Below are 505,955 nucleotides of genomic sequence, written 5' to 3' on the forward strand. Positions count from 1 at the left end.
AGCTCCTTCAACCGGCAGGTCTCTGCCCTGCCTGGTCAGTACAGAAAGCTCCCTCCTGCCCCTCTCATCTTCATAAACAGCGACTGATTCTGCTGATCAAATCTCAACCCCAACTGTCTCCTCTCAGCAGTCTTCCTGAGACACATATCTGATGGCGAGGACACATTAAATGTCTCTTTCTCCAAAGTCTGAGTTTGAATTCTGGGCTTCGAAGAACAAACAGCGGGGAGGATACAACTGCCCTTTGAGAATCACAACATGAATGCCTTTTTTGCCACATGGTAATGCAGTATTTATTGTCCATTAGTAACTACTATTTGGTAACATTTATAATATTACTAGAACTTAATATAAAAGAAGTTCAACCTACTTTCTTTTCTTTTTTTTACATTTCAATACCAGATATTAATCAGAAAGACAGTCTAAACTAGTATGGTTGAAACCTTTATGTCAAAAATTTATAATAAATGTTTGGTATTAGTCCACATACAATTAAGTTTTTGGTGTAAAGTTATTTGGCTGCAAGAAAGAACATTTGGTTTACTTCACTAATAGGAATATCTCTTAGTGCTGGGATGGCCTCTTCTTGGTCTTTCTTGTGCTGTTGATTTTTGGCATAGTTATCTGTAAGAAGAAGACAAAAGGCTCTGTTTATCCAAGTAATTTCTTCAAGAGTCTCTGTGCTTTGTTTGTGGAGACCCACCATGCAGTGTACTGGGCTAATGTTTGGATAATGACAAATACCATGTGTAACACAGTTAAAAGGCCCCTTAAATCCTCTTTTTAGAAGAAATGTCCCAAATAGGATAAAAACCAGCAAAGTACTTTTTGCAACCTCTAACTTGGATAAGAAATTATTATTTCATTCAACTGTACAATGATGATTCAAGTCCCATTTGCACACTGCTCAGAGGAACAGAATTACACCAACACCCCAAAGCTATGAAACTATTTGGTACAATCCTTCATGCAAACTTCACAATTTCCCCTCTGTACAAACTGTCTGTCTGCTGTAATTCCAACCAAATATGCAGGGAACATAGTAGGTTATCAGAAAATAAATAGTGAAAAAGTTAAAAAAAACTTACCAGAACTTAAAAAAATACTTCACTTCCTAGAATCCAAACAAGTTCAGGAATCTAATTTTTTTTTTTTTTTTTTAATTTTGGCCGAGTCTCACGATTTTCAGGACCTTGGTTTCCTGACCAGGAATTGAACCCCCACCACAGTGGTGAAAGTTGGGAATCCTAACCATTAGGCCACCGGGGAACTCCTAGGAATCTAATCTATTTTCATTTTTAGACTTGAAAGAACTTAAAAAAACCCCCAAACTTACAACCATTCTGTGACTTTTCTGACCACATAACTGGTGTCTGGGGCACACAGAGACCCTGAGGACACTCCCCCCACCCCACCCCCACCCTCCGCCAACTTCTTCCCCCCAGACAGAGTCTGCAGGGACCTCTTTGTCATTCCTGGGTCCACGCAGCCTGTTTAGGATAACAGAAATTTCTCTCAGGCAGAGTTGCCAAGGAACATGTTACATATTTGTGGTTTTTATGGGAAAATACACCTGTTACCTACTGCTATAAAACAGTGTATTCACAAAGCTTATCTGCGCCCTGTGACCACTTTCTTTGCTGTAACTGTTTATCTATTTCTCCCAGTTTCTTTTTATTGCGACCATGTGTGTCACTTGCCGTAGCCTGCTTTTGGTCGCTTCTCTTGATAAAAGTGTTAATACCCCTCCTGCCTCCCCTAGCACTTTCCTTGGATGTAAATTTACCTGTGATATTGTGAATGGAGTCGAGTGGAGAGGTACTCATCATGTTTATTCCAAACAAGAGGACATAACCGATGACTACGGTAATGAGGACATACACAGGCAGCGCAACGGCCCAATACCTGCAGAAGAGAATATTAAAATAGCTAACAGGCTTCACAAAAAGCTGCCGTTCTCAAGAGTTCATCACCAAGTTAATACACTTTTAAAGTTTATCTTTTGGCCGTGGTGGGTCTTCATTGCTACACTTGGGCTTTCTCTAGTTGTAGAGAGAGGGCTTGTCTTGTTTTGGGGCATGGGAGCTGTTTCTTCCGGTGTTTACCTCCACTTTTCTATACAACATACTCATATCATTGCATCTTGATTTTTTTTTCAACTTCAGGTATTTTCTCTGAACTTCCTAATATGGACATGAAGATGTTTATATAAATAATGTTTGCCACTGAGCACTGTAATGTATTATTATATGTCTTGTACAATTCTTTGTAGTAATTACCACTTTTAGTCTGTTTGCTTGTTTTTCCATGTACCTATGAATAATCAATCCTCAAATTCTGATAGATTCTAATATGCCTCTTGATACATTTAAGCATGTCAAATGCTCTATCTCACGTTTTGCTGCTGCTAAGTCGCTTCAGTCGTGTCCGACTCTGTGCGACCCCATAAACGGCAGCCCATCAGGCTCCGTCGTCCCTGGGATTCTCCAGGCAAGAATACTGGAGTGGGTTGCCATTTCCTTCTCCAGTATCTCACATGTTTTATTGGTGTGTAATTTATTTCCTTCTTGCCATTTTCTCTTTCTGGAACTTCTAAGACTTAGATTTTTTGCTGTTTTACTTCTCTCTTCTTGTCTTTATTTTCTGTTTTGCTATACTCTATTCTACTTTCTGGAGATTACTTTTGGTGTTTCTTCTAAACGTTCAATTAAAATGTTAATTTTGGTTATCATAGTTATAATTTCTATGCAGTAATTCTCTGAACATTCCTTATTTATAGCATCCTGTTGCTTCATAGTTATAATCTTATCTCTGAGGATTTTGTTAACATTTTCTTTTGTTCTTTGCATTACCTCCATGTCTTTCAAGTTTCTTTTGCTTTTTTTCTTTCATTTCATTTTAGAGGCTTTCTTTTCACATCTGTAAGTTGTGGTTGTCCACTTACATTTACATTTGAAGTACAGGGAGAGGACATGTGGGGGGAACATTAAAGAAATAAAGATGAAGTACTAACAAGTTAACCGGAAGCACTGTGCATATGCGGACTGGAATGGCCACCTGATGACTCTCACTATGGGAGACCTGGCCATTCCACTGGAGGACCTCTCGTTTTCAGAAATGAGATAGAGTTTGAGCTGGTCAACTTTCTCAGGGAGGACCCTCCGATCTTGCTGGGAGGGGGTGGGTGGTAGGACAGGTGCTCGGGAGGACTCGCACTTCAGCAAAGCAGATCCTCCCTTATTCCTGTCTTCAGTAAGGTGCCTACACAGACCTTGAGTACCCCAGATTACAGACTCAATTCCGTCTTTCCAGAGCGAAAAACTCCTTCTGCAGGGGAGGGTTGGTCTCCCAGCTTTAAAGGCTGAGGAAGAGGACTGGAGGGCCAAACACTCTTTAAACACTGTTTTCAGCCTGAACCAGAAATACAATGTAAAGAGGTACCCACACTTCTAATGTCTGGGCCTCTCTGTGTTGTGGGCACAGAGACTCGGGCTGCCTCCTGCATGACCGATGTGGCAAAGTGGGAATTAAGTCAGGTACCTCTCCACCTGTCTGCAATCCACTTCCCCAGATTTTGTTGATACATCTCTCCTGTCCCATTATTTGCTCCTGTGGGTTTATGGTTTAACAATTACTTTTTATTATGGGCTTATTTTATCAAGATTTTGGGAGGAAGTGGAGATAAATATGTGCATTCAGCTCACCATCTTTAAGCAGAAGCATATCAATAATGATTTTTAAAAAGCTTTCCATTTCTATATGGTTATGTACAGACCTTAAAGGAATAGATACAAGATTTGAAAAAGTCTTGAGGAAAAAATCTGATCCTTCAAAACAGCATTGATATACTCCTACTTTAATTAAGAAATATATTAAACTTACTTTTGAGGCCAATAAGTTAAGCCTAAGGAGTTTAGCCAAGATTCAGGAATAAAAGCCCACACAAGATACAGTACTGCAAAAGAGGGGCGAAACAAAAAAGGGGAAAAGGTCAGTAAGGCATGCATCTGATTTATCAAGATTCAGATTAAAAAAAGCTCCTTTGAATCGTCCCTGATTAACTGAGAAATGATTTTTTTTCTCCTTGTTTGTATCATTTCTGTAACACTTTGAACAATTACTTTCTACTAGTCATTTTTTTTTCCCTTTAGCCATGGACTTTATTGTTTCAATATCTACAACTATTATTCTATACACAAAGTTTAATTTCTTACAAAATTCTATATTCCATATTGCCAGGTCACTTTACTCTCCATTTTATGCCGCATTTCCATCAAGAACTATTTTCCCAAATCACCATCTGCCTGATTGTGTGTTGTTGTTCAGTTGCTAAGTTGTGTGACTCTTTGTGATGTCATGGCTCTCCAGGCTCCTTTGTCCATGACACTTCCCAGGCAAGTTCAGTTCAGTTCAGTTCCGTCGCTCAGATGTGTCCGACTCTTTGTGACCCCATGAATTGCAGCACGCCAGGCCTCTCTGTCCATCACCAATTCCCAGAGTTTACCCAAACCCATGTCCATCAAGTCAGTGATGCCACCCAACCATCTCATCCTCTGTTGTCCCCTTCTCCTCCTGCCCCCAATCCTACACAGCATTAGGGTCTTTTCCAATGAGTCAACTCTTCGCATCAGGTGGCCAAAGTATTGGAGTTTCAGCTTCAACATCAGCCCTTCCAATGAACACCCAGGATTGATCTCCTTTAGGATGGACTGGTTGGATCTCCTTGTAGTCCAAGGACTCTCAAGAGTCTTCTCCAACACCACAGTTCAAAAGCATCAATTCTGCGGCGCTCAGCTTTCTTCACCGTCCAACTTTCACATCCATACATGACCACTGGAAAAACCACAGCCTTGACTAGATGGACTTTTGTTGGCAAAGTAATGTCTCTGCTTTTAAATATGCTATCTAGGTTGGCCATAACCTTCCTTCCAAGGAGTAAGTGTCTTTTAAGACCTACTAGCATTTTAAAAACTGTGGTTAACAACCATAAATGTTACCATCTTAATCAAGTTTAATGTTCAGTAGTGTTAAGTATCCGGAGAAGGCAATGGCACCCTACTCCAGTACTCTTGCCTGGAAAATCCCATGGACGGAGGAGCCTGGTAGGCTACAGTCCATGGGGTCGCTGAGAGTCGGACACGACTGAGCGACTTCACTTTCACTTTTCCCTTTCATGCACTGGAGAAGGAAATGGCAACCCACTCCAGTATTCTTGCCTGGAGAATCCCAGGGACGGCGGAGCTTGGTGGGCTGCCATCTATGGGGTCGCACAGAGTCGGACACGACCGAAGCGACTTAGCAGCAGTGTTAAGTATATTTGCACTGCTGTTAGACGTATTTCTAGAACTTTTTCATCTTGTGAATCTGAAACTCGATACCCACTAAACAACTACTCTTATTTAAAACAAGCATGTCTTAATTCATGCGAAAGAAGAGAGTGAAAAAGTTGGCTTAAAACTCAACATTCAAAAAACTTCATTAAGATCATGGCATCCGGTCCCATCACTTCATGGCAAATAGATGGGGAAACAATGGAAAAACTGACAGACTTTATTTTCTTGGGCTCCAAAATCACTGCAGATGGTGATTGCAGCCATGAAAGTAAAAGACACTTGCTCCTTGGAAGAAAAGCTATGATAAACCTAGACAGCATATGAAAAAGCAGAGACATTACTTTACTTACAAAGGTCTGTTTAGTCAAAGCTATGGTTTTTCCAGTAGTCATGTATGGATGTAAGAGTTGGACTATAAAGAAAGCTGAGCACCAAAGAATTGATGCTTTTGAACTGTGGTGTTGGAGAAGACTCTTGAAGAGTCCCTTGGACTGCACGGAGATCCAACCAGTCCATCCTAAAGGAAATCAGTCCTGAATATTCACTGGAAGGACTGATGCTGAAGCTGAAACTCCAATCCTTTGGCCACTTGATGTGAAGAACTGACTCACTGGAGAAGACCCTGATGCTGGGAAAGACTGAAGTCAGGAGGAGAAGGGGACAATAGAGGATGAGATGGTTGGATGGCATCACCAACTCGATGGACATGAGTTTGAACAAGCTCTGGGGGAAGTTGGTGATGGACAGGGGAGCCTGGCATGCTGCAGTCCATGGGGTTGCAAAGTGTCAGACATGATTGAGCGATTGAACTGATGTCTTAATTCATACTATTCACACTTAACTCATACTATTCACAAAAATATGTCTTAACTCATACTGTTTTATGCAATTTAAGGGCAGAAATCATGCCTTAAGAACTGTTGTAATTCTTACAGCACCTAGCGATTTTCTTTATATGTAGTAGGTATTCAACACTTCATTCCTACAGGGTTGAAACAGCTACAATTAGTGGCAAAAGGTGAATTTATCTACCCTGTTCTGATTCATGACATGCTTTATCTCCTAGAGCATAGTCTTATTGTCAAGTTTCTGTGGCACCTTTACTGCTGTACAGTAACAACAGCCAACCTCTGAGCACTCACTGTGGGCTAAGTACACTTCTGAACACTGTCATTGTTGTTTAGTTGCTAAGTCATGTCTGATTCTTTTGAGAGCCCATGGACTGTAGCCCACCAGGCTCCTCTGTCCATGGGATTTCCCAGGCAAGAATACTGGAGGGTGTTGCCATTTCCTTCTCCAGGGGATCTTCCTGACCCAGGGATAGAACCCAGGTCTTCTGCTGAATAGGCAGATTTTTTACTATCTGGGATAGCAGGGAAGCCCTGCCCAAGTGGCAGAGACAAATTTCAAACCACCTGTCTCAACCATGAAGAAGGATTAACATTTTTCTCAACAAGTATGTATTACGGAATTCTGTATGTCAGAAGTGTGAGCGACAATGGTGAACCAGAAAGAGATGGCCTCTGCCCTCCCCAAGCAGAGGACCAGAGACAAGTAAACTGCTATTTTCAATACACTGTGATAAGTGCTAATGAGCAAGTAACAACAGATGATATGGGAACATGGCCCTCAGCCCATGGTGGTGGTGATGGAAGTGATGTTAATGGTCAGGAAAGATTTCCTGGAGGAAGTCATTAAGTTGGGGCCTAAAGGATGATTGGGGGTTAGGCAGATGAAAATGCTAACGGTTGGGCTTGCAGTTGTGAGGAAGGAAGGAAATATTAATAATGAGAAAATGGTGTTCCTGGCCACGAGCTGCAGCAAGCCTGTCAGGAATCAAAGAGAGAGTGGTGGTGGATGGCAGAGGGAAAAGCTGGAAAGGATCGGGCTTGGAACTTGAGTTTTCGAGGTTAATGAAATACAAATAGTGGCAAAAACACAAGGCAAATTCATAAATGGAAATAACTTGCTTAGTTTAACTAATTAAACGAATGAATATTTATTGTACATCTGCTATATGCTAGGTGCTATGAAAAGGTCAAGGCTCTGAAGAAAAATGAGACATGGTGTCTATCCTCACAAGTCCTGCGGGCGACAGAAATGAGCCAGAAGCAGTGGCAGGAACCTCTCGGGCACTGTCTTATGTGACCCCTGTCAGACCCCTCTGAGGTGTGTGCCAAGATTATTCCCTACTCACAGATGAAAAAAACTAAGGCATGGGGAATTTAAGTCACTTGCCCAAGGTCTCAGAGCTAAAAGTTACTGAGATGGAACAAGAACTCAGGGTATGTGTTCACCTCGGGCTCCCAGGCGGGAGTCAGAGCGTTGGTTTACAGCATGAAGGGGAAGCGGTGTATCTATGGAACCCCAGGCAGCTTGGAGTGGCTGGGGCATACGGTGGGAGGCTCTGAGCGGTGAGAAACCAGCTGAAAAGTGGATGGGTCCTAGATCATGAAAGACCTTGGGCGAGGAACATGAACTTCATGTTTTGGGCAAAGGGAATAACTGAATATTTCTAGAAGATCCCCTGGAGTTGGAAATGGCAACCCACTCCAGTATCCTTGCCGAGGAAATCCCATGGGCAGAGGAGCCTGGCGGGCTACAGTCCATGGGGTCACAAAGAGTTGGACATGACTCAGCACACACCCAACCACCCACACACCAAGAGAAATAACCATCCAGGCTCCAAGCCAGGCTCCAGAGGTTTTCATCTGGGGAGTTCAGGCCTGGATCTCACGTGCGTTGCTGTGAGAGCTGTGTCTAGGATGTGCCTGGGGAGGAAGGCCCCAGCAGGTGCGATGGTGGGAGCAGATGAACGAGCTTGGGGAAGAGGAGAAGTACAAGCAAAGAGGACTCCCAGGCTTTCAGAGTGGGATCTAGTAATTTCAACCCTGAAGAGATTCTCCACACAGCACTGAGAGATTTCCCCAAAGTACTGATCAGATGGCATCATTTGCCAGGTTTTGAACTTTGATGGCTTTAGAATAAAATCCAAAGTCCTTCCTAGGCTTTGCAAGAACTTAAAACAATTGGGCTCCTGCCTGCCCCTCCAAGGTTCAGTCCTCACACACTACGCTTCAGCTCCAGACAGCGTCTCATGTCTGCACTTCACACAACCTTCAGATACAGGGTAACTGCACTTGTAGTGAGCGCTGTCTGCCTGGAATGTTCTTCCTCTGGCTCTTTCAATGCATTTGGTTCCTTAGCTTGCTTCCCGTCTTGGCTCAAAAGTCACCTTCAGAAAGGCTTTCCCCAATCGCTTGCTCCTCCAGCCTTGCCCCACCCGCACACGACACCCCCTTACTCCCTGCCATTTTTTTATTTCCTTCAAAGCCGTTACCACAGTCTACAACTACAGGTATGGACAGAGTATTTGTGCCCCTCCCCCTAAATGATTATGTTGAAACCCTAATCCCCGGTGTGGTGGATTTGGAGGCGGGGCCTCTGAGAGGCAGTTAGGTATAGATGAGGTCATGAGGGAGGGGGTGCCATCACGGGATTAGTGTCCTCAGGAGACCAGGAAGAGATCAGGGCTGTGCCCTCTCGTCCTCCACTACGTGAAGACACGGCAAGAAAGTGACGGTCTGCACTTGGACTTCCCTGCCTCCAGAGCTGAGAAATGAATGTCTATTGTTTAAGCTACCTGGTCACAACCTAAACAGATTAAGACAGTTAGCTTTTTTTTTAAAGTTAATCATTTATTTGGCTGTGTCTGGTCTGGGTCTTAGTTGAGGTGCACTGGCTTAGCTGCTCCGTGCCACGTGGGATCTTGGTTCCCTAACCAGGGATCGTCCTCTGCATTGGAAGGCAGATTCTTAGCCACTGGACCACCAGGGAAGTCCCTACAATTAGCTTTTAAGTTCAGTAAATATTTCAACATACAGAGAGACTCATGTAACCCCTGTGCACCTACCACTAGGTTTTATTAAAACTGCTGGGTACTGGCCTCTCACCTCCCTTATTACTTTCTGCCTGTCTCAGGTTTAATGACTTCCATCAATTCCTTCAAACCACTGGCATCGTTAGGCTTTTGCACTGAATGTTCTCTGTCTGAGAGGCTCTGTCTCAACATTTCCATGGCAACTCTCATTTGTGTCTGTGCCTAAAACTCATCTGTCAGTGAGGCACCTCCTGACAGCTGTACTTACAACAGCAAGCTCCTTCCATTCCTTTCCCTCTTTCTTGCTTAATTTCTCCCCAAGGTACACATTATCATCTGACACTCTATGTTTTACTTATGTAAATTGTCCATTGACCATCTCCCACCCAGCAGAATGCAGACTCTGAGAGCAGGAAATCTGAGGCTGTTCTGCTCATCTCTGGTCAGTAACAGTGCCCAGCACATGGTAAGCACACAAGAAAAATTTGTGGAATTAATTTCTGGTTGTGCAATAAATGCTGGAGAGGGTGAGGAGAAAAAGGAACCCTCTTACACTGTCGGTGGGAATGCAAACTAGTACAGCCACTATGGAGAACAGTGTGGAGATTCCTTAAAAAACTGGACATAGAACTGCCATACGACCCAGCAATCCCACTGCTGGGCATACACACGGAGGAAACCAAAACTGAAAGAGACATATGTACCCCAGTGTTCATTGCAGCACCGTTTACAATAGCCAGGACACGGAAGCAACCTAGATGTTCATCAGCAGACGAATATCTAAGAAAGTTGTGGTACATATACACAATGGAATATTACTCAGCTATTAAAAAGAATGCATTTGAATCAGTTCTAATGAAGTGGGTGAAACTGGAGCCTATTATACAGAGTGAAGTAAGTCAGAAAAAAAAACACCAATACAGTATATTAACGCATATATATGGAATTTAGAAAGATGGTAATGATGACCCTATATGTGAGACAGCAAAGGAGACACAGATGTAAAGAACAGACTGTTGGACTCTGGGAGAAGGCGAGGGTGGGATGATTTGAGAGAATAGCATTGAAACATGTATATTCTCATATGTGAAATAGATTGCCAGTCCAGGTTCGATGCATGAGGCAGGGTGCTCAGGGCTGGTGCACTGGGATGACCCTGACGGATGGGATGGGGAGGGAGGTGGGACGGAGGGTCGGGATGGGGAGCACATGTAAACCCATGGCCAATTCATGTGAATGTAGGGCAAAAACCACCACAATATTGTACAGTAATTAGCCTCCAATTAAAAAAAAAATTTCTGTGGGCCCTGTTGGATTTAAGTCTTATTAAAGTCATTGCTTTTATTTATCTGTATAGTTTCTAATCCTTCAAATACTCTATGGAACATGGATTTGCAAAAATGATTATGTTGATGATAACAATCAAGAGTCGCAGCTAATGTTTAATTGGGCTTCCCTGGTGGCTCAGATAGTAAAGAATCTGCCTGCAATGCAGGAGACCCAGGTTCAATGCCTGGATCAGGAAATTCCCCTGGAGAAGGCAATGGCAACCCACTCCAGTAAAGTACAGGTAGCCCCCACTTTTTGAAAGTCCACTTTAACCCATTTTGCTCTTAGAAAAAACCTACATTAGTATGTTTTCTTTAACCAAAGGAAATCTGAAGAGGATTTTTGCTTTTACTAAAAAACTTTTCTGCATCTGTTTTGCAGGGAGCTGTGGTAGAGGCAGCCAGAGCAGGGAGAGTGGCTCGTCCGAGCTCCCTTCCCAGGGCTACACTCAGCATCTTAGCATCCAGCCGCCACAGCTTTGAACTGTGTCTGTGAGCATCTTTACCCGAACCGAGTATCTTTATCAAATTGCATGAATGAGCTCAACTCTTGTGCGTTAGCAAATGTGCCCTTCGTTTTATACCATTTTGGCTCTCAAAGGTTTCAGAACGCGTGTGTCTGAAAGTTGCTCAGTTGGGTCTGACTCTTTGCCCACCAGGCTCCTCTGTCCATGGAATTCTCCAGGCAAGAATACTGGAGTGGGTAAGCCATTCCCCTCTCCAAGGGATCGTCTTGACCCAGGGATCGAACCCAGGTCTCCTGCATTGCCAGCAGATTCTTTACCATCCAAGCCACCTCTAGTTTTGCAGGGGAAACCTGTACTTACTGTTCCTACGCTACACATTCTTTTAAGTGCTCTGCATAAATGATGGCAATTTATCTTTACAACAGACATAAACACAGTGACATCAACCCAGTGTGCCAGGGTGGAAATTTTAGCTTTATCATTTACCAGCAGCGTGACCCTGGGCACATTATTTAAGCCCCGTGTGCTCAATATTCTCATCTGCAAATGAGGACAGTAATGATAATTTCTATCTCACAGGACTGTCTTATGCTGCCTTAGCTTTTGATAGACACGACCACCCTTCCACAGATGAAGCATCTGAAGAATCGAAGATGCAAACACAGTCCTCCACAAAGCAAATCTGTGGAGGAGTCAGGATTTGGACTAAAGCTGTAACTTCATAGACTGCCCTAGCCACAGCTTGGTTGGCTATCCTGATGCAGTTAGGGTTCAGAAGCACTGCCACTCCATCTACCTGGTTTCCACAAAATTCTAAAAAGTTTTGGGCACCCACTTTTCTCCCTAATTCTCAGATCCTTCTGGGGAGAGACATGAAGCCTGCTGTATGACTCTAGGAATATGGTGTGTCAGTGAACAAGCTTTCTTATCTGTAAAATGGGATCATACGGGGACTGAGTGAGACCCAGGATGTAAACTGCAGCTGACTTCCGGAGCCTGACTTCCTGTTCCTCCCAAGCTCCCACAGCTCACTGGGGCGACACCAGATTACTCCTTTCCAAACCTCACCATGCCTCCCTTCAAGGGCTTCCCATTTTTCCTTCTTATTGTTGAAGATAAAGTCCCTGGGAGAAAAATTAAGTCTGACTTTCATTCTTTTTTTGGCTGCACTGCCTCAGCGCCTTGTGGGATCTTAGTTCCCTGACCAGGAATCGAGCCTGAGCGTTGGCAGTGAGAGCTCAAGAGTCCTAACCACTGGATCGCCAAGGAATTCCCTGAATTTCCATTTTGATTTCTTATCTCTTCACTAGGTTCCCATGGCACATACCACAGTGTATTAATTGAGATTTAATCCTCTGTCTTGTCCACAAAACCAAGACCTTCTTAAGGGCAGGGATCAGGTTTCATTTCCTCCGCAATCCTGACTGGTGAGGCATTTTTAAAGATTTGTTGAGATTAAAGCTTTCAGGCTCATGTCTGGCATATAGAACACTCTGAAGAGACAAGAGTTCTCTTCACGTTTTCTCAAAAAGAGACAAAGGTAGAAAGAATCGCAGCTCATGTGTGCTGCTGCTGCTAAGTCGCTTCAGTCGTGTCCGACTCTGTGCGACCCCATAGACGGCAGCCCACTAGGCTCCGCCGTCCCTGGGATTCTCCAGGCAAGAATACTGGAGTGGGTTGCCATCTCCTTCTCCAATGCATGAAAGTGAAAGTGAAGTCGCTCAGTCGTGTCCGACTCTTAGCGAGAGTGGACTGCAGCCAACCAGGCCCCTCCGTCCATGGGATTTTCCTGGCAAGAGTACTGGAGTGGGGTGCCATTGCCTTCTCCGTCACGTGTGCACATTTTACTAACAAACGGAATAACTTCCTTGTCCTTGAACATCAGAGAAAGGCCCTGGCCGTCCATCAGGAGAGTACTTACTGAAGCCAAATTGGGAGCTTAAGAAAAGAACAAAGCCATAAATCGCTCTTTCTGGCAATGGCGACGGTGAATTTTCCACCATTTTCCCCGTGGCTTTAGATATTCTGTAGGGGAAAACAAAAACAAGTCATCTGTCAGTGATCCACTCATTTCCATTATGGGTCTATTATAACCTCACCGCTTTGCTATGGGCACAGCCTCTGCGTTTCTCCAGTAAATCAAACAGGCGACACCGGCGCACTGACCTCCGACACACACCTGCTTGCACACGTGCATACAAGCACCAAAACGTTGCCTGCACGAGCAACCAGCCCCCCAACCTCACGTGCGCGCGCACATCCTGCAGTGGAAGGTGTGGGGAGACAACGGGAGAGCGGGTATCGGGAGGGGGGGAACTGAACTCCACCCAACTCTGCAGGCTTCGCCTCCGTGAGAACACGGAAGAAAGGGCAATGAAGGATGAGGGGTCCGCGCGCAAGCGCCCTCCCGCCTGGGCCTCGACACCCAGAACCGGGCCCTGACCTCTCATAGGTCAGTTTTCTCATTCGAGTCCCCCCACCCCGGGTTGCGGGGTGGCCCTCAACCTTGGGTCCTCCAAGCGCCGACTCCCCCGCGGCCCGTTCGGCCACTTCGGGGCCGAGGCCTCGGCGCAGGCGCGGACCAGGGGAGCCGCAGGAGGGCGAGAGAGGACAAACAGCGCACCGCCCGGTCGCCACGGCAACCCCGCCCGCGCGCAGGCGCACCGCGACTCGGTTCAGTCAGCCGCTTGAGAGCGCGGGGGCGGGCGGGAAATCGCGGGGCTCGCAGCGGGGTGCGGGGCGGGGCGCGCGCGACGGCGCATGTGCGCTGCTGCTCACGTGACGCACGCCCTCCCCAACTCCGCGCCGCCGCCCGCTTGCGCGCGGCCGCCCGCCCACCCGCCGGCTGACGTGGAGGGCCTGAGGAGGCGGAGGCGGCGGCCCGCGTCCGAGGCTCGCGGGCTGCGAGCCCCGGTGAGTGCACACCTGGCGCGTGGCGGGGCTGCCGGATGTGTCAGCTTGTCGCGCAGCAGCCGAGATGCCCGGGGCGAGGGGCCCTCCACACCCCCTCCGTGGGTGTGTGGTGAGTGTGGGTGTGTGCGCGTCGCCCCGCGTCGTGGGCTGTGGTGCCCGCAGTGTGTGTATGGGGGGAGGATGGTGCCGGTTCGGGGTGTGTGTGTGTGTGTGGCCCCTGTTGTCGGCCCCAGTGGGTGTGTCTCTTTTGTCTGGTCTCCCTGTTCTGCAAGTGTGGTTCCCTCCGGGCTCCTGTGCGAAGGTGGGAGAAGCCCCTGTGTGTGTGTGTGCGCGTCCCCCGGCCGCCCGCGCGCCCTCGTCGCCGTAGGTGCGCGGGTGACACCCCCGCTAGCCTTGGGGGCAGGGTCCGCCGGCCCGAGCGCGCGTGGACACGCGAGGTGTCTCCCCTCCCGGCCCCTTTGTGTCCGTGTCGATTCTTCCCGGGCCGGGCGTGGGCGCCCCGGCTGTGTGGGTGCCCCGTCCGCCTTGGTGTCACAGTCCCTCTTGGGGTGCCCCCACCCCAGCCTTGGTGTCACAGCCCCTCTCGGGGTGCCCCCACCCCTGCCTTGGTGTCACGGTCCCTCTTGGGGTGCGCCTCACCCCGCCTTGGTGTCACAGCCCCTCGGGGTGCCCCCACCCCCGCCTTGGTGTTACGGTCCCTCTCGGGGTGCTCCCACCCCGCCTTGGTGTCACAGCCCCTCTCTTGGGGGTGGTCGCCCCCCCCACCCCGCCTTGGTGTCACAGCCCCTCTCTTGGGGGTGGTCGCCCCCTCATCCCGCCTTGGTGTCACAGCCCCTCTCTTGGGGTGCTCGCCCCCCGCACCCCCCGCGCGTGGCCGCGCCGCCTGCGGTCGTGACCCACCCCCTTGCAGCAGCGCCCGCGCGGAGTTGCGTCCTCGCGTGTCCCCGCGCGCCTGGGTCCTAGCGAGTGCGTGCTCTGCGGGGTGCGGGTTTTCGTTCGAGAGTGTTGGTGAACGTTCTTGCACGCCTCCCTCCTCCGTGTTTTGCGTTCTTTACAAACGCGCCACCTGTTTTTGTCAGATTGGCTGCCGAGTGCGGGGAGGGGGTCAGGGGAGGGGACGCGAACGCAGAGCTCGCGGCGCCTCTTCGGAGCATCCCCTTCCCCACCCCCATCGCTAATGGGAAGAGGCGGGCACAGCCGCGGCCCCGGCTCGCTGCTCCGTAGTGTTCAGGATGTCCAGGGTGGCCGGTCGAGTCAGCCTGTTCTGCGGACGGAATAAGGGGGCCAGGGGCCAAAAATGGAGGTAAGGCGTAGGTGAATGTTGTCTGGTACCCTTGTGGCGTATCGTTTTTAGAGGCCTCCTAAGATGCCCAAAGATCTTCGATGGCAGACTCCTTCCAAAATGTGTATATACGCGACAGCTGGGCAAATATGTTCTAGCCAATCCTAGGCGTTCTTGATGATACTTAACGGTTCACGTAAGTGTTTTGTGGCGTTCACATAAATGATCTCTCTTGGTTTCTGCCCCGCGTCCTGGCGATGGAAACGAGGTAGACGGCTTACAGGTTTCACTCCTCCTTTGGGAGCAATTTCCTCATAATTACAGTTCTGGTTAGGTACATTTTGTATTGCAGGAAATTTGCGTTTTATCCTAAGGGAGATGGGATTTATTACGGGGCTTCACAGGGGAGGAAACTTCAAACATACTAGAAACCCAGCTGCTCCTCTTGCTCAAATGTTCGTGCTCTGCGCTCAAGGGCTGCGTTTTGGTCTCTGTTTCTCCTGTTCGTTTGCTCAGTTTTCTTCCTCTTGCCCAATTTTCTGCGATTTTGTTTCTTTTCAATTTCTGGAAGATTTCACACATAGCATACAGAGTGGGATCTAACCAATTCATGACTAAGATTTACAGGTGTAATTATTTTGCCGAGTTTACTTCAGATCCTCTTTTTAATTTAAAAGAACTAAAATTGCAAAATGTGAAGGTACTCTCATTCCCGCCCCTCCTTTCCTGGAGGTAGTCACCGTGTTTAGGTTTGTGTATATCTCCTTGCATATTTTATACTTTGATCACGGTGAATCCATAAACAATATATAGTGTTGTGTATTTTAAACTTTAATGGTGTTAAACAAGATATGTCTTTTTGCAACTTGCTTTTTTTGATCAACATCACATTTTCAGATTTACATGTGAATAAATTGGATAATTGTGTTTGGTTCATTTTAATTGCTGGTATAGAATTCCGGTGTATGAATATACCATAATTTACTTATCTGTTTTCCCACTGATCGATTTTGAAGGTTTTTGACTCTTAAAAACAGTCCTGTCTTGAACGTATTTGTTGTCTGCTTTGTGCACATGTTTGGAAATTTCTTGAGAAAATACACCTAGTAGTGGATTTTGCTGCATAGTAGGATATATGCATCTTCAATGTAACCAGATACCACAGAAGCTCTCAAAGTGGTTGCACTAACTCATCACTCTCACTGGTATTGAGTGAAGACACTCATTTCCTCACATTCTTGCTAACCCTTTATGTTACCTGACATATATTTTTGCCTTTTCTTTACTGACCAGCTTCCTTGTAACTTTAACTTGCAGCTAAATTTGCTTACAGCCACCTTGGCTTCTGCTCTAGCCCTGTGTAAAGCCTATGGGTTCCTCTCTCACATCAATTTTTTATCTCATTCGGTTTTCATAAAGTTAATTGCAGTGAACATTTATTTTGTACCTAATGTACTTCCTGTGGTTGATGTAAAATAAAGATTTCCATGGTATGTTAGATGTACCTCTGTAGTGGCAGGTGAGGTGATTTAATTACTTTTTTGCATATGATGAGTGGATTTTTAAAAATCTTTTTTTCTCTTTAATGTACTAATACTTAATGCTTTCAAAACATATGTGACATATATGCAAGTTGTGAAGCAAAACAATAAAATGAATGCCTCTCAACCAACCACTCAATCCAAGAATCAAAATGACTGATTATGAATGTTATCATCCCCAGGGTGACTACTATTGGATTGTGTCATTCCTGTATTTTAAAAATAATTTTATCAAATATGTGTATATCCCTCAACAGTATATTGTGTGGTTTCTATTGTTTTTGAATTTTAAAAAAGGAATACTGGATACAGTTTATTAGGCTGGCTTATTTCACTCAGTGTTACGTTTTTGAAAGTCACTGATATTCAGATAGACATAAGTCATTAATTTTCATGGCTGTGTAATATTCTTCTGTTGGAGAATATAACACAGTGTATGCGTTCTTCTATTGATGAATATTTTGGTTGTTTCTAAATTTTGTTGTTTTGAAGAATCTTGTATATATCTTGTGGTATACAGTTGCAAGAACTTGGCTATTTTTCACACAGGGATATATGCCTTCCAGGGAAGTAATAAAGATTTTCTGAGGGGTATTTGGGCACAAGTGATATTAATGAATCAATCTGTAGATCATTAAATTCCACGTGTATCCTTTCCTAAAACTGGTAATGCCTGAAGTCTGTGATAGAAACTTCCTCTTGGTTCTACTTGCCCACCTCCCCCTTCAGAGTAGCATTTCTGCCTTAGGTTAGGAAGGCATACTGCCTACCTGCATGGAATCTTACCAGGGTAATGTCCCAATTGAAAAACTCTCCATGGAACAAAAGGATAATTTAAAATACACGCAGCTGTAGTGTTGGGGAACATTTCTTCTAATGCAGACACTTTCCATCTCCTCAAGAGCTGCATTTCCAATAAAGTGTAACTTTTATGTTTATTATCAGCATGTATAGGGCTTCCCAGGTGGTGCTAATGGTAAAGAACCTGTCTGCCAATGTGCCTCTTACACAGGTTCAAGCCTTGGATGGGGAATATCCTCTGGAGGAGGGCGTGGCAACCCACTCCAGTATTCTTGCCTGGAGAATCCCGTGGACAGAGGAGCCTGGCGGGCTACTGTCCATAGGGTCACAAAGAGTGGGACACAACTGAAGTGACTTAAGAGTGCACACACACACAAATCAGCATATATACTAGTTATCTTTTGATGAACTCTATGCTGTAATAATCACAACATTTTAAACCAGTGATATGTCAGTGTTATTTTAAAGTGTCACTGTGATACTCTAGCAATTCATCCTTTGCAATTAAACTTAGGACTGAAATTTTTCAGATGTCATTTTTAAGTATGAAGAGTGTGATCTTTAATAGCATTTATTGTGGTTTGTGAGTAAAAAGAATGTTGAAATACCACTGTGGTAAGCTATTTACTAGAAGTGGAATTGCTGGACTATGGGGTATGAATGTTCAACTATAAAATGATACCAAATTGTTTTCTGAAGTGGTTGTACCAGCTTATGCTTTGGTGAACTGTTTTGTCTGTTTATATACTTTGATTAGCATTGTTTTAAGAGTTATAGTTGATCTATATCCTTTGCAACACTTGTTACTTGTCAAACTTCTTAATATTTGCCAAATGGATATTAAATATGCATTGTGGTTTTAATGTGCATTTATTGATTGTTAATGACTTGGAACATCTTTTCCTTTGTCTGGGAACCATCTTTCTCCCTTTTGTTTACAAAAAGGAAATAGATCGTTCGCACACATGCAAACAAATACCTGGTCATATCTCTTACCCACTTTTCTGTTGGGTTCTCTTTTAAAACTGTAAGAGGTAACACCAATCGTTTATTGAGTATACACATTGTAAATATCTTACTCCAGTTTGTGGTCTGTCTTTTTGCACTTTATGGTGTATTTTTGTGAACAAAAGTTCTTAATTTTAATGTAATCTAATTGGAAATTTACCCTGCCCTGGGATCGTAAAGACGTTCTCCTGTGTTTCTCTCTAAAAATTTTGAAAGGATGCTTTTCACATTTAAGTTGGTAATCCATCTGGTACTGATTTTTGTATATGGTGTGAGTTAATGATCCACATTCATTTTTCCCTCCATGTGGCTCCAGTTGACCACATACCACGTATTGGATTGGCTCTCTGTTCACCAGTGATCTGCTGAACCACCTCTTTTACATGTTTAGTTTCTATATGCATGGATCTGTTTCTGACTCTCCTTTCTGTACCGCTTGTCCACCTGTCTGTCTGTTGATAGCACACTGTCATGATTATCAGTGCTGTAGTTTTACCTGGCATCTTGATGTCTGGGGGGCAGTGGAGTCTTAGCTGTGTTTGTAAGAATCGGCTTGTCGTGTGACAGAAAATGCTCTTTGGGCATGAATTGGAATGATTAAAATCAGTTTGTAGAGATTTGGAATCTTTAAGATTTTGAGATATGTATTTGCATTTATTTAGGTTTTTAATGACTTTTGGTACAGTTTCGTGAATTTTTCCTTACAGATCTAACAGTTTTTAAATGTTGATTCTGGTGTTTCTAGGAGTTTTGTTGCTGTTACAAATGGTGCTTTTTAGATTCTATTTCCTATTTATTGTTAATAGAAATTTATGGGTTTTTTACATTGATCTTTAGTCATCCACTTGATATACACTTAGTCTGATATATTTTCTATAATCCTTTTGGATTTTCTTTGTGGATAATTATATCACTTGCAAATAGTGACACATTTGGTTCTCCTTTCCAATTAGTTTTCCTTAATTTTTTTTTTCTTGTCTTATTATGCTGGCACACTTCTAGATCTGTTTGATGGATGTGATTATGGTTATTCATTAAAAGTGATTTATAGTGAGCATACGTGTGATTATAGTGAGAATATATGTTTTGTTCCTGATTTCAAAAAGACTGTTTTCCCCTTAAAAATGTTTGTTATGACTTTCTGTAGACACTCTTTACTAAGTTAGGGAAGTCGTCATTTGCCTATTTTGTCACATGCTTTTCTGCATCTGTTGACAGTATCCTGTGAATTTTCTCCTTTAATACATGAAGTGTAATAGTTCCAATTTATATATTTTAAAATTCTCAGTTCTCACTTACATTTGTTCCTAAGATAGACACAAGTTGACCTTGATGGGTTGTCTTTTTGTGAACTGGATGAAGTTTGCTAGTATTTTATTTAGGTTTTTGCATCTGTTTATGAATGAAATCACCTGTCATTTTTTTTATTGACTTATCTTGTCTGATTTTGGTGTTCAGGTTACACTGCTTTATGCCAGTTAGAGTGATTCATTTTTTTCTGTTCTCTGGACAGTTTGGATTGAAGTGATTTGTTTCTTAAAAGCTTGGTGGCATTTACCTGTGAGATCATTTGGATCTAATTTTTTGTGTGGAAGGATTGTAAATTGTTGATAAGTTAGTAGTAATTAGCAATTGAATAGTAATAGGACTTCATCTTTTTTGTTTCTTTTAGTGAGTTTTGTAAATTTTATTTATTTTTTAAATTAATTTTTTGTTGGAATATAGTTGATTTACAGTGTGGTAAATTTTAGAAATTTGTTCTTTGAACAAATTTTAGTTTATTTTCTTCAGGTTCATGGTACTGTCTTAATTCCCATTTTAATCTTTTATTTGTAATTATCTCCCGTTTCTCATATTGGATGTTATTTGTATGTGACTTTTTTCATTAATTTTGCCAAAAATTTGTCTATTTTATTAATCTTGGCAGAGGATGAATTTTTGGTCTATTAATACTTTGTTCTATTATATTTTTAGTTAATCTTTTTTTCCTTTATGATTTCCTTTTCCTTTTTTTAGTTTATTTATTTATTTTGAGCATGCAAATATTTATTGAATTGATACAATCCTCACCAGAGGCACACTTTATTTTTAATTGATGAAAATACAAAGATTTTTCTAAACTGTTGATAAAGAAAATTTTCTTTGAATTTATTCTTTATTATTTTCTAACCTAAACTGCATGATTAGCTTACTACTTTTCAGCCATTCCTGTTTTCTACTATGAGCATGTAAAGCCTTGTAATTCCTCAAAGTTCATTTTTGCTTTACACAATATGATTTAATTTATGCCACTTTGATTAACTTTTAAATTTAAATAAAATTAAAATTTGTTTTGATTTCTTCTTTGACTTACATGTTTGAGAGTTTTCTTTAAAATATGTGTTTTAAAATTTCCAAATTTTTCTTCATTTTCCTTTTTGTTGTTCATTTCTTAATTGTGTTGTCAGAGAATGTAGTGTGTATTTTTCTTAAAACATTTGTTTGTCTTTGCTTTATGGCTTTGTACATAGGGAATTATAATTGTTCTGTGTGTACTTGTGAAGAGACTATATTCCTCTAGTTGTTATGTATCTGTTAGACTAAAAATTGTGTTTCAGGTTGTCTATATTAATTTTCATTTGTTTGACCTAGCATGAGAGAAATGTGTTTCAATCTTCCACTGTTACCTTCTTACAGACTCTGTAGTTCTAACATGTTTTCTTCTAGGTATTTTGAGATTATTTTATCAGATACATGCAAGCTAAGCATTGTTTTCCTAGTGGGTTGAGGCTTTTCTGTTATGTTGTGGTTCTCCCTATGCCTAATTTTGTTTTTTTTTAATCTTAGGGTCTGTTTTGTCTGTCCCACCTATCTTTTGGTGGTAGTTTACATGGATTAACCTTTTTCTTCATTTTCCTGTCACTTTTTTTATGTCCTTAGATCTTAGGTGTCTCTTAAGAATGTATTACTAGATTTTTTTTTTTTAATATAGTCAGATAGTTTATGATTTTTAACTGGTGTTTTTAGAAGTTAGTTCAAGTCTCTTGGTGGTCAAGTCTTTTTTTTTAAATCTGAAATTAATTTTATTTTACCCTTGTTCTTGAGAGAGAATTTTGATAGGTATACAGTTTTTAGGTTGATGCTTTGCTTTCTGTTCATGTGTAAAGATGTTATTCTACTTGGAAAGTCTGCTACCAGTTTTATTTATGGTAATTTGAAGAAAATATTATTTTTCTTCTCACTTCATTGGATTTTCTGTCTTTGGCATTACACCTTTACTTCTGAGTCTAAATAGTGATTACTTTTTATTTATCCTATTTTGGATACATGTGTTTCCTGATTCAGAATTCTGTCTTTCCTGAAGTCTAGAAGATTCTGAGCCATGTATTCTTTAAACATTTTCTCTTTGATTTTATTTACTTTCTCCTTCCAAAGATTTAAGCGGATGTATGTATGTATGTATGTGTTTCCAGATCACTTATTTTTCACCTTTTATATTTTTAACTTCTTTGTGTCTTTGCCAGAACTTAAAATGTTGGATAATTTCATCAGGCACATGTTCTCTTTCGTCAGTTTTCTTGACGGTGCCTAATCATCTCTTTGATCCATCTGTTTTATTTATTTTTAACGACTATATTTTTAATTTCTAAAAGTGTCACTCCATTCTTTTTAGCTATACCCAGTCATTTTTTTTAGTCTCCTGTTGCTTGCTCAATTTTTGGAATCTGTAGATATTCTGTAGACTGGCGACTCCCATGTCTGATGTTATTAGGGATCTAAATTTATTGCTTGTTTTTTCTGTTCTCTCCCTCATGGTGGGTTGTCACCTCCTCTGCTTGGAGATTTTCAGTTATGAACTCTTCCTTGAGTGCTCTTTCTCTGTGGGAATTCTGAGAGTCTGAGTTGGGGTACTCTCCTTCTGATAGGGCTTGTGTCAGCGTTGGCTGTGAGCTGTCCGTGGGACCCCCTTTTAGCTCTCTCACTTTGCTCCTGGCCCATGGCTCCGTGTCCCGTGTCATTGTTGTCATCTTGACTGTCAGGTTTAGTTTCTAGAGAGAGGTTTGTTGCTTTGGGGGAAAAAAGTGACTTTAAATGTTCCCTATTTCTGTGAGCTCAGTAACATTTTAAAAAAAATCTAGCATCCACTTTGTTTTGCAGTCGTGAAATGCCCCGTTGGTTCATCATAACTGATGGGATCAAAAGTCCTTGACACTAGTGTTAAATTTTTGTAGTATGTTCATTTTAGTTTGTATCAGGAAAAAAATTCTGTCCTACCAAACATAAGATTTCTTGGTGATAACAAATTTTCTATTAAAACATATCTAAGTTGAAAGTTGAGTTACTCTAAAGCGAAATATTAAACAGGCAACAGCACAGTTGGCAGGTGGATTCGGCAGCGCGTTCGACTCTGGGGCGTGTGAGTCAAAGCTGTGGACAACACTGAGGTAGGGAATGAGGATGCATAGGGCACAATACACCGTCTAGACCCAGAGTGAACCTGCAGAGAGAGATTGTCAGTGACTGACCTGGGAACATTGCTATCAAAATGATGTGAGCAGACTGTTCAGGGCTTACAGAGAAGAGGTGTGAAAATAAACTTGGTGGTCATGAGAAGTTCAGAAAATGCTTCCTAGAATCGAGTACTAAGGACTGGTAGGCATTCTGGTTGCAGATGAGGTTTGTTTAGAAATGATAGGCAGCTGGGTAGGACTGACTTCTACGTTATGTCATGGAGTGACGAGAGAAATGCAGGAACAGAACCACAAAAGGTCTTCTCTGCTGTAGTAGGGAGTATGGTCTTTATTCTGAAGATAAGGAGAAGCTACTGAATTAAGTATGAAATGTTATGATCAGAGTTTTAGGGGATGCCAAGATTGAAGGCAAGTCACCAGTTAGGTGGCTGCTTGTTCAAGTAGTTCAGAGAAGAAGAAATGAAGCTGCAGCCAGGGCAGTGGCCCCGGGTGTGGAGAGTTGTACGCGTAGTAATTTGGGTTTCCTGGAGGAGTTGGAATGATAGGACTTGGTGGTCACTTTGGTTAGGAACGTTGAAGGAGACTGGGGAGTCCAGATTTGGGTAACCAGGTTTGGATAACCAGCTCGCATGTAGAGCAGTTTACTGGTAACATACAGAGAGAGGAAAGAACTTGGTTTCATTTGTTCTTGAGGAAAAGGATGTTTGATTTTGAACTCACTGAATCTGAGAGGCTTGTGGGACATGTTGGTTAAGATCCAGTAGCGGTTGACAGGGAGAGTCTAGAAGTCTATGAGTTGTAACCCAGACTGGAGAGATTTGAGAGTCTTAAACACATTTTTAGTCATGGTTTGTTACAGAGGGTTATGAGACAATTTAAAGTAGTACATAGATAAAAAGTTTTTAATAGGAATTTATGCTAATGTGTCTGAAAAACATAAGCTGTACTTCAAACTTATAATATCATGGATGTTATCACGTAGGCCAAGTGAGCTCAATAAAAAAGAAACACTAAGAAAATAAAATACATGTGACCTGTGGAAATGGCAAAAATTGTGGTGAAGCTGTGCACATAATGAAAGTTCAGAAAGCGCTGTTGTGAGCCATGGGTGTGGAGAGAGTGAGCGTGAGAAGAAGAGAGAGTTGACCTTTGGGTGGCGGGGAATGGAGAAGAAGCACCCCTGGAGACTGAGGAAGAGCAGCCAGAAGAATAGGAGGAGGACCAGGAGAAGATGGTCTTTGGAGCCCAGATGAAGAGTTCTGAGGAGGAGGAAGTGGTCCACAGCGTCAAGTAAGTTGTAAGCTGAAAAGTGCTTTTGGACGTAGCTATTAAGGGAGACCATTTAGTTGGAGGCATCCAAATAATGGATTAAAAAATACTCATCTAGTATGTTAGTCATAGCTGATGTTCATAGCATTTCCTATACGTCACGTGCTAGTCAACGCACTTGACATGTGTTAACTGATTAATCAAATAGGTAGTATTGCTGTCCTCACTTAATAAATGAGGAAACAGACATCTCAGGAGGTTAAGTAACTCGTCCCAGATCATACACTTAGGAAATGGAAGAGCCAGGATTCAAGCCCAGGCAGCCTGGTTCCAGAGTCCATGCTGTTAACCACTATGCCGCATTGCCTCTCTGGTTAAAACAGAATAGAAAATAAAAATAACACCAATGCCATCGCATTACAATGTGGTTGGTGTAGGGCATGGTATCGGTGAGTTATGTGAGGCTGTGAATGACCAGCATGGTGTCACAGTGGCTCAGTCTGCCATGTATGAGCACGTTAATTGTATCCGATGGCATGATGGTGATGTGTGGGCTGTGACAGACAGTTCTTGGCTCTTTTTGTATTTATATACAAAAAACACTTGTTAAGAAAAATGAGTTTAAAAGTGTATGTATTTCCCAGAATAGCATATGTCCCATATCATGTGCCATACTTTGGGTGCTAAAATGACTTTTTATTTTTTCCAGTCATTGTTTACTTTTGGAGTTAAATTCTCTAAATGGGAAATACTGGTCAACCAGAACAGGTCAGGAGGTTCCAGACATTGTAGTTATCCAGTCTACTGGAAAAGATCAGTAACGACTCACTAAAGCGCTTCCCTTGAATGGTGGAAGTGGAAGCCCAACAGTAGGAAACTGAAAATGAAGGAGGATGGAGGATTTGAACGGGAGGAAAAAGCATTCTCGATGACGGTGACGAACGTCTGTGGTAGGAGACCGGGGAGACCTGAGCCGTGATGACTCCTGGCTGTGGTCAGCCAGGAGCTGATCAGAGTTACAGATAGAAACACTGGTTTAGACCTGGGCAGTGAGCCAAGATGTGGCCTTGTGAACGAAGAGCTTAGGTGAGGAGGGCGGCAAAGTGCACTTTAGTTGAGGAGGTGGTCGCACTGCAAGGGTTGGGTCCTGAAGGGCTGTCCCTGCCCACCTTAGTGTGACTGGAGTGATGCCCGGAGGAGAGAGCGGAGCACCGTGAACTAGTTACCGGTGTCCTTTAACATGACAACAGCCAGGAGACAGCCAGACGGCCATGACAAGGAGACGCAGACCTGGTGAAATACAGTGTTTGAGAGGAGACTGTGGAATCTGAAGACCTAGATTTGAATCCCCCCAAGCTTGGTAATCTTGGGCAGATTAGTTTTGCCGTGAATGTTTTTATCTGCACAGTGACGATGGTGATATTTGTACCTGCGGAGAGTTGCTGTGAGTATTGATGAGACGGTGCGTGCAAAATGCTTGGCACGTCATGTGATAAATGGTACCAACAGTTTGCTACAAAGGTGGTTATTGTTCTTCACTTCTGATATTGTGAGGTGGTTGTACAGCAAGTGGAACATGAGAAGGATTAATTAAAGAAACCGATGTGTTTTCCAAGGCCTGATGGTGATCTTGCTTAGGAAAAAAGAAACTTGGTTTATCCTAACAATAGTAGGATAGTAGTGGTGAAGTAAAAAGGCTTAAAAAGCGTTGTTAATGATTGGTGCTGGTGATGCTAGGAAAGGAAAGTCATTCCTTGGAGAAGAGTTAGAAGTAATAAAATACTGAGTTCTTTTCAGTGATAGCTAGGTTTTGTACCTGTTCTCTGACAGCTATACCTTTTTATGACTGAACTTTCTTCAGGAAAAAAAAACTTGAGTCTGCAACTCCAGCCCCCTGTTCCCCCATTGAAATAGTTATTTTAAAAATGTGGTTGTTGGTAACCTGAGGGTTTTGCCCACTGTTGCAGTCTAGCAGTGCTGACCTGTGTTGCAGTAGTTGAGAGAATTAGGAGCAGCGAGTGCTGGGAAGGTCTGGATGCAGCTGTAGGAATTAAGAGGTGGGCACGCTCTCCATGTACCGCTTCAGCTCTGCCCCTGTGCCCAGGAAAGAAACACACAGTGTGGTCTGGTTAGGAAACCTTTCTTTCAGTGGATCAAAATTTAGTTCTAGCCAGGAGGTGGAGAATGTGGCAGACTTCATGTATGATGAAATGGTGTATTTCACAGATGCAGTAAAAGCAGATTGAGTTAAAGGGCAATGGTGGAAAGATGTCTTTTGTTCACTTATCGAACTTAGGGCTTAGCACATGCGAGCATACAAAGATGAAATAAGCTGCCCTTAATTTTCTTCCATGTAAAGGAGATATGTAAACAGTTAAATTCAGAGATGATGACTGTTTGAACCTAAAGAAAAGAAATAGATTAAACTGATGCTTGAAGAGAGTCAGGGGAGAGACTAGCAAATGAGGATGAGAATCTTCCAGAGCTCAATGTTCTCATCAGAGTTGCTTCCTGGGGGCATAAGTTCCAAGTATTTATCAAACATACCATAGAAGCTAGGAAAACTGCTTCTCATATCATCTCAAATAATTTCATTGTTGATTTGAGTTTGTGTTGTGTCCTTAGGGTGGTGTACCATGGACGATTTTGCCCTGGGAGATTTTGCTGTAGCAGATTATGCCTTGTTAGAAGATTGCCCTTATGTGGACGATTGTGGCTTTGCCCCTGAGTTTATGTCCAGTGATTATGTTCGTGTGACTCAGCTTTACTGTGATGGAGCAGTAAGTAGATTTCTTAACTTTTTTTTCTTGGCCGTACCTCACCACATGCCGGATCTTAGTTCCCTGACCGGGGATTGAACATATGATCTCTGCATTGGATGTACAGTCTTAACCAATGGACTGTCAGGGAAGTTCTCTTAACTTTTTGTTTTTAATATGCTGTCTTCTTAAAGGTTTTTTTTTTAATTGAGATATAATTAGTTTCAGATGTACAACATAATGATTCAACGTATGTATATATTGTGAAATCAACATAGTAAGTCCAGTTAACGTCCATCACTACACAGTTATACATTTTTTTTCTTCTTGTGAGAACCTTAAAGATTTCGTGTGCTACTTGAAATTTTACAGGGAGTTATGTATAGTTTTTGCAGAGGTCATTTCAGACAGGAGAGTAGGCAGTACCTCACCAGGGAGCATGTGCAGTGCTGCTGAAAGCTTGTTTTCTGACTGGAGGTGAGCAAGGCTCTCGGGAGACCCATAGAAAGAGACTGGGGGAAACCCTGTGAAAAAAGGCTGAAAGACACACTGGTTGAAGATGTGTTCAAAGTGTGTAAGTAAATGTACCGAAAGAGTTTAGTTTAGTACTGATTACCCTTACATCAAGAACTGGGGACTGCCTGGTGGTCCAGTGGTTAAGAGTCCACTTGCCAGTGCAGGGGACATGGGTTCAATCCCTGTTCCAGGAAGATCTCACCTGCTGTGAAGCAGTTAAGCCCGCATGCCGTAACTACCGAAGCCTGGGCACCCTAGAGCCTGTGCTCTGCAAGAGGAGCCACTGCGAAGAAAAATCCGTGCACCGCAACTAGAGAAAAGTATGCGTGCAGCAGTGGAGACCCAGTGCAACCAAAAGTAAATAAATAAACCTAAAAAAACTAAGAACTGTGCTTCTGCATTTTACCAGATACAAATCAAAAGAATTCTTTTCCTTTTTTAGGGTAGACAGTATAAAGATTATACCCAAACTGAGGGAAACTTAGGTGAGTACATCAATATTTTAATTTTGTTGAAAAACCTTCTGCAGGATGTTCATGCATTCATATCAACATAATAGACATATATCTTTAAGAGAATCTATTCTTCGCTGTTCTTTTTCACTAGAAATTAAAAAAACCTTTGTTAAATAATTTTAGCTAACATTTAGATATTCCTAACATCCGACAGATTCAGATATTTTATCCATTCATTTCTTACCTTTCCGTATCCATTTTTGTCTTCTCCCTTAACAGTGTTGATTCATTCCAAAACGAGGCACACAATATTAATTTAAAACTTTTTTTTTTGGTTAAGAATTTGACATCTGCACTATGTGGTGCAGTAAACCTGTTTCTGTCCTGCAAGATTACTGTGATGCCATTAAAGTTCATATCTTCTGGCCACTTCTGTTTCAACGTCAGCAGAGCTCTGTAATAAGACGGATGCACTCCTGTGTAAGGATCAGGTGAGTTACTGTCTGTTAAACCATTATGTATGAACAGTGGTAAGCGTGTTGCCTTACCACTGAGGGATGCCAAGTACAATGGAAGGCTTATGTCTCATTCTTATATACTGTTCAACTCTACTTTTGTTTAATAGAGTGGAAAAAGTTAATATTTGGATTTGAATATGAATGAATAATCTTGGTGACATAATTGAAGAGCATTAGATTAAGGAAGAAATAATATACTTGTTTATAAATATAAGCATTATAGTATAGAAGAAAGAAAAAGGTGTAATATTTTGTCTGCTTAATAAATAGCTTGTTATTACCTAGAGGAAATAAACAGAATTTTTATTCCAATAGTTTAAATTGAGGTAAAACATACAGTCAATCAAGTGTAAATTTTAATGAATTTTTATATATGAAAACATAATCTTTTTTTTTATTCATTTATTTTAGTTGGAGGCTACTTTACAATATTGTAGTGGTTTTTGCCATACAATGACATGAACATAATCTTTTAAAAAATAAATTTCTCTTTAAGCGATTCTCATGCTTGTGAGATAAGTTTGAAGAAATTACAGCATCTTGAGCTGATGGAAGATATTGTGGATTTGGCAAAGAAAGTTGTGGTAAGTGATAGAATGTATATCCCACCCCCCATTTCAAGAATATAAATATTTATATGGTATCAGGCCCATGCTACTAATTTATAGTGACTAACAGGAATGGTTAGTTTTGGTTAACCTGAGCTTACTTTGCCAACAAAGGTCCCTATAGTCAAAGCTATGGTTTTTCCAGTAGTCATGTATGAATGTGAGAGTTGGACCATAAAGAAAGTTGAGCACTGAAGAATTGATGCTTTTGAACTATGGTGTTGGAGAAGACTCTTGCAAGTCCCTTGGACTGCAAGGAGATCAAACCAGTCATTCCTAAAGGAAATCAGTCCTGAATATTCATTGGAAAGACTGATGCTGAAGCTCCAATACTTTGGCCACCTGCTGCAAAGAACTGACTCACTGGAAAAGACCCTGATGCTGGGGAAGATTGAAGGCAGGAGGAGAAGGGGACAACAGAGGATGAGATGGTTGGATGGCATCATCGACTCAATGGACATGAGTTTGAGCAAACTCCGGGAGTTCGTGATGGACAGGGAAGCCTGAGTACAGTCCAGGAGGTGGCAAGGAGTCAGACACAACTGAATGACTGTCGGGAGAAATATCAATAAACTCAGATATGCAGATGACATCACCGTTATGGCAGAAAGTGAAGAAGAACTAAAGAGCCTCTTGATGAAAGTGAGAGAGGAGAGTGAAAAAGTTGGCTTAAAGCTCAACATTCAGAAAACTAAGATCATGGCATCCAGTCCCATCACTTCATGGCAAATAGATGGGGAAACAGTGGAAACAGTGGCTGACTTTATTTTTCTGGGCTCCAAAATCACTGCAGATGGTGACTGCAGCCATGAACTTAAAAGATGTTTACTCCTTGAAAGGAAAGTTATGACGAACCTAGATATAGATAGCATATTAAAAAGCGGAGACATTACTTTGCGAACAAAGGTCCGTCTAGTCAAGGCTATGGTTTTTCCAGTAGTCATGTATGGATGTGAGAGTTGGACTATAAAGAATGCTGAGTGCCGAAGAATTGGTGCTTTTGAATTGTGTTGGAGAAGACTCTTGAGAGTCCCTTGGACTGCAAGGAGATCTAACCAGTCCATCCTAAAGGAGATCAGTCCTGGGTGTTCATTGATAGGACTGATTTTAAAGCTGAAACTCCAATACTTTGGCCACCTGATGCGAAGAGGTGACTCATTTGAAAAGACCCTGATGCTGGGAAAGATTGAGGGCAGGAGGAGAAGGGGATGACAAAGATTGAGATGGTTGGATGGCATCACCGACTCAATGGACATGGGTTTGGGTGGACTCTGGCAGTTGGTGATGGACAGGGAGGCCTGGTGTGCTGCGGTTCATGGGATCGCAAAGAGTCGGACACGACCGAGCGACTGTACTGAACTGAATATCCACAAAATTGGTCTCTGAAGTTGAAGCCTGATCATTTTTAGTTTTGGATGATTCTGATCTATTTCAGAGTTTACATACCACTGCTTTAAGACATAACCTTTCTGCCATTTTTTCAAGTTATCTACTTACATAGAAATATATTTAGAGAATCTTTGACCCTTTTTCAATGAAAGGAAATAATAATAATAGCTGCCATGTATGGGCTACCAGGTGACTGCAGCCACAAACTTAAAAGACGCTTGCTCCTTTTAAGAATAGCTATGACATACTTAGTGTATTAAAAAGCAGAGACATCACTTTGCTACTAACAAAGGTCCATACAGTCAAAGCTGTGGTTTTTCCAGTTGTCATGTACAGATGTGGAAGTTGGACCATAAAGAAGACTGAGTGCCGAAGAACTGATGCTTTCAAACTGTGGTGCTGGAGAAGACTCTTGAGAGTCCCTTGGACTGCAAGGAGATCCAACCAGTCCATCCTAAAGGAAATCAATCCTGAATATTCATTGTAAGGACTGGTGCTGAAGCTGAAGCTCTGGTATTTGGCCACCTGATGCGAAGAACTGACTCAGTGGAAAAGACCCTGATGCTGGGAAAGATTGAGGGCAAGAAGAGAAGGGGACGACAGAGGATGAGTAGGTTGGATGGTATCACTCATTCAGTGGACATGAGTCTAAACAAACTCTGGGAGATAGCGAAGGACAGGGAAGCCTGGCGTGAGGCAGTTCATGAAGGTTCCAAAGAGTCGGACACGACTGAGCTACTAAGCAGAGCACAACACAACCTGAGCTTATTGTGCTGTGCATGAGTTCATGCTGTGCATTTCAGAGGTTAGGTAGATGGCCGTTTTCATGGTTCTGACGTGACATGATGAGAACCAGGCTGGCTCCATATCTTTAAAGAATAGAAATTAAAATTGTCACAAATGGAAATGTGCTGCTGGTTCACAGAAACCTTTGTCGTAAGTTTTAAAAGAGACAGGTTCTTTCTTGTAACATAAAGTCATGTCACTGTCACCACCACCACAATAAATATTTTTTCTTTGGGATAAACTTTATCATGTCAGATTTGAGGAGTTATGTGTGTACTATGCTGAAAGGTTTTTTTTTCCTTGAAAGCCATTTAATAATTTTTCTTATTTCATTTGGTTATAGGTCCAAGTGTTTTTCTTGCAAATTCTGATTGCAAACTTAAATTTAGAAAGGGCATTCTGATATTTATTTCCTATAGATAATCCTTTGCAATAATTTATATAAGCCAATGAATTTTATAAAAAGGTTTTTAGGTGTAATGAACTTTAAAATCAGTACATCTAAAAGTTAACACTAAATCATTGTATTATTAGAACCCTGTGTAAGACTATTTCTAACTTGATTCAGGGTCCTTAAGAGGCCGCTTGGGCATGATATTGCTCTGGGAAGTGGACTACTGTGTACATACGGTGGTTTTTAGTTGTTCAGTTGTGTCCAACTCTTTGCGACCCCATGGACTGTAGCCCACCAGGCTTCTCTGTCCATGGGATTTCTCAGGCAAGAATACTGGAGTGGGTTGCCATTTCCTTCTCCAGGGGATCTGCCCAACTCAGGGATCTCCTGCTTGGCAGGTGGATTGTCTACCACTGAGCCACCTGGGAAGCCCTGTACATACAGTATGGAGCCCTGTACATACAGTAGTATTCCTAAAATGTAGAATTTTTTTATTCACTAGAAAATTAAAGTATAATTGGCCAAATAAAAAAATGTTGTTTTCTGTTTTGCAGAATGATACATTCTTTATCGGAGGCTTATTGAGAATTGGCTATAAAATAGAGAATGTAAGTGTCAACATGAGAATCCAGCACTGTGAATAAGTGGCAGTTATTCATATGTAGCATTTAGTCATATAGATTTCTATATTTTGCCTAAGTAGTCTCCTTATTTGGGTGGTTTGTATCATTTTCATTTTTTCCCCCATGTATGCAATGTAATTTGAGGTTTGTTTTTTTTTTTGCTATTTGCTTGTTTTTTATTTACCTGGCATATATTCTCTCCCAGATGAAATTATTAGGTTCCTGGTGTGAACATTTTTTGGTATACGAGTACTGGATAATCTCACTTTGTGGGATCTAGTTGCTCAGCCAGGGATTGAACCTGGACCCTCATCAGTGAGGCTGCAGAGTCCTAACCACTGGACTGCCAGGGAATTTCTGACAGATAAATGTTTCCCTTAAGCCTCACACCAGCATTGATAACTCTGCTATTTCTGAAGTCTTTTCAGACTTTAGAAGTATGATAACATTTCTGTGAACCCGTGACCCTTGATGAAGGTCATTGCACTGAATGCTCATTTGTCCAGCCGTGCACTCCTCTTGTTGTGTATATGCTTATTCTTCTCTCTGCCACAGACCATTTAAAATACATAGTACCTTTTGTTAACCTTAATCTGTACCTTTAATTTTGAGGTAAGGATGGAAGTCCTAGTTTAGATGAGACCTGAGGACCCTCGTTCACCTTTGTTATTGTACTCTCCTGCTCCCCAGGGCAGCCTCTGGCCAGGTTGTAGACCTTAGCTTCCTGTTCTGTAATCACTGCAGCAGCATTTTGAGCTCTGAGGGTGGCCTGAGGTTCCCTGAACATGTAGCATATGTGAGACTGTGGTCTCTGTTAACTTGTGCGTTGGGGTCTAGCTATTCTAGGTTGCATGCCAGAGTAATGAAAATATGAAGTTTTCCAAGTTTTTATTAAGAATCTGAAATGCTATATAAGAGAAATTTATAATGCCACACGTTAACTTATAATTAATACAGAAATCACATTTTCACCCCTCTTTTTGAAACAGAAAATCTTGGCAATGGAAGAAGCTTTGAATTGGGTGAAATACACAGGCGATGTAACAATTTTATCTAAATTAGGAACAGTTGACAATTGTTGGCGTATGTTAAGTATTTTCTTTACTGAATGTAAGTATAAATGCTTTAAATTGTTACTTGACTTAGCTTTATAAAGGTATTATTTTGGAAAGTATAGCTATGTGATTTCATGTTTATCTTAGGATTTTTAAAAGTGTTTTTTCTCTTGTGCATAATAGAAAAGACTGAATAAGAGAACTTTCACCCTGTAGTTAATTTTATTCTGTATTTCCTGTATTGATTATTTGTGTGACTATATATTTTTTCAACATCCTACCAAATGGATGCCATGAATTCACATATATAATACCCAGAGAAAGAGTCCACACTGGGGTTTGTGTATTCTCATTCATAAGAGAAATAAGTAACTGAGCTAAGACCATAATTTTCATTTTTCTGATGAATCTGTTACTTTTATGTATGATGAAACTGCCTTATATATTTTTTACCTTGTGAAATATTTTTCTCTAAAGCATTTGAATGTTAGTAGTGTTTTTATAGGGATCTTGAAACAGGAAGTATTTGACTCTTTAGTTGATGGTGACTGATTATTTGCCATTGCCATTTAGTAGAGGGCATACTTTGTACTCTTGACCTGGGTGTTAGAAATTAAGCTTAAATATGAAGACGGGTTTCAGTTCAGTTGCTCAGTCGTGTCCGACTCTTTGCGACCCCATGAACCGCAGCACACCAGGCCTCCCTGTCCATCACCAACTCCTGGATTCCACCCAAACCCATGTCCATTGAGTCGGTGATGCCATCCAACCGTCTCATCCTCTGTCATCCCCTTCTCCTCCTGCCTTCAGTCTTTCCCAGCATCAGGGTCTTTTCCTGATATTTATTAGATGCTGGGCTGTACTACATGAGTAGAGGTGGTTCTCTTTGTTGTTTTGGAAGCCTTTAATTATAGGCTAGATTTTATGGTGAAATTAGAGGACCAGTATCATGTACTGGGCATCTGTGTGGGCTTGTTTCTGACTCTTTCTGTGTTCTCTCTTCTATAATAGTCCTGCAAGGTAGCTGCTGTGATCCTATTTTAGAAATGAGCAAACTTTGAGAGGTTAAATGATACTTATTTCGTCTGTTAAGTAGTAGAACCTAGATAAGAAGTTAGGTCTCTCTGATCCCAAAGTTCAGGTTTTTGTTCTATAATCTTATTCTGTCCTCATCATCTTCTGAAGTTCTTCAGTGTTAAATTTTAGGTACTACTTTTGTCTTGGAAATGAATATGTTTGGCTGGAGGCATAACTATAGTTTTGTTGCAATAAAATTATTATTTACCACTTATTAATACAATCTTTTTTATAAAACAGCTTAAAATATAGAAAATGAGGTCTGATAAACTTTTAACATAAATTTTTGTTATTACCTGCTCCATTTGAATTAGTTTATTATATTTTTATGAGAATGTTTCAAAAAACGTCTGATTTTGACTTGAGAGTTATAATTTGAAATAAGACATTTTAAATTCTCTTTTTATACTAAATATATTTTAGAAAGTAGTTTTCCAGGTTTTTGTTTTCAGAAATTTTACTTGAACTTTGTGCCAGGTACACTGTAGCTCAGTGTTATTAAATTGACTTGAGTAATTATGAGGCCTGATTGGAATGTTATGACAGAGCACTGTTAACTGGTTAGAACTAGAGTAGTGATAAGCTAGAAATAAGACCAATTAGATTCATGGCAGCAATGAATCTAATGTTTTCTGAAACATTTTCTCAGTTGTTTAACTTTACAGACTCACCTACCTAGCCTAAGAGTGAGAACATTAACAATACCAATTTTTTTTTTTTTAATAAATTTTTTCTCACTCTCTCCTAAAAATAACATTTAGACAAGTATCACATAACTAAAGTTGTAACAGAAAACTGCAGTTTGCTTGAAGAATTTAAAACTCAAAGTTGTGCGGAGTGTCTAGAGGTGAGAATAAATATTTATTTGTAAGTATATTTTGAGATTTGCTTGTTAGAAGTTTTATTAATATTCAGGGGAAAGTTCAGTATTGGCTCAGATGGTAAAGAATCCGCCTGCAATGTGGGAGACCTGGGTTGGGAAGATTTCCCTGGAGGAGGGCATGAGAACCCATTCCAGTATTCTTGCCTGGAGAATCCCCATGGTCAAGAGGAGCCTGGCGGGCTACAGTCCTCAGGGTCGCAAAGAGTTGGATACGACTGAGAGACTAAGCACACAGCACATCTGAATATAAGAACTACTGTAGAATTTGATAACATATTTGAGAGAAATTTTTTAATAAATTTTGATTGGAATTGGTTTTGGAAGAGGAAGACATCGTGATCAGAATTTTAACATTTTTTTAATTTTAATTTATTTATTTTAGGCTGCACTGGTTGCTGCATGGGCTTTCTATGGTTGTGGCGAGCGGGCTTCTCATTGCATACCACAGGCTTCAGTGACTGAAGCACACAGAGGTTGTGCAGGCTTCAGTAGTTGCCGCGGGTGGACTTCAGTAGTTGTGGTTCACGGGCTCTGGAGCACAGCCTCAGCCGTTGTGGCGCACGGGCTTGGTTGCCCGTAGGCACACGGCATCTTCCCAGACCAGAAACTAACCAGTGTCCCCTGCATTGGGAGGCGGTTTCCCAACCTCTGGACAACCAGAGAAGTCCCAGAATTTCATGTTAAAGATTTTAAAAGAGTTAATTGAAAATTGAAGCTTGATTTTTTTTAAAAATTTAATTTAAAAGGCTTTAATTAATTGAGAGAGTATGATTTTCTTTGGGACCAGCTTTATTGACATGTAATTCATATATCATACAATTTACTCATAGGAAATAAGATTTTAACAACTAAATTTTTAGAAAAGGATTTAGAAAATTATTTTTCTATTTAATTCTCTAGCTAAAGTCATTGATATAATCCAGTAAATAATAGTTTGTTTATTTTGAAAATTTGAATGTTTGAGTTGAAGTTTTAGTTACAGCTATTGCATATTTCATTTCATGCCTTTTTTTCCTGTGTTTTGTTTTTATTTCATCTTTGCTAACTTTGTCACCTCATTTTTTGAGGGCCAATTAGTCTAATCAACATTTCGTATATATTATTGATGTATATATTTTTTAAGCACTCAGATTTATTGAATAGTATCACATTTTCTAGCCTAAAATTAAAATTCTGCCTTCAATCTATTTTTTCCTGCTATGCAGGCGTAATGTATATTTAAAAGTGGACCTGCCAAATATGATACACAGGGGATTGATTGTTCATATTATTCATAATGTGGTGGTTTTGTTTACTTTTTAATATTCCTTTTAACAAAGTTAGCGCTGAGTCATTAGAGACAGGCTTCTTTAAATGTGTATGCCAAAATATTGGGTATTGAATTCTCATTTTGTACATAAGTAATCCCCCAGATTATTTTTTATATCTAAGATAAAAACCCAGAAGCATTTTCTCTAGGTTTTCGGGTTCCTGATTCTTTTTGAATGTAATTGATGAATCTTCTTTTACTTTGATTTCTCAGCAAGGAGAACTAATGAAAATGAAAGGAAATGAAGAGTTTTCCAAAGAAAGATATGATATAGCTATTATCTATTACACCAGAGCCATTGAATGTAGGTAAGAGCAAAATGAAATACTGAGACCCTTTTTGTGTGGCAGATCACATTAGAATGCTAGTCAGTATGAAAGAAACACAAGATGAGGATTTGGAGAGTATCTTCAGTTTGCTGTGCAGAATATGTTTTCTCACCACCCATAGGTATAAGAAACATGAGATGAACTGAATAGATGGACTTAAGTTATATAACTTAAGCCCGTTAGGCAAAATTGTGAATTTGCTTCTCTCCTGCCCCAGTTTGTTCCCAAGCTTTCCAGTACAGAGTCATCTATTTTTTCTTGGACTCATTTTCCCTTCTTCTAATTCCTTCCAAATTATTGACTGATAAAAAAGAATTAGTTACTAATTCTTTACTAATTAGTTACTAGATGTCACCCATTCAGGGATTTGTGCTTTCTATGAGGGAACTTTTAAAGGATAATAGTTGGAATTGTTGAGAGAATACATGTGTTCTATCTCATCTTCTGTTTGCCCAGCTGCCAGAAGTTTGTAGCATTCTTACACGTATGCCTCACTTGGTTCTTACTGACATCTTTGCTGGGCCACCTAATACTGTAGCAGCCTTAGGAGGGTGTGCTGTAGACAGCTGCTCTCTTTCCAGATGTATCCATCTCCACAGGGAATGAGTGATTCCAGGTAGCAAACCACATCTGAAAGTTTGCCTGTCTGTTCAAGGCAGAGGTGGAGATAAGATAGGTGGAGGAAGAGGTGGAGTAAGATAAAACCAAATGGGACAAAGCTTGAAGTCACGCTGTTTAAATTACTGTTGCAGTTTACAGATGTCCTTTGTCAAGGTGCTACAGTTCTGGCTTCCATAAAAGTGTTCTGTCCTCTGCAGTGACAACATGCTTGTAGTTCGCTAGCTTTTTAGTGTCTCATTTGATCCTCTCAGCAGCCCCATGAGCGCAACAGAAAAAGTAGAACTTTTAGTCTTCATTTTGAATACAGAGAAGTTGAGTTGATTTGAACAAGTCCCTCAGGAAGTGAAGGAACTGAGACTTAGCCAGTTAGGACTCCAAATCCTATATTCATTTCTGCTCTGCCAAACAGATATGAAGGTTTTGACATTTTTTTCTTGCCTTATGATTTCTCTTTTATGTTTTTGTTTTAAATGTAATGTTTTTTTACTGATGAAACACTATTTTTTTTAAAGGCCTGAAAATCACCTGCTTTACGGTAACCGAGCTCTTTGTTTTCTTCGTACTGGACAATTCAGGTAAGTTGCTTAGAGTGCCTAATCACTCAGCTGTTATGCTAAATACCTATCTTTGAGAAATGTTTCTGTTTGCAGTTATGCAAGAAAATCCTTCAGTAGTTCTTTGGCAGAAATAGTTAAATGGTTAAAAGAGAGCTCTGTAGGCTTTATATATAATAACAGCAATGACAGAAACAGTGATTTTTTAATAGAGTGGATAGCATATGCTTTGCATTTTTTAAGTACTTCACGTAGGTTATTTAATTCTCAACAGCACATTTAATAGGGCTTCCCAGGTGGCTCAGTGGTAAAGAATCCGCCTGCCAATGCAGGAGATGTGGGTTCGATCCCTGGGCTGGGAAGATCCCCTGGAGAAGGAAATGGCAACCCACTCCAGTATTTTTACCTGGGAAATCCTATGGACAGAGGAGCCTGGTGGGCTACAGTCCATGGGGTTGCAGAGAGTCAGACACAACTGAGCGACTTAGTGTATTTAATAGGTAGATAATGTTATTTTCCATATTTTACGTGTGGATTAACTTATACCATTAGTAATTGTGAATTTCGTTCTACCCTGCTCCATATTTTTTCAGGCTGTGATGTAGTGATGCCAAGATTCAAACACAGCTCTTATCTGATGTTGCATAATCTATGTTTATAACACCTATAATATACTACCTTCTTTTGCTCTTAGCTAATCTGTATATTTCTGGAAGAATTCTTGCTGTATTTGTTTACTCTGTATTAGTATGACTAAAACTAAATGAATGTCCTTCGTAAGGGAAAGAAAAGTTTAATGATTTAACTATGGGAGTGAAATTGTAATTAATTCTTAGTTCCTCATGTTGAACTGAGCTTGTATTTATTAGTTGAGAAAGATTGTTGACAGTGCCCCCATGATTTTGTTGTCTCTCAGCTTACAGTTTTTAGGACTTAAATATTAAGCATGAATATTGAGTGGTGTAGACTGTTAAATTTAACTGTGTGTTACAGGATTGCTTCAGGGATACATCCACTCAGTAGAAAAACACTAAAACTTAACAAACTCTAAAAAACCACGTTAGAGGCTGGGATCCTGAGAATAAAGCCGTGGAGGTGTAAGGTCCTGCTTAGTTATTAGTTATAATTCCTGTTTGCATCTTGCCTTTCTGTTGCCCAAAATAAAAAGAGAATTACCTGGCAAGTTACAGAATTCTCACTATCCGTGAAGAAAGAGGACACCAGTTTCTCAGGTGAAACTGTTTTCCTGGTGTTTTGTTCTAGAAGAAATTTCTTACATGGCTTACAAGTAATATGAACTGAGTGGTGGAGTAGAGAACAATCTCAGCAGCATTCCTGTTCAGAGCAAAAGAAACACACCCTGAGAGTGCAGTTTTGGGTTCATCAATAGTTTTTCAAATTAAGGTTCTTATAAGAGCAGAGAGTCTGCTATCATTTGTTTTTCAGGGAGAGTACTTACGTTGGAGTGTGGGAGTGGGGAGTGGGGAGTATGGTGTATTCCAAATATACAGCTTTCAAAAATAACATTTATGTTTTTCTTTTATTATAAACAGAACACTTTCTCATGGTAGAAAATTTGGAAAATACAAGAGTTTAAAAAGAAGAAAATAAAAAATCACCACCTCGGAGAATACCGCTGTATTAACGTTATGCAGCTTTTAGATGGCTTAAGCCGTGGATAACCGAGGCTATCTAGTCTAGAGGAATGGATGGGCTTGAACAGTCTTCCATCAGTACCACTGTCCTCAACTGGTTCTGGCAAGAAATGGGCTGCACATGTCTTTAGGTTACTGCCTCTGGCTAGGTCCAGACTTGCAGATATCCTGTGCTGTTTGAAGGCCATTCTGTATGCTCTCAAGGTGAATAGGTTGGCAACTTGGCTAGCCTCTTGTGAAAATCAAGGCGCCTGTCTGAAACTTTTGAGTGGGTCGAAGGTCATCCCCTCTGCATAGGGGATCCCTTGGAGCTGAGAGGCAAATGAGGGGTTTCTGCCTTCTTTTGTGAGTGTTGGATGCTAGACACTCAAGCAGGATCCTGCTAAAACTCTGCTCTGAAGGAGGTGCATCAAAGCAAAAATACAGAAGCCAGGTAGCCTGGTGAGGTCAAGGTCAAGAGTAAGGTTGTGCATCCATCCTTGTCCCTCCCAGCTGACAGTGTAGCTCTGTGGGTCAATACCATAGCAGTTTCCTGTAGAGGCAGGTCAGCAACATTTCCTTGTTAGGCAATCACCAGTGTATGCTGGATGCTTGTTTAATGTCAGAAGCATGATGCCACCTTGGTTTTACTGGTGTTTCCCACCTCGTTCACTATTTACGTGACTTGCTCAGTAATGTAGGGATAATGTTTCCTGAATCTGCAATGCATGTAACTCCTTATCAAGTGAGTAGATGATATGACTTCAGAAAAGAACACACTGCCAGTGATTCAGGCATGCCCTTGACCCAGGAGGACCCATGCCATTTAGCTGAGTTACCAGGATTGAGAGGTGTTGAAGCCCTCGTCTCTGAGGGCTGGTAGATCTGTCATGGGAATCTGGCTGAGCAGCTGAGGGTGAAGCATCCAGCCTCGCTGGCACTGTTCTGAGTGCTTTTCCTGTGTTAACTCATAAAACCCTCCCAGCCCTGTGAGATATGCACTGCTGTGTCTTTCTAGATGAGGAACCTGAGGCCCAGGTGTCAGGCAGTGTCCTCAGACACTCACTGGGTGGGAGTGACCCAGGTGGATGCACAGTCTCTACAATTAAATCACCATGCACAGGTGATGATAGGCTCAAACAGCAATGTGAAAGTTGAAAAAAATTAAAATAATGGTCTAAATAGTCAATAAACATGATTATCCTTACAGGACATGCAGATTAAAAACTGTGAGTCTCTCTTTCGTACCCATCAGATTGGCAAACATTTTAAAACCTCATAGCACCAAGTGTTTGAGAGGACGTGGAACAAAGGAAACTTTCATACTCGGCCGGAGAAATGTATAAATCGGTGCAGTCACAGTGGAGAGCCTTGTGGCAAGGTGAAGATGTGTACTCTCCTGCCCGCTTCTGGGCTACCCGAGAAGATGTGTGCAAGCCTTCATTAGAGCGTTGTGGTTAAGAGTAAAGAAATGGAAACAATCTAAAAGTCCGTCTGTAGGGGAATGGATAAAATGAATTATGGTATATTCATACAATGGAATTCTGTGCAGCAGTTAAAATGAATGCAGTGTTGAGTGAAAAAGCAAGTTGCAGAATGATTTGTACGGTATGATGCCATTTATATGATGTTTTGAAATGTGCAAAATGATATGCATATGCATAATTAATACATAGTATGTATTAACAGTGTTTTTGAAGTGCATGAGCATGTTAAAATACCAGTGGAGTTGCTATCTCTGGGGAGGGAGGGAAGAAAATGGATTGGAGCAGGGAAAGATGGTTCACAATGAGTGTCACCTGTAACAAACCTGGCAAGAAGATCTGAAGTAAAGATGGCAAAATGTTAAGGTCTTGCTAAGCCGGTACATGGGTATTGATTATGTTAATATTATTCTCTGTACTTTTTTGTATATTTGATACAAAGTGTAATTAACAGTGCACATAAGATGAAAAGAAACACCAAGCATTAGGATAAAGTAAGTGAAAATCTTGAAAGGGGAGAAATACAGATATTTTAAGGCCAGTGGCTGGGAGCCCGAGGTGAGGTATTTGTGGGGAAAATGTTTCATTCAGAAATGGTCAGTGTGGTGGTGGAGGTTTTAATGCCACATAGTCAGTTTGTAAGTCTGCCCACCTTTGGGTGGATATAGGTGAGGCCAAGAGCCAGTTCTCCGGAGGTGTGCAGCTCCAGGAAACCCTCGGAACGGGGCTGGGGTGAGGGAGGGGAGGGTGGACTCATGCTCCTTCCTGCCAGTCCTGCGTGCTGAGCACGTGTGCGGTGTATCCCAGAGTGCCTGGCTGGGATGAGATGTCCTTGATCTTCCCGTCTTCTATAAGTCCACTTTTTAAATAAAATTTGAGACGTCGAGGGCATCTTAGAGTGATGCTTTTAATTGAGGTAATTTGAAATTTTCAGATTAGAGCAGAATCTAGAAAAAGCAATCAGGCATCTATAGCCTCAGTGGTTGCAATAGTTATACAAGGTAGATGATTAGGGTTACTGTTTAATTCATTCTTAATGGGATTCGCGTGTGGAAATTTGAATTCTTTGGTGGGATGGGATAAACTGTGTAATAGGAAATGTAATTGGAAAAGGGGAAAGCTTAGTCTGGGATATTTTAAATTTACTTAGGAAGAGTATAGAATTTTAAAACTTGGTATTTACTCTGACCCTTTGGTTTTTAACTACCCTTATATAGAATTCCCTTCTATTAGCTCCCAACTTGTGAATAATAGCAGGCAGATAGATTTTAAATGGTTGTGTGTGTGTGTTTCTGAATTGAGGTCTGAGGTGTAAATCAAGTAAATTGTATGTTTTTGTGAGAATTTTCAAAAATCTCAGTATATGTGGGGCGTATGTGGGGCGTTTTTAGTGTGTGTATTGGTTGATGAATTATTCCTCACTCTATTCTCTTGTATGATCTCTATTTTGCTTAAAAAATGCTGAATTTGCTTTTGAAGGAAGCAGTTACTTTATCAATCTTCTTTGAGGTGCACCCCCTTTTTAAAACACAGTAACAAATGCACATCATAAAAAGTTAAAGAGTACAAAAGGATAGACTGAAAACTCTTGCCCACCTGAGACCCCTGCCCTAATCCCTTTCTTCAGATCCTTATGCATTTCTCTATATTTTATGCCTATATGAACACTTAACTACTTTGAACCAGATGAAGTTGCCATTTTTATAAGTCAGAATAAGGTATTTTCATTTGGGTCAGTATAACGTATGTGTCTTTTGTTTTAACATGGATAAGGCCGTATTATCTAAATGTTGGAGTTGTTGCACATCAGTGAATATTGACATCTATCCCAGTTTTTATTCATGGCAGCATAGTGTTTTACTGTGCATTAGTTTGTATTAGAACATAGCTTATTTCAAGTTTAAAAAGTTAGATAAAACTATGTAATATCCTTTTATGTTTTGCACTCTGATGCAAGTATACATAGATATGTAGGATAAATTCCTGATAAGAATTTATTTTACTTGGATGAAAGAGCATATATAATTTTACTTCCAGACACTAACTTTTGATTTAAAATGTATGTGTGATTAATAGTCACTGCATATTTGACAGTAACTAACCATTCCATCTGAATCCTGCTTTTGTTGCTTCATTGTGAGATTGAGAAACTTGGGGAGTAAAACTGTTATTTCTTTGTGATCTGGTCAGGCCCTGAAAGTGACGATTTGCAATAAGGGGGAAAGATGATAACTCTCTTGTGGCATTCAAAGTTCTTACATACTTACATGTTGTGATTTGAGAGAGTCAGTTAATAGCATCTCCTTCCCCTCCCAAGTCCAGAATTATTACTGCACTTTGAAATCACTGGAGCTTTGAAGAAATCCACTCCACTCACCCCAGCAAGCTGTCATTTAATTGGGCATTGGGCTTTTTGAGAAGCCCTCCAGATGGTACTAATGTGCAGCCAGGGTTGAGACCCACCGGTCTAGAGAGAGTGTGGGCTGACATTAGAAGGGGAGCTAGGACTGAGCTTTGAGGGACAGAGAAAGTGTCTGATTAGAGAAGGATGAAGCTGCACAGGAGACTCCTATGAGGTTCGCCAGAGAGCTAGGAGGAGAGTCAGTGTAGGATCCTGGAAGCGAGTGAGAGAGTGGCCAGCTGGGAAGCCCTTTGGAACTTGGGTTTAGTTCTGTGGACACCTTCTAGTTCCCTAGGGAGAGCCATCAGCGGGAAGCTTGGTGCAGATGCCAGGCCTGAGTGGGCTGAGAAATGAGGATGAGGAGATGGAGGCAGCCAGCACAGGCAGCTGGTGAAGGTGTTCGGGCAGAGAGGGTGGAATAGGTTTGCCATTGTATTCATGTGATTTTAGCTGCAAATAATAGAGATCTCTTATTCAGCTGGTTTAAATGGTGAAGAAAACTTACTTGATCCAAGAGTTCCAGAAGATGGTTCTAGGATTGTGTATGTAGTGACTCGACAATATCATCAAAGACCTAGGTGGTTTTTTTTTTTTCCAGCCCCACCATGTGACTTGGACCTCAGACTGCCCACCCCCTCAGGATGCAGGAGGGCTTCTGTAATTCAGATACCCCATTGGACATTACAGCCTCCTGCGGAACGATGACTCTTGTACTCCTCAAAAGAAAAATCTTAATACACATATTGAGAAGTGTACAGTTCATAAGTGTGCAGGTTGAATTTTCCAGATGCAGATAACCATACCCAGCACCAAGATCACAACCCCACTACCGCAGAAGTCACCCTTGTTCCCCCTCAGTCACTGCCCACTTCCTCCCCCAGGATAACTCCTGTCCTGACTTCTGACACCGTAGGTTGGTTTTGGCTGCCTTGTGCAATATAAACAGAATCATGTGATACGTGCTCTTTATGTCTGGTCTTCAGCATTGTGTTTAAGGTCCGTGTTGTTGCATGAAGTTGTAAAGTGTTCATCTATTGCATGAATATACCACATTTTATCCATTCTATTGGTGAGGGGCATTTGGGGGTTTCTAGTACTTTTACAGATAGTGTCATTGTGAACATGTCTTCATTTCTGTTAAGTATGTAATAAAGGAGTGGCATTGCTGGGACAGGAGAGTGTGCTTATGCTCAGCTATGCACCTAATTTGCACCGTGGTTGCATCATTTTACACTCGTGCCAGCAGCACATGAGAGTTTCAGTTCCATGTCCTCACTAACACTTATTATTTTGTGTCATTTCATTTAGACATTCTGCTGAGTGTGTAGTGATATGATGCTGTGATTTTAATTTGCATTTCCTTAATTGAGGAGGTTTAAGTTGAACATTTTTTTTTCATATGCTTATTGACCACTCAGATATCCTCTTTTGTGAAGTGCCTGTTGGAGTCTTTTTTTTTTTCTTTTGAGTTGAATGTCTTATCAGTAGGTTTTTAAAAAATATTCTGGATAGGAGTCATTGGTCAAAATATGCATATTACAAATGCCTTCTCATGCTCTGTGGCTTGCCTTTTTTGTTTTCTTTCCATGAACGCAAGTAGTCATTTTAACATACTACAATTTGTCAATTTTTTTACTTTCTGGTAAGCACTTTTTGTGTTCTGATTATAATCTTTGCCTACTCTGCAAAATATTCTTTGTTTTCTAAAAGCTTGACCGATTATTGGTATTTAAATCTCCTATCCATCTGGGGAGCCCTAGGTGGTGGTAAATGGTACAGAACCCGCCTGCCAATGCAGGAGACATAAGAGACATGGGTTTGATCCCTTGGTTGGAAAGATCGCCTGGAGAAGGGCATGGCAACCCACTCCAGTATTCTTGCCTGGAGAATCCATGGACAGAGGAGCCTGGCAGGCTACAGTCCATGGGGTGGCAAAGAGCCCGACACGACTGAGCACATGTGCATGAGATATGTCTTGATCCATCTGGAGGTGGTTTTTTGTATGAGATAGGGGTCAAGGTTCATGTGAATGTCCAGTTGACCCAGCCCTATTATGTTTTTCTTCTAGCCTTTGTTTTTGGGCCCAGAATCACCCCCCCGCCGCCCAACTCCAGGGCCAGCCTTGGTGGGGCTGCTGTTCCCAGAGCAAGAGAGAGGGGCTCCCTCTGCCTCTGAGGGACATGGCCAGAGTAGGGTGCCTTGCTGCACCCACCCTCGGCTGCTTGTGGAGCCTGTGAGTGGGGCTCAGTCCGCTTCTCGCTGCTCCCTAGTCCTGCTCCTCCTGAGGTCACCCAGAGCCTGGCCTTCACTGCAGCTCAGACTGCCTCCCAGCACAGCCAAACCCCGCTTAGCCCTGCCCTTCCTTGCTTCCTGGACTCCTTTTTTGGAGCCCTGCCCCGGTCTAATCCTCTTCCCCCAGCTTCACCTCTGCCCTGAGGCTTCTAGAGTGGCTCTGCTGAGACATCCCCTTTGTGTCTCTTTCCTGCGCTGGAGACCAGTAGGCCTCTGCCCTCACCTCCAGCCCTCACAGGCCCTCAGCCTCCGACTCAGGAATCCTGACTGTCCCTGCCCCCTCCTCTGTCTACCTCCGGGATGTCGGCTCTCACCCCCACCTCTCTGCCCCCCCCCCACCCTGTGCACTCTGTCCTCTCTACCTGGGGCTCTCTTTCCTGTCATCACAGGGCTCCCTCCCTCCCTTTATTAGAGTTTCAGTACAAATATCACCTCCTCCTAGAAGCCTGGCCTAACCCTTTTTCCTGATAATTCTCTCTCCACCTCAGTAGCCTTCATATGGCTTGGAAATCACTTGGCTTTTTATTTCCATATTATCTTGTCTCCCACTGGAATATCATCCCCAAGAGGGCAGGGCTGTGTCCAGCTTGTCCACACTGCGTCCATAACACAATGTCTGTAGGCCCATATGTAGTAGATGCTCAAGAAGTGGGTGGGCACCTTTTTGGCTTCTCCACTTGCTTGCAGTGTCCCCCTCCCCACCCCGCAACTTTTTTTGTGCTGCTGCCTCAGCTCTGCCTCTGACATGTATATGGAGGACACATTCATTCACTCATTCGTTCACTCAGTGTTTGAATGTATAAAGAATGCATAAGCATCTCTGCGTAGCAGGCTCTGCACTACCTGCAGGGGTATGGAAGAGACCCCCTCAGCCGACCCAGCCCCGTCTTCTATATGTTTTCTTTGTGCACTGCAGCATTAGCTTTGTCACACAGATCGGGTGACTTATCAGGATCTGTAAGGATCTATTTCTGATTGCTGTATCCTCTTCTGTTTGTCAGGCCGTTTATCTTTAGATACCTTTTGAATTTTATCTTAAAAAAAATGTATATATGGCCTTTTAGTAGGTATTGCTGTTTGGTAGAATAAGTTACCTAGTTCTGTTTTTTGTAATCTTTTTTTGGTTTTTGGTTGTCTTTGTAATCTCTTTTTAAGAGTGAGCGGTCCCCTCAGTTCTGGGTCACACCTAAACTGTGTACCCCTAAACCAGTCAGTTAGGAGTACCCCTTAAATCACTCAACGGAGAGTGGGTTTGCGATGATTGGCTTAAACTAACTAGAAGTTATCTCTAAGTCTTAGAGGTGGACCCTCACAACAAATGTCTAGCAGTCAGGTAGAGGAGGTTAGCTGCTGGGTAGATTACCAACAGTGTTTGCTTAGGGTTTAAGACTTTTTTTTTTAACTTGCTTTTAAAAGATGAGAGATCTGAGCAAATTAAAAGTCAGTAGGAAATCCCATGGACGGAGGAGCCTGGTAGGCTACAGTCCATGGGGTCGCTAAGAGTCGGACACGACTGAGCGACTTCCCTTTCACTTTACCCTTTCATGCACTGGAGAAGGAAATGGCAACCCACTCCAGTATTCTTGCGTGGAGAATCCCAGGGACGGCGGAGCCTGGTGGGCTGCCGTCTATGGGGTCGCACAGAGTCGGACATGACTGAAGCGACTTAGCAGCAGCAGCAGCAGCAGGAAGTTGCATGACAACGTGAATACTTCATGCCACTGAATTTTACATTTGAAATGATCCGTGTGGTAAATTATGATGTATATTTTACCACAATAAAACATACTGATAGGGTAGATTCTTGAGATGGAATGTCTTGATTTTACAGGTGAGAGAAGGGATGATTGATACAGTAAGGAGGGGTAGTTATACGCCACACGTGGAGGAACTGGCCATAGAAGGAGGAAGACACTTTCATTGTGAAGGAGAAAAGTTGGGGCTAGATTGAGAGAGTTCTCTTTGATATGTACAGTTTACTCATTGAAATAGGAGCAAAGCTCATCCGCTGAAAGGGGAGTTGGAAGGAAAGGACGTAAGATTTTTTTGTTTAACCACTCTGCGAGGCATACGGGGGCTTAGTTCTCTGACCAGGGATCAAACCCATGCCCCCCTGCATTGGAAGTACAGAGTTTTAACTATTGGACCACCAGGGAAGTCCTGGAAAGGACATAAGATTTGAAATGGTCAGTTAACAAAGTTAGAGAGTGATTGGATCTAGAATGTTGGTTAACACTGTTGAAGGCCCCTTTGGGTCGTTGGAATCCTGAGTAAGTAGTGCTCCTGGTGTGCTGGGCCGTGGTTTTTCTCTGGTAGTACTTGGCTCCCTACATGTGGTCCTGGAGAAAGCGGGAGGCAGGGCTCATCCCACACTGGGTTTTGCCATCGAGCAAGATGGAAACATAGGGACAAAGAAGTATGAAGAAGTTGTATGTGTGGGAATATGAAATGAGGAACCAGCAAATCTTAAGATAGATCAATAAGGAAATTTAAAAAAAAGAAAAAATGGGTAAGTCAGTGAGGTGAGCACCCTGAGGAGCTAGTAGAAATAGTTGAATAAGTAAGATGGAAAGCGCTGTGCTACCAGGGGAAAGACTGGGATGCCTGAATTAGTGATTTTGGGCTCTGAACAGTTTTGAGCAGTGGTAAAGTTCCCTGAGAGGGTGGTGGTGGGTGGCTGTGCTGGGTAGAGGAGGAGGCCATTGAATGTAAGGAAACTATGAGAGACCAGGTGTTAGACCTTAGTGCTCGACAGTTTACAGTATACTGTGCTTTAGTTAAAAAAAGCACAGTATCTGAAGACAGGAAAAAACAGAATTGTTAGCTTCATCTTACAGATAAGAAAGAGACCGTAAAGATGTGAATTACTTCCTGTCTGCCTCAGTGAGAGTTAGTGATGGCGCTGGACTTAATCTCATGTCCCAGCTTATGCTCTGTCCATTATAGCTTAGCCAGTGTGTTGTGTGAAATATCTGGGACTTTTATTCTCCAAGATAAGAGGTCTTGCTGACAATACCACATAGTACCAAAAAAACCTCATACAAGTAATAATAAGAAGTTAGGGGTAGGTGAGATATACATAGTTATGTGCAGGAAATACTCCAGAAATACTGAAAGTAGCTATTCTTGGGTAATTGTGGTTGTGACTCTGGGTGACTTTTTTCCTTTGTTTTGCTTTTCTGTATTTTCCAAATTTCCTATAATGGACGTATATTACATAGATTAAAAAAAATTAAAAACTAGGTTGTATACGGAAAATTAAAGTACAAATAGATACGTACTATATAATACCCTTAGATAAATTTGAGTATTTTATTTCCTTTTAGAAATGCACTTGGTGATGGAAAGAGAGCTACCATTCTGAAGAAGAATTGGACAAAGGTAGGTTTCTTTCATGCTTTACTTTGGATAAACAGTGCCGTACAACTTTGTGAAGTCTGTTTACAGGATATGAATCCCTATGTAAAAGTGCTGGATGAAATTACATGGAGCTCAGGAGTATGGCAGGGGAACCTTCAGTTCCATAATCAGAGAGGAGCCACCGCCCAGCGGTAAGGGCCAAGCGTGTCTGTCGGAGACAGGCCGCCCCTAGGGGTCGTGAGCACACCTGGGTGGTTGAGATGTCAGCATCCACACATTGTGGAAGGATTAAGGACCTGACTGTGGAAAATGAGCTTAATACTCAGAAGGAGTGCTTGGAGACTAGCTTTATAGCCTTGAGGTGGAAGAGGATTTCTTAACATACAGGCACAGGTCAGAGAAGGAAAAGACTGTGACAGTTGATTATCTCAAGCTTAAAAATTTCTGTTTGTTGGGAGACCATAAATGAAATTCTAGTCTGGGAGGAGATAGTTTGTCATATATAGAACAGAAATAACTTGATAGGATTTATATTCAGAATATGCACAGAACAAAAATTAAGAAGAAACTCAGTAGGATATGGGCCCAAGAAATAAGCATTTCAGAGATGAGGAAACCTGAATGGGTGATAGGAAGAAAACTACTCCGCTTCCTAGTAGTTAAAATTGTAAAGAAATAGAAACCAAGAAAGCCTAATAAAGAACCTCCAAACAGACCCACATGTACACCCACACATTGTTTGGGTTCTTCAAATCGGTGAAAGTTAGAGACTGATAGTCCTGAGTATTGGTTGCATGTTTGCTAACAGGAGCTCTCAGTAAGCCTGTTCGGTGTGAATTGGTCACAGCCAACTTGGAGAGCTCTATGATGTGCCTGTGTTGTAATTGATTCCAAGGGCGTGTACTCCACAAATATTCTTGCCTATGTGTACGTGGTGAGACATGCAGGCTTGGTCACTGCAGTATGGTTTTAATGACACAGAACTGCAGATACCTGAGTATACATTAATAAAGCAGTAGATGAGTGTGGTATTTTCATTTGATTAAAGTTATTACTACGATCCATCTGATCAGCCCCCTGTCTGCCTTTAACCACCCATCATTTCTCCGACCTCACTCCTGTTTGCCTCTCCCTTGTCCACTCTGTCAGCCCCTGGGTCACCTCACTGTCCTCACACATACCAGGTCCACTCCCAGTTTGTACTTGCTCTTCCCTCTGCCTGGAATCAGAATGCCTTTCCCAGAGCCCAAGTGAGCTCCCTTATTTCCTTTCCTTTTTCACTGAAAGTTCTCTTCTCAGTGACCTTCCCTGAGCACCTTGCTAAATGCCAGACCTGCTCATTCCTAGACATTTGCTTATTTTTCTCTGCTTTATCTTTTTACCTCTTAGCGTTTAACATGATTGCACATATGTATGTTGTTTAGTGTTCTTCTTTGTGTGTGCTTTAGTATAATGTGAGCTCCCTAAGGACGGATTTTTTTGTTTAGTTCATTTCTGAATCGCCTGCCTGATAAGCTGCCCAGCACATAGCAGGCACTCATAGTAAATATTTAATGAATGAATGAGTTGAAATGAGTTATTGGCTACCAGTAATTATAGATTTAAAAAACAGTGTTTACATGTTTGTTTTTAAACCAGAATGAATAGAATCATAGAATTTTAGAGCCCCCACTTATGATTCAGATGGCCTAGGAGTGTGTCCGAGTCTGGGGATTATAAAATTCTCCAGGTGGACTTCTGCATCCAAATATTGGAGTCACTTCTTAAATGCTTTATTTTCTAGGCACCATTTTGCCCTCCCACTGGCAATGAATGAGAGTGAGTTCTCATTGCTCCACGTCCTGCCAGCATTTAGTGTTGTCAGTGTCCTGAATTTTGGCTGTTCTGATATATTCATAGTGGTATCTTATTATTTGAATTTGCATTTCCTTGATGACATTAGATGTGAAGGATCTTTTTATATATGTATTTGAAGAAATGAAGAAATTAAGTCCCAGAAGGGTAAAGTGACTTTCTGTAAGGTGTCATTGCAAGTAAGAGACAAAAACAAACTGAGAATCCAGCATTGGATAGGCTTCTGTTTGAAGGTGATCGGTTTGTTGCTATTTTCATTATGAGTTGCTGTTGTACTTGAAGCATAATCTTTGCTGATCACTCGACTTGGCATTTGGCAGGTGCTGTGTAAATTTATTTACAGAATGAATGGGTGTTAGTGTTCAGAATACTGAAACCTAGACCATGATACTGATTTTCCAGAGGTAACTTGCTGGTTCAATGTATTATCAACTTAGAAAAAGTGTACCAAAGCTTCCTTAAAAAAAAAAATAGTAAGGAAGCAGGATATAATGTTCAATGAAGATGTGTATAAATCTATGTTCTTTTGACTTTTTTTTTTGCCTCTGTTGAAAGTCTGCTATTTTTCCTTTGTAAGTAATCTTTGCTTTTCCTAGGTGTTTGAAGATCTTCTCACTGTCTTTAACTTTATTGCAATGTGTCTGGGAGGAATTTTCTTTAAATTTATCATACTTGGGATAGCTTGGTTTCTAAAATCTGAGGATTCATGTCTTTAAGCATTTCTGAAATATTTTCACCCTTAACCATTTGAAAGTTGCCTCCTCGCCGGTTTATTCTTGCAAAACTTCCATTAGATACATGCTGTATATGTATGCTATCTTTCATACGTCTTAAATTCAAAACTTTCTTAATTACATTGAAGACTTTATGTGGAATGTTTATTCCTGGTTTAACTTATCAAACAAAATATTCATTCTTTTTTTTTAAGACTATTTTTTAGAGTAGTTTTAGGTTCACAGCAAAATTAAGAGGAAGGTCCAGAGATTTCTTGTAAATTCCCTGCCCTGCATTTGCATAGTCTCCCCCATTATCGGCATCCCTCAACAGAGATACACATCTGTGAAAACTGATGAACCTATGTGGACATGTCATAATCACCAAAAGTCCATAGTTGGTCTTAGGGTTCACTCTCTAAGTGGACTTGTGGGTTTGAACAGATGTATAATAGCGTGTGTTTCACCATTGTGGTTCATAGAGTATTTTCAGTGCCCTGAAATCCTCTGACCTGCCTATCCATCCTTCCTCCCAAATTCCTGGCAGCCATTGATCTTCTTACTGTTCCTGTAGTTTTACTTTTTCCAGAATGTCGTATAGTTGGAATCATACGATGTATAGCCTTCTCAGACTGGCTTCTTTCACTTAGTGATATGCATTTATGTTTCCTCCATGTCTTTTCATGACTTGATAGGTATTTCTTTTTAGTACTGAAAAGTATTACATTGTTTGGATATATTACAGTTTATTCACCTACTGAAGAACATCTCGATTGTTTCCAAGGTTTGGCAGTTATGAATAAAGCTGCTATAAACATCTATATGCAGGTTTTTGTGTAGACATACATTTTCAGCTCCTTTGGGTAAAAACCAGGGAGTGCAGTTGCTGGATCATATGATAAGAATATGTTGGGTTTTTTTTTTTAAACTAAAAAACTTACGGTTGCCAAACCTTCCCAAGTAGCTACACCATTTTGCCCTCCCACTGGCAATGAATGAGAGTGAGTTCTCATTGCTCCACGTCCTGCCAGCATTTAGTGTTGTCAGTGTCCTGAATTTTGGCTGTTCTGATATATTCATAGTGGTATCTTACTATTTTAATTTGCATTTCCTTGATGACATTAGATGTGAAGGATCTTTTTATATATGTATTTGCCACTGTATATCTTCCTTGATGAGGTGTCTGTTAAGGTCTTTGGCTCATCTTTTAACTGGTTGTTTTCTTATTTCTTAAGAGTTCTCTGTATATTTCGGATAACAGCCCTTTATCAGCTGTAGTTTTTGCAATTATTTTCTCCTAGATTGGAGCGTGTCTTCTCATTTTCTTGATGTTTCTTTCACAGAGCGTAAGTTTTAATTTTAATCAAATCCAATTTATCAGTTATTTCTTTCATGAATCATGCCTTTGGTGTGTCTAAAAAGTCATCACCATACGCAGTGTCATCTAGTTTTTCCCCTACGCTCTCCTCTAGGAGTTTTAGGTCTGTGATCTATTCTGAGTTAATTTTTGTCTGGATTCATTTTTTTGCGTGTAGACGTCCAGTTCCAGTATCATTTGTTGAAAAGACTGTCTTTGTTCCATTGTATTGTCTTTGTTTCTTTGTCAAAGATCAGTTGACTTTATGTGGGTTCACTTGTTTTTTTTAAAATTGGGAATTTTTTGATAGTTGCAAGTTATTTGTGTAGGCAAAAAATACAACTCCCTAGTAGTATTCAGAAAACTATAGTATTCAAAAAATTTGGTAACTATATATTGAGGTCATTTATCATTTTGTTTTACCAAAAAGGAGTGCTCATTGAAGGGTATTTCAAACTTAAAAAACCAAGGTAGACTGTGCAAGGTGCATTCTTTTATCAGAGTCCATTTATGAATCGGAGTCTGTTGAGTCTAGGATATAAGCCTGTATTGGTGGGTAATCTGTAGATTTCTGTGTGAAGGTGGACCAATTTTTCTTCCTTTTTTCCAGATAGAGAAAACTGGTACAATGTCAGTTGTCCTAAACATACTTTAATTTTTAAATGATTTATTTTTTCATTGAGGTATAGTTGATTTGTGAGTCCTGCACATACTTTTAGGCTTAAGAGACATTGCATCATTGTTTCCTAAACAATGAGAATTTCTACAATATACTCACCAAATATTTGTTGGTATTTCTATGTGCATTGTCTTTTAGTGTATTTATGCAGTATACAAACCGATAGCCTCACAAATGTCCTCAAGGACTTTTTAACATTGAGGAGTATGTTAGGACTCTTTTCGTTTGGGAGTGACAAAACCTAACTCAGATTTGGCATAAGTAGAAGAGGGAAGGTATTGGCTCGTGTGTGGTTGGATGGAAGTTCAGGCATGATTGGATCCAAATCTGTATACACTTTATGTTTCTCGGTGGTGCTTCCCTGTTTGTATCACTTTTAGTCTTTTCTCTCTTTGTTCCATTTTACCTAGATTTTTATTGCTGTGTCAAGTCCACAAATTCTTCTGTTATGTCTAATCTGCCTTCATTTTCATCTGAATGCTGTAGCAGTCATTTCTAGAATTTCAGTTTGAGTATTTCTTATATATTTCGTGTCTTTGCTTAATATATTCTATTTTTTCCTTAGTTTCTTGAACATATGAAATATATTATATAGAGCTGTTTTAATGTCTTTGTCTGCTAATCCTGTCATCTGTGTCATTTCTGGACTGTTTTCAATGGATTGATTTTTCTCTTCATTATAGATCAATCACATTTTCCTTCTTTGCATACCTAGTAATTTTTGATTGGATACCAGACATTGTGAATTTTACCTTGTTTGGTCCTGATATTTTTTGTTTTCTGTAAATATTCTTGAGTTTTGTTTTGGGATGCAGTAAAACTACTTGGAAAACAGATTCATCGGAGTGTTGTTTTAGGCTTTGTTGGGTGATATCAAAGTGGTATTTGTTCTCGGGCTAATTTTTCCTCCACAAATGAGGCCAAACTCTGTTGAGTACTCTATTTATACTCCCATGAATTACGTTTTCCGCTCTGGTTGGTGGGAACAGGAATTATTCCTGGCCCTGTGTGAGTGCTGACTGTTGTTCCCTTTTAGTCTTTCAAGTGGTTCTTTCTCTGGCTTGGCTAGTTGCTGCACATGCATGTACTGATTGATACTCAGCTGAAGACTCAAGGGGGACCCTCTGAAAACTCAGGAGTCCTCTGTCCAGCTGTGTCCCCTCTGGTCCTCTGCCCTGTGAACTTGGGCTGCCTTGGCTTTCCTGTCTTCAGTGAGGTTGTGGTCTCTCCCTCGGTTCCTGCTGCCTGTGCTGTGGCTTAGAAACTCTCCCGCAGTAAGTGGGAACAACCAGAGAGCTTTCTGTGTTTCTCCCCTCCCAGGAGTCACTTTCTTCTGTTGCCTGATATCCAGTGTCTGGCAAACCTTTGTTTCATGTATTTTGTCTTACTTTTAAGCAAGAGGGTATATCCAATCCTTGTTAATCTTTCTTGATCACAAGTGGTAATAAGAGAATAGACTCTCTTGGCTTCATTTTGAAACAGTGGGAGCCCCAAACTGGTATCCTAGTAACTGTTCTGTTAACATTTCTAGTGGAAAGTTTCTAGTAACTTTTCTAGTGGGAAGAGAGCCTCTGTTAGTGTTTATATAGTGTAACTGTGGGGTGCCTCAGACTGACCCTGATTGAACCATGTGCCCGCCTGTGGTTCAGTTGCTGTGAATGGTACATTTCTGTTGGCCAGTCTCCTGGGTCACAGCTGTGCTTCTACCCTGCCAGCCCTTGTTGAGATGCGGGCATTACTATGTGGAGTAGTGACATGATGGCACACAGAAGGAAGAGATACTAGGCAGATGAACAGTGTGTGTGATAGAGAATGAGATAATGTCACAGAAGAGCAAAACTATCGTAGTTGGGTTCAAGAAACTTTCTGAGATACCTTTCGTTGAAGCTTCATTCAAACAACTTCAGCACAGAGATCTGAATAAACTCCCTTCTCATCTGATAGAAGTTACACTGGGTTTTACAGAGTTTAGGGGAAAGAACTCAGTAAAAGATGGATAAAGAAGAGAAAGAAATGAAGTGTTTTCTACAAGTTTAGTAGGTAAGGTTTATAATCTCCCATAATTTCCTATGCTGTGATTTTTTTTTTAATGCAGCTATTTAAAGTTTGAAGTTGGTTTTTGCTTAGTAGATAGAATTTTGGTCTTGTAGCATAACTGTGGGATCTCTCTATCCTCCTGCCTTTGGAGGAAAAGCAGAGTGTAACCAAATGCGGTCTGAGTTCGGGATCACTGAGCTGAGCCGGAAGAGCCTGCGTAGGAAATGCTCTGGAACTTTCAGGTTGGGCTGGTGCACCGAAGTGGGATTGTAGATGCACCAAACCTGCGTAAACATAAGTCCTCTGGTTGTTGCTTGCTGCTTTTAGTGAAAAACTCGTCTTTCTTAAAAGGATCATTTATTTCTGATTTCATATTTTCTTTTCTAATAGAATGTTCTTTGTAAAATGTGTAGTAAAGAAGAAAGAGCTCTGGACCTGGAGTCCTAAGATCCAAGTTCTTTGGCTTGTCTGTAAATAAATGTGGCATTAGGCCAGTTCTGGCCTCTCACACTTGTAAATCACTTCTTAAATGGAGATATCAAGCCTAGAATGGGGATTTGGTTAGGGGGTAGCTAAAAGAGGGGTTGGCTGAGTTAGCCCTAGTTTTGGTAATATTAACTTTCTGGTAGCATTAACTTTCAAGCTTGGTACAGATTTCCCAAAACACATAAATTAAGGGACCAGCCAGAACTATGATTCTGTAGCAGGAAAAAAAAAAAAAAAAAACACCTGATAATTGGAATTAAGAGTAAATCAGTGGTTTTTGGATCTTTTCTTAAAGCCGAGGACTATACATAGAGATAAAATAATTAAAAGCTGATTAAGAAAGATGGGAGTAATATATGCACCCCTTATCTGTGCGCATGCTCTTCAGAGGGGTCGGAAGACTGCTGCACAGGCTGATGTTTCCTTCCAGCTCTGAAACTCTTGATTTCAAAAGTATAGAGAATGTAGGAGCATGTGTATGTATATCAGAGTCCATTTGCTGTTCACGTGAAACTACCACCACATTGTTAATCGGCTATACCCCAATACAAAATAAAAAGTTTAAAGTTAAAAAAAGTAGGAAATGTAATGACTTAGAGACTATTATTGCCTAAAAATAGTTTGAAAAAAATAAAGTTACTCATTTATAATGAATTACTTTTATACTTTATTTGGCACAAAATAATGTCTTCTACATACAGTAAAGGTTGAATTGTTTTCTTTGGGGTGGATACAAAAATCTGTTAAGCAAAAACACTGATCTCTATAGTCAGTTGTTAAAAATTGTTATGAATACTATTCGTAGCTTTTCATTTAACTCTTTTAGGTAATTTTATTTCCTAGGAGGTATTAACATTTTCATTTATTTTTTATTGAGAGGATCCTAGTGTAACATTTCAAGTAACTAACCAGTTTTCAAGCAAAATATTTTTTCATTATTTTCTTTAACTTAAGTATATTTTTGAGAAAAAATTGAATTTATCTTTTTGGAACAGGGTCATTATCGTTATTGTGCTGCTCTTTCTATGCTGGGGGAATATGACTGGGCCCTGCAAGCAAACATAAAAGCTCAAAAACTCTGTAAAAATGACCCTGAGGGAATCAAGGATCTAATTCAGCAGCATGTAAAGTTACAAAAACAAATAGAAGACCTGCAAGGTATTTCACCTAAGATTCTTTTGGTTACAGTCGAATTCCCTTAAAAACTTTCAAAGGTGGGTTTCTTGGATTAATGGAGGACCATAAATCAGTTCTCAGAAGATTTGTACTTATATTTTATGTTATCTTGGTCAGCTTACTTAAATTTTTCATTCTATTCATGTAGAATTCTGTTAGTATTATATTCCAGTTGGTAATAATAAATGATTTGTATTTTTTATTTGAAATAGCACCAAATTCTTTTTTCTTCTGTACAAAAATATGCTTTCTTGAAATTTTTAGTGAAGGAAAACCTTTTGAAACAAAGTTTTAAATTTCTTCCTCCATTATTATAGTTATTTCCTAAAGAAAAGGCCCTTCAGTAGAGTTGTTTGTTTTCGCACCAAGTTTGTGGCTCATTCTGTAGCATGCTGAATGTGTGTGTATACACAGGTGCATCAGACACTAGTGTGCAGGCTGGGAACTCCAGGTTTTCATTCTGCCCTTGTTTTCTCTCCTGAGTCATTTTGCTCCCTCCAGTGCCTGAAATTTCCTTACTCAGCATAGAGTCCTTTCCTGTTCTTTCTTCTGTGAGTAGTTAGTGTCTCATGAAGCTGAGCCCAGCAGTCCTATTTCACCCTCAGATGTTGTCATCCAACAGAACATGTTTATCAGATTGTGAGCTCCTCGAAGACAGGTACCATCTCTGATTGAGATTTATACATTGCTGCATCTAGTCAATGATCACATGTACTGGGATGTCAAATAAGGTTTGTGTAGCATCTTGTTGACATCATTCTAAAACTAAAAACATCCAAAAGTATAAAATTGCTTAGGTTTATTTTTCAGTTCCCTCAACTTGATAGTCTTATTGTCAGCCTAAAAGAAACGTGAAAATCTTTTAAAGTATGTGTTGCCAATCCACTGATTATTGTTTGTGTGTGTGGTTCATTTTTATAGGTCGAACACCAGCTAGTAATCCAGTCAAAGCCTTCTGTGAAAGCAGGTGAGTTAACATCAGATCAGTAACTGTTACTTGGAGTGGTTTTGCTCTGTGAGTTTGAGTTGCTGTCTGATGCTTTAGTATGTAATAGCAACCACAATAAAGTTGGGAATGGAAGGACAAGAGGAGGTTTTATTTTACTGATTTTAATATTTTTTTATTTGGCTGCCCCAGGTCTTAGTTGCAGCATGCAGAATCTTTAGTTACATCATGTGGAATCTAGTTTGCTGACCAGGAATTGAACCCAGGACCCCTGCAATTGAAAGTGCAGAGTCTTGGTCACTGGACCACCAGGGAAATCCCAGGAAGAGATTTTAAAGTGTGTTTATAAGATTAGGTGACGACCTGTGATTTGTTTTGCTGAGCTATTTGCATATATGTGTACTGGAGATCCATAGCCTAAGCCCATGGGGAGGAGGCGTGAAGTGTTAAGAGGACATAACTGTGCTTCAGTGGCACCAGTTTCGGCCACGAGGGTCCTGGCAGCAGAGACCAGGGGCACAGTCTGTGCCTTTCACCCCTCTCCTCCATCCTGGAAGCGTACACCTCCAGCCTCCTGATACCTTTTCGAAAAAGGCTGAGACACTCCTGTTAGAAGTAGGCAGCAGATAGACTTGAGTTCATTTTCTTCTGCTTATAAGAAAACAAAAAGCAGTCAGGATTCTACATTTTTTTATTTGGCAGTTAAAATAGATTAAACTTTACCCACATGCTTAAATGCCTGGGGTGTTGAAGCTGTTAAATTTATAACAGAGAGACTTACTTATGTTAATATTAGAAACCAGTATACATTTCTTGAGTTGTTCTTTATCTATTTTCAGTTTTTAATTCCAAATTTAAAGCAATATTTATGTAAACCCAATGTCAGAGGTAGATTCTTTTTGAAGCTATTACTTTGCTTTCGAGGAAAAAAGGCTATACTTGCTAAAACCTCCTTGTTTGAAGGATAACTTTTAAAACATACTAATCAATAGAAATAAAATTATTATTTCTTTTATTACCGCTCAGGGCCTACATACCTAGTTTATCAGCACCTGCATTTAGTACTTCACTTAACTTTGTGGAAACTGAAAAAAATTTCAGAAAAACTAACCACGAAATGGCAAACGGTGGTAATCAGAATCCAAAGGTAAGCTCAGTTAAAAACCAAGATTAAAATTATTTCGAGTACAGATACTCTTGTATTTTATAATAATGTTTTTGTGATAATGGAAACTAATAGGCGTCTCTAAGCCTGTAGCCCGGCTCTGTGCTCAGTGTCCCAGATGACCTGTGTCTGAGTTTTCCTCTGACCTGTAATGTACTCGGAGCTCAAGTTCACATTTATATTTCTTTCCGGGGCTTGAAGGGGAAAAAGAGGAATTGGTGTTTTGGACTTAGATAGGCATTGAAGGGAACTTTCCCAATTCACCATATAATTCTTTTGTTAGTAATGAAAGTCTCAAAGAGGCTATATTCAGTTTGGGAGAGGAGCATAAGGAAAGATGTGATAGGATTAATTCACCATTTATTGTGCAGCACTTACCATTTTGTTGGTTTATTCGTTTGATAAAGCTGAGTATTTTAGGTGCTTAGATAAATTCTGTTCTACTTAATTATTTAGCTGTTGTTCATGGCTGTATTTTTTTTTTTTTTTTAAGTCTCAGTAATTTTATTTTCATGGTAGGTGGTAGATGAAGCTCTGAAGGTAGATGATTGTGACTGTCATCCTGAATTTGTACCACCATCAAGTGAGTTTTTCCCCTTCTGTAAATTTTTGCTGAATTCATGTAGTGTTGCCTAAGCTTCTACATGCTAAAATTCGCAAAAGCCTCACTTGTATTTGCTGTTGTTCTCCTTTTTACTTCGCAGTGCTTCTGAGTCTAGAAAAAAATTGGAACATTTATTTGAAATAAATGCTCAGTCTTTTCATATTACTTAATAAATTTAATTTTGGAAATCCAGGTAAAGGTATGGAAAGGAAAAATGATGCTTGCTTGGTCTGCTACCTAATTTCCACTAGGCCAGTGTTTCTTTATTTCATTATCTACCCCCTGCTCTCAGAGCTGTTTCTCCTTTCATGAAACTTTGATACTTCAGATACCATTTATCTGTTTTATGTTCTGTATGTACATGTGTGCTTTATAAATAAAAACAGATTTTTTTCATCTTCCAGTAACCAATTCCAACTTTCTTGTCACCCCTGTTGAGAATGCATATACTTTAATACTAGTTTATTTAAATTATATGTGTTTAGTGTATGCATTTAGAAAACACGGAGACACACAGCAGACCTCATCTACTTGGTGTCTTAAGGAAATGAAAGATTGCAGAGAAGCAAATACTCATGCCGCATTTTTTCTCAGTGTCCCTTTATACTTCCCGCTGCTGAAGGAAGTCATTCTGAGGTGGATTTCATTCTTCTCTGCCTTTTAAAACAAAGTTTGAGAGAATCCAGATTTTCTCGGTGGTTCAAGGTTGTGGTTACACACACGTTACTTCCTCAAGTTTTCATGAGCTCCTTTCAGAGCTATTGGGGTGAGATGGTTGACTTTCTAGTTAGTAATCCTGTTGCCCTCTTTTCCTTTCACGTGTTTTTTGGTTCCTTTATTTTTTTCAGTGTTTTTACTTCTGGCAGCCGTTTCAGTCTTTTACTTCCTGCAGCTCTATCTTCTCTTAGGCTCCAGTGCTGCATATCCAACCACTTACTACTGGTTAGCACTATACCACAGATATAAAGGGGGGAAACACAGGTGCCTGCCTTACCTGATGTGACTTTATGGCATATGCAAAATATTTGAGAATAAAACTGTTTTTCTTTAAAAACAGCTTTTAATTTATTGATATTTCTTAGGCCATTATTAGAACCTTTAAATCATTTAAATACTGTTCATACTTCTGCGTCTATATTCAAAGAAATTGAGGTCCCAGAGTTAGGTTAATTAAATGTTGCCCTAGGTCACCCAGTAAATCAAACTAGAACTCGTCTTTCTAGCAGTCTCTGGTTTTCTGAGGCCCCCAGAGCTCAGGCTGTCAGCCCCTCCCTGGTACATAGCTAACTTGCTTCTCCCAAAGCTTCCTTCAGACGCACCTCGTCCCTACCCGTCCTCTCTCCTGCACAGCTGTGTACGGTGTACAGTGGGGCTCTGCCCCTCCTGAGGAGACCAAGGCTGAGCTCCCGAGCTGGAGAGTCAGAAGCACTGGGCCTGTGCATACTCACACCACCTGCCCCTTTCAGCCTGTCCTACTTAACCCCCTCAATCACACAGGTTTGCCTAGTGCCTCTTAAAATCAACTCCATTTGGCCCATTATTTGTAAATCCTACTTGTTACTTTAAACACAGACGCTGCATCCCCCCTGACGCCTTTCTCAGTCACTCCAACTTATGTGACTTTTCCTTCTAGGAATTACAAGAGCAGTTGCTATGGGATTGATATTTCAACAACAGCATAGAATCTTCTTTTTCTCTTAGTGGGGATTGTTATTTAATTACTGAAGTGACTGTCTTTTCTTCCTGTATGATTATAAACTCCCTGAGAATAGAAACTATAACCTGAAAAAAAAAAAAAGAAAGCAACTGTAGCCTTCTATATTTCTTCTGTATCTATATCTCTCTTGTAAACTATATCTCTTCTGTATCTACTATAGGGTTAAATGATAATCATCATTATAATTTATTCTTACAGTAATTTTGTAGCATACATAGAGAAACATTATCAGTAGCTTTTTTTTAATAGCTTACCTGTTAGACTCACAATATTGCTCCCTTTGCTTTATTATTCCAATTTACATTTTTTGAAAAACTTTACTTTTAAGCTTGTAGATTTTAATGTACAGATTTCAGGAATAAATACTTTTGTTATTCGCAGGTCAGCCTCCAAAATATAAAGGGAAACAAAAATCTCGAAACAATGAATTGGAGAAGTTCAGGTATGTTTCTTATCTTTTTTTTCTTTCTTTTGCTTTATTTTGTTTCCGTAATGTCCGCCTCCCAAGAAGAAAGGAAAAATAAATCTCTTTCAGTAGTAGCTACTTCTACATATGTGTATTATGATAAGTACAACTCTTTTCAAATGTCTAGGCATGTCTTTGGGAGAGGATCATTTTTGGCTAAAGGATTATTTAATCCTGGAAGTTAATTAACTGACAGTCATATAATAGGAGATATGGCAGCATTAATTTTCTAAAATTTCAAAATACATGCTTATAAGAGGAAGAGGAAGAAATATTCAGATAACTATAAAGTAAATATTTGATCTCCTTCACTGCTTGATTTTACCTGTCTCTCAGTTCCTTCTCTAGTGCTTTTCTTTAGAAATTGCTGTTAATCATTTCTTAACCATCTGGAAACTAACTCTATGTGCCCTGACATGGCTATGTGTGTATTCAGAGGCCCTTTTGAGTCATTATTCCACTAGAGGAAAGGATTTACTAACAAACTGCTGCTGCTAAGTTGCTTCAGTCGTGTCCGACTCTGTGTGACCCCATAGATGGCAGCCCACCAGGCTCTGCCATCCCTGGGATTCTCCAGGCAAGAATACTGGAGTGGGTTGCCATTTCCTTCTCCAGTGCATGAAAGGGAAAAGTAAAAGTGAAGTCGCTCAGTGATGTCCGACTCTTAGCGACCCCATGGACTGTAGCCTACCAGGCTCCTCCGTCCATGGGATTTTCCAGGCAAGAGTACTTACAAAGTTGGTTCTACCAAGCATTTCCCCCCAGTTAACAGTAGGAACTCTTGGCACCAATATTTATAGTTAATCCCCCATTACCTACAGTGATGTAAATTGACAGCAAAATGAAAGTGTAAATCTTACAGTAGATACAGAAATTCATGAAAACAATGAAAATGATGCTGGTGAAACTGCACAGCCTTCCTTGCCACGGTTCCACTAGTCTTCAGTTTTCTCTTCATATCTGAAGGCTGATTCCTTGATAGGTGCTTCAAGGAGAACGAATATCATTTGAATATCATAGCACTAAGAGAAATTATAACAAAGTACCATTTTTTGATGGTGCTCAGGTCAGTTCAGTCGCTCAGTCGTGTCCGACTCTTTGCAGTCCTATGAACCGCAGCACGCCAGGCCTCCCTGTCCATCACCAACTGCCGGAGTTTGCTCAAACTCATGTCCATCGAGTCAGTGATGCCATCCAACCATCTCACCATCTATCATGCCCTTCTCCTCCTGCCCTCAATCTTTCCCAGCATCAGGGTCTTCTCAAATGAGTCAGCTCTTCACATCAGGTGGCCAAAGTATTGGAATTTCAGCTTCAACATCAGTCCTTCCAATGAACACCCAGGACTGATCTCCTTTAGGATGGACTGACTGGAACTCCTTGCAGTCCAAGGGATTCTCAAGAGTCTTCTCCAACACCACAGTTCAAAAGCATCAATTCTTTGGCTCTCAGCTTTCTTTATAGTCCAACTCTCACATCCATACATGACTACTGGAAAAACCATAGCCTTGACTAGACGGACTTTTGTTGACAAAGTAATGTCTCTGCTTTTTAATATGCTGTCCAGGTTGGTCATAACTTTCCTTCCAAGGAGTAAGCGTCTTTTAATTTCATGGCTGCAGTCACCTTCTGCAGTGATTTTGGAGTGCAGAAAAATAAAGTCAGCCACTGTTTCCACTGTTTCCCCATCTATTTGCCATGAAGTGATGGGACCAGATGCCATGATCTTAGTTTTCTGAATGTTGAGCTGTAAGCCAACTTTTTCACTCTCCTCTTTCACTTTCATCAAGAGGCTCTTTAGTTCTTCTTCACTTTGATGGTGCTTCAAAAGTTAAATACAAAGCAAAGCCATAGTGCCTTATGTTATTCTCTTATTTGTTAGAAAAGCCCTGGGTCTTCCTCCTTATTCCTCTTCTCAGCACAAAAAGAAACCAAAACCCAATATATGTTTATTCTTTGAATGTGTAGTTACAATTCCAACCCATTGTGTTAAGGATAACTCTATTTTCCTGATACTTTGTTTCTGTTTTCTAACTGAATAGTCTTCTTGATTATATCTATTTCATGAGGTTATTAAATAATAAAGTGGGTGGTGGTTTGGTGGTTTAGTTGCTAAGTTGTGTCCAACTCTATGACCCCATGGGCCATATCCCACCAGCTCCACTGTCCATGGAATTTTCCAGGCAAGAATACTGGAGTGGGTTGCCATTTCCTTCTCCAGGCGATCTTCCAGACCTAGGAATTGAGCCCGAGTCTCCTGCATTGCAGGCAGATTCTTTACCAACTGAGCTATAAGGGAAGCCCAAGTAGAGCAACCACATAAAATTCTTAGAGCCCTGGAACATAGTAAATGTTCAGTACACTAAAACTATCATCATTGTTAACACTATCATTTTCATTGTTAGAACCATTCTGGCCTCTGGCTTGCTTTTATCTGTTCTAAAATGCCTTGACTACCTTCCCATATCAGACCATGGATATCTAGATTCTTCATTTTCATGGCTGTAGGATATTTCGTGATATAGATGTTATGTGAAGGAGGAATTTCCATAGTAGGAATTGCCATCAAAAGGCATGTATAACTAACTTTGCTATATTTTCCTCTCAAAAAATGAGCAGTGTTCATACTGGTACTAAGCTGTCAGAGGGTATGGTATAAGAAAGATGTTTAGAAGAAGAAAATGGGAATTTTAAAAGATAAGAGCTATCAGAATTCGAGTAAACAAAAAATAAAGCATAAAATAATAAAACTAAAAGTTTCCTTTTAAAAAAAAAAAAAGATGTTTATAGATTTGGTCCATGTCCCCAGTTCCTGGCACAGAGCTCCTAGGACCCTTGGAGTTTCCTGAGTGAAGAGAGTCTTTGGTTACTTCTGACGAGCTCCTTCCTCCCTAATTGGGTTTATGCTAATAAGGTGACTCAAGGCTGGGCCCCTGTCTTCAAGATTGAGGCTGGTCACCAGAAAGATAAAACGTGTGATTGGTTGGAACTTTCAGCATCCACCCATCCCCCAATCTTTGGGGAGGGGAAGGGAGCTAGAAATTGAGTTTAGTCGCCAGTGTCCAGTAATTTAATCATTCATGACTGTGTAATGAGACCTCAATAAGAACCTCTAAACACAGGGGTTAAGGGAGCTTCTGGTTTGGCATGGAGATGGCGGGGAGCGGTGACTCGGGGGCAATGTGAAAGCAGCATGGTGCTTCTCCCCAACACGTTCCCTGCATCTTTCCCCCTGAGCTGCTCCCGACCTCTGTCCTTTACGATTAACTGATAACCATAAGTAAAGTGCTTTCCTGAGCTCTGTGGGTTGTCCTCAGGAATAGTTGAACCTAAGGGGTGGTCACAGGAACCCCTGAAGTTGTAGTCAGTGGGGCATAAGTGTGGGTAGCCTCGGTACCACATTGTGGGTGAAATGAGGGCAGCCTTGTGGGACTGAGCCTCTAACCTGTGGGGCCTGAGTTACTAACTCCACAGCTGGTGTTAGAATTGAGTTATTGGACGCTCAGTTGATGTTGCAGAATTGGTGTGGAAAATGACAGGTATTTGCACCACACATTTGGTGTCAGAAAACACCACCTTTAGGGTCAGCCTTATGTTTGTGTCTTTTTATTTGATTTTCGCATGAGATGGAGCGTCTTTGCAGTATTTGTTGGACACATTGATTGTCTCATGAGTTTGTTGTTGTTGATGACTTTAGATTTGTAACAACTTGGTGATCAGTGTAAATCCCCAAATTTCTTTTTTTTTTAAGCTGTTCTTCCATAATGTCTGTATAATGAGTTCATCTGGTCCTCCTTCCCCTCTAATTTAATAGGGGTTTTATTAAACTTAGAAATTACTTGGCAGAGAATCAGCATCTTGGTAATATTTCTATTTAGGAATTTGTGACTCTCCATTTGCTGAATGTTTAATATGACTTTCAGTAAATAATAGTATTTTCCTTTATATAAGCAGGATTATTTTTGAAATAATTCACAACAGTACTTTTCTCTTTTAGCCCTGGTTCACAAGAAACTTTACCAGTGGATTTGAAAAACATCTTGGAGAAACAGTTTTCTAAATCTTCCAGAGCCGCACACCAGGTAAAGGCAGAGACTTTGCTAATGGAAAAGAGACTCCCTGAACATAACGGTTTGTCACTTGAATGAAGTCTAATCATGTACCACTAACAAGTTTTTGGGTTTTTCTAATGTAATTTTAGTTATGGACATAGAATTTAATAGATGATTGCTAAGAGACCAAACTATCATTAAATTTAAATTTTAACTTGGTAATTATGTGAACCTGAGATTTAACTAATGGTTAATACTGCACAACTGTTTATTTCCCAAAGATTTAAAAGGAAGAAGCAGGTCTTTCCAAAGATGTCAAGCTTTGACGATCTTTGCTTCCCAAAGTTTTAACTTTTAAGTTAAATAATTTTAAAAGATTTAAATACCTGCAGTTTTATTACAACTACCATAAAACCATAAAGGAGCAAACGTTTTATTCTTTGATTTATCAGATAACTGGATATAAAATTCTTTCTGTGATATTGAGTAAGTAATAAATGTACATTAACGGGGAAGAAGTGAATAGGCAGAGCGCAGAGGATTTCTCTGTCTGATAGTGTAAATGATGGATACCTTATGCACTTGTCTGAGCCTGTAGTCTGTACACCAAGAGTGAGCCATAGGGTTCACAGGTAAGCTGTGGGCTTCAGATGATTATGCGGTGTCAGTGTCGGTTAATCCTTCATTTAAAAACATAAAACTACTGTATGTCATTCTGATGAATGATACTGAGAGTGGGGGAAGCTGTGCATTTAAGGGAACCAGAAAGTATGTGGGAATCTTTGTGCCTCCCTCCTAGGTTTTGTTGTAAACCTAAAACTGCTCTCAAAGAAAACATTTAAAAAAATGCAAGGGATACAGCTAAAAGATTACTTTGAAGGAAATTTGTCAAGCTGAATGCATGTATTAAAAGAACAGAGACATTTATGTATTTATTTGTTTATTGGTGCAGCATGTGGGATCTTTGGTTCCCTGACCAGGGATCAAACTCATGCTCCTTGCATTGGAAGTGCGGAGCCTTAATCACTGGACCACCAGGGGATTTCCAAGACTTTTAAATTAGTGACACTTTCCTCCCAAGAACAAGGAAAAAAACAACAAAAAAAGAAAGTAGAAGGAAATAACAAAGTAGAAAATAATGAAATGAGCCTCTCAACTTCTGAGATGGCCCACACTCAGCGGAGTGTGTTTCTCTCTAAATAAGTCTACTTCTTACCTATTAAAAGAAAAAGTAATGAAATCGAACAACACATAAAGGATCCACAGAGCTAAAAGTTGACTCTTTGTCTTTGACAATATAAATAAAATTTACACACCAGTATGGAAACTAAACTGTGGTGTTAGAGAAGACTCTTGAGAGTCCCTTGGACTGCAAGGAGGTCAAACCAGTCAATCCTAAAGGAAGTCAACCCTAAATATTCTTTGGAAGGACTGATGCTGAAGCTGCAATACTTTAACCACCTGATGTGAAGAGCGGACTCATTAGAAAAGACCCTGATACTGGGGAAGATTGAAGGCAGGAGAAGGGGGTGACAGAGGATGAGATGGTTGAATGGCATCACCAACTTGGTGGACATGCGTTTGAGCAAGCTCTGGGAGATGGTGAAGGACAGGGAAGCCTGGCGTGCTGCAGTCCATGGGGTCACAAAGAATCGGACATGACTGAGTGACTGAACAACAACAGCAAACACTGATGGCTTCCTCGGGTGACGCTAGTGGTAAAGAATCTGCCTGCAAATGTAGGAGATGCAAGAGACTCATGTTCTATTTCTGGGTCGGGGAGATCCTTTGGAGAAGAAAATGGCAACCCACTCCAGTAGTCTTGCCTGGAGAATTCCATGGACAACTCTGAGCACACATGGAAACTGATAAAGAGACAATAAAGCAATTTCAAGAACGGAAAAGATACATTACTCACAGAAACTTGAGTATTACAATTACTATATCAGAATACTATTATGAACGTTATACCAGGAAATTTGAAAATGTATATAGATGAAATAGACAAATTTCTAGAAAAATCCAACTTATAAAAACTGGCTCAGAAAGAAATACAAACTTTAACAGAATCCGTGGATTACAACAAATTGTGGAAAATTCTTAAAGAGATGAGAATACCAGTCCATCAGACATGGAATGATGGACTGGTTCATAATCGGGAAAAAACTATGTCAAGGCTGTATATTGTCACCCTGCTTATTTAACTTCTATGCAGAGTACATCATGTGGAATGCCAGGCTGGATGAAGCTCAAGCTGAAATCAAGATTGCCTGGAGAAATATCAATAACCTCATATATGCAGATGACACCACCCTTATGGCAGAAAGCAAGGTGGAACTAAAGACCTCTTGTTGAAGGTGAAAGAGGAAAGTGAAAAAACTGGCTTAAAACTCAACATTTAAAAAACAGATCATGGCATCTGGTCCCATCAAAAGAACAAAATCAGTGGACTTAACACTATCTGCTCCTTATTTCAAAGAGAAAGAAAGTGAAGTCCCTCAGTCGTGTTCGACTCTTTACAACCCCATGGGCTGTAGCCTGCCAGGCTCCTCCATCCATGGGATTTTACAAGCAAGAATACTGGAGTGGGTTGCCATTTCCTTCTCCAGGGCATCTTCCTGACCCAGCAATGGAACCTGGGTCTCCTGCACTGTAGGCAGACACTTTACTGTCTGAGCCACTACCCTGGTCCCATCACTTCATAGCAAATAGATGGGGAAACAGTGACCAACCTTTATTTTCTTGGGCTCCAAAATCACTGTGGACAGTAAGTGCAGCCATGAAATTTAAAAGACACTTGCTGCTTGGAAGAAAAGCTCGACAAACCTGGACAGTGTGTTAGAAAGCAGAGACATTACTTTGCCGACAAAAGTCCGTCTAGTCAAAGCTATGGTTTTTCCAGTAGTGATGTATGGATGGGAGAGCTGGACCATAAAAAAGGCTGGACGCCGAAGAATTGATGCTTTTGAACTGTGGTGTTGGAGAAAACTCTTCAGAGTCCCTTGGACTGCAAGAAAATCAAACCAGTCCATCCTAAAGGAAGTCAACCCTAAATCTTCATTGGAAGGACTGATGCTGAAGCTGAAGCTGCAGTACTTTGGCCATCTGATGCCAGAGCTGACTCATTGGAAAAGACCCTGATGCTGGGAAATATTGAAGGCGGGAGGAGAAGGGGATGACAGAGGATGAGATGGTTGGATGGCATCACTGACTCGATGGACATGAGTGTAAGCAAACCCCCGAAAATGGTGAAGGACAGGAAAGCCTGGCGTGCTGTAGTCCATGGGGTCACAAGGAGTCAGACACGACTGAACAACAACAGAATCCAGAATTTCCAGAACCAACCATGACTAGTCACTATTCCAGTCATTGAATACCTGTAGACTTATTTTCGGTGAAAAGTTGTTTCTTTTGATTAAATGTGATTCATACAAGTCTGCTGTGACAGTTCAGTGCTCTATGTAAATACAGGTATATTTCTTCTAAAATAAAATACTGGATTTAAATCCACCCCCCAAATGAATATTAACATGGAACACAATGCTCATTTCTATATATGGGTCATTTTAAAATTCTTTTATCTATTTTAGGTATATATGACATTTCTTTTTAAGGTCTGTTAGAATGAAGCAAGTTTCAAGCATTTTTAATGTTTCCTAATCAATTTCAACAGCTTTCTAATTAGTTGCGTGAAAGCGTTTTTAGAATTTCTAACAGTTTTTAAATTGTCACTTTATTTTGATTTTACTGATCTTAAAGACTGAGAGATTTAAATGTTAAAGACAGTTTGTAAAGACAAAAGATTGCTTAAATAAAAATGACAGTTATTTTTGAGCCTTCGTTTGTTTAACACACTTTTACTTAGGCCCCTGTATATGCTGAGGACTGGCTGTGTCATTCAGCCCACTCATGGAGCTTTCAGTACAGACCACTAACTTGTACTGTATTGAGAGGATTAATTTCCGATGGAAACATAAGGCAAATGGATCTGTTTTCTAGAATGGAAGATTAGAATGGAATTAGTTCATTCAAGGCTAATAAAGTAGTATGTGTGCAGATAGCACATCATCTTCTGTAAGTGCTAAATTCTTATCATAACATAGATATGGCTGTTGTTGAGCTATTCAGATACTGTATAGCAAATACCAAGTTTATGTGAGACCTGCTCTTTTCTGTGTGTATTCTGGGGTAAAGTTCTCTTAAACTTTGGTTCATTGGACAGAAAGCAATAGGCAGCTTTGTTTATGTGACCAGACTGTTTTTCCCTCTGTGCTTTGTGCAGTGAGGTCTCCTTTTGGATCCTCATTGTTAGAAACAGTGAGGAATGTCATGCACATATTTGCGTTTTCTGCTCCAGTGAATGGTATACGCAAATATGTCAAGGTGTGAGGAGATGTAAGTTTAGCCTGTAGTCTTATTTCTCCAGTCTTCATACAGCGTTTATGGTCTATAGCTACTGCCATGTAACTAAAATCTGAATTCAAATTATAGTGTATATGCTCATGTATATTCAGATTATAAAGTTTTTCTCACTTTATTTCAGGATGCATTATAGCAATTTTTTCTTTATGCTCTTCTCTTTGCATTTAACCTAGTATTATAATCTCTCTCCCAATAATTCTAATTATATTCAAGTTCATGTTAGGCAGGAATAGAGCTACTGATTGAAGTAGCCATTTCTTGCTGAGAATTAGGGTTTGTTTCAGGGCATGAGGGCAGTTGTTAAAGTCTGATTGTGACCCGTAAATTGATTGCTTGTTCTTGCTTGTCTAATCGTTCAAGTCTCAGCCAAATGATATACTTACTTAAATGATGGCTAATGTTCTCCATTTGTACTGTTAAAACTTCCAAACACTGTCTGTCTAGTCTGGTAAAGAGAACACGGCTTAGTATTATAAAGTGAACCACCCTTTCCTGCCATGGGCAGCACTGGAAATGTTGGAATTAAGATGTGAAGCTGTACGTTTTAATTTCTACTTTAATGGTGCTATGCTGAAAAAGGACTATAATGCATAAAGGTTAGCTTTGCATATTTATGATCAGTTATAAAGTGTAAGTGCTTGATGATAAACTTTGGCATCTTATGTTTTAGATTAAACATGCATAGCTCTAGACTACTGAAATAGAATTTCTTTTTGCAGGATTTTGCTAATATAATGAAAATGCTGAGAAGCTTAATCCAGGATGGCTACACTGCCTTGCTGGAGCAGCGCTGCCGCAGTGCCGCCCAGGCCTTCACAGAGTTGCTCAACGGTTTAGATCCTCAAAAAATAAAGGTACAACCACCTCCTGGTGATTTGTTTATCAGTGCTTACACATTTCAGAGGAATGTAGAAGAGAACCAAAACTTGGGTTTCGTTGTTTTAGTGTATCTTAGACCTTGCTGAGATTGGCTGAACCTACTCCAGGTTGTGAGAAGCAGATAATGCTCTGATTCAGCCTATATGGTTGCTGTAGCTATACAGCCCGGGTTTAAACTCTCAGTGCACTATAGTTGGTGTTCGTTAGAGCTCTTGGCCTTTTCTCTTAGAGTACAAAACCAAGGATTTGGACTCACTTTAGTCACGTCTTTTCATCTACAAAGAAAGTATTGGCTAGGTAAAAAGTCTTATGTGGGGTTGTGAGAGAGCAAATACTGAGTTGGCCATAAAAGTTTGTTTGAGTTTTTCATAAGGTGGTATGGAAAAGGCCGAATGGACTTTATGGCTAACCCAAAAACATAGTCTATTATTCTTCCCATTTTTATGCAGGAGAATATGACATCAGTTTTTCTGTTATGAACCATGCCTTCAAGTAATTCTGATACAGTAATTCTGTGTTTTAAACACTTGATAGCAATATAATTGAATTTCTTTGCAAAACATTTTCTAATTCTGTTTGGCCTTGATCCAATAGTAATTAGATTGTTTACACTTCTTTTACTGTTGTGGTTATCATATCAATATGGTGTAAATTGGGCAGAATTATGTTCAGATACTTAACAAGAGGGTTTTTATTGGCAGCAGTTGAACCTGGCCATGATTAACTACGTGTTAGTCGTCTACGGACTTGCCGTCTCGCTCCTCGGAATAGGGCAGCCCGAGGTAAGGTTTGTCACAGCGATAACAGACGGTAAAATATGCCAGTAACTTCAGAAGATATGCTGAAATAGTTTCCCATCTGGTCTTATTTCCTTCTGAGGACTTTTTTCTCTTCCAGTTTTACTGAGATATAATTGACATACAGCTTTGTATAATTTTAAGGTGTACAGCATAATGATCTGACTGATGTAAATCATGAAATGATTAGCACAGTAAGTTTAGTTAGCGCTGTCTGTGTACTTTCTTGATAATTTTTTCTACACTTGATCTTGGCCAAAAGGCTGAGAAGTGATGATAATTTTTTCTGAAATGCCTAAATTTAATTTAGTTTGTGTTTGTTTTTTTTTAAGAAAATTTAGTTTGTATTTCCATTAGAAAAAAGTTATGCCAGGTCACCAGTGGAAATCTACTTTTTATTCATATATAAAGTAAAGGACCTGATGTATCATGATAGATTTTGGAAATACATCGAGGGAAAAAAGCAAGTTGGAAATGTAGTAAACAATGGGATACCACTTATGTACAATTTGGAATATTTACAGAGCAGAAGTATATATTGTTTATGGCTATCTGCATCTTGTAAAAGAAAAAAAAATAAATGAAGTAGCCTTATATATCAAGTTTAAGGTAATGGTTGCATTTAGTGATAGAAGAAAGGAGTTGGACTTGGGAGGTTAAAAAAGGAGAATTCAGCTTTGTGTTATACTGTTCTATTTTTAAAAAAATAGTAAAAATGCTAATATTAATAGCTCTTAGTTCTGTATAGGAAGTACCTGGGTATTTTATTATTGCCTAGAGTTCAGGCTTCCCATAACCACGTGCAGTCAGGGTGTGTGTGTGAGCACACCTGGTGTCCAGTACTCATGGTCCTTCAGTACACTCCTGGAAAGCTTACTTAACCTGCACTGCGCGGCATTATACTCTGCTTTCCATGGTGTTGGATTTTTGGAAAAAAGTAGGAATGCTTCTAGAATTAACCTCAGGTAGAAATTACCCTGTCTACCAACTTAGGCTCCAAGCTTCCTAGGCTAGATGAGGCTTAACCCTAACAGCTGCCTAATGAGGTTCACTCTCTGAGTGCTCCACAGAGCCTGAGGGTCGTTTTCCCTGTGACACTGCTTTCCTTGTCCTGATACGTCAGATGCATATCTTCCGTTAGGGACTCTCTGACTCTGTTTCCTGGTAGATTTTTGAAGACAGGACGACACGTTCTCAATTCTGTTCTTGGCAGAGTAATGATAAATATATTTTGCTTCATCAGAATTGAAGAAATAGTTTATTACATTTTTAATTTACTTTGACTTAATTTTGATTAAAAAAAACCAGAATGATAGAACTTAAAAGAATGATAGACATTTAAAAGAATTTCATCACAGTATCTCCAGAAGGAATTGATGTATTTACTCCAAAAAAGCCCTTGCTTTTGGAATGCCTCCTTTAGAACTGGCTTCAGAGCTTCTTACTAACTCCATTCTGTAGTGACATTTCCTTTATCACCGACAGAGTGACGACCAGTATTACTTTGAGCTAAATATCTTTTGGATTTTTTCCAAAACAAAATTCATTCAAAGCCCAGAGGCTTCCACTATTGAAAATTGTCAAAAGAATGTATTTTAAGTTCTGAATTTTTACTGAATAGCTGTTTTTAAGACATAGCATTTGTCTTATGTCACAAAACATTGTGGCAACATTATTGAAATTCCTGTGACCCTAAGGGAGCAGTGCTTACTAGGATATATGTTATAGTGCATTTGCATCCAAATCAGTCTTTTTGCCATGAGCTTATGCCTTTTTTATCCAGCACACACTGGGTCCTGTGTGTGTGTTAGTAAATGCTCATTTGGTGTGTTGCCTGTGTTCAGTGCCAACTTCTCATTCCAGAGCTGGATCATTTTGGTTCTGTGTCTGAGTATCCATATGGTCATATTTTATGTAATTGCTAAGAAAATGAAATGCAGAAGGTGTGATTTTGCCATAAAAATTATTGGGTATACAGTTGTCTTTAATATTACACAGAAACAATCAACCTTCAGGTAAAATCTGTTCTCAGCCTTTCTGTCTGTGTAAGTGATCACTGTTCTCATTGCTGCCGAAGGAGTTATCTGAAGCTGAAAACCAGTTTAAGAGGATGATTGAACACTACCCCAATGAAGGACTTGATTGCTTGGCCTACTGTGGAATTGGAAAAGTGTATTTGAAAAAAAACAGGTTAGTGGAAACTACACTACGTTATGCTCTAGGCTGGCAATTCATTTGAAGTCTCATGTGATGATGATCCCTGTTCTGGAGTGATTTTGACATCTTCTCCTGCATACTGTGATAATTGTGTTTACTGTGAGGACTGGCATTTCAATATTAATTATTATTAAAGTCAACAATTCAGTTACCAGTGCTCTCTAATTTTGAATCTAATAAAGTCATTAATAATGTGGCAGAAGAAGTTTTATATTATATGTTTTAATATATGTCATTTATAAATTGTGACTGAATTGATATAAATTAATGGTTTACATTACCCCTTCATGAAGCACAGCCTTGTTGTGGTGAAGGGGCTTGTTTACTCAGTGAAGCTATGAGCCATGCTGTGCAGGGTCACCCAAGGACGGGTCATAGTGACGAGTTCTGACAAAATGTGGTCCACTGGAGGAGGGAATGGCAAACCACTCCAGTATTCTAGTTCTCCTTCATTGATTACATGAAAACCTTTGTGTGAATCACAACAAACTGTGGGCAATTCTTTAAAGAGATGGAAACACCACATCACCTTACCTGTCTCCTGAGAAACCTGTATGCAGGTCAATAAGCAACAGTTAGAACCTTACATGGAACAACTGACTGCTTCAAAATTGGGAAAGGAGTATGACAAGGCTGTATATTGTCACCCTGTTTATATAACTTACATGCAGAATCAGTTCAGTTCAGTTGCTCAGTCGTGTCCGACTCTTTGTGACCCCATGGACTGCAGCACACCAGGCCTCCCTGTCCATCACCAACTACCGGAGCTTGCTCAAACTCATGTCCATCTAGTTGGTGATGCCATCCAACCATCTCGTCCTCTGTCATCCCCTTCTCCTCCTGCCTTCAGTCTACATGCAGAGTACATCATGCAAAATGCCAGGCTGGATAAATCACAAGCTGGAATCAAGATTGCTGGGAGAAATAGCAACAATCTCAGATATGTAGATGATACCACTCTTAATGGCAGAAAATGAAGACAAACTAAAGAGCCTCTTAATGACGGCAAAAGAGGAGAGTGAGAAAGCTAGCTTAAAGCTCAACTTTCAAAAAAAACTAAGGTTGTGGCATCCAGTCCCATCACTTCATGGCAAATAGAAGGGGAAAAGTGGAAGCAGTGACAGATTTTATTTTTGGTGACTGCAACCATGAAATTAAAAGATGCTTGCACCTTGAAAGGTGACCTATGACAACCTAGACAGTGTATTAAAAAGCAAAGACACTTTGCTGACAAAGGTCGGTATAGTCAAAGCTATGATTCTTCCAGTAGTCATGTATGGATCCAAGAGTTGGACTGTAAAAGTAGGCTGAGTGCTGAAGAATTGATGCTTTTGACTTGTGCTGGAGAAGACTCTTGAGGGTCCCTTGGACAGCGAGGAGATCAACCAATCAATCCTAAAGGGAAATCAACCCTGAATATTCATTGGAAGGACTGATACTGAAACTGAAGCTCCAGTACTTTGGCCACCTGATGTGAAGAGTGGACTAAATGGAAAAGACGCTGATACTGGGAAAGATTGAGGGCAGGAGGAGAAGCAGGCACCAGGATGAGGTGGTTGGATGGCATCACTTACTCAATGAACATGAATTTGAGCAAACTCCGGGAGACAGTGAAGGACCAGGAAGCCTGGCTTGCTGCAGTCACCTATTCTCCTCTCAAAACTTGTATGAGGATGGTTTTAATATGAAGTATATATTTGTTGAAAGACATCATGAGTTAGAAGAAAAAAAAAAAAACAAAACTCTTTTCTGAACTTGTACTTGAAGTCCTTACTCAAACTTTTAATACACATCCATGTTTCATGTCTTACTCCCCAAATGTCTGTATGAGCATTAGAGGACAGGATTATGACTTGAGCTTTTTAAAAAAACAAAAACAACTCCCTGTTCCTGCCGCTTACACCCAGTATAGTGGTAGGTATGTTAGATTACTTTTATAAAGAAGTAATTAACTTATTGAATATTATTCATAACTTTTAATCGTCCTTAAATTTTCATCTTAACTGTTTAGAGGAAATGTTATCAACCCATTGGGACTCTTGAGAACTCAACCTTAGAGGCTGTCTAGAACCGTCTTTAAAGATTAAAGAAATTTCTTTTACTTCCTAAAGCTACTGTCTGACCAGCCCAACTCTGTTAAGAATCAGAAGTAGTGAGGATTTTGCAATCATCTCCATGGTAATAACAAATGCAATTAATTTGAAAGTTTAGTGTAAGTTGTTTAGGACACACCTGTTTAATGCAGTGACCATATGCACATATTCACTAGATCTAGGAAAATAAAATAAATGTGTAACATCATGGAGGTTGTGGTAAGTAAAGGAGTGTTTTACCATTTTGAAAGTCATTTAAATTTTTAAAAAATTTTATTGAAGTATAGTTGATTTACAATGTTGTGGAAAGGCTTTTAAATTTTAATTTCAAAATAATAAAGTTTGGCATCCTGTGGATCACAATAAATTGTGGAAAATTCTTCAAGAGATGGGAATACCAGACCACTTGACCTGCCTCTTGAGAAACCTGTATGCAGATCAGGAAGCAACAGTTAGAACTGGACATGGAACAACAGACTGGTTCCAAATAGGAAAAAGAGTACGTCAAGGCTGTATATTGTCACCCTGCTTATTTAACTTATATGCACAGTACATCATGAGAAACGCTAAGCTGGAAGAAGCACAAGCTGGAATCAAGATTGCTGGGAGAAATACCAATACCCTCAGATATGCAGATGACACCACCCTTAATGGCAGAAAGCAAAGAAGAACTAAAAAGCCTCTTGACACACATAAACCCATAGCTGATTCATGTCAATGTATGGCAAAAACCACTACAATATTGTAAAGTAATTAGCCCCCAACTAAAATAAATAAATTAATTAAAAAAAAAAGCCTCTTGATGAAAGTCAGAGAGGAGAGTGAAAAAGTTGGCTTAAAGCTCAACATTCAGAAAACTAAGATCATGACATCTGGTCCCATCACTTCATGGCAAATAGATGGGGAAACAGTGGAAACAGTGGCAGACTTTATTTTGGGGGGCTCCAGAATCCCTGCAAATGGTGATTGCAGCCATGGAATTAAAAGACGCTTACTCCTTGGAAGGAAAGTTATGACCAACCTAGATAGCATATTAAAGAGCAGAGACATTACTTTGTCAACAAAAGTCCGTCTAGTCAAGGCTGTGGTTTTTCCAGTAGTCATGTATGGATGTGAGAGTTGGACTGTGAAGAAAGCTGAGCGCTGAAAAATTGATGCTTTTGAACTGTGATGTTGGAGAAGACTCTTGAGAATCCCTTGGACTGCAAGGAGATCCAACCAGCCCATCCTAAAGGAGATCAGTCCTGGATGTTCATTGGAAGGACTGATGTTGAAGCTGAAACTCCAATATTTGGCCACCTCACGTGAAGAGTTGACTCATTGGAAGAGACCCTGATGCTGGGAAGGATTGGGGGCAGGAGGAGAAGGAGACAACAGAGGATGAGATGGTTGGATGGCATCACCGACTCGATGGACATAGGTTTGGGTAAACTCCCAAGAGTTGGCGATGGACAGGGAGGCCTGGCATGCTGTGATTCATGGGGTCGCAAAGAGTTGGACACGGCTGAGTGACTGATCTGAACTGAACTGACCAATAAGCTAGCTGGTTTTTTGCTGTTGTAAGGTGTAGTCTCTGGTTTAAAGTCTTGCTCTTCATAACCGTCTTACGGTGGATGATGGTCTAGCTTTTCTGCAGGTGAAGTTATCCATGCAAAGGTAAAAATGACTTCTTCAATTGGGAGATGGTTTCAAGATTGAAGAACAGGAAACCCTTTGCTTCTCTAGTCTAACAAGAAGAATAGAGACTGAGAGAACCTTATAATTCATTATTCTAGTATTTGGTTGAATGAACTTCGGGAATCTATTGGTATTATTTTTTTAAACTGTAAATTGGCATTAAAACATATTATATTTATAGTCAAACAGTTTACATTCACATTTGTTCTGTTAAAATAGTTAACTGCTTTATAGCTGAAGAAAGATGTCCAGAATACACGAGCTCTTTAACAGTTTGACAGCAGAGGGATTTTATTACAGCTGTTTGAAATGAATCAAGTTTAAAAAATTTCCCTGTTTATGATTAATTAGTTGAAGTTGACCTATGGTGTTGCACTACAAGAATCTGCTTTAATTAGATTAGTAAATTAAATAAAAATGGAACAACCAAATTTGTTCAGTTTTCTGTTTTAATTGTGGAAAACTTGAAAAAATAAATTACAGCTTTAAACAAACTAGTGTGCACCTACCATAGTAAAGCCAGTGTCCTGGTAGATTCTTGTTTAATTTATATTAATTTTGTAGCAAAGAGTGATAATGTCTTGGTTTTTTGAAGAAAATATGGATTACTGTGAATATTTCTGTGCAGTGATTTGTCAAATGTACTCTTCCTGGTAAGCTTGAAATCTCTGTGCCTTGTGGGGAATGGAAATTCATGTCTCATCTTTAATACCTTCTTCGTAATTCTGACTTTAGATTTTTAGAAGCTCTTAATCATTTCGAAAAAGCAAGAACCTTGATCTGTCGTCTTCCTGGAGTGTTAACTTGGCCCACAAGTAATGTGGTTATTGAGGAGACTCAGCCAGGGAAGATAAAGGTAATTATTTCTGTAGAGCTTCTTACTAACCATAAAAGCTCATCTGCACTCCTGTGCTCTTGACTCAGGTATAAGATGACAGAGAGGTAGTAGCACTCTGTCCTCAGCTCCTCCATTTCCCCTTTAAAAGCTGGTGGAATCACCAACATTTACTGAATGTTTCCTATTTGCCAATCATACACCTTCCATTTATCATTACCTTTACCTCTTCCAGCAACCCTGTGTGATGAGCACTGTGATTATTCTCATTTGACAGATGAAGATTATGTTTAGACAGGTTGAGTTCAAGATTAAACAGCCAGGAAATGGTGGGGCTGGGACTTGAATCCAGGCATTCTGGCTAGAGTGTGCACTGTTAAGCAGTGTGATGTGCTGGTTGTACTGAGAGAAAGATTTCACATTATTGTTTCATTATAATTTCTATAGTTATTGACATTGTATTTGAAGACCTAAAATGTATAAATTGGTCTCATATCCAGAATCATGGGGTGCTTTGCCAGTTCTAGAAAGACTAAATCATGTAACTTGACTGGGATAGGCCTTTACTTGTGGTAAGCCCTGGTGTATACTCAGAACTTGCTTTTAACTAAAGTGTTTATAAGCACAGGAATCAACTCTTACAACTCAGTAGTAAGAAGACACTCTAATTAAAAGTAGTCGAAAGATCTGCATAGGAGTATCTGCCAACAGCTTGTATAAATAGATGATAAACGTGCAAACTGTTTTCAACAATTAGTCATCACAGAAATGCAAATGAAAACAGGGTACCACTTCACACCCATTAGGGTGGCTCTAATCAGAAAGACAATACAAGTGTTGGCAAGAATGTGGAGAAACCAGAACCCCCATACACTGCTATAAAATTTAAAATGGTGGAGCTGCTTTGGAAAACAGTCTGGCAGTTCTTCATTTGTTAAAGATAGAGTTACCAAATAACTGAGCAGTTTCACTCCTAAATATACTCAGAGACAGGAACACATAAGTTTTCCCGAAAACTTGTACATGAATGTTCATAGCAGCATTATTCAAAATAGTCAAAAAGTAGAAAGAACTCAAAGGCCATTAGCTGATGAATGGTTAAGTAAAATGTGGTGTATCCATGTAACACATTTGGCCATAAAAAGGAGTGAAGTAATGATACATGCTACAACATAGATGAACCTTGAAAACGTTATGCCAAGTGAAAGAAGCCGGGTACGAAATGCTAGATACTCTGTGGTTCTGTTTATCTGGAATCTCCACAATAGGACTTTTTTCTTTGGGGGCTGCATCACGTAGCGTGTGGGATCTTAGTTTCCCAACCAGGGATTGAACCTGTGCACCCTGCAGTGGAAGCACACAGAGTGTTAACCACTGGGCCTCCAAAGAAGTGCTCACAATAGGAAAAACTGCATACGAAGACAAATAGTAGGCTAGTGGTTGTCAGGGGATAGGGGACTGAGGAAAGGTGAGGGATTGCTCATTTGTATGGGATTTCTTGTTGGGTGGTGAAAATGTTTTAAATTTAGGTTATGGTGATGGTTATATGACTCCGAATATACTAACAAACCACTGAACTTTAAGTGCATGGATTGTATGGTACATGAATTATATATGAACAAAACTGTTATAAAAAATAAAACAGAGGGACTGTTGGATTTCCCTCTCTATTCTGAACTGGGATGGAGGCATTGGAAGTGTTGATAACAATGAACCATCCTGGGAAGCCTGGCATGAGTCTTGGGGGCTTCAGTGGCAGTGGTGTAATTCTTCAGGGGAGGGGCAAGCACACGGGCAGGGATTCAGGGAGGAGGATGAATGTCAGCGGGGGGCTGGGGGGTCCCAGGTGAAGCGACCCTGGGCAGAACAGTGGAGTTCTAAGGGTATTCTACCTCATTAGGCACTTGTGAATGCTTAAAGGAGGTATCTAAGAGGTATGTATTGTAAAATGAGATTTGAGGATTACAACAAAGGCTAAGATTTTGATTCAGTCTGGAATTCTGAGAATTTTTTGTTCAGTCCTTTTTCTTCCTGTTCCTTTCTCAGCACATCTCTATCAGCCTCTCTCGAGGAGGAAAAACTTTGTAAGTTGTATGTAGTTCTTGGCTAAAAGGCATTTGGTCCTTTCTGTGCTGAAAATATTTTGATGGCAAGAGATTATTGAAAGAATTTGATGAATTAGTGTTGTATCATTTTTGTTTACTTTTGTAGATGCTGTTAGAGAAATTCGTTGAAGAATGCAGGTTCCCTCCAGTGCCAGATGCCATTTGTTGCTATCAGAAGTGCCATGGATATTCCAAAATCCAGATATACATAACTGATCCAGACTTTAAGGTACCAGAATGAGGGTATACCAGGACATTAATTTACTGAATTGTATCTGAAAATGGTTTCAGAACAAATTCTTTAATTGGAGACACCCAAGTTCTCTGACTTGTCAGCAGCTTCACGTCCTCTTGTCTGCCCCATCCCCTGACTTAAGTCTGCAACACCTCACATGGGGGCCCAGAGTCATTGAAATAAACACCGAGGGCAGTGATGGTGACCTGAGAAGGTAGGCTAGCTAATTCCATTTCCCCCTTCTAGCCACCATTTTGTATAACTGCCTGCTCCTTAGGAGCACAGGAAACAAAGTGAGGTAATTACCCTGATTTGCTGCAGTTCTAATTTCTTACATAATTTGAGTCCAAGAATCTGAAGAATTGAAATCCAAGAATCATTCTGATCACTAAATAACTCCTGGGGACCTAAATCTGAGACTGAGTCTGGCAATTAATTGAGTGAATAGAATGCTGCACCTTGTTTATTCAAGAACATAGAAGCTGCCTACTGTCCCTGGTTGGTAGTTCAGATGAAATAAAGTTTCAAAGTATTTGATATTTTGTAAACCACTCCAATATCCTCTCCTGGAACATCCCCATGGACAGAGGAGCCTGGTGGGCTGCAGTCCATAGGTTCACAAAGAGTCGGGCACAACTAAGCAACTAATACTTTCACTTTCAAAGGAATACACAACTGTAAATTGTTGAATGTCAACAATTGTTGAATGTCAGTAAAGCTCAGTGTTTTCAGCTCTAGGCAATCTGGGGTATGGAAGTACTATACTCCCCTAGGAGGAAATGTGACATCTAGTTATTCTGCCAGGTGAATGCAAACAGGTCTCTATCTTATGTGTTGTGGGTGTGAAAGTGAGAGTGAGTGTATGTAGACATTAAGATGTGAATTAAAAATTGTTTTAAAACCCCAGGGTTTTATACGAATCAGCTGTTGCCAGTATTGTAAAATAGAATTTCACATGAACTGCTGGAAGAAGTTAAAAACAACAACCTTCAATGATAAAATTGACAAGGTAAGACTAACAAGATTTTCTGGATTTTTTAGTACGCTTATTGTATATTGATTTTTCTTCCCCAAGAATCTTCAAGAAAAGTCTTAAGTGAATATTAATTTCTCTCTTTGTGTGAGACATAATTAGAAGGTATTAAAATTTTAATGATAAAGTAGAAAGTTTTTGTTTTTCATTTATAGAAGTGTAAAGGCAGTAACCATAGAGGCTTTTAATAAATTGTTGAACCCCCCTTTTATGTTGGGAATGTATGATCAAAAATAGATGATTTAATGTTATGATGTAGAATTGGGGCCTCAAATGTTGTATTTTCTAAGAAACTTTGAGCTAATTTGTACTAAGAAATCAACTTAAATTTTGTACTGCCACATTTGGTTGGGGTTTCTCTTAATTAGCAAGATAATTATGTTAATTACCATTAGCCAGATATACTTTGAGAGCAGTCACAGTTTAATAATCTTCGTTCATAGACTTTGTTTCTGATCTATATAAACTGTGGACTTAAAAAAGAAGAAAACCTTATTCTACACTACTTGGCCTCATATAAACCCCTGTCCTTATTGAGGAGAAAAGAAGAAGGTGGTTGTGCTAGGTGAATGTTAGCAATAGTAATTAATTCAAGTTTAGTAACAATAAGTTCTCACATTCTACACATTTTCATGTGGTTATCTAGAGGTATGATGATGTGACCAAATAACTGTTGCCCTTGAGTCGCTGGTGCTGTGTCTTTGTCTCACTTTAATTGAGCTTCTCTAGCTATACCCTCAGGGCGGTGGCGCTGTAGCTCACACGGTAAAGAATCCGCCTGCAATGCAGGAGACCCAGGTTCAATCCCTGGGTCAGGAAGATCCTCTGGAGAAGGGCATGGCAATCCACTCCAGTGTTCTTGCTGGGAGAATCCCATGGACAGAGGAGCCAGGTAGGCTGCAGTCCATGGGGTCACAAAGAGTCGGACACGACTGATCGACTACCACTACCACTACCAGCTATACCCATGCCCTTAGTGGTCCTAACCATTCCCATGGGTTGAAGTACCCTCTGTAGATTAGCTTTCACTAGGGTGCCTTGAAGTAGCTTGAATGTCTCATGACTTAAAGTACGAGAGGGTTGTTTCTTGCTTCCGTTACTTGCCTTGCAGTTTTGCGGTTGTCCAGGACTGGGCAGTGGCAGCTCCCGTCTGTGGGGCTGTGGGCCTTGTTTCTGAATTGAGGGTGAGGAGTGACTGGGACATGTTCTTGTGATCTAGAGGAAAGAGCAGTGGCCAGTCCACTCGGTGTTTCTTAAAGCTTTGGTGTGGATGGTAGCGCGCGTCAGGGCAGCTCACCTTACATGACCAAGCAAGTCACATGGACAGCCCTGCAGCTGGAGGCTCTGGAAATCACAGGACAGTGAGCAGGGACTTTGCAGTGCCTCCTGAAGAAGGTTTTAGATCATATTTTGACTGTCCTTGGTTAAAATGGCATACATGTGTACATGTATACCAAGATGTAACCCCCCTGTTTTTAAATCAAATAGGATTTTCTGCAAGGAATATGTCTTACTCCTGATTGTGAGGGAATCATTTCAAAGATTATCATCTTCAGCAGTGGTGGTCAAGTTAAATGTGAAGTAAGTAGACACTGGGGAAATCTCATTAAATTGATAACCAAATGCTTATACCTCATAAAATATGATGTAAATTTATAGAACTTAAACTATTTGGATCCTGCATTTTCCAGGAATGAAATAGTTACTTAATATAAGAAATTATAGCAGATAATAGGATGTAAGGATGCTGCTTCTTTATTTTTTTTAAAGAGTGCTTCTTTGTGATTAAGGATTCTCATGTTCTTTTGTCTCCTAAAAGGAAAAGGAGGTTTTTTGCATTTCAGTTTTACTGATTTTACTCCTTTTGATAACCTTGTTCTTTAAATTTCCAGTAAACTTTTTGGTGTTGGCAAGGTGGGGGATCTTAGGGAGGGAGGAGAGGGTCTTGAGCTGCATTATGTGGGAGCTGCAGGAGTGGGTCATTGTAATGACATCTGTCATTTATTTGATCTTCTGCTTACTCATAATTTTTTTTAACCTTCTTCAACTGTGTCTACTCTCTTGTTCCTCTTTTCAGTAAATTGTGTTGCTAAAGTGTTCTGCGCTTTTGTTTGGGTCAGAGTATTATCACTGTTCTCTATCAAATTGGATGTTGACTGTGCTTTTGAAATGCTTGTTAAACTTGTGATTTTATACTTAATGTCATGGGAGCATGAGACAAATTTTAGATGTCTCTGTTTTATTTAAAGTTTGAACACAAGGTCATTAAAGAAAAGGTTCCTCCAAGACCTATTCTGAAACAGAAATGTTCTAGGTAAGATTTTTAATAATCAGATTAATAATGTCCATTAGAATATGATTCTGTTAAATGCACATTTCTAAATAATGCTGTTTTAAAAATTGGCTCAGCACACATATTCAAATAAGTAGTTGTTAAGTGAATTTTATAGGTATTTATAACTTTCAAGACAACTTAACCTCAAATAGTTAAATGCTAAAAACTTGAATAAGAAGCATTATTTAGTGATTGAATTTATAAGTAAAATTATGACATTTGAACTAAGAAATGACGTGTTCAGTAGATTTGGCATTTGGATAAAAATTACATACTTAGCTCTCAGTTGTTTACACTTTAATTGCAAAAGCATCTTTCCTTTTGTTCTCTTCAGCAAACATTTTGAACCAGTGACTCTTTCTTACCCTGAAATACTCAACGAACTGTCAAAATTAGTCACTTTCCTGTTATCTTCTTGTTCAAATCAAATAATTCAATCCTTTTTTCTTTTCTTTTTTCCCCTGCTTCTTGTTTTCCATTTTAAGAAGTTATTTTTTTTTTTCATCATTGGTGACCAAGAAAAAGCAAAAGAAAAGATGAATTATTTGTTGAAGAGAATTTATTGTAGCCACATTGACCAAATTCGAGTGTTGTGGACCATTATTGGGTTGTGAAAATGATATTTTACTGTGGAAATGAATATTCACATGTATTGTCTTGCATAGTAATTTTTTACTATTCGTCTTTACCCTAACAGTATCTTCTGTGCATGGGGATAACATCTGTATGATCTATATATGCCATCCTTAATTAGATACCATTTAGTCATTGATGTTCTTGTTTTTATGAAACAAGTACACTTGTTTTGACTGAATTGACCATGTGTCAAAAGTTTTTGATATTGAACAGAGGATATAGTCCCAAGTTCTAACTAAAAAAGAAAACTTCTAATTTATTGTTTGGAGAATGGCTTCTACAATAAGCAGAGGAAAGTAGTTCATTGAGTTCATAACAAACGTGAATTGGCACTAACTGCAATTATTTATCAGCCTAGAGAAGTTGAGACTGAAAGAAGACAAAAAATTGAAGCGAAAGCTCCAAAAAAAGGAAGCAAAAAAATTAGCACAAGAAAGACTGGAAGAGGACTTAAGGGAAAGTAACCCACCAAAAACTGAAGAGCAGAGAGGTATGCTGGGAGTCTGAGGCATGATGAGAATCATATATTCTTGCGTAAAAGTGTGAAGACAAATATTCGTCTTGTTGGGCTTTATCAGTTCAGTTCAGTCACTCAGTCGTGTCTGCCTCTTTGCAACCCCATGGACTGCAGCACGCCAGGCGTCCCTGTACATCACCAACTCCCAGAGTTTACCCAAACTCATGTCCATTGAGGCGGTGATGCCATCCAACCATCTCATCCTCTGTTGTCCCCTTCTCCTCCTGCCTTCAGTCTTTCCCAGTACCAGGGTCTTTTCAAATGAGTCAGCTCTTCGTATCAGGTGGCCAAAGTATTGGAGTTTCAGCTTCAACATCAGTCCTTCCAATGAACACCCAGGACTGATCTCCTTTAGGATGGACTGGCTGGATCTCCTTGCAGTCCAAGGGACTCTCAAGAGTCTTCTCCGACACCACAGTTCAAAAGCATCAATTCTTCGGTGCTCAGCTTTCTTTATAGTCCACCTCTATTTGAATTGAAATTTAGATTTCCCTTGGTATTTTAATACTATCACCATCTTTTGATTACCCTGAGATGGGGAGGGGAGTGGTATGAACGAACATTGAATTTAGAAGTAATATACAGGAATTGAAAACACTTTCCTGCCACGTACTCAGGGCAAATTGTCTCAGTTCCCTTATCTCCAAAGTGAACGTGAAAATAATATTTGAAATTCCACACATGTGTTTGAACTGTAAATTAGCCACTGATTATCTGAAGTATGCTGTTTCACATAAAGAAGCAGTTCATATAAGATGCCAGAGAGATTACCTTGTGTTTTATGCTCATCTTGTCAGCATTCCCTGATCAACATGGGAGATATCACAGTGATTTACTGTCCCTGTGGACACATTTACTTTCAAGTTTTGTGTGTTTTTTTTTTTTTTTAATGTATGGTTTCAGGTGTACAACATAATGATTTGATATTTCTATATATTGCAAAATGATTACCACAATAAATCCAGTTAACATCCACCACCATACATGCAGAATTTTTTTTAATGATGAGAACTTTCAAGGTCTACATACAAATACACAAAACAGTATTATTAACTATAGTCATTGTACTGTGTACTATATCCCCAGGACTACTTTCAGTTTTGAGTTAAAGTAAATTATTCTCATTTTCTACTCTGATGACTGTTGCCAGCATTAATATTTCCTCTTGCTGTCTTTGTTTTTCATCTTGTTGTTGTTTAGTCACTAAGTCATGTCTGACTTCTTGCAACTCCATGGACTGTAGCACACCAGGCTTCCCTGTCCTTGACTGTCGCCCAGAGTTTGCTCAGACTCATGTCCATTGAGTCAATAATGCCATCCAACCATCTCATCCTCTGTCACCCCCTTCTCCTCCTGCCTTCAATCTTTCCCAGCATCAGGGTCTTTTCCAAAGAGTTGGCTCTTTGCCTCAGTGGCCCAGAGTATTAGAGTTTCAGCATCAATCCTTCTAATGAATATTCAGGGTTGATTTCCTTTAGGATTGACTGGTTATTTCATTAATGTTTCAGAAGTCAATCAGAACTGTCTTTTCTACTGAAACAAATTTTAGGGAACATCATTTACTTCCTTTTATATATTTTTTGTGTTTGTATGTTATTTACTGTATTAGCTTCAGGAGGCTAAATGGCCACTTTTCGGGGGAAATGCCTGAGTAGGAAGATGCACTTTTGAGATACTGCAATCAGTAACTCCACAGGCCTACGATTTAGGATTCAACAATAAGATAACACGTATTTATCCATAGTCAACCAAATATTGTTTTTATACCTGAAACAATGATCCCTTCAACTCCAGGGGAAAAAAAAAGCTTTACATTCATGACTAAAACATATTTATTGAATGTAAAATTTGAGTAGTCGATAAAGCTCAGTTAAGATTGTTGAGGAAAGTAACCTTATTTTAGAGGAACTAAGTTTTTAGGTGTTACATGAGTGGTACCAGTGAAGGAAATAAGATACGTGATACGTCTGATTTACTGTGAACTTTCAAGTCTTTTAAAGGCACTTTTAAAGTTAAATACTTTATATATCTAATTTAAAATTTCTTAGGTTATTTAAAACAACATAAAGAATACATCTGAGTCCTGGATTATATTGCTATGTAATTCCCTAGTGGCTCAGACAGTAAAGAATTTGCCAGCAATGCAGGAGATGCGGGTTCGATCCTTGGGTTGGGAATATCCTCTGGAGAAGGGAATGGCTACCTAGTCTAGTATTCTTGCCTGGAGAATTCCATGGATAGAGGACCCTAGCAAGGCTACAGTCCACAGAGTCTCAAAGAGTCAGACACAACTGAGTGACTAACAGTGACTTCACTTTCACACACAGTGTTAGGTTAAGTTTTTCAGAGTTTATGTTTTTTGCAAATTGATCCTCTTTCTCCTTTTTACTGATCACTGTTATTCATCCTTAGAAACTATCAACCGTGTCCAAAGTTGCCAGTTCCTTGATGACAGAATTCTGCAGTGCATAAAGCAGTATGCTGACAAGATTAAGTCTGGGATATTGAATACTTCCAAGCTTCTCAAAGAATTGCTTTCTTGGAAGGTTTTAACCACAGAAGACTACACAACATGTTTTTCTAGCAGAAATTTCCTGAATGAAGCAGTGGACTATGTCATTCGTCATTTGATCCAAGAGAAGAACAGAGTAAAGACAAGGGTATTTCTGCATGTTTTGAGTGAGCTTACAGAAGTGGAGCCAAAATTAGCCACCTGGATCCAGAAACTTAATAGCTTTGGTATGTCTCTTTAATTGTAGAGATGCATTTTCATAGGAGGATAAACACAAACCTCTGAATCCTTCTTCATTTTACTATCATTTACGATTTTTTAAAAATGTCAAACTACAAATTTGTATGGTTAAAAAACACTATTTCCCAAAGTTCAAAATTTTTAGGTTACCTTATAGATAGGTTACCTTGTGCTTTTGTGAAAGATGTCGACACAGGAAAGTCCAGTCAGTAAGAAAGTCCAGTCCTGTGTTATGCTCACGTATTGTCAGTGTGTTAACTTTGTGACTGCTAGGCACTCCCCTGGGTAAATAGCACCCCTTGGAGTCAACTGCTCAGGGGTGCCCTCTGAGATTGTGAAGAATTTGGAGGAGAGAGTGGATGGAGCTATGGATAATTGGTTAGGATCACCTATGGCAGATCTGTATCTAAGGATCAAGAGAAATACCCTGGGGCTGACTTTCAGCATCGTGAATCACAGGATCATAAAGCTCTGGTGCTCTGTCCTGATTTTCCTAGTTTGGTTGAGGAGGAACCTTCGAGCAGGCTCTTTACCACACCTACTCAGGGACCATGGAAGGCAGCGGCAGAGAAGGCTGTCGACTGACCCTCGAGGATGGGGTCCTTGGGCACCTACACGGCCTTGTTTGTCCCGGTGACCGATGTGGCCGCTGCCTAGCACAGTAGACGATTCAGTTAGCAGCTGTTGGGTAAAAGGCTAGCGGGACCTGCCTTCGAGACGGGAGCTGATGGAACACTCGAGTTCCAGAGACTGCACTACTCCGTTTCTGTCTGTGGAGACAAAGGCAGGTGGCAGTGCGCTTGGTGTAGTTGATAACTCATGTTGCTGCTGTGAACGTACGTCTCCATGGGTTTCTGGCCCCATAAAATTATTCCTAAATCATGTTGCCATTAGTGTCTACTAAACAGTCAGACAAGAAAATGATAAATTTTTTGATATTTCTTTAATTTGCTTTATTTAACAAAGATTGATTTAAATTGGGCAGGAGCAGGGTTAACATTTCAGTACTAGGTGTGATCTGCTGCCTTCCTCTCAGCAAGCACATGCTCTAATGTGAGCTGTAGATGGAGATTTGAATGTGGTATTTCTTAATCTGTGATTCCCTTAAACCCTGTATCATATGAGTATTTTACGTGGTCACTGATTCTCATGTTTAAATACACTGATTTTTCATGTAACATGAGCTCTGCAAAGCTGTTGCATCTGGAAGGATCAGCCGTCCAGGGTAGTTTTGACTTGGCGATCTCTTCCTCCTTTGCAGGCTGAGAGCCTGTGACCCGTCCTGTGTTAGAGGTATAGGGGCAGAGAGCAGAGCCAGTCCTTGCTTTTGGTGGCTGTGTTAGCACGCAGCAGGAGCTCACCTCCTTTCAGCAGTAGTGCATGAGGGTGCGGCCAGCCCTTTCTCTGGAGTTGCAGAAGCGGGAGTAAAACCAGGAATAGTGACTGCCTGGAATTTCGTGAGGAGGGTAAGGGGCCACGGTGTTTGAGGGGATGAGGTGCAGTTCTTGAATGTGTTGGGTGAAGAGTTCACCCGTTCTCTGTTTTAAAGGCATTTGGGAAGTTCCATATATTATTGATGTTTTGTTATTATAGAATATACGTAGAAAAGCATTGTAAAATGTAGCTAGCTTGTACTAATTGGAATGAAAATCATTATGAAGTAGTGAAAAGTTATTGTTATATTTTTTAAGGAATTTAATGCCTTTAAAAAATTCCTTTTCTGGGACTTCCCTGGTGGTCCTGTGGTGAAGACTTCAGGTTCAATCCTTGGTCAGGGAACTAGATCCCACATGCCACAACTAAGACTCAGCACGGCCAAATAAATAAGAATAAATACTAAAAAATTTCTTTTTTTCCTAAGTCTAATAAAAAAGCTAGAATAATAGAAGCCTTTGGCCCACCTTTTTCAACTAATAGGTAAGAATTACTATATTTAGCATATTCATGTGTAATAGTGTTTCAGAAATCCATAATCGCTTGAATAAGTTTATTCTCAAGTATTTAAATGTTTTCACTGAAAATGTAAGCAAACTATAATAGAACTGCTTTCAAAGATGTGAAACTGAATGTGACTTTATAGCAAATAATCTTCCCTTCTTCTGACTTGGGTTTTGTTTTTATTATAGGCTTAGATGCCACAGGACCTTTCTTTTCTCGTTATGGGGCTCCTCTTAAGGAACTTGATTTTAGCATCATGACTTTTCTCTGGAATGAGAAATATGGTCATAAACTAGGCTCTATAGAAGGAAAGCAACTTGATTATTTCTATGAGCCTACATCACTGAAGGAAGCACGGTGTTTAATATGGCTGCTGGAAGAACACAGAGACAAGTTCCCAGCACTGCATAATGCCTTGGACGAGTTCTTTGATATAATGGGTATGTGGACAGTTTCGATTTGTATCTAAGGAAAAAGTCTTCAAAGGATCTAGCTTACTTAGATACTTAACAGAGAAAATAATGAAAATCATTTTGCTACAGCCGGCTTATTTGGGAAAGTTAGTATTAAGAACAGTGATTTTTTTATATACTAAAGCCTTTTTACTCTCTGGATCTCAGTGTTGTCAAGACACTCAGATGGATACATTACATGGACTGTTCTCATTGTAGGTGTTTTGACAGTGTCATGGCAAAGATTATGTATTAAAGAGATGGACTTTCTTAGGAAATGGTTTGATTTGTAGCATTCAAGGAAACGTTGGCCTGCAGACAGAGGCAGCGTCTGTAGAATCTAGAACAGATAGCATGTCTGCTGTGGTGGGAAGAACCTAGAGCTGGGAGTCAGAAGAGGAGGCGGTGGCCCAGCTACACCCCTAACTCAATTCGGTAGAAACTTCCTTTACTGCTGCTTCAACACCTTGTGCTAGGTGTGACAACAAGGAATTCAGAAATGCTTACGCTAGTCCTTGCCCTCAGGACCTTATGTTTAGAAAAGGGAGTAACTGTAATATGGGAGAAGAGAGAGCCAGGAAAAGTGCTGAGGGGTTCCCCTCCTCGGGGAAGAGGAAATCCTTGGTGCAGGGGTAGAGTCCACGCCCGGCTGTGGACACGGAGGTGGATCTGACAGTTGACATCCAGAGTAAGACACGTTCTTCAATTCTGAATTTAAATTTCTCATCTTTGGAACTACACATATCTCTCCCTGCCCTCCTCCTTTTCCCTTCTCATCAGACGTCTGCTTTATGACTGTCAGGAGTTAGACTTTCAGATTTCATGCTATTTGTTTTAAAGAGTACATGAAGAGGTTTTGGCCTTGTACTAAAGAGTTACACATTACAAAATTCACATACAGTATAAGGAACTGAAAAGCTTACTTTTGTTGTGGTTCTTGGGAGAAAGCACACTCAGATATAGGTGACTTTATTTTCCAGGGACACTGCTTCATGACTGGGGGTGACATGCTTCTTGATAGCCTGGATTGATTGCTCTCAGCTTGCTGCTGCTGGGAATAAAATACTGTTCTGGGACTGAGCTTACAAAACTTGATGCATGTTTGGATCTCACAGGACAATTCAAAAGGACACAATTCGCTTTCATTGTGCATTTTCCCTGGTTCTTAAGTTCTGTGTCTAAAATACCCAATCCATCCAGCTGTGACATTTTCTCTGCTCTCAGTCATAGGGTGCAAGCCACCAACCAAATGACCAGACAGCAGATTTTCAAGTCCACTGCCTCTGCCTCTTACCCTTACCCCCCAACATTTTCAATTTTATCTCCTTTCTTTTAAAGGAACGATTATATTCCTTAAAAACTTTTTAAAGTCCACTGATCTTATAAATTAACGGTGCTCAATAATATCACCAGTGCTGTGATAATTGGGAGACCCAAACTCTCTCTTGGATCCCGTGTGCCTGTCTCCCTCTTGGAATGGCTTAAGCCACTTGTATCTCTGGAGACATGAGATTTAGCTGAGATAATAATGCTTTATATATTGTTTTCAAGCAGGAAGTGCTGAAATTGGTCTCGACCCTTCCTCTTGCCTTTTACCCCTTGTCTAGTTTGTTGCCAATTCAAGGAAGCTGTATTCTTGATCTGCCCTTCCCTGTCCATCTCCGCTTTCCTAGGCCAAGATCTTAATGACCTTTCCATGATCTCAGTAGTCTCCAACTGGTCTCCATGCCTCTGACTCTCCCACTCCAAACCTTTCTCTCACACTGCTTCTGCTGACTCTTCTAGAACATCTGTCTGATCCTCTTTAGGTATTCTGTTTGGGAAGCACTTGCTTCCTTTTGCCTGCTGGTTGAAGTCACAGTGTCTGTCTGGGCTCAGCAGCGTGCTCCCGGCTCCCCTTGGAATGTACACCTCAATTCCTGCTGCACCCAAACTTGCCTTGTGCTGTGCCTGCTCACATCCCAGCCTCTTGCTTGTTCATCTCAAGTCCTCTGTTCCCCACAGCCCTCCCTGACTCCTCCTTGGGCTGCTTCCCTTGAAGACTTCGTTCCTCTGTCAGCTTTGTTTCCACGGCATTTACTGTGGCCTTTAGCACACTGGGCTGTGGTGTTTGCCTCTCTGCGTAGTTTGCAGAACATGAGCTTATTGATGGCAGGGTCTTTCTCTACATTTGTATATTCCCAGCACCTAGCACACATAGAAGCAGCAGCAGCATGCATAGAGTTTAGTGTCTAGAAAAAACTCAAGTTGTACTGAGTTGGATTAAAATTTCGTGATTCCTGGTAGTTGGTTTTCCACTGAGTCAGCCATTTTGCTCTTGGTTTCTAAACTGAACTTGTGTCAAAGCCAAATAAGGAGCAGGACGTAGTGGATGTTAGCAGTATCTGGGGTGGTTTTCTTTAAGGACTTAGTGTATCATACGACAATATAAACCTTTCATTTCCTTACAAAACCATCTGTATCTTCTAACAGACAGCCGCTGCACTGTATTAAGAAAACAGGACAGTGGTGACGTGCCAGTAAGTTATTTCATCATTTTCAATGTTATATTCTAATTTGTGTCAGCCAAAGAAGGAGAGGAGGACCTGGTGTTTGTTTACATCCCAGGGGGCTCTCCAGAACCAAATCTGGAGGACTTCTGGATAACATGACAATTTTCTTAGGGTAATCCCAATCCCAAGAGGAAGCTCTTGGAACAACAGTCAGCATACTCTGTAGCTTAAACTAGACCGTGTCCATAAATTTTCACAGTTAATACATGTTAATCATAGAAATAAGAAGGGAGTTCTTGAGTCATCTGATGGCATAAAATAAAATGTTACCTTGTAATGATTAAAATTATGTTTTATTCTGTAAAGAAAACAAATGGACTTTGAGTGGCTTATAATTGAGCTTAAAAAGTTAAAATAATTTCAGAGTTGTCTTCCTTAGTTTGTGGCAGTTTTCGAACAGAGAAATACTTGCTTAATGATTTTTTTATGATCAAGTTGTCTATACTTAAAATTTTGTCTTTATTCAGTCAGATCCTATCTGGCTGACTGTGGAAGCATAGATGACATAACCCATGGGAAGTTAGACGCTGCTTCTAACTTCACTGTTGGTCCACTGGTGTCTGGCCAAGTGCAGAATGTCTAGTTTGCTTAGTAAAGGAAAATCATTAAAATATGATAAGCACATGCTGGAATTACTTAATAAGTCTCATTAATTACTTGAAATGACATAAACTTTGTTGAACATGAGTACCAGCATCTTAAGTTGGAACGATTAATTTTAGTTATATAGCATTAGGTGTCATTTAGCATTTTTCTTATTTTGTATTATAAATCAAAACAGTGGAGCTTAACACACTAAAGTGTTAATTTTTGGTAAACATTTTATGTACTTCAACTTAGGACCAGTCTATGAAAATCAGAATGGTATCTTGTAATATATGGTAGCTTCATAATACTATTATTTGAGTGTCCAATAATTTTTTTTTTTTTTTTACTTTTTAGTTTAATTCTACCAAGATAAAAAACAAAGGCAAGAAAAAGAAGCCAAAAGATTCAAAGGTATGGAGTATTTTCTGTATTGATTCTTAATTGAGTTTATAAATAAGAATTAACTAGTTCTTGAGATATTTTGAAGAACTTTTTAGAGAAAGACTTTCTAGACTCTAAAGATGTTTTGCCAGTTTTCTACATTTTGAGGAAGTTTAAGGTTCATATCGTATGTAAGTAATTCTTAATAGAGACTCTTTATTATCCTTTTCATTTTCTAGGTATTTCCTAGTGAAATTGTCGTAATGTAGCACTTTGTATGGCTGTTCATCAGTGTGGCCAAGGCTGCTTTGAGATCAGGCAGATCTGGGTTCTTAACCTTGGTTCTACCAATTATTATTTTTATTATCTCTGTGACCTTGGGGAAATCGACTTCCCTGTGCCCTCGTGTCGTTATCTGTATGACAAGATATGATGCATATTATTATTAATCAATGGAATTATTACCTAAATATTTAAAGTAAAAATGCTGAGACTTCCCTGGTGGTCCAGTGGTTAAGCCTTCACTTTCCAGTACCCAGGGTAAGGATTCAATCCCTGGATGGGCAGCTAAGATCCCACATGCCTTGTGGCCAAAAAACACAAGAACATAAACAACAGGAGCCAGTATTATAACAAATACAATAAAGACTTTGGGAAAAAAAAAAAAGATAAATACTAACCATCATGACAGAGTCTCAGAATTGATAGACGCCTTCCTTCCGCTCACCTAAAGCTCTGCTTCAAGCCCATGAGATGACTGGGACTTTACTTCTAAGTCTTAAGGCGGGTTCTTAATGGCTATCACACATTTGCAGGATCAAATGGGAGGCAGGGGTTGAAAATTAGGGGTGGATAAGAGTAGCTTATAAGTTCCAATACAACTTTTGTTTTTATCTTTGATTATATGTCTGTGGTTTATCTAAAATGAGAGTTTCCACAATGATAGTTTAAAATTTTTTGGAGTGTGAGAAACTATCTAAATGTTAACTTGTGCCTAGTTTTGGCTGTTGAAAATTTTATTGCTGTATGTTCCTGTTCACAAGAAAATTTAGATAAGTCCTATATATTGGCAGTTTTTGTGCATATTTGTATAAGCATTCATCAGTTTTAGTGGTAAAGGTGGAAAATCATTGTCATTTTTGTTTTTTAAACCAGCCTATGTTAGTTGGATCTGGAACACCTTCAGTCACACCAAACAATGAGACTGTCACTTCAGGTGAAGACTATATGTAAGCACAGTCTGAAAAATTTTGCTTTTATTTTAACTTAAAAGGTATATTAATCTGTTGTCCTTTAAACTTGTCTTTTATTTCCCTAACTTCTCTGCCTCAAGACATGCATCTGTTAATAACAACCTGATGTGACCCATTGTGATCGATTTATATAGTGTAGGCTGTCAGTGTTAAGAATTGATATAAACTGTTAAAATCAGAGGGTTGATAACATTCATTTGATAAGGTTGAGAACTTACTATGTGCAGGATACTGTTGGAAAATCCTAGAAAATACTCTTTAAAATGTTCAATGAAGAGAATGTCCTGTTGATAATTACTAGGAAGGTATTTTGGAGGCTGTATGTGATACTATGGTTCCGCCTTAGGTATTAGCAATTTCCAGTGGATCTGGTTGTTGAAACTGAGTTTTCAAGAGACAGGTAGATACAAGAAATAAAACTAGTGAGTAGCAGTAAGTTTTTTATATCATATTCCTTTATGGACCAAAGACCCACAAAGTTTCCCCCCCACATTTCTTAAATGAGTTGTAACAGTTGTTTTGCATTTTTTCGTGGACTCTTTGAATGGGGGAATTGTTTTAAATAATAAGAGCCTATATTTTGATAGCACTTATGTACCAGGCACTGTTTTAAGAGCTTTTTATGTATATATATATATAAACTCATCTAATCCATTCTTCTTTCTTGGAGATAAATACTATTATATGCGTTTTACACATAAGGAAGCTCAGGCACAGTGCAGTTGACTGTGCCCAAGGACACAAAGCTCATTCACAGCAGAGCCAGAGTTTAAACCAGGAATCTGGTTTAGAGCCCACACTCAGCCCTACTCCAGCTTTGCAGAGTGCTAGAATCTTAGACTCTTTAAAAAAAAAAAAAATTTTTAAGTACCTTTTACCAATCTCAGTCTCACTTTAAATTGATCACCATTGTAATAAAACCTTTCATTTTGCTTTTTAATGTGTTACAATTAATACAAGATTGATATTTTTTCTAAACGAGAAGATTTTTAAAAAATTACTCTTGATAATTATTAATGAAAGAACTTAGTACTCAGATATCTCTTGACTAAAGTTGTGGAAAGTTAACTTTTCTGCATTAAATTCTCTGGTAGTATGTTTTTGCATCCAAAAGTTGAATAATACGTTATTTTTATTCCAATTTAAATGTTATTCTGGGTCACCTAGAAGTTTATCATTCACAAGAAAATCATTTGTTTCTTTGTTTGTTTGTTTGTTTTATCAGCAAACGAAGTTTAAATTCTGCGGGCCCCTTTGTAGTGCCTGATCACCTTCGGCAAGATGTAGAAGAATTTGAAGCTCTGTATGAACAGCACAGTAATGAGTATGTTGTCCGGAATAAGAAGCTGTGGGACATAAACCCAAAACAAAAATGTTCAACTCTATACGAGTAAGTGTCTTAACATTCCTACAACTATTACATTGAGGCTGCCAGTAAAAAATCTTAAATTGTTTTAAATTTGTGTTCCTTTCTGTTTATTAAAAGAATCTGTGTTTGGCTCACAAATTCTGGGGAAGAAAAGTATTTCTATGGCTTTTGGTCATGTATTACACAGAGTTAATTGGAAATTTTTAACTATTAAATTAAAAATTTTTTTAGAACCCTAATGTTTATTGGTTGTGTCAGTTTGAGCTGCTAATGTAAACCCTTTGTATTTCCAAAACTGTCCTAGTGTGTCCTGATAGGAATGATAAATGAAGCTTCCAGCCATAATCTTTTATCATAAATTCCACAGTATATATTTGACAAGGAATAGTATGATTATTTGCTCTCTTGTCTTTACGTTGATATGATGTAGTTGTTTGGTGTCTCCTAAGCCCAGAGACACTTAATGTGGCTTGGTGAAGTATTACCCTTCACTGGGAAGGGATACCAGGATCCGGTGACTGCTGCTGAGAGAGCTGTCTGGCTGGGATGGTAGTACAGATACAGAACCCTGATTCTCTGTATTCTACTGAAAACTTAACCTCCTGAGATTCATCTAGGAAAAGAGAAATAGACTTTTCCATCTAAGAAACTTTGGGCTGAATTACTTTTGGTTTGAAAGTGTGAATGTGAAATTAACACTAGGGGACTTCCCTAGTGGTCCAGTAAGGTTAGGATTCTGCAGGGGGCACAGGTGTGATCCTTGGTCAGGGGCCTAAGATCCCACATATTGTGTGGCAAAAAAAAAAAAGAAATTAACACAAAAGTCAAGTCTGAGTGGGGGGTGGTAGAGTAATAGAGTTCAGGAAAATCTAAAAAGCATTTGCTTTTTTTTTTTTTTTAAGCTTGTGATTAATAAATAGTACATGATGCTTTCCTTAGGAGAAGATGATGAGGGGCTGACATCTGCAAGAGAAAATTAATTTATAAGCGAACTCCTGGAAAACCCATCACTCATCTGTAATTTGGTTATTTTTTCTATGTTTCTCAGTTGCATTATTCCTCTTCAGTTTATTTTAGTTAATGCTCTTGGACCCCTCTTCATAGTTTTTCTTCAGAGTTGAAGTGCTAAGCAAATCATATTCCCAGAGAACTGGATGACAACCTGGAATCAGCTGTAAAACTATATTGTTACTGTTGTTCAGTCACTCAGTTGTGTCCGATCCTTTGCGACCCATGGACTATATATAGCCCGCCAGGCTCCTCTGTCCCTGGGGTTCTCCAGGCAAGAGTACTGGAGTGGGTGATAATTTCCTTCTCCAGGGGACTGTACTAGTATTTCTTAAAACATGCTAGACTTTGCTTCAAGCATCTAAACCTGAAGCTAAACTGTAGTTTTCAGGAGTTTGCTTCTTAAAGACTACATTACCTTTATAAGTGGGAAGAAATAAAGTAACTTTATGAGAAAAAAATAGGTTGATTTGTTTGTGTATTTTGAAATGGGACATTATATCTTATAATAGAAGAAAATCAAGAAGTTACAGGAAGTCATACCTCAGAACTTAATTCTTTCTTTGAATTTTCAAAAATAAACGTGTAATCATGATTGGCTTAAAGATGATTTTTTTAATTGGCCAATGGGTAAAAGAAAAATGAAACTAAACTTTTGTATCTGAAAAGAATATAGAGTAGAAAGCGTAACAGACATGAAATTCAGAATATTGGGATAACTGCTTTTTTTTCTTGACTTAAATATTTCACTTTAAAGTAGGGGATTGGACTGTTTGTTTTCAGTGACCCCCTTCATTCTAATGTTTTATGGCACAGATAGTTGAAGTATATGGTATTCTGCATTCAGATAGTATATGGTGTTATACTATACTATTATAGTATATGGTATTATACTATACATTGCAGATAGTGTATCTACAGTGTAGGTAGTGTATGGTGTTCTGCATTCCGTTTTCCCTAACAGTTCTTCAGTAGTGTTAATTAGTCAAGATTTATTAACCGGTTAAGGTGGAAGGTTTCAAAAAGTAAGTAGAAGATGTGATGCTACCATTCAGCTTACAGATGGCAGGAGAGTGAAATTGGTCGTAGGTTGAATCACAGTGTGTTGCAAATAAAAATAACTTTGTGAAATAAGAATCATGTTTTTTCTCCCTGTCAGTTTTTGCCTACCAAAAAGAACATGTGGTTCTTGCTTACTTGTCATGCTTTCTTCCAAGAAAGTGGGAATTGGGTCCTGGTCTTTAATCTACTTCTTTAAAAAAAGAGAAAGGAATCATGAGCATGTAGAAAACAGTGGTTTTTCAAAGGGGCACACCTAGAGCATTCGGATGGGAATGCTTTCTGAAATATTCTTCCCATTTCTACCCCTTGGCCCCGTGCTGACAGTGACATGCACAGGCACTGTGGCAGTCCATCAAGGACCATTTAAGACACTAATGGTCATCATTCGATTATGAAAATATGCTTACACATATTTGAAAATCATATATCTGATAAGGGGCTAATACCCAAAACGTCTGAAGAACTGAGGCAACTCAGTAGCAAAAAAAAAAAGAAATGTTCAGTTTAGAAATGGGCAGAAGATTCGAATAAGCATTTTCCCAAAGAAGACATACAGATGGCCAGCAGATACATGAAAAGATATTCCAGAGACTTCCCTGGCAGTCCAGTGATTCTCTGCACTTTTAATGCAGGAGGCGTGGGTTTGATCCCTGGTCAGGAAGCTAGATCCATGTGCTACAAATAAAGATCTCACATGCCACAACTAAGACTGGGGGTAGCCAAATAAATACATGTTTTTTAAAAAATCCAAAAGCAAGTATTAAAAAAATATATATATATTGAATAATTATTTAATCACAGCTTATAAAAAATAACTTTTTAGTCTCTTTTTTTCCCCAAAAAAAGCTTTTAAAGGATTATTTTCTGAGGAGTAAATTTTATAGTATCATTGATTACAGTTAGCCCTTCTCAGATTTAATATGAGTATATGTTTGTTGGGGATGTGTTCAGGTTAGAAATGAAGTAGTATTTTGCTTTGGGGGAAATTTTGAGACATATTTTTTTCAGAAAAGCATGTTTTAAGTACTTCCTTATAATAACATATGTAAATTTTTTTGCCTAGCTATTTCTCTCAGTTGTTGGAGGAACATGGTCCCTTGGACATGAATAACAAGATGTTTTCTGAAGAATATGAGTTCTTCCCAGAAGAAACTCGACAGATTCTAGAAGAAGCAGGAGGCTTGAAAGCGTTTCTCCTGGGATGTCCTCGTTTTGTTGTGATTGACAACTGTATCGCATTGAAGAAAGTTGCGTTACGACTCAGGAAAAAGAGAAAGAAGAAAAACATTAAGACAAAAGTAGAAGAAATTTCAAAAACAGGAGAGTATTTACGAGTTAAACTATCACTGAATCCAACTGCTAGGGAATTTAAACCAGATGTAAAGTCCAAACCAATGTCTGACTTACCTTCAGCACCAGCTTCTGAGGATGTGAAGCCTCAGCGTGCATCTGCTAATTCTCCCCAATCAGCTTGTGACACTATGAAGCCACAACTAGTTTCTGATAATTCTTCCAGATCAGTTTCTGAGGATGAGAAGCCCAAAGGGGTGTCTTCTGATTCTCCCAGACCAGTCTCTGAGGAGACCAGTCCCAAGCAAGTCTCCTCTAATTCTCCCAAACCAGTTCCTGAGGAAGTGAAAGCGACCTATTGGCCTCGACCCCAGCTGGTTGCAGGATACTGCACATGCCTTCCCTTTCGGGGATTTGACATCACCCAGACACCACCAGCCTTCATCAGTGTGTTACCGACTTTGCCCCAATATAGCATTTACACCCCTCTGGCCCACGTTCCTACTGAGTATCACCTGCAAAGACCAATACCAGTGGTGCCGTCTTTTGTAGCTAGTGACATAACGGAAGTGCATTTTGAGGCTCATCATTTCAGTGCTGAGAATGCCCCTGGTAACCAGATTGCCTGCAAAACACAGGTCCTTGAGGAATCTTTGGAAACACCAGTGAAGTCAGAGTGCAGCTCGGATGGTGCTTATACAGCCCAGAGTGAGGCTAACAGTAATGATGACCACTGTGGAGATTCTGCCAAGTGGGAAGCAAATCCAGAAAGCACCGATGAAGTAACACATATTCCATGTACACAAGTGGTTGCCATACAGGTAAGACTAAACTGAGAAAGTCTTCTTAACATCAAAGTTAAATTTTTCTCTTCATTTTTCATTGCCATTATATTTACTGAAACCCTTTGAAATAGTGGACTTTATGAGCACTTTTGTAGGGCATGACAGGTAATGCCAGAAGGAATTTTGGAGTGTAGTAAGTAATACCCTTCTTCCTATCCATGTTTTGCACCAGTTGAGACATAAAGCAGTAGAATCAGCAGATGGAGCCAAAGCACCACCTTGATAATTAATAAAAGTGCAGTAGGATAATGTGGCTCTTTTCTCTAGAGAGTGTCTGTCCCGAGACTGAAGCCCACGACTTAGCAGCTTCCCCTCCTCATTCACAGCAGTGCTGAACTAGAGGGCCTTCCAACTTGGGTGCTTGCCCCCAAGACAGTGCAAGGAGGAGGAACGGGAAAATGTGCTCTCTGCACGAGCAGCTCCCAAGAGAAAGAGAAAAAGAAAAGAAAGAGTCAGGGTTGCACATGCCCAGTTTCTCCTGTCAAACCCCGGGGGCGGGGCGTGGGTGGGGAGGCGGGGAGGGAGATACAGGACACAACCAGGTGGAGAGAAACAAGGGATATGAATAAATGTTCCTTCCTAACACGCTCAAGAATAAGCTTTCTCTGTAGTTAACCTTATAAGGCATGAATGCATGAAACCCTTATTGCTTATCCTCCTACTCATTAAGTTTTTTAAAAGCTTTCTAGAAAGCTTTGAAAAATTATGTTAAGAGTAATGAACCAAAATCATTTTCACTTTTATGAATTCCAAATGATACTCCTTCCTGTTACAAACATTTGTAGAAAACATAGAATGTTATCTAAACTGGCAAAAAAAATAAAAACCGTGAAAAAATTATGGGCATGTTTCAAAATGTTATCAAATGATGGATTTATTTTACTGGAGTGTTTGAGACAGATTGAATGTGCTTGTTTTGCCCCGAAGGTATCTTGGAATATGACACATCAAGAAGTCAATACTGAGCCATATGGTCCTTTTGAGGCACAACAGGTGAGTCAGAACTGTATTAAACTGTTAAAAGATTTAATTTTCATTACTTTAACTAAATGGGAATGATGAACTTAGAACTATTTTGAAGCGAGTTATTTCATATGAAACATCATAGAATAAGCCTTGTTGTTTAGTCACCAAGTCGTGTCTGACTCTCGTGTGACCCCATGGCTCTTCTGTCCACGGGATTTCTCAGGCAAGCATACTGGAGTGGGTTGCCATTTCCTCCTCCAGGGGATCTTCCCTACCCAGGGATTGAACCTGGGTCTCCCGCATTGGCAGGCGGATTCTTTACTGCTGAGCCACCAGGGAAGTAGAATAAGCTTTAGAACATAACAAAAAAATTGTTTTATTGTTCACATTTGGAAAGAAGAGTCAGAGGAAAAGTTTTTTTCTATCTTAACAGCTTTATTGTTTTAACTGGTATAATGAGCCTGTATTTATAAATAAAAGCTTATTCATGTGAATAATACAAAAATTATTCTAAAAATCTTAACCACTTTAAGGATGATTCAATTAGAAAATTTATTAATATAAGTACTTTGTGATAGATCTTTAAGGGAAAAGTCATTTGATCAACTCCATAGTTGCTGAAAAGCTATTGGATAAAATTCAAGTTTTTTTCTTGACTAAAACTATAATCAAATAGGGAATAGCTGAATACTTCTCAGCATGCTTGTATCTTTCCCTTTTAAGCCAAACCCCATCATCCTGCTTAAATATTGTATATCATCATTAATATTTATTATTATCCTGGAGATATTGGTTGATAAAAGATAAGAGAAAAAATAAGATTTTAAAGGTGGAGGTATGAAGTATTATATACAGAGGCTAAGACTGTGTCCCTATAAAATCCAAAATGATCAACCAAAAACCCAATACCAAAATGTAAGAGAATTCAGAAACATAAATGGATAAAATACCTTTCTGTATATAAACAACCCATTGCAAAACATAGTAAAGGAAAAGCTGTCATTCTCAGTAGTATCAAAAAATATATAAACTTGGAAAGAAAACTTTAAAATGCTCTGAGAGACACACAGAAGACTTAAGTAAATGAGAAATGTTCAATGTACTTGAATAGGAAGACCTATTATAGTATCAAATGGATTGGCTCTCTAAAGATTTTAATTTAACACAATCTCAAAACAGACATGAATAGAACGCATGTTTTCTGTTGTTACGTAACAAACAATGTCTCTGTCAGCAGTTTAGGGCATATGAATTAGTTCATAATGTCAAGCTGCAGGGGGATTCTTTTGCTGAATTGGGAATGCAAATAGAAACAATTAAGATCTGAAACCGTAAAGGCTTGCTCATGGGTCATGGGCTCACCATCTAGTTGATTATTTAAACATGGACTGTATTCATAGTGCCGAACTTCCAGTTTGGACGACACTAGCAGCAGACTGGTGTGTGTGGTCAGCTTGGCCATAGTTCACAGTTCTCTGACAATGAACAGAATTTCAGAACCTCAGTTCCCTGCCTTTGTACACTTGGGAGATGCTAAGGTGCTGTAAGAGGTGCAGGGGATGGGAACAGTGGGCCGGGTGTGTGCACCTGCCCTAGATTCCCAACCCTGGCTGCTGGAGCCCTCGTAGCTGGGCAGAGCAGTTGCCGCAGCTGAGGGGAGCTGCCGGCATCTGACAGGTGCTCCATTCACAACAAGTGTGTGACTGCTGCCCATCCCAGCAGGATGAAAGGCTTACAAATACATAAATGCTGCTTATTTGCTGGCCAACATTTCACAGTACAGTATGACTTCTGTTAGCTTTTCTTAAAGCTGCCCAGGAGACAGTTACTAACTGAAAATAATTTATTGATAATATTTTAAGTCATGTTTTAAAAATAATCAGCAACCGTCTATTTGAAACGTTAAAAACGTAGGGCCAAAACTAGTATGTCCTGTTCATATCTAATGCATGCATAATATTTGCGATTCTTAAAGCCAGTAAATAGTTCTTGATGTTAATTGTGGAGGATGACTGTCATATCAGACTATTAATTTAATACTGAACCCTTCTAAAACAAATATTAAGAGCTAATTATGCTGCATATTGGAAAGTTTCCTTATGAATTCCAGTAATATGAGTAACTCTTTTTTTAAAAGAGCTGACTTTGCTAAACAATGTAAGAGGTTTTAAATTCTTGAATTATTGTGACATTTTCCTTGTAAATTTTCGTCTGCCTTATATCCTCTTTCGTTTATCTGAAGAGACACTTCAGAACAAGGTCGGAAATAGGCTTTTAAAACTACTTTTAATAGGTAATTTTGTATTATATTTTTAGGGGGGTATTTCACAGATTGAAAAGGAGTACCAGGTTTTACAAGAGCAGCTTAAGGAAGCATGTGAAAATTATGAACAGAGCAATGTCAAGGGCTCAGAAGAAACCAAGGACTTGGAAGAAAAGTTGAAAAGGAATGTCGAAGAAAATAAGGTAATCCTGTCTGAAACCTCTTTAATACCATGCGGCATCGTTCAGAGCATTGTGCTTGTGTAGCCTCAGCTAGCAGAGCTACTGTGCTGTTGGCTAAACAAAGGATTCTTTCTCACTGTTGCCTATTTCACAAGTCTTTATGCCATTAAAGTGACAGTGTTTTTATTTGCAGTGTTTTACAATCTCTATAAGTTGTCATGTAAGAAAAGGGCTGTGAATCTGAATTTTCATTTATCTATAACTTGGCTTCCTTGATTAACTAAAACTATTTCCTGGTAAGTTACAAGTTAAATTCTTCTTTATAGTGAGAGTAGTGGTGTAGCACTAGAGGTTCCACAGGTGAGGCCTGGACACTGACTGGGTTCACATCCAGGCTTAGTTCTGTACTAGTTCTCTTCTTGGGCAGACTGGTGTGTGTGGTGTGTGTTTAACATCTCTGCTTTAGTTCCGTTGTTTGGGTAATAATTGCTCCCGTTTTATGGGGTTAGATTATTACTCGTTTTTTAATTTTCAGATTTGTTTTATTTATTTTTGGTGGCACTAGGTCTTCATTGCTGCACTTGGGCTTTCTCTGGTTGTGGAGAGCAGAGGCTCCTCTGCATTGCAGTGCGCAGGCTTCTCACTGTGGTGGCCTCTCGTTGCAGCGCCCTGGCTCTAGGGCGCAGGTGTTGTGGTCCACTCGCTTAGCTGCCCTGCGGCATGTGGAATTGTCCTGGACCAGAAACTGAACCCACGTCCCCTGCATTAGCAGGTGGATTCTTATCCACTGTACCGCCAGGGAAGTCCTCATTGTGGTTTTGATTTGCATTTCTCTCATAAAGAGTCATGTTGAACGTCTTTTTATGTGCCTGTTGGCGTATAATGTTTTCTTTGGAAAAATGTTATTCAGGTCTTCTGCCTATTGTTTAATTAGGTTGTAAAAACTGAAGTCTTTGTACAGAGGTAAAAAGGGTCTGTTAGTCCATTTAAGAAAGGAAGAATTTGTCCCAGAAGTCTGAGTCATTTGCTGAGGTCACATATTAAATAAAAGAAAATTAGATGTGGTACCTTAATCAATAAACTTACTTGTTGAGGTTTAAGTGTACCCAGAAGGAAAGGGTTGGTTTGTAGAGGTAACCATTACAGCATTCCTTAGGGCATGCTTTCACTTGGGATGAGACTGGGGAGATTTGAAAACTTAGAAGGAACCAGCCTTTCTGCTCAGTTGCCCAGTTGAATGAAGTCTTCCTGATTAGGAAGAGGGGAAAGGGAACAAAAATAAAACCTTTCACAGAGACTCATAGAACACTAATTTGGATAAGCTACTTGGGAAGCTTAACAAAATAAAACATTTTTGTAAACTTCGTATTGTCTCAGGAAAATTCAATTTTAATAAACCCGTATGAGAATGCCTGTGTCCACCCAATTAAGTGATGTGGACAGATGCAGACACAGCCACTTGATTTAAGGTGGTCATCTGGTGAGTGAGGGCTTCCCTGATAGCTCAGTTGGTAAAGAATCTGCCTGCAATGCAGGAGACCCTGGGTCAGGAAGACCCTCTGGAGAAGGGATAGGCTACACACTCCAGTATTCTTGGACTTCCTTTGTGACTCAGCTGGTAAAGAATCCGCCTGCCAGGTCAGGGAGACCTGGGTTCAGTCCCTGGGTTGGAAAGACTCCCTGGAGAAGGGAAAGGCTACCCACTCCAGCATTCTGGCCTGGAGAATCCCATGGACTGTATAGTCCATGGGGTCGCAAAGAGTCTGGCACGACTGAGCGAGTTACACGTTTCACCTGGTGAGGGAGGTTTCTTTCTTTCTGGTTCCTTTCTTTCCAGCTTTATAAGCTCCTGGTTTGACTGGGTCCTGTGTTTGTGCAGTTCATCAAGACTTCTTTGTACCCCTGACCAAGAAATGTACAGTAAATGAGCACCCAGGGAGGAGAGCTGTGAGAGAGCGGCAGCTGTAACCGATGGGATTGGGCTCTTGACCTGCTTCTTAACTTTGCTGAGACTCTGGGCCTGGTTCCATGTGGTTGTGCTTAAGAGTAGTCAGTCCATTTTTTAGAAAGAGCCATGATTTAGTCCCTCAAATTGCAGACCTGTTAGGTTATTAGACTTTCCATGGAAAATGTATACCTGTTTCCTTTCAGGATAAATTGTTCACCTGAGTTCCTTAGGTTGTTTATACAGAAGAGCAAGTGAAATTTACCTGTTATTTTCTTTATTAATTACCATTATGCTCATAATTCACTCGTGGAAAAATCTTTTATAAATATAAAATAAATTTTTGCTTTTGTTGATCTTTCCCTTGGCCTCTGACTCTCTCGATCACTGAGGTTATGAGTTAGTATTTTTACTTAAATTTTCTTGATTCCACATTTAGCTGTAATCAGATGCATTTTTATAGAGAAGAGAGAGGCAAGCTGTGGCAAATCATGCTTAAGAACTCGGGCAGCATAGTCAGACTGCCTGACTGGTGACCCCAGCCCCATCACTTAGTGGCTTTGGGACCTACAATAATTTACTCAATCTCTTTGACCCTCAGTTTCCTCATTAATAATACAATCTATACTTCATAGTTTTTATTTATTTTTTTATTTTAATTGGAGGCTAATTACAATATTGTGGTGGTTTTTGCCATACGTTCACATGAATCAGCCATGAGTGTACATGTGTTCCCCATCCTGACCCTCCTTCCAACCTCCCTCCCCTATACTTCATAGTTTTGTTAGGACTGATGGAGGGGGGTGGTTGGAAAGGGATGGGGGAGTAGCTAGAGATAAGTATAGTAGGGGAAAGAATTGCCCCACCCAGAATGCTGTAGTGCCTTGTTGAGAAACATAACTTATTTACAAACCATTTGAAGAATGCTGAGCATTTACAAAGCATCAGCAAAGATCTGGGCTAGCTATTGCGTATAGCTGATGGAGTTTGATTTGCATGAGCTAGAAATGGCCTTTAATAATTAGCCTAGCTAATTCTCTATTCCCTGCCAGAGAAAAATAGCAATTCTAAAGGCAGAATCTCCTATTGTTCTTAAAGTACCTCTAACTTGTAATGATGCTGTGAAAGTGTTGCACTCAATATGCCAGCACATTTGGAAAACTCAGCAGTGGCCAGAGGAAAAGGTCAGTTTTGATTCCAATCCCAAAGAAAGGCAATGTCAAAGAATGCTCAAACTACCACACAGTTGCACTCATCTCACACGCTAGTAAAGTCATGCTCAAAATTCTCCAAGCCAGGCTTCAACAATACGTGAACCATGAACTTCCAGATGTTCAAGCTGGTTTTAGAAAAGGCAGAGGAACCAGAGATCAAATTGGCAACAACTGTTGGATCATCAAAAAAGAGAATTCCAGAAAAACATCTACTTTTGCTTTATTGACTGTGCCAAAGCCTTTGACTGTGTGGATCACAAGAAACTGTGGAAAATTCTTCAAGAGATGGAAATACCAGACCACCTGACCTGCCTCCTGAGAAATCTGTATGCAGTTCAGGAAGCCACGGTTAGAACTGGACATGGAACAACAGACTGGTTCCAAATAGGAAAAGGAGAACATCAAGGCTGTATATTGTCACCCTGCTTATTTAACTTATATGCAGAGTACATCATGAGAAACGCTAGGCTGGATGAAGCACAAGCTGGAATCAAGATTGCCCGGAGAAATATCAATAACCTCAGATATGCAGATGACACCATCCTTTTGGCAGAAACCAAAGAAGAACTAAAGAGCCTCTTGATGAAAGTGAAAGAGGAGAGTGAAAAAGTTGACTTAAAGCTCAACATTCAGAAAACTAATATCATAGCATCTGGTCCCATCACTTCATGGCAAATAGATGGGGAAACAGTGGAAGCAGTGGCAGACTTTATTTTTGGGGGGCTCCAAAATCACTGCAGTTGGTGATTGCAGCCATGAAATTAAAAGACGCTTACTCCTTGAAAGAAAAGTTATGACCAATGTAGACAGCATATTAAAATCAGAGACATTACTTTGCCAACAAAGGTACGTCTAGTCAAGGCTATGGTTTTTCCAGTAGTCATGTATGGATGTGAGAGTTGGACTATAAAGAAAGCTGAGCGCCGAAGAATTGATGGTTTTGAACTGTGGTGTTGGAGAAGACTCTTGAGAGTCCCTTGGACTGCAAAGAGATCCAACCAGTCCATCCTAAAGGAAATCAGTCCTGAATACCCATTGGAAGGACTGATGTTGAAGCTGAAACTCCAATACTTTGGCCACCTGATGCGAAGAACTGACTCACTGGAAAAGACCCTGATGCTGGGAAAGATTGAGGGCAGGAGGAGAGGGGGACGACAGAGGATGACATGGTTGGATGGCATCACCGACTCATTGGACATGAGTTTGAGTAAACTCCAGGAGTTGATGATGGACAGGGAGGCCTGGTGTGCTGCAGTCCATGGGGTCGCAAAGAGTCAGATACGACTGAGCGACTGAAATGAACTGAACTGAACTTGGAACTGACAGGTTATAACTGGTTGCCTTATTGCTCAGGAGCATATGTTCTGTCTCTCTTTCAAAAATTCTTTATTTATCTTTTTAGTATACTGAGTCTTCACTGCTGCACGGGCTTTCTTCAGTTGCAGCAGGTGGGGGCTACTCTAGTTGTGGTACGCGGGCTTCTCATCATAGTTGCTTCTTTTGTTGCGGAGCGAGGGCTCCAGTAGTTGTGGTTGCTGGGCTCCAGAGCACAGGCTCATTATTTGTGGCACACAGACCTAGTTGCCTCGAGGTATGTCGTCTTCCTGGACCAGTGATCAAACCAGTGTCCCCTCCATTGCAAGGCGATTCTTAACCACCGGACCACCAGGGAAGCCATCTTTTTTGTTTTATTAAGGTAAAGTTCACGTTTAAGCATTATAAAGTATACAGGTGAGTGGTTTTCAGTGTATTCACCATGCCATATAATCACCACCACCGTCTAATGCCAGAGTTGTGTTCATCATTCCACAAAAAGAAGCTGTATTCCCATTAGGCAGTCACTCCCCATCTTTTTTAGGTCATATGTTCTTAAGGTACTTTAATGAGATTTGCTTATAGCTAAGATGGGTGTTTAGTTACCATTGACTCTTAAAACAGTCAAAATAATTTTGGCCTAGATGAATTTATGGGGTAGAGTCTGAAACTTTGTGCTGTTTCAATAGAATCTTGGGTTCCTGCCTGCCAAAACTTCCTCAGCCCACATCTGCAGAGAGGTGTGGTCCTATTCAGTCACGGTTCTTGCCAAGTTCAGCTCTCTTCTAATCTAGCACTTGTGGAGCTCGTGTTACGTGCCGTACTCAGTGGTAAATGTTTTAGCTGTGTTATTTGATTAAATCTGTGCACTCGTGTTAGTTTATAGCATTGTCTCCATTTGGAGGCTGGACTCACTAATGTGTCTTGCTCCAGGTCGCACCAGCAGTAAGCGGGAGAACAGGTGGTGAGTGTCAGGCTCCAGATCCATTAAGAGAATGTCGGTTCCACAGCCAGTTGAGAAACATTTCCCAGCACTCCATGAGCAGTGTATCGGTTAACTGATGCCACAGTAATGCCGAGTAAAAACCTCAGTGACATCTAACAATAAATATCACATGTGCAAGTCTGTGGGTTAGCTGATCCTGATTGAGCCTGGCTGGACGGCTTCACCTTTGGATCAGCTAGGGCACTGCTGTTCTTGGCTGTGCTTGCTCACATATTGCGGTCATCTGGCCATGGACCGATCTACAGTGGCCTCAGCTGGGGCAGCAGGGGCAACTCCATCTGTTCCGTGTGTCTTTCATCTTCCAGTGTGAGTCCAAGAGCAAGCAAGAACCAGCCCTGCTAATACCCCATCAAGCAAAGCAAGTCCCATAGCTGGCCAAGGTTCAAGGTGTGGGGAAAGGCTCGCTCCTGAGTGAAGGAACCACCAGGGCCCCATGATTGAGGCTGTAGATGTGGGGAGGGTACAGAATGGGCTGTGTGTGCCATCCCTCTGCCACAGTAGGTTGGCGCCGGTAACGCATGAACACTCAGCGGTCACCCTCCTGTGGTTGGTTCCTGCTCCATCTCCAGCCTTCTTCTCTGCCGGTTCTCTGCATCAGCCTCTACACTTAAAGGGTAGTGGAGCTTGTCGTGTGGTTTCCTCACTCCTTCCGCCTCAAGAGCCTTCTCCATCCCTGTGCCTGGCTCACCCCTCATCCTTTGGGTCCAACTCAGGCATCATTGCTGAGGAAGCAGTCACTGACAGAACCTCAGCCTTGGTTAGAGGCCTTTGTTAATGCAGTAGTGATAATGACCACCTCACTGTATTAGACAGTAATTATCATTTTGTTAACATTATTATTGAGATGTAGTTCACAAACCATAAAATTCACCCCTTTAAAGTATGTAGTCAGTGTTTCCAGTATAGGCAAGAGTTGTGTAGCCGTCACTGCTATCCATGTTTAGAACGTTTTTATCATCCCAAAAGAAGTCTAACCACTGCCAGTCACTCCCTTTTCTCCTTCCTCCCTCAGCCCTTGGCAACCACTAATTTACTCTGTGGATTTATTTGCCTCTTCTGGGTGTTTTATATAAATGGCATCATACTATACATGGTCTTTTGTGAGTGTCTTCTTTCCCTTAGCTTAACGCTTTCAAGGTCCATCCATGTACATTGGTCCATGTAACATGTATCAGTGCTTCATTCCTTTTTACTGCTGAATAATATTCCATCATATGCTGTATCACATTTTATTAACCCATTCATCTGTAAATGAACATTTGAATTCTTTTCATTTTTTGACTGTTACAAATAACACGAATATCTGAGTACAAGTTTTTGTGTGGACACGTTTTCATTTCTTTTGGATGTGTACCTAGGAGTGGAAATGCTAGGTCATCTGTTAACTCCATATTTAAGAGTTTGAGAAACTACCAGACTATTCTAAAACAGCTGCACCATCTTGTACTCCCACCAGCAGTATATGAGGGAGCCAATCTCTCTGTGTTCTCACTAATGCTTTCTGTCATCCATTTTTTTCATTTTAGCTCTTCTAATGAGTGTAAAGTGGTTTCTCATTGTAGTTTTGATTTGTGTTTCCCCAAAGGCTAATGGTGTTGAGCATCTTATATGTGTTTTATGTCGATTTTTATATATTTGGAAAGTGCAAGAAATGTCTGTTTTAATCCTTTGCCCACTTATTAATTGGATTTTGTGTTTTTTATATTGAATTAAGTGTCTTATATATATATATATATATATATATATATATACAAACACACACACACTTAAGTATATATGTATTCTAGGTACAAATTTCTTATCAAATATATGATTTAGAAATATTTTCTCTCATCTTCCCATATCTGCAGATTTATTTCTCGTATGCCCCATTCTGTGGGTTGTCTTTTCACTTTCTTGATGTTATCAGTTGCAACACACAAGTTCTAAATTTTCAGTGTAGTCGAGTTTCTCTTAATTTTTCTTTTGTTTCTTATGCTTTTGATGTCATAGCTGAGAAACCACTGTCAAACCCAAGATCACCAATATTTACTCCTATGCTCGATAGAGTTTTATAGTTTTAGCTCCTCCACTTAGGCCTGTGATCCACTTTTAGTTAATTTTTTGCGTATGGTATAGTAACTATCTTTCATGCGTATTTCCCCCACCAGTCTACGATCCCCCTGAGGGTGAGGACTGTTTCTTAGCCATCCTTGGATCTGAATGTGCAGCCTAGGAGCTCTGCCAGTGTTACCCAACAGTGTGTACTTGCCCCTACAGAACTGAGCTTAGTGAGTTGTGTCTTCATATTCCATCAGCCTACGGAAAGGTGGTCAGGCCTGTACGTCCTGTGATGACTGTTGCTTTATTTACTGCTAGCATGCAGTGGAAGATAGCACTCGTTCTTTCATTTGACAGATAGTTATTTTGGATGCTCTTCAAGTGCCAGGCTCTGCGCTGATCTTCTAGGACTTTTAGGTAGCACCCTCTTCATGAGGCCAGGTAGGCATGGTGGTCACCTCCGTCACAGTAGTGACTCAGCAAATTCAAGATCAGCAAGGTTGCAGCAAGGGAAGTGTGAGTTGATCTGTCCCCAGGCTGGAGGACATGTCACAAAACTGTTGAACCTCTTCTGCCTAAGAACAGTTGACCTGCACATCTCCAGGCCGCTGAAGTAAAACCTACTTCTGAGGCAGGACTTGAAATTCATGAAGGACCTGGGCTGGTCAGAGGTACATTCACGGTATTGAATCTGCCTGCCAGGAACATCCGAAACTCTGGTGTCTAAAGCTGATGAGGGTGGAATGTTCTTCTAAGTCGGTGCCCCTTTTGACAAGAAGCCGTTATTTCCCAGGGAATCTGTGTGGCTTGGCTCCAGGGTACCCTGTCCTCTCTGAAGGAGGAGACCCTGAGTTTCTGTGGCTGAACCCTTGTCCTTAGTGACCTGGCCACATTCTAAGCCTAAGCAGGAAGGTCAGATTATAGGGAACCTGGTCAGAGGTGGGACGTGAAAGGCTCCCTAAAGCAAAAATGAAATTGAGATACCATTAAGCAGTCGTTGATACTAGTAGAATTTCAAACTGGAAAATATTAAAGTTTAAACTTCTTTTTTTAGTTTCTTGTAAATATTGCTCCATTCTGACTTGCACAGTAATTGTTAGAAATAGTAGTCCAGAGTATATTTTATTTATAAGTGCCTGGCATTTACAGGCATGTGCACTGCCTGTCTGCTAACATTGAAGAGATGACACTTCGAAAAACTGACAAAACTTTTAGAGAATTCGTAGGTTCAGAAGAAGTTTCAAAAGGCAGCCCTTACGTAAGATAGTTGACCAAGAAGGCTGTGTCTCGGGTGGTGGTGTACCTAGCCATCCAGAGCCTCAAGATACATTTCATTTCTCTTTGTCACATGGCCTGAAATTCTGACAGATATATCGCAGCCCCACGGCCTTTATCACCAGGCATAGATAACACATTTATATTTTAAAAAGCAAACAAACAAGTATTGGACTTGCCAAATAAAACATGGATGCCAACTCTGTGTAGATTAGAGAATCACTTAAGCTAAAGAGTGAAGTGTGACTACTTCCAGGCAAGTCAAAGTGGGTCTTTTTAGCACTGTGCTGCCGTCAGGCGCGCTCAGGATGAGAGCTTGAAAAGGAAGGAGAGGAGAGACGTTGTGGAAGTGTGCCTGGGCGCTGGGCAGGCCCTCGACTGGGGGGTGCTTCAGTCAGGGATCCAGACAGGCTCGAGGGTGCTGAGGAAGGAAGGGCCCCCAGTGAGTGGGACCAAGTGCCAGAAGGAAGGCGGCAGGCTGTGCAGGTGGACATGAACCTCTTTAAACCTGTCTCAGAGGGCAGCCTTCGCTTTCCTCTTGGTCTCTCCGGCATCGTGTGCTCTGCTCCAGCACCCCGGTGGAGATTTATTTCTTCCACAGTCAAATAGACTCATGGTCTGGGAATGTGCCCTTTTTAACACTGTAGACCTCATTTTGTTCAGCTTACAAATGGAACTGAGAGCTTCTTGGAAGAGAAATGTTGGCTGTTTAACTGATGTTTCTAATATAACTTTCTATGGCGAAGTGCATTCCAAGTTACAGCCAATGAACTGGTGAATGGACTTTGAAATTGTAGTATGTTAATAGGTGGGAGTTTCCCGTGTTGGGAAAGGTTGTTTGGGGAGCAAAACACACCTGACTTGATGGTGTGCTAACCTGTGCTAGAAGAGCCTGTTGGCAGATGTGTAAATCGTCAAGACTTAGAAATACGTTACTCCTTTCTCTGTGGTTGTGTTGAAAGGTAGTTATTTGTTATTTCAATTTAGTATTTTATTCCTTGAATGTGTAGTCTTTGTCAGACACCTATAAACTTCTACTCTGTCCCATCAAAATGATTGCAGGTTCAAAATTATTGAGTTCTTATATGTATTTTATTGGTTACTCATATTTATTTAAAAATATGTATCTAGGTTGATTTCTCTCCTGTACATCTTCCATAATCTCCTGTTGTGTTAATCGAATTTTGTTTATTCATCCAGGGTAGAAACTCTGTCACCTTCCGCTTTACATCATATATCCACATGGACACACGGTCTTATCCATCCTAGTCTTCTAAAGTGTCCTTTATTTCTTTTTATCATCCCTTTAGTTACCTCTGTCATCCTCATTTTCTCTCACCTGGGCTACTGCAGTGAGATTTTATCTTCTTCTAATATAGAGTATTTGATGTTAAAGGTTATAATTCCTAATGGGCTGTGAAGTCAGTTTAATGACGGTGACTAAAAATTGTTCTTAATAATAGAAGTACAGGAAAACATCTCAGAAAGTAAGGGCAGTGTTTTCAGCTCTGTTGGTATATAGATGCATACATGTATGTACATAATGCTGGGGATCATGATTAAAATGTATCTTCTGTTGTGGGTCACAATAAGAAAGTATCAGAGAAAGTCAAAAACGAGAAAGCTGCTGTTCTGGTCTAACTTTCATGTACTCTCTTATCCCTGATCTGCCTCTGTGTCTTTCAGTTATTTTTCTGAAATAAGGATCTCATCATTTCACAACCCTGCTGAAGAGCCTTCACTGGCTTCCTGTTGTCTGCAGGATGAGGTCCACACTCCTCAGCATTGCTCACAAGGCCCCTGATCATTTTACCCCAAGGTGCCCCAGGCGCCCAAGGTCCTAACATCCACTTGTACTATTCTGTACAGACATGCCTTTCTCTTCTACCCTTCTGCCTCTCCATGCCCACTGCTGCTGCTGCCCACTACTTGAAATCTATTCTCCGTGTGACAGCCCCATCTCTGAAGACAGAGATCAAATTGCACTGTTTGGAGAATCCTTTCCTGAGTACCAGAGCATCTGCCATGTCTCTGCCCGTCCTCGTTTGAGGGCTGAGGCTGTGTGTTTTGTGACTTCATGTCCCAGGCTCGGCCAGAGTAGTGTGTACAGCCAGCTCCTGAGTGTGTGTTCCAAGGAACTGTAGTCAGTTAAGCCAGTTCACCACCACAACACTAATCTCTCGGGCTCTTTAAAGTAAATTTTCCCACTTATTTAAATACTTTCTAAAATGTTTTTAGATCTCAAAGACAGAACTAGATTGGTTCCTTGAAGATTTGAACAAGGAAATTAAAAAATGGGAACAGGAGAAAAAAGAAATCCAAGAAAGAGTAAAGGCACTGAAGAAGAAAATGAAAAAGGTGTTAAATGCCACCGAAATGTAAGTAACACTTGAAAGACAATGAATTTTATTTACTTTTAATTTGGGTATATTTTGGGTTATTTTACCCTTTTTGATACTCAGTTTCAGACTGAGTATCAGACTGAGTTTAAAAGTGAAACTTGAAAACTTTTCAAAGTGAAAATTTTAGACACTGTTCTCATTTCATTTTAAAGAACATCTGTTGGGGAATTATCTCACCTACAGCTTTTTGTAAACCTCTCATGTTTATACATAAATAAAAGTAGGACTGCAAGTCCAAGAACTTACTTCCGGTCTGAACACCACCTCTTTCTCTGAACATTATTTTTGACCCCTTTTCTTTGTTGTAAAATGAGGGGGCTTGTCTAGATCCTAAGGTTCTTTCTAGCACCAAGATTCTATGGTGATCATTTTGTTTATTACTTTCACCCTGAATCTTTAAATTAGTAAAATTTGGCCCTGTAATACGAAGGATTCAGTAATATTGATACATTCAAGCAGTTGTCAGATGGGCTAGGTTTGTTTTAAGATTCTCTGCAATCCATTCTAACCCCTGTTTCCCTAAATAATCGTATGACTCCTCAGCTTAATTGCTACCTACTGTAGAACAAAATACCTGAAGCTTGCTGGCTTAAATTAACTTAATTTTAATGTGATCCGGATCTTGCATTCTGGGCTGTCTTGGCTGGGCCACCCTTCTGCTGGTCTTGTCAGTGGTTCCCCCTGTGGCTGCATTTAGCTGGGAGTTGGCTGAAATATTTTGGCCTCTTTCTATGCAGTTTCAGGGCTTCTTCCTCTCCATGTGAATTTTTCATGTGACTTTTATCTACAGCACAGTAGCCACACCTCCTGTGCAATGGCTAAGAGCTTCCAAGAGTCCACAGGTGGAAGCTGCCAGGCCTTGTGAAGCTTCAGGCCCGGAACCGTCAGCATCACTTTTGCCACATTTTGTTGTTTGGGGCAAGTTGCAGGCCTGGTCTAGATTGAAGGGCATGAATAAGGGGAGGCATGGTTCTCTGGGGGCTCCACTGACCACACTCACTGTTCAGGGCATTTATGTTTTGTCCACTTGCTGTGCCCTGTGATCAGATGAATTTCATTGTGAGTATTGCTAACCTTACCTTTGGACAGTTTTTAGGTAGTCATTTATAAAGCATGATGAAATGGAAAGCACTGCATATGTCGTGTAATTTTGATTGTGCTCAAAGTAGCTTCATTAGAAGAGCACGTTGACAGAAATCTAAAAAGCTTCTTACCTCTTATTGTTTGAGCAAGTACAGTCTTAATTTTTAAGTTACTCAAAAATTCTGGAGTATTTATATTTTAATTTTTTCATATGTTCAGTTCAGACATACTATCAAACTAGACAAAATAAATGAAACTGAGACTGTTGATAAGAAAAATTTTTTCTGTGCTATCATAAAAATCTGCTGAGGAATAATCTCTTTATTGTCTTTTCACTTTATTCATGTATTTCTTTGCCTTTTTCTGTTGCAGTTTAAAGATAGGCCATAGGCTTCTTTGTGCTTTTTGGACTTGCCAAAAAAAGCTAAATTTTTATATTTAGATCTTAAAACTTTTTGGATCTCTTAGAGAACCACAAAGGTATATGAGGTTATTTCATTGATTTTTCTACGCTTTAGATCACACTTGGTATTCATTAAGAAATGAATGGTCACGAGGAGCTCATGGTTGGTGCAGTGATGCAAGACAGAGATAATTGTTGAAGAAAGGCAGAAATTCCATGAAAAGCTACCCAGTATTGAAAACTTAGAGGAACTGTTTTACAAAAGAAGTGAAATGGCATTTAAATTGGTAGTTTCTGGAAACAGGATTTTAGCCAGTAGAGATGACTAAAAAGGTGTGGAGAGCGTGAAAGAGGCAGAACCCTCTTGGTACAGAGCATTGCTTATTAAGAGTCAAAGATTTACACACTTTGTTTTGAAGAATTATCCTACTGTGTGCATGCGTGTGTGTGTGTGTAATTGGACTTTAGGTTCTGTTTTAAAAAATAGAAGGCTGTTTTCATTTTGAGTGAGAACCTGTATTACACTGATGATGACCCAACACCTTATTCCTCTGTCTTATGTTGAACCACCTAGATGGAGGTGCTCCTGACAGAGGACTGAGACGGGGTCTGTGTTGCAGATACACGATGTAGAGTGAAGAAAAAGGCCATCTTCCCTTCAGGTGTAGAAGAGAAATTTTTCCAAAAGGAAAAGGACCCAAATTCTTTGCCTATTTAGAAGATACTAGAAATGAAACGAAATGTAAAGAAATCAAGAAATGTTGTATGGAAGTAGAATTTATTGTGTGAGATTGTGCTTTTAAAAATCTTTGAAAATTGATTGAACGTTGGTGATTATGGTTTTGCAGGTATACCCAGGAAAACGATGGAAAGGAAAAGGCACTTGAATTACTTCTGGATCAGTCCCTTGAAATCAGGCAAATTAAGCTTAAATTTATTTTTACGTCTTACTCTACTCTTGATATCAGAGGCACAGTCTAAATATAGACATCCAAATATATTTTTGCTTATATGTTTCTTTTAAATAGTTGTTTCTCTTTTTAAAAATTTCTGTTTTATTATCTATATTAATATTTAAATAAATTTATTCTTTAAGTATTTTTATTTTATGACCTTTTCTACTTCTATTTCACATTGTCAGCATAAAAAGTCCTGAATTTAGCATTGTTCATTACTCTTCATTTCCTTTGAATTAACCTGAAACTAAAAATGTATTTTAAAAACTTGTGTTACTTGAAATAACAGTCTCAACTATTATATGGTAGTTCATTGCTCTATAATTAAAGAATTATTAAAGAATGTTTGTTACGAACCTATAAAAAGTTTTCCTTTTAATCTTTATTACTGCAAATAATGTTTGTACATACTGGAAGCCAGTATGTAAAGTTTATTAATATAATCAGATTAAACTTCACCTAACTTCATAAAAATGGGGAACCCATTTCTCAGCATTCCCACCAAATAACTTACTTTTAAATTTCTCATCTTCCTTTGATCGTTTGCCGAGAGCACATATGAGTCTTGTATTAAATAGCCAAATATTGGGCAAGAAGTTTCTCTGGAAGATGTCCTTTTATCTTTTTGTGGCATGACTTCAGAGCTAACCTGACTTCACCCTTTGTGAGCTCACTGGTTATGTTTTTTTCAGTAAGTTTTTTTTTTCTTTAATATTTGCAGTAATATGTTTACAAATGAGAAAATGAAAATAGAAGAGAGTATAAAGAAAGGGGAAGAGCATTATGAAGAGAGTCTTCAAAGGGCTGTGGATGCAGAGGTGAGTCCAGGGTACTCGGTGACTGACGGATATGGCACGGTGTCATTTGTTACTCCGCATTTAATAACACATGAGGCAGGACAATGTTGCTGGGAAGTGTGGAGGCTGAGGGGTATCCTTTCACCCATAATCCTCCCTCCCTGAAACAACCACTCTCTCCTTGCCTATAACTTTTAAATCTTTTACCTTTATGCTTATCTTATGATGGAGTGTACACCATGTTTTGTGACCAGCTTTCCTTGTTTAACACAATTCAGTCATTTTCAATGCTCTGTACTTTTAATGGCTTCATCATATTTAATCAAGTGATGTACCATGAAGTAGCCAATCATAAAACCTATTTGCCAGTGCTGGAAAAGGAACTTGGAAATAATATACTTATTAAGAATATATACTCTCTTTCCTCCCTCTAGAAGAATATATACTAAAGTCATTGTACTATTTGAGAAACTACTGAGACAAAAATAATTCTCTCTGGCTATATTCTAGTGAATTCCTCAAATATGGTTGCCTTTGTTTTTCTAATTTGCAAAGTAAATATTATTTATTAGTAAATGTGTCTACGATTATTTTAGAAACGTAAGGAAGAGCTTAGCTCATGTAGTCTGTAAACGTGGGTCTTTAAAAGAAATGTCAGCTATGCAGCTGCTTTTCTAAAGGAAGGAAGGAAGGAAAGAAGAGTCCCAGTGTTTACTTCTGCTTTGTGGACCCTTTTCCTGCATCTCTGTCCCCAAGTCATTCAGTCCCCGTTTACCACCATTTGGCAAGCAGTTTGTCTGGTGGGCCCTGTCAAGATTACTGACACCTGAATTAAAACAAGGCCAGTCTACATTTTCTGCAGTGACTTTCACACAAATGGCCGATTAGCTTGTGTGGGGAGCCAGAGTCTAAAGTTTTCAAAACTTACCCTTGCTGGTAATAACTTACCCTGTGCTGTGCAATAGCACCTTGTTGTGTGCCGGTCCTCTGTGTGATAGTTTGCACCTGCTGGTCCCAGACTCCCACTGCATCCCCTCCTTCCCTCTCAGCAACCACGAGGCTGCCTCCCAGGCCTTTAAGTTCCGTAGGTGCAGCCTTGGCGCTGTCCTGCAGGATCCTGGCCCTCTGCTTGCCATGGTCAGGACCTTAGATTATGCACACTGGGTATATACTTTCAGGTAACCTAGCTCTGTGCTACTGTATGGCTTGAGCAGTAAGCCTTGTGGAAAGTTTCATATCTAAGAGAGTATCACTCTAAGAATATAATTTTACTATCACTTTGTCATTCCGTTTTCAGATCCTAGAGTTGTTTTTGATTAATTAATTTGGGGCTGTGCTGAGTCTTTACTTGCCGCATGTGCGCTCTCTCTGTTTGCAGCAAGCAGGGGTGTCTCTTGTTGGGGAACACAGGCTTTGCAAGTTACACAACCCACGGAGCAAACACGTGTCCCCTGCATTGGCCGGTGGACCACCAGAGAAGTCTGAAAGTTTTAGTTCAGGTTCACTCAAGAGAAATGATAGTTAAATTCTGGTCACTCTTCTGATCATGTGTCATTTAAGGAGAAACTAGAAAGTGGTTTAGAATGTTTGCTTTCACAGCTTTAAAATAGTTTTAGTTTTAAAATGCTTACATTCTCTCATCTAATGGTAGGTATCTGTGCTTGAAAGCTGGAAGGACATGGAAGTGTGTAAGTTACAGACCATGGAGTCACAAGCCGAAGGGTTTCTCAAGAACCTGAAGCTAATGAGCAGGTACTGTGGTGTCACAGGTGTCTTTCCACAATTGTTATTGAGAAAATAAAGATTAGGGCTGATTTGAGGGAAAATTATATTCAGTTCAGTCACTCAGTCGTGTCCAACTCTTTGCAACCCCATGGACTGCACCATGCCAGGCCTCCCTATCTATCACCAACTCCCGGAGTTTACCCAAACCCATGTCCATCGAGTCGGTGATGCCATCCAACCATCTCATCCTCTGTTGTCCCCTTCTCCTCCTGCATTCAATCTTTCCCAGCATCAGGGTCATTTTGCTATTAAAAGCTGCACTGTGGCATATATCCTTATAGCTAAATTATTAGTCATTTCCATGCAATGAATAAATTCCTGGAATGAAGATCACATTTTTAAGGCTTTTCAACAGTTGCCTACCATTAGGATAGTTACTTCACAGTCTTAGCGGTAGAGTATGGGAATGTCGCTTTCAAAGATATTTACATACGGTCATTTTTTCAACTTCCCTGGTAGCTCAGACAGTAAAACATCTGCCTACAATGCAGGAGACCTAGGTTCAATCCCTGGGTTGGGAAGATCTCCTGGAGAAGGAAATGGCAACCCACTCCAGTATTCTTGCCTGGAAAATCCCATGAACGGAGGAGCCTGGTAGGCTACAGTCCATGGGGTTGCAAAGAGTTGGACATGACTGAGCGACTTCACTTTCTTCCACTTTTCTTTCATTTTTTTCAACCCTCCATAATCTTTACCTGTTTTTGTTTGTTTTGCTTCCTTTTTGGAATAAGGTTTACCATGGGAATCCAGAGAGTCTCCTTCAGTCTAGAATTTAGCACTTTTCTATATGGATTTTTGCACATTACTTTTCATCTGATTCTTTTATCGTATACCACACACAGGTTTTAACTTTTTAATTCCTAGTGCTTTTTGATTTAAATTTCAAACCCTGAGTGTTGAACCAGAGATTCTACGGGTCATGGAAAAACAGTTTTAATGTTCTTTTTTTTTCTTCTTTTTTCAAGATTAAGTTTTTTTCCCATCAGAAAGCCTTTCTGATTAAATGTAAACTGGTATGTTGATTCAGATTACAGGACTAATACAGCTGAGGTTGAGACCATGTGGTGTTCAATAGCCAGTGTGCACACACCAAGGGCTCTGGATTGTGGTGCATCTGGGAAACAGTATCTCAGACCTCTCTTGATCTAATAGCATTGACTCCTTAGTAAGCCTCATAATACACAGGTAGTCTTAGGGAATCTATGCTAATTCTGCTCATTCCACCAAATGGTGGCAAAAGAGAAAAGCCATGAAAGCAGTGTTCTGGTTTTTCTTTAAGATGGATGAGAACCGACATGACCACGGATTGGTGATGGTGTTGATCTTCTCAATTGGAGTAGAAACCTTGTCTATCACTTTCTGTAGACCAGATTCACGAGCTGCTGAAGTTTAGTGTAGCCTGTTAGACCCCACCCTTTGTTTTACAATGAAGTAGGGATGAAGGTTTTATTGGAATGTATCCAGGCTGCCAGCTTTTGGTTTGTTTTTCATTGGAAAGATAGCCTTTGATGTTAAATATGAAAATGTCGACTGAAGAATTGTCTAATTTTCAAATTTGAGGAGAGAAGTTAAAATTCAGGAGAATATGTGCTCTCTGTCCACCAGTTTTGGGCTTTGGGTTAGATCAGTCGATAATATTTCCTAAAGTGTAGTGACTTTGTAAGATACACAGTTCTTTAAAAATCATCTTTTTTGGTATGTGTGCATGATTATGTTTCTCTCATTATCTTTAAACGTTTATTTTCATTTGTACTTTAGTGCTTTCAGTTTTAAAAAGTTTTCAAGTGGACATCAGCAGTTTTATGTTTTTCTCCTCTCAGTGATTCGGCAGCGTATCCTGACATGGACTCAGACATACATTCATGGCAATTATTTCTTTCTGATGTTAGAGAAGAAATTGAGAAAGCAAAGGTAAGTTATATGGTATTTTATCATTCTGTCAAAATCTGTCTGATGGTTATAATTCTAAAAGAGGTAGTGTCATACTGAAACTTTCTTTTTTGGGCTGTTAAAGACCTTTTTTTTGTTGTTTTAATTAAGAATTTTTCACGAAAGAAATATTATCTTAACTATCTTAAGCTCAGCCCTTGATTCATAAGATAGCAAAGTTATGTTTGATAAGGCTTAGAGTATTCTAAATAATTAGAACAGTATTGGAGTTACTTAATTAGAATTAAAAGTTCTAGTTATTTTGAACTTCTTTCCAGACAAGAAGTAACCTTGAAGAAGTTATATTTCTTGGGAAATGGTTGAGCATTTGTTATGTATGTATAGTAAGGGGGAAAATAGTATTAATTGACAGTTGTGGTTTTTCCTTGGAATTTGTTAGAAAAACTTAACATTTTCCTTTCTACCTACAGTCTCAGTTTGAAGAACAAATTCAAGCAATTAAAAATGGTTCTCGGCTCAGCGAACTTCCTAAAGTGCAGATTTCTGAGCTTTCATTTCCTGCCTGTAACACAGTGAGTCTGTTACATCTCTTTTCTTCTTTTTTGAAGAAAACAGAACCGAAAAGGAGTGAGGCACAATTTCTTCCTTAACTGGCCCAAAGTAGTTTGTTGTTACTGTTTTGGGAGTGGGCATGAGCTGGGTTAATAATTACCTTACTGTTTTCATCAGCTGCTAGGTGAAGGCCTCATCAGAGCGGCCCTCGTTCGCCCCTCACCCTGTGACCCTTCTGTCTATGCATTCAGCCTCAGCTAAGGTATTAGGCTCTGGAGCTGCAGTCAGAAGCTGATCTTGAAAGTGTTTTTCTTCTCAATACTATGCACTCTTAATACTCAAATTTAGTGTGGATTCACCTGCAAAAAAAAAAAAAGATTTAAAACATTAAAAAGGTTAGCCACCTTGAACTGAGTAAAATATTCTATTGAGCACCAGTGTTTTCAAGTTCTTACAACAGATACAGAGAGAGAAAAGCATGAGATCTCTGTAGAATATTTTGCTGTTAATTTTTAATTCTAGCTTATGTGATTTTATAAATACTCAAAAGAATTTTAAAATTGAAAACCTTGGGAGCTCTCAGTGTGCCAGGGGCTTGAATAGTAAGAAGCCCTAAAAACGGTTTCCTTCGTGTGTCATTTCTCTGCTATTCATTCATTAGGTATTTAGTGGTGATCAGGATTAGATGTGGTCTGTGCCCTCAGAATGCACATGGGTTTGGGAGCAACTTCAAGCCCATGATTACAAGCAAAAGTGTGCCAAGAGCATAGAATGCCATGGCAGCAGAAATCAGGGGGAGCTAACTTAACCCCGAGGCCTTCGGCAGAAGCTCCCTTGCTGGAGGTCTCAGTGAGCCAGAGATCTGGAATAGGAGTTCACCAGGCAGAAGGAGGGGGTGGAGAGAGAGAGAGAGAGAGTGTGTTTGTGTGTGTGTGTGTGTGGAGGGCTGTGTGGTGTGATGTTTCAGGGTCAGAACGTTCAGATGGAGGAAATAGCATATTTGGAGGCTAGAAAACACCTTTCACAGCTGTGAAAGAAGTTCACTAGGACAAAGGGGACTGTCGGAAAAGATGGTGATACCGTACCCACGGGCCAGAACAAAGGGAGCCTTATTCGGTAAGGTGTGTTCCGCGGCGTGGACTTCCCCTCAGGTCACTGAGCAGCCAGTGTAGGTTTCAGGTTAGGAAATGACGTCAGCCTGACTGCAGTGTGGAGACCTGGTGGGAGAGGGGCCCAGGCGAGGAATGTGCGGCGGGCCAGGTGCAGCTTGCTGTCCCCACCGGGCCCGGTGAGAGAGGCAGCGGGGCTGGAGGGAGGAGAGCGGTTTCCGGTGCTCAGGTGGTCAGCTGGAAGCGGTGCTGCCTGTGCAGTCAGGGCTCAGCGTGAGTGTGTCAGGGAGTGGACCACAAATCCGAGTCTGTGTCAGGTGGCGCCAGAGGAAGAGCAGGTGAGGAAGCCTGCCCGGAGGCTGCGTTTGCAGACGCAGAGTTTGAGTGACCTTGGACTCACCCAAGGGGAGCTGCCCGTTAGGAGGTTTGGATCTCGGGAAGGTATCCTAGACTGGAATCGTTAAAAAGGGGGGCATTATTTGAAACAAGCACCCAGTTGTGGAGGCGTGAGAGGGTGTAGCCTGGGGTGCAGACTGGGGCTCTGACAACATGAGGAGCTTCAGCCCTTCAGCGTGGACTGCGGAGCTTCAAGGAGAGCCCAGCAGGGCCCGGCAGTGTGGAGCCCTGAACAACTTGTTTTGAGAGAGACAGTTACCAGTGATTTTTAAGGACAATAATGTTTAATTTGTTATAGTAGAAGTTCTGTGCACTTGAGCAAGCAGAATTCATTATAGTTGTGCTTAATCATTGTCTTTGTTCATGGATCTAACTCTTGGTGATCAGCTTTTATGGTGTATTCCTCCCAGATTCATCCTAAATTACTTCCTGAGTCTTCAGGCCAGGATGGTCAAGGTCCCTCCACTTCTGCAAATCATGGGACCGGAGACCAGAGAGCAGCTCCCGAGGAGTCAAGTCTGGTCTCTGCTGCTGACAGCCCAGTGGAGTCACCCTCCAGCGAACAGAAAGGCCCCCAGCTGCCAGAGCATGAGGGCTCTGGCCAGGCAGCTGGGCCAGAACCAGGCCCGGCGGCTGATCAGAAGTTACCTGCTGCTCCAGAGCGTGCCACCCGTTCAAGCCAGTCCCCAAAGAAGCCATTCAATAGCATTATTGAGCACCTGTCAGTGGTGTTCCCGTGTTACAGCAGGTACGAATCTAAAGCGTCGGGCAGCGCTGGTAAATGCTTTGTTGAACTCATGTTTCCTGATCAGATAACAGTTCGGCCAATTAGGAGCTGAAGTGGAAAGGAAAGGACTGTGCAATTATTTTACTCGGAAGGACAAACACTGCATTTGTCTTCCTTTTGTAAACATTAAAGTGAGCATTTTCAAACAGATTAATCCACACTCATCAGAACCCATGGCAATTGGCTAAGATTTGGATGAACTCAGTAACATGCTCCAGTACTAATTATGGAATCAATAAATGAACTTCAAAACATTAGTTTTGTATCATTTGAGGGGGAAAAAAATCTCACATATATCAAAGAAGGCAGCAGCAACTTACACTTTGTTGAACAGCCCCTCTGATATGTTAGAGGTGTGAGTTGAAGAGACTGGATACAATTTGCCGGCGAGTAAGGTGTGTGAGCATGTTGTAGAGGGAGAGGTAGGGAGAGCTGATTTACAATGTGTGTTAGTATCTGCTGTAAACAAAGTGAATCAGTTATACACACACATATACCCACTCTTGTAGATTCTTTTCCATGTAGGTCATTTCAGAGTACTGAGTAGAGCTCCCTGTGCTGTTAGTAGGTCCTTATTAGTTACCTGCTCTCTATGTAGTAGTGTGTGTATGTCAGTCCTAATCTCCCAATTTATCCGTCCCCCCTTCTCCCCCAGGTAACCATAAGATTTTAACATCTGTGACTCTCTTTCTGTTTTCTAAGTTCATTTGTACCATTTTTTTTTAGTTTCTACACGTAAGTAGTGTCATACGATGTTTGTCTTTCTCTGACTGACTGACTTCACTCAGTAGGACAGCCTCGAGGTCCATCCGCGTTGCTGCAGGTGCGGAGAGCTGCTTTTGACGAAGTCAGCCAGAGTCACCAGTTGGGCACTTCAGTAGTGCTCCTGCATCGACCTCTGACCTCACTCTCCAGATGGGTTCCAGGGGGCAGAGGGAAGGTGAAGTGGAGGGAATGTCTCAGGGATACAGCGCAGAAGAGAGGAATCCATATCCAGGAATGATCCTCCGAACCTCCCGCGTTACTCCTGTCTTTGACACAATATTAGTCATAGTCTGTGGGATGAACTTCTGAAACACAGTGGTTAATTATGATTGGCCAGGATTAATGTTTTGCATTTGTCAGTGGAGCCCTGGCCACGTGGAAGTAAGTGTATCTTCTCTGCACATGGACATATTTAGCCTAAGTTTGAGAAGCATTGTAAGGTCTCTCAATTGCAATTACCATGCAAGTTAGTAAAAATAGTCAAGTTGTAATTACCAGAAGTACCTTACAAATAAAATTGTTTGCAGTCCTGTCTAAACTTGGCAAAATAAACATGTTTCTTAGGTTTTCTGCAAGTTAAAGCATATGAGGTATTAGTGCTGTAGATACCAAGTTCCTGTTGATTAATGATATAATCACATCTACTGCTACCTATGAAAAATGCAAGAAAACTTTGAAAACTTTGCCGGTTACATTTTTAGAGGGAGGAAGTAAAAAAATAGTTTGTTCTTAGAGATTTTATTGATTTCAAGTCAGATTCAGTGGTATCTGATCATTCAGTGATTTTGTTTAAAGCTACAGTATGTCCAGGCTCTTAAGAAGTCACGTTTCTAAGTGGGGGAGGAGATCTGAAATGGATTTGTCAGGTACACTATTACTTTGAAAATCTATTAAAACAAATATTTTAGGAATAATGTTGAAATTTTCACAATGCTTTTTTTTTGGAAGAGTGATTTTGCTGCTTTTACATACTGTTGTTTACCAATGAATTGTGTATTTGATTTCGTTTCTTTTCAGCTGCTGGTTGATACTGGACATAATATTTTTTCGCAGTAGAAAACTTTGACTTTGTCTTGACTTCCCCACTTTCCCTTTCAGCACGGAGCTTGCTGCTTTTATTAAAAAAGTTAGAAACAAAAACAAGACCTCTCTGTCTGGATTGAGTATTGACGAGATGGTCCAAAGAGTGACAGAACACATCCTTGATGAAGAGAAAAAGAAAAAGGTCAGTATTTCATTTAAATTCAGTATGTACTCCACTTTCTTCCTATTTATTTATAAAATATGAGAATTGTGAGGAAAAATGCTTCCAACGAAAGATGGGGAGCAATGTGGTAGACAGTGTTCACGTTTTTGGGTAACTGAACTTGCTTGCCTACTATACTTTCTGGCTGCAGCCAAATCCAGGAAAGGACCGGAGGCCGTCTGCGCCCAGCTCTGCTGTTCCTGCGCCCAGGGCCACCCAGGGCCCGCCCTCCTTGCCTGTCGGAGCATCACCCGAAACCAGGGGGCCGCAGACAGAGGACGTCCCTGTGAGTGCTTTGTGTTCAACCGTGGAGTTACCTCTGTTCTGATGAAGAACGGGAAGAAAGCAGCTGTTAGTCCATGATGCAGCCTCATGTTTTTCATTTCTCGATGGACTTTCTTTGAGCTTCCGTTAGGAGCCACGTTTAGGTGACATGAGTGTTTGGTTAGAGGAGCCAGTGACTAGTGAGGTTCTCCCCACCGTCGTGGGGACTTCAGAGCCCCTGTATGTGGGGACGAGGCGCTGTGGCCACACCATGGACACAGGGCCTGTAGACGGTCAGATACATTCCTCACATCAAGTGGGAATAGTTGGCAGAATTGATTTTTGGCTGGTTTTCTTTTATGCGACCATAGGCTTTGGAATCACACGAACTTGGTTGCATCACTGATAACACTGTGAGCTTGGATCATATCTGCTTGTTGGGGTTGTTGTCTGGAAGAAGTGCTGTGGTGGGGTTAGCAGGGTCACGCGCTGTTGTTGGAACAGACCGGCTGCTTCCCTCCCCTTCCCCTCAAGTGCCTGGGGGTGGGGGGACATGCTGAAATGGGCTGAAGTTGCCTTTATTTAATATACTGATTTAAATTGCTTATTGTCCTTTTAGACAATGAGAATGTCACAGTTACATAGAACTTTCTATAAAATACCATTATATCTATGATCTCAGTTGATAAGGTATTATAACTGTCTTTATGAATGAGGAAACCAAGGCACCGATGACTCATGCTTCTGGCCAGCGTTCCTTCCTTTGATTTGCTTGTGCAGCGTGTAATTCCTGTCCTCACCCACATGGACCTCGAATGCTGGGGACCATGCAGTAGGCACTGAGCATGTGGTTGATAGGGAGGCGGTCACCTGGGTGGGTCCCAGCCGTGGGCTCCACGTGGAATTCTGGCGTAGATCACGTCTTCCCCTTCTGTCCAACTTTGGGTGAAAGTAAAATGAGAAGAGCTGCAGGCAGAGCGGAGTCGGCAGTGCAGGACCGCACAGAGAGTGCTGGTTTGCTGACTCGAGCTAGGCTGTGCCTCCTGTGAACTTGTTTTTGTCCCTCCCATACATTTTCACTTTCCACCAGCCTTCGGAGATTTTCCTCGTCACATACACTCGGGTGCCAGAGGGTACCCACCCCATTGAGAAAGCTGGTATTGTGCAGAGCATTCCTGCCAAGCCTGGCTGGGGTCCCCTCCCTCTCAGGGGTGTTCCAGCTGGTCATGCGCTCTGTGGTCCAAAACCAGACCAGCTTCTCAGCATTCTCACTGATTGGTGTGTGAGTGTGTGTGTGTGTGCACTTGCACACTTATTGGCCACCCCAAGATAGACCATAATCCCCTTTCGAGGTGAGATGACTTTCTGGTTCATGGTAATAAAGACATGAAAGCTGACTTATAAGAAAATATGTATTGAAACCAGGACTTAATTTGCTAATTATAGGGTTGTTGTTTTTTTTTTAAAGTAACAATGTTTTGTATTTTTAACCACAAAAGTAATGTAGTTCTTAATAGAAGGTCCAAATGAAAAGAACATATAAAGAACCCCAAAACCCACCCTCTAAGGGTAACCAGTACTATATTGGTATGCATTTTTTCTAAACTCTCTTGTATCTTTGTGTATATGTGAATTTAGTCAAAATTGTCTACATACATTTGTGTTCTTTTTACTTTTTCACTTAGAGAAATACATTGTGCTGACTTTGTCATGTTGGGAAGTAATAACTGGTTTTCTAAAGTTTGTGCTGTGCTGTGCTTAGTCACTCAGTCATGTCCGCCTCTCTGCGACCCCATGGTCTGCAGCTCCCCAGGCTCCTCTGTCCATAGCGGAGTCTCCAGGCAAGAGTACTGGAGTGGGTTGCCATGCCCTTCTCCAGGGGATCTTCCCGACCCAGGGATTGAACACAGGCCGCCTGCTTTGCAGGCGGATTCTTTACCTATCGAGCCACCTTGCAGAGGCCTTGACCTGCCATTTCCCCCAGGGCTGTTGGCCTCCAATTCTCCTAGACCCTTCCCTGGGGGCCACAGAGGGGAGGGGAGGGAAAGGGAGGGGAGGAGAGGGAAGCGAGATCGCCTCTGTCCCATCGCTGCCCGCTGCTGGCTGCAGTGCCCTGAGAGGGACAGAAAACCCGGTTCAGCAGTTCAGGCATTCACAGCCTTCAGGCGCTGCCCCGACCCTGCTCCCTGACCACCATCCACTGCCGGGGCTGCGTTCACTCACTTTCTGACAGTTCCTGGAGATTCCCTTTGGGGCCAGGTTCCTCGCTGGCTGCTAAGAACACACAGAAGCAAAGCCATTTCCTGCCTTCAGGGTGCTCGGAGTTAAGACGGGGGAGTGAGAGTCCAGGAGAAGGCTGCAGCGTGGGGCGGGTGCTGGGGGCTGCAGGGAGGCCGTGGTGCCCGGAGTCCTGGGGTGGCACCGGCTCCACTTCCACAGGTGAATGCTGTCTGTGTCCCCGGACTGTGAGTGGCAGGGCTGGGAGCACTCCCACTCACCTGCGTCCCCGCGCCCAGGGGACATCCCTGACAGGGATGTTGCTGAATGAGCCATCAGTTTGTTCTGATTTGATTTATGCAAGTAATCCACATTCATAGAAACTTTAGAAAAAATAGAAAAAGTTAAACCTCTCAACCCAAAGTAGCCAGTCACCATCATTAACATTTTATATCTTTCCAGATTCTTTTCTAGGCATCTCTATATACAGACATTCTCTCTCTGTTTAAAAACTTAAATCATATAATCATATATGGTAGCCTACTTTTATTCAGAGATCTTTTGGGACCAGCTTTCTGTACCAAGGATTATGGAATTCCGTCAGGGTTTTAATCATCCCCACGATAATCCATAGTGTAGAGGTGTCATAATTTGTTACTGTCTCCAGCTGTTAGATAATTAGATGAATAGTTAATTTGTAATATGCAGCTAGTACCATACTTTAGGTATGGGATGGGATAAATAGGTATTTGTAGTATTTTAACTGCACATGAGTTAACTGTATAAATCATGGTTTTTATCTGAGAAAATGAAAACTTTTTTTCCTAAGTTGTTTCCTTAGTCTGCTTAAATATAATTGAGAATAATTTGCACCCTGTGCTGCAAATGTTTTGGAAAGCCAATTGTAGGAAGAGTTCCTTATTACTGGGATACATTTGTTTCCACAGGTGTCCTGTGCAAATTCCTGTGAAATCTGCCGAGAAGTATTCAAGTCCAAAAACGTGCGTGAGCTGCTGTGTGGGCACAGGTTTCACAAGGGGGTAAGAGTTCTCTGTGGCTGTTTCCATGTCACGCATTCTGACTGTGGAATATTTAGAAAAGAGAAGGGGATTTTTTCCCCTAGGCGCCAGTCCTTGTGTTTTCCAGGCAAATTCTAGACGTGCTCGTGTCCGTGGTTGCCGTCTCCCTCCCAGAGACTGTGCTGTGGGGGAGGCGAGTGGACTCCGGGCCTCTGGTGCGCTCTGCCCGGTCCTCGCCGTGTCGGGCGGAGAAGAGCACTTGGCTCTATCAACTGCTGAAATTCAAAGAGTATGATTTCCTTAAAAGCTCTTACACGCATTGTCAAACCGATAGACGGTGAAATGGCTTGTCAGTTTAGAGCAGTATGTGAAGTAAGTTTAACATTTTAGAGAAGAGAAAGGAAACCTGCCTGGCTCCATTGTGCCTGGGCGGTTCTGGCTTGTGCCCTTCCTAGATGGGTGTTAGCTGTTCTGAGGTTTTGGGTCCTGCGAGCACTCGTCCTGCACCCTCGCTGCTGGATTAGAGCCTGTCCCATGTCTGCTCTGTGAGTGTATGAATCCCTGAGAGAAGGGGCACACACTCTGTGTGTGCACGTGAGTGTGCATGCGTGCACTCAGTCATGTCTGACTCCTTGTGACCTTGTGGGCTGTAGCCCACCAGGCTTCTCTGTCCATGGAATTCTCCAGGCCAGAATACTGGAGGGGGTTGCTACGCCCTCGTCCAGGGGATCTTCTCAACCCAGGGATCACACCCATGTCTCTTGCGTCTCCTGCTCTGGTGGGTGGATTTTTCACCACTCATGCCACCAGAGTGCAGACTGATTGCAGTCTCTCATGTGACCTGTCTGCTTCCTGGGCGGGGGTGTCCTGCCTGGGCTCTGAACTTACCTACACACTCAGATCTGTAGCAGCAGCAGGCCAGCCAGGAGCAGCTTGGGAGCACACTGTGTAGACAGGCTCCAGTAAAGCTGTGTCTGTGTGCGCAGACTGGTGGGGAGGGACAAGGAACAAGACCAGGCAGATGAGGGGACTCCAAGGGCCCGGAAAATGCCAGCCTCCAGCGGGGAGGGCAGCTGAAGCACAGACTGGACTGGAGCGGCGGGGGAAGGGGAGGTGCAGGCAGGCCCCGAGGCTTCACGGTCATATTCTGAGGTGCGATTCTTTGTTCCTGGGGCTTGGTCCAGACCCCTACCCTGAGCAGGCTCTGGTGTCCCTGGGTGTTGAGTGACTGAAGGTCCCCCTGGACATCACGAGTGATAGCTTACGGTGAACAGGGTCAGATTCATGGCCTCCGGAGGAGAGAATTTTGCTTCCAGGCCAGAGATGAGGCTTGATCACTCAGAGCTTTTGTGTAGCAGAGTTTTATTACAGTGAAAAGGGACATAGAAAACTTCTGACATTGACCTCAGAAAGGGGCAAAGTGCCCCACTCATCAGTCTTAGCAAGGCCTTATATACTTTTTCAGTTGGTTACTAACAATAGAAAGGTCTTACCTGACCCACTCCCACAACATACCTCTTAAGATAACAAGTTTAGTCAGAAGGTTCTTGTTAAGAAAGAGAAACATGTCTTCAAACAAGATGCAGTGTTGTTACATAATCATTAGCTTAAGGAAAAACAAAGGGCTTCCCTGATAGCTCAGTTGGTAAAGAATCCGCCTGCAATGCAGGAGACTGCAGTTTGATTCCTGGGTCAGGAAGATCCACTGGAGAAGGGATAGGCTACCCACTCCAGTATTCCTGGGCTTCCTTGGTGGCTCAGCTGGTAAAGAATCCGCCTGCAGTGCAGGAGACCTGGGTCCGATCCCTGGATTGGGAAGATCCCCTGGAGACGGGAAAGGCTATCCACTCCAGTATTCTGGCCTGGAGAATTCCATGGACTGTATAGACCATGGGGTCGCAAAGAGTCAGACACAACAGCAACTTTCACTTTTAAGGAAAAACATACCCTGAGCAGGATGACTTGTTTTGTTGTGTAATCATTAGCTCTGGGCTTTACAAAACCTCTTATAAGATGAAGGAATGTAAACAAACAACACTCTCCCTCTCTCCTCGAGGGCCCAGACTCCTTAACCAGCCCAAGAATTCAGTCTGTCACAGTAAAGTCGGCTGTGTCTGCCGAGGCGAGTGGCGCAGGAGAGCTGAGGTCCCCAAGCTCCTAAAGGGCCAGCTGATTGTCTTCTCTCATTTCAGTGCTTTAAGCAGTGGCTGAAGGGCCAGAGCACCTGCCCAGCCTGCCTGGATCATGACCCCCTGTCAGAAGAGTAGCTGCCCTGCTGGAGGAGGCCCGCCTGCTGTTACAGTTCACGCTGGAGATACGCTGCTTGCTGAGTTGGAGGACTAACAATGTTCTCCCTTTGGTATCAAAAGCAGACACCTGAAGATACTTGGCACTGTGTGTCGCAGTGCTAATAAGTGGATCTCTTTAATACAGCTGAGAGTAAGTAATTTCCCAGCTCTGACTAGACATAGAGTAATCGCCAAGTGGTGGCTGATAAAATCACGTGTAACCGCTTCCTTCTGTGGTCGGGGCTGCTCCAGAGGCGTGCTCTGAGATGGAAGGAAAAGACAGTGAGTGCCTCAAAGCAGGACTCAATTATCAGCATTCTTGGCCTGCTAAAGTGCCCACAAGAAAACGTTTTTGAGATTGGTATTGCCGAACTTAGGCCTACATTTTTCCTCAAAGATTTTGCGTTTTAAAAAATGAGCTTAAGCAGACCACATTTTAATAGGTTGTGATGTTAATATTGGCTGATTTCAGACCAGAAGATTCAAGTCTCCTATTCCTGTGATTTTTCATTTCATTATTTTTCTCCCTAGTGATTTGTAAGTGCTTGTTTTCCATCTCCCAAAGACATAATGATCTTTGAAAATCAGTTACAAAACCCTTACTAGCATCACCCAAGACTTCTTAACCCCTGAAGTCTAGGCTCCCTCGTCATCATCCCACCCCCGGGTCTGGAGCAGACTCTTTTTGAATACCTTACTGTTCTCGTTAGTGACCTTTGTCCCCCTCTCTGAGTTAGACAACAAGCGTTTGGGTATCTCTGTCTAGCACACAGCGGCAGCTGAGGGAAACTGTCACCATAATTCCCTTTCTTTACCCCACCACCAAAAAGAGATACTTGTATAATTAGACAATCCTGAGGTGTTGCTGTTACAGTCGTTCCGTGTTTGACATTTGTGTAGAGTAATGCATGCACTCGTGTACTGTAGCCTGAGAACAAAACCGCAGCTGCATTAGACAAACTGCTTATCTTCAGTGACTTATAGACAGTAGTAGACATAGAACCATGAATTCTGGGCACATTCCGTCTCTCTCAAACCGGAAGGATCAAAAAGTGTTTTCCCACGTGTTCTCTGTTTCGCTCAGAAGCTCAGAGTCCCAGGTTCACGCGCGGACGCAGTCGCTTCTGTCTCGGTATTGACGTCTTAGTGACTTAGTCCATAGACGCTCATTCCACATTTTGAAGCAGGTCCCTAAAACGTTGTATGCACGTTCAGAATAACTGAGGACTTGCCGATACGAAGGTACACAGGGACCCGTGTGTGTCAGCAGGCGCAGTGGGAAAGGAGAACAGCTGGAGAGGGAGAGGATGTGTTCGTGCATAACCTCAAACTGTTACTTGTGAACATGCCTTACACGTGTCCTGTGTCGAAATAAAGAGTGTTCTAAAATAGCCGTGTTATTCTTTGTCTAATTTAAAGCATTCTACTTGAAAATTCAAGACATATATTATGCTACCAATTTAAAAGGTGATTCGTTTGGACAGAAGAGCCACTGTACATCTGAGGAGTCTAACCAAGAGTTCCAAGGATGTTTTCAAAACTGGATCAAAGCATCCTTTTGCTTAATTAAGTAGAGGTTGCTAAACTCAAGTTCACAAGATTGGAAATCTGAATGGAAAGACTAGACAGAGATGATAGAGTTTACTGTTCTAGGCTAGGATGAGCGATTTTTCAGGTGAATATGTATGAGAGTGTCAGAGTTAACCAGATTGAATTTCTCACTGTTGATCTTTGTGAGGCACTTGCAGAGGGTTAGCAGACTTCTGGTTCACACCAAAATGACCTTGATATGTGGTCCTGTCCCAGACCCTGTGGCGTGGACTGGATATACCCATGGATGATTTAGGTTGGACCAGATTTTAGGGACCTTTTGGTCCTTGTGGATACAGGGCTACTGAGGCTGGTGAGAAAGGGCCCCCTGATAGAGGACCTTCTGGTCTGCCCAGCACTAAGAGACGATCCAGGAAAGCCAGTGTTACCAGTCTCTGTCTTCAGTCTGATAGCGTTGAATTCAGAATAGTGTATAACTTTAAGCAGAGACGATTCCTAAGAGTTTGGATTGTTTTCCCTGCTGAAAAGTTTATGCTATACATAAGGCACAGTATCCTGATACGGCAGTGAAGGAAGGACACGGACTGCATGAAACTCGTCTTCCAGTTACAGACAGTAAACAAATTCAGAATGTAACTTGGTGCCAAGGAGGACTTTAAAGAAGTATCAAGGAAGGTATACGGATGAAGAATAAAAACCCTATAAAGTGGTTAGCACAGTGCCTAGCACATGAACCCATGACAAAGGGAATCTAGTAACTACTACTATGGTCAGGGTCTGGAAGTTGGACAAGGAGAAAGCTTGGTGGTCTTGTGTAAGAAAAGTTTCATTAGATTTTGTTGTTCAATTGCTAAGTCTTGTCTGTCTCTGCAACCCCATGGACTGCATGCAGCACAGCAGGCTTCACAGTCCCTCACTGTCTCCCGGAGTTTACTCAGACTCATGTTCATTGAGTCAGTGATGCCATCCAACCATCTCCTCTGTTGTCCTCTTCTCATCCTGCCCTCAATTTTTCCCAGCATCAGGGTCTTTTCCATTGAGTCAGCTCTTTGCATCAGGTGGTCAAAGTATTGGAGCTTGAGCATGTTCAGGGTTGCTTTTCATTAGATTAGGAAGCCTGGATTGTGGAATGTAGTCAGGTAGAAAAAAAGAGAAGAAATCCAATCACCTCAAAGTCATTTCAAAAAATTACAGCTTTGTTCCTGAAATCTCCCCAAGTTGACTTTGGCTACATCACGATTCCATAGTGAAGGACGATCTCATCTGTGGCTGTCCCATTACCTGGAGGAGCAGTTTTGAGGTAGCTTTTCTGTTCAGTTTTGGTTTAGGACCAGAGCTCTGACTGGCTTGGCAGGGGTCTTGTGTTGGCATGGTAGAGGCCTGGGCAGGTTCATCCCACTGGAGGATGCTTGTGACCCCAGCTCCTCTGTGTGCGGGGAGGACTGTTCCTGTCATCAACCCCAGTTTATATTGTCTCTTCTGGTTGGATGGCATCACCGACTATGGACATGAGTTTGAGTAAACTCCAGGAGTTGGTGATGAACAGGGAAACCTGGCGTGCTGCAGTCCATGGGGTTGCAAAGAGACACAACTGAGTGAACTGATTTATCCTTTAAAGGAAAAAGAACAATAAAATAGTCAAAATCTAAAAATTAAACGACACTAGTAAACTACAAAATCCTAATGGGACAACCATCAATAATCAGAAAAAAAGCTGTTGGCCACATTAAGAATACTAACTTTGGGTATGCATATGGGAGAAAGTCACCCTTGACCTCACACCATACACAGACATCAGTTCCCAATGGATAGGTTCCAGCGGACTAAGTATGAAAACAGAAATAGTTTTTCTACAGAAAACAAATCTTCTTGTCCTTAGCAAAGATTTGTTAGGACATAAGTGCTTGCCATGAAGATAAAAATATGATAAATTGGGTATCGTTATAATTAATGATTGTTTAACAAGTCAAGCTATGAAGTTAAGGAAGCTTGTAATACTTCCAACAAAGGTTCCAGAATGTATAAAAAATGTGTCATTAAAGAAAAATACGATATACTTAGAAATGAGCAAAAGATTTGAATAGGCTCTTCACAACTATCAAGCGGTTAGTAGGCATTTCGATGGCCAGATGTGTTCAGTTTCCATCATCAAATACAAATTAAAACCAGTAACATCCTGCAGATACCCACCAGGATGGCTGAAAGTAAAAAAGACAACTAATCCTTAGTGCCCGAGGACACAGTCCCCAGGCGCGCACTCAACAGAAATGCCTGCCGCGGCGCAGGTGTTTCATATGGGCTTCATGCACAATAGCCTCAAACTAGAAACCACCCAAGCGTCCCTCAACATAAAATGCACAGGTCATAGCCTCTTCACACGATGGAATAATTGTCCGCAATGAGATGAAGGGACTGCTGCTGCACTCAACTACACAGAGGAGTCTCACAGAACTGAGCCAAAGTAGCCCAACAAAATGGAGCTCCGCTTAACGTGACCAGAGAACCGGAAGCTGGTGGCCGAGGGCCGTTAGCTGTGAGGTGCTGCTGCTGACGGAAAGGCTGGAAGGGCACTCTCATCTTCAACTCAGCTGTGCTTATGTGGATTCATGGAGCTATACATTAAAAATGTGCACTTTTCCTGTCGTCATTTTCAATAAAACAAAACCTTTAAAAACACAAGAACAAGACACTACACCTGGCCACTGGAGGCAGTGATCATTGTGGGCCCTGCGGTGCCCCTGGGGAGGCTGGTCTCCCCCTTCCCACACACAGCGGCCCCTCACAGCTGTGAGGCTCCATTCCTGCTGAGGCCTGGAGTGACCTGACGGCCCCACTGTGGAGCAGGTGCCCCCTCCTGGGGTTGCTGGCTCCTGCAGCCTGCCAGGGGGCCTTCGGGACGTTGCTCTGGAGGGTAGGGAGGAAGGCGAGCCTGATGCCAACTGGTTAATGCTGCTGAGTCAAGAGGAAGAAAGCCAGACCACGCCTTACCAGGAAGGTAGTGCCACCCTTCTTGGCGTTGCCTGCCACCAGCAGGGAGGACCATCCTCCTCGGCATGGGTGAGGTCTGCTCCAACTGGCCCCAGTAACAGGAGCCAGGTGTTCGCTTTTCAGCACTTCTGTGAGCTGGCTGTTAAACACAACTCCCGTTAAGAGTTGAATTACTTAAGCTTACAATGAAATTATATATTAAAAAAGGCAATTACTTCCTAATTACTGCAGTTTATTATTCATGCTTTGCCAGTTACTGATGTATCCAGTGTCTATAGGGTGAAAATACTGGGTAAGAGATTCTATGTGTCTCTTCCCACCTCTGTCCTGTGGTGTCACATAGATACCTTAGGATTTACATAGGTGTCACATAGGTGGCTTGAGATTGGCTATTGGTAGGAGTATTTACACCACAGAAATTGGCAGATGCTACATATAACTCCTCCCCCCTCAGCCCAAAGCATCTGTGAAGGAGTCATCTTGTGTAGGAGAAGCAGCCTGTCTAGTGCACGTTCCTCATCTCACAGTTCCCTTGGTGATCAGGGGACTTCAACACGTAGCCCTTCTGAGCTGCTTCAGGCTGAAAGAGCTGCTCCCCTCTGCTCTGTGCCCCAGGGGTCCTCACTCTCAGTGCTGTGGCTGTGTGCTGCCCCTGCCCCCCCAGACCCCATCGCGGTGGGCTCCCCTTTCACTGTCATCCTGGAGGGAAGACACAGGGCACTGTAGTGCCCCAGGCCTGCAGGGGCAGAGGCCCCGAATCCAGCCCCGAGTCCGCCTCCCCCACAGCAGCTTTGCTCCCCCTTCTCCTGGCCCTGCCACAGCTCCTCTGCCAAACCAACAAGACCCCTTCTCGCTCTGGTGGGGCCCTGCCTTGGGAGCGTGCAGTTCAGTTCAGTTCAGTCGCTCAGTCGTGTCCGACTCTTTGCAACCCCATGAATTGCAGCACGCCAGGCCTCTCTGTCCATCACCAACTCCCGGAGTCCACCCAAACCCATGTTCATCGAGTTGGTGATGCCATCCAACCATCTCATCCTCTGTCGTCCCCTTTTCCTCCCGCCCCCAATCCTACCCAGCATTAGGGTCTTTCTTTTCCAATGAGTCAACCCTTGGCATGAGGTGGCCAAAGTACTGGAGTTTCAGCTTCAACATCAGACCTTCCAGTGAACACTCAGGATTGATCTCCCTTAGGATGGATTGATTGGATCTCCTTGCGGTCCAAGGGACTCTCAAGAGTCTTCTCCAACACCACAGTTCAAAAGCATCAATTCTTCTGCGCTCAGCTTTCTTTACCATCCAACTCTCACATCCATACATGACCACTGGAAAAACCATAGCCTTGACTAGACGGACTTTTGTTGGCAAAGTAATGTCTCTGCTTTTAAATATGCTATCTAGGTTGGCCATAACCTTCCTTCCAAGGAGTAAGCGTCTTTTAATTTCATGGCTGCAGTCCCCATCAGCAGTGATTCTGGAGCCCAAAACAATAAAGTCTGACACTGTTTCCACTGTTTCCCCATCTATTTCCCATGAAGTGATGGGACCAGATGCCATGATCTTAGTTTTCTGAACATTGAGCTTTAAGCCAACTTTTTCACTCTCCTCTTTCACCTTCATCAAGAGGTTCTTTAGTTCTTCTTCACTTTCTGCCATAAGGGTGGTGTCATCCGCATATCTGAGGTTATTGATATTTCTCCCGGCAATCTTGATTCCAGCTTGTGTTTCTTCCAGCCCAGCGTTTCTCATGATGTACTCTGCATAGAAGTTAAATAAGCAGGGTGACAATATACAGCCTTGACGGACTCCTTTTCCTATTTGGAACCAGTCTGTTGTTTCATGTCCAGTTCTAACTGTTACTTCCTGACCTGCATACAGGTTTCTCAAGAGACAGGTCAGATGGCCTGGTATTCCCATCTCTTTCAGAATTTTCCACAGTTTATTGTGATCCACAGAGTCAAAGGCTTTGGCATAGTCAATAAAGCAGAAATAGATGTTGTTCTGGAACTCTCTTGCTTTTTTGATGATCCAGCGGATATTGGCAATTTGATCTCTGGTTCCTCTGCCTTTTCTAAAACCAGCTTGAACATCTGGAAGTTCACGGTTCACGTATTGCTGAAGCCTGGCTTGGAGAATTTTGAGCATTACTTTACTAGCATGTGAGATGAGTGCAATTGTGTGGTAGTTTGAGCATTCTTTGGCATTGCCTTTCTTTGGGATTGGAACGAAAACTGACCTTTTCCAGTCCTGTGGCCACTGCTGAGTTTTCCAAATTTGCTAGCATATTGAGTGCAGCACTTTCACAGCATCACCTTTGAGGATTTGAAATAGCTCAACTGGAACTCCATCACCTCCACTAGCTTTGTTCATAGTGATGCTTTCTAAGGCCCACTTGACTTCACATTCCAGGATGTCTGGCTCTAGGTGAGTGATCACACCATCGTGATTATCTGGGTCGTGAAGATCTTTTTTGTACAGTTCTTCTGTGTATTCTTGCCACCTCTTCTTAATATCTTCTGCTTCTGTTAGGTCCATACCATTTCTGTCCTTTATCGAGCCTGGGAGCGTGCAGGTGAATGCAAAAGCAGGTGTGCTTCGGGGGTAGCAAATGAGAAACAACCATGAGGACAACCCATGCCGGAGGCCACTGGCACATCCTCGGTCCCCTTGAAATTGGGCCAGCCCTCAGCCTGGCCACGAGAACCTTCACGGTTGAGCAGTTGGTATTGATTACCCGGGCCTCTGCGGCGAGACGTTTCAAAGAGAAAGTCCTCCTCTTCCTAACGTATTTTTGTATCAAACAGAGGTGTCATTGTTTTCGGCAAACACCTTGGGATTCGAGGGAATAAATAACATTCTATTTTCGAACTTCTCTCCCTCTGTTTTTCAGAAGTTAGGTGCAAAGGCATTCCACCTAATTCTTTGAGCCCTCTGGTTCAGCTTCTGTTTATTTGGTGTGCTAGAAAGGTCTAAATTTAGATCTCCCTCCTCCCCATTCCAAGAAACCTGCCACCAGCTCCAAGCTGTGCGTCCCGAAGTGCCACCCATCCCAGCGGGGTGAGCCAGCAGCCTCCGAGAAAAGGAAGCGCTTGAACAGATCCACACGGTGCTCGCAGATGCTGGCGGCTGCCCCAGCGCTTGCGGGACTCTGGCTTTTATCGAGGCCTCGCTGGTGGCCACATTGCTTCTGCTTCTGGTTTCAAAACTACCACAACCTCCGGATTGGCCAGGCCTTTGAAAGTCGAAGCCAAGCACTTGCTACTGCTGTTCCTTGTGGGAGACATGTCCGTCGAACTCTGCATCCTGTGCCTGGACAAGACGGCTGAGCCTGCATCTCCTTGTCCCCATTATTTAGTGGCACTAGTGGTAAAGAACCCGCCTGCCAATGCAGGAGACATAAGAGACGTGGGTTTGATCCCTACATCAGGAAGATCCCCTGGAGGAGGAAACAGCAACCCACTCCTGTATTCTTGTCAGGGAAGATCCCATGGACAGAGGAGCCCGGCAGCTACAGTCCGTGGGGGTCTCAGAGTCAGACACGACTGAAGTAACTTAGCACGCCTGGGGTACAGGGGCCTCGCACCCCTTCCCTTCTCCGGGGCACCTCTGTGCATCCCTGCTGGGCGCCCTGGGGGTGAGCCATGCCGCCCTGACGGTCACTGGTCAAATTCTGGCCTCTCGCACATGCGGGCTCTCGCCTAGGTGCTGGAGAGGCGAGACAGAGGCACCCAGAGGCCTGGCCGCCTCCTCTGCAGGGGAGCCCGCGTCAGCCATGCCAGGGACCTGCTGTGCCTCTGGGGGTCTGGAGGAAAGGCAGCCCAAAGGGGCTGAGGCAGGGTGTTCGGGAGGGGAGGGTCAGGTCCACATGCGGCCCTGAAGGAGGCGGTGGGGAACTGTAGGGGGGACAGGAGAAGGGCAGGGGTCCAGGCTGATGGAGGTCACGGGCCGAGCCCGCTGGGAGGGACCTGCTGCTGCTGTCTAAGGAGAGGGAGGGGTTCCCGGGGCAGAGACAGGGCACCCGGGGAGGGGGTGGTGCCGAGACCAGACCGTGGGGAGTGTTTTCAGCCTGCGGGTGACGCCCCTTGTTAAGTGTCAGTTGTACCTGTGGACTGAAGAGTCGCAGAGAACTTGCCCCAGGCCAGGCAGGGGGCACTTCTGATACAATTACAGCCGCACCCAGCAGCCTCCTCGAAGAACTTTGCTTCCACCCTTGACCCCCGGGGCCCACTCCCATCCCCTGAAGTCACTGGAAATTCTGGCCCCGGTCCAGACCCACAGACCTACACTCAGTAGGTCTGCCTTACGGGGCTCTGGGGCCCCACATCCAGGCGCACCTGCTCCCCCACTGCCGCCCTCCACCCCAGGTCATCAGCCTTGTTCTCACTTCACCTCCCGCACGGGGACCTGGGTCGCCCCCACCAGCCCCCTCCCAGAGCCCCCACCTCCGGCTGACACCCAGACCCCTCTTCTTCCCACCCCACCGTCCGCTTCCCTTCAGTGGTGTGGCTGACAAATTATCCTCTTGGAGCTTTAGCTTCCACGTTCCTACGAGGATTAAATGAGGGTGCTTGCACATAGTAGCTGCTCAATAAACACTTAAAAAAACACGCCCACTCAGTATCAGAGCCACCCCCGCAAACCAGCCATGGTCTCTGAATCGGGTGCCTCCAACCTTCCTCACCTCCCCCAGACACAGCCCTCAGTGTCTCCCAACATGCTTTTTATGAACGACCATTTCTCAAGTATAGTAGGATCTTCTGGCTGCTGCTCTGAGTGATCACGGATAGCGCAGCACTTGGTTTCTCCAAGCACCCTGCAAAGTAGTGCTAAGTCTTAACTCCCATTTTACAGATGAGGAAACAAATCCAAACAGTTTCCTCAACATCCCCAAGGTCACGCAGCTGGAAAATGTCAGAGTCAGGATCGGCCCCTGCCCTGCTGACTTACTGCTCCAGGCTTTATCTGCTGGCCACTCCTTCCCCTGCAGCCAGAAAAATTCAGGCCCCCAGGTGGCACCAGAAACTTCAACTACATATTCTGAAAGCACTCAGTACTTCACCACTAAGGAGAATGTTTGTTGTGGTTATTGTTTAGTCACTAAGTCGGGATTCTCTAGGCAAGAATACTGGAGTGGGTTGCCATTTCCTTCTCTAGGAGATCTTCCCGACCCAGGGACCGAACCTCTGTGTCTCCTGCATTGGCAGGCAGATTCATTACCACTGAGCCAAGAATAATGTTGCTGTTCAGTCTGTAAGTCGTGTCCGACTCTTTGTGACCCTGTGGACTGTAGGATGCCAGGCTTCCCTGTCCATCACCAACTCATGGAGTTTACTCAAACTCATCCACGAGTGGGTGATGCCATCCAACCATTTCATCCTCTGTTGTCCCCTTCTCCTCCCGCCTTCAATCTTTCCCAGCATCAGGGTCTTTTCCAGTGAGTCAGTATCTTCATATCAGGTAGCCAAAGTTTTGGAGCTTTAGCTAAAGCATCAGACCTTCCAATGAATATTCAGGGTTGATTTCTTGAATAATGTTAGCATGGGTTTTTCATTGATGCCCTTTATCCAGGTTGAGCAAGTTCTTATATATTCCTAATTTGCTGAGAGATTTTTTTTTTTTAAGCAGAAATTAATGTTGGAGTTCTCAGATGCCTTTTCTGTGTCAGGTTGATTTTGGTTTTCCTTTTTCAGTCTGCTAATATGGTAAATTACATTGATCGACTTTCAAATATTAAGGCAACCTTACTTTCCTGGGATAAAGCCCATTTTACATCCCTTTTCATATTCTTAAATTCGACTTTCTGTTTTAGAATTTTTGCATCTATGTCTATGAGGAATATTAGTCTGTTTTATCTTTTCTTCTGATGTCTTCCCTCTGGTTTTTGTAACAGGGTGATTTTTGGCCTCATATAATGATTTTAGAAGTATTTCTCCTTTTTGATTTTCTGAAGGAGTTTGTGTGGAATTGGTACTGTCTTTCAGAAATGTTTGGTAGAATTTATCGTCAAACACATCTGAACCTGGATTGTTGTTTTCATTTTGAATCACTTCAAAATACAATTTAATTTAATTTAATTTAATTTAATTTAATTTAATTTAATACAATTTAATTTAATTTCTCTTTGACCCACTGGGTTATTTTAAAAGTGTGTTTATTTAGTTTCCAAATATTTTGGTTTTTTTCATATATCTTTTTGTTATTTTCAATTTATTAATTTTTTTTATTTCCATGAGTCAGAAAGCATACTTTGTATGATTTGAATCCTTTTAAAATTATTCAGTTGGTTTATGGCCCACGACATGGGGCCAAAACTTGGCAAACATCCCACGCGCACTTACAAAAAACGTGCATTCTGCTGTTTGCTGTAGGTCAAGTGCCCTATAAATGTCAATCAGCCAGTGAAATTAGTCAATACATTGTTCAAGCCTCCTTGAACAATGATTTTCTGTCAGTTTGATGAACTTTCTGATTTTCTGTCAATTTGTTCTCCCAATTAGTGTGTGAGACTTCTGCATATAATTGTGGATTTCTCTCTTCTTGAAGTTCTAACAGATTTTACTTTGTGTGTTGTAAAGCTGTGTTATTAGATACCTAAGTATTTAGTATATAACCTCTTGATGAATTGTATACTCCTTATCATTATGACTGATAACTGACTGATACGATGGTGACTGCAGCCAAGAAATTAAAAGACGCTTGCTCCTTGGAAGAAAAGCTATGACTAACCTAGACAGCATATTAAAAAGCAGAGACATTACTTTACAGAAAAGATCCATATAGTCAAAGCTATGGTTTTTCCAGTAGTCATGTGTGGGTGTGAGAGTTGGACCATAAAGAAAGCTGAGTGCTAAAGAATTGATGCTTTTGAACTGTGGTGTTGGAGAAGACTCTTAAGAGTCCCTTGGACAGCAAGGAGATCAAGTCAGTCAATCCTAAAGGAAATCAGTCCTGAAAATTCATTGGAAGGACTGATACTGAAGCTGACGCTCCAATACTTTGGCCACCTGATACGAAGAACTGACTCACTGGAAAGGACCCTGATGCTGGGAAGGATTGAAGGCGGGAGGAGAAGGGGACGACAGGATGAGATGGTTGGATGGCATCCCAGAGTTTACTCAATGGACATGAGTTTGAGTAAACTCTGAGAGTTGGTGATGGACAGGAATGCCTGACGTGCTGCAGTCCGTGGGGTCTCAAAGAGGCAGACACGACTGAGTGACTGAACTGAACTGAACTATTATGAAGTGGCCAGTTTTTATTTCCAGTAATATTCTTTGGTCTGAAATCTTCTTTGATATTAGCATAGCTACGCCAGTTTTCTTTTGGTTAGGTTTGGAACAGTATATCTTTCCCCATTTCTTTACTTTTAACCTATTTGTCTTTATATTTATACCAGGTATTTTTTAAGCAGCATATAGTTAGGTATTACATTTCCAGCCAACCTGACAATTTATGCCTTTTAATTAGGGTGTCTGGACACTTACCTTTGATGTAATTGTGGGGTTTAAATCCAGCATCTTGCAATTTGTTTCCTATTTGTAGTATCTTTTCATTCCCATTTCTTCTTTTTGCCATATTTTTGAGTAATTATATATTAATTTTTTTTATTTTAGTGTTGATTTATGATTTATAATACACATTTTTAACTTCCTTCCAATGATATTGTGCCAGTTTTCTCATGAGAACCTTACAGCAGTATTCTTCCATTTCCCCTTCTGGCCTTGGTGTTATGGTTGCTGTATACTTTAAACCCTGTAAATTATAAACTCTGTAGTACATTCATATGCTCCACTGTCGAGAGTCTGTATTTCAGTGTCTTCCCTTAAACAGTGTGTAGTTTTATGCTGAAAGGCAGTTATTTTGCTGGTAGAACTTAACCTTCCACCCTGGTCAGTAGGCTTTGTGAGGGAAGGTTTAGATGGCCTTGCCTTAGGGCTGGAGGAGTCCCACTAAGAGGGCTGCCCTTTCTCGAGTGTCTGCTGAAGGACCGGGGTGCTAGGCCAGTTCTCTGCGCTCTGGCTGGTCAGAGCCCCAGCACTCTGTGAGTTCCCAAAATCCCCACGTCTCCCAGCTCCTCGGGAGCAGTTCTCTGTCAGGCCTTGCGGAGTCTTGTCCCGCACACACACAGCTTAACGTTTGGCTGAGGCTGAAGGGAGCTTGAGTGTCGACTTCTGGAGCCCCTTCTCCGTGCAGGCCCCGTGGTTCCAGCCACCTCAGAGGCCTGAACCCCAGTCTCTCTTGCTGGCCCCCAGCGAGAGCCAAGCTGCTGTCAGGCCGCTTCTCAACGCCCCAGGCTGGAAAGCCGTGGTGAGTCTACCCTCACCTCAAGTTTCACAGTCCTGAGACGGTTTCTATGCAAAGTCTGAGAGCAGCTGCTTCGTGTTTGTCCAGCTTTATATTCTTCTGTTGTGAGGGAATAAGTCCTTTGCCTGTTCTTCAATTTTGGTGAGATCCGAAAGTCCTGGAGGACACTGAAGAAACAGGATGTCTGCCGCTCCACTGGAAGTTGCTGGCATTTCTGGAACGCATGCGTCTCAGTCCCAACCCTCCCACCTCTGCGTGACATCTGTTGCAGTTACAAGTCTGTGTGGGCCGAGGTTTTGTGGAAGGAATGGATTGAGGAAGAGTTTCGTGACTCAGTGACATGTCAGAGCAGCTCTAAGGACAGAGACCCCATGGAACCTGCTGGTTTACTGAGGGGAAATTTGTATTTTGACAGGGCAAGGTGAAAAAAAGAATTCAGCTTAACCTCGCCTTGACTCAGAGAGCTAAGAAATCCTGCGGACACCTTAGTTAACCTTTCTATTCCCTGTAGCACCTACAGGGGCTTTTGCCTAGAAAATGGTAAGATGTTATCTTAGAAACACAAAACAACAAATAAATGAGTGAGCTGAGTTTATGTTCTCACTTCAAAAGGCAAAAGAGAGTCATTTCTATATATTTCTGTGATTTTTTTTTTGCCCTTGAGTGTTCACATGATTTTAGATTTAAGTTCTGATATCAAGCTGTCTTGTAATCCTAACGCTCTGACCAGCCACCCTGAGCCACACTTGAGGAGAGGCTGGCTCTTTCTGTCTCAAGAAGTTTCTGCGTGTCAGGGCAGCGTGACCGCCCGAGGCCGGTCATTAGAGCGTCTGGCGCAGCCGCCCCTGGCAGGGCCCGTGGGCTCCCTTGATGGGGCAGCGGGTGAAATAGGGCCTCTGGGGCCGAGAGAGAGGGGAGGAGAGTGACTGTGCAGAAAGGAATCCGCAACTTGTCTCCAAGTGCTGGCCGCTCTGAGCAGAGCCCCAAGGCTGTGCCAGCCTGGGGACCCAGCCCGGGAAAGCGGAGCTGAGAGAGCACAGATGTGGCCTCCCCGTCTCTGGGGGGGAGGCTGGGGTGGTGCCCAGGGCTGGGGGTGGGTCTGTGGGACCCTGGTTCCCTGTCTTCTGGCAGTCTCTCTCCCTGCCTCCCTCCCCTGGGCCGCCAGGATGGGAGCTGTTCCGCGGGGCAGCCCTTCCTTTGTCTGAGGCAGAGCCACTTTCTGCTGGGACCGGGTGAGGGCCAAGGCGCCTGCAGACCACTGTCCCCACTGATCGAAAACATAAAGGGGACAAGGCAAGGGGCAAGGTGAGCGCAGAGCGCAGATGAAGAAGATGCAAATACTGGATCCTCCTTCCATGCCTTTTGCCAGCTGTCACCACACACCGATCCTAAAAATAGTCTTTTTAATCCTGAGGAAGCAACTAGAGGAGAAATCGACTGGTTTATTTTTAAAAACTTACGTGTCTGTTAGGAGGGCTGTAGGGATGCTCTGAGGTTCTGGCTGTCAAACCCTCTGACCTGGGGGTGTGGTCCTGGAGAGCGGGGAGGCACCCCGCGAACAAGGGCAGCGTGGAAACACAGGGACCGCAAGTGAATAACCCCACCGACATCCAGACATGGGGGCTCAAAAATCCAGGACGGCTCCCTCCTCTTTTTGTAAATTAATTTATTTTTATGAAGGATAATTGCTTTGCAGAATTTTGCTGTTTCCTGTCAAACCTCAACATGAATCAGCCATAGGTAGACATGTATCCCCTCCCTTCTGAACCTCCCTCCCATCTCCCTCCCCGTCCCACCCCTCTAGGTTGATACAGAGCCCCTGTTCGAGTTTCCTGAGTTTCCCACCTCTTTAATTACTGATTTCTTTCTGGCTGAGCTGGGTCTTCATTGCTGCTCCGGTTTTTCTCTAGTTGCAGCGAGCAGGGGCTATTCTCTCTAGTTGCGGTGCTCAGGCTTTGCATCGTGGCGGCTTCCCTTGTTGTGGACCACGGGCTCTAGGATGCACAGGCTCAGATGCTGCACAGCATGTGGGGTCTTCCTGGACCAGGGATTGAACCCGTGTCTCCTGCATCGGCAGGCAGGTCCTTTACCACTGAGCCACCAGGGAAGCCCCCGGCTCCCTCCTCTTTTTCAGCCACATTTCCCTACTGCCTGAACATCACTGGGGGTTCGTGGGAAGAGCGGACCAGATGGGCATTCAATGCCTGGCTAACGGCGTCTGTTCAGCACGCCTCGCTCTGGGCAGCGAGGCGCATGACACAGCTGATCCCAGCACCTTGCACGGCACGGGAGTGTCTGAACTAGAACGCTTTCCTGTCACAGACCTACTCCCCGAGTCGTTCAGGGTGTTTGGTTGCTCTCCTCCCTCAGCTGGAGCCTGGGGGGCCCAGGAGAGTCTGTGGATGACCAGCTCGCCCACCAGCGGAGACCTTGTCATCAGCTGCGGTGCTCACCTGTGTTCTTCTCGCTGGAATCCCTGCAAGCGCTGAAGCATCCTCTGACCATGGTTCCCGGACCACCCAAATCTGACTTTTCAGGGCTGAGCTCCACCTTCCAGACTGATTCCCCCTGAGTTCTGAAGCCATAACCCGCCATGTGACTGTATTTGGACGATCCCCTGGAGGAAGGCAGGGCAACCCACTCCATCATTCATGCCTGGAGAATCCCCATGGACAGAGGAGCCTGGAGGGTTACAGTCCATGGGATCACAAAGAGTCGGACACAGCACAAGGTTAAAAAGACACCCTAAGGGCAGAACCCTAATCCAATAGGATGGTGTCCTTGTAAGAAAAGGAAGAGATGCCGGAGATGTACACGCACAGAAGATCCTGTGAGGCCACAGTGAGAAGGTGGCTGAAGCCTAGGAGAGAGACCTCCTTGAGAGGGGAAACCTCTCAAGGAGGTCTACAGATACCTTAATCCAGGAGCTGGGACTTCCAGCTCCTGGAGCTGTGAGAGAATCCATTTCTTGTTTAAGTCAGCCAGTATGTGGTATTTTGCTGTGGCAGTCCTTGCAAATGAACCCAATCCAGCATCAGCATTTTTCCTCTTTCAAAATAACTTTGGCTATTCTAGGTTTTTTGCATTGCCAAATACAACTTAGAAGCAGACTGTCCTTTCCTACAGAAATCCTGCCAGGGGTTTTAGAATTGCAAAATTGGATCACTTTTGAAAGAATAGACACCTGAACAATACCTATTCTTCCCATTTCTAAACATGATATATTTCTCCATTAATTTAAATCATGTAAAATTTTTCTTATCAATGTTTTATAATTTCAGTCTAGCATTTCATATCTTTCATGAAAGGTATTCCTAAGAATTCTATTTATTTTGATACTGCTGGAAATGCTGTTTTTAAATTTCATGTTCTTCAAAAACAAATTTTTGCTGGCACACAAATATAATTTTTCCATATTGACCTTGTATCCTGCAACCTTGATAAATGTTATTAATTCTAGTAGTATTTTTTATTCTTTAGAATCTTATATGTAGATAAGCATGTCTGCAAATGGAGACAATTTTACTTTTTCCCTTCCGATCTTATACCTCTTTCTTCTTGACTTGATGCACTACCTAGGGCTTCTGGTACAAGACATTGCCACCTTGATCCCAGTTTTCAGTTTATTTCAGTTCGGTCACTCAGTCGTGTCCGACTCTCTGCAACCCCATGAACCGCAGGACGCCAGGCCTCCCTGTCCATCACCAACTCCCTGAGTCCACCCAAACCCATGTCCATCGAGTCGATGATGCCATCCAGCCATCTCATCCTCTGTCGTCCCCTTCTCCTCCCGCCCTCAATCCTTCCCAGCATCAGGGTCTTTTCCAATGAGTCAGCTCTTCGCATCAGGTGGCCAAAGTATTGGAGTTTCAGCTTCACCATCAGTCCTTCCAATGAACACCCAGGACTGATCTCCTTTAGGATGGACTGACTGGAACTCCTTGCAGTCCAAGGGACTCTCAAGAGTCTTCTCCAACACCACAGTTCAAAAGCATCAATTCTTCGGCGCTCAGCTTTCTTTATAGTCCAACTCTCACATCCATACATGACCACTGGAAAAACCATAGCCTTGACTAGATGGACTTTTGTTGGCAAAGTAATGTCTCTGCTTTTTAATATGTTATCTAGGTTAGTCATAACTTTCCTTCCAAGGAGTAAGTGTCTTTTAATTTCATGGCTACAGTCAGCATCTGCAGTAATTTTGGAGCTCAGAAAAATAAAGTCAGCCACTGTTTCCACTGTTTCCCCATCATTTAGGGGAAGAGAATTTAGTCTTTCATTCCCCATCATTTAGGGGAAGAGAATTTAGTCTTTCATCATTAGAATTATGTTAGCTCTATGTTTTCCATTGAATGCCCTGTATCCAATTAGGGAAATTTCCTTCATATTCCTAGTTCGTTGAGAGGGTTTTTTTCTGTTTTTTGTCATTAATAGATGCTGGATTATGTCAGTTTTTTCAGTGATCATATGATTTTTCTCTTTTATTGTTAATGTGGTAAATCATATTGATTTTCTAGTGTTGAACCTCCAATAAATCCTACTTATTCAAGATGTATAGCTGGATTAGATTTGATAAAATTCTATTGAAGACTTTTGCATCTGTGTTCATGAGGGATCTCAGTCTGTAAATTCCTTTGTTGGACTGTCTTTGGCAGGATGTGGAATTAGGGTTTTGTTGACCTCATAATTATTCCTGCCAAAGACAGTCCAACAAAGGAATTTACCCAACCAGTCCATCCTAAAGGAGATCAGACCTGGGTGTTCATTGGAAGGACTGATGTTGAAGCTGAAACTCCAATACTTTGGCCACCTCACACGAAGAGTTGACTCACTGGAAAAGACCCTGATGCTGGGAAGGATTGGGGGCAGGAGGAGAAGGGGACGACAGAGGATGAGATGGCTGGATGGCATCACCGACTCGATGGACATGAGTTTGGGTAAATTCCGGGAGTTGGTGAGGGACAGGGAGGCCTGGCATGCTGTGATTCATGGGGTCGCAGAGTCGGACACGACTGAGCGACTGAACTGAACTGACCTCATAAAATGCACTGCAAAATGTTCTCTCTTCTGCAAGAGCTTGTATAATGGTGGTGGTATTTTCTTCGTTAAATGTTTGATAATTTGGATTTTTCTATGGAAAAGTTTTATATAATGATTAAAATATATAGGGCCATTCCCATTTTTCATTTCTTTTTGAGTCAGTTATATAATTTGTGTCCTTCAAGGAGTTTTTTGTTAATGTGAATTATCAAATTCATTGGAGTAAAGTTGTTTAAATATTTCTTTATTATCCTTTTAATATGTAAAGGACCAGTAGATATTTATTCATTTCTGCTATTGGTTATTTGTATTTTCTTTTTTTTTTCCTTTATTAGTTTTGCCAGTTTATCAATTTTACTCAGGGAATCGATTTTTGGCTTTGTTAAATTTTTCTTCTGTTTATTGCTCTTCCTTTTCTAGCTTCTTAGATCATTGGTTTTAAACTTATTGTCTTTTCTCTTATATGCAATTAAATGATAAATTTCCCTCTAAAGCATGCATTAGCTGTATCGTACAAGTTTTGATGTGTTTTCCTTTTTTATTCAGTTAAAAATTTGTTCTAAATTTCCTTATGATATCTTCTTTGATCCATGGATTATTTAAAAGTATATTTAATCTATAATATTTAGAGCTTTTCTAAATATCTTACTGTGATACAACTCAATTATATTGTAACTACTATGATCTAATATAATTCAGTTGTGATCTGAGAACATTCTTTGTATGATTTGAATACTTTTAAATCTATTGATTTCCATCTATTTAATCCTTTTAAATCTATTCCGGGAGATGATGAAGAACAGGGAAGCCTGGCATGCTGCAGCCCATGGGATCGCAAGGAATCAGACATGACTGAGCGACTGAACAACAACAAAATCTATTGATATTTATTTTATGGCTCTGCTTTTAAACCATATACTAAGTGACTTGAGTCTGTGCTCCCAGAGGGAGATTTGAAACTTCATCAAAGATGAATCCAGGGGCAAAATTGGGGTGTGAGGGGTTCCCAGGGAGCTGAGGGCTGCTGAAGCATGGGGTGGACCGCTGAGAGGTGGGAGGAGGGTGGGCCCTGGGGGCTTCCTGTTGTAGGGCAGGGTGGGTGTGTTGGAGATCTATGAGGATGTTTATGGTTGTTAGAACGATTGAGAGTCAGGTGAGCGAGGACCAGGAACTTGAGATACTGTACAATGAGCTGGGTAATCCCACAGATCAAGGACTGGTCCGTCCGCTGCCCAGACTTCACAAAGTCCCACCGAGCTCAGTCTATATACATCAGTGCTGCTGTCCAAGAATGCAAGTCATATATTAAGTCACATTTTAAGTTTCCTAGCAGCTACAGGAAAAATGTAAAAAGAAACAAGTAAAATTAATTTTGGATATATTATTTCACTTAACCTAGCAGATCCAAAATAATATTTCAACCAATATAAACATCATATATGTTACTACTGAAATATATTTCCTCATCTTAAGAAAGAGTCTACGACATGCAGGGCAGCCAGACTAAATGCTCAGTAGCCACGTGCGGCCAGTGGCTTATGAACTGAATGGTATAGATGGATGGAGACCCTTACCTCGTTTTATGTAAGTATCAAGTATCTTTTGAATTTTAGTGTAGTTGAATTTTCCACTAATGTGTTACCATGCAAATAGAGGCTTGAGGGGATTTGGGTGTTGGGGGGTTTTTTGGCCATGGTGCATGGCTTGTGGAATAAATCTCAGTTCCCCGACCAGGGATTGAATCAGGGCCACAGCAGTGAAAGTCCAGAATTCTAACCACTGGGTCACCTGGGAATTCCTGAGGTTTGAGTCTACTTTTTTCCCTGAACTTTACCACGAGTTGTTCACCGATTTGGAAAGTGATGTCATCTATCAGCACAACACACTTAAATAAGCTGCATTTGTTATTAATAGCTGTTGTCTTCATGGTCATCTTCCCTGGCAGCTCAGCTGGTAAAGAATCTGCCTGCAATGCAGGAGACCCTGGTTTGATTCCTGGGTTGGGAAGATCCACTGGAGAAGGGATAGACTACCCACTCCAGTATTCTTAGGCTTCCCTGGTGGCTCAGCTGGTAAAGAATCCGCCTGCAATGTGGGAGACCCCTGGGTGGGAAGGATCCCCTGGAGAAGGGAAAGGCTACCCACTCCAATATTCTGGCCTGGAGAATTCCATGGACTGTACAGTCCATGGGGTCACAAAGACTCGGACACAACTGAGACTCGCACTTCCATGGTCATCCTACCTGTGCGTACAGGCACCGTGTACTTCAGTATTCTGCCTTGTTGTCTCCCAGTTTATCTGTGTCTGAGCATCTACTTACTGAAACACACTTTTCTTTCTTGTATATATTACAGTTGAACATTATGTTGACTTTGAAAAATTATGTGTGTAGGTGGCTTATGCTATGTATACATTTCTTATCAGGTACTTACTATAGGAGATATTTAGATATATTCAAGCAATATTAAACTATTGCAAATCATGTAAATATCGGTCATGAGTGAAGATGTAAAAAGTACTAGTTATTAAAAGGAATATTGGGCCCCTGTGCTGGAGGCAGGGAAAGGCTGTGCAGCAGAAGCAGGGCCCTGACTTAGGTCTTAAGTGCCTTTCTGGAAGCAGAATAGAAACCTGAACCAGTCTTGATTGTTGGGGTGGAGAAACGGGACAGATAATTTGCTTTACTCACTTTTTTATGTGGAAGCCGCACCAAAATGTCCCTGATACTAGAAAACTGGGTGATGCCTTCAGATTATTTTCCAAGGTAAATGCCTTCCCAGAAAATATCCCCTATTATGTCAGTGAAGTGAGGTGTTAGTCACTCAGTCGTGTCCGACCCTTTGTGACCCCACCAACTGGAGCCCACCAAGCTCCTCTGTCCATGGGATTCTCCAGGCAAGAATACTGGAGTTGGTTGCCATGCCCTTCTCCAGGGGATCTTCCCACCCCAGGGATCGAACCCGGGTCTCCTGCATTGCAGGCAGATTCTTTACCTTTGAGCTACAGGGAAGCCTACTATGTAAAGTAACTTCAAAACAATTTATTTTACTTTTGGAGGCCCTTCGCAGTTTACGGGATCTCAGTTCCTCGGCCCAGGATCCGATCCACGCCCCCTGCAGTGGAAGTGTGGAGTGTTATCCACTGGCCCGCCAGGGAGTTCCTGAAAATAACGGCATTTTTAAATGCCATTTTTTCTTACTCATCTTGGAATCTGTTCCCTGGTCTTATACTGATTATATTCACCCACATCTGACAAGTTTTCTGCTCTGAGAATTTCCCTCTTAAAGCTGGGTGGAGCAGTTAGTTAACGGTTCATCTGCAGACCCAGAGTATCATACAGTGAAATCACTAAGCCTCTTGTTATGCAACATGTGGCAGAATTGTATTTTATGCTTTTTTAACATTTTTCTTTTTTAAAAAAAAAACACGATGTTTTGATTTGGAGCATTTTTTAAAAAAACCTTTATTGAATTTGTTACAATACTCCTTCTATTTTATATTTTGGTTCTTTGTCCCAGGAGGCTTGTGGGATCTTAGCTCCCCGACCAGGGGTTGAACTGCACCTCTGCATTGGAAGGCGAAGTTGTAACCACTGGACCACCCGGGACGTCCCTCCATTTTTCTCAACGGCCGTAAAAAGAAAAGGACATGACCTCTTAGTATAGATGTAGTAACCAACAGGGAAAAGTGAAAATTTATTTTTAGGATATTACGAGTATAAATTCCGAATTTCCATGACCCTCTAACTCTGTTTTCTAGTCTGTTTTACCCTAAGGTGAGAGGCCAGTGAAAATGGAGACCATCTGCTTGACCCCAGGGCCCCTCTTCATGGTGCCTGCCCCACAGTAAGTGAGCAGTAGATACCTGTTGATGAAGTTGCTGTTTGTCTCGCCTCTTCCCTGCACACGTTGAGGGAATGAAAATGTCCACCATTCACCCAGCACTTTCTGTGAACCAGCTCTGTGCCGGCTGTTTGAATCCTTCAAGATGGGAGTTACTGTCCATATTTCATAGATGAGGAAAGATCTGATTTATGTTTCTACGTGCTCCAGAGGCAGGCCCAGGGATTATACATGCAGTCACTAACTAAATGTGGTTGAGCTAATTTAGGTTTTAAGCTCATCTGTTTTTCAAAACAGTGGCCGATTCTGCAGCAGTAACCACAGGTTGGTGATCTCACTGGCTGTTCTGCAAGCCCTGATTCAACCAGCATTTGCTGAGCACCTGCCACACGCAGGGCCCGGGAGGCTTAGCGAAGCCGCTCATGCTGTGTGATGTGAGCTGGGCTCAGGGGTGGGTAGGAAATCCTTGCTCCCCTAGATGACTGCTCTGTATCCGAGGGCGAAGTTAGCTGCCAGAAAGCCCAGGCTTCGACGAGCGAAGCCCCCGCACAGGTGGTGGTCCTCTGGCTTTGATGAGAAGCACCGGTTGCTGGGATGGGCTCTCTTCTCAGCATTTAGAGGAATCAGTCCAATCAAGCCTGTAGGCTTTAAAAGCCTGGACACTTCCAACATGCAGCCAAGGTAGAGGACCAGCAAACCTGCGGATGCCCGCCACTTGGACAACTGAATCCATCATGTTCACCTCCGGCCTGGAAGGACTTCCTTGAGAAGGCCTGGTTGCCTCCCTCGCCGCAGTCAGGGGCCTGTTTGGGGACTGGCAGTGCCAGCTCCTGCACTCACCGTTAGGAGACCTTGGGAAGTTACACTGACCTCTCACTGCCTCAGTTTCCTTGTCTGTAAGATGGGGACATGAGAGTGCTCTCTCTATAGGCTTGTTGTAAGAATTAGAAGTTTATTCACATAAGGCACTAGAACAGTGCCTGGTGCACAGTAAGTGCTAGGTGAGTGTTAACTCTTGTTACAAACTACAAGCCAGACCTGAGTGAAACTCAAGAAAATAAGGAAACAGCAGCTTCCTTACTCCTCTCTGATCGCCTGAGACTTCAGCTGGACACAGATACTACTGCCTGGTGTGGGTGGGACCTGTGGGCATGGACTCAGGGGTGCCGCCCCAGGCCTAATAGCTCACGACCATCCTTGGGGCCTGGGTCTTCCCAGGTGGCACTAATGGTAAAGAACCTCCCTGCAGCACCAGAGATGCAAGAGACAAGGGTTCAATCCTGGATCAGGAAGATCCACCAGAGGGGGAAATGGTGACTCACTCCTGAAATTCCCATGGACAGAGTAGCCCATAGAGTCGTAGAGTCAGACACGACTGAGCGCACACAGACATGCAGATCCATCCCCACGCTCCATCCCCCGGTCCTACGGCCTATCCGAGTCACACAATCTCTTCTTCATGGGCGTCACGTTATTTTCTAGCTGTTTTTTCAAGCATTCTCTAAGCTGTGACTCTGTTTTGTTGGCTTGTTTCAGGTTTATATAAATCCCAGGATGAATTGTGTACATTACCAAAGATTTAATGTTACACGTAATGTGAAAATTATCATAGCATGCTTTACCTTTAAAAAAATTATTGTAAATGTTTTCAATCCTTCCCTTAATCTGAACCCTAATTGTATTTGTGTATGTGTGTATATGTACATCCAGATGTATGCCAACTTACAGTCCCATCAGCGATGCATGAGAATACATAAAAAAATTTTTTTGGCCAAATTGTGCAGCTTTTAGGATCTTGGATCCCCAACCAGGGATTGAACCTGGGCGACTATAGTGAAAGCCTGAAATTCTAACCACTTGGAATTCTAATTCCCAAAATACTTTAATTATTTTTTTTGAAATAGAGTTGATTTACAATAATGTGTTAAAAGGTGCAACATAGTGATTTTTTTTTTTTTTTTTGCTGAGCTGCACAGCTTGTGGGATCTTCGTTTCCCAACCAGGGATCCAACTGGGGCCTGGCAGTGAAAGCAGCAAGTCCTAACCACTGGACCACCAGGGAATTCCCACGATTCAGTATTTTTGCAGATTATTTTCCATAGGTTATTACAATAAAATGTATATAATTCCCTGTGCTACATGGTATATCCTTGTAGCTTATCGATCTTACATATAGTAGGATCTGTTAACCATACCCCTCCTTTGTCCCTCCCCTATCCCCCCTCCCATTAGATAAACACAAGTTTATTTTCTGCATCTGTGCGTCTGTTTCTGTTTGTTTTGTTTGGCCAGGCTGTGCGGCCTGTGGGGTGTAGGATCTTAGTTTCCCAACCAGGGACTGAACTCAGGACCCCTGCAGTGAGTGTGGAGTCCTAACCACTGGACTGCCAAGGAATTCCATTCCTGTTTTGTACATACATTCACTTGTATTATTTTTTAGATTCCACATATAAGTGATACCATACGGTTATTTATCTTTCTCTACCTTATTTGACTAGCATAATATTCTCCATGTCCATCCATGTTGCTACAAATGGCAGTATTTCACACTTCTTTATGGCTAGTATGCCCTGGTTGAGGAACTAAGATCCCATATGTCTCAGGACACCTGAGCCCGAGAAGCACAACTACCGAGTCTGTGCACTCTGGAGTCCTTGTGCCACAACGAGAGAGAAGGCCACGTGCAGCAACAAGGATCCTGCGTGCCACAGCTGAGACCTGACGAAGCCAAATTAATAAGTATTCAAAAAAACAAGCTCGGCACTGGTGGCTCAGTCAAGAATCCATCTGCCATGCAGGAGACTTGGGCTCGATCCCTGGGTTGGTAAGACCCCTGGAGGAGGGCATGGAACCCACTGCAGTCTTCTTGCCTGGAGAATCCCATGGACAGAGAAGCCCAGCAGGCTACAGTCCACGGGGTCACAGACAGCTGGACACGACCGAGTGACAAAGCACAGCACAGCCATAAACACAGGAAAAGATGCTCAATGTCACCAGTTATTAGGAAAATGCAAATCAGTTACAAGATGCCACTGCACACCCACCAGGATGACTATGATTAAAAAAGGTGGACAATTACAGGTGGTGACGAGGATGTGGAGAACTTGGAACACTGCGCATCACTGCTGGGTATGTAAGATGGTGCAGATGCTTGGAGAACATTTTTGTGGCTCCCCAAAAGATTAAACACAGAGCTATCATATGATCCTGAAATTTTACTCCTAGATATATAAGAGAAATAAAAATGTATGTCCATACCAAAGCTTGTACATGAACGTTCACAGCTGAATTTTTAATAATGGAAAAGTGAAAACACCTCAATTGTGTGTTAACTGATGAGTGAATAACAGTGTGGTGTATCTACAAAATGGAGTGTTATTTGGCAATGAACAGTAATACAGTACTAGGGAGATGAGCTGAGATGAAAAGGCAGGAAGACCTTGAGCTTGCCGCCTCTCCTGAGCACACCAGAGTTACAACTATTTACAGAATAGCCATTGAAGAAAAAGACCACAGCCTACCTGAAAAGATCTTCTACAGTGAAAGGCATACAGAAGGAACCACAATGATGCTCTGGTTTTTATTTTTTTATTTTTATTGTTTTTATTTTTTTTTAACTTTATTGAATTTGTTACGATATTGTTTATGTTTTTGGTTTTTTGGCCGCAAGGCATATGGGATCTTAGCTCCTCGACCAGGGATCGAACCAGGCACTCCCTGCATTGGAAGGCAAAGTCTTAACCACTGGACCACCAGGGGAGTCCCGATGCTCTGGTTTTTAAAAAACCTTTTATTTCTGATTGACCTCTCCACCGTTGCTGTGGAACGCACGACATGGCTGAGAACTGGAGCCAGGCTCCCATTTCTGCTGGAGCGCCAAGAGCCAGAAGGCCCTCTGGCCTAACCGGGCTTTTCCAAGAAGAGTGTACTCCTTTAGATTTATGGTTCACGGCCTCTTCCCTTCACCTCCCCTTCCTCCTTTTCTAATGGAAAGGCCTGACCACGGGACACCCCCACTCAAGCCAGGTCAGTAGTGGGACCACTCCGCAGGACACCCAAACATCCGAGTGTTCCTTAACAATCGACGGCGGAGGCGCCCGTCCCAGGAGGACAAGGAAACGGCCCTTGCCCAGGTCCTTCAAGGTTGAACAGAATGCTAAAGCAGGCCAGGCTGCTGGCAGCTCTTCAGGTGATAATTATTCCCTGAGGGAGAATAATCGTATCACCGTATTTATGTCCGTAACATCGGTTTACGTAAGACATTGCATAGGAATATACATCCCCGACCTTTGCTCCAAATTCTCATTTAGCTTTTTTCCCACATCAGAAATCATCTCTACACTGAAACTTCCCAGAAGCGTGGACTCCTTGCTTTCTACTGGTCTGGTTTAAACACAGCATCAGATCGTTGTTGATGTCGGATACGCATAAAAGGAGATGTATAAACTAGACTGCATCTTCTGGCAACACCTTTTTACATGACTCGGTGAGTAAGTCATATCCACTGCGCTGGTGAAGCGCAAGGGTAGAGCCTGAGTCAGGACTGTCTGCCCTCAGCATCGGGGTCACCAGAGCTGGCCTGGACAATGGCGGGTCCAACGGGGGCCATGAGACCCCTCCTCGGCCCGAGCCTGCACTTCTGAGGCAAACTGTGGACCCATGGAAACAGTGGCAGGATTTGAAGTAAGAAATGTATTGTCCCAGGCCCACCTTACACTGAGAAAACCGCCATGGGAGGCGAGGGACAAAATGGATTCCGGTCAACTCCCAACCCCAACCTCACCACAGGTCCTCCAGACGGGATGGCAAGTTCTTGGAGTCTGGGCCCCACCCAGCACGGAGCGGTCTCCACGCCCGGGGGCCCTGCCCCTCAGCACTCAGCCCACCAAGGCGGCGCAGACCTGCGTCTTGACCCCCTCACATAACCTCGCACTGGAACGGACTCTGGGAAGGGGTGGCAGGCCACGTCATGGCAGGTCCTGAGAGGAATCTTCCAGTGCCAGCCACAGTCACCAGACCCTCGCTCCTAGGCGGGCAAGGCACATCTTCCCCAGGTTCCCTAAAAGGTTTGATGTTACCGTGAAAAAATGGTATGAGAGAGAGAGGAAAACCTGCTACCCACTTCTGGCGAGCGCCCCCAGACCCTCCTTGGTGGGCGTGGCCCCCGTCCTGAGCGGCCATCCCGCGAGCCGCCACCTTGCGAAGTTGCTTGGCTGCGGGGGTGACCACAACAGCCACCCGTCAGGAGGTTTCCTCGTCCCTGCCCTCGCTCTCCAGCAAAGTTCAGCCTCAGTTCACAACTGTTTTCTGAACATGAACGGGAGCAGGTCTGGTCAGGAGGCAGAAGACCACCTGCTCTCTGGGAAGCCATCTTGCCAAGACCGTTCAGAAATCCTGACGTGTTTCCAAGGGAAGCTCTGATGAGAGGGGCCTCGAGGAAACGAGGAAGGAGGGTCAGACTCTTTTTCTGATACAGAACCACTGAGAAAGCAGGTCCGTGCAGCCAGCTTCAGCTCCCGGGGGGCGGCGGGGGGCGGGCGCGGCTGCGTTTCCACAGTGCAGTCGCCTGCTCCCGGCTACAGCCTGCAGAGCTTCAGCGGGAAGTTCTCTGTGATGAGGTGGTCGGGGTGAAGCAGCACCACGATGTTCACCTCAAACTCTGGGGGAGAGAAAGGACAGACAGGCTCAACGCTCACCGGCCCCAAAGGTGGGAACTGAACCCCTGCCCCGCTCCGACTCGGCCTTGGAGGTCTGCACGCGCACCCTCCCAAGCTTCCGGGGAAAATCGGTGTAGGTGGCCGCCGGGGCGGACCGGCTGAGTACGTCTGTCTTCTCACCCCGGACACTCTGTTAAGGTCCCGCGTACTCAAATACTCTCTTTGTCCTCTGTCTCTACTGCACAGAATCTCCTGGAATCCCAGCCGCTCACGTGTGCGCTTTGGCTTTCTTTTTAACCCGTCCTACCGTCCTGGGTGGACTCGCGGACTCCACGCTGGCCCGAAGCCCAAAGCAGGTCTCCTGGGCCAGGCGAGAAACGGCGCTCGGAAAAGAAGGCAAGCCATCTCCCGGCTGCCCCTTTGCAGCCTGGTTGCTTTGTCCGTGACGCCTGTTCAAACATTCCTCCGCTACCTTCAGCAAACAGAGGAGTCCTTCTCCCCGCTCTCTAGGTGCTAAGGGTCAGCACGTGGATGACAGGGAAGGGGGTGCGTGAGGAGGGGGCCCCCGAAGAGAGACAAGCCCGGGTCCCTCCCCAGCGTGTAAAATGGGCAGGGGGGCAGCGCGGGAAGGGGCTGAGGGCTGGCTCGTCCAGGAGCCCCTGTGGCCGGAGTCCCAGGGACGGCATCCCCGCATGCAGCCATCGCCTTGGCCCGGCAGTGGCCAGAAGTGTGTACCGCAGCGGCCGCTGTGTTCCCTTCCTCTTTCTGATGGCTATCACAGGCCGGAATGCCCTCTGGGCCTGCCCAGCACCATCCTGCCCCAGTCCTCCTGCCACCTCGCTGTCCTCGCTGGAGGGGACAGAGACGAGGCCCGGCAGGCACGGAGGGCCCATGGCAGGACTGGTGCTGGCTTCCTCCCAGCAGGGAGCGCCCTGGGCTCAGCTGGGGATGGCTGCGGGCCTGGCCACACCCAGGAGGTCCCCCGAGGTGGGCACCGTGGGGTGCAGGGGCACACCCAGATGTGCGCCTAACTCAGGACGCAAGGCTCACCCTATTCCCCCTTGAGAATGGAGCCTGACCTCCCGGCCACGAGACAGTGACCCCAGGGAAATGAGGGGCTGCGGCGCTCAATGACCACAGGCCACCTCCTTCCCGTGGGGCCCCCTCAGCTGAGGGGGTGGCTGCTACACAAGCCCCCAAGCAAATGAAACATGAGCCACAAGGACGAACGCATCACCAATGTCGTGACTGATGGGCTGAGGGCGTTACTTCTATGGCGGAATCATAGGCACTGTGTTAAATGTTACATGGACGCTTTATAAGCCTGACAGAAATAAGGTGCAGACAGTACAGGTGCCTAATGCATAGTGTAGCAGAAAAGTAATTTTGGGACCTTTCTTGAAGTTTACATAGCAAAACCAAGTTGAAAAATCAAGACAAGCTCCTCCCCGTAAACTTAAAAATCAAAGGTACAGCTGACCCTTGAACAACTAAGGACAGGGAGGCTCGCACCCAGTCACACATCCACACAGAATTTACAGGTCGCCCCTTATTCGGCACTTCCATCACGACTGCGGTTCTCTATCTGCAGATTCAACCACAATACAAGGTGAAGGGAGAAAAAGCAGGATGGAAAAGTGCGTCTTAACGCGACTCAGATCTTGTGGTCCAAGTATCTATCGTGTGATCACAGAAAACCACCAACACCCACTCAGCTGCCACAGCCACCGCCCTTGGGAAGATGACTGTTCACTGGGCTGTCACAGGTCTTGTGTCCCCATCAAATGCCAGCCCATCAGACGGCCGATCCGACCGCCCCACGAGCTTGGCCGGCTGGTTCCTGGCCAAGTTAGTGTCCTTCAGAGAGCGCGTTGTCACGTGAGCAACCCACTCTGTCTCCTGGGGGATGAAGCAAGTTCAACCCTGGGCGCCACCCAGCTGCTCTGCACACGTTTTTGTGTAGCAACCAAAGGGCTAGGTGCTCCGCGCTGCACCCAAGATCAGCAGACCAGCAGATCCGTCCCCTCCCAGGGGAACCCCGGGGCGCGCACGTACCCACTTTGAAGTTGGTGGTCTCCAGCGTCGGGCAGGTGAACAGCCGGGGGAAGACCATGTAGATGGGGATGGAGAGGCCCCGACACACGTCCCCATCAGCGATCTGAATGTTCTGAATCTCTGTGGCGTCGCGGGCGTACCCTTCTGCACAGCCTGTGGCAGAGATAGAGCACCGTGGGATCAGGACACAGCGCACGTCCATTCAGGCTGAGACAGCAGCCAGTGACTCTGGGAGAAGCTGCATCAACAGGAGAGTCCCCTGCTGTCCCGCTGACTCTGCGGGACCCTGGAGATGAGAGGCGAGCTCGTGGCTGTGGGCTGGTGGCAGCAGAGGGTCAGGGAGGGGGGCCTTACCGCATGTCTCCACGCGCACCAGCTGCAGCTCAACGCTTTTGATGGCGGCCTCCGAGCTCTCCACCACCAGCTCTCCCGTCAGTGGCTGGGTGATCACACAGTTGGTCGAGTTGAGATGTCCTCTGATGAGAAATTTGGGGAGCAAGGCCCTCTGAAACGAGACAAAACCAGACATGTCAGGAGTGGGAGGTGCTGGGGGAAATGACTCGAGCCGCTCTGGTACAAAGAACAACTGAACACACAGTCTGGTAATTTACACAAAACTCACTGGGAGCCTGGCTGACAGAACTGGCAAAAATGGACAACAGCGCTTACATCTTCTGTCATCCTGAATAACAGACTGAATGATTCAACGACTATCTACAGACCTAAGGCACCTGACAAAGACCAACTCTCTCACCAAAGCACCCTGACTGCCTGCCTCAGGTCTGCACAACTCCGTCTGACCAAGCACCATGACATGAGAATGCCTGAGGGACTTCCCTGGTGGCGCAGTGGATAAGGATCCGGCTGTCAACACAGGGGACATGGGTTCGATCCCTGGTCCAGAAGGATTCCACATGCCATGGAGCAACTAAACCAGTGTGCCAGAACTACTGGGCCTGCGCTCGGCAACAAGAGAAGTCACGGCAAGGAGACGCCCGCCTGCCGCAACAAAGAGTGGCCCCCACTTGCTGTAGCTTGATAAAGCCCTCGCAGAGCAGTGAAGACCCAGCGCGGCCATAAATAAGTGACACTTTAAAAAATGTCTGAGGAAGTTGACAAGAGTGTTTAAGGTCAACCTGTCACCAAGAAAAAAAAAAAGATAACCAATTTAAAAATGTTCCCAATTATGCAATTTTGAAAAACCAAGACATTAAGTTTATCTCTGAAGAGAACGACTTTTCTTCGACGCTTGACTGAACACCTATGGACCTTTTCTCTTTGGACAGAGGAATATGGCCATGGCCGAATGAGGGTGTGGTGAGAAGAACAGATCTGAGGAGCTAGAGACACTGCCTAGCAGTCCTTCCTGTGGTCATGTCTCAGTTACTGAAGTCAATTCAGAGTTTAGAACACACTGTCCAATAGAAACATGAGGTAAGCCACAAATGTGAAGAAGCAAATGTGTAATTTAAAATTTTCTACTAGCCACGTTAAAAAAAGTAAGAGGAAATAGGCAAAATTCTTCAGTATATTGAAAATACTGTCTCTTCCACATACAATCAGTATTTTACAATCGTACATGATGCTTTAAATTCTCTTTTTTCATACTGAGTCTTTGAAACCCAGTCGGTACCTCACAACTACTGAGCCCGTGAGCTGCCAACTATGAAGCCTGCCTATGCAGGCTGTGCTCCACAAGAAGCCACTGCAGTGAGAAGCCTGTGCATTGCAACGGTTGGGGGGGAACGCAACTGGAGAAAGCCTGCACAGAGCAATGAAAACCCAGCACAGCCGAGAGAAAGAAAGAAGGAAGGAAGGAAAGAAAGTCGCCCTGGGGCCGGCATGTACGGAGCACGTTACCTCTTTGACATTCTGTAAGGTGTCAGGTGTGATCGTGAAGTCCACGGGGCTCGGAGTCCATTTCCCCTTCTGAGGCTAAAACAGGAGGAAGAACCAAAATCAGTAAAGAGTCCCACAGCTCCAACTTGTCTTTCTCCATTTCAGGAAATGCAAGGCAGCACAAGAACGGGAGACCTTGGTGCTAAGAGGCAGGATGCCTGGGTTCTAAAACACAGTTCTGCCAGGAAACAAGGTTGTGTCTGTCCAATGTCTTCATCCTCCTGACTCAGTTTCCTCATCTGGAAAATGGGGGGGACAGGCTTCTTTGTCTCTAAGGTCCCTTTCAGGTCCAGAATTTAAAAGCAGAGCAGTATTACTGGGAGACGTTTATTTGAAGCCTTCTCTGAGAATAAGATTGTACACTTAAGTGTCTCTGTGACGGGCCCTGTGCAGTGCTGTTGCTGGCCCTGGACCCACTGCGCAGATGAGGTCAGTGAGGCACAGAGGGGTCACCTGGTCGCTCAAGTCCAGAGAAGAACAGAAAGTCAAACCCAGGCACCCTGGCTCCACAGCTGGTGCTGTTAGCCACTCAGCTGTACAACTGACCTTCTACCAGGAAGAATCACACCTGTAACGTAACATAATTATCAACGTTACGGTAATCTGTTAACAATGACCATCTCCATCACATAGGCTCAGAATCCATCAACACAGCCAGGCTTCCTGGGGGGTCTGCCCAGCGCCTTTTACTCACAGGCTGGGGCCCAAAGGCCACTGGGGCCCCGACCAGTTTGCCCACTTTACTCACCAAAAGCTTACTCTCGGAAATAGTCTTCTTGAATCTTTTCTTTTTCTAATAGGCTCATGAACATATTCTTTTGTGAATGTATTTTTCCTCACAGCACATAAAGGAATATTTAACTAGTCAACTATGGGTCATGGTGTAGTTTGGCTTCTAGTGAAATAATTCACAGAGGCCATGACCCCTGGGGGCTAAGTGTGGGTGACCCCCAGAAGCAGGGAGGAAGCCCCGGCTGGCTGTGCCACCGCCACCAGCCTGAGTGGTCACCAGGCGCCCAGCCTGGGGCAGGGGGCTGAATCTGGGCTTATTCTTCACAAAGGTGGAGGCTCTTTTTATTTAAGACATGAAATGGCATGTGACTTTTTATTTAAGACATGAAATGGCATGTGATTTTCTACATGAAGAAGAAAATTTTTTTAGCTTCCATTTGAAAACCCTTAATTGGACAGAAGGAAAATATCTGTTTCTAAATGAAGTGACTTCCAAAAATGAGAAATATTTTCATATTTTTTAAAAAACTGTAGCACTGAAACATCTATTGAAAATTTATAAAGAGGGAAACTACACATAATTGAAAATCCTAAAAAAGTCACAAAATTGATGCAAAGAGGCCCTGCCCCAAAGGCCTGGAGAGACTGAGACACAGGGCCACCAGGGCCATGGGCACGACTACCAGCCCCAAAATGTCCCCTGGGGGGAGGGGACTTGCCCCCTAGGCTGGCACATGGAAGGACAGCTAAAAGACACTCTGTCACTGTTGAGTCCCCGCAGAAGGTGTCAGAAAAGGCTCTCCATGCACCCCCCAGCACCCCAGCATGTTCCTGCCTCCTGGACCAAGAACGCAGGGCCTTTGCCTTTCTCCCCACAGCCAGGCACGTTTCTACCAGCTGTTTACGGAAACGGCCTTGAAGGACGAGATGATGCCTCCCTCCAGGATGAAGGGTGGGCTTGCACACTGTCTGCTGAGGCGAAGGTGGGCCCCCTCCTCAGGTGAGGCACAGACCCCTCAGCCTGCAAACCCCGTAGGCTAGGGGCATCGCCCAGGTCTGGCCCAGGGGATGACGTGCATGCCGCTACCCTGCTATTGGCCAGGCCGGGAAAATCATGGTCCCCCGTCCCTGACCCAGGAGTCCCGCGTCCCTGTGCAGCACCCACAGAACACCAGCAGCTAACTCACTGCTGCTAAGTGGGTGCAGTCCCAGGCCCGGCAGAAGAGTCCTGCTACCAAGCCCAGGGCCCCCGAGGGCAGCTTACAGTGGAGTGGACGATGAACTCGCAGGTCTTGGTCAAGTCCTTGGCCAGCAGGGACCGCCGCATGTCACAGCGCAGGGTGTACTGCAGAGAAAGGCAGAGAAGACGTCCTTGAGAGGGTCTGCTTTCATAAGAATTACACACAGACAAGTCTCCGTCCCATTAATGCGTCACATGAAATCAATGTACGTAACCAGGGGAGGTAATGCTCAAAATGAAAAGTATTGCTATAATAGACACTTCAGCCCGCGCCCAGGGCCACCCTATAGCTGGACCCCCGGAACAGGTGCAGAGTCTCACGGAGCCCCACCTGTCACACGGGGAAAGACCCACGAGGCAGAGCCGGGCGTCAGCCTCACTGTGTGAGCCCAGACAGGGAACACGGCCTCTCCGAGCTTCAGCTTCCTGCTCTGCAAGATGGGGACACCGACGCGACTCTAGTGAGGACCCGGTGAGATGACAAGCGGTACGTCAGGGCTGGCACGTGGCAGCTCTGGGTGACACAGCAGCAACTTTGTAGAAAGGATGAGAAAACGTGGCAGCAGAACTGCAAACCCTGGGGCATCGAAACTTCACAGGCCAATGAGGCAGATACTGGTCACCCCCCCCACCCCACACCTTCTGCAAGACAGGCCCTGTGCCCTGCAAGCTGGAGCCCACCGCAGAGCTGGGCACCAGGCTGGAAACTCAGCCTGGCTTGAGACTGTCCCTTCCCCTCCTGTCTACGGGAGTGAGAGACTGGTAGCAAAATTCCACGGCACATTACTGTCTTAGACAGACAAAAATCATGTAGGTTTAATAAAGTGAGCTATTGTTTTAATCATCTGGGGAAAAGCATTAAAAATAATTTGTAGAACTGGAACCGTATGTGTAGTGAGTCAAGAAGTTACGACTATTATGACCGACCTGTCCAGGTTGAACAAGAACTATGTACTTAAGGTACTTACTATGTATTAAGGTTCTACTGGGAGATGAAACGTTAGAAAAGAAAAAAGAACACCCTTGTCTACAAGGGTCTTCATATATGTGTGTGTGTGTGTATACTCTCAATCATATACATACACACACACACACACACACACACATGTTGCTATTGTTAGTTGCTAAGTCGTGTCCCACTCTTTTGCCACCCCAAGGACTGTAGCCCACCAGGCTCCTCTGTCCGTGGATTTCCCAGAGGCAAAAACATACTATATTCTCTATTGAGATTTCAGTCTGGCCTCCCCAACCAGACTAGCTCAGCAAGGACTGCACTACACATGCATATGTTCTGTTTGCATATGTAACATATGTGCATGTATCTGTGTAATTGTCCTTCCTGTACAGCCCATGTGCTATGGGCAGTATTTTGTTGGGGCCTGCCTGGTCTCCCTGATTCTTTTCCTAATGGGAACAACCCTTCCTCACTTTCAGCCTCAGAGGTTTGGGCGGGGCTGGCTTCCCCCAGCCCACCCTGGTTTCAAAGTGATCAGAGCCAGGACCCTGCTACACCAGGGGAAGAATCCTTTCTGCGGGGGTGGCCGAGCTAGGAGAATGTTCTCTGCCACCGAGAACGCTGGGCTGGGGGCTGACCAGTGTCCCCCACAGCCTAGACAGTCCCCTGGAATTGTGAGTTCCAGGATCCAATGTCCCTTTTTTGGCTAAGTCAGTTTGAGCGAGATTTCTATAATTTGCAAATGAAAGAGTATGAATAATGGGTACCAACTTTTGGTCACTAAAGGTTATTTTTAATTGTGAAAGCAGTAATTGGTAATATAAGGCAGCTGGTGATGAGTGGGCGAGTGCAAAGATGGGGAAAACAGGAAAACACTGATGTGTTTTAGGAATTGCATGGAAACCTGGGTTGGGAAGATCCCCTGGAGAAGGGAATGGCTACCCACTCCAGTATTCTTGTCTGGAGAATTCCACGGACAGAGGAGCCTGGCAGGCTATGGTCCACGGACTCACAAAGAGTTGGACACGACTGAACAATTTTCACTAAGTTCTTTTACGGCACTTTCTTGATTAATTCTGACAATACAAAGGTAAGGACGGTTGACATAATATACAGATAGTCACCATGAATTCATTTATTTAATCATGCAGCAATTTTTTACTTGGCATGTTCTGGGTGCCGGGAACTAGGCCGAGTAAGTATTTCACAGAGACCTCATCAACCCCCAGGAGGAGAGGTCATGAAGGCTGTCTGGGTCACAGAGGTGGGATCTGAGTTTACACCTGCCTGCGGCGGACACCCACGCTCCAAATCTTTACGCAATACGGTAACTCAAGCCCGGGTCTGTCTGCTGCAAAGCCCTGGATCTTTTCACTCCAGCCAGATCCTTCCCAGTTATTAATGAGTGATCTACATGGCAAGACTTACAGGAGGTCAAGGAGGGTCAGACATGAGCAGGGCTCCCAGAGGAGGTGTAAGACTCGATTCCTTTTTTGGCCACGCTGTGTGACATGTGGGACCTTCGTCCCCTGACCGTGGATGGAACCCAAGTCCCCTGTACTGGAAGTGTGGAGCCTTAACCACTGGACTGCCAGGGAAGACCCAAGATGCGATCTTTTCTGACCTGACAGTAAACACACCATGGACAGGAATGAGCAAAGACACAGGCCATCAGATTTAAAGTGGCCTCCTAGAAAGGGTATTTTCACCGTGAACCAGGACAGCCATCTCGATCATGGACTTCTGAATAAACCACTTCGGCAGACGTGTTGGCACCACTGTATTTTGTGTTAAGAGTATAAAACCCCGCTGGCAGGGCCACGAGAGAAGAACAAAAATAAAACTACCCTGTGATTTAAACAACTTTTAAAGGAAAAAGTGGTTGTCCAAAGGATGACTGGAAAGACTTGACAGCTTCCTGTATGCTCTCTCTACAAATAAGGATGAGAAATGGATGCAATATGGCTGAGGAGAATCAGAGCAAATATGATGGAGCCCTCCGCCCAAGAAGTTACGAGGAAACCAGGCCCTGGGAGCTGGCTGCCTACTGCTGGCTACAGTTTAAACCCTTTATGTTGTCAGGCTTTTTACTGTTTTTACATTATGGTACCACAACGCAATTCAAATGATAAATGAAAAGGGTCTCTGCACCCATATGATTTGAGAAAGATCGTTGTTAAGGCTCAACAAGAACACCTTCTCTCCCAAGTCACGCACCCGGGAATCTTCACGGAAAGTGTGATGGGTACTGGCGCTGGGGAGGCCACACCCTGTGGGACCATGGTGGTCACTGCCCCTCTGGGTCGTACCTGATCCACTGTCCAACCAAGAGGCTGGAAAAAGGCCTGTCCAGAGACTGAACGAGTGAACCAATGAATGAAAATGAGATCAAGAAGTCGTAAACCGAGTGTCTCTCAAGAGTGTCTCTTCTCAAAAGCAGCAATGACAAATTTGAGTTAAGAACTGGGAATTAGATGACATCAGAGAATTTCTGTTCCTCCTTAATAGGTGTGAAAATGTTAACTGGCGTTGTGTAGAAAGAATGTCCCTATTTTTTGGTGATAGATATTGAAGTATTTTGAGATGAAGTGTCAAGATTCTGTAACTAACTTTGAAACGATTCAGAATACAAATGAAACAAAGGTGGCAAAATTCTAATACATGTTGAACCTAGGAGATAAGCAAAAGAGTGACCAGCTCTTATAAATTTGAGGTTGAGAAGACATCTCTATGGTTTCAGAAATTTATGAGATATTTGGGGAGGTACAGAATTCCACGTTACAGCATTCTAAGGTTGACCCTCAAAGTGGTAAAATCTGATGACCAAAATAAACCGAGGTCAGGGTGATTATTTACTAAAGAATTAACCACATGCTAACTCTCCTTCTGCATTTGAACACACACAGCTGCACAGGACCCCAAGTTTTGTATTTTCATCTGATGCCCTTCTAGGCAGTATGTGGAAAAGAGTGAGACTTCCAACTTTATTTTAAACAAATGAATCTTTTAACAAAAATGCTAAACACAGGCAAAGAAAGTGACAAGTAAGAAGTATGACCACAGAAAATTGGATGTTATTCTACTGTTTCTAATGAATGTATGCTTCTGTTAGTAAATAGCATCAAAGAAGAGCTGTGAGGGTAAGCCAGGTTGACGCTGATTCTGGCAAGAGAAAAAAAATAATTTTCAAAATGCAATGTTTGAGAGATTTTCACTCTTGCTAAAAAAGTAAAAACAAAAAAAAAATGCCGTTTTCATTTACTTTCTTTCGTGGTAAAAATATTCTGCACCTCGAAAGTGGGTCAGAGGACTTGGGTCTCTCTACACTAGCTGTGTGTCTATGCAAGTGGCTCCCTTTGAGTCCGGACACTTTACTGTCCCTTCTTACGAGTGGCCCAAAGCCTTCAGTGTATTTACTGCTGAAACAGGTGCACCGACAAGAAAGGACTAGAAAAGTTTTTGTACAGAAAGATGTTTACTGCAACAGATTACATCACACTACATGTGTTTCTTTTTGACCGATCTTTCAAGTCATTCATAAAACCCACATGCACACAAACTTTGGGTTAAACTCTCACGAGTGTTCGGAGGATTTTTATTTTTAAAGCGCTGCATTTTTAAGCAGGGGAATCGTCTTTACCAGGACCAAATTTTCAGCTAAAACTTAACAAATCAAAAAAATTTCCTAACTGCCAGCCCTCTTGCACACACGTAAGACAAAATGCTTTTGTCCTATCCGGCGAGGGACCGGCTGCAAGGCTGATTATCACAAAAGTACCTTTCTTTCCACTGAATAAAGGAAAGGCTCTTTTTCTCTCGCTCTGAGTCATGACTCCAAACTACGCCTGAGACAACAATGCGGACTGTGACAGACATCCTGAACAGGCAGAGGTGGACAGGAAGTCATAAATCCACCCGTCCCCCACTCATTTACACGGGCTGTTCAATAAAGAATACAAGCCTATGTCAGAGCGGTAGCCTTTGGGCATGAAACAAAGAGATATTTATACGTTCGAAACAGACAAGTCGGTGCAGGTCCCAGAGAAGTGAGGGCGTATCTGTTACCAACAATAAAAGCACCCCCTGATGGTGTCAGTGTGGTCTGCACAGAGCCTCAGAGAAACAACGGGATTCCTGAAGAAAAGCTACAGTGTGGGTTCTCCAGGGTCTCCATCAAGGATAATGGTCTTGCCCTGCACTATGTCCTGCAGGGAAAGATGAGGAATCAGTACAGAACATACACGGGAGGGGCTCAGCAGTACCTACAGGTGTTAATTTCCTGGGTCCATTTACGAACTTTCAATGACACAGAGCAAGCTGTCGTGCAGAAGGGAAGTTAGGGAGTCAGCGGCTCCGGCCGAGGACACGCACCTGGATGTTGACGAACACGCCGTGGTACGTCTCGTACAGAACTTTGTTACTCTTCACGTGCAGAGGAAACTCGAAAGGAATTTCTGTTTTGCCGCTGGGAAATTTTCCTGGCTTCACCATTTCAATGGTGCTGTTGATGACCTGCATGGGCTGCAAGGAAAGGCACAAGTCGGCCCATCAGCCGCGCTCCCTGTCACCTGACTGGGTCTAGTAAATCTTCTCCTGGGAGACCCCGCGCCCCCTGCCCTCGGCCGCTACCATCCTGCTTCATTGGGCAGCCTGGCACTGCCCAAGTTGGGTTCATTTTTAGGACTGGACACTGTGGTGCTGGGTACAAGTAGGAAATGCACTGATATATTTCTCTCTCTTATCCCCAAGTATCTCAGTTTGACCGTCCCCTAATAACCCTCCTGACGTGTACTCCCACCTTTAGCCTGAAGCGGACTTGCAGGGAACGTTGGGAAGGAGCAGACCCCCTTGCCCTCTCCCCACTCCAAGCCCCTGTCCCCCTCCCCCAGCTCTGGGCACCCGGGCAGGCTGGGCCCTGGGAGCCAGACTGTTCTCACACATGCCTCGACAGCAGGCGCTACACCTTCCCGAGGGAAGGTACTCCGAGCCTTGGTTTACAACTACACTGAGGAAATCCCAAACTCTGGAAGTGAGGCTCTCAAGTGCTGACGGAGGAAAAGAAGAAAGCTGTGGGGACACGTGGACAGGCCCTGAAATCTGCATGCTCTTTAGGAACCCTTCTTTCCCCTTAACTCTGCCTCCTCAGAACTGAAAAGAGTTAAATCTGCCCTTCAGGAAAAGGGAACTCTAAGTACAGCAGAAAGTTTACATCCTAGAACACAGAACCCCAAGGGACAGGAAAGAAGGGGTCCACCGGCGTCTTACCTGGACAAAGCTGGACTAAAATAACAGTTACAGTAACAGTTTTGCTTTAGGAAGATGAGAGGTAAGAAGGCCCAGGCGCAACTTCCCACAGCACTCTGGGCTCTGTAAAAGCTGAAGGTAACCCCCTCAAGTCCCCCTAACCCTGTCTAGTGAGAATAAACACAAGCAGACTTTTGATAACAGCATATATTCAGAATCAAAATATCTGCATGTTTTCAGTTTGATTAGTGAGTCATAAAAGTACGCCTGCCACCATTCCTGGCAAAATAACAACAATGAAGCTAAGACAGCACATGCAAACCAACCCCAAACATTTGGAAAAGGAACTAAAAACGTGCCAGTCAGGCGTTCTTACCTTAACAGAATTATAGAAGGCTTCGAACACCCCCACGCTCTTGGCACTGAGCTGCAGGTTCACGGTTCCTTCCACCGTCAGGGAGAGGCCCTGGTGCTGGACCGAGTCCTTCCCAGATATGACCACCACCCCGGAGAGCATTTCCTGGGGAGGGGAAGACAGCCACCCGACACATTAGCACGGCTCTTTCATCCACCTGGTTCACTAGCAAAGTCGGCCTCTGGAACCATCAACGTGGTCAAAGATGAAGACGCTCAATGGGCACTTGTCACAGACAGATGCCCAGATGCCACAGTGGGGAAGGCACGGCTCTGGGGGAGGGGGGTCTTGGGGGCAGGAATCTCATCCTGGCACCACCTTCTGGACACACCTTCACTCGCTCTGGATAATCTCAACACAGGTCCGGTTTCAAAAGGGAAAAGAGCAGGGCCTAGGGGGATGGCAGATTCAGAGCCGCCAGGCACAGGCGCATGTATGACGACCCCGAGAAGGACCATGATGTAGAGAAGACCCTCTCCTTCACCTTCTTTCTCAGGGATGCTAAGATGACGACACACTGGCAAAGGCATGAGCAGCTGAGTGGGATGTCCTCTGCCCAGGGAGCCCAGCGGCCACACATCAGCACCCACCGCCCCCTGCCTAGCCCCGCTATCCTGCTTCACAAGCTGGTGGACGATCGAGCCCAAGAAGGACTCCGCAGCAGACCATCTTTCACTTCTCCAAAGACACTGAAGTCGGAGAACACCGACAGTAACCTCACTCCTGCCTGTCACCGTGGACGTGACAGTCTCCACCTACGATGGGGGTTTGTGTGCAGCAGGGAGCTGAGGACTGTGGTGTTGGAGAAGACTCCGGAAGAGCCCCTTGGACTGCAAGGAGATCCAACCAGTCCATCCTAAAGGAGATCAGTCCTGAATATTCACTGGAAGGACTGATGCTGAAGCTGAAACTCCAATACTTCGGCCACCTGATGTGAAGGGCTGACTCATTTGAAAATCCCCTGGTGCTGGGAAAGATTGAAGGCAGGAGGAGAAGGGGACAACAGAGGATGAGATGGTTGGATGGCATCACCGACTCAGTGAGCATGAGTTTGAGTAAACTCTGGGAGTTCGTGATGGACAGGGAGGACTGGCGTGCTGCAGTCCATGGGGTTGCAAAGAGTCGGACACGACTGAGTGACTGAACTGAACTGAACTGAAGAGAATCCACAGCAAATACAAAACGACACCTTTCTGAAACAACCTTCAGATTCGGTGCGTGATTGCTGTCACGTGGTGATGCGATGGCAGAAGAAGAAAAAAGAAATGCAAAAATTAAAAATGGTCCCACAGATCAAAGTATTAAAAAAAAAAATCTGTCCTCCTGGCATTTAAATGTGTTTGCCTTTTATCTCCTGTAGTCACTGGGTGAAAAAACATTCACTGTGTTTTCATATTCTGTGAAATTAGGGGAGCGGGGATGTTCTGTGTATCTTGAAGTGAAGTGAAGTGAAAGTTGCTCAGTCGTGTCTAACTCTTTGCAACCTCATGGGCTATACAGTCCATGGAATTCTCCAGGCCATAATACTGGAGTGGGTAGCTGTTCCTTTCTCCAGGGGATCTTCCCAGCCCAGCGATCGAACCCAGGTCTCCCGCACTGCGGGCGGATTCTTTACCAGCTAAGCCACCAGGGATGCCCTAATGTCTCTTAAATATTCTAAGTATTTTGCTTTTGTTTGCTGCTCCCCACCCCAAAGCCCTGAAGTCTAAATTAAGACAAACAGTATCCGCTACATTTTAAGCAGAATTCAAGAGGTAGAACGCATTTTGTTCTTAATGTTAAGAAGCTCATAAGCAAATTTAAAAACTCTTCTGAAATACTAATTTAACTTTTAAATTTTTAATTAAAATTAGTTCTATTAACTTTTGTACAATAGAATGAAGTAAAAACCTAATTTTTCATCATTTAAATCCACTAGTATATTTTTTAAAATACACTTAAAAATATATAGTGTCCCAGAACTGAAATCGGACAAAACAATATCACAAACTTTATCAATTAAACAACACATTAGCACTTGGTTCCGCTTCTATTTAATTGTAACATTTTCAGTTAATCTCATGGGAACAGAATCTGAGTTGACCACTGAATGCCGTAGTATAAACACAACATCAATAGAACAGTTTCCTTCCGTAACCCCTACGGCAAAAGAAGGAAAAAGCGGTGAAGTACCTGGGAAACAACCAGAGTAAAAATTTTATGACTCTTGTCATTCTTTGATTTCAACTAAGAAATGACAGTAGAAAGAATACAAATTAAGAAAATGTGTGTGTGTGTGTGTGTGTGTGTGTGTGTGTTAGTTGCTTAGTCGTGTCCGACTCTTTCAAACCCCACAGACTGAAGCCTACCAGGCCCCTCCGTCCAAGGGATTCTCCAGGCAAGAATATTGGAGTGGGGAGCCATGCCCTTCTCTAGGGGATCTTCCTGACCCAGGCATTGAACCTATGTCTCCTGCACTGCAGGTGGATTCTTTACTGTCTGAGTCACCAGGGAAGCCCACGGTACAGTCACAAACACTGAACAAATTAGCCTGTAAATGAGGCCAATAGGTCTTTCTTCAGGGAAAAAAACAGCAAAGCAAATTACTAACCTAATTGAGAAATAACAAATCAAAGGAACAGTAGTAATTAAAATAATAATAAAAGAACACATTGTTCAACTGTATACAAGTAAATTTGAAAAGTAGATAAAGTGAATTATTTTTCTAGGAAAATATAATTTATCCAAACTAACTCCTAAGGAGATGGGAAAGCTAAACAAATAAGTTAGAAAAATTAGAGAAAGTTACATACGAGTCCCGCACACCCACAAGGCACCAGACCTAGAGTTTCACAGATCGTTCCCAAATGTGTCAAGTACAGAAAAGGCCGATATGAAACTACTCCAAAACACAGAAAAAGAATTTCTTTTTTAAAAAATTAAGCAAATACAACGACACCAAAGTAAGACAAAATCTATACATACACACACCCATACACACAGAAAACTATAGACGTTTCTCATAAATACCAACATATCAGCCCTAACGATATTAGCAATACAATCCAGAAGCAATGTAAATGAATATTATACTATAACTCTGTGGAATTATGAATGTACGGATAGCTCAACTGTTAAAGAAAATTAATACAACTCATTATTAATAGCTCTTTAGAGAAAAATCATACAGCCATCTCCACGGATGCTAAAAAGTCACTTGCTAAAACTAACATCCATTCCTGATAAAATTCCTAGTAAAATAAAACCGGAAGGCTATTTCTTTACCCAGAAGCCAGCATCAAACTTAATGGGAAATGAGATACGCATTTAAGCTAGGAATAAAACAAGGATGACTTCTGTCACCACTGTTAACATACAACATGTGCTGTGCTCAGTCGCTCAGTCATGTCTGAGCAATTCATGGAACCCCAAGAATACAGGATCGGGTAGCCCATCCCTTCTCCAGGGGATCTTCCCAACGCAGGAATCAAATCAGGGTCTCCCCCACTGCAGGCAGATTCTTTACCAGCTGAGCTACCCAGGAAGCCCACAACATGTACTAGTTAATGCAATAAAAATAGAGGAAGAAGCATGAGAACTGAAATGGAGGTAAAATTATCATTATTTGTGGATGACATGATTGTATGCCTGGAAGAGCCCAAGAGGTTTACTGAAAACTATCAACATGAAGACTTAAATTGAAGACAGTGGGGAAAACCACTAGACCATTCAGGTATGACCTAAATCAAATCCCTTACGATTGTACAGTGGAAGTGAGAAATAGATTTAAGGGACTAGATCTGATAGACAGAGTGCCTGATGAACTATGGACAGAGGTTCGTGACACTGTATAGGAGACAGGGATCAAGACCATCCCCAAGAAAAAGAAATGGAAAAAGGCAAAATGGTTGTCCAAGGAAAAGAAAAGACATGAAAGGCAAAGGAGAAAAGGAAAGATTTTCCAATCTGAATGCAGAGTTCCAAAGAATAGCAAGGAGAGATAACAAAGCCTTCCTCAGTGATCAGTGCAAAGAAATAGAGGACAACAATAGAATGGGAAAGACTACAGATCTCTTCAAGAAAATTAGAGATACCAAGTGAACATTTCATGCACAGGTGGGATCAATAAAGGACAGAAATGGTATGGACCTAACAGAAGCAGAAGATATTGAGAAGAGGTGGAAAGAATACACAGAACTATACAAAAAAGATCCTCATGACCTAGATAACCACAATGGTGTGATCACTCACCTAGAGCCAGACATCCTGGAATGTGAAGTCAAGCGGGCCTTAGGAAGCATCACTACGAAAAAAGCTAGTGGAGGTGATGGAATTCCGGTTGAGCTATTTCAAATCCTGAAAGATGATGCTGTGAAAGTGTTGCACTCAGTATGCCAGTAAATTTGGAAAACTCAGCAATGGCTGGAAAAGGTCAGTTTTCATTCCGATCCCAAAGAAAGGCAATGCCAAAGAATGTTCAAACTACTGCACAATTGCACTCATCTCACATGCTAGCAAAGTAGTGCTCAAAATTCTCCAAGCCGGGCTTCAACAGTACATGAACCGAGAATTCCAGATATTCAAGCTGGATTTAGAAAAGGCAGAGGAACCAGAGATCAAATTGCCAACATCCGCTGGATCATAGAAAAACCAAGAGAGTTCCAGAAAAACATCTACTTCTGCTTTATTGACTATGCCAAAGCCTTTGACTGTGTGGATCCCAACAAACCGTGGAAAATTATTGAAGAGTTGGGAATATAAGACCACCTGACCTGCCTCCTGAGAAACCTGTGTGCAGGTCAGGAAGCAACAGTTAGAACTGGACATGGAACAACAGACTGGTTCCAAATTGGGAAAGGAGTACGTCAAAGCTGTATATTGTCACCCTGCTTATTTAACTTATATGCAGAGTACATCATGAGAAATGCTGGGCTAGATGAAGCACAAGCTGGAATCAAGACTGCTGGGAGAAATATCAATAACCTCAGATATGCAGATGACACCACCTTTATGGCAGAAAGTGAAGAAGAACTAAAGAGCCTCTTGATGAAAGTGAGAGAGGAGAGTGAAAAAGTTGGCTTAAAACTCAACATTCAGAAAACTAAGATCATGGCATCTGGTCCCATCACTTCATGGAAAATAGATGGGGAAACAGTGGAAACAGTGGCTGACTTTATTTTTGGGGGCTACAAAGTCACTGCAGATGGTGGCTGCAGCCATGAAATTAAAAGACACTTACTCCTTGGAAGAAAAGTTATGACCAACCTAGACAGCATATTAAAAAGCAGAGAATTACTTTGCCAACAAAGGTCCATCTAGTCAAAGCTATGGTTTTTCCAGTAGTCATGTATGGATGTGAGAGTCGGCCTATAAAGAAAGCTGAGCGCCGAAGAATTGATGGTTTTGAACTGTGGTGTTGGAGAAGACTCTTGAGAGTTCTTTGGACTGCAAGGAGATCCAACTGTCCATCCTAAAGGAAATCAGTCCTGAATATTCATTGGAAGGACTCATGCTGAAGCTGAAGCTCCAATAATTTGGCCACCTGATGCGAAGAACTGACTCATTGGAGAAAACCCTGATGCTGGGAAAGATTGAAGGCAGGAGAAGAAGGGGACGAGAGAGGATGAGATGGTTGGATGGCATCACTGACTCGATGGACATGAGTTTGAGTAGGCTCCAAGAGCTTGTGATGGACAGGGAGGCCTGGCATGCTGCAGTCCATGCGTTCGCAAAGTCGGACACGAATGAGCAACTGAACTGAACTGATCAACATGAAGAGAATTTTAGCAAGGAAGATAGTGGGGTAAAAAATTAATATACAAAAATCAACAAGGCAACACGTGCACAACAACAATCAATAAGAAAACATGTTGGAAAAAAATACTTTCTTTTCAAAAGCAAAAAAAACAAAGGCTTCCCTAGTGGCTCAGTGGTAAAGAATCTGCCTGCCAACGCATGGGTTCAATTCCCGGTCCAGGAAGATCCCATATGCTGCAGAGCAACCAAGCGTGTGTGCCACAACTATTAAACCTGTGCTCTAGAGCTCGGGAGCTGCAACTACTGAGTCCTCAGGCCGCAGTTACTGAAGCCCACTGGTCTAGAGCCTATACTCTGCAGCGGGGGACATCCCCCCAATGACAAGCCCTCACATTGCAACTACAGAGCAGACCCCTGCTCACTGCAACCAGCGAAGCCCAAAGCAGTGAAGACCCAGCGTGGCCAAAATAAACACATAAATAAAATTATTTTTTTTTTAAAGGCAACAAAAAGTTAAAATATATAAATCAATTTAACAGGAAATGAATAAAATCCTGATAAGACGAAAACTTCAAACACAGCTGGAGGGCACAAAAGAAATACATGGAAAGCCATCCTGTTTCTGAAGCTCTAACACCCTTAACGTGAATACTTTCAATCTATAAAGGTGACACAGTCCAGAGAAAGCAACAGCAGAATTGTTTTTTTCTTTTTTTAGAAGGGCGTGGAACGGTAGGGTAAGATAGATTAGAAAGCTGATTTTCAAATTCATCTGGAATAATAAATAGGTTCTAAAATGAGAAGGAATGAGGGGGACTAGCCCTGTGAGATACTGTAACGCCACAATAACTTACAAAGTGTGGTGCAGGGCGTATGTGGGCTGAAAGATCAATGGGACAAGAGGGAAACCCTAGAAATAGACCCAGATTACAGAGGAACTTAACAGATGATAAAGGAAGTACTTTGAATCCACAGGGATTTATTCACTAAATAATACTGGAAAACCAACCAGAGATCTGGGATAAAAGGCAGCCAGAGAACTGGCAAAAAAAAAAAAAAAAAAAATTAAGTTGGATTCATACTGAAAACCTGTGTACACAAGAAGTTCTAAATGCAAAGACCTGAATAACCAAAATTTTAGAAGAAACCAGAGGATGATTTTTATCACATCAAAGTGGGACACGCCTTTCTAAGAATGATTCAAAACTCTGAATAATAAATATGAATGCAAATACAACCAAAAATAGTTTGTTACATAAAAGTGATTATGAGCAACATTGCTTATATAAATGATAAACTAGGGAAATAATGCAACTTAATAGGGAAAAAACTAATTTCTCTAATATTTTAAGAAATAAAAAAACAAACCACCTACAGCTTCCCTGGTGGCTCAGTGGCAAAGAAAGCGCCAGCCAATGCAGGAGACACGGGTTCGATCCCTGGTCTAGGAAGATCCCACAAGCTGCCAAGGAACTAAGCCCAAGGGCCACAACTATTGAGCATGCGCTCTGGGGCCCGGGAGCTGAAAACGACTGAGTTCACACACTGCAACCACTGAAACGGGAGCGCCCTAGAGGCCACGCTCCACGGGGGAAGCCACTGCAATGAGAAGCCCACGCGCCGCAACTAGAGGGCAGCCCGTGCAGCAAGGAAGACCCAGCACAGCCAAAACAAACAAAATCATATAACACAAAAGCAACTGTGTAACCTCATAGAAAAATATTCCATTCTAAATATTATGAATATAGTTCATAAGAAACGCAAATTGCTCGTAAGCCCATGAAAAAATGCTCAATTTCAAAAGTAACATTTTGAGAAAAGATCATCAAAGCTATCCTAAGTACCATTTTCCCCCTATCAGATTAGCAAAGATAAAAAATGTGGTCATATTGTGGTGGGGAAGGGTGCAACAGGGAGGGAGTAGCTGAGAATCCGCTAGACCAGCCAGGAGGCAATACCAGAAACATCCTATAAACAAAGCAATTCCACTTTCAGGAATCTTCATCAGATGTATTTGCATGCTGAAATGACTGAATAGTAGTTACTCACTGCAACATTGTAATAAAAAGAACGTAAACAACCTAAATTCCAACAACAGGAAAACAATGGGGTTTTTTTTCTTTCCCTTTAACATATCTTGGGAGATCATTCACATTAGTACATGTATGTTCTTTTTTTTAAGGTTACATATTGCACCACAGGTTGGATTCCTGGGTTGGGAAATTCTCCTGGAGAAGGAAATGGCAACCCATGGCAGTATTCTTGCCTGGAGAATCCCCTGGACAGAGGAGCCTGGTGGGCTACAGTCCATGGGGTCGCAAAGAGTCGGACACAACTGAGTGATTAAACCACCACCACCACCACCACTTCCAGAAAGGCACTTTCTGCCAGACAACCTGTCTCTTTAAATTAAGAGAAAGGTCATGGGTCATGGTTTGGGGGCTTCCCTTGTGGCTAAGCTCCAAAATCACTGCAGATGGTGGCTGCAGCCATGAAATGAAGAGGCTTGCTCCTTGGAAGAAAAGCTGTGACCAACCTAGACAGCATATTAAAAAGCAGAAACATTACTTTGCCAACAAAGGTCCGTCTAGTCAAAGCTATGGTTTCTCCAGCAGTCCCGTATGGATGTGAGAGTTGGACTATAAAGAAAGCTGAGCGCAGAAGAATTGATACTTTTGAACTGTGGTGTTGGAGAAGACTCTTGAGAGTCCCTTGGACTGCAAGGAGATCCAACCAGTCCATCCTAGGGGAGATCAGTCCTGAGTGTTCATTGGAAGGACTGATACTGAAGCTGAAACTCCAATAATTTGGCCCCCTGATGCGAAGAACTGACTCAATTGAAAAGGCCCTGATGGTGGGAAAGATTGAGGGCAGCAGAAGGGGACGACAGAGGATGAGATGGTTGGACAGCTCCACAGACTCAATGGACATGAGTCTGGATAAACTCTGGGCGTTGGTGATGTACAGGGAGGCCTGGCGTGCTGCAGTCCATGGGGTCACAGATGGTCATACACAACTGAGCAATTGAACTGATGTTATGCAAATGGCATTCTTTCACTCTTTTTTATGCCTGAGTAGTATTCCATAGTATACACCTACCACTGTTGATGGACATTTAGGTTGCTTCCGTATCTTAGTTATCGTGAATAGTGCTGCAAGGAACATTGGGAGGGCATGCATCTTTTCAAATTATGTTTTTCTCTGGATATATGGTCAGGAGTGGGACTGCTATATCATAGAATAGCTCTATTTTTAGTTTTTTGAGGAATCTCCATGCTGTTCTCCATAGTGGCTACACCAATTTACATTTCCACCAACAGTGTAGGAAAGTTCCCTTCTCTCCACACCCTCTCCAGGTGTGCTGTTTGTAGACTTTTTGAGGATGGCCATTCTGATTGGTGTGAGATGGAATCTCAGATTCACATTTTTCTAATAATCAGCAATGCTGACCATCTTTTTACATGCCTTTTGACCCTCTGTATGTCTTCTTTGGAGAAATGTCTATTTAGATCTTCTGCCCATTTTCTGGTTGGGTTGTTTTTTGATACTGAGTTCTATGAGATGTTTGTATATTTTGGAGATGAATGTCTTGTTATTCACATCATTTGCAAGTATTTTCTCCCATTCTGTAGGTTTTTCTTTTTTTGTAAATGGTTTTCTTTGCTGTGCAAAAGCTTTTAAGTTTAATTAGGTCCCATTTGTTTATGTTTGTTTTTATTTCCATTACTCTAGGAGATAGATCCAAAAAGATATTGTAGAGATTTATGTCAAGGAGTGTTCTATGTTTTCCTCTAGGAGTTTTATAGTATCCAGTCTAACACTGAGGTATTTAATCTATTTTGAGTTCATTTTTTGTGTACCACATTAGAGAATGTTCTAATTTCATTCTTTCACATGTAGCAGTCCAGTTTTCCCAGCACCACTTATCAAAGAGACTGTGTTTTCTCCATTGAATATTCTTGCCTTGTCATAGATTAATTGACCACATGTGCGTGGGTTTATTTCTGGGCTTTCTATCTTGTGCATTGATCTGTATTTCTGTTTCTGGGCCACTACCACACCGTTCCGGAGCTTTGTAGTACAATCTGAAGTTAGGGAATTTGATCACTAATACTCGGACCAGGACAGAATTTGCTGCAACAAACACCAAACGGGCAACTAATGAACACTCTCACTGCGTCCCAGGGTTCCAGTAGCCTTGGGTAACTCGGAAAATACTTCTCATGCATTATGTAAGGGTTGGGATGTGATTGAGAAGACAACCCTTTTCGGGAGTATTAGATAATTAGTGAGAAAAACGACTCACTTACGGTCTTTCGGATAACCGTGTTCCTTAAAGGGTTCACACCTCCCACAAAATTATCCTGAGATTCCTCCTAGGTCAAAGTCCTACCCCAAGGATCTGCATCAGCATTCACTAAAACTCACCATTCATGTATCAATCCAGCAGAATAAAGCAGAATACTGAGGCTTCCTTTTTCCACAGCATCCTAGCTTAGCAATTTTTCTTCAAAATAATGAACTGGCATAATAAGGATTTTTTCTCTTTAATCTTTTCTTTTAAAATAAGAAATTACGTGAAAGCCAGTAAGACAAAATGCAAACCTAGATGTTCTTGTAGTTAGCAGTAATCAGCCCACCGTGCACAAATTCCTCATCACCGCATCCTGGCTATCCTGGACAGTGAATCTCCCACTGATGTTTTTAACAACCATAATATTCAACAGTGTCATTTTCATGAGTATGTGGGCCAGGATTTCAGAATGTAAAACATTTTGAATTTATAAAAACAAACGAACCATATTTACATTACAAAAATATTTACTGCAGGGTTCTTTGAACCAATAAGCTCCTATAGTACATTGAAAATACAGTGTAATGTATAATGCATTTGAGTCAAACTTTTTGTTCAAGAACACACCTATGGCACTGAGCAAAGAAGTACACAAGGATGCCAAAGTCACACCCAGTTTGTAGTGCCCCAAATGCTATCATCTCTATTTGCTCCTCTGGGTTGCTAGTACACTCTTCCTCCAAGTCCAGTATGGGGGAGACAACCAGCAATCACTGCAGCATCTGACAAGCACGTACCATGCCATTTGTGAGGTGCACGAACAATGTGATTTACATCAGCAACTCTGAAGTCATGGAAAAGCATAGTGCTACCACCACCTACCATTTGACCCCTCCATCATAGCTAAGTTTGTAAAGAATCTGCCTGCAACGCAGGAGACCCTGGTTCGATTCCTGGGTTGGGAAGATCCGCTGGAGAAGGGACAGGCTACCCACTCTGGTATTCTTGGGCTTCCCTTGTGGCTCAGCTGGTAAAGAATCTGCCTGCAATGGAGGAAACCTGGGTTTGATCCCTGGGTTGGGAAGATCCCCTGGAGAAGGGAAAGGCTACACACTCCAGGATTCTGGTCTGGAGAATTCCATGGACTATACAGTCCATGGGGTCGCAAAGAGTTGGACACGACTGGGCGACTTTCACTTCACTTCACTTGGGTCCAAACCTATAGTAAATGTCTTGAAACATTATCTCAGCTAATTTTCATGACAAAGTCTCTGGGCAGGCTCAGACTCATCCTCCAGATGAGAATTAAGACCTGGAGAAGTTGCATTTAGAAAAAAAAAACCTGCTTTTTTTAAAAGGGCTATAATTTAGTAACCCAAACAGCCCGAATTTATGAAGTTAAAATACGAAAACGAACAAACAAAAAATAAACATGAGAAGAGGGGAATAAAGCCAAGGAAAAGAAAACAAATATTCCAGAAAGACAAGATAGCAAGGAATCTTTAAAAAGTCATTGACAAATGAGATGAGGGTGAGCAGCTGTAAAAGGTGGGGAAAGAAGAGTAAGAAAAGCCAGTCTGTGGACCTGGATGGCTTTGCCAGTGTCTCCCAGGTCCTGCTCTCTCTGCTTCTATTGTCTGTTCCTTCTGGTGGAAACAAATAGGGCTGGGGGGGGGGAGCAGAGGGAGACCCCGGCCCAGCACTTAGCTTTCAACACTAGGTTGGAGCATCACCATCTCAATGAAGCTCCAGAAGGGCCCTGCCCCCCGGCCCCCACAAACAACTACACTTCACTCTGCACTCCCTTACCACAGAGACGCACACCTGGAGTACAAGTGAGGGTATGTTCACACCCATCAGGAGACCCACAGACACGGGATGAAAAAATCTGCTCAAAGCTAACAGTCTAAAAAGAATGCACTGATGACGATGTGATGATATGGAAAGGCGTGCACAGCAAGGCTATGTGGTTCAGCAAAAAGATTAAGTTTTGCATCTGCGTGCGTGTCTGTGCGCGTGTCTGCGTACATGTGCCATGACTGCTTACAGGAAATGTCTGGCACAAGCACACACACAGTCAGCAGATCCCTCCAGGGACAGAAAAAGGGGTCAGAAAGAGGAAGAACCTGTCTTTTCACTTCCCAGCCTTCTGTAAAATCTTGTGTTTATATTTAAAAAAAAAATGATTCAACTGTGATTTGTTGGGTGGTGTGTGTGTTGGGGGGGGTGGTGAACCAAACACCACCATCTTGAATGAGCATCCTTTTCTAGGAAAAAAACCTAAATGACAATTTTTAAACCCCACTATAACTTAGGTTCTCTGGTGTCCACAGGATCAAAACCATTTTCACGTTTCCATAATAACTAAGATCCTGAAAAGCACAGACACAGACTCAGCTGGCCATGTTCCGAGGAATTTTTTTCATATGATCTCTTGATTTTTGACATCTGGTATTAGTAATGCATGTATCATCTATAGGAAGGACTGATGCTGAAGCTGAAACTCCAATACTTTGGCCACCTGATGTGAAGAACCAACTCACTGGAAAAGACCCTGATGCTGGCAAAGGCTGAAGGCAGGAAGGGAAGGGGACGACAGATGATGAGATGGTTTGATGGCATCACCGACTCAATGGACATGAGGTTGAGTAAACTCCGGGAGTTGGTGATGGACAGGGAGGCCTGCCGTGCTGGACTCCATGGAGTCGCAAAGAGTAGGACACGACTGAGCGACTGAACTGACTGACTAATATCATCTACAGTGTTTTGGACCATGTAACACAATATTGATGCAGGTGCAGACAGATGAATCATCTTGTAAAGAGACAAACTACGGTACTGATAAATACAGTACAACACCCTATAAATGCATTTTCTCTTCCTTCAGTTCATTTCAGTTGCTCAGTCATGTCTGACTCTTTGCAACCCCATGAACCGCAACACACCAGGCCTCCCTGTCCATCACCAACTCCCAGAGCCTACCCAAACTCATGTCCATTGAGTTGGTGATGCCATCCAACCATCTCATCCTCTGTCATCCCCTTCTCCTCCCACCCTCAATCCTTCCCAGCATCAGTGTCTTTTCCAATGAGGCAACTCTAATCAGGTGGCCAAAGTATTGGAGTTTCAGCTTCAACATCAGTCCTTCCAATGAACACCCAGGACTGATCTCCCCTAGGATGGACTGGTTGGATCTTCTTGCAGTCCAAGGACTCTCAAGAGTCTTCTCCAACACCACAGTTCAAAAGCATCAATTCTTCGGTGCTCAGCTTTCTTCACAATTTTCTTTTCCAACTCTCACATCCATACATGACTACTGGAAAGACCATAGCCTTGACTAGATGGACCTTTATCAGCAAAGGAATGTCTCTGCTTTTAAATATGCTATCTAGGTTGGTCATAACCTTCCTTCCAAGGAGTGTCTTTTAATTTCATGGCTGCCATCACCATCTGCAGTGATTTTGGAGCCCAAAAAAATAAAGTCTGACACTGTTTCCCCATCTATTTGCCATGAAGTGATGGGACCAGATGCCATGATCTTAGTTTTCTGAATGTTGAGCTTTAAGCCAACATTTTCACTCTCCTCGTTCACTTTCATCAAGAGGCTCTTTAGTTCTACTTTGCTTTCTGCCATATGGGTGGTGTCATCTGCATATCTGAGGTTATTGATATTTCTCCCAGCAATCTTGATTCCAGCTTGTGCTTCATCCAGCCCAGTGTCTCTCATGATGTACTCTGCATATAAATTAAATAAGCAGGGTGACAATATACAGCCTTGACGGACTCCTTTTCCTATTTGGAACGAGTCTGTTGTTCCATGTCTAGTTCTAAGTGTTGCTTCCTGACCTGCATACAGGTTTCTCAAGAGGCAGGTCAGATGGTCTGGTATTCCCCTCTCTTTAAGAATTCTCAACAGTTTATTGTGATCCACACAGTCAAAGGCTTTGGCATAGTCAATAAAGCAGAAATAGTTGCTGTTCTGGAACTCGCTTGCTTTTTCGATGATCCAGTGGATGTAGGCAATTTGATCTCTGGTTCCTCTGCCTTTTCTAAAACCAGATTGAACACCTGGAAGTTCACAGTTCATGTATTGCTGAAGCCTGGCTTGGAGAATTTTGAGCATTACTTTACTAGCGTGTGAGATGAGTGCAATTGTGTGGTAGTTTGAGCATTCTTTGACATTGCCTTTCTTTGGGATTGGAATGAAAACTGACCTTTTCCAGTCCTGTGGGCACTGCTGAGTTTTCCAAATTTGCTGGCATACCGAGTGCAGCACTTTCACAGCATCATCTTTCAGGATTTGAAATAGGTCAACTGGAATTCCGTCACCTCCACTAGCTTTGTAGTGACGCTTCCTAAGGCCCACTTGACTTCACATTCCAGCATGTCTGGCTCTAAGTGAGTGATCACACCATCATGATTATCTGGGTCGTGAAGATCTTTTTTGTACAGTTCTTCTGTGTATTCTCGCCACCTCTTCTTAATATCGTCTGCTTCCTTCAGGTCCCTACCATTTCTGTCCTTTATTGAGCCCATCTTTGCATGAAATGTTCCCTTGGTATCTCTAATTTTCTTGAAGAGATCTCTAGTCTTTCCCATTCTATTGTTTTCCTCTATTTCTCTGCACTGATCGCTGAGAAAGGCTTTATCTCTCCTTGCTATTCTTTAGAACTCTGCATTTAAATGGGTATATCTTTCCTTTTTTCCTTTGCTTTTTGCTTATATTCTTTTCACAGCTATTTGTAAGGCCTCCTCAGACAGTCATTTTGCTTTTTTGCATTTCTTTTTCCCGAGGATGGTCTTGATCCCTGTCTCCTGTACAATGTCAGAAACCTCTGTCCACAGTTCATCAGGCACTCTATCAGATCTAATCCCTTAAATCTATGTCACTTCCTTATAATTTTCTAAATAACATTTCCTTTTCTCTAGCTTGCTTTAGTGTAAGCATACAGTATATAATACCTATAACGCACAAAACATGTGTTAACTGTGTATGTTATTGGTAAGGCTTCTAGTCAACAGCAGTTTATCGGTAGCTAAGTTTGGGGGGAGTCAAAAGTTACATGCAGATTTTTGATTGCAGGGGAGAATGGTCAGCAGCTCTAACCCTCGCTTTGTTCGAGGGTCAACTATATTCTCTATTAGGAGAAGCAACACTGGTTTTTCTTTCACACTCGCCATATAAAGTCTCCTTTTAAAATGCACTTAGTGTAAAACACATTTAAGTGTAAAAGTGACCAAAGACTGGGAAGTCATACGCCAACAGGTGCAGAATCTGTCCGTAATTCTCGCATGAAGGGGTATGCACCAGAGGGGCGGGGCTGGCACCACCTCCCACCCAGCGCCCCCTCCAGGAGAGGTCCTGGCTGTGTTAGACTTCCAGGTGGATCAAAGGGATGATTCCAGTTCGTCATCTTTTTCAAATGTACTTTTCATTATTTGTTTTCATTTCTTTATCAACAAAGGTCCGTCTAGTCAAACCTATGGTTTTTCCAGTAGTCATGTGTGGGTGTGCGAGTTTAAAGAAAGCTGAACTCTTGAAGAGTTGATGCTTTTGAACTGTGGTGTTGGAGATGACTCTTGAGAGTCCCTTGGACTGCAAGGAGATCCAACCAGTCAATGCTAAAGGAGATCAGTCCTGAATGTTCATTGGAAGGACTGATGGTGAAGGTGAAACTCCAATACTTTGGTCACCTGATGGGAAGAACTGACTCCTTGGAAAAGACCCTGATGCTAAGATTGAAGGCGGGAGAAGGGGATGACAGAGGATAAGATGGTTGGATGACATCACCAACTCAATGCACATGAATTTGAGTACGCTCCAGGAGTTGGTGATGGACAGGGAGGCCTGGCATGCTGCAGGCCGTGGGGTTGCAAAGAGTCGGACACGACTGAGTGACTGAATTGAACTGAACTTTCACTACTTGTACCATACTTTAAAACACAGAAAACTTCTCAGCTGGTATAACATCTCAGAATAAAATGTGTTAACTTTTGAATGAAAATAGTAAGTATTAAAACTAAATGTACATATTGCCTGTCACTGCCTCCTCTTTTTTTTTGATTCATTTATTTTTTTACCTTTTGGCTGCACTGTACAGCATGCAGGATCTTAGTTCCCTGACCAGGGATTGAACCCTCAACCCCTGCAGTGGAAGCACAGAATCTTAACAGTTGGACCACCAGGGAAGTCTTCCCAATTCTAATTTTTGGTATTTTCCAAGCTACAGAAAAGTTACGAGAATACAAAGTACCGAGAAAACTGAAACCCTCACACACTACCAGTAAGAACGTAAAACTGTGCAGGTGCTTCAGGAAACTGTTTGGAAGGCCCTCAAATACGTAATAAAAAGTTAGGGTTGTTGAGTTACTAAGTCATGCCCAACTCTTTGTGACCACATGAACTGTAGCCTGCCAGGCTCCTCTGTCCATGGGATTTTCCAGGCAAGAGTACTGGAGTGGGTTGTTGTTTCCTTCCCCAGGGATCTTCCTGACCCAGGGATTCAACCCGTGTCTCTTGCACTGATCGGTGGGTTCTTTACCACTGAGCCAAAGTTAGCATATTACCCAGCAAATACATTCCGAGGTATATATCCAAGAGAAAAGGAACATATGTTCTCACAAAAACCTGTATTAGATTAATGCTGTTCATAGTAGCAATAATCGTAATAGTCAAAAAATGAAAACAACCCAAATGTCCATCAACAGATGAATGGATAAATAAAATGTGATGTATCCACACAACAGAATACTACTGATCCATGAAAACAAATGAGGAACTGATATGGGCTACAACAGCATGTGTTCTGCTAAGTCACCTCAGTCGTGTCCGACTCTGTGCGACCCCATAGATGGCAGCCCAGCAGGCTCCGCCGTCCCTGGGATTCTCCAGGCAAGAACACTGGAGTGGGTTGCCATTTCCTTCTCCAATGCATGAAAGTGAAAAGTGAAAAGTGAGGTCGCTCAGTCGTGTCCGACTCTTAGCGACCCCATGGACTGCAGCCTACCAGGCTCCTCCATCCATGGGGTTTTCCAGGCAAGAGTACTGCAGTGGGGTGCCATTGCCACCTCCGATAATGTGTTCTAAGTTCATGCATAAGTGAAAGAAGTCAGTCACAAAAGACCACAGATTGTACAATCCTATATACATGACCATGTCCTAATTAGGCAAATCCACTGAGAGAGAAAACAGATCTGTGATTGCCTGGGTCTAAGAGGCAGAGGAAATGAGAAATGAAGTCTTATGGGTGTGGTGTTTCTTCTTGGGGGGGACGGTGATAAAAACGTTCTAAAATTAGACGGGGGTGATGGTTGCACAACTCTGAATATATTGAAACCACTGAATTATACACTTGAAAAGAGTGAATTTTATGGTATTAGATCTCAATAAAGCTTTTTTTTTTCAAGACATCAAATTAGACCTATAAGGCTTTCAAGCAGAGTCAGCAACTGTTAATATGTTGGTACTGTTGCTTTCTTTCTCCCCACATGCGCGCATGCACGAACTTAGGACCGGGCCATTTAAAATGTAGTTACTGTTACACTTCACTCCTAAATACTTAAGCATGTAGAGCATTCGCCCACATAACCGAGATATGAACACCAGACTGGGGGGATTTAAAGCTCTTATTTAATATATACCCCATATTCAAATTGATCAAAAATTAGGTATTGTATTTGGTTGTTATATCCCTGTCAACTCTTGAATCTTAAAAAAACAAATTGTCCTGTCTTTTTAATGACACTGACATATTTGAAACATCCAGGCCTATAAACGCACAGAACGTTTCTCAACTTTGAACATGCCCGTTTCCCGCATTTTCGGCAGGAACACCACATAGCTGAGTTGCGTCTTCAGCGCTTCCTACCAGAATCCTCTATTATTGTGCCAGAACGCGTCAGCTGCGGTGGGAAGGTGGTATCACCGCTGGTCTTGGTTAGGATAGGGACTATCAGATTCCTGCGCTATAAACGTAGCTTTTTCCCTTTGTAATTAATAATCCGGAGATGACCAAATTATCTTGCATCTGTGTAAACATGAGGTTTCCTCAATGGTCTTGCCCCCAAAGGCTTTAAGCATTCTTTTTGAGCCCTCGCTGCATTCACGGGACCAGCAACTCCTCTCAATTGTATTCCACATAGTCTCAGAGTTGGCTGCGATTTCAACCCTGGCTGCACAGGAGCCAGAATGACAGGGGTCTCTAGGTATGAGACTCCGGTCAGCGTAAATTCCCAGGGCGATGGATTCTGATTTAGTTACAATAAGGGTTGAGATTGCCCGAGTTAGAGGGAGAAAAACTTCGCAGTCTCCTTTGGCAAATAAGCAAACTAGCGCCCGAGAAAATTAAGTGGCCAGTGGCACAAAACTTGTTCATGGCTTCGTTAAAACTTTTAATTTGCATTTTAACATGCAATTCCTTCCGTCCCCAAAACCAGAGAAATGAGTAACTTTTGTACGGCCCACAGAGTATATTTCTGCTTCCAAGGTTACATCTGCCTTTCTGGCCCTAGACCTTTGCAGTCCTCTTACAAGCGAGGAACGGAGCGTCTGGTGGTGGAGCTCCTCCGACCGCAGTGCTAAGTCACAGCTCAAGCCCCCGGCCGGGCTGGATGTCCAAGGGGCCAGACGGTTAAGCGCTGCAGCCCAGGCGCCCTACAAGCCCCCTAACCGCGGCGGCGACCCCGGCGGACTCTGCAGAGCAGCCAGCCGCGCGGGCGAGACGCACCTGGCGGGGGACGCACCTGGCGGAGGATGCACCTGGCTGCTCCCACCTGACCCGGACGCACCCGCCCAGGAAAACTCAGAAGTGTGCCAGACCCGGGGAGACTACAGAACCTGCAGCCGCTACCCCCGCCCCGCCACTTACCCCAGCGTGATAAACCTTGTTCGCTCGTTTAATCTTAATGTCCAGGGTGGTCCCCATCGCGAATACTCCGCCTCGCACACCACTTCCTGCCGCGCGTGACCGAATGGCGAGGAAGGCCCGCCCCGCCTCTCCGCCCGGGGCCCGCCCCTTTCTTCTCCCCGCCCGCAGCTGCGTCACGTGACCCCGCTCCCGCGGCCAGTGCGACTCTCCCCTCCCCCCATCCTTCTTCCTTCCGGCGCAAGGGCGGGCTTTAGCGCGGATCGAGGACTGTCGCTCTTGACCCGGCCTCCCCCGGGCGTGAGGGGCGGGATCGAGGAAACCCCACCCCTTCCGTAAAGGCCAGTCTTGACGCCGGAAATGCCTCTTCTCGCCCGTTGACCAGGGGGAGGGAGTAAACTCGGCTCTCCCGGCGTGCCTCGCGGGAGGGGGCGGGGGCGGGGCCGGGGACGCGCCGAGGGCGCAGCCTGAGCCCGCAGGCTGAGGCTCCCGTCAGGCTGTGCGGCGCTGCGCTATCGCGTTGCCTGTAAGGAGGTGATAATGGAGACTGCCTTCTCCGCTAATCCCTCCCTCTAGTTGCTTCTAGCCCTCCCCCTCCCGCTTTCTTCCGGCGGCGCTGAGGACAGAGGCCTTGTGTCCGTCCTCGGCGAGGCGGCCCTCCCTGCCCTTTCCACAGCCCCCCGCTCCCGGCCTGCAAAGCGCGGATTGGCGGGCTTCCCCGACACCCCCGCCGGCGAGGACCAAGGTCTAGAGAGAGAGCGCGGGCAGCCTGGCCCCGCCCCGCCGGGCCGCGGGGGCTTGTGGGTACTCTCCCAGACGCGCGCTCTGGGGCGAGGCGTTGAATATTCATATGCGTGCGCAGAGTGTGACGCGACGCGGCTCGCAGGCCCCGCGTCTCGGCTGTGCGTGGAAATGTATAACCTCGAAGCTGAGCGGGACCTGCCTAGTCTTTTTATTCTCAGCAAGAGCCCACTCATCTGGACACTAGAAACGTATGGCTTTCCGGAAGGACTGCCTCCAGGCAGAGCAGCCGACTACGTTTATTGACATAAAATTCCTTGTCAAGGTTTTAAACAGGGGTCTTTCCAATAAGAGGCATATTTTTAATTGTTTTGGTCCGTGACTTAATACAGCGAAGAAGTGCTTTTTGATTTTTAAGATTCTTCGATTCCGGATTTTATTTTTCTCAAAGTGCGTTACTTTTAGGATTACGTGAGAATTTTTCTGTAAAACGGTTTCCTGACTCACTCTCACGAGTACTTCTCTCATGAGAATGCAAGGTGTTTTCTAGGACAACCGTGATGGTGCTATAGCTACAGTTGCTTTTGAAGGTTGGTAACAGGTATTTCCTAATATTCATATCTCAGTTTTCAGCTCCTCTCTGCCCCCCAGAGCTTCCGTTGTGGTCTAGGGTAACTTCCCTGGCAGCTCAAACTCAGCAATTCTAAAAACAATTCATTAGGGACTTACTAATCACTCTCTAGGCTATTTGCAATTCAAGAAGTGGGTCCTTCTCTGCCAGTCTCACCCATCATTTCCAAATGGTAAAGTGTTAATCCCAGTAGACAGTACAGGAAAACAAACAAAAGGATACACATTCTAGACTTGTTTGCTTCAGCAAACCTGCTTTATAGTTGTTTTGCAACCCAACATTTCTGGTTCATAGAGGACAAGTGTACTGTATTTCACTTATCTGTGTCGGTTGTACACAATCTTCACCGAATACTGCTGCACTGCAAAGTGCTCTAGTTCCAGCAATTATCAGTATAATCAGTTTGTTGAACTGCTCTCAATGTGATGGCTTCCGAAAAGAACAGTACATTTTTTTTCTCCAGTCACTGCTCTTTTGAATCTCTTCTATCCCTTAAGCACTATTTAGGTGACACCGTGATCTTCTGGTCGATTTCAGTTACTGAACATCAGTTCAGTTCAGTCGCTCAGTCGTGTCCAACTTTTTGCAACCCCATAAATCGCAGCACGGCAGGCCTCCCTGTCCATCACCAACTCCCGGAGCTTACCCAAACCCATGTCCATCGAGTCGGTGATGCCATCCAACCATCTCATCCTCTGTCATCCCCTTCTCCTCCTGCCCCCAATCCTTCCCAGCATTAGGGTCTTTTCCGATGAATCAACTCTTCGCATGAGGTGGCCAAAGTATTGGAGTTTCAGCTTCAACATCAGTCCTTCCAATGAACACCCAGGATTGATCTCCTTTAGGATGGATTGATTGGACCTCCTTGCAGTCCAAGGGACTCTCAAGAGTCTTCTCCAACACCACAGTTCAAAAGCATCCATTCTGCGGCACTCAGCTTTCTTCACCGTCCAACTCTCACATCCATGCATGACCACTGGAAAAACCATAGCCTTGACTAGATGGACTTTTGTTGGCAAACTAATGTCTCTGCTTTTAAATATGCTATCTAGGTTGGCCATAACCTTCATTCCAAGGAGTAAGGCGTCTTTTAATTTCATGGCTGCAATCACCATCAGCAGTGATTCTGGAGCCCCCAAAAATAAAGTCTGACACTGTTTCCACTGTTTCCCCATCTATTTCCCATGAAGTGATGGGACCAGATGCCATGATCTTAGTTTTCTGAACGTTGAGCTTTAAGCCAACTTTTTCACTCTCCTCTTTCACGTTCATCAAGAGGCTCTTTAGTTCTTCTTCACTTTCTGCCACAAGTGTGGTGTCATCTGCATATCTGAGGTTATTGATATTTCTCCCGGCAATCTTGATTCCAGCTTGTGTTTCTTCCAGCCCAGCGTTTCTCATGATGTCCTCTGCATAGAAGTTAAATAAGCAGGGTGACAATATACAGCCTTGACGTACTCCTTTTCCTATTTGGAACCAGTCTGTTGTTCCATGTCCAGTTCTAACTGTTGCTTCCTGACCTGCATATAGGTTTCTCAAGAGACAGGTCAGATGGTCTGGTATTCCCATCTCTTTCAGAATTTTCCCCAGTTGATTGTGATCCACACAGTCAAAGGCCAAAGGCTTTGGCATAGTCAATAAAGCAGAAATAGATGTTGTTCTGGAACTCTTTTGCTTCTTTGATGATCCAGCGGCTATCGGCAATTTGATCTCTGGTTCCTCTGCCTTTTCTAAAACCAGCTTGAACATCTGGAAGGTCACGGTTCACGTATTGCTGAAGCCTGGCTTGGAGAATTTTGAGCATTACTTTACTAGCATGTGAGATGAGTGCAATTGTGTGGTAGTTTGAGCATTCTTTGGCATTGCCTTTCTTTGGGATTGGAATGAAAACTGACCTTTTCCAGTCCTGTGGCCACTGCTGAGTTTTCCAAATTTGCTGGCATATCGAGTGCAGCACTTTCACAGCATCACCTTTGAGGATTTGAAATAGCTTAACTGGAACTCCATCACCTCCACTAGCTTTGTTCGTAGTGATGCTTTCTAAGGCCCACTTGACTTCACATTCCAGGATGTCTGGCTCTAGGTGAGTGATCACACCATCGTGATTATCTGGGTCGTGAAGATCTTTTTGGTATAGTTCTTCTGTGTATTCTTGCCACCTCTTCTTAATATCTTCTGCTTCTGTTAGGTCCATACCATTTCTGTCCTTTATCGAGCCTATCTTTGCATGAAATGTTCCTTTGGTATCTCTAAGTTTCTTGAAGAGATCTCTAGTCTTTCCCAATCTGTTGTTTTCCTCTATTTCTTTGCATTGATCACTGAGGAAGGCTTTCTTATCTCTCCTTGCTCTTCTTTGGAACTCTGGATTCAGAATGGACTGAAACATACAGGTTTCTCAAGAGACAGGTCAGATGGTCTGGTATTCCCATCTCTTTCAGAATTTTCCACAGTTTATTGTGATCCACACAGTACTGAACATCAGACCCTGTCAAAGTGTCAATCTCCCAGCTTGAGTGGGACCCTAGATTCTGAGCGTATAAAGGTACAAGTCATGGTTCTGGCTTTCAGACACTTCCTTAGCAACTCTTCAAGGCCTGGCTTCTCTGTTGAGGCAAATGTCTGACTTAACACTGCTAGAGTTCTTTCTTGGTGGATCCCTGCTTCTCTGGATAAGTGGCCCTTGTTTGAAACTTCTTTCGTGGGACACATAGGGGAAGGCCTGATGGGCCTTGTCCTCTCCGTATGATTTCATAGAAGATCTACTTCCAGCTTAATCTTTACCATCACCCCACTGCCAAGCAGGATACCAGTCTTCTGGGGTGAGGGTTCAGCAAGACAGCTGGAGACCATTTATCTGCCACTGAGTCCCCCTGACTCTTGAGAAACACACATCCTTGTCACACAAAAGGACCAGACTGGAAGCTGCCCGGTGGTCTCTGCTTTCCACCCTGCCATCTCCCTTCAGTTGTCTTCCTGCCTTTTCAAATACAGACAAATTAATCAGCAAGAATGCTGCCTAGACAGGTTTGCAAGTAGGGAGTGGAACCTCTGCCTCTCCTGCCAGTAGCCCCTACTGGTATCAAGGAGAGGTTCTCTTACAGCCTCCCCCACTACCTCACTTCCCACCAGAGACTCTGTGGTCCACAAGGCCAGACACCTCCTTTGAGTCCTTCTCCTGCCTTCCTATATAAACTGCAGAGAGGACTGAGAAAGTATTTCATGGAAGCCAGGCCAGATCTGAAGCTTTTATTAATCCCTGGGGAATGTGTCTGTCTCCAATTGTGGCATCTTTTGTTAGAAGATGGTGTAAGGTGTTGTGTTCGGCCGTGACCTTAGTGCCTCTCTGGGACTAGAGGAGAGGGCTCACTGAACATCTTTTAGTGGACTCTGTGATGCTCTGTTCAGACCCTTCTTTCAGGACTGAAGGACATGTTCCCAGAGTAAGAGTATTGCTCTCAGCATCTCTCATTTAAGTCACTCTTCAAAACTTACTCTCAGTTGAAGAAAACTGTTTTCCCCAAAGTTGTGGTCCCTTGGATAGTGGCAGGGACAGCCCATATGTAACAACTAGTCAGTTTAGGGTATAAAGACCTCTTTCCCTCACCCCAGTTTGGGACAGTTCCAGCTCCAAAGCTCCCTATATTAATATCTACTGTATATAACAAATTACCCCAACAGTTAGTAGTTTAAAGTGGGTCATGAACTTAGGAGCAGCTTCATTGGGTTGTTCTGGCTCAAGGTCTCAGGTAGTAGCAGTCATTGATGTCAGGGCCACGGTCATCCGAAGACTTGACTAAGGCTGGAAGATCCAAGATGGCTCCCTCACGCAGCTGTGGGCTGGAGGCCTCATCAGGTAGGACTCTCCATAGGCGGCTACGGAGCCCACACAGCTGACTTCTCCCAGAACAGGTGATCCCACAGGGAGAGCAAGCAGCGAGCTAGAGTGGCTTTTGTGGCCTGACTTCTCTCATTCACATTTCTTCTGTCCACTAGAAGACAGTCACTAAATCCAGCCCATACTAGAAGGAAGGGGAATTGGAGTCTACCTTTGACTCTGTGTGACCCCATGGACTGTAGCCCGCCAGGCTCCTCTGTCCCTGGGTTACTCCAGGCAAGAATGCTGGAGTGCGTTGCCATGTCCTCCTCCAGGGGATCTTCCCCACCCAGGGATTGAACCTGTGGCTCATGCGTCTCCTGCATTGGCAGGTGGATTCTTTACCACTGCGCCACCTGGAAAGTTTCTTTTAGTAAAAATATATACATACCACAAAAATATTTAGGGATATAGGAACTTTCCTGGTGGTAGAGTGGTTAAGATTCTTTACTGGGTTGTTGGCTTTTTCCATATGGAGCTGTATGAGCTGTTTGTATATTTTGGAGATTAATCCCTTGTCAGTTGCTTCATTTGCAAGTATTTTCTCCCATCCTGAGAGTTGTCTTTTCATTTTGTTTATGGTTTCCTTTGCTGTGCAAAAGCTTTTTAAGTTTAATTAGGTCCCATTTGTTCATTTTTTGTTTTTATTTTCATTACTCTTAGAAGGTGGGTCGAAAAAGATCTTGCTGCAATTTATGTCAGAGTGTTCTGCCGGTGTTTTCCTCCATAAGTTTTGTAGTATCCAGCCATACGTTTAGGTCTTTAATCCATTTTGAGTTTCTTTTTACGTATAGTGTTAGGGAGTCTTCTAATTTCACTCTTTTTTTAAAAAACACTTTTTAAAAATTTTTTATTTATTTTACTTTGGCTGTTCTGAGTCTTTGTAGCTGTGTGGGCTTTTCTCTAGTTGTGGCAAGCAGGGTCTAACCTCTTGTGGTGTGCGATGAGGGGCTTCTCATTGCGGTGGCTTCTCTTGTGGCGCACAGGCTCTGGAGTGCTCCGGCTCAGTCGCCGTGGCTCCCAGACTCTATACCACAGGCTCAGTAGTTGTGGGCATGGATTTAGTTGCTCTGTGGCATGTGGGATCTTCCCAGACCAGGGATCAAACCCAAGTCTCCTGCATTGGCAGACAGATTCTTTACCACTGAGCCACCAGGGAAGCCCCTAATTTCACTCTTTCATGTGTAGCTGCCCAGTTTTCCCAGCAGCGTTTATTGAAGAGGCTGTCTTTTCTCAGTTGTGTGTTCTTGTTTCCTTTGTCATAGATCAGATGCGTAGGTTTATCTCTGGACTTGCTCTTCTGTTTCGGTTTTTCTGGGTACAGGGCGTTTTTGAACCACATGCCTCTCTCATCCCAGGTAGAATACTTCAGCAGGAAGGCATGAGGAAGATGAGAATGTGAAGGGAGAAGGTAAGACACTGTCAGTTGAGTTCCAGCTGAATAGTGAGACTGATTTTTTTTTCCCCATCCTCAGTAGAAAATGATTGCTAGAGAGCTAAACTGGGTTAATTTATAGAGAAATGAAGGCTGTCACTTTCTTGGCCATTTATATGTTGTGCCTGTAAATTTTCAAACAGCTACATATTCAGAAATCAAAAGGCATTTCTACTTAACAGCAATAACCAGTTAGAAAATAAAATGAAAATAGGGATTATATTCTCAGTAGCAGTAAGAATCTAAAATACTTGAAATGTAAGATACACTTGAGTTACATGAATAAAGCTATAAGGCTGAATTAAGATATATGTATTTTGAAAAATGGAGAGATGTATAGTATTTCTGAATAGGAAATCTAAATACTTTAAAATGTCTAGTCTTATAAAAACTAAATTTTAGCTTTAATTCATTCCCCTCAATACACTTTTTAATGAGGAAATTTAATGAACCTATGTTAAAATTCTTCTGAAAAAAAATGACCACTAAAAAATTATATATCTTTTTTAAAAAGTTAATTATAGGGGGACTTCCCTAGTGGTCCAGTGGTTAAGACTCTGCCCTTTCAATGCAGGAGGCTCAGATTTGATCCCTGGTCGGGGAACTAAGATCCCACATGCCACATGGTCATAAAGTAAAAAAATAAAAATAAATAAATAAATTGAGCCAAGATATTTTAAAAAGTTAATTGTAGGGAAAAGAGCCCTACTAAGCACAAAACATAATAAAGCTATAAGAGTTAAAACCACATCATTCTTTCATAAGATCTATTGGACAGGATAGCTCAGAATGCATCTCAATATATTAGTATATAATATTATATACTTATATAATATCATATACTCTATTAGTATATAATATTTTAATATATGATGAAAGAGTTATCACAAATCTGTTGAGACCAGGGGATTCTTCAGCAAATGATATTAGGCTAAATGACTTGATATTTATAAGAAAAATTTATTTAGATTTTGCTATCTCCCCATAAGCCCACTTATCCCATCCTCTCCAAAAAATCACTGGAGAGTAAAGAGTTCAGGATTAAACTCAGGATGAAAGAGTTCAGTAAATGATTAAAGAAGTCAGGCATAGACATTTAAAAAATGTGAAAAATCTATGTGAGTAAAACTAGTAATATCTTGCAAAAGATCTACCAGTAGATTTGAAGGAAGGAGAAGCCTATCATGGGCTTGGATAGGAAGGTTCAACATCATCAAAATGTTAATTTTCCCTACTTAATTTAAAATTTTAAAGCAATGCCTATAAAAATCCTATCTTCTCTTTGTTCCTGGAGAAAGGCAGATTGATTATACAGTTTATTTGTAATAATAAATAATCAAGAATAGCCAGAAAAATCCCGACAAGAAATTAGCAAGTGGGAAGGGCAGACCTAGGCTGTATTTTACAGGTGTTCACACATGTGACTCGCTTTAACCATAAATAAATAATAAAGCATGAGGTGGGAATTCCAGGCCTAAGTCTTAAAAGGCCTGGCAATTTCTGCTTGTGCAACTTTGGGAGCTCTAGGAACCATATAAGGAGTCCCAAGACCCTGGTGGAGATACCACGTTGAGGGACTACAAGGAGCCCTCGGGCTCTGAGACCAGCCTTTCTGCCGTTCCCCTGTGGGCCCCACAAGTGAACTGCCATCTGACTGCAACCATATGAAAACACAAAGCAAAACCAGAGAAAAATCACTCAGCTGAGCCTCGGTCAACCCACAGAACTGTGAAAAATAATAAAAGTTATTATTTTAAGCCAAGAAGTTTTGAGATGGTTTGTGATATAGTAATCAGTTCTGTCCCTCATTCGTGTCCGACTCTTGGCAACCCCATGGACTGCAGCACACCAGGCTTCCCTGTCCATCACCGACTCTCAGAGCTTGCTGAAATTCCTGTCCATCAAGTCGGTGATGCCATCTAACCATCTCATCCTCTGTCGTCCCCTTCTCCTCCTGCCTTCAATCTTTCCCAGCATCAGGGGCTTTTCAGATGAGTCAGTTCTTCACATCAGTATTGCATCAGTATTGGCCAAAGTATTGGAGCTTCAACTTCAGCATATACTAATAGATAACCAAATCATGTTTAACTTCAGCGAAGAGAAAAGATGGAACAGGGTGGGAAAAACAGGGATTGAAGTTAGACTTCTCTGAATGTACCATGGAATGCCATAGAACTTTGACTTTGGGACCATGTAAATGTTTTAGTTCAGTAAAAAAGAAAAAGAAACAAAAAAGAACATTTTAATTAAAAAAGAATTAAACCACACAGAAAAGATAGAAAACATAACTGAATTTTTAAAACTTTTATATGGTTAGGCTAAGTATGGAGATTGATAGGAGAATATCACGAAGAGAAAAAAAGAATGTAATACATATAAATTTTTACTAGGCATGAAGGGAGAAAATCCATAGTAAAATGGAAAGAACATATTGGGAAAGATATGTAACAAATATGATAAGCAAAAATCATATCTTGATGATAAAGGATGTATTAGTTTTCTATAGTTATGTAACAGATTACCACAAACCTAGGGACTTGAAATAACACCCATTTACTAGCTCACAGTTCTGTTGGTCATTAAGGTCTGGGTGGGCTCAACTGGGCTCTCTGCTCAGAGTCACCCAAGGTTGAAATTCAGGTGTCTGCTAGCCCGAGCTGTTATTTGAAGGCTCTGGAAGCATGTATTTCCAGGCTCATTCAGGTTATTGGCCAAATCCAGTTCCTTGTGGTTGCAGGACTATGAGCAGGGACCATCTCAGCTCATAGAGGTCTCTTTCTGGTCCTTGCATGGGGACCTCTCCATATTCAAAGCCAGCAACAGTGCATCAAATCCTTTTCATACTTTGAATCTCTTTGAACTCTGTTTCTCCTACTAGTTGGAGAAAATTTTCTGCTTTTAAAAGGCTTATGATACTCCATTAGGCCCACCTGGACAATCTATTTTATGCGACATGACTAAAATCTCTTTATTTTAGACATGTCACATAACAACACAATCCTGGGAGTGATATTTTATTATATTCTTATCTTCTACCCCACTCAAAAGAAAGGAAATTATACAAGGGCTAAGGTCACTGGGGGTCAGTCTTACAATTTGGACTATGGAATCAATAAGAACTCTAAAACATAGGATATAAATAACATTTGTAAAAGGGTAAACTAAGTAGTAAGCAGACACATGCAAAAATGTTTAACTTCAATTTAAAAAAACAAATGCTAGTAAGAATCTTCCATTTCATAGGTTAATTTCACACAAAAACATTCAATATTGGTAGGTAAAGGGTGAAGCAAAAATCTTCATTTATTTATGATAGCAATGTGAATGGTACAACACAAGTAGAAAAGAAGATTTTGGCAGTATATACCAATGTTTTCTAAATCTTAATATTCTTTAACCTAGTAATTTGACTGCTATAAACCTGTCTAAAGAAAATAAATCCTAAAATTGAAAGAAATCTTTCACATCAATATTTACAGCAAGTCATTAGTAATGAAAAAATTGGAAACAATTTAATTCACAAAACAGGCATGGTTTGGCAAACTATACCTTCAAATCAGAGAAATTTAGAACATGGTTATGCTGAGAGTGAGAGTCAATTCCTAGGTAGGTTGATAGGAAGTCTGGCATCCCCAAGGAGAGAGAGGAGGAAAGGACAAAGTTTTTTTCTACATTGCTTTGACTTTAATATAACAATGTATCTTGTCCGAGGACATATTTCTCCTTAACAAGAACCTTCTGACTAATCTTGTTATCTCCAGGCTATGTTGTGGGAGTGGGTCTGGTAAAACCTTTCTATTGTTAGTTCTAATCTTATTAATTTAAGATGTATGTTGGGGCATGGGTAAAAGCATATAAGGCCTTGATAAGACTAGCGAGTGGGGGCACTCTCCATCCCCCTTCTGATGTCTGTGTCAAAATCTTTCTGTGTCCTTTTTTACTTTGGTAAAACTCTGCTACACAAAAGCTCTCGAGTGATCAAGCCTGGTCCCTGGTCCCAAAGCTAAATCTTCTTCTTCTTCGGAGATCACAAATCCGGCATCTTTCACCGTAAGCTATCAAAAGTAGTAGAATAACCAAATTGATGGAGAAATTTTCCATGTTTTTGGAGTACAAGACTAAATATTATTAAGTGGTCCATTCTTCTACTCGATGCAACCCCCTTCAACAACCTCAGTAGCCTTTTTGATAAAAATGGACAAACTAATTTTAAAATGTATATGATAATACAAAGAACCCAAAGTAGCCAACATAATTTTGAAAAAGAAGAACAAAGTTAGAGGATTTGTATTCCCTAACAAACAACCATATTAATAAATGGGCGAGAAATTTCAGTAGGCACTTCACAAGAGAAAAAATATGAATAGCCAATAAGCACACTTAGAGATGATCAGCATCTTTAACTATCAGGGGAATGCAAATTAAAATCATGCCAAGAGGGACTTCCCTGGTGGTCCAGGGGTTAAGAGTCCATGCTTCCAATTCACCGGGCACAGGTTCCATCTCTGGTCAGGGAACTAAAATCCCACAGGCTATATGGCGTGACCAAAAAAAAAAAAAATCACACCAAGATATATTATGTGCCGTAAGCATGGCTAAAATGAAAGAGTTTGTCTATACCAAGTGTGGGTGAGATTGTGGAGAAACTGGGACCTTCACTTGCTGATGGGATTGCAAAATGAAACAAACATTTTGTAAAACGGTTTTAAAACAATTTGATAATTTCTTGTAAAGTTAAACATACACTTGTGATATGGCTTAACATGATCACTCCTAGGTGTTTACCCAAGACAACGAAAACGTATGTCTACACAAAGACTTGTACTTGCATGTTCATAGTAACATTATTCGTAATATTATTTTGTCTATTATTCATAATACACAAAAATTGGAAGCGACAGAAATTTTCATCAAGTGATGAGTGGACAAACAGATGGTATATCAGCACAATAGACCACTACTTATCAATATAAAAAAAACAAGTTAGTGACACACGCAGCAACAAGGATGAATCTTAAGAAGCGCTGAGCAGAAGCAGCCAACTCTAAGACTACATACTTAATATAAGTTGCAAGCAGGCAAAAATCAATCAGTAGAGACATAAATGGATCAGTGGATACCTGTGAGGTGGTTGGGGGACTGACTACAGATAGGAGGGACTTTTTAAGATGAAGGAAATAATCTTTATCCTGAGTAGGAGATAGTCACACAAGTTATTCATGTTAAAGCTCATCAAACTGTATAGATATGGTTGTTGTTCAGTCACCCAGTTGTGTCCCACTCTTTGCGACCGCATGGACTGCAGCATGCCAGACTTCCATATACGTGGTGGATATGTTTTATTTTATATAAATTATGATTCCAGAAATTGATGTCAGAAGCTAAATAATATAGTTATGCAGATCATATGCTAACATAGAAAAATGGTTGTGCTAAAATGAAAATTTAAGAATTCAGAATTTTATCTGTAATATGATTGCAGCTGTGAGAAACAGGCAAACAAACAAAAAATACACGCAACATAAGTCTCTAAATTAAATAAACAAAAAAAGTGCAGAAAGTCTAGAAGAATGTGTTACGTGACAGAGAGACTTTGCAGCTGTGATGAAGTCAAGGATCTTGAAGCAGGGAGAGTAGCCTGGATTTCCCAGGTGGGCTCATGGTAATTAAAAGGGTCCTTGGAAGAGGGAGGTAGGAACCTCAGATACTGGAAAATGGGGTGCACTGATGGAAGCAGCTAAGGTTGGAGAGGTGCACCTTGAAAATGGAAAGAAGAGCCATAAACCAAAGAACATAGGCTCTAGAAATGCCTATAGAAACTGGAAAAGGCAAGGAAACAGGTTCTCCCCTGGAGCCTCCGAAAGGAGCTCATGAACTTGGATTTTAGTTGCAGAATTCTCATTTCAGACTCAGGGCTCTGGAACCCGGTAACAGAGTGAATGTGTGTTGTTTTAAGCCAGCCGCTAAGATTGTGGTAATTTGCTACAGCAGCCTCGAGAAAATGATACACTTGCTTTGTTGTTTTTCAGTCGCTCAGTGGTGTCTGACTCTTTGCCACCCCATGAACTGTAGTCCGCCAGGCTCCTCTGTCTGTGGGATTCCCCAGGCGAGAATACTGGAGTGGGTTGCCATATCCTTCTCCAGGGGATCTTCCCAACCCAGGGATCAAACCCTTGTCTCCTGCATTGGCAGGTGAGTTCTTTACCGACTGAGCCACCAGGAAAGCTCCAGTACAATTGCTGAAATGCCTGTTATTTTGTGCTTTCTGACACTGGCAGCTGATTCTGGTCATACCTAATACAGCGTTGGGTACCTGGAAGGAAGATACGGGTGACAGGACCTAAGGAAGCTCAACTGCAGCACTGAGGTAGCAATGGGATGGTGAGGACTCGGTTATTGCAGGTAGGAAAAACGACATCTCTTAGTACATGGCAACCAGACATTTGGTTGCATGTTCCCAGTGTTACCTTTACTTATTTATTTATTTTTAATATTTATTCCTTTGGCAGTGTTGGGTCTTAGTTGCAGCATGCAGGGTCTTTGCTGCAGCACAGAGACTCTCTAGTTGTATGATGCATGAGCTCAGCAAGCTGAGGTGCTCAGCTGCTCTGAGGCATGCGGGATCCCAGTTCCTCCAGCAGAGATCAAACCCTTGCCCCATGCTGCAAGGCACCTTCCCGACCACTGAGCCACCAGGGAAGTCCCCCAGTGCTACTTTAGAAGGCATACTGCCTGCTGACCAAGGCTGAGTGTTATGGAAAATGGTTACAAAATTCAGAATTTGGAGCACCCTGGGCTGCTTCCTTTTACTTCCTGCAAAGTCCAAAAGAGAGGTGAACTGGGGGTGGGGTGGAGAAGCCAACCAGTCTGTAAACAGGTGATATTGTGGTGCCAATGAAGCCCTCTCCAACTGGAGTCTACGTGTTGGATTGACTGATGAATTGATAATCTGGGGTCTGCTTCCGTACCCCAGGCAAAGGCAGCCCCATAAGATGGTGGTACTTAAGTCTCCAAGTTTTACAAATGGCCTCATATTTTGATTTTTCTGCCTGAGGGTGAGAGCCAGTTGAAAGGTAAGCCTGAGTGTAAGGGCGTCCCCTTCCCAACTAAGCCCATCATTTCATGTGTCCTCAAGGTATCAAATTGAAGAGAATTTTTAATTTTTATGATTTTGGTGTTTTATCATTGTTTGTTCTTCATAAAGACTTCATCCCAGCTTTTGTAGTTATCTAAGGAGTTTATCATTAAAACATAGAGCATGAACAAATACTACTTTTTACATTATGAAGACAGGGATTTTTATCTTTCCTTTATTTAAGAACAGCAAGGCACTGAGACATGCTACAATCTGTTACCTTCTTCATGGTCTACCAGTCTTGAAACTAAAGGTTCGCAGAGAATGGAAAAAATGACACTGAAACCCAAAAGTCTTACTTCTAATTTGCCTACGTTAATGACTTGATTTTCTCATTATCTTGGTAGAAAGGGATATATGTATGTCTATGGGCTTCCCTGGTGGCTCAGATCTAAAGAATCTGCCTGCAATGCTGGAGACCTGTGTACAATCCCTGAGTTGGGAAGATCCCTTGAAGGAGGGCATGACAACCCACTCCAGTATTCTTGCCTGGAGAATCCCCATGGACAGAGGAGCCTGGCAGGCTGCAGTCCGTGGGGTCGCAGAGAGTTGGACATGACTGAGCGACTAAACCATGAAATATGAAAGTTAATTTTCTCATTAATGCCCAATCAAAATCAGCATTTAAGACTTCAGTCGTTATCAATGTGTTTCTTACTTTGCTCCATTACTAACTAAAGGAAAGAAAAGATGTATAACACCCAAAGAATGGAAAAGTCATAAAACCTTAAAGTGAAAGTGAAAATCACTTGGTCGTGTCCGACTCTTTGCGACCCCATGGACTTATACAGTCCATGGAATTCTCCAGGCTAGAAAACTGGAGTGGGTAGCCTTTCCCTTCTCCAGGGGATCTTCCCAACCCAGGCATTAAACCCAGATCTCCCTCATTGCAGGCAGATTCTTTACCAGCTGAGTCACAAAGGTTGTTATTGTTGTTTAGTCACTAAGTCCTGTCTGACTCTTTGTGACCTCATGGACTATAGCCCACCAGGGAAGCCCACTTAGGAAGTTTACCTGGCAGTAATTATTAGACAGAGGCTAGACAGGAACTTGTATCCTCAGTGAAAAAAGCCTCATGGAATCTTCTTGCTAAAAAGAATCTCAAGTCTTATTGACATGCCTTTCCTCCAGATGAAATAGCCAAGGCCCCAGGGACATAGAAGTAGGTGCCAAAGGTCACCTTGCTAATTAGCAGCAAAGGCATAATCAGCACTCAAGTTGTTCTCAACATCCAGTGTGTCCTCTGTGATGGTTACAGAAGTTTTGTATCATCAAGGTTAAGATGAAAGATCTCCTAAGCTGCAAACGGGTTTAGATGCATCCTCAGAAAACAACTGGATCCACTTAACATGTGCTCTTCTGATTGCAAAGACACTTGTATTCTGGTGAAGCAAAAGATTTCTGTCTCTAGAATAATGCAGAAACTAAAACCAAACCAAACCTTGGACAGCAAGGAGATCAAACCAGCCAATCCTAAAGGAAATCAACCCTGAAAATTCATTGGGAGGTCTGATGCTGAAGCTGAAGCTCCAGTACTTTGGCCACCTGATGCAAACAGCAAACTCATTGGAAAAGCCCCTGATGCTGGGAAAGATTGAAGGCAGGAGAAGAAGGGGGCAACAGAGGATGAGATGGTTGGATGGCATCATCGACTCAATGGACTTGAGTTTGAGCAAACTCTGGGAGATAGTGAAGGGCAGGGAAGCCTGGTGTGCTGGAGTCCATGGGGTCACAAAGAGTGGAACATAACTAAGCAACTTACAACAACAAAACCAAAGAAGTGTCATGTAGATGTTCTAAGTTCATGAGCAAACACAAATCAGCTAAGGAATAACACTGAAGTCACATCTCTTGTAGGCTGTCATTCCTTGAATTTGAGAATCACTCAGCTTTGTGTCTCCTACCCCACAGAGCACATAGTTGGTGCCGAAATTTCTTTTTAATGAATGAAATATATAAAACCTTGCTTTGTTACCCTAGCATTGTGCCTCTTTCAAAAGAAGCACTTAGTAAACATGTGTCTAATTTCCTGTGTTGTCAGAAATATTGTTAATCATACTGTTAAAAATAAAGACCAGGGCAAACTGAACTAAATTCTCTAAACCACTAGATGCTCTTTCCTCTTTGGGCTGCTCAGCTGTGCAGCTGGAAATGGATGGTGGGGTGAGAGCTTCAACTTCAGCTCTTCCTCAAATACCCTGGAATGTTGGTATGTCAGAGAGTGTTTGGAGAATGCCTCGGAAGCTGAGCAAATAATTTCAAAGCAGTATACTCACAAAGGTATCTGAACCAGAGAATATGCACTTGAAAATAGATGCATAGAACACATCCACGGAATATCAAGTTTTTACCAGGTTTAGGGGCTGCAGCCCGGTACTGTGAACCCCACAATCAAAGTAACTATAAAATAGGTGGCACGTGGTTTTACATCGAATTTCTTATGGTAAAATACATATAAAATTGTGATCAAATCCATAGACATGTTATAAGTGCTATGACCTGATAAATGACACTAGCATGTTTCAGAAAAAAGCTTGTGGAACCAATTATGTCTTTAAAAAAAGACATACAGGACTTCCCTGGTGGTGCAGTGGATAAGATCTGCCGGCTAATGCAGGAGACACTGGTTCAATTCCTGGTCCGGGAAAATTCCACATGCCGTGGAGTAACTAATTCTGTGCTCCGCAATGACTGAGCCAGCGCTCTGGAGGCCAACAGCCATAACTACTAAACCTGCATGTTGTAACCACTGAAGCTCGTGTGCCTAGAGCCTGCACTCTGCAACAGGAGAAGCCACTTCCTTGAGAAGCCGGCACACCACAACGAGAGAGTACCCTCTGCTCGCCACATCTAGAGAAAGCCCGTGAGCAGCAACGAAGACCCAATGCAACCAACAAGAAATAAATAAAAAATAATTGGAAAAATTTAAATAAAAGAAGACATGCAATGATTTCTCACTGAAAGTTAGATATCTTTAGTTGAAATCTGAGAACACCAGCTGAGTATTGAACCCACACTAAGAAAACCATCCTCTCATATTCTCTGCCAGCTCGCACAATCAAAAGGATGTGCAGGTTTACTCAACTGACAACACAGAGGCAGAAAGGAATTGTCCAGGCTTGGAGTTTCTACTCCTGGGAAGGCTCCAACCTTACCAACATGAAAACATTCTGTTTCAGAGAGTTGAGAGCAAATCAAGAGACTGAAAGGATCTGCCCAGTGGAATACTACTCGTCAATAAAAAAGAGCAGACTTCTGATCTACATAACAGCCTACATTGATCTCAGAAGCTTTCACTAAGTTCAGTTCAGTTCAGTCACTCAGTCATGTCTGGCTCTTTCAGAACCCATGGACTGCAGCATGCCAGGCCTCCCTGTCCATCACCAACTCCCGGAGTTTACTCAAACTCATGTCCATTGAGCCAGTGATGCCATCCAACCATCTCATCCTCTGTCGTCCCCTTTTCCCTCCACCCTCAATCTTTCCCAGAATAAGGGTCTTTTCAAATGAGTCACTTCTTCACATCAGGTGCCCAAAGTACTGGAGTTTCAGCTTCAGCATCAGTCCTTCCAATGAACACCCAGGACTCATCTCCTTTAGGATGGACTGGTTGGATCTTCTTGCAGTCCAAGGGACTCGCAAGAGTCTTCTCCAACACCACATTTCAAAAGCATCAGTTCTTCAATGCTCAGCTTTCTTTATAGTCCAACTCTCACATCCATATGTGACTACTGGAGAGACCATAGCTTTGACTACATGGACCTTTGTTGGCAAAGTAATTCTCTGCTTTTTAATATACTGTCTAGGTTGGTCATAACTTTTCTCCCAAGGGGCAAACGTCTTTTAATTTCATGGCTGCAGTCACCATCTGCAGGATTTTGGAACCCCCAAAAATAAAGTCTGTCACTATTTCCATTGTTTCCCCATCTATTTGCCATGAAGTGATGGGACCAGATGCCATGATCTTAGTTTTCTGAATGTTGAGTTTTAAGGCAACATTTTCACTCTCCTCTTTCACTTTCATCAAGAGGCTCTTTAGTTCTTCTTTGCTCTCTGCCATAAAGGTGATGTCATCTGCATATCTGAGATTATTGATATTTCTCCTGGCAATTTAGATTCCAGCTTGTGTTTCATCCAGTCCAGTGTTTCTCACAACATACTCTGCATAGAAGTTAAATAAGCAGAGTGAGAATATACAGCCTTGACGTACTCCTTTCCTTATTTGGAACCAGTTCAGTTCAGTTCAGTCATTCAGTCGTGTCCGACTCTTTGCGACCCCATGAATTGTAGCACGCCAGGCCTCTCTGTCCATCACCAACTCCTGGAGTCTACGCAAACCCATGTCCATCGAGTCAGTGATGCCATCCAACCATCTCATCCTCTGTCATCCCCTTCTCCTCCTGCCCCCAATCCTACCCATCATTAGAGTCTTTTCCAATGAGTTAACTCTTCGCATGAGGTGGCCAAAATATTGGAGTTTCAGCTTCAGCATCAGTCCTTCCAATGAACACCCAGGATTGATCTCTTTTAGGATGGATTGACTGGATCTCCTTGCAGTCCAAGGGACTCGCAAGAGTCTTCTCCAACACCACAGTTCAAAAGCATCAATTCTGCGGTGCTCAGCTTTCTTCCCATCCAACTCTCACATCCATACATGACCACTGGGAAAATCATAGCCTTGACTAGACGGACTTTTGTTGGCAAAGTAATGTCTCTGCTTTTAAATATGCTATCTAGGTTGGCCATAACCTTCCTTCCAAGAAGTAAGCGTCTTTTAATTTCATGGCTGCAATCACCATCAGCAGTGATTTTGGAGCCCAAAAAAATAAAGTCTGACACTGTTTCCACTGTTTCCCCATCTATTTCTCATGAAGTGATGGGACCAGATGCCATGATCTTAGTTTTCTGAATGTTGAGCTTTAAGCCAACTTTTTCACTCTCCTCTTTCACTTTCATCAAGAGGCTCTTTAGTTCTTCTTCACTTTGTGCCATAAGGGTGGTGTCATCCGCATATCTGAGGTTATTGATATTTCTCCCGGCAATCCTGATTCCAGCTTGTGCTTCATCCAGCCCAGCATTTCTCATGATGTACTCTGCATATAAGTTAAATAAGCAGGGTGACAATACATAGCCTTGACGTACTCCTTTCCCTGTTTGGAACCAGTCTGCTGTTCCATGTCCAGTTCTAACTGTTGCTTCCTGACCTGCATACAGGTTTCTCAAGAGACAGGTCAGATGGTCTGGTATTCCCATCTCTTTCAGAATTTTCCACAGTTTATTGTGATCCACACAGTCAAAGGCTTTGGCATAGTCAATAAAGCAGAAATAGATGTTTTTCTGGAACTCTCTTGCTTCTTTGATGATCCAGCGGATATTGGCAGTTTGATCTCTGGTTCCTCTGCCTTTTCTAAAACCAGCTTGAACATCTGGAAGAACATCTGGAACCAGTAGTCAGATGCAAAGACTGCACACTGGGTGATTCCAGTTAGATGAAATTTCTATCAAATGCAAAATTGTAGAGACAGTGTAGATCAGCAGCTGCTGGGGCCACACGTGGGAGTAGGGAGCGAACAGGCAAAGGCAACTTTTCAGGTGGATGGAAGTGTTGAAAAACCGTATTGTACTGTTGGTACATAAATGTATAAATCCACTAAAACTAAAGTCAACTGTATCCTTATAATAAGTGACATTTACGATACATAAATTGTGTTTCAACAACGGTGTTTTTGTGAAAAGGAGAAATTAAAGGAGAGAATTCTTTCAGGACCAGCCTGTTGCACAGACAGATCGCCTCACTTCTAATATTCATGGTAGCCATTGTACTTTTTTTTTTTTAAGATTTCTTATATGAACTGTGTTTAAAGTCTTTAATGAATTTGTTATAATATTGCTTCTGTTTTTATGTTTTTGGTTTCTTAGCCTTGGGGCATGTGGGATCTTAGCTGCCTGACCAGGGATTGAACCCCTACCCCGTCCATTGGAAGGTGAAGTCTTAACCATTAGACCACTGGCTACAAAGACCATTGTACTTTCTAAATGTGAGAGAATGTCTTGCAAATAAGGCGCTTTGACATACACATCAAGATACTGTTACACCAAATCAGGTTTCCAAAATTGCAATGTACAATTTCAAAGCATAATTATTCTGTTCACAATACCAACGCCATGTCCAAGAATATTAGTATGGTGATTGAGGGAAACAAACACACTGCTTCCCTAATTTGGGGGGATGGTGGTGTAACTGGGAGCCCAGGAGAACTTCGTGAGCTTTTCTTGAGCCAGACAGCTGTTTAGGGCGGCTCCCAGGGCAGGAGGAAGGGTGTTTAGGGTGTAGACTTAAATGCCTTCACTAACAACTGTGGCATGCTGGTTACACTCATTGCCACCACCACAGACATGTGGGCAATTATATTGGGAAAAGTCATCTCGGTCAAAGGCGGAAGAATGAACGGAACATTCTGGAGGCAACTTGACTGGTGTTTCTGTCCACAGCAAGCAGTTCTCATACTCTGTGTGTGTCAGAATGTCCCGACTTGTTAAAAAGACGGGTTCCCAGGCTGGGCTCCAATGCTGCCAAACTGAATGGGAAGGAAGGCTAGAGTCTGAATCTTTAATGAGCTGTCAAGTGATCTTTATGCTGAAGGTCCTCAAAACACAGGTTAAGGAACACTGAAGAAAGAAGGAAAAAAAAAAAGAAAGGAAGGAAAGGAGGGAGGGAGGGGAGACAGGGAGGCAGACAGGGAGGAAAAAAGGAAGGAAGGAAGGAAAGAAAGATGAAGATGAAGATGAAGGCCTTGCTATCTAGTTACCTCCGCTGAGTTAGTTTTAATTCCTTCTAACCCTCTCGCTGTGTTTCATCTCCACATCCGACATTGTTCCCTCATCTTTACCTGCCTCAGCCCTGCTTTCAGGCCAAGGAGTCTCACCTGTGTTGGGCTGGAGACAGATGGCAGTTGAAGTATTTTCTCCTGCACACCCCCCACCCCGCCACTTCCCCGCCACGGGACAAGACTGAACTGGAGGCAGATCAATCCTTTGCTCACAGGCATACCTTGGGATCTCCGGAGAAGAAACTGCAGGTGGTTCTTTGTTCTGAAACCCTGCTGACGGGGAGGGAAGCAAGCGTCTGTTGGATCTTGACAACCCAGCCCAAACAGCAGCCTTCCCCTGGGGAGGACACCTGCTCTGTGGTCACGTGGGGAGAGAGACATGCCCTCCCACCTGCAGGCAGTGGTCCACGTGGATCCCTTAGCTCTAGAGATACCCGTGCTTCGCACACTCCTGGGCAATGACCCACCTCATGGGTAGTGGTCCTTGGCCACCTCCTGGAGGTTCTGCCCACCCACCAGACCACACGGGTAAGCCAGCCATGTCTGTAACATGTCTCTCACTGCCTCAGTCACTGGCGTTTGGACCGAGAATGGCCACTTAACCCAAACTGGCCCAACTGGAACCCCATTTCCTGGAAACTTGCAATGATAATTAAGATATTCCCATCTCAGTGTGAGCTGCTTTCTCATACAGAGAAGGAGGAAAACTCAAGAACTTTTAGCGTTGAGTTTCTTTACACGTGAGGAAGGAGTAGCCTAGAAGTCTAGCGGGGAGAGAGGAGAGTTGACTGAGAAAGAGGACACCCTGGAGTGACTCATCTCATTTCCCAGTTCAGTCCCCTCTGGGGCCAAGCTCACCTCCTCAGCGCCATTCAGTCCCCCGAGACACTCCACTACTATTGGGATACAGGGTCCTTCTATGGTTGTTTAATCTACCCTTGACCTGCAGTCAGCATCCTCACAAATCCAGGTACAATCATATTCCCCTTTGGCCACCCTTCTCCTTGTTTTGGGCTTTCCAGGTGGCGATAGAGGTAAAGAACCCGTCTGCCAATGCAGGAGACACAAGAGATGTGGGTTCAATCCCTGGGTCGGGAAGATCCCCTGGAGGAGGGCATGACAACCCACTCCAGTATTCTTGTCTGGAGAATCCCCAAGGATAGAGGAGCCCGGCGGGCTACAGTCCATGGGGTCGCAAAGTTGGACGCGACTGAAGTGACTTAGCACACACGCGCCTCCTTGTTTAAACTCGTATCCCTTCCTCCGGCAGATAGGAAGGCACACCACGTTGTCTTACTGTTGGTGCAAAATGAGGGCTTTCCTCAAAAAATGATCTGGTTTGAATTACTGACTATACCATATGCTGACTGTATTTGAAATTATGAAACAATTAACCTTTAGGTACAAAAATGGAACTGTGGGTATGTTTTGTTTTAAAAAGAGTCCTTGTCCCTACTGTGTAGCACATGGAACTCTGCTCAATATTATGTGGCAGCCTGGATGGGAGGGGAGTTTGGGGGAGAAGGGATACATGAATGTATATACGGATGAGTCCCTTCGCTGTTCACCTAGAACTATCACAACAGTGTTGATCAGTATACCCCAATACAAAATAAAAAATAATATTATTTTAAAATAATATTTTATTTTAAAAAAATAATAAAAAGAATCTCTGTCTTTAGACTTACATATTGAAATATTGATGCCTGAAATGATATGATGTCAGGATTTGCTTCTAAACGATGCCACAGAATAGGAAGTGGGTGAGGGCATAGATGAAACAAGCTGACCTTGAGCTGATAATTGTTGGATCTGGGTGACTGGGGTTCATCGTATGAGTCTGTGTACTTTTCTACATATTTAAATTTTTCCATGATAAGTAATTCTTAAAATATCAATGGGAATTTTTTCAAGGGATTGCCTTGGAAATTACACAAAACTATCAACACTCAAGAGCAGGAAGACACTTCTTAAATTGAAGATCCAGAAGTGTCACTCCAAAGGCAGTCACCGCTAATGGGAGCAGGTTTTGTGCACCATGCAGCTAGTGTGTGAATTAAAACATGCCAGGTGTGTGTGTCCCCACCTTCCCTTGAATGCAAATAACGACCTTGAGATTGTGTTCAATTTATCTCCAATGGTGCAATCCAAAATAAAATATCCTGAGATCTATAGCTTTCTTTTATATAAAAAAAAAAACGAAATTCCGGGACTTCCCTGGAGGTCCAGTGGTTAAGACTCTGAGTTTCCACTGCAAGAGGGTGCGGGTTCCATCCCTGGTTGGGGAACTAAAACCCCACATACGGAACAGCGTGGCAAAACAAAAACAGGCAAATAAAAACTACACACAACTATATACTGAGTGGTTTTTATTTTATTAAAAATTACATGGTAGATTTAAAAGTAAGAAATATTCTCTTTTCCAAATAGGTTGAAAGCATGTGTGCAGGAAAATAAAGCATCTTGTGTGCTCTCCAACAGCCCCCAAAGGCTCTGTATATCCATGCATGCTTTCTTATTTAGAGGAGTGAGTAGGAGGTGGAGGGGGAGGGTGCTTGTTGAATGTTCAGAGCATCTGATTTCATTCTTTATATATTCCCTGTGCTTCCAATGGTCTTTTCTGGGGATGTGGATTTGTGGAGAAGTATTTAAAGTTTAAGCTGTGGTTGTCCATTTCACCTTCATCCCTATCCGTTTTCAAGGTGGCCAAAGTCAGTTCTTTGCAGGAGGACCCAAGGGGAGGACCATCTGCTCCTTGTATGACCCATCACTGTCCTGTTTGTATGGTTATCCTCATGCTTAGAGACATTTGGGGGCCCACCTCTGAGACCAGAAGCCCCAACTTCCCATTTAGTATCCAAATGTCCATTTCTTTCCATTGGTCCTTTCCTCCCTCAGCCTCCCTTGCTCCTTCTTTCTGCTCATGTTTACTCTGATTGGACTTTGCACTACTCCTCTCCCGGATGGTCGGTTTTCACTCTTGTAACACATGTAACCAATTCACACTACCTTAGTTGTGGCTCTTTTGATTTCAAGTGCTGAAGACCCAGTGTATCTCACAGAAACAGGAGTTCACTGCAAGGACATTTTCAATCAAAACATACTGGGATCAAAAAAAAGAAAAAGAAAAAAACGACCAAATCCATTTCTACACTGAAGGGCTCAATGACTGCCTTCATTGCACCTCCAGGTATTGATGAATTGAATGAGACTAAAGATTTAGAATCACAAAGAGAGCATCTAAAAATTTCCTTGTTTATGTGAAATACTTATACCACAGAATAAAGCTAATAATAATGGCTGAGTCAATGAAGCGATTAATAGTTATCAGTTCTCCATGGAGCCATGTCCTTTTGCAGTAAGGGTGATAGTAACAAGAAACAGAAACCCACACGAGGCCTCACCTCACTACATCCCCAACCCAGGCTAACTTTTAGTCCATTGCAAATCATTCAGATCATAAAATAGTATTTAAAATATTGTAAAGAAAAATGCAAAGGCCTTTCAAACTATAATTTCTTCTCTGGATTGTATTTCTATAGCTGTTACTGACTATGAAATAAAGTATCATACCATATCATACTGTGTCCTGTAATTGTTTACGACGAGCACAGTAAAATTGCTTAAGTACAGACATAAGAAGAATTTTGTTCAACCTATGTAATATGTCTGTACAATAACTTTGTGTATATATTTTAAAATTATTTTCTTTATTTTTGGCTGTGCTGGGTCTTTTCTCTAGTCGCAGAGAGCGGGGGCTACTCTCTAGTTGGGGTGCGTGGACTTTTCACTGCAGTGGCTTCTCTTGGTGCAGAGCGTGGGCTTTAGGGTGCGCGGGCTTCAGTCATTGTGACTTGGTGGGCTCAGTGGTTGCGGCTCCCAGGCTCTAGAGCAGAGGCTCAGTAGTTGTAGCACATGGGCTTAGCTGCTCCGCGCCATGTGGGCTCTTCCCGAATCAGAGATCAGATCCACATCTCCTGCATTGACAGGCGGATTCTTTACCAACAAGTCACCAGGGAAGCCCCAGTAACTTTGTATGTTATATTTTGTGCAGGACCCTCAGGAAGAAATATATTTTATACAGCAGCACAGTAAACCCTTAATTAAAAGTTATACAAAACAATATTTAACTTTCCCCCTAAATATTCTAATATTTTCTGTTATTTTATCTGTTGTTTTGTTTTTGCCTGTACTGTGTAGCATACTGGAGAAGGCAATGGCACCCCACTCCAGTACTCTTGCCTGGAAAATCCCATGGATGGAGGAGCCTGGTAGGCTGTGGTCCATGGGGTCGCTAGGATTCGGACATGACTGAGCGACTTCACTTTCACTTTTCCCTTTCATGCACTGGAGAAGGAAATGGCAACCCACTCCAGTTTTCTTGCCTGGAGAATCCCAGGGACGGGGGAGCCTGGTGGGCTGCCGTCTATGGGGTCGCACAGAGTTGGACACGACTGAAGCGGCTTAGCAGCAGCAGCAGTGTAGCATACAGTACTTCCCCTACCAAACTGGACCACCAAGGAAGGCCTCCTTCTCTGTTTTTCTAAAAAGGTTTTGTTAAGGGGCACATAGCCGATTTCACAAACCACTTATGCCAAGTGACTTGAAGTTTGGAAATCATTGCTTTATTAACAAATAGTGACATAGACTGTTTAGTGGTAACAAACACTCATGCAGTCACGCTTGAGAGTCTTTTGGACAGCAAGAAGATCAAATAGGTCAATTCTAAAGGAAATCAACTCTGAATATTCATTGGAAGGGCTGATGCTGAAGCTGAAACCCCAATACTTTGGTTACCTGATGCAAAGAGCTGACTCTTCAGAAAAGACCTTGATACTGGGAAAGATTGAAGGCCAAAGGAGAAGGGGTTGACAGAGGATGAGATGGTTGGGTGACATCACTGACCCATTGGACATGAATTTGAGCAAACTCTGGAGACAGTGAAGGACAGGGAAGCCTGGGGTGCTACAGTCCATGGGGTCGCCAAGAGTCAGACACGACTTAGTGACTGAACAACAACAAATGTAGTCACTGCAGGGCTTTGAGAAATCCTCAGATTTTGCTGTATCTCAATTATTTTTTTTTAATTAAAATATCATTGTTGTTGCTCAGTAGCTGAACTCAGAGGTCTCCATGTACCTTTCTCAGGTCCAAGACATCTTCTGCCTTCCCAGGGGCAAGAACTATTCTGGGCTTGGTGATTATTGTCCCCAGGCCTGCTTTTACACCATTACTACAAATGTGTGGATCCGCAGCAACTTACAACGTTGATTCTGAGCCTGGAACTGGTGCTGTTCCTTCCCCAAGACCAAGAAGGCACTGGAAGAGGCAGAGTTGTCAATTTTTTCTTTTTCTTTTAATGTCATACCTGACAAAGTAAAAAAAGAATTAAAAAAAAAATTTACTGAAGTATAGTTGATTTATAATGTGTTAATTTCTACTGTACAGCAAAGTGATTCTGTTATACATATAGACATTTTTTAAAAATATTCTTTTTCCATGATGGTTTATCGAAGGACTTAGAATAAAATTCTCTGTGCTATACAGTAGGACCTTGTTGTGTATCCATTCTATGTATAATAGTTTACATCTGCTAACCCCAACCTTGAAAATACCAGACCACCTGACCTACCTCCTGAGAAACCTGTATGCAGGTCAGGAAGCCACAGTTAGAACTGGACATGGAACAACAGACTGGTTCCAAATAGGAAAAGGAGTCCGTCAAGGCTTGTATTGTCACCCTGCTTATTTAACTTATATGCAGAGTACATCATGAGAGACGCTGGGCTGGAGGAAGCACAAGCTGGAATCAAGATTGCTGGGAGAGATATCAATAACCTCAGATATGCAGATGACACCACCCTTATGGCAGAAAGTGAAGAAGAACTAAAGAGCCTCTTGATGAAAGTGAAAGAGGAGAGTGATAAAGTTGGCTTAAAGCTCAACATTCAGAAAACTAAGATCATGGCATCTGGTCCCATCACTTCATGGCAAATAGATGGGGAAACAGTGTCAGACTTTATTTTGGGGGGTTCCAAAATCCCTGCTGATGGTGATTGCAGCCATGAAATTAAAAGACACTTACTCCGTGGAAGGAAAGTTATGACCAACCTAGACAGTATATTAAAAAGCAGAAACATTACTTTGTCAACAAAGGTCCATCTAGTCAAAGCTATGGTTTTTCCAGTAGTCATGTATGGATGTGAGAGTTGGACTATAAAGACAGCTGAGTGGGGAAGAATTGATGCTTTTGAACTGTGGTATTGGAGAAGACTGTTGAGAGTCCCTTGGACTGCAAGGAGATCGAACCAGTCCATCCTAAAGGAAATCAGTCCTGAATATTCACTGGAAGGACGGATGCTGAAGCTGAAACTCCAATAATTTGGTCACCTGATGCGAAGAGCTGACTCATTTGAAAAGACCCTGATGCTGGGAAAGATTGAAGGCAGGCGGAGAAGGGGATGACAGAGGATGAGATGGTTGGATGACATCACCGATTCAATGGACATGAGTTTGAGTAAACTCCAGGAGTTAATGATGGACAAGGAGGCCTGGCGTGTGCAGTTCATGGGGTCACAAAGAGTTGGACACGACTGAGCGACTGAACTGAACTGAACCCCAACCTCCCACTCCATCCCTCCCCTGACCCCTCCACCTAGGCAACCACAAGTCTGTTTCTGTTTCCTAGACAGGTTCGATTGTGTTGTATTTTAGATTCCACATACAAGTGACAGGCAAAGTAAAAAATTAATGGTCATATACCTATCTTCAAAATTTGGTCAGTATATTTTACTGGTCTCTAAAAGAGAAAAGTTTGGAAGAGACTAGTCTATACATATCATGGTTATATCATATGTCTTATTATCCAAATGTTAGGTGTTACTTATCTGCTGCTTATATTTAATTTCAAAACTTAATGAAGGATCGAAAAAAGTATGGACAGGTATTGTGTACACATATAGATGAAAAATTTACAGCTACCACCAAATACAATTCGGTTCAGTTCAGTCGCTCAGTCGTGTCCGACTCTTTGTGACCCTATGGACTGTAGCATGCCAGGCCTCCCTGTCCATCACCAACTCCCAGAGTTTACCCAAACTCATGTCCATCGAGTCGGTGATGCCATTCAGCCATCTCATCCTCTGTCGTCCCCTTCTCCTCCTGCCCCCAATCCTTCCCAGCATCAGGGTCTTTTCCAATGAGTCAGCTCTTCAAATGAGGTGGCCAAAGTATTGGAGTTTCAGCTTCAACATCAGTCCTTCCAATGAACACTCAGGACTGATCTCCTTTAGGATGGACTGGTTGGATCTCCTTGCAGTCCAAGGGACTCTCAAGAGTCTTCTCCAACACCACAGTTCAAAAGCATCAGTTCCTCAGTGCTCAGCTTTCTTTATAGTCCAGCTCTCACATCCATACATGACTACTGGAAAAACCATAGCCTTGACAAGATGGACCTTTGTTGGCAAAGTAATGTCTCTGCTTTTTAATATGCTGTCTAGGTTGGTCGTAACTTTCCTTCCAAGGAGTAAGCGTCTTTTAATTTCATGGCTGCAGTCACCATCTGCAGTGATTTTGGAGCCCCAAAAAATAAAGTCTGCCACTGTTTCCACTCTTTCTCTGTCTATTTGCCATGAAGTGATGGGACCAGATGCCATGATCTTAGTTTTCTGAATGTTGATCTTTAAGCCAACTTTTTCACTCTCCTCTTTCACTTTCATCAAGAGGCTCTTTAGTTCCCCTTCACTTTCTGCCACAAGTGTGGTGTCATCTGCATATCTGAGGTTATCGATATTTCTCCCGGCAATCTTGATTCCAGCTTGTGTTTCTTCCAGCCCAGTGTTTCTCATGATGTCCTCTGCATAGAAGTTAAATAAGCAGGGTGACAATATACAGCCTTGACGTACTCCTTTTCCTATTTGGAACCAGTCTGTTGTTCCATGTCCGGTTCTAACTGTTGCTTCCTGACCTGCATACAGGTTTCTCAAGAGGCAGGTCAGGTGGTCTGGTATTCCCATCTCTTTAAGAATTCTCAACAGTTTACTGTGATCCACACAGTCAAAGGCTTTGGCATAGTCAATAAAGCAGAAATAGATGTTTTTCTGGAACTCTTTTGCTTCTTTGATGATACAGTGGATATTGGCAATTTGATCTCTGGTTCCTCTGCCTTTTCTAAAACCAGCTTGAACATCTGGAAGTTCACAGTTCATGTATTGTTGAAGCCTGGCTTGGAGAATTTTGAGCATTACTTTACTAGCATGTGAGATGAGTGCAATTGTGCGATAGTTTGAGCATTCTTTGGCATTGCCTTTCTTAGGGATTAGAATTTGGGGGGATATTTATAATAACCTTAAATAGGGTATAATCTATACATTTTTAAATCACTATGTTGTACACTGGAAGCTAATAATACTTCATCTGAAAAACAAAAAAAATAATAAAAAGCATGATTTAAATAATCATTTAATTTACAATATTTTCCAATTTCCCTTGGAATTTATTTTTTGACCTAATTTTTAGAAATGTGCTGCTTAATTTCCAACACATGAGGATGTTCTGTTTTACTTGATGTTACTAATTTCTAGGAAAATTTCACTTGGGCCAGAGCATATTCTCTTTATAATGACTATCCTTTGAAATTCATTGAGATTTGCTTTATGGTCAGCATATTATCATTTTTGGTAGAAATATTGTGAACACTTCAGAAGAATGAAAGTTTTGTGTGTATAACACACGCACACACACAGACACATATACATATATATGCATGCACGCGTGCTCAGTCACTCCATGTCCGACTCTTTGTGAACACATGGACTCTGTTGTCTGCCTGATCAAGGGGTACAAATATATATGTGTACACAAATCATGCAAATAAACTGATGTAATTAACGTGTGTAGATCACTGTATATATACTTGCATTATTTGCATTGACCAGATAATCTCTACTGTTACTGATTTCTTATGTCACAGGTTGTGTTTCCCAAAGATAGCTGCAAAAATACCTTCTACCATACAAGGTATTCAACAATGTGTCCTGGCTACTCTTCCCATCCAGAGACGAGGTTGATTGCTCCCTTTGAACCTAGTGGGTTTGGGATGACTTCAACAGTAGAGAATGGGAAGAATTCAACTGTGTGCCTTCCAAGGCTAGGTCATAAGTGTGATTTGGTGTCTGTCTTGTTCGCTGGCAAATGCGCCCTTAAGAGCCCTCAGCTGCTACTGAAGAAGGGCTGGATCCCAGGACACACACGTGGAAAAAGACAACATGCAGACATTCTGGTCAGCAGCCCGAGCCTTCCGAGCTTCGCCAGACTTTGAGTGGTTCTTCAGGTAGCTCCAGCTCTTAGTCACTAAATCCCTTTAGCCTTCACATCTTCCCAGCTGAGGCCTCACACATCATGAGGGAGACACAGCTACCCTTCCTTGTAGTTGTTGTTTAGTTGCTCAGTCGTGTCTGATCTTTGCAACCCCCTGGACTGTAACCCTCCAGGCTCCTCCGTCCATGGGATTTCCCAGGCAAGAATACTGGAGTGGGTTGCCATTTCCTTTTCCAGGGTTTTTTTTCCAGTGCTGGGGTAAAACCCACATGTCCTGCATTGGCAGACAGGTTCTTTACCGCTGAGCCACCAGGGAAGCCCTACGGCTATCCCTACTGTGTTCCATCTGAATTTCTAACCCACAAAATCTGTTAGCATAACAACATTATTGTTTTAAGCTGTTAAGTTTGGGGCTCATTTGTTTGGCATCCATGGTGACTGCGGTAGAAATGTAGGATCTGGAATTAGGGTGCTACCCATGACCAAAACCTAACACAGCCAGCATAGGTCTCAGGACCAACACAGAGCAGAAGCTGGAAAGGCCAGTGAGGAGACTATTAGTGTAAACTTGAAGTCCCTTGAGAAGATATTATTGTAGGTGGGAGACCGGTAGGACATTATTAGTGGACTGAAAAAAGGTAACCCTTTATGTCATGCCGTGAAGTTTGGCAACTATTCTCCGTGGTGATATAGAAAATGCATCTAATAAATCAATGGATTTGCATAAGGAGTTACCTAGGCAAAATCTTAAAAGTGCCAAGTCTTTTTACCTGGTCACAAACAACAAGACAGCAAACAATAAGAGAGCAAAAAAATTTTTCAAGAAAATTTTTAAAAACTATAGAGGAGTCAGGTTTTCAGAGTTTAAGAATGAAACTGTTTTTATTCCAGTCAGAGGAAAAGATTCTCAAAGCAAAAAAGATAATTTTAAAAGATCTGTGCACCCCTGTGTTCATAGCAGCACTATTCACAACAGCCAAGACATGGACACAACCTATATGTCCATCGACAGGTGAATGGACAAAGGAAATGTGGTGCATATATACAGTGGAATACTACGCTGTCTTAAAAAACAGAATAACGCCATTTGCAGCAACATGGATATGAAGAGAGATTATCATCCTAGGTGAAGTAAGTCAGAAAGAGAAAGACAAATACAGAATCTAAAAGGGGACACTAATGAACCTATCTAAGAAACGGAGGCAGACAGACAGAGCGAACAGACTTGTAGTGGCCAAGGAGGAGGGAGGTGGGAGAGGGGTGGACAGGGAGTTCGGGATGAGCCGCTGCAAACAGTTACATAGAATGGGTAACAACAAAGTCCTGCCGTGCAGTGCTGTGTATTCAGTGTCCCGTAATAAACCATAATGAAAAATAAAGTATATTTTAAAAATAAAAATAAAAAGAAGACAGAATCTCCGGGCAAATATCAAATATAGGATTTTTGTCAGGGAAACATCTCAAAGTTTAGTGGTGATTTCATTAAATTCCCAATTGACCAGAATGCCTAACGATTTAATCTTATGCCTAAATCAATGTTAAAAAATTAAAGCTCAATTTTAAAAACTAATGGTTTTTAAATCAAAGTTGTTCAATGTTTCCAAATTAGATTACTCATTTTTGTACGTATATATGCATAAAAAATTTCTAGAGGCCTATACACTGACATGAAAACAAAGGATGCCTCTGGGACACAGAATGAAGACTATAGGAAGGGGGAAATTTTTCTTTATGTTTCTATATATTTCTGTATTTTCTGTTTTTTTTTTTCAGTGAGAATGCATTAATTTTATAAAGGTTAATTTGAATCTCTCAGTGAATGTAGTAACATGTGTGGTTTTATGTTCTTGCCTCAGTTGAATCTACCAAGCACAGTTTAATCTTCATTTGATAAATAGTCATTTTATGCTCCTCACAGCTTCATTATTTGCTCAATACGTATGTAGATATGTGATGGCCTGAATCTATTCTTAAGTGAAACATAATTTCAGAGTACTTTTTGCAACCAAACTCTTTATATATGTTTATTGATTTTCTCTTGGTTTCTCTTCTAAATGTAAAGTTGTTTTCTAAAAAAAAACCCAATAAAGTCATGAAAAGATAAAGACATCCTCAACTACAGGCATTATTTGAAATCATTCTGAAAGTGCCAACCAATGCAAAAGGAGAAAAGATACAAGAGGAGAAAACAAACAATCATTTGTGGGTCGTAGTGTTGTCTGCACAGAAAACCTGAAAGAGTGAAAATCTATTGGAACTGGTAGCGATGGTCATCAAGGCACCAACTTCTAGATAAATATGTCCCCATACCAGGTGCTAAGAGAAAAAAAATGCTTTGCTTCATTAATGATAACATTTGTCTATACTAGCAATAATCAACCAGAACATATTCTTAAAAGGAATACAAAATTCCATTCCCAATAGCAACAAAACACTAAAATATAGTAGAAGTTCAACAACAAATGTCTGAGACCTTTTTGAAGAAAACCATGACTTTATTTTTCTGGGCTCCAAAATCACTGCAGATGATGACTGCAGCCATGAAATTAAAAGACGCTTACTCCTTGGAAGGAAAGTTATGACCAACCTAGACAGCATATTAAAAAGCAGAGACATTACTTTGCCAACAAAGGTCCATCTTGTCAAGGCTATGGTTTTTCCAGTAGTCATGTATGGATGTGAGAGCTGGACTATAAAGAAAGCTGAGCACTGAGGAATTGATGCTTTTGAACTGTGGTGTTGGAGAAGACTCTTGAGAGTCCCTTGGACTGCAAGGAGATCCAACCAGTCCATCCTAAAGGAGATCAGTCCTGAGTGTTCATTGGAAGGACTGATGTTGAAGCTGAAACTCCAATACTTTGGCCACCTCATTTGAAGAGCTGACTCATTGGAAAAGACCCTGATGCTGGGAAAGATTGAGGGCAGGAGGAGAAGGGGACAACAGAAGATGAGATGGTTGGATGGCATCACCAACTCAATGGACATGAGTTTGGGTGGACTCCGGGAGTTGGTGATGGACAGGGAGACCTGGTGTGCTGCCGTTCATGGGGTCGCAAAGAGTCAGACACAACTGAACGACTGAACTGAACTGATGAGCATTACTGAAAGACATTTGGAATATATAACCACAGTATTTCTGTTCTTGAGTATGAGAGTGACACTCACTGGACACGTATTTTGTGGCAGGCACTGTGCTACCGCCTTTATATGTGTTATATATAATTCTCATAAGAGTCCCATGACATGGGTACTATTACTACCTCTGCTTGAAAGATGAGGAAACTGAAGATTCAGAAGATGAACTCACTGGCCAAAGGAGAAAAGCTGTCTATGTTTCTGTTCTGTTCAGCCGCTAAGTCGTGTCCAACTCTTTGAGACCCCATGGACTACAGCACACCAGGCTTTCCTGTCCTTCACTGTCTCCTGGAGTTGGCCCAAATTAATGTCCATTGAGTCAGTGATGCTATCTAACCAACTTATCCTCTGTTACCCTCTTCTCCTGCCCTCAATCTATCCCAGCATCAGGATCTTTTCCAATGAGTTGGCTCTTCATATCAGGTGGCCAAAGGATTGGAGTTTCACCACCAGTTCTTCCAACAAATATTCAGGGTTGATTTCCTTTAGGATCAACTGGTTGGATCTCCTTGCAGTCCAAAGGACTCTCAAGAGTCTTCTTCAGCACCAAAATTCAAAAGCATAATTCTTCAGGGTTCAGCCTTCTTTATGGTTCAACTCGCACATCCTTGCAGCTGTCCTTCCAAGGAGCAAGCATCTTTTAATCTCATGGCTTCAGTGACCATCCACAATGATTTGGGACCCCAAGAAAATAAAATCTGTCACTGTTGCCACTTTTTCCCATCTATTTGTCATGAAGTGATGAGACTGGATGCCGTTATCTTCATTTTTTTTAATCTTTGTTTTCTGAATATTGAGTTTTAAGCCAGCTTTTTCACTCTCCTCTTTCACCCTCATCAAGAGGCTCTTTAGTTCCTCTTCACTTTCTGCTATTAGAGTGGTGTCATCTGCACATCTGAGGTTGTTGATATTTCTCCTGGTAATCTTGATTCCAGTTTGTGATTCATCCAGCCCAGCATTTTGCATGATGTATTTTGCATATACATTAAATAAGCAGGGTGACAATATACAGCTTTGTCATACGCCTTTCCCAGTTTTGAACCAGTTCACTGTTCCATACCTGATTCTGTTGTTTCTTCGTCCTCATATAGGCTTCTCAGGAGGCAGGTAAGATGGTCTGGTATTCCTATCTCTTTAAGAATGTTCCACAGTTTGTTGTGATCCACAGTCAGAGGCTTTAGCATAGTCGGTGAAGCACAAGTAGCCGTTTTTCTGAAATTCCTTTGTTTTCTCTATGATCCAATGAATGTTGGCAATTTGATCTCTGGTTCCTCTGCCTTTTCTAAACTCAGCTTGTACATCTGGAAGTTCTCTGTTCATGTACTGCTGAAGCCTAGCTTGAAGGATTTTGAGCATAACATTGCTAGCAGGTGAAATGAGTGCAACTGTGTGATAGTTTGAACATTCTTTGGCATTGCCCTTCTTTGTTTAGTGCCTGTTTAATCATCATTTTCTCATGCTGCCTTGTCATTTCTTCCCAAATGGTTATAGAGTCAATGCAATCCAAGCAAAATCTTAAGAGTAAGATTTTTGAAACTTGAAACTTCATCTGGAAGAGTAAATGTTAAAAACTGCTAAGATGTCTTTTAAAAGAAGACTAATGAAGAAGAAATTGCTCTAGTAGGGCTTAAAATATTGTCATTAAAGGGGTGTGATAGAGGCAGAGAAATAAATTCATGTATTGACTTGACAGTGTTGTTATTTCAAATTTGGAGTGAAGTAAATTCAATAAGTGGTATGGGAACAACTAGATATCCAGTTGCAAACTATGAGACTAGCTAGCTTCTTAAAAATAAAAAATAAAATGAAATGAAAATGAATTGAAGTTCTAAATAAAGTGACAAGAATACCAACAGAAACTATAGGAGAACATACATAAAGATGGGCTTTCCAGGTGGTGCTAGTGGTAAAGAACCTTCCTGCCAATGAAGGAGACCCAGGTTCAGTCCTGGGTGGGGAAGATTCTCTGAAGGAGGGCACGGCAACCCACTCCAGTATTCTTGCCTGGAGAATTCCATGCACAGAGGAGCCTGGCGGGCTACAGTACATGGGGTCACAAGAGTTGGACACTAGTGAAGTGACTGAGCATGCACACACACATACATAGGGACAGTCTTTCTAAGTGAGACATTAAATGTCTGAGTTCTGAGCACTTCTGTAGCAAATTAGTGGAATCCAAGGAGAGGGGGTTCGGAACCTCCCATCTATAGCCAGTGAGTCAGAAACAGAAGTGACAACTTGGACTTGCCGTTGGTCTTGGCCATTGAACCGCCAGGGAAGTCCCTGATTATTTCATTTAATTCTTATGACAACTCCATGAGGTTGGTTTTAATTTTTAAACAAATTTTCTGTTTTAGAGTAATTTTGGATTTATAGAAAAATGGCAAAGACAGTACAGAGAATTCCCGTATATGCTATGCTCAGTTTCCTTTCTTATTAATATTTTCCATTAATATAGTACATTTGTCAAAATTAAAGATCTAACGTTGATACATTTTATTAATTGACTGTAGACTGTGTGTGTCTATATGTGCTCAGTGGAGTCTGACTCTTTGCGACTCAGCCAGGCTCCTCTGTCCATGGGATTTGCCAGGCAAGAATACAGGAGTGGGTTGCCATTTCCTTCTCCAGGGGATCTTCGAAACCCAGGGATGGATTCCAAGTCTCTTGCTTCTCCTTCACTGGCAGGCAGATTCTTTATCACTAACACCACCTGGGAAGGCCTTGTTAACTAAAGTTCATATTGATTCATATTGTAAGCAGATCAGGTAGGAGGTTCTGGGGAAGGAGAACCGGACACGGCTTTCTTGACAGAAGAGAAGCCATTTTTGGTGTAAGCCATTCTGTGATCTAAGCCCAGCCACAGTGCTTGCCCTTGAAAGGTCTCAGTAATGAATGGTCTTAAGGAAAATGAGAGAACGCAAGAACTATGGAAAAGCAGTCAAGAAACAACAGTTCAGTGATGAAAACAGAGGCTTACTTCCTCCCCAAGGTATGTAGTACGTAACAATCTGATACATGCCTTTGAGGTCTTCAGGAACTGAGGCCCGCATCCTGCTGGAGGGTGGAAGGATGATGCTGACTTCTTCTGACTTTAAACTACTAAAGCTTGGATTCTATGGACCCTTGCCCCAATTCTGTGCTGAATTCTCCTCTGCACCAGCCCCTTCATGAATGTGCATACACCATCCAAGCCCCTCTGTGAATATGCATGAATCCTTAGCTTAAAACTTCCCAACTTTGCTGTTTAGAGAGACACTGCTTTGGAGAAGATCCCCAGTGTGCTCCTTACTCGACAAAACATAATAAATTCTTCCTTCTTCTGCTCTCTGCCTTGGTTGTGTCTTTCGGTTCAACACCCACCAAGAGGCAAACTCAGGTTTCCGGTAACAATATGATTTTTATCAAATGTCCTTTATCTGTTCCAGGATACATTTAGTCGCCATGTCTTCTTATTCCCCTCTTGGCTGCAACAGTTTCTCAGCCTTTCCTTGTTTTTACTGACCTTGACCATTTTGAAGAGATGGCCCTTGAATTTAATAAAACTTTTTAAACGTGCTTTTCTATGAGAATTTAGAATGAATCAGTATAACTTTTTCCTTTGGAGCCAGGTAAGATCTTAAGGATCTCATGTTTGTAGCAATATTCTGAAATTTGAGTTCTAGTTTATCGTTAACCTTCTCTTTACATGCTTCTGTTTTATTTCTTAAAAATTCTTTCTTAAATGTCTTAACATTAAAATATAAGTATAAATTTTACTAGGATTTTTTTTCACTACTTTTACATGTTTTTAACATCCTTTTGTTTCTTGGATTCCTTGTTTATTCCTGAAGGAAAAATTTTCAGGAAAAAATGAATAGGTGAGAAACTTTCTAAGTCCTTTATGTTCATGTTTTCTTTAATCTGCAAACTGAAGATAATGATATCTATCCTGTAAATATTGGAAGATTAGGTGAGGCAAGAGTTAAGCTTTTAGGAATGTGTCTGGTATGTTAGAAGCAATCAATGTTAGCTTTTGTTACTGTTGCAGTGACTATGAATTATTTTGTAATTATAAAGAAAAGTATACATAGACATATGCAAATAAGGAAGTTAGTGGCAAGATAATGAAGAAATATAACATACATATATAAATATATAATCTATAATAAAGAGATTAGACAGAGCAATAGAATAGGTGACACAACCCCTGTAATCAACATGGTAAATAGGGAAAAAGCCTGATCATTTTTGCAGCCACTTTAACCTGGGGTATGTGGTCAGCTATAGTCCAGAAAGCCACGTGGGCATTAAAAGCCACACAGCCCATCTGTCTCCTCAGAGGTCACTGGAGTTTATCAGCTGTTGTGTACCCTTAGCATGAGTCAGGAGGGTTCCGGGGAAATGTCTTTCTAGTTACAAGGACTGACAATTTAGTTCAAAGATGAGTAAACACAAAATAACACTTGAGAAGCGTAGGTCATGTCCAATGCAGACTGAGTCTTTCAGAAGAAGGTAAAAAGCATCTAGCGTATTCTTTACACAGACCAAAATTTCCTCAGTCGATTCTTTGTTGTTCATGAGCAAGGAGAGAGAGAACAAATTGTTATGCCTGATACCAGATTTCAGGACTGGAATTTTGTAGTGTGATTCATGTAGCTATATTTAATATTTGCAGAGTCACAGAGTAACTCCAGTTGGAGTTCAGGGACGCCTTCACCCCAGGGATCCCTCTCTTCCAGGGCCCTGCTTAGAAACCCTTAGAGGATGGTCCTTGGTACAGCATAGAAACTCATTCCCCCTTAAACGGCCGTCCAGTGATTCCTTTAGAATCAATGCTGGCGAAACACATCTAAGTCTTTCGCACTAACTTAAGAACATGTTGCCCTTATAAATATAAAGTGTTTACCTCTCTTGATCTTGTTAAAGGTCTGTGATCAGTTGGGGATTTTTAATACCAGGCCTCTGGTAGTTTTCTGCGCTCAGCTAGTAGAATCCTGGAATGGGAGGAATACACACACAAAAAAGAGAAAAGAAGCCAGACTGTTAAAAATGTGTGGGTTTGTGATCATTAGGGTAGGATATTGTGCTTGAATTTTCTTAGGATGTACTTATAAATGTTGATGGAATAATATTTAAATAACAAAAGACGTGGCTTCATCAACTGGTACTTTAAAAGCTTTCGAAGGAAAGAGATAAAGGATAATGTGGCTAATAAAGGAAATGCTGATAAGTATTAAAAAGAACAGAACACTTTTGATGGCTTCACACTCCAAATGGAAGCCTGGGAAATAAGCGAACACAAAATAAAACAGCTGGGTGGACTCAAAGGAAATAAGAAAGGTTTTCTCCCCAGTACATTCCTCCAAACAGAAACTTAAGAGGAAAAATAAAATTGCTCCCAATCATTACAGGGGAACATTTAAGAATTGTAATATTGTAAATAGACATCCAGGCTGAGTTTTCCATGCAAAGCTAAAGCAGGAAATAAATCCTTAGGTATCAACTAAGAGGCTAATACAGCAATAAGAGTATTTTCAGAGGTTTAAAGTAAATCACTACAAATAAAATTGCAAAAACAACATAATGAAGACATTTGGTCAGATGTCACACATGACAACATATATACATACCTGGCTTTTTCTGAGATCAAACGAGATATAAAGTACTTTGAAACTGTAAAACATCACTCAAATGTGTGGCAATATCAGGGTTATATGGGAAATAAAAGCATCAGAACTCTTCACCCTTCTCCCATTTCCTATTCCTTACATTTACCGTACCTTTACCTGTAAGAGTTTATTTCTAACCAAGAAACTTGAGAGGCTGCCTAATGTAAAATGGAACGCACAAAATCTGGCTTTTCCTTATTCTCTTATTGTTCAGTTGTGACAAGATTTGTTTTCCCGGTTGTCATTTAAAAATAGTTTTGGAGAATTTCAAGCAGACGTAGAGTTAGTAAGAATCGTATCATGAAGTCCAAGTACTTACTCATCCCTTAGCTTCAGCGCTTATTAATTTTTGCCCAGTCTTGTGTGTGCTTAGTCGCTCAGTCCTGTCTAACTGTTTGTGATCCCATGGTCTGGGGCCCACCAGGCTCCTCTGTCCATGGGGATTCTCCAGGCAAGAATACTGGAGTGGGTTGCCATGCCCTCCTCTAGAGGATCTTCCCAAGCCAGGGATTGAACCCAGGTCTCCTGCATTGCAGGTGGATTCTTTACCATCTGAGCCACCAGGGAAACCCATCTTACTCCATCTCTAATCCTCCCTCCCCCATCTCAGGCTACTCTGAAGCAAACACCAGAAACCATTATCATTTCAGTCAGAATTCCTAAAAGATAAAAACCTTTCAAAGAGAACATGAACCTTAATATCATGAAGTGAAAAATATCTGACTCTGCGACCCCATGGACTGTAGCCCTCCAGACTCCCCTGTCCATGGGATTCTCCAGGCAAGAATACTGGAGTGGGTTGCCATGCCCTCCTCCAGGGGATCTTCCCAACCCAGGGATCGAACCCAGGTCTCCTGCATTGCTGGCAGATTCTTCATTGTCTGAGCCACCAGGAAAGCTTAATATCATAATGGCATCTTAAAATAGGAGCAATTCTTTAATTTCACCCCAAACCAGTCAGTGCTTCATTTCCTTGATTGTCCTATAGTATTTTTTAACAAGTGGTTTGGATCAGAATCCAAAAAGCTGTGGTTGATTGATCACCTCTTAAGACTAAAAACCTGTGGGTGCCATACAATATGGCATATTACCTATAGCCCCAATTTTTAAAAAAATCTATGGGTGCTGCAATGATCTCCCCACCTCCCCCCTGCTTCCTGCAGGTCTGACCTAGGACTCAGGACCTCACCCTCTGCCTGAAAAAGGGCTCTTCCTTGAGTTCCCTTCTTCTTCACTTATCTCCAGGCTCCACAGACTCTGAGGCTCTAGCAAAGATGTTAGGACCTAGAAGCAAACGAGAAAACTTTTTAAAAGCCTCCAGCATATACTTGTCCTTAATCCTTAAAGCCTGCATTGGTCACTGATATAAGAAACATGGAAGACACTCTTGTAGAAATTTCTGTGTAAATGTAAAGTGGTATCGTTATCATTGTAGAATGTTTTAGAGGGGAGAGAGTAACACAGGAAGGACAAGGAAAACTGAACCCTGAGCAATGGATGTTGTCACCTTCTGGGCATCCTTAATTTAACCAGATAATTATTCACAGGCTCAGAAACCTCTAGGACAAGAAGAGAAGAAAGCCAAGAGAGAAAAAATTAGATATTTCCTTGATACCCAGTTAAGAGAAGAAAACCAGTTAGAGAGTAGATCATTTAAGTAAAGGAAATGAGAAAGCACCACCAAGTCGGTGTCCAGTTATTCAAAAGGAGAACAGTATAAACCATGCAATAAATGTAGTCTCTTGCTTAACCCCAAAGTTTTAGGAATTCGCTCATAAAGTTTTCAGCAGTAAAGAATTAGAGAGGTGAGTGAATCTACGCCTCCCACCTCCGTTTTTCTCCCAGATGAGAAAATGGTGGCCTAGAGGGGCTATGAGATTTCCCCCAAATTGACCCACTTACCTGCAGAGTGCAATACTTTGGCCACCTGATGGGAAGAACTGACTCATTGGAAAAGATCCTGATGCTGGGAAAAGATTGAAGGCAGGAGGAAAAGGGGATGACAGAGGATGAGATGGTTGGATGGCATCACCGGCTTGATGGACATGAGTTTGAGCAAACTCCGGGAGTTGGTGATGGACAGGGAGGTGTGGTGCGCTGCAGTCCATGGGGTCACAAAGAGTCAGACACGACTGAGCGACTGAACTGACTGAGCTGCAGAGTAGGGAGAGAGACAGATTACCTGATGCCTAGTCCAGGGCTCTCTTTGTCTCTCCTGCCTTCCTTCTATCAGGTTCCAAGAGAGAACTTACAAAGGGTTTGCAGCAACTTGGAGGAAGTAACGCCAGCACTGAAGGTGGCCTGAGATCACTCACAGTTTTGTACCTGGAGGCTCCCCTGGAGGGGAGGAAGGTTTTTCTCTCCACCCTTCTAGGTTCGATAGCTGAGTCTGTGACATAGACAGCAGGCAGGTTGAGAGCCGAAAAGGTGTACACACATATTCATTTTACTAGTATGTGTGTGGGTATCAGGAGAAAAGAAGCGAGTACTCAATAAACTGGTGTGACCGGGGAGCTTGCTGCTACGCCATGCTCAGTCGCGTCCAACCCTCTGGAAGACTTTGGACTAGAACCCACCAGGCTCCTCTGTCCACGGGAATTTCAGGAGTGGGTTGCCATTTCCTTCTCCAGGAGATCTTCTCAATCAGGGATCAAACCTGTGTCTACTGCACTGGCAGGCAGACTCTTTACCCCTGAGCCATGAGGAAAGCCCCATTGGGGAGCTTGCTGCTGCTGCTGCTGCTAAGTCACGTCAGTCGTGTCCGACTGTGTGCGACCCCAGAGACGGCAGCCCACCAGGCTCCTCCGTCCCTGGGATTCTCTAGGCAAGAATACTGGAGTTGGTTGCTATTGCCTTCTCCAGTGCATGCATGCATGCTAAGATGCTTCAGTTGTGCCCGACTCTGTGCCACCCTATGGACAGCAGCCCACCAGGCTCCTCTGTCCATGGGATTCTCCAGGCAAGAATACTGCAGTGGGTTGCCATTACCTTCTCCATTGGGGAACTTAAGTACTGTCAGTTGGAGAAGAGGAGAGAGGATGTAGCCAGTTGAGAGAAGAGTGAAAGATTTTTAGGAAAGGTGAAGGCACTCTAAGAGGAAAAGATGGGAGACATGATGGTTTGTGAGGAGTCTGTCTGGTGTGGGGCCAACATCTGGTCTCCTGTCCTGGGATAAGGCTGGATCTTCCCAGCTGACGACCCTCCCAGAGAGGGAATTTAAGCCAATTGAGTTCCTTTTGGAGGATCTGACTTTAGGGAGCTAAGAGGGGATTCAGAGAAAGCTTCTCCCTGGGTGTGCTGCTTTTCCAGTGGCTTTAGCTCAAAATAATCAGGATCCTAAAGCAACATGTTTTGGGGTAGTATGTCCTGAACTCCTTCACCGTTTAGTAAATGTTTATTTAGTATCCCTATGTCACAAGAATACTTGGGTATTTCTTTTGGTTTTAGCATTAGGCTTGTTTCTGCCTGAATGCTAGGAGACTCAGGTTCGATCCCTGGGTCAGGAAGATCCCCTGGAGGAGGAGATGGCAACCCACTCCAGCATTCTTGCCTGGAGAATACCATGGACAGAGGAGCCTGGCAGGTCATAGTTCATGCGGTTGCAAAGAGTCGGACACGACTGAGAGCCTTTCACTCTTGTTTCTCTGAATTCAAGCCTCACAGCGTATCCACAGGTGGAATACTCTGGTGGGGGGGGGGGGTCTGTCATCCGCTGAGCACTGGCATTGGCATCATCACTCCTTATCTGCTTTTCCCTGCACCATCCTCTACCTCCTCCGTGACAACGGAGGATCAACTTTTTTTGTGCAGAGGGTGGCTGCATCTGGCTGTCAAGAAGGTAAAAGAGACGTCTACTAGGTGTGCAGGCGGCTGTGTGCCCTTGAACTCTTTCTTTTCTGCTCACTTCAGAACCGTCGTTTGAAAGGTACCTTTCATTATCAACTTGGTCCAACCCCTTCTTTTTATAGATAAGAACGCTGGAGCCTAGGGAGGCGGGGGTCTGGCTCAAGGTTGCCCGAAGTGTCCATGGAAGAGTCGGGCTCAGAAGCCGGGTCCCCACGCTGCTCTAGTCTGTGGATCTTGCTTTATCACACAGGACAATCCAATCTATTCAGCAGCGGAGGGATTTGTGCAGAAACGGCTTCCATTTGTGCTTGAGATAACCAACACAGAATTTCTTGGGTAGATGAGGGGGGAAAAAAAAATCCCCACTGGGAACACATTTAAAATGAAAAGCTGTGAAAATGTACGCCTTTCTGAGAAAAGGTGTTCAACCTGCTTCCTGGAGTGACTTGTGTTAGGAACACTTAGTAAGCACATGCTGACCCAGTTAACACGGGGAAGGCATCAAACTCCAGCCGCAGGAGACCTGAGAGAGAAAGGCGTCTTTTTTTGGAAAAGTACACAAACACCATCTTCATTTTTTCCATTTTACTTTGTTTATTAAGGTAATATATGCCCACAGGGACAGTTTCAGTAGGAACCTGAATCTAATTATGAGAAAACATCCAGATGTGAGCCATTCTAAGAGCCAACTGGAGTCCTGTCTTCAAAAAAGACAGCATCATTACAGAACAGAAAAAGTCTAGCGGGGCAGGGATTCTTCTATCCTTGAAGAGTCCAAAGAGAGAAAACACCCAAGTGCAAACTCTGAAATCTGATTAAACCCTGGACGGAACGAAAAGGTATACAAACGACATTTGGGGGACGACTGAGGACATTTGACTGTGGATTGTCTATCGGTCCACGTGGGAGATCACAGGGGATCACTGTGAATTTCCTTAGAGGTGGGGATGACACTCTGTGTGTGGAGGAGAATGTCCTTGTCCTCAAGAGACACCAGCTGGAGTATTTATGAATGAAGCTTTGTGATGTTTTCAACTCACTTCAAGCGGTGCAGAAAAAAAAATGAGGGAGAGAGAAAGCGAATGTGGAACTCAGCCTAAGAGTATATGGATACGACTTACTGCACTATTCTTTACCTTTTATATAGATTTGAAAAATTTCAAGAGAAACGTCAGAGACAAAAGTCTAGTGGGAAAAATCTCACTACAAAAAATGTGGTCTCCTGTTTCTGCCCACTTCCTGTTTCCCACACTATCTGCTTTCAGAGTATTTAGTTGCTTAATATGGTACATACCTCCAAATGTAAAAATAAATGCTGTTCCTTGAGTCTACAATTTTAGATCTATCTAATAACTTTCTAGGATAACAGGTGACACTTTCCGCTCTTTTGCGGTGAGATCCACGTTTGACCTTTTTACTCTTATAACTAAATGACATAAGGCCAGACACTGATTAACAAGTGAGTGCACAATGACGACAGTTCCTCATTTGTAAAAATGAACTTTTTATTTGATTTAGTTGCTTTATTTCTTCTTTTCTTTATTTCTTGCTTTTTATGAGCTATTGTTAAGTGTTTTCTCACCTAAAAGTACCAGCTCTGTAACATCCCACTCAATGCCATTTCCCCACAGGTCATTCCTGGTAGCTCAGCTTGTAAAGAATCCACCTGCAATGCAGGAGACCCCAGTTTGATTCCTGGGTCAGGAAGATCTCCTACAGAAGGGATAGGCTACTCACTCCAGTATTCTTGGGCTTCCCTGTTGGCTCAGCTGGTAAAGAATCCGCCTGCAATGCGGGAGACCTGGGTTCAATCCCTGGGTTGGGAAGATCCCCTGGAGGAGGGAAAGGCTACCCATTCCAGTATTCTGGCCTGGAGAATCCCGTGGACTGTATAATCCACGGGGTCCCAAAGAGTGGGACATGACTGAGCGACTTTCACCTCACTTCGCATCTCTGTTAATTCCCTTTCCTTCCTTAGGATACCTGATGTGGGGATCTCCCAGCACCTGTCTGGGTCTGGACTGCATGCTCCTCAGGGTTACTGCCCTGCAGTTAGCTGGCTTTTCTCCACCGCTGCCCTGCGAATTCCTGCACCGTCTCTCCAGTGTCGCATCCTAGAGTTTCCAGATCCCATGTTTTCTTTGCTTCCTTATCTTACAGCTATCTGTGTTTTGTTGAGCAGTTGAATTCCATTCCAACTCCTGACCCTTTGTGTGTGACCTTTTTCTCTCTAAAAATTCTTCGGATATTTCTTTCCATCTGATGTCCTGACTTTGCACCATGGTGCTCTTTGATGTTGGTCTTTTTCTATTCATCACGCCTGGCACTCAGTGGAATTTTTCACTTGAAGACTTGTGTTCTTCACTTCTGGGAGAATCTACTGAACTATTTACTCATTAATTTTCTTCCTTTCATTTTCTCTGGTCTGTCTTTCTGGGACTCCTGTCAGCCAGATTGGGGCGTCCACATTGAGCTTCTAATTTTGTTTCTTTTTTCTTCTGTGAAACATATTCTTTTTGCTCTACTTTAAGAGAGATCCCTTTCAACTCTTTTACAGTTTTTTTCTTTTTTGCTATAATATATATCTATAGCTATCATATTTTTAGTTTTCAAGGACTCATTCTTTATCTCTAATTTATTCCATTTTGAGCATACTATTCTTTCATGGCTACAGTATTTCTCTTATTTTTCTGATGATATATTTTTAATTAAAATTTTTTAAATTAAAATTTTTTTTATTGAAGTATGGTTGATTTGCAATATAGGCTTTCCTGGTGCTCAGATTGTAAAGAATCCTCCTGCAATGCAGGAGACCTGGGTTTGATCCCTGGGTTGGGAAGATTCCCTGGAGAAGGGAATGGCAACCCACTCCAGTATTCTGGCCTGGAGAATTCCATGGACTCTATAGTCTAAGACAGCTGGTTTTAAACTAAATAGTCATCTATCTTAAAAGAAATGACAACCCACTCCAGTATTCTGGCCTGAGAATTTCATGGACAGAGGAACCTGCTGGGCTACAGTCCATGGAGTCGCAGAGTCAGATACAACTGAGCGACTAACACTTTCACTTTGATTTACAGTGCATAGTTTTTCCTATGCTGTATAATACACCACTTTAACTTATTTATTTTACCCGGAATAGTTTGTATCTGTTAATTCTCTACTTCTATCTTACCCCTGCCTGCTTCTCTCTCCCTGCTAGAAATAAATAATTTGTCCTCTATATCTGTGAGTCTGTTTCTATTTGTTATATTGAATCATTTGTTTTATTTTTTATATTTCACATATGAGTGATAACACAGAGTATTTGTTGTTTCTGACTTATTTCACTTAGCATAATACCCTCTACGTCCATCCACATTGTTGCAAGTGGCAGAATGTCATTCCTTTTTATGGCTAAGATATATTCCACTGAGTATATACACCATATCTTCTTTATCCATTCATCAATTGATGGACACTTAGGTTCATGCCATATGTTGTCTATTATTGATAATGCTGCTATGAACCCTGGGGTGCACATATCTTATCAAATTAATGTTTTCATTTTCTTCAAATATATATCCAGGAGTGGGTTTGCTAGATCATATGGTAGTTCTATTTTTAGTTTTTTAAGGAAACTGCATACTGTTTTCCATAGTAAATGCATCAACTTACATTCCTACCAACAGTGTACTAGGTTTTCCTTCTCTATCCATCCTCAACAAATTTGTTGTTTGCAGACTTTTTGATGACAGCCGTTTTGACAGGTGTGAGGTGATAGCTCATTGTGGTTTTGGTTTGCATTTCTCTGATGAATAGCAGTGTTGATCATCTTTCCACATGCCTGTTGGGAGTCTGTATATCTGCTTTGGAAAAATGTCCATTCAGGTCTTCTGCCCATTTTTAATTGAGTTGTTTGGGGATTTTTTGATATTGAGTTGTATGAGCTGTTTGTATATTTTGGATATTAACTCCTTATCGAAAGTGAAAGAGGAGAGTGAAAAAGTTGGCTTAAAGCTCAACATTCAGAAAACTAAGATTATGGCATCTGGTCCCATCACTGCATGGCAAATAGATGGAGAAACAGTGGAAACAGTGGCAGACTTTATTTTGGGGGCTCCAAAATCAGATGGCTACAGATGGTGACTGCAGCCATGAAATTAAAAGACGCTTACTCCTTGGAAGGAAAGTTATGACCAATCTAGACAGCATATTAAAAAGCAGAGACATTACTTTGCCAACAAAGGTCCATATAGTCAAGGCTATGGTTTTTCCAGTAGTCATGTATGGATGTGAGAGTTGGACTATAAAGAAAGCTGAGTGCCGAAGAATTGATGCTTTTCAACTGTGGTGTTGGAGAAGACTCTTGAGAGTCCCTTGGACTGCAAGGAGATCCAACAAGTCCATCCTAAAGGAAATCAGTCCTGAATATTCATTGGAAGGACTGATGCTGAAGCTGAAGCTCCAATACTTTGGCCACCTGATGCAAAGAACAGACTCGTTGGAAAAGACCCTGATGCTGGGAAAGATTGAGGGCAGGAGAAGAAGGGGACGACAGAGGGTGGGATGGTTGGATGGCATCACCGACTCAATGGACATGGGTTTGGCTGGACTCCGGGAGTTGGTGATGGACAGGGAGGCCTGGCGTGCTGCGGTTCATGGGGTCGCAAAGAGTCGGACACGACTGAGTGACTGAACTGAACTGAACTCCTCCTTGGTCATATCACTTGCCAATATTTTCTCCCTTTCAGTTAGTTGTCTTTTTGTTTTGTCTACAGTTTCTTTTGCTATGCAAAAGCTTTTACATTTAATCAGGTCTCATTTGTTTCTTTTGCCTTAGGAGAAGATCAAAAAATATTGCTTTGATTTAAGCCAAAGAGTATTCCGCCTATTTTTGCTTCTAGAAATTTTATCATTTCAGGGCTTGTATTTAGATCTTTAATTCATTTTGAGTTTACTTTTGTATCTGGTGTGAGAAATGTTCTAATTTCATTCATTCTTTTACATATAACTTTGCCAGCACCACTTATTGAAGAGACTGTCTTTTCTCCATTGTATATTTCTGCCTTTTTTATGGTGTATTAATTGACCACAAGTGGGTTTATTTCTGGGCTCTCAATCTTGTTGCGTTGATTTTTATGTTTGTTTTTGTGCCAGTATTATACTGTTTTTATTACTTTTGCTTTGCAGTATAGTCTGAACTCAGGGAGGGTGATATACTCTGCTTTGTTCTTTTTTCTCAAGATTGCTTTGGCAGAGTGGGAAGAAGTAAATTACCAGTTCGGGATTAATAGATACATACTTATGTGTATAAAACAGACCTACTAAATAGCACAGGGAATTATACTCTATTTTGTAATAACCTATAAGGGAAAATAATCTGAAAACAATAGATATATATGTATGAATAACTGAATCACTTTGCTGTGCAGCTGAAACTAACACATTTTAAATCAACTATGGGGATGACAGGATGAGATGGTTGGATGGGATCACCGACTCAATGGACATGAATTTGAGTAACTTCTGGGAGTTGGTGATGGACAGGGAAGCCTGGCATGCTGCAGTCCACGGGGTCTCAAAGAGTCAGACACAACTGATCAATGAATTGAACTGATACATCATTAAAAATAAATTAATTTAAAAAAAGATTATCCTGCAATTTGGGGTCTTTTGTGACTCCACATAAATTGTAGGATTATTTGTTCTAGTTCTGTGAAAAATGTCATCGGTGTTTTTACAGAGTTTGCATTAAATCTGCAGGCTGCTTTGCATATTATGAACATTTTAACAATACTAATTAGTTCAATCCATGAACACGGAATATCTTTTCAGTTCTTTGAATCATCTTCAGTTTCTTTCATCATTGTTTTTAGTTTTCAGAATATAGGTCCTTCTTCTCCTTGTTATGTTTATTGCCAGGTATTTTATTCTTTTTGGTGCAATTTTAAACCAAACTGTTTTCTTGGTTTTCTTTGTGACAGTTCATTACTAGTGTTTAGAAAAGCAACATGCTTATTTTTACTAATAAGGTATCCTGCAACTTTACTGAATTCATTTACTAATTCTAATAGGTTTTTTGTTGGAGATTTTGGGGTTTTCTCTATACAGTATCATGTCATCTGCAAATAGTGACAATTTTGCTTCTTCTCTTCTAATTTGGATGCATTTTATTTTTCTTTTCTGATTCTTACTACTAGGACTTCCAATGCTATGTTGAATAAAAGTGGTAAGACTGTGCATCCTTATCTTATTTCTCATTTTATTTTATTGTCTTTTGTTTTTTTTCCTTTTAGGCTGCACCATACGGCATGCAGCATCTTAGTTCCCTGACCAGGGGTTGAACCCGGACCCTCTGCAGTGGAAGCTCAGGGTCTTAACCACAGGACCACCAGGGAAGTCCTTATTCCTCATTTTAGAGGAAAGAAACTCAGCTTTTCACCATCGAGTATCATGTTAGCTATGGATTTGTCACAAATGGCATTTACTATATTGAAATATATTCCCTCTATACCAATTTTGATGAGAGTCTTTATTATGAATGGATGTTGAGTTTTGTCAGATGCCTTTTCTGCATCTACTGAGGTGACCAGTGATTCTTCTTCTTTTTGTTAATGTGGTGCATCACACTGACTGATTTGTGTATATTGAACCATCCTGTGATGCTGGAATAAATTCAGCTCAATCATGGTGTATGATTCTTTTTACATATTGTTGAATTTGCTTTGCAAGCATTTTGTTGAGAATTTTTGCATCTATAGTTATCAGAAATATTGGCTTGTAATTTTCTGTTTTTTGTAGTCTTTGGTTTTGTCGTTTAAGACTACTATTTCCTTATTCATTTTCTGTCTGGATGATCTTTTCATCGATGGGGTGTTACACTCTTCTGTTTTTATTGTACTATTGTCAGTTTCTCCTTTCATGTCTCTTAACATTTGCTTTATATATTTAGGTGTTCCTGACATATTAGGTACATATATGTTAATGAGTGTTATATTCTCTTGGATCGACCCCTTTATCAGTATCTAATGCTCTTGTTTGTCTTATATTATACACTTTGTTTTAAAGCTTAGTTTGTCTGGTATGAGTGTTACTACTCCAGATTTCTTATCATTTCTATTTGCATAAAATATCTTTTTCCATCCCCTCCCTTTCATTCTGTGTGTATCTTTAGCTCTAAAGTGAGTCTCTTGTTAGCACTGTATAGATGAGTCTTATTTTTATTCCATTAGCTATTATATATCTTTTGACATGAGCATTTAGTTCATTGACATTTAAAGTGATTACTGACAGGGATGTACTTATAGACATATTATTGTTTGTTTTCTGGTTATATTTTGTAGCTCTCTGTTCTTTCCTTCTTTTAATTTATTCCTTTGGGATTTTATGATTTTCTTTAGTGGTATGCTTATGTTCCTTTCTCTCTAGTTTTTATGTACCTATTGTAGGTTTTTTGTTTATCTTTGAAGACTAGAAATCTTAGAGATTATGTCCTCATGTTTATCCTTTTTTGTGAGTTTTTTCCTGGAACAGAATATTTCCTTATAATCTACAGATTGAAGTTCTCTTTTATTTTTGGGAAGTTGTCTTGAATTATATCTCTAAATACTTTTTTAACACTCCTTTCTCCCTTGGTTTTTTTTAAAAATCTTTTTCTAATGGTGTGAAGATTATGCATGTTGGATCTTCTCTGTCTTCCGTATGTAAAACATGTTTTCTCTAATCCTTTTACAATAATTATTCATTTTTATTTATTTCTCTTTTTTGCTTTTCTCTTTCCTCTTCTCTATATGTTTCATTATATTTTTCACAGTTTTCATTCTCCTTTATGTAGCTTTCAGTTGAGGCTTCATTTCTAGGATTACTTTTTAAATTTCTTTTCTAAGATTTTACTTCTGTAACTTGTCCTGGCATGTCCCTGAGCTCTTACATCTCTATCTGTACTTGGTGTTGCAGAGGGAACAGCCTGATTAGGCTTTTGTAATTCAGTTTTATCTGTTTTCAGAATAAACTTCATCTACAATGTCACAATATTCTGCTGCATCCCAATATTTTTCTATTTAATGTTTCTTATTTAACATTTTCTGCTTTTCATCATGCACTTATGGCAAGATAATTACATAGATTCTATTTTAGCTCATTTCTAAATTATGAATTAAGTAAATAAACAGAGGGTTTTGACGACAAGCAAATTTCAGTAAGCTCAGATGGAGGAGGGGCCAAAGTTCTATTTCTGAATATCAGATGAAGTAACGTCTGCCTGAGTGCACTCTTTCAGTCTTTACTTCTCCAAAGCATCAAAGAGCAGCTCTGCATTGCTGTTCACAACACCGAGTCGCTCTGCTCCACATCTTCACCAACAAAATGCCTCCTACAAATATGATTTTTCCATGTGATTCTTTATTCAGTACCATATTTCTTGCTTAGAAAGACTCTGTCCATCATGGGATGATGACACTGAAAAAATAACAGAGGAAATATAACAGAATAATACATTTCTTTGATTTATCCAAAAGAAATCAGTAAATGGAGAAAAGGAAACGAAGGGACAAGGACCAGATGACATAAGTAACAAACAAACAGCAAGATGGGGGCACAGATTCAGTCATATCACATTAAACTGTTGTTGTTGCTCAGTCGCTAAGTAGTGTTCAACATTTTGCAGCCCCATGGACTGTAGGATGCCAGGCTCCGCTGTCCATGGGATTTTTCAGGCAAGAATACAGGAATGGATTGCCATTTCCTTCTCCAGACGACCTTCCTGGACTAGGGATTGAACTCGTGTCTCCTGTGTTGGCAGGCAGATTCTTCATCACTGAGCCACCAGAGGAGCCCATTAAGTTAAAATAAAATGAATCAAATTATAATTCAATGGCAAAGACTGTCAGGCTCAATTATATACTATTTCACAGAGTTACACTTTAAATATAAATTTAGACTGAAAGTGTGAAGACGGAAAATTACATACTATGTCAACATTAGCTAAATAAGGTTGTTGTGGCAAATTAATATCACACAAAAAAGATGGAAAGGCAAGAAGTTCCACTGGTAATGAAGAGGGACATTTCATGATATAAAAGGGTGAATTCAATAGAGGACAAAATAATCACAAACGTATCTGTATCTAATAACATCTTTTGTACATAAAAAGCAAAATTTAACAAAAATTAAAGAGAAACAAACAAATCCACAATCAAAATGAAGACAAATTCACAATCACTTTTCTCAATAACTAATATAACAGGCCAAGTAATCAGTAAGAACACAGAAAATTTCAACAGCATTGAATAGTAAAGTTGACCCAATTGACATTCATAAAACACTTCACCCAACAAGTATACAATACACACTATTTTCAAGTGCACATGAAATATTCACCAAAATAAGCTATACACTGAGTCATAAAGCAAGTCTTAAAAAATTTCAAAGGGATGAAATCTTACTGAGAGTGTTCTTTAACTACAGTGGAACGAAAATTGAAATCAATAACAAAAGCTAACTAGTTATCTGTGAATATTAAGCCACACATTTCTAAATAACCCATGTGTTAAAGAAAAACACAATGGATTAGAAATATCTTGACTTGAAATAATAATTAAAATATAACCTATCAACATTGTGGGGTATAGTTAGAGCATTTCTTAACAAGGCAATTTATTTTTCTAATGCATAAGCTAGAAGACAAGTTGAAAGTTAATTATCTAAACTTCTATCTAAAAAAACTCAGAAAAATAAGACAAAATTTAACCCAAAGAAAGTAGTAGGCAATAAATACTTTAAATAAGGCAAAAAAATCAATGAAATGGAAAAGCAGAACTACAATAGAAAAGAATCCACATGACCACAAGTTGCTCTCCAGAAAAGATTTTTAAAAATAATATAATATTTGTAAGACTGATGAGTAAAAATGAGTGAAAACATGTGTCAATACCAGTCATGAAAACTAAGATATCGGGACTTCCCTGGTGGTCCAGTGACTAAGACTCTGTGCTTTCAATGCAGGGGAAGCAGGTTTGATCCCTGGTCAGGGAACTAGATTCCACATGCTGCAAGTAAGAGTTCTCATGCAGCCAAATAAATAAATAAATGAAAATAAATATAAAAAACAAAACTATGATATCACCATGGATCCTACAGATATGGAAAGGATAGTAGGAGGAAATTAAGAACAATTTTATGTCAAGAAATTTGATATGTTAGATAAAATGGAGAAATTGTTTTGAAAAAATAAATTCATAAAAAATTGATATGAAGAGTATGATATCTGAATATTCTCATATATTTACGAAATATATGAATCTGTCACTAAAATACAGTCACTTTACAAAAACTTCTGTCCCAACTGACTTCACTGGTAAATTCTTTCACAAATTTAATGAAGAAAAGGTACGAATCTTATACAACTCTTTCACAAGAAGGATAAAAGGAGGATATTTCCTCACTCATTTTATGAGGCCAGTACAACCTAGAGAACAGAACCTGACGAGGAAATTATAAGAAAGATACAGACCAATATCTCCGATGAACACAAAAATCTTAAATAAAAAATTAGCTATAGTTAACAAAAAAATCACTAGCAAAATAAAGGACTAAAACCGTATCTCAATAAATTCAGAAAAGCCACTCCGTGAAATTCAATACCACTTCATGACAAAAACACTCAGTAAAATAGGAATAGAAGGAAACTTCCCCTATTTGATAAAGTATCTGAAAAGCCTACAGCTAATACATGAAATTCTAAACCGTGAAATAGTGAATGCTTTTTCCTCTAGAAATAGACAAGACGCAAATGTTTGCTATTACTACTTATATTCAACATTATATTGGAGGTTCAAGTATGCATCGTCATGGGAAAAAAGAAATAAAAAGCACACTGTTTGAAAATTAAAGAAGTGAAAATGTTATGGATAAGATGTTGTGTACACAAGATTCAAAGGAATGTACAATCTATTAAAACTAATCAGGAACTTCCCTGGTGGTCCAGTGACTAAGACTGCGTGCTCCCAATGCAGGGGGCCAGGGTTTGATTCCTGGTCAGGGAACAAGATCCTATGTACTGCAACTAAGATGAAAGATCCTACATGCAGCAACTAAGACCCGACTCAGCCAAATAAATAAAAAATAATAAATAAGTATTAAAAGATCTAATCAGTGAGTTAGGCAAAACTCTAGGATTCATGGTCAACATACAAAAATCAATTCTTCCTATATATTTGCCACAAATATTGGAAAATGAAATGGTCGAGTTAGAAAACTGCTTTGAGGAACCCTTCCAACATAACCCTTCCAACATAACATAATTCACTTGTCCTTTTTCCTTGCTAAAGCCTGTATGGATCCTGGTGTAAGTAACAAGAAAGATATTCTAGGAAAAATTTCTGTGTAAATGTAAAGTGATATTGTAGGTAATATTTTCATTGTAGAATGTTTTAGAGGAGAGAGTGTTACACAGGAATTACAAGCAAGCCTGAACCACGAGCAATGTATGTTATTACCTTCAGGGCATCCTTTACTTAAACCAGATAATTATTCACAGGCTCAGAAACCTCTAGGACAAGAAGCCATGGCTATAAGCCAAGAGAGAAAAAATTGGATATCTCCTTAATACCCACTTAAGAGAAGAAAAGCAATTAGCGAGTTGATCATTTAAGTCAAGAAAGAGAGGGACACACTATCAAGTAGGTATCCAGCCAGTTATTCAACAGGATGATAGTACAAATCATCATGCAACAAATCCTGTCTCTTGCCCACTGCAAAGTCTCAGGAATTGGCTCACTGAGTTTTCAGCAGTAAACGATTGGAGCAGTGACTCAATCTGTGCTTCCCACCTCTGCCCTTCTTATAGACGAGAAAATGGCAGCCTCGAGGGGTTATGAGATTTGCCCTAAGTTGACCCACTTAACTGCAGAGTGGGGAGAAAGGCAGACCACTTGATGCCTAGTCCAGGGCTCTCTCCATCTCTCCTGCCTTCCTTCTATCAGGTTCTGAGAGAGGACTTGGAAATATTTGCAGCAACTTGAAGGAATTAACAGCAGCACTAAAGTGGCCTCAGATCACCAAGAGTCTTGATCCTGGAGGCTCCCGTGTAGGCGAGGAAGGACTTTTCTTCTACCTTCTTAGGTTCGATAGCTGGGTCTGTGAAACAAATTGACAGCAGGCATATTGGACAAAGAGAAAAAAGCATAAGAGAAACGCCAGCTCCACCATTTTGTATTATCTTAAGTTCGTGAAATGCCAGGATGTATTAAAGTAGGATGTTGTTGTTGTGTCTGACTCTTCGCGACCTTCCATCATATCCAAGACATCATAACATCATATTGGAGTATATTTTCCGATCACTGGATCTCCAAATGGACTGGAATTATTTGCCCTGGAGAGAGAAAAGCAAGTATGATATACTTGTTCACAACTATTAAAGGGGTTTTTTGTTTGTTTTTCAAGCAGGTCTTGACAGTGAGTGGTCAAACATGACTTAATGGAACAAAAACCAGAGGTCTTAACTTGTCAAACCAGGACTCATCTTCTTCCTTAACGGGCTCTCTTACCTTTTATGGATGCAGCCATCATTTTCTACAAATTGAATTATAAGTTACCCACAGTAAAGGACATTACCAGCGACGGCCTCCACATGCATTTAAGTGTCTGTTCTGTGTCAGCTGCCCTGATAAGGGCTGGGGATACAAAGATGAATTCAGATTGAGTTCCAATCCTGACAGTCTAAGACCGGTGGACCAGTTTACTGAGTATTCACTTTTTTTGTGTGATGCCCCACACACGTAATAGTAAAATGAACACGTGTGTACACCTTTTCTGCTTTCAACCTACCTGCTATCTAAGTCAGAGACTCAGCTATCCAACCTCGGAAGATGGAGCGTAAGTCCTTCCTCCCCTCCAGGGAAGCCTCCAGGTTCAAGATGATGGGTAATCTGAGACCACCTTTTGTGCCGGTGGTGTTAATTCCTTCAAGTTGCTGCAGACACTTTGTTCTCTCTCAGAATCTGATAGAAGGAAGGCAGGAGAGATGGAGAGAGCCCTGGACTAGGTATCAGGGGGCCTGTGTCTCTCCCCACTCTGCAGTTAAGTGGGTCAACTTGGGGCAAATCTCATAGCCCCTCTAGGCTGCCATTTTCTTGCCTAGGAGAAGGATGGAGGTGGGAGTCATAGATTCACTCATCCCTCCAGTTCTTTACTGCTGAAAACCTCATGAGCCAGTTCCTGAAACTTTGGAGTGAGCAAGAGACAGTATTTGTTGCCTGATGATTTTGCCATCATCCTGTTGAATAACCAGGTGAACACTGACTTGACGGTGTTTCCCCCGCTTCCTTCACTTACATGATCTACTCAAACTGCATTTCCGGTCTGAAATGTGTATGAAGGAAACGTCCAATTTTTTCTTTCTTGTTCTTGGAGCTGGTGTCTATCAGAGACCTGCCCCCCTCCCAACTCAATCAACAGCTTGGACAGAGCTGGAGGTACAGTGAGTGTCTCTTGGAATATGGATTAGAAATCCAGTTGTAGGACACAGGTGAAAAAAATTTTAATGAGAAAGGAGTATATGAGAATAGTCCTCAAGAACTTAGGGATGTAAAGAAAGAAACAAACACTTGTTGGATGTCTGCTAGGCTCCTGGTATTCTGGTCTTCCCGCTACACACTTATCTCTGAAATGATATTAATTTTATGATATTCCCAAGATTTAAAACCTGGGCCATTAGGTTAAAAACTATAGGGACGTAGGGTCTATTTTTTCTCCTAATTACCAATAATTCATTCTAGAAAATTTGAAAAAAAGGCACAAACGAGAAATATCACTACCATTGTTTCACCCTGTGACAAATATTACAAAAATTTATTTTAACATATAAAGTTTTAATTACAAAACTTAAATCATACTAAAATCTACTGCTTTATTTATTCTTTTATTATATGTTCTATTTTGACTAGATTTGTCACATTTTTTAGTTGAGCCTCTACTGCTGGATATTTAGGTTTTTTCCAACATTTCAACTTACAGATGATCTTGAGGGGAGTTGCTCAAAGCGCAGTGGGTTGACCGGGGCAAGTGTTGAAAGGAAAGGAGACATTTAGCCTGAGAAAGACTAGATTCAGGTGGGAAAATCATCAATTTCCTCCACTATTTGGAGGTCAATATTTTGAGGAAACTTGGTCTGTGTAGTCCCAAAAGGTACAATTTAGAAAGAGTGGGTGGAAAGTGTGGGGCAATCAATTCATGGTGTGTACAGTTCAGGGAAGTTGAAGGCAGGAGGAAAAAGGGACAACAGAGGACGAGATGGTTGGATGGTATTACTGACTCCATGGACATGAGTTTGAGCAAGCTCTGGGAGATGGTGAAGGACAAGGAAGCCTGGCGTGATGCCTTGATGTAGTCCACGGAGTTGCAAAGAGCCAGACACAAATGAGTGACTGAACAACAACAACATTTCAGGAGGTAGTATGTTTCCAGCTCATAAATACGTTTTAACATAGGCTAAAAATCACTTACGTTTACAGTAGGAGGACATGAGAGTTTTGAGAACACAAAAGTAATTAATCACTTTTTGAAGTGGACATCTTGGAAATAGCTTCAAAAACAAACATTTTCAGGAAAATCTCTTATTTATTATTATTTATATCAGCATCAATATTTATAGAATGATTTATAGTTCACAAAGTATTAGAAAGAATTCCCCTTTTAAAGTGAGAGAGAACAGGGATTCCCTGGCAGTCCAGTTAGGTTAGGACTCTGGGCTTCCACTGCAGGGGGCACAAGTTCAATCCTTGGTCAGGGAACTAAGATCCCATATGCATGGTGTGGCCAAAATAAATAAAGAAAATGAAAGAACAAGTTCAGAGAGGTTAAGTAAACCACCCACGTCCTACCTCTGGGAGGTAGTGGAAATGCCCCCGTTCACTGTCTCTGCAATCACTCTCTTTCCCTATTGCTGTTGTCACTGTATTAAGGTCACCAGTCCCTTCTTGAAAATCCAGGCTCACAGGACTTTGCCTGTGCTGTGCTTCGCTGCAAGAAAATGAAAATGTCCCCAGTGACTAATGCGAACAGAATGTCACTGTGCAGCTAACAGGGAAGGTGTCCTGGGCGTCCTTTCTACTCCACGGCAGCGACTTCACGATCGGGGTGTGACGGACAGGTGAAGGCAGCTCTCACATCCTAGGATTCCACGAGATCTCAGGGGCTTTCTGCTCGGGACAGGCCCCCGTCCCTGGCGGTCGGAACGAATGGACCTGCCAAGTTAGCCCTTTGTCTCATATACACCTGCGTCCCTGTCAACTCAGACCTCTGGAACGCTGGCCCTGGAGCCTCCACTCTACTTGCCTAGCTGGAAAGCACACAGCCCAGGAATTTACTCCTGTGTCTAGTGCCCACCGTGGATTTTTGCCTTCCTTCCTCTTAAGCCTCTTGGGCTGGGCGACCTGGAATGACATGTCAGGTTCCCTTTTGGCTCCAGGAGAGGCCCAGCCACATTTTCTGGGGAGCACACTCCCCGCTGCACTCCCAGGGGCCCTTCCCACCTGGTCTTTCTCGCAAAGCGAGTCAGAAGTCCCTTGATACTCGCCCACTTTTCTGAACACCCTCATTCAGGGCTCGGGGAGCCCCTTCACCTCTGGGTTTCTGACTCTCCCACTCAGACCCCCTCCCAGTCTGCAGGAAGCCTGCATCCACCGTCCACCGTGGGAGGGACAGGAAGGCCGGAAGCAGATGGCCACCAGCCCAGAGTGAAGTGGATTCCTCCTGCCTTTGACCATTTCCTGGTTCCAGCTGCTTGCCTGCCTGAACCAGCTCTTGCTGTTTCACAATTCCATGGTGACTCCATTCTTACAAAAGCATTGACTTGGCTCCCAGTATATGCTCAGCACTGGGGGCAAAAAAAAACCCAAAACACAAGAAGACAAGTGAGCTAGGTCTCTGCCCTTAAAGGACTTCCTCTCCTCCTGGCAGATGGGAAAGGAAACCTACAAGGAAAGTGCAAGGAGAGAAATGCTTTGATGTCAGGAGGAGACCTTCCAGGGGGAGGAACAGTGTTCTGGGGGGGCCTCTCTTGGGGAAGCTTCTGCCAAGGCGGCCTGAGGGGTCAGCTCAGGAAAGGCCTGGGTGACAGACTGAGGCCTAGGAATGTTACCCCCAAAGCAGTGGGGTCCTTTAGGCTTTTGACACTGATAGGAACCTGAATTTGGGAGAGTCCTCTACAGGCCTGAGAAAGAGGGTGAAGGAGGAACAAGCCCAGAAACTGGGAGGGGCTTTTAGTCTTCATTTCATTCTTGTCTGTTCTGTTTGAATTTTCAAACCATATGCTTGAATTGTCTTTATTTTTATTTATTTATTTAAAAGGTTTTTATTTATTTGGCTGCGCTGGGTCTTAGCTGTGGCATGCCAGATCTTCCATCTTTGTTGCTGCGTATGGATCTTTTAGCTGTGGCATGTAGGATTAAGTTCCCTGACCAGGAATCGAACCTGGGACCCCTGCTTTGGGAGTGTAGAGTCTTAGTGACTGGACCAGTAGGGAAGTCTCTTGGATTGTTTTCATTTTTAAAATTAACAGTCATTATAATGGGATCGGTGGCTCCTTTTGTCCTATTCTTTACACACTTCGTGTTATAGATTTAAAAAGGAAACATAATGAAGTTTTTGCTTTTAAAACTCTGAAAGTGTTTTCAGACGTGGGAAAGGACAGGCATGTTTGTTGCCCGTCACAAATATTTTTAGTGCTTGACCATGACCTTAAGCTGCTAACAGCACAAACAGGTAGAAGGCTATTATTTTTGCATTTGGAATATAGAAGCTAAAAACTGTCTGATGAGCATGCCCTAATTTATAGTTTCTCAGACTGGAGGTACTTGGGGTGAGCTGTGGACTGTGTAGGAACACTGGTCTGAGAAACATTGATAAAATAAAACTTGAGCTCCGTGGTAATCACTAACATTACTGTATCTCTTTAGTGGAATTTTCTTCTTCCAACTTTGCCGACTGCAACAATCCTTCCCCTGGCACTAGAGAAATTGTATCCATTTTAAGACTGGAAGAGACCATTTCCCTCTTCTATACAAATCATTAGACAGTTTCCCCTAAAGTTTTATGATTGCCAAAAACCTCACATAGGGTGGAGGAAAACAGGAAGAAAATTTCAGAAGATCATCATTCATTTAAAAATACAAAACAGGGACTTCCCTGGTGGTCCAGTGGTTAAGACTTGGCCTTCCAAAGCAGGGTGTGCAGAGTCAACCCCTGATGGGGAGCTAAGAGCTCACACGCCTTTCGGCCAAAAAAAAAAACCCAAAACATAAAATAGAAGCAATATTGTAACAAAGTCAGTAAAGACTTTCAAAATGGTCCACATCAAAAAGTCTTTAAATAAAATAAAAATACAAAACAAAACAATATTTACAAACAAAAACAAAACCAGTATTTATGATATGCCAGATATAGTACTAGTGATATAAAGATGAAAATACAGGATCCTTGTCCTAAAAGCACTCATAGTTTAGAAACAGTGATGCAAATACAATATGATAAAGTAATATCACTGCTACATCCACAAAAAAATATCTTTTGCATTCAACTGAAGCAAACAGTTGAATAATACAGTTGGAAAAATAGCAGTAAGTGGACATACAAAAAAACACGGTAGGAATATTAAAGGAAATTCACCACATATTAATACCTACATTAAAATGCCAACAAAATAGCCAGAATTCTCAAAAACTGTTCAACTAATGAACCACTGAAGTAAATGGCCTTTGTACATTTCTGAACCTCTTACCTAATTTTTAATTGCATGTACTTAATTGTCTTTCACAGTTTCATTAGGGCACTTTACCTGAACCTGTTAATTTTGAGGAAGGTATTATATATACATCTATATGTGTGTGTATATACATATATATACATATATTGGATTGAGAGTCCCTTGGATTGCAAGGAGATCAAACCAGTCAGTCCTAAAAGAAATCACCTCTGAATATTAACTGGAAGGACTAACGCTGAAGCTGAAGCTCCGATACTTTGGCCACCTGATGCAAAAAGACTCATTGGAAAAGACTTTGATCCTGGGAAAGTTTGAAGGCAAAAGGAGAAGGGGACAGCAGAGAATGAGATAGTTAGATAGCATCACTGACTCAATGGACATGAATTTCAGCAAACTCCAGGAGAGGGTGGAGGACAGAGGAGCCTGGCGTGCTATAGTCCATGGGGTCACAAAGAGTCAGCCGTAATTTAGGGACGGAACAACAACAAACGACATACACAGGTGTATTTCTTTTCAAGTTTTGCCAAAATGTTGCAAAATACTGTTTCAAGATATCCTCAAACAGTGCAGACATCCAGTTTAATCCACAATTTCACATTCAATCTTTTTCTTGATGTCACAGAAAATGAAAATGTTCATGATAATTCATGAAATAATATTGGTAAACATCCTTTAAAAACACAGCATTGTTTATTTGGCTGCAGTGGGTCTCAGTCGCACCAGGTAGCCTTAGTTGTCCTGAGGCACATGGGACCTTAGTCCCCAGACCAGGGATTGAACCTGCGTCCGCTGCATTGCCAGCTGGACTCTGAACCACTGGACCACCAGGAAAGTCCCTGGTAAACATTCTTACAAATGTTTAAACGAATATTGGATTGTCCTCCTGTTTAAAAACGGCAACATTAGAACCTCATCTGGGATAAAACAACCTTGTTAGCAACTTTATGGTGCTAGGAGAATGGCAGCAGAGCACTTGGTCCAGGGGTCACCAGGAGGTCGGGATGATGAGGGTAGGGAGGTGGAAAGCAGGGAAGAGGTCTGGGCTGGATCCACTTGAAAGATGGCCACAGACAAATTGACTGGGGTGATGGAAGTCTGGTGCTGATCATATACTAGCTTGAAGTGAAGCGAAGTGAAAGTCGCTCAGTCGTGTTTGACTCTTTTCGATCCCACAGACGGTAGTTCATGGAATTCTCCAGGCTAGAATACTGGAGTGGGTAGCCTTTCCCTTCTCCAGGGGCTCTTCCCACCCAGGGATCGAACCCAGGTCTCCCGCATTGCAGGTGGATTCTTTACCAGCTGAACCACCAGGGAAGCCCAAGAATACTGGGGTGGGTAGCTTATCCCTTCTCCAGTGGATCTTCCCAATGCAGGAATCGAACTGGGGTCTCCTGCATTGCTGGCGGATTCTTTACCAGCTGAGCTACCAGGGAATCCTTGATTACCTCTGCAAAAACCCAGTCTCCAAATAACCTTGGATCATTTTGGTGTGCTGCAAAGAAACATAGGCTTTGCAGTCACGCATGAGTTTTATTTTTCAAAAATATTTAGTTTTAAAATATTTGGCTCTTCCAGGTCTTAGTTGAGGTGTGCAGAATCTTTTTATTATATATACTGTTTATTTTATTTCTCATTGTCCTCGATTTTCATTGCTTTGTGAGAGCTTTCTCTAGTTGCAGCCAGCGGGGGCTCCTCTTCCTTGCGGTGCACAGGCTTCTCCTTGCAGTGGCTTCTCCTGCTGCAGAGCACAGGCTCTGGAGTGTGTGGGCTTCAGTGGCTGTGGCTCCCGAGTTCTAGGGCATTGGCTCAGTAGTCGTGGTGCTCGGCCTTTAGTTCCTCCGCAGCATGTGGGAGCTTCTTGGATCAGGGGTCAAACCCATGTCCTCTGCATCGGCAGGCGGATTCTCATTCAGTTACCATCAGGGAAGTCCTACACATGAGTTTAAATCTTGACTTTACCTCTTACTGGTGGTGTGACCTTGGGCAAGTTACTTCTTCAGGACTTGTTTTCTCACGGGTATAACAGGGATGTCACATTGTTGAGGTTTGTTGTTGTTGTTCAGTCACTAAGTTGTGTCCAACTTTTTGAGACCCCATGGACTGCAGCATGCCAAGTTTCCCTGTCCTTACCCATTGCCCAGAATTTGCTCAAACTAAACAGTGGAAACAGTGAGAGACTTTATTTTTTTGGGCTCCAAAATCACTGCAGATGGTGACTGCAGCCATGAAATTAAAAGGTGCTTACTCCTTGGAAGGAAGGTTATGACCAACCTGGACAGCATATTAAAAAGCAGAGACATTACTTTGCCAACAAAGGTCCATCTAGTCAAGGCTATGGTTTTTCCAATAGTCACGTATGGATGTGAGAGTTGGAGTATATAAAGAAAGCCGAGTGCTGAAGAATTGATGCTTTTGAACTGTGGTGTTGAAGAAGATTCTCGAGAGTCCCTTGGACTGCAAGGAGATCCAACCAGTCCATCCTAAAGGAGATCAGTCCTAAATATTCATGGGAAGGACTGATGCTGAAGTTGAAACTCCAATACTTTGGCCACCTGATGCAAAGAGCTGACTCATTTGAAAAAATCCTGATGCTGGGTAAGATTGAGGGCAGCAGGAGAAGGGGACGACAGAGGATGAGATGGTTGGATGGCATCACCGGCTCAGTGGACATGAGTTTGGGTGGACTCCGGGAGTTGGTGATGGACGGGGAGGCCTGGCATGCTGCAGCTCATGGGGTCACAAAGAGTCGGACACGACTGAGCGACTGAACTGAGCTGAATGTCCACTGAGTCAGTGATGCCATCCAACCACCTCATCCTCTGTCACTGCCTTCTCCTCCTGCCTTCAACCTTTTCCAGTATCAGAGTCTTTTCCAATGAGTTGGCTCCTCGAATCAGGTGGCCAAAGTATTGGAGCTTCAGCTTCAACATCAGGTCTTCCAATGAATATTCAGGGTTGATTTTCTTTAGGATTGACTGGTTTGATCTCCTTGCAGTCCAAGGGACTCCCTAGAATGTGCTGGTTACATGCAGGTTGTTACTATCTGTGATTTGGGGGTCTTTACTTTTACAGGTTAACTTCTATGGACAGACAGATTTGTAATACATCTGGCAGTGGACATGACGGGAAGATTCTCAGATGAGAGCAAGGATTTAATCACCGAACCTGGTTAAGTCTAAACTGGCGTCTGTATCCGAGTCCTTCCTGCCTACATGTGTTCACTTGTTTGGGATCAACATAATTAACATGTTGCTTTTAGGTGAAGCCTACATAAAACCATTTTACAGCATTCCAACCTGGACATGACAGTTTATTGATCCGTGTTGTGTAACGCGGTCATGCTGGGAGGAGAGGGAGGTAGGATGGGGGACAGAGAAGGTGCAGCCTTCTAGATATGAAGACCAGCAATGCCTTCTATCACTGCAGGACTGTAAACTCAAAACTCTGCCTCACCGTGATAATCTTCCAGGTGGACTTGACTAAAGCCAAGGGCAGGTTTCTTGGGACATTGTCATATTCTTTTCGGTTATCTAGAAGATTAATTAGACAAGTTTCCTTCATTACCAGCAATAAAAAATTGATTCCAATTTAATGCTGAAGGTTGCAAATGCTTAAGTGCTCTGATAGAAGTGAAACTGTGGTGACCCGGTGTGGGTGGGGAGCGGGGCGAAGAGGAACAGGGGAGAGGGAGTTGGTTGTATGGTGGAAACGGAAGCTTGGGCAGGATCAAGGGAACGATCTCTCACTCCCAATAGGACACTCTTGGCCACCTCACTCAAAACAATCAAGTTGAATGCGGGCTTTAATTACGTTAGCAGGTCAATTTTTGAAAAAGTCAGTGCTCCAAAAGAACTTTTGATAGTCATAGCAACTTTTGATATCATGAAAATCAGTCTGAAGTAACCTATTTGCCTACTTTTCGTCTAATTTAGTCTTGGATTGTGCTAACTTGAATGGGTGCCTTAGTACATTCAGTTCAGTTCAGTCGCTCAGTCGTGTCCGACTCTTTGCGACCCCATGAACCGCAGCATGCCAGGCCTCCCTGTCCATCACCAACTCCCAGAGTTTACCCAAAGCCATGTCCATTGAGCCAGTGATGCCATCCAACCATCTCATCCTCTGTCGTCCCCTTCTCCTGCCTTCAATCTTTCCCGGCGGTTCTAATAACTGAAGGAGGGAAACATTTGTTAAAGAAGACTTGTCTTTCCTCCAGTCACACAGGATAGAGACCAATATTTATTACGAAGCTGTTCTTTTCTCACCCCGTTCCACTTGTACTAAAAGTTTTTTAATACAGGTTTTTAGTATAGTTGATTTACAATGCTTAGTTCCAGTTGTACAGCAAAGCAAATCAGTTATATATAAACACATATCCACTCCTCTTAAAGATTCTTTCCCCATGTAGGCCATGGGGTTGTTTCTCTTTACACCTAGGATTGTATCTGCTTGTCACTGTACTTGTGAACAGCTTAATAAAAATGGATATGAACACTATCATCGAAGATGGCAATATCCAGCTTAGAAATAAATAAATTGTTGGACTTGCAGTAAAATAACTATGTACAGTATCCTTTTTTAGCACAATATCAAGTGCCACTTTACTAGCATTGGTACAAAATGTTTTTTTAGCCAGTGACTGTCTACTAATTACAAAGTAGCCAGCATAGCATGGCTACTAGTATACCTAGGTTTTAAAGCCTGGGGGCGGGGCTGGGGGTTGCTGTGCACACCTCGCAATATTTAGCCAGGCGGAAGGGACAGAATAAAGAGAAACAAAGGCCAGAATATTAATAAAGAATTGTGGACGAATTGAGAATGTGGAAACTGAGCTGTTGCGTGAAAGAGATAATGAGGGAGTTGAACAAGGATACAGTGATCGCTTTGAGCAGATTAATTTTCGGGGCATTCCGATGGGGAAGGAAGGCTGCGGCCCGAAATAGATGGGGGGTGGGGGGGGTTGAAATCCGTGGGAAAGCCTGGAGTGCTTATGATGGCTCCGTCTGTCATTTCTGAACGCCGCCGCCGGCCGCTACAAAGATCGAGCGCCAGGGTTTAAGCGAGGCGTCGGCCGCAGGGGCATCCCGGAACCGGGGCGAAGCGTCCGGAATTCCTGAGATGTCTGAAGCGCGGAGGCGGCCTCTTCCCCACCCCCCGCCGCCGCCGCCGCAGCCTCCGTGGGCATCTTTTCCGGCGAGGCGGGCACGCGAGCCCGGCCGAGCGCAGCCTGAGCTCGCGGGCGGGCGCAGCCGGCGGCGCGCTCCCCGGGGATGCAGGTGAGCAGCCCCGGCCCCGGGAGCGCGGGGGGCGCCCCGGGTCCTCCCCGCCCCCACCACCACCCCGGTGCGGGCGGGGCTGCGCGCGCGCGACGCGGAAGCGCCGGGCTCCGCGGGCGGCGGCGGCGCGCAGGCCGGGCACGCGCGCGCTCTCCCGGAGCCGCAGTCGGCGCGGGCGCGGGCGCGGGCGCGGTGCGCGCGGGGCGGGGCGCGGCCGGGCGGCCCGGGAAGCGGCGGGCGCTCGCGCACAGGCCGGGCCGCCGCCTCGGCCCCCGCCCTGCCTTCCTCTTCCCCTTCGCTCCCCTCAGCCCGGCCGTCCCCCCCCGCTCCCCTCCCCCGAGCGAATCACGCGCCCTCCTCTGACACTCGTAGCGAGCTCCGAATTTATCCTTCACGTGACCTGAGGGGGGTTGGGTGGTTGGTCGCTCGGGGACTGAGGCGGGGGGGTGGGGGAACGGAGGGAAAAGGAGGGAAACGGAATCTGCCGTTGCCGGAGCAACAGGCCCCGCCCTCCAGTTTGGGGCCGGGGGTGGCGGGAGGAGGACGTCAGCACGTCAGCCGCGGGGGGGGGGGGTTGCGTTTTGATTGACAGTTGCTATAGCGACCGGGTCGGTCCGTCGCCATTTTGTTGGTTGGGTTTTTTTTTAAACCCTTTCGCTTCCCGCCCGAATAATAATAAAAAGCCCCATTGGAGTGAGGCGGGGGTGGCGGCGGCGAGAGCGGCTGGGGGATCCGGGGAGACTGCTGCCGTCGCTGCTGCTGATCGCGGCCCAGGTTGGGCTCAGGAGAGCGGACACCCCGAGCGGGGGGTGCGGGCGCCGCCGCCGCCGCCGCTTGTGCTGCTGTTCCTGCTGCTGCTGTTGGTGCCGCTGCCGCCGCCGCCGCCGCCGGCGAGCGGGCGGGACCGGTGTGAGTGTGAGCGAGTGTGTGTGTGTGTGTGAGGGAGCGTGTGCGAGGGTGCGTGCGCGCGTGTGTGTGTGAGAGAGTGTGAGTGTGTGTCCGTCTGTCCGTGCGGGGACTCGGGGGCGGGCGGTTCGGGCTCTCCTGGCTGAGGAGCCGCCGCCACCGCCGCCGCCGCTCGGGCCCCGGCGCTCCTCGCTGCGCAGCTTTGGAGCGCGCGCCATTTTGTGAGATTTACAAAATCCTCCTCGGGGAAGAAGAAGCCGCCGCCGCCGGCGGCCGCGACTGGGCGCTCGGCGTCGCCGCCGCCGCCGCCGCCGCCCTCCGCGCCGGGCCGGGCCGGGCCGCGCGGCCCCCGCCGCGCCGCGGGGCTCGGGGTCCGGGGACTGCGGTATTTGCTGGGGAGGGGGGCTGCCGCCTCCCCGGCCTCCACACACACCCCCACCCCACCGGGCGCCGCTCGGACCCGCGAGCCGGCCAGCGAGACCTGAGGAGGCTGCGGCTCGGAGGCAGCGGAGCCGGGAGCGCCGGGGGCGGAGAGAGAGGCGGCCGGGGCGGCGCTGGCGGCGGAGGCCGCGGCGGGGGCGCAGCGGCGGCGGCGGCGGGAAGCCGGCGGCAGAGACTCACCGGAGGGAACGGCGCGAGCGCCCCGCCATCGTCCTGGTGAGTGTCCGGCCGCGGCCCCGCCCGGCGCCCGGCGGCCCGGCTTCCCCCCCTGCGGCCTGCAGCCGGGGCCCGCGCCGAGGCCGGCCGGGCGGAGGGAGGGACCTGCCATTTTAGGAGGAGGCGTCGCGGACCGAGGCCGGCCGGCCGGCCGCCCGGGGTCGGGGCGGGGGGGAAAGGGAGGGCGGGCGAGAGGGCGCTCGACAGGCCCCGGTCCCGGAGGAGAGGCGGGCGCGAGCGGAGGGAAAGTTGCGGAGGGCTTGGGGGGGCCGGGGCCGCGGCCTCCCGGGAGCCGGGGCCTGGGGGCCGGGAGAAAGCGCCAGACCTTTTGCCTGGTCGCCCGAGCGCAGGGGAGGAGGGTGTCTTCCTCCTCCTCCTCCTCCTCTTCCTCCTCATCCTCTTCCCCCAGCTCCTCCCTCGTCCCTCCTCTCGGTCCCCACCAGTGTGGGAACAGCGGCCGCGGTCCTCCGCAAGGACAATGCCATGGGTTACAGGGGAGACGGGGCTGCCTCCGGCCGCCGGGCGAGGCGCCGGGGAAGGTCGGGGAGCCGGTTCCCCCCCGCGCGGCCCTCTGGGCGGCGTGCTCGCGGAGCCCGGGCCTTCGGCCTGCTCGGAAGTTGTGCGCGTGAGAGCCCGGCCGCTCGACGTCGGAGGGCTGGTGACCCGCGCAACACAGCCTTCGGAGGGTGTCGGAGGGCCGCGGATGCGTAAATTAATAATCGACACCTGGGTGTATATCACAGAACTCGCCGGAGTCTTATTCATAGGCTTAGATCCGCCGGGGCTGGCTGAAGAAGCTTCACGCTGGGCGGAAAGACCTCCCCCCGCCCCCCTTCCCCGGTCCGAAGTAGTTAAAAATGGGGCAGAATTAGTGAGTGATTCCGACGACTTTGGCTGAGTCTGTTGTCCAAAACCCCAGGATGATGTGAGTCTTGGTAATCTAGGTGCAGTACTTGAGCGCCAGCGCCATTTGTTTCTTGAATTCGGCCCAGGTTGTCAGGAAATACACCTTTTATAACATTGTTTTCGCTTCCGAGTTAAAAGATTAGGACCGTGTATTAATAATTCTCTTATCCTCCAAGTAGATACTGTTACCCATTTCACAGATGAGGAAACTGGGCGGTGACTCATCCAAGGTCATACAGCTGGGACTCCTGAAGCCGGGAGTCTGTAGCCAGCCCGGGCTCTTAATCACTAGCATATAACTCGTTATTAGAAGTACTGGCAAATTTTGGAGCTATTTGGTTGTAATGACTCAGGGTTGTATCCAAGCATAGTGTTGGCGTGGAATTAACTTTTGTGGTTTGCAGAAGCGGAAAGGAGAGAATGAAGCGAGGCCCTCTTAATGAAACTAATTTGTCAGCTCCCCCCCACCCCGCCCCGAAGAAAACTGGATAGACAATTTTTGAATGGAAGGAATAAAAAGTATTCTGTTCTGCGTTTGGTTCCTCACACTTAATTTTAATTATAGTCATCACTTAAGTATTAATGAGTCATAAGAAAGTTTTGTGCAAAGTTATTTTTGGTTATTTTTATCTTTGGATACTTAGATTTTCCCTAGGAGTCCTTTCACATTACATATACGAAGTATTTAAGAATGGATATACTTAATACTTTGATTTAGGGGGCGTTTGAATAATTCAGTGGAATTACCTTTAGCTTTGTAAATTTCCCATATCTTAATCAGTTACTTGAAGGATAATTTTTTTTTCTGATATAAATATGAGACTAGAACTAAAATTTCATGTGGTAAGATTTTAAACTGAAAAAGATACTTTCAAGGAAACAGCAGTTATGAAAAAAGTTTACTCAAGTTGTATTAAGATTTTTAATAGACATACAACTTACACTTAAAGTACCCCATTGGTTTTGGAGGATTTGCTTTGGAGTAGCAATAGTGTTGATGGTGGCTGTCCAAATTCATTTAGACTTAAGACCTTGCCAAAAAGTTAAGGAGTTCTGTCAGTGTCTACACCAAATTGTAAAACTGAGTACAGAAACTTCCAAAGAGGCATAAGCTCAGAAATTAAGTTTCCTAGAAAGAAGGATCCCCTCTCTTTCTGTAAAGTGAAGGCTTTCCTTTGAAATCTAAAAAAGATTAAGGATTTGAGTAGAATTGAGGGAAGTGGATGGTCGTTACTGGTAGAGGTGGGAGGTGGGTGAAATCTAGTGAGATCTTTGTTTTTGTTCAGAATACGGAATTTAGGTTTAAGATCTTAAATTTCTTTTAAAGACCTTTTGGTGGAACTTATTGGAAACGTAACACACATACATAATAACCGTGTCCTAGGGATTCAGACATTTAGTTCAGTTTTTTGAGGTCACTAGCGTTCAAAATAAATGAGAATATTCCATTGTAATGCAGTGTCTTGTCTGGGAATGTAGATTAAAGAAAAAAAAAAAGTAAACACAACCTTGGGTTAGAATTTTTCCCCCACTAGAATATTGTCTGATGTCTGCCCCTGAGTTTTACTTGTGGGGAGTTTTTGTGTTTATGGCTTAGAGATGTGGGAGTGGGGAGTGGTAAGTGCAGCAACTGGTATTTAAAGAATTTATATAGGTTTTTATAGCCCCACGATTATCTGTGAAAGCAAAATTGAAGATAACTTGTTATAATACATGATTAGTATGACCTTTGGCATACATTTTGTTTTGAAACTACAGAGAAAGCAGAAGCTAATTTATATGGACTCTTGGGTACTACTTGAAAACAAAAACAAAAGAAATAGCTTAGAAGTTTAGGATGCTCAGGGATGTTTTCATGTGTGTGTTTATGGTTGGCAGCTCTCCAGTCATGGGGAGAAAATTTGAATAGAAATAACTTTATTATGAGTGAGAAGAGAATTGCCTTATGCATGCTCTTAAAAACTAGGTAAATAGAAGAGGGGACTTCATTTGTGACTTTCTTTTTTGTGATAAGGTGTGTGTCAAATTTTCTTTGCTTTAGCATTTGCTTTCTCTTGTTTCAAAGAACTTTCACATTTCCTACACCCCCACTCCCACACCCAAGCAGTTTCTCTTTTCATCGCCTGAGAAAAAACTTTAAACATGTGAACTCAGCAGAACCCCCAAACTTCCAGAGTCTTTATGAAGAGATTGACTCTTCTCTCCCCAAAATTCTACTAGTCTTAGAATTTTGTTGTGTTCCTGTCAGTAATTTAAACTGTGAGCTAAGAATCACTAGTTCCTGGTGAGTTTTTTGGTGGTTTTACCTCCAGATACTTGTGTGTATTTTCTGTTTAGAAGTAAAGATATTTCTTGAAACTATCAAACATGGGCCCCTGAAACTTGACACCAGCACACTAACATTACCCAAAGTGAAGCGTGTGACTTGACTATTTTTGTATGAGCACCTTACTTATACACAGTGGTTATGCTTTTTAAAAGATTTTTTACCATATATTATTTTGACCACTGGGCAACATTTTGATGGTTAGAGAAATTACGGTAATTCATAACCCAAAGCTGGCACAGTTTTGGATTTAAATTTTGGGGAGGGGAGGTTATAATTTGTGTTTAATTACTTGGGAAAATCATCAAATTATTTTAAATTACCTAAAATTTCTCCCCCATTGCCCCTAAATAAGAAATCATTCAAAATCTTGCCTTATATCAGTGTTATAATGTAAAGCTAGAGCTGTAAAGTTTATCATTGGTTGTGTGAAAGTGAAATGTTGACTTCACATGACTAAAGTAATTAATTTAAGGTTCTTACTAGGTAATTAGAGACAAGTCTCATCTCCTAATCTAGTGGCTGCTGGTAGCCTTAGTTTCATTTTTTGGTATATGAAAACAAAATGACTTGGAAATACAGCATTGTATAAACCAGCCAAACGTTTGAAATAAGTTATGCTTTTGCTTGAAAACCTTCCAGAGTGGCATAGTGAGATAGAATTCTTCACTGGAGATAACTTACAGTACATTGAACATCTAAAATAATGTGGTTCCTTGTAGGCATGCCTTTTGCTGATATAGAACCATTTAGGCTTCTTAGCAATTGATTGTTCTCCCAGAGCTATGCACCTTCTCTTCTAGAAGGTGACTTTGAAAAGTTTGTAATACTGTGAAGGTTTTGCTTGTTTTAATTTTTTATTGTTTGATGGATACGTGCCCATATCTGATATGTGATGCATTATAGTTTAAAATGTATCTATACTCTTGATGAGTTATTTTTCATTTTATTGCTACATAATTTAATTGCTTGTTTAAATTGCTTTTGCGGAGAGGCGCTTGTGAACTGGTTTAACATGGAATGAAACTGGTTTTAATATCAGCTTTATTTTAAATAGCATCCCTGTTCATTAAATAGTTCTCTTTGTTTCTCTGTATAAAATTTTTACCGACAAGAGTTGGTGTTTTGTTTTGTTTTGTCTTCTGGGTATTTGTGGTTAAGGTTGGCATTTTAGCACATGCATTTGGGTAAGATGCTCAAATGTGAGATCTGCTTATTACAGAGGTAGAGATAGCAGCTGAGGAGAGAGTGTTGGCCTGTAAGGCGGTACCAGGCAGAGCCTCCAGAGTCAGGCAGGTCTGGAATCTCAAGCAGTCCCGCCTCTCACTGGCAATGTGGGTTTAAGGCACAGTGGATTTGCTTAATATCAGTTTCTTCATCTGTAAGATGGGTTGGTGATCCTTACCATGGGGTGCTTGTGAAGACTGAGATAACAGACATAACATTTCTTAATAGTCTTCTCCCTCCTTTGCTTTTCACTGATACCCATCCTCACGGTCTCAACATAAATGCTACTTCTTTCCCCAAACTCGGTTCTAAGTAAGATTACTTGGCCATGCGTTCTTACCAACACCTTTTTTTTTTTGACAGCCCTTACTAAAAGTAACCATACAATTATTCATAGGTATGCATATGTACGGGCTTCCATGGTAGCTCAGTTGGTAATGAATCCACCTGCAATGCAGGAGACCCCGGTTTGATCCCTGGGTTGGGAAGATCCCCTGGAGGAGGGCAGGGCAACCCACTCCAGTATTCCTGCCTGGAGAATTCCATGAACAGAGGAGCCTCGCAGGCTACAGTCCATGGGGTCGCAGAGAGGCGGACACGACTGAGCACAGCACAGCATGCGTGTGTGCATGTGTTCTTTACTGTCTGTCTCTGCCTCTCACCCTTAAACTGTAGGGTCCATCTGGACGGGAATAATCAGTAACTCCAGCGCCTGTAGCGCCAGTGCTGGGCACATGGCAGGAGTAGATGAATGTACATGTACACAGGAAGATGGAATGGAGAACCTGTGTGCTGAAGCCTGAAGCCTGGGCACCACTCCTTGCTTGTGCAGTCTCGGGCAGAGTAGCTTCGGAACTTTAGAATCCTGTATGCCGACCGTGCGTAAGCTCTAGCTGCCCTGCCCAGGATTTGGAAAAGGTGAAATGAGATACTCTAATGAGATGCTTTGCACAAGTGTAAAATGCCATATAAGTGTAAGTTGGTGGAGTAGCAATAATTTCAGTAGTGAGGTTACCCAAGAATTTGTAATTAGAGTTTCAACTTCACTGAGTTGGTAAGTAGCTATTATGGAATATTTATTAGTAACTTAAACTTTCTGTATGCATTAGTTAGAACACAAGATTGGGCCCATGTTCTGACTACAGTGGCTTAAACGTGGAGTTTCTTTCTCACGTAAGTAGTTGAAGGCTGATGTGGCAGCTCCAGGATACAGGAGACCTTGGTTCCTTCTGTCTTGTTGCTTTCTTGTGTGTAATGGGACCCCATTAACCCCCGCAGTTCAAGACAGCTCGCCACCACATTCACGGTCCAGGGACAGGATGGGGGCGAGAACATCCGTTTTTAAAGATGAACCTGGAAATTGCACATGTGACTTTTTCACACCTGTTGGTTGGAACTTCGTCAGGTGGCCCCATGTAGCTGCAAAGGAGGCTGGGATATGTGGTCATCAGTAGGGTGGCTGATTGTCTGCCTGAAAATCTGTTTTTACTGAAGAAAAGGAGAATGGGGGATTACGAAGCATTGCCTCTCATTCTTTCAGATGTTTTGAAAGAAACTTAACAGAGATGAACTTTGAAAAGACAACTTATTACACTAATTAATGTTTATATTCCATATTTGCTCATTAATCGTTTGAACTGTGGTGTGTAAATTGAAATAGATTGTCAGTACTTAGTATATGCAGTATATACACATGTAGTCAGATTAGAGTTAATGTAACTAAACTTATAATAGTGAAGGAATTTGGAGTCTAATAGCACATTCGGAGGAGCCTGGTAGGCTACAGTCCCTGGGGTCGCTAAGAGTTGGAGACGGAGACGACTGAGCGACTTCACTTTCACTTTTCCCTTTCACGCACTGGAGAAGGAAATGACAATCCACTCCAGTATTCTTGCCTAGAGAATCCCAGGGACGGTGGAGCCTGGTGGGCTGCCGTCTATGGGGTCGCACAGAGTCGGACACGACTGAAGCGACTTAGCAGCAGCAGCACGTTATTTTATTGATGGTATTTTTTAATAGGAACAAGGATTCTTGATTGCTGTAACTATTATATGTAAACAGTATTTGAAGTCTTAAGCTTTTGGATTTAGTTTTAGCAGCCCCCTGGACCATTTTGTGTGTATTTGTGTACATAATCTCAGCAAGCAGTACTAGGACAGTGTGATTCAATATTGCAAGATCTTGTCAGGTCTTCAGTAAGTGTTTGCCTCACTGAAGTTGTAACGACCATAGCAGTGATATTTAAACATTTACTGTCCAGTGTCTTCCTCTTTTTTTTTCTGTGGGTTTGACAGAAGAGGAAGGTCTAGGATTCCTTTGAACTAGCCTATAATTAGGTCAAGTGGAGACCTGAGGAACTAATGAGCCTCAGATAGTTTTCAGGAGAACTTGTCAGAGTTGTGGGACTCCCTAGCCCGAGACTCCTCTTTCTGAAGGTTTGTGTGTTGCGCTGGAATCCACTGTCTTAATTGGGACTGCAAGTATCCCCGGTGCAGTAGAAGCATTTTGAGAAACATTGATATAGTTCATTTCTCATCTTAGAGGAGGAAATGGATGCAAATAAATGAAATGACTAACCAGTGCCTTTGAGTAGGCAGGTAGGGGGTGGGGGCTAGCACATGTTTTCCCAACTCTTGGTTCTTTGTTCTTTCCCCAGAAGAGAGAAAGGAGAAGAGTACAACTGCATTTTTTATTTTATAGGGAGATCTGTCATTCAAGTATGTCGCTGTTTATGTGTGAGCTCATTGCTGTTGAATGGTTGGCTCACTTCACTGTCTTCTGAACCTTTTAGAAAAATACTGTGAGTTGGTCCAATAAATATTTAAAGGTGGGAAGTTGAGGTTTTAAATCAAGTATCATTAGTGTCGGTGCTACAGTGGGCAGAGAGGTTTATCTCCAGCCAGTTAGGGTAGATGAAAGGGAGGTGTGGATTTGGCATGATCAGTAGCCAATGTCCTCAGATCATTCCTTTCCTTTTCAGCTGATTTGCTTGCCATTCTCACCGTTGAATTCATACCTGTAGATTAAGGTAAGAGCTAGATCCGCTAATTTAAAATGGAAATATTCCTAGGGAAATATCCTTCATCTGTTATCAGGTTAACACTTTATCAATTAGCTGCTGTCATTTTAAACATTGCAGATTAGCACCCACACTAATAAAAGAGCTTTTGGGAAGAGGAGGGAGGGTTAGGGTACACAGGCCCTTGTCCAAGGAGAATGACGGGTCTGTTTGAGAAGTGTCTGCTTGTGGTGCAGCCCTGGAACCGTGCTCGGAGGCTTCTCTGGTGGCTGAGGTTGGTAACGTTGGGCTGGCCCTTGCTGGCTTGCCACTGTTGGTCTTGGGACCGTAGATCATTTTGTTGAGGACCTCTGGGCTTGATTGAATGCATGGTCATTGCAGTAGGAGTGCCCTCTTAGCTCTTTCTCATCTTCTTAGGACTCCTGTTTGAGCAGTCTTATATCAGACTTCAAAGGTATCATTTTGTTCTGGGGAATTTTAGTTTTTAAAGATCAACAAGTGTTTTATTTTCATGATAAAAGATCCAGCCCTATGGAATGAAGGGTGTCACCCACCCCCAACCCTCCCTGCCTGTGCTCCGTAAGTAACAGCTATTTAGTTTTTCCTATCAGAAATGTCCTATACGTATATATGTAAACTGCATATATAAACATGTGGTATATACACGTGTGTTACAAAGCATGGGGCAGCAGAGGATGAGGTGGTTGGACGGCATCACTGACTCAGTGGGCCCGGATTGGACAAACTCCGGTAGATAGTGGAGGACAGGGGAGCCTGGCGTGCTGCAGAACATGGGTTTGCAAAGAGTTAGTGACCGAACAACAACAAATGACAAAACTATCTTTAGTGTGATCCCGATTTTTTTTTTGAAGTACGACATTATGTATGTGTACACTTTGTCTGTGTACTTAAAAAAAATGGGGTCTTGCTAAGCACGCGGTTTTGCAACTTAAATGTCTTGCTCTCTCTTGGAAATATTCCTGTATCAGGTGGTAGAGTTTCCCTGTATATTTTTTTTTTTTTTAACAGTTGGGAAGTATTTGATGTTACGGATGTAACACAACTGAATCAATCTCCATTAAAGAGAATTTAATTTTTCCCTTTAGTTTTAGAAGTTTAAAAAAAAAAAACATTTTATTTTTGGCTGCGCTGGGTCTTGGTTGCTGCTTGCAGACTTTTTCTCGTTGCGGGGGCTACTCTTCGTTGCTCCAAGGCATGTGGAATCTTCCTGGCCCAGGGACTGAACCCATGCCCCCTGCATTGGCAGGCAGATTCTTAACCACTGGACCACCAGGGAAGCCGATACTTTTGCTATTTTTAAACAGTGCTGCAGTGTACATCCTTGCACATGTCACTTTTTTGTCAGCATTAGCCAGAGGATACGGATTTATAAGAGAAATTGCTGGTTCACCAGGTATATGCACATATGAGTATGTTTTGCCAAACTGTCTTCCAAAAAGTAGCACCAATTTATGCTTCAGCAGCAGTGTCTAAAAGTGTGTAGTTTCCCAAATCTCAAAAACACTGGCATTATTCAAGTTTTAAATCTTTATCGATTTAATAGGTGAACGGTGCAGTCTAGTTATTTGTTTGAATTTTCTTTATGAGTGAATTTGAGCATCTTACGGTGTACTATAAGTCTTACACTTTAACAAAATATTCATTCTTTGATATTTAGTTAAAATTGTTTTGTGATTTTTCTGTATTTCTGTATTCTGTTGAATGAAAAATGTTTTGATAAATTGTTAATGCTTTGATAAATTGTAAAAGGTGAGTCTTGTTCCTCTTCAACTGAGGAAACTTTTGCCTGTCCTGTGTAAGATATGTGAGTTGTGGTGGTAGAAGCTTTCACTACAAAAATGAGCAAGGTTTGGTGACCTCAGCTGTTAAGTGTTGAAATAGTTGTGTGTATATCAGCAAAATTAGGACAAAGAAGACCATGACTGCTAACAGTTAGTGAATTCTTATCCACTAAGCCACCAGGGAAGTCCTGACCCAGGACTCCAGGTTTTGGAGATAGAAAGGAGAGAATTCAACTTTGGTGGCAGTATAGTAAAGCTTTTGAGGAGTAGAATGATAGGCTTAATGGAAACAGTTGAGAATATTTCTTTGAAGGAACAATGAAGAACAGAAGAGAGAATTATTATTGTAGTTCAGTCCTTCTATTAGTGACCGGTGGAAATAACTTGTTGTGGTTCATTTGCTCAGTCCTGTCCAACTCTTTGTGACCCCGTGGACTGCAGCATGCCAGGCCTCCCTGTCCATCACCAACTCCCGGAATTTACCCACACTCATGTCCATTAAGTCGATGATGCCATCCAGCCATCTCATCCTCTGTCGTCCCCTTCTCCTCCTGCCTTCAGTTCTTCCCAGCATCAGGATCTTTTCCAGTGAGTCAGTTCTTTGCATCAGGTGGCCAAAGTATTGGAGGTTTAGCTTCAGCATCAGTCCTTCCAGTGAATATTCAGGACTGATCTCCTTTAGGATGGACTGGTTGGGTCTCCTTGCAGTCCAAGGGACTCTCAAGAGTCTTCTCCAACACCACAGTTCAAAAGCATCAATTCTTTGACACTCAGCTTTCTTTATGGTCCAAGTCTCAGAGCCATACATGACCACTGGAAAAACCATAGGTTTGACGAGACAGACCTTTGTTGACAGGTAGAAATAACTTGTAGCACCACTAAAAATGAGCTACAAGATGGGGCCGCGGGAGAAGGCAGCGTTGGCAGCGGTGATCCTGGAGATGAAGAGGTGTCCCAGCTCATGGGCTGAGAAGTATGGAGTAGCTAAACGTGTGCGTTCAGTTTATTCTGAGTAGCTTGGTATTTTCCTGAAAAATACCACATTTATTCTGTTATTTTCGCATATGTTCTTATTGGGAGACCAGTCATCTAAAAAGCGTTTATCTTCTGAGGTGGATAGAGCTATTATTGAGTGCCTGTTGGGCGCCGCACGTGGCCCTAGGGTGGGGATCAGTGCCGGCGCCGTGATGGAGCTGGCTCTAGCTGGGGGTTTCGGACTCAGTCTAGGGCAGACGGGCATTTTCATTAAAAGGAGCACAGTCTATGAAACGGAATGAGATTCAGTGGTGCCTTTTGAAGGTCAAAAATTTTGTCTACTTTTAAAAGTCCCTTTGACAGTTTAAGTTAAACTTTATTTGGGTCTAAGTGGGACTCCTGTCTTAAAGACAAATACTGTCTGCTGAAAAATTTGTTCTTCTTTGATCATTTCCCCTTGAGAAGGGACAGCTGTCACTGCGGCGGTGTGTTTTACTTCATCTTTACATCAAACACGTTTATTTTTGGTACACGTGACTTCTGTGGCACAAAAGATTGTTTCATTAAAGTATTCCAAAACAGCAATGGCAGTAAAATTACCAGGATCCCAGCATATTTTACAATCTAATTTCACTTTCTGAATTTCCCTATAATGGTTCTGTGGTACAGTTCAAAATGTCAGTAAAACTAAGTAAACTTAGGAATTGGCCTGAAGGCCCATCGTTACTCAGAAGTATTGGAATCAGCTATGCAAAGGGGAGAATTTGAAAACAAGTTTTAAGATTCATAGGGGTATGTTTGAAAGAAGGCTGTTTGCTGAGTAAGATATAGACATTTGAAATAAAGGATGTGGGCATATAGGAAAGGTCAATAAATAAAATTCAATATAATGGATAGGAATGAAAGAGGGATTTGAACAAATGGATGAGCAAGAATTCTTAGTACTTAACCCCCCTCCCCCCAAAACCTCTTCAGTAATTTGTTGTGACTTCCAGGATGAAGACCACACTTAGGACCGGCGGACTGGATGACCTGGCTCCAGCTGATTCAGGCAGCCTTGTCTCCTATGCCCTGGGATCCATGTCTTTGAATGTCTGCTTCTGGGCCAGCCATCTTTTTTAGTGCTTGTTTTATTCATCCCCTCCAGAGAGCAGGGGCAGTGTTGTTTTGTACACGTCCCCCACCCCCCGCAGTCGTAGGGATTAGCAAGTCTTTGGCATATATGGCGAGTACTAAAACAGTGAACTACATTTGGATGTTGGTCTCAAGGACCGAATGATTGCATAAGGGGAATGTGCATTTGGAGTAAGAGTTGAACAGGGAATGTAGGAGCCTTTTTTTTTTTTTTTAAGTGAATCGTTTTAAAAGATTAGATTGGAAAATTATGTAGCCAGTAAAAAGACAAAGTTACTTACTCATGGATTAATTTAGCAAGTGCGTATGAAATATCAACACCTACCAGCTCTGAGAAACTTGGCATTGTGTGATGGAATGGAAGGATGGTGCCCTCTTTATTAAAGGGCTACATAACTTTAGTAGTTTATTGAAATAGATACAGTTCTTGGTGGTCATTTGGAGTAATCATTTGGAGTTTTAAATTGTAGAGGGAACCAACCCGGCTCTTCTTTATAATTTTTAGCCAGCAAAGTGCGGTTCATTCAACAAATTCATCTGGAATGTCAATCCAGCATTAGCAGTAGGTGTCAGGTTCACATTTAAAATAAGCTCGAGCTTTGACGTCATTTAAAAAGTGATGGAAAGGTAAAGAAAGTAGTTTGTTTGGGTACTTTTTGTCTTTACTTTTCCTTCACAGAACAAGAATGATTGAGAGAAAGTTCATTGTATGGATGAATTTTCCTGAGAATTGACTTGTAGTTAGAAAACTATTGAGGCTTTTGATCTTGTCAGGTGAATCATCTTTTTAAAAGCTTAAAAGGGATTTTTTTTAAAGTAGTTCTGAAATCTTTCTCAGTGATTAGTTTCTGTAGTAAATATTTAGAAAAGCAAATATTCAGATTTTATCTTTTGGCTCTTTGCCTGGGCCCATGCCAGTCCCTTGGGACGTAGTCGTGAATCACATGGACATACATGAAGCTCTTCAGTAGAGTTAGAACTTACTCAAGAGAACTCTAAAATAAAACATGGCTTGATGCTTCCAGCCAGCCAGCCATCCCATTGTCCATCTATTTATGTGTTCCTTGAACTTAGTTTTGGTGGCAGCATGTCTTTAAGCTTCTTGTTGCTTTATTTCTGGTAACATAGGGACTAATCTACAATGCAGGGAAGTAAATTTGCTTAAGGTTAACCATAGTATTTAATAAAAAACCCAGTGAACAGTTAAAGGCCCTGAAGTTAAACACTGAGAGAGAAAAGAAGAAACATAGGACTTCTATAACCTGTTAATTGAGGTAAGAGTTCTGGATGCTGATGGCGGGACGGCATCACCAGTGCAATGAACATGAACTTGGGCAAACTCCTGGAGGTGGTGAGGGACAGGGAGGCCTAGTGTGCTGCAGTCCGTGGGGTCACAAAGAGTTGGACACAACTGGATGACTGAACAACAACGACAACAAGTGGGGACTAAGGAGGCTAACGATTATAATTCCAATGCAGAATAGAAACTCAGATCTTCAACTTGTTGACATAGACTTTTAAAAAAAGATGTTCATGTAAGCCAGTGAGTTTCTCCTATTAAAAAGTAAGCTACTATTTGATGGTAACAGTTCATTTCAGTCGCTCAGTCATGTCTGACTCTGCGGCGCCATGAACCACAGCACGACAGGCCTCCCTGTCCATCACCAACTCCCAGAGCCTCCTCAAACTCATGTCCATTGAGCCGGTGATGCCATCCAACCATCTCATCCTCTGTCATCCCCTTCTCCCGCCTTCAGTCTTTCCCAGCATCAGGGTCTCTTCCAGTGAGTCAGCTCTTCGCATCAGGTGGCCAGAGTATTGGAGTTTCAGCTTCAGCATCAGTCCTTCCAGTGAATGCTGCTAAGTCGCTTCAGTCGTGTCTGACTCTGTGCGACCCCATAGACGGCAGCCCACCAGGCTCTGCCATCCCTGGGATTCTCCAGGCAAGAATACTGGTGTGGGTTGCCATTTCCTTCTCCAGTGCATGAAAGGGAAAAGTGAAAGTGAAGTCGCTCAGTCGTGTCCGACTCTCAGCGACCCCATGGACTGTAGCCTACCAGGCTCCTCCGTCCATGGGATTTTCCAGGCAAGAGTACGGGAGTGGGGTGCCATTGCTTTCTCCGCTTCCAGTGAATATTCAGGACTAATTTCCTTTAGGATGGATTGGTTGGATCTCCTTGCTGTCCAAAGGACTCTCAAGAGTCTTCTCCAACACCACAGTTTAAAAGCATCGATTGTTCAGTGCTCAGTTTTCTTTAGTCCAGCTCTCACATCCATACATGACCACTGGAACAGTAGCTACTATTAATTGATTGCCTGCTATGGGCCAGACACTGTACAGATTCGTTTTTAGTTATTTTAATATTAGCACTAGCACTGGAAGGTGGTTGGTAATATCTGTTTATAAGTTAAAAAACTGCGATGCAGGGAAGTAAATTTGCTTGAGGTTAATCATAGTATTTTGCATATGCTGCTTCTAGATAATAAAAAACACGGTGAACAGTTAAAGGCCCTAAAGGTGAACAGTTAAAGGCCCTAAAGTTAAACGTTGAGCTAGAAAAGAAGGAATGTAGAGCTTCTTAAACTTGTTAATTGAAGAGAGAGAGAAAAGGTGTGATATGCTGGGGTTCATGCTTGTGCCCTTGGTTCATGAGGCTTTCAGCTGATAAACCAGAACATCTGATAGCTTTCTACATTTAGGGAATTCTTTACCTTCAGAATCTTGATGAGAGGGAGGTAGACGTCTTCCATTGTGAAAGGCAGTTGCTCAGTTTCTCTGCATTTTTGGGACTTAGAATGCCATCATATGACCTGGGGCTTCCATTCCACCACCTCAGAAGCCAGTGATTTGCAGAAGCAGGCCCTTTGCAGAGTCCATGTCCGCATAGAAGGGGGATGGCCATAGTGTCTCTTTCCTGGCGGCCGTCAGCGGCAGATCCAGTCCTGGCACTTCATCCCGGTGTCTTTGGTATCTTTGCAAGTCACAGGGACCGAATCCTGTGTTGTCTCCACTGGACCAGATCTGTGGTTTGCCTTTTGGGTGTTCTTGATTATATGGCCTTCCAGCCTGGCCCTCCTGGGGTTTTCTGTGAGTTGCCTAATACACTTTAATAACTTCCTTTTCAGTTTCAACAAAGCCAGAGTTAGTTTCTTTTGTTTGCAACTAGAACCTTTACTGAGATGGTGCTAGTTTCGATAATAGACAATTTGAAGGAACTCTCTAGAGTCAGAGTTATCTGTGTCTAGATTAGAATTTACTAAGAAGAGTTCACAGTATGTATTAAGTGAAATACTCGTAAAACATTTTGCTTATTGATTTAATGATTGTACTGAATTTGAGTGGTTATTCTTTGCCAGGGTATGTTCTAGATGTTGGATATTCAGAGTGACAGCTAGGTAAGATCCCTGTGCTCACAGAGCTTAAGTTCTGTTGTGAAGTGTAGAGCAAGCAAGAAAGCAACTGACATACTGACCAAGAGTGATAAATATCATGATAAAAGTAAAGATGGGGTAAAGTGATAATGGGGCTTCCCTGATGGTTCAGTGGGTAAAGAATCTTGTCTGCAATGCAGGAGACACAGGAGATGCAGGTTATATCTCTGAGTTGGGAAGATCCCCTGGAGGAGGAACTGGCAACCTGCTCCAGTATTCTTACCTGGAGAATTCCATGAACTAGAGGAGCCTGATGGGTTACATACAGCCCGTGGGGTCGCAAAGAGTTGGTCGCAAACAGCTGAACGACTAACACGTTCTAAGTTATAGTGATGTGTATGTGTATGTTTAGGGATTGCATCTGATAAAACGTTTACTTTAAAATTACTGTCAGTATTGATTTCTGCTTTTTTACTATGGGGCAGTAACTTTCTGAATTTATCCTCCCACCATAAACAGCTAGGAAACGGGACAAAACACATGGAACAAGTATTTTTGGATATTAAACAATAGGCAGTGCAGAGCTGTGATGCCTAACAGATGGGAAACAGACGCGGTGGGTCCTGTGATGGCCCAGCTTTCTGCCTGAGGCAGTCTTCAGATCTCGGTGCTGGGATGTGCGCGTGTGCTCAGTCGTGTCTGACTCTCTACAACCCCGTGGACTGTATCCTCCCAGGCTCCTCTGTCCATGGGATTTCCCAGCAAGAATGGTGGAGTGGGTTGCCATTTCCTCCTCTAGGGGATTTCCCGACCCAAGGACCCAACCCGCATCCCTTGTGTTGGCAGGTGGATTCTTCACCACTGAGCCACCGAAGGAGATCCCAGATAAAGCCCACGAGTTGAGGAAAGAAAGACTGGAGTTGAGGGAGGCCAGAATGATTCTGATGTGAGGAGCAGGGTTCTGAAAGAAGGAAGGTATGCGGAGAAAGAGTTCCATAATCTTAGTCATCGCCGTAAATGTTGACTGAAGGCCGGTCTGTGGGACTGCGGATACAGAGGACTGGCTGTGAGTTTATACTTGGAAAATTGACGTTGGGGGGTGGGGCCAGCACTTCTAACCCCTCTGTTGCTCAAGGGTCACCTGTAATTTGAAAGTAATGTAATTTCTTTTCCTTACAAAAGCCAACACTCTTTAAAGAAATGTAAAGAAACCCAGCACTCAACAATGTAAAAATATCCAGTATCCAATCAAAAATTGCTGAATGTGTGAAGATGTAGGTTAATGTGACTTATAATTAGGGTATCAGTAAATTGAAACCAACTTAGAATTGACAGATGTTAGCAATAATGGGCAAGGACATGAAAGCAGTTGCTGTATTCCATCTATTCAAAAAGTTAGAAATTATGAAAGATATAAAAACACCCATGTCAAACTTTTAGAGGTGACAGCTAATGTGTGAAATGAGAAGTATATTAATGGCAGATTAGACATTCCAGAAGAGAGGATTAGGAAACTTGAAGACATAGAAAACTCAGTCAGTAGAAACAAATGATAGAGACAATGAAATCAGCAAACAAGGTTATTAAAATGGTTATTAAAATGCAGGGTCAAATGTCAGATCACTGTGTTGTACACCTGAAACTAATGTTTTTTGTCAAATATACCTCAGTAAAAAATACAAGTAAAGCACAGGGTCATATTGTGTTTAATGTTGACATTTTGGTACATAAATTTTTTCTAGAAAAGAGCAAATTGTGACTGCTAACCTAAAGTTGGCTTGTGTAATTAAGAGTAGGTGAAAATGATTATTTCAGCCAAGCACCAGGATATGGCAGAAGAACTTTATTGTGCCACGGTGTGCTCGTTATTGCTTGGTCTGTAACAATATCACCATAAAGCTAGAGACTGAAAGCATGCTCTTACGGCCTCATGGTGTCTGTGGGCCACATGTATGGGCACAGCTTAGCTCAGTTGGGTCTAAGGACGGCGGTCAGAAGATGAACGGGGCTGTGGTCTCATCTCAGGCTTCCCTGGGGAAAGGTCTCCTCTGCTTGTTTGACCGGTGGTAGCACTCAGCGCCCTGGGTGGTGCTGGACCGAGGGCTGCAGTTTCTTGCTGCCTGTTGGCAGGCATTGACCCTCAGTTCCTTGGTGTGTGGTCCTTTCCCATCGTGGCCACTTAACTTGCTCCAAGACAGTGAAGGAGCGAGTCTGCACATTAGACAGCTGCATGGTCTCATGTATCCTAACCACAGAAGCGCCATCCCTTCCCCTTGCCTGTATGCTCTTGGTTAAAAGCAGGTCATGGGTCTTGAGTCAGGGGAAGGGCCTGTGGAATGTGGAAGGGCCTGGCAGCAGGACTCTGTGTGGTGGGAGCCACCTCAGAGTCTGTCTGTGACTGACGGTAGAGAGAGTGGTGGCGAGTGCGTTGCCTGGAGTCTGTGCTCGGCACCCGGCTTTGAATCCCAGCCCTGGAAACATCTCTGAGCCTCAGTTTCCCTGCGGGAGTAGTCTCTGCCTACTGTTGACAGTGTGTGAAAAGTGCAAACGCTTGTATTCAATTAAATCCTTTCTTTATACTACTGTTCATTAGTTCTCAACAGATCAGATCTTCAGTCTCTTTTTGCTTCCTGCATTTTTTTTTTAAGAATTAATTTTTAGTTTTAACATGCAAATAATCAAAATTGAATACCTACTGAAAGGCTTGTGAAGGAAAACCTGTCCCTGAACAGCCCTCCTTACTCCTAGTCCTGCTCCCTCGAGCCGTGCTTCCTGAACTTTCCCTCCTCAGGGTCTCTGTGGACAAAGTAGAAGCGGCTGTTTGGATGTCCTGAGGCCTTCGGGGGATCTTGGCGCTTCTGGAACACTGGTGGCACCATGCGCCGCGTTCACTAGGTGGCAAGCTCTGCCCCGTGGGTAGTCATTTGTTGTTGAACTCTTTGCGACCCTGTGGCCTGCAGCACGCCAGGCTTCCCTGTCCTTCACCATCTCCTGGAGTTTGCTCACACTCATGTCCATCGAGTCACTGATGCCATCCAACCATCTCATCCTCTGTCGCCCCTTTCTCCTTCTGCTTTCAGTCTTTCCCAGCATCAGGGTCTTTTCCGTTGAGTTGGCTCTTCACATCATTTGGCCAAAGTATACTCTTAGCTGCTGCTTCTGCTGCTTGAAAGTGTTAGTCACTCAGACGTGTCTGACTCTTAGAATTTGCTTATCAGTTAGGATGCTTCTGGATACTAGTACTGAAACCACGACCCAAACTGGCTTCCGGGTAACTCACAGTTGAAGTCCAGAGGTAGGGTGGATTCTTCAGCTAATTGGTTTTGTGGCACAGTAATGACTTCAGAGCCCTGACTTTTCCGTCTTCCCTTTTAGTCATTGGCCGGTTGCATCCTCAACTTAATAAGATGCAGGAGTTTCAGAGTTGTACCCAGGTACAACAGTGTCCAGAGAAGGAAAATTATCTTTCTTGTAGCTGTATAACAGTGTGAAAACTTTGCCTAGAAACACTGGCAGACCTACCTCCTGGCCTGTTTCTGAAACACTCACTAGGAAGGGAAACAATGACATTTAGACCAGTTGGGCACACACGTGGAACCGAGTGCTTTCCCTGAGCATGTGCCTAAATGGGTGAGTGTGCAAAAGAGTTCTGGACAAAATTGACTTAGGTTACAGAGGAAAAAGGGGGCAGTTGGAGGCTGGGTGGGTAACTCGGACCTTCCTCTGGTATTCAGCATGAGATTTCAGACGCTGCCTATTGATTTTCTGTGAAGGTGTGTGTGCACGTGTGCTCGGCCGTGTCTGACTCTGCGACCCCATGGACTGTAGCCCGCCAGGCTCCTCTGTCCATGGAATTCTCCAGGCAAGAACACTGGAGTGGGTTGTCATTTCTTTTAAGATAGATGACTATTTAAAACCACCTGTCTTAGACTTCTTCCATCTATCCATTGTAGTTACATGTGTATTTTCGTTCAGTGTATTCAGGGTAGTAGTATGATTATGTAAGTCTTGTTCACCATGGAGGCAAATTGTATACTATGATTGCATTTCCCTCCTTGTATAATTTTGTTTTTCATGTTTTGTTTTCCTCCTATGGTTTTGTTTTGCTTTGTTTTCTAGGTCCTTGTGTCTGAGTTTCCCCATCCATACCTTCTAGTAGCCTCTCTGTATAGTTTTACACAAAGATTAGATAGTTAGTGTCTTATGCCTTATTCTCAGCCACTCCCACCCCCTTCCTTAAGGGCCCCTCCATCAAACTATTATATGGAAATTAAAAATTTTTTTTTATTGAAGTGTGGTTGATTTACGGTGTTGTGTTTCTACCGTATAGCAGGGTGAGTCAGTTATACATACATGTATCTACTCTCTTTTAGGTTCTTTGCCTATGTATGTTGTTTTTGTGTTTTAGTTGCCAAGTCACGTCAGACTCTGCTACCCCATCGACTGTAGCCCACCAAGCTCCTCTGTCCGTGGGAATTCCCAGGCAAGGATACTGGAGTGGGTTGCGATTTCCTCCTCCAACTTTTTTCTTTCACTTTGTCAGAGCACAACTTTTAATACTTGCTGAGAAAGAGTGCACAAGAGGTCAATTTTTTGAGACATCATCTGAAAGTGTCTTTAATCTGTTTTCTTTCATGAGTAAAAGTTTTGACTGGGTATAGAATTGCAGTTGGAATGTGATTTTTACTGAGAACTGTGAATGGATTGCTTCATGGTTTTCTAGCTTCTTATAACAGATATAATTTGTATTCTGGGTTCCAAAAGTATGGAAAAGTCAGAGAACATAATGCAACTCCCCATGTAACCATTACCCAACTTCAACGTTGGTCACCTCATGGCCACTTTCTAAAAATTTATAATCCTGTCTATCCCTCTTCCTTTTGATTTCATACAAGCAAACCCAGATACATAATTTTACTCGTGAATGTTTCAGTTTGTTTCTCTAAAAGATAAGGGCTTGTTTGTAAACTATAACCCTTTGTAGTATTTAAAAAATTTTAGTATTTAAAAGATTTAAAAGATTAATAATAATTCTTCAAACATCCAGTTTAAGTTCATATTACCTTGATTGCCTCATAATTACATTTTAAAACAGTTTATTCAAATTAGAATCTTAAGTAAGGTCCCTAAATTGTCACTGACTGACAAACCTCTGAAGCCTCTCTTAATCTGTTGGTGTTATTTTTTCCCCTTAGTTTTATTTGTTGAAGAAACTATCATCTGTCTTGAAGTTTTCTCCAGCCTGTGTATTACTGAATGAAACCCTGTGGTGTCATTGATGTGTTCCCTGTCCCTTGTAATGTATTTCCTGTACGTGGCAGTAAGATCTAGAGACTTGATAATTTGTGTGTGTGTGTGTGTGAGGTGGTAAGTGGGGAGAATACTACATGGGTGGTACGTTATCTTTGGGAGGCACAAAATATCTGACTCTGTGATGTTAGTGACTACTAACTATTAATGTGGATCCTTTGATTTATTAGAGATTTTGGTTCTTTTTATGTGAACCCTCCCACTCCCCAGGAGTTTTGAGGATCTGATCTTCATCTGTAATGTTCTGAGATTCTGTAGTGTTGTCTCGAATATTTTCCGTTTGTTTATTTTTTACCCTTATTGGGAGATATTTTTCAACTTTTATTTTCCATCAGAATGTTTTTTTGTGTTCTCTGTTCCGCCCCTCCCTTGCCCTTTTTTTTCTTTTCATAGTTTTTTGTTTTTACTTCATGGTTTCATATATTCTTTTACCTCTTCAAGCACATTCATGTTATGATTAATTGCCTTTTTTTCCCCCTTTATGGCATTGTCTCCATTTCCTGTGGATTCCTGTTTTTCTGCTTACTTTGATTTCTGTCTTTGAGTTTTGGCAGCTTTCCTCGAATATCTGGCCACCCCTGGGCTGGTGGCTTGCGTTTAGGAGTAAGTTATGATAAAGCCAAAGGAAGCTTTTTTTTTGAGGGTGCGGCTTGTTTACTGAAGGCTTATTAGTGTGGTGCTTGAGGGACCCGTGAGTGTGAGTACCCTTATGTCACTCCAGGGCTCTTGTTGATGAGTCGCTAAGTTGTGTCTGACTCTTTGCCACTCTGTGGACTGTAACCAGCCAGGCTCCTCTGTCCATGGGATTTCCCAGGCAAGAATACTGGACTGGGTTGCCGTTTCCTTTTCCAGGGATCTTCCCAACCCAGGGATCAAATCTGCGTCCCCTGCGTTGGCAGGTGGATTGTTTACTTACCGCTGAGCCACCAAGGAAGCTCCTTGCAGCCTTCTGTCTCAGCTGTTCTCTCTTGTGCTTGGTCTCTCCACATGCAGAGTCTCTGTGTGTTTTCCCCAGAGAGCGCGCATGCCTCTGGTCTGTTTGGGGATGTGATGGTTGCAATATGGGGTTTTACTGCATTTATTTTATTTGCTTATTTGTTGAAATGAACTCAGATAAGTTGCATGTAAAATACAGGTAACTTTTATTTCTTGAATCTTTTGAGATAAAGTTGTTGACATGAAGTCTCTTCTTTGTTGAATATTGCAGTGTATTTTTCCTATAAACAGAGACATTTTCTTGCCTGACGACAGTACAGCCATCAAAGGCAGAAATTTAACATTTATATATTTCAGCTGTCTGATCCTTAGGCCTCCACTCAGCTTTCAGTTGTTGCCCGGGTGGTGGTCTTTATGGGAGAAGGATACAGTCAACCTAGGATCACTTAGCACCTTTTGTTGTCATGTCTCTCCAACTCTTGATCTACAGTAGTCCTTCAGCTGCTCTTTCTTTATGATACTGATGTTTTTGAAGAATACAGGCCAGTTATTTTAGAGAATGCCCCTCAGTGTGAGTTTGTCTGATGTTTCTTTACATTAGATGTAGGCTGAACATCTTTGCCAGGAGTATCATGGAAGTGATGCTGTGTTAATTTCAGTGCATTTTGTTAGATGGTGTATTACTGATTTTCAGCTTGTGCTGTAAAAAATATTACCAGAAGTTCAGTGGCTTAAAAAACACACATTTATTGTGTCACAGTTCTGAGTTCAGAAGTCCAAGATGGATCTGATCTGGGCTCAAGTCACGGTGTTGGTAGGGCTCCATCCCTCTTGGAGGCTCTAAGCTCACGTTCTTGCCTTTTCCCGCTTTGGGGGCCGTCTGCTTTTCTCGGCTTGTGGTCTCCCCCTCTTTGCACAGCCGGCCACTGTGGGCCTCGTGCACCTGTGCTGCCGTCTCTCTCTCTTCCCCGCTCTCACTCTGGAGGGGCTTTGTGATTACACTGGGCCCACTGGGGTCACTGAGGTTAGTCTCAATTTTAGAGTCATGTGATTGGCAAATTTAATTTCCTGTGCAACCGTGATTCCCCTTTGCCATGTAAAGGAACACGTTCACAGGTGCCAAGGGTCAGGTTGTAGAGTGCGCTTGGGGCGGGGCGGTACAGTGCCCACTGCAGGTGGTGTATGATTGCCATTTGTACCATTATTGATAACGTTCACTTTGATCACTTGATGATGGTGGTGCCTTCAGGCTCTTCCATTTTAAAGTTACTTTTCCTCCCTTTTTGTAATAAGTATTTTGTACAGAGATACTTTGCGACTGTATAAATATTCTGTTACCGACTTTTAAGATACTCGTTTTGTGTCACTGTGGGCTCCTGATTTTCTGTTTCATGCAGTGGGTTGTAGTGTTCCTGCACTGATTTTGCTGCTTCACTTGCCCCGGATTTTGCCAGGTTGACTTCTGTGTCCTTTTAGCCTATCTCCATCATTTTTTGGAGCACTTCCAGGCTTATCTTAAACTTCTGTCTCAGCCTTGGAGTTGGCCATTTTTCCAAGAAGCTCCTTCCTCCCTGAAAATTCTTTATTTTGAAATAATTATTTCACATTTCAAAATTCATAGTAAGTTGCAAGGATGGTATAAAGTCCTGTGTAGCCCCGTCAGCTTCCTTTAGTGGAATTTTGCATAGCCTTAGCACAGTATCAAGATCTGGACATTTGATATATCTGGTATATTTCTGGTAACTGCACTCCTCATTTCTTTGTTTTTTAAGCTTGCGTTTGTGTGTGAGCATAGTCTTTTGTAACTTCTCTGTTCCATGTATAGATTTGAGTAGCTAGTCCCACACAGTGAGAGAGCTGTTCTGTCACTTTAGAAGAACATTTTTTGCTTCCTTTGTGTATTCCCAATACCCCTTCCACCGTTTTGTTTATTCTCCATGTGTGTAGTTTTGTCACTTCAATATGTTATATGAGTGGAATCATACAGTATGTAACCTTTTTAAGATGAACCTTTTTCACAAAGTGTGACGCCTTGAGATCCATTTAGTGTTGTGTAAATCAATAGTTACTTCCTTCTTATTGCTGAGTGGTGTTCTGTTGTATCCTTGTACCAAGTTCGTTAAACCATTCAACTATTGAAGGACATTTGGATTGTTTCGAATATTTTGTATGATGTTATGAATAAAACTGCTTCGACTGTTTGAGTACAGATTTTTGTGTAAATATTGTTTTTCATTTTTGGGGGTAGGAGTTTGAGTGTGATTGCTGGGTCACATGCTGAGCGTGTGTGGAGTTTTCTAGGCAGCCACCAGACTGTTTCCCCATGGTGTGTGCACCCTGTATGTTCTTGCCTGCGCTCTATGAGGAGTCCAGGTTCTCCGCATCCTCCCCACCATTCGGTATTATCACCCTTTTCTTATTTAGCTGTACTAGTAGGTGTGGTGGTACCCTACTGTGGTTTTAATTAGCATTTTCTTAATAACTAAGGATGTTAAAACATCTTTTCATTTGCTTGTTTGCTATCTCTATCTCCTCTTTGGTGAGATATCTGTTCATGTCTTTCGTCCATTTTCTGATTAGGTTTTTTAAAAAAATTTTAACTTGAGTTATGAGAGTTCTTTATGTGTTCTGGATGCAAGGTCTTTGTTGGATATGTGGTTCTGCCTGTCCGTTCCTTGTTTTTTCATCCTCTTTACAGAGTCTTTTTTTTTTTTTTTTCAGAGCAAAAGTTTGAATTTTGGCACAGTCCAGTTTATATTAAATTTTTCTTTTATGGGTCACGTATTTGATGTCGAGTGTGAGAACTCTGCCTGGAGCACTGGTTTCTTTTCCTGGAGAGTGGTATTTGGAAACTGAAATCTGAGCATTAGGTATGCTCATTGCTGTTAGGGTGTGGGTGCTCCCCAGGTCTCTGGACACAGAGAATATGTCTGTGTCCTAATAAGCCCTTCCTTCTAGGGTTTCAGGGTTCGTTAACCATTTTCCTTGGTATGTCCAGGTGTAGACATTTATTGTGTGCCTTCCTTCATTCTCCTAAGTCTACTACCACTGTCCATGATTTTTCGTTACCTAATAATTTGAGTTACTTTCTTCTATTATTATTGTTATTATTACTTTTGACTTCTTTACTGATTTTAGGTGGCTTTAATTTTCAGTGGAGCTTTGTGAGAATAATTGTAAATGCATGGATTATCCACTGTGTTGAATTTGTACTTACTGAAGCTGTATATTCCTTTTTTCATATTTTTTTGGTCTTTATTTCTTTACACTGTCAGCCCTACCCTCCTCCTCCTGTAGCTGCTCTCACCCTGATTGTGCTGTTTCACCACAGCCTGTAACCATCCATTTTTGTTTCTGAGCAGTGAAGACCAAGTTGATTAGAAAATACAGGTTCTCTTTGTAGTTGACCTCAGTTTATCTTTGCACTCTTTTTCTGCAGCCCCACTGCATTTCCTCCACTTCACAGCTCTTCTCAGTGGCTTTCATTTCCCCACACGTGTTTTGCTTTCTGCTCCTTTCCTCTCTGTCTTCCTTTGAGGCACGTTGTCTGTGCTGCTTTTACAAGGTTTTCTGTAGAGCCCAGAGCTTGGCGGAGTAGGCACTTGAGGCATCAAATACACAAATGCTCCTTCCTCTAATATAATAATACCACCCAAGCTTTTTAGTGCCTTTTTTCATTTTCCAAACATGATTGTATAGTATCTCATTTAATTCTCAAAGCAGCTCTATAAGCCATTACTCATCTTTAAGAAATGATGCTGAGTGAAATGTCCAAGGTCTAATTATAGGAGTAAAATTTAACATGTTTGCGTACTTGTTATGTGACAGGCCCTGATTTAGGTGCTCAAGACACTGGGGGAATAAAGCAGACAAGTGTGCCCTCAGTAGAGCCGATGTTAGAATGTTTGAATTCCAACCCTTATGGGCTGGGTTTTGGGGAAAGTCTTCATAACCTCAGTTACTCATCTCAGATGTCATCTCCTTTAGTCTTTCCTAACTCTCCTGGAAGGACGCAGGAGTGCGGTAGGAAGAATAGCTCTGTCTTCTGTGTTCTCATTAGTTCCTTCTTGTGTTTGCATTGTGCACAGTTTAACCCTCAGTTCGGTCGCTCAGTCGTGTCCGACCCCATGGACTGCAGCACGCCAGGCCTCCCTGTCCATCACCAACTCCCGGAGCTTACCCAAACTCATTACCCATTGAGTTGGTGATGCCATCGAGCCATCTCATCCTCTGTCCTCCCCTTCTCCTGCCCTCAACCTTTCCCAACCTCAGGGTCTTTTCCAACGAGTCAGTTCTTCTCATCAGGTGGCCAAAGTATTGTAGTTTTACCTTCAGCATCAGCACTTCCAATGAATATTTAGGACTGATTTCCTTTGGGATGGACTGGTTGGATCTCCTTGCAGTCCAAGGGACTCTCAAGAGTCTTCTCCAACACCACAGTTCAAAAGCATCAGTAGCATTTATAAAATCATTATTTGTATTTGGGGCCTTGGCTAGATTGAGCAGCAGTGGACAGGGATTTTTTTTTCTGGTATCCAGGATGCCTGGCACAGAGTGTATCTTAATATTTCTCAATAAGTGTGAACCCATAATATAAAGACTTATGCATGGTTGTCCTTTTCTACTGGCAGATAACAGTACTCTTTCAGTCTCATTACTGCCTTTTTGTGAGGATACAAATCAGTTTAAAAAGCTCCACTCTGTATTCTTAGCCAGGAGGGTATTTTCTCAAAGAGATTATCTATAGGCAGCTTCTTAACTGAAGTTTAATAAGCTGTTTTGTGTGTGGCTGTGTATAGGTGTTTAGCCTGGAGATGGAGTCCTGACCTGCTTCTCTCCTCAGTATTAACCATCTGGTGGGAGTTCTGAGTTATTCGTTAAAAAAGTGTGCTGATACAAGATAAGATGTAAGAATTTACCAGCCTTTTTTCCAAGTTCAAGATAGTAAATTATTTTCAGATGTGGAGTGTTTACCTTCAAACATCTTGCAGACAGTACATTGTAACTTTTCTTCCATGTTTGTTTGCATACAAAATATTGGGGTTATCTATATTTATTTAGTGAACCATGTCAAAACTCAGAGGCTTAAAACAACTGCGATTCTCCAGTTTGAGCAGGCCTTGCCTCCATTCCACATGGTGTCTCCTGGGACTGGAAAGTCCGAGATGGTGGATTCCAGCCCGTGTGGTGTTTGAGACATCTTTCTCAGGTAACCTTTTTGTACGATTGCCGTGGGCTTTGTCACGGCATGGTCTTGGGGTGGTTGAACTTTGTATGTGGTGGCGACTGGATTCTGGTGGGGCCAACAGCAGAAGCCACTGGGCCATCTTAATACTTTTTATGCCTGAAACTGGTGTAGTGTCATCTTTACCAGGTTCTTTACGTCAAAAGCAAGTTACAGGACAGTCCAGATTCAAGCAGAGGAGAGAGTATAAGGTGTGGACACTGGGCAGAAGTGGTTTATTGGGACAGCCAAGGGACAGGAACTTCAGAAAGTATCTGTCTGAAGCAGGAAAAGGTCACTTTTCTGTTCTCTTTTTTATTATCTAATCTGACCAGTTGATCCATTTTATAATGCAGTGTGATCTGATCGTATGCCTTCTTTGCTATAACTACATTCAGATAGCTACAATTTGTTGTATTCAGTTAAACTGCAGATTGATAATTTTGGTCGGGTTTATTATTACGGAGATTTGGAGATTGAAGAGACAATGGAGTACTTTATGGCTTACTCAGCTCCAAGTTACACCTGAGTTAAAGTACCAAAATACTAGATAAAAACCCAGAGTGTGTTCTTTGTGGAATAAGTGATGTAAATGTCCTTTGTGGCCACATGTTGTAGTCCATAAAATATCTCAAATATTTCTCCAGGAACCCTGTGATTGTCCTTTGTACAGGAGAAGAGACAGATAATTACATCTTCTGTAATGGCAGCTCAAGACTTTTTTTTTTTTTTTTTCTGCCTCGGAACAGATCTCTCCTTAATGCCCAGAATATGACAGTGTTCATTTCATTTAAATACTTCTTATCTTGATTCCATGTTGAGGTCATCCTATTAACTGGGTTTGAGTGTGACAATGGAAATGTGTCACATTGGGTGGCTCCTTGTAGCTCATTGACCAAATACATCAGGGTCCTCTAGAAAGCGTAAAAGCAATGCAAGTGTTTGGATCTAGCTCCAGATTTGCATATCCAAATGTCTGGGAAGGGGTCTGGGTGATGTGTAGTTTGAGGATCCCATTTTTGGGTTCTGCAGCTGCGTTTTCCAAAGGGGCGATATCACTCCCCAAGGGGGAAGACTGTGGGCATGGGAAAGTGAAAAAAACCTCAGATATTCCAGTGTTTTTGTGACCCTCCATAATTCAGCCCTACCTGACAAAACCTTATTCCACAATTTTTAATTCCTCTCATTAAGGAGAGATTTGATTTAAATAAAACTTTGTTCGTGGGGATGGGAGTGAAGGAGAGAAGGTTGAGAACCATGGTTCTGTGAGAGTAACTCTGACATAGTACCTGTCCCACCGCAGCTGAGCCACCACCCCCATTCTGGAAAACCTCAGTGTGCGATTTGGAGAATGCTTTTTTAATACTAAGGTTTTACCTACGCTAAATAGGTTTTCCTTTAAAAATTTTTTGGTGAAAGCGTTTTACTCCATGGTGTTTTTGCGTCCAGCCAGATCGATCTTAACCTCCTTGCGGACAGAGCACTGTGAGAAGGACTCTGTTCTGGGATTTGGAGACCCTTCAGCTGTCCATGAGGAAAAGCTCCTCCTGTTCTCGCTGGTTCACACCCAGCTCACCGGGATCCCGTGTAGCCCAGGAAAGGACATGCTCCTGTCCCTCCTGGGAGTGAGGCCTGGCCCCGCATCTCTGTGTCCTGTGCGCTGCGGGCCCTGGGGGTTAGGGTGGGGGCGAAGGCGACGGCCCGGTGCCCCTCTTCTCCGGGAAGGAAGAGCCCAGGCCGGACACCGCCGCTCAGGTTTGCTCGCTCTTTGCTCGCTTTGCACGGGGCACAAACGGAAGTGCGGCTCTGGGCGACAGTGGGAGGAGGGCGCCCCCTGGCGGCTCAGACAGCAGATACCCTGCCGGCACCCCAGGGGACCCGGGTTCCATCCCTGGGCCAGGGAGCTCCCCTGGGCGACAGTGGGAGGAGGGCGCTCCCTGGCGGCTCAGACAGTAGATACCCTGCCGGCACCGCGGGAGACCCGCGTTCCATCCCTGGGCCAGGAAGCTCCCCTGGACGAGGGAGTGGCAGCCCACTGCAGTGTTCCTGCCTGGACAAATCCATGGGAGCCTGGTTGGGCTACAGTCCACGGGTTGCGAAGAATTCAGAGACAGCGGAGTGACTAACACACACTAAGTGGGAGAAGGAGAAGTTTCTAATATATCACCTTCTGTAAAGAAAACTTATTTTGATGTGAGTATTTCTAGGTACTTCAGAGTAGTGTTAATGTCTTGGTCCTGGTTTTGTTTTCTGCGGAATTTGTTCAGGCTCAGGAAAGTTAAAGGCGTAGTACAGGCAGAAATCAAAAGGTCTCTGTAAATCTGCGTTCACCTGAAAACACATTGCTTGGCAACCAGCAGATGGTGGGGTAGGTTATTTGTTGATTCAATTAATAAAATTAACCCCAAGTTTATTTTTTTAAAAAGTGTCATTCTCTTTTCTGATTTTAGAATCTAATCTTAGCATAATGTTGAATGGAAAGTGACCTGATAAGTTAGGAAGGCTGGGGTCCAGTGTTCTTCCTACGTACCATGATTCTTCACCTCTAGACTTTCATACGGAGAAGGCAATGGCACCCCACTCCGGTACTCTTGCCTGGAAAATCCCATGGACGGCAGAGCCTGGTAGGCTGTCGTCTATGGGGTTGCACAGAGTCGGCCACGACTGAAGCAACTTAGCAGCAGCAGCAGCAGACTTTCATAAATGATCTTTTAAGAGCCCTTCAGCGTGCAACATTTTCTTGTCAAACACCTTAAAAATGCCCTCAGCTGATGTCGTCATTAGAGGGAATGGGTTCCAGTTGCCACCCAAGGAGTAGTGTATCAGGGTCCACAGTCAAGCTGGGAGCCAGCACTTCCACGGCTCTGAGGACATAGAATCCTCTCGAGGTGAACTGCTGGGTCGGCAGGGGTGCGGCCCCAGCGGGTCATTCAGAGACATGCATTTCTTCTTCCCTGGTCCTTCAGGGTACCCTGGGAACGGGCCGCATCTGTGTCGTCCTTGCTCAACTCTTAGGAAGGTGAAGAGACAGAGAAGTGTTCACTCCTTGTCTTAAAAAGATCAGAAGTGTCACCCCATGCTTACTTGCGCACTCTGTCTATGAAAACTTGGTCATATGGCCGTACCCAGCTGCAGCGGAAGTTGGGAAGTGGAACCCCGCAGGGCAGTTGTGTGTGTGACGATAATTACGGAGGAAGGAGATGACTGTCTTGTCTCTGCCACAGATGGTGTGGAGGAAACCGGTTAGCTTTCTTAGTATCCTTTTGGGGGAAGCTTTTTACTGAATGTTTTTGTTTAGCAAAAGTCTTACGGTTAACACAAAGAGGAAGTAAATTATTTTGGCATTTGGATTAAAATACTGAGTATATTGAAAGACATGTTCCGAAATTATTAGAAACATAAAACTAACCAGCTCTAACCGATTATACCTTTGTCTCCTCAGAGTGCAAGCCAGGTAAAGAGTTGTTTAATCTTTGCTGCATTCTGTGTTATGGAAACACTTAGGTGCACATTCTGTCACAAGTGACATCTCTTTCCCAGAGGAGTAACACACAGTTCACTTCGGTAAACTAGCCCAGCAGAATGAAGCTCTTTCTTAAATGCCGTCAAACCTCGTGGGCTCTGAATTCTTATAAGTTCGTAAGTTTGGCCATGTGTGAAAATCGCCTGGGGCCCTCGTTCAAAATACAGGTTCTGGCCCTACCCTCTGGAGGTTCGGATGGTTCTGTCTCTGAAGCTGAATTTTTAACCAGCCCCTGAGGGTGATTCTAATGCAGATGTCAGTGGTATGGGAACCACTGCTTTGGATAGCTTACACCTCAGTTGCCTCATACGTGAAAGTGCAAAATTATATATCTACTGGGTTTTGTAGTGTTCAGAGAATGTGACACGAGTTGTACTTAAAATTGTTTGATAAATTAAAACGCATTATCAGAAATGTTAGGTGGCATTTTTAAGTCTATGCTGGGTATTGTGCTAATTTATTTGGTAAATAAGGTTAAGTGCTCATATCTCCATTTAGAAATAAGCTGGGAAATTACCATAAGATAGAAATCTAGACGTCTTGATCCTTGCCTAATTGAACAGAGATTCTGGAAAAGTTAGCTGCTCAACATAACTACCAGTATAGCACAAACCAAATAATTTACATACTTTCATTTTAACATTGTGTTAAGTTACTGTGTATCAACTTGATGATTTCAGTTAAATACATCTTCAGTGTCATCTGTGTGGGAAACTGCTTTGTTCTTTGACCTTGAATATCATACAGTATCTGTCCGGAATGAAATTACGACCTGGTAGAGAAGACAAGACTTATAAATCACAGTACCATTCGTAAGAGAATTTTCTTCTTAAGGGATGTATTCTACAACTGTTACAAGACAGGTTCTGAATGTGATGTTCAAGTTCAGAAGATGGGAGAGGTCATGTAAGGTGAAGAGCTTAGAGACAGCTTGAGACAGCTTGAGACAGAAGGAGGGACTTCCCTTTTTCTTTCTATCCCAGAGGGACCAGTCTCTGTGAGGGACTGGGACACACTGCTTTCTCCCTGTTTTGCAGTTGTCTGAACCTTGTAAGGAGAGTAACATGATAGAGAAGCTTGTGAAGGTTTAAGGATATGGCTCCTTCTCTGAAATAAAGGGAAGCGCAGCTAAATTTGATGATGCAAACGTGCCAGGCAGATGCGCAGATGACCTGAGTCAGCTGTGGCAGTTCTGTGGTTGAGCGGGGCTGTGTCCTTTAGTGGAGAGAGGATGGGGTCTTAAAACCGAGAAGCAGCTGGTAAAGAGTGAGAATCACACAGTTGTGTCCGACTCTTTGTGACCCTGTGGACTGTACAGTCCATGCAATTCTCCAGGCCAGAATACTGGAGTGGGTAGCCTTTCCCTCCTCCAGGCGATCTTCCCGACCTAGGAATGGAACTGGGATCTCCTGCATCACAGGTGGATTCTTTACCAACTGACCTAAATTGAGAAGCATTTGGTGATGTTAGACCCAAATCCAGCTTGTGCATAGATGTTCAAGTAAGTGGCTTTTTTCCTGGTGAAACGACTACCCAGGACATGTCCTCCTTTTCAGCATATTAGGTGTGCCTTGGCTTTCACAAGGGCGTGGGTGCTGCTTAACCCACTGAGATATTATGGATAGAGTCCCGAGAGTTCATGATGAAGCTGCAGGGTAGAGAAAGGGGGAAGAGTGGTGTGGAAAACACGCAGTAGTAGGACATTTTGACAGGAAATACAACACAGGCTAATTCACTTATGATGCACCAAAAGTTAGGGGTGAAGTAGTGAAAAGCCACAAACACAGTTTCTGTCCTCATGTCGCTGACAGCGAAAGCTTGGCATTTTAGCAGTTGCTGTTTGTGATAGAACCTGTGAAAGCTTTCTGAAAGTCTTCCAGATTGGATAGCTCCATATTGGGTTTGACTGAGCATGAAAGTGGTGGGGATTTTACATTCTATGACTTCCAATGGTTATGTCTTTTTAAAGCTTAAAGGAACTCACAAAAAAGCAGTTACGATTGCAAATCATTCCAAATGAGATGTTGATATTAAATTAAGCATACTTTTCCACATCCTCCAAGAATACAAATACAGACGGAAGCATTTTTCATAGGTGATGTTTGTAAGTGTACATATTTTAAGATTGGAAATGTCTTTATCTCTTTGTATTAGTTTCCTGTGGCTTCTGTAAAAAATCACCACAAACTTAGTGACTTAAAACAACAAATCTGTGCTTTCATTGTTCTGAAGCCAGGAGCCTTGAAATCAGTACCCCTGAGCTGAAATTGAAGTGTGGGTTGGTGCAGGGGCATCTCTCAAGAGGCAGCCTGTTCCTTGCCTCTTCTGGCTCCTGGTGGTTGCCATCATTCTGTGGCTTGTGGCTGCGTCACTCTAAGCTCTGCCTCCGTGGTCTCACTGCCTTCCCTTCGGCCGCGTCAGGTGTCCGTCTAGCGTGCTCTCATGAGGACACTTGTAAAGGCGTGGAGGACCCACCTGGGTCATCCCTCACTTCAGGATCTTTAACTGAACTGTAGTCACATCTGTAAAAGACCTACTTCTAAATATGATCACATCTGTAGGTTCCAGAGATTAGGATGTGGATTTTTTTTGGAGAGTGACCTTTTTTAGCTTACACCCTGATAGATTGCAGGCAGATTTTTGGACAGAGGAGCAAAAATCATATGGACAGGGGAGCCTGGCGGGCTACAGTCCATGGGGCCTCAAGAGTTGGATACAACTTAGTGACTAAACCACCACCACTGATACATTATATGGAAAAGTAGAGGAAGGTTGCTTTTGAAATAGTAACTTTTAGATATTTGTAAGTATATTTCCAGTTACAGTAGAAATTCATAATGTGTCATGCATCTTTTTAACGTTAGCTTGAGATTCAAATTTGGAATTCAAATTGGGAGGCATTGCCCCAAGTTTTAGTACCTCACATGTCATTTATAACAATGGTTTTGAGCTACTAGTCTCTAAGAGTGGAGGTCATTGTCCTTTTGGGGATGGCTCAAGCTGACAGTGATAATTTTTATCAGGATTTCTTAAAAATGAGTATAAATTTAGGAAAATGATACTAATTATTAGAACTCATTTTAGCAATGTAGGAATTTTAATGACTTTGTGAGAAGGTGCAGGTTGTAGGAGAGTAGTCACAAATACACTATGATTACACTTTTCCTAAAATTGCTTGTTTGTATCAAACTTGAAAATGTGTTTCAGTTGGAGTATATTTTTTCATTATGTTATACCTTTTTTAAGCTAATTTTGGACTGGTCATTTTGAATAATGTGAACATAGAGTCAACAGTGTTGTTTGAAAAGAAAAGATGATCACACTTAGAATGGAAAGTACCAGTGTAGTGTTTTTGCTGTGATGAGCCAGCCATGAACGTAAATGTATGTGTGTGTATTAATTTTAATACCTGGTTCTTTCTTGAACCTGCCTAATTTTTTTGGTCACCCTTAATAGAAAATTGACTCTTTTTTCCTAAGCATTTTAAGATACGTATTTGGAAGTTTTTTTCAGATGGTTCTATTATTTCTAATTCCTTGGGTGTGAAACCCACCGAGTTTCTCTTGGGATGAAGGGTTTCTTTGTGTGTTTGTAATTACTGTGCGTGAGCTTCACAGAAACTTCTGAAGGTGTTCTATATATTGAGGGAAGTTCACATCTGTTTTTAAGTATTTAGAGTTGATGACACTTTGCACCTCCCATTCCCCATTTCCCAAATGTGATACCCATAAACACTATCAAGCTGTTTACCTGCCTCCCACTTGGTGCAATTGTTGCCATATTTTTTTATTCCTACCATGTGTTGTTCCTACATACATTACAATCTTGTGATTTTAGCTTCAAGCACATTTTAAGCTGCAATTTATAGTTTTTGTTTTAAACAATCAATACTCTTTCAAATACAAGAAAGAAAAAATACTCATTTTGAAAATTTACCTACTTATTTACCATTTCTTGCATTCTTCGTTTCTTGTATAGATTTGTTTCAATCCAGTATCATTTCCCCTCAGCCTGAAGAACATTCTTTAGTGATTTTTGTAGTTCAGATATGCTGGTAAAGAATTCTCTGTTTATTGCACCTTGGTGCTTGAAGTTTATTTTAACTGGGTATGGAATTCCACCTGGTGTGGTAGTTGTCACTGAGCACATGAATGGTGGTGTTCCACTGTCTTCTGGCTTCCATTGTCCCCAATAGATGTTAGTTGTAATTACTATTCTTCTCTGTATATACTTTTTTCTCTGGCCACTTTTAAGATTTTTCTCTTTGGTTTTAAACTGTTTGCCTGTGACATGTCTGGGTGTAATGATAATTTGGGAGATTTTTAGCCATGATTTCTTCAAATGGTTTTCTACTATTTTCTCATTGTCTCCTGTGATTTTATTATTATTTTTTTGTTCTTTTTTTGTGTGGTTTCAATTTTTATGCTGAAATACTTTGTTCACACATTAAAGAGCAAAGTTCCTGAAAGTTTTGGAACACATTTTTTCTAATTCTTTGTATAAAATACAAAGTTGTAAAGTTGCTGTAGTCAGCCAGACTCCTCTGTTCATGGAATTCTCCAGGCAAGAATACTGGAGTGGTAAGAATATTGCTGTTTCCTACTTTAGGGGATCTTCTTGATCCAGGGATTGAACCCATGTCTCTTCTTGGCTCATGTGATTATAAAGGCTGAGAAGTCCCCAACTCTGCAGTTGGCAAGTTGGAGACCCAGAGAGCTGATGGTGTAGTTCTAGTCAGAGTCTGAAGGCCTGAGAACCATAAGAGCTGATGATTTAAGTTCTAGTCTGAAGGCTAGCAGGCTCAAGATTTAAAAGCGGACGTTTCTGTTTGAGTCCAAAGGCAGGAAAAGCGTTGAAGTCTCAGCTCGGTGCAGTTGAACAGGAGCTCTCTCTTAACTGTGGAAGGGCCTCTTTATTCTTTTTGCAACCAACTGGATGAGAACCACCCATATTAGAGAGAGCAATCAGTCTGCAGATTCAGATGTTAATCTCATCCAGAAACAGCCTTCCAGACACACCCAGAATAATGTTTGACCAATCAGTTGTCTGGGCACCTTGGGGCTCAGTTAACACTGTAAATCTCTGTTAGGGCCACGACTCCAGACTCTTCCTGCCTGCTCGTTCTGCTGTTCTGCTCTCAACCTCTTAGTCCGTCTGTGCCAAGTTTTGGTTAGACTCATCTTGCCCATGCACATTCTGGTCTTCTTGGGTCTCTCTGCAGACCTTTGGAGGCCCCTTTCTGCATAGCTCTCCTCTCTGTTTCCCTGTCCCCCAAAGATTCCAGGTGCTTCAGCTGCTTGAAAGTCTAATCTTGACCTTCACATCTCCGTAGGACCACCTAGGCTTTGTTTGGCTTTTGCTCCCTCCACCATGTTGCAAAGTTGTCCTCAGAGAACCAGGGCAAAAAAAAAAAACAACAATGAAGAGGTAGTTTTCTTTTAAAATTTGGATTCTCTGATTCTGTTGTATGGAGCAGGCAGTTTTAAACAGTGTTGTGGACCTCTGGGTGAAGGTCAGGCCAGAGGCGTGGGTGCTGGAGTGAACTGTACCCTGCTTCCCACGTAGTGTTGGAATCACAGCCACCCAGGCTGACGCCGTGGGCCGCAGACTGCGGGTGCGGGGACGGGGCTCGCACTCGGGACGCAGCTCATCCGTGACTCAGTGCCTTCCTTCTCACCTGCGTTTGCCACCTGTTCTCCTGCAGCATTCTCCTTACTCTTGCCTTTAGTCCTGTCTTCTTTAACTATAGGGAGCAAGTCAGAGTCAGTTCATCCCATCCATGAGACTTGCTAAATTATGCGTCTGGTGACTGGTACTTCTGTCTTTCATGCTCTGGGCTGAATGGCCTTCGTACTTCCAGATCCCTATTCACCTGTTCCTTTCTCAGAAGTTCTGAATTTTCTCACCATCTCTCTTACGTCGATCTAGAAATTGAAAGAATTGTGAACTGCAGAAGCCTTACGCGTATAAAGACTACAAATCCTGGTCTCATCTTCTAGTTTCTTGGAAAAATTGTTTCTGATACCCCCCTTCCCTGAATGGGTTCCTCTCGTTGATCTTCTCTTAGCAGTCTGTGCTTTCCCTCAGAATCACTTTCCCTCATTGTTGCGAGCATGCCTTGTAGTTAGGTGTTGGTGTGATTTTGCCTGTCCCCACGTTGGACTGTGAGCTCCGTGAGGGCAGTCACAGTGACGGTAACTCTCACCCATCCATATCCAGTTCTCAGCACACATTTGTTGAAGAAATGAATGATAAATTTGAAACTCTAATCATGTCATGACATCATCTGATTTTTGGGATATTATTTGTTTGCAGGTATTTAAACTTACTTTTCGCTTTGTCAGTAGGCGAAGATGATGGCGCTTCTGAATTGTATACTGAAGCCACCTTCTCAGTCCCACTGTCCTAAAGATAGTTACTGCTGCTAAAGGCTTGTAGTTACCTTTCTGGACATTTTCCTGTGTATTTTCATCTATATGAAAATAAAAATAAGTATGCTTATGTTGTGCAGATACATATTTGCCCATGTTTCTGTGTAGCAGTGGAGTTTGAATGCTCAATTAAAATGGCAGATATTATTTTGCTTTTATCATTGATTTGATAATCTGATCTTTTTGGTGTTGGTTTTACCTTCAGATCCTTTTAAATAAGGCACATAACCTCTAGACCTGAGTTTCCACATCTACTAAAGGATTGATTTGAATTAAACTGAAGACCTCTTGCTTTCAGTCTGACACTAAATTCAGTGTTATTGTATAATCCATGGGAAATAGATGGGGAAACAGTGTCAGACTTTTTTTGGGGGGGGGCTCCAAAATCACTGTAGATGGTGATTGCAGCCATGAAATTAAAAGATGCTTACTCCTTGGAAGAAAAGTTATGACCAACCTAGACAGCATATTAAAAAGCAGAGATATTACTTTGTCAACAAAGGTCTGTCTAGTCAAGGCTATGGTTTTTCCAGTAGTCATGTATGGATGTGAGAGTTGGACTGTGAAGAAAGCTGAGCACCGAAGAATTGATGCTTTTGAACTGTGGTGTTGGAGAAGACTCTTGAGAGTTCCTTGGACTGCAAGAAGATCCAACCAGTCCATCCTAAAGGAGATCAGCCCTGGTGTTCATTGGAAGGACTGATGTTGAAGCTGAAACTCCAATACTTTGGCCACCTCATGCAAAGAGTTGACTCATTGGAAAAGACTCTAATGCTGGGAAGGATTGGGGGCAGGAGGAGAAAGGGACGACAGAGGATGAGATGGCTGGATGGCATCACCGACTCGATGGACGTGAGTTTGGGTTAACTCTGGGAGTTGGTTATGGACAGGGAGGCCTGGTGTGCTGCGATTCATGGGGTCGCAAAGAGTTGGACACGACTGAGTGACTGAACTGAACTGATTAGCTACCACAAAAAATGTGTTACTCTTTGTAATGTGAGAAAGTAGGAAGATCAAACATCATTTATGACTTCGGGCAGCAAGAGGAAATTTTAGGGCAAGTTGCTAAAATGTTCAAGTTTTTTTTTTTTTTTCCTCCAAGAGTGGCTGGACAATGTTAGCTGCTGAAACTAGTAAGGGGATCTGTCTGTCTTGTGGACTTTGGCACTACGAAGTTTGTGCTTCATTGATCTCACGGAGCTAGCCAATGATACCCTAATGGAAATTTCACCCCAACTCCCTGAGTTTTCATGTCACAGCTGTACATTTATTAGTGCAAATGTTCCAGTGAAAAATTTGTAGAAATCAGTTTATTTAGGTAAATCTTTGTTAGTGATATATATAAAACATTTTATGTAAAATAGTTTCCCAAGCAGTTTTAACCTCTATCTTGTCTCCCCAAAGAGAAACAAAAGAATAAAAAAAGTAGATTTTGCTTAGTCATGGTGTTTGTAAGTTCTCTTGTCTTATAATATCACATCTTTAAATTTTTTTTAGTTAGCTTCTTTTGTCATTTTTTTGATAGTTTAAAAGATTGTATTTCTAATACGTATTTCATACATCACTGATTTTACTAAAACACTTTTTGGTTATTAAAAACCTCAAACATACATAAAAGTAGAGAATTTAATTAACACTCATGTCCTTGTCCTCTTGCTTCCACAGTCATTATTTTGCCCACCTGGTTTACTAACATTTTCTATATAAATAACACCACATTTAAAAATATTCTCTTTAGAAAAGAGATTTGGTGTTTAACATGAAAAAAAAAAAAAAGACCCAAACAAGAAACAAAAGGTATGCCCAAGCCTTTTCTGATTATAGCTATTTATAGAGAATTGATAATTCTATAAAATATTTTGTAGCTCATAAATCATTCTGTATATCAGAAATTCTCAATTTTGTACCTTTCACATTGAAATGAGTTAGCCAAGTTGTGTGTTCCATGATTAGATTGCAGATATGACTTCATTGTGCTTATTGTCTTGTTTTAAATATTCAAAAAATTTTTACCTCATTTATGTCAACAAAGCAACCCCAAAGCAGGTGTTTGTGGAGATGCTGTGGTTTGACGATGACTTTCTTTCTCTTCTCTCTTTGTGTGGAAAGTTGCTGTAGTTGAGGAAGCCGGCCCCCTGGAGCGGCAGGTGAACGAGGCTCTCCCCAGTTTCGGGGGCCAGATGCCATCGCACGTGTCATGTGTTCGCTACAGTTGAAGGCAGAGTTAGGGCCCTAGTCCTCGTGTCAGTACTGCTGTGGCGGGCTTGAGGGGTGCTGGTGGGAGACTTTCCGGAGGAGAAGGCACTGGTGTTGGACTTGGGAAATGCTGTTGACAGGCAGGAAAGGAGGTGGTTTCAGCAGGAAAGTGACCCTTGGGGGATGAGCTCTGCCCGTCGTGGCTCGGGCGGACGTTCAGGGAAAGCATGTATATAAAAGGAGATAGGACCGGAAAGGTGGAGGTCTTCACGACGGTATAAAGCACGGTATAAAGCATGCCGGTGAAACAAAGGGAACACGGAGTGCGCAGTGACCGTGCCGTGTTTTAAATGCTGTGTCATCGTCATGGCACTGTTCGGTGGGATCGTCCTCACTTGGTAAATGAGGACACTAGTCCACTGGGGATTTAGAACCTGACACGAGACCACCTGACCCAAGAGCGCCCGGGAAGCGGTGGGGCTGACTCAGGAGCGTGATGGCCGTGGGCCCTGAGCACCAGGTCACGCCGTTCAGACCACTTTTGGGAGAGCCTCGCTGTGGGCAGGGACCAGAGGTGTAAACGTTGGAGGGCACAGGAAGGCAGTTCATAGGCGTGCCCATGGCTGGACTTCATGGTGACTTGCGTTAGGATGGAGAAGGAGTTTCCTGGACCATTTTTTTTCCTGATTATAAAAAGAAGATGCATATTTATAAAAGTTGTGATGTGCTAAAAAGTGTAAGGAAGGAAAATTAAAAAGAATCTGTTATTAGCCAAAGACATTCATTATTAATAATTTTATGTATTTTCTTCCAGTGTTTCTTCTGTGCTTTTTTTTTTCCTTTTACTTTCCTGAGACTGTGCTTTGATGAAGATTTTGAGTTCTTTCTGATAATATATAATGCATGATTTTTTTCCCTCAGGTAATATAATATTGTAAGAACTTAAAGGATTTACATAATATGTGAATGTACATCTTTTCTGTTAGTGTTGAATATTTTTAGTACTTATAATTTTTTGTTGATAATGTAGTTTTGTATATAAATTTTGTATTTTTCATCATGAAGATGTGTTTCTAAAAGTAGAGATTGAACATTAAGCAAAATAGACTACAAGCAGAATGTGAATCAGTGCTCCATGAAGAAAACTGTATGGGAACAATACTCTTGTGAAAGCTTGTGTTCACGTATACTATGTATATAATTGATTTGCATGACTGTGAATGAGGTCCCCAAGGTTGAACATCCAGCCTAGTGAGGCCAGTTGAATTTGGAGTGTCGGTTGGGAAATGCTGACATTAACAAGTCAGTCATGTGTATTAGGATTTTGTTGATGCCCCATGTCAGTCATTTTTACTGAATTTCCATTGATCAAGAAAATTCTAGGTTGGGCCTTCCCTGGCGGAAGTGGTTAAGAGTCCTCGCTTCCACTGCAGGAGGCGTGGGCTCAGTCTCTAGTTGGGGACCTAGGATCCCACGTACCCTACAGTGCAACCCAAAAAAGGAGAAAATTCCAGGTTAAGATTTAGCTAAGGTTTACAATTCTAGGTGTAAGATTTTGTTTCATTACAAAATAACACATTCATTTTAGAAACTTTAGAAAATAAGAGCAACAGTTCGCTGCAGTTCTCTCTGGAGATAACTACTATTTGCATTTTGTGTGTAACCTGTCAGTTCTTTTTTTTTTTTTTTCTGCACACAATTACTCTTCTCTCCTTTTTAAAAATAAATATATTTGCATACTGCTTTAAAACCCACTTTTTCTGTACAAGACAGTATTTTCCATGTTGTTTATTCTATTAATCCAATGTGCTTATTGAACATCTACTGCTGCTACTGCTAAGTCGCTTCACTTGTGTCCGACTCTGTGCGACCCCATAGACGGCAGCCCACCGGGCTCCGCCGTCCCTGGGATTCTCCAGGCAAGAATACTGGAGTGGGTTGCCGTTTCCTTCTCCAGTGCATGAAAGGGAAAAGTGAAAGTGAAGTCGCTCAGTTGTGTCCAACTGTTAGCGACCCCATGGACTGTAGCCTACCAGGCTCCTCCATCCATGCGATTCTCCAGGCAAGAGTACTGGAGTGGGGTGCCATTGCCTTCTCCAGAACATCTACTAGGATATAATAGAAATGTGAGACTGAGATTCACCAAGCAGTAGATAATATCGCTTGAGTAAAACTGCAACATAAGTAACTAATAAAATATAGTGGTCCATAGTAAACGGAGGTTCAGAGGAGAAACTGGAGTGGCTTTAAGCTGGATGAGGGAGAAATAAGGTGGTCTGGAAGAGTGGCTAGGATTTAGGTAAAGATCAGGTAGAGAAGGGGTGACTTTTAGTTAGGGGAAAGGATTGAGCATCGCTGCAGAAGGAGGGTGTTATTTTATGGAATGCCCCGCTGAGCTCTGAGTTCAGGTCAGTAAGATTTGACTAATGTTCCTAAGTCACAGATGGGTTAAATCCAGGTTGAAAGTCTGTGCTTCAGCGATGTATGTGTACAGCAGCTAAATGTGTGATAAAATGAGACGAGGGGTAAGCTGTCTTTAAGTAAAATAGTTCCCAAATCCAGCTGTGCTCAGGAGTGAACAATCTGGATGTTCTTGTGTGTATATAAAAACCCAACCGGGGCTTCCCTGGTGGTCCAGTGGCTGACCCCAAGCTCCCAGTGCAGGGGGCTGGGCTTCGATCCCTGGTCATGGAACTAGATGCCACATGCCCCAGCTAGGAGTTCGCAGGCTGCAATGAAAGATCCTAAATGCTGTAACTAAGACTTGGCTGCAGCCAAGTAAATAAATATTAAAAAAAAAAAAAACTAAACCCAGGCAGGTTCTTGAGCCCTTCTCCTTGCTTCCTGAATCAGGATCTTTGGGAGTGGAGTCTGCAGTCTGGTTCTGGGAACCTCCCCTAGTGTTTCTGGCATACCATCTGGCCTAGGAGATGCTGAGTTTAGGAGGCATCTCTAATTGTGTGAAATAAGGACCTGGACTGGGGATGGTACAGTAGGCACAGAGGATGGAAAGGCGAGAGGCATCTTGAAAATGTATAGGATTGAGCGAGATCATTTAGAGTAGCTAAAGAATCAGCAGTTTCTAGAATGGTTGTGGGGGATGAGAAGAGATGGGAATGTGAGTTGTGTAAGGAAGGGGCTAGGATGCCTTTTAGGCATCAAGAGTTGAGGTGGTAACATGGCCCTGTAGCCAACATCCTGCAGCTCTGGACTAGATACTGAGTGAGCGAGTAGGGTGGCTGGAGAAAAGTCGGGAGTTACTAGTGCAGAGGAAACCTTTGAGGTGCTCCTTTTAGAGGGAAAGATGTTTAGAAAAACCAGTGGAGGGGCCAGACGATGGAACTGGAGACCAGCACCTGAGTTTGGGTCCAAAGGTGACAAAGGTACCAATTGGAGGACAATTGGTACCCTGAAATATAAGACCACACATTTTAAGAATTTTTCAGGGGATAGCATTTTCCTTTAAGTTCCCCAAAAGTCTAGCAGAGAAAATAAGTAAAACTAAACTCATTTAACTTCTCTTAGTAATAGGCTTGCTGGAAGAAAACATAAACTGTTAATAATAGTGTGTGTTTTTTGATTATTTCTGGACCTTGTTATTTTTCTGTATTTTTGAAATTCAAGGATAATTAAAAGCAGTGGTTTATATAATTATATATAATTATATTTATAAAAGTACCTATAACCAACTAAGTATATATATGAATGCACTTATGTAAGCTATTTATATATAATGTATATTTTATAAATAAAATTATATGTGTGTGCACTCACATATATATCTAAATATTTTAGACCATCCTGCTTAGAAAAGTCGGTGCTATCAGAAAGGAAAGAGCAAGCATAGTGGTTTTTCATGCATTTCTTAGAAGCTAGTTATGAGAAAGGATTGCAGGCTTTCGGTGACTGAGTGTTATTTTTCCTAAGTGTCTTCCGTCTGATAGATATGCTTTGTTTCTAAAATAAAATGCTTGCATGCGGTCACCGCAGCTGTTCAGGTTAGGGGGGGAAATGTAAGGAGGGATGACAGTATGCACTGGACCTCAACCTTGTTTGATTCTTAGAGCAGCACCCAGAAGTCATGGGCACCTCTTTCTAATTCATCTTACGTCATGTCCGACTCTTTGCGACCCCATGGACTGTAGCCCACCATGCTCCTCTGTCCATGGGATTCTCCAGACAAGGATACTGGAGTGGGTTGCCATGCCCTCCTCCAGGGGATCTTCCCAACTCAGGAATCAAACCTGGGTCTCCCGCATTGCAGGCGGAGTCTTTACTGTCTGAGCCACCAGGGAAGCCCAGTTCATCTTATGAGCGGGATCAATTTGAGTAATAGTCTGAGTACATGATGTGTAGGTGATAGGAAGCAAGCATAGCAACAGAAGAGATAGAGAACATTTATTTTGTTCATATCACTTTGCCTTTAATTCCTTTTTGCAGAGGGTTCCTGTACCCAATTTCAGCGTGTATGTGTGTGTGTTTCAGGGGGGAGGGGCTTTTTCACACAAGCGGTTTTCAGATGCCAGCAGGGTGTCCGAGAATTCAGCCCAGTTCTCACACTGTCTACCCAGAGGGAGAATCAGACCTCACAGGTAAAGAAAAGCCTCAGTCCTGTGAGACCCTCCACTTCTGGCACCAAGACTGGCCATAGACTGGAGGTTTTGGGGACCAATTCCTTAGGTTTGATTCATTTGCTGGGATGGTTCACAGAGCTCACTTTTTTGGGGAGTGGAGGGGGCTGCACTGTGTGGCCGGTGGGATCTTTGTTTCCCAGCCAGGGATTGAACCTGAGCCCCGGCAGTGAAAGCACCCAGTTCTAACCATAGACCACCAGGGAATTTCCCAACACAAGAATTTGCGTGGATTGGACGTGGGGTACGCAGTAGGAAGGAGGTCCCAGGTTATTAGGGTTTTAGTTTGGGAGACTGGGTGTGGTGAAACGCATTGACCAAAATTGAGAATGCAGGAGGGAGCGGTGGATTTTTTTCCCGTCTTCCCTGTTCTTTCCTCTTCTGTTTTGGTTGGGAGAATCAAGTCGGGAGATCATAAACTCAGTTTAATGTGGGGCCTGAGATCAGCAACTTTGGAGTCCGTTTGGTTGAATTTGAATCTCATCTCTAAAATAGTCCTGCATGGCTCTGTGCGACCTCACTTCTCTGGGCCTTAGTCTCCTCACCTGTAAAACCGGGTAATGGTGCTACTTAACTTACGTAATTATTTAATGAGAATTAAGTGAATTAAAGGAAAATGCTTATGTGTCCATTAAATATAAGATCTCTCACATGCAGTAATAAGTGGCAAACGAAAGTAACTGGGGCGTCAAGCTCAGTCCATAGGCTCTCAGAGACACGGGCCTGAAACTTTGAAGGGAGATCGGCCAGGAGCAGGTCTCACTTTGGAAGTCTGCTTAATTCCACACGCAACTGAAATAGTACTTAATGTTGCCTTGCAACCAGCTAGCTTAAATGAACCGTCTGGAACTTAGGTCTGCTTATAATGGGATATTTCTTAGTATATATACAGTGATAGCTCTCCAGTAGTGGAAGTTAGGTTCCTGAAAAGTTCTGTGGTCTGAATATTCAAGTTTGAGGAACTTGGAATATAAGAGAAAACACGTAGATATGTTGAGAGACTTGAAGGTTGTATAAATCTGTGAAAATAATTGTTTTCACACTCAATAAAGGAAACAAAAGATGGCAAGCAAAATACAGTATCGGTGAAAAGTGTCAGTCGCTCAGTTGTGTCTGACTCTTTGCGACCCCATGGACTGTAACCTCTGTTTGTGGAATTCTCCAGGCAAGAAAGCTGGAGTGGGTAGCCATTCCCTTCTCCAGGGCATCTTCCCAACCCAGGGATCAAAGCCGCGTCTCCCACATTGCAGTCAGATTCTTTACCATCTGAAGTACCAGGGAAGACCACAGTATCAGTGGTAGTTTGTATGTTTTGAATTAGTGACAGGGTACCAGAACCTTTTTTGGTCATAGCCTACTCCTATGAGGCTTCCCTCATAGCTCAGTCAGTAAAGAATCTGCCTGCAATGCAGGAGACCCGGGTTCAATTCCTGATTTGGGACGATCCCCTGGAGAAGGAAATGGCAATCCACTCCGTATTCTTGCCTGGAAAATCCCATGGACAGAGGAGCCTGGTGGGCTACAGTCCGTGGGGTTGCAAGAGTCGGACACAACTTAGCGACTAAACCAGCACCACTACTCCTAGAAACTTCTTAGTCTCTGCTCTCCAGTCTTAAAAAAGATACTTGTCAATGCATTCTGTGTTGTTACAGATAATATGCCTATGAGTTGTTTCCCTCCTGTTTTCCTGTGCTTATTGCTGTAGCCAAATGTACAGTGCCTAGTTTTGTCTCAGTTAGCCCAGATGTGGTCCTGGAGAGGCCAGGTAACTTGGTGCTTGAGGTAGCAAAAATTGGGGCATTATTTATTTAATCCACTCAGGTCTTATTTCTTGAACCTTCTCTCCAGTGCTTACTGAGAGGTGTGTTCTTTATTTTCAGTTTCATGAGAAATCACATCCTTCTATCTCCTTAAACCCCATGTATCAGCTGCTCCCACTTCTAACATGCCAGTGGAGTCATATGATCCAAGACCCAAGTTTATAGTTCTTCATGTTCTTTTATCTTGCCTGAGGCTTTAGTGCAAAAGAGACTTACCTACTCTTGGTTTTTACACTCGTCTCTGCTTGTCTTCATTTTTTTTTTTTTTAAAGGAATATATAGAGAACTGTTACGTGTTACAATCAGAATTTCTCTGCTGGGCTGACTTTTCAGGAACGTACTTTTTTATTCTCCTAAACTGGAATCAGTTCAGTTCAGTCGCTAAGTCGTGTCCGACTCTTTGCGACCTTATGGACTGCAGCACGCCAGGCCACCCCATCCATCACCAACTCCCGGAGTGTACCCAAACCCATGTCCATCGAGTCGGTGATGCCATCCAACCATCTCATCCTCTGTCATCCTCTTCTCCTCCCGCCCCCAATCCTACCGAGCATTAGGGTCTTTTCCAATGAGTCAACCCTTCGCATGAGGTGGCCAAAGTATTGGAATTTCAGCTTCAACATCAGTCCTTCCAGTGAACACCCAGGATTGATCTCCTTTAGGATGGATTGATTGGATCTCCTTGCAGTCCAAGGGACTCTCAAGAGTCTTCTCCAACACCACAGTTCAAAAGCATCAATTCTTCGGCGCTCAGCTTTCTTCACTGTCCAACTCTCACATCCATGCATGACCACTGGAAAAACCATAGCCTTGACTAGACAGACTTTTGTTGGCAAAGTAATGTCTCTGCTTTTAAATATGCTATCTAGGTTGGCCATAACCTTCCTTCTAAGGAGTAAGCGTCTTTTAATTTCATGGCTGCAATCACCATCAGCAGTGATTCCGGAGCCCCCAAAAATAAAGTCTGACACTGTTTCCACTGTTTCCCCATCTATTTCCCATGAAGTGATGGGACCAGATGCCATGATCTTAGTTTTCTGAACGTTGAGCTTTAAGCCAACTTTTTCACTCTCCTCTTTCACGTTCATCAAGAGGCTCCTTAGTTCTTCTTCACTTTCTGCCACAAGTGTGGTGTCATCTGCATATCTGAGGTTATTGATATTTCTCCCGGCAATCTTGATTCCAGCTTGTGTTTCTTCCAGCCCAGCGTTTCTCATGATGTACTCTTCATAGAAGTTAAATAAGCAGGGTGACAATATACAGCCTTGACGTACTCCTTTTCCTATTTGGAACCAGTCTGTTGTTCCATGTCCAGTTCTAACTGTTGCTTCCGTCTGACCTGCATACAGGTTTCTCAAGAGACAGGTCAGATGGTCTGGTATTCCCATCTCTTTCAGAATTTTCCACAGTTTATTGTGATCCACACAGTCAAAGGCTTTGGCATAGTCAATAAAGCAGAAATAGATGTTGTTCTGGAACTCTTTTGCTTCTTTGATGATCCAGCGGATATTGGCAATTTGATCTCTGGTTCCTCTGCCTTTTCTAAAACCAGCTTGAATATCTGGAAGTTCACAGTTCACGTATTGCTGAAGCCTGGCTTGGAGAATTTTGAGCATTACTTTACTAGCATGTGAGATGAGTGCAATTGTGTGGTAGTTTGAGCATTCTTTGGCATTGCCTTTCTTTGGGATTGGAATGAAAACTGACCTTTTCCAGTCCTGTGGCCACTGCTGAGTTTTCCAAATTTGCTGGCATATCGAGTGCAGCACTTTCACAGTATCATCTTTCAGGATTTGAAATAGCTCAACTGGAACTCCATCACCTCCACTAGCTTTGTTCGTAGTGATGCTTTCTAAGGCCCACTTGACTTCACATTCCAGGATGTCTGGCTCTAGGTGAGTGATCACACCATCGTGATTATCTGGGTTGTGAAGATCTTTTTGGTATAGTTCTTCTGTGTATTCTTGCCACCTCTTCTTAATATCTTGTGCTTCTGTTAGGTCCATACCATTTCTGTCCTTTATCGAGCCTGTCTTTGCATGAAATGTTCCTTTGGTATCTCTAAGTTTCTTGAAGAGATATCTAGTCTTTCCCAATCTGTTGTTTTCCTCTATTTCTTTGCATTGATCGCTGAGGAAGGCTTTCTTATCTCTCCTTGCTCTTCTTTGGAACTCTGCATTCAGATGGGAATATCTTTCCTTTTCTCCTTTGCTTTTCGCTTCTCTTCTCTTCCCAGCTATCTGTAAGGCTTCCTCAGACAGCCATTTTGCTTTTTCGCATTTCTTTTCTGTGGGGATTGTCTCGATCCCTGTCTCCTGTACAATGTCACGAACCTCTGTCCATAGTTCATCAGGCACTCTGTCTATCAGATCTAGTCCCTTAAATCTATTTGTCACTTCTACTGTATACTCATAAGGGATTTGATCTAGGTCATACCTGAATGGACTAGTGGTGTTCCCTGCTTTCTTCAATTTCAGTCTGAATTTGGCAATAAGCAGTTCATGATCTGAGCCATAGTCTGCTCCGGATCTTGTTTTTGCTGACTGTATAAAGCTTCTCCATCTTTGGCTGCAAAGACTATAATCAGTCTGATTTCGGTGTTGACCATCTGGTGATGTCCATGTGTAGAGTCTTCTCTTGTGTTGTTGCTTATGAATTTTATTTTTTTATAAATTTTATGAATTTATTGCTTATGAATTTTATTTACGTTTGGCCTGGTTGAGGCAGAAGAGGCAATGGTGAGACTTAAAATCAGACTTAGTCACCTAGATTCTTGCAGGTTTGTAATTTTCTTATAACCATTTCAGTGATCCCTAGTGAGAGGATCTTGCAGTGGCGGAAAAAAGTGAAGTTTGGTGTGGGACCAGAATTCTCAGGCTGTGACCTTAGGCCAGGCTGCTTGATCTGTCTGACCCCTGCTGTCCCCGCTGGTGAGATAAGACGGCCTGCTTGTCGGGTGCGTGTCAGCGTCTGTGAAGTGTCTGAGCTGAGTGGTTGGGGTATAGTGAAGGTCCTTTTCTCTGCACTTTTACTCATAATTTTGATTTGAAATCTTGTGCTTTTTGTATTTTCAGTTGTTTTTTTTAAGACTGTGGGTATTTCCTTGGAATTCTAGAGGAAGTCATAAATTTTCTTGGTTTTTAAGATTTCTCTTGAAATCCCCAGTTAGTGAAAGGCTCTCCCCCCCCACCCCCGCCATATCCCATTTGATCATCTTTTTGGGAATTAAGGTGATAATTATTTTTTCTTGTGTGTTAGGTATCAAAACATTTCCTGTATGACTCCTTTGGCTATTTTAATTCTTGAAAGTCTACTTCTGAAATAAAGACATTTTCTTCTATGACTTTCTTACTCTATTCGTGTAAATGAGCAGAAGTTTATAAGGAAAGTGGGTCACAGTGTATAATTTGAATATAACTGCATAGTAATTTGATCCATGGAATAAAATTTTAGGTCCCTCAATTTTGTTTTCATTTTTGTAGCTTATGTTTTGTTTTTTTTTTTGGTAGCTTATTCTTAGTAGACATCTTCCATACTATCTGAATTGTCCTTTTAAGCCTCTTGCATTATATTTTTTCCTGAGGGTTAAATTTTTAAAATTGTGAATATGAGAATATATAGCACATAAAATTAAAAGATAATAAGCAACAGCTGTGTACTCCCACCCAGCTTAAGAAATAAGATAGTTCCTACCAGTACTTTTGAAGCTTGTATCAGCTTGTATGTACTGATTTTTTTTTGCCTGCTGTTTGTAATACTTCCCTTACTACTATAGTTATTTTGAAACTAGATATAATTTTTAGTTTTCCACCAGTATAAAACATTGTGTCTTTAGAAAATACATCAATGACTGCTTTTTAGTTCATTAAATGAAAGAAAGTGAAAGTCAGTCAGTAGTGTCTGACTCTTTGTGACCCCATAAACTGTACAGTCCATGGGATTCTCCAGGTCAGAATACTGAGTGGGTAGCCTTTCCCTTCTGCAGGGGATCTTCCCCAACCAGGGATTGAACCCAGGTCTCCTGCAATGCAGGCGGATTCTTTACCAGCTGAGCCACAAGGAAAGCCTTTAGTTCATTAACTCTTGAGTTAATCTGGGTTTGCCATATCATGCTAATGCATTCATTTCAATCAGCTTTGCCACTTTAGTTTTTTTTGTTTTATTTTTTAGATTTGTGGTGATTTTGTAAATCTCAGCACAAGAGTACTTTCAGTTAGGTGTCTTCATATCCTTCCAGCCTCCCTCTCCTCCCCTCCCCTCTTGTCTCCCTGACCTCTCTTGAGAAAGAACAAACACCAAGAGACCAAGTCTGTCCTTTCCTGAGCGTACTGTGCACCAAAACTCAAGCTTGTTGAAGTTCTGTTAGCCCTCAGCACATGTGCTGTAGGTTAATTTTATGCAGTGATTTTCAGACAACTAGAAAAATGGTTTGTAAGTTTAGCTTCAAAAACCACTTAAGCTCAGTTCCTAGATTGTTCATAGACATTATATTGCCTTTGGCAAAATGTGAGCTAAAACATACTGTAAAAGATCTTGAGGATTATGGGAGGTTTCTGTGGTAAGGATAGTACATGTTTTTCATTAGCATCTAATTTTGCTCCATAATTTGTGAATGGTTCCATTTGTAGGGGAAAAGATAAAAAATTTGTTGTAGGTTTTTTTCAGAAAAAAATTAAAAATGACTGAATTTGTAAGCTTCTTTAGAAGGAAAATTGTATCTGTAGTTTGCAAAGTTCATTTGGTGTTTGCTCTAGTCTAGTTCCTGTCAGTAAAAACTCACATCTGATACAGACCATTGTTTTTTTGAAAAGTGACAAGCCTGAAGGATATATTGGAATAATCACTAGAATCTTTATTTAGTAATCCAATGTCAAGACTTGAGAAGTTTATCATTACTCAGTATATAATGGTTTAGTTGCAGCATCCCTCAGCAGCCAATTTCCTAACTTGCTGAGATTCTTTATCCTTTGCTAAAGGCTGTTTTTCAAATGAGTAGTGATTAAATGGTTGATTTTTTTTTTCTCCCCCATAAGATGTCAGTTTTAGGGTGAGACCATTTTGATAATCCAGAGGCAGATGTATTATCCATTATGCCATTGGCCCACTCATCTTTTCCTGTTGAAGCCATTGAAGTTGGCAGGGTGTAGATAGCATTGTGACATTTTACAGGTGAAGAATATAATGTTGAGAGCCTGAAGGATTTGAAAATGTGTAGTTCGTAGCTAGAGATTTTAAATTTCACATTTTCCTTTACCATAGTTTATGCTGAAATTATAAAGACTTTTATTATTTTTTTAAGACTGACCATTTATGAAGCAAAAAATTAGAAAACTAGTGTTTTTGAAGTAAAAATCTTTAATCTTGATTCATATATTATTTTTGCAAGTAAAACTTTTGATGCCCTGCTTTAATGTTCATCTGTTTGTCTGTCTGTATCCTCCTTTCCTCCCAACTTGGCTACCAGTTGGTCTCATGCTTAGGGTTTTACTTGATACCATGCTGCTGCTGCTGCTAAGTCATCTCAGTCGTGTCCGACTCTGCGACCCCATGGACTGCAGCCTACCAGGCTCCTCCGTCCATGGGGTTTTCCAGGCAAGAGTACTGGAGTGGGGTGCCATTGCCTTCTCCGACTTGATACCATAGCAGCATCTAAACTGGAAAAGTGGTTTTTCAAGAATGGAATCTGGAATTGAGGAATGATTTCAGAGACAGGTGGTTCCTAATTTACAAGTAATTCATACATGTAAACTTCTGTCTCTGAGCTGCTCTTCCAGGTTTTGAACTTTTAAAGAACCCCAGGGGCTCAAAAGTAGGAGGAGAAATAAGTGAAAAGCAGAAATATTTGAGGACAGTAAAGACAGACTCAAATTCATACTGTGACCCACTTGGCTAAAATTTTTCCTCACACTATCTCAGTATTTTTTAATGTTATTTTGCAACACTATTTGAGTTCTACCAATTAGGGGTTTATTTGGTCTACTTAGCTAGCATCCATGTTGAAAACTGCAAATATTAAAGTGATTTATTTCAGCCCAGTTGATTTCTTCTTGTCACATACCTGAAGTGAACTCCACTGAGGCAGCAGGACTTTGGGATGGTAATTCAGGAACATACTGGTACTCAGGGGAAAGGGTTATTACTATTAGCAGGATGATTGGAGTGTCCTAATGTAAAATTTAGGAAATTATAAGCATCAAGGGTTGAGAGAGTGCTAACAAAGGAAAACAACCTACTTTAGAATTTTTCCAAATAAAGAGAGGATCTAAACTTGGTTAAGATTCTGTGTTGCTTCTGCTGAGCCCCCCGTGCCCATGGCGGGTGTAATATCTTTTGGTCTCAATAGATGGATGTCTTTTGGCTAGCCTGGGAACTTGGCCAACATAAGCAACATTGTTTCATTTGGAATAATACTCAATTCCACAGTATCAGTATGAAAACTAGATTTTTAGACCAAACTCGTTTGTTGATTTTCAGCCTGTGCTTGTCTTTGTCTGGGCTGTTATTGTGTGCTCTTAGTTGACAACAGCAGGGGGGTGCTTTTGCTTTTGCTTTGCCATTAGTCGTGGAATTTGCTGGCCAGTCATGAAATAGCAGCGGATGTAGCAAGTAGGAATTTAAAGTCGAAGAATTACAATAAGTAGGGGAAGCCACTCCAAGAGCAAAAGAGTTTGTGGGCTTAGGGGAGCAGTTGTGAGCAGTGTCTCAATTTACCTGTAAGGTTGGAAGATTGACATATGATTGTTCCTATAAAGCAACTTTCTTTACCTTTGATAGTAAGCCACGGTGAAAAGTGAATTCACATTCATACTGATTTGTGAATTGATGTAGATTATAAAATGTAGATCTTTTTCTTCTGATAAATTACCTAGACTAGTGGAGTACTGACAGTTTATTTCATACCTAGAAATGTTTGAATGTTTTTGTTGGTAGTCGTCAGATTTTAAAACTTTTTCTTCCTGGCAATTACTTTATATTTTATATATAATTGGTTTTCATTAATGAAAATTATTTTCAAATAAGCTTAAATAAATGTTAGCAAATGAATTCACAGTCATTTTATCTCTGTGTTTTGGGGGTTGCATTTACATTAGATGTTCCTCAATTAGGGGTAACTGTCTTGCACCCTTGTCTCTCATCATAATCTGTTTTTCTTCACACAGTGTTGTAGTTTTGCTGCCGGACTCTTCCCTCCCTCCCCCACCCCGTCAGGATGATATGAGACTTGAAAGAAGACGATGCATACAGGTGACTCACGTTTTGAAATACAGTAAAACTATGGCTGTCTGAGAGAATGTGGGAACTGGTGGTGTATTTTGAATGGGGGAGGGGAGCTTTCTGATAAACAGCGTTAGTGGGGAGAATTATTTAGATCACTAAATGTAAAGATAACAGTTGGGGTATTATTAGACTTGACTTTGGGCATCAGTACCATACTCAGTAACTGAAAGTGGTGTTAATACAAATACAGCATAGTAATTGCTAGTTATTGACCTTTTCAAAAGGGGATGATTGGCGAAAGTACTTTGGCGAAATTTGAAGTGTTTCTGTTAAAGATAAATAAAATATTCACCTTTATGGGTGAATGCATGTTTCCCCTAGATCCCTTCAGAGCAGAGCTGTAAAGGCTTATGGAGTAGATGCTAGTGGTGTGTCTTAAATAAGACTCCAACCGTTAAATTAAGGATGTTACACTCATATGTATGACTCTTTAAAACAGTATGGTCTGGGGTTTTATGTTTTCTTTCCTGCCTCTCTCCAGCCCTTCCTTCATTCCTCTCTTTCTCCTTTCTTTCTTCCTTGTCTCCTCTTTTATCCTTTTGTTGTTTGTATTTATATAGGAGAAGCAGTATAGAAGGCATTTTTGAAAAAATAGTTCTGATTGCTTTATAATTAATTGAGGTGATCTTATACACAGAAAAGTGAAGGCTGTTGTATCTGTGGCTATCTTCAAACTCCTAAAAATGTAGTGTAGCTAATGGATAAGGTGTTATTAATGTTTAAATTTGAATGTTTCTAAATTAGGCTGATTATGAGGCATTTTGTTGAACCAAGTGGCTTATATTTGTAGACCTGGACACAGACATTCTTACTTGATTTATAAACTGAAGATGTGGTCTTTAACTGGAAAAGAAGTAACTACATAAATCTTGGATAGATACTTAATTACATTACTGGTGAAGGTATTAAAACGTTTTTGTGATTGGTTTTTGGTTTGGGGGTTCTTTGTTTTTGAAACAGAAAAAAATTACCTTTTTTTGACTTCAGAGTGGGATTTTAAAAAAATGTCTCAGGTATACCATTTTGTATGAAGAAATGTGCTTGAATATATATTAATTATAGATCAAATCATATTTTACATTCATGAGGAACTCAAAGAATCTGATGGTAATTCTTTTTTGAGTAAAAGGCGATAGAGTGATTATTGCTGTAATCTATGTCTCAAGGGTGCACGAATGTATTTGCCTGTACATGCTAGAGGTGCACCATGGGCACATGCCAGCTGAGTGGCTGATAGAATCATCACGATGCTGAGGCCGAATATCAGTGTCATGGAGGAATAAATAAGAATGAATTTACAGAAAACATTTTAGAATTTTATGAAAATTGTGTTGTCAGATTTCATAAGTTTGACCTTTTGGTGCAGGAACAGTTTCTGAGCACTGCCAGCTCCCGGGTTGCGCCTTGGGCACTGTACTGCACATTGGTTATACCAAGTAGATGCCCTCTTTCACCTGAGGTCAGTGGAGGAACGAAGTGTTTTGGGGGTGTCTCAGAAGACGTATCCATGACTATTAATGATTCTGGAGGTTTTCCCTTAAGGAACTTGGAGGTGGCAGAGTTGCTGTTTTATTTCTAGTTTATTGTCACAAGATATAAAAAGTTTCCAAATAGCTCTTTTTCTTGAGAGGCTTATGGATGAGCTGAAATTACTAAAGAGTAAATCCAGTTTATAAAGATTATCTAGTTAATTTTAGGAGTGCTAGAACACGCAGAAGATTTACAAATATCAGATTTGTGATATAATCTAGTCTCTTACTCAGCCCTGTAGTCTTTAAAAATTACCGACATTTACTGGCTGATAAAGGGAAAGACTAAGGAAGGAAGGTTTGACTCTGATGTGTATATTAGCTGTTGGTGTATTTCCCCTTCAACTGTTTGAAAGTTAATAATTGTTTTTGAATGTAAAATTAACAGCTTTTATAATCATTAATTAATGCAGTTTGCTCTGGTTTTACGATGCACACATTTATTATTCAGCGGACAGAATTTTAACACATAAAAGCTCATAAGGAGTTTTTCATTGGGAGTTATTTCTAGAATGTTTTTGCATACTTGGAAGTGAGTGTTGTTTGCCCAGGCATTCATGATCTTGACTTTATGTTGGTGAGCTGTGATGATGCCTTACTTGCCCATACCGCTTCATTTTAGGTACTCGTTCAGGGATGCTAGAAAGGACATTGAAGTATGTTTTGACTGACTGCACTTTTCAAAGGCCAAAGCTTAATAATCGATTTTTACTGAACAGCAAGCTAAAGTTAAACTTTAATATATGTTTAGTACATGTGTTTATAGGTGTTTCTGTACTTGTTTAATTTGAGGGCATTTTTCATATTAGGATATATAGTAGGTAAGATTGGGTTATTTTTTGATCTTTGGAAGAAAAATCATTTATGACCAAACGTTCGTTTCGCTAACATTTGCTTTGTACCAGGTGCGATAGTAGTGCTCTGCTTGTAAGGATTCCTGTGCTTAGGAATCAAGGAACACATTTCAGCTGAAGAGGGGGAAGATATATAAACAAATTATGCAGTGGATGTTTATGATAAATTTTAGATGCTTGTCTGTTGAATTCAAGGTACCTAGAGTAAAAAGAGAAAGCAATTTTTGGTTAAGACATTCGCAGTGATGTCTTCACCTGATATCTACATGTTGTCAAAATCTACTTTTGTGTCCCACTCTTCTTTTCTGAGCTCCAGATTCACATAACTGCCTCCTAGATGTCTCTCGTCCATACACTTTCTCCTCTCTTATTTATTCCTGTTAGCGATGAGTGACGCCATTCTACCAAGCATGCGGTCATCCTGACAGCCTAGGAGCTACTCCTTACTGCTTTGAATTAAGCAGTAACCACATTCAGTTTATTTGGAATGTACAAAGCACTTAGGAGAGTAAATGGAAAATGCACTGCCTCAGAGACCACTGTGCACATTAACATAGAAGTGCTTGCATTTTTCAAATTTATTTGATAAAAGGACCTCCCCTTCCTTTTATTTCTTATTTATACCTATTCAGTGGAACATTAATTGGAAAAGCTGTTGGTTACAGCAGATGATACCATTCTTTACTTTGCTGGGCTTCTTTAACAACTGAAATGTTTTTTTAGTAATAGTGATAAGCTAGTTATTTGAAAACTTGAAATAGTTCAAGAACATACAGAACTATAGCTCTTTGAGGATGAACATTATAAATTTATTTTAAATTCTGATTTGATCATATTATCTACCATACTTCTATAAATTTGAGTGCTTAAAGCTATTTGATGTGGCAGTTTTAACAGATTAACATGTGAGTTTTGTGGGGCAAAGTTTGCATACTTCAGTGATCACAGGAGTATGACATATTATAATATTACACAGCAGTTAGAACTCAGATCTGTAAACTTAAATAAAATCAACTTCTTTAGGCCCATTTATATACACAAGGTGCATGGAGGGGAATAAAAGGGTTTGTGCATTTTGATATTTGAGAGTGTATTGCCCATTTCCCTCCTTTTGGTCTTATTCTTCACGTGGTCCTGTGTAAATAGTCTTTTTCTATATGTGTTTTCCCTTCTTTACTTCTCATTCATTGCTTAATCCTGAGCAGTCTGATTTTGTGCTTAATAATTCAAAAAGTTGATGGTTTTTGGTGAATGGTTAAATCCAGTGGATGTATTTTTGCCCTCAGGTTTTAAGTTTTTCTTTTAAGTTGACTCGATAATGTAGTATCAGTGAAAAAATTGGGAAATTTATAAGACTATGGAAGAGTGAAAGGAAACATACCCAGAGTTCTCCTGCCCATTGCGCTAGGGTACTTTTTCTTCCAGTGTTTTGTTTTTGATGGCATTTTTTATTAAGACCATCTGAATAGGTTGGCGTGCTTGGGCAGAATCTGTTTTCATATTGTTTATATTTTCTCTTTTATTGCCCACCATTATATTGTGAACATTTCCCTATGTCATCAAAAACTTACTAACTATAGTAGTCTACTGTTCTTTTCAACTTGGAGCACATTCAGAGCATTGAGAACTATTAACTTTTTGAGGGCACACTATTTTAGAAATTTATTTTAAAGTATGTGATTTGAAGCTGTTTCTTTATATGCTCATTTCCTAGTTAGATGTCTCTAGGACATTTTTTTAAGTTTTCCTTTTCACTTTTTTAAAAAGTTCTAACATTTGTGTGTGAGTGTTTGTTTGTATGTTGAATTATTGCCTTGTAGCTTGTCCATAGGAGTGTAAATGTTTTAGCTCATAGGGCTTAAAAAATTTTAAGACCCTTCATACAACTCTTTAGAAAGGTGTTTGGTAAATGTACTAGTTTATACTTACTAGTGTTAGACAGATGTTTGTCTTTTTAATATATCTTTGTGAGCAATGAGTATTCTAGTTAAAAATAAGTTTTCAATTCAGCTGGCAAAGAGAAGAATCTTCTGTTTTAGAAAATATAAAAGTGATGGTGTGTTCTCAGTGGAGGAAAAAGTTTAGTTGCTTCAGAAATGCATAAAGCGACAAACCTAACATAGTTCAGTAAATATTCTCCCAGGATTCTTTCCAGCAAGTGGTTTTGTTTAATGCTTTTATGGCATTTGCATATGTTAGCTTGCCATTTTTTGGTCCCAGCTAATCTGATTCTCAGAGTCAGAGGACCATGGCTTATTCGCATTTTTGTGTCCTGTGTCTAACAGGGTTCTTGTGACATAGAAAGTGTTCAACGAATACTTGTTAAAACAACAAAAATTGTCACTCTATTAATGCCTAAAAATACCTACTCTGAATGTCTGCTTTAATGAATTTCTTCAGGTGGTTTTAAGAGTTCCACATTATTTTCCATTTCCTTTTATGTTTCCTTTTTTTTTTTTTTTTACTGTTTCTGGTTTCTAGATGAAAGCAATTAATAATGATTGCGTCAGGTGTGTGTCTCATAAGAGAACATAGGATGTTTATAGAGAAGATGATGGAAAACCTGAAGTTAGCCATGTTGTAAGATTGTATTTCTTAGGTCTTAGTGCCTTTATTCAAGACTTCGGTGAAAGCAAATGGATTCACACTTATTATTTTAAATTTTAGGGATACTTACTAAGTGTACCTTCAGAAGAATGTTTGAGATCTGGGGAGATAATAGTAGGACATAGTTTTTGAATCTTCACAGTTTTCCCTAAATAGAGAGTAACTAGCATGGCAAAACCAAAAATTGATGGATACATACTCTAAACTAGTATCACCACAGACTCTTAACAGAAGTAGATGAGGACCAGTCTCCAGTAACTGCAAGACCTGCATGGAATCAACATTTGTACTGAAAGATTCAGAAGAAAGCAGCAGGAATTTGATGGACTTGAGAACAGAAGAACCCCAAGCCAGCTAACAAAAAGTCCCTGCAAGTGTGGCACACTGAGGAGACACTGCTGATAATAGAATCCAAATGAAACAGGATGAAGACCATGGGGGAGAAGGGGAAAAGGGCAGGTAAGATGGGGGAGGTGAAAGTCCAGAGACCTCGGTCATGAGACTGTGTTCCGGCGTGCTTCCTTTCCTCCTGAGGAGAGCAGAGGAGAACTTACTGAGCCTGGAACGTCTACTCCAGCTTCCCTAACGTTTTTTTTATTTTGCGTGAAAGAGAGCAACTGACTCAGTCAAATTCCCCCCAGAGATTACTTTCAGAAGAAAAAAGGAATGAGAGAAAAATACTTCTGCAGACAATGAAAGCATGCTGGAAAGAAATGTTTATAAAGCAAATGAAAGCTATAGCCTGATGTTTCTAAATGAACTGAAACTCAAAAGAAATTCAGAAGATGATACAAATATGGAGTGTTAGTCTCTCAGTCGTGTCCAGCTCTTTGCGACCCCATGGACTGTAGCCCACCAGGCTCCTCTATCCATGGGATTCTCCAGGCATGAATACTGGAGTGGGATGCCATGCCCTTCTCAAGGGAATCTTCCTGACCCAGGGATCAAACCCGAGCCTCTTGGGTCTCCTGCATTGGCAGGTGGGTTGTTTACCACTAGCGCCACCTGAGAAGGTTTGAAAGAGCAATAGAAATCTGAATAAGGAAATCTTAGAATGGTAAAGAGAAATAAAGAATCATTTGAAAAATGAAGCTAAACTAGAAGGTACACTAAAGTGAAACAAACGATAGAAAAATGTCTTTGGAGAAACAGAAGATAAATAGAAAAAATTTAACAAAAAAGAATTGAAGAAAAAGAAATGTTCTAGAAAAGGTGACATTTACCAAAGAGAGGCAAAGAAATATCAACATAGAAACAATGCCAGGGTCTCTAAAGAGGAACCAGAGCAGTGAAACTTAATAAATTCTAATAATTATAACTCAGATAAATTTCCTGAAATTAAAGAAAAAGGGTCACCACTACATTTGAAAAGTTGTATACTTGGAGAAATTGATCCAGAAACGACTACCATGTAGATATATTCTTTAAACATTATTGGACTTTGAAAAAATTCTTGGAGTATGTAGGCAAAGATCCAAATCTTTAAGGGGAAGAATGTTGGATTATCTGGTTTTGATAACAGTACTTTATTCTGAAAGCAGTGGAATAACAACATCTAATAAACACAAGGAGAACTAATAAGAGCCAGAGGTTTTATATCCAGCTAAGTTGACTCAAGTATGAAAACAACAAAACAAAATGTTACGAATGTGAATGTGAATTTGGAAGCTGTTCTTTCTTTGAGCACTTCTTAAGGAATCTGCTAGGGAATAAACTTGGCAACCAAGGAGACTGCAGGGACACTGACATAAAAGGAGCTTTAAATAGGTACTTGTGGAACTTAAATGATGCTTATGCATGAGTATAATATGTGATGGCTGGATTCTCTGCAATGAAGATACAGTAGAAACAGCAACATCAAAAAAGAATAAAGTTCTGATTGCATCAGTTCAGTTCAGTCGCTCTGTCGTGTCTGACTCTTTGCTACCCCACGAGCTGCAGCACGCCAGGCCTCCCTGTCCAACACCAACTCCCGGAGTCCACCCAAACTCATGTCCGTTGAGTCCGTGATGACATCCAACCATCTCATCCTCTGTCGTCCCCTTCTCCTCCTGCCCTCAATCTTTCCCAGCATCAGGGTCCTTTCAAATGAATCAGCTCTTTGCATGAGGTGGCCAAAGTATTGGAGTTTCAGCTTCAACATCAGTCCTTCCAATGAACACCCAGGATTGATCTCCTTTAGGATGGATTGATTGGATCTCCTTGTAGTCCAAGGGACCCTCAAGAGTCTTCTCCAACACCACAGTTCAAAAGCATCAATTCTTCGGCGCTCAGCTTTCTTCACCATCCAACTCTCACATCCATGCATGACCACTGGAAAAACCATAGCCTTGACTAGACGGACCTTTGTCGGCAAAGTAATGTCTTTGCTTTTTAATATGCTGGCTAGGTTGGTCATAGCCTTCCTTCCAAGGAGGAAGCGTCTTTTAATTTCATGGCTGCAATCACCAACTGTGGTGATTTTGGAGCCCCCAAAAATAAAGTCAGCCACTGTTTCCACTGTTTGCCCATCTGTTGGCTATGTAGTGATGGGACCGGATGCCATGATCTTAGTTTTCTGAATGTTGAGCTTTAAGCCAACTTTTTCACTCTCCTCTATCACTTTCATCAAGAGGCTCTTTAGTTCCTCTTTGCTTTCTGCCATAAGGGTGGTGTCATCTGCATATCTGAGGTTATTGATATTTCTCCCGGCAATCTTGATTCCAGCTTGTGCTTCCTCCAGCCCAGCATTTCTCATGATGTACTCTGCATACAAGTTAGATAAGCAGGGTGACAATACACAGCCGTGAAGTACTCCTGTTGTTCCATGTCCAGTTCTAACTGTTGCTTCTTGACCTGCATACAGGTTTTTCAAGAGGCAGGTCAAGGGGTCTGGTATTCCCATCTCTTTCAGAATTTTCCACAGTTCATTGTGATCAGTTACAAATGGGAAATAAAAGATTCCTTCAAATTTGATGCTTGGAGAAGGGGGGGAGGAGAGAAAGAAATTAAATTTCAGTGGTGTTACAAGTAGAGGAAACTTCAGTACATCATGCTTCTTCACCCCTTGACACATGATGAGAAGAAGGAAACCAGAAGGGCTTTGGGCAACTATGAGAACAAAAGACACAGCTCCACATCTCACTTTCTTCGCAGGAATAGGGGGATAGGAAGCATAGTAACAGCAATAAAACCTCACAGTGTAGTGCTGAGTGCTTACATAGCTGGTGCCTGATAGCTGTGGTGTATTTCTATTATTTTTATTCTCTGCTCTCTCAGTTGTTATTACCATACTATTTATGCTTGTTTTGAGCTTGCATTTTCTTAAATTTACCCTTTTTTTGAGAATTTGACCTGTCTTCTCAAATCACTTGTTTAATGTTTCAAATTTTATCAGACTTAACAGTTAATTAAAATTCATCTCATTTACATAATTTAAAATTGTGTTGAAGGACTGTTTTATTTATTAGGCATTGGAATTATGCTGATTTTTTCCTACTTACTGGTATTACTGCGAAAGGTTTTATTTGCAGGAGCAGGGTAGATAGGGAAAGAATGTGATGGAGTAAAGGGTTTTTTTCTGGTAACCAAGTTACTTGAAAAGCTAATAACATTTTGTTTTTTCATATACTTGAAGTGATTATCTAACATCCAGTTTTACATGAGTCTAGTAGAAAAAGATTTTGTTACAGTTATGCAGATTTGTTGTTGAAGAGATCTGAAATACTTTAGTTCTCCCTCTTCCCCATTCAGTAAAACACAAAATGTAATTTTTTTCTCTCTTTGAGGGCAAGGACTTTTTCCTGTCCTGTGTGTGTTTGTGAATATTCTTTGACACAAATTACATATCATAAAATTGATGCATCTTATATAAGTTTGAGTTTTCAGTGAATTTATACAATTGTGCAGCTATTTCCACCACAGTCCAGTTTACATTTTACATATTTGTAGTTAAAAGTAATTTGAGTTCAGGTAGAACTTCTGTAAAGAAGGAAATTAAAATCAGCAATAATCCAAATAATCAGAATATCACTGTATTTTTTTAGTTTATGTATTTTTGCCTGTTAAACCTTATATACATGGGACTCCTTCGAACAGGATTGAAGAGGCAAATGAGATCACCTTTTACTTTCTCTAGTCTTTTAAAATTTAAACATTTCCCCATCGATACTCTTTTATAGCATCATTTTTCATCAGTAATTAGTATTCTGTGAATCAGTTACTATTCCCCATTGTTGCTAATTAGTTCATAATAATGTTTAAGTGAATGTTGTTGTGGTAGTCCTTGTATTCATGTGTGATTTATTGCCCGAGGTCTAGTCTTAGAGTTTGCCTTTATCGGGTTAAAGGGTATGTACATTTTTAAGACTTCTGATATATATTTTCAAATGTCTTTTTTAAAGACAGATTAGGCTTTTACCAGCTGTACAGCACAATTTTACCACACTCTAGAATCCTGAATACTTAAAAATATTTGCCAGTTTGATAGACAAAACATAACTTAATACTTTAATTTGCCTTTATTTGAATATTAGTGAGGTTGAATATGTGTTTATATGGTCTGTGATTTTCCTTTTAATATTTTTTGCTGATATTTCTCGAGTATTTTATTTTTTTAAATTTCATTTTCTTGAGAGTTACTCATTGACTGTTGTTATATGTCAGGAACCATTCTAAACGACTTACATTTATTAACTCATTTTTTCTTGATGGTAACTCTTAGATTGGTGTGTTGATTAACCCAACCAGAAGTTAGTACCCTATCCCAGGTCACACAGCTAGTGAGGAATGGAGCTTGCTTAGCCAGTATATTCCTGCTCTTGTTACTTCGGGTGAACTTTCTGGTTTACATTTGTCTTTTAATTTTGTTCATAGTATCGTTTTATACAAGAGCTTTAAGTTTTTGTATGGAGGGTCTAGGGCTTATTTATTAGTGTAATGCTTGAAAATATAATCGATTCTCAAATATTTGTTGAACAAATGAGAATAAATCCAGTAACAATCTGTTGATGGTGGTGATCTTTTACTTGATGTATTGTATATCCTCTTTTACAGGGATTCCCAAGGGCTTCATAAATAATTTACTCTTTGGTGTTGATAAGATACAATAAGCTTATCTGTATTAGCTTTTCTGGAAAGTCTGTGGAAGTAATTACTGCTTTAAACAGAAACATGTTCTTAAGCAAATATGAGTGGTGAAGAAAGTGTATTATTGACAGATTTGAATTGTAGACTCAAGTGAAATAAAGTATTTGTTTTGAGTGTTAGGAATACCTTGATGGAGTTTGGTTTTCATAGTTTTAGAAAATGAATCAACTTGGCCATTATTTTAAAAGTTTGTTAGAATAAATTTTGGTTTATTTTAAGCAGTAAGAGTCTTTAAAAGGAAAACCCAAACTAAAAAAGCTGATGTAAAAAGTTACTGCTTAAGGTTTTGATAGTGTAGGTCGAGGACTCCATAGGAATCATTTAAGACTGTGCCTCTCTCTCAGAGGGCTTTCTCCCTTTTCCTTTGACATCCGGCTACTGTTGACTGGTCCCTTTTAGCCTGGTTGAAGCCTTTGTGTCCTTTAAATGCTAGTCTTATTAAAAGTGTAGACGTCCATATTGTTAAGTGGGCCTATGTTAGAGATTCAGGAGCTGCACAAATAAGTTTACTTCTAAACTACCGCACAATTGCACTCATCTCGCATGCTAGTAAAGTAATGCTCAAAATTCTCCAAGCCAGGCTTTAGCAATACATGAACTGTGAACTTCCAGATGTTCAAGCTGGGTTTAGAAAAGTCAGAGGAACCAGAGATCAAATTGCCAACATCTGGTGGATCATCGAAAAAGCAAGAGAGTTCCAGAACAACATCTATTTCTGCTTTATTGACTATGCCAAAGCCTTTGACTGTGTGGATCACAATAAACTGTGGAAAATTCTGAAAGAGATGGGAATACCAGACCATCTGACCTGTCTCTTGAGAAACCTGTATGCAGGTCAGACGGAAGCAACAGTTAGAACTGGACATGGAACAACAGACTGGTTCCAAATAGGAAAAGGAGTACGTCAAGGCTGTATATTGTCACCCTGCTTATTTAACTTTATGCAGAGTACATCATGAGAAACGCTGGGCTGGAAGAAACACAAGCTGGAATCAAGATTGCCGGGAGAAATATCAATAACCTCAGATATGCAGATGACACCACACTTGTGGCAGAAAGTGAAGAAGAACTAAGGAGCCTCTTGATGAAAGTGAAAGAGGAGAGTGAAAAAGTTGGCTTAAAGCTCAACGTTCAGAAAACTAAGATCATGGCATCTGGTCCCATCACTTCATGGGAAATAGATGGGGAAACAGTGGAAACAGTGTCAGACTTTATTTTTGGGGCTCCGGAATCACTGCTGATGGTGATTGCAGCCATGATTTTAAAAGACGCTTACTCCTTGGAAGGAAGGTTATGGCCAACCTAGATAGCATATTTAAAAGCAGAGACATTACTTTGTCAACAAAAGTCCGTCTAGTCAGGGCTATGGTTTTTCCAGTGGTCACGTATGGATGTGAGAGTTGGACGGTGAAGAAAGCTGAGCGCCGCAGAATTGATGTTTTTGAACTGTGATGTTGGAGAAGACTCTTGAGAGTCCCTTGGACTGCAAGGAGTTCCAATCAATCCATCCTAAAAGAGATCAATCCTGGGTGTTCATTGGAAGGACTGATGTTGAGGCTGAAACTCCAATACTTTGGCCACCTTATGCGAAGAGTTGACTCATTGGAAAAGACCCTAATGCTGGGTGGGATTAGGGGCAGGAAGAGAAGGGGATGACAGAGGATGAGATGGCTGGATGGCATCACCGACTCGATGGACACATGGGTTTGGGTACACTCCGCGAGTTGGTGATGGACAGAGAGGCCTGGCGTGCTACAATTCATGGTGTCGCAAAGAGTCGGACACGACTGAGCGACTGAACTGAACTGATCTTTTCACATTATCCACAAAATATACATGGGAACAAGTACTCAGAAAGTAGATCCTTGAAAATGTAAACTATTGTTTTGTTAATAGAAACCTAGATCTGCTTTGTATAAAGTTATAAAAGTTAAAAAATTTGTTGAATGCTTGCTTTTTCTAGAAACTCCTGTTACAAGCAACCTTTTTTTCACCCTTACTAGTAGTAGTACTTTTTAAGCCACGCTTAAATGACATGTTAAAATCAGATTTGTACTTTTTTTCTATATTAAGCATTAATTACTCAATTTATAGGTGTACAGTTAATAAAACTTAATTCTGGAAATAAAAATGAAATAGCAGTTTTCCTTTTCCTCATTGTCACTCCTTAGTGGTAAAATACCTTTTAATATTCAGTTTTTAAATTCTTCCTTTGGTTACTTAACATCAGTTTAAATAGAGTAATGTATTTATAGATCTATTTTATTATTTAAGAAACTAAAGACTCTCCTCTCTGAAAGAGGAAATCAGATAGCTCTGTGTGCTTTTCTTTCTGCCAGTTTCTATTCCTCTTTTAAATTTTTTCTGTTATTATTACAACTTAATAAAATTGACTTAAATCTCTCTTTCTTGACGTGTCAGTTTTAGACAGTTTTTCTCTTGTTTTCCCAAGATAACGAAATGAGAGCTTTGGTTGCCTTTGTTTTTACCTCACAGCCTTTGTCCACCAGACAGTGACTTTTACATTGTATATAAGGATATACACTTACATACCTTTCTTGAACTGTAATTAAGTTCCATTGTTTTTTATCTTGAGGTTCTGTTGAAAATTAAAAACAGGAAAACTGTACTGGAAAATCACAGAGTGGATTAGGACCTAGAGAAGGAGATGTATGTCACCAAGCTTCTTCCACTCAAAGGAGGAATGTTAACACTGGGATTGGTGGTGTAGCGTAATGTCATGATGATTTTCAAAATGATTTAAATTGTATGCTGTGCAAATTTTCACTGGGCAAAAAATTTTGTTTTAAATTAGAGGCAGTGTAATTGTTTACATGTATGGATGTGAGAGTTGGACGGTGAAGAAAGCTGAGCGCCGCAGAATTGATGCTTTTGAACTGTGGTGTTGGAGAAGACTCTTGAGAGTCCCTTGGACTGCAAGGAGATCCAATCAATCCATCCTAAAAGAGATCAATCCTGGGTGTTCATTGGAAGGTCTGATGTTGAAGCTGAAACTCCAATACTTTGGCCACCTCATGCGAAGGGCTGACTCATTGGAAAAGACCCTAATGCTGGGTAGGATTGGGGGCGGGAGGAGAAGGGGACGACCAAGAGGATGAGATGGTTGGATGGCATCACCGACTCGATGAACATGGGTTTGGGTAGACTCCGGGAGTTGGTGATGGACAGGGGGGCCTGGCATGCTGCAATTCATGGGGTCGCAGAGAGTCGGACACGACTGAGCAACTGAACTGAACTGAACTGAATTGTTTACAATACTTGTCACCTTCAGTTTATGAGAAGGCCCTCTTTTATAATATTTTAATAAAGAAAGTGAAGTCGCTCAGTCGTGTCCAACTCTTTGCGACCCCATGGACTGTAGCCTACCAGGCTCCTCTGTCAATGGGATTTTCCAGGCAAGAATACTAGAGTTGGTTGCCATTTCCTTCTCCAGGAGATCTTCCTGACCCAGGGATTGAACCCAGGTCTCCCGCATTGTAGGCAGACGCTTTACCCATCTGAGCCACCAGGGAAGTCTACTTGTAACCCTTGTTGCCCCACTCAAACATCTGACCTCCGTGTGCCATTATCAGCTTCTCTCGTAATGTTGCGGGGGGCAAACGCAGGTTTGGAGTTTGTGGTGAGACGCCAGGCGGATGGCCTCAGTTCAGTGGGTGTGAATGGGGGTCTTGGAGAGAGTGGTCTCACCCTTTCATTGCCAAGTGAGAGGGTCCCAGGGAACAGTGTGGAGCTCAGCTGCTCCTGCCTAGCCCTTCCTTGGCAGGTGGCGTAGTGTCTTCCAGGGCTTTTTTTTTTGCCTCAGCCTGGGGGTGACTGTTCCTCTGTGCTTGAGTGGCTGGGACTAAGTGTGTTGACTCTGCAATAGATGCTTCTTTGAGCTGTTGGGAGAGGCTGACCACACAGCAGATAGTTGTCTGGTAGTCAGGTCCCCTTCTGCCCATCTTTCTTTCTGCTCCAGTTTTCCTTTTTCACCCAGAATGACACTTGCCACTTTTGCTGTGGTTCTTGGTGTCAGCTTTCGGCTCTGGGTCTTTCTGATACTCTTCTGATTATTGGTATGATCCTGTTGGCCTTTTGTCTTGAAGAAATCTGTCAGAACTTTCGGCTCACCACAGTGAATCTCTCTGCCATGCTCTGCCGAAGTGATTTTATTTTTGTGACTTTCAACTGCTATGTTGGTAGATATTACGGAGGATGTGAACAAGTGTGCTTCGTCCATCTGTGCTGTAGAGTTTTCCTTTTAAAAGCACTTTCCAGCCTCAATTTAGGAAACTGAGCTTCTGGGTGTGGTGTTTGTTACTTCTCTTGCTGGTTGTCTTAAAGGATTTTTCAAGCATTACTCCAGTTGTGGCTGTCTTTGGTTCTCCGGTAGTAAATGTTAAGACCTAGGTGGAATTCGTGATCTCAATAAAACTTTCCATCTACTACCCACCTATAGTATAGCACTTAAAGTTGCCCATGTGAGAAATAGCTCTCTCTCTCGAGTCACCGTCTGTACTTCAGTTTCTCCTTTTGTGATTTTTGGTTTTGGCTCTGTTTGGAAGCTTCCCTGGTAAAGAATCTACCTGCAGTGTGGGAGACCTGGGTTCGGTCCCTTGGTTGGGAAAATCCCAACCGGAGAAGGGCATGACAACCCACTCCAGTATTCTTGCCTGGAGAATCCCCGTGGACAGAGGAGCCTGGCTGGGCTACAGTCTGTGGGGTCACGGAGAGTTGGGCACAACTGAGAGACTAAGCACACGTTGTTTGGAAGCACGGTTCTCTCTGTCCACGTTTTGCCCATTTCCTCCACGTGGCCTCTGCTTTCTACCTAGGTTTCAACTGCTTTGGAGGATGGCTCCTTATCTCAGGTGCTTTGAACCCCAAGCCTCTTAAAAGTGAATTTTTCATATTGTTCATTTTAAAATTCAGACTAAGTATAACCCCTAAATGTGTGAAACCTGTCCACTTGTTTTCATATTCATGGAAATTGATAAAGAAAATTCTTAATGCAGTTTGTATAGGTGAGGATGGTTAAGAAAGATGAACCTGTTACTTATATTTTATTGTCTTGATGCACGCACAATCCAAGGAAAGTTTTTAACCCCAAAGTTAATTTGCAAAAATCGTCTTTTGTTATTATTTTGGCAGTGTGCATTAATTATGATAACATTTAGCTAAAGGCTTGATCAGTCAGCTTTTAATATTTCCACAATACCTGATGAGGGAGTAAAAGTGTATTTAATATACAACATGAGTATTTGTAATGTTTTGAGTGCCTTTTTTGTTTTGGGAGGGGAAGGAGGATGAAGATGGAACCATTTCCCATATGTGAATTAGTTGATCCACAAAGGTAGAGAATAGTCAAAGGTTTAAAACTTTCTGCCCATAATCCAGATTTAAGTAACAGTTTACCTTCAGTTTTTATAGGCAGATTTATGAGGATGAAGAGGGTGGGAAAGGCATCAGAATTGCTCTCAGGTTGGAGAGGACAGATGTCACTGGACGTCATCTCTGTAAAGGATGTCCTGCAAGGCAGTGTGACGATGCCTCACTTTTATACTGGGTGAGGCATCACAGACTGGACTAAAGTAGTTGCTCAAAAGTTTCGAATATTTTTCCAGATTAGATGGCTTCAGATTTAAAAAGGAAAATGCTTTCCAGTTTTCAAAACTATAAAGCTACATTGTATTTCTCCCTAATAAAATTGTTGGTACGGTGGGGTTTATCATTTAGATAATCTTGGATGACTTACTACTTGTCGTAATAATGGCCTGTTACACATGGAGAGGCTAGAGGCTGTTTATGTATCTTGAGCATCATTAATTGCAGATTTGAGAAGTTACCAGTTATATTTTCCAAATATGTTTCTTCTTGCAATATAACTGGAATACTATATTTTAAAAAGTAAATGGTTGATTCTATACTTAGAAAACTTAGTATTTTCTTTACTAGAAATTCTAAAATACATATTTTATATAACGAAGATTCTAATTTAGTGATTTAACTTATTTTTAAACATTTTCAATGTTTAATTTCTGATTCCAAAAGTAGTAGTCATTGATATTTTCTTGAACTCCACAATTTAAGTAACTTTTAAAAGAACTGATGATAAACTGAACAGCATTTAAATTCAGGATGTTTTATCCCAGAGCATCTGTCACCAGGCAGATGATGTTTCCTTGTGTCTCCAGGTCCCAAATGAAAATGAAAGTGCCAAGGTTTTAATGGTTTTTCTTCTTTAAGGGTGGAAAATTTTGTCATATGGAGAATGTTTAATAAGAGGTGGACTGAGAACCGTCTTTGTTTACATGGAAAATGTTTTTTGTTTCTTTAACTGCTGTAGATTGGAGGACGGGCTAGATTAGGATCAGTTTATCTGTGTGATGCAAGTAAGAAGCTTGAACCTGGGAGAAATGACCAGGATATTAAAGATTTATGGGCAGGAGTGTGAATGAAATTGACTTAAAAATCTTTCTCTCTTGCTTCTCTCTTTTGCCCTTGCCCTTAGGAATTAAAGGAGGCTTGTAAAAGGTTCCAAGTATTAAACACATACATACACATTAAAGGAGGCTTGTAAAGGGTTCCAAGTATTAAGCACCAACCCAGATGATATCTGAAGGGGAGTAAGATTGAGTCTTTCAGTTGGAGTGAATTTTCAACTTTTTCTTAAGGAAACTTTGGTTAGTGTAGATGCTTTTGTCATATGATGGCATTGAGAGTGATTCTGAGCTAACCTTTTTTGAACATTTGTATTTTTATGTATTTTCATACAGGTAGCAAACCATGAGACTTACTAGTACTTGACTGATATTATTTACAGATATTGTTAGAGTGTTTGGGAGGACTTTGATTTTCATCTACAGATCTTATGCACTAGTTTTTCTAAAAGTATAGTTTGTTTTTGGAATAAACGGTTAGTGTTAGACGGTCTTTAAGGTTTCTTCCAGCTTTAAAGTTCCTGCCCCTAAGAAGCTGACTTTAGTTTGTGGTTTTATTGGACTTTTTAAAATGACTTTCATCCAGAACTGCTAAGTAGAACATGGGAAGAAATTAGGAGAGAAGCATGGGTGGTGGTTGCTTTGGAGATGCTGGAAAAGCGGTTTCAGTTTTCTTAAGGGGGAAGATAACTTGCAGTGGTGGAGATAGGAGCAACATGCTGTTTACTTTGAATCTGATGCTTGAAATCTGTTCTTTGTGTTAATTCAATATATTTGACAAATGCTAGAAGTCTTCCTGGAGACATTTACAGACATTCTGTGGGAAAATATATTTGAGAATCTCTGACTTCTTGGTGTGGGATGAATCTGTACTCCATTTAGGAGATAATTGCTAGGATAGGTGGGACAAGTTGATCTATTTTAAAATAAAACTTTACCTTTTATAAAGGCACAATCATAAGGCACAAATGGGAAATGTCTCCTTGACATGTTTCAAAGCAGTTCTCTGAATATGTGAGATTAAAGGCATTCTCTTAACCACTAAGAATTGTCAGAACACCGATGCTCTTTAAGACTATTTGTAGCTGTTAGTAAACAGAGTATACTAACAGTTACTGTATTTAAGACTGTATTTGTAGCTGTTGGTCGTACTGACAGTTTTTTTTAATGTTTTACTCATTATTAGAAATTTTACATTTGAATAGAATGTGTTTATATTGTGCTTATATCTTGATCTTGGTTCCAAAATATGAGTATTATTTTCTTGGTCCCAATTTGTATATTCTGAGCCCTATAGGTTAATAATAACTTGGGGTTTTGTAATTTTAAAATTATTTTGAAATTACATATTTGCGTATATTGTAACCAAAACCGTACTGTGATTTCTCTTCAGTCTGATAAAGCTTGTTTCAGGCTTCCAGCCACGTGTTCTGTTACTCCTACCGTTTGTTTAGGTTTTTGTGATAGAACAAAAATGCTTTACAAGATTTCTCTAATATGAGAATATACTTGAATGTATGGATAGAGATTTACATAATGCCTACCTTTGAGTAGGTGGGGGGAAAAGTTAAAATGTTGATGGCAGCTTCTGATAGAAAAACTCATAACTGTATAGTAAAAAGTTAAAATTACAACACATACACTACTGTATTCTGTGTGTATTACCATTGGACTTCATTTGGAGTGAAAAATAGAATATGATTCTAATCCTTTACAGTTGCTAATTTTGCTCTAACCCTGAAAGTGTTAACAGCAACTTGAAAATGTGACAAAGCTCAATTTCATTTCTTGTTTATTGCTTGTTTTCCTATTGGACGTTGGGAAGTAGCTCTGCCCTGGCAACTAAAATAGGCTATTTGCATAGCCTAGTTTGATTGGCTAGCATTCCGACTAACAGTCCCAATCATATGGAGTCGGTTTAGTGGTAGGCTATGCTAATTAGCCGCTGTTGCTGGGGTTCAGGATGGTTTCTATGTGCTATTCTGCTGCATTGTGTTGCCTGGTGAGAGACTTTGATAAATGAGTGTTTAATGATCTGCAGCAGTTCCCACTCACTGCGGGCAGGCGGATTTTAGAACAGAAGTGGAAATAAGGATTTGATTGCTTTGTTAAATACCTGTAACCAAAATATGTGTATTAAATTATATAAGTAAATTGTTTAAAATGTTTATCTAATTAAATACTTTATTACAAAAAGGAAAATACTTAAGCTTTGTCAAAATACAACCCAGGGAGCAGCACTGTGCACAGGTTTTCTAAAACTGTTCAGTAAAATTGATTTCTTTTCAGATAAGAAATAATACCATTGCAAAAAGTAGCACATTTGATGTTTCTCATGATTGACCTTTTATAAAGGTACATGTTTGTGTTTAATAAATTGGTGCAGGTTTTGGGACAGAATTGATCTGATATTGCTCATGTAGTCTAGCAGTCAGGAGCATAACTCGAAGCCCCCTGTTCGTGTTCTTTGGTTCATTTGGAAGATCAGGTTGTTACTCATCCCCTCTTGTTACTACTGTCTCTCTGGTTTAAGTCAGATGTTTCAACTATTGCTTGTACTATTAGTATCTTTGTTTGGGCTTGTACTATTAGTATCTTTGCTTTACATTAAGTCTTTATTGAGTAGTTTGGTGAGTGAGTCTGTAGGAAATTAAAATTTCAGTGATTTGTTCAAAGAACCTAAGAGGTGAAGAGTAAACTCATGCAGACTTAGGTGAAAACATAAGATTGTCATACAGAAAGTACCATAAGTATTTATCTGAAAGAGTACAGGAAAAAAAAATCCCAGGCTTTTTGATGATTGGGACATGGGAAACAGGTTGAGTAGTCTGGGAAAGGCTTTTGAGAAAGCCCATGGAACTGCTTTTAAATATGACTTAATTCAAATAGCTGGATAGTAATAGGAAGGAAGAACATTTTCGTGTGAAGAACAGATAGCAGTTGAATAAAAGTAACCTTTGGTATTATTGTTATCCAGTGTAGGTGGTCATAGTGATTAAAGCTTTGGTGTCTTAGATGTTTCAGTGCCTGAGCGTCTAAGCCAGCTGGTGTCATTCCCTTAAAATCAGAACTGCTGTTTTACTGTGTTCAGGCTCTAATTTTCTTTGGCTTTTCTTCCCTTGGTTTTGTGACAGCTCGTGCTCTTCAGCTTGTGTTGTCCATTGGTTAAAGCATAAGGGTTTTAAACTTTCTTTCCTCCTTCCCTCTTGACCCTAAAGCGCTGAAACACAGGACGGTATCAAAAATAATCCATGAACTTTAGATGTCTGTATCAAATTATCTGAGAAGTGTACCCCTTTAATTGTTATATCTTTTATTTAAGGGTCTGGTTAAATCAGATAGATATGCTAATTGGACAGTCTTACAACCTTGCAAAGAATGTAAACAAAAATTAAACCTTAATATCTGATCATTTTTCTCAGGCATATCTACTGAAGATGTATTCTAAAACAAATGTACACAGTGCTATATATCAATTATATCTCAATAAAAATGAACAGAAATACTTTATTCATCCCCATAGTCAGAGGGACCTAGGCTCCTCCACTCACGGAGTTTGTAGTTCAATGGAGGTAGTTGACGTATGTCTTTATGTAACTGTGTGATAGAGTTACGGAAAATAGTGAAATATCCGTGCTGCAGGAGAGGTGGAAATTCAGAGAGGAAGTGATCCTTTTTCGATTGGAACTAGGAAAAGATTCTTGATGAAAATGGTATTTCACATGGTCTTAGGGAAGCCTTGTTTGCGCGCAGTATGTCATCTTTGGTAAAGTGTTCAAATCCTTGGTCCTACTTTTCCCCGGTTCTTCTCCTTATTACTGAGTTTTGAGAATTTTATCTATTTTGGATTCAAGTCCTTTAGCAGATACATGATTGGCAAATAATTTATCCTAATTCATGGCTTATTTTTTCATTGTTTTTAAGTGTCTTTGAACAGATATTTTTAATTTTTATGACATCTAATTCATTGATTTGTTCTTCTGTGGATCATGCTTTTGGCAAACTTACAAACTGTCCAAAGATGTGAAAGTTTCCCATATTTTCTTCCCCCCTCCAGATTTTATAATTTTGGGTGTTACATTTCTGTGATCCATTTGGAGTTAATGTTCGTAAATGGTGCTGCAAGGTATAGATCACTTTTTCTGCAAAGGGGCCATTTGAAGAAAGGACTATCCTTTCTCCACTGAATTACTTTTGTATCTTTGTTGAAAATCAGTCTTCCATGTGCGTGTGGGTCTGTTTATGGACTTGCTGTTCTGTTAATCCATTTGTCTGTTTTGATGCCAATACCATATTGCCTTTATTACTGTAGCCTTATAATTAAGTATTGAGATCTGGTAGTGGTAGTATTAGTCCTGCAATTTCTTCTTTTCCAAAATTGTGATGTCTACTCTAGGTCCTTTGCATTTCCATGTGAATTGTCAAATCATTTTGTCAGTTTCTGCAAATAGGAAACTGATAGAAATCTATTTAGATTTTTCTTTAATTTCTCTGATATTTCTAATTTTCAACGTATAAGTCTTGCACAGCTTTTGCCAGATCTATAAAAGTATTTATTTATACTATGATAAATAGTTTTTAAGCTTCAGTTTATGATTATAGTTGCTAGTATATAAAATCCATCTGATTTTTGTATATTGAGCTTGTATTCCGCAACCTCGCTTAAATCTCTCTGTGAGTCTAATAGCTGTTCGGTGTATTCCATCAGATTTTCTACCTGGATGATCCTTCACTTCTTCTTTTCTAATTTGGTTACCTTTTATTTCTTGTTGCCTTACTGTACTGGCTGGGACCTCCATGGAATGTAGAGTCCCTATAGAACACAGTGCTGAATAGAGGTGGTGAAAAAGGACATTCTTGTCTTCTTCTTTTAAAGAGAGAAACATTGAATCACCACTAAGTATGATGTTAGCTGTGGAATTTTTGTCAATGTCCTTTATCAGATTGAGGAAGATGCATTTCTAGTTTGCTGAAAGCTTTTTCTTTTTTTAATCAAAAATAGTTGGATTTTGAAATTACTGTATGATTGTCCTTTTTTTAAAGTTAATTTGGTGAATAACATTGATTTCTGAATATTAAACTGACACTGCATTCTGAAATAAAGCCAGCTTGGTTGTGAATACCTTGTCCTGTTCTTCCAGATGGATGGATTCAGTGCGCTACAGTTCTGCTCAGATGTTTTGCGTCTCACATTCACGGAAGAGACGCTGGGGTTTCATGGACTTGCTCTGTGTTCTTGTTTTCTGTTTTGTTGATTTCTTCTCTGGACGCTTCTCATTTTCTTTATTCTGTTAACTTAGGGTTTTGTTTGCTTTTTTTCTGGTTTATTAAGATAGAAAACAAGTCATTGATTTCAGAGCTTCTTTTTAAAAATATACTATTTTTAGTTCAAATTATATTTTCTATTTCCATTTATATGTTTAATTCACATAGCAAAGGTACTGCCAGACATTATTTGCTATATAACAGCACTGTGTTTTTTGTTTATTCCCTTAACTGTATCACCTAAATTTTGATACAGTGTATTCCATTTTCTTTTAGTTCAAAATACATTTGTTCTTTGACTTCTTCTTTGAGCCATAAGTGCTTATTAGTATGTCATATAGTTTCTAAGTATTTGGGGACTTTCCATGCATCTGTTGTTGCTTTCAAATTTCATTACCGTCAGAAACATATTTTGTATGACTTGATCCCCTTTAATTTGTTGAGATTGTTTTATGATCCATATTATGATTTGTCCTGGTAAATGTGCTGTGTTGCTAGAAAACAGTGTATGTCCAACTGTTTTTTGGTAGAGTATTGTCTAAGTGTTTGTTAGGTCAAGTTCATGGATAGTGTTCTTTCTGTATTCTCATTGATTTTCTGTCTTCTTATACTATCAATTATTAAGAGAAGATTATGAAATTTTCTAATATAATTGTGTCTATTTATTCTTACAGTGTTTCTGCTCTATGTATTTTAAAACTCTTTTGATAGGTGCATGCATATTCAGAATGAATATATCCTCTTGATGATTTGACGTCTTTAACATTATAAAGTGACTTTCATTCCTAGTCATACATTCCGTTGGTTACAGAATACTTTGTTTCATATTAATATCGCTGTTTCATCTTAGTTTTGATTAGTGTTAGCATGACATATCTTTTTTTAGCCTTTTACTTTTTTTTTTTTAGCCTTTTACTTTTAATGTATTAATGTCTATTTGAAATGTGTTTTTCATAGGCAGCATAGTTGAATTTTGTTCTCCTTCTTACCCCGAGTCTGAAAATCTCTGCCTCTCAGTTGGGATATTTAGACCATTTGCATTTAATATGATTGTTGATATGTTCCAGTTTAAGTCAGGCTGCTCTTTACTTTCTGTGTATCTTCTCCGTTACTTGTTCTGCTCCCTCCTCTTTTCCTGTCTTTGGATTAAGTGAATGTATTTTATTTGATTTTTTTTTCTCCTTTGATGGCTTATTCACTTTAACCCCCCCCTTTTTTTTAAATTCAGTGATTGCTTTTTATCTGGTAACAGTCTTAGTCAGTCACTTCAGTCGTGTCTGACTCTCTGCGACCCCATGGACTGCAGCACGCCAGGCCTCCCTGTCCATCACCAACTCCCAGTATTCATGTCCGTGGAGTCGGTGATGCCATCCAACCATGTCATCCTCTGTCGTCCTTTTCTCCACCTGCCTTCAATCTTTCCCAGCATCAATCAGGGTCTTTTCCAGTGAGTCAGTTCTTCACATCAGGTGGCCAAAGTATTGCAGCTTCAGCATCAGTCCTTCCAATGAACACCCGGGACTGATCTCCTTTAGGATGGACTGGTTGGATCTCCTTGTAGTCCAAGGGACTCTCAAGAGTCTTCTCCAACACCACAGTTCAAAAGCATCAATTCTTCAGTGCTCAGCTTTCTTCACAGTCCAACTCTCACATCCATACATGACTACTAGAAAAACCATAGTTCTGACTAAATGGACCTTTGAGAGGAAGGTAATGTCTCTGCTTTTTAATACACTGTCTAGGTTTGTCATAAGTTTTCTTCCAAGGAGCTAGTGTCTTTTATTTTCATGGCTGCAGTCACCATCTGCAGTGATTTTGGAGCCCAAAAAAGTAAATTCAGCCACTGTTTCCTCATCTATTTGCCATGAAGTGATGGGACTAGATGCCATGATCTTAGTTTTTTGAATGTTGACTTTTAAGCCAGCTTTTTCACTCTCCTCTTTCACTTTCATCAAGAGGCTCTTTAGTTCTTCTTCACTTTCTGCCATAAGGGTGGTGTCATCTGCATATCTGAGGTTATTGATACTTCTCTGGCCATCTTGATTCCAGATTGTGCTTCCTCCAGCCCAGCGTTTTGCATGATGTGGTCTACTTTCAGATAATCCTGCCGTTTCACATCATATTTAGCATATTGACCATAACAACTTAGTGTCCTTTCGTTTATCTTTTACTGGTCTTTTTACCGCCTTTCATAGAGTTTATATATATGTTAGGAACCCCACACTACGTTATTTTGTTTCAACAGTTAACAATCTTGTAATGAGAGGTCACTAATGAGAAACACCCCTGCACATGTGCCCATGTTGCCCTCCCTGACGCCCTCCGTCGTTTGGCAGGTCCGGGTCCTGTCCCGGCCTGGTCTCACTCTCCTTCACCCTCAGCGCTCCCTTACTATTTCCTCTCGGGCAGGCCTGTCAGTGACATCTTTTCTCGTCTTTGTATATCTGAAAATGTTTTTCTTGTTACGCTTCTTGTGCTTGCGGCTTATTGAACCCTCTGTATCTATGAATTTGTAGTTTTTATCAAATTTAGAAAATTTCTGACTTTTTAAAATTGCTTCTGTTCCTGTCAGGAACTCTCATTCATGTATATTACAAAATTTGTGGTTGTCCCAGAACTAAGTGAATGTCTGTTAATTTTAGATTTTAATTTCTTTTTAAAAATCTGTTTTTTTTTCTTCCCTGTGTTGACAGCCAGTTTCAGGTGTTTGAATGGTCCATTGAAATTCTGAAATTCTTGTTATTGCTATCTTCAGGTTCACTATTCTTTTTTTTCCTGCAATGTGTAATGTGTTTTTAATCTTAAACTGTGTACTTTTATTTGTACAAGTTCTGTTTGTGTCTTTAAAAAAATATTTCCCACAATTTTCTACTTTGGCTATACGAATATGTGGAATATAGTTATTATAATACCTGTTTTAATGTCCTTACCTGCTAATTTTAACAGCTGTGTCAATTCTGGATCAATTTCCATTGATTGCTTTTTTCTCATTATAGGTTATGTTTTCCAATACATCTTTGTATGCTTGGTAATTCTGATTGTGTGCTAGACATTTATGAATTTTTACTGTATTAAGTGAGTGGAGAAGGCAATGGCACCCCACTCCAGTACTCTTGCCTGGAAAATCCCATGGATGGAGGAGCCTGGTAGGCTACAGTCCATGGGGTCGCTGAGAGTCGGACACGACTGAGCAACTTCACTTTCACTTTTCCCTTTCATGAACTGGAGAAGGAAATGGCAACCCACTCCAGTATTCTTGCCTGGAAAATCCCAGGGACGGCGGAGCCTGGTGGGCTGCCGTCTATGGGGTCGCACAGAGTCGGACACGACTGAAGCGACTTAGCAGCAGCAGCAGTGAGGGGTAGATTTACATTCCTATAAATTTTTGTGACCTTTTTCTGGGACAGTTATATTTCTTGGAAATAATTTGATCCTTTTAGCTGTATTAAGGCTTTCTACATGAGACCAGCAGAGTGTCTAGTCTGATTATTCCTCACTGCTGAGAAGATAAGTACTCCCCTGTGTGAGGTGCTCAGTGCTCTCTGTGAGTCTGGATGTTTCACAGTCTGATTGGTGTGCGTCTTGCTTCTGGTGTTTGCTGGCAGTCTCCCACGTGCTTGGCCTCTGCTGCACCACCCTCATCTCCGTCTGCATCTTCATGTGGTGTTCTCCCTGAGTGCCTGTCTCTGTCCACATTTCCTCCTGTTAAGAGGACAGCGGCCATACTGGATTAGGGCCCACCAGCATGACCTTATCCTTAACTAATTACATCTGTAGTGACCCTATTTTCAAATAAGATCAGTTCCAAACAAAGTTGTATTCTGTGGTGCTTGGGGGCTAGACTTGAATGTGAATTTTGAAGGGACACAGTTAAACCTGTAACTGCCTCCCTCACCCCGTATTGTTTCCCAACATAACACTTTTATGTTCTTAGGTTCTTACCTCTGTTCTTCCCTCAGCTTGTTTCCTTTGCTTATTTTAATTAAGAACTACCTACTAATCAGAATTAATGTCCGTTCACCTTTTACTATAAGTGTTTACATGGCTGTTTCTTGCACATGCTTGTAACATTTTTGAAAAACTGGAGAGAACTCAAGTTTTGGAATTGTGCCCCAGTTCTTTCTTCCCTCCCCAGTCCAGCCTGTAGTCCTTTATAACTAGTGGTTACTCAAATATGTCAATGAGTGTGTCTAAGCAGACAAGTTGTATATACGAGGCATTTTATGAAAGATTTGAAAAGTTTGGATTCTGGGCTTCTGGAAGCCTCTTTAGGAGGTTGTTACCATACGCCGCGCTTGCATTAGTTTATTAAACATTACTGACCCTGCTAGGTACAGAACCCCCTGTATTAGGTGTTGAAATGGAGAGGCCTGTGAAAGTTACAGGAGTCTGCTGCTCTTCTCGTGGAGCTTCCTGTCTGTGAATGGTTATGAGGGGAAAGAACAGAGATCCTTATGAATCCTAGTAGGAATCCTAGGCAGAACTTAGAGGATGATTAGTCATGAAGGTGTAGGATGAAGAAGAGTGTGAGAACATGAAGGCAAGCCTGGATGATGGGAGAGTATTGTTAGTGGAAATGGCAGGTTAGGCAGGGTGTTCTTTTTTTGAGCGGGGGGTGGGTGGGGATGATAAATTAGTTTGTTTCTGGATAAAGAAGTAGAACCTCTAAGTAGAAATTCCAGATTGCAGAAAGTCCAGAAATGAATAGTGAATTGATAGCTGTTGGCTTTGCTTTCCCATGAGAGGGGGAGAGAGCGTGAGCAGTTAGCTGCAGGGAGGAGCTGACAGTGGACAGCAAGGCTTTCCTGGGTGCGTGCTGCTCTGAAAATACTTGGAGGAAGAGTGGAAGGGCTGAGAACTGGGAGCTGATACCGTGGTAATCATTTCTGTCTTGCTAATGAGCAAAGCAGGGCACAGGAAGTTGAGACCGGTACCAGAGGACATAGCTAGTGAGTGGTGCGGCTGGGATTCGAACTGGGCATCGAGGCACAGGGATCTGTGCTGTTAGGCACTACTCTATGCTGCCTCTAATATTTTACTTGAATGTACTTGCTATTTAATATGTGAAGTTTCTCATAGTTCAGTTCAGTTGCTCAGTCGTGTCCGACTCTGCGACCCTGTGAATCGCAGCACGCCAGGCCTCCCTGTCCATCACCAACTCCCGGAGTCCACCCAAACACATGTCCCTCGAGTCGGTGATGCCATCCAGCCATCTCATCCTCTGTCGTCCCCTTCTCCTCCTGCCTCCAATCCTTCCCAGCATCAGGGTCTTTTCCAGTGAGTCAGCTCTTCGCATGAGGTGGCCAAAGTATTGGAGTTTCAGCTTCAACATCAGTCCTTCCAAGGAATATTCAGGACTGATCTCCTTTAGGATGGACTGGTTGGATCTCCTTGCAGTCCAAGGGACTCTCAAGAGTCTTCTCCAACACCACAATTCAAAAGCATCAATTCTGCGACACTCAGCTTTCTTCACCGTCCAACTCTCACATCCAGACATGACCACTGGAAAAACCATAGCCTTGACTAGACGGACCTTTGTCGGCAAAGTAATGTCTCTGCTTTTGAATATGCTGGCTAGGTTGGTCATAACCTTCCTTCCAAGGAGCAAGTGTCTTTTAATTTCATGGCTGCAATCACCATCTGCAGTGAAGTTTCTCATAAGGAAACTGCAGTATGTTAACAAAGTTAGAACCTGTCAGCCTCACTTTCACTTAGTGAAGGTCAGAGTGAAAATAAATACAGGGAAACCAAAGCAATTCTATTAAATTTATACAACGTACGAGAAACGATGGGACTGTGTATGGTCAGTTAGTAGCTAAGGGATATTCTGTTAGATGTCAGGTAGTTTGAGAAAACAGTGAGCATTTACTGTGCCAAGCGTTTCCTCTTGTTGGTGAGTATTTACTAGTGGATAAGACAGAGTCCTTGCTAACGTGGAGCTTATATTCTAATGGCTAAAGATAACCCCGCAAACATCTAAACATGTGGATGGTTGGGGGAGGCGCCGTTTTTGCCAGAAAGGCCCTCAGGAATGGTCTCTCCAAGGGTGTGCTTTACTTCAGCTTTGTTTGACTTGTTTTAAACGAACCCATGTGTCTGTGGCATATTCTGGTTTATAGTGCCAACCGCAGTCCTGCATACAATCTTGCAAGCCTATTCTTGTATCCAGGACAACTTAGTATTTTTTCCCACTTGGAGTAGAGGAGTGATAGTTGTCCATAGGAAAGCCCAGGGAGTTCTGTGTAAAAGAGGGGTTATTTCTAATCACTGTCCATTTCCTCATAGACCCAGTGAGAGGGTGGGAACTTGACACCCTGCTCTCGTCAATGTTAACACTCTTAATATCGTTCCTTTGGGGCTAAGGACTCCCTTGCGTTGAAAACAGTGAGTAGGCTTTGCTACCACAAATGTCTTTGGCATTAAGAAAAGAACGCAGTATTGTGCAGGAAAATCCTTGCTAGTGCTTGTACATATCATCCATATTTCTTGATAATTACTGTGGAAGAACATTTTATAACTAAAGCTTTGAAAAAGTTTTCCTGAGCACTAGGCCTCTCAGTTCACTCGTTTTTGCATAAAATGGATTATATTGCACTTACTTAACCATTTCCTAAGAACTGTAATATCTCTGAAGACATAATCATAATAAACTTTTTTCTAAAACATGTTGAACTAAATAAATGCATTAGTATTAAATAGTGTAGTGAGTGCAGCTCAGGAAACAAAGATGACAAGTTGCGTTTTTCAGAAACTCAAAATAGCCTATTCAGATCCTTGAGGACTTTTAAAAGGCATTTTAATTGAGATTAGGTTTCTATTCAGTATGGGCTTCCCAGGTGGTGCTAGTGGTAAAGAATCCACCGCCAGTGCCAGTGCCAGTGCGGGAGCCGTAAGAGACCTGGTTCGATCCCTGGATGGTGAAGATCCCTTGGAGGACGGTATGGTGACGCACTCCAGTGTTTGTGCCTAGAGAATGCGGTGGACAGAGGAGCCTGGCAGGGCTACGGTCCATAGGGTCACAAAGAGTCGATAGTTAATGGGGAAATTGGTATTCTTTTCTAGCTATTAAAATACTAGTATCCTCGGATTTGAGAATTCATAGCATGAAGGCTTTTAAATCTTCACCTTTGAAATTGGGTGTTGTTTTAGAGTTTACAAAGTGTGTTCACATGTGTTAGCTGACATGACCCTCATGGTGTTCCAATGCTGTGTCATCCCCGCTTTATGGGAAGGGCGGCTGGGCCTTGAGGAAGGCCAGATCACACTGAGAGTTGGTAGGGCCGGGCTAGACTCCGTATGTTTCCCCCAGGGCAGTGTTGGCGGCACGCCTGTCCTTCCCGCTGGGTAGTGGCACGCCCAGGATTGTTGGAGGGTGGGCTCCCCCGTGCTCCCTTGGGAACTGCCGCGTGGAGCTCTTGATACGAGTCACGCTGCTCCCCTGGTTGATACTGTTGATGCTCCTCGTCGTTAGCGCTTGTCCGCCTTATCAGTGCCAGTGATGGCCTGGGCGGGGGCCAGGGGGCGCCTGCTGTTCGACTGTGGAGCCTCAGTTTATGTGTAATCATCTCTCTCCTCTCCTTGTAGGAGAAATTGGTTCTTTTGTATCCCCCTCCTTCCTGAATCTCATGAGGTGAGTTATTAATTGTTGAGCCTGGCAATGATGTTTTTGAGGGCCATTACGTGCCCATTCACTGAAGATCTGTCAGTGAATTAAGCAGCGGTTCCATCCTTAAGGGCCTTGTTTTATAGTTGGGTATCAAAGAAATAATAACACAAACACATGTATTATATAAACAAACACATAAATGCATTTTACTGTGTGAATCTGTCATATGTAGACGCATAAGCGGGTGTGTGTATGACAATTCCAGGGTTCCTTGTGCTAGCTTTGGATGCCTCTGGAGACTCCAGACCCCAACTCTAGCCCATCACCTCCTGTTCTGTAAACGCAGCCCACTCTGGCTGTGTCGTCTGTGGCTGTTCTGTGTTATGAGGACAGCTGATCACTGCAGCAGAGGCTGTGCTTGACAAAGCCTGGCATGTTCACACCCGGGCTCTAAGAACAAGTCGACTGACCTTGCTCCAGATCTTACTAGCCGTTGTGTTGGCAGGTACTGGCTCAGCTTCCGAGTTGGGAAGTGTGGCTCGATTTGGAAAGCTGACCGAGATGACAGATGTGGAGCTTTGGGGTGGAGAGGGTGGTTGCCACTGTCCAGGTGTGGGATCAGGCAGGTGGCTCCAAAGGCAGAGGTGACTGAGTCAGTATTGTTTTAAAGTAGGGAACCTTTCATGCTTTCAGAAGAGCATTGGTTGTTGGTGTGTTCTAGTAAGTGTGACTTGTATGTGATGATTTTAAAAATGGGGATTAAAATGACGTGCTTAAAGTGTGTATAAATTAGATGAGGAGAGTTGCTCCTGTTTCCCCAGGTTTCCACTCTTGAGAAATACTCACCGTTAAGGGCTGTTACGGATTTTCCTTCTGTCTAAATATGCTCTTCTACTCTAGAGTTGTTAAAAAAAAAAATCTGTTTTTCCTATCATTTTCTTTCACATTGTGACTGTTTAGCTGACTTGGTTCCTCAAAATGCAGAGATTTAGGAAGGATTTTAGTAGAGGCACCCCCCACCCCCACCCCATCAATGAGCTGACATTGTGGATAATTTTTTAGGAAGGATTTTAGTAGAGGCCTTCCCATCAGTCGATGAGCTGACGTTGGGACTTTTGAAATGATGCTTTCATGCCAAGTAGTAAAGTACTTTGTACTATATTATCACTGTTCTAAAACACAGAAATTTTAATCAGAATTCTTGTTCTAGTGGAGGGGCTCCTTAATCTGATGACCTGAGAAAATCTTTGAAAAACATTGATGCCTGGTCCCCGTTTCATACCTAAATGAATCCAGATCTTTAGAGGTTGAGATGTGATGTGTATTTTTAAAAGTCCCCAAGTGAGCTATTGAGTAGGTAGCACTTTGTATAACTTTGTTTTCATAATGGTTTTACATGCTTGTAGTATATATAATTGACAGTTTATCCTGGAAAAAATTTGTACACTGAATTTCTCTGAACACAAATATTGAACAAAGGAGGGAAATACATATAAAACAGGAGTTGTTTCATTTGAGTTGAAGATTCACATTAATTGACTCCCACTCACCCTCTGCCTTGTACTTATTCACCAAGAAAAATTCTATCTTCTCAAAACCAGAAACACATTTCATAATTCGGGTGGTAGCTTTGTATTAGTCCAGATCCTTACTAATAGGAAGTGGCATACTGCTGATCATTGCTTTCAAATTGAGAAATAACATTTCTTCTTTTAAGTATTTGCTAACCTCTCTGGGTAGATACTACTTTGTGTATTCATTATGGTAGGGTAACAGGTATAACAAACATACCTAACAAATCAGTGATTTTAGTTCAGAAGTTTATTTCTGGTTCCTGCAGTTGCCCAGTGACTGTACACCGGAGGTAACTGCTCTATACAGCTGTTCAGGGACCAGACTGGACATTTTTCTCAGCTTACATGTGGTGTCCAAAGGTCACCCTGGCTTTGGCATTTAGTCATGGCACTGGGAAAGAGCATGGCAGTTTGCATGGGAGGTTTTATGGGCCAGGCTGGTGGTACCACACATCACTTCTGGTGCTGTTCCATTGGGCAGAGCCTAGTCGCAGTCTTGTCCCAGTGGCAAATGCGGCCACCGTAAACATCACCAGCAAGACCTTGATTTAGTCTTAGGTGATTTTTTCTTTCATTGTTCCTTTTCTCACCCCCCCCCCCCCCCCCCCGCCCCATACTTTGGGTGATCGTTCCTCAGTGTCCTCTCTCTGTGATGGGATTCTTGGATGCAGACAGAAACTCAGGCTTGGCTAATCTAGGCAGACAGTGAATTTCATGGAAGGCTGTAAGTGTGATCACCGAATTGTTTGGGAAGCTGGGGTCTGTGCTGGAAAAATAAGTAGGAGCCAAGTGGCCGTCAGCAGAGGACACAGCCTGATCAGACCACAGTCTGGTCTGGTTAGGATGCCACTGCTGGCACCTCACAGTCTGTCCCCTCCCCACTGGGAGTGCCATCATGGTCCCTGCGCCTCCAGGAGTGACCGTTCAAACTGGGGTCACTAGCAGAACCCCAGTTACCAGGGAGTGAGGAACAGCCAAGTTCTGTTGCTGCTCGGCTTTTATAATAGCAGCGTGGATTTCTCTGTCTTCTGTGGTTCCCGCAAACTGTGGTGGGTGTCCAGAGACCAAGTGACCAGAAAGCAACAGACGGCTACTTCAGGGCCTTTCTGTCAGGAGAAAATGTCCTATCCTGGGGGGTCAGATAGGAGACTGACCTTTTTGGACAAGTCATTACAACTCTGGGTTGCAGGTGGCCCCTCTGTAAATTGAGGTTGGGAACTTGATGTCTGTTAACGTTTGGTCATCCACTCACTCATTGAATAAAATACTTAACCGAGTGCTGGCATGAAAGAGGTGAGTGAGACAGACAGTCTGGCCTTCTCGTAGTCTGGCGATGCACGCAGAAATCGTTCTGATGCAGGGAAGGGTGCGAGGGCAGCTCATGAGGAGCCCCTCGTCCACCTTGGAGGGCTGTGGGCAGGGGCTTCCTGGGTCTCTCTTAGCTTCCTGCACTCATTCACTCAGTAAGTGTCTACTGTAAACCTTGGCATTGTTGTATTTATGAGAATCTGTGAACAGAGAAGACCAGTGCTTCCTCAAGGGTGCTGATTGTAAGGACCCGCTGATGCTCCCGCACAGACCATGCCTGCAGTGCTCACAGCACAATACAGAAATGGTGTGGCTCGCTGCAAGGCTCCTAAGAGCAGGTGACTTAAGACCGGGGTCTGAAGGCTGAGTTCAAGATTTCAAGTGGAAGTCGTCCAGTCGTGTCCGACTCTTTGCGACCCCAATTCTCCAGGCCAGAATACTGGAGTGGGTAGCCATTCCCTTCTCCAGGGGACCTTCCCAACCCAGGGATCAAACCCAGGTCTCTCCTGCAGTGCAGGCAGATTCTTTACCAGCCGAGTCACCGGGGAAGCCCTCAAGATTTCCTCAAGGAGCAGGAAAGAGGAGAAAAGGGAGTACTCCAGACAGAGGGTCCACTTCTGCTCAGACACTGTCAACTAAGAGGAAGGATGTGTAGTGGGAGGGTGGGATGGAGAGAATGGTGGGTGATGGAATGCTATGCTATGCTATGCTAAGTCGATTCAGTCGTGTCCGACTCTGTGCGACCCCATAGACGGCAGCTCACCAGGCTCCGCCGTCCCTAGGATTCTCCAGGCAAGAATACTGGAGTGGGTTGCCATTTCTTTCTCCAGTGCATGAAAGGGAAAAGTGAAAGTAAAGTCGCTCAGTCGTGTCCGACTCTTAGCGACCCTATGGACTGTAGCCTACCAGGCTCCTCCATCCATGGGATTTTCCAGGCAAGAGTACTGGAGTGGGGTGCCATTGCCTTCTCCGTTAACCTATATATTACCAGTCAATTAACACAGTTGGGACTCGTCTCAAGTAACTGTCACAAAGCAACCACATCACACTTCATACAGAAACGAGGCGCCTCCCGTTCAGTCAGAGCGCTTTCTCGAATGTAAAGCAGAGGAGCCCAGGTGGACTTTTATGTTGTAGACACACCTGGAAGCTCTGGATGTCTCAGGTGTTGATCTGGAAGCTTTTTTAAGGAAGTGAACTTTGACAGCAGTGACAAGAAGGTGCAGACTACTGTAGAATCCCCCTCCCCCCCAACACTTGCTAATGAAATAAGATCTTAACAAAAAGTAAAGCAATAAGTGTATGAATTTGTGAGACATTCCTGAGGCCAGAGTTATAGAATGTAATTGGATTGTGTGTGCACAGGCGGAAATGAGAGGTGGAAATGGGAGAGTGAGGCCTCTGAGGTCTCTAGCTTGAGTGGATGGATGCGGGGGGTGCAGTTTGTGGAACTGGGTTGCACTTGGCACCCTAGTGTGCTCCAGCCTGGGCAGACAGAGCATGCCTTCTAACCGAGTTCTAGCTGAACTTGGTGCTTTCTAACCGGGGTGCAGGTTGGCCCTGGAGTCTGTGTATAACAGTATTAATACGTGCTCCACGCAGCCACTACCAGGTTGGCCCTGGAGTCTGTGTATAACAGTATTAATACGTGCTCCACGCAGCCACTACCAGTCTGCTCGAGTTTGTACTTGAGGGGAAACGTGGCTGCCTTTTCTCTGGTTTGAGGGATGGGAAGTGGAGAGAAGACACAGCTCGCTGCCACATCCAGTTTGTCTTTTCCTTGTCTTGTTTTCTTCAGAACACGAATATGAGATTTTTTCTGATATTACGGGGTTCACTTACTGCCCAAGGAATGCTACCTTGCCCCCACCAGTAATAAAATGCAGACTCCAGGAAGACAGAGACTTTGCCCTTTGTCTTCACGTTTACGTCCTTAATGCTGAGGACTTTATCTAGAACACTGCTGTCCAGTAGAGTGTAAGCCCATCATGTAATTTAAGTTTCTAGGAGTCACCATTTAAAAAAATAGAAAAAAGAAACATTAGTGTAAAGTTTGGTAAAATGTTTTATTTTACCAAATGTATCTGAAAAGTATGATGTTAAAGTTAAAATTTATTGAGATAGTTTACATTCTAATATTCCGTGCTCAGTCCTTGACATCTTGTATTTTATACATTTACAGCTCGTCTTGGTTCCCACCAGCTGCATTTCAGGCCCTGAGTAGCCGTCTGTGACTAGTGGCTGCCGTGTTGGACAGCTTAGGTGTGGAGTATAGTAGGGGCTCAGTAAATATTCATTGACTGAAAGTTAGAGGATAGATTGATCATAAAGAGAGAATGAAGTATCCAGGAAGGATTTTAACAGTGAGGAAATAGAGCCTATTTATATGTGCGACAGAACTGGAAGGGAGAGGTGGATGATCATAGAAGAGAGAGGGGCTCTTTGATGGAGGCAGTTCCCTGGAGGACGGCCCCGAGGAGGTAGTTGGAAATGGGGTCTAGCAGCCCCGGCAGGAAGGATGAGAGATGTGTTGTTGTCTTAAGCTCCTCTGAAGAGGTATGTTCTTCAGTTATATTTTAAGAAACCCAAACCCATTTTGTTTAGCATAAACTTCTAATTGAAATTGTGTTATAGCTATTCCTTCCTCTCATTTTAGGTATTAGATTGTTGAGTTACCTAAAAAAAACCTTAAGAGTGGTTTCCCTAAAGACTTGAAAGAAGAAAGAGTGGAATCATTAGATAAAATGTGTGCCAAGTAGCTTTTGTTGTTTAGTCGCTCAGGCGTGTCCAACTCTTTGTGACCCTAGAACTGTAGCCCGCCAGGTTCCCGTGTCCTTGGGATTTTCCCGGCAAGAATATGGGAGTGGGTCGCCATTTCCGTCTCCAGGGGAATATCAAGTATACCTCAATTAAAAATTTTTTTTAATTAAAAAAGGAAGGGGAAATAAAAACATCTTTATAGGTGGGGAGTGGGAAGAAGTGTTATTGGCATGTATCAACATTTTTGCTTTGGTGTGTCATTCAACTAAAAAAAGAAATGTTTTATGTGTTAAAATTAAATCTAGTTTTTTAGCATTGTGATTATATTTGGAGTTGAAAAAATTTTTTGTATTGTACATGTGTGAATGTAAAATAATTTTCCCAAACATATTTTTCAGTCCTTACATATTTGAGTCCTTAAACAGTCCTTTACATTCTCTCTCCTGCTGTGGCACATGCTGTAGACTGCTCATGGCTTCACTCTGAGTAATCGAGGTCTCTTTGAGGATGATGCGTAAGCCTCTTTCAGCAGTAGTTTGGGATGCTCATGAAGATCATTTGATGTCATGAATCTGTTCAAAGTGAGGCAGAGAAGTTTAACACAGATGTTTGAGGTTATGACCTCGTGTTTTCAGGAGCTGATGTTGTACATAATGCTTTTAAAGACCATTTTTAAAAGTACGGTAATTAGAAATCATGAATATACCCATAGAATTAATGGGAAACATCAACTCTTGTAATTAAAATAATTTTTTTTTACTCTTACTTGGGATAATATATCCAGTTATTATCCTGAGTGTTGTACAGTGATTCAAAAAATGTTGTCTTTAAAATACCTTAGAAGTTAAGATTACGCGTTCTGAAAAAGCCGGGTGACTTTAAGGACAGGAAACTGGTATTGAAGATTGGGAGCATGCTTTGGACCGTATTGTGGTGGACACCCCTCATATGTAGACAGAAATATGCACAGACACCTTCAGAGGTATTGTGGGCTTGATTCCAGACCACCACAGTAAAGTGAATCGCACAATGTTTTGGGGTTTTCAGTGTGTATAAAAGTTGCGTTCATACTATACTGTCATCTGTTAAGTGTGCAGTAGCATTATGTCTTTTTAAAAAGTACATACCTTGATTTAAAAAATAAAGTACAGAACCCCCAGTAACAGTAGTAACGTCAGCGGTGACAGATGACCATAGCAAATGCAGTAATCATGAAAATGTTTGAAACATTTTAAGAATTACCAAAAGGTGATACAGAGCCATGAAGTGAGCAAATGCTGTTGGAAAAAGGACGTTGGTAGACTTCCTTCACTGGGGTTGCCACGAACCTTCACTTAGTAAAACCCACAGTATGTGCGAGGCACAGTAGAACAGGGCATGCTCGTAATCCTGGTCGGACTGGGAGACGCGAGCCCTCCTCGCCTTGGGGACCGGCGTACGCGTTGACTGAGGTACGCTCAGGCAAATGCGACGTCAAGGCTGGAAGTGACTGGGCTGGTGGTTGGTTACTGTGTTCAACGTTTTATTCTGCCCAAGCATCCAGAGCAGCTTGGGTTAAGACCTGTCAAAAACAGAGACTCTGGGAAGATGCTTCAGAGATGAGAAAGAAAGGAGAGTGACATGTATATTTTGAAGAAGCCCCGCATCGATGGTGCGAGTTCCCTGTGTGTGTGACGTGGTGGGGTGTGTCGGACAGAGGGGCCGTCAGTACAGATGGCGTGTTTTCCCCATTGTCACATGGTTCACCTCTGAGCTTGGACTAGAACTGTGGGCTTTTCCTCCCCTCATCGGTGTCTGTTTTTTTTTTCCTCCTCTGCTACACCCATTTCCTTCTCCTTTTATTGTTTTCGTACCCTTTTTTCCTTTCTGTTTTCAACGAAGTGTGACTGTCATGTGCGTTATAGTGTGAACATTGCTGATATGTACGAGGCAGCAGTCAGTCTTGGATCAAGTCACACTGCCTTTAAGGAGATACCCTCACTCAGCTAGTGCCCTTTTCAGACATTCCCAGTCACCACTGTTTCCCAAGTCACCGAGACTCAACCTCTGAGTCGGTTTTGAAACCGACTTGTCTCTCATCTTCCATATTTACATAAGTTTTTAAGTCCTGCCATTTCTATCTCACGGTGCCTGTTCTTGCATCTTCCTTTCCATTTTCGACACTAACCTCCTAAAGACTCTCAATCCTTTGCTCAGACAGTTGAAATAAACCCCTAGTTGATCTCTGCTTGAGGTTTTTCCACTTCAATCCGTATTGCACATCAGTTATGCTGTGATAAGCTTGAGTAATAGAACATTTATTGAGCACTTTCCATGTGTCAGGTACCGTTTTAAATTAAGTCTTTAATTTTCATCATAGTCTTGAGGTTCAAGCACTGTTACTAACCCATTCTGCAGATGGAAAGGGAGGCACAGATTGAATTATCCACTCAGTAGCTAGGTAAAAAGTGGCAGAATTGAATCCAGACCCTGCAAAGCGTTCATTGCTGTAGTTGAAAACAGCTGAAGTGGCATCCCTCCTGGCCGCCTCTTCCCTGGTTTACAGATCCTGTCTCTTATCCTGGCAGCAAGACCCTGGTCCAGCCTACCTTTCTGTCCATAACCTCCCCCTGTGTCTGTATTATACAGCCAAGCTTGAAAAATACAGACATTTGAGTGGCAGTTCGGAAGGGCGGTGGGCAGGCCGAGCCACAGCGTGGGGAGAGGAGGGTGCGCCTGGCAGGCTGGGCTGGAGCCTGGGGAGCCCCCCCGGGGTGGGGGCTGCAGGTGCGGCCTGGGGTGGACAGTGCCCGCTGCCCGTCTCGTCTTCTCCAAGGGTCTTCATGAGCGCTTCGCAAAACCTGTGGGGACTGGAAAACTGGCTTTTTTAAAAGGTGTTTGTAAAGTTTGTCGAGACATTTATCCGTTTTGCCTAGATTCCTTTTAAACTCCCCTCCCTTCTGGCCACAGCCACTCGTTTCTCTCTCCTGACGTGGGCTCGGGCAGGTCGGACCTGGGCAGGGACGTGCGCAGGCAGGGTGCTGTTTCCAGCCCGTCTTCTCCCTACCCGGCCCGTTCATCTTCACTCCTGTGCAAGGACCCGCAGGCTGGTCTTGCAGGCGGGGTTTCTCGTGTCCCTTGAGCGCTTGCCTGCCCCCCCCCCCCCCCAGTCTCTGCGGCCTGGATGGCGGAGAAGAGAGGGCCCTGCAGATCCCAGGTGCGTTCCCACCGACCAGCCGAGAGCAGGGGCCACCCGCTTAAGGCCCCCGTGAGCTGTTGGGCTTCAGGTTCTTTCTGTGCGAAGAGTAACATGCTGTAATAAAGCCACCCAATTCATGGAGCTCTCGTGGATATGAGGCATACTGGAGCAAAATTGGTGTTGGAAGAAGAGTTGAATGAATGTAGTTACTATTTTTTACTTTTTCTTTAGTTGTGAGAAACTGCTGACAGCATTCTGGTAAAGGGTCGTAGAAACCTGCTTGATTGTACTGTTACTGCTAGGGTGTCATGTTGGGTTTGGAAAAATGTGCCTGTTTGAGAGGTAGATCATGAAATCTCATTGTTATTTGTTGACTTCTTGACTTCCAGTGAGTTTGAAGGTTTTCCCGTATGCTTATTGTTGGTTTGTGAGAATTGCATTTTTTGCCTGACTTTTTCGGGGGTGGGGTGGGGGAGATTTTAGTTTTATTAATTACATCATTAGACAGCTTTATAAATGTAAACATATTGTATAACACTTTGGACAGTAACATTTTCCATACTGTTTTCATTTGACATGGAACTCAGATGCAAATTTTAAACACTTTTCTGCACAGTGGTTATGGAAAAGGGAAACCTATTGATGAACTCTAAAATGATGTATTTATTTACTGCATAAATATACTTTTAATGAAGGGTTACTTTTTTATATTTGATTACATTTTATAACCTCTGTTAACAAGTTGCTCAAGTGCTTAACTTTTGACAATATCTTTGGTCAGATGAATATCTTGCCTTTTGGGCATTTGGTAATGGAAAATCCCCGTAAATATACAGTGTTTTAATTGGAATCACAAAGCCAAATGATTGCCTCACTGGATAATTTTAAGTATTATGTTGCAATTCAATATAGGTACCCAACCAAGTACTTAGCTAGATTTAAAAATATCTTGTATGTTTAACAGCTGTCTAGCTAGAACTAAAAAAGAGTGAGGAGAGGAGTGTGTGTATGGTTCTCCCCTTTTCTGCCTAGCATCGGAGAGGGAAGACGTTTTAAAAAGTGTGCGTGCGTGGTGTTGTGTTTTGTTTTTTTCCCTCTCAGCTGCTGTTGCTGTGCCTGTTCTGGGAGAAGGCAGAGGCACAGATCAGGGAAGGTTTGGGGCAGCTTTCCTTCCAGAGAGGCTTAGTGTCCCTGCAGCTCAGAGGCATCTCCAGACAGGTGTTACAGTGGCGTGGCTGTGGTGCAGCTGGAGGTGATGGCAGCCGGTGGTAGGTGGCGTCTTTGCCAGTGTGGCGCTCCTCGCTGCCTTGTTCTGTGTCTGGTTCTTCTTCCTGGAGGGCAGGGCAGCTGAGCAGCAGTGTTCAGCTTTTTAACAGCTTCATAATATTTCAGCTTTTAAATGAGTTGTAATATATCGTTTCTCTTCCTTTCGTATATCCAGGTTTCTGGAAGGGAACCGTAGTGTGTATGGGCCCTGGCAAAGTTGCGGTCAAAAGATCTCAAGAAAAAGGCTGAAATGGGGTGGGGAGGGAGCATCTTTGGGTAATTCAGGTTTTATTTGTGTGAACATAGTCATATATTGTGTATGTGTTTATAAAAGATTTAAAGTTTTTTAGAAATAGTATTTTACTATGTATCTAACCACCATTTATTAAAATGTGTCATTTAAGCTCTAAACAGAAGACTTTTGAGCACAACCTTTTCTTCCCTCTGTCTGTGATCTGTGTAACATTTCAAATCCATGGCATTTTACAAGGGAAGGAATGCTTTGCATTTACGTGACTGGACAAGACAATGAACCATCTCATTTCACGTATGAGGAACCTGACTTTTTTGTTACCATACTGCGTGCGTGCGGGTGTTAAGGCAAGCGAGAGGAAGTCTTCAATCCTAGTTCCTTTTATTTCTGTGTAGCAAGCTGGCTTCCCAGGTATATCTTCGTTTTACCTGTTTCATAAATGAGTATGTTACATTCGCCTGTGAGGGAGGTATCGGAGATCTGGAGAGCAGAGCCCAAGACCCTGGGGCTCACAGAGGTGGTTATGAGCAACTTGAGATGGGCCGTTCCATCTAGACGATTTCAGTGTTCTTGAACTGTCCCACGGATGGCTCTGACCTGAGAAGGGGTGAGTGAAAACCCCAGCTCCTGACTGGGAATGGGGTGTGGTCCTCATTGAATGCACAGGTCACGTTACCGCTAGCTAGGCTGAATTTAACTGTTCCCTGCGTTGTCAGCTGCTGCTAACCCTGTCTCAGGTGATTGTATTTGCTAAACCGTAAATAAGGATATGTCACCTGACGGGTACTCACATGAGGACAGCTGTCCAGCCTTGATCGCTGTTGTCCCTTCTCATCGGGGGACACACTGGACTCTCAAATCTGACTTACTGTCTAATCGAATGATTGTCTCTTAGCTTGCTTGAAAGAAGTGTTTCTTGATTACAACTTACAGAGTTTGTCAGTTTGGATACTTGCATCATTTTTGTAAAACTTTAGGTATCTTTATTTATTTGTGAAAGTTAATTTTACTGAAGGCCAAATGACTTCAGTGAACATGTAAATCCTTCAGCTCCACAAGTGTTTAGCATTCATACAAGCGTTCCAGGCAGGACACGTTATTTGCTCACTTTTGTTAGTATGAACCCAGATGCCTGTGGAGCAGCCGGCACTGTCTGGTGTAGATCTTCTTGACTCTGGAAATATATTCTCACAGTGATAGTAGAGTGTTTCTTTTTTTTTTTTTAGGAGCTTGGTCTCATTCAGCCTGACGAGTTACCTGTTGAATAAATCATGTTATTCTCATACTATGGCTAGAAGGAGATTTATGTAAATGAGGTCCTATGTGACACTGTTTTTGTGTTGAGACAGATATGGTTGGGAAAGGCTACTGGGGCAGCTGTTGTCTCATCGCTGTTCCCTGTGCAGAGATCTGGGTTCTCTCGTTCACGAGGCATCCTGTTCTGCCCCTCTGCAGGGCTGTCTGGTGAAACAACATCTAAAATTAAACTACCAGAAATGAGCTTGCTTTTGGTTTCCCCAGAGGACTGAAGTAGGGTGGGGTGGATAGGTTAGAGGCTGTATAGATTTGAAACAGTTATAAGCCAACAAGAATCATTTATCTACCATTGTGAAGATAAACCATTTTTTAAAAAAATTGTATTTACCTCAACCTTAACTTGCCTCAAAAGCATGTTTGTGAGCATTTTGTACAAGTGGCCATTGTTTTGATTGTTGCTTTCTTTAGCATGTTAACTTTGCTAGTGAAGTTTTAGTTTTCAGTTTTTAAAGTTTTGTTGCAGTCATTTACAATCATTTGCCAGTTAATTATACCTAAAATTAAGCAGCTTGGATGTTTGATTTATTGCAGCATAATAATCTTTTATTTTTGTCTTGGCATTTCCAAATCTCCTAGTGGCAGATTCGTGTTTATAAATCTGTGGATGTCTGTGCCCTTTCTGTACTGCAAGGTGAGCAGGTCAGGCCACAGTTACGCAGTGTGTCTGCTGTGTGCCCACAGGGTTCTGAGTCCTAGGCTTTCAGCCGTGAACAGCTGGAGGAGGGCAGGTGAGCATGCATTTCAGTAACATTGTTGCACTAGGAAGGAGACACTCTGGCTTCTGATCCGGTATCAGTCACCAGCTAGCTACCAGGCTAGGCTAGAGAATCACTGATCTTGACTTTCTTCAGGTGGTTGGAATTGATCTCTTGAAAGGTTTAATCTCACTTCTAAAATTTCTCTGGAGACATTGTGTACGTTTGTTTACCTGTCTTTTGTTTCAGCCCCACCCGTTTCTAGACTTTAAGGGCGCAAAGGCTGCTTGACACTTTGTTTCCTACCAAAGCGTGAAATTTTTAATTTAAGTGGGCTTATTACTGAGGAAACATTTTTATTTAGTGAATACTATAAGAAAAAAGAGATTTCTTTTTCCACTTGGAATTTTTATAGCTGCTGCTAACCCATAAAATAACCAGGTGGTATTATCTGCTTTATTTTGACTATTTAAAAATAATTTGTAATTTTAGAATATTGGGAAAAACATAAATTTACCCATGTTACATGTTATTCTGTGTACATTATAATAATTCTAGAGTTCAGCAGCTGTATCTTGAGTGATTATTTTAATCCTTTTTGTGTTCCAGATGCTATTATTGAGAAGACATTCTTGACCTTTTCAGCTATAAAAATTTAGTTTGCCTTTTGTAACTGAAAGGGTTAAGGGCCATTTACTGAAGGGCTAAGTAAGCTTTTCTGTGATGTAGTTGAGGATAATCCCCTGTCCTCTGTCCATCCATCCTTCCACCTTTCTCAGTGGTTGCTTGAGGGCGTATGACATGCATCCTTAAGTTAGAGTGTCTTATACTTCCAATTTATCTCTTCTGTCCTTGGTCTTATGGTTGTCATATATTTTACTTTTATCTATGTTACATACTTTACATATGTTACATACTTTACAATACATTGTTATGTTTGCTTTAAACAAAATTTTTTTTAAAGAATTAAAACTTTTAAATTATCCCTTAAAAACATTTAGGAGGGAAACCTCTTCACTGTTTTATCTACATATTTTCCATTTCTGGTCTTAATTCCATTGTGTAGATCACAGTTTCTTTCTGGAATCATTTTCCTTCTGTGAACACTTTTTGAGTGCAAGTTGTGTTGTTGACAGTCTGAAAAAGTGTTTTGCCTTCATTTTTGAAGGTTGTTTTCATTGGGTATAGAATTGCAGGTTAAAGGTCTTTTTTCTTTATTATTTTAAAGATTATGCTTTATTCTTTTCTGGTGTTCATGGTTTCTGATGAGAAGTCAGTGGTTCTCTTGTGTGTAAATGGGTATTTCCCCCACTCTGGCTGCTTAAATTTTTTTCCTTTGTCGTTGGTATTCAGAAATTTGCTCTAATGCCTCAGTGGTGTGTGTATGTGTTTATACTGCTTGGGGTTCATTGAGTTTGGGTCTGTGGGTTGATTCTTTTAGTTGAATTTGGAGAACTTTTGACTTTTATATGTTCATTAATTTTTCTTTTCTAGTTTCTTTATCCTTCCTTTTGATACCTCCTCCAAATAGGATCACTAGCTCGATTGAGTTCTATAGGTTTTGGATGCTTTGTTTATATTTTTTCCATTATATTTTGTATTATTTTCAGTTTGGTTAATTTATACTCCTCTTTTTTAAAATTCGCTGATTTTTTCCCCCCTCCAGCAGTGTTTAATTTGCTATTTGCCATTAGATCCATTCAGTGAATTTTTCACTTCAATCATTTTTCATTTCTAGAATTTTTTTTGGTTTCTTTTTATAGTTTCCATTTATCTGTTAAGATTTGTTGTTCTCTTCTTTTGTCCATAATTTCCTTTATATTGTAAAAGATTTCTGATCATTTTTTGTCTGCTGATTTCATTATTTGTATTATTTCTGGGTCTGTTGATGAAGTTTTTTCCTTCTTGAGTCCAGACTGCATTTCCCTGCCTCTCTGTGCCGAGTGATTTTTGGTTGGATGTAGGTGTCTTTAAGACTGCTAGGCTATTGAGCCTCTGGATTTTGTCCTGCTTTTAAGAAAGGCTGAATTTTGTCCTGGTAGGCAGTTCGCTTGTTGATTGTCTTGCTCCTTGGAGGTTGTTTCAGTCTGTCAGGACAAGTAGAGGGCTGCCTTTTCGTAGGGCTAGTATAGCTTTCCCCCTGAAGTGGAGACTGAGTGGGGTCTCGGCTGAATGTGTGCCGTGTTGCTTGGGGGTCTCCACTCTTAAGTCATTGGCACGCGTTCTCCTCGTTCCAAGTGTGCGTTGTGCTGGTTGTCAGTTGTCTACTAGCCGTCAGCATTTGCTCTCTGCCTGGCCTCACCGACCTTCCCCTGATGGCTGTGCAGTTAGTGTTTGGCCACAGAGCCGAGGGGGTCCTATGCGTCGATTCATGAGGCTCCTCCTCTGCAACGCTCCGTTACTTCTACCTGCCCGACAGATGCCGCGTGCCACGTCTTGAGCTCTCGTAGCCTTGAGCTCCGTTTCCTCAGCTTAGCAAGATCCTATGCTCTGGACTCTCTGTCCCCACACCACGCTCTGGGAGTTGTCTCCAGATGGGAGGCCAAGGTGACTGTGCCGCTGACCAAGCTTGTTCCCCTTTTCTCCACGATCACAGTTCTGTTCAACCTGTTGTCCAGTGTCTGAAAACAAGCTGTTTCATGTTTGACCGGTTTCGTTAGTGGCTTGCTGTGAGTGAGGTAGTTCAGTATCAGGTACTCTATCTAAAATGGTCAGAAGTGAAAGTCTGATATTATGGGCTTTAAAAAGAAATGTTTTTATTCTTATGCAATTGTTATTCTTAATAGTTTAATACACAGATTTACTTGATGTCTCAGACTAGTAAACCCAGGCAATTTTCATCTTGTTTGTAGACAACTGAATATGCTGTTTGGCTAGTAGGTTATCGTGTGTGTGCATACATGTACGCATGCATTCTGTGGTGATATATTTTGGCTACTAACTAGAGGGTAATTAATCTGTTCATTTGTTCTTAAAATGAGATAATTTACAGAATCATAACATAATTTCACCTTCATATATATTTATTTAACACCTACTGTGGAGGCAGGCACTTTGGTATGTGTTTGGGATGTAAAAGTGAGTAAGGGAAATTGTCAAAAATTGACTATAGCCTGTGCTCCAATCAGACTGTTCTTTATTTCAGGCTCATGAGCCCCTCATTTTAAAAATGCTTCTTTCATTCTTACCCCCTTCAGCTTTCTCCCTCCCTTTTTGAACCATTTCTTCATATTCTAAATATTCCTGATGCATTCAGTTCTTTCTTTCACTGAACAGATATTTACTGAATTCAGGCCATGTCTCAGGCACTGTTCTTGGTACTAATGGTATCTTACTTGTGGACTTCCATTTAGTTACCTCTTAATTGTGTACCTTTCTTTTCAGCCGTCATTCAAAGTCCAACTGGCTGGTTTTTCTTCTCTTTCGTTATGGGTATGTCATGTTGCTAGGAACTTTGGAGACGGTTTCGGTTGCCCTTCCCTCATTTCTAAAGGAATTCTGTCTGAAGAGGCTTGGCCTCATAAGAATTTCTGCATTTGAATGTCTTAGTTTTAATTAACTTGAATTATTTTCATTCTTCTATATTGTTCCGTCGCTTTAAAATCTAACGTGGATTAGCACCATCACAAGGATAGTCCCCATCAGTATATTAATAAAAACATTTCAGGTTAGCTGCAAGTGGTGCCACATGTGGGTCTCGTATCAGAGATAGTTAAACTGGTTGTTATTTCCACTCAGGGTTTTCTCCCAGGCTTTTTTATTTGGTATTTCCTCTATGTCTACCTCTGCCTCTGTCTTGCCCTCTCCCAGTCTCTGAGATCTGTTCATGAAATGTTTCTCTAGAATCAGTGCTAATCTCTACTAGGGCTCTAACTATTACAGTTTCTTGTTAGACCATAGTGAGGAAGCTCCTTTATTTTTTAGTAAACTATTTATCAGCAACATTTTTATGAACCTTTAAAAAGTCCCTGGAGGAAGAAATGACAACCGACTTCAGTATTCTTGCCTGGAGAATCCCACGGACAGAGGAGCCTGGCGGGCTACAGCCCTTGGGATCTCAAAGAGTCGGACATGACTGAGCATGAGCGTTCACTTTCATTTACCAATAGCGTTTTTATGAACTTTTAAAAAGTTAACGAAAATATGCTCATGGTAAAAAGGATCCAGAACGATATTAAAAAATGAAGATAGGACCTTACAGTGTGTACTTCTCTCCAACTTGCCTTTTATATTATTTGGCAGCAATTTAAAACATGATTTTGGAATTGAACTCCACGTAATGGTTTTGAAGATAATTTTGAATTGTTTCATAAATTTTTTATCAAATTAAAAGATCTGCTATTGCACCATGTGTTACGATAATGTTCTCAGGCTAAAATATTATTATAACTGATTTTTAATTTAGTTGAATAAGGGTTACATATCATATGGCAGATTCAGGTTAAACCATATCGTATGAAATGCTGTTTTGTAGGCCAAATGGGCTACAAATTGCTAATATCAGCAATTTCATATAGTTCAACCTAATACTTCATCTCTGTTATAGGATAAACTGAGTCTTCTTTCTCATTAACATTTGAATTAAAAGGGAAGATGGAAAGTTTAGAAAGAATAAGAACCGTGATGATTTGCTTGATTGTAAAATCATGTGAACAAGAATTTCCCACGTAAGCTCATCTTCTTGGGTCTTATTATAGGAGGGGAATGATTCAGTGAACACCTTAAATACTTCCTGACATTGTGAGAGGAAACTAAAGAGTCTGCTTCTGGTAGTTGAGCTAAGAAAAGGAGACAGTGAGCATGTGGCAGACACACCTATCCATGAGGCCTTAGTGCTAGAAGCTTAAGTTTTCTTTACTTCACTAAATAACTAGTAATGTTACCAGGTAGTTATAATAGGTTTCATAGTAAATAGATAGTATAGTAAATAGCTCTTTAGCTTTTTAAAAAATCCCACAAGTGAGAAACATAGTTATTTCTTGTTGATCCACATTTAGAGGAACTGCAGATTCTTTGTCACCTTCCATACCATCCTTATGGACAAGAATATGTTAGTGTTTTGTTTTTTTATTTAAACCCGCAAACCCCAAAATCTGTTAGGGGGGGAAAGCCTTATGGTGTATTGTATAGCCAGAATATTGCCTGTTTTTGGATTATCTGCTACTTGCATGAGTTGGAAAATAGCTTTCTTTTATTAAGCTGAGCAGTTAAATGTTTTCAGTTGCTATTCAAAGCAGAATCTGGTGGCTTGTTAGAGATGTGGACTCTCAAGCCCTACTCTAGTCTCCTGAATCCAAATCTGCAGTTTTAACAAGACAAGACTTAAAGGCAATTTGAAGCACATTAAAGTTCGAGATGTGCTGTCTCAGATCATGAGTGGCGTTGTCACCCCACAGAACAATGGCTCAATTAACCCTCAGTAAATGCTTGTTGAATTTAATGCATGTAATTCACTGGATCTAGATTAAGAAAGTGAAACAAGTGTTGTAGGGTGATAGTTATGTAGGAGGGTAACAGTGTTAATCAAGCAGCAGCTATCCATTTCTTTGGTATGTCTCTCATGGCTATCTGGATGTCAAAAAATTATCAATCTGACCCTCAAAATGCTTGAGTCTGCTCCTGCTCACACTGGGTGATTAGTCACTGTCTTGTGGTTGTGTGTGTGTGTGTGTTTGTGTATATACACAAGTCAACAATAGTTTGTAGAAATAAAAGAGTAATTAGATTTTGATGAGTCAAGGATATATAATCCATACTGTCACGTCCCACCCTTTGCGACCCCATGGATTGTGGCACACCAGATTCCTCTGTCTGTAGGATTCTCCAGGCAAGAATACTGGAATGGGTAGCCATTTCCTTCTGCAGGGGATCTTCCCAACCCAGGGATCGAACCCAAGCCTCTATAATTCTCCTGCATTGGGAGGCAAGTTGTTTACCACTAGCCCCACCTGGGTACCCAATGTTAGAAGATAACTAAAAAATAATAATGTTCGTGCAAAGAAAATACATAAAAAGTTTAATCCAGCAGAAAGTAAGAAATATAAAACAGTTGGAATAAATAGGAAGATTATTAGTGTTCATACATGAATTAAATCTTAACTGCACACTGTTGACAAGAAGAGTGAAGGTGAAAGTCACTCAGGTGTGTCCCACTCTGTGTGACCCCATGGGTTGTGCAGTCCATGGAATTCTCCAGGCCGGGATACTAGAGTGGGTAGCCTTTCCCTTATCCAGGGGATCTTCCCAACCCATGGATCGAACCCAGGTCTCCTGCATTGCAAGTGGATTCTTTACCAGCTGATCCACAAGGGAAGCCCAAGAATACTGGAGTGGGTAGCCTATCCCTTCTCCAGGGGATCTTCCCAACACAGGAATTGAACTGGAGTCTCCTGCATTGTAGGTGGATTCTTTACCAACTGAGCTATCAGGGAAGCCTGGTCAATTGTGTCTGACTCTTTGGCTCTTTGCGACCTGTATAGTCCAAGGCATTCTCCAGGCCAGAATACTGGGGTGGGTAGCCTTTCCCTTCCCCAGGGAATCTTCCCAACCCAGGGATCTCTCCCACATTGCAGGTGGATTCTTTACCAGCCAGGCCACCAGGGAAGCCTGTTGACAAGAAACAAACCTAAGATTTAAGGAAATAGGTTGAAAGTAAAAGGATGGACAAAAGACAGCACACACAGATTAAGAGAAGGCTTGTTGTGTCGTACTGTTGTCATATCAGACATGGTGAAAAGCATTACTGGAAGCAAAGAGGGGCAGCTTATAATGATAAAAGGCCTTATTCATCAGGAAGGTGTAACGACTTTAAATTTATGTGACCCAATACATAACCTAAGTGGGAGATTTTTAATATACCTCTCTTGCTAACTTGATAGAACAAGATGCATGCAGAAATAGAAAATACATGTAAAAGAATATACTTAATATAATCAATAAACCTTTGATTAGACTGATGACAAGAAAGAGAAGGCCTTCTTAACCAGTCTTAGGTGAAGGGACTGTGACTGCTGTACGGAGCACTCTTCTAGACAGTGCAGTGTCAGCCAAAACACCAGCATGAGTTTGTTGTGGTGAATTGGATGAACTAACTGGAAAACATAGACACACAAAGGGCTAAGAATAGCCTAAACATTCTTGAAGAAGAACAAAATTCTCTCCTAAATATTAAAACTTCTGAAGCTACCATGATTTAGGCAATCTCTGGATCTTACATATAGATGTAAGAATTCTAGGTAAGTCTTCATCCAACAGGACAAAACAAAGAATCCAAAACAGATCAAACACGTATGAGTATGTGATTTAAGAAAAAATGACATCACAGGGCGTTGAGAAAGTTTGTGTTTAATCATTGGTTCTGGGTTAATTGGATATCCATTGGGGAGGGAATGAAACTTGATTGCTATTGCAGACTCACGGAAATCAGATCCAAGAGCACTGCACATCTCTAGATGTGAGGGTTAAAACCTGACTTCTAGAAGATAACATGAAATTTCTTCATGACTTTGGTATAAGGCAAGATTTCTTAGATACCAAATGTACTAATTTTAACCCCAAAGTTGCTAACAATAAGAGATGGTGTTCATCAAAAAACACCATTAAAAGAGAGACAGTATGAACCATCTATAGCTAGCCAATAAGGAGCTTATATCCAAAATATGTTAAAATGTAATTTTTAAAAACTTTAGAAATCTGTAAGAAAATGACTCGATAGAAAAAGCAAAAAGCAATCTGAATGGAGTTTTCACGTAAGTGGATATCCAAATGACCGATAAAAGATGCTCATAGGCAGGAGGAAAATGCACATTAAAATCACAATGGAATCCACCTACTTTCATGGCTGAAATTAGAAATCCTGATGATTCCAAGTGTTAGTGAAGGAATGGAGCACAGGGAATTTTCATTAACTGCTAGGGGAAAAACAGATTGATTAAACAAAAACTGAAGAAAAAACCAACAGGACAGCATCTCTTTTTATACCCCAAAACCGTCGCTTCCTAGTAGCAGTGTTCATAATAGCTCTGAGCTGGAATCATGCGTGCTAAGTTGCTTCAGTCGTGCCTGGCTCTGTGACCCCATGGACTGTAGCCCACCAGGCTGCTCTGTCCATGGGGATTCTCCACGCAAGAGTACTGGAGTGGGTTGCTGTGCCCTCCTCCAGGGGGTCTTCCTGACTCAAGTCTGTGTCTCCTGTGCCTTCTGCATTGCAGATGTATTCTTGAACTATTAAGCCACCTGGAAACTGGAAGTGATCCAGGGTTAATCAAAAGTAGGGTAAAGTAATGATAGCAAACAAGCTACAGTTTATAAGCCTAATATTAAGCAAACAAATTCATGTATATAAAATTAAAATGAATCTGTTTTTGGAGGTCAAGGTAGTAGTAACTTTAGGGGATGAGGTCATTAGATACTGATTGGGAGGCATCATACGGTGGTATTGGGGATTTCCAGAATGAAGGCATTTTTTATTTTTCCTGTCGCCACAGGACAAGGTTGGTTAGCCAACTAATGATGATTGGTTAAGCTGTGTACTAATGCTTTTTCTATATGTTATAAAAAATAAGTTTAAATACAATATGTAATAATGACATTGGTGATAGAAACAGAAGCTAGTATTTTTTTAAAAGTGCTTGTTATGTACCAGGTTCTATTCTGCATGTCTGCTTGTGGTATCGAGTTTAAATTTGTACCAAACCTAAAGGAACAGGGTTAGTATATTAACAATAATTCCGCTGCTATAGGTGGGGAAACTAGAACCCAGCGTAGTTAAATTGCCATTCAGAGCCTTATAGTCTGTTTGCTATTTATTTATGAGTTTTTTCTAGATCAGGGACCTCAGTTCTTTTCATATTCATTTAAATATATTCCTTCCTAGTGTTTTATGTTTTTAACATGCGGATTTAACCTCCCTCCCAATTATTTGACATTTAGGTTTCCAGTTTTCTGCCGTTGCAAACGACACCAAGATAAACATTCTTCCCTAATTATCTTTGTGCACATCATCTGTTACTTCCTTAGGATAAAAAGTTTTTTTAACTGAACAAAGTTGCTCTGCATAATTGGATTTATTTTTTAATTATGAGTAATGACATGTTTAAAGAAATTATCCCACCTGTCATCATAGGCACATTATCCTTAACTTATTTAGCAGATATGTATTAATCATACCCTTTGGGTCAGTTAAGGACTGTATACTGTAATGGAGGGAAATAGAAGCTAAGGTCTAAAAGTAGTAGGGGTTGAGGATTTGGTCCCTCTAGCCATCTTATTGAAGAAATAGAGGGTTGCCCATGGGCAAAGAGAGAGCTACTAGGAATCTACTTCAGTCATCTAAGTGAGGCACCGAGTAAGGGGATGAAAAGAAGAGGTGAGTGTTCTATAGGAGGGACTTCTGCCTCGAGGCTCAAGGCAGTAAAGAATCTGCCTGCAATGTAGGAGACCCAGGTTCAATCCCTGGGTTGGGAAGATGCCCTGGAGAAGGAAATGGCAACCCACTCCAGTATTCTTGCCTGGGAAATCCCATGGACAGAAGAGTCTGGCTGGCTGTAGCCCGTGGGGTCACAAAGAGTCAGGCATGACTGAGCGAGTAATGCTTTTCACTTTCAGTTTTCATAGGAGGCACAATCAGCAGGATTGGGCTGCCATTTGCATGAGACGGTCAGTGGAGGAAGAGATCTCGACTGTGACATGCAGAGCTTTGATGCTGGTTGACTGGGTGGAAGACAGTGGCGTTTGGTGTGTAGGATATATTCAGTACTTATATAGGGTGTGTTCAGTACTTATATAGGATATAGTCAGTCAACCCACTCCAGTACTCTTGCCTGGGAGCTCCCATGGATGGAGGAGCCTGGTGGGCTGCAGTCCATGGGGTCGCAAAGAGTCAGACACGGCTGAGTGACTTCACTTTCACTTTTCACTCTCATGCATTGGAGAAGGAAATGGCAACCCACTCCAGTGTTCTTGCCTGGAGAATCCCGGGGATGGAAGAGCCTGGTAGGCTGCCGTCTATGGGGTCGCACAGAGTCGGACATGACTGAAGTGACTTAGCAGCAGCAGCAGTACTTAAAAATTAAAAGAATATTTTGGCCAGCCCAGTACTTTCCATGTATTAACGCACTTTAACTTCATCACAGCTGTTGGAGGTAGATATTATTATCAGGAAATTAGGTGTGCAAGGTCACACAGCTGGTAGGTGTGGAGCTGAGATTTCAGACTGCAGCAGCCTGGCCAGGGATCTGTGCTCTTCACTTTGGGGCCAGCGCTACTATATGTTTCAGAACAAGCCATCTTTAGAAAAAGTACCCCAGTGCTGAGCAGTGTGGTGTGTGGTGTGGTCAGAGTTGGCTAGTTTACTCAGAAAGACAAGCACAGGTATGCTGGGCCAGTGTTGGTTGGCCAGGGTTTTACAGTTTGTCTTCTGGCTTTAATCTATGATTGCAAATTTGGTTGAATATAAGAAGAAAAGTCCTTCTCTTTTCCTAAGGGAAAATTAACTTTTATTAGTTAGCTGCCAAATACTTTTAGGAACAAAATCTTCATTTTTCTTTTCTGCCTTGAAAAATCATGACCATGGTCCCAGCCTACCTGCGGGATGATTTCTCAATTGTTCATTTTTGTGGCAGGCTTGCCTGGTCTGGACTCTCTAAGCACTGTGTCGGAAGAGTCAGAGGAATACAGCAGCCTGTGAATTTGTTTCCATGAATTGTGTACTTTTAATTAACCTGTGTCAGTGGTGAGCACCATTAGGACAAGCTTTTCACCTGGTTTGGGGGAATGTTGGTTATTGATGGCCGAACACCTGGCAGGTGCAGAGCAGACTCTCAGCAGTGTTCCTTTGAATTGATTTCTAAAGAGCTGATCTATTGGTCGGGCCCTTTGCAGGAATTCAGAGATTACTTTTGCAATTTATAGTTCTTAATTGATAAAGACCTGATACGTAAAAGTAAGTATTAAAGGTTATTTACACTAGTTTACAAAAAGATTTGCTTAAAGAGTTATCAGATAGGTTAAAAGAAACGTCAGGATATGAGTGCATCCTTTAAACCACACTCTCTTATCTTCTCGTAGGAGGAGAGACTTCAGCATGCAAACCTTCATCTGTTCGGCTTGCACCGTCATTTTCATTCCATGCTGCTGGCCTTCAGATGGCTGGACAGATGCCCCATTCACATCAGTACAGTGACCGTCGCCAGCCAAACATAAGTGACCAACAGGTTTCTGCCTTATCTTATTCTGACCAGATTCAGCAACCTCTAACTAACCAGGTATGTTCACAATGTATTCCTAACGATTTGTTGGGATGGTAATTTATTCCTCAAAATGGTAAAATAGTAAATAGACAAAATGCCTTAATGTTTTTTAGTTTTGCATGTGATGGGGGATTCTGGATTGACAAAAGATAATGTTAAGAAATTTGCATTTGAAAGTTTGTTGTAGTTTTTCTTTTTTCCTATGTATTTTACTTTAATTCACATTTTCTCATTCTGCAGTGAGGGGGGAGTTATTTCTAATAAAGAATGTTAGTTAAAATTAAAAAACTTTAAAGCTGTTTTTATGAGAAAGCAGTTAGGTAGAAAAATGTAAGTTAGAGGAAAACAAGTCAGATTCCATTATAGCAAACAAAGTGCTGAGTTCACACTGTTAGAAATTACTTTAGTACACTTTTATAGAATTAAATATGAAACTCATTAAAAAGAAAAAATGTAAATTAACCATACTTCTCATTTTAATACTCAGACTAAAGATTCAGTGATTTCACATAAGATGGATAGTGTAAAGCAAATTAATGCTGACATCTCTGGATGTATATACATACATGCATGTGTGTATATGTGTGTATTTTTAATATCTTCCTGAATTAACTGCATCCACTATGTTGATTTTTTGATTTGGGGAGTTTTGGTTTTTTTTTAACTAGCTATAGTTCTGATAAAGTCTCTTTCCCTACTGAGACTGAGTGTGTGTTGCATGTTGAAAATGACTGTTTTTCCACGTACTTAGGAATTTGGTCTGTCACTGTTTAGGTCTTTTAATATGAACAAAAACTTAGAAAAATTTCAAAGTACTTCTAATACTGGATATTTTGAGGAAATGTTTTTTTTCTAATTCAATAAAACATAGTTTTAATGAGCTATTGGCTACTGTGCATTGACATGGCACGGTCTGCTGGTCATGAGACCTGGAATTCAGATCTTGACTCATGATCTGGCTGTGGGACTCGAGTCAGGTCACCTGGACCCTTCTCTCTGTTCCTTGAATGTAAGATTGGGACCTTAGAATAGACCCACCTAAGTACCATCATGATTTGAGGACCCCCTTGTATATATTATAGTAAGATTTTATCATAGTTGAACTGACTTTACGTTTATAAAATGAAATTGCATGTGAATAATAGCAGTCACAGTTAAATAGTAAGGTAAATTATGGCAGGACATAAGAATTTGTCTTACACAATGAATTGAGAAGTTGTATGTTTAAGAACTGAGGCAGTTGGTCAGAATTGGAAAGTGTGTGCACCAGAAGAAAAGTAGTCATAGCACAGTCATCTGTCCACACTGTACTGTCAAGAAACAGAGTACATTTGGATTCATTTTCCCGCTTGTTCAAACTCAGCCTATCAGGCGGGCATCCTGTTTTCAGTCTGTTTTACAGCTGAAGGGCCTGAACTCCCACTGGTGACTCCTCCAGGGTTGTAGGCAGTCCTGGGCCCAGCCCAGGCAGGCTCGCTGCTTCTTCCATACAGTGCTCTTCCAGTTCTAACACTTGGCACCTATGGAGGGCTACGGAAAAAATCCAGTCCTTTCAAGTTATTTTTTGTTTATATGATTGTAGTTGGTAATTTAGTTAGCAAAGTACCTATTTTTAGATACAACCGACATCTTGAGGGTTGTTTTCCAGTAAGAGATAAGTTACTTAGCATTTCCATTTTAAGCTGTAAAATGTTTTTGAAGATTCATATGATGTAAAAAAGACCCATCTTTTAAGTAATAATACTCAGCCAGATACTTCTGCCAAACTCCAGAAATCCTGGAACCTAATAAGGCAGTCAGATTAAAAGCTTACTTAGTAACTGAAGTGTGCAGGCACTGACATCGCGTGTTCTGCCCATCATAAGACATGGACTTCAGGTCTTGTCATGAGCTGGCTGAGGGACTTGAGTCAGGTCACCTGGAACCTTCTCTCAGTTCCTTGAATGTAAGATTGGGAGCTTAGATTAGACCCACCAGAGTACTTTCTAGCTCTAAGCTTCTCTAATTTCGTTACTTGATTTCCATTGTTTCTTAACTAATCATCCTATCGTTGCTTTTTAAATAAGATTTATTGTACAAGTAAGTTGAAAGGAACTAACTTAACATTTTGTTTCTGGTAGTTAGTCTTTCTTGTGTGAGTTTGTTTCATATAAGTTTAACCACAGTTTTATCAAAAGATAAATGTAGTAAAAGTAAATGTAGACAAGTATGACTGATGTTCAGAACACTGTCTCTCTCTGGGCTGTTACAGTTATCAGAGTACCTTTCATGGTTCTTAAGCTATGTATTCTGGATATGTGTTACATATGCTATTCAGGTTTATTAATAGTGCTGAAAATAGCAAAAAAGGCAGGAATAGTGTTTCTCATTGTCCACTACATATGAAAATACAAGGGAAACATAAAATAGGTGGAATAGGTATTATTAAACTAGAAAACAATTTTAAATAAAGTCTGGCCCTTAACACTGTGGACTCTCCTCAAGGAAGAAGATTGTTTTAGCTCTTGTAACAGCTCGCAGGAGGTGTGAACTCCTGCTTTGTGTGTGTACGTGAGAGTGGGATCTGTGTCTTCACACAGACAGGAGCGTTGGATGAGGCTTCTTTTGGCCTCCGGAGCCAGAGAGCTGAGGTCGCAGGAGGGGAGCTCACAGCTTCCCTGTTCAGTGAGGACACTGGGGTGGTGTGGAGGCTGGGGGCTCCTGGCTCCTCGGGACACTGCCGGCTTTTGCCCAGCGGTGGAAGGGAAGAAGGGGGCTGGCCGCGTCACCTTCTCCTGACCTTGTGACTGTGAGAAGGTGGAAGCAGATAAAGCGTCAAATGCTTTGAGTCTTAGCGTAGATTTATAACTGAGTGTGTATTTGGACAAGTTATTTTCTAATTCTGGATTGGTGCTTATTGTACCACAGCAGTGAAAAACAGAAGATAGAGTCACTTAACATGAAATTACAATGAAAGCTAGTGAAGAAAGAGTTGTTTAGTTTGTAGAAATGAATTTGTTTTTTCCATATATTTTGAGTGCCTGCTCTGTACAAGGCACCATCTGAAGCACTGAAATGCAGTCTTAGCTAAAGGCCGGTTTTTTGTGGGTGGAATTCATCTGGTTTATACATACTCGTGCCCCTGAAAATAGTAACTTCTGTGGCCAGAGTACGTAAAAGTAAGGTATTGAGAATTAGCTAATTGGTGTGGCCTTGTCGGCAGTTTGGCTAGTTGTGGAAGAGGAAAGGCGAGCAGTGTTTTGTGACACGGCAGGCCCATGGCACACGCTCACATACTGAGTGCAGAAAACTTTTCAAGGTTTGAGTATAGATGCAGAGGAAGCTAACGTTAATATTGGTTTAAGAGAAACTACAGAGGCAGAACAGTTCTGCTGTCTTAAGTTGTTGTTCCCAGATTGTAATCCTCAAATTTTGGCTCAAATAAAGTTTTCACTTCTTTCATAGGAAAAAAAAAAAGAGAGGAAGTACAGCTAGGTAAGCACTATGATCATGCAATCTCTTCATACTGCAGGGATGGGGTTCTTTCCTGTTCTGTCCTGACAACCCTCTTCTCTTCCATTTGCTTATTGTGGGTTCGTTTTCCCAAGACTCGAGACATTTCTCTGAGGCCTTTGTGTGATGTCTTGTGTCTCTACCCCTCAGGTTGACTAGAGTGCCTTTGAAAGAGGCTGTCCCAGGGGCTTGGTAGTTTTGCTAGTATGTCTGTTAGGAGAGCTGGACAGCACCCAAGGGTGACTGGTGGTAGTGACTGAGGGTACCTTGATGTCTTTAATTGCCTTGGAGGATCTGTTGGTTGCGGAAGACCCTCTGGGAACCCTTTTGCTGAGGCTTGAGACGAGGTAGAGGAGTCGGGTGAGGACACCCTCTGGGACCATTGGTGTGCCAGTTGCAGTATTCCTGCGTGTGTTGTGTTTGTGTTTGGAGGGTGTTTGTGTTTCCTGTTCCATCCGCCATCTAGCAGGAAGCTCACAATTGAACTCTGACTGCTTATTGGATGATGAAAGAGATGTGGGTTAGCTTTGGGTTGGGACTGTGGTTGAAATGAGTTTTTAAAAAGAAAGTTTCATTAGCTTTAAGGTGTTCTCTGGAACTTATTTGTGAGCAGCTGCTAGTGTAATCGTAGATAGGGATATTGGTATTATGGATTCTCTTGTTTATTCAACACATATTTATTAAATGTCTACTGTGTCTCAGACAGTATGTCTATTCCTGTTGTAGGCAGAGGGAATACAGCGTTGGACAGCTATATCTTCCCGGTAGCGGAAGGAGGAGAAAAAACTAAAAACAGGAACCCAGTAAACGTATACCAGTGTGTCAGGTGGTGGCAGGTGCCGGGCAGGATGGGGAGTTGGATGCGTTAAGGCGGAGGTGGGTCTCCTTGGTCAGCTTGAAGACACCAGAGCAGATCAGGTGTGCTCCCGGCAGGCCCTGAGCAGAGGGCAGGGTCTGCCTGTTGTGATCCAGGTCAGGCTGGAGGAGCCATTCAGAAGAAATTTTTCTGTAGGCTAATTGTATGGTGGAGAAGCCCTCTTGGGCAGCCTCTGCATGTCTCCTGGACCAGGGGGATGCCTGTAATCCTCTCGTTTAATTTGGGGAACAAAATTGAAAGCTTGTCAGCTGGGCATATTGTCTGCTAATTTCGTTTATTTCTTCCAGTGGTTGTCTTCATTGAATTCCGGTTGAAAGAGATGACCAAGAGAGAATGTTTCATATTCTAATGTGGATGTCTGTTTTGTTTTAAATACGTATGCACAGGTTACAGAAGAGGGAGTTCATACCAGTACAGTTTAGTTAAAGTGCTAGTCTTCTCTGTCTATTTAAGGTGATGCCTGATATTGTCATGTTACAGAGGCGGATGCCCCAAACCTTCCGTGATCCAGCTACTGCTCCCCTGAGAAAACTTTCTGTTGACTTGATCAAAACATATAAGCATATTAATGAGGTAAGAACTATTGATTTGTTATAACAGTGTCTATCTCGCCATAGAGTAGAGGAAACAAGTTATTTTGTAGTGTGTTTAAACATACTAAAATTGCTTTTAATTCCCAAGGATTGTCATATTGATGATTATTATGAAGACTGGTAAGTTAGCGGTTTATAGATAAAAGCATCATAATTATGTCAAAGAAAGTCACTATATATATAAGAACTGTAAAAAGATAATTGCGGATAACTTCCCTTCTTTTTCAAAGTTATATTTAATACATGCTGAGTTATCATTTCTATAATACCCCTTCTCCAAAACTTCAGAGGAAAGGGACGTAATAGTGACAATGTAAAAGTATGAAAATGTTACAGAATTTTGCTTAAATTTTTATGTATCTGTTTCTGCTTTTGCCAGAGATGTCAGGAAGCTCTGATATGTATTTAATGCTCAGCTAACAGGCATTTGGCCTTGTGTATCTGATAATATCTATATTTATGTGGTTTAAATTTTTCTTTTTAATGTGTGTTCTTTTTTATCTGTATCCTTTCACTGTAAGATACCTGAAAGCCTTTTTGGTGGGATTAAGTAGGATAAAAAACATAGCACTGTGAATTACTCATCTTCCAACTTGACTCTTCACTTTCAGAAATTATTTTTCTGGTGTTTCAGCCCTTTGGCTTGGTTATTTGCTCCTAACACCAACTCTAGCTGTGTAATGAGTTATTAACTGAGCTTTTCTGGAGACAGGCGGTCACGCCTGTGCTCTCTTTCCTTTTCCAGGGGCCCTGCATACTTTCGCATTAAAGCCTTGGCTTCTGCCAGCTGGAGAGCCATTTAAAAAGATGTTCTTATGTGTGTATAGATTTCTTAGCAGTTTGGTGCTGTTTAACGCCAGTATTATTGTGGCAATGTGGCAAGATAGAATTGAAATGAACTCAATGAGGAACATTTCTAAGTTGGATTTTGTTTACAATTTATATGTTCTAAAAGATGTTTCAAACTAGTTTTTGGTCACCTGAAAATAATCTGATAAACTAATACTGTTAAGTAGCTTTGTTGAAGCTTGTTTTTAACTGTTACCTTGTAACCTAGTTTTTCTGATGTTGCTTTATGCAGTGTAATTTATCATTTCCTCAAAGTTAGTTACCAATAGCTTGAACTATTGCCTCATTAATTACCAACTACTAGAACTATTGCCTAGTCCACCTGTTATTTTTCACTAGTCTTAGAAACTGTTTTATAAGAAAAACAGATACAAGGAAAGTAACTCAGTCTGTGATCAACCACAACCTCTACGACCTTTAGTGTGGGGGGAGGGGACCTGCCTGTGTTTTGTTAATTTGTTGTTATAAGCTTAAAGCCGGGCCTGTGTCAGAGGCCCTTTCTATAGTAATGAAATACCAGTTCATATACATTTCAACTTTCATTTCTGAAATCTTTTGCTTCAGGATCAAATATAAAATTGGGATTGACTAGAAGGGGGCCAAGAGGACTGGGGCGAGGACGCGAGAGGACTTAAATGTTAGGAGGATGAAATTGTTCTTTATTTTGTTTAGCATTTGTTGTTTATATCAGCATATACATTTCCAAAGTCCTTTATATTATACACTCTTAAGATCTATACCAGCTCACTGTATATAAATTATCTTAGTTTAAAAAATAAATGTAAATCAGGTCCTGTAGCTTTTCTTGAATGGGAGACTTTGGCCTACTCACTTAATATCTCCTATTTATAAAACGTATGAACAGTGTAATTCTAAAGTGAATTTTTCTGTAAATGTTTTTCATTTGATGTATATTAGTGTTATTCTGTAATTCAAATAGCAACTATAGAGATTTATTTCATTTTTGTAACATAGAATAAAAATTCATCAATTTCTTACTGATGGCAGATTTGTCTCATATGTACGTTTGATATGTATGTATATATAGTGCCACCCCATGCCTCATGATTTTTAATTACACAGTTAACATTAGATTTTCTCATTTCAGGTTTACTATGCAAAAAAGAAGCGAAGACACCAACAGGGCCAGGGAGACGATTCTAGTCATAAGAAGGAACGGAAGGTTTACAATGATGGTTATGATGATGATAACTATGATTATATTGTAAAAAACGGAGAAAAGTGGATGGATCGTTACGAAATTGACTCCTTAATAGGCAAAGGTTCCTTTGGACAGGTAATCTAACAGAAGTTGCTGAATTTTATAAATGAGAGAGAACTTCTCAGTGAGTCATGTTAGTTTAGCCTTTTCTCAGTAGTACACTCCTAATATTTGTAAATAGATATAAATAACGGATATGTAAGTATTTGGGTTATTATAGTTCTCTAAAGTTAGTAAAACTATATCAGCTGCATCAGCTATAAAAACTCCATTTGACTTTTTGTTTGTTTGTTTCACAAAGTTACTATAGCTACCAAGTAGTTATTTTACTAAGTGATTGATTTGAATCACTAAGAGATAGTATTGCCTCTTTCATTGGGTTTTTAGTCTCTGGATGGTTCTTCATGATATATGCTGGAGATAATTACCTTCCTGTCTGATACTCCTCCTCAGAAGGGGGGGAAAATGACTATTTTCAGCTGCCTCAGAAGGGGTCCTCTCCCTTTGGAGACTTGGACGCCCAGGGCTGGGCCCCGAGCCTGTCCTCAGCTCCTCCTCCAGCTCTGTCAGGCCTCTCTGAGTGGACAGAGGGTCTCCTGTTAAGTCCTCACGGCATCAGCTTTGCTAGTACTGTGATGGGCATCATTCCGAAGGGTGGGCTCATTCGGGCAGCTTCTACCCGGAAGAGCGAGGGAGGCACTCCAGCGGGCCTAGTGTTTCTCTTCGTTCCTGGCCTCTTCTCTCTGCCTGTGGCTCTCGTCTCTCACTTACCAAGGACAAAGCACAGACGCTAACTGTGTTAGCCTCTTGCCTCACCTGGGCCCGGACTCAGAGCTGCCAGACCTTCCTCCTTGCCCTGTTAAAAAGCTTTTCTCTGGCTGTGAGTCTCCCGGCTGTTTCCACCTGTAAGTCTCCCTGTCTTATCTCATCCCATGTCATCAAGTCACAGAGCTGTTTTGTTTGAGGTATGATTTACTGTTAATCCCAGTCTCCTTTGCCTTGTAGCTTTTATGCAGTGAGTCAGTTATTAATTTGCGATCCAAATAATTCTTTTGACTTTTCTGGTGATTATTTTGGATTTTGGAGATTGTTTTTGTTTTTTTTAAAGCTATGGAACCTGCATACTCTTACTTATCTGTTCCTGCCCTACAGGAAATCAAAAATATGCCTCTTTTCAACCAGTGAGGAAAAATTCAGCATGTGTTAGTCTAATTATGCTTAGGGCAAAAAGTATACTATCAGCTATTAGCAGCCACAGCTCTGGGCCCAGACAGATCAAGCTTAAACCTATAGGGAAATATGAATGAGGTTCTTAGAAGACCTCTCTCATGCTGGTGTGGCTCTGCCAGGCCCCGGGGTTGTGTGTCTAACATGTCTGTCCTTTTCCGTGATCCCAGAGACTTTCTGTAATTGTACGTAGTCTGAGGCCTTTCCCCTTGATGAGTAACCTCTTCTCCTGGGTCAGGATTCTCAGTGTCTGGGGAGTCCCTCTTGATGAAAGTATTGCGACCCCATGGACTGTAGCCCACCAGGCTCCTCTGTCCATGGGATTCTCTAGGCGCAAATAGTGGAGTGGGTAGCCATTCCCTTCTCCAGAGGATCTTCCCGACCCAGAGTTCGAACCTGGGTCTCCTGCACTGGCAGGTGGATTCTTAACTGTCTGAGCCACCAGGGACGCCATTTCTTTCACTTTTCACGTTGTGGCAGAAGCAACTTCTGCTTTCTTTACCCAAGCCATTTAATGAAAGGCATTTCTGAGGCCTGCCTTTTAAGTAAGGCTGTGAACACCCTAGGTAGAGTGATTGTCATCTCCACCTGCAAAATGACACCAGTGTTTAGGCAGCTCCTCTCTGCAGGACGCTGTTCTGACTTACATGATGTGCACCGTGAAAACTGGCCATGCTGCCTGTTCTCTCAACTTAGTTTCCCTTCAGTACTCAGTCTTTGAGCTTACCGTGATCTTCCCCCTCCCCCTTTAATTTTCTCATACTCTTGATTCCTAAGAGCAAATGAGCATAGCAAACCTGTGAAGACATAGCCTTCTTTGACATCCAAACCAGTTTACCAGATCAGACTGATTGATACCTTTCTCCTAGGCTGGAGTATGTTCAGGGTCAGGACATGTCGCTTGCCATATTGTCTGGGTCAGACTAAAATTCTCTGACAGATCCTCGTCGAAGAAGTGGCTCCTACGTTTCTTAAGGCAGTAGTGGTCAATCCTGGTTGCACGTTGAAGTCTTCCAGGGCACTTCGGGGGTCAAGGGGGTGGGGGGAGGAGGACAGACGTCTGTGCTCCAAACAATTAAACCAGAATCTCTGTGACTGGATTCGAAGCATTGGTGTTTTTGAAAACAGCCTATTGAATGTGTCATTCGGGGTTGGAAACATAGCCGGTTAACTATTTGCTAAGTCAGTGAATAGTTGGGCCCCCGTTAGTGGCCTTTGTCCTGGAGACCATTAGGATCCAGACAGTGGACTGCAGCCCCTGGGACTGTCTCCACGGTCAGTGAAACAGAATATCAGACCCACTCAGGCAGAGGTTTCCATGGGTCCCTCTGATTTAAAAGACACATCAGATGTGTCTTTAAACTATGTATTTTCAGTTTTTAAACTATGTATTTTCTATTTTATGTGCAAATTTGTTAGGAGTACGAAATTTGTCTTAAATGAGTAAAATTTTAAACTAGAGGTGTACATAGTGATTTGCACATGACTGTTTCCACTTCCTTAGCATTCATTCTCATCTTAAAACTCAAAATGCCCTAATTACGGCATTTTGAACTTATTTCCTGGTAATTTGTTTCTCACTTTTTTTAAGCATAAACTAATTCTTCTGGTATATGTCTAAGTTTTTATCTATGAAAATATAATTTAAATTTGAAAAGTTATCTACATTTTTCAGATAACTTAAAACCTTTTAAATATCTCACACATGTGCTTGGAATTTAAACCAGCTTTTTTTTTTTTTAATAATTAAAAGAATAGAATTGTTTTAACGATGCTATTTAGTGAGAAGTTAAAAAAACCCAAAGCACTTGTCAAGATTCATAATTTATTTCTGAAGGAGGAAATGGTCTAATTTTAAGAAAGTTGTCTGTTTTGTGGATGTTTAAAAATACTGTAAGGATGTGAAAGAAATCCATTTGAAAAATTGATTTAATGTAACAAAGTAGTAAATAGATGCTGCTGAATGGAAATGAGTAGGATCTCTCTTAGTCAGGACGGTCAGAGAAAGAGTTAGATAAATGTACAATTAAGGTGAACTGTAAGCTGTTGTTAAATTGTTCATTAATAGAAATATTTATGTTTTTTCTTTTTTAGGTTGTAAAGGCATATGATCGTGTGGAACAGGAATGGGTTGCCATTAAAATAATAAAGAACAAGAAGGCTTTTCTGAATCAAGCCCAGATAGAAGTGCGACTCCTTGAGCTCATGAACAAGCACGACACTGAAATGAAATACTACATAGGTAAACAGGCGGACAGAGCGCGGTGGGCCCTAGCGCAGACCGTCAGTTTGAGTTAATGATTGTTCGTGTATGAGAAATACATTAATTTTTATCTTAAAGTGATTTAAATAAAAAATTCAGGTATTTCTGTTGGGAGGGCATCGATTTATATGTGTTACTTAATCTGCCAGTAATATTTTAAATCTTTGGGAGTGTGCATTCCAGGTGGTATGTAGTGTAAAAACAAGTGAGAGTCGCATCTTTTGTTTTCCAGCTTGCAAGTATTGTTTGTTTGCTTTAATGATGCTTGTTTATCTAGAGAGTTCTCTTTCTATTAACTTTAATCATTCTAGTACAGCTCAGAAATTAGAGGTGAGCGATTATGTTGTTATTGGTTATAGAACCATTTTTGGAATGTCTGAAACAAGGTGTCAGGCTCTTCTTGAGAAATAGTGGCCCACATTTCTTGAACTCCTACTGTGTTCCTTACGCTTTTCTTCCATCATGTGTAGCCATAGCAGTCCTGTACAGAAAGTATTAATAGTAGAATCCTTATATTACAGGTTGTTTGTACAAAGAGTAGCATACCCAAAGTTCCAGTGTTCTTAGAGCGAGAATCTGACTCTGCTTCTAACTCCAGAGCTTATGTTTGTTTCCTTATCCTGTGGTGTTTCTTTTGAGTATAGAAAGAGGAGACAGAAGAATTATGAAACTAGTGAAGTCTAGGGCCGGTTTATATATGGGCAAAACATCTTCTAGTTATACATTCTTTAATACTATTCTTAATCAAGACCATTGATTGTTAGACACCACTATTAGTTTATGTACCACTAAGAGTCACATTGCTGCCAACTGTGAAAACAAGATGCTGTTAATTTTAAGATAGAGACTTTTGTTGTTGTTGTTGTTCAGTCACATTCAGTCACTAAGTCCTGTCTGACTCTTTGTGACCTCATGGACTGTAGCACACCAGGCTCCTCTGTCCTCCACTATCTCACAGAGTTTGCTCAATTTCATGTCCTTTGAGTTGGTCATTTTCTGCTGCCTCCTTCTCCTTTTATCTTCAGTCTTTCCCAGCATCATGGTGTTTTCCAATGAGTCGGCCCTTCAGATAAGTTGGCCAAAGCATTTTAGCTTCAGCACCGTCCTTTCAATGCATAGAGACTTTAGGACCAATTAATTATAGACTTAAAAAAAAATAGATGTATATTAGCAACTCAAATCAGCAATGCTAGCTTTACCTGTTAAGCATGAGGTTAAGTTTTATTAGCAAACTCCTGTTTAAGAAATGAAGAGGGAGCATTATGTTTCTTTAGTCCTCCCAAAATAATAGAAACAAAAAGTTAATGTTTAAAGGTGTATGGTTCAGACAGATTTCATTTATGGAACACCCTTCACTCCCCATTGATATAATAAAATGAGCTTATACTATTTTTTTCTTTCTTATTGTCTTTGTAGACATCTGATATAACCCATAGTGATAACATTTGTGTTTAAAATCCTTTCTTTTCACATTCATTACGTGTTTGTTGTCACTCTCAGTGAACTTAGTATAAGGTGGGCATTTTTCCATTCAAGGGGCTTAGGAGGCCAGGAAGGACATTCTAAGGATGCTTGACTTACAGTCTTTGAACATACCTCCCCTCTTCTTCCTCACTCTTGTGGGTTTTATTTTGAAGTTAAATGTTGATAGCATCACTATAATTATGTATTTCTGCTTTATTGAAAGAAAACACAAAATGTTAGCTACTTGGCTAACTTATAATTATTTTTGTTTTTAATAAACTGACTTTAGTGATTGCAGGAGTCATTACAGATACTCTTTTGGATTAGTTTTTTTAAGTTCTTATTTAGGAAGATGGTGAACTCACGTACACTGTCTCAAGAAACTGAGATTCTGTACCGAAAACAAACACAGAGAACTTTAGACACAGCCATGTCAGTAGAGTTAATACGTTAAGTTTAAGGTGTCTGCAAGTTGTGTTGCTCTTTTATGGTGTAAATAACTTTAATTTTGAAATGATTTGATCAGTTTACTCTGAGTTTTACACCCTTAAGTCTTTGAACTTAAAAAAAAAAAATCTACTTTTTTACAGCATAGCATAATTTCTTATCTGGATTATTTGGTACCTGTCATGGTCTAGTTAAAAAAGCATTCAGTTTAGGTCTAAAACAAAGTCTTGCCAACCCTCCATTTCCCCCAAAGTTCAGTTTAAAAAACTGAACATACATATTTGTGTTTGAGCTTCCTTTGACAATGTCTTTAGCGCTCAGCACATTTATAGATATTCAGTAAGTGAATGATGTATCAATGGAATTGAGTGGGTTGGTCTTCCACCAGAACATTCTGATCACAGCTTCTTAGAGGGATTTTCATAGTCACATTTGAATTCTGACATCAGTTACCTTTTGCATCCCTTTAGTGGCTGCTGCTTAATTAGATCAAAACTGTTACTTGGAGCATGGCTCTGGGGCATCTTATGTCACATGGAGCTGTGTTCTTCATTTTAAACCTATGAACTCAGTGATTAAGAGCAGATATTAGACCTTCTTATGTAACTGTTGCTGAGTGTTGAGTTGTACTGTGGACTCCTACAGAGCTAGGGTAGTAGCTATGTTACTTATCCTGATTTTAGATCATTTGTGTCAGGAATGATCTAAAAACAAGAATGGCGAGCTTCCAGGGAGGCAGTTCAGGTCTACCACCAGGACGGCGCAGTGTATCCCTGTTCTCAGGGACCAGACACTGAGTAATGCCCTAGTTATTCCAGATAGATCTGTACAGAAACCTCTATTTAAATTATACCAAAAGGCCAAAATGAAGGTAGCCTTGACAGGTGGTGGTTTTATGTCATTTCAGTTGAGTTATAGGTGCTCAGTTTGGTATATGTGAGAGCTGTCATACTGAAGGGCAGTGACTTCCTCTGTGTGAAGTTAGTGTTAATACTTAACAGCACAACTTTTCAAAGCGGTTTATTGACTATTAAACCTTTTAAGAAGGTCAGTAGTGATACCAAGTAATGTACTCTATACTCTTTCCCCATTCATAAGCCTACTCATAATTTCTTGTGTGATGGAGCTTAATTTTGAAATTTCCCCAAAGCTTCAATCTTGGATAATATGTACCAGTTTGATGAACATAATCAAATACATTGATGATGAACTCTTGGTACCTTACGACCCGATTTCAAAGCCTTTGCTGTATTTGCCTAAAAGAAAAAAAAAGTCTTCCTTTGACAATTGTTTTAGAAAATTATTCGTGAAATCTAAGGCTGAGCAGAGCAGATTGTGTATGTATATCAAAGCCTTCCCAGAGAGGGCTGCCACGTACAGCATTGTCACAGGCTGGACATCCCAGTAGGTGGAGCTTAGATGAAGTCATGAGGTGTAGGGGTCTCAGGAAGTCAAAAGTGTTTTCTCTTACATGTGAAGATAAAATTATTATTCAGAGTACTGTGTGTAAGTTTACTGCTTGTGTTTTCAGACCTGACTTAGGCATTTTGGTGGGACTTCTTACATTACATTGCTTATTGGTGGACACTGGACAGTACATTGATTCAGCAGATGACCAGTTTCGATATTCATAACTGCTGAAAGAATGTGCTGCTTACTGCAGAATGCTTATCTCCCAATTTTAATTTGATAAACTCTGCATTTGACATTGACATTTTATAAAGTATTGTAGAGTTCATGTATGTGTTGTCCTCTTTTTTTTGGTATGTATAACTTAAAATGAAACTTTTTTTCTCTTTCAGTGCATTTAAAACGCCACTTTATGTTTCGAAACCATCTCTGTTTAGTTTTTGAAATGCTGTCCTACAACCTTTACGACTTGTTGAGGAACACCAATTTTCGAGGTGTCTCCTTGAACCTAACACGAAAGTTTGCACAACAGATGTGCACTGCACTGCTTTTCCTTGCGACTCCAGAACTTAGTATCATTCACTGTGACCTAAAACCCGAGAATATCCTTCTTTGTAACCCTAAACGCAGTGCAATCAAGATTGTTGACTTTGGCAGTTCTTGTCAGTTGGGGCAGAGGGTAAGTATATTTCAGAACTTGTGATTTAAAGTTAGAATTCGGTAAAACAGTGTAGTAGATTTTGAAATCTTACTTATCTGTATACAGTTTGAAGGTAATTACAAGGTTGTTATCTTCAAAATCTTGAATCACCTGTGTTATACCTGTTTGGGGAAATACCTTTTAAAATGCAAACATTGATAGCAATACTTTGAAGTAGAAGGTGTTTGTTTTTCAAAGTTTATGTTAAATTATGTGTGTGCTAAAAGACAGAGAAAACAGGATGGATATAAATTATGATATGTGTCCAAGCTAATGGACATACTGGTTTGGTTTAGTTGCTAAGTCGTGTCCGACTCTTGTGACCCCATGGACTGTAGCCTGCTAGGCTCCTCTGTCCATGGGATTCTCCAGGCAAGAATACTGGAGTGGGTTGCTGTTTTCTTCTCCAGGGAATCTTCCCAACCCAGGGATTGAACCTGGGTCTCCTGCCTTGCAGGCAGATTCTTGACCAACTGAGCTATGAGGGAAGCCCAGTGGACATACTAGTTTGTGCTGAACAAACATGTTTTTGAGTGCTAAAAGCAGACATGCCCATAGCAGTAAGTAGATTTAGGTTTAGTTGATTTAGGAAAGCAAATTTTTCCTTCTGTTCTTTCTAGCATTATGAAAACTACTCTTTTGCATATAAAATAAAAGTTATAGGTTATCTTTTTGAAATCAACTAGGATCACTGCTTGATAATAATTTATTTAAAATGTTCCTATTTACTTGTAGGTATTGAAATTTACTTGTAGGTATTGAAATTTCTTTTTTTTTTTTTAAAGGTAAAAACATTACTGACTTTCAGATATTAGTGTTTCATAATGGGTTTCCATTATGGGTTTCTTGTTTATCCAAATTAGTGAAATTTTCAGTCTTGTCCAACTTTATTCTAGCTTTTAAATAAACTAGGTTAATTTAATCTTGAAAGTTTATGACCAGTTAACAGAATTGTCCTTTTGTTACTTCCTGCAAATTATGGTAGCAATGCTTCATTGAAATAATTTTTAAAAATGGAAGGAATAGGAAGCGAAGTTCGCAGTTTCAGTGCCTCTGAAAATCAAGAGATGCTCGTAGTTGTTAATAAGGGATAGAGTACATTATAAATGGAAAATATGGGCCTATATTGAGTCATTTGAATAGATTTTAAGAGTTGCAAATTTTTTTCCTATTTGAACCAAGTCGTGTATTCTGTGCTAATATCCAACACTACTATCTCTCTCCGCCAGACGGAAACAACTATACCTTTAGCTCAGTGACTTTTTAATTATTGGGTTGGCCAAAAGTTCGTTCAGGTTTCTTCCATAAGATACTTGGAAAAACCCGAGTGAAATTTTTGGCCAACCCAATATGTGACTGTGTCAGAATCCCATGGGAAATCATTTCCAAAATAGACATGCAGCGGCCCTCCTCCAGGTCTGCTGGCTCAGTGTCAGAAGGTAGCAGGGTACAGCCTTGCAGATGCCCCACTACTGCTTTGCAGATTGCTGGCTGGGTAGGTAGGTGACAGAATTCTTTCATAAGCTGGGAAACACGAATCTCAGTAGTAGCTTGTCTTTGGGGCTTCAGGGTGCTCTTGGCTTCTAAAAACTTCTTCCTGGTCCCTTTCAGTTAGACTTTCTTCACTTTGAGAAGGCCTTAAGGTCAGGTTGACCTGCTTGTGGGGTCATGGGATGAGTCTCAGAGGTTCGGCTGGAATTTGGGGTGAGCCCCAGCAGCTTTCTGAGAAAGCATCTTTGTACCACTGATTGCCCAGTTTAAGTATTAAGTTAGATAGTCTAGTTAGTTAGCAGGGTGTTGTTTGTTTTTCTCCCTTTGCTTTTGTGATATTTCTGGATACAAATTTTAAATGGCCAAGTGAAGATGAATTGATCTCTGAAGACATTCTCAGATTATTCCATTGCAAATAATCCATTTCAAGATTTTCTTTTTCTAAGAAGTCTTAGGTTGGATGGAGGAGGACGGGGTAAAGAAGTGATTAGTCAGAAATGACCCCCAGTTGAAACTTTGCATGGCTGTGTTTCTAGGTTTATCTGTGAGACTAGTACAATACAGATGTCTGAATTTTCAATTACGTTGTACTGAGTTTGACTCTTAATGCTTCAAATTAACCTGAAGAAATTTCATTCTTTTAAGTTAATTTAAATGTAATTTAGCTGTTAAATTAATGGTAGCCACAGCAGCAAAGAGTAGTTAATAGGGAAATAAATTGTTCTCAATAATATTTTCTTCTAATAAGGCATTATTGTTTTAGGATATATCTTGAGTACCAGTTAGGACTAAACTAAATAAAGGGCTTGCACTTTTTATATATGCATATTTTGCATTTCAGAGTCAGAGTTACCACTCCCTTGAAACATTTAGTTCTTTGAAACAGTATTCATAGTCTAATGTTGAGATCAGTAAACATTACTGATAACCCAGTTATTTTTTTTCTGTTCCTGTTAGACTTGTGTTCTTCATACAATGTTAAACAGAAACTGTTATTGAAATATATTTCAGATATACCAGTATATTCAGAGTCGCTTTTATCGGTCTCCAGAGGTGCTACTGGGAATGCCTTACGACCTTGCTATTGACATGTGGTCCCTCGGGTGTATTTTGGTTGAAATGCACACTGGAGAGCCTCTGTTCAGTGGAGCCAATGAGGTATATGATGGGTCACTTAAAAAATTCTGGTTTTGTTTCCATGATTTCTTTTTGTTTTTCATCTCTTAGAGTATAACCTGGAAGTTGTTTTTTAGGAAAATGTGTCTGTTTATCAACCTAAATCATTCAAGCGTTTGGTCAGTTTTAAACTTACTTTATCCATTTTTATTTATTTCAGTTATGTAATGGTGAGTTTAGAATTATGAGATGGGAAGTGAGATCTTTAAATCTACCAGTGAAGGGGAGTAGTAAATTGCATTAGAAAATGTTAAGTCTTTTGGTATAAATTTTACAGATTTTAAGTATTAATAACAGAAAAAGATGATAGTGATGAAATGAGGAACCATCCTAAAAACATTGTAAATTTTGAGAGTATGATGTGGAATTAAAGTATTAATTAATAAATGATGATCAGTGGGATTGATAGATACATTGATCTGAATAATATAGGGTAAATTAGGACTCTAGAATTTTTGAGCTGCAGACTAAGCATAATTCTTGTAGTCCACAGGTGTTTAGTCTGTATTCTTAGAAGATCTTTGAAGGTCAGAGGCAGTGGTGGGAAGGCGAGGGCAAGGGAGAGGGGGTCTAAGCTCCGAACAGTCGGAGGAACGGCTTTCATTGTCTTTAAAACTGTTTGTTTGTGGAGTTTTTTTGTTTGTTTGTTTTTAAAGAAAAGTTAACCATTGTGGATTATGATCAGTCCATTGATTTATACATGAGAAAAGAAAAGCTAATGAAATTTCATGACACTTCAGTCAGGTAGTGTCAGAAACCTGTCCCTTCCTCCTTCCTGCTAGTTCATTTCACTCTGACCAGTGAGCTGCTCTTTGGCAGTAATTGCTGTGGTATGTATTTGTTTTTCTTTGAATAATAAAGAATATAAAGGAAATAGTACCATTTTCATGGACTTAAGCACCATTAAGATCACCTGTGACACTTCTTTGGCTGCCGTCTCACGCATGGTGAAAGCCAGAGCCCTTCGACGAGCTGGAAAATGCCTCCCTCCCTCTGCCTCCTGTCCCCTCTCCGGCTGTCCCTCTGTCTGTCTTCCTGCCCAGTCCCCTCTCAGTACACAGCCCTCTCAGGTCCCTCGGAGATGGTGGCCAGAGGGCCGTGCATTCATGCCCAGGGGCTATTCTCTGGTGTCAGCTGCATGTGAAGCCTGTCGCGACACCCTGTTTTAAGTTGCAGTGCCCACCTCTCTCTCATGTCCTTTTAATTTTCTCCCTGTTCTTAGTCAGTACCCAATAGATCTTATTATGTGTTTGTTTCTTGATGATCTCTTCCTCTATAATATAAAGTTTTGGGCAGAGATTTTTGTCTGTTTTGTTTACTGCTGTGTTCCAGTGGACATGGTTTCTAGCATACAGTAGACACTCAGGTGTTTGACTGAATGAATCTGCACCTTAGAAAGATACTTTTTTATTAGGTTCACACTTTATTAAACCTGTCATTTTTTGTTTTGTTTTGTTTTTTTTACTCTCCCCAAACTTAAACTTTGCAATTCCCTCCAGTCATTCCTTACTTTCCGTTGTATCCATGACCACCACCTGCCATCCCATAGATGTGTGTATGTCTTTGCTGAATCGTGTGCCCTCCCTCTGTGGAATGTGGGGCTTCGGGAGGTAGGGACATCACCTCTTTCCTTCATTATTGTGTATTTACTGCCCACAGGATTGCCTGACACACACGGGAGACTCTTTATTTATAATTTGTGAATGGATGAGCAGATGTAGGATGTTTTACAGTAGAAATTATAGGGGTTTTTTTGCTTTTGTTTTTAATACAGGTAGATCAGATGAATAAAATAGTGGAAGTTCTGGGTATTCCGCCTGCTCATATTCTTGACCAAGCACCAAAAGCAAGAAAGTTCTTTGAGAAGTTGCCAGATGGCACTTGGAACTTAAAGAAGACCAAAGATGGAAAACGGGTAAAATAGGGAAATAATGTTTTTGAGCCTTTGTTACTTCTTTCATGTTACTTCTTTCACTGAGTTGTCTTTATAATGCATTTTTGTATTTATTTGAAATCAGTGTTACTGAAGTCACCTGTTAACAGTAGTTCTGTTGACGACTCGGGTATAGATTTTCTTCACAAGTTGGTTTTCGCTTGACCTGAGCTATCGGTATGACCTGAACAATGCTTGGTTAATGCTCAGTATTCTCTTTAAGTCTTCATTTTGAAACTGTCTGCCTTCCTTTTGAGGCCACTGATCAAATCACCATGCTTTGTTTCCACAGTAGAATCAGTCAGTTTGACCTTTGTTTCTCATAGTTTGGGTATACATTGAAATCACAGTTAAGAGTACTGCAGCTGGGAACAGTAGAAGTCATAACTGCAGTGAATGGCCTTTTTTTGTAGTTAAGATGAGAGCAAAGGATTTCTGACTTTAGCAGTTTGTGACAAGAATCTGAACTGACTAGATGGTCCTTTAATAGATTTCAGTTTCCTAGGTTGGATAACAGGGATTTCACATCTCCACAATCTTTCGAAGTGAGGGGTTTAATGCGTTAGATATGTTTTAGAAATTTTCTCTTATCTGAGAACTTTTCAGGCATCTAAATCATGTCAGTTTAGTAGAATAAATGATGACAATTTTGCATCTTGATTTACATCTTTGTTTTATATATCTGAAAATAATCATATGTTTTGTCATCCAGTGTGTTTCTAGTATTAGATGAATATGCTATATAAATATATGATTGTGTGTGATACATACACCAGACACTTTATGATTGTAGTTCTGCATTTTAACACTTAAGAAATTTTATTTTTGCTAGTTTTTATTTTACCCTTGCATTTTAGCGATACTGCCCCCAGGTGTCATTTCCAGTGAACTGAAGCTGATGCTTATTTGCTATAATTGACCTTCAGCTCTGGAGTCTTAACTTCTAATATCAAGTGGTTTTTAATAAGAATATATATATGTAAAATCATATCTTTCACAACTGATTTGTAACTTACTGCGTTCTGCCTTGTTCTCTAAAGTTTCAGGCAGTGCAGTATCCAGCAGCTAAGTTACGCCTACTCCGCATAAGGAAGGGATGGAAAATACCAAGCAGACATCCTGGGTCCTTCCGCCTCTGTCCACGTGGCTTTATCAGTCATGGCCCCCTTTCCCAGGGCAGTCCTTCTTAGCTTCACCAGCATTCAGAGTAGCTCTTGCAGTTGATTTTTAATTAGCATGGAGTATGTGATGCCTGCTTTACATTTTTCTTTCTCTCTAATACATACTACTAATTCTTTTTCCAGTTTGAAGTTTTTTTCCTTTAGCTAAATTTTTTTTTCTTTTTCTAAATGAAACATTTATTCATTTCCTCAATCTCTGCTTCATAAAACCACAGTTAAGTCACAATGGACTGTAACCTATCATTTTCCCAAAATTGAGCTATAATTATTATTATTTTAAATTATTTGAGGGGAGCATTTCACTCAGAAGAGTAGATTATTTTTTCCCTTAAAATTGAAAGTATCTTGACCTACATTTAATATACATTAATTAACTGTAGATTTTGTGAGATTTTCCTAAGCTGCAATTAAGCAGCTGACTTAAGAAACTTAATTTTTAAAAATGTAAAATAATTACTCCTTTTTAAACAGAGATAAATTTCCAGCAACAACAACAAAATCAAATCTGTAACCAAATGGTTACATTATGAAGAGGCACTAGGGATTTTAACCATGAATATGAAGAGATGTGCATGTACTATCTTTGGGTATATTTGTTCAGCTTATTTCCTTAGTGATTTTATTTATGTACAAAATGGGTATTTTAAGTTTTCACTTTGTTGTGTTTTAACTTTTATTTACAACAGTATATCCACTGCCTAAAACATGGCATAGACTGCTCCCATCACCTCTAGTACCCTTTTCTGTCGTCCACGCTCAGTTTCTGATTTCTGTCATCCTAAGTCAGTTTTGACTATTCGTAGGCAAAAGTCATTTAAGTGGAATCCTGAAGTATTTATTATTTTGTTTATTTCATGTAACAGGCATTATTTTTGGAGAGACCGTCTGTAGTGTGTCTCAGAAGTTACTCCATTTTATTGCTTCACAGTCTTTTGTTGAATGGAAATACCGTAATTGATCTGTATTTACCTGTTATTGGATGTTTGGGTTGCTTCTAGTTTAGGACTGTTATCAATAAGGCTACTGGGAACATTTTGTATCAATTTCTGTACACATAAGTTTTCGTTTTTTCTGGGGTCACTACTTAGAATTGCCAGATCATAGGGTGTCTTGTGTGTTTTCTTTCTTAAGAAAATACCAGTTTCCCAAGGTTCTATCATTTTGTATTCCCACAAGGTTATGAGGTCCAATTGCATGACATCCTCGCCACTTCATGTGGTTGGTTCTTTTCAGTTTAGCCATTCTAATGGATATGTAGTGGTTTTCTTTGAATTTCTTCATGGTTGAGAATATTGGCCTGGCTAGCTTTTCATGTGCTTAGTAGCCATTCATGTATCTTCTTTTGTGACCATCTTTCTAGTTGCCCATTTGTTATTGGGATGTTTAATTATTGAGCTGTAGGAGTTTTTTTTTTAATGTAATGGATGTAAGTCCTTTGTCACCTGTATACCAGTATTTATTCCCAGACTGTACTTGTCTACTTCTTTTCTTAGTAGCAGTTTTTAATAAAAAATTAATTTTTTTATGAACAATATTTTTTTTGTTCTAAGAAATCTGTACCTCCCTCAAGTTTGTGAAGATACTCTCCTTTAAAAGTTTTAAGTTGAAATGTATATAGTTGATTTACAATATTGTATTAGTTTCAGGTGTACAGCACAATGATTCGGTTATATATAAATACACACATTCTTTTCCTTTATAGGTTGTGACAAAATTGAGCATAGTACTATGGGCTATTCAGTAGGTCCTTGTTGGCTATCTATTTTATATCTAGTGGTGTGTATATTTTACTCCTAAATTTAGCCCTCCCGCATCCCTTTTCCCTTTGGTAACCATAAATATGTTTGCTGTGTCTGTGGGTCTGTTTCTGTTTTGAAAATAAGTTCATTTGTATCTTTTTTAGATTTCACATACGAGTAATCTATTTGTCTTTGTCTGACTTATTTCACTTAGGATAATAATCTCTAGGTCCATCCGTGTTGCTGCAAATGGCATAATTTCATTCTTTTATATCACTGAGTAATATTTCACTGTATGTGTGTGAAATAACACCACCACTTCTTTATCTAGTCATCTGTTGATGGACATTCAGATTGCTGCCATGTCTTGGCTATTGTAAATAGTTCTGCAGTGAGCATTGGGGTGCCTTTCTCTTCTTCAGTTAGTTTTTTTCTGGATATATGCGTAGGAATGGGATTGCAGTATGACATGGTCACTCTGGTTTTAGTTTCTTAAGGAGCCTCCATACTCTTCCCCATAGTGGCTGCACCAGGTCGCAGTCCCACGAACACTGGAGGCGGATTCTCTTCTCCTCCCTGGTGTTTATTATGTATAGACTTTTCCGTGATGACCGTTGTAACCAGCGGGAGGTGGTGCTTCATCATAGTTTTGATTGGCATTTCTCTACTAATTAAAGTGACATTGAACATCTTTTCATGTGCTTGTTGGTCTTTTCTTGGGGAATCTTTGCATCCGTACTTTATGTGTCTGTGTATATTTATTTTATCAATAACTAGGAGAAGCGTTCATCTTTCATGATGATACTGGATTTGTCTTAATCTTCTTTTAGTTTTCTGTTTTTTTGAAGCTCTTATAGGTGTACCCATTTAGTATTGTTAGAACTTGGTGATAAATTCAGTCTTTCATCACTATGAAATATTCCTTTTTGTCTTGAATATTTTCTTGTGTTTACTTCATTTGATATTATTCAAGCTATACCAATTTTCTAATTCTTAATACTTTCATAGTATTTTTTTAATCCTTTCACTATAAACCTGTTCATATACTTTTGTATGTAAAATATGACTTTTATATACAGAACGTAGTTGAGTTATGCTTTTTAATCCAGTCGAGTAGTATCTTTCTTTCACAATGAATTGTTTGGTCCCTGGTTATTCAGAGGATTGGGTTTTAAACTTTTGCCATATGTGTGTTCTTGCTTGTTTTATCTGTTCTTTGTTTCCCAGTACTTCTTGCCTGCCTTCTTTGGAGTTGAGTACTTCTGGTGTTTTATTTCATCTTTTCTTACTGACTTTATAGCTATTCCTCTTTGTGTAATTGTTAGTGGTGTTCTTACTATATGCCTCTTTAACTTACCAGTTGACCTTAACAGAATGTTACATAACTTCGTAAGCTGTGTGATAACCATGTGCTTTTATCTAATGCCTTCCATCTTTTGTCATCATGTATCACTCATGCGTGCATTACATACCTCACAACACAACTGCCTAAATTACAAACGACATTTAGAAGAGATTTTAAAACTCATAAAAGATAAAGATAGTCATGAGTTCTTTTCAGGAGTCCTTGGCGGTCCTTGGTCAGGACTTTGAGCTCTCGCTGGCATGGCCGCAGGGTTCAGTTCCTTGTCAGGGAACCGTGAGGCTCCGCAAGCTGCGCAGCGTGGGCCAGGACCCTCTCCCCCACCCCACCCCCACCCCCCAGGTTCTTTTACCCAAAGAGTTCTTCATTTCTTGTTGTTGTTCCTAAGTTCCATCTGGTATTACGTTCCTTCAGCCTGAAGAACTTCCTTTAACTTTTTAATTTTGTAGTTTGTAACTTCTGCTGATGAATTCTTTTCAGGAGTTGTTTATCTGAAAATACCCTTATTCACCTTTATTTTTGGAAAGATATTTTTCATGGATTTGGAAATTGCAGTGGATGTAGAATTTTAGGTTTACATTTCAGCTAATGAAAATGATGTTATGACATTGTTTTCTGTATTACATTGTTTCTGAGAAGACATTGATTTTTCTAAGCAGTGTTTTCTTTTTTTTCCTCTTTTTTTATTCCCTCCCCCACCCCCAACTTTTTATGCACTACTACTTATGCAGGGCGAGGACTATTTTTATTCATTTTAAGCTATGTTTGATTTTTCAGCAGTTTGTCTGTTAGGTTCTTGTGCAGTTTTCTCTGTATTTATTTTCCATGGAGTGTGCTGAATTTGTTAGATCTGGGAGGTTGATATCTTTCATCAAAATCCTCAGACATTATCCTTTCAAATATTTGTTCTGCTTCACCTTCTCTTCCCCTGCTAATTATCCACTTAAATATATGTTGTGGTGCTTAATATCGTCTCAGAGGTCTCTAGTTTATTCATCTTGTTTTCTTTTTGTGTGTTAGTTTGAATCATTTCTTTGTCTCCTAGTTCACTCATTGTTTTCCTTCTGTTGAGCCCAGTCTGCTGTTAAGATCATTAAATGGATTCTTCATTTATGATACTGCCATTTTTTAGTTCTAGTGTTTTCACATTTTAATTTATCTTTAAAAATTAGTTTTAACTACCCACCCTCCCCAATCTATCCATACATGTTGTCTAGCTTTTGAACTAAGTTTTTTAAAAATTATAGTTATTTTTAAAATACGTATCTGCCAGTTTCAACATTTGGGTTATTTTATATATGTGGACTTTCTACAATTTTTTTTTTTTTCCACATAATATGGACCCGTTTTTTGGTTTGTTTCTTGTGTCTGTAATTTTTTAAATGTATGCTGGACTTCTTGCATTTAAGCCCAGTTGAGGTAGAAGTAACTCTTACTTTCCTAGGGAATGAGTCGCAGCTCCTACTCTGTCAGTCTACTGTGTGATGAGACCAGTCGGTTTCGTTTTGTAGTTCAGCCGTATCAGGGCTCTGTGTTGTTTGTTTGCTTGACTTAGATCCTATTCTCCACTGTCTTCATAGGTTTTAAGCAGTGTTTGGAGACTGGGGGGATCTTTTATATGTTATGCCCAGCCAGCAGCCCTCTCCTAAGGTTTTGTGCCTCAGGGTGGTCTGTGTTCACACCGCTGCTCTGGCTCCAGCTTTGCAACCCTGGGGTCCTCCCTGGGCAGTCCTTCCTGGGTCGTTGGCCTGTCCCACCCTTCGGCCCAGCCACTTGTAGCCGTCACAAGTTGGTTTGGAGTTGGGCTGGATTCTCCCTACTCACATCCTGGCTTTCGTTCCTTCTCCCACCATAGTCTCTTCTCTCCTAGGAAAGGCTTTTCATTTTCCAGAATTTAGTTAGTTCTGGTTTCTTTAGTACTCCGCACTCGGATAGGTTTCTTTTTTAATTTGGCTGCCTTAGGTCTCAGTGGCAGCACGTGGGGTCTTTGTTGCCTCGTGTGGGATCTTTTCGTTGTGTTGTGCGAGCTCCTGAACGTGAGGACACGGTAGTTGTGCATGGGCTCAACTGCTCTACGGCATGTGGGGTCTTAGTTCCCTGACCAGGCCTGGGGTCCACGTTTCCTGCATCACAGGGCGCGTTCTTAACCACTAGACCACCAAGTCCGTGATAGATTTTTAAAAAGCAGTTACTTTTTGCTTTGCCTACCTGGGTTGTTCTTGATTTTGAAGTACCTAGAAGCAAAAATCTACCAATACTATTCTGAATAAATTCAGTGTTCATAGGGGTTTTAAAGATTACCTGTTAAAATGAGTTTCCCGAAAATGTCAGCACATGTTAAAGGCAGTTTATTAAACATATTTTCTGAAGTGAAGCATAAATAATTTGCTTTCAATTTTTTTTTTTAATCTGAATATAAGCGAAGTATGGCGTTAAACCCATGGTTCTTTATTAGGAGGGATGGCTAAAGCTTTAATGAGCCACTGTTACCTAGGAAGTGCACCTGAGTTCACAGGTGTATTGGGCAGAAAAGAGGCTCATAGCCTCTGGTTGGTACACTTCCTTTGTAAAGGACCACAGAGTAAAGATTTTGTTGCATATTCTTACTTGGCTGTGTTTGTTTTTACCATCTTTAAAAATGTAAAACCATTCAGTAGGAGCTGTTAATATAAAACAGGCTCTAAAACAGAGCGTAGTTTGCTGATCCCTGCACGAGATGATCTTTATAGTCATTTCTGCTCAGAGTTATTTTGAATTTCTCATAACTGCAGTGCATTCAGAATAGTATATCTGAAAATCGAGAAGAGCAAACCATAAAACACTCTTTTTAAGAAAGGTCTCAGCATTATTTGATGCTTATTATCTCAGCTTATTTGATAACTTTTACATATTCCACCAAATTTAGAGAAGCCCCCCCCTTTTTTGTCTTTTTTCTCTTTAGGAGTACAAACCACCAGGAACCCGTAAACTTCATAATATTCTTGGAGTAGAAACAGGAGGACCTGGTGGGCGTCGTGCTGGGGAATCGGGTCATACAGTAGCTGACTACTTGAAGTTCAAAGACCTCATTTTAAGGATGCTTGATTATGACCCCAAATCTCGAATTCAACCTTACTATGCCCTGCAGCACAGTTTTTTCAAGAAAACAGCTGATGAAGGTACAAATACGAGTAATAGTGTATCCACGAGTCCTGCTATGGAGCAGTCACAGTCTTCGGGCACCACCTCCAGTACGTCTTCAAGCTCAGGTCTGTTGTTCTGATATTATGTTAGGCTTTGAAATGTGTGCTCTTTTCTTTACAAAATGGGGGTTATTTAATGTGTTTTTAAAGTTTGTTAATGGGTAAGGCGGAATCCATCAGGGGGCAAACAGAAGAGGCAAGAACTACAATCCCACAGCCTCCAGAACAAAAACCCACAATCACAGAAAACTAACCAAAATGATCACACGAATCACAACTTTGTGTAACTCAGGGAAGCTATGAGCCCTGCCGTGTAGGGCCACCCAGGTTTGATGGGTCCTGGTGGAGACTTCTGACAAAAGGTGGTCCACTGGAGAAAGAAATGGCAAACCACTCCAGTATTCTTGCCTTGAGAACCCCATGAACAGTATGAAAAGGCGAAAAGATATGACACGGAAACATGAGGGGCACCCCCGCCCCCAAGTCAGTAGGTGTCCAACGTGCCACTGTGGTGAAGAGAGGAAAAATGACTCCAGAAAGAATGAGGAGGCGGGGCCAAAGCAGAAATGACGCCCTGTTGTGGATGTGTTTGGTGATGGAAGCAAAGTCCAATGCTGTAAAGAACAGCATAGCATAGAACTTGGAATGTTAGGACCATGAATCAAGGTAAATTGGATGTGGTCAAGTAGGAGGTGACAAGAGTGAATATCAATATTTGAGGAATCAGTGAACTAAAATGGACCAGAATGGGAGAATTTAATTCACATCACCATTGTATCTACTACTGTGGGCAAGAATCTCTTTGAAGAAATGGAATAGCCCTCATAGTCAACAAAAGAGTCCCAAATGCAGTACTAGGGTGCAATCTCAAAAATGACAGAATGATCTCTGTTTGTTTCCAAGGTGAACCATTCACTATCACAGTAATCCAAATCTGTGCCTCAAACCACTAATGCTGAAGAAGCTGAAGTTGAACAGTTTCTCCGAAGACCTACAAGACCTTCTAGAACTAACACCTAAAAAAGATGTCCTTTTCATCACGGGGTTGGAATTGAAAGTAGGAAGTCAAGAGATACCTGGAATAACAGGCAAGTTTGGCCTAGGAATACAAAATGAAGCACGGCAAAGGCCAACAGTTTTGCCAAAAGAACACGCTGGTCATAGCAGACACGTTCTTCCAACAACACAGGAGACTACTCAACACGTGGACATCACCATATGGTCAGTACCGAAATCAGGTTGATATATTCTTTGCAGCCAAAGATGGAGAAGCTCTGCACAGTTAGCAAAAACAAGACCTGGGGCTGACTGGCTCAGATTATGAACTCCTTATTGTAAAATTTAGGCTTAAATTGAAGAAAATAAGGAAAACCACTAGACCATTCAGGTATGACCTAAATCAAGTCCCTTATGATGATACAGTGGAGGTGATGAATAGAGTCAAGGGATTACATCTGATAGACAGAATGCCTGAAGAACTATGGGCCGAATTCTTTACAACGTTACAAACCTTATGAGGTTCGTAACATTGTGCAGGAGGTAGTGATTAAAACCATCTCCAAGAAAAAGAAATGCAAGAATGCAAAGTGGTTGTCTGAAGAGGCCTTACAAATAGCTCAGACGAGAACTGAAAGGCAAAGGAGAAAGGGAAAGAGACAGCCAACTAAAGGCTGAGTTTCTGAGAATAGCAAGGAGAGAGAAGAAAGCCTTCTTAAATGAGCAATGCAGAGAAATCAAGGAAAACAATAGAATCGGAAAGACTAGAGGACTCTTTAAGAAAATTAGAGATACCAACGGAACATTTCATGCAAGGATAGGCGTGATAGAGGACAGAAACTATAAGAACATAACAGAAGCAGAAGCAATTAAGGAGAGGTGGCAAGAATACATAGAGAAACTGTACAAAAAAGGTCTTAATGACCCAGATAACAACGATGGTGTGATCACTCACCTAGAGCCAGACATCTTGGAATGCAAAGTCAAGTGGACCTTGGGAAGCATCACTACAGTCAAAGTTAGTGAAGGTGATGGACTTCCAGCTGAGCTATTTCAAATCGTAAAAGATGATGCTGTGAAAGTGCTGCACTCAGTATGCCAGCAACTTTGGAAAACTCAGCAGTGGCCACAGGACTGGAAAAGGTCAGTTTTCATTCTAATCCCAAAGAAAGGCAATGCCAAAAAATGTTCAAACTACTGAACAATTGCACTTATTTCACATGCTAGCAAGGTAATGCTCAAAATCGTCCAAGCTAGACTTCCAACAGTATGTGAGCCAAGAACTTCCAGATGTACAAACTAGCTTTAGAAAAGGCAGAGGAACCAGAGATCAAATTGTCAACATCCGATGGATCATTGAAAAAGCAAGAGAGTTCCAGAAAAACATCTACTTGTGCTTCATTGACTGTGCTAAAACCTTTGACTGTGTGGATCACAAAAAACTATGGAAAATTCTTCAAAAGATGGGAATACCAGACGACCTTAACCTGCCTCCTGAGAAACCTGTATGCATATCAGGACGAAACAGTTAAAACCGTTCATGAGCAACTGACTGGTTCCAAATCGGGAAAGGAGTACTTCAAGGCTGTATATTATCACCCTGCTTGTTTAACTTAGATGCAGAGTACATCATGTGAAATGCTGGACTGGATGAAGCACAGGCCGTAATCAAGATTGCTGGGAGAAATATCAATAACCTCAGATATGCAGATGACACCACCCTTATGGCAGAAAGCAAAGAGGAACTGAAGAGCCTCTTGATGAAGGTAAAAGAGGAGAGTGCAAAAGCTGGCCTAAAACTCAACATTCAAAAAACGAAGATCATGGCATCCGGTCCCATCATTTCATGGCAAATAGGTGGGGAAAAATGGAAACAGTGACAGACTTTATTTTCTTGGGATCCAATATCACTGCAGATGGTGACTGTAGCCATGAAATTAAAAGGCACTTGCTCCTTGGAAGAAAAACTATGACCAACCTAGACATCATATTAAAAAGCAGAGACATTACTTTGCTGGCAGAGGTCTGTATAGTCAAAGGTGTGGTTTTTTCAGTAGTCATGTACAGATGTGAGAGTTGGACCATAAAGAAGACTGAGCGCTGAAGAATTGCTTCTTTTGAACTATGGTGCTGGAGAAGACTCTTGAGAGTCCCTTGGACTGCAAGGAGATCAAACCAATTAATCCTAAAGGAAATCAATCCTGAACATTCATTGGAAGGACTGATGCTGAAGCTCCAATACTTTGGCCACCTGATGCGAAGAGCCGACTGATTGAAATGATACTGATTCTGGGAAAGGTTGAGGGAATGAGGAGAAGGGGACAAAAGAGAATGAGATGGTTGGATGGCATCACCGACTTATTGGACATGAGTTTGCACAGACTCCTTGAGTTAGTGAAGGACAGGGAAGCCTTGCATGCTGTGCTCCATGGGGAAGCAAAGAGTTGGACACAACTTAGCAACTGAACAACAACAACAAGGGAGGAATTATTTTTCTTAAGTCTATTCTTTGGGGCTAGTAAAAAAAGTCCACCAAGTTCTAAGACTTAACTGTGCATATAATAAATTCTGCTTGGGAAAAAACTAGTAGCCAAATGTTTAAATTGTTTTTAAAGTGGAAATACTTGGTCCACATGCTTGAGTTTTCCCGACTTAACTGAACTTGGTCATATTTGAGTTCACTGACTGATGTGAAAGAAGAGAATTGGGTGCTTTTCGGGTGTACTTTCAGGTTAATAGAGGGTGTTTCAGTTTTAATGTTACAGTTTTAGGATATATCTACTTGAATACAATTAACTTCACACTCACAAGTAGTGTCTTGTTGCGATGCTCCAGGTGGATCGTCGGGGACAAGCAACAGTGGGAGAGCCAGGTCGGACCCAACGCACCAGCATCGGCACAGCGGCGGGCACTTCACGGCCGCCGTCCAGGCCATGGACTGTGAGACCCACAGTCCGCAGGTGAGCCCAGCCCGCCCTCACGCGCGTCCTCTGCTGTGCCCAGGGAGCAGCGTGGGGTGCCCAGGGTCTTTCGAGTGATTATCGCTTCCTCCGAAGGGTCATGGCTTCCTCACACCTGTAAGGGGTTCTAACTTCACGACTCGCATAAGGAACCACGTTGCAGCCATTTCCCTCCTTGTTTAGAAATAGCTGAGATTTACTGAGTGCACACGAGCCTTTGTTCCAGATGCTTTTCCCCCTGTGTTTATCTCATTTACTCTCGTAGCGTTTTTAGCCTTACCCTGTTTGGATTTTCCTTTTACAGTGGGGAACTGTGACTTCCTGGGTTAAGGTCTTTCTGAGGCTCGTGATCTTAATTACTGCCTCTCCCTCCTTGAGAGGACATTATCTGTCACCACCAATGGTTCTAGGTTCTGAATCAGTTTGTGGTTTGATTTTTCACCTCCATGTTTTGTTCTGTGTTTTGAAGTTTTTTCTTTTTGTTGGGTTGGTTTTTAAACTGATTAAAGAGGATCTAATTAAGTAAAATTTTTTAAGGAGGTGAAACAGATGGTGGTAGTAAAAATATTTACTAATATTTAAATACTCTGTAAAACAGTAAATTAATCCATCCTGAGTACTGCGTAATGATGTGTATAATGAGAGGCAAGTCTATTATTTAATGAGAAATAAAGTGGACGTTGATGACCATCACCCCTGTTCTTGGGCCTGGGGCTGCTGCGGGCTGGTGGAGGGGTGCACGTGAAGGGACGTTGTCGCCGCTCTTGATTGCTGCTCACCAGCCTGCTGGGCAGGCCTTGGTGCTTCTCCCGTCATCTCCTTCAGTACTTGTTTCAGACTCGTCTCCGCCTCTTAGAAGCCTCTCCTCCTCTGTTCCCCAGACTCCTCCCTGGGTGGGGAGCACTCTTCAGAAAGGACGGCCTCACGGCCTGTCTGCGGGCGCCTGTCTGCTGTCTGCCGCCCCAGGGCCTCCGCTCGCCACCCGCCCTCCGCCCTGGCCCTCCCTGGTGTCTCTCCCTGGCCCGGGTGCTCCTCACCCCAAGTTCTGCTCTCCATGGGCTCTGTTTCCTCACCCTCCGAGAGCCCTGCTGCTGCTCCCGGCAGCCTGCTCCCAGCGTGAGCTCCTGTCCTGTAGTGTCACCAGTGGCCAGTTCTGAGGAGCCGCGCGGGCTCTCTGTCGCTTTTCCCTCTGGTCCTCACTCTCAGTGACACGGCGCTGGTTTCTGCCTGCCCCCTTCCGTCATCGCCTCCTTTCTGGATTCTCTTCTGCCCCTGCTGGTAAAAGTGGACATTCTGTGCCCTGTCTCTCACCTGACACCCCTCCTGGTGACCTCATGTGCTCCTACCAGTGCCCAGAACTTCCATGTTGATGTCAGTCACTTCACGTCTTAATTTCTGACCTAGACCTCACTCCTGAGCCCCTGCCTTTATTTCTGATTATCTCCTTTCAGTGCCGCACTGGAGGTCTCCACAGCACAACCCTTCAAATGTGTCACGTTGATTGCTGTCATCGTCTCCTCTTCTACCACAGCTCACCTGCTTTTATCTGTTCTTTGTACAAAATGGCCCTAAATTTACCCATTTGCTTAGGTCATACACTTGATGCCTGGGAGTTAATCCTTGAGTCTCTTCCTCACCCCCCGACATGGAAGCAAATGATAGTGCGGATTCTGAGTATCCTACATGTGTTCCTATTCTCTCCACTTCATCCCCCCACTCCTTGCTACAGGCATCTCTAGCTTATCTTACTATAAAGATTATTCTTGACTAGTCTTCCAGCATCTGTTTCATTCACCAGTTCACCTCTCTTCTCTCTTCAGCCAAGTAAATGTTCAGTAAAACAGTCTCATCCGGGTCCATACCCTGCCTTCAACCAATTTTTGGCTTTCTCTTGTACTTAAAAAAAACTGTGGTGTTGGAGAAGAATCTTGAGAGTCCCTTGGACAGCAAGGAGATCCAACCAGTCCATCCTAAAGGAGATCAGCCCTGGGTGTTCATTGGAAGGACTGATGTTGAAGCTGAAACTCCAATAGTTTGGCCACCTGATGCGAGGAACTGAGTCATTGGAAAAGACTGATGCTGGGAAGGATTGAGGGCAGGAGGAGAAGGGGACGACAGAGGATGAGATGTTTGGATGGCATCACCGACTCGATGGACATGGGTTTGGGTAAACTCCGGGAGTTGGTGATGGACAGGGAGGCCTGGCGTGCTGCAATTCATGGGGTCACAAAGAGTCGGCCTGAGCGACTGAACTGAACTGATGTGTACTGTACTTAAAAAAAAAAAATTGAGAAGGCTTCTCAGGTGGCGCTAATGGTGAAAAACTGCCTACCAATGCAGGAGACGCGGGTTCAATCCCTGGATCAGGAAGATGCCCCGGAGGAGGGCACGGCAGCCCCCTCCAGTATTCTTGTCTGGAGAATCCCACCGACAGAGGAGTCTCACAGGCTACAGTCCACAGGGTTGCAAAGAGTCGGAAACGAATGAACACAGCACAAAGTTCCCAGTGGTTTCTGTGATCTGGCCCCTTCCCAGGCATTCTTCTTCCTCTCCATTCACTCTGGTCTTCCTGGGATTTTTTTTCATTTTCCGGACCTTATTATGTTCCCCATCACAGTTCTCACATGGACTGTGCTCAGCCTGGAATATGCTTTTCCTCCCTCTTTGCTTTGTTAACTACTGTATATCCTTCTGATCTTAAATATCACTACCAGAGGCTTTCCCTAATCTTCAGAATGACCTTCCTTCCTTCTTTCCTCCCTTTATTCTTCCAAATATATTAATACTTCAAATACATAAACTGTACCAGGATAACAAAAGACATTTGTGTTCATCCTGCCCGTATTTAAAGAAATCAATATTGTGTCATATTTGCTTCAAACCTTTTTTATTTAATTTTTAAACAGTTGATACATTCACATGGTTTAAAAATCGGTAGACATAAACGGGGATTCAATGAAAAGTCTTTCCTTCTGTGTCTTCTAGCCACCTAATTTCTGTACTAATGTTATTAGTTTTATACATAATAAAACCTTTCTGAGATATTTTATACATACACAAGCAAATATAAACATATATTCTTCACCTAACCTTTGTACACAAGTGGTAGGTAGCATTACCATGCACACTGCTTTACATCTTTTTTTCTTTTAATTTTAACGTGTTTTACATATATTTTTTAATAGATATATTATGGAACTCATTCTGTATCATAGAGAGCTTTTTCATTCTCTTTGTTTTGTTTTTAATAGTCACACAGTATTCCATTGTTTAGATACTCCTCAAGTTATTGCAGTAGTTCCCTATTAATGGAGATTTAGTTTACTTTCAATCTTCTTTACTACTGAAAATAATGCTATAATGAATAACCCCATATATAAATCATCCGCGCACACACACAGTTCATCTGTGATATAAATTCTTGGACGTGAAATTGTTGGGTCAGAGAGTAATGTGGGTTGTCACTTGGATGACTGTTGCCAAATTATTCTTCATGTAATTTTTACCAATTTAGCTTGCCAGAAACTGAGTTTTAAGAAACTGGGATCACCTTTGGATACAGTCTGCGATGAAAAACCTAGCATTGGACAGATTATAGTTACATTTTGTTCATTTCTTTTCATGTATGAATTTGAGTAGTGTCACAGTTTAAGAACCATTAGTATTTTCTGAGAATTTTCTGCCTGTTTTTCTTCTGGATTATTTTCAATAGTATTTCTTGGGACCACTTTCACTGAGTAAATACTGAATGATCTGTGCTAGCCACTGGTGATAAAGAACGAACTTAGCCTTCCTGGAGCTTACAGTGACTCAGTATATAAATGAATCAAGTGAATAGAAATTGCAAGTACTAGAAAATAAGACAATATAATAGAGAAGAGCTGTTTGTTGGGCTAGGTGTATTAATTTAACACAACTGATAACAGACAGATCCCCCAAAATATGGTAGCTTGAAAAATGTGGAGTTTCTCTTTTATGTAATGTCCAGAGTGGGCACAGCTCTCGCATGTCCTGGGTTCTTGACATCTTGTGATTGCCCCATCCCCAGGGCCTAGTTGTCTGCTGTGTCCTGCGCAAGGACTTGGGAGGTATTTTGTCGGCTGAATCTGGCCGTGCTATAGGAACTTTCCATGGACTAAAACAGTCGCATGGCCGTGTCAAACTACAGCGGAGACTGGAAGTGAGTGTAGTTGGAGCCACATGCCCAGGAAGAAGAAGAAGTGTTTTGAGAACAACTGGGAGTCTCTGGCCCAGAAGTTAGGGCAGCATTAGCCAGAGTGTTGAGGGAAGACTGGAATAGAAACGATGAGAAAGAAACATCCAAGCAGAAATTAGAAGTCAGAGCATTCTAGGCAGAAAGGAACAGTATATGCAGATACTCTGAGGCGTGTGAAAGATGTTGACCATATAGAGGAACAGAAGGAAGATGCTATGTAGTAGGAACCCAGGCAGCAAGAGGAAGGCAGACTAGAGGAAAAGGTTGGAGAAATGAGCATTGACCAGATTGTGCAGGTTGTTGATCCATTCATCTGTCAGTGGATACTTGGGTTGTTTCTTATTTTGGCTGTTATAATAATGCTACAGTGAACACGGGGGTAAATATATCTTTCCAAGATAGTGTTTTTGTTTTCTTCAGATAAATACCCAGAAGCGGAATTGAGGATCATGAGGTTTCGTTCAGTTCAGTCACTCAGTCATGTCTGACTCTTTGTGACGCCATGGACTGCAGCACGCCATGCTTCCCTGTCCATAACCAACTCCCGGAGTTTACTCAGACTCATGTCCATTGAGTCGGTGATGCCATCCAACCATCTCATCCTCTGTCGTCCCCTTCTCCTCCCACCTTCAATCTTGCCCAGTATCAGGGTCTTTTCAAATGAGTCAGTTCTTCGCATCAGGTGGCCAAAGTATTGGAGTTTCAGCTTCAACATCAGTCCTTCCAATGAATATTCGGGACTGATTTCCTTTAGGATGGACTGGTTGGATCTCCTTGCAGTCCAGGGGACTCTCAAGAGTCTTCTCCAACACCATAGTTTAAAAGCATCAATTCTTTGGTGCTCAACTTTCTTTATAGTCCAACTCTCACATCCATACATGACTACTGGAAAAACCATAGCCTTGACTAGATGGACTTTCATTGGCAAATTAGTCTCTGCTTTTTAATATGCTGTCTTGGTTGTCATAACTTTTCTTCCAAGGAAAGCGTTTTTTAATTTCATGGCTGGTCACCATCTGCAGTGATTTTGGAGCCCAAAAAAATAAAGTCTGTCATTGTTTCCACTGTCTTCCCCATCTATTTGCCATGAAATGATGGGACCAGATGCCATGATCTTAGTTTTCTGAATGTTGAGTTTTAAGCCAACTTTTGCACGCTCCTCTTTCACTTTCATCAAGAGGCTCTTTAGTTCTTCTTTGCTTTCTGCCATAAGGGTGGTGTCATCTGCATATCTGAGGTTATTGATATTTCTGCCAGCAACCTTGACTCCAGCTTGTGCTTCCTCCAGCCCAGCGTTTCTCATGATGTACTCTGCATGTAAGTTAAATAAACAGGGTGACCGCATACAGCCTTGATGTACTCCTTTTCCTATTTGGAACCAGTCTGTTGTTCCATGTCCAGTTCTAACTGTTGCTTCCTAACCTGCATACAGGTTTCTTAAGAGGCAGGTCAGGTGGTCTGGTATTCCCATCTCTTTCAGAATTTTCCACAGTTTATTGTGATCCACACAGTCAAAGGCTTTGGCATAGTCAATAAAGCAGAAATAGATGTTTTTCTGGAACTCTCTTGCTTTTTTGATAACACAACAGATGTTGGTAGTTTGATCTCTGGTTCCTCTGCCTTTTCTAAAACCAGCTTGAACACCTGGAAGTTCACGGTTCATGTACTGTTGAAGTCTGGCTTGGAGAATTTTGAGCATTACTTTACTAGCATGTGAGATGAGTGAAATTGTGCAATAGTTTGAACATTCCTTGTCATTGCCTTTCTTGGGGATTGGAATGAGAACTGACCTTTTCCAGTCCTGTGGCCACTGTTGAGTTTTCCAAAGTTGCTGGCGTATTGAATGCAGCACTTTCACAGCATCATCTTTTAGGATTTGAAATAGCTCAGCTGGAATTCTATCACCTCCTCTAGCTTTGTTCATAGTGATGCTTCCTAAGGCCCACTTGACTTCGCATTCCAGGATGTCTGGCTCTAGGTGAGTGATCACACCATCGTGATTATCTGGGTCGTGAAGATCTTTTTTGTACAGTTCTTCTGTGTATTCTTGCCACCTCTTCTTAATATCTTCTTCCGTCAGGTCCCTACCATTTCTGTCCTTTATTGATCGCATCTTTGCATGAAATATTCCCTTGATATCTCTAATTTTCTTTTAGAGATCTCTAGTCTTTACCATTCTATTGTTCTCCTCTGTATCTTTGCATTGATCGCTGAGGAAGGCTTTCTTATCTCCCCTTGCTATTCTTTGGAACTCTGCTTTCAAATGGGTATATCTTTCCTTTTCTCCTTTGCTTTTTGCTTCTCTTCTTTTCACAGCTATTTGTAGGCCTCCTCAGACAGCCATTTTGCTTTTTTGCATTTCCTTTCCTTGGGGACAGTCTTGATCCCTGCCTTCTGTACAGTGTCACGAACCTCCATCCATAGTTCAGCAGGCACTCTATCAGATCTAATCCTGTAAATCTATTTCTCACTTCCACTGTATAATCATAAGGTCATGTAGTAGTTCTGTTCTTAATGTTTTGAAGAACCTCCTCCATACTGTTTCCATATAATGGTTGCAGGAATGTACATGCCCGTCAGCAGTGTGTGAGGGTTTCCTTTGTTCTACATCCTCCCCAGCAGTTGTCGTTTGTTGTCTTTTCGAGAGTGATGTCTCATTGTGGTTTGGGTTTGCATTTCTGTAGTGACAAATGATGTTGACTTGCTTTTGTTGTGCATGATGGCCATCTTTGTGTCTTCTTTGGAAACGTGTAGTCAGATCTCCTGCCCGTTTTTAAGTCACATTATTTGGCTTTTTGCTATTGAGTTTTATCAGTTCTTTTTATGCTTGGGATATTAACGTCTTATCAGATACATGATTGACAAATGTTTTCTCCCATTCGGTAGGTTGCCTTTTCGTTTTGTTGATGGTTTCTTCTACTGTACAGTAGCTTTTTAGTATAATGCAGTCTCATTTGTTTATTTTTGCTTTTGTTGCTTTTGCTTTGGCGTCAGATTCAAAACGCCATCGCCAGGGCTTGTGTCAAACTGTGTTTCCGTCTAGGAGTTTTATGGCCTCAAGTCTTTAATCCATGTTGCGTTCATTTGGAGGTCTGGTGTAAAATGGTGACTGAGTTTTATTCTTTTGTATAAGGCTGTTTAGTTTTCCTGACACCATTTAAAATAATTAACTAATTTCTCCTCTGTTCTGGGTCTTCGCTGTTGCACAGGCTCTCTCTGGTCGCTGCGAGCAGGGCCGCTCTGTGCTGAGCTGTGTGGGCTTCTCGCTGCGGCAGCTTCTCGGTGCAGAGCCTGGGCTCCAGCATTTGTGGCCCCCGGTCTTAGTTTCTCCGTGGCATTGGGGATCTTCCTGGGCCAGGGAACAAATCTGTGTTCCCAACATTGGCAGGTGGATTCTTAACCACTGAACCACCGGGAAGTCCCATGACACCATTTATTGAGGAGAATAGCCTTTCTTCACTGTGTATTTTTGTATCTTTCTCATAAATTAATTGACTGTATACACATAGGTTTGTTTTTGGGCTCTCTCTTCTGTCCCGTTGATCTGTGTGCTTGTTTTTATGCCACTACCATGCCATTTTTAGTTCCTGTAGCTTTGTAGTATAGTTTGTTATCAAGGAACGTGATGCTTCCAGCTTTTTCTTTCTCAGGGCTGCTTTGACTACTTGGATATTTTTTGTGGATTACAGGTTTTAGGGTTTGTTCTATTTTTTTTGAAAAAAATGCCATTGGAATTTTGATAGGGATTGCATTGAATCTGTAGCTTGCTTTCAGTAGTTTGGGACATTTTAACACCATTGATTCTTCACTCTTACGGTCAGTGAGCATGGACAGTCTTTCCGTTTACTTGGGTCTTCCATTTCTCTCACTAGTGTCTTGTTTTCCATATAAAGCTCTTTCACCTCCTTGGTCAAATTATTCCTTGCTTATTTTGTTCTTTTTGATGCATTTGTAAATGGGATTTTCTTTTTCTGATACTTTATCATTAGTATTATTAGTATATAGAAATGCAGTAGGTTTTTGTGTAGTTGATTTTGTATCCTGTGAGCCTGCTGACTTTGTTATTTCCGTAAGTTTTGTCCCGGAGTCTTCAGGGTTTTCCGTATATGATGGTGCATCACGTGTAAGTAGCAGCCTTTTACTTCTTTATTTCCAGTTTGGATGCTTTTTATTTCTTTTTCATGCTTAATTTGGATATCTGTTTTAAAAAGATTATTCTTGGATTTGGAGAGTGGTTTGCTAAAAGGCACGGATGGAAGATGGGAGTTGATTTAGGAGACTGTTTTGTTAGTCTAGGCAGGAGATGGTAGTGACCTCGCATAGAGTAATGGAGAAGAGATGCCAGATTTGAGTTGTTATTTTGGAGGTGGCTTTAGTAGTACTTGCTGATTGTTTGAGTGGAGGAATGGTTAGGCAGCTAAATGCATAGTAGTGATTCAGTTAAAACAGGAAAGATGAAGAGGAGGGGCTTTAGAATAAAGGATGTCTTTTGGACTGATCAGAAATAAAAGTTTTTACTTTCTGGCCCTTTCCAGAAGAAGTTTGCTGACCCCTGGCATAAATAGTGCTCCCAAGGAAGGAAAGTGGCCAATAAAATATATGAGCCTGTTTATGGGTATAACTTGCTAAAAATTGCAGGTTTCATAATAAAATAATTTTCACTCTTGAAACATATTTGGAAGTTTGTGTGTTAGAGCTGTCTAAAACATTAAAAGTTCAAACCTTCTCTCTAATGTAAATGCTAATGTAGGTTTTAATTGAAGATTAAAGCTTGGAAACGGTCCTCTGAATAAATCTCTCTACAATCTGCTCTTCCAGGTGCGTCAGCAGTTTCCTGCTCCCCTTGGTTGGTCAGGCACTGAAGCTCCTACACAAGTCACTGTTGAAACTCATCCCGTTCAAGAAACCACCTTTCATGTAGCCCCTCAACAGAATGCATTGCATCACCACCACGGAAACAGTTCCCATCACCACCATCATCACCACCACCACCACCACCACCACGGACAGCAAGCCTTGGGCACGCGGACCAGGCCAAGGGTCTACAACTCTCCAACAAATAGCTCCTCTACCCAGGATTCTATGGAGGTCGGCCACAGTCACCACTCCATGACATCCCTGTCTTCCTCAACTACTTCTTCCTCTACATCTTCCTCCTCTACTGGTAATCAAGGCAATCAGGCCTACCAGAATCGCCCAGTGGCTGCTAATACCTTGGACTTTGGACAGAATGGAGCTATGGACGTTAATTTAACCGTCTACTCCAATCCCCGCCAAGAGACTGGCATAGCTGGACATCCAACATACCAATTTTCTGCTAATACAGGTCCTGCACATTACATGACTGAAGGACATCTGACAATGCGGCAAGGGGCTGATAGGGAAGAGTCCCCCATGACGGGAGTGTGTGTGCAGCAGAGTCCTGTAGCTAGCTCGTGACTACATTGAAACTTGAGTTTGTTTCTTGTGTGTTTTTATAGAAGTGGTGTTTTTTTTCCAAAAAAAACAAAGTGCAAAGCTGCTTGAATCAGAAGGAGATTAACACACTGAACCGCTACAGGAGGGCAAAGCTGACTTTTTTTTTTTTTTTTAACTTGAAAAGATTGCAAAGGGACAATGAAGTTTTTAAAAGAGCCATGTCCAAACCCATCTTCTCGGATAGCTCAGAGGTGTCCTCTTTTTGCCGCCCCCGTTTTAACTTGCCACATCCCGGTCATGTAGTGGGGTTTTTTGTCTTTCTATTCCACAAAAGTTATCGTTCAGATGTTGGTCTTGCTCATTTGCCAACTAATTTTAAAATAAAAAGGCACTGCACATCATTTGCATACAGGGCCCCATGAGGGTGTTTTTCTCCCCCTTTTTTGTTTTTCCTTCCCGCCCCCTCCCGTTTTTGTTTTGTTTTTGTTCTGTTTGGGGTGGGGGGTGGGAGATGGGGTTTTTAAGTCCTCTAAACACACTTGGGCACGGAAACGCAGTACTGTAAGAAGAGGGACCTCCAGCTCACACAGTCATCACCTTCAGCTGTATGGAAGGGACGGTTGTATCGGCGTGTGGAAGGCACAGGACGCATGCTGAGTGGCGGGATCAGAGCCCTCCTGTCTGAACCTCCTGAGGAGCAAAGCAGCACTGACCTGGGATCCTGTGGGCCTCCCGTTGCCGAGGCCACAGTGAGAGAGGAACGGAACGTGACTGGTCTCCCATCCAAGGTGCACTGAGAAGCGATCAACGGGTCAGTCGTGGCCAGTCCTGGGGAGGTCTGAGTGGTGGTCTTTGGGAAAACCTTTGGCCTTATGGATTTGGACTCGAAACTAGAAGAGCCTACCATTTCAGATGCAATCACTTTTGGACATGCTTTTGCAGACAGTCCTTAATGCTGAAAACACAGAGAATGGGTAATTCAAGAGGCCTTTCTTTTAAAACAGACTTTGGTGACCCACTAATTGTAAGGTATTACAAGGTCACTTTGCGTGTGTCATAACGTTGACTCCCTAATGGGTGGAAGGTCACAGAAGTAGTGGTCTGCTTTGAGGGGAGTAGCCACAGCTGTGTCCCCTCCTGCGTTTTCCTTTCCTTTTGCTTTTCTCGGCACGTGGCATCTCCACCGTTTCTTCTGCACAAAGATGTCTTCTGTTCATCCTGAACATTTTTAAAAAAATGCAGAATTTTATGTGACTGCTTTTTTGCCTCACAATTATGCTGTGAATTTTACAAAAATTTATTTTCTTTTTTGATAATTTATTGTACCAAAGCTGTTTTTATAGCACATAGATGTCTGTAACCAATAATGTAGCAGTTCTGCACTTTGACACAAGGTGTAACTAGACCATTTTTAAATGTCAGTTGAAAATTATGGCTGTACTATTGCTTAAACAAAACTGGAACTGTTGCTGAATCCATAGCCAATACATTTACAGCAATCTGTGTACTGAACATGATAGATTGACACCTAACTCAAGATTACAACAGCTGTTACATCCTCAATGTGTTCAGGCTTCTGAAAGTAAAGGGACACTGGATCCAGAAGCTATGGAACCAGCAGTTGATTTTTGTATTCCTGATTAACCTACTTGTAAACTTGAAAGCAAGACCTCGATTGCACCAACAGGTCCAAAACATGAGCACGAGTAAAGCAGAACTCGCACGCGTGACCTGAGATGAGCAGGCTGGTGTTTTAACAGGTGCCTAGTTTTGAGATTATGCTGCCTTAATGTAACACAGTCTGGCAGTTGCTAAATTTGTGTTCCCATTTTAAATTGACCAATCTTACGGTGTTATACTTTTGAGCGGTTGAATTGGGAGAATGAAGATAAGAAACTTACCTGTCCAGGATCAAAGAAGCCTAGAAAAGAAGCAGTCATCTACCTCTGCCGATAACCCTGTTCAAAACAACTCAGCAGAAACACCACGTTACCTTTTATTGGTCAATTCCACGTGGCTGACTAGGTCAGTTTTTTTCTGAACAAAAGCAGGTTTTTATATGTAAAACAGTGACAGAAGACAAAAAGGTTTAAAACTATGTGAATGTGAATGGAAACTTGGGAATACCCGTTTTTATAAAATCACACACAAAATTTTTTTTGTTGTTAATCAGGAAATCCATATTTATTTTGTAATTAAATGTCAAGCCTGTGGATGATTTTTGAACTTGGTAGTTCATGAAGGTTTACAGTGAATAAAAGGATGTCATCTTGAGTCTAGCAATATCAAAAGGAATACAGTAGTTACTGCTGTTTAGGAATATGAGGTGAAGATATACGTGGGTCAGGTCATTTTTTTTCTGTGCTGGTTGCCACATCTTAGCAAGCACCAAAAAAAAAAGCAGTTTTTAAACCGCTATTTACATAAAGGAAGTCATCAAAGCCGATGCTTCTGCATACTGTGTTATGTTGCAGTCCAGTTTTGTGTGCTTTACTACACGGTTTGGTTACAGGGCTTCTGTGCATTGTAAACATAAACAGCATGGAAAAGGTTAAATACCTGTGTGCAGATTGTAAGATCTGGTCCGGACTTGCTGTGTATATTGTAACGTTAAATGAAAAAGAACCCCCCTTTGTATTATAGTCATGCGGTCTTATGTATGATAAACAGTTGAATAATTTGTCCTCAGACTCTTTACTATGCTTTTTTTAAGATTAATTTAAGAAAAATGTAAACATAGTAAAAAAAAAAAAAAATCTTCCTATGCAATTAACCTGGTCCAGGTAATGGTCTGGTAGGTATACCAACTAGAAGTTTGGAGTCAAATGTGTAGAAAGGAAAATTGTAGTTACATCAACCTAGGCTTCAAAAATCTTGAGAAAAAGTAAAAATTGGAGGTTTAACAGACCATTTTGATTTTTTAAGATTGACTCTTTACTATATTCACAGGTTTTGTCTGATTGAAAATGCTAATAGTTCGTCTTGTTGCGGATGGCGTGGGACTTAGGTGGTTTTCTCTAGGCTTTGACCTGCGTGGAAACAAGAGGAACTACAAATCATACCATTCCTCTTGCCCCAGATCCTTGGTGGACGGCTGTCAGGGGCTTTCTTGTACAGAGTCTTAAGATTCCTGCCACAGTGAGTTAATCCTCACCAAACATCTCTCTTTATAAATTAGCCTGTGTAAGTGTACAGTAAGGTAGCTTTCAGAAGGCAGAAAACTTACTGTAAAAGTTGAATGTGATTTCGTTAAGTTCAGATTGACTACATAAAGCTGCACCTACCACATGTGTGAAAGGAAAACTTCCTTTAGTGTTTTTCTTAGGGTGATGAGCATTCACTTAGGTAAGTGGCACATATTATATGTCAGACTCCAAAAAAACCTAGCTAGGCTTGTTTTACGAATGCTAGAGCTACAAAAGAAAAGGTACAAGTGAAATTCATTTAGGCTGCAGTAGTCCTATAAGGCCAACAAGACGACCACTGTGTTCGCCACTTCACCCTCTTTTCAGCTCCTGTGTTGTTAAACTCACTTACAGTTAAGTTACAATAAGGAAACACAATGAGGACAGAGCAAATGCTACATTTCCTGTCGGTCCCCCAGTTTTCTCTTGGCCTGCCCTTGCTAGCTCTCAGAACACGAGTTCAGGGACTTCCCTTGTGGTCCAGTGGTTAAGACTCGACGCTCCCGATGCCTGGGTTTGGTCCCTGGTTAGGACCCCAGGATCCCACATGCTGCCCAGCTCAGCCAAAAAAAGAGGACGAGTTCAGTACTCCTTTTAAAATGTATCTTTAAGTGAAGAGTAATTGCTTTACAGTACTGTGTTGGTTTATACCAAACGTCAGCATTCATCAGCCGTAAGTATATACACGTCCCCTCCCTCTTGAACCTCCCATCCCACAACTCTCATTTTTATGTCCATTTTTGTCGTGTGGCCAAAGCTAATAGGTCAAATGATTCATTTCATAGAACTTGGTCTTCATGCCATGTATGAAAAAAAATGTGTGAAATTTTTTAAGATTAGGGTTGGGAGGAAAACTGACTTTGGCATACTGAGACTGTATTTGGGTTCTTCGACTCCTGCTTGGGATGTCTGCACATTGGGGCACCCTTGATGTCGAGGAGGAGCAGAGTAGACCATCTCATTTTCTTAGCCATGGATCTCCTCCCCTAGACTTGTTCCCTAGGGTAAAAACATCCCTTAGGTAATTTCTGGTACAAAGAACAAGAAAGCCTTATGAAGACAGCTTGTTACATTCTTCATCACCCCTCGTTAACATCAGCACCCGGTCTGTGCGTCCCCTGAGGACCATCATGTGGGTGTCACCTGGGCTGTCACCCTCTACCAGTCGTGTCTGCCTATCCCTGTGCTTAAATCACTCGTCATACTTTGTAGAAGATTCGCTCGTACGGTAAGTGGTCCCTCAGTTTGCGCATCTGTCTTTCTCTCGGGTGTCGTGTACAGTCAAGATCCCCAGTTTCAGCCTTTCACAGAAAACATGATGGAAGGGCCCAGGGGTTCTTCCAGCATCACCTGTAGGGATAACGTTCACCGCAACACAAAAGGGGCTGGAGGGCAAACAGTTGTCATCAGTTTTCCAGTTTATTACCTGAAATCTTCAAAGACAAAAGTTTTTCTCCAACTGAAACACAGCGATTTAAATACGTACCAAAGAACTAAGTAGAACCCCACAGGTTTCAGTATCGACTTCATTGCCTGAAAACACAGGGGTTTTGTTCTTTACATGACAGGACGAGATGGTCAGATGGCATCACCAACTCGATGAACATGAGTTTGAGCAAACTGGGAGATAGTGAAGGACAGGGAAACTTGGCGTACTGCAGTCTGTGGGGTTGCCAAGAGGCACGACTTAACAACTTCACACCTTGAGGGTATGGCGTTTTATTAAAAACAAGGGTTGGAACAGTTTGTCTGTTTCAGTCTTGGTATGTCGTGAATTACGTGCCACCTGCAGCAGGACTTGGGGACACTGCTTCCAAGGGGTAAGGACGAGACTTCAGCTCGCTTCGTTGGGCCTTAACTGGTTGTCATAGTCCAGTCTCAACTGGGTGCTGGAGGAACCAAGTCCAGGAGAAGTCTGGTTGGGTAGTAAAGCGCATTGTAAATATAGGGTAGGAAAAACGGGTGGCAAAACTCGCAGTGAAAGATGGGGGAGACTGGCCATGAGTGAGTGCAGCCCCACTCATGGCGAAGGTGGTGCCCTTGTGTGGCATGGGCGTGGCAGCCACGCTCTCATATAGGCCGCAACATGTTGGAAGGCTGTGTAGGAATTACATACATGTTTGTCTTAAAAGACTAGTTAATTTTGTTGACTGTTAAATTTTAAAAATTGTTACTTTTGAGGGGTTTTGTTTTTTTTTTTTTTGCTTTTCCATTCTTGTAGATTCTACTCCTAGTATTGACTCGTTAACTCATTTCCTATCATTGCCTCAGTTGTTTAGCTGAAGCTGCAGTCAAAGGGGAGGATACGGAGCCAAAGGGAAGAGAGAGGGGCAGGCCCCAGGCACGTGGCAGGGCTAGAGAAGCTGGCTGAGCAGCTGGGGCCCCGCTGCCCAGGGAAGGGAGGAGACGGCCAAGCCCCAGGGAGGTCTGCCGGGAAGGGACGGCTGCCCCAGGAGACGGGGGAGTGGTGAAGGCGGAGCCCGGCGCGGTGAGTCGGTCCCTCTTGACTCACTGCTGTCTGGGAATGCAGTAGCAGGCTTGGTGAGGGTGGGGCTCGTCGCCTCCCTGGACATGGAGGTGACATGATGGTGTCACACGGTCGTTGGTGTTCTTAAAGATCTGAGGCATAGTGTGGTGAAACAGCGACCCCAAGGAGAAAGTTTCTGTTTCCATGTACGTCACAGGCGAGCCCCGTCTGTTAAACAGGACCCTGAGCTGGGGGAAGGAGTTGACTTCAGGAATTGTCCAGCAAACCTGTAAGCAAGATGTAGGGGAAAATCTGATTTTGGTGAACCTAGGTGATCTTAATGAAACTGCTAAATCCCTGCTCATCAACTTAAAACAGGAGCTTTTAATCCCGCTGCACATCTGACTGCTCACCTGTGCACATCTGACTACTCACCTGTGCACATCTGACTACTCACCTGTGCACATCTGACTACTCATCTGTGTGAGCGTGTGTGCCAAGTCACTTTAGTCGTGTCCGACTCCGTTTGGCCCCATGGACCGTAGCCCGCCAGGCTCCTCTGTCCATGGCATTCTCCAGGCAAGAACACTGGAAGGGGTTGCCATGCCCTCCTCCAGGAGATCTTCCCAACCCAGGGATCGAACCTGCATCTCTTAGATCTCCTGCTTTGGCAAGTGGGTTCTTTACCATCTGTAGAATCACCACAGCTGTGTTGATCACAGCTCCAGTATATTTGATTCAGCGAGTTGGGGGTGGGACCTGGGTCTCTCTCTCTAAAGTGACTTTGCAGGATGACCTGAAGACACCTGAGGCTAACCCAACAGGAGTCTGAATTGAAGACCATTTTAAAATAGTTTCGTTGCTGGAGTTTATACAATTAAATATATGTCAACGAGTAATTAAAATTCACCCCTTAGCCTGCATTATAAAATATGATGAGTAAACCTCCGAGAAAGGCAGAAAACAGCAGACGTAAGTATATAAAACTTGGTTTCCTGTCCCCTCCCCTTTGAGCAGTGGGTTGGCATGACATCCTGGCAGAAGCTCTCAGGTCTCCCGTGAGAATGGGGCGTGCTAAGGTGCTTTCCCAGGGCTAAGTCTGGGCCTTGCTCAGTCTCGTGCAGTCCTGGCAGGACTGGTGGTGGGTTCTCCAGGGCACCAGCCGCCTGGTCTGAGCGACAGGCATTTGAGAAGCGTAGTGGCGACAAGATTTGGATTCAAATCCTTGATCTTAACGCTGGGCAAGTTGCTTTACTTCTCTAAACCTCACTGTTTTAAAAAATGAAAATAGCTGTAGTATCCAGTCTGGGTACTGGATTAGTATACAGGCTTCACTGAGATAATCTATGTAAGAATCTTAGCACAATATAGAAAGTGCTCAATAAGTATAATTTAAAACTAGACAGCTTGAGTCCACAGCATGAATGAATCCACGTCTATATAAACTTAACAAGCGCCCTGTGGGAAACGAGGTGAGTAGTGTTCTCTGTGAATGTCTAAATGGGATTATTTACCAGCTTACATTTATTTCTGGAGTCTGTAACTGGACGTTAGCATTCCTTTCCTACTGCACAGTACCTACATCTACTTTAGAATTTGAAGGTTGTATGTTTTGTAGTCTGATATAAGGTATGGTATTTAAATATAAAATATATATTTCTCTGTAAAGGAAGCTTTTTGGAGGCCTGACTACATACAAAGGACCCATTTTTTAACAAGCACTATTATTCGACCTGCACATCACGTGTCCAGTGGCCTTTCCTCTCGTCCCTTTTCCCGCTTGAAGGCATATCTTACATTTTTAGCCTTCAGCAATTTGACTTAGATCAGGGAGAAAAGAGGAGAAGGAAGAAATCAGGTCCCAAGTTGATAAACAGCAGTTTCATTGGGGAAGCTTTCAGAACTTGGTTATAACCTGCGTTTTAAAGGCGGTAAGTGGCTAGCCGCCGCTGGCTCTTTTGTGTTTAGCCTTACTTTGTTCATGTGTTTGAGGACTCTGTACCTCCGCCAGCTTGGGGGCCCGTACTGTGACCCCCTTCTTTGTATTCCTGTGATGCTCTGCATCCCTAGGGCACCCTCCCTCCCTCAGAACAGCGCAAGGGCACATTTTCCTTCTAATTAGAATGTATGTATGTGGCCGACGTTACCTCGTCGGAGCCTATGGTTATGGCTGGATGGAGCTCACGATGGATCTAATGATGGGATTTCAGTGTTCCCTTGAGGTAGAGAAAATGCTTTGGGGAGACGAGTTCCTTGTGATCTTATCACTAAATTTCAAACATTTCAGAAAAGTTGGTTCGAGTTTTTCCGTAAGCCGTTACAGCATTAGTCACTCAGTTGTGGCTGACTCTTTGCGACCCTATGGACTAGGTAGCCTGCCAGGCTCCTCTGTCCACGGGAGTCTCCAGCCAACAATACTGGAGTGGGTTGCCATGCCCTCCTTCAGGGGATCTTCCTGACCCAGGAATCAAACCCAAATCTGCACTGCAGGTGGATTCTTTCTCATCTTAGCCACCAGGGAAAAACTCAAACACGCTTTCTGGCCAACCCAATATGATGGACAGCCTTCTTGTTGAAAACCGGCTTAGACTGGTTTTGTGCCTCTTAATTGTTCTCGGTCTTTCTCCGACTCACTGGCACATCTTTGCCGTCTGGATGAGCCTTTGGCATGAAGGCCTGGCCAGCAGCAGCCCCGGCGCTGACTGCACACCTGGGGTCAGAGTAGGATTGGGGTGAAAGGAACACTGCTCCACCTGCAAGAGGCTTTGCCATTGGCAGGGGCTCACAGACCCTTCATCTGCCCCTCTCTCCGACTCGGCACTCTCACCCCAGTCCTACCGCCACGCGTGGCTGGGGGCACTGGAGAGACCACAGACACTGTTCTGAAGGTACCGCCTGCCCGTGGTGATGGCGATGAGTTCACACCTGGAGAGGGCCACGAGGAGTCCAGTTAGGACTTGGCCCGGGAGGCTTCCCACACACCTGGTCACCAACTGTGGTCCTTCTCCCCAGGTGGAGGAGAGCCTGGGCTCTTTGATCAGAGTCTCGTTGTTGTTAAGTCACTCAGTTGTGCCCAACTCTTTGCGACCCCATGGACTGCAGCCCGCCAGGCTCCTCTGTCCGTGGGAGTCTCCAGGCAAGAATACTGGAGTGGGCTGCCATGCCTTCCCCTAGGGGCTCTTCCCAACCCAGGGATGGAACCTGTGTCTCTTGCACTGTAGGTGGATTCTTGACCACTGAGCCACCAGGGGACTTGTATATTCCAAAAAGTAACAGCCTCATGCCTGCCTTGAGCGCTGGAATGTTTTAGGGCTTCCGAGGGGATTGAGGTCATGTAGGCCCGCACCACTTGGCGGCGTCTGGGGACCGGCCGCGTCCGCATAACGCGTTCTGCCTGTTAGAAATGCAGGATCTCAGGCCCGGCCCAGACCTACGCAGAACCTGCACGTGAACAAGGCCCGCGGGCCCTTCACCCACATGTGCAAGTGAGAGCACCGCGGGCTGGCCCCGCGTGTAACCCTGGAGAAGACTGAAGAGTTGAAGCAGCTTGTTGAAGATGCCTCGCCTGACCCGCAACAGCCTCCAGCTTGCATGCCGGGCTCTGGCCAGCTCACCACACTGACCTCGCCTCTTGGGATCACGTAACACAACCTGCAGCTGGACAACCCCTCCAGCTGCTGTGACCGCCAGGAGCGGAGTTCCTGGTGGGGCTAATTTAATATCAATTAATGTAGCGCCGAAGAACTGATGCCTTTGAACTGTGGTGCTGGAGAAGACTCTAGAGAGTTCCCTTGGACTGCAAGGAGATCCAACCAGTCCATCCTAAAGGAAATTAACCCTGGTGGCTCAGACAGTGAAGTATCTGCCTGCAATGCAGGAGACCCAGGTTCGATTCCTTGGTCAGGAAGATCCCCTGGAGAAGGGAATGGCTACCCACCCCAGTACTTTTGCCTGGAGGATTCCATGGACAGAGGAGCCTGGTGAGCGACGAGTCAATGAGGGTCACAAGAAAGTCAGACATGCCTGAGCCACTAACATTTTCTGCCTTGGTATGACCCACCCAGTTAAGGATGGTTTTTCCATTTTAAATGGTTGAAAAACATCAAACAAATAAGAATTTCATGATGTGAAAATTACATGAAATTTAAATTCCAGTACCCATACATGAAGTCTTATTGAAACACCACCACGTTTTAAAATGTGCATATTCCCTGTGGTTGCTTCGTGTTTGGAGGCCTGAGCGTTGAGTTGCCACAGAGCGCTTGTGTGGCACGGGCATTTCGCCCTGCTGCTTGGTGGCCTACAGATGGCAGTGACAGTAATAAAAGCATTTTGAGTGCTGCATGGTGTACCGTGTCATGCACTTATTTTTTATTACCAATGTGGCCATCATGTCAAAACAATGGATTTCGAATATCACTGCTTTTAAGGCATGGTGGAGTATGGGTTATTCCCCTCCTGAGTTGGGTGGCAACATGCAATAATACGGAAGCTGTCACATCACAAAGAACACAATCTGTGTTGGCATTTCCAGGTAAACTACTGGTAGACTACTGCGTTATCCATCAAACTACTTCTAACTCACAAGAAACCAATGGATGGTCAGAGAAATTAGAAAATTTAAAATTGAATATCTAATCACAGACTTTGCCCACAGAAGTAAAAACTGAAAATGAGGCTGCAACCAAAGTAAGCTTCTGACTGGTGTATGTTAGCCAATCTAGGAAAGCCAATTACCTATGGTGGGTTAATTCAGTCATGTTTGATTCAGAGGATGGAGAAACATCATTGGAGAAACTAAGCTTGTCTAGAACTACCAGCCTTTCAATGATAACCGTTTAAAAAACAAACACACACACACCTGAGTTACTTGGCTGCACGGGGTCTTGCAGTTGTGGGGTCTAGTTCCCCAACCAGGATTCAAACTCAGACCTCCTGCATTGGAAGTTCAGAGTCCTAGCCACTGGACCACCAGGGAGGTCTCTCAGCGATAACAGTTGCTCAAAGTGTTGAGATCAGGAACAACAACAACAGTCAATCAAAAAACAAAGCAAATGGTTTTGAGTGTTCTCCCCTGATTCTTACCACAAGAGTTGACATACATTAGTTTATTTGAAGAGTCTGTGCCAAGTTGGAAATACCTGAAGAATTAGTCTTTGTTAGTGGCATCATTGATTCAATGGACGTGAGTCTGAGCAAACTCCGGGAGATAGTGAAGGACAGGGAAGCCTGGCGCGCTGCAGTCCATAGGGTTGCAAACAGTTGGATGCGACTGAGCGACTGAGCAACAATAGCCTGTGTGTAGCAGCTACAGGCAAAAATATTTTAAAAGTTGAGAAAACTAATTCAGTACAACCTGAAGTGGAATCTGCCTAGATGTGTTACAGCTGATAGTGAAAAAAAAATATGTGGAGTAGAAAAAGCCTTAAAAAGACAAACTTGGGAATCTTGTGGTGATATAAGGTGTTAAACCTTAGGATTACTCGTTGTAGAATTTAAATCAACAGAAATTATGTGGAATATATTTGAATCATGTGTTACTGAACCATATTATGAACAGTGAACTTGAGTTGCTGCTGTGAACTTACCTGTCAACAGTTCCATGAATTTTTGTTAGAAATAGTAGCTGAAAGTCTGACCTGGTCTATAACACAGTCTTTCGATGGTTTAGTAGTCGTAAAGTTTGTTTCAATTTTTTTAAGATTTTATTTAGTTTTTAAAATTTATCTTTAAATTGGAATATAATTGCTTTACAATGTGCTGGTTTCTGCAGTACAGTAATATGAATCAGTCATAATTATACACGTATCCCTCCCTCATCCCCTCCTCTATCCCATTCATCTCAGTTTAGTTCAGTCGCTCAGTTGTGTCCACCTCTTTGCGACCCCATGGGCTGCAGCATGCCAGGCCTCCCTGTCCATCACCAACTCCCAGAGTTTACCCAAACTCATGTCCATTGAGTCGGTGAGGCCATCCAGCCATCTTATCCTCTGTCGTCCCCTTCTCCTCCTGCCGTCAATCTGTCCCAGCATCAGGGTCTTTTCCAGTGAGTCAGCTCTTCGCATCAGGTGGCCAAAGTATTAGAGTTTCAGCTTCAGCATCAGTCCTTACAATGAACACCCAGGACTGATCTCCTTTAGGATGGACTGGTTGGATCTTCTTGCAGCCCAAGGAACTCTCTAGTCTTCTCCAACACCACAGTTCAGAAGCATCAATTCTTTGCCGCTTAGCTTTCCCATTCATCTTGGTTGTCAGAAAGCGCCAGGCTGGGCTCCCAGTGCTACACAGCAGCCTCCCACCAGCCTTGCATTTTAAACATGATAGTATCTATATGCCAATACTACTTTCTCAATTCGACCCACCCTCTCCTTCCCCGACTGTGTCTACAAGTGCATTTTCTGTGTCTGAGTCTCCATTATTTCAATGTTTGAGCTCAGGACCATGACTAAAATTGTTCTGAATAAGAACTACCCTCAACCTTCACTGTCAAACGCTAAACAGCTTTGGAATTAGCTTTTGCTTCAGATTTGATAATAATGAATTCTGTCTAAAATCAGAAGGGAAAACAATGCTTATATGTGGAATTCACACTATGGTAAAGTCATTTTAACAAAAACTAACATTACTGAGATCACAGCTAATATTAACACGTTGTCAAAAGTTGAAACACACAGCCAGTCCCGCACACATTTGCAGTGAGTGCTTGCTAAGTCGCTTTAGTCGTGTCTTGACTCTTTGGGACCCGAAAGACTGTAGCCCGCGAGGCTCCTCTGTCCATGGGATTCTCCAAGCAAGAATACTGGAATGGGTTGCCATGCCGTCCTCCAGGGGGATCTGTATTATCTAAGTTCAAACTGCAGCTCCACCAGCCATTTTTAGACCTTGATGTAAATCCCAAAGAAACGTCAAATTTCAAGTTTTGAAATTTCCCAAAGAAATGTGAAATGAATGAGCCACATTTCAAGATCCATTTAACTGCAACTAGAGCTTCCACACAACTTTCAGTTGAAGTGATTAATCTGCTAAAAAGCAAACATCAAGAGAAAAATGTAATAGAATTCTACAAATGTCTTTCAAGTGATACACTCAGTTAAAAATCCTATGCTCGAGGACCGATACCAGCATGGGGAGGTACCTGTCCACGGCAAGACCCTTTCAAAGATGAAATATGTAAAATTTCATTACAAATCAGCATTAACAGATAAACACGTGCGATTAATCTTGACAATGATCGCTAGCTTTGAACTTCAATTAAGGGAAATGTTACCCCCCTATAAATTCAAATTATTCTCATTACTAGAACTGTAGTACCAAAAAGTTACGATTATTACCATATTTTACTTTCACCAATGAAGTTTTTTCTTTTATTGTGTATATAAATCCCTACCAATATCCTACATTTTGTCTCTTGGCCTGGAAAACCTAAGACATTTAATATCTAGTGGCTTAAAAAGGCTGTCTTCCCCTACAACAGATGGCGTGAAGCAGGAGTAAGTGGGTTCAGCCTCCCAGGTGGCTACCCCAAAAAGGCAGGTCGGGGGCAGGGGTCCAGGACTCTCTGGCCCCACTCCCAGAAACAATCTCTGCTCCCCAAAGAGTCTCCGGGCCATGGTCTGTTGGTACACGAGCAGGCCATGTGCAGAAAACCACCAGTGGCACGGCCGTGTGTCCAGCAGCAAGGACTGACAGGCCAGGTTGTGGCTCAAAGCTTGTCTGCTGACCATGTCCGCCCTTGGGTGCCTGACCTCTGTTCGTATGCCCAGGCAAAGGCAGTGAGAGGTTTACTTTTTTCACCTGGTGCCAACCAATTCTCTGGTTCTCTGCCGACATTAACCTGTTATCCAGCGGTTCAATTAAATTCTGACACTATCTGCCTGGAGTTGGGTTTCCCAGATGGTGCAAGTAGTAAAGAATTCACCTGCCAATGCAGGAGACAGACGCAGGTTTTGGTCGGGAAGATCCCCTGGAGGAGGGCTCGGCAGCCCACTGCAGGATTCTTGCCTGGAGAATCCCATGGACAGAGGAGCCTGGCGGGGCTACAGTCCATGGGGTCACGAAGTGTCAGGACTGAAGCGACTTAGCACGCACCCGAACCTGGAGTTAGCATCAGATTCTGCAGGTTAAAGGGGGTTCAGTCTCACAAGACAGCCCCCACTTCAGGTGCCAGCTGCAAGTTCTCAGCCTCCTCTGCTTCTGATCAACCAGGGAACTCAAGCTCTGTGTGACTCAGCCTGTGGGCTAATGTGGGATGAAGTGAGTTAATATGCCTCCAGCTCTTAGTACCTGGCACAGAGCAGAGCTTAGTAACTGTCAGTTCTTATTGATTTTCCTCCAGCTGCTTGGAAAGGAAGGATGGTTACCTGTGGCTTGGTAACCGGCCTAAGGTCACAGAGCTATTAATGTTGGAGTCTGTTTTCAAGCCTCGGTTTGCAGACTGAGCGAGTTCACTCACCATTACCCCAAACTGCTGCCCAGGAAGGCCTCCACCCCATCCCAGCTCCGTGTCTCCCACGCCCCCACCCATCCTTTACCTGATAGCATTCTCACAGACAAACATTACCCTCTTCTATTTTAATACCCTATCCTGTCGTGCCAGGATATAGCTTAAGGTTCTGGAAGATTCCTTCAACAGCTGCCACCCACCTGGCCCGCTGACTCACAGCCTCCTGTGTTCCAGCTTCAGCAGCCTCTCAAAGGCACCTGCACCAACCTTGGCTCCTTCAGCGATGCCCTCCTGGTCCTCCTTTCGCGACCCGAGGTCCTGTCTGGGCTCCAGGGCGCCTGTGTGTGCCCCCAGCCATCCACCCGGCGCTTGTGTCAAAGCTCACATGTCTGTCCGCTGAGCGCCTGGGGGGCAGGAAAACCATGTCGCCTCCCCCTCCGACTCATGCCGAGAGTGAAGTCGGCAGGATACGGGGTGCAGGTGGAATAAAAGGATGGAAACGCTTCCTGGAAAGAAAGAGAATATGGCCCCAACAGTAAAGTCTCTGCCAAAAGCATTGTCACGTTTGTTTCTTTGGGACTCCTGCAAGCAGGAGGCTGCTTACCAAGTCACGGATGGAGAGACAGACACCGTGTCTCCCTCTTGGAACTGGCAGGACGTTCTCAGGCTGGAGACAGGGGCCAGCGACCTCCACCCCTCTGCCTTCAGGGGAACCCGGGGGTGCCGCTGCTCCTCCGTTCATGGTGTCAACTGAGAAGAACACGTGAAGTAAGAGTTACCAGTTCAGTTTTATTCAGGGACCTACTGACAGACTATTTTCTCAAATCACTGTGGACGGTGACTGCAGCCATGAAATTAAAAGACATTTGCTCTTTGGAAGAAAAGCTATGATAAACCTAGACAGCGTATTAAAAAGCAGAGACATCATTTTGCTGTCAAAGGTCCAACTTGTCAAAGCTATGTTTTTTCCAGTAGTCATGTATGGATGTGAGAGTTGGACTATGAAGAACGCTGAGCGCCAAAGAATTGATGCTTTTGAACTGTGGTGTTGGAGAAGACTCTTGAGAGTCCCTTGGACTGCAAGGAGATCCAACCAGTCCATCCTAAGGGGATCAGTCCTGAATATTCATTGGAAGGACTGTTGTCGAAGCTGAAACTCCAATACTTTGGCCACCTCATGAGAAGAGTTGACTCATTGGAAAAGACCCTGATTCTGGGAAAGATTGAAAGCGAGAGCACAGAAAGCCTCTTCTGTTTTCTGTCCTGAGTTCCTCCCACAGAGCACTTGCAGGTCAGCAACAGCAGTGGCTGAGGACTTCATCCTTGTAGAAGTGTTTGGTAAACAACATTCTTTGTTTTATAATGGACACCACCCTGGGGCAGGTTCTTTATGTTTTGTTTGCACAGATCAGAAGCTTGTGGCTGGGGGCCTTGGACCACAGTTCAGCCTTCAGCATCCTGGCTGGGTGCGGCTGGAGTGAGGGTGAGGTGTCAGCTACCCAAGGGCCAGGGTTGGGGTGCAGGTAGCTTGGAGAGGGCTGGAACAGGCATTTGACCACAACTGAGGATCAGGGAAGAGGCGAAGGACAATTTAAAAATTGGTCAGAATTGCACTGAGGGGATTTTGTTTTTTTGAACCTGAAGATAATTTTTTTAAAAAAATAGCCAAGGTTCTTTGGCTGAGTACTTAATAAATAATCATGTTTTATGGGCTTCAGATATTTTACAATTTAGGCTTAGAAACGTGTGTGTGCTGAGTTATATCTGATTGTCTTGTGACCCCATGGACTGTCAGCCACCAGACTCTTCTGCCAATGGAATTTCCAGGCAAGAATACTGGAGTGGGTTGCCATTTCCTTCTCTAGGGGATCTTCCCGACCCAGGGATGGAACCCACGTTTCTTGCCTCTCCTGCACTATTCTTTGCCTCCTGGCATGTTCGTTGCCAGTAGTGCCATCTGTAAATATGAAAGTGTTAGTCACTCAGCCGTGTCGGACTCCAGGGAATGGCAACCCACTCCAGTATTCTTGCCTGGAGAATTCTATGGATAGAGGAGCATAGTGGGCTATAGTCCAGGGGTTCTCAAAGAGTCGGACACAACTCAGCACCCACACACATGCTTTATAAGTGTAAATTGCAAACTATCTGTCATGATGAGTCAAGGCTTGCAAGTGTGCCCACCTGGGTCCCAGGTCATGCTTTTCCACTGAGCAGACTTGGGACTGAGGCCCAACATCACCACATAGACCAGCATCACAAGGGCAGCGTCAGAATTTTATAACTTGAAAATAAATACGATTGAAGATTAAATATGTAAACCTCGGATTGGGAGGTGATAGCATATTGTCAAAGGGAGCTCCTTGGAGCCTAAAACTACCTCTATGACCTTGACAGCTCAGTCGAGAAAAGCCCACGACTGCTGGGGACCAGCTGATGGTCCATCTGTGATGCTTCCGGTCAAGCTGAGGGGTAACCTGTGTCCTGGGAAAGGTAAGTCTGAGCCTTCTACTAGACAGCATATTAAAAAGCAGAGATGTTACTTTGCCAACAAAGGTCCGTCTAGTCCAAGCTATGGTTTTTCCAATAGTCACGTGTGGATGTGAGAGTTGGACTATAAAGAAACCTGAGCGCCGAAGAACTGATGCTTTTACACTGTTGGAGAAGACTCTTGAGAGTCCCTTGGACTGCAAGGAGATCCAACCAGTCCATCCTAAAGGAGATCAGTCCTGAATATTCATTGGAAGGACTGATGCTGAAGCTGAAACTCCCATACTTTGGCCACCTGATGTGAAGAGCTGACTCATTAGAAAAGACCCTGATGCTGGGAAAGATTGAAGGCAGGAGGAGAAGGGGATGACAGAGGATGAGATGGTTGGATGGCATCACCGACTCCATGGACATGCGTTTGAGTAAACTCTGGGAGTTGGTGATGGACAGGGAGGCCTGGCGTGCTGAGGTCCATGGGGTCGCAAAGAGTCAGACACAACTGAGCTACTGAACTGAACTGAACTGAGCCTTCTCCCCTTTCTTGGACTAACTTTCAACCCTGGTGTGTGACCAAGCTCTCCCAAGCCACTGCGGCTTTAGAATAAAAGACGACTGTGGTGACGAGCCGGGATCTCCCAGGTTGGGCCCATGCCCTGCCCTTACCTGACCCTACCAGGTCCCCTGTCTCCCCAAGACGCCCCCTGTCCCCGCGCACCCTGGCTGCTCTCCAGGAGGACCTGAGAGACTCTGCCCGTTGCCTCCCTGATGGCCGACCCTCAGGTCTGTGGAGCTGAGATAGCAAGCTGCCCTGAGCCCCCAGCGCTCCTGTCCCGGGGCTGCCCTGTCCCCAGGGTGGACGTGGGGAAAGCTCTGCGCACACCCGCTGCAGGACACCTTCCAGGCAGTTCCACCGGTTTGCTGGTTCTCTGACCTGACTTCCAGGCCTCACTGTCCTTGCGAGGAGTTATTTCCTCCTTCCCTTTTGCAAAAACCCCGGGCAGCTGCCTAGGCTGGCCTTTGGGACAGCAGTGTGAGTGCTAAGCCACATTAGACTGTGTTTGATCTCTGGTTAGAGTCTGATTTGGGTGCCCTTGGAGGGCATTTTCTAGAATATTTTTCATGACAAAATGTAAACTAGAATTTAGTTTCTAACTGTGGTAAGGACAAAAAGGCAAGGAGCTTCCCAAACTAGAAGCATTCAGACACTTTTTGAATTCTTATGATAATATACCAAAATCACTTTAATTTACCTTTTGCTGAAAACATTTTATTTCACCACAAATTACTTCACTAATTTGCATCTCTAAAAAATGACAATATTCTGCTTAAACAAACAAAATTAATAATAATACCTTACCGTCTCAAATACTAAGTCTGTAATCAAATTTCCCCATTGCCCCAAAATACATTTCACAGCTGGTTTGTTCAAGCTAGGAGTCAGTCAACGTCGAAACATTGCGTTTAGCTATTCTGTTTCTCAAGTCTCCTTAGGTCCAGAATGGTTTATTCTCTATGTTTTGGGTGATAGGAAAGTTTTCCCCACTCTGATGGGTTTAATAGTTTCATTTTTTACATTAAAATCTTTGATCCATTTGGAATTTATTCTGCTGTGTCTTGTGAGGCAAGGATCCGATTTTGAATTTCTGCAAATGGCTATCTGAGTGTTTCAACATGCTTTATTAAGAAGCCCATCTTTCCCCCATTAATTAAAGATCTCACATGTATTCTTTGTCAAATGGTAACTGTTGTAATTACTTAGGTCTTTTGTACCTTCTAACGTATGACATTAGTTTGTAAGTCCATCCACGCCACAAGCACGGCTGTTTCCATTACAGAAATTTTGGGGCATGTTTTAGTATCTTGTAGCTAATAGAGCCAGTTTAATCTTTCTTTTCATCATGATTTTCCCGGTTATTCTTGCTGCTTTATTTTTTCCTATAGGACTTTTAGAATAAATATATCTAATTTTAGAAGAAAATTCTGTGAATGATAAATTGACTTGGGAATTCTGTGAATGAAAATTTAACTTCTTTTGATGTTGAGTCATCTTATCCAAGAATTTGGTATGTCTTTTCATTGGTTAAATCCACTTTTTCATTGGTCTTTCAGGAGTGTTTTAAAATTTTTTCTCATGTAAGTTTTACACAATTCTTTTAAACTTTACCCTGAGATATTTTTCCTTTTTTGCCTGTACTACAAGTGAAATTTTCTGTTCTAATTAGTTACTATATGAATATATGAAAGCTATTTATTTTATGGTATTTTAATGTTAATTTTATATCTTTACTAAATTCTCTCATTTTTTAGTAGTTTGTTCATGGAGTCTTTTATATTTTTCTAATATTCAATAAGGGCTTCCCTGGTAGCTCAGATGGTAAAGAATCTGCCTGCAACACAAGAGACTCAGATTTAATCCCTGGTTTGGGAAGATCCCCTGGAGAAGGGAATGGAAGCCCACTCCAGTATTCTTGCCCAGACAATTCCATGCACACAGGAGCCCTGGCCGGCTACAGTCCTTGGGGTCACAAAGAATTGGACATGACTGAGCAACAAACACACAGTATGCAATAAAATCATCTGCAAACAGGCATGTTTTATATTTTCCTTCTAGTGATTATCTTTCTGTTGTGATTAGTGATTATCTAATGAGATGCTGAAGCTCCAATACTTTGGCCACCTGATGCCAAGAGCCAACTCATTGGAAAAGACCCTGATGCTGGGAAAGATTAAGGGCAGGAGGAGAAGGGGATGACAGAGGACGAGATGGTTGGATGGCACCACTGATTCAATGGACATGAGTTTGAGCAAGCTCTGGGAGATGGTGAAGGACAGGGAAGCCTGGCGTGCTGCAGTCCGGGGTCGAAAAAAGTTGGATATGACTGAATGCCTGAACAACAACATCTAATAATGTTGACCAATCATTCCAGTGCAGTTACTATCTTACTCCTGACTTCAGTGAGAATGCCTCCAGCGTTGCCTCCTTAAGTAAATGTTCTTTCTCTTTTTGCCTTAAACTTGACTTGCTTTATGATGAGTGCAATTGTACCGGTCATCTCTGGATTAGTGTTTGCATTATATACCTTTTACTCTCCTTTTAATTTCAGTCTTTCTGTATCTTTTTGTTTTCTATATACCTTTTGTCAACAGCATACAGTCAGACTGGATATATTTTTATCTAGTTTGAAAATCTTTTTGTTTTTAATTGGAGCTTCAATCTACTTGGATTTAATATAAGTGCTGATATATTTGGAATTATATATTATTTGGAATTGCATTACATTATCTATTCTTTCTTCCCCCAGTGATTTCTATCTACATGTCATTTTCTTCTTCATTTGGATTGATTGCATATTTTAAAATTATTATTCTATTTTCTCCATCAGTCTAGAAATTATCCAATATTCTACTCATGGTTACCATAGAGATTTAAAAGTGTGACACACATTTATCAAAGGCTAATGTTGTTTAAGCACTTCACCCACTTTCTAGGCAACGCCTGGATCTTAGAATATTTTTAACTGTATGCACTTCTCAATTTACATGATATTATTGTCATATTTGAACTTTATTTTTAGCCCACAGTAAATTTTATTGCTTTTTATGAAGTCAGCTGTCAGTAGGATTTACCCACAGTAAGTCACCCTCTTCATATTCTTCATTCCTTCTTGCATGTCTGAGCATCCAATTAGGACTATTTTCATTCTGCTTGAAGGACACTGTTTAGTTTTTTTTGCAGTCTACTGATAGTGAATTATTTCAATTTTTGATATTTGAAACTGTCTCTTACCTTCATTCTTAAGGGATCTTATTTTTAAATTTTAAATTTTAAACAATTTCAAGATTATTAAAAAGTTACCAGCAGTGTAGAAAGTTCTCGTTTACTCTCCATCCAAGTTTCCTCTAAAATATATATGTTCTTTAGCTATAATACAATTTTGAAAATAAGGAGATTAACATTGATACTATACTATGTCCCACTGATGTTTTTCCTGGACCAGGATCCAGTCTAGGATCATACATTGCATTTAGCTGTCATATGTCTCTCTCTCTCTCTTTTTTTTTGACCTCCCCATGCAGCATGTGGGATCTTAGTTCCCCACCCAGGGATCATACCGGCACCCCCGGCATTGGAAGCACGGGGTCTTAACCCCTGGACCACCAGGGAGGCCCAGCTGTCATGTCTTTAGTCTCCTTTACTCTAGGACAATTCTCTAGTCTTTATCTTTTAGGACCTTCACACATTTGGAGAGTTGGACACAACTGAGTGACTGAAATGAACTGAACTTTGAAACTATATGTATTCATTACTTTAGTCAGTCACTCAGTCATGTCCAACTCTTTGTGACCCCGTGGACTGCAGCACGCCAGGCCTCCATGTCCATCACCAACTCCCGGAGCTTACTCAAATGTCCATCGCGTCGGTGATGCCATCAAAGTATCTCTTCCTCTGTCATCCCCTTCTCCTCCCGCCTTCAATCTTTCCCAGCATCAGGTATTTTCCAATGAGTCAGTTCTTCCCATTTGGTGGCCAAAGTATTGGAGTTTCAGCTTCAGCATCAGTCCTTCCAATGAATATTCAGGACTGATCTCCTTTAGGATGGACTGGTTGGATCTCCTTGCAGTCCAAGGGACTCTCAAGAGTCTTCCAACACCACAGTTCAAAAGCATCTATTTTTCGGGGCTCTGCTTTCTTTATAATTCATTACCTAACACTACATAACAAGCTATCCCTAAAGTTAGTGGCTTTAAAATAATAATCATTTATCATCTCCGTTTCCTTGGGTGAGGAATTTGGGAGCAACTCAATGGGACAGTTTGGCGTGGGGTCACTAAAGCTGTGGTTGTAGTCAAGAATGTCCATCAGGGCTGCAGTCATCTGAAGGTTCAACTCAGGTGGCGAGCCTCCTGCCAGTATGTATCTCCCCTCCAGACTGTTGATAAGAGGCATGAAGGACTCACTAAATTCAGGCAGGAGCCTCCTTTCCCCACCATGGGGGTCTCTCCATGTGTTTCCAAAGCATCCACATGATCTAGCACCCAGCTTCCACCAAGTCCAGTAAGCCGAGAGCTTTAGGAGGAAGCTGCTAAGATGCCTTATATCTCATCACTCTGTCATCTCCTCCCTGTCTTATTGGTTATCCCTAAATGGGGAGGGATCTGCACAGCACCCTGAGTACCAGGACCTGGGGATCACTGACGGCCATCTCCATGGCCCTTGGTTCCTCTGGGCTTTGACACCACCTTGTTAGTCATCCTTCCTTTTCCCTGAGAGACAGCTGATGTCTGCCTCAGAATTGTCTTCTTAGCCTGTGTGTCAGTCAGTGTCCGTCCAGAACACAGAAACCACACAGACGTCTGTACAGGGAAAGCTTAGTAAAAGGAAATGGGATCTGGAGTACTGCGGAAAGTATTCTTGCCTGGAGAATCCCATGGACAGAAGAGCCTGGCGCAATCAGCTAAGAGGATGCTGGAGAATACAGGCACAGGGACTTCCCTGCTGATCCAGTGGTTACGATTCCATGCCCCCAGTGCAGGGACATGGGCTCGCTCCCTGCTCCAGGCACTAAGATCCTCCACGCGTAGTGCAGCCAGCCACAGCAACAAGAGCGCAGAGGCGCAGCTGGTGAAGGCAGCAGGCACCGCGCCTGGGGCTGAGACCAGTCTCTTCAGGAGTGAGCTCCAGACCTCAGTGGAGAGGGGTTCATTCCCAGCAGGACTTGCTTGAAACGCACCCTCCAAAAGGAGACACCACATCTCTGAACTCCACATGCTGCCTCAAGAGATGCCACAGAGCCCTGCAGGAGGAGGTGTTTGGCTGGTGGCTGGCAGCCCTCTCGATTGAAGGCACCACTGCCAAGGGTGGAGGGGGTGTGTTTGTGGCCCTGGGCTCCCTGCTGCCTCATTTGGGAGGGGAGTCAAGAAACAAGCAGGCCAAACAGGGTTGGCACAGTGCTTCCACGTCTGTGGATGAGGCAGTGGGACCTCGTTCTTACGAAGTGTGACTATCATCGGCCTCACCCCGGGTGGGCCCCTCCCCTCTGCCCCTCCAACCCGGACTCTCTTGTTCTGCAGCCAGTCACCTCCCCACCCTGTGCTCAGGGCGCAGAGGGTACCGAGCATCCTTCCTGAAAACTCAAAAGACTTGCTGCCTTTGGTTCAACACAGACCAGACTTGCAGCTGGTTCGCCTTTGAAGGGAAGGTGAGGATGCGCCTTCAGGAGTGTGGTGACCAGGGACAAGGCTGTTGGAAAGGGGAAATTGAGGAATTGAGTTCTGCGAGTTTGGCCTTTTATTTGCTTCCGTCCTCAAAAGTACTAGCCATTTATAGGTTCAGGCTAATAATTCTGTTTAGTACAGGCAAGAAGAAGGATTTGGGGCCTGCGGTCAGAGGTTGTCAGTGGAGTGAGATGGACTTTATAACAGCCACGTGGGAAGAAGGAGCAGAAGCACCAGGACATAAAGGGGAGAGACATCAAACGTGAGACTTGTTCAAATGTTTGAATTATAATTTGAAAATATAAGTGGCTTTTTCAAATCGAGGGAGTAAGTCAAGTCTGACAAGGGGAAGAAATACTAAGAAGAGCAATAAAAATAAGGGTCTTTGGTATTAAGAACGCTTCTTTCATTCGGGTTTACGTGGTGGCTCAGTGGTGAAGAATCTGCCTGCAATGCAGGAGACCCAGGAGCCACGGGTTCGATCCCTGGGTTGGGAAGATGCCCTAAAGAAGGAAATGGCAACCCACTCCAGTATTCTTGCCTGGGAAATCCCACGAACAGAGGAGCCTGGCGGGCTACAGTCCATGGGGTCACAAAGAGTCGGACAATTTTTAGTGACTAAACAGCAACAACAGCTTTCATTTGATATGTGTTAGGTAGGCTCTGGGAGGTTTCAAGTCATTGTAAAGCTAAAATGCTTTGGCGTTTCCTTCAGGACCCGGCGTTTCTTTGAGAGGTGGGGTGCCCGGGTGCCTCAAACGCACAGTCCGGCATGGTAGCTGCAACATGCATGTTATTAAGGAGAGTTCAATATTTATTTATAGTCATTATTTTTAAGTAAAATACACAGAGTGAAATGATCAAATATTAAATACATATTTAATGAGTTTCGACAAATGCGTACAGCTGTGTAACCAAACACCTGTCAAGTTATGCAAATGACCATCATTCCGGGAAGGCCCTTGATTACCCCCACTCATCAGCCCCTCCCTATGGTCCCCAGAGGGAGCTATTGTTGTAATGTTACACTACACATGAACTTGACCTCTTCTCAAACCTCACATAATGGAATAATACATCGTATACTTCTTTTTAATTACATTTTCTTTCACTCAACATAGTACACTTTAATAGCTTTATTGAACTGTAGAAGGCAATGGCACCCCACTCCAGTACTCTTGCCTGGAGAATCCCAGGGACAGAGGAGCCTGGTGGGCTGCCGCCTATGCGGTCACTAAGAGTCGGACACGACTGAACGACTTCACTTTCACTTTTCACTTTCAAGTACTGGAGAAGGAAATGGCACCCCACTCCAGTGTTTTTGCCTGGAGAATCCCAGGGATGGGGGAGCCTGGTGGGCTGCCGTCTATGGGGTCACATGGAGTCGGACACAACTGAAGCGACTTAGCAGCAGCAGCAGCAGTTTTCCTTTAGCATGAATTTCACTGATTTTTAAAATAATTTAACTTCTTTACTTTTGGTGGTGCTGAGTCTTTGTTGCTGCGCAGGCTTTTCTTTAGTTGGCGTGACCAGGGGCCTCAAGTGTTGATAATCTATCTGAAGTACAAGCGACTCTTTGTGGTGGTCGGTGGGCTTCCCAGGTGGGGGCGGACAGGCTCTGGGGAGTTTGGGCTTCAGTCGTTGCTGCAGGTGGGCTCCGTATATGCAGTTCCCGGGTTCTAGAGCACAGGCTCGATAGTTGGGGCTCGTGGGCTTAGTTACTCTGCAGCATCTGGGATCTTCCTGGATCAGGGAGGAAACCGTGACTCCCACATGGGCAGGTGGATTCTTGACCACTGAGCCACCAAGGAAGCCCGAATTTCACTGATTTTACATGTATAGTTTGATGAATCAGTAAATTCAGAATCCAGTCTTAGAACACTTCCGTCACCCCAAAAGTTCCCTCTTTGCCAATTTGCAACCCTTCCCTCCTTTTCTTCCAGTCAACTACTGGTCTTCTTTCTGTCTCTGTAGTTTTCCCTTTCTAGAAATTTTACATACATGGAATCATATAATATATAGACATGTGTCTGGATTCTTCCACTGAACTTTTTTTAAGATCACTGTACCTTTTCTTATATGATTTCAAAATCATAGCTGCATTTTATTTTTATTTTGCTGTATGTCTTTTATTTATCTATTTTTTTTTCTGTTGAAACATAGTTGACTTATAATGTTGTATTGGTTTCAGGTGTATTGCATACTGAGTCAGTATTTTTGCAGATTTATGCTCCATGATGGGTTATTACAAGATAATGGGTAAACTTCCCTGTGTTACACAGTATATCTCTGTTGCTTAACCTCTTAAGTGGTTTTAATGTTCATTCAAGTTGCTACACATATTGGTAGGTAATTCCTTTTATTGCTAAGTAGTATTCTGTTTATAGCTATACCAAATTTTAGTTGTTCCTTCATTAGTTGATGGATTTGGCTATTATGAATGTTGCTGTGAACATTTGTGTGCATGTCTTTGTGTGGACATATATTTTCATTTCTTATGGGAAATGGAGTATAATTGCTAGGTCATTTGATAAATAATATTTCAGGAAATTGCCAGGTGGTCTTTGAAAGTAGCTGTGCACTTTACATTCCCACCAGCAGTTTATGAAGATCCCAGTTTCACCTCCTCACTAACGTTTGAAATTTTTAGTCCTTTGATTCTAGCTATTCCACTAGGCATATGATAGTATCTTACTGTCGTTTAATTTGATGCCTAATGATGTAGAACAACTTTTCAAGTACTTATTTGCCATTTGTATACCTTCTTTGGTGCAGTGTCTATTAAACTTTTTAATGGATTGACTTTATTTTTTTTGACGACACCTCACAGCTCGTGGGATCTTAGTTCCCCGAACAGGAATAGAACCTGTGCCCTCAGCAGTGAACCTGTGAAGTCTTAGCCACTGGAACGCCAGGGAATTTTTAGTTTCTTATAAAGCATTCACCTCCAAAATGACCAAGCAATTCCACTAGTAAATATTTAGTAAATATTTACTAAAAAAATTTGGTAAATATGGAAAACATATGTCCACTAAAATAGTCATACAAGTGCCAGAGTCCTGCTCTAGCTGGTCCAGGGGTTCCCTCAGGATGGACGGCGTCGGCGAAAGGAAGAGAAGACACAGCGAGTCTCAGCGTCTCCTAGCTTTATTTTTTCTAAGGCAGCTTTTATATCTTTAGTTGTACATAGAGGAAAATGTAAAATGTAGAGTCATGCTAAATCAGCTCAACGGGTCAGCAGTTTTTTGACCCTTATCGAAACCAGGATACCGTTTGTATATCTTAAAAAAGTTTCATGTTGTTTATATCATCTTCTGGCCTGGAGGCCTGTTAACATCTTGTGACTCTTTATTGATAAGTGTTGATCAGCCAGAACACTTTTTAAACGTATTCTTGTATCAGGCACAGAACGTACCAGAGCTACATTTTTTAAAGAATACAGGCACAGTAGATTATGACAAAGAAAGAATTCATCAACTCAAAAGTTTCAAAGTAAAACCTGTTTTCTGTAATCTATCTTACACCTTGAGCCTAACTGAAAAGAATGTGGTCCCATAAAGTCTTGGTACAGCAAGCTGAAACAATGTAGCACAAAGGTCAGTTCTTAGCAGAAATCACCAGCTAAATTAACAATTGTCTTATTATTTGTATTAAAGCTAAACTTTTATTCATATAAGTCTTTAACTATTACACTTTCATTATACAGGCTAAACACGTTAAGAGCAAAAACATAGCAAGTAAATATAGACTGAATAACAGTTTCATAAAATAATATTTCTTATGTTTTTCAGTAGGCTTTTTTCCCCCACGAAGGATTCCATGTCCATTGGGACTTTTATGTGTTCAGACTCTCAATGATGTTTATTGTTGAGGAGTAGTCATGTATACTAGTTCTAAAGGTATAGGCACATTTGTCAAGCAAACTAAGATGCTAGCAAAAGGAGCTTAGATTAAAATACTCTTTTTTATGAATAATCTTATAGAATGCCACCATTCGGGGGGCATGTTGATTAGAGTTTTAAATTGACCTGGTTAGGAAAGGATCAGGGGAGGCCTTCTGCCTAAGTCACAGAAATTAGGGAGCAGTCTATTATAGCAAGCATCAGAAAGATATCATCTTTAAGGTGAGCACCAAGGCAGCTTATCAAAATCCCTGAGGCCTGAGTTGCCTTGCTCATCAGGTCTCCTCCTCATGACCTTGTCATGGGTGGGATCTCGTGTGTTGGCTCCCGGCATACAAGGATCCTCATAACAGATTGAACCCAGGTCTCCCACATTGCAGGCAGATACTTTACCATCTGAGCCACCAGGGAAGCCCAAATTAGTTGCTCAGTCATGTCTGACTCTTTGCAACCCCGTGGACTGTAGCCTGCCAGACTCCTCTGTCTATGGGATTCTCCAGGCAAAAACAGTGGAGTGGGTTGCCATTCCCTTCTCCAGGATATCTTCCTGGCCCAGGGATCGAACTCGAGTCTCCTGCATGGCAGGCAGATTCTTTACTGTTTGAGCCACCAGGGAAGCCCTATTTCTTCTAGTGAAAATGTATAAACAACCTGCATTCCAAGCCTAGGAGAGTGGACTGTGACGTATTCCTGCAGCAGAATGCTACTCAATGACAGAAGTGAGAAAACTCCTGATACGTGAAGCCGTACGCATCTAGAGAGCGTTACGTTGAGTGAAACAAGTGAGATGCAAAAGAAGACACACTATTGATATGATGTTCTAGGATATGACAGACTAGTCGACGCCAGTAGAAACCACGACAGTGGTTTTCTCTGGGGCAGAAAGATTTAATAGGAAGGATGTGAGCAAACTTCCTGTGGTGATTAAAGTGCTCTGTTCTACTACAGGAGCAAAAGTTCCACAGGTGTATCGAGTTGTCAAAACTCATCCATTGGTATACTGAGGATCTGTTCATTTCACTTCATGGGAATTTTATCTTAACCAAATAGAAGGAAAAGGAATAAAAACTAAATGAACAGACCTAACACATTTTGATTGAGGCTTTTGAACTGTGGTGTTGGAGAAGACTCTTGAGAGTCCCTTGGACTGCAAGGAGATCCAACCCATCCATCCTAAAGGAGATCAGTCCTGAATATTCATTGGGAGGACTGATACTGAAGCTGAAACTCCAATACTTGGGCCACCTGATGCGAAGAGCTGGCTCACTGGAAAAGACCCTGAGGCTGGGAAAGATTGAGGGCAGGAGGAGAAGGGGACAACAGCGTGAGATGGTTGGATGGCATCACCGACTCAATGGACATGAGTTTGAGCAAACTCTGGGAGATAGTGAAGGACAGGGAGGCCTGGCGTGCTGCAGTCCATGGAGTCACAAAGAGTCGGACATGACTGAGTGACTGAAATGAACTGAACTGAACACATTTAAAAAAGATGAAAAGTCTCAAATGTACAGTCCTTGGTAAGGCCATCTTTGAGATGCAAGGGGCACCAAAAATACTTTTCAAAAAGCAAGACCACTGAATTATACAATGATAATGGAAGGAAGAAGAAGTTATTTTGAAAAAAAAATTAGGGCTATGAGTAGTTTCTGAGAAAGGTTTACGAAGGTCAAAAGTCTCCAGTCAACCACAGTGCATTCACACTACTGACTTCAGACATGTAATAAAGTGCAAAGGGTGCTCACATTACTTATATTTATTATAGAATTACCCAACAAGACAAACATAAAATGGATGTATCTAAACTTTTCTGTTTTTTTTAACTGCACACCCTTTTCTTTGAGGCAGCATCAAGACTCCAAAGTAACTTAACCTTCAGGTGGACGTTACAGAGTCTCTTTCCAGGATGGCTTTGTATCAGATTGGATGCCGGGGGTGGGATCCTGTCTCTGGACTCTCCTCAAAGATCCAGAGGTTCCAATCAAAGACTAGACCTACACGTGTCCAGAGAGAACAGGGACCACAGCCTTCTCGCCTGGGAGCAAGTGCTAAGGGGCTCATCAGATTTGATGCTCAGTCAACCCCAGTCTGCTGGTTGTGGGCATGATTCCTGCTGACCCTGGCCCTGCTTTCCCCAGCCATCTTTGTTGTTGTTGTTCACTCGCCAAGTTGTGTCTGACTCTTCGAGACCCCATGGACTGCAGCACGCCAGGCTTCCCTGTCCTTCCCCATCTTCCGGACTTTGCCCAAGTTCATGTCCATTGAATCTGTGATGCCATCCAACCATCTCATCCTCTGTCACCCCCTTCTCCTCCTGCCTTCAATCTTTTCCAGCATCAGGATCTTTTCCAATGTGTTGGCTCTTGGCGTCAAGTGACCTAAGTATTGGAGCTTCAGCATCGGTCTTTCTAAAGAGTATTCAGGGTTGATTTCCTTTAAGATTGACTGGTTTGAACTCCTTGCAGTCTAAGGGACTCTCAAGAGTCTTCCCCAATACCACAGTTCAAAAGCATCAGTTCTTCGGTGCTCAGCTTTGTTTATGGTCCAACTCTCACATCCGTACATGACTACTGGAAAGATCATAGCTTTGACTAGACAGACCTTTGTTGGCAAAGTGATATTTTCGCTCTTTAACACACTGTCTAGGTTTGTCATAGCATTCCTGCCAAGAAGCAATCATCTTCTAATTTCATGGCTGCAGTCACTGTCCCTAGCCACCGACTTGTAGCCAACTCCATATCCTGAGAGCTGGGATTGCCTTCCCTGGAGGTAGGCAGCTCTTGCAGTTGGTGCCCATCAGGGGCTGTGGCTGGAACTGAGACTTTGAGTCTTAGCCCATACACACTCCACACCTGCAGTGATGTCCTCGTATTACTATTCCACAATCAAACTGAGCAAAGACCCCGCAGCCCTGGCAGCTCACCCTGAGAAGTGCCCCTGGGGTGTGGCCAAAGATCAGGGAGGAAAAGCCTACGGAAGGAAAGATAGTGGCCTCTGGCTGCGAGGACAGCCTGGCATGTCTGCCGGAAGGGGCCCTGGGAAAGCAGGACCCTCACCCTGGGGTTTGCGACTTTCGTGGCCCTGTGAGAGGTGTGTGTCCTGCCTGCCTTTCAGAGAGGGGAGGAGAGTGACATAGGCTTGCAGCATGCTAAGTCGCTAAGTCATGTCTGACTCTTTGTGACGCCATGGACTGTAGCCCCCCAGGCTCCTCTGTCCTTGGGATTCTCCAGGCAAGAGTACTGGAGTAGGTTGCCATGCCCTCCTGCCAGGGATCTTCCCAACCCAGGGATCGAGCCTGCATCTCTCATGTCTCCTGCATTGGCAGGTGGATTCTTTACCTGCTGAGCCATCAGGAAAGTTCCTGGTTCACACACTTTGTCTCATTAACCTTCAGAACAATCTAGGGAGATACGTGGGCTAATTCCCGCTCCACAGATGAGGAGCCCAGAGTGATGGAGTGGCTGGTCCTGGATCATACAGCCAGGCTCCACCCAGGCTGGGGAACCGTGCGAGCATGGGTCCCGGGGCCACCCTGTGTTGTCCCAGGGCCCAGGGGAACCTGGCCTGAGAAGGCTATGGATCTGATGGGAGCTTCCCGAACTACTCCAGCATGAACATCTTCCAGAAGGATTCCCCACTGGGCAATGAGGCAAGAAATTTACGGCTCTGCCTGATTAATGGGCCAGGCAGTTAAGAGTTCTCTGCCAAGCTGTGAGCATAATTTAAGGAACCGAGGCAGGAGGAAAAACCCATAACTCACATCCTTTAAGGGCTCTTAGAACAAGAGACACGTTGGAACATTGAAAACGTCTTTGCTCCTCGGGTCAAAGAAGACCAGTGTGTTTCTGGGTGTTTCGGTCAAAGAACAGGGAGTCCAGATGAATGCACGTGGCAGAACAAATGAGGAAAATAGTTCCAGGTTGTAAATTTCTGCTTGATGTTTCCTTCATTATATTCTGACCGGCTTTGGTATTTGTTCAACCACATCCTCACTCTTCACGCCTCTCCCCACACCTTGTAAATGCTACCCTCTTAGCCGAGTAATTTTTCATTGACTAGAGTTGAAACGCTGCCAGGAAAGTGGCTTTGGGGATCTTAGATGTGGAGAGACAGCAGGCAGAGTGGAAGAGTCCCGGGATGGGAATAATTTGAGTCCTGGGTCCTCTTAAACTACGTGATTTTGGAGGGGGGCACTTCATCTGTCTGGACCTCAGTTTCCTTTTCTGTAAAGTAGAGAGTTTGGGCCCATCCCCCTCTTCAGTTTGAAAGTCCTATGAATTTCTCCCAGGCATGACAACCCACAGTATTTTCATCATTCAGCATCTGGAATATTAACACTTGCCCTCTGCTAAAACCCCAGAGCATCTTATCTCTGTGTTAAAAAGTGACATGTATTCCTTTTTATCTCAACTTCTAGTTATCTGTGGGTATTTTCTTTTCTTTTCCTCTCCCCACCTGGACTCAGAGTGCTTTGGGCAAGCTATGTTTTTCCTCCTTGAACCCCTCCCAGCCCCTGCATGGCAGCCTGTCGCCCAGTAACCCGCTGGTGTGAATGAAAATGAATGAATGAGTGGAAACAGCCTCTACTCACTATTTGTCCTGAGACTGGGTGACTTTGAAACTGACAGAACGCATCTCGGTTCTTGGTAGAGTGTAGGTTCCTCTGTTTCGACGCAGAAAGAATTCAGCAAGAGGCAGAGTGAAGGTAAGGAAAAAGTTCATTCACATAGGATGCTTGTAAGGGATCCAAGTGGGTGGGCAAGGGAGTGCCATGACCAGAACTTAGTGGGGCTACAGTTTTATTTGTTGTTGTTCCGTCAGTCAGTTGTGTCTGACCCTTTTCAACCCCATGGACTGCAGCATGCCAGGCTTCCCTGTCCATCACCAACTCCCGGAGTTTACTCAAACTCATGTCCATTGAGTGGGTGATGCCACCCAACCATCTCATCCTCTGTCGTCCCCTTCTCCTCCTGCCTTCAATCTTTCCCAGCATCAGGGTGTTTTCTAATGAGTCAGCTCTTTGCATCAGGTGGCAAAAGTATTGTAGCTTCAGCTTTAGCACCAGGCCTTCCAATGACTATTCAGGGTTGATTTCCTTTAGAATTGACTGGTTTGATCTCCTTGCAGTCCAAGGCAATCTTAAGAGTCTCCTCCAGCACACAGTTCAAAAGCATCAGTTCTTTATGGTCCAACTCTTACATCCTTACATGACTACTGGAAAAACCATAGCTTTGATGATACGGACCTTTGTTGGCAAAGTGATGTCTCTGCTTTTTAATACAATGTCTATGTGATAGCTTTTCTTCCAAAGAGCAAGTGTCTTTTAATTTCATGGCTGCAGTCACCGTCTGCAGTGATTTTGGAGCCCAAGAAAATAAAGTGTGTCCCCGTTTCCATTTTTCCCATCTATTTGCCATGAAGTGATGGGGCTTCCCAGGTGGCTCTAGTGGTAAAGAACGTAGCTGCCAATGCAGGAACTGTAAGAGATGTGGGTTTGATACCTGAATGGGGAAAATCCCCTGGAGGAGGGCATGGCAACCCACTCCAGTACTCTGGCCTGGAGAATCCCATGGACAGAGGAGCCTGGAGGGCTGCAGTCCACGGGGTGGCAACGAGTCAGACACGACTGAGCGACGGAACACAATGGGACCAGATGCCATGATCCCAGTTTTTTTGGATGTTGAGTTTTAAGCCAGCTTTTTCACTCTCCTCTTTCACCTTCATCAAGAGGCTGTTAGTTCCTCTTCACTCTCTGCCATCCTTGTGGTGTCATCTGCATATCTGAGGTTATTGATATTTCTCCTGGCACAGTTTTATAATCAAAGGAAAAGCAAGGGCAGGGGGAGAAGACCACCTTCCTCCTCCTTCTTGAGTGGATGTCAGGCTTCCATCAGCAGCTCCTCCTCCACGTTGGGTGGGGGCATTTTCTTACCCTTATGTGGTCAAAGTAGGACTTGTCATGTTGCTACTCAAATCAGCAGCAGGGTGGTATATAGTAAAAATGGCAAGTCATCTCAGGTTTTAATATAATGTCACCTTTTCCTTGTATTTTTATTTTTAGTGTGTGCAGAGGAGCGCGTCCTAGGAATCATTAACTTACAGAGCTCACCGGGCAGGATGTGGGTCTCATGTCACTGTTGTTTTATTGTTTGGGGGCATGTCCCATGCTTATGTTTCACGGTTTTGTTGCTAAGCAAAGCCTGCTCGGTTTTGCGGTTAAGCACACTGGCTTCCTTGAGTGATCATTAACTTACAGATCTCCCATACTTTTCTCTCTACTCACAATCCCCTAGGGGATGATTTAATCATCTACTTTGTCTCTTTAACACTCTGTCCCTATCAACTTGATTTGCTTAAAAAAAAGTACATCCTTTCTATTTGATAAATTTTAACATGTGTTTCAAAATGCAGGGTTAGAAGTACATTTTATTTTTGTAAGATACCCATAGACAAGAGGAGCCTGGAGAGCTACAGCCCAAGGGGTCACAAAGAGTTGGACACGACTGAGGACACACACACACTCTTATTTTAGAAGACTCTTATTAAAATGAGTCTTTTTGATACCAGACTTTAAATCAAAGCACCCTGTTTTTCAAGTTTTCTGGAAGACATTGCTTCAGAAATTTCATCATGGCTGCTCTCTCCTCTCTGTCTCAAACTGATCACGTGAATTATTTTTGAGCAATAATTCCCCCGTCCCTGTAGACATGCTACACCCACAGGTGTTGGGCCTGAACAGGTTGGCTGGCTTTGCCAATGGAATATCAGCAAATGTGATGCAAGCAGAAGTCCTGAATGCTTCTCCTCCCTGGGGCTCCTGCTGCTTATCAGGACAAGAACTAGGGGAAGAGAGCAGAACCCACGCTGCAGCCTAGGTCCCCCTGACCTCGAGCACCTTGCAGCACCACCTAAAAGTCAACACGATACGGAGCGCTGGGTGTTGAGCAACAATGTTGCAGCAACAGTTAACCTGGGGGACAGACTGAAGGCATGGTGGAGTAATCACAGTTCAGGCATATAAAAAAGGAGCTGTCTGGCCTCAGACACGTCCCTGCCCCCCTGAGAACTTGAACTTTCTGTGAACTGTACCAAACTCAAGAACCTCATCAGCTACTTTTAAAACAACCCCTGCTAGTTGCAACCTTGTGGTCTCAAGGATGTTCCCCCTTGTAACTATGTACCCATCTTGGACCCCAACCAGTCCTTCCTGGTGGTTCCCGTTATAACGCTTGATAAACAACTCACGCGGCTAACAGGGGTCTTGCAGTCTTTGCCTTTGTGAGCTTTCTCAATTTTGCAGTCCTGTGGATTACAATTCAGGTGCTTCTGCCATCTGTGTCTCCTGGCTGCAGTCCTAACAAACTCCAAATAAACACCTCTTTATTTCAATCAGATCCCCGTTGCTGAAATTTTGGTTAACAGCCAATACTTGCGATGGATTCAATGGACATGAATTTGAGCAAACTCTGGGAGATAGTGCAAGACAGAGGGGCCTGGTGTGCTGCAATCCATACGGTTGCAAAGAGTCGGGCGCAACTTAGCAACTGAATGACAACAATGGTTTGCTTTCCCCCAAACTCTCCTTCATGCCAGTCTTTGTGCCTCTGGGGACAGACCAAGAAGCCCTGCTCCGATGTCTGTTTTTGATAGGTATGGGTCCATCAAGCAGGAGTTTCAGGTCTGCATTCTGAGAACTGAGCATCTCTGATCCTCTATTATTGTGTCCATATTTAATTTGCTGTCCTGTACATTTGGAGTATAATTCCTGGGTCAGGAAGGTCCCCTGGAGAAGGAAATTGCCACCCATTCAATATTCTTGCCTGGAGAATTCCATAGAGGAGCCTGGCAGGCTACAGTCCATGGAATTACAAGGAGTTGGACACGACTGAGCAAGTAACACTAGCACTCTAAAGAGTCTTTACTTGATTTACTAACTTTTCTAAAAATTAATACTTATATATCATCACATTTTATGAAATCAGACGTTCCAGGTTGCTCTTCCAGGTTTCTGGGTCATGTGGCAAGTGGGATCTTAGTTCCCTGGCCAGGGGTCAAACTGGTGCCCCCTGCACTGGGAACGTGGAATCCTAACCACTCACTAGACTGCCAAGGAAGTCCTGTTCTTTCTAATTAGATGAATGGCTGAAATAAACATTTTAAATAGGATTAAAAAATTAAACATGACTTAAAATAAGGGTATTGTTATTACTGAAATGAAGTGAAATCACATTACATACAATTAACCGATTTAAAGAAGGGCATTAGTCTATTTTTTTTTTTTACATCCCCTCCTTTCACAAACAGAAACCTTTGTTTCTCTCCCCATTATTAGCTATGTGATTTGATGAGTTTAAAACCCATCCCCAGCTCCAGGAAAGGATCCCCATCAGTGCTCCCATTTCATTTAGTTTATGTTTCCCAGTTTCTCCATCTCTTCTTTTTTTTTTTTTATGTTTTTTCTCAAGACTTGATCAAGCATAGTAAAAAAAGCTTTCATATACCTATATATAAATAATATGTATAATATGTATTTTAGAAAGCTTATGAATTTTTGCCTAACTAAAAAACTGATGACATTTGGAGCCCACCTGTTTGACTCAGTGTGACTAGAATGCTAGATTTCTAATTAAAGAGCACAGATGTGCAACAAGCACCGAAAGTTGACTGTATAGCACAGGGAGCTATGGTCAATATCTTGTAATAACCTATCATGGAAACTAATCTGGTAAGTCATATATATGTGTACGCATAACTGAACCGCCTTGCTGTGCGCCTGGGACACAGTGAGTCAACGACAGTCCGTGGGGCAGCAAAGAGCCAGACATGACTGAAGTGACCTGTGGGTGCTGTGCGCTCAGTCGTGTCCGACTCTTTGCAACCCCACCAGGCTCCCCTGTCCCTGGGATTTCCTTCTCCAGGAAGTGACTTAGCCCACATGGAAGCCAGAAAGTCAGAGGACGGCTACTCTAGGGTCAGCCTGTCTACATTCCCCACCACACATCGGTGCTCAGCCTCATGGGAATAAAAGGAGAAGGCTGCAGACGGGGCCCTGGGCACCCCGCCTCTCTGCGGACAAGGGTCTGAGCGGGTGTGCCCTGTGGGCCTGGTCATCTGAGGCCTACTCTTGTAGGCACTCCGCCTTCTCTGCTAGGCCTCCAGACCACCTGTGCCCCACTCCGGCTCCAGCAGCACCCTGAGAACCCCGGGCAGTGTCATCTGCACTGAGAGGCTGAGTATTCACTGGAGAGACCATGTAGATGGGAACAGAACCCTGCAGCTACGAGCCCACCACAGCCAGACTTGGTCAGTCACTGCCAGCCTTCCCTGAACCGGGCCCTGACTTCCAGCTCAGGACCCACCGGGGAAAGCTGCCGTGAGCTCGCTCCTCGCCAGCCACACGGGATGCCTGCTTCCCGTCAGCTGCCTCCCATCGGGGCCGCCTAAGCCTCCCTTCTCTCTCACTCGAACACCTTCCCACTTCCTGCTTTGCTGCCTTTTGAGTCTCTGCCACAGGCAAGTTTATGGGTTGAGTTCGGTCCCCCAGAAGTTCACATGTAATATAGAAATTCATATATGTAATATAGAAATTCATATATGTAATATAGTTCATATATGTAATATAGAAATTCATATATATATGTAATTTTGGCTGCACTGCATGGCTTGCAAGATCTTAGTTCCCTGATGAGGAATTGAACCCGAGTCCTTGGTAGTAAAGTGCAGAATCTTAACCACTGGACTGCCAGGGAATTCCCAGAAATTTGTATGTCGAAACCCTGATCCTCAGTAGTTCAGATGGTGACCTTATTTGGAGACAAAATCATTGCAGATGTAATGAGTTAAGATGACTAGAGTAGAGTGGGTTCCTAGCCCCACATGACTGGTGTTGGACACAGCTCTGCGCTGAGATCCAGCGATGCCTTTACAAGTCAAGGGACAACACAGGTGGCCAGCAGGCCACCAGAAGCCAGGAGGGACGTCAGGAACCTTCGCCCCAGCACCCTCAGAGGGAGCATGGCTCTTCTGAGCCCATCTCTGGGACTGTGAGAAGACACGTGTCCGCTGTTTAAGGCCCTGTACCTTGTTAGGAGAGCCCTAGCAAACAAATACAGCAGGTGACGGTGACTGACTCCCTTGCCACAGCAAGTCTGAAGACCCCAGAGCCTTGGCCTGATGGCACTGGCTGGTCTTCAACTGTTTCCATGGCACACAGCCCTGCTGTGGGAGGGACCGGCCTCCATGGGGAGTTGTGGTACCCCAGGCAGCCAGGCTCTCAGCGGGTGGAAAAGTGAAAGTGTGAGTCACTCAGTCGTGTCCAACTCTTTGTGACGCCATGGACTGTAGCCCCCCAGGTTCCTCTGTCCATGGGAATTCTCCAGGCAAGAATACTGGAGTGGGTTGCCATGCCCCTCTCCAGGGGATCTTCCCAACCCAGGGATGGAACCCGGGTCTCCTGCATTGCAGGCAGATTGGGTACCATCTGAGCCACCAGGAAAGTCTGCTGGAAGCCGTATCTCAGGCTACGGATCCTGGGTCTTGACGGAGCCCGAAGTTTATCTTGACTGAGAGGGTTCCACAGCCTCTGGACCGACCATCAGGGCTCCTGCTCCATCACCTCTGTGTCTGGTTACTAAAGAGCTTCCCACAAGGCAATGCGAAGCCCAGGCCCAGCTCAGGGCGCTGGTGGGCTGGCCGCTGCCGCAGCCCCGTCCTGTGGCTGCACCCCGACCCCAAGCCCCAGGTGCTCACAAGACAGCTATGGCCCTGGCAGTCCGCGATGCTGTTTCATTCCCATTTTGTCAAGTACGTGGGGCTCCTTCAGAGGCGTCAGTTCGGCGTTCCCTGGACTTAGGAAATGAGGGCCTCGCCTCCCAGGGCAGGCGGAGGTTGACTGGAAACAAGTTATTTTGAGACGGGCACAGGCTGTACAGATAACAGCGTGTTTTCCTGCTGAAGTCGTCGTGTGAGAAATGTTGGGGTGGGGGGAGAGGCACGCGGATGAGTCTAAAAATAGAAGGCAGTAATTAGCCGAGCGGGGACTCATTCTGGAAGGCGTCGATTGCTACGGCAACCACATATCCCGGTTTCTCCAGGACAGCTTTCATTCTGTGAAATCTGATTCTTTTCAGTTAAGGTGATCTGTAAGTGTCTGAACGCAACTTAACGTTACAGAATTGTAGACCCGTTACACATAACTTAATGCACAAATCCAAACAAATGCTTGGTCGTGTTGTCACTCATTTTCTTTTTTTCTGTTATGGAAATACATCGAGGCTGTGGGCTTTTCCTACAGGTTAAGAACAGGTTATGAAGATAAGAATACAGGAGGGTGTGGGTCAGACATGGGGCTGCTGAAAGGGTGTGAAGGGGGGAGTTAGGCTTAAACTTCTTGGTTGAAGAGCAGGACTATTTTTTACTGGCCTGAAACTCCAAGGGCCAGTCCCCAAGTTTTTATTCCGTATGTTGTGTCTCGTGTCTGCCAGGGACATGTGTGTGAGCTGCTCTTGGTGTGATTATGACACGTATGTCATCATGCTTACCCACGAAGCGATGGGTGTGTGATGAATGGGATTTGCACAAATGCACCTTGCAACATCCAGAGCCCAGAGCTTGGGGCCAGAGAGACCGGAGGCCCTTGGGTGGCAGCAGCATGGGGGGATCACTTTACGGACGGAGGACGGGAAACCATCTTTCCGTTTCCTGCTTTGGTTCTCAGAGGACGTGCCAGCCGTGTTGACTGGTGGATGGAGGGGGTTAGAGGCCAGCAGGCATCAGGAGGGCAGGACCCCGGGGGAAGGGATGCTCATGGTAGCACCGGAAACCTCCATATTGGAAACTTGGGTGTTTGCTACTATTTGTATTTTCAATAAGGACTCCCCTTGTTTTTCTGTAGTCTTAGTTATATTAACCTTCTTTTGCAAATATCAGCTAATTTTGGTTATCCTCAGGGAATAAGAGCAAAGAGACTTTGATCAAGGACTGGAATTTTGATGGACACCAAAGAAATCAGAGTTAAAAAAAACAAAACACTCCCAGGGGAAAGTTCATCTTGGAAGGAAGAGCCTGGGAGCTCTGGAGATGACCTGGAAAATGCCCCTTTCTACGAGGGGCTCCTCTCGAGTGCCTCTCTGCTGGAGGGAACTTTTGAGGGATTTGCACATAGGACTTCCAAGGATGCTGTTCTGTGTTCTGTGTGCCACCCTAGGAAGTGGCATCTCAAAACACTTGCCTCCAACACTGCTTCTGGTTTGTAAAACAGTAAAACCGTTTTTCCATGTGTGCTTTGTGGACTAGAAATATTACAGTTGCCATTTTGGAAAATATTCACCTACCATACAGTGTAGCACAGTTTTTTTTTTCCAAACAAGAAATTTGTTCTCTGAGAGACTGGCGCCAGCTCCACTCTGCATGCTGTGCACTGGACAGCCAAACAGAGCTTCTGTTTCCTTGTATGCATGAGCCATAGTGTCATGAGCCTTTTCAAAAAAATTATTCATTTGGTTGCACTGGGTCTTAATTGCCGTATGTGAATTTAGTTGTGGCACGTGGGCTCTTAATTCCCTGACTAGGAGCAAACCCTGGCCCCCTGCACTGGAGTGCGGGGTCTTAGCCATTGGACCACCAGGGAAGTCCCTCATGCTATTCCTGATCCTTGTTTTTCTTCCTTTTTTCATTTTATATCGTCATTTTTGCTTACGCTTAGAAAAACTGTCTTTAAAATAAATAATCTTTTTCCTTCAAAGGACACGTCCAGAAACTGTTATCCTTCCTAAAAGTCTTCCAGTAATTTAACCAGCTGAGTAAATATAAGGTGTTTTGTTATATTTTTGTTTCATGAGAAGGCTGTTAGGACAATGGCATTACAAACTGTTACCACACTCTGTCACCACCCCAGACCCCAGGTTGTTCTTATTTCAAAGACTCTTTTGAAAACAGGTAATTTTAGGCAACCTAATTACAATATGATATATAACATTTGGGCCAGTTGACCCAGATCAACATTAAGTGGAAACTTCTGATTATTTAGGCAAAAAGCAAGCCTAATAAATTACATGTGGATTTCACAGGAGATACAATATTAAAAGCATCATGCCATAGCAGGCAGGTGGCTGCCTGCAAGGTGGAGAGCTCCTGTGCAATTACGGATTGTAGTGCCCCTGAGGTCACCCCAAGAAGCTCTACTTCTTGGAGCCCTAATGCCAATCAGCCCTTCGTGAGACCTCAGTGGTCCCTCTGAACATAGGTCCTGAACACAGAGTGGATCGTGTTTGGTGCTCAGGGAGCCTCAGCCTGATCAATGGCATGTGAAGCCCTCTGCCATGCAGGACATCGAAGTGTTTTCCACTCTTGGCTGCCTTGTGCGGGGGCCCATGTCATGCACTGATCAACTCTGGGGCACCATTCTCATCAGGGTCATCTTCGGTCCAGTTTCCTGGCAGACAGCAGTATCCCAATTCGTGCAGAGGTGCAGGCTGCCTGGGAAGCAAAATAATAGGTGACTGGTAACAATAAATTGTAATCTCTCCCTGCCCCTTTTGCTCCCTGGCTGTGTGGTTGTCCTGTGTGTATCAGTCTGCTCAGGCTGCCGGAACAAAGTATCAATACCATAGACTAGAAGGCTTAAACAACAGATGTTATTTTCTTACAGCCCTGGAGGCTAGAAGTCTTAGAGAGGTCAGCAGGGTAGTTTCCTCTGAGGCCTCTCTCCTGGGTGTGCAGTTGTAAAAGGCCAACGAGTTTTGGTTGCACTAGCCCTGCATATGGTTAGAAGTGATGGTGTCTTTACTGGGGGATGGACAAGGTCACTGGTGACTAGCTCTCCCTTCTTTGAATAATGGCAGATTCTGAGCAATGTTACTCCTGCAGCAAACATTTGCCTGGGGGCGGGGTGCGAGTAGGGGGTGGGTGGGTTAGGGTTGGGGGAGTAGGGGGAAGGATGACATTTAGTTTCCTTTGGACCACTTGCTACATTTTGATGATAACATTTCTTTGATGATAACCTTTGGAGGTGCTCTTGCTTTCTGAATCTCTTATTTCTACAAGAGTGAGGAAGGAAGGTCAAATCTCTTATTCTGTGCCCCTGCAACTTCCACACTCCCAACCTGGGCTGAAATCAGGAGTCTGAGCAGAAGAGCTAGGAGTCAAGAGCATGTCCAAACAGAGTAATTTTTCTCAATAATAATGTTGACAGCTTATGTCATCTTAGGGTTCTCAAGTCTCATCTTTGGAGTCAACACCATTGATTTATCAACTTGTTTTCCTTGACTTTATGGCTCTTATTATTTTCTGAATATGGCTTTGCTTTGCTCCCTGGAATGGGAAACAAAGGTTTGTGATGAATCCTGGGACAGACCAGATCTTACTCTACAGTGATGTAGCTACTCACAGGCAAGTCTGGCCAGTTGTGTTGGGGTTTCCCTTCACATCCGTGGAATATGGCCACAGATGGCCGTGAACATTCAGTAGGCTCGTACAATCTCAGAATCCCACAAAGGCAAGAGATGCACCCTTCTACAGCTCCGGGAGCCTTAAGTGGAGATGAAGAAACAAGGTCTTAACAACTTCCCCAGAGATTTTCAGCAAGTGGAAACACCTCTCTTGGACTCTGTCCAGAGTGCCTAGGGGGGAGGTGGGGGTGGGGAGGTGGAAGGAGGAGGCTTCCCCTTGTGTGTGTCCTCTCTTCCCTCTCCCTGGGAACCCAGTGCTTTCATTTACCTCCTTTTCTAACAGAAAATCAGGGATTTAGTGCATTTCACCTATTAAAGAACCTAAAGAGGACTTCATAATCTTAAGATAGTTGCTAATGGTGGGATTTCTGGCATTTCCACAGTGTTTTACATGGGGGGGGGGGGCTCTTGAGTCCACCGCAGGTGGCAGAAGTCGATTGTTTTGGCCTTGTCAAGCTATCATATGGGGCCGGAGACCAATGTTCATTTGCTGTCAATGGATTTCAGTCAGGACAATGCTTCTAGCCCCTTAAGAGTTCTCTCAGAGAAGTGTCTTGTTAGGGAGCTCCTTTTTTCACTTGCCCAGCTCCGTGGTTAAGAAGTGCCCCCTGGGAGCCAGCGCCTTCTTACTACAGCTGGAATCCACCGTGGGCCTCCTCCTTCGTCCAGGCTCCGGCATGAGCAAGAGCGCCCGGAGGCTGGAACGCTGGGGTCCACAAGACGCACCAAGGCCAAAGGCCTGCGAGGGGCTCTGGTGGGTACTGCCCACAGGCGGTCTCCTCCTGGCGACCCGAGGCTAGGTTCGGCCGCGGGCACACCTGGAACGCGGGGACCAAGGGCACAGCCGACCCTTGACAAGTGCCCGGGGGCACTGGCCCGAGCCCTGCCCCCTTAGACCTCAGGGCTCTCCTGCCAGCCTGCAGCTGGTCACTCACAAGCGGCAGCCGCCATCGGACTGGAGACGCCACGTGGCCAGGCTGCAGAGCCTGGCTGTGTGCAAACTGGAGCACGTTCCTCAAGCCCGTCTGACGCTCTTCCCTCACCTGAGGTGGGGACGAAGCCCGCCCTGCAGGGTAAGGTAAGGACAGGTGAGACGACCTGGGCGAGAGGCTGGCGCCTTTGCAGTGTTCGCATACACCAGCTGCTCTCATCACATCTTCTCAGGCGGGGACGACCCCAGCTTTCCTGCAGGAACGTTCTTCCGTGCCGCAAAAGTCTTCGGCAGGCGGAGTGCAAGTGGTGGCAGAGCGCTTTTAAAGTTGGAAAAGCGCGGGGCCAAAGCCCCCACAGACGTCTGTTAAATCCGTCCCCACTTCTGGCCCCGGCGACAAAGCCCCACTGCTGCTGCTGCTAAGTCGCTTGTCATGTCCGACTCTGTGCGATCCCACCAGGCTCCCCCGTCCCTGGGATTCTCCAGGCACGAATACTGGAGTGGGTTGCCATTGCCTTCTCCGAAAGCCCCCACAGACGTCCGTTAAGGCCGTCCCCACTTGCGGCCCGGCGAGGGCAGGTCAAGGGCCTGGGGGCCACCGGGGTCGGCTGAGGCGACGAGTCGACACCAGGGGGCGTGCGGCCCCGGTGGAACGCGGCGGCCCTGGCGCGGAGGGGCGAGCCGGCAGTAAACCCCTTCCAATCTCCCGCCCTCGGCGCTGCCCTGGTGGGGTCCCCTGCCCGCTACGTCGGAGCTTTGGAGCCTCAATCACGGGGCGCGGCGCCAGGTGGAGGAGGACGGAAGAAGGACTAGAAGGGCAGCATGGTTCTCGCCAGAACTTCCTCCCGAGGGTCGTGCCGGCGGCCTCTCCCCGCGGTGGGCGGGGCTGCGAGGCGGAAGGCGGAAGAGCTGGGCGCCCGCTGGCGATCACGTGACCTCAAGCCTGCAGCGAGGATTGGCCGGACGCTTCCGGGCCACGCCCAGAGGGCCGGCCCTCCCGGCCCCGCTCCCAGAGGCGGAGTTGCTGGTGGCGAAGTAGCGTCTCCTGGCGAGCTCGGGTGGGGCCGTTTGGGGTTCTTGGCGTCCTAGGGAAGTTGCGATCCGCGGTACAGGGTCTCGGGTGGCCGGGTACTTTAGCTGTGCAGAGCTTGGCGTTCTGCAGGGCAGCTCTCTCCGGAATAGAACCTTTTGGAGAATGCTTCAGGGCTGCTCTAGGAGAAAGCCAGCCCTCCACGCGGCGTCATATCCTCGCTGTCCCTCCACCGGGGTCGTGGCGCCTGACTCTGGATCCCAGTGACCTGAGGGCAGCCTCCCAGGAAAATCCTTGCGGAGGTCATCTTCCCCTCCCTGCAGTATCCGAGCCCAGTCCCAACTTGTTTTTCACTCCCGTTCGCCCTGGGAAACGCAAAATGGGACCTCAGAACACCCTCTCCTCCCCCACTGGCCCCTGGGTTCCCTAAGGGGCATCTGCAGTGAGACCCGAACTGGGACTGATGGTTGCAGGCGTTATTTCTTCTGGCAGAAGGTGGCAGGCCGCTGCTGGCCTTCATTCCTGTGTCTGGAGAATCACAGGTGTGATTTCTGAGTTAATTTACAGTGGAGCCTACTGAGATTCCCACCCTGTTGTTAAGTCGCTCAGTAAAGTCTGACGCTTCACCATCGCATGGAGTGCAGTGTGCCAGGCTTCCCTGTCCTTCACTATTGCCCGAGTGTGCTCAAACTCATGTCCATTGAGTCCAAGATGTTGCCTAGCCATCTCATCCTCTGCTGCCTCCTCCTCCTTCCCTCAGTCTTTCCCACCATACGTGTCTTTTCCAGTGAGTTGGCTTTTCCCATCAGGTGGCGAAAGTATTGGAGCTTCAGCATCAGTCCTTCCAATGAATATTCAGAGTTGGTTTCCTTTAGGATTGACCGGTTTGATCTCCTTGCAGTCCAAGGGACTCTCGCGAGTCCTCCAGCACCACTGTTCAAAAGTATCACATCTTCAGTGCTCAATCTCAGGGTCCAACTCACACATCTGTACATGACTACTAGAAAAATCATTGCTTTGACTGTACGGACCTTTGTCAGCAAAGTGATGTCTCTGCTTTCTAATACACTGTCTTAGGTTTGTCATAGCTTTCCTTTCAAGGAGCAAACATTTTTTAATTTCATGGCTGCAGTCACCATCCGCGGTTATTTTGGAGCCCAAGAAAATAAAATCTGTTATGCTTCCACTTTCTCCCCTTCTGTTTTCTCATGAAGTGAGAGGATTCCCGCGAGCTCTGCTTTAAGGACCTGCAAGCCTCCTTTTTCCGCATCCTCCTCCAGGTCTTTGCTGTGCGAGGCGTGGTGTAAGCACCCACTCAGGAGACCTGCCGAAAAAGGGAACCCTGCCCAGTGGGACTCACAATCTGGAATAGAAGAGAGAATTGGCCCTTTAACACTTACAGTATAATATGCCACTGGCAAATAGCCCAGGTTAGGCATTTATTTGTCAAATACAGTGACCTTATGAGTTAGATGTTACTTTCATGTCACCCGGGAGGACTCTTGAGACTAAAGAATGAGACCTTGTGAAACCACTCAGATGTTCTTTCTGGTCCTCATCTGGCAGGGCCAGAAGAGAGCTCCGTGGAGGAGGAGGAGAAGGCGAAGCGGACAGAGAAATTCTAGAGCCTTTGCAACGTAAAACTCTTTGTTGCATCTTCAAAAATTTCTACAAGATTCTGCATTATTCTTTAAGACTTCTGGGGTTGTTTTATATTTTGTTATTTTACTTATTTTTGCTTTAACCCTCAGAGGAAGACTTCAAGCCACTGCAGATACATTCTAGCTACCTAAATTGACCAGACTGCAAAAACACGTTTAAAATTGACTTCAAAACATTTGAGCCGAGTTTATTTCCTTCCCTACCAACCTGGAGAGTTCATCTTTCAGTGTCCTATCTTTTTGCCTTTTCATGCTGTTCATGGTTCTTAAGGCAAGAATACTGAAGTGGTTTGCCATGCCCTTCTCCAGTGGACCACATTCTGTCAGACCTCTCCACCATGACCCGTCCGTCTTGGGTGGCCCCACACGGTATGGCTTAGTTTCATTGAGTTAAGACAAGGCTGTGGTCCGTGTGATCAGATTGGCTAGTTTTCTGTGATTATAGTTTCAGTGTGTCTGCCCTCTGATACCCTCTCGCAACACCTACCGTCTTACTTGTGTTTCTCTTACCTTGGATGTGGGGTATCTCTTCACGGCTGCTCCAGCAAAGTGCAGCCGCTGCTCCTTACCTTGGACAAGGGGTATCTACTCGCGGTGGCCCCTCCTGACCTTGAATGTGGAGTAACTCCTCTAGGCCTTCCTGTGCCCACCCAGCCACTGCTCCTTGGACGTGGGGTAACTCTTCTCAGCCGCCACCCCCGGCCTCGGGCACAACGGTATGATCACTCACCTAGAGCCAGACATCCTGGAACGTGAAGTCAAGTGGGCCTTAAAAAGCATCACTATGAACAAAGCTAGTGGAGGTGATGGAATTCCAGTTGAGCTATTTCAAATGCTGAAAGATGATGCTGTGAAAGTGCTGCACTCAATATGCCAGCAAATCTGGAAAACTCAGCAGTGGCCACAGGACTGGAAAAGGTCAGTTTTCATTCCAATCCCAAAGAAAGGCAATGCCAAAGAATGTGCAAACTACCGCACAATTGCACTCATCTCACACTCTAGTAAAGTAATGCTCAAACTTCTCCGAGCCAGGCTTCAGCAATACGTGAACCGAGAACTTCTTAGACGTTCAAGCTGGTTTTAGAAAAGGCAGAGGAACCAGAGATCAAATTACCAACATCCGGTGGATCATCAAAAAAGCAAGAGAGTTCCAGAAAACCATCTATTTCTGCTTTATTGACTATGCCAAAGCCTTTGACTGTGTGGATCACAATAAACTGTGGAAAATTCTTAAAGAGATGGGAATACCAGGCCATCTGACCTGTCTCTTGAGAAACCTGTATGCAGGTCAGGAAGCAACAGTTAGAAGTGAACATGGAACAACAGACTGGTTCCAAATAGGAAAAGGAGTACATCAAGGCTGTATATTGTCACCCTGCTTATTTAACTTCTATGCAGAGTACATCATGAGAAACGCTGGGCTGGAAGAAGCACAAGCTGGAATCAAGATTGCCGGGAGAAATATCAATAACCTCAGATATGCAGATGACACCACCCTTCTGGCAGAAAGCGAAGAAGAACTAAAGAGCCTCTTGATGAAAGTGAAAGAGGAGAGTGAAAAAGTTGGCTTGAAGCTCAATGTTCAGAAAACTAAGATCATGGCATCTGGTCCCATCACTTCATGGGAAATAGATGGGGAAACAGTGGAAACAGTGTCAGACTTTATTTTTTGGGCTCCAAAATCACTGCTGATGGTGATTGCAGCCATGAAATTAAAAGATGCTTACTCCTTGGAAGGAAGGTTATGGCCAACCTAGATAGCATATTTAAAAGCAGAGACATTACTCTGCCAACAAAGGTCTGTCTAGTCAAGGCTATGGTTTTTCCAGTGGTCATGTATGGATGTGAGAGTTGGATGGTGAAGAAAGCTGAGTGCCAAAGAATTGATGCTTTTGAACTGTGGTGTTGGAGAAGACTCTTGAGAGTCCCTTGGATTGCAAGAAGATCCAACCAGTCCATCCTAAAGGAGATCAGTCCTGGGTGTTCATTGGAAGGACTGATGTTGAAGCTGAAACTCCAATACTTTGGCCACCTCGTGCAAAGAGTTGACTCACTGGAAAAGACCCTAATGCTGGGAAGGATTGGGGGCAGGAGGCGAAGGGGACGACAGAGGATGAGATGGCTGGATGGCATCACCGACTCGATGGACATGGGTTTTGGTATACTCCAGGAGGTGGTGATGGACAGAGAGGCCTGGCGTGCTGCAATTCATGGGGTCACAAAGAGTCGGACATGACTGAGCGACTGAACTGAACTGATTCATGTACTGAATTTCTCTCCGAAGTGACATTGGGAGCTGCAATGACTGAATACCAGTTTTGTCAAAATCTTTGAATATACAAAACCTTTACCCTTTCTTTTATTTTTTAAGTAACTTTTATCTATTTATTATCTATTTATTTTTTGGCTGCTCTGGGTCTTCATTGCTCTTGCTCTCTAGTTGCTGCAAGCAGGTGTAGTTGCTCGTGGCATATGGGAGTTTAGTTTCCCCACCGAGCATTGAACTCCTGCCCCCTGCAAACTCAGGTCTGTCCCCTACATTGGTAGGAGGATTCTTAACCCCTGAACCACCGAGGAGGTCCCTGCCCATTCTTCTTGAAGTGAGACCATTCATTCGTTCCGTGGTAGTGATTCCTTATTGCTGAGTCAGATCTTGTACTGGAGATCATACTGTTAGTATTGTCATTAAAATTGGCTTTAGGGGAACTTCCCTGGTGGCCCAGAGGTTAAGACTCTGTGCTTCCACTGCTGGGGGTGCTGGTTCAACCCCTAGTCAGGGAACTAAGATCCTGCATGCTGCTTGGTGTGGCAAAAAAAAAAAAAAAAATTGTCTTTAGAACTGAGGAATCTGATTTTCCTCTGTACAGTGGAGGGGCAGGTTCAAACCTTTTGTCTGAAGCCACTTAATAACTTTGGAACTTAAGTGAGGGGCAGAGGCAAAGCCGCGGTCTTCAGTGATAGTTATTGAGACGACACAACAATTAAATAAGAATAAAGATAGCACTGCAAAGAGAATTAGGCTTTAAGTTTAAAAAGCGAACCTATGAGAAAAACTGTCAAGCCATTTACATCATAAAAATGTGTTTCATGGTAAAAACGCCGTTTTATAAATCTGGTAACAAAACAAAACTGGAGTTAAAAAGTTCAGAACTTGTTTTTAAATTGAAATATAGTTGAATTACAATGTTGTGTTAGTTTCTGCTGCACAGTGAAGTGATTCAGTTATACATGCATATATATGTGTATGTATATATATATGTCTACATTCTTTAAAATACAGCTGGTAAAGAATCCTCCTGCAATGCGGGAGACCTGGGTTCGATCCCTGGGTTGGGAAGATCCCCTGGAGAAGGGAAAGGCTACCCACTCCAGTATTCTGGCCTGGAGAATTCCATGGACTGTATAGTCTGTGGGGTCACAAAGAGTCAGACACGGCTGAGCGACTTTCACTTTCTTTTCTTTAAAATATCCCTTTCCATTATGGTTTCTCACAGGATATCGCATATAATCCCCTGTGCTATACGGTTGGACCTTATAGTCCGTCGGTTCTGTGTATAATAATAGTTTGCATCTGCTAATCCTAACCTCCCAGTCTGTCCCTTCCCCACCCCCTTGGGAACCATCAGTCTGCTGTCTGTGTCGGTGCGTCTGCTTTGTAGACGAGTTCATTTGTGTTTTATTTTAGATTCCACACATAAGTGCTCTCAGGTGGTATTTGTCTTTGTCTTTATGACTCACTTCACTTCGTATGATCATCTCTAGGTCCATCCAGACTGCTGCAAATCCATGCCCCGTGTGTCTTGTTATTCTTGTGTTCTCAAATGTTTTTGCCTGAAGAATTTTTCTGTCTGAGGGCTTTTCTGGCCAAGAGGAATGTTTTTCAGTCTTTCTGTTGAAATTGCTCTCACATCTCTTCTGACAGAGCTGCAAACACGCTAACAACCCCCAAATGATCTGGTACGGGATCCTTAACAAGTGTGGAGGTGTTCTCCAGACGGGAAGTCCCACCCTTGCTGAGCTCGCGGCTTCTGGGTTAGAAATCCTGGTGGGAGTATGTTTGACAGATCTGCCAGGAACTGCAGGATGACTTTCCTGATCTGGAGGAACAAATCTCACATATTTTACCCATTTGCAGGCATTTAAAAACAATTTTTGCAAGATTCGAACCTTCCATGTACAATATCTTCAGATTCGCTGATATTTACCGCGAGAAGAGCTCAGTGGTGTTTATACTGAATTCGGGGTGTGCTCTATGACCTCCGCCCCCACCCCCCACCAACTTCTCTTTGGTTCTCAAACTCCATTCCCCCGAGACCCCTGCTGACTGATGTCCTTCAGGCTTCAAGCTCCAGGACCCATTCCTCCCCCAGGTCTTCGGCCAGAGTCATTCTTCTGCTCAGTCAAACCTGCCACTTCCTTCAAGATTCTGCTCAGGACTCTCTCTTCCAAGGAACCCTTCCTAAAAACCTGACTCCACATGCTGATTTTTCATCATTAGCCTTCCTCATGCTTTCCCAGGTGGCTCACTGGTTTAAGGAATCCACCTGCCAAGCAGGAGACCCGGGTTTGATCCCTGGGTCGGGGAGATCCCCTGGAGAAGAAAATAGCAACCCACTCCAGTATGCTTGCCTGGGAAATCCCATGGACAGAGGAGCCTCAAGGGGGTCGTAAAAGAGTCAGACACGACCTAGCAACTAAACAAAGCAACAAAAACAAAATGCCCCTAGTAGCATGAAGTTTGACCAATGACTCTACGGCAACAGAAATTTGCATTCACATCACTTTTCTCTTTTCTTGATTTATTTGCCTAAATTTCCATGACTGAGTTTACTGGATCCAAGTGTACAGACATTTTGATGGCTGATAGAATTCATTCATTAAAAAAATATTTGTTGGGCAGCTTTGAGGTGCTGACACTGGGCCAGCAGTTGGTGGTGAAAGAGCAAAATGTCAGCCTTCCTGAACATACTACCAGTAGAGGAAGAAGACCATACTCAAATAGACAAATGAATGGGCAGTCATGTAGCTGACAGTCAGGGAGAGAACCGGTGCAGAGTAGGAGACCCTGAAGTGCCTGGTGGGGGTGGGGGGGTGGGGAGGTGGGAGCTGCTGTTTTGTACAGGGAGATCAGGAGAGGACTCTGTGTTGAGGGAATATTTGAGCAGAGACCTGGAAGAGACTTGTGACAACCTGGAGGGTTGTTCCTCTGAAGTTCTCCGTGTTATACATCAAACTCCCACTGACTTTCTCTGTTACGTATGGTGATGTGTATGTTTCAATGCTACTCTCTCAAATCGTCCCACCCTCTCCTTCTCCCACTGAGTCCAAAAGTTGTTCTTCATGTCTGTCTCCTTCGCTGCCCTGCATGTAGGATCATGAGTACCATCTTTCTAGATTCCATATATATACGTTAATATATGTTTATTTGTCTTTCTTATTTCACTCTGTACTGTAGGCTCTAGGTTTACCTTCTTGGTTTCTGCAGTAATCAACACGTACCAGCCATAGGTATACATATGTCTCTTCCTCTTGAAGCCCCCACCCTCATTTTCTTTCTGAAGTCTTTTTTCTTTCTGCTGTGGACTGAAAGCTTGTGTCCCCTTCCCCTACACAACCAAATTCATATGTGGACGCCCTCATCCCTAATGTGATGGGGTTTGGAGGTGGGGCCTTTGGGAGACGATCAGGCTTGGATGAGGTCATTCAGGTGGAGCCCCTTGATGGGACTGGTACCCTAATAAGGGGATGAAGGAGAGAGAGTCAATGTCTAGGCAGGTTGATAAGAAATCCGGGGTCCCCGAGGAGGAGAATGGGGTCTGGGGCTCTCGAAGTGGAGATAGGGGTCGGGGGTTCTCAAGGAGGAGGAAAGGACAAGCTTTTTTTTTTTTTTCTCTACATTCCTTAGTCTTAGTCACATACAACTCTTTTTTTTTTCCTTTAAGCTCAGAACTGATGATTACACAACAAACAACTACTCAGTTTAAACTCTGTACTAGTGATTATATAACAACAATGTATACTACTTGATGGAGAAGGCAGTGGCACCCCACTCCAGTACTCTTGCCTGGAAAATCTCATGGACAGAGGAGCCTGGTAGGCTGCAGTCCATGGGGTTGCTAAGAGTCAGACACGACTGAGCGACTTCACTTTCACCTTTCACTTTCATGCATTGGAGAAGGAAATAGCAACCCACTCCAGTGTTCTTGCCTGGAGAATCCCAGGGACGGGGGCTGCCGTCTATGGGGTCGCACAGAGTCGGACACGACTGAAGCGACTTAGCAGCATACTACTTGAGGACAGTTTCTCCTTCCTGAAACTGAACTGAACTGAACTCCTGAAAACCTTCTGGCTAATCCTGATATCTTAGAATGTATATTATAGGAGTGGGTTTGGTAGGATCTTTCCATTGTTGAGTTCTAATCCTGTTATCCTAAAATGTAAATTGTGGGAGTGGGTCTGGTAAAATTTTTTACAACTTTGAGACTTTCTTTTGATTTATTGTAATAACTAATTAAAAAAGTATATAACTCCCTTCAATAGTAGCGAGGGAGGCATTCCCCATCCCCCTTCTGATGTCTGTGTCAGAAGCTTTCTCTCTCCCTTTTCACTTTAATAAAACTCTGCTACACCAAAGGTCATGAGTGATCAAGTTAAATCTTCTTCTTTGGAGATCGGGAATCTGACACCATGTACTATAAGCTATCAAAGGGATCAGAGCTTTCTCTCTGTCTCTGTCTGTCTCGATGCCATGTGAGGACCAGGACGAGAGAACTCACCAAGGATCCAGCCATGCTGGCACCCTGGTCTCAGACGTTCAGCTTCCAGAACTCTGAGAGGTGAATGTCTGCTGTTTGAGCCGCCCAGTCTTTGATATTTGTTACAGCAGCTTGAGCTGACCAAGACATTTTCTCCTCTTCCGCCTGCATAACCTCAGCTGACCTGTCTTCAGATCTGCTCATGAGCCACACCCAACAATTTTTCTTTGCAATTAGCATACTTTATCATTCCAGAATTTATATATTTTTTTCTTAAAGAGTTTTTTTTTTATGTGGAAAAAAAAGTCTTTATTGAATTGGTTATGTCGACTAAAAAAAAAGATGTACAACTTGAGAGTTGCGAGCTAAGTTTTATTTGAGGGAAAATAAGGACTGCAACCCGGGAGGCAGCATCTCAGATAGCTCTGAGAGACTGCTCCAAAGCAGCACTGGGGGAAAGTCAGTATATAAGGTTTTGGTGAAGGAGGAGTTCAATGCCATGAAGCACTCAATTTACAAAAGGTTTTTTGTTAGTCATGAAGGTCTGATGTCACCATGAAGGGATTTAGTGTTTCTCTAGATATGAGGAGATGCAAGGATTGAGATAATAAAATCTGTTCCTAAAAACATCCAACTATCCAAAGACCTGTCCCACCAGATTCCCTGGAGCGCAGAGCACCTCACTCCACCCTGAACTCCCTCAGGGGTTGTTGAAGGCCAACAGCTATAGCAGCGTGGGGTGGGTCTCCGGTAGAGGCAGATGGCAAATGCCTTTGTTGTTCAGTTGCTGGCAATGCTCTTGGCCACTGCCAATTTGTAGTTGACAGTTAACAGTAATGCTTCTTTTTTATATTTTGGGGTTTTGGCCTAAGGTATGTGGAATCTTAGTTCCCACTGGAAGGGAAATTCTTAACTACTGGACTGCCAGGGAAATCCCTATATTTGTTTATTTAAAAAAGATTCTCATCTCTTGATCAATATGATCTGTGTGGTGGGATGTGGTTCTCGTGCTGTGCTCTCAGACATGGCCTCCTTGAGTTCTCAGAATCTATTTAACCTCTGATTTAATGTCTTTGTTTAGTAAGTTCAACATCTGGGCTTCCTTAGAGGCAGTTCCTGACTGCTTTTTTCTTGCAGGCCATATTTCCTGTGTCTTTACAGGTCTAATAATGTTTTTGTTGCAAACTGGACATACGAAATCATATGCCGTGTAAACTCTGGGAATCACATGGTCCAGGCTCTGCTGGCAACAGCTGCTGTTTGTTTACAAACTTTCCTAAATTCAATGTGTACAGTCTATTTTCTTCATCACATGTGGCCACTGGGATTTCAAGAGAACTCGCAGACAGGCCAGTGATGACAGAGTCTGGCAATGGCGCTTTTTGGGGGAGCAACTTTCCCCAACCCCCACAGCTGAGAAGAGAAAGATGGGCCCAGGGCAGGTTAAATGCTGCAAAGTTCACATTTCTTACAGAGATTCAGTCATTTTGGGGGGAGGGGGGCGGAATAAATCTCCTCAAATGGTTGCAAGCCTTTGGTTAATTTCCAGAGTGTTGAAAAATTTGCTTTTGATGATTTTCTGTCATTAGCATCCAGACTCAATTTCAATATTGGCTTGAAACTTACTCTTCTTGGATCTTCGTTGAGGTGCCTGGGCTTTTTCTAGTTGTGGTGAGTGGGTGCTCCTCTGTAGCTGTGGTGCACGGGTTTAGTTGCCCCGCGACGCGTGGAATCTTCCTGGACCAGGGATCAAACTTGTGTCTCTTATGTTGGCAGGCAGGCTCTTAACCACTGGACACCAAGGAAGTCCCTGAAACTTACTTTTATATCGCTTGCGTCCAGGTTTGTAAAACTCTTTGCTCACTCCCTGGATTCCCTCTTTAATCCAACTCACCCACTTGCAGTCAGGTGCTCCCTGTGATTGCCTCTCTGTGGTAAGTCTCGCCTCTCTAGGATGTGGGGCTTTATCCCAAGCCTCTATCACATCCTGGCATTTTGGTTTCCATTTTCAACTGGGGCATGAACACAGGAAGGGGATGTTTTCTCATTATATAATCGGCGTGCTTTCCATGCTAAGTGGTAGGTGAATTGACTTAGCTTTGTATCTAGACTTCCAGGTTAGTTTTCTTGATATGTCTTTTTTTAAAAACTGAAGAACAGACGCAGTGAGCTACCAAATTACTGGGGATATGTGTGTACACGTGTGTGACGACCCCTGAGAAGCCAGAGGGGTGGGGGGTGACTGAGCAGAGAAGGAAGGAGAGCAGACAAAGGGGTCCCGGCCTGGCCAGAAAGGCTGGCTGGCTGTTAGGTCCTGTGCCCTGTTTCCGGGGAGGCTCTGTGGACGTGCAGCTGCTGAGAATCCTCTTTCAGGAGGGAAGCAGGGAGAATTGATCCTTCCGTTCGGTCTCCCGTCATCAGAGTTCCCTTCACAGTGATCAAATCCCCACACTTCAGGGTTCTGCCACCTGCCCCAGAGGCCCCAGGGGTTGGAACCTCTCCTGGGCTGCTTCTGTCAGCCACCCCTTCTCTGGGAAGTCTTATTTCTCTTAGGAAGCCTGTATTTTTTTACCAAACTTTTTGTTTTGTAATGGGGTTTAGCCAGTTGACAAACAATGTGGTGATAGTTTCAAGTGAACAGCAGAGGGGCTTGAGAGAGTCAATTCCTAGGCATGTTGATAAGAAGTCCGGGGTCCCTGAGGCAGAGAGAGGGGTCTGGAATTCTCAAGGAGGACAAAGGAACAAATATCTTTTTTTTTTTTTCTCTACATTCCTTAGTCTTAGTCACATAAAACATTTTTTTTTTAAGCCCGGAACTGATGATTACACAACAAACAACTCAGTTTAAACTCTGTACTAAGGATTATATAACAACAATGTATCCTGCTTGAGTACAGTTTCTCCTTCCTGAAACCCTTCTGGCTAATCCTGTTATCTTAAAATGTAAATTATGGGAGTGGGTCTAGTAAGATCTTTACAACCTTGAGACATTCTTTTGATTTATTGTAATAAGCAACTGAAAAGTATATAGCTCCCTTGCTAAGACTAGGAATGGGGGGCACTCTTTGTCCCCCTTCTGATGTCTGTGTCAGACGCTTTCTCTGTCCCTTTAATAAAACTCTGCTACACAAAAGCTCTTGAGTGATCAAGCCTGGTCCCTGGCCCGGAAGTTAAATCTTCTTCTTCCGAGATCATGAGTCCGACACTGCTCACCATAAGCTATCAGACTCAGCCATGCATACACATGTATCCATTCTCCCCCAAACCCCCTCCCATCCAGGCTGACACGTAACACTGAGCAGATTCCCTGGGCTATATGGGATTTCCTTGTCGGCTATCCATTTTAAACATAGCAGGGTGCACCTGTCCATCCCAAACAGGGAGCGTGTGGTCTTTTGTTCCTTCTTTCCATGGGGCCCTTCTGCTTGGTGGTGGGATCACTACCACCTTCTGCTTCAGAAGTGGTCTTGGTGGATGAGATGGCCTCCAGGATTGTTCCCACTCAGGAGACAGTCACTTCCATTAACACGTCCCACAACTCTTCCCCAAGGGGAACAAAGACGAGTCATAAAAACAACCCCAGCAAACGAAAAATAAGAGACATTGGTGACTTCTTAAAAGAACCTGATGGCCTTGCATCCCCCAGCCCCCACTGGCAAGAGAATGTGGCCAATGCCCATGGAGACTGGCCAGTGCTCTGTCGGGTGGAGCTAGATTTTCTTAGACCCGAAGCTTCCATTATTGGAAGGTCCATTTTAATAACAAATAGCATGAAATCGTGAATATGGAGTTAGGTGTGACAGTGAATATTTATTTGCAAGAGAAAAAAAATCCACCATCACCATCGATTATAAATTTAATAATACACTCATTTGAAAGTCCAGGAAAGTAATGCATTATTTTATTAGTTAGCTGCCTGCACCACCTCTTTTCCCCCCTCTCTATTGGTTTTTGGCTGCATAGTCTTCGCTTTCCTCTTTGTCTGACAACAATTTTTAAATATATTTGGAAAGATAGAATAGATTTAACATTTTAAAATTTTATATTAGAGTATAGTTGATTAACAATGTTGTGTTAGTTTCAGGTGTACAGCAAAGTGATTCAGTTATACATTTACATGTATCTATTCTTTCTCAAATTATTTCCCCACTTAGGTCATTACAGAATATTGAGCTATATAGTAGGTCCTCGATGGTTATCTGTCTTTAAAGATAGCAGTGTGTACACATCAATCCCAAACTCTCAACCTATCCCTTCACCACCTGCCCCCCTCGCTGGTTAACCATAAATTCATTCTCTAAGTCTGTGAGTCAGTTTCTGTTTTGTAAACAAGTTCATTTGTATATTTTTTTTTTTAGATTCTGCTATAAAGGATGCCATATGATATTTGTCTTTCTCTGACTTACTTCAGTTAGTATAATAATTTCCAGGTCCATCCAAGTTGCTTCAAATGGCATTATTTCATTCTTTTTGTGGCTGAGTAATATTGCATTGCATAAAGGTACCAGATCTTCTTTGTCCATTCATCTGTCAATGGACATTTAGGTTGCGTCCATGTCTTGGCTATTGTGAATAGTGCTGTTGTAAACATTGGGGTGCATGTACTTTTTTGAACATGCATGGTGACTGCAGCCATGAAATTAAAAGATGCTTACTACTTGGAAGGAAGGTTATGGCCAACCTAGATAGCATGTTTAAAAGCAGAGACATTACTTTGCCAACAAAAGTCCGTCTAGTCAAGACTATGGTTTTTCCAGTGGTCATGTATGGATGTGAGAGTTGGACGGTGAAGAAAGCTGAGCGCCGAAGAATTGATGCTTTTGAACTGTGGTGTTGGAGAAGACTCTTGAGAGTTTCTTGGACTGCAAGGAGATCCAATCAATCCATCCTAAAAGAGATCAATCCTGGGTGTTCATTGGAAGGTCTGATGTTGAAGCTGAAGCTCCAATACTTTGGCCACCTCATGCGAAGGGTTGACTCATTGGAAAAGACCCTAATGCTGGGTAGGATTGGGGGCGGGAGGAGAAGGGGACGACAGAGGATGAGATGGTTGGATGGCATCACCGACTCGATGAACATGGGTTTGTGTAGACTCCGGGAGTTGGTGATGGACAGAGAGGCCTGGCGTGCTGCAATTCATGGGGTCGCAGAGAGTCGGACACGACTGAGCGACTGAACTGAACTGAACTTTTTTGAACCCTGTTTTTCTCTGGATTATATGCCCAGGAGTGGGATCACTGGTAGCTCTATTTTCAGTTTTTCAAGGAACCTCCATATTGTTCTCCATAGTGGTTTTACCAACTTATATTTCCATGGACAGTGTAGGAGGGTTCCGTTTGCTCTAAATCTACTCTGAAGAGACAGACTGCATTGATCATTCAATCTTTCCTCTGGCACTTTTGATCAATATTTACTACTGACAATGTGTCATAGATTAAGAATTAATTATAACCTCACAACTCATTATTGGTAATGTCAGGTAAAGTTTTAGGGTTGTTGTTAAAATTGGGACCATCTCTACTGAGTTTCTTTCACTTGTGAGTTTTAACATTGCAAGGCATTTCAAGTTTTCTTGTGATTGACTATTCAATGTCCTTTTTGTAGTGACATGTTAGGAGTTTTACATTATCTTTATCACTATCAGTGTCACAGAAACAAAAATTGAAATCTTATTTCAATGTGATCCTATGGTTCATTTCTTGTTATTAATTGGATACCAAATCGTTCAAGAAACTACTATTTCTATTAGAAATTTATTTCCTTGTCTTAATGATTGACTGCTTTTAGGATCATCTAAACTTTTTCATCAACACTCTCTTTGCAATAGCAGAATTATTTCTGTTATTCATTTCTTATCTTTATTGCTTTTAAAATATTTTATTAATTTTGATGTGTTTTTTCTCTCAGTGCTTTAATAAATTCTAGTGTCAAAAAGATGCTTTCTTATATATATTCGTAGGAGTCTATAATTTCTCCCTTGTGTTTTTGAAACCTTTCAAAGAATATTTTCCCATTTCAGTTAAACTGGCATATTTAAATTTTATCAACTTATTTTGAATAATTCTTTTTGCATTCCTGCTGAATTTGGGTTTCTCACTTTGATCTTTAAAAACACATATTAGAGTACTTATAATATTGTTATATCCAAGTTACAAGGGTAGAGCAAATTTCTAATAACATCTTTCTGCAATTAGACTCTTCAAAGAAAAATCCAGTTGATACTGTGTGCTTAAAATACTCAAACACTGAACCTGATAAAGAAAACATGTATTATTGAAAAGTATCAGAGAGGTTAACAACTCTTGGTCTTATGAAGGCAGTTTTTTTTTTTCCTGTGATATTAAAGAAGTGAGATGCTCAAGGCAAATATATTGTGATATCTGTGTCACCAAGACAGGTGAACTGGAACAGTGGACAGGAAGAGTATTACTGGAAATCATTTCTGCACTAGAGTAGTTTCTCATTTCATTTTTCTGATAAAGTTCCTTATGTTCTCACCAATTTTGCCCATATTTCACTCCGAATATGTTAACACAGATATTAATACATTTAAAGTCTTTATTTGCCCATGACAGTTCTGGGTCATCCTTGGGTCTGTTTTTATTGACTATTTTTTCTCCTATTTATGGGTCATGTTTCCCAGATGATTCACATGTCCTTTAGGTTTTTTTTTTTTTTTTTAATTGACTGCTGCAATTTGAGTATAATAGAGCAGTGAACACTGACAGAAATTACAATTTTTTCCCCAAGAAGTGCTTGTCTTTTGTGAATCAAATATCTTGGACTAGGATCTGGTCTCTTCAATCTGATCATTAGCTGAGCCAAATTGGGACTGAACTTGTAACTCTAGTTCATTTAATTCACCTCTATGTTCAAATACCTTGAGTGTGGGATCACCCTCGTTCCAGAAGGGCTGTGAGATCTGATACCACAAATTTTCTCTTTGCTTTCCTGTGTTATCTTCCTGGCCGCTATTGACTCAGCAAGATTCCATGGGAGAGGGCTGGGAGACAGCTGTCAGACCAGATTCAGGCCTACACATCAGCTGCTAAACACTCTTCTTCTCCTCCTAGTTTTTCTCTACCTATAGCAGACTTGCCTTTCTCCCATCCAGGCTCCTATACTGACCCCAGTAATGAAAGAAGGGCCCATCCTTCTCTGGATTTTAGTTTATTTGGATGTCTTTGAATCTACAATTCTTCATTGGCACTAAAAAACAAACAATTTCAAGCTTATCCGGTGCTTTCTCATTCCTGTGCTGTAGTGGTGGTCTTCAATGATCTCTTCCATCTTAACCAGAAGTGGAACCGCTTCATTTCATTTTTGATTTGGTAAAATCTGCTCTTTTATAGGGCTTCCCTTGTGGCTCAGCTGGTAAAGAATCCACCTGCAATGTGGGAGACCTGGGTTAGATCCCTGGGTTTGGGAAGATCCCCTGGAGAAGGGAAAGGCTACCCACTCCAGTGTTCTGGCCTGGAGAATTCCATGGACTGTATAGTCCATGGGGTCGCAAAGAGCTCTTTTATATTTTGTTTCTTTTAAGCCATTATTTGTTTTGTTTATTGCTTTTTGTGTCTGTTCTAATTGAAAAATTTTCCTTGTACTTCTAATCCTGTTCTGAGTTCTGTCACCTGTCCTTTCAAACCTTTTATTTCTAAATGTTTCTAGGTATGATTTAAGTTACACTTTTTTTTTTGGCCACACTGTGCAACTTAAGGGATCTCAGTTCCGTGACCAGGGATTGAAACTGGGCCACTGCCGTGAAAGCTGAGTCCTAACCCCTGCGCTGCCGGGAAAGTTCCTAAGTTATGCTATAATAGCATCTATCATTTGCTTAGTTCCTTTTGCCTCATTTAAAATGTTAGTTTACATTCTCATCTGCATTGTGCAGCATAGATTTCTGTTTTGCTGTTGTTGTCTGTAGTAACAGTACTGTGTTCTTTCTTTTACAATAACTTTTATATTAAAATCGGTCATGACCCTCTTCTGTTGCGTTTTGTGTTTTGCTTCTAAGTGGAATGAGTTTTTCTGTGTTTCTGGGAATGAGGGATACTTTGAGGTAGGTTTTGTAGCTTCCTGGCTCTAGCACTCCCTCTTCTGATGCTTTTGCCAAGTGACAGAAAATGTTATATTTTCAGAGATCTGACTTTCTGATCCCCTCTCCCACTTTGTTCCTGCACCATCTCTGTTTTCTGCATCCTTCGCTCCTGTATCCTCTGTGTGGAGTTTGTCTTGAAAGGAAGCTTCCCTGCACTATTTCTGAGGTCTTCTAGACTGTTCCTTCCTGGTCAGAATGGTGTATCATGGTCCTCTTGCGGCCCCTTGGGAACTGGGTGCTACCATTCTCAACCTGGACCTGTGTGCTTTCAGTGAATACAGGTGAGCACTGTTGTGGTTTTTCTGTTCTCCGTGCTGATGGAATCCCTTCCTTTCCTCTCACATAGGTCTTACAACCACAGGGGTCTTGTAGCTGTTTTGATTTACCCCACAGGCTCATTCATGTGTGTGTGTGTGTGTGTGTGTGTGTGTGTATGGCTTAGTCACTCAGTCATGCATGACTCTTTGGGGCCTCATGGACTGTAGCCCACCGAGGTCCTCTGCCCATGGAATTTTCCAGTCAGAGTATTGGAGTAGGGTGCCATTTCCTACTCTAGGGGATCTTCTGGATGCAGGGATCAAACCTGCGTTTCTTGCGTCTCCTGCATTGGCAGGTAGATTGTTTACCACTAAGGCCACCATGGCTTCCCTGGTGGCTCAGACGCTAAAGTGTCTGCCTGCAATGGAGGAGACCTAGGTTCAAATCCTGGTTTGGGAAAATCCCCTGGAGAAGGGAATGGCAACCCATTCCAGTACTCTTGCCTGGAAAATCCCATACCACATTCCTCTGGCAGTTTACAGTCCATGGGGTCGCAAAGACTTGGACACGACTGAGCAACTTCACTAATGCCACCATACCTTATCGATTATTTTGTTGTTGAAGTTCAAGGTCTCTGATTTAAAAAAAAATTACTGATTTATTTTTGACTGTGTTGGATCTTTGTTGCTGCTCCGGCTTTTCTCTAGTTGTGGCGAGCGGGGGCCACTCTCTAGTTGCAGAGCACGGGCTCTAGGGCATCGGGCTTCAGTAGTTGCAGCATGTAAGCTCAGCAACTGGACTCTGGATCGTTGGCTCAATAAGCTGTGGCACACGGGCTTAGTTGCTCTAAGCACGTGGGATCTTCCTGGACTGGGAATCGACCCATGTCTCTGCATTGGCAGGTGGATTCTTTACTACTGAGCCCCCAGGAAAGCCCCATAAGTTCTCTGATTTTGATACAATCGTTGCTTGGTCTGATATGATGGGGGAATTTGGAGAGATGAAAACTTTATGCCTCATAATCTCCCCAGAATAATTGAAAGTGAAGTCGCTCAGTCGTGTTCGACACTTCGCGACCCCATGGACTGTGGCCTACCAGGCTCCTCCATCCATGGAATTTTCCAGGCAAGAGTACTGGAGTGGGGTGGCCATTTCCTTCTCCAGGATACCTTCCCAACCCAGGGATTGAACCTGGGTCTCCTGCATTGAGGGAGAAGGCAATGGCACCCCACTCCAGTACTCTTGCCTGGAAAATCCCATGGATGGAGGAGCCTGGTAGGCTACAGTCCATGGGGTCGCTAAGAGTTGGACACGTCTGAGCGACTTCACTTTCACTTTTCCTTTTCATGCACTGGAGAAGGAAATGGCAACCCACTCCAGAATTCTTGCCTGGAAAATCCCAGGGACGGGGGAGCCTGGTGGGCTGCAGTCTATGGGGTCGCACAGAGTTGGACACGACTGAAGCGACTTAGCAGCAGCAGCAGCTCCTGCGTTGCAGGCAGACATTTTACCAGCTGAGCCACCAGGGAAGCTCAAGTAATCTCCCCAGAAAGTTGTCATAATTATTTTGAAATGATTCTAAAAGAAAAAAAAGAGTCTACTGATGACTTACCTCTGATGCCTGTTGACTGGGATATTTCTAGACAGAATGATTCTGTCCCAGTTTGATGGCTAAACAAGGGCATGTCATGGTCTATGACTTTTCATAGAATCCCACAAACTCTGACCTGATTCCTTCATGCCTTGTATTTTCTCTGCTAGCTGAACTGTGTGCCCCCTAGATTAATACCTATTGACATCCTAACCCGCATGCCTCAGAATGTGACTGTACTTGGAGACAGGGTCTTTAAAGAGGTCACTCAGCTCAAATGAGGTTATATGAATGGGCCTTAATCCAGCAGGACTGGTGTCCTTATCGGAAGAGGAGATTCAGACACAGTGAAGCATGGAGGGGCCATGTGAAGACGCAGGGAGCCGAGGAGAGAGGCCTTCAGAGGAGACGACGATGCCGACACCTCGATCTCAAACTTCTGGCCTCCAGAACTGAGAATAAGCCTCTGTTTTAAGCCTCTTAATTTGCTATGGCAGCCTTCCCCACACCTCATCTCTCTCTCTCTTTCTGTCTCTCTCTCTCACACACACAAACGCACACACTGCTTGTAAGAATCTGACGTCTGGAGTCAAAAGACCATCTGCTTGTGCTTAGTCTCTCAGTCGTGTCCAGCTCTCTGTGACCCCATGGACTCTAGCCCTCCACGCTCCTCTGTCCCTGGGATTCTCCAGGCAAGCATACTGGAGTGGGTTGCCATTCCCTTCTCCAGGGGATCTTCCTGACCCAGGGGTTGAATCTGGGTCTTCTGCATTTCAAGTGGATTCTTTACCATCTGACCTATCAGAGAAAGGCCTTATTTTCCCCTCAAAAGACCATACCGGGGCCTTGTTTTCCCTCTAGATATGTAGAAATAGCTCCCTAGACCTTTCACGCCTTTAAAAACTCATTTTGTGGAAAGAAGAAGCTACAATATTTTTCATTTTATTTTGGGATCTTGGTTCAGGCAGAACTTGGAGGTGACTGACCTTTTGTCTGTTTTCTTACAATCAGTTCCTTTATGGCTGTGCCTACAAGTGTTTAAATTATACTCAGCATGTTCTCCGCATCCTCTCTCTCTCTCACCTTGTCTCTCTCTCTTGCCTTCCGAAGGCGTCCTGAATAGGGCATATGATAGCAAGAGGGCAAGTTTTGTTGGAAGTGAGAGGAAGCTTCAAGTCTTCCGTCTGCTTCTCACGTGTAGGATGCTGGGTGGGGTACTTAACATCTCAGAGTCTTTGCTTTCTCCTCTGCAACTGGGAAATGATGCTTCTCCTTCAAGGACACGCCTGAGGGTCACAGGAGACAAAGCTGTCATATGCTTCCTGGCACGTAATGGATATCAAAGAAATACTACTGTTTTTTTTTTTCTTTCCTCTCCCAACCACAGTTAGCTAGACAAAAATAAATTACAGACCAAAGACAACTTCAGTGAATTGAATATATGTTTAAATGTGTGCAGATTAGCAACGTATTACTCACTGCACTCTTCAGTAAGTGCCATCAGTGGCAGTTCAAAGGGGTGCCACTTCCAAACTCAGAAAGCACACCACAAAACCGTTCCATGAACAGCTCTCTGACGGTGGTCCTCTCTGCAGAAACAGAGGCTCGTTTCCAGAGTGCTCTATGCATCGTTTTTTATTCAGCAACTGGCAAGCTGGTGTCCCACCTAGTGGTCAGCGGGAGGTAGTCCATTTTGAAAAGAGAAGATATTTCATATGATCTGCTGCTGGGCAGAAACCTGGAGAATGGTCAGTTCATCCTTTTCTCCCCATTTACAGAGGCCCAGGCAGTGCAACCTGGAGGGGGGAAATGGCAACTCACTCCAGTATTCTTGCCTGGAAAATTCCTTAGATGGAGGAGCCTGGTGGGCTAGAGTCCATGGGGTCGCAAAGAGTCGGACACGACTGAGTGACTGACCACACATGCAGGCTGGGACAGTGTATGATGTGAGAAGTGGCGGGGTGTGTGTGTGTGTGTGTGTGTGTGTGTGTATGTGTGCATATGTGTGTGTGCATGTGTGCATGTGTGTGCGCGCGCGCGTATGTGCGTGTATGTGTGCGTGTGTGTGCATGTGTGCATGTGTGTGTATGTGTGCGCGTATATGTGTGTGTGTGTGTGCGTGTATGTGTGTGTGTGTGTGTGTGTGTGTGTGTGTAGGTGCTGTGGCAATAAAATAGGTATGCTAGAGAGAAAAAGAGTCATTATATTAAAAGGTGTACTGCTGAATTCATATTCTTAAAATATGAATGATGTCAAGTATTCAGAAAAGTTTGTGACAAACAGCACATTTACCACCCAACTCTATCGAGTTCCAGCATTTTTTCATAGTTGCCTCCTGCTTCTTTAAGAAGTAAAAGAATGGACATGCAGACAAAGCTCCCAGTACATCCTTCCATGATCCCTTTGTTCTCCTGTCCCTCACCCAGGGGGTGCCATCATTTCCAATTTGGTGTTTACCTAGAATGGCATTTGAAAATTCTATTAACATCCTATATGTGAATCCATATTTTTTGCATGTTCTCAAAATGTATTTTAGTGAGGTTATCCCGTGTATATTTTTTTCTATGACAAGCAATGCAATAAACTACCCTTGTGCCATTTTCCCTAGGGCACTTCCACATGAATTTTTCTATTCTTTCCCTAGAAACAGAACTGGTGGATTGAAGAGGAAGTCTTTTCTTTCCAGAGTGATTATAGCAAATTACCCTTCACGTACTCATGTGTAAATGATCCCATGGGGCTTTATATCTGACATCGTTGGGCTTCTGAATATTTTCCAATTTGATGGCTGTAAAATATTTCAGTGTTTTATCTTTCCCTAATTAGTATTTATATTGGGCATCTTTTTAAAAGATTTTTTGAAATATAGTTAATTTACAGTGTTGAAATTTTACTTTTAATGTCAGCTGTACAGTTGCACATATAAATACTCTTTTTCATATTTTTTCCATTATGGTTTACCACAGGATATTGAGTATAGGTCCCTGTACTATACAGTAGGACCTTGTTGTTTACGCATCCTATATATAATAGTTTGCATCTGCTAATCATATCGAGCATCTTTTTATGTTTCCTGGTCTTCTATTTACCTCTTCAGGATGGAGGCTAGTTGCCAGAAAGACTACACCAGGATTAGAGGCCTGAAACTTTCAGCCTTGCCCCGCAACCTCTGGGGAGAGAAGAGGGGCTGGGGGTTAAAGTCATCACCAATGACCAGTAACTGAATCATTATATTTGCATGTAATGGAACTTCTATAAAACTCCTGAGCAATGAGGTTCAGGGAGCTTCCATGTTGCTGAACACATCGAGTTGCTGGGGGGTGGCCCCTCCTGAGAAGGCGTGTGAGTTCTGTGTCCCACCTCAAATCCCCAGCCTTCTCTGTCATTTGGTCGTTGCTGAGTTGTATCCTCTATAATAAACCAGTGGCTCAGCAGTAAAGAATCTGCCTGCCAATGCAGGAGATGCAGGTTCAATCCCTGGGTCAAGAAGGTCCCCTGGAGAAGGAAATGGCCATCCACTCCAGCATTCTTGCCTGAAGAATCCCATGCACAGAGGAGTCTCACTTGCTATACAGTCCAGGGAGTCGCAGAGTCAGACACGACTTAGTGATTAAACAACAAGCAACAATAGTAAGGGAAGTTCTGTGAGTTGTGCTGGAGGATTATCAAACCTGCAGAGGGTGCCTTGGACACCTCTGATTTATAGCCGTTTGTCAGAAGACTGGGTGGCCCAGGACTTGTGACTGATGTCTGAAGTGGGGACAGTCTTGAGAGTCCAAAGGACCGCTTTCACTGACTCTAGGTAGACAGTGTCAGAATTGAATTGAATTGTTGGCCACCAGCTGGTGTTGGAGAGTCAGACAAGTGGTGTGTTAGAAGACGCCACGTATTTAGTGTCAGGAGGAAAAACAATTGCTCAGGATTGTACCTAATGTAAGTGTGGTGCCAGTCACGGAGGGAGCAATGAACACATTCATTCATTTATTCCAGGTATTTATCGCACAAGTGCCTCATACCAGACACTGTTGCAAGCACTTGGGTGGTAACCAGATTACTCTGTAAATACACTGTATGTGAAAATACAGTATAAAAAGTCCCTGCCCACGTGGGGTTGGATTGTAATAGAGAGCAAAGAAAGAAGAAGGAAACGTGTAGCAGATCGGAAAGTGTGTTAGTTTGTTAGGGCTGCCTTCACCAATACACAGACTGGGCAGCTTAAACAACAGAACCACGCCGCCTCTCTGTGCTGGCGGCCGGAGGTCTGACATCAGTGCCGACAGGGCTGGTTCTTCCTGAGGCCGTGAGGGGGAATCTCCTCCAGGCCTCTCTCCTGGGCTTGTGGATGTTATCTTCTTTCACTGCCTTTACCTCCCCTTTCCTTTGTGTGTGTCTTCTCTTTTCACAAGGACGCAGTCATATGGGGTCATTTCGTTAGTCGCTCAGTCGTGTCCCACTCTTTGTGACCCCATGGACTGTAGCCCACCAGGCTCCTCTATCCCTGGGATTCTCCAGGTGAGAATATTGGAGTGGGTCGCCGTTCCTTTCTCCAGGGGATCTTCCTGACCCAGGGGTTGAATCCAGGTCTCCTGCACTGTAGGTGGATTCTTTACTGTCTGAGCCACTAGGGAAGCCCCCATGTGGTGTTTGAAACCCCCCTCCCCCAATGGTCTCATTTTAACTTGATTCCTTCTGTGAAGTCTCTATCACCAAATAAGGTTCTGAGTAAATAGGGGTTAGAATTCAGCATATTTTGGGGGTAGGAGACAATTCAGTCTGTAACAGGTCGGCCCTGTAGCATACAGAAGGCAGGAGTGGGTGGTCTGTATATAGAGAGCAGTCAGGAGGGCTTCCCTTAGAAGCTGATGTCTGAGCAGACCTGAAAGATATGAGGGAACAAGTCCTACCGGTGTCGGATGTTGGGGGAGAGCTGCCCAGGCTCGTGGTGGTCTCCGAGACCCTGGGGAGGAGCAGCAAGCAAGCAAACGGGGCCAATATGGAGCCTGGGGGTCAGGGTGGCGTCTGCTCCTGTAGGAAGAACTGTATCAGTTTCCTGAGGCTGCTGTAACAAAAGATCACAAACTGGGTGGCTTAAAACATCAGAAATGTGTGCTTTCACCATTTCGGAGACCAGAAATCTGAAACAAGGTCTTAACAGGGCCATGCTTGCTCCCTTGCTGGTTGCCAGCCATCCTTGGCATTTCTTGTCTTCCAGCAGTGTAATTCTAATTTCTGCCCTCCGCTCCTGTCCACACCCCCGTCATCTCACAACCATCGTCCCTCTGTGTGGTTGTCACATGGTGTCCTGGTGGTGCCTTCCTGTGGGCCCCTGTCTCTGTGTCTCTTTTCTTCTTATAAAGACTCCAGTCATATTAGATCAAGAGCCTAGCCTACTCCAGTAGGACTTTATCTTAAGTTTATCTTCAAAAAACCCTATTTACAAATAAGGTCACATTCACAGGTACCCATAGGCTAAGACCTCAACATACCTTTCAGGGAACACAATGGGACCCCCACAGGGACCTTGCTCTTACTGTATGTGAGGTGGGGTCACTAGGCAGTGGGCTTCCCGTGGGTCTGATTCCTTGCCCTGAGCTCTTGGATACACAGAGGCAGCTGCATAGGGTAGAGCATCCTTGCCCACTTTCAGAAAAGCTTGGATAACCTTCTAAAGGTAAACATACAGGGTAGCAGAACAGTTACAAAAGAAAAGAAAAATTTCTGATGAAAAGACTGAGAAATAACTCTGTCCTGGCCCCAGGGATGCATCCAAAACTGAGTCCACTGGCAGCAAAGGCAGAAGGGAGAAATTGGTGTAGCTCCATAAATGACTGGTTTTCAAAACAAAACAGAAAAGCCAGAGGTTAGTATGATGACATGGAGAAGGAAATGGCAACCCACTCCAGTGTTCTTGCCTGGAGAATCCCAGGGACAGAGGAGCCTGGTGGGCTGCTGTCTATGGGGCTGCACAGAGTCCAACGTGACTGAAGTGACTTAGCAGCAGCAGCAGCAGTATGAAGACAAAGGTCTGCAGCTACCATTTGGCAAAGTCGGAGGAAACTCCCCAGTGTGTTTCCTGTCCTGACCCGCTCTCAGCCTTGCCCAGAAGCCAGCATCCTGGGGACCAGCCGAGGGTGCAGGGTCCATTCAGCATCGCATTATCTCTGAATCCAAGGATGGTTTTCTCTTCAGAGGGTTGAAATCCCATGCTTCCTAGTGCTTCAGTTGAACGCAGCGTTTGCATTTGGAAGTCTGAGAGGGAGGGATGGTGCTGAACTGACCTCGAATCGCCCTTAGATGGGCCACACCAGTCATGTGATGTCCACGTTCCATGTCACCCCAACTCCTGCCTCTTCCTCCCCTCCCGCGTCCTGGCAAGTCCTCACTCAGTGTCTCCCGTGTCCATCACTTTTTATCCTCCGTCCAGCCACAATCCAGTGGCCCTTTTCTGGGTGATCAGCCTTGATCAGCCTCCCGGACTCCTCGGCTCTTGGAGGAATCATCTCAAAACGCAGCACCAGCAGGTCAGCCCTTTGTTAGGCACGGTCAGTGGCCCCAGCCCCTCAGCCCAAGTTCGGAGAGCAAGTCGGGGTTGGAGTCCCGCAGCCCTGCACCCCATACTAGCCCTGTACGGATGCGCTCTGATCCTCAGGGTAAATTGGCCGAGCTGGCTTACTTAGGGTGTTGCCAGGAGGGGATCATGCTGACTCAACCCGATAACATCAGGTGAAGGTGTCAGGGTGTCTTGGGGGGCTCTGCTGCCCCCCCTTCTCATGCTGACACCACAGTTCAAAGCTCCGGGGTGCAGTCTTACATCTTCTGCTTTTGGTTTCTTAGGGAGTGCTCCACCAGGCGCTAGTCACAGTGTGGTATGTTGCCAGGATTTGCGGTGTTGGGTAAGATGGTAAAGCATCTGCCTGCAATGCGGGAGACCCGGGTCTGATCCCTGGGTGGGGAAGATCCTTTGGAGAAGGAAATGGCAACCCACTCCAGTACCCTTGCCTGGACAATTCCACGGATGGGGGAGCATGGTAGGCTAAGTCCATGGGGTCACAAAGAGACCAACACGACTGACTCCACTTTCACTTTCAATCTGGATCGAACTCGGTGATGAAGCGGTGAGCCGTCTGGTTCTCAGCTGCACGGGCCTCGTGCTCCATCCATGCAGAGCCAGGGGCCCCCCTCTCTGAAAAGAGAACTCTTCTAGAAAGCAGAAGTTGCTTCTCTCTCTTTTTTTTTCTATAAGATTTTCCATCTTTTCACCTAATATGCATAATCTTCTTATTTTAGGTGCTGAATTAGCTCACATGAGAGCAACTTTACGGAAGACATGACAGCATTTAAATATGCCCCAAATATTTGTCTCGGGGTGATGAGAAGCTCAATGGGTTGCTAATGAAATAATTAGAAGTGGCTGCTTCAGTTTCCTCCGTCTTAATTATGGGGACATTCCTAATTAGGGGTGACAGATGAGGCGGCCAGCCATTCTGATGGCCCTCCCCACCAGAAACAAGCATCTTATGGACAGATTATTGCCATTCAGGCCTTTAGAGCTTCCAGAAATTTCTGTTAACTCTTGGACTGTGGGTGCATGGACATCAGGGATCTTAACACATGTGGGGAGGACACCCCGGGTGCTTTGTGTGAGTGCTGGCTCTGAGGGTAGACTACCTTCTTGGCGCTCCCTCTTGCTATTAATAGCCATGAAGTCAGGGCAGTTTCCTGATACATTCTGAGCCTCAGTTGCCTCATCTCTAAAATGGGGATAATTAAACCTTGCTCGTCAGGGGTTGTGGGGAATCTCATGAGTTAACGTGTGTTAAGCACTTAGCCCAGTGCCCAGTTTTTTGGAGGCCAAGAAGGTAAGATTCTTACTCTGGGATCAGGTGCTCACAAGCGGGACTTTCTGTGTTGACCACGGTCATGTGGGCAGCCTGCTTTGCTTCGTCCCCATTCTTTTTTTGAAGGATGGATGCGCGAAGGGCTTAAGGCTCTAGACTTAGAGGAAGTTGCTTGCGCTGAGCAGTTCCTCCAGGAGACTGGTATTACAGTCTGGAAAGTCAAGATGGTCGGGTGGGGGTGGGTTGGCTTTCCCCTTAACCACATTCCGGGAGAGACTGTTTAGGCTCTGGGGACGTGTTCCCAAACTTTTCAGGGACAGGAAAAAAAGCAAAGGTGTATTTGGGCAGTCTTCCTTCTCCGTGCTGTGCAGTGCCAAGGTTGGCCCTGCTTGCTGGGGCGGCACCAGCGAGAACCAGGCAGACAGCACAAAGCATGGTTTGACTTGGTCTCTACCGGGTGAGGAGGGTGGAAGGGTGGGCCGTGGAGTAGCCACGCGTCTCTCTTTGTCCCTTCTCTGGGATTCTCTGCTTAGGTTCTTTTGAGTGGACATTGCAGTACGGAACTGCGCTGGATTTTTCTGGTGCGTAAACTTGAAAGGTAACTGATGACTTATTTCCTGACTGTACTTGCTGAATCCTGGTGTGGTCCAGGCACTTAGCTAACCTTTCTTGCACAGTGGCTCACCCATCCTGGCAAGACCACTCAAGACAGGTCCCGCTGAGCGTGCCGAGGCTCAGAGAGGTTGAGTGACTTGCCCCGAGATGCACAGAGTGCGGCAGACTTGCACCTGTCTCCCCCGAGCCCAGAGCAGCTGCATGTAACCTCCGTGCTGCTGTGTCCTCCAGGGCTTAACACAGAACGGCATCATCCTGGGTGTGAGTCGATGTGCATGGCGGAGGCGTTGGTGAAAGTGAAAGTCACTCAGTCGTGTCCAACTCTTTGCGACCCCATGGACTATACAGTCCATGGAATTCTCCAGGCCAGGATTCAGGAGTGTGTAGCCTTTCCCTCCTCCAGGGGATCTTCCTGACCCACGGATCGAACCCAGGTCTCCCGCATTGCAGGCGGATTCTTTATCAGCTGAGCCAGCAGGGGTTGGTGAACCAATGGCAAAAGGTCTGGGTCCTGCCTCTGACTGCCACTACTGGAAAGGGGACTTCAATTGTCTGCATGTCCTTCTGGCCTGAGGGATGGGACTCTGTTCTTCTGATACAAGTCGTTACGATGCTGGGTCTCCATGTGCTAGAGGATTTCAGGGAAAAGGAAGCCATGTACGGCTAGATGGAGCCAGGGATGCCTCAGTGCCCTCTGAGAAGCAGCAGGTCATCCGGTGTTTCCAGACCCATCTGGGCTTTGTACTCCCCCCAGGTGAGCCCTGGTCCAGCTCCCAGGTGAGCCCTGGTCCTGCCCCAGGTGAGTCCTGGTCCTGCCCCCAGGTGAGCCCTGGTCCTGCCCCAGGTGAGCCCTGGTCCTGCCCCCAGGTGAGTCCTGGTCCTGCCCCAGGTGAGCCCTGGTCCTGCCCCCAGGTGAGCCCTGGTCCTACCCCAGGTGAGCCCTGGTCCTGCCCCCAGGTGAGTCCTGGTCCTGCCCCCAGGTGAGCCCTGGTCCTACCCCAGGTGAGCCCTGGTCCTGCCCCAGGTGAGCCCTGGTCCAGCTCCCAGGTGAGCCCTGGTCCTGCCCCCAGGTGAGCCCTGGTCCTGCCCCAGGTGAGTCCTGGTCCTGCCCCCAGGTGAGTCCTGGTCCTGCCCCCAGGTGAGCCCTGGTCCTGCCCCAGGTGAGTCCTGGTCCTGCCCCAGGTGAGCCCTGGTCCAGCTCCCAGGTGAGCCCTGGTCCTGCTCCCAGGTGAGTCCTGGTCCTGCCCCCAGGTGAGCCCTGGTCCTGCCCCAGGTGAGCCCTGGTCCAGCTCCCAGGTGAGCCCTGGTCCTGCCCCAGGTGAGCCCTGATCCAGCTCCCAGGTGAGTCCTGGTCCTGCCCCCAGGTGAGCCCTGGTCCTGTCCCCAGGTGAGTCCTGGTCCTGCCCCCAGGTGAGCCCTGGTCCTGCCCCAGGTGAGTCCTGGTCCTGCCCCCAGGTGAGTCCTGATCCAGCTCCCAGGTGAGTCCTGGTCCAGCTCCCAGGTGAGTCCTGGTCCTGCTCCCAGGTGAGTCCTGATCCAGCTCCCAGGTGAGTCCTGGTCCTGCCCCCAGGTGAGTCCTGGTCCAGCTCCCAGGTGAGTCCTGGTCCTGCCCCCAGGTGAGTCCTGGTCCTGCCCCCAGGTGAGCCCTGGTGCTTACCTGGTGGAGCCCTGGTCCTGCCCCTTGAACAGCCCATGGAAGTGTGTGCAAGCCTAGCAGGTCCCTGAGCCACCGAAGCAGGTGACGTGGCCCAGCAGTCCCGCACAACCTGCCCTGGCTCTGGACACCTTTGCCTTCCTCGTAGTGGAGCTACTCCCTTTGCTCTCCTTCCTTCTGGGTGTGAAGACCTCCAGAAGGACCCCAGACCCCTTTCTCCCTCGTGGAGTCCCAGGACATCTGTGGATGAGAAGAGGCGATTGCTTTCTACAGAAACCTCTCCTAAGCCTGTGCTCTGGCTTCCTGCAGACAGACCGTGAGCCCTGGAGGACGGATTGCAGCCAGAAGGGAAGGCAAAACAAACCTCAACACTGTGTTGCTCTTCAGTCGCTCAGTCATGTCTGATTCTTTGTGACCTCATGGACTGCAGCACACCAGGCTTCCCTGTCCTTCACTATCTCCCAGAGTTTGCTCAGACTCATGTCCATTGAGTCAGTGATGCCATCCAACCATCTCATCCTCTGTCTCCCCCTTCTCCTGCCCTCAACCTTTCCCAGTAACAGGGTGTTTTCCAATGAGTCAGTTCTTCACATCAGGTGGCCAAAGTATTGGAGCTTCAGCTTCAGCTTCAGCATCAGTCCTTCCAATGAATATTCAGGATTGATTTCCTTTAGGATGGACTGGTTGGATCTCCTTGCAGTCCAAGGGACTCTCCAGAGTCTCCTCTAGCACTACAGTTTGAAAGCATCAATTCTTCGGTGCTCGGCCTTCTTTATGATCCAACTCACATCTGCACATGACTACTGGAAAAAGCATAGCTTGACTATACAGACCTTTGTTGGCAGAGTGATGTCTGCTTTTTAATATGCTGTCTGGGTTTGTCATAGCTTTGTCAACACTGTATTTTCTGTTTTTTAAAAATGTGCCAGGAAAGCATAACTAAACACAGATCCAGGCAGGAAGAGCCAATACCCCTTTTGTGGCTCACTTCCATTGTTCCACTTGGGAGTGTGGGTGACCTTTCCAGTCATCTCATTATCTCCTTGAAGGATGACAGCCTGCAAGGTCTAGCACCATTTATCTGCTGAACAGTGGAGGCTGCCGAGGACTCTACAAGTGGTTTATGTTTTGACTATGTTCCAGGTTATGCAAGTCACCCCCTTTGGTGGATAACGGCAGGTCCCTGAATCCTTTGTCCCTGGTCCCTCTGCCTCCCCGCTGCCCTCTCTTGTTCTCGGGGAGACTCTACCTGGAATGTCCTTTTCCCTGGTGGCCACTGGGAATTCCCATGTGGATTTCAGCCCCTGCTTTCTCCTCAGTGCCCTCTGCTTTGGGGACAGTAGCTGGATAGTAAGAGAAGAGCCTTGCCCCCCAGAGTCCGACAGTTTGGGTTTGACCCTGGCATGGCCTCCAAAGAACCTCTAAGGGGCAGGTTAGAGGGCAACCTCTAACCTCGGTGCTCCCATCTCCTCGATGTTCCATAGGGCACCAGTAGCTACCACCCACCTGGTTGTTGTGGGCAGAAGAGAGGTCACGTGCTCTTTGGTTCTTTCCCTATGAAACTTGCAAACGGTGCCTGTCATATGGAAAACTACCAAGGGGAATTGTCTTTGTCCTGATGCCTTTGGGACTCTCCTGCAGAATCTTCTCGGTGGAGCCCAGACACGGATCGAATCACTCCTGTCCAGACTGGAGAATCATGACCTTGGGGGTCTCTTGAGAGCAGGGAAAATGCAAACGGTTCTGGACCTGACGACGTGGCTGCCTTTCTGTGTGTGGGCGCTTCTCTTTCTGGAATCCCCTTCCTTTGCTGATTGGACACACAGTGGGGTTGGAGCTTTGTATTAAGTTCCCAGGGGTGGCTGGAACAAGTCACCACGAGTGGGGTGGCTTAAAACACAGATCTGCATTTTTTTTTTCCCCACATTGGACAGCATGCAGGGTCTTAGTCCCCTAATCAGGGATTGAACCTGTGCCCCTGCCATGGAGGTGCAGTCTTAACGACCGGACCACATGGGAATTTCTAACAGGCCTGTACTATCTCGCTGTTGTGGAGCCAGAAGTCCAGCATCAGAGTCTTGACAATCCTGGGCGCCCTCTGGAAGCTCTGGGGGAGGAGGCTCCTTGTCTCTTCCAGCCTCTGGTGGCTCCTGGCATTCCTTGGCTTGTGGCTACATCCCTCCAACCTGTTTCTGTCTTCCCTCGGCCTTGGCCGCCGAGTCTGTCCTTTCCTCTTCATAGAAGGACACTAGCCATTGGATTGAGGGCCTACCCCGTGATTTCATTTTTAAAGTAAGGATATATTATTTGTTTATTTGTGGCTGCACTGGGTCTTCATTGCTTTGTGAGGGCTTTCTCTAGTTGCTGTGTATGGGCTTCTCACTGCGGAGGCTTCTCCTGTGGCAGAGCGTGGGCTCTAGATTGCAGGCTCAGTACTTGTCGCTCGAGGGCTTGAGAACACAGGCTCAATCCTTGTGGAGCGCAGATTTAGTTGTTCCTCAGCACCTGGGATCTTCCCGGACCAGGGATTGAACTGGTATCCTCTGCATTGGCAGGCAGATTCTTAACCCCTGGACCACCAGGGAAGTCCTCTATAATCTCATCTTGCATGCATGCTAAGTCGCTTCAGTCGTGTCCTACTCTGCAACCCTATGGACTGTAGCTCTCCAGGCTCCTCTGTCCATAGGGATTCTCCAGGCAAGAGTACTGGAGTGGGTAGCCATTTCCTTCTTCAGGAGATCTTCCCGACCCAAGGATCAAACCCATGTCTCTTATGTCCTCTGCAGTGGCAGACGGTTGTTTTTTTTTTTTCCACCATTGGTGCCACCTGGGAAGAATGATCTTACCTTAACTTTAACCAATTATGTCTGTAAAGACTATTCCCAAACAAGGTCACATTCTGAATTTCCAGGTGGACCTGACTTTCTGGGAAGCATGATCCAATCTACTACAGGTGTTAACTGCGGGGTCGGCAGGGGATAAGCACACAGTCGTACCCTGATGGCCTGGAAGCTCTTTCATCCAGGCCCGCAAACAGTCTGACTAGACTGGAGAATTTTCCTCTGCTTTGTTCCCGCAGGATCCAAGGCAGCTCAGAAATTTCCTGTTCTCTGCTGGCATTTCCCTGACTCTTCTTGCAAACTCATCTTTCAAGATCTTCCTTTTTTCCCCCCTGTCATCCCAAGTACCCTACGATGAAACCAAAGCCACGCCTGAGTGCTGTGGCTCCTGAGAGGGTAAACAATTTTTTTCTTAAACGGTAGAATCTTTAAAAGCAAAACATTTTTAATTTGAAAAGAGCATAGAGATAACCGCACCTATAAATCAAGGAACGGGTGGGGCTCCAAAAATGCTCAAACCAAAGTCTTTCTGTCCTGCTCCCTTTCAGCTCTGTCGTCTGTTTGCATGCCCTCTTGGGCTTTGTGGGGGGTTTCATTCTGCTGGTTTTCTGCACACAGAACAGACCTCCAGGTCTTGGCAGCCCTTAGGGAGCAGGACCTGGCAAGCAATCATGGCCAAGAATCCCTTCCTTTCAGGAACTCGTGGAGTTTTGTTCATATGCCCTAGGGGTTTATGCAGCATTGTGGCGCTTGAAGGCTCATCTCTCTGTGCACAGAGATGTGAGCTGCAGGTGAGTGAGCGTCCCATTTGGCTCAGAGTGGGTGAAGGCACAGCCCAAGGTTGGTTCTCCTCCGGCTGCTGGCGACACGGTTGTGGGGCAGAGAAGGGCTGGTGGTCCCAACTAATTTGTGTCTCTTGCATCTTTGGCACTGGCAGTCTGCTTCTGGCATTTCCAGGAGTGGACAAGACCCCCGAGACTGTTTGGGTTCCTGTTTGACATCAATTACTTGGTCAAGCTGTGTCCTAGGGCCAGCTGGGCAGCTGTCTGTCTGGATTTCTCATCTTGGGCTTCTCCCGTCTAGGGCTTGTTAGGGCCCGTTACCCGGTCATGCATCTCACAGAAGTAAAGATCTTTCTTTGTGTGTGTGATTCAGCTTAAATCATCATTAGAGAAATTGTTAACTGAAATATGTGCCCTGTGTGCTTAGCCGCTCAGTCGTGTCCGACTCTTTGTGACCCCGTGGACGGCAGCCCGCCAGGCTCCTCTGTCCTTGGGATTCTCCAGGCAAGAATACTGGAGTGGGTTGCCATGCCCTCCTCCAGGGGATCTTCCTGACCTGGGAATCAAACCTGCCTCTCTTGTCTCCTGCCATGACAGGCAGGTTTTTTACCACTAGCACCACCTGGGAACCTGGTAATTGAAATATAATAGATGCACAATATAGTACAATATTATATAAGTTACAGGTGTACAACAGAGTGATTTACAATTTTAAAGTTATGTTTTATAGTTATTATATATATAATATATATATTCCCCGTGTTGTACAATATACTCTTGTAGCTTTTTAAAAAAATATTTATTTATTTGGCTGCTCCAGGTCTCAGTTTTGGCATGCAGGATCTAGTTCTCTGACCAGGGACGGAACCCAGGCCCCTGGAGTCTTATCCAGAAGACCATCCGGGAAGTCCCACTGTAGCTTATCTTAGACTGAACAGTCTGTACCTCCTAATCCCCTTGGCCTACTCTGCCCCTCACCTCCTTCCCTCTCCCCTACTCTCGCCACAAGTCTGTTCTCTGTGTCTGTGCATTGGCTTCTTTTTCGTTACAAGGATGGTTTTATAAGGCAGCTCTTTGTGATTTCAGCACAGGTGAAAAACTCAGGAATGACACAAACAGAGGTCTTGCCTGTTGCTTTGTCCTCAGGGAGACATTCTAATGCTCTAACTGGAATGTGATTAATATGATGAGGTTCTGTTTTTCTTGTTGCTTTTTTGGGGTGAGAGAAGGAATGTGTGAATATGGAGAAAGTCAAGCAGGGGCCTCCGTGCATGTTGCTGGGCCATAGAAGGGGGTGGTGGCATCATGTAACCTGGGCTGAAGGGTTAAACCTTTCACGGGGTCCTTCCAGATGGAGCTTCAGGTGGACTGGAAGGAAACCGCAGTGGGCTGCAGTGCAGGCAGGTAGGGTTTTTCTAATTGGATGGCGGTGGGTAGTGAACCTGTCCCCCACCACCCTTAACAGAGCAGAGTCTCCGGCACCTCGGCTCTGGGGTTGGGGTGGGCACTGTGACTGTTTGGGCCAACAGAATGTGGTGACAAGTGGTTCAGTTCCTGGTGAGACAGGCTGGGACCTGGAGCTCTTTACTGGAGTGCTTGCACCTGGACAAACGTCTCCTCCAGGAACAGACACAAAGAAACTATAATGCACTAAAGATAACTGTACGCAGGCACAGTTGGGGCCAAGTATGAACAATAAGATACAAAAAAAGGCCACGGATCGATTGCCATTTCTGCAGTGCTGGGAACAAAAGCAGGGTACTGCACTGTGATCCCTGCACACAGCACCAGCCAGGGGGTGGGCAGCCCCCTCAGCCACCCCTCTGGGCCTGACCCACCCATCTGCTCCTCCCCCAACCCCATTTAAGGAGCCAGCTCACCTCCCTCGGGGAGTGAGCAAGGGAGCCCTTTACTCGTTCCCGATCCCTCTTGCTGGAGCACGAGTCTCGTTCAGTGCAGCTGCTCAGTCGTGTCCGACTCTCTGCGAGCCCATGGAATGCAGCACACCGGGCCTCCCTGTCCATCATCAACTGCCAGAGTTTACCCAAACTCATGTCCATCGAGTTGGTGATGCCATCCAACCATCTCATCCTCTGTCGTCCCCTTCTCCTGCCCTCAATCTTTCCCAGCAGCAGGGTCTTTTCCAATGTCCCAGAGTCCCAGTAAAGCCTTTTCCAAATTCCCGGTCTGGCCTGATGTGCTTGTGCTCAGCCCAGTTGCTTTTCCACTTCTGTAGACTCAGAGTGAACGGTTGATTTCCTCTCTTTTTGGACTCTGATTATATGATGGCACGGTCACGCAGAAACCACCCCTCCATAGCACATTTACACCCAGGTGCAAGGGATTCCGTATCTGTTATATCACTTAATCCTTGCTCAGTCACCCAGTTGTGTCCGACTCTTTGCGATCCCATGGACTGTAGCCCGCCAGGCTCCTCTGGCCGTGGGATTTCCCTGGGCAAGAATACTGGAGTGGGTTGCCATTTCCTCCTCCAGGGGATCTTCCGGACCCGGGGCCTCTTAAGAATTTTTACCAAGTCAAGAATCCAAGAACCCTGCTGGCTAACATAGGCGCTGCCCTCCACTGGATGGTGGGGGCATCCTGCCTCTTGGAAGCACCTGTCTTGTAAGGAGTGGGATACTTGGAGATGCCCATGTCGGGGGGGAGGGGGCGCAAAGCCTGTGTCCGGTGACCATGAACGTCCTTTGGTGCCCAGCGGACAGCTCACCAGATCTGAGACACACCATCCCTGCTCGCCCTCCCTGACTCCTGACCCTCAAAGTCCTGAGCCAAACCAACAGCTGCGTGAAGCCGTTAAGTCTGGGGTGGCTTCACGTGGAGCGGCGCTTACCTGGGGCATTTTTATCAAGATAAGACTGGTCACCCGGCTGGGCTGGGGGGCAGGCTGTGTGAAAAGTGGCTCCAGTAGGAAAGTGGAAGTCACTCAGTTCTGTCCGACTCTTTGCGACTCCATAGATATACAGTCCATGGACTTCTCTGGGCCAGAGTACTGGAGTGGGTAGCCTTTCCAGGGGATATTCCCAATCCAGGGATCAAACCCAGGTCTCCTGCATTGCAGGCGGATTCTTTACCAACTGAGCCATCAGGGAAGGAAGCCATGGATAAAGATTCTAGCCGCTCTCCCAGGTGAAGGTGAAGAGGGGCGTGTGGTGGGGACAAGCACGGGTACAGATGCCTGCAGGAGGCCCCATCTCCCCATCTCTGGGTGGGGGCAGGGCAGCTGGAACAGTAAACACAGGGAGTTCCTGAGTTCCATTACTTATCAGATGCCAGCTGAGCTCACATGTGCTCAGCACATGATAGGAGACAGCACCTTGGTTCCAAGAAATCCCTGCTTATCCCCGAGGAGAAGGATGTCCCGTGGGATGGAGATGAAGCCAGACTAAGGGGTCACAGTGAATGGGGAGTGGGCTCCTCGGGGGTTTGGGCCCCTTGATTAGGCAGCTGACCAGCGTCCCCGGACCAGTCATATCCTGGCCAGCCTGCCCTGTCTCTGCCTGCTGCGGGGCCGCTGGATGCATGCCTTTCTTGATGGCCAGTCTGGGGAGAGACTCAGCCAGACCTGGAGTTAGTGGCGAGACCCCGCTGACCCACGTCAGCTGTTGAGCCCCTGCTGGTCTTGGCTCCTTGGCTAAGCTTCTGCTGCCCTCTCCCGGCTGGAGCCTAGTGACCCCGTCACCGCATGTATAGTGATGGTTGGTTGTGATTTCCATTTCTTCCTCTCAACATGAATTTGCTGTATCGTCTCCCAGAGTTTAACATGTAACTGGCAGTATAGCTTTCAGTTCAATATTATCATTTTATTAATAGCTTGCCATGTTATTTAGGACTAAGTGTTATAATCTTTGAGCCTCTGTTTTCTCAGCTAGAGAATGGGACTAATACTACTGATTTCGTAGGGCTATAAGGATTAGGTGGGCTTCCCAGGTGGCAGAGTGGTAAAGAATCTGCCTGCCAATGCAGAAGACGAGGGTTTGATCCCTGGGTCAGGATCCCTGGAGAAGGAACTGGTAATCCACTCTAGCATTCTTGCCTGGAGAATCCCATGGCCAGAGGAGCCTGGCAGGCCACAGTCCATGGGGTCATGAAGAGTCAGACTCGACTGGGCAACTGAGCAAGGATTAAGTGAGATAACGGATGTGGAATTCCGTGCACCTGTGTGTAAATGTACTGCTGAGTGATGGTTTTTTGCTGTTGTGATTGTGCCATCCTATAATTGGAGTCCAAAAAGAGAGGGAATAAACCGTTCACTCTGAGTCTTCAGAAGGAGAAAAACAAGTTTTTGGAGAAACAAGTTCCGGCCTGTGGGGAAGAAGCTGGAACAGAGACTTAAAACGTGTCGACGGCGGGCCTGTCACTTGTTTACCCAGCTCTGGGAGGGACAATGTGGTTTGAGGAAATGACCTTCTTCTTCTCTTGTCTTTGGGATTCCTTGATGCTGGAGTGCAGGGAAGCAGAGCCTGCTCTGCTCAAAGCAACTTTTATGGATGAAATTTAGCTTTCAAGTCTTTCTTCTAGAGTCGACTTCAGGACTTTGAGGAAAAAAAATACATGAAGTTGTGATTTAGGGAGATTGTAACCCGAGCAGTTGTTGAGAAGGCACAAAATACTTTATTTCCTTGCAAGAGAAGAAAGATCATATTATATGATCAAAACATGTGAAAGGAGGTGTGCATCGTGTTGGCTAAAGAAAGCCTATGGTGACCTTCGGGGCTTCCCTGGTGGCTCAGTGATAAAGAATCTGCCTGCCAGTGCAGGAGATACAGGTATGATCCCTGGGTCGGGAAGAGCCCCCGGAGGAGGAAATGGCAGCCCACTCTACTATTCTTGTCTGGGAAGTCCCATGGACAGAGGAGTCTGATGAGCTACAGCTCATGGGGTCACAAGGAGTCAGACACGACTTGATGACTCAACAACAACAAAAACAAAAGTGACCTTCAGGAAAGCATTAGCAGTGGGCGATGATGGGGGCTCTGAGTCCCACTGGATCCAACTTTCATTTCTCTTGGTGGTCTGCAAAGTGATGAATGGGAAAGCACTTGCCTTTCTATAGGCTATCTATTGCAATGGCACCCCACTCCAGTACTCTTGCCTGGAGAATCCCATGGACAGAGGAGCCTGGTGGGCTGCAGTCCATGGGGTCGCTAAGAGTCGGACACGACTGAGCGACTTCACTTTCACTTTTCACTTTCACGCATTGGAGAAGGAAACGGCAACCCACTCCAGTGTTCTTGCCTGGAGAATCCCAGGGACGGGGGAGTCTGGTGGGCTGCCGTCTATGGGGTCGCACAGAGTCGGACACGACTGAAGCGACTTAGCAGCAGCAGCAGCATTGACCTTAGATGACTGCATTATAGCTTACTGGTTGTAAACCTCCAGGTCACAATGATGAACAATGATCAGACAAGTGGGCCTCTTTTAAAAATGCAAACTAATGAATTTCACAGAAATCACTCATTAGGATGTGCTAAGATGTGAACAGTGTAGTATGTTTTGTCAAAATATCAGATGAGGTAATTTGGTAGAATGAACCATTCTACCATAGATGGAGGCACCAGATCATTCTCAGTTGGCCAAGAGAGAGAGATTTTCAAAATATAACATAGCTGTGAAAGCAGTAACAGGGGTTTCTATGCCTGCTATCGTCACCTGGATGGCAAACCATGAATGTACTACTCTTTCTCCTCCATCCATCCAACCACCCGTTCCCCAACCCACCCATCTACCTATTCATCCACCCATTCACCTATCCTTCCACTTGTCCGTTCATCCACTCATCCATCCATCCACCCATCCATCCACTCATCCATCCATCCAAACATCCACCCACCCACTCATCCATCCATTTATCCACCCACCCATCCATTCATCTATCCATCCAAATATCTGTCCACCCATTCATCCATTCAACCACCCATCCATCCATCCATCCACCCATCCATCCATCCAACCACCCATTCCCCAACCCACCCATCTACCTATTCATCCATCCATCCACTCATTCATCTATCCATTCATCCACCCATTCTTCCACTTATCCATTCATCCAAACATCCATCCATCCATCCAAACATCCAACCATCCGTCCATCCACTCATCCATCCACTCATCCATCCATCCATTCATCCACCCATCCACCCATCCATCCACCCATCCATCCACCCATCCATCCACTCATCCATCCATCCAAACATCCATCCACCCACCCATCCATCCATTCATCCACCCATCCACCGATCCTTCCACTTGTCCACTCATCCAAACATCCATCCACCCATCCATTCATCCATCCATCCAACCATCTATCCACCTTCTCATCAATCCATCCATGCATCCATTCATCCATCCATCCAAACATCCATCCACCCACTCATCCATCCATCCACCCATCCATCCACTCATCCAAACATCCATCTGTCCATCCAAACATCCATCCACCCACTCATCCATCCATTCTTCCACCGACCCATCCAAACATCTGTCCACCAACTCATCCATTCATCCACCTATCCATCCACTTGTCCATCCATCCAATCATCCATCCACCCATCCATTCATCCATCCATCCAACCATCTATCCACCCTCTCATCCATCCATCCATGCATCCATTCATCCATCCATCCAAACATCCATCCACCCACTCATCCATCCATCCACCCATCCATCCATTCATCCAATTGCCCACTCATCCATCCAACAAAAAAGTACTGAGCACCAGCTAAGTGCCAAGTATTATGGAAGGTGCTGGGGACAGATGGGTGAGACAGTCTTGGCTGTAAGGAGTTTGTTGTCTGCTGGGAACAACAGACAAGAAGTGTTAATGTGCAGTGCCGTGCTAGTTCACGAGCTCTCAGGATAGAGATTTGGAAACCTGCTAGGATCAGGGGAGTCAGGGAAGGATGCCTGAGCTTCCAGGATGGCTCCAGATTCACATGCCAGAAGGAAAAAGCAATGTTTTCAAGGTTTAGGTGGCCTGGGAGAGCGTGCCCTGTTGGTGAATGTAGACATTTGATAAAGGGGGCTGGTGGGGTGAAATACTGGCCCATCCTTATGTGCCCAGCAAGCAGTTTGAATGTGATGCTTCACAGTGTTGATTATTGACCTGGGCCCTGAGGACAGGGGCTCATAACCTCCCCTCCTGCTACAACCAGGCAACTCCACTTCTGTCTGATTTAAATAGTGAGCTCCTGCTTGAGAGTTCCGTCAGAAAAAAGTTTCTGCTGCTTAGTTTGGAAACCACCAGAGTAGATGACGATGCTCCAGCTGTTCGTTTGTCTGGGGATTGTTCTAGACGATCCCTCTGGGGTAATGTGGAGGGTGGTTCCAGGGGAGTCAGCAGGGATGGGGGCTCTTCTCTTAGGCAGTTGAAGGGGTGGGAGCATCCTCGTGGGCTTCTTTGGGCCTGGGGAGCACCAAGTGGGGCGGATGGGTGAGGGGCTGGGAGATGCGGATGACACATCAGCGACACTGCTGGCTGCAGCAGCAAGACTGGGGCGGGGGGGAGTCAGACTAGGAAAGGTGGGATGAGATAGCATGGGTGTCCTGAGCGCTTTATCTTAGGTCTCACAGCCTCTGGGAAAAGACATAACCCAGGTATGTGTGCGTGTGTGTGTATATATGTATAAGAGGCTTCTGCAATGGCTCAGTGGTAAAGAATTCACCTGCAGCGCAGGAGACACAGGAAATGTGGGTTCAATCCCTGGGTCAGGAAGATCCCCTAGAGGAGGGCATGACAATCCACTCCAGTATTCTTGCCTGGAGAATCCCATGGACAGAGGAGCTTGGTAGGCTACAGTCTGTAGGGTCGCAAAGAGTCGGACATGACTGAAGCGACTGAACACACACACACACACACACACACACACACATTTACTAATTACCCAAGACATTTGTTAAAAATATCATGAACATATTTGTAGAGTAAAACTGTTTTAAAAAACAGAGAGGGAGAGAGTGGGAGGGTATGAGACAGAATGAGAGAAGCCAGGGCTTTGATAACCCAGAAACACAGGAAGATACATCTTATGAATGAGCCGTATTAACTCCATTCCTAAAATAGCTTTAGTGCACTGCATTTTTACAAAAAGGGAAATACCCCTGGTCCAAAGGAAAGGTTCCTGCAGCACCATCAGCTGTTCATGGGGCTGTCCTCCTGTGACCACCCGTCTGTGACCCTGATATTGAGGACAGCGAGGCCCCTGTGCTGTGGGTGACGGCCGCCCGTTCACCATCACCGGTGACCTAACCCAGGTGCATTTTCACACGGCGTCTCCCAGGCATGTTGTAGTGAGAGGTGCCTGGGCTGGACTCAGGGCTTGCTTTATACCTCCCCAGAGAGGGTGGGCGGCCAAGCCCTCTGCAGTCAGAGCTGACATGCTGGATTCGGGCAGCTCCAGCCCCTTGCAAAGTGGAAAACTGAGACCATGGAAAGCCCTCTCTTAAGAATGATTCTTGAGTTCAACATTGGACCTTATCAGATATTGTTGAAGTCCTCTAGGGAAGATACTTAAAGGAATTCCCTGGTGGTCTGGTGGGTAGGACTCTGTGCTTCCACTAAGGGGAGGGGAGGGGTCATCCCTGATCGGGGAGCTAAGATCTTGCATGCTACAGGGCCAAAAAAAAATAATAATAACCCCCAAAAAGACAGAGCTGTGGCAAGCAGTGGTGAACTGCTGGGAGTCCCGAGGTCCCTTTCATCTTTTTGTTGCTGTTGTTACAATTTTTTTAAAAAATTTCCATGGGAGGATAATTACCTAACAGTATTGTGATGGTTTTTGTCACACATCAACATGAATTGGCCATAGGCATACATGTGTCCCCTCCCTTCCGAACCAACTCCCCTCTCAATTCCTCCAGGTCATCACAGGACCTGGGCTTTGGGGGCCCTGCGTCATATATCAAACTCCCACTGACGATCTGTTTTACATATGGTAATATTTCATGGGCTCCAAAATCACTGCAGATGGTGACTGCAGCCATGAAATAAAAAGAGGCTTGCTCCTTGGAAGAAAAGTTATGACCAACCTAGACAGCATATTACTTTGCCAACAAAGGTCCGTCTAGTCAAAGCTATGGTTTTTCCAGTAGTCAGGTATGGACGTGAGAGTTGGACTATAAAGAGAGCTGAGCGACGAAGAATTGATGCTTTTGAACTGTGGTGTTGGAGAAGACTCTTGAGAGTCCCTTGGACTGCAAGGTGATCCAACCAGTCCATCCTAAAGAAGATCAGTCCTGGGTGTTCATTGGAAGGACTGATGTTGAAGCTGAAACTCCAATACTTTTGCCACCTGATGCAAAGAGATGACTCATTGGAAAAGACCCTAATGCTGGGAAGGATTGAGGACAGGAGGAGAAGGGGAAGACAGAGGATGAGATGGTTGGATGTCATCACCAACTCAATGGACATGGGTTTGGGTAACCTCCAGGAGTTGGTGATAGACAGGGAGGCCTGGCGTGCTGCAGTCCATGGGGTCACAAAGAGTCAGACATGACTGAGCTACTGAACTGAACTGAACTGACTATTTCATGAGGTGCAGACATCTAGTGGGTATTGGATGGGTCCCACCTGGTTGGGCAGGTGTGGGAAGGAGCAAGGCTGACCTGTTGCTGGGATCTGACTATGGGCAGAGGAAGGGAAGAGGTGGGTGTGCGATGGGAGGGAGACAGAGGGAGAGACAGACAGAGAAAGAGAAAGAGAGAGGGTGAGTTATTCTGAAGCCATGATACAGTTCTTGATTTTTATGGGCAGGAGGTCTGACTTTCTGGGTGATCCTGTGACAGGTTATGGTGCTTCAAAAATGATTCATGTTCCCACCTGTAGAAAAGGCTAACTTTTTGGACACACACGCACACACACACACACAAAGAAGAAACCAAGACCATATCAAATTTTGTTTTTATTGTTCCAGTCAAAAAAAAGGAGGAACACCTCAATATGTAAACAGTTACCCTAACACAGCAAGTTCTTAAAGATATTTTTTTTTTATTCTAAAAAAATTTGGCATTGTAGTGATTTCTTAATACATAACTTGTGCTTTCGCGCGTCTCATGCTTTCGCCTTGGTGTCCGTGCACAGACGTACTTGGAGGTGAGTTAGAAAAGGACCGAAAGGTGGTCAGGAGCCAAACCAGTGCTTGCGCCCTACCTGGCTTTCCTTTCCAAAAACTGTGGCGGAAAGTTTGGCGATATTGACTTTAGAAGCCGATCTAGTTACCTATCGGGAGGAAAAGTCAGAAGACTTGTAGGATTTTGGAAAAATCCATTTTCTTTTTTTTTTTCCAGTTCATCACTAAAGGATCATTGGTTTTGCTCAAGGAAAACTTCATTTTTTGCATTGTATTGTTTAATATCCATAAATCTCTCTTGTAATTATTACCCCTGTTTCATGATTTTGCTGGACATATAGATTACAACTAAATGCTATTGAAATTCTACCAAAGATTTATTGTTTTCCACAGATCCACTGAATCATTTCAACTTGCTTGACAGTGTGGTCAAGGACATTTTGCTTTTTTTTCCAGTGAAAGTCATTCTTTTAAAAAAAATTCAGTCCTAAAGCCTTGAGAGCCTTTTATGCACAACGGTGGGTTTACTAATAAATGCTGCTGTGCTGTTCTTTCTGTCGTCTGTGTTCCTTAACTTGGAATCCTAAGTCTTCTACAATTTAGCACCAGTTTTCAAAATGCATATTTAATCAAATCTTACAATAAGTTATCTCTCCGCATCTAGGCTGACCTGGCTGCCATCTCCCAATCTTGCTTTGTGTTTGCCTAGCTTTGGCCCCTCTCTCACGCTGACTCCTCAAACTGAAAGGAAAGTCCTCCCTCCTGGATCTCTATGTTCCAAATCCCATTTAGTCTTGAGGAATGTCAGGATGAATGTCCCTTCCTTTCTCAGAAAACCATTCCTGAAGGCTTACATGGAAGCCGAACTGCTTTCTTTAAATTGCAGAACAGCTGGTATACCCTCTATATTAGGTTGTCTTATTCTGAAAACTTGAGTATGTTAATTTCCCTCTATGCCTTAATATCTTCATTTGTAAAGTGGGAGTCCATATTTGCTCATTGGGCTCCTGTGTGTCTTGATGCACTCAGCACGTGTTGTCACATGTTGAGAGCTGGTAGCCATGAGGTTGGCTGTAGGCCTATTGAGGGCAGAGGAAGTCACCATTTCTTAGAATCTTCAGGGTAACTTGCCTAGGACATCACCTACTGCACTGCAACCATTCGTGGCCAATACTCAGTCTAGCACATGTAGCTTTAGGACAATTAAGTATGGGGCATCCACTTCCAGAATATTTTGAGTGGAGTTTTTTCTTTGTCTAGTCGGTGACTTACATCCCTGAGAATGGAAATACAAGTGTATGCCTGCTCCCAGCATTGGTGACCTTCATGCACCTTGAAAACGAAACATTTTATTTCTCTGTAGGTGAGATTTATCAAAAACTCAAGTTTTAAAGACTTTCTGGGAACAACATTGCATCTCTTTTTAGAAAACAGCATTTCCTAGGAATAGAAATAGAAATGCTGTACCTGGAACACCAACGTGCACCCCAGTGACACCCTAGCTTGATGACTTGGTCCCAGGAGTGCCTGGGTTTGTTTTATATAATAGTTCCTGACAGTTCTATGTGGTGGAAGGAATGAGAACTTCCGGGTCCATAAAAACATGGATGTCTACAAACATGCAACGCTCAAACCAGATTAAGATTTCTCCTCAATTTCACAGATTCAGATTAAAAAGACTATTAAAGTTTAGGCACTGCTGAGGACTTTTGATCTATTGAGCTTTCCAGAATAATTTTCTATCTTATGAAATGGCTCACAGAACAACCTCGCATTTTACAGGGCCATAGTAATGTTTTTGGCCTTATTATTGTGCTATTTTATTAGAAAAGGCAAATATCATGAATTATCTTTCAAATAAGAGAGGAAGAGGGTGATACGGTTGAAATAAAGCAGTTGAATGAAAATGTTATTATGGTTTAAGCTTTTTGCCTCCTTAATGATGTTCTGTGTTGTTTAGTATCAGTTTTTTTTGGCTAGCCTGGGATCCTGGATGCTTCAGGGAAGGTAGAGCTGAATTCAGGTTAAAAGTTGCCAATAACCTGCTGCGGCTGATCGAGTTGTTCAGGGATGAACCTGCAAGATGTAGGCATGCACTGATTTTCTATCAAAGACACTAAAGTTTCTTTGGGGCTTTTTTTTTTTTTTTACTGTAGAGGAGAGTATAGTGCTTATTTAGTAATACCTCATCTGTCTAGAAGGCACCCGTCTCACACTTATAGCTTGTCTATTTGCTACAGGTAGTAAAATAGAGAAGAATGTAGTTGGTGAGGGTATGCTGGTGACAAGCACATGGATGGTAATGAAATTTCACTGCTGCCTGCAAAGGAATCCGTGAAACTCTTAAAAGCGTCTAAAACTTAAATCTAAATCATCTTGGGCTTAGTTAGTGTGAGGATGGAGCACACCAGATCCGATGGTGACGTAGACCTGAACTCGGAGTCCCAGAAGCGAAGTGTGGGATTCCAGTGCCTGCTGAAACAGATGAAACTAAGAGCAGACACATTTTCTCCTCAATCTTCACTGAAATCCTCACCAAGATAAACCATAACACACGCCTTAACAAACTTAACAAAGAGGAGAAATCATGCAATGTCTGTTTTAGACCCCAATGAAATTAAACTAGAAATCAATGACAGAAAGATTGGTGGAAAATCTCAACATACTTGGAAATGCAACAACATAATCTAAATAACATACAGGTTAAATAGAAATCTCAAGAGAGTTAAAACGTATTTTGGACTAAATTTAAAATGGAATTACAACTTATCAAAATTTGTGTGATGCCTTGAAAGAAGTGCTTAGAGGGATTGAGAAGGAAGAAATAAATTTCTCTCTTCAGAAGACATAGTTTTCTATGTAGAAAATCTGAAAGAATCAACCAAAAAAAAATTTTGCAACTAATAAGCCATTATACCAAGGTTGCAGGATACAGGGTTAATATACAAAACCTATATGCTAGCAATGAACAAGTGGAATTTGAAATAAAAAGCCCACCATCGTTTACATGAACACTCTCCCAAATAAAACACTTAGGTTTAAATCTAACAAAATACACATGAGGAAAACTACAAAACTCTGATGAAAGATATAAAAGTGAACTAAATAGATGCAGAGATGGTGCATGTTCATGAATAGGAAGAGTCAATATTGTCAAGATGTCAGTTCTCCCTAAAGTGAACGACAGATTCAATGCAATTCTAGTCAAAATCCCAGCAAGTTGTTTTGTGGAAATTGACAGAATGATTCTAAAGTTTGTACGGAAAAACAAAAGATCCAGAGTAGCCAACCTAATATTAAAGGAGAAAAAACAAAGTTGGAGGCCTGACACTACCCAGTCTCCAGGCTTATTGTAAAGCTACAGTAATTAAGACAGTGTGGTATCAGTGAAAGAACAGACAAATAAATCAGAGGAACAGACTAGAGAGCCCAGAAATAGACCCACATAAATACAGTCAACTCATCTTTGACAAAGAGTGAAGGCCATACAGTGGAACGGAGACAATTATTGCAATAAATGGTGCTTGAATAAAACTGTACATTCATATTTCAAAAAAAAGCATCTAAACACAGGCCTTACATGTTTCACAAAATTAACTCAAAATGGATCATAGATTTAGATATAAAATGCAAAACTATAAAACTTCTACAAGAAAACCTATGAGAAAGCTTAGATGACCTTGGGTGTGGCAATGACCTTTAAAATACAATACCAAAGGCATATTTCATGCAGCAAAAATTAATAAGCTGGTCTTCATTAAATTTAAAAATTTCTGCTCTGCAAAAGCACTATCAACAGAGTAAGATGACAAATCACAGACAGAGAAAATATTTGCAGAAGACTCATTTGATAAAGCACTATTATCCAAAATATACAAAGAACTCTTAAAACTCAACAATAGGAAAGTAATCTGATTAAAAAATGGGCAAAGAGATTGAACACACACATTTATGGTCTACTAATCTATGACAAAGGAGGCAGGAATATACAAGGGCAAAAAGAGTTTCTTCAATAAGAGGTGCTGGGAAAACTGGACACCTACATGTAAAAGAATAAAATTAGAACACTCTCTAACACCATACACAAAAATAAACTCAAAATGGATTAAAAACCTAAATGTGAGTCTGGATACTTTAAAACTCTTAGAGGAAAACACAGGCAGAATACTCTTTGAGATAAACTGAAGCAAGATCTTTTGATCCACCTCTTAGAGTAATGGAAGTAAAAACAAAAATAAACAAATGGGACTAATTAAACTGAAAGGCTTTTGCACAGCAAAGGAAACTGTAAGCAAAGTGAAAAGACAACCCACAGAACGGGAGAAAATATTTGCGAATGAAGCGACTGACAAGGGATTAATCTCCAAAATATACAAATGGCTCATCTGGCTCAATAACAAAAAATCAAACAACTCAATAAAAACAAGCAGAAAATCTAAATAGACGTTTCCCCAAAGAAGGCATGCAGGTGGTCAAGAAGCACATGTAAAAGTGCTCAACGTCACTAATTGTCAGAGAAATGCAAATCAACACTATACTGGTCAGAATGACCATCATCCAAAAATCTACAAACAATAAATGCTGGAGAGGATGTGGAGAAAAGGGAACCCCTTTTCACTCTTGGTGGAAATGTAAATTGATACCCACTATGAGAACAGTATGGAGGTTCCTTAAAAAACTAAAAATAGGGTTGCCATATGATCCAGCGATCCTACACTTGGGCGTACAACCAGAGAAAACTGTAATTCGAAAAGATACAGTCACCTCAGTGTTCATTAGAACGCTGTTTACGACAACCAAGACATGGAAGCAACTTAAATGTCCACTGACAGAGGAATGGATAAAGAAGATGTGATACATATATACAATGGAATATTTCTCAGCCATAAAAAGAATGAAATAATGCAATTTTCAGCAACATGGATGAACCTAGAGACTGGTACCCTGACTGAAGTAAGTCAGACAGAGAAAAACAAATATCATATAATAATGCTTATATATGTGGAATCTAAAAGAATGGTACAGATGAACTTATTTACAAAACAGAAGTAGAGCAAAAAACAATCTTATGGTTACCAAGGGGAGGGGAGAAATGGATAAATTGGGAGATTGAAATTGGCATATACACATTACTGTGTTCAAAATAGTGGCTCAGTCAGTAAAGTCAGTTTGCCTCACCCAGGCAGTCAGGAGACTGCTTGCAATACAGGAGACCTGGGTTCGATTCCTGGGTCAGGAAGATCCCCTGAAGAAGGAGATGGCAACCTGCTTTAGTATTCTTGCCTAGGAAATTCCATGGACAGAGGAGTCCGGCAGACTATAGTGCTTGGGGTCGCAGAGAGTCGAATATGACTGAGCAACTAAACCACCACCAGCATTTACAAAACAGATTGCTAAGGACCTACTGGATAGCACAGGAAGTCAAGTGAAGTGAAGTGAATTCACTCAGTCGTGTCTGACTCTCTGCGACCCCTTGGACTGTAGCCCACCAGGCTCCTCTGTCCATGGGATTTTCCAGGCAAGAATACTGGAGTGAGTTGCCATTTCCTTCTCCAGGAGATCTTTTTGACCCAAGGATTGAACCCAGGTCTCCCACGTTGTAGGCAGACGCTTGACTGTCTGAGCCACCAGGGAAGCCCTGCTCAATACTCTGTAATGACCTACATGGGAAAGGACCTAAAAAAGAGTGGGTATATGTGTATGTATGATTGGTTTACTTTGCCATACAACAGAAACTAATACAACATTGTAAATCAGCCATATTCCAATAAAAATTTTTAAAAGTGGACAATTACCTGAACAGACACCTCATCAAAGAAGAAATACAGTGGCAAATACACATACAAAAAGATGCTCCATATCATATATCATCTGGGAAACGCAAATGAAAGCAATGAGACATCAGTGCATCCCTATTAAAATGGCCAACATCCAAAACACTGACAACTCCAAATGCTGGCAAGAGTGTGGAACAAGAGGAATTATCATTCATGGTTGGTGGGAATGCAAAGTGGTCCAGCTACTTTCGAAGACAGCTTGGCAGTTCCTTACAAAACTAAACATAGCTTTATCATATGATCCAACGTTCATGTTCCTTGGTATTTAACCAAATGGGAAAAAAAAAACCCTGATGTCTACATAAAAAACCTGCACACAGATATTTATAGCAGCTTTATTCATCACTGGCAAAACTTGGAAGCCACGAAGATGTCCTTCGGGATGAAAATAGGTAAATAAACTGTAGTACATCGGGACAATGCAGGATTATTCAGCCCTAAAAAGAAATGAGCTACCAAGCCATGAAAAGATGTGGAGGAACTTAAATGTGTATTACTAAATGAAAGAAGCTAATCTGTAAAGGCTATGTACTGTATGATTCCAACTATATGTCATTGTGGAAAAGGCAAAACTGAGGAGACAGTAAAAAGACTAGTGGTTACCAAGGTTTAGAAGGAAGGAGAGATGAAAAGGCAAAGCACAGAAGGTTTTTAGGGCAGTGGAACTGTTCTGTATGATGCTACCGTGGCGGATACAGTTCATTATATGCTACACATTTCTGAAAACTCAAACAGTGTTCAACGCCAAGAGCGTACAACGCCAAGAGTGAACCTTAATGTAAACTATTGGACTTTCGGTCATGATGATAAATCAATATAGGCTCATCAATTGTAACAAATGTAACCACTCTGCTGGGAGATGTTGATAATGGGGGAGGTTGTATACTGTGGGGACGGGGATACATGGGAAGTCTCTGTATTTTTCGCTCAGTTTTGCTGTGGACCTAAAGCTAAGTAAGACCACAAAGTTTGTTGATTTGAAAAAAAATGAGAAAACAGTTTCAGAGCAGTTCATTGATTTAGTCAAGACCATCTGGCCCTTCTGGGGATGGAACCAGGGCCAGAATCCTACTCTCCTCGGACTGAATTCAGGTTTCCTATGTACTAGTGAAATAAAAGGCTGCTTCCTGACCCACTGCGTGTGAGTTCAGGGCAATGTATGGTATATTTAAGAAAGAATACCACAGTGGTGGTGAGGGGACAGGGAGAAGTGGTTTTTATTCTGATGGCTTTGGATTTCTGGAAATTCACTTATGTGAACTACATCATAACTGATTGGGAAGGATGTGTGTGTGTGTGTGTGTGTGTGTGTGTGTGTGTTTAAGTGCTTGTATATTTGTGTATATGTATGTATATATGTGGGGAAGGGGTTGTTGCATTTGTCAGCTGATGTGTTAGTTATGAAAGACTGAAAACTCCCACTGCATTGTGTAATGTTTAGCACAATCTTTTCTCTTTTAGAAAAGGGAAAAAAATCACATGAAGATACAAACAGGAACCACAGGAGAAGAGGCCACACATCTTGCTGGTGCCTGTTGTAATTGTGTTAGAAAGTAAGATGGAAGTCAAACTGCTCAGGTTGTGATAGATGCTCACTTTTCCCCTAGCGCCCCATTTGAACGTGGCCAGATGAGCAAGAGAAGTGCAGACTCTGGGATCTGGTCTGGCCTGACTTGTAGAGAGTGTGGGCATGACTTGGAGATTTGAACATTAAGACCCTCCCTCTGAAAGCAAGTCATCGTCTCGAGCATCACCATCTCCAAAGTTTCCCTGAGGTCGGTGTCCAGTGAGATTGCTACAGAGGTTTCTGGTTAGCATAGTTTATTCCAGTCGGAGTCACTGAACCTGACTGAACTGAACTCTGAAATCTTCAGAGCTAAATTCCACTTCACCTTTCATGCCAACATAAATGAATTCTGGAGAAGACACTTGAGAGTCCCTTGGACTGCAAGGAGATCCAACCAGTCCATCCTAAAGGAAATCAGTCCTGAATATTCACTGGAAGGACTGATGCTGAAGCTGAGTCTCCAAGACTTTGGCCACCTGATGCGAAGAGCTGACTCATTGGAAAAGACCCTGATGCTGGGAAAGATTGAAGGCAGGAGGAGAAGGGGATGACAGAGGATGCAATAGTTGGATGGCATCACCGACTCAATGGACATGAGTTTGAGTAAACTCTGGGAGTTGGTGATGAACAGGGAGGCCTGGCGTGCTGTGGTCCGTGGGGTCGCAAAGAGTCGGGCACGACTGAGCAACTGAACTGAACTGAAAGGAGTTTTTCTCAGGTTCAAAGTCACATGGAAAATGGCAAGTTCAAGGAGAAACAATGTTGAGAGGACTTTGCATCCTGGGGGCAAAAATGAACACTTTCGATTGGAAATTAGGTTTTCTAAAAAAATTTGTAAGTAAAATTAAAAAATCTCATTTGTTTGTCCTTGAGTTTATTATTGAAACACTATTTGACTATTTGTTTTGGGCCAAACTTTATCTTTTATGTAGAGATTAATAAGATGGAGGCTCTTTGGACATATATCAGAAAATGTGAATTTAGTTTTGGTTTTGGAATTTTTTTAAAGGCAAATGTGATTTGAATGCAAGAACGTATGCATGGGGATGATGGCTTGAAGAATAGGTTTTTAAGGAGCCGTTTGGCCTCCTAAGTGTGTGCCATCCTAGGAATGCGAGAGAGGAATACCTCACACCTGGCATGCTGAATAAATACCCATTCGCCTGGGCACTGCCCCTTGTGTCCTTGGGTCCCCCAGGGCTATCCACAGGTGGAGCGCTCCTGGGGAGCCTCAGCTCCCTGGCTTCTCTGCCAGTTCTCATCAAAGACTCTGTGGAGTGGTCCATGCTGGTAGGCTGTGGTTGCCATGGCAGCAGCCATGAATGATCCAGGTAACCAGGCACCACATAGGGGTTAGGTTTTTCCCCAGGGCACAGTCTGTGCAGATGGTGGCAGAGGAAAGACCACTTTTCACAGGCAGGTATCTGAGTTACCATTTCAGAAACCTGTACACGCGTGAGAGTTCACCGTTGTCCCTGCGTGGCTCTCATTTTAGATGGAGAATCATCGGGCTGAATAAAGATATTTGTAACTATCTTTGGCAAGCTGGCTAGCCTAGTCACAAGGACGAGAAAATTGCCCTGGAAAAGTCCAGCTTTCTCTTCGGCACAAAGCTTCACTGATGTTCCATTCAGTTATGGGCTGATGTCAAAATGCTCAACCATCACACTTGGGCCCTCAATGTCGCATGTCTACAGGGTAGGAGCAAAATATTCTACGTTTTGGTCTCAGGTAATCCGACCATGAATATATTACATGTTCAATTAAAACTGGTGGTAGATAATGAAGTAAGAGATAGGATTAACCCCAGTAATGGGCTTCCCACATGGCACTAGCATTTAAGAACCCGCTTGCCAAAGCAGGAGATGTAAGTAAGAGACGTGGGTTCGATCCCTGGCTCAGGAAGATCCCCTGGAGGAGGGCATGACAACCCACTCCAGTATTCTTGCATGGAGAATCCCATGGACAGTGGAGCCTAGTGGGCTACAGTCCTTGGGGTCTCAGAGTCGGACATGACTGAAGAGACTTAGCATGCACACAATAGGTTTTCAGTTGCTGTTCAAGAATGGAATGAACACTCAGAGGAAGGTACCAGGAAAGCTGACTTTTGGAAGTTTCTGAGGAAGGAAATTCAGAAAGAGGAGCTGGGTAGAGTGCTTGGATGACCATTTGCAGTGACGTGAAAGCTCTGTGGGCATCTGGAGACAGCTTAAGTTGTGTCTCCAAGTGTGGCAATCCAGAGGTGTTTCTTGCAAATAAAAAGAAGATCCTTGACTTTGCTGTCACATTTGGTGGCTCTCCTAGAGGAAGGGAAAGAGATGCAAAATTTTTTGACCTGGCTGGCATTTTTTTTTTTTTTTGGTTGTGGGGTGGATTGGAACACATTAAGACTCCTCACTTAAAAAGAGGGGACAAGGTCAGATCATCTTGGGAGATGGCTGACATTGCTGGATGAGCCAATCAAGTATGTACTCAGGGCACTGAGATACCAAAACGTGACAATTTCTAGAGGCTGAAGAATTAGGTAAAAAGGAAAATAAAGCAGTGAGATAATCACCATGGGAAATTAGAATACTCTGGGACTTTACACTTTCTTATTTATGTGTTAGTACTGCTTAATTTTGAGTTACATATGTTAGGGGCATCCCTGTGCACAGGGGACTCAAAAGGTCTTATTTCAGTTCTTCTAGGGAGGGTCATCATCTCTGAGCCACGTGGGTGCTCTGTGGGGTCAAGAGTGCTGGCCAAGTTAAGCTCAAAAGATGCAGTGTTCCCAGCAGATGCTTCTGGGGGAATTGTCATCAGTTAGATGGGCAGAAACCAGGGCTGGAGGGAAGGACTCACCCACAGAGGTGGTGGATATGACCAAGGTGTCAGGACTACCCAAGGCTGAGCCAAGGGGCAAGGGGAGGTGTGGTTCATATGCGTCCCCCCAGTCAGCCAGGCTGAGAGATGTTGCCAGGAGGGTACTCGCTATGATGGAATCTGAGAACAGTATTCCTTCTCTTTCTCTAAGCAGGCCGGTTAAAGACCCAGAGGTTCCAATCTCATAGCTGTGGGGAACCCAGCTCTCTGAACTCCAGCTGATCCGGTTCTGCTATCTGTGTTTAGCGGTGATAGACCCAGCGTTGATGTACTCCACAAGGCATTCAGTTTGGACTGGGGTTTTAGTAACCCACGGTTCCATCTTAGGCTCCTGGGACGTCTTGTTCCTTTGGTTGGATATTTTATGTTTTCTATTAGAACTTTAGATATGATGCAGCATTAGGTGCTTATTTTACTAATGCCTGTTGGTAGCAGGTATTGACACTGCCTGAGAGAAACAGCCCTTCATATTCTTATAAAGATTGGCTGGTTGATATCACAGTATTCATGATCGGTGTTAACACAGGGGGTGTGTAGCCTTAATCTTGAAATGATCAGTTATGCTTTGTGAGCAGAAACGTTTAGTTCTCTGACATCAAGCTTTGTTGCCTATGTTGTCACAATTCTCTGACCACAGAGCAGGTTAAAATTGATGTCTAGGGGTGTGGTGTCTAAGAATAACTTTTCAACACCATTTTTACTGGTGGTAAATCTCAATCACTTAGTCAGGTTGCTACTTCAGTGATCTAGTCTTGTGAATGTTAAAGTAGTTTTTCCTCCCCCCCCACTCTTCTCTTTGAATTAGGTGGCTGCGTGAAGCTTTCTTTCACCAAGGTAATGGGGCCAAGTAAAAGTTTGACTCCTTTTAACATTTACTTAAGTTTTATGGTGCTGAACTTTGAGATATTTTCCCTCCTCTTTAGTTATTATGCTGTTCCATGCAGCTGCAAGATTGCAAACTTTTTGCATGATTGCAGATACCATTGCCTAGTTTCAAACACAGGCCCAAATCCATCTCAATTTCCATCGTTTATCTGTCAGCAATACAATATCACAATAATTTATTACAAAATTTTTTCTTTCCCACCTAACTTCCAGGAAAGCACTCATAAGAGAACTTGACGTATTTTTCAATAGAACTAAATGGGTAAAAATCCTGGCTTGGCTGACCCATGTCTGGCTTTGAAAATGCTTCCTTAGAATACAAGTGAGTTCAGTCTGGTGATACTAAAGAGTGTCATTTAATATTGATTTATCTCAAAACCCCAAAGTCTGAATTTCTTCAATTCAATATTTCTGCAGTTACCAATCTTTATCTTGTACTTCAGATTCAGAAAGCAGCAAACAGCACACCAATTCTTTTACTACACCTCTGTTTCTTCCTGAGCATTTTTTCAAAGGACCTGTTTGTTTTTATTTGCATGTTAACCTTTTAGCTGAGTAGCTAGAGGGAGCCAGAACATGTACAACTAAACAGGAGTGGTGGCTTAGGGTTCTTCTTATCACATTGATCAACTGAGGGCTAGAACCTGGCAAGGAAAGATGGAGAGACAGCGCAATAGTCTAGTTAGTTCCGTTCCAAGAAGGCCTGAGAGGGAAGGCAGGTAGGAGGGGAATTTGTTTGGATATGTGGCAACCACTGCAAGTCCAGGCCATCCCACTCCACAGAGACTTGGGACTCAACCATCTCCGTATTTAAACTCCTGTGCATGTCAGAGAAGCAATAGCTCAGTGAAGGAATAGCTGGGAATTCTGATTAAAAAAAAAATCATTCATTACTTTTAATTTTTAATATAGTAGTTTTACCATATCACTTTCTGAAGTTGTCACTGAATCTTGCCTCACTATTTACTCTATTTACCACCCTTGGGGAAATGGTTATAATAAGCAAACAGTTTTTCTTTGAGACTCAGCTCAAAGAAACATACAACTGTGAAGCAGTTGTCTCTCATATTAAAAAATAAGTTATTTTTCCTCGAATAAACCTATGCACAATACTGGAAATAGATTTATATTGGAAAAGATCATCATTATTCTAAGTTGCCCAGGAATCTTTTAATAGTATAGTGCAATATGCAGTAGTATTTAATGGTACTAATAGTATTTAATAGTACAGTACTGGGGTTGGCAAGCTTCTCCTGTAAAGGGTCAGATAGTAGATACTTTAGTCCTCTGACTATGGGACCTCTGGCTAATTAACCCAACTCTGCTGTGTATTATGGAAGTGGTCATAGCAACACAGAAGCAAATGGGTGTGCCTGTGTTCCTATAAAACTTTATATATGGACACAGGAATTTGAATTTGATGTAATTTTTACATGTCACTAAATATCCTTTTCTCTCTTTTATTTTGCACATGGATTTGAGACCAGGATCTGTAATTAACTGGACTTGTGGCCTGGAGGATGTTACTCAGCTTGCCCAAACCCTAGTTTTCCATCTGTCAAGTGTAAATTATAATATTCAAGCTCTCATGGTAGATTAGAATTAAATGAGATAATTCATGAAAGTGCTTTGAATGCTCCAAAACACCACACAATGTAGGGTGTAATACTGTTTTGTTATTATTGTACATACTGTATTTTGTTAAAATCAAATAGCAGCCTGACCAAATTTTGACTTCTAGATGACACTACATCCAGAAGCTCTCTATGGCGTTAAGGGCAGAAATACTTGGGGGAGGTGTATTTTACTCAATTTTGAATTAAAGGATGACATTTGCATAAATACAGGTTGGCCGTAAAATCTAGAAACAAGATATTATTAATTGACTCTATTGTAATGCAATATCAGTGAAACATTTATTAGGTATCTGTCACCTATATTTTTTTACTTTATAGCCACCCACTGAAAATAAATGATAGAAGACAAAGTTCACCATCTGTGTAAGACATCTAACTTCCAACTACCCTTAGGACTCTTTTGAATCACATAGAGTATCACCCAAGTCAAGGCAAGACTGAAAACTAGTCAGACTAGTTTGGCAAGCTGTTTTGGAAACGACTGTATTTTATTTATTTATTTTTATCTTGAACCACTTAGCTAATCAAAATCAAATAATTTCACATTCTTTTGGTGAGTTCAAATAGTTTTCTAATGGAGTTTTTGTCCACTGGCACCCACCTTCATAAACACTTTCTGAATATCCCAAAGATACTGACTTCAACCTAAATAAAAAAGCAAAGCAGGGGGAAAAGTAAGAAAACGTAGGGAGAGAAAAACAGGAATGTTACTTGGAAACTTCAAAACTTAGGCTTTTAAATAAAGTCATAAATAATTTTAAAATTATAGAGTATCATGAAAAATAGACATTTCAGAGCCTCTGTTTGGTTAAATTGGCAAGAGAAAATTGTGCTTTAGAAATAGGCTGAACTTTTTAGAAACAGTGGCTGGAATTAATATTCGGGAACATAAGATTCTAAACTAAATCGATGGAACTGAAACTGGAGAATGAGAGAAAGAGCAAAAGAGAGGGTGGGATGGAAGAAAGGGGTGGGGAAAGAGAGATTTCCTTCCCACGGACCTCGAGGGTCTATGTATTGGACCAAACCTGGCCCGAAGGCCATGTTTTGAAGAGACTGAAAAGCAATGACCTGACATTACAGGGATCACGAGGGTGTTAATCCAAAAGAGTACAGTTTGCCCATGGGACACCCAGAGACAGACAATGTTATTAGTTACATAAAGGTGATCTTCTAGTCGGAAAGCATGTTGGGGTGGGTGGCAATGAGAATCTGAGGGTCTCAGCAGCCCTTGGGGAGGTCATGCTTCCAGCTGAGTCTGTCTTTTCTCCAGATTGGGGTCAGCTGTGGCAAGTTGTAACCCTTTAGCCTAAAGTTCTTATCTGGCTAATGATACAGCCATGCTTTTATGGGAAAGGGACTCAAATATGTCACCGGACAGATCAAAATATCAAGTTGAGAGTGATCCTCATTCATTAGGAATACTGAAGGATTAAAATAAGCTTATTTATTTCAATAACACTGGATTTTCTATGGAGATAACAAGGGACTGAGTGAGTGGAGACTGGATATGGTGGAAGAGAATGGGTAGAAAGTGTAGAGTCATCTTTGATGAACTGTCAATGAAAAACACCTTTCAATACTTGCTACTTAGAAAATTCAATCTTAATGAGCTTCTTTCAGTTCCAAATCTTAACAGTTGACACAAAATACACTGTTAAATTGTGTTAGCAATAATTGTAGAAAAATAGACATGTGTGATAAGGACATTCTAATAAAAGGTTCTTCTGGAGCATCATCATTTAAAGATTCAGAGGCTCACATTACAAAAACGAGATTTGGTTAGTGTTCTGTCTCCAACCACATTGACACCAAAGACAGTGAGAAAGGGGGAAAGACCTCACACCCGGGTGTCCTGTCACAGATACAGAACTGACACTTGTGTCTGCCCAAAGAGTTGTTAAGGCTCTTTGTTCAGTTGCGCTCAAGGGGCCCCACCTGCTCTTCCAACCAGACAACAGTCTGTGTTTTGTCCTTCAAGCCTTAGTAAAGCATTTGGAAAGGCCCACTGAGTCTCCAGGAGCTACACTAGCAGATATTTGCAGCCCCAGCTGATCTTGCTTTGTGCTACCATGTCTTTCCCTGCAACTCCAGTGATGCTGCAGGGTTAGCGTCCCCAAGGCAAGAGCGCCCTTTCTAAGGCTACAGTGAGGTAAGGCCACAGTGCCTCCCTACAGCCTGGCAAGAAACACATGGGGCTCCCTCCTCCTCAACTACAACCTCCGTTTTGAAGTGTGTGGAATGAAAAAATAACACATATTCAATGCAAAAAGTGAAATGTTGGCAAAGAGGCAAGAGCTATGGCCAACAGTTTTGTTTTCCATATGATCAGTGCCAAGAAGCAATTGTCTTGATACAAGGTGTCAGAAGTGGGAGAAGAGAGACATCCTCCTCCCCCACCATGTCAAATTGGGAGTTACTTTCTTTATCTCTGGGACATGCTTTTTAGTACACAAGGTCCCCAAACTACAGTGAAGGCCTGTGCTATCTGGTCAGGGAAGCAAGGGCAACAGGAAGGGGCAGCTAGTTTGAGCTCTGTGACCTCCACGGT

General features: G+C 42.6%; 5 protein-coding genes and 4 long non-coding RNA genes across 93 annotated transcripts; 5 read left to right on the forward strand and 4 right to left on the reverse strand.

Annotated features, from left to right (window-relative positions):
* Positions 1-267: 267 nt before the first annotated feature.
* Positions 268-14,903, reverse strand: PIGP (phosphatidylinositol glycan anchor biosynthesis class P). 5 transcript variants are annotated; one of them, XM_081573128.1, is made up of 5 exons: positions 14,822-14,903; positions 12,930-13,033; positions 3,883-3,955; positions 1,787-1,905; positions 268-624 (listed from the first exon to the last, which is right to left on the reverse strand). In XM_081573128.1, the coding sequence occupies exons 2-5, from the start codon at positions 13,009-13,011 to the stop codon at positions 512-514; spliced, it is 387 nt and encodes a 128-aa protein (XP_081429254.1). In that variant the 5' UTR covers positions 13,012-13,033; positions 14,822-14,903; the 3' UTR covers positions 268-511. The 5 variants fall into 5 exon arrangements, with proteins under 5 accessions (XP_081429254.1, XP_081429253.1, XP_081429252.1 ...); XM_081573127.1 differs by lacking the exon at positions 14,822-14,903 and adding an exon at positions 13,514-13,660; XM_081573126.1 differs by lacking the exon at positions 14,822-14,903 and adding an exon at positions 13,452-13,660.
* TTC3 (tetratricopeptide repeat domain 3) lies at positions 13,856-135,396 on the forward strand. Of its 29 annotated transcripts, none has more exons than XM_081573109.1 (48): positions 13,856-13,921; positions 23,987-24,294; positions 26,899-27,053; positions 27,740-27,905; positions 27,991-28,033; positions 28,344-28,494; positions 29,018-29,105; positions 32,253-32,306; positions 33,311-33,431; positions 35,215-35,300; positions 36,859-36,953; positions 38,108-38,170; positions 49,287-49,341; positions 57,442-57,604; positions 58,544-58,589; positions 59,595-59,715; positions 60,253-60,316; positions 62,436-62,496; positions 66,518-66,602; positions 71,714-71,848; positions 72,575-72,655; positions 74,748-74,860; positions 79,393-79,513; positions 81,704-81,826; positions 82,740-82,841; positions 84,354-84,446; positions 85,115-85,179; positions 86,190-86,326; positions 88,766-89,092; positions 91,232-91,483; positions 93,968-94,014; positions 94,990-95,046; positions 96,172-96,245; positions 97,495-97,659; positions 100,772-101,819; positions 102,771-102,836; positions 105,126-105,275; positions 116,287-116,426; positions 118,785-118,853; positions 119,614-119,710; positions 121,341-121,441; positions 123,295-123,385; positions 123,835-123,936; positions 125,832-126,169; positions 128,072-128,198; positions 128,371-128,505; positions 131,648-131,740; positions 133,912-135,396. In XM_081573109.1, exons 6-48 carry the CDS (start codon positions 28,361-28,363, stop codon positions 133,984-133,986), a joined length of 5,760 nt encoding a protein of 1,919 aa, XP_081429235.1. In that variant the 5' UTR covers positions 13,856-13,921; positions 23,987-24,294; positions 26,899-27,053; positions 27,740-27,905; positions 27,991-28,033; positions 28,344-28,360; the 3' UTR covers positions 133,987-135,396. The 29 variants fall into 29 exon arrangements, with proteins under 29 accessions (XP_081429235.1, XP_081429240.1, XP_081429233.1 ...); XM_081573114.1 differs by having other exon boundaries at positions 72,578-72,655; XM_081573107.1 differs by lacking the exon at positions 23,987-24,294 and having other exon boundaries at positions 13,856-14,030.
* Positions 135,397-138,605: 3,209 nt separating this feature from the next.
* VPS26C (VPS26 endosomal protein sorting factor C) lies at positions 138,606-192,950 on the reverse strand. 4 transcript variants are annotated; one of them, XM_081573185.1, is made up of 8 exons: positions 192,822-192,950; positions 173,886-174,029; positions 172,637-172,786; positions 167,335-167,415; positions 165,300-165,374; positions 163,794-163,944; positions 163,440-163,592; positions 138,606-138,685 (listed from the first exon to the last, which is right to left on the reverse strand). In XM_081573185.1, exons 1-8 carry the CDS (start codon positions 192,876-192,878, stop codon positions 138,666-138,668), a joined length of 831 nt encoding a protein of 276 aa, XP_081429311.1. In that variant the 5' UTR covers positions 192,879-192,950; the 3' UTR covers positions 138,606-138,665. The 4 variants fall into 4 exon arrangements, with proteins under 4 accessions (XP_081429311.1, XP_081429310.1, XP_081429312.1 ...); XM_081573184.1 differs by lacking the exon at positions 138,606-138,685 and adding an exon at positions 160,405-161,386; XM_081573186.1 differs by lacking the exons at positions 138,606-138,685; positions 167,335-167,415 and adding an exon at positions 160,405-161,386.
* Positions 160,938-165,017, forward strand: LOC145539321 (uncharacterized). The gene is made up of 3 exons (XM_081573188.1): positions 160,938-161,434; positions 161,631-161,780; positions 162,976-165,017. Exons 1-3 carry the CDS (start codon positions 161,371-161,373, stop codon positions 163,446-163,448), a joined length of 687 nt encoding a protein of 228 aa, XP_081429314.1. The 5' UTR covers positions 160,938-161,370; the 3' UTR covers positions 163,449-165,017.
* A 318-nt stretch (positions 192,951-193,268) lies between the features above and the next one.
* On the forward strand, positions 193,269-408,018 carry DYRK1A (dual specificity tyrosine phosphorylation regulated kinase 1A). 50 transcript variants are annotated; one of them, XM_081573151.1, is made up of 16 exons: positions 193,269-194,149; positions 199,423-199,475; positions 205,529-205,691; positions 205,778-205,901; positions 256,230-256,325; positions 311,986-312,070; positions 364,950-365,146; positions 369,981-370,073; positions 372,051-372,239; positions 375,486-375,633; positions 379,368-379,654; positions 382,178-382,324; positions 384,117-384,257; positions 391,500-391,806; positions 395,572-395,696; positions 404,731-408,018. In XM_081573151.1, the coding sequence occupies exons 6-16, from the start codon at positions 312,061-312,063 to the stop codon at positions 405,349-405,351; spliced, it is 2,265 nt and encodes a 754-aa protein (XP_081429277.1). In that variant the 5' UTR covers positions 193,269-194,149; positions 199,423-199,475; positions 205,529-205,691; positions 205,778-205,901; positions 256,230-256,325; positions 311,986-312,060; the 3' UTR covers positions 405,352-408,018. The 50 variants fall into 50 exon arrangements, with proteins under 50 accessions (XP_081429277.1, XP_081429285.1, XP_081429292.1 ...); XM_081573150.1 differs by lacking the exons at positions 193,269-194,149; positions 199,423-199,475; positions 205,529-205,691; positions 205,778-205,901; positions 256,230-256,325 and adding exons at positions 260,146-260,241; positions 265,128-265,370; positions 267,109-267,252; positions 267,433-267,480; XM_081573157.1 differs by lacking the exons at positions 193,269-194,149; positions 199,423-199,475; positions 205,529-205,691; positions 205,778-205,901; positions 256,230-256,325 and adding exons at positions 260,637-260,918; positions 265,562-265,625; positions 267,153-267,252; positions 267,433-267,480.
* LOC145539322 (uncharacterized) lies at positions 342,430-346,452 on the forward strand. Its single transcript, XR_014077714.1, has 2 exons — positions 342,430-345,966; positions 346,026-346,452. It is a non-coding gene; the product is annotated as an uncharacterized LOC145539322 (long non-coding RNA).
* LOC145539323 (uncharacterized) lies at positions 352,786-359,913 on the forward strand. The gene is made up of 2 exons (XR_014077715.1): positions 352,786-357,468; positions 359,684-359,913. It is a non-coding gene; the product is annotated as an uncharacterized LOC145539323 (long non-coding RNA).
* A 36,661-nt stretch (positions 408,019-444,679) lies between the features above and the next one.
* On the reverse strand, positions 444,680-448,287 carry LOC145539679 (uncharacterized). Its single transcript, XR_014077899.1, has 3 exons — positions 446,743-448,287; positions 446,414-446,554; positions 444,680-445,503 (listed from the first exon to the last, which is right to left on the reverse strand). It is a non-coding gene; the product is annotated as an uncharacterized LOC145539679 (long non-coding RNA).
* Positions 448,288-468,152: 19,865 nt separating this feature from the next.
* On the reverse strand, positions 468,153-477,308 carry LOC145539680 (uncharacterized). Its single transcript, XR_014077900.1, has 5 exons — positions 477,270-477,308; positions 476,909-477,145; positions 471,703-471,823; positions 469,888-469,967; positions 468,153-469,255 (listed from the first exon to the last, which is right to left on the reverse strand). It is a non-coding gene; the product is annotated as an uncharacterized LOC145539680 (long non-coding RNA).
* Between the last annotated feature and the right edge of the window lie 28,647 nt (positions 477,309-505,955).

The sequence above is a fragment of the Giraffa tippelskirchi genome, chromosome 2, assembly GCF_054371585.1.
Source record: "Giraffa tippelskirchi isolate mGirTip1 chromosome 2, T2T-mGirTip1v1.2.pri, whole genome shotgun sequence".
NCBI lineage: Eukaryota > Metazoa > Chordata > Mammalia > Artiodactyla > Giraffidae > Giraffa > Giraffa tippelskirchi.

What these genes read in the sequence shown, in the direction of transcription:
- PIGP (XM_081573126.1), bottom strand. Translation starts at nt 13,474, where the DNA reads ATGAGAAAACTGACCTATGAGAG. An exon ending in TTAACTTATTGGCCTCAAAA is followed by an intron (nt 1,906 to 3,882) that starts GTAAGTTTAATA and finishes TCTCTTCTGCAG; the next exon opens with GTATTGGGCCGTTGCGCTGC. An exon ending in CTCCATTCACAATATCACAG is followed by an intron (nt 625 to 1,786) that starts GTAAATTTACAT and finishes TTCTTCTTACAG; the next exon opens with ATAACTATGCCAAAAATCAA.
- TTC3 (XM_081573095.1), top strand. Translation starts at nt 26,910, where the DNA reads ATGGACGATTTTGCCCTGGGAGATTTTGCTGTAGCAGATTATGCCTTG. An exon ending in AAATGTTCAACTCTATACGA is followed by an intron (nt 97,660 to 100,771) that starts GTAAGTGTCTTA and finishes TTTTTTGCCTAG; the next exon opens with CTATTTCTCTCAGTTGTTGG. An exon ending in GTGTTAAATGCCACCGAAAT is followed by an intron (nt 116,427 to 118,784) that starts GTAAGTAACACT and finishes ATGGTTTTGCAG; the next exon opens with GTATACCCAGGAAAACGATG.
- LOC145539321 (XM_081573188.1), top strand. Translation starts at nt 161,371, where the DNA reads ATGTTCACCTCAAACTCTGGGGGAGAGAAAGGACAGACAGGCTCAACG. An exon ending in AACGCTCACCGGCCCCAAAG is followed by an intron (nt 161,435 to 161,630) that starts GTGGGAACTGAA and finishes TCTACTGCACAG; the next exon opens with AATCTCCTGGAATCCCAGCC. An exon ending in AACGGCGCTCGGAAAAGAAG is followed by an intron (nt 161,781 to 162,975) that starts GCAAGCCATCTC and finishes CTCTATCTGCAG; the next exon opens with ATTCAACCACAATACAAGGT.
- VPS26C (XM_081573184.1), bottom strand. Translation starts at nt 192,878, where the DNA reads ATGGGGACCACCCTGGACATTAAGATTAAACGAGCGAACAAGGTTTAT. An exon ending in ACAAGGTTTATCACGCTGGG is followed by an intron (nt 174,030 to 192,821) that starts GTAAGTGGCGGG and finishes TCCCCTCCCCAG; the next exon opens with GAAATGCTCTCCGGGGTGGT. An exon ending in AGTTCATCGTCCACTCCACT is followed by an intron (nt 165,375 to 167,334) that starts GTAAGCTGCCCT and finishes CTCCTGTTTTAG; the next exon opens with CCTCAGAAGGGGAAATGGAC.
- DYRK1A (XM_081573131.1), top strand. An exon ending in AGCAACCTCTAACTAACCAG is followed by an intron (nt 365,147 to 369,953) that starts GTATGTTCACAA and finishes TGTCTATTTAAG; the next exon opens with GTGATGCCTGATATTGTCAT. An exon ending in CTTGTCAGTTGGGGCAGAGG is followed by an intron (nt 379,655 to 382,177) that starts GTAAGTATATTT and finishes AATATATTTCAG; the next exon opens with ATATACCAGTATATTCAGAG.